Source organism: Lycorma delicatula, chromosome 1, assembly GCF_047948215.1.
Source record: "Lycorma delicatula isolate Av1 chromosome 1, ASM4794821v1, whole genome shotgun sequence".
NCBI classification, from domain to species: Eukaryota; Metazoa; Arthropoda; class Insecta; order Hemiptera; family Fulgoridae; genus Lycorma; species Lycorma delicatula.
Genome location: NC_134455.1, coordinates 240584584 through 241079263, shown reverse-complemented (window position 1 = coordinate 241079263; position 494680 = coordinate 240584584). Strand labels below are relative to the sequence as shown.

General features: G+C 31.1%; 1 protein-coding gene across 8 annotated transcripts; it reads right to left on the bottom strand.

The window, feature by feature from the left end:
- Positions 1 to 11696: 11696 nt before the first annotated feature.
- On the bottom strand, positions 11697 to 307764 carry how (protein held out wings). Of its 8 annotated transcripts, none has more exons than XM_075374772.1 (8): positions 307468 to 307764; positions 88753 to 88886; positions 56526 to 56642; positions 51365 to 51505; positions 48896 to 48998; positions 41102 to 41422; positions 32640 to 32771; positions 11697 to 15861 (listed from the first exon to the last, which is right to left on the bottom strand). In XM_075374772.1, the coding sequence occupies exons 1-7, from the start codon at positions 307592 to 307594 to the stop codon at positions 32677 to 32679; spliced, it is 1038 nt and encodes a 345-aa protein (XP_075230887.1). In that variant the 5' UTR covers positions 307595 to 307764; the 3' UTR covers positions 11697 to 15861; positions 32640 to 32676. The 8 variants fall into 8 exon arrangements, with proteins under 8 accessions (XP_075230887.1, XP_075230879.1, XP_075230904.1 ...); XM_075374764.1 differs by lacking the exon at positions 11697 to 15861 and adding an exon at positions 27138 to 27876 and having other exon boundaries at positions 307468 to 307762; XM_075374789.1 differs by lacking the exon at positions 11697 to 15861 and adding an exon at positions 27138 to 27876 and having other exon boundaries at positions 32640 to 32768; positions 307468 to 307758.
- Positions 307765 to 494680: the final 186916 nt, after the last annotated feature.

Here is a 494680-nt window from a genome sequence, read left to right as displayed (position 1 = left end):
AAAATTGGACTAAGAGTCGCAAGAATAGTATATAATTATATAAAAGAAGGCATGGAGAGGGTAAGTATTTTTAAAGAACGTTGTGTTTAAATATATTAAGTGAAGCAGATGTTGGTAAACTTAATCATTCAAGAGAATGTTTTAGAGAATTCAGGCAAAATATATATTTAACTATGAATGAAAAAAGATCTGATTTTTTTTAGTGCTGAAAACCCCATCACTAACCAGTTACCCTTGATATGTCACAGCAGACAAAATTATTAAGCTTCATCGAACATACCAAAAAACATATCTTATTTCTTTGGTCATGGAGTGCAGACTTGCATTATTATCTCCCCTTGTAGCACTTCACATAAAGGGACTTCTCTTATAGAAAAGATTAAATTTGCTTTAGATAAGTCCAAAATAAACATTGACAAACAACTGAACGGCATGGCATTTGATGGCCAGTATTTTGACCTGGGAGTCCCTAAGAAAATTACTGAATTATGTCAAACCATTGACTTAGATTTTTTAATACCTATTTGGGACATACCTCACAAACTGAAATGTGTAATAAATGATATCAGGAGAGAAAAAGGATGTAATTGGCTAAGCAATCAGGTACAAATATTATTAAGTAACCTAATAAAATATTACAATTGGGGGATCGAGTTTGAAGAACTAATAAACATAGCTGAAGAATTAGGCATTGGATTCATGAATCCAAATTCATTTCAGCCAACTAGATTTGTTCAAAGCGAATTAAGAGTGTATAACACCTTTGAAAGGGATTTTGTCTTATTTTTTACAGACCTTCAAAAGAAGAAAACAGAGAGTATAAAATAAGGAATAATACTGAAGCAAAAGAGTATTCGAGGAATTTAAGACAATTTCCAAATCCTGATTTTATTTATCATCTTCTTGGAACAACTGATGTTCTTGAAGAACTGAACAAGTTCAATTGTACAGCTCAAAGTGTCAAGATCTATATTTGGACTGTTTTTGATTATTATGGTTTGCTAAAAACCAGACTTCAAAACATGAAAACTGAACTGAACTGAACAGTGGAAAGCTAACAGAGCAAAATTTTCCATTTCTATTCAAAGCACTGAACCATTTGCAAAACAATGTATTTAAAAACCGTCTACTAATGGAAGAAAGCTATCACACATCCAGTCAAACCCAAACAAAAAGAGACCAAGAGTTGCAGGTTGAAGAAGCAAATGAAGCGAATGATTGTCAACAAACAGAATTAACTGGAGATCAATTAAAAAGAACAGAAAAATATCTAGAAGACCTGTGTGCGCTGATTCTAGGGAATCTGGAAAATAAAATCAAAGATCAAAGTATCATGAATGAAAGAAATGTGACTGTGTTTTAGTAATACTCATTTAGAAGAAACTGGATATGAAATTGACCAGTGTAGTATTATCAAATTTGTGGAGTGGATCAATAAAAATAGAGGATGTACCTTCAATCATGAAGTCCTATTAAAACAGCTGAAAACATTAAAAAGAAAAATTTTACAACTTTAAAGATATAATTTTACTACTTTAAAGACATTTTCTCTCAAGACTCATCAAAATGTCAACTTAAGAAGCAATCTCTGCTTGACCAGGACAACAGATTTATTCTGGAAGCATTTACAAACTGTGAGGTCAAATACCTAAAATTATTTTCTTGTTAGAAAACTGTTTGAAAGTTTGTAGTAAAGCAGTGTGTGGGTCAGTTGGGTCTGTAATAGGAAACCACCTTCATAACAGGAATATTAAATTTGATAGTCTGTTTCATGAACCTTTTGTTTCTTGGAATGGGCCTCCTGTACAAAAGCCTAATTTGAATGAAGAAAGCTTTAGATAGACATTTTAAAGGAGGAAAATACCATTTTACCAGATATTCAACTGCCTCTCAGCTTAAGGTTTACAAAACCTCTATGGTTGCTGACAGGCTACATCAAGATAAGGGAAGACTTCCATTTCTGAATGATAATTTTCCAAAATAACCTGTAGACAAAGAATTGGACAGAAGAAATGTAAAAAGAATAATAGCTTATACATATGTAAATACCTATCAGTTCTTGATGTTTTGTTAAATATGTTAGATCTTCACTGATACTTTTAAGTTTTATTTTTGAGCTAAACAAATTTACCTAAGTACAAGATTGTTTCCAAAATCAAAATGCAATTATTTGCATAAAAATAAATTACACATTACAGTGTACAGTAATCAATAACTGGTGAAAACTGGAAGAAATCTAACAATCATTATTAGTCACACACAACATAAGCAAAGCTAACACAATTTGCACAAATATAAAGTTTTTTCTTTCAAATCAATTTCTAATGTAGAGGCTTCTTAAGTACATGCTGAACAGGAAGTTACAATATTAGCTGTATGAATGCAGATATCACACAAAATAATTGAGGAAATCTTTAGTGAAAAAAGGGTGTTCTAGGGAAATTTGGTGGGCTAAAAAATTTCTGCACACCTGCTTATGAGTATCTCTTTTGTTAAAAGCCTGAAATAAATTAATCAATGCTTGCACTTTCTCCACTGCGCTTTAAAAAATGTGTCGGGAATGAAATTTATCTAGTCGATTACTTGATCCTTTAAATTAATTACTTCCTAAAGTTTTGGCCAATTCTAAGGATTTATCATGATTTATTGAACCAGATAGTTGTAATCGCCTACTGAGTTGGTCTATGGTGAACTCGTCATCACAAATCAGCTATTTTGAAGTTAAGAGTTCTAAGATTCGAATGCTAGTATAGGCAATTACTTTTATACGAATTTGAATACTAAATTGTGGATATCAGTTTTCTTTGGTGGTTGGGTTTCAATTAACCACATACCTCAGGAATTGTCGACCTCTCTTTTCCTGTTTAGCCTCCATAAAGTATTACTTCAGAGGATATGTATGAATGTAAATGAACTTGTACAGTCTCAGGTCAACATCCTGAGATGTATGGTTAATTGAAATCCAAACACCAAAGCACACTGGTATCCATGATCTAGTATTCAAATCCGTATAAAAGTAACTGACATTCCCAGGGATTGTCAACCTGAGACTGCACAAGACTACACTTCATTTACATTCATACACATCATCCACTGAAATAATACCTTATGATGGTTCCGGAGGCTAAACAGAAAAAAGGAACAGCTATAATCAATTACCCTGGGCTCTTCAATATCTAGGCAGTCTATAATTCTTTTTGGAAGTACCTGTTTATCGTTCTGGTTTTAATTTTTGGACCATGTCTAAAATCTTTGTTTTACTTTGAATAATTTTGTAATTCGTGACTTTTAAACTTGAAATCTGTTTGGTAACAACCAAACTTATTTCAAATTTTTCTTTTAATGTTAAACAGTTTCATTTTTGTGTCATGATACAAAATGATAATAATTGTAGGAATTAGAAAATAAATTCACACACTTATTAAACATTTTTACAAAATTTAAATCATCAACAGAAGACTGTGCCTGACAAAATACTATTAAAATAAAACTCACAAATAGTCCTAAGAGAGAAATAGACTAAGATAATCATGAAATTGGAATTATGAGAAAGAAGAAAGCAACTGTAAACTGCAGGAAGTAAATGAATTAAATGAAGTTATTTAAAATGTATTTTACTTTAAATAAAATTATTTGAAACATCTATGTAAATATTAAAGATGTAACAAATAAACGTATACCTTTTTATCATTATTTAGACATACTAAACACTATACCATTAAAATATGTGTAGCAACATTAGTCTAATTCACAATAAGTTTAAGTTCCCTTGTTTTACCAATACACAATTAAATACAACTGTTACTAATTTCAGAAGATTTAGCCAATCAAGGTGATGAAGTATATATATAACATTATATTCATCAGTTTAATTCTGGCTCTTAGCAACTGTAATTTAGAAATCACGAAATAAAATGATCACTTCTGTGTGCTAGTCACAGCTTGCAATAATGCCACAAAATACATGAATCTGAAGAACTTTAATCTGGTAGATATCTAGCACACATATAAGCTACTAGACCAGTTTTTGAATTGCAAAAGCTGATGGATCTGCTTCTCATTATAACTTTGCAAATACAACATGAAATAAACACAATTATTAATCGTGTTTATTAATAAACAGAGTCTATTCAAAGATTTTCTCAGTTCTATGCTATTGTCCATATTCATCAGTAATCATTGCGTTGTCTCTATCCTTAATATCACAAAGTGCAAGGTTGACAGACTGTCTGCATTTGGTCATCTGGACTCCATAATTCCATTTTCAGAAAAACTCTGGATCTCAACCAATATCTTGTCTGGAAATCATCCACAATGAATTTTCATTTGATGAACACATTCTGCACCTTAAGTACAAGAGTAATCCTACAATCATTACATACTCTGATAGCCACTAAGTAAGACAAATCAATTAAAAGTAAATTTTTATAATTATCTTATCAAGAAGAAATGGTGTTTTTTTTTGTCAAATATGTATTTTCTAGATCTACTAAATCCTGTTTTAATCAGCATCACCTTAAGTAAGATATAATTACTCACAAGTTTATGATTACTTCCCTAGTAATTATTCACTTTAGAACACATTTGCATCACCTTTAATTTCTAAACTTGATTGTTATAAAACAAAGTAAAAGCAACTTTAGAGACAAGTTATAAAAAATAAATACAGTAATCGGTTGTTTTTCTCTTTTAATTTGAAACTGGTTGTAATTATATATAAAATATTTAACTCACTATCATCTGTAAAGAAAATACAACATTCTCAGTTTAGCTAATTGATGCCAGAGACTGTATTTGGTTCTATAATATAAAACGCATGTATACATTTTCTTTAATGGTGAAAATAATGCCTTTGCAGTTTCAAAATTTTTACATTACTTTTGATAACGCCCTTTCTTATATCATTTTTCAATAAATATCGAAATTATGATAGTTGTTTTTACAATTCAATTTTCAAGAATTGTCTGAGAAACATAACTTATCAAAATGTGAAAATTTGTTAATAACATTCTTTTTTGCAAACGCCACTGATAACAAGACTTGTTTGCCGTAGTTTTATATAGTCTAATCATATTATAAGTGTTATGAGTTTTTAACTCATTGAACTGTTGTTATTTATCATTAAAATGTTAGCAATCTAGGTTTTGTAAGTAAAAATCTACTTTTTTAGTGAATTCCTTGTTACCAGACTACATAGAAAACCTTAGATTTTCTAACAGACTTAATATTTTACTTATTTTTATTACGTTCTTTAATAATATTTCCAACTGTTCTTTTTCAACACTAGACAGTTTTGCCTTTTCTCTACACAGGAGCCATTTGGACAGTATATGTAATAATAAAGTTGTCAATTATTTAATGATTAATAAAATAGAAGTGTAAAAATTATATTATAAATATGAAAAAAAAAATACTCAAATTATTGTAGAACACTACAAGCAAACCTTTGACTTTACAACTGATGTAAGGATTCTCACATGTACTGTTGTAATGTAAGAATCCTGGCATTTTCTCCCTGCATAACGTTTGGAGAACAGGAAAGATGTGTTATGTATTTACCACATGACCTCTCATCACTTCTGAGAAATTCTACGTACCATAAACTACAGTCATCCTCATTACGGAATAACGGATATGATATGACTAAATCTTATTTGTTTGTCATCTTCTTGTTTGATCAGGTAATTTAAATTTATATTTATGATTCTTTTTGTGTCTCATACTGTTCTTCACATTTTGTGTTCGATGTTTCCTGAGTATCTCTGGTTTTTTCATAATTACTACTGTACATTATTCAGCTTTGTTTACTTGTTCCATTCAAGTTTCAGAAGAGTTCCATAACAGTGTTTCCCTGTTTTTTCCCAATGTCCGCAAAAAATTGTGCCTTTATTAAAAAATGGTATTATATCACACACTCCCAAATTCAGTTTCTAATAGTAACAAGTATATTTTTGGGGGAATTCCTGACTAAGCGATATCATTAACCAATCACTTGGGATTCTGATTACACTGATAGACAAAAAAAGTTTTTTTAATGTTTCTGAGTGTGATACCATTTCTTGAATTGCTTTTTTACATATATTATAGATCTGTAAATACAATTTTTCTATCACCCTTAGTTTTAAATAAATTACATTAAAAAAAAATTAAGGAAAAATATAGTTAAAATCTGTAAAATTTATAATTTTGCATGGCCATATCTGTGTTAGAATGATTTCACTGATAATTTTCTTTTATAAATAGCCTCAGGCACATCCCGAATTAATGAACAAAAGTAATCAGCTAGCATGTTAATATTTCATTTCCGTTACAGCAGCTTTCCATCACTGAAATATCTTGGTGGAAACAAACATTCACTGCATTCATCACTTATGTCTTCGAGGTTGTCCCAGAAAAAAATCCAGATATGAGTGGAGGAAATGCATTTTCAAAGACATATTTCATCCCATAGCTTTGTATGAAGTAAGAAGTTGGAATATCGTGGTAATTGTTGGATTTTTGTTTGCCGAGAGAAGTTTTGCAAATATCTTTAAATAAAGCCCACACTGCACTTTCTACACTATTTAACATTGAGTTAAGTATATCATCTTTGACCCAACTCTCTCATTTGAGGACCAACAAATGCTCCTGTAATGTTTCCTTCACTTACATTTGGAAATTTCTGCCTGATTTATAAAAATCCTTCTTCATTGCTTTTGCAAAATTTTTCAATAGTCCTAGCTTGATACGGAGAGCGGGTAAAAATATTTTTTTGAATTCAACTAAGGCTCATGAATATTTTTCCCATTTGGAGTTAAGTTGTCTTGTTTCTTCCGCTCTTTGGTAACATAATGTTTATCCTAGCTCAGCTGTTCCATCCGCAAAGAAAATATATGTGCTTAGTATAGCCTAACTGCATGCCTAACGAAATAGCTATAACTTTCAAATCACTACATGTGTTCCAGCTATGTTTTTTTATAATTTATTTTTTCAAGAACATCTTTCATCACATCATATGTCTTTTTCAAATTAATACCATAAGCGATTGGTAACGAAGGATATTTGTTACAGTTGTGTAATAGAAAGACTTAAACTATACTTGGACGAATCTATGAAAAGGCGTCAGTCCTCAGGATTATGAACTTGTCCTAAGTGTAACATAAGCTCATTAATATTTGTGCATTAAACCAAATTGTTTTCATCAATAATGTACCGAGAAAATTCTTTTTGTTGGCTTCGAAAGCCCAAAATTTTTGTATTTTTTTAAAGTAAATTCAAACCTTGTAGTCTTCATCCTAACTTCAGCTTGATTTTTAGATAAATTTAAATCCCTACCCAAGTCATTTAATTCACCACCTTGTAATATAAGATTTGGCTTACTGGAAGATAATTCAAAATCAAAATCATTGTTGTCTTCAGTACTGCCCGATTCTTCATCGCTGCTTTCGAATCATACATTCACAGGTGGCTCAGGAAATGGAATAATTTTACAGTGAGGTACAGGTCTGATTGCAGATTGCAATGAAGGATATTTTACAGTAAATTTAGATTTTTTAGAAATTCCAGACTCACTTGTTAAACAAAAGTCGGTTACACGATCCTTTGTTTCATGCCAAACCATAGGTATACCAAATGGCAAAGCCTTCCATGTACCTTACTGCCACCCTCTTAAATATACAAAACAATTAGTGCATACTATATGAGATACCCACATCTTATCCTGATCACCAATTTTACACTGAAAGTACAAATATGCTTTTTTAATTAAAGGTGTAATGTATTTTTTGTATTTGATTTTATGGAAAACTTACCACATACATAACAAAAGGCATACACATCATTTACACAATTTCGAGGCATTACGACACTACACTGTTAACAAACTTAAGACAGCAATAAGACTGAACAAAATTAATTCATTCTTATATCCAGTGCTTATATGTTTTGACCTGGATAGACAAGATTAATCTTGTCCATGAAGGTTCACTCTTCAGTATTAGATATGATGTCCTAATACATGACTATGATATGATTTAATTCTTTGTCTAGTATTGTTTATTTATAGCTTACAAATTATGTTAACAAAGTTAAACAATAAAAAATGAGCTAATAAAATACAATATACGAGCTTAAAATGTTAATTACACATTGAAAAATGAAAAAACCCTTTTAATTAAAATTTAAAAAGTTTTAAAAAATGGTGGGCGATAGAAAGATTCTGAGTTTATATTCGTTTTCAGCATCAAAAAACAGAATAGTCATGTATTGCATGTTAGGAAACAAAAATTATGTTTACCAGTGTTTATTTACATATTGGCACTCTTTCAGTAGCTTTAATCTTCTCAAAGTAATGAATACAGAGGTAAGTTCTTTCATAATGGCCTAACATAAAAATATTAATCATGAGTGGTACTTGACCATTTTCTATTACACAAATATTTTTAAATAAATAAAAATTGAATTTTACAACTAATGCATACTATAGAATTAAGTGTAAAGCAGCGGATGGGGGGGAGGGTATTTCCAGCTAATTTAAGAGTTCAATAATTCCACATACCTATTTATAATCAGAGCAGTAAATTCAAAATTATTATTAATTACAGACCCAAATTCACTAGAATTAAATCTTACTAAATTGCTTAAAAAACATGCCAAAAAATTCCTTAGTCATTCCTTGAAAAGAAGAAATACTGCCATTTTAACATTACGGCTTCAGGCATGACAAAATGCTGAGGATGCTAAAGATGACCTTAGTTCTAACATTTTTGCAGACTTGAATCAGAAAAGGAAAGCCTGGTTATATATCAACCTGCCAAATGCTTCTAACATGGTATCAAATGGTCTTATGATTGAAAAATTGTGTATCCAGGGCATAGAGTGCTTCAGAACATACATGGAGTCATAAACAAAATGTTGAAATTAACGATTACTTGATATTAAATAGCTTATTTAATAATAAAGTTGTCTTACAGTTTCACAGGTACTGAGCTGGGCCCTAAAATTGTTTATCTACATTAAAGGCCTATATAATCTTGATTTATGTGCTTGCACATATTTAACATCTTTGTAGATGATGCTATTCTTTGAATGAATGGATTATCTTGAAATGTTATCCATTACTTGGATGAGGAAGGCTTTTCCGAGGTGAAGCACTGGCTTTACAGTAATAAATGTATCAACAGTATTAATGTTAAAAAACTTATTACATTACCTTTTCATTTAATGTAGTTGGCCAACCAGTAGAATCAAATATAAATTTAAGAACAGAAAATTATAGAAAAGCTTCTTATAAAAAATTAATAAAGTTTAGAAAATTAATGAAGTTGCTGCATGGAAATGAATAAAGTTGGAGATTGTAAATATTTAGGAGACACAACAGATCAACACCTAAGATGAGATATTCACGTGGACAAATTAGTTAAAAGAATTAGATACTTAATTTACCAATTTGCAAGAATACAAGATTACACATAACAATAAGTGTTACATTTATGGTTTATTTAGGTTTAGCTCAGTCGATTCTGCATTATGGTACAGCTGGATTAGAAGCCATTCCAACCATTATTGAGCCATTAAATACTACACAATTAATTTTATTGAGTAATCTTTAAAAATTATGTTTGATATCCCGCATATAGCTTGTTTAACCAGATGGCGGACTCCTCAATATTAAACTATTGAACATACAATACTCAGAAATCTATATAATTTAAAAGCGAAATCATAAATATTCACCACAAGAACTGGTAATGGTTATTAGAAGGAATTTAACAACTGGGCATTCCAACTTTTTGCACCAAAATTTTATTATTACCAGAAACTTACATCATAAACTTACTAATTTTAATTTTAAGTCCACCTAAAAAATATTTATTGTATGCATTTACTTACCTGATATGCTGTTGGTATAACATAAAATTTAATGCTTTCTTTTTCCTGTTTAGCCTCCGGGTAACTACCGTTCAGATAATACTTCAGAGGATGAATGAGGTTGTTATGTATAAGTGTAAATGAAGTGTAGTCTTGTACATTTTCAGTTCGACCATTCCTGAGATGTGTGGTTAATTGAAACCCAACCACCAAAGAACACCGGTATCCATGATCTTGTATTCAAATTCATGTAAAAATAACTGCCTTTACTAGGACTTGAATGGTGGAACTCTTGACTTCCAAATCAGCTGATTTAGGAAGATGCGTTCACCACTAGACCAACCCGGTGGGTTAATAATTTAATGCTGTCAAGGTTTTCCTTTTTCTTAGGTTATTACTGGTTATTTCTCTTTATTATTTTATCTTTATTTTATGATTAATTCACCACACAAGCTCAAAGCTTATAGCATTTCATGAAATGGAAATTTTTTAGCATATGAGAAATAACATGCCTGACTGGGATTCAAAGCCGAGACCCTGCCACTCTGCCATAGAGATGAGCTATTACTAACAGTTAAATTATATATTTACTAACCTAATATGCTGAAGGTACAATAAAAATATTTTATGCTATCAGAATTTTTTCTCTTTGGTTATTGTTTAGTTTATTTTTCTAAATTATTTAATTGGTCACTATTTTATTCATTTTAGTTGTATTTTCTTCTTTTTTTATCAGGATTTAGCATTATATATATATATATATATATATATATATATATATATATATATATATATATATATATATATATATATATATATAATTTCATCAGTACAAATATGAATTATACTAAATGAGAATACTGTACTCCTCTAAACATAGGTCTGACATTTAAGAAGAGTAATTATCACAGCAAACCTTTATTATTTAATTTTAATCTTCATTTCTTTTATTTGCGTATAATCTTTTTGTTAATGTAAATAAATGGATAAATAAATAAATCGTCATTACATATAACATCTATGGATCATAGCTATTAACAAATTTTCACTAATTAGAACATGTCAACAAGTTCCTCTGTCAGGATTATCCATGACAAATAATTCAATTAAAGTTCCATCCTTCAGTATTTTTAGAAAGTTTTGATATAGTTTTGTATGAACAAAAATAAAATTTAATTTCTAAATTAAAATCTTAACTAAAATACTGTAAGAAATTCATTAAAAATATTTTAATATAATAGATGTTCAGGAGATTTTTGTGACTATTCTTGCAAATGAAATGAATTAGGGAGGCTACTATGTTACACTAACATATTTTTTTACCATCACAAAGAATGAAACCATCACCACAAATCTAACCCTCTTCTAAAGATTGATAAATTTCTTCCTAATTAATACAAAGTTTGAGGTAATACAATGTTAACTAGCTAAGACGAATGAATTTATGAAGGAAATACCTCTTCAAAAAGGAAATACTTCTATTAGGTAACAAAGATGCTAAAGAAAAATATGGATTTGTCAGTGCATAAATTCATGCATGTTTTGTGTAGTCTTCAACAGGGTGGGCATGTTCCTATGGAGCATCATTCAGAGTTCATAATTTTCAGGATTAAAAACTAGATTTTACAACTCTTATTAATTTTGAGACTACAGCTCAAAATATATAAGATACCTTTATGACATTAAAGTAGATCTCTCATATGCAGGCATTTCAATTTTCAATGTAAGCCAATGTATTACTGACCTTAAGGCATATTTTACATTAAAATATAATAGCACAGAAAAAATCTGTGATTAAGTCATTAAAATGTTCTTAATTTTAAAACTAAACCAATCGCCACTTAGTGTATTAACATTCATTTCATATTTTATTTATGTTCTGTACAAATACTCATAACAGTATTATTATGATGCTCTATAAAAGAATATATATTAAAAAAAAAAAATCAATTATAAATTACCTCTTTTCACAGAAATATATTTGATATCAAAACACTGATCAGAAGTTTATAACATTCATTTTGTGAACTACTATAAAATTTTCTTGTTTAAAGAGAACATAAAATATACTTAATATAGAAATAATGCCATTTATTTATTATATAGTAATAGAGTACAACGGTAAAGTGTACCACAGTCTTTCAAAAAAATATTACATGCATAAAAATATTAACAAATAATGAATCTGATTAAATAAACTTCTTTTTCTAATAATATAACAAGAAGAAATGAAACCTAAGCGTAATCTTATAATTAAAAATAATATTTGTGATTAATACATAAATATATATATTACATTGCTAATTTTTTTTTCCAGTTAACATAATATTATATAATAAAAATAATAAATTAATTTATTGGCACTCCATTTCAACTATTACTCAGTTACTTTAAATTTATGATAAAATAACTGACAGAAAATTCATAAATAAAGAATTTTGATAACTATATTTTCAACTAATTAAAAAAAACCTTTAACTTACAAATATAACACCGATAAAATAAGAAAGTCAACTCATAACCAGATATAATAAATCTAAATTCCTCAAATTAAAAATTCAGCAGCAACGAAAATAAATAAAATCTAAAATAAAACAATAATAATTATACAATGGCAAATGAATAATGACTTAACAGCATAAATAATTTAAAATATGATAACTAATTGCACATTATACATATTTTAAACTTACATAATTAAATAAACAACATCATAGCCTAAACATACATACTAAAGCTGCCTAATATATATATTTATATATACACAAACATGTATGTATTATGTGTTTGCAAACCATGGACTAAGGTTGCCAAAACGAATTCAATAATTCACTACGGTAGTGAAAAACATTTACATAGGTAGTAGGTTAATGGTATTTGATATTTTTAAATTTTGACTTCATACACTAAACAAACTCTCACACTTAGTACAAAAAAAAAAACTTGAGCAACTCTGGGTCTAGGTTTATCTTTCACAATATAATTTTAATATGTAACATATAAGGGAATTAGTTTAATCAAGTAAGCACTTAATAATACAGAAACAAATAAAGGTGCTAATTTTTATTTAACTTTATCTATCAACCATAGCAACGTAATATTGCTACAAAATTATAAATATAAAACTAATAGATCTGTAATCTTCACTGGATATTACTAATTTTAAGTTTCGTTGGCACAATATATTCAATATAATCCATTTTTTAATGCTTTAATGTTAGTTTTAAAATAACACTTACAAGTTAGGCCATGACATCCTTAAATATACAAGAAAGTTTCCAAACCAATGTTTCCAAATTACTAGTATATAAATACTACCTCAATGATGTGAGCAGATTATGATTTCAAATAGCTTCCACTTTTGGGTTTTTAACAAGCCAACTGACATTCAGTCAGTAAATTTTAGCCAAAGACAGAATTCCACTTTGGTCTCACAAACTGACGTCATCAACCAAGTGACATCGTTTTTTAGTGCTGAAAATTTTTTAGAACTATTTATTAACTTACTTATTATAATTGTCTATTTCCATATTTAGTCAATGTATATTTATTTATTAGCATTAACCAATCTATTTCCATCAAAATTCACACACATTTATGACTGAATAACTTGAAAATGGCAGAATATATTTCTAACAATTGCAAATAAAAAATTCTGAGGTCGGATGTTACGATGATATATTTCTATATTTTTCAAAACAGTTATAACATTTTACCCATTCTTATTCTTAAAGCTTTAACAGAGTCATATGTTAATAAAAGCCTATTTTAAGTGTTCAAAAGTTACCAGTTAATTTGTAACTTGTAAATAATGTCTGTAGTTAATACAGACATCACATCACAGTAACACATATTGTTTATGTATGTTAGTAAATTTTGTTTAATGTTTATAAACATTGATTTTAGATAATGTTTATATTAAATATATATAGATAATCTATAAATCATTATTACAGCTTTCTAATCTGTTGTATTCTTATAATTTTCTGCCAGTAACCAACTTTACATCATTAATTGTATGGTAATTTAAAATTTTAATACAGTTTCACTTCTAAAGTTTGGCACTTATTAATAGGAATGACCACAGCAATTAATGCTACTTAAAACAGTATTAAAAAATAAAGCACTGAAATTTCTGTTCTGTAATTATTTAAATGTTACAATCTGAATGAACATTATTCTATGTTATATAATTAGTCTATGCATGTTCTACTTGTCAGATAAAGTAATGTGATAAAAATGTAACTAAACTTATGTCATTCATGGAAGGTTAAGAAAGATATCATCATGTGAAACATATAATAACAGCAATAATAGTTACAGAAATGGAAAATTTTCACCAGCATTAATCACTTAATATAACTTCGGGTCATATCGTCTTTTTTTTTTGACTAATAATTATTTTAACTTTTAATTATATGCCAGTTCAAATTCAAAATAGATAAAATAAAAGATAGTCAAAACTAATCAAATAAATTTCTTTAGTAATATTGCTGCCTATTTTAATAAACATTAGTTAGTACTGAAAAATATCAAGTTAGATCTACTTCTGAGTTCAGATTGGATTGTAACAAAGATGAAATGTACAATAAACAGTAATATTCTCCCAACTATTTTTAAAATTTACAAAACTGAACGTGCACAAGAGTAGTGTAACTAACAAATACGGATACTGATAACTGAAATTTATCCAACAGAGTTTATTTTCAAAACTAACTTTAAATTAAAATCTCAATTTTTTTGTAAATGAGATTTACAAACACATGACAGTAATAAGTTTTAATTGAAAACATACGGTAAAATTTAAGAAGCATCAGGATAATATAGTCTGCAATTAAATAAAAAGAGAAACCTGGTTTAAAGACAAAATTCTTTTTGAAAAATCTAATTTAAGTAAGCTCCAATTATCTCACTGTGGATACAAATTTTTGTTAATTACACAAAGAATAACATAATATTTGGCACAATATATTCAATATAATCCATTTTTTAATGTTAGTTTTAAAATAACATGAAAGTTTATTATAACATTAAAAAATGTTATCATTAACCTGTAAGTAAAACAGATTAGGCCATGATATCCTAAAATACACATGAAGTTTCCAAACTAATGTTTTAAAATTATTTCATAATTCAAGTATAAAGGTTATACATAAAACACAATTTAACATCTTATTCAATTTTAATAATATTATTTCTACAAATACCACATATATATATACATAGATAGATAGATAGATAAGTAAAACAAAACAAGGGTAAATCAAAACTGAAATAGATCAACTTCTAAATACTAGTATGCCCTCTGACTACAGAAGAGTGGATTCAGCTATGGAACCAATTTATTGATTATCAATAATGTGCCTGAAAAATCGAACATGGAAACCAATGTAATGATAATCGTTTATGTACCTGAAAGTCGATCACTGAAACAAATGTATTGAGTAATGAAACTTTACCTGTAAAAATGGTAAGGAAAACACACAGTTATGCAAGGCTGCCCAAAAGTGAAACTATCCAAGTAAGGTATACACTATGGTAGTGAACGCAAATAATTTACATATAAGTAATTACATTGTAGCTGATGGAAAATTTGTTACAGCGAAAAATGTTGTATAGAAAATTTCTATGAACAGGGAGTATATTTATCTTTAACTCAGTGAACTTGTTAAGTCGCTTACTGGTAAAAATTCTAAGATTACTATAGGAAACCATCTTTTAAAAATATGTCCTCTACTTACTGAATAGAAAAGAACTGTCCTGCCAATGTATGCCCAATTATTCCTTTGAAGATGAATTGGGACAGTTAAATATTCATCATGGTTCAGAAATAATGTTCTCAAGTGTTGTCACAGAACCAGGTTATGAGTATGAACTTAACTTCCAATACTTAGTATTTTTACATCCTGATGATGTAGCAAATATACAGTGGGCAATGATTTCGCTTATGATGAGCCACCCTATTGGATTTATCTGTCTGCTGATGCTGTCCCTTGCTTTCTGTGCGAGCAACTAGGACACAGCAAAAAAAAACTGTGAGTTACAAGAAAAAAAATCAGAACAGATTAACTCTAAAATTATACTCTGATTTTCCTAACCTCAATCAACCTCCAAACAACTATTAAAGCACAAAAAAAAAATACTATATATTCAGAACAATCTAATTGTCTTGACAATCATCAAGAAAACGGTAAAAATATGACAGAAATACCAAATAGCTCTTTGTGTCAAAGATCTGTTACTAAAATACAATCCAAAAAAACATGCTGACAAATTGAATACAGCTTTAGAACCTCAAGCAAGTATCTTAAAGGCTAATGACAACCTTTACATTTTGAACTACACTGATTTCAGAAGTTTTTGGTAAAGCTGTAAAGGCAATCTCAAATTTCTGGAACTCTCATTCCAGTGTACCTCCAACACAATAGAAGTTGTACACATGCTAAAAGAAACATATTCAAAACTCTTGTAATGAAACAAAATTTAGGTTTACAAGTATAATTAACAAACCGGCATGGCATGTTTCAACAGATGCAACAATTGAATTAACAGAAGTCACAAGCTTATGCGAAGAAGAATGTGAAGATAATAACACTGAAACTTCTATTTTTCTTTTTTATAAAAAATATATCAAATGTTTTACATTTATAAACATCAAATCAGATAAAATTCAAACCTAAGTACAATCAGGTTAGCAATTTAATTTTCCAATAGTATCAACATATTTTACCCACAAAATGAAAAACTAAATAGTTTTTAATTAATAAACTGGATCCTACTCTAATACGTCTGCAGGAAATGAATTTAAGGGAAACCATAGCACTGTATTAGGAAATATTAACGTTTTTAAAAAACAGATTAAACGCTGTCCACGCCAGTGGCAGACTAGCCACTTATATTAATAATAAACTAAATTATACTGAAATATATCTGAATACTACTTTTGAGGCTGTGGCTTTAACACTTACATTAAATTTTTGAAAATTGACTGTAACATTTACCTTCCTAACAGTCAGGAAGTTACACGTAAGGAATTAATTATAATTAATATTGTAAGACAACTCCCAAAAGATTTTCTAATCGTGGGTGATTTTAATGCTCATAGCTTCCAGTTGGGGTTCCAATAAACTAGATGCTAGAGGAGAAATTGTAGAGACTACTTGAAGATTTAGAACTTGTTTTCTTAAACTGAAACAAATATACACACTTTAATAATTCTTACAAGGATTTTAGTGTCATTGATCTCGTAATATGGAGCACCTCAGCAGCTCACCTTTTTGACTGGAGTGTATTACAAGAACTCTATGGTAGTGATCATTTTTCCATTACAGTAACAATTAATTATCATAAAGGGACCAATAATGTGAAAAAATAAACCCCAGGTAGCCAATTGGGATAAGTGTAGAGAAATTATTTGTGATGAAATTTACAATTTATATTACAAAAGTAATGGAAAACCAATAAACAGAATTAAAAATTTACAGATATTATAACACATGCTGCTGAAAATAGTATAACTAAAATATACAGGTTTAGTTGTAAATAGCATGTTGGCAGAACAAGATATATTAGAAAAGTGATCCAGGCTTCAAAATGCACATTCAACAAGTATAAGCAACATCAAGCTGAAACCACATTTGTAAAGTAAAATGTCACTCATAGAAGAGTATTCAAAGGAAGTACAATCATGGTGAATTTTCAATTTGTCACTTAATAATCACAATTTTACAACTGAGGTCTGGAACAAAATTAAAGAATCAAAATTAAAAAGTAGCCTCAAAAGTTTAAAACAGATATTGTGCATATTTAATTGAATGATCATATAATACACGACACCCTTATGAAATAGCCAACATACTGGAAAATACATTTTCTAAAAACTCAAGTAACTAGAACAAGCTTTCTAAAAATTAAAAACAGCCCTGAATTAAATATGGACTCAATACTGATCTTTAACCAGCAGGTGAATGCTTCCCTATGAACTTCTAAAGATGTTCTGAACATTTAAATCATCAAGTACTATGGCAGATGGAATCTTCAATACATTCATACAGCAGTTACCAGAAGAGCCTCCAATCCTTAAAAACCTTCACAATACAATTTTAAATATTCCCAGAATACTGGAGAGAAGCTTCTGTTATCCATGCCAGGATTATAATACAGCAAAAAGTTACCTTCCAATAGCTTTATGTTAAATAACAGATTAAAATGGCATCTAGGAGAAAAAACATTCTTTCTTGTTATCTATATGAATTTTGGGAAAAATGGTCTATAATGGACCATTGTTGTCTATATACAGATGGATATTTGTGAAGCATTTGCTTGTAATGAACACCTTTGCCTTAGATATTATACAAGCTTATGAAATGGTATGAAAGGAAAGGAAAATAGTAATTTTACTGCATAATGGAGGTAACAGAAACATGTTAAACTTTATAATGAATTTTCTATGCAGAGCAACAACCCATATCAAGGTAAATGGAATGCTTTCAGTTACATTTGAAATAAAGAATGAAGTGTCTCAGGAGTTTGTTTTCAGTATTATGCTTTTTACAATCACCTGCTGAGGGAAAAATATTAGTATTAGTAGACACAATACATACTTTGTTAAACTCAATACCAAAGTGGGCATTGAATAACGACTTTACATTAGGTAGTTAAATCAAAATATATTATTTTTTCTGGGCAACAAAATGAAAATGAAATTAATATCAAATTATATTTATGTGAAGATGAAATAAAAAGAACAACCACAATTAAAATCCTGGGTATGATTTTTGATGATAAATTAAACTGGTCGAGTCATGTTAACTATATGAGAGCTGAATGTTCAAGGAGGGTTACCATCATTAGATTAATAGTGTCCTACAATTGGTGTGTAGGGAAATCTGTTATCCTTAACACCTACAAAAGTTTAATATTGTCCAAATTAGATTATGGATCTTTATTATATGATTCTGCAAGGGAAAAGTTTAAAAACTCATTAGATTGTATACACAATACTTGCATCCAACTTTCCCTAGGAGCATTTGTAGCAAGTCCAGTACCCAGCATGCTAGCAGAATCTCATGAATTTCCATTGTTGTATCTGAGGAAATATCAAACTATTAATTAGGCAATCAAAATGTCAAGTTTTTCTAAATATCCAGGACAAGCAGTTGGCACCTCTGTTTAATAAAATGTCTGAAAATAAGAAATCCGCGCCTTCACATTTTTATCGAAAACCGAAGTCTTACCACCTTCAACAATTAAATTTAACTATTCCGAAGTTTCTGTAAAACAAAAAAGAATTTATCACACCATGGTTATATACTTCTTGAAAAATTGAATATTCATTAATTACCGGGAATAAATAAAACTTAAGTATAAATGAAGTCAGGAGCCAATTTAATGAGGCAACTCAGAACTACAAAAATCATATACATATCTACACAAACGGTTCTGTCTCTATTAAAGAGTGAGACTGCTCTATTGTATTTCCTGATAACAAGTTATTATACAAATTCAGTGCTTACTCTTCTATACATTTCTGTGAGACTTACACGATATATTCTATATTAAAAACTATTTGTATTCATAGTAAATAAAAATTTCTAATTACAGCAGACTCAAAAAGTATCCTCCAAAGCTGACTCCAGGACTTGGAACCAATCATTCAGGACGTTTTAACATTCCTTCACACATAAATAAAAATGTGGTATTTGTTTGGGTTACAAGACATTTAGGCTTCTTGGTTATGAATAGGTTCATGAAGCAGCTTGGAGTACCTCAATAAATGGATATCAAGTGAATTTGGTAGGTCAAAATGATTTGGTAAGAGAAGCTTGCAATAAATTGAAAATCCAGTGGAACAGATTTTGGTTGAGTCCACCCACAGGTCTTCATGAAATCTGGGAAAATGTATTCAAAAATCATTTGTTCCTTACAAAAGACGACATCAAGTCATTCTAATACGTTAAGAATTGGGCACACTAGAATCACCCATGCCCATCTACTTGGCTCTCCTTGATCACATTGTCAAGATATGTAAATCAGAATGTTCAAAATTCATATCTGATTGTCAGCAACTAGAATTCAGTCCCAATAAGAAGAATTTACTTAGTCAAGAGTGTGTCATTTTTCATTCAGTTTCCTTTAATGTTTACATAACAGTCGCTGAGAAATAGTGTTTAAATCTAGTAATTTTACCAACACTTGATATGCTCCTGTTTGAATCTTCCTAATGTTTGATTATTTTTTTGCTCCCTCAACAAACACTATTTAATCTGGGCTGTTTATTGATGTTAAACACACATCATATCATGCATGTGTAGGTTGTTTAATTGTTGAATTTGAACTGTTCTTTGAATTATTGAGTTTAGATTCTGTTTTGTTTGCTTTTTTTTTAAGTAAACAATGGTTTAATATCTTGATGAGTCGCTAATGACTTAAATTATTGATGCAACTATAAAAAAAAACCCCCAGTACAAAAGTAGCATTTTATAAAGATAAAAAATAAAAACAAGAAATTGAAGGAAAAAACCAAACATGATTCTAAATGCAATCTTACAAAAGTAAAACTTGAAACAAAAATAAAAATCTTAGTAGTTTTATGAAAAGCATAGACTGAAACAGATTACAAGTCTAAACCAAATAATTTTAATAGATCTGTACAACTTATAATTTACATTTTAAACAAATAACCTTGCACAAACATAATTAAAACACTTCAAATCAAAATGAAACTTTACTGTAGCATAAAATAACATGGAGCTTAGTTGCATGCTTTTTTTAGAGTAAAGTAACCTGACCAGAAACAATTTTCATTAAAAATTGTTAGTTAAGCTTAACCACAAAGATAAAAATGATCCACACCTTAAAATATAAAAATGATTACTCTCTCAACATTATTAATTTGAAAGGAATAACTGTAATTAATATTTCAAACCCATAAACTTCAGAGCTGCTCAGTATTATTATTAAGCTAAATTATATATATATGAATAAAATATAAAACATGTTAGTACGCCAGATTTAATTATCATAGCACAATTTGAAAATGTAAATAATAATGATAATAGAAAATAAATGGAAGAACGCTTTAATTGCCAGTTATATTAATTAAAATAATTATTATTATTTATTCACTCCATTAATTACTACAAGTTGATCCACAGTAAAAATACTCTTCTATTTTTTCTTCCTTTCAAGAAAAATGAATTTTATAACATATAAAGGAAACAAAGACTAACCAAGATCTAAACCCAGAATCTTCCAAACAAATGGATACACATAATCACTCCATCACAGAGGTCAGCTGAGTTATACACATTAAACAAATTTCTTAGAACATAACTTTGAATGAATAATGTCAAACATTTACAGACATATTCATGCTGATATAAAAAAAAATTATAAATATTTAATAAAAATTATTTTAAAAAGCAACACACTAATTAATATAAGTACTAAAATTGCAAAAATAATTCTAAAATTACCTTACCAGAAAAGAAAAAAATCATAGATAAATAATTTATTATTTAAATATCCGACAATATTTTTTTTACACTAGCTACAGAGATGGTGGTTATTTATAATAATAAAAATCAAATGAGAGAATAATAAAGTAGTAGGTAGGATGCTTATATGGGAAATTCAGTGCACAAAAGAGTTTTAACACTAATTCATTCATTGAGATTAAATTAACCAGTAATGACTTAGGGATGGTTGACCTAAATTTGATCAACACTGGTACCGTAATTGAATTTAGAGACTGTTGTGAGCCAGTAAAATTTTAAGTAATCTCACAAAAATATACAATTACAATAAAAATGATAATTATCAAAGTAATCAGTTTTCTTTAACAGGTAGTCAAATAAAAAAATGAATTCTATATAAAAAAAGTCCCAAAAAAATAAAAATGTCAGATCACGATTAACAGAGGTAACACAACTAATAATATTATACTCAAAATTAATAAAAAAAATTAAATTATTTGGCCAATTGGTATAACAATAAGCAAGCTGGCTTCTTAATTAACTAGTTGTAGAGTCAATTCAATTCCTTGTACCTAATATTTTTTCTCATCATCCAATAAGGTTTATGTAATTGGATGCATTTCAGTCGATAGAAGTGAAAACTTAAATTTTGAATAAATTTAATAATTTCTTCAAATAAATCAATAAAACAGGATTATCTAAAGCAGATAACTGAAAATCAGACTGTAACAAACGTGTGAACATAAAGACATCCATACAGAAAAGAAAAGATGGAGAAAAAAGGTGAAGCAACATATGGAAAGTAAAGATTTATTCTCAGGAATTATATAAATAATCAAATATTGAGTACTATCATTTGATAATTCATCACTATCACTTGATGCTATCATTTTGGCTATAATTAAAGTGTAGCAAAACTAAGGTTATTTAATAGTCAGGAAATGTATATTTTAATAAACAGATTAAAGCCAGTACAACAAATAAGCACAAAATAATAATTAATAACTACTGAATGATATATCAAACAATGAATTACAGCAGAATTTATTTAAATAGCAACTCAGAAGGAAATATATTTCTACCATCAACATTAGTCCATGAGTAAAGCTAAGAAAATCATGTTAATATAAAATCTGAAATCATTTAATTAACAAAAAATGTGATAATTGATGAATTAACATTCAACTTAATATAAAACAATTTAATATAAACATATTTTTAATTAACAATAAAAGAAGATAGCTGCATAAAATGAAATATCAATTACAACACATGTATTCTCTAATACAATTTACTAACTAATGTTACATATTTTGTTCTACTTTGATCACTTGGTATAACATACAAAATTAATTTTAAAATGTTCAAATACATTTCAATAATAGTATTTTAAGAGCACTATTGCTTTCACAGGAGTAGATTTATAAATTGTTCAGAGTTCAATAGATAACAAAACAATCTGCAAATAATGAATAAATTCAATTCTAAGACTCCCATTAAAAACCACAAAATCCTTGATTCAAATACTTAAATTAAATTATATTATAAAATAACAATGACAATAATGCATCATTTTCCCCAACATGTAACAACTGTACTTATTAAGTTCAAAAGAACCCATTATAAAATAAAACATTATACATAAAATAAAGAAGGAAAATTAAACCCACTATTTACGATCAGGATCAGGGATATAGTGGAATTATAATAAAATAATTTTCAGTAAATAAGAAAACCAATACTACTCGGTGACGAAGTAAATTATCTATATCATAGATTACATAAAGGTTGTCTTCTATGGTATCAATCAACAAGCTTAATAATGAACTCTGTTACCACCACTGAAACCAAAGATTTACTATAAGAATAAAAAAAAATAATTGCATTACAGAAACTGACCAAACTGCTTTTCACATATAACATTGTTCCATATTCCACTTCATATTCTTTGTATTATTATGAATACTGTATACACAAAATTTTAACTTTAGTAAAGCACAAGAGGTTAACAAAATATGCACATAGGTAAAATTTGCTGACTGGTTAGAAAATATTTCTAGTATTTTTTTTTTTTTTTTTTTTTTTTTTTTGATGGCCCATCTTATAAAAATGACAGTTTTTCATTTATTTTTACTAGCTGCATTATATCACAGTAAATTAAATGAGTATATCTATCAAACAACAGATTGACAAATATTAACATATGATAATCACAACTGCATACAATCAGTCACAATCTTAAACTAAATACTAGATAACTGTTCAATGTAAAGTTCAATACCATTTAAACCAAAGCTGCTGAAAATAATAAATGATGAAATTTACATAAACAGCTATATTTACTATCTTCTTATGAGATATAATATATAATTCAATAATAATGACTGTCACAGGTCATGAGTAGAAACAAATTACATAAAATATTGTTTTTAATTTAAATACAAATGAACTCGCTAAAATGACAACAAAATTAATTAATGCAATGCTCAATATGTACACAATATGTTATAAATTCAAATCATTTACTTATGACAAATGAAGCTATTTGGTCTTTATCTTTGTAATACACAAATCTGATCTACATAATAAATTAACCGATTACAGAAACCTAGCAGAAACAAAAAAAAAAAAAAATGTTTGCGAAGTCTGGACAAAAAGAGACACACTCTGTTAAATCTTCAGTACCATCTTATCTGGTCCTCAACAATAATGGAACCCTAACTAGTCACTGCATTTGAAATACATTACCTTCTTTTCTTTCAGTCGAATAGTGCATTTATGTATGCTAATCTTCAATAACTGTCGCAGTAGTGTATAAGACAATAAATAAAAAGCAGATTACTAATTTTTTGTCTATGGCAAAAAATATTTTTTTTAAATTCAGTCACCACAATACTAAAGTAAACAGTTCAGAAATCACAATAAAATGTCAAAAGAATAAGGAAATCCATAACATCACTAAAGTGCTTTTTATAACTTTTAATAACATTTATGTAAATGTTATCTCTTTCAATTGCTTAAATGAAAACAGCCCAATTAACATTAACACCCCAATTTTACAAAATAAAAATACCAGTTTAACAATAAAATACTTAATAAAAATACTAACAATTTTTTTAAAGAATGGATTAGTTTATAACGCAGTAACTTACTTTACTTTTACTGAGTAAATAAAACTGAATAAGGACCGACATGAAAATTACATCACTAAAGCAGCGCCAAAAAAAATTCTGGTATAATTTGTTAATTGGACACAATTGAATGCATCATTTTCATATCATTAAAAAATAATACAGCTCAATCTATGTTATTCCCATTTCAATTAACAAAATTACCATAAAAATTAATTATTACAAATTAAAAAAAAAATACTACAAAAAATCTTTGCATTATGTGCCAAAAAGCCCCAGCACTATTAGGTTTTTGAGTGATCCATAAACGTTATGAATATCTCATGCAGTAAATTATACAATACTTGATATTTTCATCAATATGTAAAAATATTTGTAGAAAAATAATAAATATAGCTCAAAGACTACTACTGAAATCAAGACACCTATGTTTTTTTGTTTTTTTTTTACTTCTAGTAATAATGTAGCACACTGTTATCTACCACTTACTGCCTATACAATCTACTGCCTATACAAAAATCTGGAGTTTTTTATTCTCTGTACTTTATCATATACAGATGATTATTAACATTGTTTAATGATGTCTACTTATTCATTTTAAGAATTGTAAAATTAAATATTTATAGCTGAAAATGTGAATGTTATAAATTAATGATGAAAATGAATTTTTAGAATGTATTGAAAGGAGTGATACAAATGAATTGACATGTTTTATGAACTCAAAATAAAAAGAACTGAAATTAATAAACAGAAAAGACAGTGCTGGGGTCCACAAGTATAAAAATGGATAATCCTTTCTGCAAGTGGTGATTAACATAAATTAACTAAACATGGGCTTCATATTCACATACTTGTTTACTTTTCAGACCTTTGACATTGGAGCCAACTAGTCAACTTAAAGAAAATTTTGTTTAAATCCATAGCAATTAATCATGTTTATTTATGTTTCATCAATGTTTATTTCATGAATAATGATGATATTTCTATAACATTAACACAATGCTAAAGTATATGCCTAAATCTGGATTTACACAATTTTGTATAAAAGGAAAATTTGTTATCACCTAGTAACAGTGAGTAATATTTGCTCTTCAAATGAGAAGGCGATTTTTATGCATTTTGATATAACATCAAATACAAAAACATTCCTTAAATAAGGAGGATATTCCAGATACTTTATTCTACACTACTCACCACCTATTGATAGGGTCTAAAATCCCTTTTAATTACTATAATTTTGCCTTCGACAGATTTCATGGGAGATAAAAATCTATATATTTACAAAAAAATAAAGGTACACAAAATTTTTAGTTCAACTGGCCAACTGTCTTAAAATTCAACATTCAGTCCACTGTAAACAGTAGCATAACTTAGAGGAATTCAAGAGAAACTAATCTCTAGATAAGCCATTTAGGTTATTACAAAATATAAAGACTTGACAATTTTTAGAAATAGAATCTGGATTTCTCTGTTTTGCTCATATAACCAAAATGTGGACAAATAAATAAAAAGGGAGCCTGCTGCACTGAAAAATTACTACACCAGCATGTGCATGCACAAACATACACAGACTCATGACATTACTATTACAACTAAATTAACATTATTGCAGCTAATACATTTTAAGGCACAAATGGTTTACGCATATTACTTTTATAAATCTCATTAATAAATTATATTTACAATTCACAATAACAACAAAATGAGCTAACTTCTTTTTTAACAACAATTACCTATTTATTTTATAATAATTTTGATTTTAATAACATAATCATTATCAATAACTTTAATATTATTTATTGTAACATCTATCCTAAATTAAAGCTGTTGAATTTTTTACCTTGTACTTTATTATAAAAAAAAGAAATCTTAAAAATATATGTTTGCTACAAAGCATTATATGAAAAAATAATAATGCATTTATGATAAATTTCATCATGCATATGTTCTAAACAGTATATGATCTTTTAATATATTAAGGTAATAATTTCTAATAAACCCTGCAAAATATAACTACAAGTTACCATTTTTCTTTTTTTAATTTAAATAAACAATCCAAAATGAAATTAATCTACTATAAAATAAAATTTACTTACACATAAAAAAATCACTTTATAAAAATTATAAAGAAAAGATATTAAAATCATGCTTTATAAGAAATCTTTAAAAGGCTTCAAAATATCAAAATTTATCACATAACTAGAAATTTGCATAAATAAAAAATGTATAAGTTAAATGGTTAATTTTTAAACAACAAGAATTAATGATATATTACCTGTAGAATAATCTTTTTTTATAATAGACCATGAACATTTTTATGATTATAATAAGCTGCAACATATGACACTAGTTCAAATAAATTAACAAAAGAAGCAATATTAACTCACTAACAATTAATAAAAGAATAATTAACTATACATATATAAAAACTGTACATGAATAAAAAGTTCATATATTTATATTATTAAAATTAAAAAAAAATTAGAAAAAAAGAAAAAAAATGTTGTGACACTAATATATGAGTATTTTTCTAAAAGAAATACCTATTTGTTCAAAAACATTTTTACAAACTGTCATAGAAAATATATATATATATATATATAACTTTTTATAATAAATGCACAGACAGTATTGCAAATAATTACAATATGTGCATATACTAAAGCTATTAAGTATTCTATATTTGTGTCTTTGTACAATTCTGGCTAAACAATAATAAAGGTTTATCAGTATAGCACATTTCTTTTTTTTTAAGTAATTAAACTGGGAACTTCACATTTTATTTTTTTACTTAATATAAGAGTATGTAAAAAAATGATATTTGCAGAAGCTGTGTAAAATTTGTTACTTAAAATAAATACCCAACAATCCAAAATGTTTAGTTTGGTAAGTACATTATTTTGAAATATTAGTAAAATACACGGAAAAATACTCTTTCACCATCAAAAAAATATTTTTATCTACTTATTATACACGTGTATTAATTTACAAGATTAATTATTATATCTAGGTGCAATTTCATGATTGTTAGTGCAGTTGAGTTTCTTCAAGTACATTATGACTATAGAAAGCATACAAGTTAATATTATATATTACAAAGATTCACACTTATTAAGAATTTATTTCAATCGATCAATTTATGACTAATAAATTAGTAGTAATGTTTTTTTGTAATAAGAAAAAAAAGAAATGTTGCTATACAGAAGAGATCCAAAAAAAAAAACAAAAATCAAAAGAACACTATTATATTGAAGGTACCAAAATATAGCCGCTTATGATTCTCTCACTTATGATTGAAGAGAGACAGTTAAGATAGAGAGAATCAGGAGCAGTTCTGAAGAGATGGCGAGCCCGCACGAGCTAGTTGCAACTTGGTTAGAGTGAGCCAGCGTGCAGAGATGTTACGGTTAGCTCCAAGCCTAGGTACGTACCAGGACATGGTTAAACAAGAAAAAAAGAAAAAACAGAATGTTAGTAACCTTTCTCTCTTAATGATCAGTCTATTATTGTATATTAATATTATATTTTTAGGTAGCTTACATTCCCCACAACATAACCCACTACCTTGCTTTAGAAATCTGTGTCATGCAAGCAAAAAAATAAAAAGTAAACAAATACAAAAAAAAGGACAGTGAAGGGTAAAAAGTAAACATGAAATAAATACAGGGCATAGGCAACTAAGAAAATAAATTGACTTCTAAAATATTGTACACAGTATTAGGTTATTATATTTAATGTGAGTAAAATGTAAGTTAGAAAAAAAATTAATCTAGCTAAATGACCTTACTTTAAACTAAGTAATTTGTGTTAGTTTATTATTATTATTCACATATTAAAAAGAAAGCAAACTTGTTCTCTCAGAATAAGTAATATGATATTAATAATAAACAAATTTTTATATATGTGTATATATTTTTTTCCTTTCTTAATAGTAAATTATATCAGAAAGATATAATTTTACTATAAGCACCATAGTCAAATATTTATAACACAAAAGTGAATAGCAGAAAATAAACATGAAAACAGCATAACACAGATTTCCATATACCAAAACACCTTAAAAAAGCAAAGGGTAAAAAGTATGCATTATAAAATATGTAAACTATATTATTGTTAAAAGGAATGTTTTTAATTAATTTCTACTTGATTTTAATCTAAAAGAAAATTAAGTGAAAACAATGTAATATTAACATATTTAAATGTACAATGAAGCCATGCAAATGAGTCATCGATGCTTGTGTAGGTGGCAGAAGCATAGCAACTGAAAATGAAAAACGTAATTCAGAAAACAAACAATTTTAAATTAATTTTTCTTTATTAAGCTATTATTTTTTCATTAAGCAATTTAATAATATTAGTTCAAAAACAGAATTTAGACCTATTTTTTTATTTAGCACCATAAAAAAAATATATGATTAAAAACAAATTTGCATGGCTTAAAAAATCATTAAAAAATACAAACAAATTTAATTTATTATTAATAAATAAGTTATTTTTTGAGGCAATGGAATGTACAAAAAAACTGTACCAATCTTTAAAAAAAAAGAAAGAAAAAATTATCAAATGCAATTTCAGCTACAAACTATAGAATTAATCATTTTTTCCTAAGCAAGTTTAAAGTAAATGTTATTATTCTGATGAACAAAACCCATTTGAAAAAGTATCATTATTTTCAAATGCTGTGATTACTAATGTAAAAAAACATCAATAAAAAACAGGTTCTTTCCAAAAGAGATTAATTTAAAATGTAAATTTAAGATCAGCCAACAATATACGTATAAAAAAATTACAACAGAAGGTTAATAATGTCTTGTATAGTTGCACTAATGTATTTTGTGAGATGGTAATTCCAAAACAGCAGTACCAATTTTTACATAAGATAGTATCAAATTCTAGTCTCAATCCTATGATAGAATCTCAGTACTTGCCAGTCTGAGGAAATGGCAGCCTGTTGATGCCACTTGTCTTGAAAAATAAAAGTCTGAATAATCCTATCATCAGAAATCAAGAGGGATTGTTTTCTCTTTTTCTATTATATTTCAGGATAAATATTTTATGTATTCTAAAAAACATATTAAAAAATATAAAAGGAAATAATTTAGAAATCATAATTTCAATGGGCGTTAACCACAGTTAATTTCATTATTACCCTTCTTTAATGTTTAACAACTTACTTCTTGCATATTTAACAAGAATACCAAAAATCATAAAATATGTTGTTTTTTTTAGTGTAAGTGTTGTGTGTGTGTGTGTGTGTGTGTGTGTGTTTTCATGCACACATCCTCACATTTAAGAGCACAAATATTCGAAATTGATAATAATGAAGGTTTATAACTAACTGGTAAACCCCAAACTTTAAACCAGTCATAATTGCATAGCCATTGAAATGAGCAGCGAGTAATTTACTTTTTCTTCTAGAAATATCATACATGGAAAAGGTTTTTTAAAATGTTAGAAACAACTTTATGAAAGTTCTTTACCATTACATTACATTACAACTACAAAAAATAAACTGAACGCTTCTACTGTACATAGCAGTTACAATGATTTGATTGCTAAAACTCAAAAAGGAATGCTTCTTTTCCACAGCTTGTTTTTCTCAGAACACCATATTAATTTCAGATGTGAACAGTTGAGAAATAAAATATGAAAAGTTTTTACATTTATCATTACACACGTGCTTGCACGAATACTAAAAGCAGGACAATTTAAAAATGATGCAGAAAAAATTGCAAGTAGAATTGAAAAAATATCAATTCTTGTGAAAAACTAATGCATTTGATAGAATCAGTGAATGGAAAGCAACTTTTTGTACAATTAAGATAATAAAAATGTAGGTAATACTAATCTTGCAAATAATAAATTACCAAATTCTTTACAAAAATAAAAGCCTTTGAAAACTAAGACTGTCCAGAAAAAAGGTTCTGTTTTAGCATTCATCTCATTTCACAACTGTTAAGACAAATGTTTACACAATGTAATGTCTTCTTTCACTAGCAAGCCTTGAAATTATTACATTGAAGTTACTTATTTAGCATCTCGTATGTATTTTAAGACAATCAACTGGCCTGCTGTGAAAGCCTGGTGAAATCAGTTTGGTAGTAAAATCAACGATGTTATCAGTTTCTACATTTCCTTAAATCGTAGAAAGAAAGTTACAAAGTTGGTAATGATACGTGCAGCTAATTTTTATACTGATAAAGCTTATGTCACTCTTAAATAAATGCCTCAACAATGATGGAAGATATGAATGAGAATATTTAAAAATTGTTAATTACATAAACTTGTAATAAATTACAAATATGCAATTTATTGCTTTTTTCTAAAATCGATTGAAAAGTAGTTTTGAAAAGTATAATTATTTGAATATTAATTAGTTCCAGTATACAACTTTCTTTTTTTAAAAATACAACAGGAATGTATTGTACATATATCACTGAACTTTTATGCAGATAATTTTTACTGAATTTTGTTTATTTATATTTTTAATAAAAATCACTGTGAATGGATGTATATGAATAAAATAAAAAATACAATTTGAAGAAGATTAAGGATAAGTAATGAAAAATCCAAAAACATGTGCTTTATACAAACAAGATTAATCAGAAAGTGAAGATAAAAAATTATGAAGAAAATTTAAGTACAAAAAAAATGAGTATACAAATTAAAAATGTGATTTCTGTGGATATGATTAGTATAAATTAAATTGTTGAAGATGTATTTTCGTACAAAAATTAAAATAAAAACTTCATTTTAATAAAATTACAATAACAGCTGAATACGGTAACAAAGTGCTTTTTAGCTCAGCTATATGTATTACTGAAGTCAAAGTATGAGCCTTAAGAAAATAACCTTTTTTTTTTTTTTTGAAGGAAAATAATGACTTAACATATTATAATTAATCACATTTTGTTAAATTTAGTTGTTAAAATTTAGGAATTTTTATGATGAAAAATACTACTTATAATGACAATGATTGTAAATGTGAACAAAAGTTTGATAAGGACTAAATCAGGCAAGACTGGAAACACGAAGAAATAAAATAAAACAATAAATTGATATAAATTTCACTTTATTGTGCAACAATTTTTTTGTGTTTTATTTATGCACAAAACAATAAAATAATATATACATACAAATACATCTCATAACAGCACAAAATTTTTCACCGAATCTGATTTTATAATACAGTATAAAAAACAAATACAAAATAAACAACATATAGAACAGGTCAATTATGTTTAAAATATACTTTGCTGAATGAGTACCTTTCTTTCAGAGGAAAAAAGGACTTAACTATTGATAAATTTATATTTTAATCTAAGATCACAAAACATACAAAAACCTATAATATTACAACAAATCTAAATGCAAATGAGTATTAAGATATTTAAAAATAATCCAAAACTATACTTCCAAGGCGATTCAAAACATTTTGACTTTTTAAAAAAAATGAGAAATCAAGAGGCTGAAATTTAAAAAAAAAGACAAGAAACCATAATTATCTTAACGACTTATTAAAAATGTTATACATCAATATTTTTTAGCCTATCTATACAGCAGTAAATTAAAAGCTCTATAGGATTTCTCTTTATTCACACAAACTATCTCATATGTCACTAAATGTACATAAAACTGATGGAATAATCCAAAAGGCTTTGTTGACTAAAAAGTCCACAACACTGGAGGAGATAAAATAAATATTGATGTGCAACATTTATAAATGTTATTAAAACCAGCCTGTGCTAACCATACCAGTAGAAAGTTGACATGTTGAACAATATCATAAATTCCTTATAACTAAATACTAAAATAAATGGACGGATGAAATAAGGGTGATGAAAAAATATAAATAATACAAATAAACATAGACTAGCAACAATTTTTTTTAATGGAAGAAAAAGGAAAAATATTTAATAAAAATATGCAGCAAATCCTTCTTTCCTCACAAAAATATTAAATGCTTTAATAATCAACAAAAATAGACGACAGTACTAGTAAACCTTTCAATGTCCTGAATTAATCATTTCTGAATGTAAACTTAAACAACTAGACTTCAAATTGAAAATTTCTGAAGTTGAAACAAAAATTTAGAGTTTTAGAAAAATTATAAGAAGTCTGTTTAAGATTTAATTAATTCCCAAGAGTAATCAGTGGTAAAAATTAAACAACAAAAACTAACCTTTAAAAGGTCATTGAGACCCTGATTGAGTATTTATTCATGACAGTGCCCCTGCTCTTTGATATGGATGATCTCGAATTTGACTCAAATGTCTCCGTTGCTTAGCAACAGCAGCCGCAGCTGCAGCACCTGCTGTGCAGATAATTCAAACATGTCTTTTGATTAAACTTCCAGTTCTTGTAAGTAAACTAAACTGTAAAGCATTACACTGGTAACAGGTTCATAATAAATTATAATGACTAAAAAGCATAATAAATTGTAATTCGCTTCAGAACACTGAAGTGATGCTAACTCTGCAGACAAAAAATAAATAAATAAATAATTCAAATATAACTAATAAAAATAATTATTATTCTGTATAACAAAAATAGCTTAAAACTACAGTACTACTACTACTAATAATAATAATAACTGTAAATATACTACTAAATTAACAATCTGCACTACAATGCTATAGATTTATTGTAACACTTCAGAGTGTGGCTAAGTGTCTATGTTCCAAATAACACAACTTGTGGTATGCACAATAATGTTGCTCCATGAAGAGATATTCATTTACTACCTGTTGTAATAATTCTTCAACTTTAAGACACAAAATACATAATAATTTAAGCGATGCACAAGCATTACAGATATATTTTACACCACCAATTAGGTAAAACTGGCCTAAAAGTAGTCCTTGCTATATTCATTAATAAATGGGTGTGCCAGAATTAAATTCTCCAAAAAATTAATCATTTATTACTGAAAGTAAAAGTATATGCATCTTTATTTTAGAAAAAAATAAAAGAAATAAATGAAAAACCATGGTAAAATAATTATTAGTAAACATGTACCATGATCAAATTAAAGTCTGCATGATAATTTAATTCGTTAAAATACCCTGAATGTGAAAAAATCATTTCTTCATGAACCAACTAGCATTTCTCAAGTGTAATCATTTTATACAGTGTATGCTATTTTATACCAAATCAATTTTATAAAATCTTAACAAATTAATACTCATATGATAGTAGTACAGTTGAGATATGAAAGAATTGCACTGCACGTCACCATTTCAAAGAAAAGGTCATAACAAAAAAAAAATTCTAATTCTATTGAAACAAAAATATTTTCAATAACAGAAAGATAAATAGACTGAAGTACTTTTATAAAATTAAATAAATTTAATAATTACTTCACAACTGAAATCAGAGTTAAGAAACTTAAAAGTTAAAATATATAATAAAAAAGAAGGAAGAAAAGTATTTTAATCTGAATCTGTCATAATGAGTAAAAAAAAAAAAAAACAGAGTACCTATCTTACAGAGTAAAATGAGTTGCTTTTAGATTGTACATAATACAAATAGCCTTTAGGGAAAAACAGAGAAACAAAATTAATTTTGAAAGATACCACATTGCAGTAGAAGATCAACCGACTATCAATTAATAGAAATTATATTTGAGTGTCTAAGACATTCTGATAAACATGTGTGCAAATTCAACAAATAATCAACAACATAATTAAACTTGACTACTTCTTTAAAAGTTATAGAAACATACTACTTATGTTAACAAATGAATGTTAATATAAACATTTGCATTGCAAGAAATTTTACTAATTTAAATAATATAAATATCTATAAACAGTGTTGGATAAACAGCAAATAAAAATGTAACTTGAATAAAACACGAAAAAAATTGCTTATCAATAAAGAAAATTATGTTGAAATGATGAAAATGCGTAACTGCTTATAATCACAATTAATAAATTATATTATTATATTAAAATAAATTGATAAAAAATTTCTTAAAATCACACATCAACATTTTATTCATGGACAAGACTTTCTTTGGTGAATAAGACATTGAAAAAGAACCATATGAAAATAGTTTAAAATGCAGAAAAAATCAAAGAAATAGTTAATGACTATTCTATCCACAATTAATACCAAATTTTCAGAGTGGTGTAATAATAAAACGGAACATTTGTAAGGTAATCAAAATTAAGTAAGTTTATAACTATACTAAACAATAAAATGCACTAAAAAATTTACTGATTCGTTACACTTTTCATTAAGTATTAATACAGAATTTTTTTTAATTGATAAACATTACTTATTATTTATCAATTCATAACCATTTAATCTGTAATTAAACAGAAAAAGATTTAAATATTTTTTTTTTTAAAATCATACGTAACTAACTCTCTCTTACAGAACTATAAAATCAAATTTCATATTATAGTAAAGCTGTCTTAAAGCTGCATAACAATTATAAAGTAAAATAGTAAAACTGTTACTTTTCTGCCAATTATACACTTTTTAAGCAAATTATTAAATAACAAAATATACAGACAACTTCAAGAGAAGAACCTACTTTTGAATTGACATAAGAATGATATATTTTTACACATAATATGTAAAGGATTTCAAACATTTTTAAATTATTGAAAACTATTAACTTTCAAATTAATGAAACTTTTTCTCACAAAGGTCTTTATGAGCTAATTATCACTACCTTTCTTGGTGGAATTGCTGGTAGCATATTATTTACCTGTTAATGCAACAAACAACTTCAGTGAAGACAGTATTAATTCATTTTGAAGATTTTAGAAATAAAGGTTTCTTTACTCCAAATATGATTTGTTAAATTTTTAATCACTTTAAAGACCAAATTATTTGATGTTGCTTATTGTCCTCAAAAGGGTTTTTTTGATATTTTAATTATCATATACCCATATTTTTCAAACGTCAGAAGAATGAAATTCTCAAATAAGCAGCTTATGAACTTAGTGATAAGGGATATGTGTAAATTATAGCTAATAATATCACATGGCTAACAAGATTACAATTTGAATAAATAAATTTATTTATTCTTAATTATTATTATTAATCTTTATTAAAAATAATGGAAACTAAACACAATATTAAATGTCTCCAGTTTTATATTATTGCTCTTTATTAAACCTTTTGCAATCTATAATGTATACAAGCATATTTTTTCCACGGCCCAATGTTTTAAAAATTATTTTTTTTCCAAGTATTTATGTGCATGCACCAATATTATGAACTGTTAAAATTTTTACTACAATATATTTCTTATGCACAGTTTATAAAATATTATGTTTAAGAGTTAAATTTTAATACCACTGTAAGAATACTTTTCATCAATGTAGTTGTTTTTATTTTAATATGAAACGTGTTATTCACAATTTTTTGAATTCCTAATCACAATCAAGTTTCATAAAGAAATAAGAATTAAAGGTATTAATATCATAGTAATTTTATGATTAAATTATTTTTTTTCTTCATGGTTTTTTTGTATTTGTAATCAACATTAATGGTGTATTTATTTCGGTTAAAGTATAAGGTATCAATTTAAAAAAAAGTCTACAATTTTACAATGTTTAAAAGATATCAAATGATATATATAAAAAGTTTGGCTCCAAGTAAAATATGGCTTATGTTGTGGTTGGTGAAGGGTTAATGGTTAGAAACAAGATCTTAAACTGGAAATATTAGAATTTAAGCTTTTACTACTATGAATAAAACCTTGATTACTTTATAAGTGAACAGAAATGTAGTATGGTAAAAAGTGAAATCTTGCCTTTACCATAATATCTCAACTTAGCTGTAATAAAAGGAATGGCTGATGTCTTTAGATTTCTATCCTTCTATTGTTATAGATAATTCCAGAAGTACATCTGCAGTGAACCATTCACTTTCCTGTTATGTATTACCTTCCAAGTGTGAAATATTGTTTCATTTAAACTAGTACACTTATTATGGTGGAATTAATTCATGGAATGAGAAATTAGTTATAATAAATTAAGAAATCTTATGGCGTATGGCTTAAACAAACTGATATTCATTGTGTACTTACATTTTCTGTATATATATTTAATTTACTTAATTCAATATGTTTATTTTAAAAATCCCATACTTGCCTCAAATCAAAGTTAATTTTCAATTTAAGAGAATATCTACACTCAGTAATTGAATCAAGAGAGTGAATTTCCACACACTCTTCTTCCAGAAATGGATCAAAGGTTCATATAGACACTAACATTTACTACCTATCCAGCATTTTTGGCCAAATTAGGCAGTGATATGTACATCAAAAGCAACAATTATGAAGAAAGTGAACAATTTGATAAAGTAGAATTAAAAGATGTTTTTATTAACAATTTAATTTTATTTATATTATGAAGGATTATTTTCGAAAGTGAAGTCATGAGTAATTATCTCATTCAATACTTAATGTTACAAATAAAATAAGCAAACTTTTTAGTTGTTTTCCTTTTTCCTTTCTTTTATTAGAAATGTACAAAACCATAAAAAATTACGTTAAGAAACTATTCTACTCACAAAAATAAATATTTCATGAAATTTTTTTTTATAGGAATAAGAAATAAAATGTTCTAAAATGTAAAAAAAAATATAGTAACAGGAACTTTATTTAAAACACATAAATAATACAGTGAAGTTCAAATTTTTATTTGTTTTTAAACAGTATAAAACTTCTAAGTAGCCATTTAAGAAATCGTTACCTACATATTTCTACTCAATTGCTATCAAATCTCAACTTACTACATCCTAACACAAATGCACTTGAAATCATCATTCAAAAATATAAAGATGATTATGAATATACATGTAAGTGTTTAAACAAAGCTCTTTTTAAAACATTAAGTTAACAAATTAGATTATGTACTTAACATACAGAATCCTTATATAAGAGAATACTGGAATAAAACTTGAAAAATATGTGTAGAAGTATAAGTTTATCATATTAGCATTTAATATGTCATTCAGACATTATAACAGATAAATAAACAACCAGAATTTTCCAATAAATAAGTTTATGATTTAAAACCTCTTAATCAAAAAATTCAGGAACCAGTATATTGTAATATTCATTTAAAAAATAAATAAAAAAAGCAATTATTAAGTAAAAATTAATTTCTTCTTGTAAAAAAGGAAGATTGCAAATACATAAATGTTTCTTCATATGTACCTATCAAGCAAACCATGCATGATTTGTTTATTTATTTTTGTGTTATCAAATGAAAGCATTAAAAAATATATATCTTAACTGCTTTAAACAGAAAGTTTTTTAATTCATATAGAGAATTCAGATAAATAGAACAGCAGCACTACAATAAATAACTAATTAAAAAATTTTGTGATCTTAAAAGTTTCACATAACAGTATTCTCTTTAGATTAGTAACTAATTAAAGAATGCCTTTAAATGAAATAAAACTAAAAACAGATCACAAAAAAGCTAATTTATAACTGGATATTTATAAACCTAATATTTTCTTCAGCTGTTCGTGTATTAAAAACCTAATTAATAAAGAAATCTGAAGCAATTGTTATACAGCTGAATTTTTAGGTGACAGGTACTAAAAAGAAAAGAGCTTTGCACAAACAATACAATCCTAATATAAAAATCTGATTCTAAAAATACCCGCTTGAATTTATAGGCACACCATCTGTCCTAATAATAAATAATAATATTAACAATAAAAATTTGATACCTATATAATATCACTTTTGTACAATTATTTATACATTGAAATACTCCATTTAAAATGGATCCCAACACTTTTTAAAATAATAATTATAAATATGTATGGAAAAAGTTTATAATACTATTATATAATATAAAAATTCAAAATTCTCAATCACACAGTAGCTAAGTGTTTAAAAAAACTAATTCTGTTAAATCAGAGGTTAAATATATTTTAAACATTACTCTGAAAATATGGGAGCTAATACCATAGAATAAGGATTAATTTAATTTTGACAAATAAGTCATTGGTCCCCTCGACTGAGCATTTTAACTGTTAGTGTCAGATATTTAAAACTATGAAGCGAGGGATTTCTAAAAATTCAGTTAACTCCCGTTCAGTCTCATAAGCTTCAGATAATTATGAAGACAAAAGCATACTAAGAAAAATAACTACTGAAATTATGTTCAGAGATTTAAAAAAAAAAGGCTATAAAATTTAACAGAAAAACTGGTTAATAGGATATAATGAAGTAAGATTCAGACCTTTAAAAAATTAAAGAAAAAAGCTGAGCTCTATAAAGTAAGACTTCACAAGATAGTAAAACATGGCACGCCTGATATTTGAAATTAAAGCAACCTATCCAGTAACTGAAATAAAACATAAAGCATCTGATAAAATACATTCACACTACCCATGCAATTGGCATATAAGTATATGACAAATATTTTAAATACTAATAATTTGCTTTACACAGAATGCTAAAAATCATACACTAGCAGTCAACAATACACATCTTCTATATATAAATATCCAATCACCCACCATACACACTGTGTGTGTGTATATATATATATATATATATATATATATATATATATATATATATATACCCACACACACACACAACTAAATAAGCATAATAATGAATATAAATTAAAAATCTAAATACTGTACATTCATTGTACAAAATATAAAATACATATAAATTTATCATATTTATTATTATAAATATATATATATGCTAAACTAAAACGCTCATAGAAAAATTATCTTTAAATGTAATACTTTAAAACAACCTTACATCTCACACAGACACACATATACACACACATATATATATATATATATATATATATATGTTTGTGTGTAATATAAAAAAATCTAAATAACTATATATATATATATATATATATATATATATATGCTAATTACATATCCACCAGCGATAAACCAACTCTTTCAAAGTACTATGATAAAAACTAGGAAAATATATTTCAATTTCATATTAGTATTTAAAAAAGAATATATTAAAAAAAAATAAATATTCTCTTGACAACAAAAGAGATTGTTAAATAAACCAATGAATAACAACACTTCACTGATATACCGATATAGAAACATCTAATGCTTTATATTTAGTTATATATAAACTCCAAGAACTCTAAAAACTAGTTTTTGTTAGGTTCAGAACTTACTGTAAATATCTTTCATTTCCATAATTAAAATGGAATAATTTTTCATTTGTCATACAAAAGAATATATGCAAATTGTCAGTGAATTTACTTATTTACTACATGTCTACACTTCATAAATATGTGCACTTTTATTCTTAACTTAGGTTTGTTGAGTATCTTTTCACATTACTTTGTGGTAGAGTTGGTGCTGATGGATTTTTCGGATAGAAACATCAGAAGATAAAATGCTGAATGCCGGGAGGTCTCCTCTAGCGTTGATCTGGCCAATGGCGTGGATTATGGCTGTGGTTTTGTAACCAGTGGGTCACACCCCAACTGCGAGCCACCGCTGCTCTGGAATTAGCAACCCAACCGTACAGTACCAAAACCAAAACACCATCAGACCAAACACCTTAAGTTTTCACTAATTACACAAATATTCACACAAAATTTTAAAAAGTTAATATAGAAGAACTAAAGTAATCTTATGACCGTTTGTAAGAACAGTTACTATTTTGTATATTTAGTAACTGTAGCTAAAATTCTACATTTTTAATAAGGAAAAACTTTACATAGTTATTTGAATTTACATCATTCTAGACTATGTGTAAAGAACAATACAGGAAACTGAGTAATTCTTGAATGGAAGAATTACTTTACCAGTTTTCCCAGTTAAAATATAAAAAAGTATTTAAACAAATTAAGAATATTCAAAGAAGTCTGACTAATTCTAACCAATTTTATTTTCTAGAAATCTGTAACAGTTTACAAATACAGATAATACAATAATTCATGATAAATTACTGATGAATTTTATTCCTTCCTTGAGCATATTTTAAATAACTCATTTAAAAAAAAACAAAATATTTTTTTACTATGCATTTAATTCATTCAGTAACAAACAATAAATTTTGGAACTAATTCATGGATATTAATAACACAAATTTATGACAAACATTGTATAAATTAAAAAAAATTACAGAAGACTTAGTTCAATATTGACACTTGTGTACTAAAAAAAAAAAAATCATGAAAACTTAAAGGTGTTTTTAAAATTATATACATATATAGATAAGGCAATGAAAATAAAATGATAGCTTAAAAGTTATACAAGATGTTTACCAATAACTGTTTGATCTAATATTAAAATATATATATATATAAATAAAAAAAACCTAAGAAAATATAAAAATTATACTAATGTCATAGTATTATTATACGTATCATAATTTCTATGCTACAAAATATAATCACTGACTAGAGATAATTAAATGCAAAAAAAAAAAATAATTTATGTAACATTTAAAATAAGCATAGAATAAAATACTGAAAAAAGCTTCAACAGATTCTTATATACCTCTTAGAATTTAAATAGCAAATACTTCACAACAAAATACATAAATACGAATGTGAAGCATAAATATATTTAAATAGTATTTTTATACTTAATCATGCAAATCATATGCTAAGATAAAAAAAAAATTACAAGGTCACCGAACAAAAAACCCACCCGAATGGTCAGCTGCTGCATACTCTGTAAGAAGAGGAGAACCAGCTAGTGCAGCGTAGTCTGTGTAACCAGCATAAGGAGTGTAGATGAGGCCATGTGCATCAGCAGGAGAAAGAAGTGGGCCTGGTGGTGCAGATCCATTCAAAATGGACGCTGCTGTTGTTGGTACTGGGATCCTAGGTGAAAGTATCAGTGGTGCACCTAACGGAGTAGCTGCTGGAGTCCTCAATGGTGTAGCAAGTCCTGGAATACTTGGTGACATTAAACGCTGCGTCTCTGCTGCTGCAGTTAAAGCCATCCTTCGCCATTCTTCATCGCATGCTATAATTTAGAATAAGAGTTAACAGTAAGTATAATAATTTATGAGGTATATGTAACAGTTTATAAAATGAACAGTAAATGCAAACGAAATGCTAATCATTTCTTTATACTAGCTTTTATCAGCCACTTTATAAAGTAGACAGTACATATAAATTAGGTTCGATCAAAATGTTTGATAAGATAATTTCCTGCACTAGAAATGCCCAGATGGGAAACCTTCATTTTATGTTGGTATAGCTCCTTGTGATCAGGTAGTTTAGGTTGATGGCAAAAAATAACTTTTGCTCAGTAGTGTTTAGCTATTTTGTAATAATATAAAATGAATTAAATGTTGTATGAAAGATCAGAATAAATACTCTCTAACATAGTGAAAAAGCTGCAAAAGACAACATTTTCTAATTAAATCTAATAAAATCTAATAAAAATTAAATCTAATAGCATCAGCAGTAACTTCTATAATGTACCTGAGAAATTCTGCAATAAACCTAAATAGAAAATAATTCAAGATAGCATTATGAATTTAATGCAAAGAAAAATTAACTGATCAAGAGATTTTTTAAAATTAAGTTTATGCAAAGATGGCCATAAACTTCTTTACTCAATGATTCAATAAAATACCAATTAAAATATAGATACTGTTATTTTCATACCATTGAGCAAGATATCAACCAGTGCATTAAAATTAAAGATGTGCAATAATAATGAATTCTGTACTTGTACAGTTACACAAATGGTTAAGGTTAACTCTGCTATTGCCACTCAATAGTTAGCTTTCTTTGGACATTCGTTTATTCTGCCATATGTCTAACACTCAACTGCATTCCAAAAATTCTAAACTTAAAATGGGCTGTATAAAACAAGTAAAGATAATAGACAGCTAAATGATGTACTTTATGTTACAGAATAGAAGGTAACATGATGTTTGTAACATAATTTGTACAAAAAAAATAGTTTGAAGCTGTCTATGAAAAACAGCTCTCCTGATACTCATAATACATATCATCATATGACTTGGCTCAATTATTTGAGTAAAGGGTGGAATAAATGATAATTTGAATAATCCAAATGACAGATGATAAGAACCAAATTTTTTGTGATCATATTTGACTGCCGTTATCTACTACAAGTAATGGGCATTAGACCTGAGAAAGTACAGTACTTTATACTGTCTAAAATACAGAAAACTATTATTTTTTTTAGCCATTTTGCATTATACAAAGTTGCGCACAATAAGCTGACACAAATGAATTTTGGATTATATATTTATTTTAAAATTTAATATGATTACATTACATATTCAAATGCAGTGTTTATGGAAAGTTCTTTTACTGAGTGACATTTTCAATATAGCTGCTGTTACAACCTCTAGTGTGTATTACTGATACCTTACATTTCTCTTATTTCAAGTGTACATTTCTGATAACCACTATTTATGCAACAGATAACATTGTATCTGATAACACAAGTCCTCTTTACAGAACTGAACTACCCTTGCATGCATTTCCATAACATTTGCAGGTCTTAACAGGAAAAGTCTCTCTTTTAAATATCACCATAAAAAAAGTCATAAGCATTTAAATCCGGTCTAAAAGAAACCTCCATTGTGGCAACTGGATAGCAGTTTAAAATTACATGATTACAAAAACCTGAATTTAAAAAATCCAATACAACATTAGTGGTATGAGGGGTTATCACAATCTTGCATAAACCACTGAGTATCTATAGGCAATTCAGTTGCAAGCAGTTTGGGTAGGAAATCATTCCTTAACATAACCAAATAGCATTGAGAATTAACTATATCATCAAAATAACACTGACTCTATCAATCCGATTGGATAGAGCTGCCCAAATGGTTACTTTAGACCAATATTGTTTTTTCATACATGACTTGTGCTACTGTTGTCCAAAAGCAGACATTTTGTTTTTTAACAATCCAATCAATATGAAAATAGGCCTCGTCTGAAAATCAAGAATTAAACAGATCTTCCCCATCCAACCACTGTGCAAATACAAATCTTTTTTGCTTGTTAAATTGTGTTAATTTATGCAGGACATTCAATTTATATGGAAATTAGCTTGAGTTCATTGTAACATTTTTGTACTGTATGACAAAATATTTCCATTTCTGGTAAAGCTCACCATGTAGACTTTCCTGGACTACATTGCATGGCAACTTTAAGTGCTTATATATTTTCTGGAGAATGAACAGAGCTGATTTGGGTCATTTCTTTTCTTCTATGCTACCATCTTCCTCAAATTTATGGTATAAACAGTATTCTTGCTGGAGTCCATAGAATGTTAAAATTAGCTCAAAACTGTCGCTTAGTCCCTGACACATGTTTTGATTCAGCATAAAGAAGTACAACTTTAGCAAGCTGTGAATTAGACAAATTTCCGTGATCAGCCATAGCTCAACAATAACTGATGTGTTGCAGAACCAGAAGTGAATACAAAGACTAGGCGATGTTTACTGGTATTTCCAAGAAACAGGGATTACACATGCATAATATGAAATACTAGGTAAAAAACATTTATTTATGATCGACTTTATAAATGTGTCAATTTATTGTATGCCACCCTTATAAAATATATAATTTATGAAATCAAAGTTGTATACCTTATACTTTTCTATAGGTAGGAAAACCCCCTCAAATTTCATACAAAAGTTTCTATATTTTTTGGTTAATAATTATTTAATATTTTTTTGGTTTATTTTTTTAAATTAAATTTCCTGTATTTGGGTTTAATTTGTGATTAATTGCCAAGATAACAGCTGACATGAAAGGTTTAATTCCTGGTGTATCAAGGTATTACCCAAAGATCATAGACATTTAAAGAATGTCTATGATATTTCATAATATAATGTAATATAAATTACATTATATTTAAAATCTAATTTTATTATTATTAATCTCTGCCAGATTTTATTCCTGGCAAATAAAATGCCTAATGAGAAAAATAAACTCAAAAACTCAACTTCCTGAACCGATAAGATAAAAAATGTTTTGTTGAAAAAATAAAAGCTTAGATACCCAATAAATTAATATGATGATGTAGCTTAGCTAATGAAGACACCTTATGTTGCGCTAAAATGATTTTTTAACTGTTACAATGAAATCATGATTTAAACAATTCAAAGCCTTTTCTGATTTTACATTTCATTTTGAACTCATTTAAACAGCATGAAACGTGTCATTTACGTTTTCAGGAAAATAAGGTTTTACATCCTTCATTTATACATAATCATATAAAAAGTGTTACCTTTGTAACATTGACAAAATAATTCAATAAAATACATATTACATATAGGTTTTGAAAAACGCTAATCTCATAATACGGGTTTTATATTTGCCGTCATCCAATTTTAGGAATTATTTCAGCAAATGTGGATCTATTAAAAAAAGTTATACCTCTATGTCTAATTACAACACAAAAACAGGTTTTTTTTAGTAATTCTACCTATTATAAAGCTCAGAAATGAAATAAATAAAAAAAGGAATGTATATCATGTTACTCTGCATTCTCCTAATACTATAAATACACTTCAAATTGTTTAAACAACTTTAGAAATGGAACAGTGTACCATTTCTAAATTTATTATTATTATGATTACTAAGTACTATGATTTCATAAATAAATAAACGTTACAAAATGATAATAGCTTAAACGCAAGTGTTCTCTTTCACTAGCCCAATTATAACAAGACAAATATAAAAATAATAACACTGACATTTCTTCTGTTATGGTCTTGCAATAGTTTAAATAACTCATTATATATACGTAACTAAGTTTTATCTTAGTAATTAAAATTCTATTGGAGATTTTCTATAAATTTCATAGATAGATTACACATAGAAATAAGCACCAATGATTTGTTGTAAATGATAAATCTTTGAATGAGTTTGCTTAAACACATCCATTTTCGCATTCAGTAAAATTGAAATATGGTATTGTAATTATCCTCCAGCAGTAAACATAAAAAAGAATGGAAATGAAAAGTGGAAAGTACTCATAAACTAGAATCCAATTAAAGTACGAACAGAAGACTTTGCTTTGTTCACCAAATTTAATTTTGCCACTACCAAGATATATAAACACCTCATACAGCATCTACCATACAAAGATGATCCTGGCAACTGTAATCTACAATCCTGTTGCATGACCCATATTTCATACCTCAACCAAATAGACCCATCTGTGTCATATCATTTTTCAAAAGAAAGAATGAAGTAGAGGCAACACTTGAATTATAATTGCATTTGTTATGCAAGCTGTTACAGAATTTATTTCCCTTTACAATTTGTGTGATTAACTTCACATGTAAGAATAGTATCTCTTAAGAAAATCAAATGCAGAGTTAATCTTTATAATTACATGCATCACACACTTTTAAAAACTTGTCAAATGATTTTAATTCATGAAAGTTGCTAAAATTCACAATAATGAATAATAATAATTTAATCAGAAAAATTATTTGCCCTTTATGTAAATTTGTATACATAATGATTAATTAAATACCTGTTTTACTTTTAAAAGTATATCAAGATAAAAGGATCAGTCAAATAAAAACCAGACTTTGGCTACTTAGCTTTATTGATATTAAATAAAATTACAAATAAATTACCTTAGTTTTCTACACAGTTTCCTTAAACAGAAATACATTTTCTCCGTCAGATAGGTAGATAGCTTCCTGCTCCCTTATAAAAAAAACCATAATGGCTGCCCCCAACAACCAAAAGTGCACATACTACTATACTGCATTATTGTCCTTGAATCTTCCCCTCATAAACTTTTTTTCAGCAAACCAAGCATGTGGAAATCACATGGTGACAAGTCCTAGACCATATGGTAGAAGTTCAAAAAGTGTCCAATGAATTTCAGCAAGTTAATCGTGAGTTTGAACTCTTGTATGCTGCTATATTTTGTTGTGGAGGATGTTGTGAATTGGTTGTAGTCTCATTTGTTTGATTAATAAGCAGCTCTGACATCATCCAACAATTGGCAGTAGTATGCCAAATTTACATTCTTCATTTACACAGGAAAACAATCAACCTTTTGAATCCTAAAACACAGTTGCCAGAACCTTTCCAGCTGAAAAGCGTTTCTTGGCCTTGATCGTTGCCTCTTCTCCACTTTTCCTACACTCCTTACTTGTTCTTTTGCTTTCTAGGGTGTAGTGGTGGATAGATGTTTTGTTGCAGATCACAATACGGTCCTCTTCCTCAAAGCAATTCAGAAGTCAATGACAGATATCTTTCTGGACGATTCTTTATACCTCAGTGAGAAGACATGGAACAATCCACCTCATTCACACTTTACTGTATCCAAAGTGTCTGTGTCTGAAAACATTATATGCACACTTCCAATACTTATACCAACCTCTGCTGTAATTTCAGCAGCGGTTATGTGACAGTCACCTTCCATAAGGTCACGAACAGTTAGAATGTTGTTATCATAAATGGCTGGACATCAATGATGACCATGTTTGTGTCTTTCATTCACCAATGCACTATAGCCGCTTAAAAATTTTTTGGCCCAATCAAACACTTTAAATTGTGCCTAGAGTTGAGTCAAAATTTCAGAGGATTTGACACCTCTATTGGCAAGAATCGAATTATAATTGTTTGCACAACAAGAAGATGGTACCTCCTGTTCAGACATTCTGTTACTGATGTGGAAAAGTGACAACATCCACCCACTAAGGATATGGATGAGAGGAGCACCCGCTCCTCTCCACACACACACACACACACACACACACACACACACACACACACACACACACACACACACACACACACACACACACACACACTCACTCACTCACTCACACACACACACACACACACACACACACACACACACACACACACACACACACACAAATGACCACCCACAGTACCCCACAACATTCACTCTTCCTTAGTCCCACTCTTCGCTCTTTCTTAGTCCGCACAGCAAAATTCCAGTTTATATTTGAATGACCCTCATTCTACCATTCTGTACAATTACAGAGGTTGTAGAAAAACATTTTTTTAAAATATAATTTTTTTTTTAACTGCAAGTCTAATTTTTAATTTAAATGGTACATACAATTCAACATTATTTATAAATAGAACACATCAATATATTACACACATAGTTAACACAGTGTGATACAGCCTTAAATAACAAAATTTCAAAATATAGAACAAGTTTTACAATAAATGTACAAACATTTATTTCTTAAGTCATAATTCTTAAAACTGGGTAAGGAATAAGACTAGTAAAAATACATGTACTCAAAAGTGGTTAAAACTAGAGGGTATGGCTGATTTAAAAAAATGAGATTTAAGTATTTCAAAACAGTATTGCCTGAAAAAGAAACGTTTTATTTCTAGTTCAGCAAGCTCAGATATTTGTTGTACACAATGGGATAGTTAACTTAGGCAGGATTTAAAAGTTATTCATTAAAATACAAATTTGTTAGCATTTTGTGGACTTTCATGTTCATGTGAAAAGAAAACAGCCAATATTTAGCTGTCTTATTCCTTTGCAAATCAGTTTGAAGCTTATTTACTTACTTTGTAACAGTAACAATTCAAGGATGAGTTTGTTTTATAATGCAGTCACTTTTCTATTAGAGCAATTTCATTTCTAGAATTTTCAAACAACAAACTCAAAGAAAAGTGCCCTTTTTAACTATCATAGCTTGAATGAAAATAAAGATTATAAGAATGTACCCAATAAAAAAGTTAATAATTAAAGTTTTATTTTCACTTTCCTCACCAGACACGGACATTTTTAAATAAATAGTTCTCCAGTTATTGGTAATTTTTTCAAACTATAATTATTTTTGACAAGAATGGCTATAACAATCAGAAAAACTGCATGCTCATTACAATGAGTTAAATAAGAAAATGTAAATAATGTTGAAACTGGCAATTCATTCCACAAAGAGAATCACTCAAGAGTCTTGAGCTTTACTCCAGGGTAACATTTTCCTTCATATTCGTCAACTACGGAAATGCTACACAAGTTGCGAGATGTACACCATTCTCCAATTAGCCCAAATTTAACACCATGAGTACTAGAGTACTATCTATTCTGCCCTCTTAATAAATTTTGAAGGGAAGAAATTTTAATCAAATGAATCAAATCAATTATTCAAGCTGTACAAAGGTATTCAACTTGCAAACGAAGGATCTTTACTAGGTCAAGGACCTTTCTGAGAGCTTGAACAAATGCATTCCAGTGTCTGTTTAAATAACAATTCTTAAACACAAAATTAAAACATTCAAAAGATAAATAAAATATGTTTAATTTAAAATGCATTCTACCAATGAAGAATATCTTACTTCATAAAACTTGGTTAGAGTTACTCATAATTGTAGAATTATATTTTGGGGCAAGATTTTTTAGTTCTAAGATATTTTTTAAATTATTTCAGTGATGCTTCTAGAGAAAAAAGATAAAATATATTTATTAAAATACCTGCAGCTGCAAGAGCTTTAGCATTTGAATCACGATATGTTCCATTAATAATTGCAAGTTCCATCAACTGCCTCTTTTTCAACTCATCCTCTCCATCTGCCTGCTGCAAAACAAAACAAACATTTATATTTAAAACATGAGGCGCTGTTTCAGACATTTATGCTTCCAATTAATACAATTACTTATATAATAACAAAAAAAGATCAGGTATTATGAACTACTTTTATTATTTATACACAATATTTTAATTCCCAATAACAATTGCTAATTAATATTATAGAGTATGAGAAATTCCATGCTTAACTGGGTCTTAAATCCAGAATCTTCAGATGAAAGGCAAAAATGCTATCATTTTCCCAAAGAGATTGACAAAATATTTTGTTAGAAAAATTTTTAATTTACACTCAAAACCTATTTTTTGAACAACAGACGTACAGTAATTTTTGTAGCAAGTAATTTATTTTTTTTATAACAAACTTGAATTCTTTAACTTTTACATAAATTTACTTTTTTTTACATAAATCAATTAAAAAATTTAATTCATTAGGAAAATAACAAACTCAATAGAAAGTCAACGTGCATTTCTCCTCAATGAAAGATTTAAAACAAACAATTATATCAAGAAAGAGTTTATCAGAAATCAGTAAATATGTATTAATTTTTTCCCAGCTAATTTAACACACTTGAAATTTAATAACAGACTCAATAATTCATTACAATTATTCTTCCAAGCTATTGGATCATCACCAGATTTTCAACATCCGCCTATAACACTACATTTTAAAGGTTTCTTTTAAAGGCTGTATGCAGCTGTGCATTGTTGTGGAGAAAGAGGGCGTTGTAAATCAGTTGTTGGCATTATTTGTTGCAATAAGCAGTCCTGTGTCATCCAACAACTGGCAGTAATACGCCACATTTAGCGTCCTTTGTTCATGAGGAAGTCAGTCGACAGCCTTTGGACCTTTTGAGTCTCAAAACAGATCTACCAGAACTTTTCCAACTGATAGGCATTTCTTGCCCTTGATCAGTGCTCCCTCCCAACTTTTCCTCCACTCCATATCTGTTCTCTTGCTTTCCAGGGTGTAGCGATGGACCCACGTTTGGTTTCAGATTCCAATACAGTCCAAAAAGACTCTCCTTCCTGAAAGCAATTTAGAAACTGCCAACAGATGTTTTTCTGGACATTTTTTTGTGCCTCAGTAAAATGCGGAAATCACCTCGCCCGACACTTTGCTGCATCCAAGAGTGTCTGACAACACTGCATGCACACTTCCAGCACTTATGTCCACCTCTGATGCAATTTCAGTGACGGTTATATGTCAGTCACCACCCACAAGATCATGAACTGTCTGAATGTTGTTAACATTGATGCTGGTACGCAAACGACGTTCATGACTTTGTTCTCCAATGCACCATGACCACTTTGAAATTTTTTGGTACAATCAAACACTTCAAAATTGTGTCTGGAGTCGAATCAAAATTTCAGAGGATTTTACAACTTCATTGGCAATAATTCAAATTATAATTTGTTGTACAACAAACAATGTTACCTTCTGCTCAGACATTCTGCTACTGACGTGGAAACAAGAACTAGGAGTATGGTTGGCCAGTTGCACCCCTCCACAAAAATGTAACTAACTACCCACAGCACCCATCACATCCATTGCTCCTCTTCAATCTGTGCAGCAAAATTCCAGTTTATATTTGAAGGACCCTTGTATATATGATTCCTCTTATTCTCTTTTCCGTCACCTTTATTTTACTCTTACATGCTTTCAAAATTAATCTCTCTTGTAATAAAAAATGCATGCCATTCATAACATCTTCAAATTCATTTATGGTTTCTATCATAAGAATGTCATTGGTGAATATTATTTTTTCTCCTCAGATAGTTGCTTCATCCTAAAATTTGTTGACATGTATGAGAATGAATGTATACATAAAGTTTGTTTTTAATATAAATAAAGAGAAAAAATTCTATATAGAAATTTTTTTGATCTACTATTCAAAGATCAAAAACATTTTATGAACATGAGATAAATATTAAAAGACTGAACACATAGTATATTACCAAACACATGGTTATAGAATCATTTAGTACTTGGTTTGAGCTTGATTCAGACTGGTTTTTAATGATTATGGGACTACAGCTCAGCTGCAGGCTATATACTATTGGAAAAAGTTTTACAATCTTTTAATTTCATTAATTGTGTAATAAATAAATAAAATGTACAATAAAGTAACATACAGTAATTTCAATTTAAATAAATACATAGAAAATGCAAAGCAAATAAACAATTTAGTAAGCTGATCACCCGATCTCCTACCGGTTTCAAAACTTGTGACTTGTATATAAGTCTTAATTATACAAGTACAGAGGCACACAAAAGAGCACAGTATTAGCTTAAAATAATAATACAAACTGTTTAATATTAACTCAAAACAAAATCATCTTAAAATTAATCATACAGGCACAAGCAGCTTTTTGACTTCCTCAACAGCTCGCTGTAATTTCAATTTGGCTCTGTTTTCTGTGTCTTCAACAGATATCAATACATGTAATTCCTCACTCAAATGTTCCCAATTAGGTTTTCCTCTATTTAGCTCCTCCTAAAAAAAACCATGAAAAAAAATAATAAAAATGAAAGTAACAATAACAAATTAAGAACATTTTCAACATTTACATAGAATTTATTAAGAGTTAAATTTTAAAATAAACAGTTCCATCAAAGATCCAGAACTTACACCTTTTAATGGTTCTTGAAAATATTGCTCTCAATGTGCAAGGATGAATTAATAATTATGCTCAATGTATTTGCACGTCTTTCTGTTAGCAACACTACTATTTTCACACCCAGATGATGATGATGATGGTGTGTGTGTGTGTGTGTGTGTGTGTGTGTGTGTGTGTGTGTGTGTGTGTGTGTGTGTGTGTAAAAAACATTATTTTTAACTTAATACTTCTGCGTAAATTTCAAGTTTATAACTCACTTCTATTGTCATATTCATCATAATATTAACGATGGCTGCTCCACTTTCTGTTTACACCAAAGAAGAAAATCATTCAGTGATCCATTTTTTGTGATCTGAAGATGTATCAGAGAATAAAATCAACTGATAACTTCTAGCACAAAATGGGGGCTGTGTTTTATCACAACTGAGTGCCTATGAGTGGATTGATAAATTAAAAAATGGTTGGACAGGTGTTAATCAAGAAGAAAGAGCCGGACATCCATTTATAATTACAACTGAAAATAATGCTGGGCATTTATGTATCATGTTCTGAAAGACAGATGATTAAATATCAATGAAGTGGTAAATAGTTTACAAATTAGTCATGCCAACAAAATCATCCACAATAAATTTAACATTAATTGATTATGCATGATAGGTCCCAAAAAAACCCGCACTTCTGCAAAAACAAATGCGCTTAAACATCTGTCAAAAAATGTTTTCTCGCTATAATGAAAATGACCCTTCTGGGATTGAATCATCACTGGTAACAAAACAATGGTAAACCAATTCAACCCAGAGAATAAATGGCAATGTATACAATGGAAAATCCACAATCGTATAGTAGGTAGTAGTAGGTAGGTATAGTAGGTAATGTTCAAAAGTCAACAGAAGTTCAAATCAGGAAAATTGATTTTCACTGTTTTTTTGGAGTCAGATTATCAGATTCCAGTTACAATAGTTCTGAAACATGTTCAAGGCTCAACAATAAACAGTACTTGTTTCAATAAACAGTACTTAATGCTTAATGGAAAGCAGAATCCTACAGTTCAAAGTAAACACAGGAAAAAACTGTCAAAAAAAGATTTTGTTTTGCTACACGACAATGTCCATTCTTAGATTGCCAGACAGCTGAAATCTTCCAGAAAATGAAGTTGAGCTATTGGCTCAACCTACATATAGCTCTCATCTCACTTCTTCAGACTATCATCAGTTTGATCCACTAAAAGATACATTAAGAAGGTGTCAATTCATCACTTCTGATCATGAACTGAAGGAAACAGTGCATGCATGACTTCTTCCTCAACCAAAATATTTTTTTTCTGAGGGCATAAAGAAGCTTGTGCAACGATGGAAGTGTGTTAAAAATTTTAATACAAACTGAAATGTTACTTATATTATCAGTATTCTCTACCTTTCTTACTCAAGAAATGTCATACTTTATTTAATTTTGAACTCTCAGACTTACTTTATAAAATTTCTCAATAAGTATAATTAAACATAAACTAATTTTAAAAAATGTATTTATGTAACGACAAAACAAAACAGTACTGGAATAAAATCTATTATTACACATACTGAACATAACACATTTAAACCTAATTTCTGAGATCCTATAAAACAAATTTTATATTCAAGAGCAAATTAGGAGCCATCACATGAAAATGTAATAATGTTATGGATTAATTATATAAATTCAGGCTGAACACTACAAAACCAATTTTTTTTTAAATGAGTTTTCTTTAAAAATTGTAATTGGTAATTTTTTTATTACTTCATAGTGTAGATCATTATTCACTCTTAGCAGCCATGTTAATAAAATGAACACAAGGGACATACACTTAACTTGCACACTTAGTTAGTTTAAGCTAAAAGTTGAGACACTCCTATTCCAATACAGATAAATATTAAAAAGCACAACCATTAAATATTTAAAATAAATATTAAACAAAATTCAAAATCATTACTGATACAACTTTGCCTGTTTCTAATAATACTTTTAACCATTTTTTGCTGCCTTAAAAATATTACTTTGCATTTTTTACTCCCAATCATATACAGCAATATTTTCATCTTCAGATATTAAATTATGTTTCAATCCTTTAGTAATAGATGAAATAATTAACTAAACATTCTTCTAAATTAACAAAAGTAAATAATTAATAAGGAACTAATTGTTCTCTTTTTTCTTAATCTTTAATGAATCACGGTAAAATATGATCACTACACAATTAAAATTAAAGATTAAAACCAAGTCGCTAAATAAAATTTAATCATTTTAAAAAAGTACAAAATTTTAGTTAAAAACTGACAAGATAAAAATATGCATTATTGTAGTGATGAATACAGCTAATGCACACCATTCTTAATAAAGTTCTTGCTGAATGTTTAAATTTTCAGTAACAAAGGAAACTTTTTTTTAAGGTGTACTTGTTACTCTCAGAATGTACTTTCTTAATGTTGACATCTTTTGAACAACTGACATTATCGTTAGAAAAATCAGAATTTATGATAGTAAATTAGACAGCATATCTCTAAAATCTGGATATCTGGTTTATTGATGTTTTCAAATACAATAATTGCAAATCACATTTTTAAAAATATAATTGATGTAACTTCATGAAAAATTGAGACCGGGCTTCCAAGTCTGGCCTGGATGCAGTCCTCTATAAAATACTGGATCCGTTAATACCAATAACAATATAAGTACATAGAAAAATGCACAGACAGAAAAAACTAATATATTAATATAGAAAAATACTATGCATTTGTTAATATCTAAATAATTCAATATAATAACAGGACATTAAAGATTATGAAAATACTTACTGGATAAAACTCAGTCATTGTCCTTGAAGCAATAAAATGTGAGATAAAGTTATTAGAAATTTTTAACATTATTTTTGCTTAATAGCTAATAAACACAAAAAATACTCTATCAGAAAAACACCACAAATGTAAAATAATCTTGTTTAAGTCCAAACTGTTAATTAAATGTACAATTGGAACAGAAATCTAATTATTACTGTGAATTTACCATTTGACTGTTAAATATAACAATTCAACCTAGTAACATTAAAGTTGTACATTTTTTTTTTTTTAATGTACATACCTTTCTTACGCAGCATTACTTCTCCAAAATGAGAAAATTTAGTTTTTCAATAAATTTTTGAAGAGATCTTTCTTTCTACAGGAAAAATAAATAGATTTTTAAATGGTAATTTATTTTAATAGTTTATTTGTATGAATAAATTTGTATACTACAAAACGAATATTATGTAACATATGTATCGTCTTTCTAACAAACTCAACAATATACACAGTTTTTAATTTGCAGATTGATGTCTGATTTGTAAATGTTCTTTCAGTGTTACTAATGTGTATAAGGATACAAACCATAATAACACTTTTGTGAGTGGTATGTATTCACACATACATAAATGTATAAATTTATTAATTTAATTGTTGCAAAATGAGAAACAAAGGTATAGGTGAAAATCAGTAAAGAGAATTTAGAGTAAATATTGATCATATTCAATAAAAAATCAAGATCCACTAATGTAAATTTATGAGTTGCATACCACTTCAATTTCATGATTAGTTAAAAAGAAGTTTTTTAATTAAAATGTTTTGTTAATTTGTAAACAAAAAACCAAAACAAATGTACTATTAATTAAACTAACCAACAAAATATAAAACTTTTATATATTGCAAGTTTTGTAAAAAAAAAACCTATCTGGGATACTCAAATTATAAATATTTTACTGTAAAATAAGTCCCATGGAAGAGATTAATGACATTTTGGAAAGACATTTTGGGAAACAGTTAATAGATCCAAAATGACAACCAGTTACTAAAATACAATGTAGTTAATTACTCCATTAGAAACAAGACAATCATGTCCATTGTAGTTTCATTTATTTTGAGTTAGAATTAATTCCTTTATTGTCCATTCTATAACATCCAAATTACTGGTATTTATCATCCAGTGTAGGCCCCACCATGATTTTTGTATGAATCTCTAAAAAGGTGAATAAAAAACCATATATATATATATAGAAACAATTTTTGAAGCTGAAAAGTTTATTCTCTGTTTTCCACCAATCTTAAAAAGACCAGCAGTCTTTCCTTATTTCCCAGAGATTAAGATCTAATTTTTTAGCCTTAAAAAATGTATTACCCCAATCTTTTCAATATTGTTTTAAAATAATCATCATTACATGTAGAACTTTTGATATTAATCTGAACTCAAATTCTGAGCACATATAAATATGAGATAGAAAACAAAATAAAAATTAATTTCAAATAGTTTCAGTAATATAGATGACCCAAATAAACATATAAATAAATTAAACCATCATGATGGAGATTATCGTCAGTATTTACTGCCACTTAAGACTGTTCAAATCAACTGCTTACTGATTGGTTTCTTATCAACTAAGAATAGAAACTCTTCCCATACCAACACACTCCATTAGATTCAAAATTAGACCAAGATATCCTACCACCAGTGCACTTCTCTTGTCACCTTACCATGTAACTAATTTACCACCACTTAATGCACTTCATGCAAATAGTCACACAAGAGCACAACAAAATTATTAAATTTATAATAAAAACATTTGTTTATTTTTTACATTTCAAGGATTATATTTAAACATATAATAAACAACACATTTTAATATTGATACTTCAAATAAATAAAACATTATTTATTTTTTACAAGTTTTAGTTTCATAAATTTATTTTTTTTATGCAGATTACTTATTTATTTAAAGATTTTTAATAAAAAGAAAGTTATATAAACTTCAATTAAAATAAAAAATAAAAAAAAGCCAGCAGAACACAAATTACTACTGAATGCAATAAAAAATTTTACTTGCTGAAAATCAAATACCTTTTTCTTATCCCTCATAGAGCCTTTGCCACGCACCATTATTTTGCAGCCAGTTTCTTGTTCTAACTGTTTGGCTGTCATCCCACGAGGCCCTAATATTCGGCCCACAAAATTGAACTGCAACAAAAAATATAAGTAAAGTTGAGCACAATGTATTTTAAGACCAGAATAGATACGAATACAATCAGTAGTAATAATTGAAACTAACTAAAAACATATTTACAAGTTTTTCTTAATTGGAAATTATTGTGAATAATAATTTACAACGTATAACGATGCCAACTTTAAATTCCTTCTTAACAAGAGACTGGAAATAATCCTTCAGGATTAATCATAGAGAATCTACTTTTTAACTACCATAATTTTATTTTCATCATGGATCAAATTGATCTAATGAACATTTTTAGAAAATGGGGTTATCAACTCCACTTATACAGGAAAATGTTCTTGCATTTTCAATCTTGGATAGGCAAATATTGTGAAAGGTAAAACTAGATCAATGGCTCCCAAACATTTACTGATAATACCTCATCCAAATGAAAATATTTCAGTACTGTACTCCTTATGAAAAGTAATAAAAAAATTAGATGAAATATTGTAAATCAATAAGTATAATTATTGGGGTAACAAATCCTACAGACGCTAAGTGATTGAAAACATTTGTACAATTTTCTCAAGAGTTACAGACAATCATCTCTGGTGTGTCTGAAATGCAAAATAACTGAAGTTGATTTTATTGTAAAGCTGTTTTAAGGAACTATAAATTACCTAAGTTATTTATATATCTAAGTTATTAGCATATGGTTTTTAAATAAATCTACTGCAGATATATCTCTTCAATGCATCTTGTATCTATCAATCCCTTCTGGCAACCGCAAAAGGGTATAATAGAACCAATTAGGAATCACTGGTTTTAACAATCATTGCTCTACAAATGACACACATCTAACAGTCCATAAAACCCTTGGTCTATTCCCTTACATTTTCTGATACTAAATGAATTTTTACTGTATTACTGAAATTTTTCTTCAAAAAAATAAGGAAAGTAATTTTTCAGACTATTGTTTTTTCTTAACTCAACTTCAAAATCTTGTGAAACACAAAATAATTTTTAAAATATTCACTATTAATAAATAATAAAATCCTCATTGTACATGCCTTTACTTGGACATTTTTAGACAAACAATTTTCCAGCTATAGGCTATTTATCAAGAAAGTAGCATACTATTTCACCCATGAATGGATATTTTAAAAAACAAAAAACTGGTAAGATAGATATTATAAGCTAAATTAAAAAATGTCTGTAATGATGATGATAGTTAAAGTAATTAAAAAAAAAAACAATTGCAAAAAAATAAGAAAATATGGTACACGACAACCATACGCCACAGTTATGAAGCAAGTAATTAAGTGACAAACATTAAGGCAAATATACAATGTGATTAAACTTAATAGTATAGCATACAAACTTCAGTTTAACTTTCTGCTTTAAATATGTAGATGAAAAATCACATAAATGGAATATCTAGATATCACAAAAGTTAACTTTCTGGATATTGGATGATACTCATTATGAAAATTTTTACTTCAAAGAATATCAGTAATTTATTCACACCATAAGAAATTCAATGGTATACGATGAATGAATACATCACATTATTACAAATTTAAAATAAAATTGTACAGGAAATGTCACATTTATAATATTAAATTAATAAAATATCTTTTTTAAAGAAAAATGAGCTTTAATTTTTAAAATAAACCATATCTGAAAATTATAATTAAGACTAAAGTATTTCAAAACAAGCAGCAAGCCAACTTTGGAAAAATAATTACATGACAATTATTAATAATTAGTGCTCTAACCATCTTCACATAAATTAGAGAAGACATGAAGAAGAACCAGCCAACAAGGCTTGTTGTCTTGTTGCCCAGGCAACAAGCTTTTTCCAGTAACAGGCATTAGTTTCTAGTTATTAAACAAGTTATCGCTCTTTATATGGAGTACTGTCCACTAATTATAGAAGCAGAATATAGTGCTTGTAATAATAATTAATTAATATTAACATTTAACAACCAGATGAATAAATAAAAATAGCATTCTTCATTACACTTCAGACAGTTATGAATCAAATATTGACATCACATTCAAATAAAGGAAAAATTATAAAATTAAAGATAGATAACTTTTATTTTTATTTTCCATCTATGTAAAAAAACCTTATTAATTTCCACTTATTCCATTTTAGAAGTGATAAATGTTGAAAGGCAATATCACTACAAGATTTCTTAGAATTTAACACCAAAGTAGATTCAGATAAAATAATTACGTAATTATGAAACAAATGGTAAAAGCAGTTCAGTTAATTATTAAAATTAAATAGTAAAGCATGTTCATAAAAAACTGATTTTTTTTATTTTACTATGAGTTTGGACATTTATCTGGGGAAAACAGAAGGAAGGATATTTTAGAAGGGAGCTTGAACTGTTGGAGGTGGTAAGGCACACTCTGATGACATAGTGCGCAATTTGGTAACTCTAGTCATCTCATTAGTATCAGAACTATATTCAGTCGACAACAGCTTCACCAATGAAGCATTGTTCATAGCTGATATAACAATAGAAACATACACCAAAATCCTCTAGGCCTGCTAAGTTTTACCTCATCAAATAATATTTAGCCTATTTAAAAGTATACAGATGTAATTAAAGGATGTTATGTACACACTTGGCTTCTAAAATAACTAGTTCTGTGAAGAAACTACATTGATATAGTAATGCCACACTGAACATAAAATTTATATTTGAAGTATTGCATCAAACATTAATTTTGTATGATTAAAAAGAAAAATAGCATCAGGATAAACAATTATTTCTGAATAAATTAATAGAATTTTTTTCCAGATTGTTACTGTGTGTTATCAAATTTTTAGAAAGACAAATGTCATAGCTTAATGTTAGTAAGCTTAGTAAAAAAAATGTTAGTAAAATAAACGTAATGTTAGTAAAAAAAAAAAAAAAAGGAAATAGATACAAAACTTTTCTTAAATTTTAAGGTCATTAATCCAAATTTTGCTAAGCTTTCTGAAAAATTTTATTCAAATATTATAGTACTTGAGGCTTAAGAATTTTTTTTTTTGTAAACCACTTTAACGCTTTACTTTTATATTTCTGATTTCTATTTAAAACACTGATAGGCTGGAAAATATGTGGATATAGGCAAAAGACTTATGTCTTGATGAAAATAAAGAAAGGAAGGGAGAGAAACTAGGTAAACAGATAGCTATGGTCCATCAGCACAAGCTATCTATGGTGGTTCAGCGTGATAGCTATGTGCATTCTCTGTTCCCACACTCCATCGTTCTCTGGAATGTTAGAATTTATATTATTTTTATCCGTAAGTTTCCCAATAGATATCTTGTATTTTCATGTGAAAATATTTTAAATGGCATCAGGTTTTACACTTAACAATCCAGCAGTAAAAATTAAAGTGACTTAAATAAAAAATAAATGAATAAATAAAAGACTCATATTAGCTTTGACAATGAACTCATTAAACAATTTGTCCATCTGGTTAAAAAATAAAATGGAAACAATAGAACTATCCCTGCAAATTAATTAAAAACCTACCAGTCTTTTTGTGAAGGGTAAGGATTGAATGTACATGAAATAGAATGGATCGAATTCAGAACCTCAATGGGAAAAATTGTTTTTAATTAGGTTAAAAACTGAATTGCTTATATGGAATTCATTGGAAAATTACTTTTTTGTATCCATATTTTACATTTTATACTCAAATAACTAGATAAATATTTTCATTAAAATTTTTGTACCAATCTTGCAGCAATATAGAGACACTATTAAACTTTAATGAAAATTAATATTTTATATTTAACTAAAATGAAATTTCTTTTAAAAAACAAAACCCACTTTCACTGTAATTTTTTTTTTTAAATTGATCTACTTTTTATATGTAATGAGGATTTACAGAAAATTTTTTTATTATTTATCAGATAAACTTAAAAATTCGACGGCAAATTTCCTTTTAAAGAAACAGAAAATCCAAATTGAAATCTCTCAATAAGATTGATCTTAAATTTCTCAAAAAATTTCACAAAACTCTTATTACAATCCAGATGGCCCAGGGTAGCTTCTAATTCTACAGTGCATGAAGAAAGAACATAAAACATGAAAATCATACATGTCATGAAATTCATGATACTATAGGAAAATCTAACGTAATGAATACACATGTCAATTAGTATTACGTCACTCAGTTAATACAAATTTTGTAATACGAACATTTATAACCTTTTCATTTGTCTCTGGATTGCTGGTTAAAATAGTTCTTTTACAAAAATAATAAATTGTACATTTTTACTACTATCATACACATCATGCATACAAAAATTTATTGTAGACAAAATGTTTCCGCATTGCAACTTTTTCACATTACTCCTTTTCTTTATTTAACAAAGCAAAAATTAATTATTTTAATTATCAGAAAAATAATTTTAATAAATTAAAAGAAGGGATTAATCTATTTAAATGCGCATATGAAAATCCACACTAATTAATTTTACTAATCTTCTTACACAAAGATTAATAAAATTATTATTAATAATAATAGATTAGTAATACTGAAATATTATTATTACAATATAATATTTTCTGAAGACTGGTTTAATAGTAATCACATTTAAAACTAAACAAAAAACAAGTTAAATCTAAACAAACAAAAGACAGATAAATATTTTTATTCTGTGATTAAGAAAAAGGTGAGATAAATTAATCAACATTAAAAATCAATTAATAAAAATCCTCAAGAGATAAATGTCCATGTTTAATAGATTATGTCAACAGTTATATAGAAAAAGTAAATAAAATATTCATTATAAAAGAAGAAGAAAGTGGAATCTACAATTTCTATAATGGGATTCTTTATAATGAAGACAAGTTTCATAACTTTTTTTTCCTACAAACTACATGTGCCAAGTGTCTCTCCGAAATGCGATATGAAAAAAATACATCCTTTTTATTCATAAAAATTGATGTAATAGTTTTGGAGTAATAGTATCAAAATTTGTGGTGCTGCTATACAGCATCAACACAGATAAATAAATATGCATGCACATAAACAAATTAGCTTGTTTTAATGCACACCCTCTTCTAGCAATACTTATATATCGCGAAACAATGAAAATACAACAATAACAATCAATACTGAACTTTTTCAAAGAAAAGTTTCAAAGATCGCATTTTAATTTATGTCATCAATTAACAAAATATTTAAAGGCCGTGGAGGAGTATAGAGTCTTTATTTACATCTAAACTCCTAGAGTATGAATAGGATTTTTTTTTCTTTTTTTTACATAGCTTGAAGTTTGTGCATGAAATATGGAAATGGAATTTTGTAGCATATGAAAAATGCCATGCGTAACCGGAATTAGAATCCAAGACCTCGAGATGGAAAGTTGAGATGCTACCACTCCACCACACAGATTGGTATTTTTCACAACTACAACAATTCTGTACCATATTCCCATGCACAAGCTTCAATTTTACATGTTGAATTAAATTATCTACAGAAGAAAGATTGTAAAAGGAAAACCGTAGTAAGAACGTAAGTTGTATAGTAATAAGGCAAGGTGTAAACTCAGGACGTGCTGGTGAAACAGGATATGGTCATCATCATCATACAACACACACCAATGAATAACAAACACTAATAATGCAAGTAAAAAAAAGTGAAGTCAACAGATTTACTCCAACAATTAATGATTTATTTTAGAGCTGTAACAAAAAAGAAGTTAAAAATTTAATCTTTATACAATTACTTACGATTTGGGACGTCTTATAATAAAACCAGAACATTAATGCAACTCAACATCTGACAATATAATTCATGAACTTTGAAACAGTTTTTATATAGCCAAACACAATTATAATAAAATTTTTCCATGGCTCATAATCAAATCTGAAGCTTGAAAAAAATAAAAAACAATAATAAATAAATAAACTCACCGTTGCCTCACTAAAGTAGAACAAACTTATATGCTTGCAACCATATCCTGTCCCCGTCAAAATTTTCAGAACTTCACACAATTTGTTTACAGTACGTAAGTTATATCATATCATTAAGTTTCAACAACAGTACTTGTACGTATATGACATGCAATTGAAAAGTTTGCCATGATGGACATTTTAAGTTAATCCGAATATTAATCAGAATGTTGTGAAAGAAATGCATTGATTAGTTTCTTCGCACGAACCAGAAACCAAATTTATTAACCTACTGTCCTTTTTATTTATTTATACTTTTTTACTATCCTTCAGGGGTGCTCCCAAGAAATTTTACTACATTATTACATGATATCATGTTTAAAAAACAAAAAATCATTACTTTTTTATAAAATCTGATTCTTAATATTCTTAAAAAATTTTACTGGTCATAAAATATGCATCTTTCATCTTTACCCCTGTAGGGCAAGATACCTGCCTTATGATGATCCTGGTCCCACACCAACTCCTCCATTCCTAGCCAAGATGGGCTTTACCGAAATACATCTTTTAGAGATACTAAACTGGACATGGTAATCAGTTTGGCCTCTTTCAGGATACCACTGATGCAAATGCCTCAGCAGACATTTCCATCAGTGTATTATACAACCAACTATTACTTTCATATGGCCTCTTCCAACCACAACCAAATATCATAATTTACAACCCTCAACTATCAAATTAATCGATTCACAGAAGTGTGATTCCCACGCCTTCCTCTAACACCAAAGGTTTCACACAAAAATCCTCCTATATCTAACTTCAATTAGATTATGCACTCAGACTATTTACTTGATAGTCTTTCAAGAAATAAAAAATACTATCCTCATACCAAAACACCAAGTGTTGATCGCAACAACAATTTTGTCCTACAATTTAATTTATTCAAAGTCCTCTTGATTTACTTAAAAATTGAGAAACAGATTCACAAATATAATAAGCTTCTATTGAAAACATGCCCTATCTCTCTTTGATCTGGTCTGCTTTTGGGAGCAAGGTGAATGTATACACCCTCCCATCAACATCACCATCACAGAGTTCTCCACATCAATTCACATCCTTACAGTGAACACCTCAGTTAACCGGAACTCAATGCCAAAAGCAAAGGTAAAAAGTGCTATCTTGGCAAAGTAAGTACCCAGGCGGCTCCCAAGCCACTTGAGTTGCTATTCTATTTATACTGTTCAATTCCCTTTCGATTTTCCAATTAACTTACAGATCAAAACCACAGTTGATCCTCACAAGCTCTCTAGCTACTTTGATATGTTCAGCTTCATACCTGGGGGCATACATATAAGAAATGGTGAAAATCATTAATAGTCCTACACTCCGGACACAAGTCTGAATTAATCAGACCAAATCTAGCAAACCTATCTTAAAAAGCACCATGTCCAGAAAGAAATTGTGTAATTTGCCGATTGGAGGAAATCCACTAATACCTGCATTTTTCTCACATCAGGAAAAATTTCATGTGTATAATGACCATTGGGCAATTAAGTCTACCTGACTTGCCTTAAATGGAAACCTTGGTCGTCTATTTCTTTTATGTTCCCAGAGGTAAGCTGGCCTAACATCTTAGCATTATAATGTAATTGGCGTTCAGTCACAAGAATATCAGTGGGCTTAATACGAGAATAACAAGGACCACTTTCAAGCGACAGTCTTATAAGCACCAACTACACATAACAATCGGAGACACTGGGCTCTCAACAAAATATTCCTATAACATTTGTACCTCATTCGATGAGCCCAGACAGATGCAGCAAACACACTATAGCTTTGCATACACCCTTAGATATAACACACACGATTCTGAAATTAAGCCCCCAATTGGGGTGAATTGCTCCGAACACCAAAAAAAGCAAAACAAGCCTTTTTGGCAACATACTGCTCCTTGAATTAATAATTCCTATCAAGAATAACACCTAGATACTTCTGCAGCAGGACGTACCGAATTTGATGAACTGCCAAATTCACAAGATCGTCATGTGACAACTAGGCCCCCCTTGAGCAACATCATCGTTGTTTTCTCTTGACTAAAAACCATCTTATGTTACAAACTCCACTACTGGAGTATCTTGCAAGCCTGGGCTGGCCTGAACTTAATCTCATTCTTCGAATCTCCTTTAACTAGCAAAAGGCCATCATCCACATATGCGATAATGCAGCATCCACTAAGTAACCTCAACCACGTCAAAGAATCAAATTCAATAACCCAGAGCAGGGGTCCTAAAACATAAGCCTGTCGACAATCTTTAGATGTGTTTTTCCTAGTTCTGAGATGCTGTCTCGAAGAACGTCTCGGTTGCTGAAATAACTACCTAATACATTCACCTCATTCAGCATACAATTACACTTTGCAGCTGAGACAAGGCAGAGGGCCACCAAAACTAGTAAAAGTCTCTATATGTCAAGAAAAAAAGGCCTAAACCATAGTCTCACTAGAGGAAACAACATTCATAACCTTAAGAACAGCATCTTCCGTGCTCCGCGGTGATAAAAATACAGATCATCCATCAACAAAATTCAGTCTATAAGTAAAATGAAGATATAATACGTTCTGAAAAACCTTTCCAATAATAGGCAGGGGCGTTAGAGACCGATAAAAAAGCTCAGAGTAGGGTCCTTGTCACACCTTGACCCTGCTGGGTGAAGAAACCTGACAAAAGAATATTTTTCTTACCCTTATGTCCTAGGGCTCACACACAGGGATTCTTATTTCCTTGCTCTTTAACAAAAGAACACCAAGAATCCCTTTTTGAGGTCCTGACAAAATTAAAATATTCAAACTTCTGCCTTTGATAGTCAGCTACCCAAATTGCTTGCTGTTCAGTATCACTGTCCCACTGATCAGATCTCCTGAGACGGTTCATGGAACATTTCAACAAAGACAACTGTCTAGTCGACCAAAGGGCAATTCTCTCTCAACCTGAACAATGGGGAATTAAATTGTCAGCAGCGTCGATGAAAGCTAAAGAAAATCTTTCTGCCAGGTCTTCCAACTGAATATCATCCAAACTTCGGTCTAAGACACAGAGTCTAGCAGAGAGAATATTAATAAATTTAGACCAGTCAACCTTCCTGTACAGGAAGAAATCTTGACTCCTGTAGGGGAAGACACCCTCCGCCACCCCCTCTGTTCATAGCTATTATGGGCTTTACCAGAAGTCATTTTCAAAACTTGAGCTTTTGACTTATTCCAGTCTGCCTCAGACAGGATGCCACAGATGCAAATGCCATGAGTGACATTCCCATCAGTGTACTACTATTTAATCAACTCAACATAAAACACATCTTACTGAGTAAGACTGCAAGTGCCTAACTACACAAAAGAACTGAACTAACTACCTACCTGTAGAAGGTAAAAGTGAGTTCAACACATAATGCAAAACGTAAAAATATTACACAGAATAATAACAACATAGTAACACTGAAACAAAACAATGGACAAAAACATAATTAATAAAACAAAACATCAACAAAAGCAGAATACAAGAGAAATCCAAGCAGAGCTCTAGATCCTGTCAGCAATCCTTTCCTTTGCTAAGTACACTATAAAACTCTCCATTATTGCCCATTCGGCCTGGCTCCTCCAGTTTACACAAAGATCAAACGCAACCCGATAAGATCAAGCTGACAGATGGTCTCCGTGAGCATTAGCTCATACTTCGAGCACTCATACAGAACATGGTAGGTGTCATCCAATTGTCCACACTGAGGACACATTTCAGAATTTACCAGGCCAAATTTCTGCAGTCTGTCCCTAAAAGTACCACAGCCGGAAAGAAATTGCATCATATATTTATTAGGATGCAACCAAGAGGTGTCCCACGAATCAACAACATTTGGAAAGAGATCATGCATATAATGCCCACCATCTGTCTCATCCCATCTGGCCTGTCACAAGGCATCACCATGTTGTTCAACAGCGTTTCTACAGAATTAATGTATTTTAATCGACTTTAAGTCACCTGAAGGATTAAACTATAGTAGACAAATCTTAACACAGGACACCAGATGTATTCCTTTCCATTTTAACATAAATTTCTATACCTAATGAAGTATTTTATATCATAGAAAAAAATCACTCAAGTAAATACTATGGCTCAATTTTGTTATTAAAGGAATTATTGCCATCCGCTTCTATTTCAACAAGACTGATTACAGTGTAACAACTACGTAAAGTAAAACTGAAAAGAGAACAAGTAAAATGACTTCATTTGAAGAAATAGTTCAAATACAGCCCTTTTTTACATATAATTTAGCAAAGACAACATACATTTTTAGTCCATTAATCCATTAGTTAGTATAACATTACTGCAAAACACATCTGTCTTTAAAAAAAATTACAGTAAAACACTTTAAAAGAATAGTGGAAAAAATAATAAGAAGCGTGTTAAAAACAAACCAAATTTAGAAATATTTAATATTATTATTACGACAAATGAATGCCCAAACAAGGAAAATAATGCTGTTTGAGAGTGAAAAATGACAATACTGTCTGGCCTTCAACATCTATATAAGTGTAAAAAAGTTATTTATAACATTAACATCTGAGCTTATTTAGATAGTTCTTGGAAGTGTTACAGATTTAATTCCTTATCAAGAAATAATGTAAAATAATTCAACATTTTCATTATTCCTGCATTTGTGATTTACAAAATATCTGTACCGATAAAGCAAATAAAGGTTAAATCCACCTGAATGGTCAAAATAATTGGTAATTCCCAAAATGAGTTAAATGTAACATGAATTCACAAAATCCAAAAGGAAAAACTTAATAAGAAAGTTTTATAACAGGCACGACTATCCTATTATATACCATACGAAAGTATCAAAATTATATAAGCCAAAATACCCTTATTGCATATAAAAATTAATTTAAACATAACGAAGTCAAAAATTTGTTTTGTCAATTTATGTATTTATTTAAGTTCATGGAATGTTGCTAACTAAATAGTTCATTATATACTATTTTCATATATAAATAGTAAATATTATTTAGCATTTCCTTGCACGGTGAGTATTCTCTTGCAAAACAAGTATGTAAATAGGGCTGTAAACTATTGTTTAAGTTACAAATTATTCGCAAAATTAAATTGTTTAACATTAATGAACATATAAAGCATAAAAAATGCATTTACATAAGTTGTTTGCAACATACAGGGCATATCTATGTACGCTCTGCATGCACAGTGCATACATGGCCGCATGACAGTATAACCCCATTTTATTGCCTTGTGTACCAACCAAGCTGTCAGCCATTTTTACACATGCATTGTTAAATGTTAAGGAGCAAGTGGTTCAATTGGCTGACATATCTGCAATGAAATTTTTTGGCAGAAAGTTTGGCAAACCTTACCCCTATCCTCCAACCTACTGTTAGCCCTTTTGAACTTAGGTTTAGTACATTTCTAACTTTCATTGCACAAATTTTCAAACACCACATCGATGGGTAGGGTCTCCTGGAAAAATGGCACCTTTCACTAGTCTTACCTGGCCCTGTACCAACAAAATTGTCAGGCCGTTTGGATCCATAACATACAACACAATATTAATATATAGATTTCTAATACATTTCATCCACCACAAAGATCAAACCACTTTTTCGGCTCTAGTTCTTGGACTATAAACTGATGCTTTTAAATTCATATACATGAATTTAGTCACAGAAAAGATCATGAAGTATGACATTAGATATTGAGAAGCAGGCCACCAGGCTTTCCGTAATGTAATAAAGCTACTTGTACCACTCACTTAGGCTTTGTTTTGACAGCCGAACAGTCATTCGTCTTCACAATGAAGATAAAAATTATGGGATGTTTGGCTACAGATCAAACTTAGCTGATGTGTAATTTCAATTCACATAAACAATTTGTGTACAAAAGATGAAGGAAAATTTAATAAAAATCCCTTTTTAGATGTTTTTAATCTAAATCAATAATTGCTCATGTGAAACCAACAAAAATCTAAAAGTATTACACTTGTTATCAAATCAGCTTTTATGAAGAATGATCTACCAAAAAGACAGCAGAATGTAAATGTAAAAAATTGCTTTGTATGTTTTGATCATCTTTCAATGTAACCGCAACTGACTGCATGGGTTAAGTGCAATGCAGATACGATGAAAACTGATATTTCAAGGCAGCCTACAAATAAATTAATTTCAATTTTAAAATGCCTATATAGTTAAGCAGAGTTAACTATCATATCGCTGATTTTTGGAGCCCAGAAAGAAAACGTTACCAGATACACTCTCAGTTGTTAGCGGATTCAAAAGTTCTTAAACTTAAATTCTATCAGGAAACTAATGCGAAATTCATTACCCAATCAAGGTCTTTTAAACTAACTCGTTATTTTTAATTTCTCAAACTATTTTCTTTGACCGGAAATTTTTTTAAATTCACATCAATTATAAAAGAAATGTGAAATAAGTAAACGTTCTCCTTACCTCAGCTGTAAGTTTACAAAATATGTCATGATCGAAGCGCTCAATTATTGTGGCTGGAGCACAAAGCAGGGGCATTGTTTGAAAAGTGTTAATTTTCATTCATTGTTACACGGCACTCGTACAAATATATATATAAAACGTAATGACTTAGTACTAAAGTAGGAATAAAGTAAAAATTCTGTTACGGTAGTTGAAAGGTTTATAAAAATATTTTTAATAAATAAAAAGATGTGTAGGCAGGATTGTATTACTACAAGTTTAAATTCCAAATCACGTAATAGTCGTGACATGTCATTCATACAAAATGTGGTACTCCGGCTTAATTCAACTGTTGAAGTGAATTGTTGCCTACAAAAAAATGCAATTTCCAAAAAAGATACAGATTGTATACATGTCAAGTAATCTTCTGTGTTGTATTAAATCCTTAATAAAATTAAGGTAATAATTATGACCAATAAATTAAATAAATTGCCTGCTTCAACCACAAAGCTGAGTGTGCTTTAAGCAATTTTTGCGATTGTTTATTTATTATCCTACTTCCTTGGTGACACGGGCAAAAATTATTACTTGTATTAAGAAATTTTTTAAAATTATTCTATATAAACCAAGAAAAACTAAAATAGAATCTGAAATTAAGGCTGTTTTTATATAAGTGCCTTAAAAAATATGACACTTCTGATAAAATAATCGCTCAACATTCTCAATGATGACGTGCGACGGTAGAAGCTTAAGTCTGACAATAACACACAAAATAAAAAAAATTGCCAATAACTTGTTATCACTAAATGCCTCTTAAAAGAGAAATTAAAGGCACCACTAAGCATTTCAGCAACTATCGCTTGACCGAAGAAACAAGAATTCTAAATCGAATGTATTCAAATATGTAACACAGAGAAGATGTTTTTCTAAATATTATGTTTGCAGCATACAGAGAAAATAGCTATTTACATCAAATTTCCCTTCGATTTTAAATAGTAACAAACAATCTTCAATCTTGCTTTTTCTGATAACACTGTATAATATTAAATTTAATACATTCCGAGTACAGAATATATGTACCAAGTAAAAATATTACTCTATCTTAAACTTCCTCTCAGTGTTATCTTTGAATGCATGAAATAACGACAAGTAGTAATTTTCAACAAGTCTTTCAAAACATTATATTCTATTTAAAAGAAAAAAGATTAATAAATTTTCAATTATGATTAATGAGAATTACAAAAAAAATCATTACAAAAACTTAGTTTCATATTATTTATGTATAATGCTTATGTAAACTTTTTTCATATATTAGAAGTACTCTAAGAAGGTCCAGTAATATATAAAAATTTGTATACAAAGATTTAAAGAATAGATAGAAGAAAATAATACACAGAAAGTAGTAATCACTTTCAATGGAATCGCACTTCCAATTTCCTTATAAGAAGTCTTGGCAGAACACAAACAGCAGTCGGGTTTATCTTATTCGGTAAGGTCAACGTAATGTTACAGGGTGTGGGAAACGCCCTGTTCACCCAATCACACCACGAACATTCTATCTGCAAAAAATGCCCATGCGTTAACCTATACAACCAATTTCTGTATGCGGAGCTTATTCTCCAAGTCGCGAATGTTTTTATTATTGAGTGGAATAAAAGCTGAGTGGAAAAAATAGTTGCAACTTCCGCAACAGAATGATTTTTTTACACTCTAACAAAGAAAATACAAAATGTTCTGGGCGCTACTTTTTATTTTGTTGTTGCAATCACCATTAAGTGATTTGTGATTTCAAGCGGGTTTTCAAATTGGCATGAAAGCACCGAATTAACCTCATAATGTTTGGCTTGACTTATTTATTCAGAAATAACTACCATGTATATAAAGAACTACTCGTATATAAAGTCTAAGCACATGGCTCTGCTCCCTGGATCCCAGGATAACGAACTGCGTTCATTATTATCATGCTAGTGAGAAGTGAAAATAATACTGATAAATAACAATTAAAGCCAGTTAAATTTATAAAAACCCTAGATCAGTGTATTGAGATTTTTTCAGTGCAACAGTTTGATCAGCACAGGATTCAAAACTTTGAGTGATCTGAAGTACGCACGGGTTTCAAAATAGTCCGCCCCATCTTAAAAATAGTAGTCAAGCAACCGAAGGCAGGTGCAGCCAGTCGCGATGCGTCACAAATCTCGCGCGCGCGCACACAGAGATAGAGGGGAGGGAGAAAGAGACAGTAACAGTGGCAGTGTTGATTGAGCCGTCGCGCCGTACAGCGTTGCATCTTTAAAGCTACTTTTACCGATAACTAAAAGAGATATCGTAAAGGACAAAAAATACCTTTTTTGTAAGAAATCTAGTTTCAAATACTGCAATTGGTCTACCAATTAGATTTGAACACCGATTTCGCCGTAGTCAAGTTGAATATCGGCAAGGAATGTAATCCGGTAGGTACCCGCACGCCATTAAACGGCCAACACCTTGAAACGGTGAAACATTTTGTAACAGCAATAATAATAATATGTTCTTTCCAGGTATAAAAATTATGTTCAAGCAAACTTTCAGCTCAATCGGTCGAGTAGTTTTTGCGTGAAAGAGTAACAAACTCACAGAACCACTATATTTTTATATATAAAACATATATATATATATATATATATAAAATATTAATATTATATTGATTAAGTATAAATATTGAACCTGATTTTGATAAGTTTCTTTCGAAATGATACATATATTCTGCAAACGGTTCTATTCAATTAATTATGAAATTTTTGCTACTACAACTGAAAAGCACATACATTTCTCTCGACTAAATGATGTTCCACCGACGTTATTTTGGCAGTACACACATATGAAGCGGAGATATTACGTTATTATGCGTTTTTAATAATTAATACCAATTTTTAATAATAATACGTTTTCACATTAATATCTGCTGCAAGGATGTCACAGAAAGAGAAGCCATGATTGGTTAGGAGAGCAGCGATTTAGCGACAGAAGTAGGCGTATGTTATAAGCGCAACAAACAGTAAACTAACGATTACAATTAAACACAGTTAAACATCTCCATAAGCTGCATGCATAACACATAATAACAAGATAGCTGCACTACATTATTACTAATACGGGTTTCTTTTGTTTCAAACAACGGTCTGCAGCGGAAGAGAAGAAATTGTTCCACCCACAAAACTTCATCAAGGCTCCGGCACTTCGAAGAGATCCATTTTAAAGTGTAAAACTGTCGATGAAATTTCATGTCTTAAAGAAGACAATAACACGTCGCAAAATTATATAAACTACTAAATTGTAACTACAATTAAACGCACCGATAAAAAACAATGCTAAAAAACCGTCTGTCACATAAGCTGAAAAGATAATTACCGTTGCACAGTTAAATACGTTTGACTATACCGCTGGTTCAACATTATAATGTACAGCAAATATTCTTCTGGATCATACACAGTTCAAAAAAGGAAGACTTTCAAAGGAAGTATTTAAACAGTAAAGTTGTTTCATATATACATACTCCTATACATTTGTATTTGTAGTGAACAAATATTATATGGAACAGACCAACGGTATAGAACAAAAACAAACCAATTATAAATTAAAAAACTGGGATGATGATGATTATTTATTTATTTTACAATGGTAAGAATAGGCTGAAATCCAGTACCATTCACTATGATGGATGATTTCTTTAGGAACTGATAAATTACATTACTCGAACCCGAGAACCTTCTGATGAAAGGAAGAGATGTTACTACTCCGCCACAGAGATCGGCAATAATGCATTCGTCGATGGGACGAATTGTAATCGGTGAAAAAACTACAATATAATATTAATACGTATTATAATCGTTTACGAAAAAAAATGAAATTGAACATTTTGACTAAAAACATTCTATCCAGCGAATAGTGGTATATACAATTTTCGTATTAGAAGTAAATTTTATATTAAAAAAGTGGTAAAATAACAGTAAGTGTTAAGTAACAAAATTAACATAAATTTACATAAATAAATAAAAATACATAAAAGTTACATTAAAAATTAACAACGACCCATCGAGAGTTTTCAACCAAACCCATTTAAAGTAAAACTAAATATTTGCGCTAACCACCATACTATAACGCAACTACTTACTACTTACTATAAAAAAAATACTATAACGCAAATTAATTCAGTGGGTTATTTTTTTACCTATTAACAATTGAATAACCTACTATAACCATAACGAAATTCTGCACTTGGATATTTACATATACAGTGTATCTATATGAGAGAAAGTATGTACTATGTCTTAGTAACTTTTATTCATTTTATAAAATAGATTCATTATAAGAAATTGCATCAATCAATATTTCTTTTTTATAACATACGACTATTCGTTAAAATAATACCGGTGAAAGGACAACAGAGGAAACTAGCCTTTAGTAAAACCAACTTGATTTTTTCTCTATGATAATTTAAAACGTAACCTAGAACGATATTGCACATAAAATCGCCTACGCATGCAGTAACAACACTTAAACGGCTGTATATAGATGCTATCTACTACGCTCATACGTATAGCATAACTTTATTCCGGCGGTACCGTCTCTTCCGTGTTTTTAACAGTGGAGGCCACCGGCAACAATGCAATTCACTAAAGAGAAAAAGTTTGCATCATACAAACATACAGCCGGTTGTGTGAGTCCAGTTATTTAAAATAAAACAAAAATCTTAACTTTCTACACAATTTGCATTGAATAGTAAATATTTTTTTAATTAATTAATTTCATTATCTACTTTCTGGAAGAAATTCTATGCAACGTTCTAAAAACTGCATTACCCGTCATTCGAAATAGAAATCTGCATTCTGAATGAAGACTGAAATACATAGTAGAAGACCGAAACAAAAATATTTTTTTTAAGTGGAACAAGAAGCTCTACATAATAAATAATAGTTTTTTTTATTTCATAAAAATCTTATTATAAATTTATTTAAATAATATTGTAATTATACTGTTGACACAAATCAGCATATTTTTTCCTGCATTTTCTCTAGAAAGCCGTAAAGGATAATGCACGATACTGAAGGAACTTTTGTCTCAAACCGTTAGAATTCACAAAGTAAATTCACAAAGTATAGAAAGGGGCAATTCAATGTGAAATTTATGAGAAGCTCAGGACTATAATTCAGCAGCGGGTTCTAAATTTGGAAGTAATATTGTTCACATTTTTTGAAAGTCTTATAAGTTACCAACAGCCGGCCGAGTCGACCGGTAGATGAAGTGCTCACTGTCAGAATAGCACGTCCAAAATCCAACTGGCACGAGTTAAATACTCAACAAAGGTGCGGCATTTTTCAACCTCCATATACCACATTCGAATACTAAAGTGTCGAGTAAGCAAAAAAGAACTTCTGACGACCTGCAGTACACATACGAATAAGTAGGCCGAACATTTTACCGATTCTTGATTATAAATTGTGCCTTTGGATTGTATCACTTTATAAAACGATTTCTATTAATTGTCTGTACAAAGTGGAAAAATATACAAGACACCTCATCCTACCTGTTAAATTATACACTGCTCTAATCTCTGTATTATTTTATAATTTTAACAATATTATCTATTTCCTTGCTGAGTAAAGAACGTGTATAAAACCTACATTTATCGACAGAAAGGAGTAAATTAATTTGTTAACGTTAACTGTTTTCTACTCTTCCTTATAATTTGATGCGTGTAAAGCATCAGACATGAGGCACTAGTCAGAAATACTTTCTCCGAGATTAATTGAACATCCCGTCGCTGCAAATACTCAGTAGAACTGAATATTTCCTGCGACTCAGTCGGACTACCTTCTCGATGCACAAAAAATATTCGGCTCTGTTAGGATTCAACAGGAAACAAATTTTTTGCTCAGTTATCGGAATAGGCCTGATACGGGATATTTGCAACATTTGAGAAGCATTATGTTATTTTTGGGAGCAACAAGTGACTCTTGTCGGGTTGTCTACAGCCGTAAAATTACGGAGCCGAGATAGATTTTTAAAAAAAGTCTCTAATATTCCTTCTTCAAAGTAAGACTGAAAATCAACGCAAATATAGAAAATAATAAATTCAACAAACTAGTCTTAAGCGACTATCCAGACCTTTCCTTCCGATAATGTAAACAAACGACATTACATCAAGACCTGATCATTTACGATTTTTTTGTTTCCGTTCCCGTATTCTGATGGATCTAAATTTCTGAAGTTCATTTAAAGCTCATTATCAGTCTCTTTCTTTTTAGAAGCTCCAATATTATTATCGGATAATTCCAATCACATCTAAATTCCTAAATAACCTTACAACCACTTATCCGCTATAAATTTCCCTTTCCAGGAGGAATTTTTCATAAGAAAATATAGTTACTGAATGGCTATTTCCCAAATAAGTAAATAATGAAAATTCCCAAGTGTTAATATAAAGTATCCAATATCTTTACAGTACCCAAAATTCATACTTTAGTTCTGACTTAATTTCAATTTAGTTCGTATTCGTTGTTTTAATAGTCATTCGTCTACGACATCCACAGTAGCTGACTTCTACGTCAATCATCACATCACCAATAATGTTCACCGACCTGTTAATTAATGGAAAAAAATATCATTGACTATATTCTCTTCGAATTTTCTATCGTAATCATTGTTCAGATGATAAATCCTGTAACTGAGTCATCTTCTCTTTCCTCGCCAACATTGGTCGAACACAATCGTTCACTAAAATTTTTCAAACATGTGAAAGAACTTAAACGCATATACAGAGTGATTCAAAGAAACGGGAAATTTTGAAAGTTGTGTTGGTAGCAGTGGGCGATTGGTACCACTTGATAAGTGGCGCCAGCCTCTCTAACCTAACCTGCCATTTAGTTATCATGGATCCTTGGAGTGGTGCGCAACGTGCATTTGCTATCAACGCGTTTTACAAAAACAATGACAGTGTGGAGGGAGCACGTAGAGAATTTCGCCGTCATTTTAATCTGGGACGGCACGACCGTGTTCCATCAGCACATGCAATTAAAACATGGATATCTAATTTTGAGGTAACTGGTTCGGCAATGAAAAAGAAACTTCCAGGCCGTGAGCGAACCGTCCGTACACCACAGAATGTTCAAGCTTTAAAAGATGCTGTCACACGAAGTCCACATCGGCCAATCCGTCGTCTCTCAGCATCTTTACAATTGCATAGTTCAAGTGTTCGAAGAATGTTAGTGAAGGACTTGCAATACCATCCATACAAGGTGCAGATCGTCCAGGAACTGAAACCGAACGATGCAGTTGTGCGATCACAATTCTGTAATGTAATGCTTCAGAAGATAAATGATAACGAAGAGTTTGTTCACGAACTGTGAATGTCAGACGAAGCGCAGTGGATTTGTTAACAAGAAAAATTTCAGATACTGGGCACAAGAAAATCCTACGCAGCTACACCAGCGTCCGTTGCACAGCCAGAAAGTGACCGTGTGGTGTGCTATGTCATCTTACGGTGTTATAGGCCCTTATTTTGTTGAGGATGACAACGGTCTTGCGATTTCAGTGATGTCGGCTCGTTACGTAGCCATGCTTGAAACCTTTGTTGTGGAAAAACAAAAGAGATTTCCACCGATTCTTAACACAGCCTGGTTTCAACAAGACGGAGCAACGTCACATACTGCACGAATATCGATGGCAGCTGTACGCCGATTGTTTGGACAACGTGTCATTTCACGAATTGGTGACATTAGATGGCCTCCCAGATCGCCTGATCTCTCAGCTTGCGATTACTTTTTGTGGGGTCACCTTAAAAGCAAAGTGTTCCACAGTAGACCTGCTACAACGGAAGAACTGAAGGCAAATCCGAGAAGCAATTGCGGAAATTCCAGTTGAGATCTTACGTCAAACCATGAACAATTTAACGAAGAGACTTCGTGAGTGTTTACGTAGAAGAGGAGGTCACCTGCAAGATGTCATCTTTAAAAAATGAACTAAAATGTATGTATCCTAAAATGGCAACATTTGTACAATTACATGAAATAAAATTCATTTTCTAAAAAAAATTTTTCATTAACGTTATTTAATTTTTAAAATTTCCCGTTTCTTTGAATCACCTGTAGTATAATTGTATGCAAACCATATTTCGAATATTTATCTTTGTATTACACTGTTTCCTAGGCTTAATAAATCCTACTTCAACGTAACTAAAAAATCAATGTTCGGATCTGATCTGGTTAAGACTAAATTTGACAATATCTGACATGAAAACATCTGTCTACCCAATAAAGTCACTTTTATGTCAAAATATAAAAGTAATTCATATTTTATCAAGCGTAGCCAAAATCAGTCTGTAACAAAAATATTATTTTTGTTAAAAACTATCTCTTATTACGAGAATATACCTATCTAGGGAAACGAAAATTTCCTCATTGTGCTTTGCTATGGGTCGAGGTCTGCGACCCGCCAGTTCAACAGGACTGCTAAGTTTTATAAAAATTCTAAACGGTATACCCGAATTATGTATTCTATTTCTTTTTGACCGATACGGATATTTAACTATACTAAATTTTACACCTTATTCTATCTACAAGATCGTCTGGGTAATAAGATTTGCGACCAAAATAAATAAGTTTCTAGTTTTTTCAATTCGCCAAATGCGTTGACAAATATAAGTTTAACAAATTTACCTAAAGACTTATGTTCATAAACATTAAAGACATTAAAAATAATTGTATTCAAGATATTGAAAACACTGTTAAAGATCTATATTGCCGTTAGATTATATCTACGGTAACTCCTTCTCTGGTTTATTGCAGCCGAGTTTAGTGCATTTAAAAATACCTGGTAACAGAACACATGTCGGTTACGCTGAGAAGGACGGAAGAAGGAATGAATCAGGGAAGGGTTGAGCACGTGGGCGGGGGTGGTCGGGCTATTTTGGGGGGGATCAGAAATAGAAACATCGCTCGCAGTCGGGGTGCCCCCACTCGAATGGATCCACAGCGCGTCGACAGAACGTCACAAGGTAGCTTACCGTAACCGACTCGTCCAACATTATTAATGCGATAGAATAAAATTTAACAACTTTATTAAAAATAAATAGTTAGGTTTAATTGAAATTTAAAGTTACTGTTGATTATTTAACGTAATAAATTCTGAATACGAAATATCTATGAATACTTTCTAATACGGCCGTAAAATAATAATTCTTAAAGATTAATTCGAAAAATATTTAATTACTTTTCCTAGCATTTGAATATTACTAAAGTATTACAAAGTAGTAAAACGATCATCGTCAAATATTAGATCGTGGGATACAATTAAAATATTATATTTGGTTAATTTCGTTTTTGAACTTACTACCACAGTTTCAAAGAAATTGCACATCTTATTCGCACAAAAGAATTAAACGACTAATAAAATCCAATCATACGTTACATAAATAACAATAATCTAAATATATTTATTACTTACAACAGATGTAGGTAAGTTCATACAATTAAAAAAATAAAATACGTTATTTTGCCATGTTAGAAACCATAATTACATCTAGATAAGATTTTAATTATTTTCAAATTAAAAGTTGACATTAGTTTCATAATTTTAATGAACGTGAACACTTCTTTTTTATTTCCTTGTACGAGTACAAGGAAGTAATATAATGGCGAAAAATTCCAGTTTTCAGATTTCAACGGAAATATCCATTTTGACTAGGTTTGAGTGATGCCTGTACGTACGTATCTCGCATAACTAAAAAACGATTAACCGCACAATGTTGAAATTTTGATTTAGGACTGTTGTAACATCCAGTTGTGCACCTTCCCTTTTGATTGCAATCGACTTGACCAAACATGTCCAAAAAAAGCCCAAAATATAAAAACTATTTTGGACTTTTTCTTAACTGCAGTAATAAGCCCTCACTGAGAGCTTTTCAACGATATATCGTTAAGTGGTATTTAGTATCATTGTTACTTATTTCCACAGTTATAGCCAAATAACATTTTAATTAATGAAATATTTGAATCTTACAAGGGGAAGGCACATCGGTTCGAATCCAACTTCATTTCCTCTTTTTTAAACTTTTTTTAAAAATTTAATTATATTGACTTATTTATAATTATCAACCTCTGATTATAAAATAATTTTTACAATAAATAATATTCAATAACAATAAAAAAAATCAGAAGTTATTAGTGAAATATAACTTTGTGTACTTTTCATTTTATAATAATGTGTGTATGTAATTTAATAGGGGCATACGGAAGTCATGTGGTGTCCACATCAGATTTTTTTATTGTACTTTTTTTAATACTTCAATTAATTCTACATAATAAACAGCTAGCTTTTATTACTAGAATTTATTACTAGAACAAAAAGATTAAACAATAGTTACTGAACAGGCATTACGGGTTTCAACACTAGACTGGAAAAAAGTTTAACTAGACGGACAAATTTTGTATCATGTTAGATAAATAAAAATAACAATTTTCAGAAATAGCCGTTAAAATAGTCTTTGAACAAGCAAACATATAAGTTACACTTACAATACAATAATACTCGTGCAATCAATTCCTGACATAGGTAAAGTCCAATCGCCAATCTACCCGCAATAATCGGTTATAACGAGGCAATAAAGGAGTATGTCAGGATAAGACTCGGACAGTTTTAAAAATGTTTCAATTCTTGAATTCCAGTGAAATTAATTCACAACCTTATACATTACCGATGACCTCCTCCACCACCAGTGAAATTAATTCACAATTGAGAATTGATTTCACTGGTGGTGGAGCGGGTTGGTAATGTAAAAGTTTACAATCAGTTTGATCATCAGATGCACAACTCTTTTCATTTTTTAAAAATGTTATATGTCCTTATCGATTTAATATCAGTTTTCTATAAACACAGAATTAGCCGATTTAAGGGAAGTTTTCCCTTAACTTCTGTCACTTCTCTTTCGCAGATTTAATAAAAAATCACGAGTTATAGCTCAGTATCTAATTACACTTCCAAGCAGTCCTGACTACGTTCATAAATATATTCGTAAATAACTTCATTACGTTTCACACAATCACACGACAATAAAGTCGTTACTTTTCCACCACCATTAATAAAATTGTAACCGACAGCGGTTACTTTTTATAACTTTTACTTCACCTCAATCTCTTTTTAAAAACATTTAAATTTGATTCGTTACCGATGATTATTCATGTTATAATATTACACATTTCCTGCTGTGGATTTTTTAATAGCAATATTTGTTTCCGGTATTAAATTGACTTATGTTCTACATGTAAAAAGTCTTCTTCATTTTTAATGTTCTCTTATTTCCCCTGACAAATTGAAGATGTTGGGCGTTTCCCTCCTGCTACAACACTAAGAACACTACTAACATCAGGGGAGGAGTTCCTTACGACGGTTTTTTTGAACATAATGGTTTTAAAACATTCTTTCAGCATAACCTGATGTAAGGATCTTGCGCTACATTTTTACTTCATCTTACTGTAAACCACATTCTCTGTATTTAAGCCTTGAAAGATCCGATTACAACATGTTATGTACATCGTATATCTAAAAAAATATGTAATGTAATATGATAATGCAATGACATTATAAATACTTCAATTAATAAGTTTATCGAAGTGTACACGTATTATTTATGTGTATTCATGCTTACGATCTGTTTTGACTGTAAAAAAAAAGGCACGCAAAATTATTTGATATTTCTTGGCACAATCTTATTTTCAAAGAAAATTTATCAATAACAAAGTCCTATCGTCGAGAAAACTTCTACATAATAAAACAGCTAGCTAAAATAACGATCTCACCGACTAACTAGTTTTACAATGAAAATCTAATAATGCACAGCAACTACTTTGTGGGAAACAGTTGCATTAGTTTTATGGCAGTTGTCTATGATATAGATTAAGATTAAAATATACAAATGGGAATTTTGGTTCATTAAAATCAAAAGAAGTTGTAGATCACAGTAATAAAAAAAATCATATTTTATTTTTAACGAGCTTTTTTCCACTAATAACCTCTAACTAAATGTCCATGTCGAGTCCGCCAAACATTGTGTCACACCGGTTCCACATACTTGCATTCACAAACCCTAAAGTATAAAACATTCAGCACGAAATGATCTAATTTTATATCAAGGTATCCGTAAAAACATCGAAATACCAGAATCCAGTGATAACTCAATAAAGATACATACGGTTATACTTATTAAAACGCAATTAGTTGAGGATATATGCCGAGTTAAAAGAATTACAAATATAGGTTTTTGAGTTTTTTTAACAGAAATATTATGTTAAGTAACAGGGAATTCTCCACGGCTCCGAAATTAGTTACATAAAATTTCTAAACCAACTATAACTGTTCAAAACTCCTGAACACCTTAATTAAATTAAAATAAAAAATAAAAACTAGAGTTGAAAAATTAGCTTTAAGTACGTAAGTATGAAAATGAAGAGTTTTAAAAGTTAACAGGTAGGACAAAAACTAGTTTTTGAAGAAAAAATCGGTAAAACTGAAGACCATTACAGAAACAAACGTGAAAAATGTTAAAAATAAAATGCGTGGTCAATTCAGAAACCGATAACTTACTAAAAATGTTGCATAAATAGCACTATATGCTATTCGGTAAAGTCGGAGGCATTTTTTTTTAAACATGAGTAAGTACGACTTAAAATGATATGTTTCAACGTAGGATTACATTTAGTAAATAGAGGGACAACAATTTTATGGTAGTTAATATGTCAAAACAAGCAGTCGCAGGTTTCAATGGCGCGTTTGTTGACACGGGTGATTGACCAGTGGAATTCCTCCTCATTGTACATTTATCGCTATTCCGTACCTACACCCACAATGTATTTATAAAAAACACATACTTTTAAAAAAAGTCGGTTATAAATTTAATACCGACATTAATTTTTAAACAGCAGGAGAGAACAATTAGTCAATTGAAACAAACAATAAAAAATTGTTTTTTATACCGAACGGTCATCAGTCTCACTATAATTAACGATACACATAAAGCACGTTATCCAATTAACGTATTATTAACTCATCTAAGGAGCAACAATTGGATAAAAATACCGACTAATAAAGCCTTCGGTAAACACAGGTTGACCCATCAGATCAAGGTTTAATATATTCCACTTAATACCGAAAGCGGGTCGAGATAGAAACTTAATTGTAGAACTACAATATATAGTATAAACATTATAACAACCTACGATGCAATTTTAATTAACGGCGAGAAAATAAACAAACTAAAAGCATAAAAAGGAAAAAAAAATTCAATCAAGAATCGATCCTGGGATTTTGAAAACCGTAGCCGTTTTCAAAACATATAAATCGGATGAAGAAAAAGAAAAGATCAAATAGTAAACTACTCCACATAACTAAATTTCAAGTTTCATTCGAATTTTAAAACAAAGTTTCTTTAAACGCTTATGTAAGCTAAGCTATCTCTGCTTAAAACATTTTATAATGTGTTAAGCGATCATATGGTATTAATAGGACGCACTGATGCTAATAAAGTTTGGAATTGAAGGTTCCAAATCGGTAGAAAGATAGAAAACTCAGAGGTGATATCATAGGTCATTTGCCGGTAAAGTTCTAATAGTTTAAATTTTTAAAATCTTAGTCTTTATTCCGAGTCTAATAGTCTTATAGTATCATCTGATATTTATTCTTTAAAGAAGTTTTATGACCCGCTTAGAGTACCTTAGCCAAGAATGATATATGTTTTTATTTTTTGCAGCTTTAATACATTCATTTTTTATAAGAAATTAAGTACGGTCTTAAGGATAAAATAACAATTTTCAACTCTTATCATTAGCGAAAGAGTTTTTACCTCCATTCCAAATGCAATGTAAATGGTTCAGTAACATCGTCTGTAGTTCTTTTTTAACTCGCATAAACTAACTTGAACTACTCAGCATAAATCTTTTATCTCTTCCGCTTAAAACGGTGAATAAACATAAACAATTTTCACCTACTATTCATTTCTAAACTATACAAATCCAAGCCTATGCAAGTACGAAAAAATGTAAATCATTAATTACTTCAAAAAAAAAAAAAAAATGGCCGACTAAATTAATAAGCTTTGAAACAATTAAATTATTACGAAAAGCTTTTCCAATTATTGATAATAATAGTTTTTTTTTTACATAATTGTTTTATTTCAACTAAGCAGCTCAAACGCCAGATTAGATTCTCATTTTAAAGACAGAAAATAAATTTCAGAGTTCTGGATCAAAATTTAAATATTTTGTAGAAAGCAATAAGCTTCTTAAAAATTGACTTTTTCCTTATTTTTATTATTATAAGCTGAACATTATAAATTCGGCGTCATGTCGGAACTAACAGGGACATACATTACAATTATGAGTGTAATTTTTTTTGTCCTAGTTTATTAAATATTGTTTAAAATCTTGCCGTTGAAAAATATAAATTAGTAAATAACAACGGATATTGGAACCAAGCCAAATGCAGTAAATTTCCACTTACCAAACTAGAGACAACGTCCACAGGAGAGGTAGTGATCTTATTACTAACTGCACAGTATTGAGTTCCAAAGCCAGTTAATATACTTGCTTATTCACATAGCAAAAAACGAACTCCGAAATCAAAATAAATTCAGGGCAACCTAAATATTTATTACGAATACCTACCTAACCTTCGTCAACAAAATATTAAATGAGTAGTGCACTTGAACTAAAATGTGTAGAACCAAATCTAAATACCTTACGCAAGTTGTACTGGTCAAACTGAATGGTTTAATACATATAACAATTAAACTAAGATATTATATACAACAATTAAACTCTTGCTAGTATCATAAAATTGTTTTTTTTTTTTATTTTTGTGTTGCAACACCTAGTAAAATTAAACTATTTTCCATCGGACAACTAAAAGTAATTGAATATAACTTCTATTGTCAATAATTTACATCAATAAAATCATCAGCAGAAGATCAATAATAATAACCCGACAGCGTTTGCGAAGGAAGAAATCAACGAGGGGTTAAAAGGAAAATCTATCAAAAATAAATTTAAGCGATCTTTAACAATAAATTGTTCGACAACCCTTCAAAATAGACAAGCCCTTAGCAGATTGCAAGAAGTAAACATATACGCAACCAGACAGTCAACTAGCTAAGAACCGTAGACGGGTTATATATCTTTGGCAACACTATGCACATAATACAATCATGCGATCAAAATTGTGGTAAACAATAAATTTTATAATAAAATATTTATCTTTATAACTCCTCAATTAGCATTTACGAACTTTTGTTAAATAAATTATCTGAACCTTATCTAATCAAATAATTCATAACTAAATCTAAATGCACTTAACTAATACTTTTAATCCTAAATTTTGGGTTACATTTAAGTCAAATAAACTCGCAACAGGTTTTTACCTTAAGAAAAATACTTAACGTTTTATTTATTTACTACAAATAAAATTTGTAGCAACATCTGTGAACAAGAGAATTTAATAAACCTGACTACCGTTATTTTTGTAAACTACGAATGGTGTTTAAAATATTTCATTTTTATAATTACTTCGAGCAATAAAGAAAATAAATACGTCAGGAAGTATTTCTTAGCATCGTTTTTATGGGGACAGATATAAATTACAATCTAATTTTATTGTACACAGTGAAATTTAATATTCAAAATTACTTAGGTCAAGAAAAAGAAAAAGAAAAAATCCTATAATTTCGCATATGCCGATGAGTTTTAAGTTATCAATTTACTTCAACAGGAAAAAAGTGAATGTGGTTTTATTTTATTCTTCTACCTTTTTTTTGTTAACCATTCCGATTTCATCCGATTACAAGTTTTCTTTAAAAAATGAAGAAAAACTAACAAAAACAGTAGTTTTTAATATAATGCACAGCCATAATAGTATGTTTTCAACGTCTGTGTAAAACTCGCAAAAAGAATTATAAAAATATCACCGATTAAGTATATAATAATTAACTTCTCATTCTCTCTCCACTAAATTTGGGCGTTTTTCAACCAACTGCTTTCCAGTTATCAATGATTTTTTCAAGCGATAGATATTTCAATAAAAATGATCATTTTTAAAATTTAAAAAAGCGGTACTTTTATAAAGAACAGCTTCAGTTTTCTGGGGAAAAAATTTTCCATTATGAATTTAATAATAATAAGCTAACAAAACAAAAAAGATGATTCGGAAGTGAAATAACAGTAGCTAGATTTTTTCTTTAACCTGTTATGAAGCGAGATATTCAGTTTCAAATTCATCGGAAAAGATAGTGTATAAAAATTTACTGCACAAATAAGAAGATTGTTAACACGATAGCCAGAAATTAAATGCGAAGAAATAAAAAATATAATTTAGCAAAATCAGAATACAGGAGACAAACGTCAAAAAGCTTAACTTAACCTTACTGTTGTCCACTAAAGAGTGATTTGGATAAGAATGCCCATTATCATATTATGATCCGGAACATCTATTTCTGTGCACATTCAGTGGTATGAATTTGAGCCAACTTAAACCAAAGACATTTTTCTTTATTTTATTACTAGTCAGAATTATCTACCGTAACCCTAATTATATATACAAAGCTCCGTTGAGTATTGGTATTCATCCTTGTTTTTTGTATTAAAAAGAGTAACTACGTTTTAAAACCCTGTTTAATAAAATCAATTCAATGGCAGAACTAAGATTTAACGATAAAACACAGATAGTACAAACTCGTTTGTAGGAAGTTTTTAAATCTGTACATAAATTTACTGTAATTCAATATCTCGAATATCACTTACGTTTTGTTTGACTACTTGACATTTTTTTAATAATGAACCTCCTCTTGTCTTCTCATTAAATAATTATACACCAAAACACCGTAGCAGGAAAAAACGCCATTCAAATATCTTCTTACCGATGCACTGAAATTCAAGCACGCGGACAGTCATAACAGTTTCCAACAGATTGCGAGCTGTTACCCTTTGGTGACTTCATTCATCAACAAATGCTAACCGCGAAGTTAAAGCTCAAATAAAAAATCAACGAAACCACTGAAAAACAAAACTTTTAATTCTCACTCGACCGACTAAAATATTAATTACACGCTAATGACCTCGTAACAAACTATTTAAAGACATCTATTTCAAAGTTTCTCATTAAGTTAATATCGTCATCATCGTATGTATGTATACTCTTTGTTGTATGTGTATGCTAGAGTGAATGTGCCGCTAAAACAAAAAGAAGGAAAGAAGTAGAAGAAAGATTACAATTATAAATGATAACAAAAATTTAATAATAATAGGCAAGACAATTGAAACAAATTATCAGAAGTAATAATAACAAACAGTACTTAATTAACTTAAAAATATCAGCATACTTAAATTCGAAAAATGACAGAAAAATAATACATAAAAAGGTAGAAGAAAAAAGATAATGCAAAGGTAAGTAGGTAACATTCATGGCTTAAACACCATGCGTATAATCTATTAAAAATAAGTGCAAAAAAGGGAAAAGATTTTATATTGAAAATAAGGCAGTAAGAAAGTGAATCGTAAAAACATTAAAAAAAAAAAAAACTTTTGGAATCTGATCGCTGAAAGACACAAGACGTTAAAACATTCCAAGAGTACGAAAGCATGTAATCAACCCAACCCGCATGACTCACCGCTAATTCAGATTTAAATAAGCATTACCAACTGAACAGTACTCGATATTACTAAAATCATATCGCGACTATAAGCTAAATAAATTAACTTAGCCGATCTAATTCTGTAATAAATTAGGCAAACTTCAACTGTTTAAAAATAAATTAACTTAATCGCAATTAATAGTGTAAGTTTGTACACGAAAGTTTGTTTACGGATACAATTTATTACAAGTCATCACTAATAAAAGTTAGTATCCCACAAGGCAGTGATTCCAAATCGCTGTAAAAACAAAATTGACGGCAGTAGAAGACAACGAGAACACGGGTATACAAAAGAACTGTATATGCAATACAGCTATTTGAAATTCAAATATCTCTTACTTCAATAAAATGATATTTTATTAAATAAAGCGACCAATAATTTATGTTATCTAAAAAAAAGCTCAAGAATAACATCAGTTTTTCAGATATAACGTATTTCACAAATGCCAAATGTATATTAAAAAACAAATATATAAAAATTAAAATATTTAACAATTTATATCTAATTCTTGAAAAACGAACACAAAATTACTAAAAAAAAAATATATATATATATATATATATATATATATATCACATACTAATCAATTCTACGCTTATATTTTTATGAGAAGTATAAGATCGTAAATCTTTAACACATGAAAAGTTGCAGGCCTGGCCATAAATCGAACCTGTAATCTTTTAGATAATATCTGAATAATTCAGAAATATCCAATTCTTGCACCTACTTAGACGTTTTTAACACTGTCAAGTGAGTACTCCCCCTTTTTCCTAGAAGTAATATTTACCATAACATCGGCTGAATGTAAAATACTTCCTAGAATATATTAGGTCAAGCCCACAGGATTGGTCTAGAGGTTAACGCGTCTTCCCAAATCAGCTGATTTGGAAGTCGAGAGTTACAGCGTTCAAGTCTTAGTAAAGCCAGTTATTTTTACACGGATTTGAATACTAGATCGTGGATACCGGTGTTCTTTGGTGGTTGGGTTTTCAATTAACCACACATCTCAGGAATGGTCGAACTGAGAATGTACAAGACTACACTTCATTTACACTCATACATATCATCCTCATTCATCCTCTGAAGAATTATCTAAACGGTAGTTACCGGAGGCAAAACAGGAAAAAGAAAAAGAATATATTAGATCAAACTTTTTTTAAGGAATTGGGGGTATTTCCGCAAAACATCTGCGATATCTTAATTCAGTCTTGGCCAACGTCAAGGCCAGCGTAATGAATTTATGCGGCCCGTGAATAATGTTTCAATATTAGTTTTTTGTTGTTTTTTTTATAAGTAAAAGAATAATGGAAAATACGGAAATTTTAAAAAAAACTTGCCAAGAAATATTTTATAATCCTCAGCTCAACTTAAATTTGTGAATCTGCCCTAATTTAAAATAATCTGAGTGTAGTGTTATCCAATAATTAATAATACTGATAAAAGGAATAAACCTGATTTAGGCCAGGATAATAGCGGTAAAATGCTTAGCTATAAAACAGTGCGTACACACTTGAACCGTTATCTTACTCATAGTAGAAAACCCAAACACAGTTCTTTTCAAGCCGCATAAGCCATGATAAATATGGAAAACACGGATCGTATCGATACTGTAACATGAAGATAAGGTACGAGATACAATTATCGACGCAACTTAATAACAAAATTATTATTAGGGTATAATTATTTTTTTGTATAATACTACATTATTTAATAATTATTCAGTAAAATTATAATTTTTTATTATTATTATTATTATAAATAAGAATAAGTAATCGATAAAGTTTAATCATTAGCCTTTCATAAATTAAATCGATAACAAGATCTTTTTTTGTGCGTGTAACCAATGAATGAAACCACTGCTTTGTACGACAAACAACAAAATAATTATTATATACTTACATTCGTGAAGCGAATAATCTGTAACAACAATTATTAAATAAAACTTACAGGGCAGCTCATGTATAGGCAAGGCAGTAGTTATTTTTTAGGTGTCTGTGAACGCATTATTAATAAAACAGATGGTACTTACTTCGGGGTGTTCTTTAACAGGAACAAAAACTTTCTCTGTGAGTGTGGTAGGCGCACCCTGCGCCTCTGGCAGTTCTAGAGGTTCTTTTTTGACACCGTTAACTTGGAATAAGCTTGACCGCACTTTAGCTATTTCTGAAACACAAAAACATCAACCGTTTATAATTCTATTTCAAATTTCCACTGACGATTAACATGCTGGATTTAACATTTTTTTGTATATAAATGAAGATTTTACTAAATCGAATATGTAGTTGAATATATAAATGCTGAACATGTCCGTAAAAAGGTACAATATATAATTCGTTTTGGTTTTAAAGATAAATAAAAATACGATTTTTTAAAGGATTAGACTAAAGTAAAATGAATATTCATTCATCAAACAGATTCACGCGGGCTTTTACTAGTTAAACAGTTGCGCTGTTCCGAAACAGCCCCTAAAATGTAACAGAATATCAGGCATGCTTAGTCGGTTACAATTTATTTTCAGTTCTACCGTTGATCAAAAGTAAGGTCGGATAGATTTTTTCACATAAAAAAACCGTTTGGTTTTAACCGATTTTAACTGTAGATATATAAATAAAAAAACCTAAGATCTGATACATGAGTACGTAAATGAGTTGCCAAATGATCAGCAATTGGTCGCTAACCATATCGGGTAGCCCATAGAATATAATATGCATCATAGTGTAACTGAAAGTGAATACTTTGTTTCTTTCATTAATTTTTATGTAGTAATGAATAGAATATTAATCACGAAAGGTTTTTATGAAACCGGTTCAAAATGAAGAAAAATCAATCCTTGTATCATAATTATCAACTATCATAGTGTTCCAGGATTATTACCATAGTATTTCACACAGCAAAGAATAATGAGGCGAGAAACATGAGCTGGAAAAAATGAATTCTCCAAAGTTGTTATGAATAATGCTTCTTAAAAGTTTCTGTATTTTTTTCTCCATTAATTTAGTGTTAAATAATTATACAACACGTCACTAAGCTAATCACTAAAATGCGATATCAAGTTATCAGTAACACAATCGTTGTTTCATATACAGAAGTAAGATTTTAAAAAGTTTTCGCTAAATAATTTGGCCTCCCAATCAATCACACCGATAAATCGGGCCTCGTGGTACTGTACAACACTGGTTTTGCTACACATAAGTATATCACAAAACTTCCCGGAATTAAAAAATGTAACGTTACAGTCAAGGAAAGTTAACGACGCGGGAGAGAACTAACATGAAGACGTGAATTTCTACAGAAGGAAGTACACAGAATCAAAGAATATCAGAAAATATGATAATGTCAAAAAGAAGCTGTTATTTTAAAGAGAATGAGTGCATCATATGAGAGAAGAGAACAGCATCCGATAACCATTAATAGTGTACTCGATGAATATTGAAAAATGGAAATAGAAAGGAGAGGCACTCGCACTTCTGTATCCATTTTTTTCACCCAGCTGACAACATAGAGATCTACAAACCCGCAAATCAAAGAAAAACAAGGACAAAAACAAAAAGGATTTAGGAAACAATTTTATAACAAAATTTTAAACAAATTTCTATCGTAGAATTAACTGAAAACCCTACGGAAATTTTTTTCTAAACAATCGGCGAAACTGAATCAAAATCAGTGAAGTGTGTAAACGATGTCAAGTTTCACAGCCACATAACATTATATTGTTATAAGTTAAACCCTCTAATTTTTATTTAAAAAGCAAATGATTTTCAATGTTACGTGTAACAAAAAAAAAACCCAAAGATATTAAGGGATATTGAAAAGGATTTCTTGCAGAATGTTTTATTAAAACCTAACCGGTTTACATCTTGACCGTACCCAGTCTCACACCTGTTCCATCTAGCTGGAAGGCAAAATGTAAATCGGTTGGTAGTAGAATAAAGGCCAACCACGTACTCACCAAGAGTAGGCATTCAATAACAGTTTAACTGTAGCCATTACATCACTGAAAAACTGCTGTAATTCGTACACCGCATGAGTTAGAAATTATTGACACAACAGCATAAGTTTTTTTTAGAATTTTCGGAGAAACAAAATAAATGTAACCATAGATTTCTCAAATGAATAAAGGGAATACAAAATTCAATAAATACATATTATAATGACCTTCTAAAGTAAAAAAAAAGGGGTGAAATTGTTAAATTTCATAAATATCAGTAAAATGTAATGATTACCTACGTCTTAACTTATAAATACATCACAATATTCGAGTATATACGAGGAATGGAAGTGTTTATTGATTTTTCATTTTCACGACAAAAAAAGTTATTAGTTACACTAAATACAATCATACACTCTTAAAACGAAAGGGTAAACAAAGATTCGATTAAGCAACTCGTAATATTTCAGTAAAATATAATATATATTACGAGATAACTGCTAAGCTCGACTACCAGTTAATTTACTTGGAGATACTTATGAAAAAAATCATTCGTTATTAAAATTATGATAATTTAATTAAAGAAAATTTTACATCTATTTCTCGGTCGATTTATTTTACTGTTAAATATTTGCTTTATATTTGATTTATTTTCTTTCATTAAATATTTGCACAATTTTTGTCGTTTAACTTTGGCATCTACTGTTGCTTAATGAAGTCGCATCCACACTTAAAACAAAAATTCTCCCACCATCGACTTAAGCATGAGCTCGTATGCAATACTCGTAGTATGTGCGCCGCTAAAATAGTCAGGGTGTCAACATTCACCACCTGTCAAAAACGTTACGCGAGTTTCATATCCATAATTTATACACATAAGAGCGGGACCATATTTTTAGGTAGTTTTCGACTTCTTTCACATATCAGATTTCACATACATTTCTACAGAAATTTCTCTTACATATTATTTTTACACACAAATTTTTCTCATTAACGATCAAAACTTCACTAAACGTAAAACGTTACATCAATAAACAATACCGGTTTTTTTGGGGTTTTTTTTTGTTGAGAATAAACCGATTTTGTTTTACAGCATCGATTTTACTGAATCACCAGACGGTGAAATTTCTTATATGCATAATTGATATTGAACAATGGATTAAGAAATTAATAAATATATATTTTTATCTTTATATCTGACGTAAAAGAGGTGTTTTTTCCCAGTACTGTGATTAATAATCGGGTTAAGCATGTATAAGTCGTAAATGAGAGAATGTTTTCCGTTTTAGTGTTTGAAAAGAATAACTAGAATATGAAAATCCAAAGACAGATGATGCGATTCGAAACGTTAAGACTGAAAAATTCGTACTAGTTGAGTGATGCGACACCGATATCACCGTCACCCTATATCGGATTTTCCAATAACTTTTTTTGTATAAAAAAAATTACGCAGTGTTCTTTGTAATAATAAGCGCAATTTAAAGCAGTTTTAATACAAAAAATAAATCACGTTAATAGTTAAAATTAATTCCAGTATGTTAAAGAGTTAATTTGTCCCTCTTCCAACAACTTCATTCTTTCTTAGATAAAACCTAAGAATTCAATCTGTTTGCTGTGAATCGAACGGTGCAGGCAACCCGACACTAGACATAATTCATGCGTGAAAATGGTACCTTTCAGAAGTCGATGGAAAGTATCTCTGCAAGATTTATTAAAGTGAATAGCTAACCGGCTTCCTGTTGACTTCATTACTAAGCCGATCGTACAGTTGCATTTCAGTATACCACATCCACTGTAATTCAGGTAAGATTCGATCGTACAAGTGACATCTACATTCTGTTTACTCGAGGGAATATTACGTAATTAACAATATTACTCACAGGAAAAGCAACATTCCTTATTTCTGCTATCTTAGATGCTTTACATACTTTACAACCGTAACAAAGACGAGGACATGTAGTGTAAATCTATAAATTTACGTAATATTTCTTCCTATAGTAAACAATGTATTATTTATGCCATCTCCATTCGCTGTCAGCAGAGGAAGTAATATGTATATGAACCAATTACATAAATATTTATTTTACTAATCAATAAACATAAAATTCTAAACGTTTCTTTAAACTAACATTTCTCCTACCCTACATTAAAAGTAAAGTTATTTAGTCACAGATTTTTTCTTAATATCCTAATAATCTTAAAAGATTATAAGAGTATTTATTTATTCATCGTACTTGTTAACAAATAAAAACCACCAAAACGCAGAACTTTAGAAATTATAGTACTACAACAAAGGTTATCGGCTATATAATCCAGTTTTCATCTGTAATCCAATAATTATAAGTATAATTTATACGTGAAATTACCCCTTAAAATTAAAAAATTATTTTGTTATATTAACGGGAAAACCCAGTAATTAAGAATTTTTCCCTATACTTCGGTCACAGATATTCAATGCGTTATTCAGATGTTGAAAATAAAAGTTGTCGTTCTGCCAACAGTAAACCAAGTATACCAGAAGGAAGTATGGTTTTTCACTTTCTAGCATAATAAAACAACGTCGATATAGAAATGTCTATTTAAAAAACCATACACGTAAATTAACTTCGCAGGTAATTATATTTTTATAGATAATAATGGATCCCTACTAGATCCGTTTTTCTTATACGAAAGCTAGAAAAAAAACTCCCAAAAACACCGATAATTAGCCGACTGTTATGTCATTTAGGTAATAAAACTTTAACAATAGCAGCCACCAGATTACAAATGGAAGAGTGACATTCCACAGAAAGCCACTTAGCTACGACAGTCGACAACAATTTTTGTCGTATGTGTAGTCCGTCGGCTTTTGTGCGTAAACCACAAACAACTTTTTTTTTCTTCTCCATCTTTAGTTTCTTTAAATTACTTTAACCGGTCTACGTCTAACTAGTACTCGGCTTCAGATTTTTTCTGATATTATTGACTCTTTCAATCGACGTACTTGAAGCGTGCTGTCAGGAAAGTTTCATAAATCTATACACAAAGGACCACAACTCCGAGTAAAGATTTCATTCAAAACGAGGCTTTTAGAAGAACAAAGAAACCTGTATATATTTGATTAGAAGAATCATCTCAGTAGTTAAGATTTCCATATGAATACGTTCCGTGAAATATATATATATATATATATTCTACACGATAGTTTACAATTCACGTTAATAAAACTAGAATAAAATTCTTTCAGAATAATCGTTAAATTATATTCGATTATTACACAATAATCGTTGGCTTTCATTCGAAACATTCTGGGTCCAGTCAGACTCTGGATTTCGTACGCCACAAATTCATTTTTCATCATAACAAAAAGAAATATTAAATTACAAAAAAGGGAGCAGTAACTGGGTAAAGGTTTAAAACTTTTTTCTTTTTTTATGACTTATCATAACAACAGTAAAAAATTTGGTTTTTCTATTTCCGATTAAATATGTAAAATGAAGACAAATGTAAAAACATTCACACGGCGAGAAGATTTTTATTCGTTTGTAAGCTACCGAACTGATTGAAATGCCCGAGTGCATAAAAGCATATCGGTAATATTTCTTAATGGTACTCACTTACCGTAGATCGAATGAATACATAGAAATGTAACAGAATACCTATACAATATATACCAGTAAATCTTTCTAGTATTACGACTTTGTTGAAAAAAAAAATGTAATTAGCTATATCGGAAATTCCATAATTGTAAAGTTCATCAACACGAACGCCTTAATAAAACAGGTTCTCAACTAAAATGATAGATTTCCAACTCTGATGTCCAATAGCTCTTCTCCTACTTTATAACTGTAAACAAATATCATAAAAACATTATTCCATGTAAATATTAAAATAACTTCAAATGAAATGAAAACATTAAATATACTGTTGATCAATTTTTTTCTGACTTTAAGTTTTATATACTTTATGTTAATGATATGTAGTATTAACAGTGAAACCTGAGGGTATCGATTCTCAAGTGAAAATGTTTAAACCAGTCGTTAGGGAAGTGGTTTTGGTTAAATGAAATTAAGAGAAAATCGTTTCAAAATAACGATTTTACAACAATAGTAAAAAATATCTTCGTTTTAGCAATTATATAAATAATCACTAGGCAAACAAAATACTCATACAAGTTTTTATCAGACAATCAGCTACCTAAATTAAAAAAATATAGAAGTACTAAATTATGAAAATACAGTAAGTAAAATACTGTGTATACTTGAGTACAAAAGAAATAATATTTTTAAATATTAAAATGAACGTTTAAAAATATTATAACTGAATTTTAATATTTTTAATAGTTTTTTCGCACTAAAAAGTAATATATGCAATTCTTCCAACTCTTTAAAACACGATTTTAAAAAGGGGGACTCAAAATTAAAAACTACGAACCCTTAATTCAGCGCAGACTTTTTGAAAACCCTTTTTACTTCCTTGTACGAAGTAAAGGAAGTATTGTGATTGCGAAAAATTTCGGTTTTCAGATTTCAACGGAAATATCCATTTTGATCATCTCTGAATCCATTTTGACTAGTTTCGGAGTGAAGTCTGTACGTGCGTATGTGGGTATGTCGTATAACTCAAAAACGATTAGCCGTATAGTGCTTAAATTTTGGATTTAGGACTGTTGTAACATCTAACTGTGCACCTCCCTTTTTGATTGCAATCGTGTCTAAAAAATAGCCCAAAATCAAAAAAATGGATTTTTAACTTTTTTTTAACTACAGTAATAAGTCCTCAGTGAGAGCTTTTCAACTGTAAATAAGTATCTGTAACTTACTAAGTACTGTAAATAAGTAGTGGTACTTATTTACATCGGTTCCACGTTATAGCCAAATGAAATTTTAATTAATGAGATATTTGGATCTTCGAAGGGGAAGGCACATCGGTTCGAATCAGCCTTTATCTCCTTTTTTTTAATTTAAATATATTGATTTATTAATAATTATTTAACTCCGGTTGTAAATAAAAAAATTAACGATAAATAACAATTCAATAGAATAAAAAAAATTAAAAAATATCAGAAGTTATTAATGAAACAAAATTTTATGTGCTTTTCATTTAAAAAAAAAAATGTGAATATGTAATTTAATAGGCGTACAAGGAAGTCATGTGGTGCCCATATTAGTTCTTTTTTCTGAGTTTTTAAAATGTCGAAATTTAAAATATTTTCTTTTTTTATTGTAGGTACTTTTTACATTTATTTATTTCACTTTATCAGTATCATTTTTATTTAAAAAAAACCCTGCCTGTAAGAAACAAAGGTAGTATGCAAGAAATGCAATGACGAGAACCTTATATGATAAAAATAACATAAGGATACAACGAAACAAAGTTACGTAACTACTACAGAGTATGCGCAGTTAATACCTACTGGGAATATATATTATTTACTTTCTCCTATGTTTTCCGACTAATCTTCTTGGATATTCCCGTAAAGCACTCTATATTTATATATTAGAATTACATCGGTCTAAATCGGTATTCTGTATCTATAAAACTAAAAAGAAAAATGCAGAAACAAAAAAATTAAAAGATACCTTGAAATCTATAAAGACAATGTCGTCTACTGAAATTATCAGGAAAACTTACAACCGACTTTCAGAGAAAGCTTCCATTCAAAATAAAAAAATAAATCGTTGTAATCAATCAATTTATTAAGAAAGAGTAAGGTTTAAATATTACAATAATAATAAATGCATACGGTTAGAATCTTGGTGGTGAAATCTTTTATACTATTAATAACGAAAAGGAGAATTGCTATTCTATGACATAAACAAAATATTTTTTAATTAAATATAAACAAATCAATCAAGTAGATATATTCATTCAACGCGTTTAACATTCTTCTAAGAAACTTAACGTCACATTTGTATTGCTTCCTATCGAAATTTATTTTGTTATGGATCATCCAGAAATAACGTACTTGGTGAAGATGTCCCCTGTTCCTCATTATATGATACTTAAATAATACGTATCGGAAATGCGAGATGCTAGGATTGTTGAAAAAGTATCGTTGATAAGTAAATAAGGGAAAGGAAGGGATTAGAAATAGTTAGTCGGGATCGACCTTATACGTACTACAAATAATGCTGATGAAAGCGCAGAGAGCAAAACAGTAAACGAATTGCGCGAGCTACTGAAGACTAAAATTTAATTAATGCATTGCGGTTTAACATATTCCTGGATGAGTGCCATGAGCATCGTAACCGTTACGAAATGTTACTGCAACTAATTTCTCACGTACGCAGCCTGATTAATGGGTTGTCCGTAGAGTTTACGGAAAAGATTTAAATAAAATTCGAGAACTGAATACAAATCTCGTAATTCAAAAGATTTTGCAATTGATTTCATTTCAAATGGCTCTCCTGTTCAGTCGGTAGGTAATAACAAATAAATACTTAATCCCGTCGACCAACCCGTAAAATGTGATAATATAAGCACAACTTAAATTCAAATCGCAATAAACGGCAGTAAATATAATTATTTCCTCGAATAACTAATCTCCTTTCGATAAAAGTGTGTATGGAACTTTAAACCCCACAACATAACGAAATATTATCGATGAATTCAGTGTTAAGATTTTTGGCAAACAAAAGGCCTACAAGAGGCATAAGAACAAACTAACATCTGGCCGGTAGCCAATACATACGTACTCCTTTGTGTAAAGAAAACAAAGTAATAAAACTTTACTAATAAACCGGGTTCAGTCGGATCAGGCGAATAAATCCAGCCGAACTATAAAAAAAAAGGCGTATATGAATTGGAATTCAAATTTTCTAAGTACTTAATGCATTATTAGATCAATTAAAAATGTAATTATCGTCTAATTCATCGATCTCAAAAGAGCAAAGGTGGCTATAAAGACCGTAATGGGTAACGGCTGAATGCACTTGACAAAACTCTGGCAGTAGCAAGCCCGACAAGTTATTCTTGTCGGTACAGGTCAAGGTGGGTACATCTAGACTGGAAGGAGCCGGTAATTTTTACTCGTACGTTTTTCACAATTTATAAAAAAAGAAAACATTAGAATAACTCTTTTTTAACAATAAATTAACGAAAGAAATTGCAGATGTTTTGAAAGGTAATTTTAGCTGATTTGCAAGCCACCCGCTATCGATTCTTTCATCGATCGAAGTGAAATATATATCAATAGTCGCAGGATCGACCGAATCTGTTTTTCAACGAATAGAAGACGATGTCATGTACATTTCTGTACCTCTAATTTGTAAATAATACGTAGAGTCCTTATCGCGGTATCCTGCTGAAAAAGCTGAATAATACAATTACTTGCGATCAACCTCGAAACGCTTTGCTATCGATTCTGGATATCACGAATATTTTATATACAGAATTAAGTGTAGTAACGACTTACACAAAATAACTGTATTAGACACAAAATAGCAGTCCCATGCGTGGTGGCACTTATAATTACAATTGCAATCATTGTAATTCTGTAATGTTTTGCAATTTATGTTATAATCATCTGATTTCAATGTATGAATCACTGGTTGTTTTCTCAATATACAGTTATTACACAATTTTTAGAAAATGGAAGGCAATAATAGGAATTAATTTAAAATTATAATATTCTATCATACTTTATAGTTTTTTAATGGCAATCTCATATTGTTTATATTAATTTACACCTAAAAATTGTTTATCCCACCTTTCTCAAGGTTATAATACCTAGATAAAGGACTAGTGTAACGAATAATTTGAATTAAAAAATAGTACTAATCCAACGTACAAACCGATTCTAACTGTAACCGCCCGAAAATTAACGATCAGTAGAAAGGGTTTAATTTGAAAATTTCTGAAAAAGAAGAAATTTTGATCCTCTGATATATTTTTTAAGATGTTAGTAATAAGTAATACTATATCGCTCTTCAAAAATGTTGTTGCGAGGAGCTACTATACTACATTTTTAGTAAATAACTAAAGTTTCGTGTTCTAAAAATACATTCTGTTACTTTCAGTGATTTTACGAAATATCCTAAGCCTAATTCTGAAATTTCGTGACCGAAATCCAGTAAACAACCAGTTACAGTCTATGGAAACGACTGCTATAATTATTCCATAAAGATAGTGACCGTATTGATGTGGCCATACTTACGGATATTATTTACCTCACCGTCAAGATAGCGAGGTAACTTTTAACAAACTTCTTTTTTCCTGTTTAACCTCTGGTAATTACCTTTCAGATAATACTTCAGAGGATGATATGTATGAATGTAAATGAAGTGTAGTCTTGTACAGTCTCAGTTCGACAATTCCCGAGATGTGTGGTTAATTGAAACCCAACCACCAGAGAACACCAGTATCCACGATCTAGTATTCAAATCCGTGTAAAAATAAGTGACTTTACTACGACTTGAACGCTGGAACTGTCGACTTCCAAATCGGCTGATTTGGGAAGACGCGTTCACCACTAGACCAACTCGGTGGGTTAAATTTTAACAAACTGAAAGCAAATAAAATTACGACTAAAACAATATGAGTTTATACTAACTTATAACCGTATCGCAGATATTGAAGAACGTACATCAGAAAAGACGAGCAAATAATATAGTTTTCGAAAGTAAACTATTTTTATAATCTAATTCGAGGGGATATTTTAAACAAAAGACAGGGCTAAAATAAATAAAGTTTAATAGTACAATGTCAAAAAAACAGCCGTACTGTCGTGCAGCAATAAAATAATGAATCGAGCGTAAAAAAGAAGGCTGAAATATGAAATCTTTCCGATTCCGATCTATCTTTTTAAAACGATAATTATTTATATAATATCAATTATGTAATAATTCTTTATCGATTTTAATGATTTTAAAACAATCATTCATCATATAGGATTTTTACTTCCATTAGTAAACAAAATGCAAAATTCGCTAATACAAGCCTATTGTAGGCTATTAATAATACCAATACGTATAAAGCTAAATCATGTGGCGGGTTGTTAGAACAAATGTGTGTAAATATGTTTTCCACAATACAATTTCGAACCCACGCTTACGTTGAGAGTCCTTTCACCATTTAATAGCGCTCTTCTGCGTTAATCTATTGGGGTTCTTTACATGTAATGCGTTCTTTAGCTTTAACTTTGCCGGATGCTAGTACTTGAATGAGCAAATTGAACAAATCTTAATGAACAGTTTAACAAAACCTTGTCTTGAAACCAAACTTTTCAAGAAGCGGTTTTCATACCGTTAAAAAATAATATTTACATGTAATGAAACATTCACCCGCAGTTGATAAAACTCAAAATAATTCTCTAAGCAATGCAATAGCGGTACATAAAATAGTAATTTCAGAAATTACCCAGAACGGAATTAATTTTAAAGTAAGAAGAATTAGCATATTATAGTTTGAAGCAGTGGAACTAACCACATATCAGTATTTCAAAATTTTCATTCTTCAAAATAGTTATTTTCTGCAATTTAATAATCTCTTTCTATCCGTTAAATCATTGATTCCCAAACATTTTCGCCCTCCGCCCACATTGAGAATCAAAAATTTTCTACCCAAAATGTTTAAACTGTTAAAAATAATAATTGCAATTATTGTTTTTAAACCTGGCATATCCTATTTCTGACTTGAAACTTACATTTTAAATGAGAGCAACTAAAAGGCATATTTAATCATTTATGGAAATTTTTTTATTAAAATTGCTTTCAAAAAAATTAAAATGTTTAATGATTGAGACTATAACACGATCTTGGGTTAAGCTGAAAGCGGAAAGGGAGCTAAGGTAGGACTGCAACCTGCATACATGTCGCAGTCTCAATCTTTAAAGATTTCAATACCTCCGCACAAAACGAACAAAAGCCAAAAACTGCAACGCTACATCAAAGGCCTCCCAATTTGTCATTAAAACTAGATCGGCTAGATCAAAACCCTTTAATTCCCATATTTATTTGTATCAATACGTTGCTTAGATCGGGAGATATGCAGCATTAAAGACCAAAGTAGCATTTTTTCTTTAAAGTGGAATATAACGGTTCAGAAAAATCGTAGACATTCAAAAAAGAAATTTAAACTAAAATCTTAAGCTTTTTAACGATTTTAACGCAGTTTACTGAAAAGGTTTCGTTCCCCTATGCTATCGATCAAAAACGAAGAAAAACGTTCAAATTTTTAAAACTTTTCTTCTTATTGATTTTTTTTTAATCTAATGATCTTTGAAATCTGAAGTATATTGTCAAAAAGTAGAGTATACAAGCTTTAATTTTTTTTAATCCTCTCTAAGCCTCTTGGTTGCAAAGTTAAAGTACTTTGAATACAACCACTTTTTATCATAAAATATACGTGTTCCTTAAAATTTTTGTACAAGTGTAATAGGTATTTAATTTTAGTTTGAAATATCAGAAAAACTTAATTTTTGCCTTTTTTAATCAGTCATCGCCTTCCTAGACCGCCTGAAAGCCCCCAATTTTCTGTGGGCCTTCTACCGATCCCCGTTCACAAGGGGGCGTTATCGCCCGCTTTTAGAACGAATGCGTTAAATTAATGAAATTACTGAAATTAATGAAAGTACCGCCTAATAATAAGTAATTAAAATTAAAAATAAGTAAAATTACTACCGCCTAATAATAAGTAAAGCAAGTACTTATAACTAACTAACCTGTACTAGTTTCAAAAAATAAAAGATTAACAGATACGCACCAAACTGACTTAAAATCGGGTATCTAAGAAACAACTTTACTGTGAGAAAGTACTAAGTAATTGTAATAATAAATTATAAAATAGACAATCAGGACAGTGAACACGAATGAATAACTGTTATTCACAAATATAATCCATTTACTGTACAGTACAAAAGTAGTAATTAAATTTAACCATTTTCTTATTATTTAGCTATAGTTTGTACTGTTACATTCAATAGTCGTGCGCGTTCTTAAAACCTGTTATTACAGATAAATCTAACCGGTACAGCGCGGCAAGAGTCGCTTTAACATAATTCATCATCAAGAGGGATGGTGAAATGAATGAATGGCTAGATAAGGTTCTGACTGATCCAAGAAACATTTAGTCATATAATATCATTTGTACTCGTACAACAAACAGTCACAATACACAGACCTACAATTTGTATAAGGAGTCCAATATCCAAAGGTCATAAACTTTATAAAAATTCTAAACCACAGATTTTTTGCATAAAGGTTCTTTTCATCCACAAATGAAAATTTAAAAAAGCTGCATGTGTCTAGTGAGTTTGGAAAAATAACAAGTTTTTTTACATAGAAATATCACAAAAATGTAAAAATTGAGATCACAACGCAAAGAAAAGAAAATTCAACTCAAAGTAGGTACCTCTTTCTGCTTTTTAAAAAAAAAAAACAGATTTTGAATAAAATAATAATAGACAATGGTTAAGACTTTTTTATTATGAGTGAAGCTAGAAAAGAGAAATTTTCTATTTTTAACGGTATTATCATAAATTAAATAAAATGAAACTTCTTTAAACATTGTTATAAAAAAATTAAAAATATAACTTAGTCTCGGATACTGACGTATTTTTTAGCTAAAAAAAAATTTTTCTTGGCTTATGCAAAACCTTTATTAAAACGTTCTCCTCTTTTTTCAGTTTAGCCTCCGAAACCACCGTAAGGTATTACTTCAGAGGATGATACATATGAATGTAAATGTAAATGTCTTGTACAGTCTCAGGTCAACCATTCCTGAGATCCGTGGTTAATTGAAACCCAACCACCAAAGAACGCCGGTATCCACAATCTAATATTAAAATCCGTATAAAAGTAACTGCTTTAAAAATGTTCTGGTTTTTAATAAATAACCCTACAATAAAAGACTTAGATAAAATAACCTTTATCTTCTCCGAGTTTTGAAGGATCAAAAAACTAACTTTTAAAAACAAAACACTTACAGGTTAAAGGTTTTTAATTTTGAAGGTAACAAAAATGTCAATAATTATCGAGTGGAAATTAAAATAAAATTATACATAAAAAATAAAGCGTATTTTATAACAATGTTACAACGAGGAAAAACTTTCCTTTTTTAACTAAAAATAGAAAAGTCACCAAAATCTGTCTTCATGTATCAGAAATTCATCCAGAGTAAATATATTTTGTATACAAATGTTAGATTTTATATATACATAAAGCATACTTTGTAATGCTGAGTTTCAACCACACGTGTATGTCTCCTGACCCTATAATGAAAGACACCGTTCATGTGACTGTTTTGGTCGCCACGCCATCCCCATACGTATAGGTCTGTTCATTTATTTTTATTTTTTTTATTTATTAAAATTATCACATTCTGCCTTTAAAGATTTTAATTTCCGTTACCGATATCTTCACGCCAAATTCAATCGTCAGGACTCCAAAGGAGAAAACAGTCACTAGGAATTCTACTCTAGATAAAAATGTTTATTACTCGTAACGTATTATAACAATTAAACTTTTGTTATAATCGTGATACCGATTATTTACAATGAAGTTCATTTAAAACAGTATTTCCAAAACGGCAAACAATCGCGTGCCAGTTAACAAGTACCTTACAAGAATGTAACACAAATAAAGAAATCCGGTCAGCGGAAATATCTGCCAGCAGCCGGCTGATATCGGCAACAACCGACCGGAACAAGAGCCGTTTACATGCTTCTTGAAGCATGAGCACACAACGTTCTTCCGGTTCCTATCTCTATAGGAGGAGCTCATTATGCAACTTAAACGTAGAATTATACAAATCAGTACCCGTAAGGATAATGTACAACACAACTACATAACAGTAAACATTTAATTTACTAGTAAAACAACTATCCTGACCTAATTCTCTGACAGGAAACACTTTATAAAAACAAATCTTTTTAAATTTCATCGGTTTATTACAGTGTATGGTTTTTATTATTTATTAAAGCATTAGTTTATTTCTTTATTTTTTCCTTATTTTTATGCAAGTTGAAATTTTATCTATAAACTGGTTTTATTTATTTTATTTACATCTCTAGTACGTAACTGGATGAACGGTTTACGACTCAATTCAGTTGATACTTACACCTGTCACATAGTTCCGAGGGTAGGTGAGGTTGATCCTTTAGAAATCCCTGTTCTCGGCCGCCCCTTTAATTTCTAGAAGAAAATTTGTTCCTTTTGCAACGTGCATTTAAGCTGGCCGACGGAAAATCTCTAATCAATAAATAAAATGCTATTTTAGGGAGAAATGGCCCGATGTGCTTTTCGATCGTGAGGGGGCAATGGCCCCTCTGTATGAACTGGTATTTTAGCTTTGCAGCTGTTTCTAGTATGTTAAAGCGTCCGTTAATCATTTTTTTCCAAAGTTAAGTAGCCACCATTAACGTGAAATATCCACCCACATTTACGAGTACATTAGGAATATCATTTCATCAACAAAATAATAATGGATGATATTAATATTGTTGGTATTAATTTCGTTATCTAGCTCATCAAAATGTACCTACCGGTTTTTTCATATCTGAAAACAGCTATTCTCGTCTTAAGTAAGTATAAATTGAAAAATTTCCGATAACTGGAATACCGTGTTAGAAAAACGAACAACTTGTTTGTGGACAATTCTTTGGCAACTAACCGATCATATTTTTAGACGATTTCCAAGTGTATCACAGGGCGTAAAAACAGCTGATTTCGAAGTCGAGAGATCTAAGGTTCAAATCTTAGTAAAGGCATTTACTTTTATACGGATTTGAATACTGGTGAATACCGGTGTTATTTGGAGGTTGTTTCAATTAACCACACATCTCAAGGATGGTCGACCTAAGACTGTACAAGACTATACTTCAGTAAAATTCATATATATCATCTTCATTCATCCTCTGAAGTAATAACTTACGATGGTTCCGGAGGCTAAATAGATAAAAGTAGAATGTAGGTAAAACTATAAAAGATCCCTTCTTTGACTACTTTTTCTACAACTTAAAAAGAATATTTATTAGTATTTCTTCAGTTTTTAAACAAAAATTTCAATTAGAATAAAATTCTATAAGTTACACAAGTAATAGGGGAATAAACATAGACCACTCGAATTTTTACCCTTATTATGAAACGAATTACTACTCTTTCACCTCATTGGCTAAACTATAGTGTGGCTATAGTACCGTAATGAAAAAAGCTTATCTCTAAAGAAAGAAATTTCACGAATTACATTATGAAAAAAATTTATCCTTATATTGCATTAAAGGTTGTTTTCTTTTTCTGCATTACAACTGTGAGTTGTAGTGTTTTTTTTATAAATTAGGCAAATTTGCAAATAAAACACCGTTCTGGCAACGGTGAAATCTTTTTTCAATGATGTACTTGTTATGATATTAAAAAAATTATATAAAAATAAATTTCCAACGGTCGATTAATTCAGTAGCAATTCTTTATAGAAAATTTCTATTTGGAAAATCAGAAGGATATTTTTTAACAACACCACTAATCTACACTATAGATTTTCATAAAAATTAAATTAACAGCGGAATGTGAAGGAACAAGTAATTTTAATTAGAATGGATGGGATTCTCGACCAATTGGAAAAAAGAATACAAGTGCGCTTCCCGTAAGCATAGAATTATTGGGTACTTCATATTTGTTCTAGTACGGTCTTTTCTTACCATACAATGAAAATTTTTTATAAAGTAAGTGATTTATAAAATATAGATTTATTTGATTATAGATTCATAAAATTTCCTTCAAAAATAACCTTTACTTTCGTGGCATTTTTATTATTTAGTTACTACAGAGACAATAAAAATTTTGTGTAATATTACAGAAAGCGATCAAGGAAAAACATCGCATATACTAATACTACATAATATTCACCACACCCTCTTAACCACCATACCGATCTTAGCGTAATCTTCAAATCCTAAACCCTTTTTTTTTGTATGTAATGTAAGTCTCGAATAACACGATTCATTCAATGCCAAGCTTCTGTGGAATCGATTAACCGCGAGGGATTAAACTAAAATTGTTTAAAAAGTGAAGAATACAGAAAAAAAAATTAAGTGCAAATCTTGAATGCATAATACTTGTTAAACATTAAGTAATAATCTCTGGACTAAATTTACTCAATCTATTTAATTTAGTCGATCTGTTTTTAAGGCAGCATCAAAAAGGTTATGACTTCTTTTTTGGAAATGGTGTAACATTAAGGTTTAAATAACTGCAGAAAACGAACAGCCAGGGACAGTGATGTCGCATACACATAGAGCTGATGTTAGCTAATTCAAGCAAAATATAACGTATCAAAGTGAGGTCTAAGTACAAACATTTTGGACGTGTCATTAATAAAGACGCTTAACTTTGTGAACAGAACTCGTAGAAAAAAATTAATTTTTATTAAACACGAACCGGCCTTTACGAGTGGTATATCAAATTATAAAACAATGAAATTTATTAAACATAAGCTAAAAAAGAACGTTTTCGTACAGATACAATTAAAAAGTTCCATCAGTAAAGATGTGTTTTTATTAGAAAAAATCTGCGATTCTCACCTAATTTACATCTTTCTTTCACAAAAAAAAAAAAATCAAAAATTTTTTTTAATCAACCGAGAGATATTTTATAAAATGATTTTACTTACGGGATGTAATCGAACTCGATTACCAGTTACACTGCGAATGGCAATCGTATTATTTAAGTTAATTAGAAATCTTTGCTTGTAGCTTGTAAAATAAATATCAGACTGAATTATTCCGATAAGGCTAGAATACTGAAACAAGTTAACAAATAAACTCCTAAAACAATATTTCTCCACTTCACAAAAGATGTATGTGTACAGAAGGAAGGGTAAGAGTAGTTTCATTGTATACCCCCCATTGCGGTGGCACGCGTTCTCAATTACCTCACCCACATTACATCAACTGATATAATAATATAGCTGGCCCGCTGCATATACATATCCAACAACACTATAGACTTTCTGTCATCCGCCGCACCTCGCATCTCATGAAGCCGACCGCATTACTCATCTAGAATAGAATAGACAGGCATAACAATTCTTACAACATAACTGCAACATTCTTATAGTGGAGTATAATTTTAACTATCGTTTAGAAAATTATGTTAATATTCGTACAATCCAACCCCACTTCTCTGAACTCTAGACAACAGATTCAATATTACGATCTACCAGTATACCATAAATGACCGGTAGAAAAACAACTATTAGCCTGAAAATAAATGTTTTACAACTGTAAATTTACTGACTTTATTCTTTGTAACTTTCACAGTATATAAAACCGTAGTAGTTAAAGCAAGCAACTCTGGTCGTGTGCAATATATTTCATTTTTCATTTTCTAAAAAGAAAATAGGCTGAATTGCAATGCCAGTCTTTTATGAAATCGTTTCAACATTAAAATAACGTCAATATTTCATCAAAAAGTAGCTTTTTATGAATGCTTTTATTATGAATTTAAAAATTTTAGATTTCGGTGTGCTTAGTTGGAACTTCAGCGAGTTATAGAATAATTTATATATGCACTCAAGAACAAGGAAAATCGAATCGAGAACCGTATCTGATCGGCATAATCTATCGACATGTTTAAGACTTATCTCTCATCATCTAGGGCTGCTGATCTTTTACGAAAAAATTTGAGTTATAAAGTCGAGATAATAATTTTCAAGAATCCACGACTTAGTACGAGTTACTAATTAATAGAACTTAGAAAAAGTTTATTAAATAACAGCGGTAAAAGTCAGTACGCTAACTTTTTTATCAGGTGACTTCAGATTTGATTCTCAATAGACTCTGAGATTATTCCACTAATTATTTTCTCAATCCCGTTTTTCTCATTCACTTCTGTAAAAAAAAAAAAAAAATAAATAAATAAAAAAAACGCCGAAAAGATAGCTGGAGATCGTAATAATAAAAAGTTTAATAATGACAAAATAATTGATCAAACTAATTACGGAAACCACAGCGCACGAGCAAAAAACCAACATCCATGCAGTCTAATAACGTGCTGAAAATGCTGACGTGACGTCTCATACGTAATACATTACCCAAACTACATACAATATAGTTTACTCGTAATAGGAAGTCTCATAAAAAAAACGTGCAATTAATTTTACGGATAAATCATAAGGAAAACTTCGTTTCTATCGCTGAAAACATATCGTACGTAATTTTAATGCAACATTAATAGAAAATATATGTAAAATGAGGTCACTGGTTTAAGTACCGAGTTCATAACGACATGCAATCAGTTAAGTTATTAAAGAATAGTTATTACTGTCACCGCAAACTACAATAACTTGCAATCCACTTGTTTTAAATAACGATATAAATGCTTCAACATAGTATTTTTATGTTTTAAAAATAATTATTTACGATATAAATTTACTGAACTCGTTTCAGTATGATGTAAGCTGAATTATTTCAACGGCATCGCAACGACAAATTTTATGTTTTAAACAAATAACCGATGACCGATTTAAATTGGCCACAAAGTTAGAATAACACGAAACCCCTTAAATTTTAAATAAACTATTATAAATCGACAGATAAGAATAAAATTACATTAAGGAAAGCGGGACATGATTTCCTTATAATTTGTAAGTGCACGACGGATTCCAGCTGTCATCTTTTTGGTATCCTCAGATGCACAGTTGAAAAATGTGTGAGTTTTGATGCTAGTGAAAAAGAATTTTTAATGATAAAAATCTTCGAACACTGAACGAATATACAACAGACAATTTATGAATATTAAATAGAATTGCTGCTAATAAATTACATTACCGTAGCTACAGGCGAGTGAAATTAATTTTTAAAAGTAACTCTGCTTACTATAAAAGTTTTGTTGCTGCAGAAAATAATTAGTTACGAGTAAAAAAGAAGATTAATAATAGATTTGTTACACATATATTTACTTAAATCTACATACAATGCTGTAAAAAATATTACATATATTTTATTTTAGAATTAATACTCTAATATTAAATTAACTCTTGCATCAACTAGCCCAAAATCAGAATAGCTATTGTTCACCAAATAAGGTGAACGACTTAGTGTTTCTCCAGCTACCAGATCTTACATATTATTAACAAGGATATACTTAAGTCAAAATTTTACTTGTTAACTGTTTCGGACAAAAACTATTCTTTAGTTTGGTCGTTGCCGGTTGAAATACATGATTTACTCGACGAGTAAATCACAAAAAAAGTCCCGAAAGTGGGAGAAAGGAGCATGCGTTTGAAATTTCAAAAACGTTTCCATGAAGAAAAAAAAGAATGGACTGTTCAAAATGAAAAAGAAAAGATTCAAAGTAAAGTTCCTTCGTAATTATTTTTTTATACATCCTGAATATTAAAAAAATCAAAAATAAAGAAAGGACTTTTTTATTAATATAAATAAAAAGAAAAAAAAGAAAAGGCGAACTAACGGTAAATATTTCAGGTTTATTCAATAATTTTCTTCAGTCGATTTAGGAATACTTCAGTTCAAATTAAAATATAGACATACATACATAAATTGGAAAACGTGACATACTCTTTCCCGAATAATGACGTTATCTGGATAACATTACTCCTAGATACTTCTACAAAGCATAACTACAGTAGTACAAGAATCATTCACATCGGCCCACCTGTTACTAAATAATCAAGAGATCATCGATGTATACACACACAGACATCCTGATTTGACGATACAGAGATGACTTATATTAAAAAAATATTCATTTAAATAGGCAAAAGAAAGAAACCGATTTTGTTGTTGAAAACATTCATATTTTAAACGTAATTTTCCAACAATACCAAACGATTGAAATATCTAAACTTTTTTTTATTTTGCGAAATAATGTTAACAAATTAAATGAACAGTAAATATGATGTTTTATTCATAGAATGCTGAATCAGTGCATTTGAGAAACTAACATCATGAATCTGGATAAAAGCCAATAACAATGACATTATGTTTATAAAAATCGATATCTGAGTATAAATGGCAAGTTTGTAAGTGTATAGAGCCCAATCTGCAAAACTATTTTTCATTTGCTGCCAACCAGTAAATTTTAACACACAACAAATACCTTACGGGTCAACAATTTCGAAGGTAAACTTCTAATATATCAATAAAATTGTTCATTTATCTATAAAAAAAATCTGCCGAGAAAATCAAGTAGTTTTTGGTTACACACAAAGTATGTTTACTAAAATCAAATATGCAGCACAGACGTTGTTTATATTAAGAAAATTATATGAATATTTGTGATAAATACAGCGCTTTATTGAACAAAATACTGCAAAGGCCCATTCTTTTCCTAACAACAGACGTAATATCAAATTTTAAAGGAAATGAGAACGAAAAATTATTTTACAAGAATATATGGGATGATATTAAAGAGGAACTGAAAAAAATAAATTCTTGGAAAAATTTATTAAAAGGTGATCAGGTTTTTATAACATATCTGAGGTATCCAGAATAGATCATTTGATAACAGAACTGGTCAGAAAAAAATCTTAAGAGAAAGCAAAGAACCGTAACCGTGAAACAGATAATAAAAGAAATACAATGTAGCAAAAGCAACATATTTTGAAATTAATGTGTTACAAACACATTACAAACGGATAAGCTGGAGAGAGATAAACCAAATAAGTAAAATGACGGCGAAAAAGTAGTTTCATACAATCGAAAATTATAAGACACTGGATATTTAATGTTTTTACTAATTGTAAAACAACAAAATAATTGTTTGAAAACAAGAAATTGTCATAATATTGGCGCGATCAAGTACATTTTCTTACTTTTCACGTTCGCTAGTTCAAAGAGAACGATAAACTTTAGAATATCACGTACATAATGTAAATTAGACTTGCCGTACTTTAAAATACAGCGAAAAGTTCACTACACTAAACAATACTAGTAGTCGTAGCATATCGTCAGACAAACTTTAATTATTTTTTTTATTTTTTTACAATTTTATTAAAATATGTAACTTTTTTGGCTTTCACCGCACACCCATAAGTTAACAACAACAGCCTTTTTGATATACTTACAATACTTACTTAAAATTACTGGTAAAGGACACGCAAAAAACTAGAAAGAAAATAAACAATTATACGACTAATGATTGTTTTAAAATGTTAAAATACATGAATTACTAAGTAAAAATTTCAAATACTAATTTACAAGAATACCGAACGATGACTTCATATTTGAACAAAAAATCTTTATTAGTTTCATACAAAAACAAATCACCCTTCATGCTTTTCATAAATACATTTAGCGGCCCGAGGTGATTTAAACCTACAATTAAATGTAAAAATATTTATGAATCTAATATACTTGGTGCTGTGTGCGGATGAGTCTGATGCTTTATAACTCGCTTTATAATAACTTTTTTTTAAAGTGGTCTCTATTTTTCACTTTCTGTGTAATCAGTCATTCACTTTTTCGTTAGTTAACGCAACTTATTTTATTCAAAATTTTCTTTTCAGAAAGTACTACTTTTAACTTAACTCGATTTTGTATTTCCATAAAACAAGCAAAAATAATCAACAAATATCCACTGCTATCTATTGTAATTGTTTTCGCCCATTCTGCACTTTTTGAACCCACGGAAACTAGGTTGTCAGGTATCTGTAAAAAGGCCGATACAAAGTTACAAAAAATATCATTAGGGATGTTATTAAAAAGAAAGGTATGTTCGTTTTCACAAGCTGAATAGGAAATCCGTACAGTAATTAAAATTATTAAAGACACAAGGAACGAAATCATATTTCAAAGTTTTACAATACTTGCCGCAAAGAAGATTGTATAAACACCGTGTTAAGTAAACATGTCTTTTACAACTCTATCGTACGTTTTTGCTAATCATTTCATTTTGTGATCAGTAGTAATAGCCTCCTATGATGCGTAATATTTAATCGCTTATTATTTTCCAAACAATAATTCACCCACGATGAAAGGATTGTTTTGAGTCTTATTTACTGCATGACCACCACTTCTGCCGTGAATTCTACATTATTATACGTGAGTATACGTTATTAGCATATGAATTTTTAGAAATTAAATAAAACTTAGTACTTATACATTTATTAGAATATACTAAGAAAAATATAAATATATGAAAATTATACAGAAAACGAACAAAAACCAAATTAATTAGAAATTATACCGATTATTCTGGAGGCAATAAAATTATTATGGTCTGCAGAATTCACAGAAACAAAATCTTGCCCTTGTACGAGTACTTCTGTCATAACAAAATGTTCACAAGGTGGACAGAGTATCGCTTAAAACATACGATTTAATTACAGTAGCTTATTATTAACACATAAACAATATGAGACAAAGTGGAATGAAAACAGGTTCGTTGAAAATGTGCGCTCTAAAAGCGGTGGTCCGATCATCAGTAAGACCCGTTGTTTTTAATTATAATACACATTTTCTTATCCATTTTATAAATATAAAAATCACCTTTCTAACTCTTCCTAACTAAATGGTAATTTCGTGAAAAATGGCCGATTACTGATAAACCGTCCGTCCAAAACTGCCCAAATTGGTAAAAAGGAAAATATACGCATTTAATACGACATAATTTTAGAATATTTTTGTGTATTTCACGTGTAAGTAAAATCTAGTTAGGGTAAAGTCAAAAAAGGTACTGCTCTTTAATGTCAATCTATTTTTGAAAAAAGTCTAGAAACGAAGTTAATTAAAGAGAAGAGACTTTTTTCCTGTAATGAAGGTAGTTATTTAACTGTAAAATCTTCGGTAAAGATACAGTACGCAAATGAATGGCTTTATACGTTAATTTTAATAACCCGTTTAACGTAGATTGTTTTGTTAGTCTTCTAAAACGTTGCATTTTTAATAGTCTTTAAAAAGTCGAATATCTTTATGCAATTAGATAACTAATAAAATAATTTATAACATTAATTATTTATTAGAATAACTCTGAACTGTGAAATTCAATAGCAGCTCGAAGGAGAAATCCTATTAATTGATATTTCAAAATATAAAAATAAGAGTAGATAACATAAAATGTGAATTTTTTAAAACCCATCCGACAACCTTATTTCAGAGTAAGAGAATGTTTTATTTACTGTGAGTATACAGCGACGAGTTTATTTTGTGTGTGAAGGAAAAATAACGAACAGACCTACCACAGATTATATAACCGACTGTTGGTAAAGCACTAGCCGAGAGTTTCAAAGCCAATCAAAATACACCCGCTGTACTTATAATTAAATGATTCAATAACCCGACTCTGCTACGCTACCACATATCCTTCAAATCATCCATCAATCCCGCATTATTACATGTACGGCCCACATATAACGGACGACCCGTATTTTTATAATCCGTTCTGGCCATCTACCAAGTTCTATTTCACTACTAGCGAAAAGATTGAAAGATCGATACAATAATAAATTACAACACTAATAAAACGAATTACGTAATCAAGTTCATGGAATAAAGGGTACAGCATACAAAAAAAGGAAAAGAATCATCAGTGAATATGAAGCGGATAATATAGCAGTTTACGACTTTTGTAATCGATACTTAAACAAAATGATAAAGAAAAAATTAATTAACATACAAATTCTTGTAAAATTTACACGATTGAAATTCCATTCGAATCAACCCTAATCTCAAGAAGCTGATGTATAAAAAAAAGTGCAAATTATAAAATGATGTTAACCGAGTACAGAAATATAAGAATACATTACATTCATTTTTAACTGAAATTAAACTCTCACTTAATCGCGGTAATTCTACACGCACGATCGATAGGCTGAGGTCTAAATAGCCTAAACTGCCGAATTGTATCATGCTTAGAGCCTGCTGCCAGCAACATGCATGAAAATAAAAAAACTACCTACCACAATTGAAAAGTATTCTTAAAATTAATATTTCAAGTAAAGAAAGTTTTTTAATTATTGCATCGTTATTTATTTATTATTGTATCATAATTTAGTAAGTTTGAAAAGTGCCTGTGAAAATATGGCGTGAACAATTTTTGCGTATGAAAAATAAACCGAGCCTAACCAGGATTCGAAACTGAAACCTTCCGAACAAAAGGCTGAGACGCTATCATACCGTCGTTAAGGTCAGCAACATACTTAATAACTCCCTACACAATATTCTAGATAATTCAATAGTTCTGTAAAAATATAAATTAAAAATTTCCGAGAAAAGAAAATTACATTTCTCTCTGTTCATCAATCTGTATAGAATTGGTCGGCAAGCGTATAACAGAAAATTGAAGGTTTTTAAAATTAATATTTTACTTCACGTAAATGTTATTTATGTTAATTCCAATATAAAAATACTGAAGTATATCAAACGAAAACTACGACCTGACCGAACGAAACAATGAAATCCATACAATTAAGAAAAAATCTGTAGAAGGAAAAATAATATGTACATGCCCACACCAGACACAAAAGCACGCGTTCACGCTCTTTCCAAAGTAAAAGTAAGCGATGAGTTTTAAAATTAAACAATTTAAACATTAAACGACTGAGTTTTTATTTTAAGTGTAAACATATAATAACTTGCTACAACAGTTATAGACGCACATAGGAAAAAGGTTTACTTCAGAAATGGCATCATCTGTACAGCGCTTCAAAAACATTAAAAGATAGAAAGAAGTTTCAGTAAATAAAAAATTACCCATAAATGTTTACTCGGGTAGTTAAAAGTTATATCTTCATTAGCATTTATTTAGACCACAAGTATTAATATATTTTTTACGTTTAGTTCTCAAAATACAAGTAATTGTAAATGAACTGAACCGGGTAAAACGCAATAAAAAAAATCACATCGTCGTAAATAAAAAAACCAATTAATATCAGAATTATTCTACGTTTGAATTCGCAAAATGGTTACGATAATTAACGACTTCGATTCAACGTACAGCAATTGGAGCGCTTTTTTAAATATATTCACTTAAATTACAATTGAGTAAAATTTATTCAAATGACGATTAGTTACACGCGTTATACTAAATTAACATTATGATTTAAAAACGTTCCACGAGGTAAATTAGGATATCTTGTACAGTACATACAACTCTTAAAATACAAAAGCATTCATATAAATACTTTGTTTCATGTTTTAAGCTGAAGTCTCACCAATTTAATGTAATGAGCTACTTAAAAACATACGTATTAATAATAAAGTTTATGTGAAAGAATCCCCAACATTCTGCTATCTTCAGGTTAGAAAATCAAGTAATATGGTATTTATATAATCGACCAAATCCTTAAAGTAGGGTATTTAACAAGGACGACGGGATATTAAATTAGAAAGTAAACATACAGAAAATCTGTATAAGCATTTTTACGAAAGCTGTAACGAATAATCTTTATGGTGATAAGTTGTATTATAATTTTCAAGTTAAGCAGTACAGCTTCATGTTGTTTACAAAACTCCTGACAGTAGTGATAGTTTTTCACGGTCATGAGGTTTTATAAGAACAATTAAAAAGGAAGAACACATTTTTTGAAATGTTAATATTTACCTTTTAAATAATAAGTTAAAAGAAATTTGTTCGTATATATACAGCGATCCTGGTTTTGAAAACAACGTTAAAATATCGAAACTAGAGACAGTCGATAATCACTGGATCCTCGATCAAGTACTTGACGATCATTATAATGAAACATTTAGCATCTGAAATTAATTTTTAAGTTTTAAGGGCCAATAATTCGAATTAAATAGAAAACTTGAAAAAATAAATTTCTTAATATATTAAATTAATTTAATTCAGATGCATTTACTAGACTACAATCCACAAACACTTATTCGAATGATGTTGTTCATATGTTTAAAGGTTTTGCATAAATGTATACTTAAGTATAAAAAGAAAAAACCAACGGTTCCAGATTAAAAAATTTTAACATGGAATTATAATTTGGAACATTCTCCATTCGAAAACGGGAAATATTACGTAAATTGATAATAACAGTAATGTAACTTAACAGCAATTTAGCATAATGTTAAAGAATAGTCAGAAAAATAATAAATTCCTGTAAATAAAATTATTACGGAAATAATTAAGGAAGCCTAAACCCATTGCATTAAACTCAAATAAATTATGCGGCAGAGTTTAAATAATAAGACTTCTTTAAAATATAAAAAAAATTAAGGTTATAACCAAATTAAGAATTCGGAAAAAGTTTAAAAAGGAGCCAACGATTTTAATGGCTATTCTTTGCAAGTTGTTTTTAATTTGTAGAAAAGCTAATGCAGATGGAAAACATGAGGTAAAGTAAGAATTCCAAACATTTAAACACATTTACCATAGACATATCTGTACGCATTTCTTTCTTTCTCGAAGACTTACAAGTTATTCATGTTGAAAGTTCTTGGTGAAATGACGATTGAACTTCCTAGGCTGTGGAAGGTTTTCTCGATAAACATTACTTTCTGCATAACCCTATAAATAAAACTTCGTTGGGCTTAAGTCCCTGGAGAATGAGATGACCGCAAGCCCTTAGGAATTATTCGCTCTCCGAAAATATTTTGAAGTAACTTCATGGACTGCCTGGCCGTATGCGCGGTCGAGTCGTCTTGAATTTAAACTCGTCCTCGGTGAGCTCTCCAATCAGCTGTTCAGTGATTTCATAACAACCGTCTCCCTAAATTTCTGGACTAGCCCTCTTACATTATGAAAATCTAACGGAAAACTGGTCTTTTACTATCTGTGTGTCCTAACCATGCTCAAGGAAGATGTATTCATCGAGAAACATTCGCTACTCTAACACCAATCTAAAATAGCGTTCTAAGTGCACACGGAAAGATAGTCTCAATCGTTCAAGGGCGACGAACACATAATGAACAACAAAGAACCAGACACAACTTCTCGTCTTAAGGTAACTGGCCTGACTGGCTCGCGGAAGCAAATTCCGCCCAACGATGGATTTCCAACCGAGGCAGAAAGCATTACTCGAAGCGCACGAGATACAATCCCTCAACATATAATCGTGTTATTTTTCGAACGAACTGTATTTTCGAGTGCCAAAATTAAGCAAGCCAAAAACACTTCTGAAATGATGATTCAGTTGTATAAATCAACTTTTCTTAAAGAAATAATAATAATATCACTTTTTGGTTTCCTTCGATAATCTGGACTTCACAGTGATACACCCAGGCAACATTAATAGAAAGATACGTAGCGGCGCTCCCACGCAGATCTTATTTCCTCGGTCTCCTCATCCAATCCTGCTAATAACAATGGCCTTGCAAATAAAAAATATGTATTTTCTCTTAAATCTTCCGAAATTTAGGGGAAAATTTCATTAAATGTTACCAGGGAGCACTAAATGTTACGTAGAAGATTCAGAAAGTTGTGCTAAAATTAAAAAATGAAATCTTTTATTAATTCATTATCGTTAATATTTTAAAATTTGTAATTTCAGTAAAAGTGAAATAGGATAAAGCCCACAATGGCCAGGGTAATTTGGTGGTTTGACGCTTCCCAACGTGAAAAGCTGTTTACGTCTATGAAGAGAATTTCTACGGGTATAATTTGAACCATTACAACAATATTAATTTAATAAAGAAAACTTTAAAATAGAAATTAGTATCGAAATATTTTGCAGCTGAACTGCTGTATAAAATTGCTTCAAAAGAATGCATCATACAAATACACAGTAAATTGGATAAATTATTAGAATACATTGGTTTGATTTTGATTTTAAGTTGATGTTAATTTGGGAAGCAAAGTAACCTTGGCACTCTTCTGTTCCGATCCGTTATGAAAAATAAAAATACCCAATGAACCTGCACACACTATTTTATTAAATAGTGAGAATATAGATCAGTATATCAGTTTGGTTGATTTATGTCGTCCTAATATTAACAACGTCCTTTTTCAGATAATTCTACTACTTAAGAAAATTCTACTAGTAAAATTCCGGAGATTTGTTTTGAACTTTTCATTACTTCTAGAATTAGTTTTCTTTTTACTAATCGATTCAAAATAACACGTTTTTATTTCGTACCATTTTTTATCGAAAAACCGTTATACGTATGATTTTTTATTAGAAAATGACAGACGTTATTGTAAAGATATCTAAAATAAATAGTTTTAAGCAAAAATGAATTTAAAAAACTTTTGTTGAACAATTAAAATCTATTTCCTTGAAAACATTGAAAATAAAAACTTAATTGAAAACGATTTGCAGGCAGCTTTCAATTTATAGCATAGAAAATCGTTAAGCACAAGATAGGAATATCCCTGAAACTGCCGGTTGTAAAGCCGATTCAGATATCCGGTTACATATCACCTTGAAACAGGGTTACGCAACTCCATGTAAAAATAATGTATACATTAAGTTAAATTTCAAATTTTGTTAACATTAACTAATAAATAATAATATTTTGGATGTTTTTTACTCGACAGAACAAGTCATTATGCCAAAACCGATACGTACTTAACACATATCCTATAATGTCATAACTCATATTAATAGCCGCGTTAGGAAATTTTTATCATAATTTAAAAAGATAAAGTCAGACACAGAGTACATAAATTTTATACGAAAGCTGATACGGAATTCCGCTTCTTTCAAGATCTGGGTCAACGGAAAGAGTGTCAGGTATAAGACTTTAATTTAGCTTCAGTCGGCATAATAAAAAAATAAACTTTTTAACTGTCAAGTAATCTCGCTAAAAAATAAAAATATATAATTCATTGATCAGTGTATGACGAAATGTAATACATATGAAAATTGTAGTAGTAAAAACATTTACCATTAGAAATGAAAAGACAGCTACATAATGGTAGGTACCATACCATAAAAGGATTAAAATTAACTTAAGTGTTAAAAATAAAATTAACAAAAATGTCAACTGTCAATTATAAATTATGTCGGATGTAAAATTAAATGCCATTACGAATTTTAAGAACTTAATCAATCGCCAGTCAAATGAAAAAAAAATTATCAACACAATTCTTTATAATGAGAAATCAGTTGTTAAGGTATTATGAAATGAGTAATATCGTTGAATTAACCGGATTTTGGTCGTCAAAATGGAACGAGAATGTGTTAGAATCCTGATGCGGCTTTAAAAATTAGACATTTAGAATACTTAAACAAAAGATAATCTGATTATATCACCTTTTCTTTCTTTTTCTGTTTAGCCTTCGGAACCACCATAAGGTATTACTTCAGAGGAGGATATGTATGAATGTAAATAAAGTGTAGTCTTGTAGAGTCTCAGGTCGACCGTTCCTGAGATGGGCGGTTAACTGAAACCCAACCACCAAAGAATACCGGTATCCACGATCTAGTATTCAAATCTGTATAAAAGTACTTACTGATTATATCTCCTAAAATTAAATTGATTTAATATTGGGAGGTTCAGTTTTAACTCGTCACTTTTAACTCAACCGTTTGTAATTAATCGCATGTATATGACTGTTTGGAACTTTCACGATAACTTAAGCATCAAGGGATTATTTTAATCAAATGTTTTAAGACCACTCTCACGCAAACTAGAAAAATCTCTAAATGTAAGCGTTTTCCTAATCTGTCACCATCTTCCCGCCGTTAACATCAATAATTATTATTTATATAAAATTCACTTGAACAGAAACAATAAGTCCTTTCTAATAATACACATCACCCTTATTCTCTACAGTAAATACTTGAGCCGAAAGCAAGAATAATGATAAAGGTGCAGTAATCTAACTAAAATCTTATCAAAATTATAATTACGTCTAAAACAATATTTCTTAAAAATCATTCAAGTAGAAAGGAAATAATTTATAGGAAAACAAAATATACTGTAAATCGAAAACAAACACAATATAACCTAGATTTAATTTTCTTAACATCTGGGACCGTTGGTATTATGCAATTTATATAAAAATAAAGTATCCACTTACCAAGAATTGTGAGTGTTGACTATCCAAGCGCTTTCTGATTATTCCTCCATCATCAGGGATTACTGATTAATTATGAATTTTATAGTTGTGCATACAAATTTTTATAAATGGGAATTAAATTGACATTAAATCTAAAATTATTATGCTCAAACAGTTGATTGTCAACGTTAAAAAAACGTCAGTAAGATGTTTACAACTGTTATGCAGTATAAACTGAATCAGCCAACCTAATAATTATTATATAATTTCCTTGAATAAAATATCATTATCAAATCCGACTTGTTCATTTATAAGTTTAATGAAATTATTCATAAATTATTATTCATATATATATGAAACTTCTCCTATACAGGCCTACTAGTTTTATGAATGTTATTAGTGTATACCAATATTTCAAAAAATCGTTTGGATTGTAATTATGTCCATTCTCTATAATGTGTTTAGCAAAGTTAGATCGATCTTTAATATTTTTATTCATGCAATTGATGTGTTCTTTAAATCTAATTGAGAATGAACTATTTGTCAAACCAATATATTTCAAATCACAATTTTTACATTTAAGACAATATACTCCTTGTATTTCTAGATCATATTTGTTATATTTTATTGTTTTAGAAAGATCCTTATTATTTATGTAATTTATTATCTTGTTATTCGTTGTATACGCTGTTTTTAATTTAAATGTTTTAAATATGTTAAACTATTTAAGCGTATTCTTCTATAGTGCTATGATTTTTTACTTTTATTTTGTCCTTTATGTGTATTTTACTTTTTATTTTGGTATATAATTTATCTATTAAGTTTGCATCGTAACCGTTATTTAATGCGATATGTTTAATATTATTTCTTTCACTCTTTAGTTTTATATTATTGCATTTTCAATATTTTACTGCTCTGTAAATCGATGAATTAAAAGTTGCTATTTTCTTATTCCACGGATGAAAGAGGTAAAATGTATTACAGCGTCTTGTTTGCTTGTTTTTCTATATATATATCAACATCAATTTTATTATTATTAAAATTTTTATTAAATTTTACATCCAAGTAATCAATGCTATCGTTATTTTCCCTGCTTAAAGTAAATTTAATATCATTGTTTCATTTCAAGTTCAAGTTCATTTCTTCAATTATTATGTCCTCTTCATTATTACATTATTGATCACATATTATTAGAATATCATCTACATATCTACTGTATAAGATAATTTGATGTTAATAAATAAGCTGATTAATAAGCATCGTTGAAATCATATTAAATAAGTTGATTAATAAAACATTAAGTTTCTTAATTATATCGGGTAAAAGGTTGTTTTCCAATTCCTTCATAAATACGTTGGCCATAATAGCCGAAAGTGGAGATCTCATACTTAGACCTTTTTCCTGCTGATAACATTTATTATTGGCATTAATTAATATTAATTATTATTTACAGAGAAATCTTTCAAATATCTCTTTAAGGGGTAACAGAAACAAAATTACCTAAATCAATATCAAGGATTAATAACCGACTAGCTGTATTATATAAACCTCCCCTAAAGAAACCTATTAGCAAGAGATATGCAAATATTACTTATCAAATAAATTTCTAGTTATATAGGAATGATTATAACAGTATTTAAATAAATATTGATTTTTATAAACGAATAATAATACGTTTTTAACACATAAATTTTTAAGATTATCAATGTTAAACAGAGAATAAAGAAAATTACTAGGAAAAATATGCAGTTTAACCAGACAAATTTTTAATAAGAAGTCAATAGTAAATAATAACGGCTGGATAATAAAACAAATAATTCAATATTTATAATACTACTTCAAAGCAAAATTATTTAGAACGGAATGAAGATTATTCTAGAACATTTAAAAAAAATTAACATAGAAATATAAATTGAATACTCTTCACGATAAAAGGATTTAAAAACATAAATTAATTTTTTTTTACTGGCGGTTACAAACTTAAATTTCGTATATCAAAACAAAATGTAACAGATGTATTGAGGGATATACTTTAAGAGACTAGCCATTTTAGTACCGATAACGACGATTAAAAGAAAAACTAACCATTTCTAAAAAAAAAATATTGCTACACTACAGCATATCTTTAGAAATATACGAAAAAAAACCGTGTACACTATTACATATCTCCTATTATATTTTATATTTCATATAATATATGAATTAAAAGAAATAAAATAAACTGACAAAAAACCCAAACCTTCTACGTCGTCTCCAGTTTTATATCGCTAATATAAATAGATACTACAGCCTAAAGAGAGTTAAGAAAAGTGATTAGCAAACACATTGCACAAAAAACTGAAATACATCTATTAAAAATAAACAATTTTTAAAAAAGCTAGAACGCAACGAAATTTATTACCGTAGTTTAAATGAAAAATCATCCCATAAAAAGTAAACACAATTAAATACGAAAAAACAATCCCATTCAATACGTAACATTAACTTCATTAGTTTAAATTCTGGAATCGTTATGTTTAATTTTAAATAAAGAGTTTAATTTACTAGAAGAATTCTTTTATTTCCTAAACCGACGAGAGGGGATAAAAAAAGGGATTTCTAACATCCCTTTTTTAAGGCAATAATGATTGTTTTGTAACCAAGTAAACATCTTATTTTTTCACATACAAAACTTTTAATGAAATCGTTTCACCGACTTTTACATTTTAATCACAGATTTAGTTACATTTTTATATAGTTCACTTCGAGTTTGATTTCTGTGTATATTTATGCTTAAATAATTAACATAGATTTATTTTTCATAAGTGCATCATTTTTTTGAAATTTATACACACACAAGCTATTGTATGGTTTAGTTACCCAACTTAAAATTGCCATAAACGATCTCAGACGTAAAGGGTTGAATGAAATTTATTGAACGGATTCACGTAACAAGGATTTGTTCGAGATTAATAACAAAATAAGTGTTCGTAAACAGTAATAGTACTTAATTTCGGTTCAAATTTATTTGCTACCGCTGGAAACGAGGAACAGGCCACTAATTTCTCATACAGTGGTAAGCAAAAGTAAAATAAAATACAAAAACAGCTGGAAGAAAATTAATGAAGTAAAATCATGTATTACAATTAGAAAGAAACGATAACAGGAAAAAGAAAGAAAGAAAGAAAGAAAGAAAGCAGGTCGTACCCACCCACCGGGCTGGTCTAGTAGTCTTCGCAAATCAGCTGATTTCGAAGTCGAGAGTTCCAACGTTGAAATCCTAGTAAAGGTAGTTACTTTTATACGGATTTGAATACTAAATCGTGGAAACCGTTGTTCTTTGGTGGTTGGGTTTCAATTAACCATACATCTCAGCAACGGTCGACCTGAGACTGTTCAAGACTGCACTTCATTTACACTCATACATATCATCCTCTGAAATAATATCTAACGGTGATTCCCGGAAAAAAAGAAGGTCGTACGTATCAGGTAAGAGCAACCAATTAGGTGACTGAAGCTCTTGTACAAAAAAAAAGGAGTATAAGTAAATACTCTGTTGAAGAGCAAATTCTGTAACCGATTTGGACATCAGACAGAAGCTTATCAGATAGAAGTCTTAAAGTGACGTTTATCTGACTTCCGGACGGGATCATTGTGACGAGTTAAATTAAAGGTTTTTACAAAATTTTGCTCTAATACGGAAGTACATATTTTTTCGAATAAGAGGTGAAATTACTCTTCAACTGTGCAAAGGTTTGCAAGGTGCGGGGCAGAACGTCCACCATACATCGCACTCCCTGAAAAATACAATCGTATGTCTTAAACTATGATTTCTAAAAACATACGTTTTTGACGTCATGAAAACAAAAAAAATCTACCTCCGTCATTTAGATATCTCCGTAATAATTAGCTATTATAATTATCTTATTTATATTTCAATTGCTATTTATATGCAAGTTTAATTTACCAGACCATTTTAACTTTTTAAATAGAATGCACATCAAGTTTTTTTTTAAATAATACTTGACGTGACATTACTTTACACGAAATGAATTAATATCGATTTCGCAAAGACAATGCATTACTACATTCTAATAATATTTTTTTCTTATTTTTTTTATAATAACCTAATTTTGTAAACCTAAATCTTAAAAATAATTTTAGTTAATAGATATTTTATAATAAATAAGTCAACAAAAAATGAAATTTTTTCAAGATAGATTAATGGCTGTATTTTTCTAATAAGTAACATACATTTTTTAATGGTTGGCACAAGAATCTTAATTTTTTAAAGATTTGACTTACGACAGTAATTTACTGGAAAAGCGAATGAAGTATTTAACAAGAAACTTTGTTCGATGGATATGACGTAATAAGGCGACTGGGTAACTGTTAATAAAAGAGTAAAGGAAATAAAACAACTTCATAAATAAAATTGTCTCTTTAAATATCGGTGATGCAATTAACTCGTTCGCTATTTTCATTAAGCGCTGTAAACGGCTAGGGCAGCTCACCACCGTAAATCATCAAAAAGGTATTGCATTTTTAATTCGTTGTGCGTATGATATCGTAGAATTGTCAAAAATATCTCGGCAGGTTTACGAATATCTGAAATGGACTAAAGGCCCTGAAATACAATAAAGCATCAGTCGACTCTACAATAAATAAAGGTCAGAGTACATTTAATTACGTCTACAGCGATTGAGAGGCACGTCGCCGCATACAAATATACGAGATGAAAGTAGAGAAAACTGAAGTGTTTAAAAATCAATGTTCAGCAACGTAAGTATGCCAATCCTTCTTACTTAATTTACAAGTTTTTATTTATAAATATTACACGAGTCTTACTGTTGCTGCAGCTTATCGGCTTTAGAAGTCATTCTTGTTAATACGAGTCGGCGTAATAATATAAAATGAAGGAGACTAATTAAATTATATTGCCGAACAACGTAAATATGTAGACGTAAGATTATCATTTGCTAATATTGTCATTAACTGTAATCAATGAATTAGGGAAGTAATTAAACGAGTTTACACATAAACAAGCGAGGGTAAATGCTAACATTTAAATTTGATATCTCTTATGTAAGAGGGACATAATATTATTTTATTAAATCATTTTGGGTTATCTATATATATATATATATATATATATATATATATATATATATATAATTTCAAATAATAGAAATTTACTACTACTGTACGACTGTTTAAAATTATTTCAAGACGATTTTAATAAATCATAACAATAGTCATCAGAATAATTAGGAAAGTGAAAATTAAATTTTCAGTAATGCAAATCTTATCTTTCTTGGGTAAAATTCAGTTGCGTTTTACAAACCAAAAATAAAAAGATAGTTAAAACATACAATTTACAAGCATAAATATTAACTAAATTGAAAGCTTACAAAAGTCTTCCTAGCAAGATCAGTTATTAAAACGCGACAAAGCTAAAAGAAAGATTTATTAAAGAAAGAAGTTGATAAATTACAACATATTTATATTGAAGATGGTAAACGAGGCAAATTTAAGGTCACTAAAAAAAGGTTTATAAGCCATCAAACGTTTTGTAATGTTACACAAAAAAGTTTTTTCATAATGCAGATTGCGTAATGTAGCTATACAGCACCTCCCTTCGTGATTATAGTCAATTAATTATAATTAATTCGTGATTATAAGTCAATTATCTAAGAAAAAGACTGCAGCGTAGGTATCAAAGCTTAATGTAATTGGCTTGGCTTATATTGGTTTCATGCAATGTGGAGAGCTTGAGAAAAGACCGAATTGTACTAAGAGTGAAGAACCTGCCGTAAATAAACCCCGACGTAAGTAATAAACGCAAACTAAATGAAACATCTCAGTTTTCAGTCGCTGATCATTTACAATCGTTTCAATTAATTAACAGAACAGTTACAGTAGCGACTCAAAACATAACCGGAAACAAGATTTTATGCTTTTTAACAGAATACATCAAGTAAGGCGCAATAAATTCTGATATAGATTTCTACATATCAGCAGTAGTGTAGGATACGCTTTTAGTAATCCCAGAAATCGCAGACTGCAGAAGATCAAAAAATAATGTACAGCTGATGACGGTACAGTGACTTCAATTTCTTTTACTAGGACCAAAACTACTCACACACAAGTAAAACTAACACGGGCTAAATGAATTTCAAACAACTAAATTCCTTATGATTAAAATAACTTTCCGGTGTTAACAAGAGGTTATCGTTACAAAGAAACGTAAAGATACAATAGCATCCCGTAAAGTCAATCAAATAAAAAATGTTGGAAAAACCTTCCTTTTAATACATTTACTGCACAGTTTACACAAGTTTTTAGATAATAACTTCTGCATATTCGATTTAGTAGTTACGTCAATAAAAGAAACAAAAATTGAACTAAGCAATTTTTGGCACGGCACCTAAGTAAACATTTATGATTAAATAATTACACGAACAGGGTTAATATCAACAGTTATATAATACTAAATACATTTATCAATTTCAGCAGAATAATTAACCGTCACAAAATAAACAAACAATGCAGATTTCCGACTGTTATACTGAATCTATTATTCAATTACCATACAAAACAAGGAACGACTGACCGTACTGACAAATGGTTCTAAACGGTTCATTGTCCTATAACATATCAAATGATAAACGATACTTACAATAAAATGAATGTAAGACCTTAATCTGATAATTCTGACTACTTAAATCCATTAATCCATAAATCGTTCGACATACCTGCAATCAAAAAAAGGAGAACTTTAATCAATAACCAATACACCAATGATTTAACAAAGTTAAATTTTCATTTATGCAGAAGAAAACACTCAGTACGACTTGATTAAGGGTTTACAGTTCTGTCTTTAAAAAAATAATTAAACAATAATAATAATTTTTCATTAGAAATGCAAACACAAATGTTTATTGATATCAACAACGTTCAGCTTATATCGGTACGTAGCGATCACTAATAAGAAAAATTACAGAACTGCCTCGGGATTTCCTACAGCTTTCTTTCTGTTCTTTTCTTTTTTATAGCAATGGGTTATGAACGAACCAATCAAGGGTTGTACTAATCAAATTGTTCTCCAAAAAAATAAAAGAATCACAAAAAACTGAAATTATGAAAATAATATATTATTCAGTATGTATAAATAAAAGATGGTACATAATATATTCCCAAGATATGAACATTGTGGGACTGGGAGAGCGTACGCACCTGCATATATATGCAGGAAAATAAGTATCATTTTTTCGTATTTTTATTATGATTCCTATCGGAAATCAAGAAGCAAAATGTGATTTCTTTGGTAGTATAGTCAGTCTCCTAAAGGATTTTAACTCCCACAAATTTCAAACCGGTTGAAGTTTTGGAATACCGTTATTAATTTAATTATACATGAAAAAAGTGACTGAATAATTTTTTTTTTGCTTTTTACAAATATTTCGAAAAAAATTAGTAAAAATGAGATGAAAATATGGAAGACGATAAAGAAGAAATGGTAAGAGATAAAAAGGTCTTCTTAGTTGTTTTTAAGTATAACAATTTTTCGTTGAAAGTGAAACGTGTTCTTAAGGAATGAGTGAACCGGGAAACTAGAAAAATCCGAGTTACTTAAAACAGCCGTTTTATGTAACAATTTTTTTAACATTTTGCTACAGAATTTTTTTTTTTTTTTTTTTTTTCTTAGTGTATTATTCTAAAGACTGAAAGTTGTTGGATTTCACGATTTATCATGGTATTATTTTATACAAATTTTTATTATTTGGTAAACATTTTAACTCTCTCGGTGTTATCTTAATCGTGTGTTGATTAAGATTGTTAAAGTGCGGTTAACTGTTGAATAACCTGGTATGTATTGGAAACTTATTGGAGGCAAAACCCCATGTTGTGAGTCGGCGAAAGTTCAGGGAGAAATTTGAAAAGGAAGTACCAGTGAAAAGTGTTATTCAGAAGTTAATAAGTATTTTGTGAAACAGGCTCGGTATTAGAACAGAACGTTCTCGACGCAGGTCAGTTTTAACGAGACAGGTCGTACAGGAAATTAAAACGGCAATAATAATAATAAATGTTTGTGGAGACTAAGCTATGAATACAGCCGGCCTCCGTGGCGCGAGTGGTAGGATCTTATTATTTGCGCGAGTGGTCGGATGCTTTCATCCGGGGTCCTGGGTTCGAATCCCGGTCAGGAATGGCATTTTCACACTCTACACTTGCCATAAAGCTCGCTCTACTATGGAGATGCCACAGGATGTTTTCGGTGGAAGAATCATTTCTAACGGATTGTGGCCATGAAGATCACCTAATCTGACTAGTCCAGACTTCTTTCTATGGAGTTACATAAATGAAATTGTATATAGGAGCAATCCACACACCCTGCAGGAACTGAAGAGCTTAACAAGATAAAAAGCAGTTCCTGCAGTTCCCTGCAGGAACTTGGATGGCATTAACAATGCCATCCAAGAGACAAGGTACGGTTATCAAGAGTAGCCAGGAACACGGTAAACGTGTTGACAAACGCGTACAAATGGACGGACATAATTCTCAACTCCTTCTGTAAATTATTACTTAAACTATTTATTTGCCAATAAACTAATATTTATAGAGTAAACTAAGAGAAGGGCCGCTTTGAATTCCCCTGTTCACTTAAAAACTTTAACTAGACTATTATTTCTTTTTTGTTCATCAGATTTATATGGATCATACAATAAAAATTGAGTATGTAAAGTAAATAAAATAAATAACAATAGACACTCATTAGGGGATAACAAAATGATAGTATCTACACTTTGTATCACCTATCTACTGTAAGCGATGTAACGGGCCGAATCAGTATCATATATAATGAGAAAGCTACAGATACAAATGTAGATAGACGTACCATACAGTAAAGACCGATGAACAGAAAATGAAATGGCAACTAAGAGTTGCCAATACAACCAACGTTCGTTCATTTAGTATTCATCGTCTTAATGTTACTGATGAGGTAAGATTCATAAAAGGAGTAACGTAGACCTCTATGACTCATCTGTACTCTACGACCTAATTGGGATAAAACTTAATTTTAAATTGTATAAATCAACATCTAAGCAAAAAACAGAAGAAAATCTTATAATATTGCTCATCTTATTGATAAAAGTTTTAAAATATATACAAAATTGATAAAATTTCGAAATATCTTTGCTGATGAATTCGAAATTTAATAATTCGTTTCATAATAAAGGTAAAAAATCGAGTGTAATCTTATATTATTTTACTTTTTTTTGTTAACCTATGCAGTTTAATTTCATTACTTAAATTTATCTTCAAAAATGGACGAAAAACAAAGAAAGGTTTCCTCTTCTTACTTATTTTTAACTTATAATAGACTCCGATACGTCAAGGTTACTGTACTGCCATGGAGCTCTTCAATCCGGAATAACCGTCAAAAGGGGATTATTATTTGCCGTTTACGAATAGGGCATGCTAATCTTACTCATCGACACCTGAACTACGACATCATGACGATGTTAAATGTATATACATGTATCCGTATGTATTGTGTATTTCAATAACCACTATATTAACCGATGTGGAGAGAACAATTAAGATTACTTCAAAACAATGACTACAAGCTGCTGCTGGAAAATTATGAAAGAATTGCTGGCAGGAAATCATTTTCTTACGACAGTTACCGTACACATCGCCCACAATGACATGACATACTTAATTATATTTTTAATTACAAATAAGATCATTCCAGTTTTGTGATTGTAAAAATAATCATCCCTATCTGAAATACCTATTTAGGGGAAAATGCCGATCACTGGAAAAATACTGGTCCAAAAACTCGCAAATTGGACGAGAAATATCAAAAGATAAATTATTGTTAGTCGGATAAGATATTTTTTTTTTAATTGATGAATTAATTCATCACAGAAATTTACAAAGCAGCTTGTACGTGGGAATATGAAAATGGAAATTTGTAGAGTATATATAAAATCATGATTAACCGGGATTCGAATCTGGAACCTCCGGATGAAAGGCTGGAACGCTACCATTCTGCCACGGAAATCAATGAAGTGGTAGCATCTTTTATTTATTTGAATTTTTTTATTACTTTTATAAACTACTTTTACTTTTTAATAAAGTTCCAAATCAAAAGCGTACACTATTCTTTATTTCATTTCAATTTTTTGGAAGACAAATTCTAGGAATGAACTTAAATTGTTAATTAGTCATATTAGAACAAACGTTTTAAGTAAAATATGAACAAGCGCAACTTTTACCGTCATTGCGATTTCTTTTCAACCTTCACTGCTTTTTGATTTACCGCTTTGGGCACCAAACTATCTCACAGCTAACTTTTACGAAGTTGAATAATACAATACACTGTATTAAAACTGTATAGTGTGACAAACTGATACGTCCGATAACTACGGTATCATTTTTACATCCATTATGAATTCAAAATAAGTTCTCTCTTTATTTTTAATGTCCAGTCTTCCAACAGAAATCTTATCGTATCACTGAATAACAATTTATGCAGCCTACGTATTGTAGTAGTGACCATAACTTAGTTTTTATGCTACTGGCTAGATATCCGCCTACGTGTTATGACGCAATATGCTAATTCATAGCCGGCTGTAATACCAATGCTAATGCGACGCTAAACAGCATTAAGAAATATTATAGTTTCCCGGCATCGGAAGGTAACAATTTGAATACTTGCTGGTAAGATCATCTTAAAAATATACATCACAATAAAATAATTATCGTACAAGAGCATACGTGACGCAAAACTATAATTATTGTCTACTTATAAGGAATAGTTGATTCTTACATAAGTAGCATTTTGAAATAATTAGCATACACAAGCAAACAGTATGAGATCGGATATGAATGGGTACATATGACATCACGCCAAATAAACTGACTAATAAAATGCAAAGATACAACCCGAAATAGTTTAGAACGTAAAAATTAAAATCCGGAATGATATTATTTGTATAAATGACGCTAATACAGGAATATACATTTCCCTCGACCATCGATAATGAAATTTTACATGAAATCATTAAGGTTGCATTTACACGATGTCTTTTCTTGCATACCTAGTACAAATAAATAAAACGAAACCGAAGCTTTAGCAATAGGCGCCACGAGGTAAGACACGAGACTTCTGCGGTAAATCACGCGTAGGTTATCTTAAACAAACATACGATTATTCAGTTTATTACTATACACTACGTTACCCGCTAGGCTGACTTAGATAATGATAAGCACGGATCACATGATCAGAAGTAAGTTTGTCTACTGTTCTGTCAACTAAGCGAAAGTGTTAACTAAAACGGACAAGCTTCATTGTATAAAAGATATAGTTTGTATTATAACGTTTTTGAAATTACGTTACGTTTCGTTTTCGATTACGTTTGCAAAGAGCTCACCCCAATTAATTCTGAATTCTTAGCCATTCAGCCATGTCATTCAAAAACAATGTTGTAAACAAAGTTATTTAAAATAATAATAATAATTACCATATTAATTTAAATATAAATTAATTTGGTTTTAATGAAGAATTTAAACTGTATTTAGAATTTAGTATTTTTTTAAAATATAGATGTATTATAAAATAAGAAAATCTAAAAAAAAACATTTTATATTAAAAAAATATATATATGCCAAATGAAAAAATGAAACTATGCAATGACAACGCTGTAAAAATAACAAGAAATCACATAGCAATATTAAAGAAAGATGTTCATTGTGTATTTAATCAGAGAATATGCTACATTGTTATTTCAAGGCAGTTGACCCTTGAAGAGGAAAGGCGCGGTTTGACTACATACGACAGTACTTCTCGTAGCAATAATTAGTAAAGCTAGTAATAAGGCTTGCCAACATTCCCTTACCGGATAAAAAAACGTCTAGACTAATAAACAAAATTATTTTATTAATCTCTATAGTAAACGCATATATACAACTAACAATGATTTACTAACATGTGATGCATCTTTATAAATTCGAACGAATAAATTTTTATTAATATTAAGCGGTTTTGATGTAGAAATTCCTATTCATACTTTTTTAGCACATCTTGCATGTGACGATGAGTGCTTTATATCATTATAATTGCTTATATTTATTGCACAAAAGAAATTTGTTCTGATCACACACGCAACTGTACACTAAAAAAATACATTTTCACACAAAGAATCGTTTTTACACAAAATTGATCGGAATACGCTAATATGATGCAAATAAGTTACGCTTCAGATATTAAATTATCACTCAATATTTTAACTGAGAGCGAAGCTCGTGGCAAGAAAATAATATATTAATAAAAATCAATCGATTTACGCAAACAGTTTCGTTTACAACAGACAGATTAAATGTTCGTAATAAAAGTGAAGCAAAATTCTACTCTGCAGCTCCTTATCAAGACTATAATTACACACAGCTTTATTTAAATCAAGAGTTGCTGCAAGAGGTCAAAGACCAAGGGCAATGCCAGGCTTAAGATACTTTTTCTCTTAACTTCTTATTTAACGCATTAGACTACTCCATGAGCTAAACACGACCGGCTGGTCTAATTAACGATAACAAAACTAACAAATAAGTAAATACTGATTAAAATATTTCATTTGATAAAAATATATCTGATTTAAAGATTACACAAACGAAATCAACCGTCAAATGAAATAAATAATAGAGAATATAAATAAATAAAATTAGACTGAAAAAATAAAATAATCACCGGGAATGTAGATTTTATTAAATAGAATTGAACTTAACGATTCTGTTTAATAGAGTAATTTAATGATATCATAAGAAATGATAAATAAGTAAAGTTTTACAAAGCAAAAATTTATCAAATTCAAAACACATATGTTCATAAAAATTAAGAAACTCTCTGAAAACAAATGTGCACAAGCAATTTTAAACTGTTTTCTCAATTACGTGGTATAGATTTTACGCTATCACGTAATCAGAGAAAACCGATTTATTACGTAATGGTTGTGATGGGATATATGAAGGTTTAATTACTACAATCTTAAATACTAATGATATGAAACAATTTTGTGGGAAAATATTCATAATTCTTGTTCAATTTTGAAAAATCTATCAGATTAAATGTATGCAGATTCTTGAAGTCCTAAGGTTGTGTAATTCAATCATATTTCAAGTTAATACAGTTGCCACCTGCCGCACGACCTATATATGCTTCAAAATTGTACGATATTACTAACATTACTATTACTATTTTTATTACTGTTATTGTGAGGTCTATGTCCGGAATTGTCATATTTCGCAATCTTCCGCTGATACTCGTTGTTACTAACCAATAAATTATTATTAAAGATTTTTTTTTTTTTCCGATCGTGATTGAACATTGCATTCGTGAAATAGAACTCATAAATGTTTTTTTCAGAAATTGTGCCATTAATCCAAGGCTTGTACAACCTAAGAATAAAATATTTTTAAGACACTCCATGTGGTAAATCCGATTAGCTATTAGCAAACATTAATGCAAATTAATGTGGGTTAAGAGCTTAACGTAAAGATACCTTATCTAATAGAATTTTAAAATTGTTTAATTACAAACGAATGAAAAAATAATTCAAACTTTTCATGTCAGGTTTTTTACGGAAATAAAAATAGAAGACACCCAAAATAAAATAAACAGGTAAAACATAGATATTCATAATTAACGAGCTCAAAGTGACGTTGTAATGATGACTGATTACTTCACTGCAAATTCGTTTCACGGGTGGGTTTCTCTACTGTCTTTTGTTACCAGATAGCGTCGTGATGTGATCACAAAAGGGATACTTTTCTTATTGAATTAAAAACAATATTTCATAATTTTTTGACAATTTTATTTAGATTCATCTATTTCCTTGAGTTCAGTATACTTTATAACAAAAATGACAACTAACAATTGTATTCTAACCCGTGTCCGCGTTAAATCTTTTTACTTACAAGAAACCGGTCAAGGTGTCTATTAATACATGAAGAAACCTGTTGTGTCGACATATCATTTAAATAAACATCAGTGGCAACATGGAGGACAAAATAAAAAAACCTTTATATCAATTGTAAATATTCCTTGTAATTAGTAACGACTATGTATATCACTACAAAGTGATTTAAAAATAACTATCTATTTCCATAACATCACACACCATCAATGCAGAAAAAAGTACAAAGACATTTCTTTTCAAAGCTTCCAAGATGTATTGTAACAAAAAGAATTCACCTTCTCATTATTCGTTTTATCTGTTTACATTATAAATCAAGGTTCTCCATATAGGATGAATATTGATAAAGAAAACTTCAAAAAATGCAAATAACTATATAAACAAACTTGCGCGCAGAAAATTATAGTATGATTTTTACTCGCACGCGTAAATATTATCGATATATTATTTCTAACGTAAGTTTAATTTAAATTTAATAACTTTTACTACAAAACGTAACCTTCAAAAACGGTACGGGTTGGAATCCTATCAGCAGGATGTGAATCGTACTTTTCTATAATAAACACACTAACATTAATAATGTGTTGCCCTTTTTGGTTTATTGACTCACCGCGCCGGTACTGTGAGATCATTAAGGCTTGGGGTAAGAAATCACAACTAAAAGCTGATAAATCCATCACAAGTCAACAACACAGGATGGGAAAGGCAAACGGAAACCATCGATTCAGCACAGGTGGAACATGTAATGTTCGAATATTATGACAAAATTAGAATATCTTCAGATGGAAATGGAAACGAAAAGGCTTATATACTAGGCGTAGGTAAGATTATCGGCATGGCAATGGTGAATTTAGAAGTTGGTGTATTGGTGTACACAGTGATTTGTACTGCCACCATTAAGGGTAAGCCAGAAGACTTATCACGGGACGGTGAATCGATGAATACGAAAAAAAGGGAATAATTATTCTAGATATTATTTATACAAAAGCAAACAAGACTTGATTTGTTCAAGTATACACCTGACCTCAAAGAAAAAAAAAACAAATGATGAGATAGGGAATGTTTACGAAGAAATGGTCCCATTAAGTATAAACCTGAATACTACTGATGAATAAATCCAGTAAAAGGCGAGATTAGAGGGTGATAAGGATTAAAATTCTACTGACAGGAGAAGGAGGAGGTTGAGTTTTGCTCACAACTAGTGGCAAGTAAAACGTGGTTCAGCATCACCTGCTAACACAATACACCGGAAAAGCTCCTGCATACAGCGGAAGTATCTGATATACTAGTATACTATATTCTAGTCAACAGGAATCGCCTCCAAGTTGTAGAATTTATTCTGGACTTGATACTGCCAATGACCACAACTTTCTTATGAGAATAATATAATATAATCTCAAATTTAAGAAACTACAAAGAGGGCTGTGCCAAAATGGAATTTAGAAACATTGAAAGGTGACAAGTATCATGCCAGCATAAAAGGATAAAACAAACACGGCTGTGACAAGTGCTATAAGCAATAAAGTACAAGAGGAATAGTAGGATAAATGAAGAGAATTATAGCATGGACTGCCAACATATACAAGGGCAGTTTTCATCATTTCTAAACCAAATGCGAGCAGTACAGAACCCTTATGTTAAAGATACACGCTTTTAAAATTCTAATCTCGTTAAGTCTGCAGACGATTCAGAAAAAAATAAACGCATTTCTTAGAGAGAACCACTTCATCACATGAGCCAAAAAATTATTGAAATTAAAAAATTTTCGATTAAATTTTTTCGAAATTATGCGTATGTTATTGAAAAAAGATAAAAGGCAGACAATATATTTCCCTCATAAATCTATAGAAAGCGCCTGAAATGGTCGATTGGACATAAATAGAAGAAAGTAATGTTATGCTGCGCATCAACTGAAAACGACTACAAGATCACGCGTACTACAACTTACTTTGATTCGGACAACTATGAGACTAGGGTCATCCTTTATAAGCTAGATCTCGCGACTATCAGTTGGCGTTTGTATAAAGCGTATATAGTATTTATAGTGTTGGAGTTTGTACAAAGCCTAAAAGCCTATATAGTATTTATAGTACTGATGTCTGTAGTTCTTTAGAATGTTGTAGCTGATATAGTACTTACAGTATCGGTGTCTCCAGCTTTTACACTGTTGAAGTTTTTTTTAAGGCGTTGAAAAAGTTACTGACAAACGATTAATATTCATTTCTGAAATGGATGCTCCAGATATTTACTTTTCAGAGAGTCCCTACTTGACGAGACGTTGGAGGCAAACTCGTTATATGAGACTCCTTCTTAGTTAGATAAACTCAACCTTAGCTAAAGAACACATCGGGCGAATTCCGTCATCTGCACGATTTGGAGAAAGACCTCGAAATTCTCTGATTACTATCGGATGCAGTCAGAGACGTTTCACTAAATTTTGAATGCTATAGTCATCAATAGCAAAACATTTTATTTACAGGGAGTTTATAACACTTGTAGGACGCTTATCTGTAACTCTAAAGTAAGAAATATCTATCGTTTTAAATTATACGTTCAAATTATAACATCCAAAAATGCATCATAGGGTGTAGATCTGAGATAATTAATATCTTATTTATCTTTACAAATCACTAACAAAAGGTGAAAAAAACCTACGGGTGTTCTGTCCGAATTAAAATATTATAAATAAATCAAGTTGCTTTTTCTAAGTTGAAGCATTCTCTATATTAATTATATTCGACATGAACGAACAAAAAACGTTAAACTTAAAAAGGAGCTTAAGACAGAAGAAAAAGCTTGAGAAAAATACCAATCCGAAGAGATCTGTTGCTTGTTGCCTGCTGTAGACATTTTTCGAACGTGTTTGGCCGCTTAAGGCCGATTGCAATGGACGTGATTCCGTTTCTTTGCACTGGGAAGACACGCGCTACAATGAACATAATCGCGTGATCTGGTAGTTGCTCATAGTATCTTGCAGTGGACGAGCGGCCTTAAACGCAAAAATCGGAACGGGAGTACGAAGGGCTGTTTGGTCTCACCAAACTTTTCTATGTCTGCATGAAGATAAGGGAGGAGAAGGTAAGAGAGAATCTCGGTACTATAGAGGGAATATGCGTTCAAGATGAGAAAGAAAACTTGATAGGATTTTCTAATAATATATATCTTTCGTACAAGACTTTGTAACCATCATGGAAGAAATGGAGAAAACACTATTCAACATGTACTAATTAAAAGGAAGTCTCGTACATGCACGTTTGATGGCCAACAAATGACTGGAAAGCGTGAACTATTTCATTTATTACGTTAGGAAAAACTCTTGAAGCTTGGAAAGCGGCTGCTAACTAATACGAGAATTATTTAGAAAAAAAGAAATTATTTCTGTTAAAATACAATTTTTTTGTTAAAAATTTGATTTCTTTTAAATATATTCTTTAACCGTCTAACAAAAAAATGTAATTGTAAGAATATAAGTAACGGAATTAGTGAGGTAGCAGGTAAAAAGACAAATTAGCCACCAAGCGTTAATATACTCGTATATCACCTCCGTTACAATATCAATCCTCAACTACTTGTACAATTTACGTAGTGTTCCCGAAACAACGTAGGGTGTATTAGTTATATCATATGCCATTAAAAATTGCTATATAAATGTTGTATGATAAAGTAAAGGTGTGGTGGGAATATGAAATTTATTTATAGTTAAAACTGTTTCTTTTTTTCATTTTAATAATAAAAAAATAGCGTAGAAAAGACAGAAAAGTCGCGATTATTTTTTTTGTTGAGAATTCCAATTTTAAACACAGAGAAAAAGTTAGACTTAAAAGGTTTTAATATTATAGGTTATTAATGCAAACTTTTTCGTAGACTCAACTCGAACGTTAAGTATGATAATAGTACATAGCGTTTACCAACAGACTATCAAATTTCGTTAACAACCAGTATAGAAAATATACATCTGTACTATCTTCCTTAATTACGATTTTCTTTTGCAGTATTTCGATAAAAAAGGTTCGCTCAGACTGAGCGTCGAGGTAAAAACTACATAAAAACATTACATTTGTACGAGAGAATAAGCACGTACTCCTATCGGGGCAGTTATGATGTAATAAATATTGCACATAAACTTTAAACTTCTCTTAATTAGCTGGACTCTAAAACTTCTCCATCAGTAGGTGAATTTGGGTTCAGTTTAAACAGCGCCGTTCCTATTTCAATAGTCCTTAAAAATCAAACGCTATCTTTCAAGAACAATTCATGAAATTTTTTAATAACCTTTTAAGGACTTTTGATTACTTTATTATTAATTTACTTATTTCCCCTAAACTCATTACGTATTATTTCTATTATTCCGAACTTGCGTTTAAGGTAACGACGCTTTTTGTAATGAACTACGTACTGACGTTTCAGCTTTAAGGATCATCCTTACTTCCATGCACAAGCTAATACCCTTTTACGTAGTCTGTTTTTGTATATACAATGGCCTTAATATTTACAAAACACAAAAGGCAATCCGTAAGTTTTAATTTTTAATCATAAACTAGGATTACATTCTAAATTAATTCCGTACATATATAATCCAATCGTATTTTGTTAAGATGTTTAAAACATACAATGAATTTATAAATACTGTTCCAACATAATGTGAAATAATTTTACAAGATTATTTATTTATTTATTTTTTAATTTGAATGGCGTGTTACTGTTGACCCCCATTATCAGCGGTCAACTAACAATATATCTCCAGCATGATCAGGCTTTTAGAATGTAAATTATTTAAAACTGCGAATGCGACGCCTACTTCAGATAACTTTGCTAATTCAACCTGCTGATCTTCGAATCTAAGTCAAATATTGTTCAATACATAAGACTGTTTCTAACCTAAATACCTTACTTTCCCTTTCTCTCACTCTTTTTTTTTCATTCAAATCACAACGACAGAAAAATTAAAATCCATTAGAAACAAAATAAAATAAATTGATTATACCAAGGAATTGCTAACTGAATCGGCTAAGATAATTATGAATTAAGCAACAATACTTATGAATAACTAAATTAACGACTTAATATGTATAAAAAATAATTTAACTAACAAGCAAATAGTGAAACGAAGCTTGGTATTAACATCACATTACAATTTCAACCTATATTACAAAAGTTTAACTTTGAAAAATTAATTTAAAAACATTTTTTCCAATTATCGACTTAACCGGATATTTAACAATCAAAATATAACTTTAAAAGACTTTTTTTATGCATTTATTATGAAGGAAGAATTTAAGACAAACTATATGGACTCATTCAGTAATTTACTAAACGCGCAAAACTAAGGCAAAGTCCTCAATGAAAATAAAAAACTTACAAAGCAACAGTTCAGAATCCTGCACTCCGTTTATCTGACAACAATCTAAAATCGTTGCCAACGAGGTCTGTGGTGTACAGAATTCATCGGTTAATCTTAGCAAATGCCAAATAGTTTTTTGAAACAGAATTTGTTAACGAAACTGCAAAAGATTTGCACATTTAGCACATGAGTATTATAATACTGCTTTATTTATTTATTGCCGGTCACTGTGACAAAAGTGGTAGCGGCTAGCCTTTCATCTGATGGTCCTGGGTTCGAATCCCGGTCAGGCATGGTATTTTTCACATACTAAAAAACTGCCATTTCATCTCATCCTCTGAAGTAACACCTAACTGTAGTACCGGAGGCCTGGGGGAGGAATATTGCAGTAATTAATGATAAAGAATTTATACCATCAAATATAAACGGGGTAGCAATTAAAGCATAATGCAATACAATATACCATAAAGTAAATTAAAATAATAAATTTCAATAAAGCTTCGTAATATGCTTTAAATACAGGAATCGTTTTAACTAAAAGTAGGATTAGTTATCTTCCTTGTACGGAGTAAGGTATTGTGATCGCGAAAAATTTCAGTTTTCCGATTTCAACCGAAATATCAATTTTGACTAGTTTCCGCACGACTGTACGTACGTATGTATCTCGCATAACTCAAAAAAGTTTAGCCGTAGAATGTTGAAATTTTGGATTTAGGACTGTTGTAACATCTAGTTGTGCACCTCCTCTTTTGATTGCAATCGACTGGACCAAAAATGATTTTAAAAAAGGCCCAAAATCCCCAAAAAATGTGAATTTTGGGGTTCTTCTTAACTGCAGTAATAAGCCCTCACTGAGAGATTTTCAACGATATTATCATAAGTGGTACTTATTTTCATTGGTTCCAGTTATAGCCAAATGAAATTTTAATTAACGAAATATTTGAATTTTACAAGGGGAAAGCACATCGGTTTGAATCCGCCTTCATATACATATACTCTTTTTTAATTTTTTTTTAATATAAATAATTGATTTATTAATAATTATTTTCCTCCGATTGTAAAAAAAAATAATAAATTCAGAAGTTATTAGTGAAATAAAACTTTATGTACATTCAATTTTAATTTAAAAAAATTTTACATAGGTTAATAATTATTAATAAATCAATATTACTAAATTAAAAAATACATATATGTCTATGAAGCCGGATTTGAATCGATGTGTCCATGGTTACAGATCCGACACCACATAACTACATCAGCGATGTGAAACAAAAGTAATATATAAACTAATATAAAATGCTGATACGGACACTACAAAAAAATTTGATGATGCAATGTGGTCTCCACCACAATGCAATTGTGTAACTGTCCACTTTATTAAAGAATTGGAGGATCGTATCTTACTTTCAAATGAAATAAGTGCAACAAACTTGTGTGTATGTAATTTAATAGGCATACAAAGAAGTCATGCCTTCACATCAATTTTTTTGAGAAAAATATTTTTTTAAGTACTCGGGTTTTGATTTCAGAATGACTTCAGTTTAATTACGCTTGAAAAATCGCATTAGAAACAAAACTTCTGACATGACGTGGAATGATGAAAGAAACACATTTTCAAAATCGTCTGCGCAGGTCATGTAATTTTTCATATTAAAAATTTGCGATTTTAATTATCTGGAATCAGCTTAGTACAGGATCTCCAAAGAAAATATTTATAAGAAAAATGGTGGTTTTGACAGTGTAGTTCTAACGTTATATAAAGAAAATCAGATAAAAAATTCCCGAGTCGAAGTGGAATCCCTCCTTCTTATTAGTCACATAAAAAAAATAATTAGTTAAAAATAAAAAATTGCTCTTGAGAAGTAATAAGGAAATTCAAGGTACAATAATAATTTCATCCAAACTTACTTTTTTATCGATTTAATACAGTTACTAAGAGTTAAATACGTAGTATTTATAAAAGTTCCTTAGTTCCTTAGTTCCAAAAAAATCTAATGTAATAATGGAATCAGTTAAAAGCATCCCGTTTTCATATCTCTGTTCCTTATATTAAGTTTTTCATCCTAAACATTCGTCGCAGTTGGCATCACAGTGTTTTTTACTACGTTTCCGGTCGGCAGTCTCATTCTGTCAAGCTCATCCCAACCCCGAAGGGGAAGACACCAGTCTTGTGACGCTTCCGGTCGCCACCCCCCCCCCACATTACTAGCCCTGATGGGCTTTAACGGGAAGCAGAAAGCTCAATCGTGATTTTGTTTATCGAAACAAGATCGCTATCACAGTTCAGCGTAATTATAGACGTGCCGAAAACAGCGATAAAGGTGTCTCGCCTACGAATAAAACAATACTCCAATAGTTTAATTAGTTTAAGGAGACAGGGAGTCATAAAATGGCCGTCACTAGGCAGGCCGTCCGTATTTGAACATAATGTAAAACGTATCCGATCATCTTATACGCGTAGCTCGAAAAAGTCATTAGCAAGGTTAGAGTTAGGAATACCTAAATCTACTGTATACAAAACGGTGTGTAAGAAGCGTAACTATGTGAGCATTTTAAGATACAACTTTTACATGAAATCAAACCCAATGAAGAGTGAAAAGAGTTTGTTGCTTTAATACTAAACAACATTGATGAAAATAAGGACTACCTCAAAAATGTCAAGTTTTCAGACGAGACAATCATGAATCCACACAACTGCAGGATTTGGGGATCAGAGTTCGGCAATGTTGAAATACAATTTAATTAATATTTCCACAATAAGTTCCCCAGTTCAACAAACGATTGATTTAGGATACAGTACAAATCTCAGAATTTGGGGATCAGAGTTCGACAATGGAATTACATTTTAATTAATATTTCCTCGAAAAGTTCCCCAGTTCAACAAACGATAGATTTAGGATACCGTACTAGTCTGTACAGGGGAAAACACCCATTAAGTAATAAAGCAACTTGTCAACTCGTACCAACACCCGCGGAAACAATAATTACATGATTAATTTCTTTAAAGTTCTTGTTTACTGGACAATCAGCGACATGATAACGAAAAAAACTCATTACCAAACGGCAATTGTTCCCCTGAATTGAAGGTATTTATCTACTTCTACGTCATACTAAGATGTTTATGACATCGAAACTCTGATATAAATTTAATCATCAGTAAGGCTTCTAGTGTATTGGTTCTACGTAAAGAATTATTTGATAACTTCATTTAAAAAAAGGAGAGGTAAATATTGTTTAATACGGGACTATTTGTTTTAATCGTCAGTCAATTTTTTAAACGATGTGACGACAGATTTACTCGTAAATATCTGCTGAGTAGCAATAAAAATGAAGATAACAAAAGAAATAATTGGTGGCCACAACCCGAATGGTGTAAAGTTACAGCTATTGCTGTATCTTCTTGTGAATCTGGCCCCAAGCCTGAGAATGTGTACGTTGTGAGGTCAAAGCGAGTAGATGAACTCGGCTCATGTCTCTGATATTACGTCATATTAGCTGTAAACGATCGCTGCGCTGCTGTTAGGCCGCTGCCAGCGCCAAATATATGCCGACCGTCATATTCAAAAATTTAATACGACTCTGAATTAACACCCAAGTTCCCAGTCCGTTAAATATGAATACAGTATCAACTCATAACATTTATTTAGGAAAATACTGTTAAGTTAAATGTTTTTGTCAATTATAAGCAACCAATAATCGAAATGTCATCAATCGTGTAAATAATCAATAAAAGAACAATTAAATGAAATAAAATCTTAATTGTGAAAAAACAGCCTACTAAAAAAGTAATTAAAAATAAATAGAAATAATAATTTTCAAGACAACTTTTAAGTTAAGAAAAGTAATTTATATTGTAATTTTAGCTGTAACACACCTAATAACCGGTAATTTACTCATAAATTAGTTAAATAATTATTGTTTTAGTTATAATTTTTATGTACGTTAAATGACAGTTAACATTAATTACAGTTTTCTAATCAAAATATTCACTAAATTGGCCTTTACGCTTATCGGGCGTTACCTATCTGAAACAAATCTAAATAATAACATAATTCTAGATAATGATGATGCATAGTCATTAAACACATTTATCAATTAAATATACAATCAAGATTTATTAGATCTTTTAACGTTTGTCGCAGTGAGATCTGTTCAATAAATCGTTAATAGCAGTAACGCTTGGAGCAAATAAACAGTACAAAAAGGATTAGCAATAAATCTGGCATACTAGCGAGAATATTCAACTACAGAAAAACCGCTTCGCGCGTGACAGCGAAACAACTAAAGGTGCTACATACCATACAAAATATAGGTCTTTCTTCCTTATTACCCCGCCACCTGAGCGTGTCATAGAAACCATAAGCAGTCTACTAAATAAACTAAGTACACTCTTGCATTCACTATAATAATATTTAAATTTCATATTTTTATAGGCTGAATCGTTTTTACATGCATATTACTTTATATTTTTGCTCGTAGATGAATCCTGCACGCAAACCATATTTCCTAGATTTGGAGGATATTAATCAAAAAATGTTTAGCTGCATTTCTTTTGCACACGTACTACCAAGGAAAATATTGTACAAGCTCTGAGATGTCAATATTAAACTGTGATTAAAAGATACTAATTTTTAAAAACAATATAAATAAACCATGGCCTTTTAAACGAATAAAATGGTCAAGCTGGCAGACAAATAATGAATACTTCAAAATCACAAATAGTATAATTTAAGTAGAAAATAGGGTATATAGAATAATGTTGCAAAGGTTATTTCAATTACTGTTAAGAATGTTTGAATAATTTGAATAAGGAAACAAGGAATAGTAGGTAATACAAAACGTAAGACTTCCTATATGATATCATGAAACACGTGATCCATTCATTCAAAACACGATCCACGAAATCGGTCAAAAGTGAACATTCTAAAAACCTTTTTCGTTCAGTTTTAAAGCAAATTAATACGCAATATGAAAAAAAAAGATAAATTACCAGAAGGCAATTACCATTATTTCTGAAAATAAATATTAAAAATAGTTATTTTCTAACCAGAATACTTAGTTTCTATACCAATTTTAAAGCAATTACCGAGTAAATAAATACTAATTTGTCATTTAATTCCGTATATTTAAACCATTATATACCTTTATATTTACTCATTCGTTAGCGTAGGTTTAATTAGCACCCGAACATAACTAACACGTGCGTGCCGGAAATACTCAATCCCACTGCGGTCAAATTTTTAATAAAATTTTTCTTATTAAATGATGTGTGCGCGCCATTACAACGCAGTCAGGTAAAAACTACTTGTGTTTACTACGGAAACATCAATCATAATTACCGAGAGCGGGAGTTATAAAAAAATGTGTTAATTTTAAGAAAAAAAGATACACCAGTACATATATCACTTAGGAGACACTAAGGATTACTCCTAATGTTACCTGGAATTACGAGTAGGTTGAGATCTGTGGAGTACAGACTTGTTATTTTTGGCATCTTTGGATGCCCATTGTATCTTCGTTGTCACGTTTTCTGTTGTTCTTTTTGTTATTCGTTGTTTCGTTTAGTTACGTTCTTGTTTTTTGTTTTCGTTACCTTGTTTGTGTTAGTGCCGTAATGGTAACTTTTCGAGCTGATTAGTTATCTGTGTCGTTTGGTTGGTTTGTAATTTCATATTAACTATCGTTTTGAAGTTATTTGCCGTTTCGTGGTACAATTTAGTGTTTTTTTTTGTGATATTAAACTTTATTATAATACTTTGGCCTAGGGTAACTACGGCTTGTTGATTAGTTACCCAGCTGGTTTTATTATTTTTTCGGTTTGTTTATGTTGGAGTTATGGAGTTCTTTCTTCTTCTGTTTAGCCTCCGGGAATTACCGTTCAGGTAGAGCATGAATGAGAATGATATATATGAGTGTAAATGAAGTGTAGTCTTGTACAGTCTCAGTTCGACCATTCCTGAGATGTGATGTATGGTTAATTGAAACCCAACCACCAAAGAACACCGGTATCCACGATCTAGAATTCCAATCCGTATAAAAGAAACTTTACTAGGCCTTTACTAGGACTTCAACGCTGGATCGAGTTATGGAGTTACCTAGCTCGAACGTTACATGTTTATATAGACCTAGAAAACTTTTAATTTTTTTCTATCCGCTGTTTCAAGCAGGGAAATTTTGAGAAATGAATTCCCTCTCGCAATGTTGTTTTATTTATGTTTTGAACTTGAATTTTCTTTATACTTCTCTTTTTTGTGTTTTCCGGCTATTCTAGTTAATCGGGCACTTGGCTGATTGAATTAATTTGAATCATTGACAGATTTAAATTAATTAGCCGATTTCGTTTATTTGTATTATGATTTTTGTTGGTTGAACAAGGTCAGCCCGGAGAGTCCACAATTCTCCGGGTGAGGCTTCCACTCCGGTTGGTGGAAGGAGATCCGGTAGGCGGAAACCTTCCCGGGTTATCATCCGTGAGGTTGAGTCAGTGAACTGCGAAAGTGGCAGTCTTGTAAAAATGGTGGCCGAGGATATCAGAGTGCGGAGCGCCTGCTGAGTAAACCTTGAGAAAGAAACAAGGGAGAGACATCGATCCGGCAGCAGCAAACGGCTGCGGGTGTGCCGGTTTCAGTCTCTGGTGGCGATGTTGGTACCAAGCCGCTTGAGGGGGATGTTCAGCCTCCTGCAGTGGGTTCTCGTGCTGTTGTGGGTTTTGAACCGACATTTTTGAAGCCGACCGGGAAACAACGACATCGTCTTTCTACCCCAGGTATGGAGAAGAAAAAGAAATCAAAGGCGGGTAGTAGGAGTTCCTTCTCCTTATAGGAGGAGGCCTCAGATCTGGATCGGGAGTATGCTCCCTGATGGAAGAGGGAGAGCTCAACGAGGAGCGGGTGACGAGAAGTGCGACTTTTGATCCTCGCAAGCGGAGGTGGTGTCTAGCTTATAATACGGCTGTACTTCTCCGTTTTGCTAGGCAGCTTAGCTCTCTAGTCAGCCAACATGTAGATACGAATGCAGACATAAGGGAGTGCTCCCATAATATGGATGGTAATGCTCGGATGGTGCGATACTGTTGCGAGACGTGCTGGAGGATATATCTGAGGATCCAAAGAGGGCGCTTTTGACTCAGTTGGACCTATTAGATGAAGCTACGCAAACTTATTTCATTGTTTCTGATGTGGTCACTCAAACGACGAGGTACTCCTGGGATAGATGTGCGGAAGGCACTGGAAAGTGGGGTAGTTGACAGCAAATTGCCCCGGCTGATTCTCCAGAGATGGCCCAAGCAGATATTTACGTCCACTGTAGTACTGAAGAATGTCAGTGGAGCTGATGGCCTTGTTGCGTGGGTGGTCGAGACCTGGCACGAGGAGCAGATTATTGGGCCACCTCGGCGTTGTTGAAAAAATGCCCTGGACGGGACCGATGCTTCGGTTGGGCTCACTGCGGTCTGGTCAGGTTGTTGCTGGCAATCCATGCGATGGATTTAGCGGTGGGTCAGTGGAGTAGGCAGACTGACTACTAGGCGTTCGTGGACTCATCGAGGGTGAAGAAGGTTTAGTCAAGCTCTTGATAGAATCAGCTTGGTTGGTGTTAGGTGAGGTAGCCAGTGCTTGTTTTCGTGGGCCTCACAGGAGGGTAGGGGTTCTTTTGTATCGAGTGATTGAGTATTGGCTCGGAAGCGCTCTTGTAAGCTCCAGGCGCACACAGATACGTCATCACTACGTACCTGTGAGTAGGGTCTCGGTAAAGAAACCGACAGGGCTCCCAACCGCGAGTGGTGAAGACGGCAGGCCACATATATGCGGGTCTCTTTCGCAGTGCAAAGGACTCCATGTCGTTGGGCGAAGCAGGTGTATCCTCAGCGCGTCGAGGTCAAGGAGAGAACCTTAACATCAGAGTTAAGGACAGTGGAGGTGCTGCTGAACAGCTACGCTAGCAAATTTTGGACAAGGTGGAAGGCACGACGGTTACGGCCGGTAGGAGCGTTCGATGTGTTCAATCGTTCAAAAAGAGCGTAGGCGCCCTTACCTCTAAGGTGAATTTAAAGCGTGATATCCGCAAGATGGCTGGAGACTCAGGGGCGATAGATGTCTTCTCCCTGCGCCCCTCATTTGGGGATACAAAGTAGCAATGGTGATGGTTCCGCCACTGCTCGCGGATAAATTGCTGAACGGCCGCATCCGCATTGGGTGGGTGTCTTGCCAGGTTTCAAGGAGGTCACCTGAGGAGCGTTGCTATAGATGTTGGGGATTGGGCACTGGGTTGGGTCCTGCAGAAATCCCGATAGGCAAGGACATTGTTTGACTGTGGGATTGCGGGCTCACCAAGGCCGGCTGATTATTGTGGAATATTAATCAGTTCGAGGACAAGACATCCTCCGATTAAGCCAGTAATGGCTAGGAACGAAGAGGGTGGTGTGGCAACCTGCAACGTTACAAGGCGGGTTTTCTTCTTCCTCGGGAGGGAATGGAGATGTGGGATTGCAGAACGTCGATTTAAGGATTGCTCAACGGAGGCCAAATGTACCCTTTGTAATTCTCGGGGAAAGCGGCTGCAGGAACAAGACCAAATAATGGGGTGCATTTCTTGTGTTTTGGGAAAAACCTGGGTTGGGACAGTCCTGTCGAAGAAGGGTGAGCCGCTTAGGTGTCCCGCTGCCGGTGATTGGACAGGAACTTCCTAAGTGTTCCGACCGGAGTTCGATGAGGAGGGTAAACGAGGTAGTAGCAGTACTGTGCATTATGTTGTAGAGGTAAATAAGGGTTTCCGTCAAGCCTTTCTTAATGAGGGTGGTCGGTTGTTCGTAGATTTTCATTCTTTTATGGTTAAAGATTATTTAAGAGCATGGAGGCACTTGCATTGTAATGGTTTAGGGCATGTGGCGAAGGTATGTAAAGAAAAGGAACTTTGTTCTTATTGTGGTGGTGAGAGTCATCAAGTGAAGGATTGCCCGACCAAGCTGAAAGGGGGGCTCCAGTCTGTATTAACTGTTCTCGAGTCGGGAAGTCGGTGTTACACGACTGTAGATTGGGTGAATGCCCCGCGTACATACCTGCGTGGGATATGTTGCGTAGAGCAAAAGTGATTTTTAGATTTACAGCTACGTGGTCACAGGTTGGGGGTCTCTGGAATTGTTTTCTCATTTGAGTTGATTAGTTGTTTTATGATTATTTAGATTTCAATCGGGTTCTGTTGGTTATATAATAAGTTTTTTGTTTATTAGTGTTTAGTTTGTTGTTTTATTTTTGTTTGGGTTAATGTTTACTTGTTTTGTTTGGGTTTATTTTTGTTTTTGTTAATGTGTGGTGTTTTTGTGTTTGTTGCTTACTGTTGTAAGTTATTGTTTTATTACGTTTTTGTTTTATTGGTGTAATTGGTATTGACGTTGTTTAGTTGTCGCATGCTCGTTGGCATTGCATGTTGGACTCGCTCTACCTTAGGGTGGATTTCGCGAATCAGTTCATTCGGTAAAGTCATGTTTAAGACTTGTGTAAACAGTACGATCTGCATAGGCGTCTTATACAGATGAGAATGTCGCATACGGCATTTTCGCATCGGTGGCATCCTGAATGAGGCAAAATGGAATATGTCTTGGGGCCTTTGAAGATGACCTCTGGTAAAGCTCCACAGGGCTAGGTACGGAGGGGATGGTGTGGCGTTTAGATCCGTCGTCACATGGCGGGTATCTTCCCCCTTCGGGGCCAGAATGGGTTTATGCTTGTTTGCGGTCCCGGCTCCAGGGAACTAAAAAAAAGTACGATTAATCATACGGTAGAAGACTACATCCTATATGAAGACTAGCGATGCAGTTATAATAGGAAAGTAAATCTGTCGTATACTTAGAAATGAAGACGCCGCTGTAAAACTCAGATGAATTTTTTTAATACATAAAGTATTTTTAAAAGCAGTTAAATATTCATTTTATAAATGCCGATTTATATTTTATTAATATATTTTGTGTTTATACCTAGATATGGATTCCGATTTTATTCTGTCGCGTTGTTTTTAATTGTACGTTGGCTGAGACGTGACTGCCTGTTGGTGACTGCATTGGACGGACTTGCAACGGGGAGGAAAGCAAAAGGTCGGAAACGAATGAAACTGGCAGACAATATAAAAAGGGAAGAAAGTTACGATAAAATGAAACGGATGGCACAGAATCGAGCAGAATAGAGGGCGGCCATGTGAAAACCTGCCTTTGGTCAGAACACTTACTATTATTATTATTATTTGTACACCCGTTAAAGGTTTAGCGCAGCTAAAAATACTTGATCTTTTTTCATTAAGGGAGGACATGTGAAAGTACGGGTGGCAATCCGTACAGATAAACTTTAAAACACGTAATTGTTACTTTAGGTTGATTCCACATGACTTGAAATAATACATTAATCAGATAAAATATTTAAAAACAGATTAATAATTTATTCGATCCGAAAAATACCTTTACATCTGTAAGTACAAGAAACAGCAAAATCTATTATATAAGTAATTCTAATTCATAACAATCAAATTCGCTTATGTTTCTGTTGCCACTTAACGACCTTTACCATAAGAACGTGTATCGGAACAGGGTTCTTTATTTATAACATCAGCATATTAAAAATCAACTACCTTTTAAATTGACTGCAGTTCCAAACCCGGGAATTTTTCCGATAAAAACAAGAAATAAAAAAATGATTTTACAGAACTCACCAAATCAGCACAAACAAAGAAAAGGAAAATGCACACTCACTATTTTTCTACAGGAATACAAACCTGGAACAGACAGATAAAAATAAATATAATTCGTATACTTCTTTATAAATTGATAGATAGCACAACAAAAAAACTGCCTGAATGAAAGGTACAAAATGTTTTAAACATAAATTACGCTATAAAATCTTTATAAGGATAACCGCCAAAATTTGGCAACATATTAACAAAAAATCATGCCTACATTATAGGAATAACGAGTACATTTCAACTTTACAAATTAGTAGATTAAGAAATGGAATACAATCCGTTAATAGCACAATAACATTATTTTTCCATTTTGAAGTCTGCTTTGATAAACGAATGACATTGATGAATACATCAACAGTCGAAGACGATACTCGTCAGACAATAAACTAAAACAGCATACTACATTTTGAATTGGTTCTTAAAATCACGACTGATTTGAAGTTCTCAAATTTTATTTACAAACCAGTCTTTAATACGTAAGCAGTACGATTTCAATAAAAATTCAAACAAAACCGTAACAGGCAAAGGAATTTCTAAGTATCTAAGGAAGAGTCTCGGCTACTCAGAGTCGGATAAACTGTAAAAAAAACTTTTTACACACGACACACCATATTACAGAAAACCATTCGACCACATTCTATTAGAGGACATTCTTATTTAAATAACTATCGCTATATCGAAAGTTAATAATTTCTTTTTCCTTTCTTATATTCTTATAATTTATTTATTAACTGATCGAATATAAACTAATTATATATCTATAAACAATAAATCAATAAATAATAATGGCTGGTGGCAGCGATTGAAATGCAATTTATACCAGTCTAAATCGAAAGAAATTTACAAACAAACCTTTTATCTCGATTTTCTTCACTGCAAAACATTATGTGTCCAGATATGTTTAGCGAATACAGGCTTTCATGGAACAAAAATCATCACAAAAATGGATTTAAATCTTAATAATGTCTTTATTTTTTCCTATTTGAAAACTCATTAATCTAGTGATTTTAACATAAATTAAATTTAATAATTTTTTAATTAATATTAAAAAAACCAGTTACTGTATTGGTTTTAATTTCCTATTACGACAATATCTCTAAACTTTTGAATAGCTCTACCGTAAATTAAATTTATGAAAAAAGAACTAAACCAATATTCACAAATTTTATGGAATAATATTGCAAAGGAATGTTGTTTACAAGGTAATTACCAACGCTCAAGGACACTTTAAAATGTAAAATCGAAAAGTTTACATTATTTGCCTGACAACTGAAGAAATGATGTACGTTTGTTTTACATACGCTATATCCGTGAAATTCATTTGATAAATAAATTTACTTATACTCACGTAAAAAAAACTTACTAATTAATTCCGTTGATAGGTATTTCAAAATATCTTCATAAAAGATTTTTCAACAAGAATTGTAATGATCAATGGACCTAAAAGGAAAATCTAATCGAGAAAATTATAAGAAACGTTTTACAACTGTTTTAAAGGAAGTTTTTTATATTATGTAACGTATCATAATTTACGGTAAAATATTATAAACAGAATATTAGACACGGGAAAAGTATTTACATGACTCTTTCCCGGCTATTGAAACACCCCCCCCCCCCAAAAAAAAAACCATTAATAGAGAATATTTTTTATAGGCGAAGAATAAATTAAAAAAAGATATAAAAATATTTATATATAGGTTAAGCTTAACAAATTTGCTTACGTAAAATTTTCTCTATATCTAATACACACTTCAATAATGGTTAAAGTAAGAAAAAAAGGATTTTCAAAAAACGTGTCCGCATTTTAGGCCCCGGGGTCAAAAATTGTATAAAATAAATTGTAGACAATTCTTAATAGTCCGATAGATGAAGGATAAACTTTAAAATACTTAAAACCAACAGAAATAGGGCAAAAGAATAAAAAATATATATTTTTTAAATATATTTCAATTTTAAAAAGTAGAAAATGATTTTTTGAAAAATTTTTGGCGATTTATATATATGCATTGCAAGTCATAAATTTGCTATAAAGTTGTCTATAAAATACATCTGAACAAAATGAAATTAGTTTTATACGATATCTTCCATCCCCTTCACGAATTCTGCAGAAATGAATATAATCAAATGAGCCATATATGAAGAAAATCAATTTTGTCGATTCTGAGTGGTGTGGAGTTACAGTGCCAAAAGCAATGCAAACACACCACACACGATTGTCTCCAAAACGGTACGTAAAAGTTTATTATACGCTTCAAATCCTCTATTCCAACGTTATGATGAGATCGGCTAGGATCATGAGGTGAAATTTCTCAAGGACTTTAAACCATTTTAAACATCTGACGGTGAATAAATGTATTTAGCAATGTTTTATGTCTGTAAATACAATAATTTTATACAGATATTCAGCGCACAGAAGATTAAGAAAAATTATAGGTGATTTTACAGGTAATAATATCTAAAAACTATAATACCAGTTTTTTAAAATTAAGCAGAAAGAGAAATATAACATACGAATAAGTCGACGGATGTACAGTATACTTATCCCTGCGAATCGTTGTTATACAATTAATTAACTCTTTCAAATTGATAATTAAAAGTCCCTGAGTGTAACTTAAAAAATGCAACGTGTTATAGGTTTTGATCCAGTGCAACTGGCAATTTTTAATAAAATTTGGTCGAAATGCAAATATTTCTTTCTTTCTATTTGTACAATCAACTTTTAGATCCGTAAAACACAACACGCAAAAAAGATTTTGAAAGCTGTCGTCTTTGTGTATGTGAAATTGGTAAACAATTGAAAATGTTTAAAAAGCTGTGGAAACACCACGATGCCGCTGATTCTTCTTCATTTCAATTTTCATGTTACTGCTACGTAAACTATAATATTACGTAAACTATTACGTGGGCGGGAAGTCCCTTTATCACGGTAATAAATACAACTTAATCGGGCTCTACTGCTGCCAATTCTTACCACTGATATCGCTCACAGCCGCTGGAAAATATGGGGGAGGATAAGCCGTGGTGGAGATCGTCCGGTGAGTTTATTCGTGGTGTGATGACCTTAGTCATAGTCGAGTGTGGAACGGTGGATAGAAGTGCGTTCACCGTCGAAAAGCATTTGTTAGCTTGTGTGTGAGCCCACGAACGTCCACTCGCTGGTAAAACACCGGGGAACACAATGAATGACTTCTATGTGCGTTTTGGGAATACTTCACCATCGCGGCAAACTTTACTGACACGGGAGAAGGCTTTTGCAACGGAAAGTGTTCTTGATGCATCACGCAGTGGGAGGCCGAGCACTCGAGCTATGACGTGTGCTGCTGTGAAGGCATCAATTCATTTGGTGAATCGATTATACGTGGTAATAGGCCGGGGCTGGAAGTCTCATTAGGCTAATTGTGAAATTATTAGAATAAAACATATCCTAATAATTTCGTAAGTAGCGTAAAGGGATTCTCCGCCCACCCATACTAAAATACAAATTTCACTATACCGTATATACAGAATGTTCAACTTAAAAGAGGCTCCACCACTTAGTTTAGTCTATAAATAATAGTTTATTGGCAAACACTTACCTAATTGGCAGAAGGTATTGAGAATTGTGATTATCCAGTTCTCTTCACTTGTAAACAAGTTTGACCGTGTTCCTGACTGCTCTCGTTAGCTGTACCCTGTGGATTTCCTGGATGGCATTGGTAATATTTGTCTTTAATTCCTGAAGGGGGTGTGGATTGCTTCCATAAACAACTTCTTTTAAGTAATCCCACAGAAATAAGTGTGGACTAGTCAGATTAGGGGTCTTGTTAGCCACTATCAGTTACAAATGATCCTTCCACTGAAAAAATCCTGAAGCATCTCCATAATAGAGCGATCTGTATGACAAGTGGAGTTATCCTGTTGCAAAGAGCAGTCACACTCATCCTCTAACAGTAACGCTATGAACTGTCGGATAATTTCTTGTGAGACGGCAGCATCCACAGTTTTTTCAAAAAATAAGGATTTTATTATTCGTCGCCTTCAAACCCCGCACACCAGAAGCCTATTTTTAGTAGGTGTAGAGGGGATTCAAAGAAAACATGCGGGTTTTCAGTACTCCAGATCCGGTAATTTTGACTATTAATATACCTACCAAGGTCAGAGAAACCACGCTTCATCTGTAAAAAAAAACAGTTGATCTAAAATGCCAATGTTTCTTCTAATGAAGTTCTTGAACCATGAACTAATGAAAGTTCATGAAACTGAACTAATGAAGTAAAGTTAGCTCATGGAAAACTTCATTCGATACGGATAACATTTTAAAATTCTCTTTACTGCAATGTGGAGTTAACCTAGTGAAATGTTCTTTTCCCGGCTTAGTTTCTACAAAGTTTTATGAGACTTTCTTGTAAATGCCGCTTTAATTTCCTGTACGACCTGCGTAAACTGACCTGCGTCCAGAACGTTTCGATCTAACACCGAACCTGTTTCATGAAATGTTTTAACTTTTAAATAATACTTTACATTGGTGCTTCCTTTTCAAATTTCTTCCTGAACTTTCGCCGACACACTACATGAGATTTCGTCTCTAAATAAGTTTCCATCACCAATGAAATTTCTTTAACAGTTAACGTGCGGGAAGTAATCTGTCTTCCCCATTTCAGCACCAATCGTGCCAACATCTTCCACACTGTCTCATCTATCTCACACCAATATACGCATTTTAACAAAAAATACGCTTGTATAAACAACACGATGGAGAAGGTCTCGTTTAAGTTTAACAGTCTGTAGAAGCGCTATGAATTAGCGTATATGACTTCACCATACCAACATTCATATTATCCAATATCTTGACTACTGACTTCATGCATGAATGACTTCGTATTCACAACTTCTGCCTTACCTTGAATAATTCGTAGCCGACCATCTCAGCAGATAACCTTATGCTTATGAAGCAGCATTATGCTTATTCTTGTGCAACATAAGTATAAGATCCTTATAAAGCATTGCATATGATTATATACTCGTACATTACAGTACGTAAAATTACTGGAATACCACCAAGCTGCAATTCTAGACACTCGTATTTATCCAACATAAGGTTTAACATAATTTTAAAATTTTTCTCTTCTAATCTAACAAGTAATCGTTCAAAATGTTCATAATTATCCTTTAAATTTGAATTTAGCCCTAATCCCTATGTAGTAAATCCCAAATACAAAATAGTTTGGCCAGCTTTCACAACTTTTTGGGTATCGTGACTTTTTAAAGAGTGTGATTCTATCATGTACTAAGAAAAATGCATTCATAAAAAACTGAAGAAATTAATTTCATTTACTCACTCAAACATATTTTCGTAATGAGCGAAACTTAACTATCGGTAGATATATAATATAATACTTACTTCTGATCTAAAAGCTCGAGGTTCGACTAATAGTTATGATTTGCATTATGAATAAAAGTATCTTTTAGGGTCTCCAAATCGGTAAAAATTTAAATGACAAGATATCCTAACTTCAATCTGTATTCCTAATCATGCATTAAGTCATTCAATAAATAATTGGTCCTATTTGTCGCTACTGAATTCTTCTCGTAAATGAGAATGATCAGTTTATCGTTAGCTGAACTCGGCCATAATGAAATACTGCGCTCATGTATATGAACCACATATCGTTTCATATTTCTTCAGGGTAGAAGCAAAACTCTTAGCCTACAGTTAATTACCACACAATTATAAATGAGCATTAATTCATAAATGATTACCATTAGTTCACAAATTAATTCGAGACAAATTAGAGAACATAATTTCGGAAATACATACATATTTCGTACTTCTAGGCTTCTCCAACAGTACGCAGTTAACATTAAACGTTTTTTTTAAAGAAATATCTTCTTCTTCTTGTCATTGTTTTCCTGTCAAATGACACCACCAGGTGCACATAACATTTTTTCACAAACTATTTCCTATAACCGATGCGTAACAATGTAGACCTATTAACCTTAAAACCGGTTTTTATTCTGCCGGCTTCAAATACCTAAGGATTTTTATCATAAAATTTAGGTTTTAAGGAAATTGCATTATTAATAAAAACGCAAAGTTCTGTTTCAGATGATTTGGTAAGCAGTCAGAACCAGAAAGAAGATTGCAAAACGTTACACGCCGTCAATCCAAATAGACACATGAAGATTTTTTTTTATTTATTTAAAAACAAAAGTAAATAACAACAAAATGATAAAATTAACGAAATAAAAGTTTTGTAAGAAATTATTAGAATCAGATTAAACGAAAGAATTTCAGATATTAATAAAACTTGAATGAGATCATCAGTATTTCCTAACCAACGAAGCAGTATAACTGACATCATCATGATGACATCTTCACAGAATCACGGTTTAATTGGATCTACGGGCACTGTAAGCTACCCAGAGACTGTAAAGTAACAGTACGATAAATACATACAAGCCAGATGGTTATTAAAAAAAAAAAAAATAGTGTAGAGGGGGGTTTAAACCTGCTGTTCACTGCTAGAGGGACGGCTGAGTAATGAAACTCCACCTCCGCATGAATCAGAATTCGTTTAATAGCTATTTCTTTTGGATGCATTCCAGAAATACACATCGAGAAAGAAATACCTCAACGATATAGAGAACAAACTCGTTCGTTCACTACAATTTGTGGTCAATTTCGTTCAACCAAAATATTTATATATAAAAACGGTAGAAACAAAATCCCAGCTTCCTGGTTTTGTAATTAATACTTATTAAAAAAGTAAAGAAAACTTAAAAATTGAAATACCAAAATTTTATGATAAAAAAAGAAGCTCAAAATAACAAATGTCTGCAGTTTAATAACTCTTTGTAAAAAGCATTTTTAATTTTTACTACAGGGCTTGATTAACAGATATGTAGTACAATTCGAAGGCGACCAGTAACTTCAAGACCTCCAACAGATTTTTAATCACAAAATATGAGTTAAATTATACAAACGAGAAACACAAAATATGGCATATAAAGCTTCGGATAACCCTGAATTTTCTATTTCTAGTACACCCAGGCTAAAAGCAGAAGTAAGTAATCCCTGGTTAGTAAATTCTTTCTTTAATTCCTAGTAGTTGTGTAGCAGATCAAATAGTACTGCCCTGATGTAATCAATATCATGAGATAGTTCGGATAATGCGGTGATTAAAATACTCGATGCAGTTCATTATATTCTATCCCAATCCAAAAACGGGATTTTTCAAGAAAGCTATCAGACTTAGTGAAATTTCTCAGTGAAATTACTGCAAAACACAAAATAAAAACAATTCCTAACACGGAAAGAATAATACTGAAAGTTAGTCAAAATTTAACAGGATCGTGGAATTATTTTAGGTATCGAAAATTTCTTTTTAGAAATTAAGTGCACAAGTAAATTAAAAAGTTAACTAAAAACAAATAAAAAATCTTTGGTATACTACAATGAACCAGACTTCCCTACGATAATTTTTTATATACTCGTGTGTGTGTGTGTGTGTGTGTGTGTGTGTGTGTGTGTGTGTGTGTGTGTGTGTGTGTGTATATATATATATATATATATATATACATATATTTATATTTGAACGCTTTTTTATTAACAAAACGCCCTCCCGATCTAATTTTTATGAAATTTAAATAACAATCTTCTTCCGCTGCACGTTAAATAATCTCGTCCCTAAAGAATAATAATAAAACTAATGCAGCCCAAGCGAAACAGTTTGTTTATGGTGGAACATTGTTTTTATCCAGAAAATCCACGCTAATAAAAGAATTTTTTAAATTACATTATTTTCTAAGCTTTATAATAAAAGCTATGCAAAATAATAGAAAAGTAAATATAATTTAATTACACTTTATGCATTGTACAATTTCATTTAATTACGTACGAGTATGTATACATGCAATCGCATCAAAATTACCAATGTAGCCTTATTGGCTATTTTGAAATTATCAATATAATAATATTAAAACTAATATTAGAATATTATTTTAGAATTTTCTAAACAGAAAATTCTAAAATAATAGTTTATAGAATGAAGTGAATTCCATGTAAAACATACAATAAATAATTATATTCTCTCATGATCATACGTTCAGTTAATTTCCTTTCTTTAAGTTAGAAAAAAATTGAAGATAGAATCCCATTTTTCCCCTTAAATAAGAATTTTCTCTTTGCAATATTTTTTAATTTTTTTTCAAAACGTACAAATATTATAAATTAAAAGACATAGATCTGGAAAAACCCCATACGTAAGCGTTTTAAAACATCTTCCTACTTGTTATCCAATCAAATCGGGTAAACATACTTCACCGAAAAGGGTATTAAAGATTTGAAACAAAATTTACTCTCTTAAAAGGAAAATCTACTGCTATCCAAGACCACGTACTATATTTGATTCTTCCTTCTTTTTAGTATAAATATTTTTTTTTCAGACCAGATGATATTTACTACTTCTAAGCTGAAAGAAACGTAACCTGAACCCCTAACATCCGGAATTCAGGTCGTATCTTTTCTACGTGTAGAAGCCCGCCACTAGATTTTTTAAACTCTTTTTAAAAGTGATTTTATAATTTGTTTTGTTATTTATTTTTTACTAGTAATTTATTATTTATTTTATTATTTATTATATTTATAGTTTCCGTTTATAATTATTGTGCCTTTAAATTTTATAAGTGACTGTACATTTATTCATTTAATTTGTCGCTTGAGACTGATAATGCAAGTTTTATCTATCTATAAATATTTTCAAGAACGAAATGTTTCTTTTGTTTGCAAGAAAATAATTTCTTAGATAAACGTACTGAAGGTTTTATCTTATCTGTGTCGGGTTAATTGGCTAACGACTGCTTATACTGTGAACAACCTGCAGAAGTCCACTTCGTTTCAGTTTAGTCGGCTTGAGACGTAAGAGATAAATAAGTACAGTGTAGTTTCTAAAAAGATTAAGGGATTCTATTTGAAACGTTTATGCCAGGCCATGACGTGGTTCTATCTGTAGTGGAGTCAAGTAAGTGCACGCGGTCGGAGAAATCCAAAATAGCATTAGATATACTCTAAATTATTTCGAATACGCTTGAGTTTTCATCCCGACGAAATGTTATTTTAAAGAATTACGTATGGTCGGTATTAAGAGAAGTTTATGCTAATTCGTTTATTTAGAACCCGACTAATATCGGAGGTACGGGTACAACCGTTGAAACAGGGGAGTCAGCCGTGTGTACAGGCAACAACGGTATATGCGTGCAGCAACGGGTACTTACAAGAACAACAATACTAAAGACAATTAAAAAATTCGAAATTTTTTTTTTTTGCGTTTTAAAGTCACAATAACAGTAGCTACTACACGTAACTGAATTATATCGATTCGTTTTCATTATTAACACCCACAAAAAAAAAATCAACCCTATAAAATCATCTACTATAAATATAAATAGTATATCGCAACCATAAAAAGCGCAATTTTTTTAATAACTACATCCAATCAAAACCAAATAAAAATATCAAAATCAGCAGAAAATCAAAATTATGTTTATACAGATACAAGAAATGTAAAGACTACCATCAAACTTAACATCAAAGTTGAGTAAAAAAGAATTTGACTATAATCATTTACTATAAAGCAGTTATATACAGATGTAGGCTACCTGTCTTTGTGTGCGAGTATATACGTTAATTTAATATACTATTTAACAATGCAAATGAAACATTCATCGGCATTACAAAGTCAAACACTGTTCATTACATTTTCATTAAACACGTAATTTTGATTGTTCTATAAAAACAACAGAATAGATATAAATATGCTCCCTGAATTTGAGAATCCATTTTAATTTATTAAGAGAAATAAATTGAAACAAGTTTCTTAAAGTAGTCACGATATCTTGCACCGATCACGATTTATCACCACAATAAAGAAATAAAAATCGCGACCGAAACATCAATTACGAATAAATAAAATCATTTCAAATTCACTTCGTTCGAGTTATCTTCGCTAAATATATAACATTTTTACGTTGAAATGCAAGCTATTACATTAAATAGTTTTTATTTATTAAAAACTAGTTTTTGATGAGTGAGGAGCGATTGTAGGGGGAAGGAGAATGATGTCTTAGATTTGTTGATAGGGTTCTTCTTGGCTCAAAATAATGACAAACCCTACAAAGAATTTGGAATGAGAATATATAAGAGTAAGGCCAAAAGTATAATAAAAGACGGAAACGATATTACATCTGTTACTTTATATATATATAAATAAAACTTTCTAGAAATTAAAAGCATATTGACCGCTGTGCCAATTAATTTCAAACAATAATAAATAACTACCAAACAGAGTAACAGGAAAACTTTACCAAAAGTCAACTTTCGCGCTATACCCTAACATCAGTCGATATAGAATCCTAATTACATCAAAAAACAACACAGAAATAACATTAAGTTTTTATTTCTATTTTGTTTTTTGATGTAATATTGAATTATATACCGACTGATGATGCGGGATACCGCGAAAGTTGACTTTTGGTATTAACTGAAATTTTTCCTGTTACTGTGTTTAGTAGTAATTTTATTATAGTTGTTTCATATATATAAAAGATAAAACCCGATTTATTTTATTAGTAACCTTTAATTTAATGTAAAAAAATTTGCCCAATTTTGGATGTCTATACTGTTTATACACCTATTAACTTTACCTGTACATGTTAGAATATTTTACTACAAGATACTTAAATAATGGAAAACATGCTAATAAACCGACAATTTACCCGCCAATCATTATATTTATCTTGTAGAATTAAATACTTTAGTATCATTCTAAATATAATAATTTATTACTTTATATACTATATTTAAGAGAGATTATTACAATACATTAACAAATACATATCACCTATATATATATATTCCTACAGTACATTACATTAAGAAAATATGCATAAAAACAAAACAACGAACTATTGAGGAATATATTAAAACCAGTTTTCTTCTCATATAAAGAAAAAATCCAATAATTTTTCCAACCCCCATCCTGTTCTGCGACGGTAGAAATGTACACCATCACCAGGTAATTTCTACGGCTGTCGGCGACCTACTTGTATTGGGACTTCGTTGGAGACACAATTACAGCACGAACGTATACGAAAAGACGATGCTGTAAAGGTGAATAACACTTTTTTTTTAAAATGTAGTCCCTCTTTAAGAAAAACCACATTAGAGCATAGACGTAGTCACACAAAGACTAAAATCTGAGTAGTAATGTTACTTCTTTATTTGGGACTAAAAGATCAACGATGCAGTACGTAACCTTCTTCATATACTGTATAATAAAAAGAAATGCATGTAATAAAAATTTAACTGGATCTAAGAGAGAAATACATATGATTTATCACTCATGTCGGCATTATTACCACCAATTCATTACAATAATAAACAGATAATAATATAAAAAAATTAAGTGATCTTATTGAACAACGTGCAAACAAACAAAAGCAAGTTTGATTCAAGCTTATGAAAATAAATTAATGTTTTAGAAGATGTAGTCGCAATCTGCAGAAATCCTGAATTAGTTGCGTTATATATTTTCAGTTTAATACGCTTAATAATAATTAGATTAAAATAAAGGAAAATAATCGAAGATGTTTAATTTAATTCCCCAATATTCTTTCCATTAAATGCCATATCATTTTATCATTAAAATTTGTTTAAAATTCTGAAGAAGAACTAAATGAAAGTAGTCTTTTTACACTAATTTTTACCTAACTGGGATTTACGCTGCAAGAAACACGCAAAATGTGTAAAAATATGCCCTCCTTGTGGGCCAGCCGGCTATCAGTCATGGCTAGTTTTCAGGTAACAGTAATTTTAATCTGGAATGGTTTTTTTTTTTAAATAAAAATAACCGTGATATGTTGGTTTTGTAAGCAGAAATACACAGTTATATTTTCTTCAGCTACGAAAAAAACTATTATAACACGCTTAGAACAGAACTACTATCCAAATTTAAGCTCTGTGCAGTAACGCACAAGTAAAAACTCTTAAAAAATAATAATTTTTCTGTCTGTACAGTTCTATAAGTACGAGTATTAAACATTACATCTTACGGTAATCAATAAGGTAAGCGTTTTGCCTATGGAATGATTCTAACTCTCGATAAAAAATCAAAACTGCTTTTAGCCTCGCAAAATATATTGTTGAGATCACTTAAAAGTATGCAGGCGTATACTTTCCTGGTTCATATGTAGTTTTTAAATCGTTATAGTTTACTTAAAATAAGATAATATATACGAAATTAAAATTAATACATTTTTTAATGCTTAAATTTACTTACTAATTAGTTTAATCTAACGATTTATTAATAATTTAGATTTAATTTTAAAAACACAAACTTGGTTTTACACAATAACGTGAAACAGTGACAGATTCATACATTTCTATGAACAGCAAAAAAAATTCTAATACTATATTTCCTAGATATTCCTTCAGTAGTGCCCAAAAATACTTAATCCTATACCGTGAAAAAACAAGCAAAAATAAAATATTAAAAATAAAATCTACTATTTTACAAATATTACAGGTTCACAATCTTTACCGAAAAAATGAATTTTCACAACTAAATTTTAATAATATTTCCCAAATTTTGCGCACGATGCTACTTACAGATTCATGCCGTATTTGAAGAAAACAATTGAGGGATTTCGATTACGTTTATGAAAAAAATTAAAATTAGATCGCTTGACTTAAAGATTCGACCGCTGAAAATTTTGCGAACGATCCATTTTCAGATGAAATCTTATTTGGTGTAAAAACATTTATGTAAAGATGAAGAATTTTACCTCAGATACAATTACGCAAAACAGCTCTGCTAAAAATTTGTTATGCAGATGCACTGGGCCTATTGTAAAAGATCACTTCGTTTCTTACAACTTCTTGGAGCACTGAAACTTCTTCTGGCACATATTTAAAATTAAATTGCTGTTCTGGAGCGAAGGCGCCATCGAGTTATTTTAATTATTCGTGCTAACCTTAAACGTTGATATTTGTATTTCCAAATATTAGTTACAATCTTCATCCGCGACATAATAACTGGTGTTTATATTATACTTTATTACATCTTATCAAAACGAATATATCTGTTTTCACGTTAATTATAAAACTAATCGTTCTAAGTTCCTTATTACTTGCGAAACAAACGATAACAGGATAGCACCTGAAACAAAAATACTTAAACAGGACGAGGCCAGTCAGAATATATTAAGTAAAAAGTAATATTAAAGTTAAGTAATAATATTAAAAGAACTTTCTTTTCGCTATTATTCCAATAAGGTTAAAATTTAGCAAAGAGCAAAGGTTTCTTTATTTTTTTCTAATCTTAAAGGAAACAAATTAGAAATCAATTGACAAGGATATATTAAAGCAAAAGTTGTAGGGAAATAAAAAGAGGCCATCCTTGGTAGTTTAGAATTTAAAGAAGCTAGTTATAATACTACAAATAAACTGCAATGATATAACGTTACATAAATAGGATGAGATAATTATTCTTGGCTATTTTCCATTACGGTACAACTATAGTGAATTTATGTTTCAGGTATAAATTTTCAACGGCAATACATATATCTGACAAAATGCAATTAAAAAAAAAAATCATACAAAATAAAATAATCTGAACAATAGCATATCAAAAGTCACATAAACTTTTTTTTTAATTACAGCGCAATAATTCACACATCAAAACTTCATTACAAAACATTTATAATATTTTTAATTTGAAAAGGAGTGCTTGTTATAAATCAAAAAAATTATTTCAATTTATACGTAAGTAGAACAAGATGCAATCTGGTAGACAGGCATATTAACGAAAAGAAAATTGCATACGGCGAAGAAGATCGCGTGACTGAAGTAAATAAAATAACCGATGCCTATTAAAGGTCTGTGTATAACATAGAATAATGGTTACCTTTATCTATACATAATTCAAAACATTTTCATTAGTCAGAATTAATATACTAAATTACAGAACAACTTTTAAATCAAATCATAAGCACAAATTATTTTAAGGTAAAGGTTATAAAAACGTTATTTTTCAAAGACTCATGTTTGAGTCTGAGCTAACTTTCGTCTTATTAAACCTTCTTCAGAGAACACTTTGTTTGAATCTCTGAAGAAGCTAATCTTAGGGTGACGGCAGCTGAGACAAGATAATGTTTTGTCACTTTTACCTAAAAATTATAAACGTTTTTTTCATGTTTAGAAAACATTATGAAAACGAATCATGTTTCCTAAACATGATTCGTGATGGATGCCGAAAATCAAATTTTAATATGTTAAATTAAAATTACAGAAAAACAATGAAAATAGTCAATTTAAAAGTTACGAGGAAATTCGACTGAAAATATAAAATTAAAAAATAAATAAAGACTGCTGAAAACAGTGGCGCATGATTTATTTTCAATGCAAATTGAAGAGTTATGTTGTCGAAGCGCACGTATGCCAAGGGTAAGGTGGTTCTGGCAGGCACAAGTTAGAGCGCATAATTTATACCCTTGTTATAACGAAATAAAATGTAATATAGAATTTATCTGCCACCCTAATAAATAACCAAGAAAATCAAGTGAATATATATTGTGTATACTTCCGTTTTGGGGGACATAAACTGGGAAATGACGTGCTCGTATTGGCAGTTAAAGCTAATGAATCTAACTTAAAATAATATAATTGGTCGAGCGTCCTTTGCCTATAACCGGTATGGAAATGCAATAAGCATTTTTTAAATTATTAAAAAGACGTTAAACCATTATCTAACACATTAAATCTCTAATAAAAATGTTTTGTATCCTGTTATAAATACATTGAATAGTAAGAATGTAATTTAAATAAAAATCTGTCGCGACTCAATTTCTATATTTTACGAGATTAAGGAATACAAGCCACCGGTAATCATATATATATATATATAAAATACGACGATCAGGACGACTGCGGCTGAAATGCTTATTTCAGCCGCAGGTTGAGATTTCAGTACAGGAATCGGATAGGAAAAAGAATACGGTAAAAGTTAATAAGGAAAGCCGTCTCCATCGAACCAGACAAAATCTAACATGTAACTCTACAAGAACCCATATTTTTAATGGATTCAATGGGCGTCCGGTCAAAACCCATAAAACAACCAGATACGAAAGGATCAAGGATAAGGAAAATGCTGAATAGCGAGAAAAAAAACTATCTGTTACAGTAAGGCCTCGAAATAAGACAAACAACCAACTCGAAAAACATTTCTACTTCTAACTTTCAAAAACCACTACTGGCAAAAAATTTCTTGAATATTGTATTACCCAAGATGGAAATCGTAAATCACTGACGCATTACTGTTTTAATTCATCAACTCAAATATATGTTGCAAAAAGCAGCTTTTCCTCTAAATACTAAAGCACAACCTGATAGAGATTTATGTTTCTCAAAAAAACCTCCGTTTTTCACATTCCCAGAATTTAGCGTGCAGAATTGTCCAATTAAAATATATAAATTCCACGCGATTTCCAAGGATACTATCAGACTTTAGCAATTAAACAATATCTTATTCAAGACACAAAAAACAACTCGGCCAGAAGTGATACTTCTATTTAAATTATTTTTTATTTATAATAAGTTGATTTTTCGCCACAAAAAAAAATATTATTCATATAAAGCTAAAGAAGTAAACAGTACTCCTTCAAAATCACAACTGAAGAAAGACCAGATTAAGAATGAAAAATAATAAATTAAAAAGAAAAGAAACTGTTTTTCATTAACATTACTCACTACTAAATCCTGTAAATAGATCTGTATACGTATGTATTTAATTAACTTTACCCAACTGCACACAAATGAGGCCCACTTTTATACTGGCTGTAATGACCTCCGACATCCGCAAGTACGTAGTTCATTCTAGTCACCTCGGAAACCAATTTGGAATGAATTTAAAGACATTATCAATATTTTGTGATATATCTTCTTTCGTAGGGTGATGTGTGAAGGAATTTGCAAAATATACAAGTGGAATTTTGTATAGATGCTCATAACTTCTACCCATTACATTTGTATTAGAGCAGGTTAAAACAGGACGTGTACAAAACACGTCAGCTGCGTTATAGCTTATCAGTATTATTCGTTTTAATCATCTACTCTATTTTTCTTCCCAGTAGTTATCTACATTATTAAATTTACTTTTATATTTTAGATACATAACGTACTAAAAAAAAAATCAGGAAATCTTAAACGTAACAGAAATGAAATAGTACTTAAACAGACAGATAATAACGGTAAATCAGTCACATTAACTTACTATACTAATAATGAAACTTTAAAGAGAGAAGTAATAATTTTAGTAAACCGAATAACAAACTTACACATTTTAAATATACGATGAAAGAACTAAATTTATTTATTCAAACAGAAAAGTAAATCCTAATATGAAGGTCTAACTGTAAAACTTGCTAAAAAATAACAGATGAAATTTAATTTTTATAGCAACCTTCAGAAAATTGATGGAGAAAGATAAACAAAAAATATACGGATTTCTTAAAAATAGGAAAACTGACCAAGATGAAGGTTAGGAAGGATAAACTAGAATACTTCACAAATTTTTTATATGGTAAAAGTTTTGCAAAATGGTATATATTTATTATAGAATGAAATACTGCCTTAATACAAACCCAAAAAAACTGACTTTGGAAAAAATTACAGTTTTACTTATTTAAGTATTCATTATTTATTTATTTTTGTCAATTAATTAAAAATAATAAGTAAAAACAATCCAGTTTTTTAACAGTTTAAACGAAAGAAAACTTTTATTGAAATTAAACGAAAGAAAACTTTTATCGAAATTTTATTTTTAATGGAATTTTTACATTCTCTTCTAATTTTCAAAAGGATATACATTTTAATGGAAACGATAACCACTACAGTAAATTAAAGAATCCACCAACAACATCGTCGGTAAGTTCTAATATTTATTGTAGTGTTATCTTTACATTACTTTAATATAAAGATAACCGCTGCATTTACTTATCTTAACATTTTTACAGTACAAAAAATACTACCGAGAACTAAGACAGAATTCTCTGTTCAGAATTTTAATCAAGATATGACTGCCAAGAATTATATCTGCTCGTTTACCTGGTCCAAGCACTCACAAAGAGGTACCTTGGTTGGTTAAATAATGCCCACTAATTTCGAGAAAATAACTAACTTCTTAACACGAAATCGCATTTTTAGTAAGTAAAAGAATTAAGACAACAAAACCAGCATTTACTAAAAATATAACTAAAAATCATAACACTTGTGAGTAAATGGAAGTCGATTAAGAACAGAAACGTAAATTATTTAATCGACTTTTAATACACTATATTTCAACAGACAACAAAAAAGTAATTTATATAATAAAAGATTTGTTAATAGAAGAAATAACTCTTTTAAACTTTCACTTTGAATAATTTTAATTTAATACAGTAACATGGACTGAAGCGCATTAAATAATTTCAAAATTCTATTTAAACAATACTTAAAAATTTATATTTATCAATCGCAATAAAACATTTTTACACTAATTTTAATAGATGTTTATGAAGATTTGATCCCCTTTCAAGTAAAATCCATTACGAACCTCCTTGAATTAATTAATGGTTCCATAAGTAATGAATCCGTTCATTTTTCATTTATGTAATGTTAATCTTATCATTTACTTAGCGATAATCTTCACTAACGTTTCATAAAAATAAGATTTACAAGAAAAACTGTAATAACATAATTAAACAACTGTACCTATTGACGACTACACAGATTTTTATACAATAAAAAAACTGACTTCTAGCGTAGACATTTAAGATCAGATATTCAAATTTAAATCCTAACAAAGCCCCCGACTACGGTTCAAGTTGGGAATCAATAATTTTCTTATTCTGTAAAAATAAAGACAAGATTCACCGCATTCTGATGGATGATTCAGTAGTAATCATGATTAAAACAATAATTTTGCGACTTTTTTTTTATCAAAATCGGAATTCGATATTACAATAATTTTTCAAGAATTAAAATTTTACTATTTTTTTCCAACAATCAATCAAATAATAAAAAAAAATCTACCACTAGTAAATTTAGTAACTACCAGTTTAAATTCTTCGTGTCAAGCAAGACAAAATAAACAGTATGGAATTGTTGGAGTAGATATAGAAAATATGAAATAAAGCTTTGAATAAATACGTTCTTAATATCGACATACAGGATAGACACAAATCAAGTACCGATGTTTTATTGATGTAACGCTGTATCGTGTAATTTTTTAATTAGTTTATAGTAACGATTTCATATACAAAAAAAAAAAAAAAAAAAACACCGTTGAATCTTTATCACCGAGTTCATATACCCGATAAAAAATTATTTCAAAGCAGCCCAGCTAATATTTTATAAAACACTACCCATCACACAGAAAAGAATTCAAAAGTAATGCATGCCTGGCTACCTCAACAAAACCTATTCGTTACCGATGCTTCACGTTAGACAGAAAAATAAATGGAAACATATGATACATTTCTAAAAATTAAGGCTAATATTGAAGTAAATTAGAAATAATTTTTATAGAGGTTCTGGTTACATTATGAACCAGGATGTTAGCGCGTATGTTTTTAAACTTTTAAAAAAATAATTGTTTGTCCAACAATTACAACAAACCAGCGGTAACAAATCCGAGTAAGAATATCTTTTGCTAGCTGGTGAAATAAAAAATACATATTTAATTACGATAAAAACAGGCCCGATATCAAAAACTTAAATATAGTAAATTACTATTCGTTTAATTCTCTCGAAAACATGGCAACTCTGTAAAAGCAGCGTGCACGTTTATTGTCACTACTACTCTTGTTAGTCACGCCCATTTCCCACAATCGTCGTCAAAATTAGGATTCTAGTTCTGTATCATACCACTTGTAGTTTAGTATTTTTAAATAAAAGCCAGGTTAAAGTGTACAAATTCAGAAAACTTATTAACGGAAGCTTGAATTTAATTAGGCCACATTTTTAAAATGTGGCCTAATTAAATTCAAGCCTAATTAAAATTCAAGCCTAATTAAAATTTGATTTTTTTTTTAAATCAGGAGGCCAGAAACATTCCATGAACTTTTAAGTTACGTCCCATACTGGTTACAAAAAGTTAAAAATACTGAAATCAAAAAGGCAAATATTTTTTTTACTACTTAATCATTAATGTCTACTCCTTTTTTAATACGTTGTTAATACGCAGCTGCGTTGTTAAAGTACACAAAAATCTACAAAGCGAAGCGGTCATTTAACTCGGATGAGTAAAGCAGAATAACTTTTAACAATAATAAACAACGGAATTACGTACGTATGTATATATAAGCATACGGGAGCGCATACACACAGTTTTCAGTTTTTACATCTAAATTATTACTTGCCAGAATTAATTAGCAGACACTTTTTAAGTAAAAAACATACCCAAAAAAAAAAGTGAACTTGCACTAGTATGTTTTCAGCAACCAGTATTTTTATGGAGAGGATCTTCAAAGCTCTGAAACTTGGTACGTTCATACTAATAAAGGCGAGAAAGAAAATGAATAAATTACATTATTAATTTCTAATAAATAAATGGGGATAAAATAAACAACTAAATTATTAAAAATTATTTTATTTTTAGATCAAACTGTAATCAAAATATCGAACACCGTAAATAAAAATGAGTAAACTAATCTTAGTTAGTCGCAATAAATTACACCAAAATGTGATAAATCAATTCTAAGTCACTGATGTGATTTAAACTCATCTGCTTTAAAGATCCATAACGAAATTTCAAGTAAGGAAGATATCTCTTCATACGAAATGTAATAATGGAGTTCCGAGGAACAGAATTATATTGCTGACCTATTTAAGCGGGAAGGGTGACGAAAAACCTTCTCTCATATTCGATGACAATAGGCAACACAGCAGGAGTAGCACGTCAAGGTCGTTGAAAGGGCTTTAAATAATAGCAAGGTAGAAATATCGCCTCGAGCGTAGACTTCCTACTAACTTCTGAAGCATTAAAAACAGCATCCGGATCCGCGATGTAATGAGTTTGCAAGTGGAATACAATCGAAGTTCAAACTATCATAATAACAGTTAAAAAATAGTTCATGCGATGGAAACAAAAAAACTTTCATTGTGATAAGATAATTATTTACAAATTTCACCGTAAAATGTAACACAATGAAACGAGATGAAACAATAATTTACACTTTGGTGAGTGTAAACAACTTAAAAAAACAATCGCACAATTGTATTTCAACAAAATTTAAAAATGGAAGATGTGCCTTAAAATGCAGGAGAAACTGAAAACATAAAATTGAATACAAGTTGATTTCTGAACTCCAAATCTCCGCAATTCGTCCAACCAGTATTTGATAAAATAATTAACAATTTTAACAGGAAACGTATAAGATAAATACAAATTAATGATTAAAAAATCACAAATCTTCATGCAAATAAATATATATGACATGCGCATAACTTGATCACAAATATATTCCTTCATTCAGAAAAAATAGACGCTGTGGGTTCTGATTTTTAAATTACAGAATTGATGCGATTCAGAAATAAAATATGAAACTAGATCTCAACTTTTTAATTTATTACTAATCGATCGTAGCGAGTGCACTAACTAAACTTGGAATTCAATGTCAGGAAGTAGAAATAAACGAAACTGTACGCAAGTCTGTAGTTTAAGTAGAAAATAATGAATGTAAACAAAAATGAATGTTATGAATCAATTACGGTAAAGAATGTACAATCCCGCACGGTTCGCCGTTTACTTTAATAGGATCAAGGACAAATTCAATTTCAAATTACTACATAGAACCTACAACAGTCCCTTTACTAGACATACCGGTCGCGTTAGATTTCCGTTAACATGAAACATAAACAAAACTCTCTTCATAATTACTTTAAAAATAGCTACATTAAAATATCGAGATTTCTTATTTTATTTCACTTTTTTTCAGTCAATAAACGCAACTTAATATCAATACTTAGTTCTGATTAAAAAAAAAACGAAGAACTATTTAAAGCAACTACCGTTTTTGCAACTTTTCAACCTGAATAATTCCCGCAACAGGCACGAAAAAGATTTTAAAATTACGCCTTATTAATTACTTAAAAATTAATCTTTTATCATTATCCTCGCCAATTTGGTATTTTTTGGACTTGCGGGCTTAAAACAAGGAATCGATCGATCGTTTTCTTGTGAAATTTACTGTCCATCGTCCCTACTACGCAAAATATTTAATCGCATTTTTATTTACCAATATAACTTACCTTCGACGGGTTACTGAAAAAGTGATCGGCCATTTTTTCAGTAGCTTCTATCACGAGGATATATATATATATATATAATCTTTTTTTTTAACGGAACAAGAAAATGCTTGTAGAAAATGAAGGAAGTATCTGTTATTTCTATTATTAAGACAGGTTTGAAATGGCATTGAAAAAAAAAACATGTTTTTAAAAGTGTTAATATGTTTAGGCTGGAGATGAGAGTACTGTAACGATTACATAATAGACTACGTAGGCGGACAGTAGACTGCTGTTGATAAGACAAGGAATAGACCGATCTTCTGAAATTTACCGTAGATCGCCCGTACCGATGCGAAATACTTAAACACATTTTTATTTACTATCATCACTCATCTGCTACGTAATAATGCAGCCGCTTTTTATTAACACATCAACTAAAAAAAAAAGATATACTACAAACGACATAAAATAAAATAAGATATACCCTGATTATTTCTTTTAATTACAGATATGGTAAACAATCTGCTGTAGCTAACTTCGTTCAAATAAATAAATAAAAAGAGTAATTTAAAAAAATACTCCGAAAGAATAGTGTAGTGGTACTTATTAAGGTACCCGTAGACGAGGGAGGTCTATAGGCCATCTCCACACCACTCCCCTGAGGAGAAACGTAATGCAGTGATAGGAAGGTTGAAGTTCTAGTCCGCATCCCAGACCAAGCGGTCAAGGTTCCTGAAGGACAACGACCCACGTATCAACTCAGTACTGTACAACAATCGAATTCAAGCTCTTAAACTAATAATATTAAATACATCAACCTTTTGAATAATAATACAAAATAACACATTTTTTTGTAAAGATTACTTTTTATCTTATTGGAGAAATAAACGGAACAAACAAATAAACCAAACCTCATTATCGCACTGAAATAACTGAATTTTTAAATCCTTAGTTAAAACAACAAATGATAAGCGAATTAACATTAAAAGTACAGAATAATCAGAAAATAAATTTGAAAGTAGTTAATAAAAATTTTCGTTCGCTCTTAAACGATTCTGTACTCGCCGAATGTAACCATGTAGAAAAAACTGTCAGTTTAAGTGAAAGAAAACTAAGGTTACATTACAGCTACTTTCCGTAAAATATGCTGCAATAAAAGAATAAATTTATCTTAAGAAAATCATACGTGATGCAAAGCACAAGAACCTAATTAAATACATATTTCAGTTTTTCTATGCGTTTCACACGAGTGTAAATTCGATTTAAGTTTTAAAAAAAGTCGAAAAAGGATTCGGGTCGGGGAAAAAAATTATACCAGCCTCGATACTTTTTCCTTCAGCAAGAAGGGAGTATTTAAAATTCTTCTTGTTCAGCGACAATATAGATTCAAAATGCACCAATGCTACTACAGGTATCTCTAATTGATTGTATAAATCACGAAGCTACAGAAACCTTAATTACCGAAATATCAATTTCGTTTATATTGTTAGTAAACTGATTGTAAGTAAAAAATAATAAGTTATAATTTATTTAACTCATAATAAATAATAATTTTCCATTGTCGGAGTGATACACTTTGCGTAAAAGCTTATGTTTTTTTCGTATCAGCGACACCGTTGGGTTGAACTCAGTGTTTCATAATGTTAAAAGTTCAGTCTTTTAACAGCGAAATATAAAAAGATTTCTATGTAAATCTTCAATCGCTAGCAACAGTGCTTCAGACTGGAGTGATAGGAACGAGACTAAAGAAAAAAACGTTAATCGTGTCACAAATACAGGATGGAGAACACAAAAGAACGATCGTGTTTTACTTCTGTAGCTCATTCGCCAAATTTTTTATTTTGTAGCGTTTGTAAATACGAGTTTTATAAAAGCATGGCTTTTGTAAAACATGGCGTTTGTAAGAGATATTTGTTTCCAAATGGTTCGTAGAAAATTATAGAACGCAATTCAGCTCTAAATAAATTAAATCTTTTTTTACAATGAAAACCTTGATAAATAAACTACTGTAAATTACTACTGGATATTTTTTTGCTGAATTACTTATACATATTGGAGCTTTACTTTTTTATATAAGAATAATTAAGAAAAATTTAGAATTTGGAGCTAATTTCACTTTTTTTAGTTAAGTACAACATGTGAAATCTCTTTTAAATGAGTAACCTTATATTATAAAACAACAGGTAAAAATTAGCGTCATTATGCGGACAAGTTTATAAATGTTGTAGTTGAACAAATTTGTTCATTTCGTTCACACACCGCGCAGGTCCCTGTTTCTCATTATTCTCTTGCATGCATTACATATTTATGAGCAATGCATTACTGATAAATGTCCTCTCAAAAGCCGACGTCCTGAATATACAATGTACGATATACGTTACACATCAAATTAACTCATCGAATAGCAATTTTTTTTTTAAAGGTTATCACTTACAGTGACACAAAACCGCAGAAAAACAAATATTTTTGTATATGCAAATTGTGATCTCTATTTCCACAAATTAATCTTTTCAAGTATGTATGTAGCTTTTATCTTTACCTTCATTAAAGAACAGCAAATTTCGGTTATTACTTCAGCGAGAGTAAGTGTCAATAAAGTAAACAAATATTAATCTCAATCTGCGGTAATCGTAAGTAAATGCTTTTTGATAATAATATAATTTTATTGCAGGAATTAAAAGATGTCATCCATTTCGTTCTTGAAAAAAAAGTAAAATTAATGAAACAATAGATTTCTATAAAACCTTTAGTTTACGCTGTGCCGGTATAGCACATTCTCAAGAAAATACAACTTACAAAGTATAAAAATATTAAAATAAGATTTTATCTCCACTAAACAATCTTTATTGATTGCAAAAATAATTTTATTCTTTGCAATTAACCATCATATCTATTTAATTCATTCTCAGTGACTATCTTAGTAGTGTTTAATCACATGTATTACGTGTAGTATGCCGCAGTCGCCGAGCTTTTAACCTACAACTCTTAGAGGGCATTTTATTTTTCTCACTGTTTTTCATATCATGTTAAAAGACATTCACAACGCGTTGCTGTCATTCCAATTATACTCACATCCGTTTTGGGTATTACGCTTTTACACAAAGCGAAATAAAAAGACCACATACATCGCACGGAAGAGTTGCAAAGGAAGATTATAAGAAATCAGAAGATTTAATTCAGAATCCTTGGAAAAGTTTAATGTAGGTTTTGTTGGAGTTTATGTTTCAGTAATATTCCACATGTGGAACGCGGACGAGGTTTCCATTGTGATGAATATATTCGAACCAATTTATTTTCAGTTGAGATAGAGCATGATGGATTAGAAAAATCACATTCTAGAGATAAAATCCGCTTATCTGTAAGTTCCCCTAACTAACGATCCTGTCGGGGAGGTGACTCTGTGTGACTGGCTGCTGTAATTTCACCTGGGTCAAACAAGGTTTTATGAACTGTGTTTGCAACACAGTTCATAAAGCATGATTTAATAATTCTTGCTCTTGTGCCAAAAATAAATTGAATTTAATTTCAAATGTCCTAACAGTAATGCAAACAGGATTAAATAAATAAAAATACACATTTATTTATTTATAAGATAAGAAGAGATGTTTTATATATTTCATCAGAAATGAAACTTCATTTATGGAACAGATTTCTAAAATTCCATAAGCTTATTGGTCATTATCACACTAAAAAATGTACCCGTCAGTTTTTATACAAGAAATAATTTTGTATAACCAATCAGGCCATTGTAATAAAAATTTAACACCGAGACAAAAATAAATAACTGTAAATTTGCTAAGAATACCTCAACACATTTTGAGTACATCAGAAATACCCAAAACGCCTTCCTGGTAACTCGGTAAAAACCACAATGCGTGTGGATATTTTGTAACCGAGTAATTTCGACTATTCGACAATTTAAAAACCCTCAATCTCTATCAACGTACTGCGAGTACTTTATAAGCCCACGGACCAAAATAAATATTCACACTGACTTATACGTACGTAAGGACACCCACAAGCGTTATGGTTAAAAGATTCGGGCAGAGGCTGAAATATATCTCTTATCTACTTTCTGTCATGGAATCTTAAGTAAGATTTATTTTAAGTTTGCATAATATTTAATTGCTATTTGCAAATCAACTTGTTACATTTATACTTTTAGCAATGCCAAGTATGTTGGTTTGTTTTTCTTTAATTTTCCTTCTACTATTAATCTGAGTGCTAAAATTGCTTCCCATGTCCCTATACTTTTTCTGAAACCAAACTGGTCTTCTAACACTTCTGTAATTCTGTAGAATACACTATTTTTAATTTAAATAAAGGATAATATTATACGCAGATTATTATAAAAAGTCAAAAGGTAAAAAAAAAAAAAACACAAATATTCTACTTACGTACTGATATCTTTTGGAATCAAAACCAAAATAATATTAAAGAATAAAATTATATGTATAACAAATATTTGACATATTTAAAAGCGGCGTACAGTTTAGCAACAAAAAAATTCGGCAATCAGTGAAAGCTTTGCCAAACAATTCAGCAGTCTATACGTAACGTGCAAAATTCAGGCGAACACAGTTCTGTAACACCATATTGAAAAACACCACATTGGTTCGCGGATTTTAAACTACATAGACTTGCAATACGGCGCTTCGTCGAACAATTTATTGAGCAGTTCGACAGCGTATCTTGGAAGCTACGTCATCCTGCAACGCCCACACGAACTAACTACGCAAACGCAATACAATGTTACAGAATTATATTTGCAAGTTCTCCATTACCAGCGAATTCATAGTTCAGCGAACGATCAAAGGGATTATTACAAATTATATAGCGTAATCAGGTTGTTGTTTAAAACATCTATCCATTAACTGTTTTTTAATTTATTAGATTTATTTATTTAATATTTATCTTCAAATACAGATAATTTTTTCAGTAATAGAAATAACTATTTTATATTAGTGGAAATAGTTACTAAAAAAAAAATTCACATCTAACCAATGACATTGTTTAAGAAAAGTGCTTCCAAATATTTCTTTCCCATCGTGGGGTTTAAAAAGGAGGATATGGATTTAGATATTTATCTGCTATGAAATTTTGTGATTAAAGAGTTGGACCGTACTTGCTCTAAGACATCGTTATTTCACAATTTTTAAAATGCTTTCCCAATTCCAAAAAGTTGTAAATCTCTCTTACGTCGTAAAACTTCTCATGGAATTTAAAGTACGTTTTAAAACCAGGGCATAGAATTTGTAGATGGCATACATTAAAATAAATTAATGCTCCGTTAAATCTCTGCTAAACGTACGGACAAAAGTTTGCTTTTTTCTTTCCTGGAGTAATCTCATCAAGAACTAATGAAACAGGTAAGAAAAATTCTTACCGTTTTAAAGATTATATTTCTTCAAGAGCTTTTCTGAAAATTACGAAATCCCTTACATATCCTTAATTTCGCGCACTCAGATCCCCTTCAAGGAAATATAATTAATATGTACACAAAAAATAAGTCCAATTGAGACGAAATCGTTCCACACGACTAAAGTATGAAAAACGACAAAAGGCATCAAAAACATAAAATCATTAGGGTTAAATAAGGGCTGAAAAAAATTCCATAACCCCCTCGGAATCCAACCAATCCCTCCACTACGAATTACTCCAGCAAGAACGTGACATGGTCCGATAACCAATTTTTCGTTTTCCAAAATTCGTTTTTCCTTTTAAAAAAAATTAAAAAAAAGACCTGTCTCCCCACTGGGTCTTTATCCCCACCAGTCTGCTAAATTAACAATAATTAAAAGTACTGAACTATCTCAGTCTTTCTTTTTCATATGTCCTACATTAAAAAAAATAATTAAATAGAAGAAGAGTTCGCGCCTTTTATCCCCGTTTCATTGCTATCTATCTGCTTCCGTTACTAAAATATAGCTTAATAACTAAAGAAAAGTATGCCTTTTTAATAATGTTTAACCAAGACAAATTTACTCTTGAAACGAGTAAAAAAATGTTGTAAATATATGACTAAATAATTTCCTAATAATTAACCTTTGTCCCATTATCTTGAAAAATTTTGGAGTTTTTAAGCAAAGGTTTTCTAGTAGTTGCTTTTATTCAAATTTGAATACTAGATCGTGAATACCGGTGTTCTATGGTGGTTGGGTTGCACACGTCTCAGGTATGGTCGGCACGAGAAAAAGCTTACACCTCAATCACACATCACGAATAAGAGACACGACTGCCTACGGGCCCCGATTCCAGAAAGCTGAATGGGATATCTGGAGACTACCGGAATATTCATTCGAAAACAAACTTCTAAAAAATGTAAAACATGATTTGTTCGTTCTGAGAAGCTAAATTAGAGAATGCATAAACATTAAAGCAACCGTTACTACGAGGAAAAATATTTTAATTTCACATAACTACAACGCGGAGAGCAGCTTATAAGAGTACGTTGGCTAATAATTTTCAACTTTTAAAAGAAAGATCCATTCCACTTTTGAAGACATTTCATACGACCTTTAGATCAGTCTAACAAAAAAATACGTCATGATTATTTTAAATCAATTTCATCAGATAAAATTGCAATTGTAATTTACAGCTAAAATAAGATCCTTATTAAGATTTTAGTTCTTTATTATAGTCGATCTTCTTAGACAAATGATTTGAAGCTAAGGGAGTCTGTTAGGATTTCGGGGAAACCTACTCAAGATAATCATAAGAATATATACTGTACCATAAAATATCATAAGACGAATTACAATTTTCGAGACGAAGGATGGAATATTAAAAAAGCATAATCACCCTGGACTAAAATAGGTTACATAAATTAACCAAAAATGGATAGGTTAAATGGATATGGTAATGGTTGAGGTTTAATACGAATTGGTGAATAAGGAAAGATAAGCAGAGACATGAGTGGAAAAAAAAAGAAAAAAAAGATTAACACTAGATCAAATGTGAATGCAAAAGTAAAAATAGTCTGAATATAACTGAATAGGAGTTTTCTATATATCGCTTAAAATCGGATTGTTACCATAATGAATTTCAAGAGAAACTTCAGTAAATTTGCTCATTATCTCCATTGCAATCGGTTAGATCGTCGGTCTATTCGGACTAATTTTAAAGAAACTTGAAGAACGTAATTTATCATTATTAATTAAAAGTTACTTTTGGTATTAAAAATATTCGTTTTTTGTCTTCGATGCAATCTCCAAGATTCTCTATCTGGTGCTAGTCGTTTCATTTCGATATAGCTACTGCATCCTACATCCCCACAAATTGTTTTACATATTCCAAACGTTGCCTGCCTGCAAAAGTTTTTCCTTCTACGTATCCCTCCGATATCAAAGCGACTATTCGTAGATGCCTTAATAAGTGGCCTGTAAGTCTGTCTCTTTTTTAACTATACGAGGTGTAAGAGAAAAGTAATAAGACTGACTTTTTACTTACCAAAGTTTTTATTTTTTTCAAACAACAATATTATCCCCTTCAGAGTAGTTCCATTGGACAGCTATACACAGGGGGAGTCGTTGTTCCCACTCCTGGTAGCAGCGCTGGAAGGCTTCAACTTGTAGGGCTTTTAAATGGTCGGTCACAGTCTTTTGAATGTTCTCCAGAGTTCCAAAATGATGTCCTTTTAAGACATGTTTCAATTTCGGGAAAAGGAAAAAGTCACAAGGACACAAATCAGGTGAATAGGGGGTAGAGGAACCGTACGAATGCGTACTGAGGTCAAAAATTACCTGATGGAAATGGCGGTATGACACGGGGAATTGTTATGATGAAGAATCGACTTGTCTGCAATGTCTGGTCTCACGCGAATCACTCTTTTCCTGAGCCTTTCAAGGACACGTTTGTAAAACACTTGGTTGATAGTTTGTCCTGAAGTAACTAATTTTTATGCACGATACCCCTAATGTCACAAAAGCAAATCAGCATAGTTTTGATCTTTGATCTGCTCATTCGACATTTTTTCGGTCAAGGAGATGAATGAGTGTGCCATTCTTGGCTTTGCCGCTTTGTTTAAGGATCGTACTCAAATATCCAGGATTCATCACCTGTGATCACACGATTAAAGAATTCTTGGTCACTGTCAATCCTCTCAAGAAGATCAACGCACACGTTTCTTCGATTGTCCTTCTGTACGTTGTGAGGTTTTTCGGCACCAACTTCGCACAAACCTTTCGTACGTACATATCGTCTATCAAAATTTGATGTAAGGTGAAAGTATTAAAATTTCACTCATCACCTTATTGCTAAACGACGGTCTGATCTCACAAGAATCCTCACACGCTCAACGATTTCGTCAGACTTTGAAGTTGAAGGTCTCCCTGAGCGAGGTTGGTCTTCAACGTGTTCTCGGCCTTCCAAAAATGATTTGTTATTTGTTACCCGCAACACTTCATTTATTACTTTATCCACCCATCTGATTTTTAACATTCTGCTATAGACCACATTTCAAAAGCTTTCAATCTTTTCTTCTCAAATACTCCGATCATCCAAGTTTCACTTCCATAAAACGCTGAAAGATATACTTTAAAAAATGTTTTCCTGACGTATAAATTAATTTTTGATGTAAGCAAATTATATTTCTGAAGGCTCGTTTCACCTGTTATTCGGCATTTTATACCGCTCCTGCTTCGTCCATCTTTACCAATTTTACTTCCCAAATAACAAAATTCTTCTACCTCCGTAATCTTTTCTCTTCCTATTTTTACATTAAGATGTCCATCTTCTTTATTTCTACTGCATTTCATTACTTTCGTTTTGCTCTTGTTTATTTTCATGCGGTAGTTCTTGCGTAGGACTTCATCAATCCCGTTCATTGTTTCTTCTAAATCTTTTTTTACTCTCAGAATTACTATATCATCAGCAAATCGTAGCATCTTTATCTTTTCACCTTGCACTGTTACTCCGGATCTAAATTGTTCTTTAGCATCATTAACGTAAAAATTAAAAAGTAAGGAGAATAGGGAACATCCTTCTCGGACTCCCTTTTTTATTACGCTTCTTTCCTATGTTCTTCAATTATTACTATTGCAGTTTGGTTCCTGTAAATGTTAGCAATTGTTCTTCTTTCTCTGTATTTGAAGCCAAATTTTTTTTAAAATGCTGAACATTTTATTCCAGTCTACGTTATCGAATGCCTTTTTTACGTCTATAAATGCCAAGTATGTTGGTTTGTTTTTCTTTAATCTTCCTTCTACTATTAGTCTGAGTGCTAAAATTGCTTCCCTTGTTTCAAATTGATCTGCTCCTAATAGTTCTTCAACTCTCCTCTCAATTCTTCTGTACAGAATTCTAGTTAAGATTTTTGATTCATGACTAGTTAAGCTAATTGTTATATATTCACATTTATCTGCTACTGCTTTCTTTGGTATCATGACTATAACACTGTTTATGAAGTCTGACGGAACTTCCACTTTTTCGTAAACATTGCAAACTAATTTGTATAATCTATCTATCGCTTCCTCACCTGCATTGCGCAGTAATTCTGCAGGTATTCCGTCTATTCCAGGAGCCTTTCTGCCATTCGAACCTTTTAATGCTCTCTTAAATTCAGATCTCAGTATTGTTTCTCCCCTTTCATTCTCTTTGACTTCCTCTTGTTCCTCAACACCATTTTCTAATTCATTTCCTTCGTATAACTCTTCAATATATTCCACCAACCTAACGACTTTAAATTTCGTATTAAAAATCGGCGTTCCATCTTTGTTTAAGACATCATTAGATTTTAATTTATGTACCACAAAACTTTCCTTAACTTTTCTGTACGCTCGGTCTATTTTACCAATGTTCATTTCTCTTTCGACTTCAGAACACTTTTCTTTAATCCACTCTTCTTTCGCTAGTTTGCACTTCCTGTTTATACTATTTCTTAACTGTCGATAGTTCCTTTTACTTTCTTCATCACTAGAATTCTTATATTTTCTACGTTCGTCCATCAGCTGCAATATATCCTCTGACATTCCAGGTTTTCCACCAGTTCTTTTTTTTCCGCCTAAGTTCGCTTCTGCTGATTTAAGAATTTCCTTTTTAACATACTCCCATTCTTCTTCTACATTTTCTACCTTATCTTTTTTACTCAGACCTCTTACGATGTCCTCCTCAAAGATCTTCTTTACCTCTTCTTCCTCAAGCTTCTCTAAATTGTACCGATTCATCAGATACCTTTTCTTCAGGATTTTAAACCCCAATCTACATTTCATTATCACTAAATTATGGCCACTACCAAGCTTTGCAGTCGACGAGTTGGTTTCTAAATCTTTGCTTAACCATAATATAATCTATCTGATAATTTTCAGTATCACCTGGATTTTTCAATGTGTATATTCTTCTATTATGATTTTTAAACTGGGTGTGGCAATTACTAAATTAAACTTCGTGCAAAACTCAAAACAGTCGTAGGGAGTAATATTCTTTTTCACGAAAGTAATATTTGCCGTATACACAGTAAAGTTGTATTTTAGCAAAAGAAAAAATTTCATGAAGTACTGCATGACTTTCACGGCGTGAAAAATTATTTATTTACTTATAAAATGATCTCTTTAAAAAAAATTAAAACAATCGTTGAAAAATATGGAAAAAATAAAGTATAACTTTATGAAAGTAATGGAAAAAAATTGTTTTCATTTTGGGTTCGGAATACAAAATAGGTTCCAGAGCTACTTTAATTTTAATAGCCCTTTAAATTATAATAATAGAAACAAAAACAAAAATATTTAATACTAAAATTTAAAGAGCGAAAAAATCAACATATAAATATTTTTAGAGATGGAAAAAACTTTTAAAAAATCTCTAAACCCATTTATACATAGGTTAAGCTTAACAAATTTGCTTAAGTAAAGCTTTCTCTAAATTTAACACCCCTTTCAATATAAGCTACGAAATATAAGTACCAATAAGAAAAAGTACGAAAAAGAAAATTTTCAAAAACACTTTTGCGCATTTAGTTTCAAGTTCTATATTTTAAAATAATTGTAGACATCATTTCTTGAAAGTTCTATACATGAAATATAAACTTTCGAAAATGTTTGAAAAATATTGACTAAAGGAAGATAAGAACAAAAAATATATATTTCAATCTTATGAGATGAAGGTTGATTTGTTTGTTAAAAAATGTTTTGGACTTATATAGGAATTGTATTTTAGCTAACAATTCTTCTTTAATAAAGTTTTTGTAAAATGCCTGTGAAAAAATGGAAATTGGTTTTTTCGAGACATTCTCCCACTTCTGTAACGAATTTTGAAAAAAGAAATCAATAAGATTGCAAAGATTTGCAATAAAAAACCCCATACTCTATTTTTGACATGATCACCATACTTTCCCTTTTAATTTAGCTATATTCTCCGAGAAAGTAATAACATAACAATTGTTCCATTAAATTTGTGCCTTGGTATCATAGGTTAGAATCCTATTTGGACAAGGCATTTTTTCACACCACAAAAAATTCATAACCATCCATCTCACCGACAGCTTTCATAGGATGTCAACCAGAATGAATAGAACTCATAGGGAGGTAAATTGCTAACTGGCTTTTCTTCTTCAAGACATTATGCATGTACCATACATTAGAAGATAAATATATCAGAGATTTCACTTAGGCGCTCATACGGATAAAAAATTAAAAATTATAAGCGATAGAAAGCCGTAAAATTCTACAAGTAGTGACTGAGAAGGTAACAACAACCTTCTCAATCACTACTTTTTAAATGAGTAAGTTGTTATTCTAAATACTACATCTGATATAATCAAAGGCAATACTGGTGAATAAAAAAATTCCCGCTATGCGTTAGTCTATCAGGGTCTATAATTAAAATTCTGAGGTATCAGTCCAAACAGACAGAGATATTAAAACGAATAGAATATACAGATGCAGATATATAATTCTTTTTAGAAAATCTAAAAAAATTGAGATATTGGCGATTCATGAACAAATTTTCTTAAAGGAGCTGTTCTTGTTTCGATTTAGGCAGCGTAACAACACTATTTTTCAACAATAAAAATTAAAAATAGCCTTCCAATTTACTTTTATGTTAGTTTTGATTATTTAGATAACAGCCATTAAGCAGCATGTGAAATCATTAGTAACTAATGTTAATTAAATGTTTTTAAATTATGAATGTACAATATCGACGTTTCCTAATCGTTTAAGAACTAAAATAAAATAACGGGATATGTATTCGGGGCAACGATTAGGCAAAGAGTAAATAAGAAAGGATATTTGTAATAAAATTGACTACATCAATCACTTCTAAATTTGGCCTCATCAAACACGAACTACGCAAGATAAAATTAGAATTGGAGAAAGTATTGCTTGGAAATTCAGCTGTAGGCAGCAACAGTTGTAATACTGTAAATGTATATACTTGATAGTGAAGTAGCGACACAGAAAACACGTTATCCAGTGGCTAAAATGAAATCATCTTTCACCAACTTAAACATCAGATGTCGAAGTCTAATAATACAGTATAAATCCAACATAAAGAAACCTACAATGACAAAATGTAAACTCTCCTTCAGTGAAATTAAATGCTTACAATAAAACAATAACAATTACTAAAAAGTTACACTAAAGAAATCAAACTCTCTATAAGGAAAAAGTTCACTATTCACGCATTATTAGACTGCACATGACCCACATCAAAATAAACACTTTATAACACAAAAATAATATTAAAAATATAAATTGTTTTACTAATTTCATACTCTTATATAAAGTAGTCGGCAAATAATTCACAAGACACAAAAAAGATAAATAATTATATACAAGTCATCTGGTTCCCAGCGACCAATAAATATATGTAATTTCAACATTTATTTTGTTACAGCTCTATTCCTACTAGTTGTAGCGTCATGTTAAGACAACGAATGTAACCTAGGAATAATGCATCTAATCAAAATTTGAAAAGGACGATCGTGTTAATTTTGGCGTGAATCTGCTGCAACTTCCCCGTCTCACTCTCTCTGAATATCAAGTAACTTTCTTCTTATAGCAAGGAAAAACGACAGATATTTTATTACACAAAACATAGAGAACACTAATGATCAATAACTTTGCTCTAAAACTAGAAACAAAATAACGAACTTATAAATAACTAAGGTAAAAATCAATCGATTAATTATATGATAATTAAATGCAGGATGTAATTAATTATGTAAACTTAAATATATTAATTAAAAAAACAAGTACATTTATTACTTTATCACTATGTTATTATATTACTAAATAATAATAGCCTATACTTCGAACATATTATCACAATTTGCAATCAATCCAATAATTTCTCGTTTTTATGATTTTTATTTTTATATTTTTAACAGGTTTGACATGATCTGGCATATCAACAATAGTGATACTCAGGATGCATTTCCATCCTGAACAGATGAATGATCCCGTCAGTTTTAATTATTTATTTTATCGCAGATAAGTGGGGTTTATGAGCATTTTTTCATTGCTTATGACATTTCATGTACTCTAAAATAATGACTTGCCAGTAATTAATATTAAGCGCAAATGCTTTTTCAGATACCAAGATAACATCTTAATCTGAAAATAATCAAATGCGGTTCATAACACTGTTTAGGCTGGGCCTAACAGTTAACACGACAAATTATTTTAATATTCTCATACAAAATTTATTTCAGTGTTTAATTAGCTTATACGTGGACTCAGTTCTAAAAGCTTAATTGTTTAAGAAAGATATATTTTTGGTAAATTTAATTTTTTGAGAAAATATACCTGGGTGACTTAAACAGGACTTAACAACTATAAAAGCGCAAAAAAATTTATTAATAACTTAGAGATTCGGTTGAGGTCTAATTTCATAGCAAAAACGTTTTGACTCGCGTAGTTAATTAGTACCGAATTTGGCCACCACCGTTGTTAAAAAAAAAAGTACATTTACTGGTGCGGAACGAGCTCGCTGTGTGTTTTGGTTTCAGATTTGCAGACAGCAACTGCAGTTGAATGTAATATTCATAGAAAGTACGTTAAAGAGCCTCCTAATAGACATACAATTTACTCTTGGCACCACACCTTCGTCGAATCAAGTTATTATGTTAAACATACAAAATAACAGGACGCCCTGTTAATTGCTGCCCTGAAATTGCTGTGGAACAACCCAGAGCAAGATTTCACGTAGTCCGAAGAAATCAACTCGATACGCATCACGTGAGGCTGGCATTCCACAAACGACTATTTGGCGCGTATTACGTAAACGATTGCACTTGAAGCCATAAAAACGAACCGTGGTTCAACACATTACAGATGACGACAAAGTTCAGTTCCAGTTTTTTGTGGAAAGGATGGATAGAATTGCAGACAATATCATTTTTAGGGATGAATCAACGTTCAATCAAGGTGAACACCCATAACTACCGAATATGAGGTAGCGAAAACTCATGAAACTTTGCAGCACATTCAAGATAACCCTAAGGTCAAACAAAAACAGTACGACCCGTACTTCTTCCAGGAGGCAACTGTACATGGTACGTTTATGTGGACATGCTTCAAATAATTTCACAGGCGATGAAGACCAAGATGGACACCATTACTTCGAGCAAGACGGGACAACACCTCACTACCGCCTAGAAGTCCGAGATTTTCTTAATACTCGATTCCCAGGTTGGTGTACTAGTCATGAAGGTCCAACTGGATGGCCACCTAGCTGCCCAGATTTGATCCCGCTAGATTTTTTTCGTGGGGGTTTCATTAAAGATAGTGTTTATATACCATCTTTGCCTGCTGATCTGGTTGAGCTAAGACTTCAAATATACGCCGCAGCTGCAGAGGTAACGCCCGACTTGATGGCTACTGTCTGGAATGAAATCGACTTCAGGCGGGATGTATCACAAATGGAAGCAATATCGAACCAAATGTTAGGTGACAAACTCGATGTGTTTTCTATGAAATGAGACCTCAACCGAATCTGTAAGTTACCTGACTAAATTTTTATTTACTTTTAGAATTGTGAGTCCTTTCTGAATCGGCCGGTATTTTTGGTATTATTAAAACTTATTTTTCAAGGGTTGTTTTCTGAATTTTTTTATTCGCCTAACCAATAAATTATTTAATTAAAATGATTATGGAAACCATTATTTAAGTAAAAAGCTTGAATTATAATTTTGAGACTAGTCAATTTGTCTCTATCACACACACACACACACATAGAGACAGAGGTGGGGGAGTATGACGAGAGGAGAAGGTAACAAAATGTGGCAACCCTTAAATATCTTAAAAAAGTTATTTAAACCCATAAACGTAGAAAAATGAAATTTAGCGAATGCTCCTACCTCGAAACATATATTTTTTCGATATCAACCATCAATCCAAGTATCAGAGAGGGGCAACTCAAAAATAATAGATGAAAGGACAAGTTGTGACATATAACTTTAAACAGCATTAACAACAAAAGTTTTAACAATAAGACTTCGGGCTACAGCACCCTAACCTGGCCTTCCTTTAATATTTTTCATTGCTAGTTTCAACAACTGGTCTACAGCACAACTTAAAAACTGCTCGACAGTATATCACTAAAAAATGTAATTTATCAAATGCTCCTTAAATTTATTAAATGCCTCAAAGTGATCTTTTTTCGGTATAAGACCACTATTTGGGTTATTTTGTACGTCACTATGATCCACTCAGAAACATTTACTCCGATGACTTCAGAGAACTGCTAAACTCAATTTAACTTTCCCTAACTATACTGTATTAATATTCTTTAAAATGCAAATATTGCAAAAAACAAATGAATTTATTTGGTTTCTTGCAACGAAAAATCAGTCGTAGTGTCGAAACCCGATATAAGTTAGTAGGTTTGTTTCTGACCTTAAAAGCACAAAGCTAAATAGGAAACCCACGTCGATTAAGGACATGCAGATCACTAACGCTCTCACTCGAGAAGTATGAATTTTTCCATGCCAAAATTTACAAATTCGACAGAAGTCCTGATCATCGGATCTCATCTCCTCTTTTGAATTTTTGAAAAAAATTCGATTTGTTTATAACTTCTCATCCATAACAAATACAAAGAATTAAATATAGCTAAAATGTTTTCCGCGCAATTTGTTTTACATAATACACGAACGGTGAACAGGATATGAGAAAAGAAATCCCTTTGTTACTGGTACTTCAAACATACAAAAATCTGAATCTTTAATTTTTTTACGTAATAACAGGAATATATGCAGGAAACTTTCTTTAACAGCATTGTCACTCAACCATTCGTCGTTTTTGACGGGTTTTGGAGTACCCAATTCCCAAACCAATTTTAGCATTCGGCGGTCGCAAAGTGCAAAGTAGTTTTGACAATGGAGGTACTCCGAAAAGCGTCAACTACGAATGTTAGAGTGACAATGCTAGGAAGGACAGAAAATAAGGCTCAAATCCATTATGATAATCCTAGCAGAAATATAGTAAACTCCCGCAGCATTTCTTAAGTGGCTGCAAATACTTAAATGAAAATGAATTATAAATTCTATTCAATATAATTGCAATATTACCTCGTTTAGATAATTTTACTGACATAACAAGCATCAATGACGTATGAGCGAAGAAAATGGCAAAAGATATAGCGTATGTTTTAGCAACCAGTCTTACCTGAAACAAAAATAAAAAAGGCACTTCGTGAGTAAAAAAAAAAAAAATATAAAAAAAATGTATGTATATTGCCACTCAGTAATTTTTTATGTGACGGAACATCATTGATTTGAGAGAAAGCGAGCGTGATAGTGAGGGGGGTTTATTATGATTATTTTGTCTGATCATAGAGAATATAATAGAATATGATTGTATGGTGCAACACCCGGCTGTGGTATTAATAAAAACCTTTTTTAGCAGAAATAAAAAAAGTTGTCTTTAAAGAGTTTTTCCAACAAATCAGCTGATGAAAACAATTGTTATTTCTTTGTTAACGTGAAGATTTGACTTATTGTAGGAATTACCGAAAATTATGCAAATAAATAACTTATTGTTCTATGTTCCACGCTACTGCAATTTGAAGTTCTACAATTTCGTTAAGAGGCTAATAAAATATTAATGTTCTGATGAATTTACATTTAAGAAGGGATTGTGAAGGAAAAAAAAATTCCAATTAAAACTGCTGCAGTTATTTCTACAACTTACAATTACAAACCATAATGTTACTTGTCTGTTTAAGCTAACGTAAAGCGTACTTCTCTAACAATCGGTCACGATTGTCATGAGTTTTGTAGGAAGTAGTATTCTTAACAGCCCTTCCATTCATGCGTTGACTGAAATGTAAAAATATGTACGAAATTTAATATTAATGTTAGAACACAAAATTGATCTACCAAAAAGTACCAACCATAAATGGAATCCAATTAACCATTTTTTTTCTCTCTTTTCAAAGCTGTTTTATTGAAACCTCCTCCTTTATTGGAAACTTTCTGATAAGTAAAGTGTTTTAACGAATATTTAAATGACAGATAACTGTTCATTTAGATTAATAAATGCTCAATTTTTATTTTATTCGTATCTCTTAATGAAGTTATAGAACTTTAAAATTGTCGTAGCAGGAAAACAGGTGAAAGCCGAGATGATACTTCATAATCGTTATTTCGGACTTTCTTCAAGTAAACGGAAAGTCCCAGCGATAACTCATAAAACTACATTATATAAAACGTTTTTTATTTATTAACTTTAACAAAGACTCCACAAAGGTAAGTTTTTCTCTTCTAACGCATACTACAAGAAACGATAACAACTAGGAGAAGACTACAACTACGCAAAATGTAAGAAACCATACAAAGATAAATCACATTAATCACAAGCATACATATACGCAGGACAACGATTACATCTATTTTCAACAACTTGAAGTTAAAACAAACTACACGTACTTAAAGTAATAATATTACGCTTACTTCAATTAAAGTGAAAACTTCAAAATATTGATATTCCAACCAATTGTTCCCATTAATACTTCGATAAAATACGTTTGATGTACAACGATTCTTTTAATAAAGTTTAATTAATGCGTTTGAGGTAATTTTTTTTTTTTTTGAAGTGAAATCTTCTTTAGGCGCGTTGTGTCAGAATTTTTTGTACATACGAATTACATGGGAACATGGGAAAAAAATCGCTGACTCGTAATCAAAATCTATAACATAACGCAAGACGCTAAGCATTTATATATATATATATATATATATGTATGGCATATAAAAGCATATATGAGTGTATAGTATATGTAGTAGCAGTAGATGGAAGGTGGAAGAAAAAACTGCCGGTGATTCACAATAATTCTCCCTCTCTATCGCTCATAATAAAACAAACAATTATTTAAATTCAGTGTAAGTGTAACATATAATATTTATTGAATTTAGATAACAGATGTGAAGATTTTCAACATCTAATTTACATGCTTTAAAAATTCATTAACTTGAAAATATTGTCGTTAAAGATTGCTGTTTATTGTTAAAAAATTGCTTTATATGAAATATTTTGGTCCTGCAATTCTGTGGGAGCGAATTTCGCTCGCGCTAGTAACCCGAGAACGTTGGCCGCTAGACGCATGGGACTAGGACCTATCGTTCTGGGTGATCGCAAAGTATTAGCATGCGGGTGTTATCCCGTTAAAAATGCCCTAGGACGCACCGTTTTCGAGATACGCCCTTTTTTTATTTAACAAAAGATATGTCAGAGAAATCCCGTTTCTTATGTAAAACATAAATAAAATAACATCAGCTGTCAATAATTAGCTATCACAACTATAAAAACTTTTAATTTCACAACACCCGCTTTCGCTGAATGTAATGATGACTGATTGTACTTGTAATATATATTAATTCGAAACGATTGCGATACCATACAAGTTTTCACTTCGCCCGTGCGGTCTTAAGCACATATATATATATATATTTTTTTTATTATATTCGATGTTTAAAGAGTCGGGGAAAATTATTACTTATTTCATTACTACTCATATTCTAAGTCTGTAACTGTAATCAAACTACCATCAAAACATATTGCTATAGATCATTTAAAAAAAAAAAGGATTACATATTAACTTAAAAAAGTACGAATAACAATGATAATATTTCTAATACAAAGCAACAAATAAAAATTTAAAAAAATGATTGCTTAAGGCAAAACTATAATTAAAAAATTGGATGTAAATGATTATTATGTTGATCAGTCTAACTAACAAATTCTGAAACAGAAATAAAAAATAAAACTGATGTATTCAAAATAGTTGTACATAATAGTACTGCACATACTAAAAGAAGGCTTACGTTTACATCCATGAACAAAACCTTCACTACAGAATATGCGTCTTTATTAAAAAGTCATTCTTTTCTTAACTTAACATTGTACACGTAACTAAGACAGCGTAATTAAACGAACGATTTTATTTAAACAAAGGAAAAGTATGTTATACAAGTATTTTAATCAGTAGGATAAAAATTCCGAAGTTAGACTGCTCTAGATCCAGTAAGCACGAGTTAAACTTATAGGACACAAAGAACGACAGTACGTCTTCGTACACACAGGAAGGGTCGAGAGGATACACAAGTCAAGGAGGCAGGTTTAACTGTTAGCCTCTAGGAATAGAACGCGTTAGCGATAAAAGGCGGAACGACATGTCCCCATTAAAATAGTCTTAAAACGAAACACTCGCGGTGGTATGCTTCAATAAATTTTTCGTTAAAATACTTTTCGGCTTTACTTATCTGAAAAATTACAGAGAAATACAAAATATACCTCCAAATTACTTTCATTAATCCGTATAAAATAAAAAGTTATGAAAATCAAAATATCCAATTAACTGGGGATTACTTAACACGATGGTGAAAAGATGCTTTATTAACGGATAAAATTTTCTTTTAGAAAAAAATAACAATAAATACTTGTAAGTTACGATCTAAAAAATGGACATCACTATTACATAAATAAATTCCTTTTTGCAGGTGTGTAATTATACAGATCTGCAAAAACGTTTATACAATTCGTAAATAATTTCTGTAAATAACTATACGAGATAGATGTACATTTTGGCTTTGTATTTACAGCGATTCGTAGTAATAAGTTTTGATAAAAATACAACTATTCATTAACTATAGGATCAAAATCATGTTATTAAAAGAGTAAAAAAAAACTCCTAATGAGCAGGGATATACCAAACGAAAACACATAATACTTAGGCTTATTAAAAAAATTTACGAACGAACAAAAACACCAGATTAGGAAAAATGTTCACAAAATTGTTAGTAATTTATTGATCGTTGTTTATTTAATGAAATATTATATTATCACAACTAACCGTAAATAAATAGCAAATCCGTGTAAAAAAAAAAATCTAGCTCAATATTTAAATAATTTTCAGTAAAAAATACAGAATCAACTGGTGAAAATAGCAAACATTTATTAGGAATATATGTTACCCAGTTTAAATAATAATAAAACATATCTAGTCGCTAAAGAGATGGTAACTTGTTTTCTAACGTGACCTTTGACATAATTTACATATCCTTCACTTTCACTCGATGCTTTCCCATCTAAAAAAACTTGTCACACTACAATAAAAAAATCGAACTATGAGAACGTTTACAACAGATGGTTTTTAACATTTTTGGGTCGCACAATGTAAAAGTGAATGAAACTTTAACGTATAAGTTTCGTCATATGTAAGAGATTTAATGTAACTAGAGCAATCGCGCCCATATGTACAATATTCTACTATTCTAATCGGCAAAATTTACAACATGTTATCGGACCGAATAACAGCCACTTTAATTAACATATTTTAAATAAGTGCTGCAAACGCTCAGAAACAGAATATAAAAATAAGACGATAATCAGAAAATCAAAGATCCTTCAACACAAACTGCGGACTAAAGGAACGGAAGTTACGTTAATGACAACCGAAAATCTACCAAAAGTTTGAATCCGGTCTGGCTGGGCATTTATCGTCCGCTTAACTTTTACATCTTACTCCCACGTACAAACTTCGATGATATTTGGGAAAATAATCATTAAAAAAAAAACAAAAAAAACGAGTAATAATTACGAAACAAAATTATCAGAAATTTCATGCAGGATTAATAAGGGGAGTGAAAAGTCAAGAAATTTTCTGCGTCTTATTCATACGACGGAATATACGATGCACAACATTCCAAGCCCACCGAATTCACATGAAATTCAGAAAAGCAAATGACCTTCACGCTATTCACCATAAGGGTCGGCTGAATAATGAACATCATTACTATCAGAGAACGCAATTCTGACTGATGTTGGATGTACCTCAAACGATGAATGCTAAGAAACTATACAGGAAGTTGTGCAAGAATTACCACGAACATGATTTAGAAACCAACGAAGATTCACGGTCCGTTAATGCTGATTCGCAGGAATATTTGTTCAGTTGTGTATAGAACGATCATGAACCCGGTGCTAAACGCCTTAATGGTAATGCACCTTATCTATAGAAAAACATACAATATACACAATTTCCATTCAAACGGAAAATAAATACTTTACTAAATGCCGAAATTAAATAACCAATAAATTACATTTACTCCAAATTTTTCAAACGAAAAGTCATTATAAAGTTCAGTATAAATATAGATAAGAGTGAAAAGATTATTCGATTTACGTGATAAAACATATGAATTATAAAGCATATTATCAGTTACATTGTTAATGAACACATAAATATGATAAAATAAATAACTTAGTTACAATAAAGCTAAATAAGATAAGAGAGTAAGTATCGATTTCAATGAAATAATGAACGGACTCCTTTATTTCGCGATATGTATAAGTCCCAAAGAGCATATATAATTTAGCAACAAAATGGCGAAATTAAAAGAGAGTTTAAATATATATATATATATATATATATATATATATATATGGCGTTTATTTATATGGAGCATCATTCTACTTTGCTTTATATGTAAGTAAATTACTATACTTTTACAAAAATGGCAATGCATTACTCTTTTCCAGACACACAACAATTACACCCTGATTTTTTTTTATTCTTTTATTTTTCACATCCTTGGATTAAATTTAGATTAATTGTTTATTAATCTAATTGATAGCTAAAAAATTTTATCACGATGTCCGGTCTCAAAATTCGTTAGTTTATATTTAACTTAAAATTAATTTTATTTTTTGCCTGAAATTTTTATATTTTGTTTATACTTCTCCATCTAATTTGTATTACAGAAGCATACTTTGGGAGAAATCCTGTCCGCTTCAATTTGTAAAAATATATTTCGATTACACCTATATATATATACATACAAAAAACATACTCAACAATGAAGTTATTTCTTCAAGAAAAAATTAATAGTTATAAAATTTACAACTGAATGAATTTTAAAAAGAATACTTAGAAAATATCATATCCGTAAATTATCTTTTAAAATTCTTTATTGATTTTTAAACGCTAACACTTGTAATAAAACAATTTCAAACATCAAAAGCATGTGAAAACTCATCAATCGTTTTATTAAAGCAAAAACAAATGCAACTAAAGGTACACTAACCGGCAAACTTGATAAATAAACAATCTTGAGCATGAAACAAATTTACAGCAAATTTTATTTTATTATATATATATATAAAATAAAATACTGATAAAAAAGAAAAATTCTATCAATTGCTTAAAAAACTTCTAAAAATATTTCCCCTCTATCATTCATTTTTAATATTTAGCGTTTAAAAACAAGCTTTCTGATTATCGACCACTTTCCAAGTACAATAGGCTGCTTGCTCTAATCCATGTGATATATGTCTGGAACTGATGATCTCAATCTCAACAAATCGTTCCAGCGCAAAGTTAGAAAGAAACCCATTCCTATCGCGGCTGATAAGACTTCAGTATACATTGTCCCTCTCGCCCAAAACAACACTACTTCAGCACAGACACAAAAAGAAAGAAAGAAAAACCATGTAACAAAAAATAAACTAACATTATTCATTTAATAGCATAGAAAATAAACATGGGGTATATATCACGTAAAGATTATTTTATTACGGAAGCATGCAAGTTAAAACTTTTTATGTTTACCTACTAAACAAGATACCTTAGCAGCTCTCTGTTAAATCATCATCACAATTTTTTCAGTTTAAGATGTATCGTCTTAGTGTTAAAAACACCCTAAGGTGTTTTTAATTTTAATTTAAAAATTAGCCAAAACAGTTGTCATTTCATTTTTATGAAATAACAAAATAATATCGTTTAATTTAAACATTAAAGAAACACTGATCTACGTCAGTCAACAAATATAGACTACTTAAAAAAGACTACATTTAAAATCCGTTTTTACACGGATTTGAATACTAGATCGTGGATACCGGTATCCTTTGGTGGTTGGGTTATTAATCACACATCTCAGGAATGATCGAACTGAGACTGTACAAGATTACACTTCATTTACACTCATACACATCATCCTCTGAAGTATTATCTGACAGGTAATTACCGGAGGCTTAACAGAAAAAAGGCAAGTAAAAACAGAACTCAGTACTAGGCACGGTGTATCGCCAATTTTGGTGTGTTAACTAATTACTTTTCAGCAATGCTGTCAAGAGGTTTAGTCACTCTAATAGCTTTTCTGTACGTACGCCATCGATCTAAATTTATTCAACGTACAGAATTGGTTAAAAGGCGAAAATACAGGGAGAACGGTAGCTTGGTTTACCAGTTGACCTTTTTTTAAGATCAATTCATCAAATAAACTCGAAGCTTGTTCATGGGTATATGAAATAGAAATTTTGTAGCGTATGAAAAATGCCGCGCCTAACCGGCATTCGAACCCGGGACACCTGGATGAAATGCCAGGCCGAAACGCTAACAATCCGCAAGGAGACTGGCCACAAGAAATGGAAATAAAAAGAAAAAGAGTAATAAGAACTTGTAATATACTGAAACGTTTTACTGCATGAACTATGAATCCCCAAATTAAAAGTAAGGTCATGAAATACTTTTAGGGTAGTATACATATTCTATTCATTTTCAACCGGCGTAAAAGTATATGAGCTAAACTTATAAAAAGTTCAGTCGTTAATAATTAAAAGACATTTACTTGCTACATTTCTTTGTAATAAAAAAAAAATAATGTCATTAATATTTTCTTTTACATGGTCACCAACAAGGACAAACAGAAGAAAACGAAGAAAAGACAATAAAAACACAGTCTTCTGAAATAAACAAAAGCTTACGACAAAGTCAGCGAGAGCGCACAACAATCCCTCCATCTAATCAAACGTAGAAATTTGATCGAAAGTTTTAATCGATTCTACTCGGAAGGGTACGAAAGACAATGAATATAAAATATTTCGAAACTTCGCTTCACCAACTAAAGTGATGCAAAAGTTAGGCAAATACGCGTAGATGTTTACAACATTTATTGGAACAATCCCATTAGATTAAGTGTACGTTTTTTACAGACGAGAAAGTCCTTTCCCCTTCGCTCCTCACACGTTTATAGGTAACTTTAATATAACTCCTCGCTCTGCATTGTAAGTATTTGTTAAATTAACACATTCTTCAGTTGTGGGTGCGAACATTCTAAAGAATACAAATAAATTCCACTATGAATTCAAACTGATCTGCGAAATGAACTGTGAACCAAATGAGCAGTTTTGTTGTTGTTTTTTCCTTAATCGCCATATTATCTATTCTTCTGATGAATCGGTCAGTTTTCCTCCAATAATATTAATCGAATGATTGTTAAATTCTGTAACACTATACCATTATTATTGGATCTAACTGAATAAGTTTATTACTAATTATCTATTACCTACTTTAATGTGATATTAACAATTTTTAATACCAATAACATGATAAATAAGACAAAATATTGTTACTTTAAAATTGCTCTAGTTACACTGTTTAATGTGATCCGTTTTAGAAAAGTTCGAATCAAAAACGAAAATTATCAAGTGATAAGCGGGCTCAAAAAACAAACTAGGCGACCTCGTTTTAGCAGGTTATGCACAGTTTAAATTAAATAAAGGTTTCATTTTAATCAAACAAATCTGTTGTGTCCTTGGAGTGTGTGTGCGTGCATATGTGTACGTTATGATCATTATTGTTGGTATCAAAATGTTGTATTTTGTAAGTCAAATGTAAACATTGTCGCACTGTGTTTTCTTTCAGTACCAGCGGCTATATTTATTTCTTGTGCAACCCCAACAATACTTTTTCTAGTTATGAATTCAGTAAATTCATATTTATCACATCAACAAAATTCCCCTAACAACTTTTTCGGTCTCAAACGGCGATTTTTCTAAATATGACAAAATTTTTCATAATTATAAGTATTTCTACAATACGTATCACCATTGTAATACTCTTTGTCTGCCACTGTACTTCTATATCGGACATTTTCCTCAAACATAAAATAAAAATGCTTTTTGAACTTCATTGCATCATGTACAGTACCGAATTTTCAAAAAAAAAACCATTGATACTACTATAAAATTGTTAATTAAATTTTGGGTTTTTTTTGTTGAAAAATTTAGACTACAAAAATGATTAACTACGTTGTTTTCTACGATCCCGCTTTTTTGCGCAAAATTTGTAAAATTGCACAAGGCAACAGCGCGCCAAAAGAAAAAGAAAATAACTTTAACTTAATATAATAATTTAACTTAATAAAATAATTTAACTTCACGCTGTAAAAACAGGTAGCTATGAATATTTATTGTTATTATTTATTATTTTGTTACGAAGTGAAAACTAAACCTTCTTATACATAAAATAATTTCAATCCTATGCTGCAAAGCAGTTTTTGGTATACCGCAACAGTAATCCCCTTTATTACATAATAAAAATTACTCATCAGCATCCCTTAAAATCTTTTGCTTTTAAAAAATTAACCAATAACTCTTTCTACAATTAAAACTATACAGGTGACTTAAGACTGAGTGTTTCAAACTAAATAAATCAAACGAGTGTACAGTCATTTTTTACTCTACCTTATTTCTAATGTCGTTTATTATGATTTGTTTTTTTATTCCTTATAATCTGCGTATTGTAATATGTACAACATACTACGTAACAACTGATATAAGTCCTATATGCCCACATTACAGCAACAAAAAAAAGTAAAATCTGAAAACAGGTACAATAAATAAAATATGAAATCTTCATTCACTTGCGTCATTCTAATACCAAATAAGGGATAAAAATCTCAACAGCTAAAATTGGCAGCGAAAGTTGGTACAAATTTCTTTTTAAGTTATTCCAAAACGCTAATTACCAAATAGAAGAGTAAAATTGGAACAGCGATTTTATGAAAATAACAGATTAACGAATAAATACAACTTATAAGCATAAATAACAGTTGTTTATAATTAGGAATCTGTTTTTTTAATGTCTAAAAGAACTGAAACCCGACAGTTTATCAGGTTTGTTTAACCGGCACCTTATTTGTTGCGTTTCTAGTTCAAAAAAATTCAACAGGTTGCGAGTTAGTCAGCCGGACACAAAAAGTTAATACAAAGCTAAATACTATGTAAAATGCCAAAAAAAAAAAATACCTGTGTCCTGCAGAAAAAATAAAAATGATGGCGTTAAGAAATTATCAAATCACAAAAATTCTTTTTGAACAATGATTTTTCTATTGTGTATTTATTATTCATTTATTTTACGATTAATAATGATCAAACGACTATCAACGTCACCGTAGTTCTCACGCGTTGTCGGAACACATTTCACTACTTCTTAAGCGCATACCTAACAACTCATAAGTTAATGCAACTAAATGTAACTTAAATATAACCGAAAAACCCTAATACTTTCAGATGGGCTTTTAAGTTTATTTTAAATGAACAAGAATAGAGATAAGCAATCTTTTAAACAAGAGTTTTGAAACAGACGAACAAAATTTATTCTTTAGTTCCTATTATTCATCGCCACACTGAAAAATGCTTATTTCTCGATAATTTAAAACAGTTGGTAAGATTGCAATTTAGTGTAGCAGAATGATAATCTTCAATTAAGTAAATACTTCCAGAAAAGGTAACTACCAAACGTGTTATTGAATCTCAAATTAACTTTCTGAATGGATGGTGAACTACAGCAAATTTCAATTTTAATTGCGTCGCGTTGCAGTAGTAGTCTTTAAAATTTAGCGTTAAAAGAAGTAGTACAAAAATTGCGACTTCTTCGGTTATACAGTATTTAAACACTGGTATGTACTTCACAAAACATCGAGCAGTCCAAAAACTTACAAGGGTATAAAACAAATATATACTTACATTTAAATCACTTTTCCAGATTAAGTAGCTTACCGTAAAATATTTTTTTCCCATTTTTTCCCCCCAATAAGGAAAACTTATCACAAAATAAAATAATGACGACTGAATAATTTAAACTCACCGAATAACATTTAAACGGATAACAAAAATAACACAAACTTTCTATTATTACAATACAGTGTTTCCAGTAAACAAAGAATGTAGATTAATTTGTAACGTGACACTGGCCTATGATAAAACATGGAAACTGAACATTCCACCGTTTCATGCCTGTAAAATTTACGTCAATACATGTGGTTACTTTTACTGAGCGAACAAAACCTGTGGAAACATAAACAGTTAAACAATTGATTAAAAATAACAAAAGATGAAGTCATCGATTAACTTTTTATAATATAAATAGACACGAACATAAATAGTAAATTCTGAGCACATTACAATTACACCAGTAAGCAATTTACAGTATTGCAATAAGACTAATAGTGGAAATATATTACGCCCAAAAATGAAAATCCAAAAAAATGCAAAACCTTTGTTTAGCACAAAACCAATAGATTGTAATAGAAACTTTGAAGATACACACATATTCACTGCATAACATAAAAACATTTATTCGTCACGTTAGTAAAATAAAAAACCAACCGATTCCAGTTTTTGCACAAAACTCCACGGGGAAAGTAACATTTAACAGTTCATAAACCATTACTGTATCTTGATTACTGTGAAGATTTCAGCGTAAATAGGTTATAAACAAAAGCTCTCTAAAAGGTAATGCCGATTTACGTACCTTCTTATTCTCGAAAGAGGGGCTACACACTTTAATATGTTTATTTTAATTATTTGGAAATCATTCCCGACAATAGAAGTCTAGACTTTATTAAATTATTATTTATACAAAACAAAGATCGGAATGCTGTTTTTGTTTTATTTCTCAGAGTACCTAAATAAAGTAAGTTCTACAATTGTGGATATTTCATAGCGGTTATTATTACATTGATAACCTAGAATTCGATAACTCAGATCATTATTCGAGCACTAAATGCATTTATAAATTTTCAGATAAGATTATACTTAACATTTTAGTTGAAGAAGAGAATGTGTATATATATATATATATATATATATATATATATATATATATATATATAGTAATACGTTAGAAAAATTAAGTAATTAAAAAGAAATAGAATGTTTATATCTCTTGAAATAATAAGATAACTAATTTACAAGTTAGTATAACATTCGTATTGCAGGCTTTATCGTTCGTGATTTTAACAATCATATTTGTATAATAATCCTGTATAACATTCTTTGTTCTCTTATTTCCGTTTATGAAAATATTTTGTTCACCGAATAATTCTATGGCGAAGTTTGTCCCTGTATTTCGGTGATAGGAACAATACCAAACGGGTTGCTGATTTTTTATATAACTGATATACTGACACTTATCATAAGTAAGCTAGGCAGTCAGGAATGGGCGTTTCGTCACGAACGGAAAACCTCTCGCTATCAACATGGAAGAAAGATCTCCTGACATAACTAAAGCTGAAAATGACGTCGCATCGACAAAAGAGTCGATTGTCACTCCCTCACGATCATTAAGATAAAAGATCGTTCTCAATAGATACTGTTTAAATAAATTTGTAATATAAATTCGAAATTTATTAAAGAAAACACTACAAACTAACAAACAATAAATCTCACACTTAAAAGCAGACTGCATAAAGAAACGCTTCCAATTTTCACGTCTGTGATTTCTAAAGAAAACTTTCAAATTAAAGAAATAACATCCTTGATCTTCCAGAAACTAAAAATGCTACAGATATGATGACAAATTTAGAAATAGATTTTTCTCTTAAAAAATGTGTTTTATGGTAAAGAAATATTTTCGAGGGGGGTGGAAATGCTATACGATAGATGAGTAATCAAATAACATAAACGGGCTATCTCGAGCTAGAATACTATTTCTCTACTTCTCGGTAAGAGTTATAGAACAAAGGGTCGGAAAAGTTATTTGAAATGAATGTCAACCATAATTAATTAACTTTCATTTCCCAAAATTTCGAATTAAACAGCGGAAACAACGTATGGAGGATAGCTCCCAATCAAGTTTAAAAAAGATTAAGAGAAGAGATGCTTAGAACAGAAATAGCTTGTGTTTAAACTTTTTTTTTTTAACCTCCGGGACCACCCATTAGATATTGCTTCATAGGACGAGATGAATGATTTGAAGCGTGTTATGTTAACATAATGTTATGTTTATCAGGCATAAATGTTATGCCTGACCGGGATTCAAACCCGGGACCTCCGGATGAATGGCCGAGACGCTACCACTCTCGCTACGGAGGCCGCCAACATTTATCTATCATTCCAAATTAGTGATTGCAGAATTTTTTTGAAAACGTAACGTTAAGATTATTAAACATTAAAATCAATAAAAACAGATGTACGAAATAGAATAAATGGCTTACAGACAGTAGAAGATATCGAAAATAAATATAAGGCAGGTAAGAATTGTTTTTTTTTTTTTAATTATATAAAGTGTAATTTTATAAAATCCCAATTATGATTATTAAATTATCAATGAAATTTTGGTATAGCAGGAGATGTAAAACCGATAGCAGTAAAATTTGCAGGACGAATTTCTCGAAGAATACAGGAAATATTCAATCGCGTTACTTTTTTTGATACAAAAGGCCCAGTAAAATAAAATAGTCGTAAAATCGTTTCAATTAGTTCAATAACACCGAGTAGATTTATACGCACCTATTATCGATTTTATTTACATACTTTTTTTAATAATTCAAAAAAAAAATTCAATAACTGAGACAAACGCAAACCAAAAAAAAATACAGTATCTGCTGGCAACATCACAAACAAACGATCGGAGAGGAAATTCAAAAGGGAAGCAATATAATATGTAATATAATAATAATAATATGCTCTTTTATAAATTTAAATCTCCTAATGTTTTATCTCAAAACTGAACAAAATTAATTTTATTCAACTTTTAAAACAAGTATTATTCGTACTAAAAAATGAAAAGTTGAAAATAACCAAAAGTCACTTCTCATGTAATCTCTGTCAATTAACTATATATTAATTTCTATAAAATATAAAATTAAAAATCATAAATGAAATTCTAACATTTATATAGTTTAGCTCAAATTAAACATTTTGTTATAGCAAAAATAATAAATAAATTTAACATTAAAAATATTCTAAATTTGTTGAAAATAAATTAATATCTACGTAATGACGACTGGGAATTATATAAAAATTATTATACGACTAAATAATTTAATTGCAATAAAAAATAAATTTCACAATAAATGAACGGTAACTGATAAAGAAAGTGGTAAGATGACCTACATTTTTAAATGCAGTGTGGTCTTGAAGAGTAGTTACGTTAATATTATTGTACATCGAGCATAAAATTGTAACGAAAAATTAAAAATTAATATTAAAAAAAAAATATAAATAATACTAAGACCGCTGAGTGCAGCAGTCTATTAATTTACGGTTTAATTTGAAGCAAATTAAAAGTTGCGGATAAATAAGAGTGAAAAAATATAAACATAACGGTCTGACGACGTCGTTTCCGAACGCTTACGAAGACAGGATGAGAACGATTGATCGTGAGCGAGAAGGACGACAAAGCCGGTCCGGAACTTTCCCGAGCTTGTGGCCCGAAGGGAGATTGACCGACATCGGAAGGTCGACACCAGGAAGCGGTCAGTATGCGCACAAAGTAGCAGAAAACACAAGGACGAAAAATCGGATATGGATAAGGATTTGTAATTAAGATGTTTACATCGATACGGAAATATCTGTGAAGAACCGACGACGGGACACGCACCGAAAAGATGTAACGACTCGTAGAAATCACAGGTGCAACGCGTTTCCCTGCATTCCGGACGGTCAAAGCCCCGCACGCCATATGCTCTATTGTAGCTACCTTCTTTACCACGTAACGTCCACGTTGCACACAAACACACGTGCATGTACGCATTCACATCTATACATTTCATTCTTCTATTTCTCTTTTACTTCAGCCAAGTACTCGAGCGATAATGAATACCCATTTACCTTCGAATCGATCGAAGTTAAATGAAACCTCACAGGAAAATTTCGCAGCACGGCTTACCATTATAATTATCTCAATAAAAATCAAACTGTTAAAAATTATTATTGAAATTCGATTACAATTTTTCAAACCGGTCTTAACCGAATCCAAAACCTCCACTTATTCATTATACGCAAGGGCATTATTTTAAAAATTTATACGATGCTTTGTCGAAAAACGATCGTAAAGCTCGATAAAAATTTTAATGTTCTTTTTCGTAATAAATCTTAGTATCCGCAAGCAATCTTCACAAAATGTAATTCATTTTAATTTAAATACTTGAAAAAAAAATTAAGTACATTATAAGAACGTATTATATAAATTGTAATTCACACTAGTGTGATTATTAATTTAAGTTCACTTTTATTTTTATAACTACAAACAATTTTCAAAAAAGCTATGAAAACGCTCTCGTTTCCAATATAATTTACCAGAAAGGTAGTATTGCAGTATTCAAAATAAAGATTTTTTTACGGTACATATTTTTTTACGAATCCAAGAATCTATGATCTTTCATTACAATAATTAGTGCCTGAAAATCAGTCTGGCATATGCGACTGTAAATATCATCTGCCGTACAAGATATTTTAAAACAACTAATTCTAAAATTAAAGTTAAGAAATTTAAAAATGTACTTAAATAGTTGCTATAAAAAAAAACCTACAAAAGCTGTAAACATATATGCAGACTTACAAGCATACATAAAAAGCTAACCGTTTTCATAATATGATTATAAATAAATTTTTATTTTGTTTGTTGTTTTTTACATTATTGGTTGGACAGACAAAAATATTAACATCTGCATATATTCTAATTTGCAAGTTATTAATTACGGGAGAAAATAGTGATTTTCTGAATTCAGTAAAAATAATTTAGAAAGAAAAAAATTAAAAAATAAATTTTATTTTAAATAAATTGCTGACAAAGTAGAACTGCACGGGAGTGTAGGAGTCAAACGAGATTGGATTTGCTATTGTTTACATTTGGTTATACCAGTACCGCTGCTCTACTGTTTCACAGTAGAATAAGCAAATGACGTAATTAGTCGGACGGGAAATAGAACAAAAGCAGTGACGTCATAAATGAGAGTTCTTCAACTATCAACGGTACTATAAAATATACCCCATATATCCGACCGCCTTCTCCCACCACCTTCTTTACAGCTTGCTGTTTTAATCCTGTTGCGTAAGCCACAATAAACTACATCCACGAACGACTCAATTTCTGTTTTTATCAGGAAAAAACAATAAAATACGTACATAATAAACACACTTTATCGTTCACATAATAAAAAGGCTTTTAATTACGTTGCACGATTTATAACAGCAATAAAAAGTAAATATTTATTTAAATATCTTCTTGTTAATCATCTGCAATAGAGCCCTTGCGGCTCTTCCCTGCGAATTCAATACGCCTCCATTCTTCTCTATCACTGGTGATATCTTCTCGATTTATTATATCTATCGCCTCTACACGCTCTTCTTCACTTCTACCCAGCGTTCTTGTTATCTCCAGCGAATCCTAGGGTCTTTCTCATCGACGTATCTTCTGAAAACGCTTCTACACTGTCTTATTTAAAACATATCACCTGAGAAAAAGTAAAATAGACAGAAATTTTTTTTTTTTTTACTGTTAAACACAAGTTGTTACGAAAAATCAGAAATAAATTTTACTTTTATTGAAAGTAGTATCGATGTATGTAACTTTCAAATTATTACTAATATGAATTTATTTAAGTAAATTAAGCAAAATAGATTTACGGTCATTAGAAGAAAAAAAATTACAGTACCTCAACAGTGCATTATCGTAAATTCATTTTATTAAATAAAGTGGTTCACGAATGCCGTAAGAAAACAGATCGTTCTAGTTTTAACTTAACACTATGACCGTCATATGCGGATAGAAAAAATACTGCACTAAATTTCGTACAAATAATTACACGACATTAAGTGTCCAGACTGTTAGTCCACAATCTTCAGTTCACTCAACGCTTACAAATGAGACAAAAATAGACTGAAAATTAAATGCGATAGGCTAAGCAAACGTCTAAAAAAAGGTCGAAAAGAATCTCTCCCGAAGCATCATAAAAAGGATAGAACGGTAGAACATGTGTATAACATGTTTCAGAATAAAATCTGTATACAAGTATTTCAAATGTGCTGACTTTTCTAATCATATTACTTTAAAAAACAGACAAGTTTGTAAAACATCCAAAGGAGAAATTTAATTTACATTGTAATGATAAAAATAAGGAAAACGATCGACAAAAAAAAAATTTTTTCTTCCTGTAAGATACTAAAGGAAAAACAGAAAAATGTATTTCATGACAGATTTAACTTCTGTAGTCACCACTATTGTTTTCAAAAAAGCGTTCTAATCCTCGCACGAATATTATTTCTTTCTTTAAAAAAAAAACCTTTTGAGTAAACTGAAAGATAAATGAATTACACATTACATTTAATCTTCATTGTTGGAGATTGAATGTAGTTACAACATTAAAAAAAACCTAAGTAAAATAATGTTAAGTACGTTGGGAGAAAATGCAAAAATTTTAACAAAAAATAACTGTTTTTCCTCTAATTATTTTAATACTACAATTTAATTCTCAAAAAATATCGATAAGTTCCGTTCGAAACATTTGGTACAAGCAATAACGTTTATACAATTTTGTTATGTCATGCATTTCCATTCATTTTAAGTTTTTATAATTTTCCTAAATTAAACGTACTATAAAATACGTTCAAATAATTTCAACACCCACGAAGAAAAAAATCCCTTCTTTTTTTTTCTCTTACATATTTAAATTAAACGTCAGGAAAAGATTTTTGAAAGTATATGTTTGGAGTGTCGCTTTATATGGAAGTGAAACTTGGACAATCGGAGTATCTGAGAAGAAAAGATTAGAAGCTTTTGAAATGTGGTGCTATAGGAGAATGTTAAAAATCAGATGGGTGGATAAAGTGACAAATGAAGAGGTATTGCGACAAATAGTTGAAGAAAGAAGCATTTGGGAAAATATAGTTAAAAGAAGACACAGACTTATAGGCCACATACTAAGGCATCCTGGAATAGTCGCTTTAATATTGGAAGGACAGGTAGAAGGGAAAAATTGTGTAGGCAGGCCACATTTGGAGTATGTAAAACAAATTGTTGGTGATGTAGGACGTAGAGGGTATACTGAAATGAAACGACTGGCACTAGATAGGGAATCTTGGAGAGCTGCATCAAACCAGGCAAATGACTGAAGACAAAAAAAAAAATTAAATTATTTAAAAGTCCAAGGTACTCGCGTGTGCGGAACTTATTCAATGCATCAAATGTTATAAACTGATAGCGTAATTGCGATCTGTTCAGATTTTTACTATTTTAAATAGAGAAAAACAGTTGCATGATGTGAAATGACATTAATTTATAAGGAAAAGTATAACATAAATATGACACCCGAAAGAATATCTTGCCCTTTGTAAAGCACCTATTCTATTTCTAAAGCCTAACAGAGAAGCACCTAATATCAATTCAGAAGATTGTAGAAAGGGTCTTTCTTTATGAATCGCAAAACGCGGAAGCCAAAAAAACCCTCATATTTCTTTCTTTTTTTTTGTATTCCTATGCAAAAAAAAGAATGCTTATCATAAAAAGATTATGCAATACGCCAATACAAAATTTATATACATACATACATATATATACATTTTTTTTTAAATGAAAAGTACATAAAAGTTTATTTCATTAATAACTTCTGATATTTTTTCGTTTTTATTTTTTTTTATTTTTATTATTGAATTATTATTTATTGTAAAAAATATTTTACAATCTTAGGTTAATAATTATTAATAGATCAATATATTTAAATTTAAAAAAAAAGATGAAGTCGCAAGATACAATTATTTCATTAATTAAAATTTTATTAGGCTATAACTCTGGAAGGAATGAAAATAAGTACCACTTGTGATATATCTTTGAAAAGCTCTCAATGAGGGCTCATTACTGCAGTTAAGAAAAAGTCCAAAATCCAAACCTTTTGAATTTTGGGTCATTTTGGACACTTTTGGTCCAGTCGATTGCAATGAAAAGGGGAGGTGTAAATTATATGTTACAACAGTTCTAAATGCAAAATTTCAACAAACTACGACTAATCGTTTTTGAGTTATGGGAGATATATATCTTCATTGATTTATATCTACTTGTACATACGTTACGCCGAAACTAGTCAAAATGGATTCAGGGATGGTCGAAACTGATAACTCCGTTGAAATCTGAAAACCGAAATTTTTGGCGATAATAATATTTCCTTTATTTGTACAAGGAAGTAAAAAAAGAGTATAGTATAACAACGATGTGAAGCAACGTAATGTTAACGCATTCGTGAGATACGTAAAGAATTTTTAAAAGACTAAAAAATTGATTTTAGTCCATGAATTAAATTTAATGAAAAAGAATAGAATTAATAATCCACAAAAAATGTTATGTCCGCAAGAATTTCAAATATAGTCTATCATTATTAAAAACACATATTTATTCTGTTTAAAACATTCAAATTCTGTATTAGGTAGCAGTAAATCTATAACCTAACAATCAATTAAAATGTTTATAGAAAAAAATACCTTGAAACTAATACAAGTTGAACGCAAGTCAAACGTTATATGCGATACTCGTTTCAACTGACAACGAATAATTGTGTTTTAAACAATATTATCATTTAAAATATGGAAACATAACAGATACGTAAATATACATTGTCATTCAATTATCCGATTATTCGTAATCAAAAATACTTTCTGTTTTTAAATGAAAATATTCGTAAGAGCATGTAGCATACAAATAAATAACAACTTCTAACGATTCTCATCACGACCTAGTTTTATAATTAGTTAATTTAAATCTAGATGGTGAAAAAAATTATAATCACTCTTTAACAACATACATAATTTAACAGCCAATTATTTTAATAAGAGTAGCAACAGAAATACTGTAGAAGACAGTAGAAATTAAGGAAGTAAAGAAAAAGTTGTTTTCCCAAATTAAGATCTCAATTAGCGACATACTTGGTAAAAATCGCATCTAAAAATTTAGAGATTACTGTACTAAATTCTTCAACAAAATAAATAGCACAACATTTGCTCATAATGCAAGCAACGAATCAAATAAAAAACAACCGTATTCAAATTACACAAAAAGATTTGACCATGTTGTACTTTTAAACGAAGTCTAGAGCTAAAACTCTGTGATTCCGATGATAAAATAATGTATATCAGTTAATGGATTATGAATACCTGAAACAGAAATACAATACTTTAATAATTACGTAATAAAGAACAAAACAAAGATTACAAACTTAAAATCCGCACATAATGGAAAATAAATATTAAATAACACTTTTTTTTTAATTCATTGCTTTTTTCAATGCAGGTTTATTGAGCAAAAATATGTTCAGCAGCGTCATATAATAGCTTGAACAGAAATATATCCGAAGATGTATTTTTAGCACGACTGGAAACAAAAGAAAATTTATCGCTATCATGTTTTCTACTATAAGAAAATTAAAGACAATTTTATTAAACAGAAAATCATAAAATAACTTCACCTGTAAAATAAATGAAAAGAATAACACTTATCAAAACGGGAAATTTATACCAGAGCATTAAGGTACGCGGTATGAAAACTTCGCTACAACATTTAATCATTTTTATTAAACGATCTAACAGTGTCCCACCAATTGAGATATATGGACAACAATTAAATTGCATGCAGTAAATTTTTCGATTTAATTATTCTTTTCAAAAGTAATGAATTCAATTAACAATGAAAATTCTTCAAATCTGAAATGTACTACACGTCTAAAAAAAAGAATATCTTTGCAAACAGTAAAATCAATATGAAAATGCGAAAAAAACAGTGTCGGGATAGTAATGTATACTTTGAATGAGGCAATACGAAAACCTCATCTTATACAGGTTTTTCCACAGTAATTCAAGCTCTACATGACTTTGGTAGATTTGAAGATGGTGTTATTGTTTTTTAGTATTGCAGAAAAGTTTCCGGGAACAATCTGCACCGTAATAAGGATTTTAAATAGGGAGCTGTCAGGAGCAGAAAAAAAATTTTGTATTCAGTAAATTCTGGCTGTTTACTCCTTAACGTAAATTTATCTGTTTATAAAGTAATTGTCAAAAGGTATAAAATGGAATCAGTAATAATATTATTCCAGTTTCTCGCCCTTTTACAAATTAAAAGAACAAGGAAACAAACAAAGACCCAAAAGAAAAGGGAAACAACATATTTTTTAGACAAACTTATTTTCTGAATTTTATTGGATTAAACAAAACTAGGTATCTAAATTTTATTAACTATTTTGTCCATTAGGCTTTGAAAGGTATCTGTCTTTAAGGTGAAATTTTGAAACAAAACAAGAAACAGAAAAAGACGCATAATATCTGATATTATGACAATCACGATATCATGTTAAAATTATAAATGTGTTTTCGCAAATATATATATATATATATATATATATATATATACATACATACATACGACGCAAAATGAGCACAATATAAATATATATATAATAGCATTGTGGTAAAATTTATACAGATTAATTTCAAATATTACATTTTATCATATGTTTTTAATTATTACTTCAGAATAATACTTGTTCTAATTTTATGTATTTTTGCCGGATATTTTGAAGTTCATAATCTGGGAAAATATCAAAGTTGGTCTTATTTTATTTCCCAATCTCTTTTCCGTTTGCCATCAACTATTTTTTTCATTAGTGAAATTTTTCTAAAAAAAAATAAACAAAGAAACTACAGGAAATAACTTTGTTGACCAATTTCTTGAATTTAATCAACTTCAAGCCACGTGAAAAAGAAAAATTCACATCAAAATAAGATTTTTTTAAAACTTAAAAAACCGGTAAGTTCTTTTAGATAAGTTAAATAAGATATATAATAAAGAAAGAATTACCATTATTAGGTTGAAGATGAAAAGATTTATAAATAAAAATTCAATTAAATATTTCGTGATGAAGCGAACAATTACAGTAATTCTCGTAAAAAAAATGAATAATTTCCATATCTTTTTGGCAACATTCCACAAGAACAACTAGTCATGTTACTAACTGATCGTTACAGAACTTTCTCCTCTGCATAGAGAAAAATGAATTTTTTTAATACTATTTTTCGTCGTAATAGAAGCTTCTTTTAAATACTATAAATATATTCTTCGGTATTAAACGGTATTAAACGAATACCTAAGGTATCACATTTTTTTAATTTCCAAAAATACCTATTACTTAGAAATGGCCGGAAACTGAAAAACCGTCGGTAAAAAAGGCCGAAATGGACCAAACATGAATGAAAAATATTAATTATTTACGAAGTTATTCACCTTTTTTTTTGAGGGGGGATTTTTGCACGTTTTTCACAGGAGTGGAATTCGGGATAAGTTGAAAGCAATTGATTTATTTTTTCTACAGTATCGAATAAAATTTCACAATTTTACAGAAAAGTATACAGGATAAAATAAGACCACCGAGGTTTTTATAAACCCTTCAGCATAGATATGTCAGTAATTGCATTTATCAAATATCGTCGAGTTTATACTAGTTACAAATTTTGTTATATCAGTTATTTATCTATTTTTGTAGACTAGTTAATTATATAGGTATAGTATTTTTGAGTTCATTTTAAACATTTGTTCAGAAAATAATATTTTAAATAACTTCATCACTTAAAATAATTAATCAATTATTAATTTAAATAAGTTATTGAACACGAACAATTCAATTCTTTTATTATAATAATAATAATAATAATAATTTACTTCAGATGATTAAATGAAATTCTGATATGCGACAGTATAGTAAGATAAAGTTAAAGTACATTTTAAAATTTTCAAAAAATTGAGATTTACGCTAAAATCTCCAATAAAATTATTATTTACATGATAAACCCAATGAAATCTATCAACAGACAACCCGAACTATAGTTATGAACATACTAACCACGTTTAATCTTATATAATTTTTTATTTCTAGGTCCCGAAATTTCTCAATAATAATTATTAAATTTATATGTGATAAATGTAATTATTATTGATCCCTATACGGATAACTAACCGATAACGAACTTAAATTTCTGATACAAAAAACAAATTTTACCGTAATATAATACATTTTTCATAAACATATCGTAAATAAGTAAAGTTCGATAAAATGCTATCAAAGAAATAAACGAAAAGTTCCACATTTGGCATTTCTTAAAAGTGTAGTGCTCTCGCGTAAAACTGACTACGACATGAATCTACAAGTTTAAAAAATCATGGAACAAAGGTAAATTACAGATCACTAACGTCTGTAAAAAAAACAAAACAAAATGAAGGATTTGGATGAAATAATAAATTGACGGTAAATCGCTTGGTTTAATGTACTTCTTTAATTTAGTTCCCCTCCATTATCGACATATTTTAACCTACATTCTGTATAAACGTATGTCACTGAATTATTTTTACAGAGTTGCTTCATTCACTGTAGATTGTACAATATTTTTCAACGTTTATTGTATTACTTATAAACAATTTACTTGATGAAATTAGCAAGGGATCGGCTTAAATCTAACTGCAAGTGCTGAAAAAAATCCTTGAAGAGACTTAAGTAGATAGCTCCTCCTCGCGCACTTCTTTCCTTTTTCTTTGTTTGCGAACATAAACAAGACAACAACGAAAGAGAAATAAATGTAAATTCACAGTTGAATAATTAGTATAGTTTTTTATACTACACCAACAGATTAATAAATATTGCAAAATACCATCATTACAAATGTGAAAATAAAATAATTAATTAACAACAAGCTCCCAGAAGAGATTATATAGGTTAATTTTATATTTTATTTTAAGATTAATAAAAGAGAATTTTCCATAACCTGTGCATGTAAAGGTAACAAAGTGTAAGATACGTACTATAAGAATTAAGTAGAGTAAAAGTACGGTACGAGAATTTCATATTTCCAATGTCCTTTACATTTCACATTTTCTGTTTTTTGGCCTCGGTTGCAAAGATAGCATATTTCTTCTAAACAATATATTAACAAAATAATGTTTCGTTTCTACAATATATTGAATATTTATAGAGAAAAAAATCAAAATTAGCCTTTAATACTGTGATACATTATGCATTTCCTATATTTCTGCCAATCTAAAATAACCACTTTTTATTAGTCCTAACCGGTAGTCTTACTGAATTTAAAGCCTAGTTACTATACAGATTGGTACAAAATACTAAACTAGATCGGAAACAATTTCAAAGAAAACTCAGTAACATCGATGAAAGAAATTAAAAAATATATTATTTTCAACAGGCAGTAATGATTTTTGCAAATCAAAAGAAATAAAATGCACATAATTAATAACACACCGCTAATTGTATTATTCATATTACGATTAAAGATGCCCTTCCAGCGTGTTTTTGGACAGGTTTGGCAGTCAAAGAGCCTTTTCTTTCCGCCATCATCTGATCATTACTGAAAAAAAACTACTAAAGCACTTTCATATATCTTTCACCGACTACACTAGAAAAGGGAACGAACAAGAAACGTTCCATACACACGCGGAGTAAAAAAATAACTACCTTCCACCAGCAAGCCAGGGTCGGCACTGCGGAAACGGTAGTGCTCTCTCTCCCTCGCAGTCTCGCGTGCAGCTTCACAAACAACAACAGTTGGAACTGTAAAGTGCACAGTGTCATACAAAGATTTTTGTATTTTTCATAAACCGGGGACGGCTAATGACAATAAGCTTAAGGATTATATTGTACAAGTATAAAGAAAGAATTAAAAGAAAAAGGACTCGTTATATTAAATGTTATCTATAATATCAAGTGGAAATAGGTGGTGCTAAAGTTCCACAATGCCCACACGCGATCCGCCACCGAATACGTTCATCGTTAGATAAAATTAACTTATAGATAGTAACTTTTAATTTTTTAAGATAAAATCCAACTTTCGTTAAGAGTATATAGCATGTTCCAGGAGTAAAATTATCAGCAAATAAATAATCCAGATTTTGATTTAAAAAATGGGGCAAAAAAAAATGTTTTTAAAAATGTGAAATTTAGGGGAAAATAAAATTGAAAGGTTTTTCATTGACAAAATATCTTTTTATGTTTATAAACTCTTAAAAATAACAAAGATGACTGAATGTGAAAATAGGAAGAGAAAAGTTTATGGAGGTAGAAGAATTTTGTTATTTGGAAAGTAGAATTACTAAAGATGGACGAAGCAGGAGCGATATAAAATGCCGAATAGCACAAGCGAAACTTATAAGTCAGAAATATAATTTGTTTACATCAAAAATTAATTTAAATGTCAGGAAAAAATTTTTGAAAGTATATGTTTGGAGTGTCGCTTTATATGGAAGTGAAGCTTGGACAATCGGAGTATCTGAGAAGAAAAGATTAGAAGCTTTTGAAATGTGGTGCTATAGGAGAATGTTAAAAATCAGATGGGTGGATAAAGTGACAAATGAAGAGGTATTGCGGCAAACAGATGAAGAAAGAAGCATTTGGAAAAATATAGTTAAAAGAAGAAACTGACTTATAGGCCACATACTAAGGCATCCTGGAATAGTCGCTTTAATACTGGAAGGAAAGGTAGAAGGAAAAAATTGTGTAGGCCGGCCACGTTTGGAATATGTAAAACAAATTGTTAGGGATGTAGGATGTAGGGGGTATACTGAAATGAAACGACTAGCACTAGATAGGGAATCTTGCAGATCTGCATCAAACCAGTCATATGACTGAAGACAAAAAAAAACACTTAATGTAAACTTGAGGAAATAACTAGAAATATTAAATTACCCATTCGAGACGGAATAGTGCATGTAGACCGAAGCAACAGAATTTTTTTTTAATAGACATTTTACGATAAATACAAGAACTAACTGTATGCACAAGAAGGCAAACGCATAATTAAAAGCGCATATCAGTGTTTATTCTTTCTCAGATTCTGGAAGACATTATTAGATAAAAATCTACACTACGCTGTAAATAACAAATCTGATTCCGTACAAAATTACAAGAACATAATATCTGAATTACAAATAGAAGCAAATTTACCTGTCAACTTTTATCATACGCTTCAAATCTATTATATTTTAATTAAACAATATTTTATCGCGTGATACATCAACCTGCATCGTTATGATGTATTAACCTTAGTAGTCTTTTTATTTTTAACACATATACAGTATTGTAAAATATAATCGTGAAAAAGTTCAAATTGCTATATATTTAAAATTTCAAAATTCGTTCTTAAATAAATGCAATTGATAAGTAAAATGTTGACGTGAATTTGAGGGCAAATTACACTACACTGGTAAGATGTATGTGTACCGCGCTAAACAATTAAAAAAAAAAAAAAACAAAGTGAAAAAGAGATATGATTTATTTATATTTATAGAATGTAATTCTTTATGACGTTCTTGCAATCCCTTGCAATTCAACAAAATCGCAAAACAAGATGTCTGTAATGGAAATATTCTTCTTGCTGCATTATATTTTCAACTAATGCAAGTTTGTTGTAGACCAGTATTCTTAAAATTAATAAAAATGGTTGTGATCCTTAAAACGTATTTTCATACAAATTCAATAACCGATTGTTTCTTAAATATATGAGCATCACCTACGATTATATTTGAATACCTTTTGTTTTCTGCACTTCTTTAATGAAAATGTTTAGATTTACATCAAAAAAGTAGCAGTTATTTTTTTTTTTAAGAACCGACTGAAATTTATTCTGAGCCGAACTTTTTCTATAATAGTAACACAATTTCATAAAAGACATATTCCGCATATCTATTTATGTATTTATGTGTTGTTATGCATAAATGTGTGTATGTATGTATATATATACACACAATACATTTTAAATTTTATCCGTATTACACACCAATTTGTACAGTTTCTTTCAAACAAAAAATTTATATCCTGCAAATGAAATTGAATGTAAAAGTTGGTTTTTATAAAATCAGAATAATACGAATTATTTATTGTTATTACTAAATGATAAACTACGTACACATTATGGTAAAGAATTTCTTATTAATGCGTCTCTTGGGGATATATTTATGAAAACGAAAAATAGTGCACAGCCAAGCAAAACTTTGTTTTAAATAAGAAAAGTATGTAAAATAAATATTGTGTGTGTGTGTACGCGCGCGCGCCACTGATAGCCTAACACTTTCTCATTAAAACGATATTTCTTTTATACATGTTTATTTTATACATATGTTTATTTATATTTAATTTTTTTCCTTGTTACTGCACCCATTCTTAAAGAAAACTTCTTATCTTTAGTTCCATTCTATTTAAAAGCTATCGTATTTACAAAAACAAGAAATGTTTCATCCGTGTAAAATTTTCTCTTTCGAGTTATGAAATAAATCGCTGACGTACTTTATGGAAGATCAAGGCGTTTCTTTAAAGAAAAAATAAAAACCGTTAGTTGAAGAGTCTATGGATGTCACCCTGGGAAATACATTCTAATCAGTATTCCAATTCTCATTTTAAGTCTTGAAATGAAATTCAGAACGACTCATCATAATTCCTGAACTTCTTAATGTTACTAGACGTTCTGCAATTAATTCCACGTAAAGAACACCTTTCACAAAAATAAAAATAACAGGATAATAGATTACTAGAAACCATATGCGATTAATCAACACGCCAAAGTTTAAGAGAGCCAAACATTTAAAATACAAAGATTTGGTAAAACAAAAAAAGTCAATAAACAAGCAATCTAAACGTACGTTATCAACAAAACATCGTCCAAGAATAACCCGCTCAGTCAGCCTGTTTACGATCTGCGCGAAGCAACGCTGTAAAAACAACCGAGAGTTAGCAGCAAAACGACTCTCAACATACGGGGAGTGTAGAGCCCCTCTAGAAACAGCTCCTCTTTCTTCCATTAGCCTATTTTTAAACACACCAACGAGTTTAGTACAGTAGTCGTGCTACACAAATGGGGCTTATATTCCACCCACACACCCTGCCCTCCGTCTTCACTGGAGCGTATCTTTAAAACACTCACAGCTAGTAATATCTAGTTAAAAAAAAATCAAATAGGATTTGTCGACTAAAGGATCCGTATGCTCCTGAAATATACCAGAAGCTGTAGCTTATTTACAAAATCGTAATTAATTCACACATTCAATGTAAAAGTAGATAAAGCCGGTTTAAGTTACACATAGTAAAATAAATAAAAACATATTCATGATTTTAACATTTTTTACTCTTCCGAAGAACAAAATTCATCAATTTAGATACAAACTGATATTATAAAAGCATTAATTTTTTGTATATAAATGTTTGTGAAATCCACCAGTTTAGCACTCATAAAATTTAACTACATAAAGATAAAAAAGCTGTTAATTAAAATTAATAATAAAAATCACCAAGCTCGGAAAAACTGACTCTATCCTAGTAAAGGATGTATAACAGTGGAATAGCCCAATACATTCGTAATTATTAATTTATGGAAAATCAGCGTACAATCTAAACACACAATTAAGCCAAATAAAAGTGTGGACCAAACATAATAGAAAAAGTACATGAAAGTATAAGGCATCAATGTATTCAACTGCACAAGTATTGAATAACACTTTTTAACTAAAGCAGTTAAGCGGTTAAAATTTATCAAATCGCTGAAAATTCCTTAACGGCTTAAATATCCTGAAAAGAATACATTTTAATTTTACGCTTTATCTTTCAAGAGTTACAATTTCTCAAATAAAAAACAAAAACAAAAGAAATACCATTATCTAACAATCCGATAATTTAAATAAAAAAATAAATTTACTGAGAATAGGATGTACCGTTTAAACTAGCAATACCCCTTTCATTAGCTTATTTCTACAACGTTGAGGTTAACAATAATAATATAGTATGTACAACACAATAAATTATCTTTTAAAAAATAATCATTGCATTTGGAATGATGCCAACACGAGATGTACAGAAAAATACGAAATCACGAGGCGCTTATGTTTCGCCTTTTTAACATAGCAATAAACCTTGGAGTGAAAAAAGTTATAAATATTGAAATTTAACGAATACTTTTCAAATTACAAAATACAATTTGTAAAACATACAATTACAAATAAATGAATACGAACACATAAAGTTATCACTCTAGGCTAACAATTGATCTCGATCAACATCGAATCCGTTCGTGACTTTAGGATTCTAAAAGAATAGTTAAAGGGGACAATAGTTTAATTATGATGAGTAAATAATACAAAAATAAAATGAACGAGAAGTCACGAATTAAATATTACTATGATTATTAGTGATTTCCATTAATATACGTTTCCAAAAAATATTTGGAACCGACGGTCAAATTTTAACACACGTCCCGTACCATATAAAAACAGAAATATTCGTACTTCACGAGTAAGGAGTTATATAAATTTAGAAAATGCATTCAAATGTATTCCAAACGCAACTGGTTTTGAGAGTTTAACTGCAAAATATTACCATTATGAATTACAACAGTCACGTCCGAGAAAAATATATACATACAAGCATAAATAATTTAAAACTCTAAGCACACATCCATATCCTTTGCTTCTCGGCCTTGGACACCTTTCTCTGCAGTTTATTACATCGCTTCCAGCATCTTATTCACTTGTTTCTTTGTCCTCTTTTTCTACAATTTTAATGCATTCAAGCCCACACCTCATTCACCTTTCACCCTTTACTATTAATAATCGCCGACCGACAATTAAGATTCGCGATAATTTTAAAGTTTCACGATAAAATAAATGATCTGTTTCGGCGATGGAATTATTTTTCACTTAACAGTTAACGCCAAAATTATGGCACACCCAGTTTAAACTAGTTTAAACACGTACAACTAACCTAAACTATTAGTTTTACGTGAACTAACCTATAATTAGTTTTACTACATGAGAATTTTTTTAGAACGAATCGGACAATTCGAAGCGTAGTTGCCAGTTCGCGAACCTTGAGATAAAAGGCAAGCGCCGATACACCGCTTCATAAAAAACACGTCGTTATCTTTGTGTACGGTAATAAAATTCGAGTCATGTACACATTACTAAACCATAATCATATTTTCCATTACTAATTATGATTGTTTAAGTCTATTTATTCACCCGAGGAAAACAAATCTAATTTATTGAATTAAAAAATTCAATAATAATTTATAAAACGTATTTATACGACTGGAAAACATCCTGTATGATATTTATTTTCGAATGAAAATCAATGTTTATTAATTACATATGATAACTGAAAAGGCACACAAAACTAAGCCACAGTAATCATCAAACTGAATACGCTGATTTATTAACGATTGACATATACTTTACCTATAAGCTAACCGCGATGCTATGGGAATGTTTACAAAGTAGATCAGCATTAATTGGCTGGCAGTCAACCTTCACAATTGCTATTAAAAAACAATAATATGTTACAAACTATAGGTTTCATTTTAATAGATTCTCTAGTACAACCAAAGATTACCAGCGAGTATTTTTAGAATTTAATAAGTATTTCTATTATTAAAAAAAATTGTAATATATCAAAATAAAACAATAATAATAATGTCTTTTTGAACATTTTTGCGCCATCTTAAAACTTTGCGGTAAGAACTTATTTATTAAGAATGACAGATTTGTAATATACAAATGATAAGTAACAATTCACCAAACTCAGGTTAACACATTTATATACAGTTTAATTCAGCAAACGTTTTACAGATTTCTATTTTTGAGTAAGGAATATGGCACCCCCGAAGAACCGTTTAACTAAATAAAAAATACAGACCACCTTAACGTATGGTTATAGCGCAGACCACTTTAATAGTTATTTAAATTCAAAGAAGAATATCTACAACCCTGAAACCAAACCTCCATTTACTTAATATTAATAGCTTTTTACGCATACTAAACATTTAAATTCAAAGAATATCTACAACCCCAAAACCAAATTTCCACTCACTTAATGTTTGAGTTAAATGAATTAAACAAGGTAACATAATAATTTTTTCACTAGCAGATAACTACGACAAGCTAGATAAAACAGTTGATATAATAATACAGAGTAAAAAAGCTGGAAATGAAGTAGTACAAAAGTTTTTGAAAATACATCACATTTACGACTACAAATTGTTAACGCTTAAGAAACTGTTTTTATTGTCTGTAAAAAAATTATGTGTGTGTAACCTACAATTAACGATAAAACTCTGTGTATATATATATATATATATAATAGTATGGTTTTGTAGCATTTTATTTATATAAACTTTTAATAATATAATCCACATAATAATTTGCAGTTTCTAAATTGTTTTGCCATCATACGGCAAAAATATTACATTTTTATAACAAACCCTTTAACAAGTATTTAATATGTTAGTTAAAAATTTTAAAAACACAACTGCCAAAAAAATAGGATGTCTTCTGAGCATGGTTTTTGAAATTCCCATTTGATTTACACATGAGAGCATTCTTGATTTTCAAATTAACGCGTTAAGCTTGCGGGTGACAATTTTTCATACAGTATAATTTTTTTCAAATTTTGCATATATATACATACTTGCGTAGCCTACGACACTCCTAGTAACGTAAGGATTTCAGCGCGGGGTCATACATCCAAATCGGTTCAGTCGTTGGGCTGCTACGGTTGAACAAACATACATATACCCTAAATATATTACACTCCTTTTTGGGCAGTCGTGTAAATGGTGATTTCCTATTGATTTTCAAAAAACTGGAATCATAAAAAAAAAGTCTTGGAAAACTGAAAGAGAAACAATTTATTAATTTAAAAAATACGTGTAAAATAGGAAGGAAATATTCCCACAAGCTCAAATTAGAATGATTTTAAATTATTCACCAGTTATTATTGATTTTACGTAACAATTCACCCCAATTAATTCCAGGATCTGCGTGAAAATAAGGCAGGAATTTGAACAGTTATAAAACCCAATCTACTGAAATTCAAACCCGGGATCTTCCTGATGAAAGGGTGAGTCGCTGTACTCCGCCACGACGGAAGAATTACATCCGTGATGTAATTATGGACATAATTATTGGTTATGTAACGTACATAACCAACCTTACCTAGTAATAATATAAAAACGTAATACAAAGTTTTAAATTTAAAGTTCTTAACGGTTCAAAACTACAAAGAAATTGAAAGTGTTAAAAAAAAATTAAAAAGGAAGTCAAAAAATATAAATTAAACGTAACCTAGAAAGAAAATCATCAATTGAGTTTTATTGTGTAATAAACCTTGCGCAATAAGAATTAACTAACCAAATTGATTAAATTTTGTTACACAGGTTACTTACGTAAATTTAATTATTAATAACTGGCTGAACATGAGAGTGCAGATTAATTTGGGATTATTTTATACTCCTTTACTACCCAAATGTCACAAAGTTACAATACTCATCACTACAAACTACGTGGTCCGTATTTAAAGCACAAAAAGGTAAAAATATTACATAATGAAGGAACTAAACACCGCCACACTGAGTGAAAAGTTTACTGATCAATTGACACGCTTATATATCAATGTTGATCAATCGATGAGAGCGACCTGCATGATTACATCAACGATGTCTTTTTTCTTTTCGTAATATATCTCATCACCATGACCTCGAATATCCGGTATACTAATATCAGCCGTTGCGCTGTGCAGGTCTAAATCGTGTCTGAGAAACATCACGCCTACCCTCAGGGCTTTAGCGAAGTAACTAAATGATATATTGCAGATGCATATTCGAAATTAACTCAAACAATGTCATGTTAAAAGATGATTCGCATTACACATTCTCTTACAGTATAACGTACGATAAAATAAATCATTATTAAGTTCTAAGAAAATAATAGCATAACATTCCCTCAACATAACTTCATATTTAAAAGCGGTTTCAACAAAGATGATATACAGATCACAATACCACATTCCCTCTATATTACTGCGATAACCGGCAATATTTTAAAATCAACTGTTTAAATTTAACAAATAAATAATTGTTTCATCATTTTATTAACGTTACAGAAAGCATGTTTTGAAGTTTCATTAAAATACTAAAAATAATATCTGAAAGCCTAGCGAGTATACAATTTCCGACGTTCTAAGGAAATTTATCTCTATCAAAAACATTTATAAAAAATTTTAGCTAAATAATAATACCTGGTTTTATTTTAACAATTTTAGTTTGTTTCAAATTAAACTAAATCTAGATGTTTATTAATATACGAATGAAGTAATTGTATGCGACTATAATGTTGACCATTTATTTTGTATCATGGGATTTATCCCGTTTGTTTTAATAAATAAAAATGTTATAGTGAGATATGTCACAAATGATTTCAGCAGATGTCGAAATTGCACTGCCATAAGTTTTTTTATAAAAATAACATAAATTAATGCACTAATATAATAAAACGAAATTCTTAATATTCTCATAATTAAAAGAACTTTTTCCCCCAAATTATTAACAAAAGTCATTTCATTCTTAACTATCGAGCAAAATAACTTAGTCTGTTTAGTGCAATTACTGCATCTGTTTAAAATATCCATCAGCAATGCTCAGTCAAACTACTAAATAATACTATCAGAAATAGTGTTTACTCCTTGAACTTTTACCTTAAAGGAATTAATAGTAAGTCAGAAACTGAATACACTACGTAGCCTAACTTTATAGTAAACAAATAAAGCACGCGCACACACCACCTGGGATGAGGAATCTTACTCTAAAGTTTTAGGGGTTGGGGTTTCCACGATCTTAGCCAGTGCAACTTTTCTCCCTACTACATCCTGAGCTGCTGAACTCTTTACACTATACACATACCCAAGGTGGAAACTATCTTGCCGAAGGGTGGATGGCTCTACGTACTGAGTTTCAAACGATGTCATCTGGGCCCCTGAGTTAACCCAGTTGTATGCAGCTCTAGCTCCAGTAAGCGCGCGCTCTGCTGGAATGGGTCCGTTAAATCGCCGGTTCTCTTGAGAACCATATGTATGTTCCAATAAATATTCCACCGCTGGTTGTTGGTCCAACTAAAAACAACAACAAACCCGGGAGTTAGAAGAAACTTCGAACGGCTTTGTCAGCCGAATATTTTTTAGTGGTGAAGAACAAGAAACGTTAAGGAGGGGGATGAAATTTTCCTGTATATGGTTTCTTGTGATGAGATACTGCGATGAAAGTAAATCCTTTGCTAAGGTTTGTCCCTGATAAATAAGAGCATCGTAACTGCTTCTGGTTTTCCGAAATTTATTAAAAAGCTAAGGAGTGACGCCCTACTTTTTGAAGTCAAAAATGAAGAAAAGTGCCCGAAACTGCTAACCTTTAAGTATCTAGGGAAAAATGGAGAGTTAGTGAAGCCTCATAACACGCTGCATTTCAGGAAGGGAGTATCATTTGCCGTGACTTGACTGATGTGAAATTACAGAGGAGTTGTCTTCGCAGTCAGTCACGTCAGTACAGAGAATTATGAGAAAGGAAAACGGTGTTTATATACCAACACCTTCGCTACTTTTAAATTTTTCAAGTCCGACCATTCTTGACAGAATAAAAAAGTTGGTTACCTGTCTATGCACGTTTGACCACATACACCTAACCCCAGACGCTGCATCCAGTGTCAGGGTTTTGGTTACAATAAAGATGGTGGGACAAAGGAACAAGTTTGTTCACCTTGCGGCCGTACGGGACATGATGACATCATTTCCCGTACGCACCGAGGTAGAAAAAATTTATAAATTGTAAAGGTCCACACTCGGCGAGATCTGGAGAATATCCCATTTATAAAGCAGAAAAAATATTTAGAAGTTCTCTACTGAACAGAAAGTGTCATTTCCTGTAGCCCGTCGAGAATGCGCAAAATAACTCAGCATGAGGAGTCCTGTACAACTAGTTATTAAGTTTTGTTCAGGCTCTCTCAAACAACGTACAAAATGAGCGCATCCTCATTCTTACTCTGAACTGACCAAATTGGTAGAAACCTTGTCAGAACAAGGAATATAAAAAAATAATGTTCAAATGATGAAGTTTTTCAAACGAAATTCCTTTCATACAATCGGATAAAATCTGATTACTTCATAAACCTCTTAAAATCAAATAACCACACAATCCATAAATATGGGAAACTGGAAATCCAGACTCGCGATCTTCTATTATTGACTATACCCATAGCCTCTAAAACGCAAGGATCTTTGATGATATATTTAAATTTAGGCCTAAAATCACTAGATAAAATGATTAGAACAATTCTTACAGACAAGTTACATGGTGATTGGTTAAATATTAAGTACCGCTAAAATATATCAACTGAAAACTGTAAACAGAAATTTAACTTCACTATAAAAACTGTTCGAAATAATGTATTAGCGGGCCAGTAAATAAATTAATCGATATTCTATTTGAATTTTATTTTAATAACTCCAAATCTCTTTTTTATAATTTTATTATATTTCTACATAATAAATCAGCAACTTCGGAAATGAGTAACTGTTATGATAACTCATACATATACTTGATATAAAAAAACTTCATGTTATTAAAATACCACTTCTTTAATTTTTATTATTAATAATTAATTTCGTAACATATTTTAAAACTAATTTACGAAATTAATTGTATTTAATTTCATTTATTTATTATTATTATTATTATCATTATTATTTTAATAATTTCGTAATTAATATTTCACCTATCATTAAACGAACCAATCAATATCCTTACAGTATACTGTTCCGATTTGCTGGGTCGTATTCCGATAATCACATAAATGCTTCCTCCTACTAAAGAAAAAAAATTACTAACAAATCGAACCGAAAGCAGTTTAGTACAAGCCATTCTTTTTAAAAACTGGATGTCGGCCAATTCCTAGGCCACTGACAAGATTCACAAAACCGAAAGAAAAAAGATTTTAAAATTTTTATGCTAATTAATTTTCATCAACTAAATTTAACGTAGAACTGTGCGCCAATAACAAGCACTTCTGATTTGTTAGAAATTTGTAAAACTAAAAGCGAGTTTACAAAACTAATATAAACTTTCCTAGAAGGCCCTAAATAAAAATGTTAAACTTAAGAGCTCCAACTATAAACATGCAATTTAATTAAAGAATAATACAAAGCATAAAATCTTATATTAAAAATCTAACCCAAGTAAATTTTTAATCATTTTTTTGTAAAAATAGAAACTAGATATGAAACGCACGAACTACTTAAAACGAAAACCAAGCAGTGTCAGCATAACAGTAACAGGAGTAAAGTTCAATAGTGAACCAAACTACACACACACTCATATACATATATACACACAATTAATAATTGTTATTGAATTTAATGTTTTACACTTGAAATGATCCTAAAATGAATGTAAATCGAACAAGTTTTAATGAAATGATGCTAAAAATTGACGTTTTTGGAAATGATAAGCATCCTTTAATAAGTATTACCAATGATCAATAATCTAAGAAACGCCGGTTATGATGAAAGAAAAACGTTTTGAGGACATAGCCAAGCAACCTACAATAGATGTTGCATTCGTTCATACTACAAAAAAGTGTAGGATATAAATTCAAATACCGACATTCAGTTACACATGCGAATACAATAATCTCTCTCTCTCTCTCTCTCTCTCTCTCTCTCTCTCTCTCTCTCTCTCTCTCTGTGTGTGTGTGTGTGTGTCACACACACACACACACACAGAGAGAGAGATTTTCAGAGAGAGAGAGAGAGAGAAACTCTGGGTGATACTTAATGAACAAGAGGGAGCACGTTTGTGCTTTCTACGCTTATCAATATCTTTAAAAAATGTAATTTTGCTGATGAAGTGATACAAAACTACTAAAACGCCTACGCTAACCAACTAATTAAAAAAGTACAGCACAGATTAAATATTTTTAATGTATACACCAACATATTTATATTCTTAAAGATTACCAATTAAAAGCAACTACTCTAAAAATTCAATTATGCCACTGTAATATTGCATTTCCTTCTAAGTCTCCTCTTGGTAGTAATAAAATCCATAACCGAGCAAGTCCCTCGGGTAGGTAGTGCCTCCCTGTCCTCCATGTCTATCCTCTGGTGTCGACCGCCAAGCTGCCTGCTGAAAGATTGCGATCAAGTAATGTGTGGCAAAATCTATATCAACACTAATTTTTAAACGAACAGAGACATTTACCTTGTCCTCAATCCAGCTCGGTCCTGTTATTGCGTAGGACAAGACTGTTTTTTCTTCTTTTTTACAATTACAGTGCTAATGGTAAGAAGTACGGCTGATGATCAGATGTCGAATCAAAGCTATTTCTAACTTCAGTATAGATCGGCGAAATACCTGAGGTGACAAAAACGTCTAATAAATAAGACCTTCTTCAGATCCGATGGGCAATATGTGGGTTGCGTCCCGGAGATGAGATTCAGGCGCATGTTGATAATACAATTCCCATCAATGAGACGATGTTATTGAATGTCTTACGATTTCATATGGTGTTCCGTTTATATTCAAATATATGATTATGTCTATAGCATGCTTCAACTATTTATGCCATTTGGCAATCTTATTGTTTTAATTTAGATTTTAATAGTCTACTTCATTGTGGTTTTATTTCGTCTTCAGCATACACCATAGGCAGTTTACAACTATGCTGTACTGTAAAAGGAATCTTTTTCACTATGATATTGTGCGTTTTAATCGTTCACTGCATTTGTTTTTTTAATAATGTTATTTTACTTCTATGCCTGGTTTCAATTGTTGATTTTAATTATTTTATATTGCTGTAATCAAAATTTTTAATTTTGCAGTAATTTTGTTTCCGGACACTGATAATGACACTTTGTAGTGCACCCAGAAAAAAAAAGAGGTAATGCAATTCCTTAAAGCTCCCCGCCCAGTAGTGATGAACCTAGAACCCAAAAAAAAAATGCTCTGCATTCCAATAACCTCCTGCTACAAAACGGGTACCCAACGTCAAAAGGAATTCAGAGAACAAGGCATCCCTGATCACATGGACAGTAGACTGCAGATAATCTTCAAGGGAGAACAGACTGGCGAACTGGCTGCGGCTATTCATCTGGGTAACAGCGAGGACGCAAGACGCCTCAAGCGACTGTATATATTACATCTTTCAATTCTCCGAGAATTGAGGTGAATCAGTTACCTAGGATTTGTGCATCGTCAAAATTATTCATTTCGTTTCGCCACTTACTTCTATTGATTTATTGATTTGTTTCACTACTTCACTGTTTCTATGCTTGATTATTTTAAGCATTTTTAGCATGTTTAGCCTCCGGGAATTACCGTTCAGGATGATATTTATGAGTGTAAATGAAGTGCAGTCTTGTACAGTCTCAGTTCGACCATTCCTGAGATGTGTGGTTAATTGAAACCCAACCACGATCTAGTATTCAAATCCATGTAAAAATAACTGGCTTAACTAGGACTTGAACGCTGAGACTCTCGACATCCAAATCAGCTGATTTGGAACACGCGTTCACCACTTTCAGTAATGTTAACTCGAATTACGGCAACGCAGAAACAAAACTCGTATTAAGATTGACAATTCCAAACAAAAACCGTATAACATTAGAGGAAACTTTCTGGATGAAAACACTAAAATTTTATGTATCTTCATTCTTTTTGGGGTTTTTGAACAAGACATAAAAATATCAGAAGATGCCTGTGTTTTCTATCATTTAATTTTAATAACCTTTCGGAAAATATTATAAAGTTTGAAATACCAGACCAGTCATTGTCGATAACTTTAACAGTTTAATTTAAAGTTAAGTCTAATCGTAAAAGTATATAAACATTTATTTTCAAATTCTAAGTTACAATTTTAATCAAGCGAGCTCTTAAGTACTGAATAACCTACTTACGAAAACAGAATTTCTTTGTTAAGAATAGTAACTTCTTAACGCTAAACATGTACATACCTGAAAAAGAACAATTAAATCCGAATTAAAAACACATAAATAACAACTAAACACACAAACAATTACAAATAAAAAACATGTAAATTAAACTACGAATAAAAATTGAAAATGCCCGTTAGAAAAAGAGACAATCTATGTGTGGTTAACTACACATAAATGAAACATGCCTTTTATTACACACGATAGGATAACAATATTTTAGAACAATTCCCAAAATACACGCTTTCACCTCCTTGGCGCGTTAGACTTTCAAGGGAGCACAGACGACGAAGAGCTGCTGGTTATACTAAAAACAGAGCTATTTGAAACTGAAGTATCTTTAACATTAATACGATGATAATTTGAATAAATGAATTATAATTAATTCAACAATTAACAAATAAAAATAAGATTATTAATGTATGAATATTATTACTGATGACCCACTTGATTAAAAGCTTCTTAGCATATTTTTATAACTGTATCGTATATTTAAAAATTAACGCCTAATTAATCATTCTTATTATCATTTCTGACTATTTTTGCGGAAAGGAAAGTTAATATTATTTATCTAAAACGGAAATTATTTGAAAAAGTTAGGGACGAACACTTCAACACTGGCATCATTAAAATTAGAATATTACTGTCCAAGGTAAGGTCGGGAATTACAGAACGTCATGTTTTTAAAAAGTAGTTTTAATAAATTCAGTAACTGGAAAAAATATTTCCGTATTATAAATTTAAAAAAATAATTTTAATTCGACAAAAAATTAGTCGTATTTACAATTTATGAGAAACCTTGAAATGGTAAATATGCAAATAGAAATAATCTGGATTTTACAATCCGTGAATCGGCTACACCAAGACTAGGAGTGAATTTAAAAATACCGATAACGTATAAGAATATGATTAAAAAAAAGAATATTCCCAAAACCCGGAAAGGTTAAATAATATTAACTTCCTCAATCAGGGTTAAAAAGTTACCAAATTGTGCTACAATAAAATTTACACATTTAAATTCAAAACAAAAGAATAAAAAATTCAGCATATTTAAATGTTTTTTAATCAAACTTACGTATTTAAGTTTTATATGAATAGTAAAGAGAATACACAAATTTATCATTCACTAAATCAAGATAACAGTTACGTTCAGAAAATCTACCTACTCTATCCCATTATTCCAATTTACACTCGATTTAAAGTTAATACATGATTTTCTATCGATAAGCAGAAGAAATAAAATTAAATTCAACTAACTATTACACTAATCACTATTACACATAATTTTTGTATCCTAACACGCGATGCGTGATTTTAATCTGGTTTTTGATACTGAAAACGAATATGAACTCACAATCATTCTACCACCCACCAGTTTTGAAATTTTTTTAAATTTTAATTAAAGGATTTTTTTCATTTTTCAACGTATAGTTAGCATTTTAAGTTTCTACATTGTATTTGGTTAGCTCATTTATTATTAACTGTTAACATAAATTTTAAGCTATAAATAAACAACACTAGCCAAAGAATTAAATCATATCATAGTAACATATTATGACATCATATTAACACTGAAGAGTGAGCCTTCATAGACAAGATTAATCATGTCAGTGCAGGTCAAAACACGTAGCTGAAAACACAGGTGTGTTGTTTGTATTAAGCGCACTGGATTTAGGAATGAATTAATTTTGTTCAGTCTTATTGCTGTGTTAAGTTTGTTAACAGTGCAGTGTCATAATGCCTCGAAATTGTGTAAATGATGTGGATATCTTTTGTTATATCACAAGGTGAATTAAATGACTTGGTTGGGATTTAAATTTATCATCAAAAAATCTAGCTCAACTGTTAGGATGAAGACAGCAAGTTTGAAATTTACTTTAAAAAAACACAAAAATTTCGTGATTTCGAAGCCGACTAAAAGAACTTTCTTAGTATTTTATTGATGAAAACAATGTGGTTCAGTGCACAAATATTGATGAGCTTATCTTGCACTTAGAACAAGTTCATAAACCTGAGGACTGACGCCTTTTCATAGATTCGACCAAGTAGAGTATAAAAGTGGTTCTACTACACAACCGTAACAAATGTCCTTCGATGCCAATCGCTTACAGTATTAATTCGAAAGAGACATACGATCTGATGAAATATGTTCATAAGAAAATAAATAATAAAAAACATAGCTGGAACATGTGTGGTGATTTGAAAGTTATAGCTATTTTGGTAGGCATGCAGTTAGGCTATACTAAGTACATGTGTTTTCTTTGCGAATGGAACAGCCGAGCTGAAATAAACATTACGTTACCAAAGAGTGGAAGAAAGGAGACAACTTAACCCCAAACGGGAAAAATATTATTCATGAGCCCCTAGTTGAACCGAAAAAATATATTTTTACCCCTTTCCATATCAAGCTAGGACTAATGAAAATTTTTTTAAAAGCAATGAAGAAGGATAGTCCCGGATTTTTGTACATCACGCAGAAATTTCCGAATGTAAATGAAGGAAAAATTAAAGAAGGAATATTTGTTGGCCCTTAAATAAGAGATTTGGTCAAAGATGATGCATTTAACTCGATGTTAAATAATGTAGTAAGTGCGTCTTGGGCTTCATTTAAAGACGTTTGCAAAACTTTCTCGGTAAACAAAAATTCGTCAATTACCGTGATATTTTTAATTAACTTCTTACTTCATACAGAGCTATTGGATGTAATATGTCTTTAAAAATACATTTCCTCCATTCACATCTGAATTTTTTCCCGGACAACCTCGGAGACGTAAGTGAGGAATACGGTGAACATTTCGGTGATGGAAATCCGTTATAAAGGGAAATGGAATACTAATATGCTAGCCCATTACTATTGGAGATTAATTGGGGATGTATCTGAAACTATTTAATATACTATAATTTCAGCGAAATCATTCTAACACAAGTATGGCCATGCAAAATTATAAATTTATCGATATATTCCCTTAATTTTTTTTTTACGCGTAATTTATTTAAAACTAACCGTGATAGAAAAATTGTGATGTACGCAAAAAAACAATTCAAGAAATGGTATCACATTTAGACAAACATTAAAAAAATCTTTTTGTTTATCAGTGTTATCAGTAGTATAGTTAATTTCTCTCTCGAGCCACTTGCAATTAAAAATGATCTATTCATAAATATAAACAATTTAATAACACGTTTCATATAACAAAGGATTTAAATATTTAGAACGTATAGAATCCCATTTTCATAGTTTTGTGTCTTTTCAGCGATTACTATGACTATCTAAATCGAAGGTTACATAATAAATAAAATAAATTACAATTCATTTTCGTTGAACTAAACCTTGTGCTGTAATAAGTAAAGATCAATTGAAAAGTAAAAAATAATCTCCTAAATAATTTTTTTAGGAAGGAAGAATAGCTCAAACGTTGCACCTCAGTGCAAGACGTATCTCTTTGCTTCGAAGATTCTTATAAAATTAAAAGGATATAAAAATAGATTTCAATGGTGAGTTTTGAATGCCACACAGATCTGCGTCAAGCGTAAAGAATCCTGCCCCAAATAACCCATGAAAGAATTATCAACAGATTGTTCGACAAATTGTAAGCTTATGATAAATAGAATTATGGACATATCACAATAAGATTTTGTAAACCTTTAGTGAATACTTATTTTATATTAAATAGATTATGTAAATTAAATTTGCAGATATCATTTCTTCTTCTCAAAAAACAAAAATTTATGTAATATAAATAAAACTGTTTTTAACAAAACGATACTGATATCAAAAAAGGTAAGAAACTGCACTTCTATTATCAAAATCTGTCATTAATTTAGAATTTTGTTTAAAAAAAAATACATTTTAAATATATAGATATACAATAATAGATAATAAATAATGTTTAATCGTTCCACATAATAAGCAAAAAAAAAAAATTGTTACAAAACTCTTAACCGGCCCGATTTCATTTATTAAACAACGAATAATCATAAGAATTGTATTATTTCTGCAAATGTGATATGTATTACATATTAATCAAATCGGGTTGGTGAGAGTATTGTAACAATTTTTTTTTTTGCTTATTATGTGGAACGATTAAACATTGTTAATTATCAATTATTGTATATCTATATATTTAAGATGTATTTTTTTTTAAACAAAATTCTAAATGACAGATTTTGATAATAGAAATGTAGTTTCTTACCTTTTTTGATATCAGTATCATTTTGTTAAATCAGTTTTATTTATATTACAGATATTTTTGTTTTTTGAGCGGAAGAAATTATATCTGCGAGACTCCTGCCGTACGGTTTACAATTTCATTATAATTTTTTTGTACATCACCGCGTTTTCTTATATTTTTTTATGAATTACTGATTGTTATCTTATGGATTTATTATTAAAATTGATTGCCTTAGAAAAAACACATTGAATTTCACGGCCAATTTATTTGTTGAGTCATATCATTCACTTCTTCATACCATATTTTTCCTCTTTTAATAAAACCAGTATAATGAACTTCATGAAACGAAAATTCGTGATGTAATATTGCACTTATTAGTTTGTAAGTAAAACCCAAGATTTTTGTCGTTAAATCGATTTTACTTACAGAATTTATTTCTGTTTTATTCCTTTGTTAATAAAACCAGTATAATCTCTTGTAAACTAATACTTTTACTTTTTTTTTTAAAGAAATGATGGGAATTAAAAAGATTTTTTCATCTTCAGTACTTTAATTTACATACAGCATCTACTATTAATACAAGCTGTAGCATATGTTCTTTTAAATTGTATTATTTCAAGTACATTACAAGTTTTTGTACGCTACTTAGTACTATCAAGTACTGCTATCTAGCGGCGCGATTCGTAAAGGTACATAAAACAAATTAATAAAATGACATATTTAAGTTCCGCGGTTCATCAAATGGAAAAACAGTTGTCTAAAAACTTTGAGGTATCTTTTGGAAGTATTATTTATTACTAGCCTAACTGTAACTGAATTGAAATTTAATGTTTTCAGGTTTATTTTTTCCTATTTTCATTTCACTTTTGGGTTAGTTCATGTTTAGGAGTGTAAACGTAGTTCGTTGGCGGTAACAATGATGATAGCAATGAAATAAAATGCGCACTAGGTTGTTTAAATGGGAGTATACAAAATACAAGTTCAGCACTTGTACTTTTCCAGTTATTTTAAACTTATCTGCTGAATCTCCAATATAGAAAACACTTTAATTTCAGATATTCACCATTAGAATAGTAATGAATTGGTATTAGAATATTAAATGAATGGGGTCTGTAGTGTAGATTCTGCATTAAAAGCACGTCATAAGGCAAATATCTTTTTTCTGTTCTTTCAGAACACTTCCTAAACTACTGCTACCTCCTCAAGTACAGACCATACATCAAAAATGTTTGGAAAAAATGGTAACCAAATTATTAAAGACAAGTTGTTTTGATGACGAAATTACTACAAGTTTAAACCGATAAATTTTTAACAAGCTATATTAAATAACGCAACAACAAACTGTTGTAGTTATCTGATGCGTGCGTGCGTGCGTGCGTGCGTGCGTGCGTGCGTGCGTGCGTGCGTGCGTGCGTGCGTGCGTGCGTGCGTGCGTGCGTGCGTGCGTGCGTGCGTGCGTGTGTGTGTGTGTGTGTGTGTGTGTGTGTGTGTGTGTGTGTGTGTGTGTGTGTGTGTGTGTAAAGTTTTTAAAGCGGTCACGCAGTAAAGCAGAAAACTGTGAAAGCGGAATAAAGTCTAGGTCCCGGTCGTTTCAGAATGCATAAGGTTCTTAACAAGGCAAAAACCTTTCTAAGGTGGAAGCCGAAAGCCTTTTTCAATACTCTTTACACTGTTTGTCTTTGTAAACGGAAAATGAAAGAAAATATTTTACTATGAATACATAGGTATGAATGAAGGAAATGTACGTTAATGGTAACTCGACAAAAGATAATAATACCCCAACCTTTGGGCTGACATAACAGGCCTCAGTTTGATAACACAGTGGATTATGATTTTTCTAGTAATACAGAAATTTATTTTTAAAAAAATAAAAATATATATATATATGTATATAAAAAAAATACTTCAGCCTTTAATCTGAGATATTTTACGATGTAAACCGCAGTGTAATATTACTATATTTGATGTTACATATTCTGTTGTTTTTGGATTATTTTAAGTCACATTGTAAAAATAGATACTGTATGTAAGTTACTAAACTGTACTTTTATCTTTAGTAGTTTATAGAAAATTCTATTTTAACGATTCGTGTAAATTGATAAATTTTATACTGATTCACCTAGGTCTAATTTTGCTAGCAGTTCTACGAACAGACCACGTCATACTCAGCTGAAAAAAAGTGAATTAATAAAGTGAAAACTGAATTATCGGTTATAACAGAAAAATAATCTTAATATATTTAACAATATTAAATACATGTAGTGTTACCAGGAACACCGGACATCACTTACTGATAAGGAAGTTTTTCCACTTTACCATGAAGGATTGTTTTCCCCTATTCATAACTTTGTCAAAAAATAACGTTAAGTTTAAGTATTGAGTAGGCGTGTGAAGGGTTTTCTGTTGTTCAATACGGAGTGGGCGGGAAGTCCCTTTACGGTGGTTAAGAAATATTTAGGATAGTACCTATCCTAATAGCTGCACCAGCTTACTTACTATGGATCTAAACGTTTGTGTGGGCTCCACTATGTTCAAAGCGCAGCTGTATTGCGTATCCATGTCCGATTGCTCATTCGCAACAGCGTATCAGGGGTGAACAATTCAAATACTGCCCGAACAGCGTCTTGGAGCTGCTCTTTGTTCGTATTTCTTCTTCAAAAACCCAGAGTGCATTGTCAAGTGTAATGAGGTCAGGGCTTCTTGCCGGCCAACGCAGTGGAACCGGTAACTCTTCTGATCCACGTCCGATCCAGCGATTCGGAAAAATTTCATCGAGGCAATTAAAAACGGCAAAAGGCAAAACAAAATGCGTGGGCAGCCATGTTGCTGAAACTTAATGATGTCAGCGATCCCGTTTGCCGTTAATTATGCAAGCTCCACTCGTCGGTCATTCTCAGAAAAAGTGCTGATTAACTGCGCCATCGAAAAAATAAGGACCAAGCAGTCATCCCAGATCAAATCATAACATGAGAAGGATAATGTTCGATTTCCTAAAAGAAAATTGAGGATTGTCTTTCCCTCAGTAAAAAACATTTCGATTACGTGAACTTCGATAAATCACACACTCGTCTGAAAACATATGTTCTTTTTATAGTTTGCAATTGTAAAGCGTTCAGGCAATAATTGACTTGCATGAACACGTAGATAAAGGTCACTCAACTCATTAACTCTAGCTGAAAGTTAAATGACTTTCAAGTCCTTCCGCATATGGTCTAGCACTGTCGATCTTAGAATGCTTAACTCTGCAGAACGTTTGCGCTTTGATTTCAACAGTGTTCGTGAACATGGTCGAACCCACACAGACGTTTTATATCCATAGAAAGTAAGCTACAGCTATCCTAACAATTTCATAACTAGCGTAAGGGACTTCCCGCCCAGGCCAAATAACCATTTATAATCGATTCACCAAATGAATCCATGCCTCCTCAGCAACACACTTCTCAGTTCGAGTGCTCGGTCTCTAACTGCCTGGCGCATCATGAACACTTCCGTTGCAAACGCCTTCTTCTCCCGTGTAGTAAAATTTGTTGTGGTTGTGAAGATTTCTCAAAACGCACAGAGAAGTCATTCATAATGCTCTCCGGTGTTTTACCAGTGTGTGGTCTCTCACACACACGGTAAAAAACGCTTTTCGACAGTGAACGCGCTTTTATCTGCCATCGTTTCATGTTCGACTACGACTAAGATCATCCCACCACAAATGAACACTTCGGACGATCCCCACCACGGCTTATCTTTCCACTTTTCCAACAGCAGTGAGCGATATCAGCGATGAGAATTGGCAGAAGTAGAGCCCCATTAAGCCGAATAATTTCAGTGTGAAGGAACATCCCCCTACATAGTAGTAGGAGAACGGTCTTAAACACAAACGTCAATCTTATAAATGGAATAAAAGGTAAGAGTGAAATATCTAACCCTTGAGGCTGTGATCGGCAGAAAATAGAGGTAACCTCAGAAACAGGTCGCGTTAAGAGTGGAGTGAAGATCACGTGATCGGCAGCGGTAGCTTGCTACGGAAACTCCCTTCCGCTGAATCTTCTCTTTAATTCAATCTAAGAGACATTTTTAAAACAGAAAATTTTATGAAATTTCGTTAAACATAGGTAGTTTCACTTTATGGCAAACGTTTTACTGCGAAATCTCTTACAGAATCGGAAAATGTGTTTGGTCGAAATGGCGCTCCAATTGCACAAACAAACAGAAGTGCTAACGATTCGAAATAAAACAGGACCTTGCCTTGCTCGATTAACCTTTATTTGTTTTCCGCTTTCGATAAAAAGCCTGGAAATAAATACAAAGTTACTGTTTAGAGCAGAGACCTGAAATAGCGAAAAGTCTTTTGAAGTTCATTTTTAATTAAAACTTTTGTTTTATCTACGAGTATCCATTACATTTAATATAATCTAAGATTTAGTATAGTACCATTATATTTTACATGTTCTTAACACCACTTCCATATTGTTTCCAGACTTGTATTTCTAAGACTGCTGTTTCCAGGAAAAAAATATGTATGAATGTATACATGAACACATATATGTGAATTTTTTTTAGAATATTTAAAAAAACCCCTTACAAAAAAAAATCTATGAATGAAGAGAATTATCGTTCCCAGATTTTGTCCAAAAGACATTAACTGTTGTAAGATATAAGAAAGATGAAAGGAACGGGAACACTAAGAAAAAACTTCAGAGAAAAGATATTCAGGAATCTAGACGTAAAACGGTGTTATCTGGAATTTCATACTTCAATTTTTTATTCGGAATAAATGCTAATTACTGGCATACAAAAAAAAACTATAATAAAGAAACACATATATGGTTCACTAAAGTTCTGAAGGAAATTTCATTCTTTCCAGCTCTGTTACAAAAGTCCATACGTTAAATTTTTCCTTACATGAATTGCAATAAAAATTAAATTACAATTTTTTTTTAATTTTTCTTACTTAAGCTTGGCTAAGCAACGAAACAAAATACCATTCGAATATAAGCAAGCGCCCAGATTCACAAACATTATTACAACTGATTTCAGATAAATAAAAAAAAATACAGTTTTCTAACTAGGTACTAACTAAATAATAAACCATGGGAACTTGTACCATGTCTGCAAAAATATTTATAATAGTTAAAATAAATATTTGCTAGAAACGTTTGGTAACATAAAAATCAATCTGTTTTTAGAAACAAAAAAAAAACCATTTTGTAAAAAAGTTAATCTTTACCTCATCCACTTTAAGTAAGACCGCGACACTTTTAAGTAAGAAAACAACTAAAACGATTTGATGTACAGACGAAACTTACGCGACAACGTTCCTTGTATAAAGAGAACTAATTATAGGATTTTTAATATTAAACAATTTTCAACAAATGGTTAAATTTTAAACAAGATCATTCTTTGACTAAATATTCCTATTTTTATTCCGTAAAATAACAGACCAAACTAATATTCTTCTATAGAATTGCATTTAAAAGACATACAAAGCGGAATCGATCAATCCAACCCCCCCGTATAAGATACCCCACCTTGTGGCGATTCCGGTCGCCACACTATCCCTCCGTTCATAGCCGTGATGGGCTTTGACGACATTTACATCAGTGATTTTTAGCTCGGTCTTTGCCTTTGCTTTTTTCGTACATCTTTTCACTTGTTGTCCTACATCGTCGCCTTCTGAACCAGCTAACCGAGTCCGCGGAAGAACAAACCCCGTAGCGGAATCGATCAGTCAAAATGAAGCAAATGTAATATGAACTAACTGTACCTTGTTTTTTTCTGTGACGATTAAAAGTACTCGTAAAAAAGAACCGCTAACATTCATTTAGAAATTATCAAATAAAGAGATGAAATCCAGAACACGATTGCTGAGCATCAATATTGTGGGAATCAAACATTTTTCCGTTCACAAAATCGGTAGCTACTTTTATATCTACAAAAAAAATTAGACCTCTGCTGCGGTATCGTGTTGGTCAAAGCCATCGTTATCGTAATATTACAGTAAATTCACATGAAGGACTGTATAACGCACCACTAACATTGATATAAAAAGTACTAGTTTATGGAAAATTTAACTGAAAAAGAATTAATACACATATACAGTTATTCGTTGTAAAAATTGTGCATTAATCCGGCATTTTTTTACACAATAGCAGAGACTTTATCAAAATGTCAAACAAACCACACTAGTATAAAAAAAAACTCACGTTGGCACAATCAGTTCAACATTTTCATCATTATACTAGATAATGGAACGGGACTTTTGTAGTACCTGAAGCAATACGATAATACCTCATCGAGCAGTAATATAAAAGAACCTCGTTAACGGAAATACTTTTAACCGAAACGACCGACAAGAAAATTATACATTTCTCATTTTGACAATGAATATTTGTTTTCCGGATGAAGAACAAAAATGGATGTAATAAAAAAACCTCGTTTGTAGTGTGATTTGTCATGATAGCTCTAATACAAATAGGTTACCTTAGTTTTAAGTAGACAGCAAGCATAGATGTTTCACCCATCGGGTCAACTACCTCTGGAGCCCGTTTTAGGCAAAGGCGAAGGATAACGTGCTTGCTGCCGACGTCACGTTGTTTTGTCATATTCAATAGTTCATATTCTGCGCTCAGTACTTGCTAGCTGATCGTGTTTGTGGTTTTTGTGATACCTTGTATTATGATTTTAATAATTTGTGCATCATGTCGACAAAGCGGTCGTGATAACGAATGAAGAAAAATTAAGAGACAATTAAAAGAATTAAAAATGGTGAGATTTTGTAAACTGTGGCAGTCAATTTTGGTGTTTGTGTTTCTACTGATTCCGACCGAGCCAAGATGAAAGATAAGTTTAAAGAGTATGCTTGTACGATGCCAAACATGAGAACAATAAAAACGTGCCAAAATAGAAAGTGAAATGAAGCTGTGTTTCTATGGAACACGTAACAAAGGGAAGAGGAAATGGCATTATCAGGTCCAAATATTCAGGAAAAGACCGAGAATTTATCCGAAATAATGGGCGAGGCAGGTGCAAATTTTAAAGCTAGTGCTACATGGCACAAAAAATGTAAAAATAGGTACGGAATACGTCAACTGAACGTCTGTGGGGAATGGTTATCTGCTGAGGTCGATTTTAAAACAGAAATGGAAGACTTTTACCATGAATACACAAAAGATCAAGAATACTTGCATCAAGGAATGAAAAGAATATTCCTGGACACATAATGAACAAAGAGTGACTGTTTTGTTTTGTAATAATGCTGCGGAGATTTATAGACTACGGCTTATGTGCATAGGCAGATTCAAAAACCCAGAGCTCTGAAAGGTAATTCAGAAAATGCTCTCCCACCTACTACCGAAACCAAAAATTTCGTGGTTGACCACTAACTTGTTCACAGAGTGGTTGAACTATAATGAACTTCTCTCCGACGTTAGGTCTTTTTTTGAAGGCTTTCTAGAAAGGCTGTTTTACTTATTTATAACGCACCAAAGCACCCTCAGAATCTGTGTAACGAAGGCAATCGTCCAGTTTTAACAACAAATGCAAAACGTTTTATCCAGCCTTTAGACCAAGGAGTGATGATAAAAGTGCTTCAACAGGCATTACCGAGTATTGTTTCTGAAATCTCTATTTCAAGAGACAAACGGCTCAAAGAGTGCATCCGAAGTTATGAAAATGAATAACATGAAAGACGTTGTTGTTGTTCAGTCTTATAAGAAAATAAATTCATCCACTTTACAATAATGTTGGAAGAAACTTTTTGATTGGATATAATTGAAGATGGAGTTTAAAAAAGACGAAAATCTTTACTAGTTAACTAAAAAAAAATACCCGGATGTGTAAAGTCAACCAAGCTAAAGTAAGTGAATGGCTCAACAAGGATGAATCAGAATTAGATTTCAACGATGAAGACACTATGACATGGTACTGCCCCATACACAGGACAACAAAAATGCCGCAGACGACGAAGATATAGCAGAGACCAGCAACCATGACACCGCTGAAGAGATTTTCAATGTCTTACAAATTAAAGTTATTATTAAATAGGCTGTATGAAATATGCGTTTTTCAGTGTTTTATTTATATTATTAGGTGGCGTTACGTTTTGTCGAATGATCTGAAGAATCAAGTCCTTTTGACATTATACTAATGATATGATGACAAGATATTATTACAAAAAACAATATAATAAAAAGAAAAAAAATGATATTTTTCTCGAGAAAAAATCATAAAACTATAACACTAATAAATGTTAGGAAAAACTGAATTCTTATTAAAATATTTTGACAATACTGTGCATTGCCCTCAAATTTAAAAAACGGAATCTTAGTTTTTATCCAAAATTTTGTTTATCCGGAACCGCTTCCCCATTTATTCCGGTTAACAGAGGTTCTACTGTAGGCAAAAAACCACTAACGCACTGAATAACGTGGATAACTGCACATATAACATCGACATGAAGTCCAGAACTTGAAAATATCTAATATCAATTATGTAAAAAAATATTCTCCTTTTAAAAGACAGTATCCTATTAACAAAAAGCGATACAAATTCAAAAAACATTCCCGATTCAGTCATCGGTAAATATCAGTTTCAAGGTATCGTTAACAATATATTGAACCATTATGGTCTTAACGAGACGATTTATTTTCGCGCTACACGAAGAAAAGTTCGTAACAGACCTACAAATAAACTGTGTATTAAAAATAATATTAGTTTGCAGCTTTACTCGCTTTTTATTTAATTCCAGTCACTTTAAAAAAGCACACCTAAAAATTCAAAGAAACTAATTGTAACAAATGGGCAATAAAGATGAAACGAGGACATCAGTAATCTTACATTAAAATAAATCAAATCAAATTACGGATGCGAATGATGCAAATCTACATAGTTTCTAGCGATTGTGTACAGTTTTAAGGATATCTAACGTTTAACAGTAACAGTAATGTAACGGCGGAAATATAATCTCTATCCACAAAAAGTCAACATATGCGTGAATATTGTTCGGATCTCACGACCCTTTCTAAAAATATTTCAATTCGTTTGATACAATAACGTTTTTAGAAGCACATAATTTTCAAACGGCAAAATGCCAACAGATAAATAGCCGAAATGCACAACGTAATAAAAGTGACTAATGCTGTTAAAATTTACAGCAACTTCGATTTTACTTTAAAAATTACTTTTTTCAATTCCGTTCAACTTTGTAAAGTCCTACAATTCTCCCCAGATGTGGTTTACAAGCAGTAAATAAAAATGTAAAATTTACTTGTATTTCTGAAACGAAAAATAAAAGATATTTTTTTTTATTGAAAAATTTCATAATTGCACACCGTTACATTAAAACTTCGTCTATTAACCGTTTAGTCATCTCAGCCGAGAAGTAATTACTTCTAATCGATAAAATATTTAGACAGTATACAGTGAAAATTCAACGAAATATCCCCTGAAATTATCGGATTAAATTTTATATGAGAGTATTACTAAAATTTGATGTTTAATAAAGTTAATTTAAAAATAATTATAAAAATATGCAACAGAGTATGTTCGCCTACTTTCAAATCGCTCTTTTAATAAACGGAATGCTTTAGTCAATAAGTGTTATATAACGAAGAAACCAACAGCTTTCAACCGATTCTTACCACAAAATAACACATCGCTCTTAACAAGGACTTACCGATGCCGCATGGCCACAAAACCATACGATAAAAGGGTTTTCATTATATTGTCATAACTTGTTAAAAGAGTGCGATCACTGTAAATGCGGTTAGTCGTACGTAACCTTAATATAGTTACATAATATTTATTTCAACATAAAAGAATTAATATTATATAAGTGAAAAACACAGCATTCACTCCCCCGAATAAACATGGCCGGAGAAGTCTGGCGCCTCATCTCTCAAGTTTAAACCGCTTTGCTTTATTAAATTTACCAACGGCGAGCCGTTTTTATTCCACAGCTGTACATTAATATAGTATATAATGTTTGCGTGTGTGTACGTGTCAATCGACTACTGTCATCAGACCGGTTTATACCACCAGACGAACCACTATGGACAGATTTAGTAAAATCTCCAACGCGTTAAATACCTAATTAACATAATACTGAAAAGATTTACAATTATAATTGCCACTACGGTCACGAATAGCTAATATTTGACGAACGCTATTTATACGGGAGTTTACGCCATCCGTGAAAATACGGGTAAACTAACGCTAATAATGACGTGTAATTAAAACATAAAATAAGTTTATGTAAATTCTGGTGTTATTAGCTGGCGAAAAATGCTTTTTCGCAAATGCTGGAGAGGAGAGAAAACGTAAAAAAATATCTTGCAATACACACCCGTAATAAAATATACAGCTATTCGAATCCCGGAAAGCCTAAAAATTCTTATTATCAATTAATTTTACATTACCATCGTTTTCTAATACATATAAAAGACAATTTATATTTCTGATATAACGAACGAGCAGGCCTACGTATCATGTAAACCTAACGCACATGATACGTTAGTTTAGATAACGCATAAAAATTAAACCCGATTTAATTGGTAAATTAATATTCACTGAAATACGGGGAAAGTCTAATGAAAGAATAATTTAAAAATATAAAACAAGGAATGCGTAAACTATGGCTGTATAACATTTTCCTAAAGACCTAATAGATTTTTAACTATAAGAACAAGAGGACGAAGTACAAACACATCTAGGGGGTTATAAAAATTTTTTTTTATAGTTTTAGGCTAAATGGTGAGGAAAAGACAGTAAAAGAAATGATGATGTGGCAGCTCTAAAATATAGCATTTGAGGGGAGAAATGGATATAGCATGAAATAAGGAGGGGGCGCTTGTACACAAACCTACTTTAAATAGAACTCCAGTACACTGTGCACTGAACTGTACGACTGTTTAATGAAACCAACAATCGTACAACTTCAAAGAACATCAACTATGAAATGCACAAAAGTACGGCGTCATTATAAAAAAAAAATATTATAAATAAATAACTGACTTACAATAGTAAAAAAAAATTATTTTAACTAGATTTCACTTCGATTAACATTTTTAATATCATACAATAAAAATTTTTCAGTTAACCAAATTACGGTTATATTATCCGATGAATATTTAACCTTAAAAAAATATTAAGGGATAACACTTAAGCAAACCAAGAAAACTACCAGTAAGCATCTCGATAAAATTCTAACTAATTTCAAATCCATCGCTAACATTTTATATAAATTATTGCAACTAATCGATAGTCGCTAAAGGTAACTACTTCAATCTGATACAGTAAGGTTATGATATATTTTACAATTTAGTCGTCGTAATTTCTGATTTTGGTGTAAAGTGCAAATAAAAGATACAAAATGAGCACCGCACTTTTAATCTGTACTGTAACATAGTTTGCTCAATAGAACATAAAATACTAACAAACTAGAAAAAATACAGATAACCAATGTATATAGTAGTATAATAACGCTAGCCGTGTTTTTAAAAACTCATTGTTTTAACGTTCCCGATTTCCAAAATAGAACTCGGTTTTTAGTATTTTATTTTGTACTAGTCATTCACATGCGGTTGCATTTATTTTGCTTTACGTCTCAGGAACGATATGAGCTAAAATCATGAAACAGTATGGTGGGTTCTGTATAAAATAGTGATAGATCCTACGTATTATATACTTACGTGTGTTGTATTTTCTTTTAGATATTAAATAATAATACTACTGAAACTTTCTGGGAAAACCAAACTCAAAATTTGTTTACATTTTCAGACTATACACTGTTTTTTTAACCTTAAATTAAATATTTAAATGAAGTTATACATATTTTTAAACAAACATTTCAAATTATTTTTAATCTTGTTTTACCACCCTTAGAGTTTATTCAAACATAATAGTTTTATCACAAAAGGGCAGAGAGCAATACTTTATTTTTAAATAAATTGTTTGTTCACGTTACATATTAATGGATGAAATTAATAGCTTTTTAACTTGCTTGTTCACCTTTCAAAGTCGAAATTATGAATTCTACAATACCCAGAAATTAAAATTAAAAATAAACACTTTTTTTATTTATTGACTCTTTTACTTACTTGAAGGTGAATACTGACCGACACAAAAAAAGTCAAGGGAGCCTCAAGCAAATATCTCAAGAAAGGCTAATCAGAAGCACACACAGCAAACACAATTCGATTCCAATTAAATGTAGAACTTAATAATTTGTACGGTTAAAAAAAAAAGGTGACGGTGTTTTTAAGTCCGCAAGTTATGGCAAAATTGCTGTGCATTTGCCGAGTGTCAAATAAAATTCTCGATAGATTTAGTACGAAAATTCAATAATTTCCATACATTACCCGACAGAAGACCTTAGATATATCTACAATTTAATACTGAAAATGATAAAAAAAGATAAAATTACAAAGAAAACACACCAATGTTTTATTCATAAATTCTATTATAATCGTGTATCTTTTATCAGAAGACCCAGCCGGCAGCAAGAACTACTAAGGTTTAGCCGTTCACTTAACACATTCGTAAAAACACGAAATAACGTTCAATTTATTTCTTCTCGATTAAGTATTACCAGCGTATCAGTTAGATAAATGCTGACCGAGTTATACGACGAAGAAGATAATGATTAAAATTAGAGTAGTAAGCGGTAACCACAGTATTATGATAGTAATACCGATACCACAATGCATATTAATACTAGTACACAACCTTGTCGAATTACATTTTATTGTCATGTTGCCTCCATTCATCCTTGTGGCACGATTGGATGCGCGCGGTTGGCAACGCTGCAAGATTCCGATTCCAGAGTCTGACGTTACATAGTCTGACTCATTCCTATTAGGCTAGGAGCGGTGGCACTCCTTCAGACACCAAGAAGTTTCGTGAGAGAAGCTAATATTGTGTGCGTGAGAATCGTAAAAATGTTGAGACTATTGTTTAAGGATAGTCTGTCAGGATTATATTTTTAAGGCTGCTTCGTAAACTTTATAATACAAAAATAATTACTAGAGTTTTTACATTGTCATTAGTTAAAAAAAGGAACTTTTTTTGTTCTCAATATTGCCGCGTAACGATGCTTGAATTAAAAAAATATCTTTCCGACATCGTTAAATACTTCCCCTTAATTCATTATTACGACAGACCATATTTTAATTAAAAAATACTAAAAAATATTAATTTTTGTAGGTTCTACCACCAATTCATGGTTGCGTGTCCAAGAAACCAAGGAAAACGCATTGTACGTGAAGATTGATGACAAAACGTTGCATTTCTGTTACTGAACAAGAATTGTAGCTTCATTGAAACATAAACAAAACTAAGTTTTAAAATGAAATCTTACTGTCCGTAATTAAGAAACTGATCCCACAATTCTCCTTTCACTTGATTATTGGAAAAGATTTATCCAGTAAATATTGTATTTATACAATATTTTATTTATATAATCAGAATTGCTGTTAAGAATAAATGAGTAATCTGTACTGAACTTACAATTTTTGAAAATTTGAAATATTAGAAATAGAAATTTTAGAATAAATATAAGATTTGTATACAAAATGGATAAATAAGCCGACATGAACTCCTCGTAACTTTGTCGCAAAAAAAAACTATAAGGAAAATATTTTCCGATGAGCAATCGAATTCCGTTAATTCGCAATTCACCGTAGTAATTCGTCAATTGACCGTATATGAGAATATATATTAGGCGGAATCCACGTGTAGCAGATGGCTTAACGACTTTAGTTAAGTTTTCTAAAGGAATTTAAAAAACATTTTCCAAAAGTAATTGAGTTTTCTATATTTCTAGGCAAGCAGAAAGCAAATGGAAAGTAATTCTGAATTATATAAATAGATTTGCTTTTATTACACCTAAACTTACTAAACGTTTATTCGGCGTAAAACACTGTCGGACCAATAAAGCCTCTTTTTAAATTCGTGTACTAAACTCGACTAGATGATAAACTAAACAAAACCAAAAAAAAAGTAGTAAAAATGGATTTCAATAAAATCATTCTCGTAACTACTGCATCCATTAAACGAAAAGGATTAAAGCAAGTAGAACAATGGCTTAACAACTATTAACTGTTTTTCTATCTTAGTGTTTTTCCAGAAATGAGAGAAAAGTTCGAATGTTAAAATAAAAAAAATAAATAAAAAAAAACTTCAGTCAGTATATGTTACCTCGCACAAAACTACATGCACACCACACGTATACGATGATGTTTTTAGAAGGTCATAAACTTAATTCCCTTTAAACAATCGAGTAAAAAATAACCGTTCCGCCAACCGTTTCAAAATTAATCTTTACAACCAATTGGCGTAAGAAAAGTTAAAATTATCAAATAAAAACTTATCACAATAGATCAAAATGTTATAAGTTATATGCGATACCAATCTGCCGACCTCTATAGCGGAATGATGAATGTCAGCTTTTCATAAGGAAGGTCCCTGGTTGGAACCCAGGTCAGGCATGGCATTTTTCATACGCTACGAAATTTCCATGCCATGTTCCCAAGCAGAATCTTCGAGTAGAAGCGGAGAATTAAATCACAAAAAACCCCAAATTTTACTAATAACTAGCGATTAATTACTTTATAAACAGATAGGGCCTTCATGTAACTAAATAAAACACGAAAGCAGAATCATAGTTTTCCGTATATAAACCACGATTGAACAAAACCTTCCTGAAAAAAAGCTTTACGCGAAATAAAAACATAAAACATTACATAATAATCTGAAAAGCATTATTTGTGTACAGAAATTGTAAACGTAATTCAAATATTCTTTCCAATTCTATAGAACAAAAATTAATCATCCTTTACGTATAAAGTACTTTTTTTTAATGGATATCCATCTTGACGATAGATCATAAATAAAATAGAAGGTATGCTCAATTCTGGCACGACTTCTAGGCGTGGCTAACAAAGCAAACGGCATTCTCTTTATTTATTTCCTTCTATGAGCAAATCATCAACCAAAATAGACAAGACAGCCATGCAGTACTAGTAATAATAACGTAACGATAATGATAAACTTTAATACATTCTTATATGTATTAAGAACAAATAAGGCTATGTTGTAATTACTTCTAGCATTAATTACTATGCACATCTAAATACATATATATAATTAAAACAATTTGTCTACTTTTAATGATAAATGTTATCACATATCTATGCACGTATAATATCTATTCTATGAGCAGATACGATTTGAGCGTAAACATATGTCTCAATAAAATTACTGTTCATTGATGCTGCACTGCTTCATGAAGCGAATCAATCAATCTAAACAGTAATACAACAGTACTTAAATATTATAAGGTTCTCTTCTTAAGGATGATGATCTTAAATTATTCTACGTTGAATTCCGTAACAACTTCAATCGATTCCAAAAATCGATACTGATCTATCAAAATCCGTAGACCACCAGTACGTTGCACTAGCCGAGTCATTAGGAGTTTCTTTTTTAACGACACTGATCATTCCATAATAAAATTATGGATATTTTCTGTTATATTATTTATAGATATTATAAACATATAATAAACTAAATGTAATTGTCGGCTCAAAACAATCATACGAAAAATTATTTCTGATTTATTAAGATAGGCCTACACAAAATCACATCCTAAAATGTATCTGTAAAATTGATGTTCATTATTAAAACTGAAAATGAATAAACAAATTCCAACAAAAGAATGTTAATCATCAGTAATACAAACAAAATAAACGCGCGAACTTATCATAAAAAGTGGAGGGACATAATGACGGGTAATAAAAAGCAATGATAATAAATGACTTATCATCAGTTACGTGTGAAACATAGTTTATGCAACAATTACAAGAAAAAAAAATTCAACTCCATCATTTAATGTACAGCGTAACATGTAATGACAAAAATAGACTTGACCTGTAACATATATTTTTGCTATTATAGAATCAGATGAATCACAGCATACGACGCAGGCCTACACTGTTCGCGATTATAAAGGATATTTGTGGGCGATTATACCAGTCTAGTAAGAGAATATAAGTGCAGTACACAATATATACGACTATCTGACACAGAATTCCATATAAGGAAAAACTTCACAAGAGATCTACTAGAATACTACTAACAGTATGTATGTGTAATACATATTCAAGCACATGTTACGATACCGTCTTTGAAAAATTAATTATCTGATAATTCTTTATTTATGAATCGATTTATTATAAATTTAATTTTTCTAATTGTTTAAGTTAAATTTATTCAAAATGTGCAAGATGGCGGATTGTGTTTTTTGAACAAATGTATGTTTTGTTTAATAAAAGATGAGTACGAACTTAATATTAAAATATGTTAGTTAAAAATCCAATAACAACTTTTTTAAAGAGAAAAGACTTTAATAATGGAAGACTTTGACAGTAAGAAAACTATTTTATGTTTTTCGTATAGTTGTCAGAGACTGTTTAATAAAAATAAAAAAGCGGTAGGAATAATATTTCTTTAATAATACAACACTTCAAGGTATTTATTATAAATCTACCTAGCCGAATTCAGATTAGTATGAGCTAAGAATAAATAAGAATATAAAGATGGGGAGGGAACAATCATCGCGAATTAAACTTATCTTAAAATAGTTGCAGTGTCTTCTGGTTCAAAGTTTGAAATGTTAATACTCGCATTACTCTAATCTGTTGTATTCGCAAAAACATAAAGTAGCAAAATTTACGTGAAATAGGATGCTGGTCTAGGTAAAGAAAGCTTTTTTAAATATCTTTGATAAGCCTGAACAGTAAACGTGTTCTAAATCGCTTTATATTTTTATTATAAAACGATTTTGCTTTTCCAATTATTTTACTTTAGTATTTTTTCTCTCATGTGTCAGTGTAAATAAACTTCTTACGGTTAAGGATATAGTTCTTCATATTGTTTACAATTTCTTCCACTGCAATATATTGTATCTATTTGAAGTAAAACAACCGCATATATATTAAATCATTCTGGGCCTGGCTGATTCCAATACCGGCTAACTACGACGAGATTATAAACCATAAGAACTTCGTAACACTAACTACAACCCGAATGCGGTATGTCCATCCTATGAGACAGCTCCGGCGTACCCGTAAAACCTCCAAATCTAATCTACTACATAAATAATCGGATCGGAATACATAGCTTACAAAACTTATATTCCTTAAAACAACCCATTAATTTGATCGATTACATACGGTATTTCAAATTTCCAAGTAACAATGAAACTAGTTTACTTTAAACTCTGCTTTCAACACAGTTCTGAGTTTGCCGAAGTGTCGTAGCTTATCTTACTTAACTACACGAAAAAAAATAACGATATAAACAAATAAATGCAAAGGTGTAGGAAGGCAAGTACCTCAGTGCTCACAGTTATTTCTAGTAAGATGATACAAATAGCTGCAACTAATCTTATATAAATTTAGAAATATGATTCTTTATATTAAAATGTTCAAACTTCTATGAGCAAACACGTAATTAGGTTTCATTATTATTATTATTTATAGAAATAATAAGTTTTTTGTTTTACGATACATCAGGTACGGTCACGTACTCTGGATATTACCAGACACAAAACTTCGGCTTCATGCGGGACATTCCAGGTTTGAATCCCATACAAGGTTCGCATCTTCACACGTTACAATAATTTCCTTTCATAATTTTACGCACCAGCGTGAAGCTCACGTAATGGTAAATTAAATTATCAAAAAACGAGCTCTTATATTGATTACATGCTCATAATAGTTTGGAACTCATAAATCTGTAGAATAACAAGTAAAAACCCACCTGGATGGTCTAGTGGTGAACTCGTCATTGCAAATCAACTGATATCAAAGTCGAGAGTTCTATGGCTCAAATCCTAGTGAAGGCAGCACACTTTTACATGGATTTGAATACTAGATCATGATACCGGTGTTCTTTGGTGGTTACGTTTCGATTAACCATACATCTCAGGAATACACTGTACAAGAATACAATTCATTTTCATTGATAAATGAAGTGGAGAGGATGGTATATCATCCTCATTCATCCTCTGAAGTAATACCTTACGGTGGTTCCGGAGGTTAAACGGAAAAAGAGAGAATACTGGGTAACAAGTTTTACAATAAAATATTTACTGCATTAATCTTGATTTAAAGTTAATGTTAAAATGGTAACTTTACAAGTAAAACAGACGAAATTTATTACTTTTCATGAAGGTGTCGTCGTTTAATAGTAATTTTCAACAGAATGAAATCGCTGCGACAGAAGATATGCCGTAAAGTATCATGCGCGGATGAACAACTTTCCGATACACTGCTATATATTATTTTTAATAATTTCTTCTGGGATTGGAAATATCAAACTTAAGTACACGATCTATCCGACTGCGGGACGACAGGAAGGTCGTCCGGTCTTAAACCGGCTTCCTTCCATCCCTAGATACCCATACTATTAACTTTCATGAAAATAATGAACAATTTCACACATTAAGTGGATGTGGAGTAAATTTAAAACAGAAGCCACACTTCACTTGACACAGACGTATAATTTAATCACTTAATAATATATGAACGATCGTTTCTAGACTCTTAAAAACCCCTAAAAATAAAATAGAATTTATATACACATGTATACTCTGTACACAACATATTTAAGAATTCCTAATATACATCAAATACATAGTTATCAGTTTCAAAGTTTACTCTGACAATTAATAACTTTTGATAAGTTCATATGAGAGATAATCGAGAGCGTGACTCACTTTGTCACAAGCGCATGCGTTTTAAAAACAAATTTATGCCGTAAATATTATCGGTTTAAAGTTACATTGTATTTGTGGCGTCGTGTAAAAGTGGTGCTGCTACGCTATAACATCGGATATTAGCATAAATGTACACTCATATACTGGATACATACTTAAGTTATACTCCACAACTCGTTGAACTTTCTAATCAGAGGTGTGGTAACAAATAGTTAAAAATATATATATATATACTAATCTCCGGCGAAGTATCTTCTAATCTTGTATACCGAACAAAACACAATTCTCAAACAGACTAAATTTTTCAAAAAGTGAATTCAATATAATTGTCACGTAGGATACTCGTGTAATAAATAAATGTTTCATTCCTATTAACAAATTCCAACTCGAGTGGGTAATAAAAAATTACGCTCAGTTAAGTTATACTTAAGCTGCAACTAAACATATCAATAAAACATTACGCGAGCACTGTGAAGTAAGAGATATTATACGAAAATTACAGTAAAGTATAATAGTGGAGTATATTACTTCACAAACTGATTGCTACATTTTAATTTTTAAGTCGATAAATTCAAAAAAAAAGTTCTTTTAAGTGCCTGTAGGTAGATGTCTTATTTTATACTTAATATAATTCTCATCGATAACAATCTCAACAAAAAATATATTTATAATTAGAGTAAACCCAGATTGCACATTTTACCACGACGTGACATCGGTTTCAAAGGTTTATAGTTTGCAATAGAATTTTAAACACTATTTTTATAAAGTCTTAAAAGTAATAATCATATAGATAATTGCTTTACAAAAGAGTTAAAAAAATATGAGTACACCTCGTACAACCAACTCCATACAACATGATTTATTTCTTCATAGAAACACAATAATTCTCTACTATTTACAACCGGTACAATTAGACATACGATTCCTGAAAAATAACATACTGTATTTTGTTTACGAATTCGTAGAACGGCACAACTTAGTTAGCAATTATGCTGATCGGAATGAACTTCAATGCTTCCAAATACCTTACATCATTGTAGCATATTAACCAAAAATATTATTTTAATTTAGTATTCACAACTGAACACTACGATTCAGTAACTGCCGTTTTGTATTGCCAATATTAAGGCAAAAATACCCAAATATGAGAGATAAATGAAAACTTAAGAGCAGGGAAAATCGTACAGGCTAATTTTGATCGGGTGAACAACTCAAGATAAAATTATTTATTTTTATTTGAGGTAATTTTTTGCTGAAAAAAGTTAGTTAAAAGAGAAAACTAACAATATAACAGCATAACAAAAACTTAACGGTTAAATAAGATATGATGTTTTTTTAAGTCCGAAAATGTTCCACTCCGGAACGAAAAACTACAGCTAAAGCGACAAATAAAGATGAATAATAATAACAACTTAACTTTTACATTAATAGATGTAAACAAAGAAATCACGAATACATTGCTAACAATACGTGTGTTCGAGTGAGAATATTTTTATTCTTCATTAATGACAACAACTGCAATTCATCTTCATGACTAATTTTTCCACGATGAAAATTGAAAATAAATATACATAAATAAATGTAACAGGCCGGTTCTATAATATTGTTTAATGTGATTTAAATAAAAAGAAATTAATACGTTTTAATTTCTGACATAAAATTTCGTACAGCAAAACTGCGTCATTTGTTCCGTGATTACAATTTTGGAAAATGATAGAACCATTTACGATATAAGTAGTGTGCATTTTGCTTTACTGTGGCTGCTAGCAACCCAATCCATGAAGTTTCCTTTTTTTAATTATTGCTCAATATACGACGAAAAAATAGCCATTTCTCAAGATTATACACAAAAATCTTTATAGGTCGAAAATAAACAAAACGGTTCTTTAATTTCCAAAAATAGCGGCTGACTGCATAAGGAGTAAGTTTAAATTGCTAACAAGTCACTAATAAGTCAAAAAATTGCAAACATCATGAGAACCCTAAATCAATAACGTTCAATTTCGTAACGAATTTTAATAACGTGAATCGACGATAACCTAAAAAAAAAGTGAAAATATTTTCCACTTAAAATCTATTTATTTTGTATGGGAAACAAGGAATAGAAAAACGGATCTATTACAATATAAGGCCTAAATACTACATATTCTCATAAAACAAAAATCATAAAAATAATTTTTACTTTTTTAAAACAAATTCTCCACTACAAATACGAGTGTGTTGAATGTTAACAATGTATTGAAAACCGAAATATTATTTGCGGCCATCTTAAATGTAAACAAATAGTTTCAAAAACAACAACGAATAGGATATCTTAGATACAGTTTTTTATGACAAAAGACCGCTTACAAAAACGATTTTACGTATTTTTTAAATCAACATACGCAAATACACTTTACGTATTATCTTACACATCCGATTTGAATAGATAAATGACATATTTCTTTATCTGAATGTAACCTATTACCTGAACGACCTTTTCCTTAGTTTATTATCTAACAATTAAATCACGTATACATAAGTTTACGTGTAAGATAATTTTCTAACCTAGATAGTTCGAAAACGAAGAAAATTTATTTAAAACGATTTGCACCACAGCATATCCGGAAGGTAGGTTCATCGTCTCGTAAGTAATTTTTATAACTCTACACGATCCGTTAAGTAATATCTTCGGCAAAGAGAGACAGGAATCTGTAATCTTTTACCTACTACCTGCAGATAAATTTATTACATATAATTATAACTGGAAATTAATAAGAAAAACAGATACTAGCCATCAGTGTTGAACCCAGACATAAAAGCACGATGAGATGATCTTGTCTGAATTATTACTTGAAATAAAAATTTAACATCTAAATTAAGCATTACAACTTCATAACTGAAATTGTATGTAAAAGAAATATGGTAAAGACATGTAACAAATTTTATGACATATAACAATTACAAAAAACTAAGTTCAGTTTATCATACAATAAAGCAAACTACTAAAATCAGGTACGAAACAGTTAGCCAAATATTTTAGAAATGTTAACTGAATTAATAATAAATCAGTAGCTGCAGCAACTTTGCCAAGGTTAGTCCGTTTCGTAACGCCGTAAAAACGTAACCATTAAAGAATGGTAACCGAGTTTTGTAATACTCGTAAAGACTCGCCCTTAAGTACAGAAAAGTATTAAACAGAAAACAGCACTTAAACAAAAATCTAATTATGTTAAAGGTACAAACACGCATAACTTTGAACAAGAAGAATAGTTAAAGATTACTTTACACCGATTACGTCGGTGAGTTACATCTACGTAAGGAAGTGTACGTGCTAATAGTAGTTTTAAGGCGTATTGACAGGCAAATGGGCAAATAAGGCGTATTGACAGGCAAATGGGCTCGTCAGATGTGATGTACAACGTACTCGCAACGTAAACTGCAACATCGCATTTAGTATCGGTTCAGTTTTTGGTTTTCTTTTATTGTCGGACTGAATAAGCGTATAAGATGCAAAGATGCAAGATGCATATTTACTGTAGACAGAAGAATCATACACAGTATGTGAACCCGTAAATAGCAAAAGAAGGTGATAGTTTCATAAATCGTGTGAAATTAAATGTTTTCCTGCACGCTATTACAAACGTTTTCACTAAACACAAGCCGAGTTTGAAATCCTTTAATAGTCAGTACAGAACAAAATAGAAAAGAAAAATATGATTACAGAGGAATCATTTCGGCGAGAAAACAGAAGTAATAGTCGTTTTTTACATATGTTTTTATTCAGCAATTACCCAAAATATTTTTCGTAAAACCAAAATTTTTGACCCCAAAGAAATTCATAAAATGTTAACTAAATCGCTAAAGCTGTAATGCAAAATAAGTACGGATTCACTGATCTTAACTTCACGACCTAGTGCAATTGTCGATTATAGTAATTCGTAATCCGTCAGTCAATGAATGAATACTGAATGCGTGAGGCAACGCTACGCTAAGTGGAAGCATCTCGGATCTGTGCTAGCACGAATGGGCGGAAGTGATAAGGCACTGGGAATCCAGTGCCTTATCCTCGCTGACGGGGAGACGGGTGTTGGCGCCCATCGAGATTAACGTCAAGGGAGAGGTGCTCCAGTCGCGGGAAACCATCAAGTACCTGGGAATGTGGCTGGACCACAAGCGATCGTTCACCCACCATGTGAAAGAGGTTAGCGAGAAGGCAGGACGAACGGTGCAGCGTCTGGATAGGTTGCTCTCGAACATCAGCGGATCACGAACATCGAAAAGAAGGCTGTATACACACGTGGTCAATGCGACACTTCTCTATGTCGTTCCGGCATGGAAGGGGGCCATGGCCGTGAGGCGCAACAGGAGAGGATCCTAGAGGGGGTAAAGTGTCTCATTGGGCAGCCACCTCTTCAGCAGCTGGCAGAGACTTGAGTGTGGGGCTACCGGGGAATGCCCAAGGAGGGACATACTTGCGGCCCTGTTCCGAGATTGACAAGCTAGAGGGACGTACCTTCTTATCGCGGATATAGCGCCGTGGGCTGGTCGAAGGTTTGGGGACCTGAACTACCGGCTCACGCAATTCCTGACCGGCCATGGGGTCTTCCACGCCTACCTGTGTGATAGCAGGATGACGGATGACTGCCTTTACTGTGGTGACCCGACTACCCCGGAACACTTGGTGTTCCGGTGCCGCCGCAGTGGGATGGGTACCGCCTAGCTTGCTCGGCGATTACCGGACCGCTCAGCGTGGAAACCATCATCGCCACCATGTTGCGGAGCTCCAAAAATTTTAATACCATCGCAGGACGAGGGTTCTTCAGGAGAAGGATCGGGAGACTGGGGGATGAGGGACAGCTCTCTGCAGAGCTGCCGTTCACTCGTGCTTACACGAGTGGGCGGTAGCGATGAGGCACGGAAACTTTCGACTCCCGAGCCAAAAAGACAGAGTCCCGGCGGGGATGCCCCAATCGGGGTGTCCCGTTAGAGGCGTTAGCTTAAAGACAAAGTCCCGTCTCCCGGAGAGACCGCATAGCCGGGCCTGGTGGATTCTACTCTGCGGGTTTGAGGCGAGCCGAAACGGAGAGTCCCGTTAGAGTATAGAACACTCCCCTGGGCTGTGTGATACTTAACTGCAGGATCCGGCGCACGGAAGGTGAAAAAAAAAGAAAAAAAAAGGAAGCGTCTCACAAAACAACACGTTTATCTGTAAATAAACAGACATAATTAAAACATGAAGCATAACGACGTACTTGCTGTTCAATCCCCTCACAACTAATTCTACATAGAAAATGCAAGTTACCAACTTAACTTCGAATTACTTGACTGTGTTTAAAAAACCCTTCATTGATTTTTAGAAAACTAATTTCGGTATACTGTTTATAATCCAAGAATACGGAACCTGACCATAAGAAAACACATAAATATAAATAAATCTAATATTTACTCAAAGGCATAGCCGATTTTAAATTAATTATCTACGTTAAAAAAGTAATATTTTAAAAACAAAAATCTGTAAAATTTACTTGTAAGTCAGGTTGCTCAGACAAAACTAATCTAATCCTCATTAACTTTAGTCTTGACACCAACGTATCTAAGGAAATATACTTCAATCAATAAAAATGAGAGGGAGTAACGAATTAAGTATCGAAAGTTTAAAGTGCTATAACGAATATTACTCAAACAGGAAATAGCTGATACTCGCAATAAAAGAAAAAGTTAGGTTATATAATAAACTAAATACGAATAAATAAAATCGTGACCAACAATTAGCCAATGGAATTGAAATCTAATTTGATACTTCATCTATTTCCTTCCCAGGAAGATAGATGACGCTACCCCAAACTCCAACTTTATTAATACTTAAAAAAAAAAAGGATTTCGGAACGCGCTCGATCACAATAAAAAAGAAAACAGTTGCACATTTGTTTCTGTTAGTTTTTTCCTTAAATGCTTTTACAGATAAATTTAACAACATAAGAATAATAAACTAATAACGAGGCTAAAATCTTTCAATAAAATCCAATCTAAATTACTAGAATCTTAAAATAGGAAAATTGAGGAAAATTATGAAAATTATTTTCTTTTTTTGGCCAAACAGAAAAAGAAGATAAAATAAAATAAAATAAACTTCATCATTCAAACGATGCACTTGGAAAAAGAAAGAAAAAAATTAATAAAACACATTCAGCAGAAAATATTTTTATTAATGTTTGAGATGTTTTGATAACATGGAAAATCAACTTAACGGAAAAGTACATCAAAAAACAAGGAGGCACAAATTTTAATATTTTCATATGGTGTTTAATTGCACCTCAATTTAACATAATATTTGTATCAAATATTTTCCTCTCAACATAAAGCTAAAGCTTTTTCTTACTTTTACTTTCTTTTTCCTGTTTAGCCTCCGGTAACTACCGTTTTTAGATAATACTTCAGAGGATGAATGAGGATGATATGTATGAGTGTAAATGAAGTGTGGTCTTGTACATTCTCAGTTCGACCAATCCTGAGATGTGTGGTTAATTGAAACCCAACCACCACCAAAGAACACCGGTATCCACGATCTAGCATTCAAATCCATGTAAAAATAACTGGCTTTACTAGGACTTGAACGCTGGAACTCTCGGCTTCCAAATCAGCTGATTTGGGAAGACGCGTTCACCACTAGACCAACCCGGTGGGTTAAAGCTTTTCTTACTAACACAATCAATAAATTAACCGTTTCTTATTAGAATACTTTCATCTATTTAAAAACTTTTCGGTTGTTTTTAATATAGATTTATGTTACATCTTTTTACAGTGAGTCACAAATAGATTTACTTGGCGGTTTATTGTTTGAAATTTTAACATACTCCACTTATGTTTTGAATCTACAGTATATTTTGTATGTGGTAGCCCACGTTTTAGAAATTTAATGAAACATACATAATCAGTATGTTCAGTTTCCGGATTTCTAATAGCATTTAGTATTTGGGATTTAAAAGAAATCGGTTTAATTTTCCAGAATTCGAGTGATTTACGAACAATACAGGTATTGTTCGTAAACCTACCGGCTTGGACTTGTGGTGAACCCGTCTTCCCAAATCAACTGATTTGGAAGCCGAGTTTCCAGCGTTCAAGTCCTAGAAAAGTCAGTTATTTTTACACGGATTTGAATACTAGATCGTGGATAACGATGTTCTTTGGTAGTTGGGTTTAGCTTAACTACACATCTCAGGAATGGTCGAACTGAGACTGTACAAGACTATACTTCATTTACATTCATACATATCATTCTCTGAAGTATTATCTGAAAGGTAATTACCGGAGGCTAATCAGGAAATAGAAAAGTATTGTTCGTAAAGCAATACCGGTATTTTAAAATAGTCTCCGATAACTTAAAAGAAAAACAGATTTTCTTTTAAAAAAAAGTATGAAATCTTTTTCTAACTAAGAGTACGATGAATAAATAGTAAGACTATTTAGAATATAATACCAATTAAAACGTTTCCTCCCAGTAGAGGCTGCCGGGAGGAGCTTTATTACATATAGGTCAGTAAGAACAATAGTTATTTTTCATCCAAGGTTTAATTACAACCGGAAGACATTACTCATGTTAACAAAGCTATGATAATCAATTAGCAGGAATTTTTCCCAACTTATTTAAATGCAAATTGATGGTGCAAAATCTAGTACACATATTTTACTAATTAGATGACCGCACAATTTCATATTGGCCTCTTTAAAAAAATCTACATAAAAAAAGGTATTACTCAAAGACCAGCTTTATTTTTATTAAAATAACAGCCGATAAAATTAAAACCCTTAAACCGAATAAATAAATAAACTAGAATTATTAAACAAAAAATTCATATACGTTGTTTTTAAAACAATAATACTTAATCGAAATCTATCAGAATGCGTTTCAATAAATGCAGTATTTCAACACTTACACGTGCTTTTCTCACAAAAATTGCATTTATGTCGATTCCATTGAGGTTATTACGTTTTAACTTTTTTAATTTATTTATTAATTGAAAACATGATTGTAATTTATATCTTGCTTAATACCATATCAGAACAATTAGCTCTTGACTGAGCTGTATTATTTTAGTGATACAAACACTTAAAACTTAATGTGATGTTTATTAATATTATTACACAATATATATAAATCATCAACTAAAAAGTAAAATATTAAATATATAATCGACTACCTTTCTTCGAGACTTAAAAATAGCAGCGGCACGTGACAATAATGTATAGGCACTCAACGACTTGCTTACATGTTCAAATACTATTAATTGTTTGGACTAATTGTATTTTTTCCTGTGTTCTTTAGGCATTACATATCCCCTATAAAACTGAAATAGGATGCTATAACTGTAATTTTTAGGATAGGATGGTACACCTTTGTTCCGGGTGCTTAGAATTACTCAATAATGTTGTTCAAATAAAATTTAAGCCCTTTAGCTATCTTCTTTATCATTCAGGATCCCGAACGAATTGTAAAATGTGTAAAATCAAACATAATCGGTGTGCAAATATGTTATTACAAATTAAAAATGAATCTACAAACACTTCAGATGTACGTAATAAGAACATTATCAGCATTTTAATTGCAGAGTAAAATTAACTGATTTATCAGGTATAAAACCGTCGATATCAAAAGTTATTTTTAAAAAATATTTCAGTACTTTTAACAGTATAAATACTGTACAACAGTATTAATCGTTCCAAATAACATTTAACGAATGAAGGCGGCTAATGTTACACAGCTAACGTAACGACGTAAGCGAAATGGAAACCTTTCTTTGTCGTTTAAAAATATGAAAGGAAGAAACAGCTATCTGAATAATCAACGAGTTTTCAACATGAATCAAAGCGAAACGAAGAGGCTTATAAGCAGAATACACATTCACTGAGGACGCCGACTAGGCGAACAAGGCGAGGCAAAGCGCGGAACCTGTCCGCAAGATGGCGCTGTGGAATGCGGCCAGGGAGGGAGTGGCACATATGTAGCTCGGTAGCGTCCTGACAGGCATACCTCCTGAACGGTGGGGTCGAGCCTTAAAACCTAGGTCGGGGGTCTCGGAAATCACTGTCTGAAGAGTTGACAAACTCTAACAACCCTAAAGCTAGCCCCTAAATATAAAAGAACAGTACAGCAGACGCGCCGCCCCCGCGCCGCCTACTGGAACCGCTCTTAAATTTAAGGAGCACTCGACCGACAAGTATTGAAAACAAAGATAATCTAATCATACACAGAACCTTTACTGTAATCGACCATCATCAAATCGAACGGATTGTAAAATAAATGAGAATAGTGTCAGTATCATACTTTATTACGTTAAAGCAAACTGTAAATGAACTGAACAAAAACCGGACTTATAATTCTCTCTCATCTCTTTCCTTCTCGCTCTCGCTCTTTCTATATATTTATATATATATATATATATATATAAATATATAATTTTTTTTTAATTAAAAGTCCAATGTAAAAGGCTAAAAGTACGAGAAATATGCATCTAACAACGTAATGATGACAAAATAATCAGTACAAATAAGGAACTGAATAAACAGTGTTTCTAAGAAGTAAGACATCTTCGTAAGTTTATAACGAACAGAATGTAGGCCGATGTGACGCACTTGCACCGGAGGTCATGTGGTGGTTACTAACTGCTTACAGGTCATGTGTGTAACTCCTTACAATATTCTGTAGCTAACATAACGCAGCTACATAAGCTCAAAACAGAATCCTAACACTGATAGATTTAACAAATCTTTATTTATAATTAATTTATATTAAAGATAACGAAATAACTCACCGTAAAATGGTCGCTTTTAACAAAAAAAACCCATACTTTCCCACCAGATAACGTATTTTTTCGTTGGGGGGGGGGGGGAAGGGCGTGTCATTTCATTTATAAAATACCGTACGAAAAGGCAACAGAAAAAAGCTATTCATTTATTCTACGTGACTAAGATAAAATAAATATGACATCATTACAAGACGAACTGTATGATACATTATCTCTTGTTTCTGGTAAACGTTGTAGAATATAATAACGTAGTTTTTACATATAAATTCAATTGTAACAATCCGCAAAACATTTCACAATAACTGTTTCACAAAGAAAATCGAAAATATTAATTATTCCAATATTTCCATACCCAATAAAATTGTAAATTTAATTCTACATGAACGAAATAAAAAGAAAATTTAATAGTATTTTTCATTTTTATCTATTAAAAAAAAATATATATATATATATAAAATCCCAGAAAAAATATATTTAAGAAGCTTTATATTACTTAAACAAATTTAAGGAATAAGAACGCTTTTGTTATTAAAAAAAAAAAAAAAAAAAAACTTGTACAGACAACCTTACGTTGATTTGGAACATTATGTTTTTAAAAGTATTTTACATCAGTTTTTATCGATGTATGTCTCTGAATAAAAAGTAAAAACTGTAATTTTTTTTTAGTATTTTTAAATCATACGAGACGATAAAATTCAATGTTTTCTTCCGGTATTTTATCGACTGACTAATTTCAAGAATACGTTAGTTCCTAAGAGGTGTAACAATGGATTCGTATATCACAAGCATTTTGTAGGTATGATACATCCGTTATCAAGTGCTTACTTATTACTGCGTTATTCAACACAAAATTACTATCTCAGTGCACGTGAATTTTTAAACAATTTTAATTATTTGGGTTTTATAATTACTGATCACAACTCATAAACGGAAGTAGCATTTATTAAAAAAAAATAATACATAAAGACAATTGTGTTTTGTTTTTATAAAATAAAGTCCCGTTAATATATTAATTATCGGATTATTATCGTTAATCTAGTTAACCGGAGTTAAACAGAGTTCATGTTACACATTATTTTTATTACAAATTATATTTATTTTTATGAATAAAACCAATATATACACGATAAAAGACAGAAGATACCACCATTAGTAACAAAAAATTCTCTTTCAAATCGAATCACATCACGGCCTTGACTGGAAGGAGACCCGGCCCATTATATCCCAATAGTCGTCCCGCAAGTCCAACCTGTTGTCTGACAGGTCAATGAAACTACAGTGTAACGCACATGTTACTAATATAAAATGATAACGTGCACGCACAAGCGTACGTAAAAAACATAAGGTATATATATATATTTACGAAGTAAAAAACTAATTAGGTAACATAAGTGATTTTGTACTTACAAGTAACGATCATATTCAACATCAACAGTACGTAAAAACATTTAATACGCTTCTTCCTTACCTGAAAAAATTACATGTAATAGTTAAAAATCTATTACAAAAAATGTACATCATATAAAAACAAAGAAGAAAATAATCACGTAAATTAGTGAAACAATTGCTTTATTTAACTTTAAGATAAAACCACATTAACTGTACTACTTAAAATATACATCAAGAATACGCACCTATTATATATAACATAATATACAGCATATACATCAATACTATTCTAAATGCCTATACAGTTAGTTTATTTCAATAAAATAATATTCTTTATTAGAAACTATTTTTAACAATATACAATTGTTAGTAATAAAATGTAGCGTAATTTTAAGAAAAAATAATTAGTTTTTTATGTATTTTATCAATCAGAAAACACAAGCGACAAAAGAATTCTGAGAAACTAATATTGGAAAGTGTAAAAAAAAATCTAAAACAGTCTTAAATTTTAATTCAGTAACCAGAAATTACATTATTTTAGGGAACAACTTCCAGACACAAGTGCTTCATTTACTTTATTTTAGTATCGATAAAGAAATGGAAGTATATAACTAATTTTCGGCTCTATTTAAAGAGGTTCTGGTTAGATAATATTAATAGCTTTTCTAAATAACTAAAAGAACATCTGAATAGCTAGCGACATAAGGGTCAATCACCGAGATGAATTTTTAAAGTTAAATAAAGTAATAAATAAAGTTAAATAAGTATAAATTTAAAGTTTTCGACGATAAGCCACAATAATGTCGGGTGTCGTCACAATAGCGTTGAAAACTAATTTTTTTCCTGAAATTACGAAATTATTCATTTTTAGAAAATAGAATGTAATTCACTTTAAAGCTTGAAAATATTTTTTTTGACGTTTCTCTCCAGCAAGACATTAAAGAACATCTACTCATTTATTAAAAATTAAAGAAATTAGTGTATTAAACAGGAAATATATCTTTTTGTTCAGTAACTATTAGAATTCCATTAAATTACGATAATTTGTTTTAAAACCAAACAATGATTCTCCGAAGATTTATAAGCATTTAAATGTTAATTTACCGAGATCGGAAAGTTATGAAATGCTATTTGCACGAAGATTTTGAATACCTGTTATCACCAGCAGCAACATTTACAAAATTCACTTTCAGCAAATCCGATTTACTCAAACGTTAACAAAATATAAAAATTATTTTTTTTGATCAACGTACTCCTCAAAACAATTTATTGTAAAAAAATAATGATGATAAACATAATTCTATGATGATCGGTATCGTTCTCATTCCCTAAAAAAAAAAAATTGATTAAAATACCCTAGAAGAGAACAATAATGTATAACTAATATTTATTATAAGAATTTATTATTCGATCGATGGGATAAGCACTAATTAAATTCGGGTGACCGGTATGCCACGTTGATATGATTTTAGAATTGCAGCTGACGGCAAATCCATTATTGTCGACCACGAAGCGATAGAATCGTGACAATTTGAACAGCTGGTTCGACTTGAAATTTCTTTAAGCCCTGTTTCTTCTTATTGATCGTCAGTCCATGTCGAGCCTAAGGGTAGCCTTTCACTCAACGATTCGACCGGCTCTTCTGCTACAAGATCGGCCCGCCCGGTATAAATTTCACACCATACACGGTAAAGGAAATCTCGTACTCCATATTTACAACCGAATCGAAACACCATTTATGGAATCACACATGTGTACTGTAACGTGTTTACGAGTGCGATCTGCAGACATTATCAGAACCAACAACAAACAAAACGAGTAGCACGGCAAGTAGAGAATTCGCACACTTTTGCACAGTTAACAGATTGATTAAAAATGTTATTCAAACTTTAGGCTATATTAAAAATGCTTCTTCGAGTAAATTATATAGAAATGTTTCCGTTTGTAAGGAACTAATTGAAAAATGTTTAATGATCGAAACCTTTGAAAATAATTAATACATTAGACAAATAATTCAGTGGTGTAAATCTTACAGAAAACAAAAAAAAAACAGTATCTTAAAAATTTGAACACTAAAATCTAAACAAGTAATTTCTAATTAAGTTTTCTCGGAAATTAAATACAGTTAAAATACCACGCTTCTAATAATTAAAACCGAGCAGAAATCAGTAAATTCGGGATTATATTTTGAATTTGTTATAAAATGTTCAGGGAGCAAATAGACCCTAATGGGATGGAATAATGCTTCTATTACCGATGAACGTTTCTTTATAACCGATAAAGAATTAAATAACGATTCAGCGAATTATTCTGTAGTTAGAATCAGAAAGGTGAATACTTAAAAGAATTACAGATTTACTTGCTACTGAAACTGAACGCTAAACAGTCCCCTACCTTAAAACAGACAAAAATATAAAAATTATATTTGTTGGTTATATTTATGTTTATTCGTTGCCTTCTACGAATTCATTCTTTTAAATTATGATTTGATATCTACCTTAGAAAATAACGAGTGATTTACTGATAAAACTCCAGCTGTGAAAACTAAAAAAAATCATGCAGCATTTGGCAATGAGTACAGGACGGTGCAATAAAACAAAATAATAAATGTACAACTACAGTGTAACTATTGATATGGCTTTTTAAACCGATTCTACTTACTAGTCAAGCAAATACTACAGCAACAGTTTACTAGTGACAATTCTGAAACAACAATTTCAACAATTTAACAAAAATATTAATTCACTGACGAAGATAGGGGATGAACAAGAGATCTTCAAGGCCATAAATTGAACTATTTGGTTATTTCTTAAAAAGGATACATGTACAAAAATATTAAATAATAACCGTCTTCGACGATGAGTTTTACAAATACAGTACATATAAAATACTGGACAATCTGATGTAATTTAAATCGCGACAGAATATAAATTAGCGACAAGAAGTGCCACGATAAAAAAATATCGTTTATTCTTGGCAATAAGCAATCAGAGGATCCTAAACAACACGGTATAGAATAACATGAGAAGCCCGCCTGCTGGCACTTCAGTTGTTTAGGCCAAAAGTGATGTGAATGTGTGTGTAGTGTAGCAGTGTTGCCGTACTGACCGCATGACAAAAACAATGCTGTCGTATTTCACTACAACCTGTTAACTGGATATGAAAAACACACCGAAAAAATATTTACATTTAACGCAAATGTATTCATACCGTGAATGCAAATTATATTTGCAGTCGTTAATATTTTATTGTAATCCACTTGACGTAATGAAAAAAGTTTATGATACAGAAGATATCAGAACCACACAAAAACAGAAAACGCTATAAGTGAAGTAAAAATTCATCGTTGAGAAAATTGTATATCACAGCGTTAACGATATGAAGTATAATTATTATAAAATAAAAAAAATTCCCTAACTTTATTATAATCAAACGAAAAAGGAGTACGTGATAATACTAGATTCTATCTGAAATGCTAGATTTTAAAATACATATGAATTTGATGTATCTGCTGCAGACTAACAAATAGCATATTTAAAAAAATATATAACAGACGGTAATAATACTGAAGAAAAAAAATGGTATAGGAAAATAGACAAAATAAAAAAAATATTACTAAATGTAATAAATTAATTATTAATAACATATAATTTAAATTCAATTATCTGGATCAGTGTTAAGTCACAGAAATTAAGTAATTATACTTTACATGCATCCGGCAATATCAAGATATCAAAATAAATAAGATGTAAAAAATTCAAGAATTAGGAATACAGCTCTAGCTACACAGTTACAAATTCTTTCCGCTTATACAAAGGCCGACAAACGCGCGCGCGCGCGCACATACAAAATTATGTACAAAGATTAAACAAATATGAGTCAGAAATATAAATTTAGTATTATTCTATTTTGTAATATGATACTAAACTACTAACTATTCCGAACATTACAAGACAAATTAATAAATATAACTCAATATGTAACAAAATTATCATTTTACCTTCACAGATTTAAATAATCCATTCACATGCCAAACGATCAATTGACTTTCATTTAAGAATAAAAACAAGTTTGATTAATGTAACACGGTTATAAATTGAAATATTTTGTTAAATAACACTAACAAATAAAAATTGGCTGTTCTTACGTAGTTTTACAACGTTGAAAAATCCAATATGATAGTTTAACTCCCTTCCCAGCCGTACCTCATGCGCTTAAGGTAAATACGTATATCATCGATACTGAGCATATTTTGTTAACAGACTTCCAAACAAAACAAATTAAACAAGATGAAGAAAAGAAAATTCCATCTTCAATTAACAATTTTACTAATAACAAACTTCTCCACTCAGATGAATTGCTTCCAATATCTTAATATTTTAATTCCTTTTTTCTGTTAAATTTAATTTTTTATTTTACTAACTCATTTATTTCCTCTCTCTGAATTCCTCTACCATTAAATCCAAATCACGCACTATTTTTCTTCTTACTATTGATTTCTATCAAAAGAATAAGGACAACAGCCAATCTAAAATCTTAATGTTTTTATTTTTGTCTTTTCAGGTAGTTATTCTCAAGTACCTCCTTCGACTGCAATATTGCTTCTAAATAAAAGGTGAAAGGCAACTACGACAGATTAAACCCTTGTCTCGCACTCCTTTTTAAATCACACCCTGCCTTTCTCATCTTCTACTCTTTGAACTGTTAGCCGCCTCTTGTACTGAAAACTAACTGCTGTGATTAAAAATATTTCACCTCTCCCTACACCCAAGCTCAAACATTTAAAAATATTTTCTTTAAATTTTAAATTGACAAATGATTACTGCCGTACTACAAATGTCGTGTAGGAGGATGTTTCTTTTTCAGCCCGCTCTCTAAAATTAAATTAAACTATTCGAGGCCCTGAATACCTATTCTTTTATCTACGCTCTTTATACAACTTCTATCACAATATATATTCGCTTGTAAACCACTCTCATAAGCATTTTCAATGCTGAAACGTTCTGACTAATAGTCCGATAACTCTCCCGTTCATCTGTTCTTGCTTACTTCGGAATAGTAATAACTACACTCTTTTAAGTTTCTTGGCATTTCTACATTCTCCAATCTCATAAATCTTGCAAACTTATGCGTAAAGTTTATTCAACCCTACTCTTCTACGCGAAACAATAATTCAGACGGTGGTATTTCATAGATTCGTAAAGATTTATTCGTTTATATCTATCAGAGCTTTATCAAATTCAAATTCTAGTATAATCTGCTCTGAAATCATCTTACATTTGTTTCTTCTCCTCCTCTAGTACTTATAAACCAAATTTTCTTTTCTGAAGAGTCCTTCAATATATTCCTACTACCGGTTAGCTCTTTACTGCATCGGAAGTTTTCCATTCATAATCGGTGATATTAATTCATCCTATTTTCTTTTGTTACTTTACACTTCCTATTAATTTCATTTCTTATCGACAGATAAATTTTTGCCTTTACCATCATCTGCGCTTTTATACTTTCCTTGTTCATCCATCGTATTTAGCATATTTCTTATTTCTACTATATGGTTATTGTTCTGCCTAAAGTCCTCATTAAATATTTTTACGCCTTCGTTTTCAACTGAATCTTCTGACGTACTCATTTCAGGGCCTAATCTTGTGGATAAGTCAAATTTATTTACACCATTCATTCTTTTAGCATATTTGTACCTCCATCTCTTTCGTCTTACTTTTTCTTTAATTTCTTAAACTTCAACCTACATACACTTCATCATTACAAAATTAGGGTCAGAATCAATGTCTTTTTTTGGACACTTCTTAAAAAACACCATACATAATTTGGATCTAAAATCTCTGCCTAATAGTTATATAATGTATCCGATATCTTTCTGGTCTCACTCGCGATTATTTTGTTATTTATGATTTTTAAATAAGGTATTCGTAATCACTAGTTTATTAGTTTATACTCTGCACAAAATTCTAAAAGTTCAGTTTATTTTTCATTTCTCTGACCTAGTCCAAGTACTTTTCTTCGTCATTCCTCCCAACAGTAACATTTCAATGTCCCATTAATAAATTATCTACTGCTATACATTTGAATAAATAATATATTTTTAACTCTTTTTTCTTCTATATTTTCAAACGACGAGTTAGGAATATAAACCTACACTTTTACAGTAAGTTTGGGCTTTGAATCAATCCTAACTAAAATAAATTTTTCACTTGTGTTACATCTAATGCAACACACTCTTTGCCGTACTATACCCCTTAATTGTCCCAAACTTCCTGAGAAAAAACTTCAATAATTCCTAATATGTTTAGGTTTAATATCCATTTCTTCTTTTAAATTATCTTAAATACCGCCCACTTAATTTCAACTTAAACATTCCACGCTCCGGCTCGAAAATGTCACGATTCTTTTATTTTCTTATAAGCATTCTCCGAACTGAAGATCCGACCTAGCCCTATTCAATCATACGAAGAAATTTTATCAAAGATACGCCATCACATCTATTTTTTAAAAAAATAAATAATCATAAAAGGAATGAGAAGAAACATTTCCTCGGAAAATATACCTACAGCTTTCGTAACCATCAACCGGACAATACGTAAAGCTTAAAAAACCAATACACATAACCTTTCAGTTTGTAGTTCAGGCTGTATCAATCATCAATCAACCGTCAATAATCAACTAAAAATCTGCTCCCCATTTCAGCAATTATTTCTCTGCCTGGCCTCTTCGCAGTAACCACCCGTTATAGTATAACTCACTGTACTAATCACTTCTTTTAGACATGATGACTTATTTACAGGCGGGAGTGTTCGCATATGGAACATTATCAATGTCGGGTTTGTGGCAATTTTTGAATGTAATGTCCTCCACTTAAAATCTCATTGCTCATGCCGCTGACTACTCACAACCACGTATTCGGTTTGTTCCTTATCAGTAATGTATACTAATCGTTACACTAATGGTTTTTCCCATTGAGGTTTGATCTGAGCATTTCACCTTTTGATAATTTGTTCTACCTACCGCCTGAAAATTATCCTCATTACGCACTCCCCACGAAAGTTTTTTAATCAATAAAAAATCTCAAATATTTGGATACATATTGTGCTATGAATGATTTTTTTTATTTTATATACAACTGTACACGAGGAGCAGTTGCAGTTAAATACAAAGGGTGTAACCGTTGTTTATACGCATAATTTAGAATAAACTAAGAATAATTTCAAATTAGCCTTTTACAAAGGGTACATCCATGAAATTACAATTTCGTTCATTTGGTGCGGAAACAAATTGGAGATTAATCAAATCTAATGAAAGTTAAATTTTACCCCAAAGGTTTCTTAATGAGTTCGTAAGATACTTTCTTTTCATAATAAATAATTGCATACATTCACGGAAAAAAGATAAAACTTTATTTTAAAATATCGTAAGTTATTTTTGGAACACCCATCGTAATAAAATAATTTTCATTGAAAACAAACGCCCTCGCGTTAGTTTTAGAAATAACTTCTGTAAACAAATAATTATATAAAAATGTAGGTGACACTTAATATTCTGTATTTAAAAATTCCGAGAACTAAAAACTACTAAACCTTTCTGTAAATACAATGTACGTTCAGGATTACGGACACAATTAAAAAACTATTTGGCTATCGTCTCGCTTAACTTAAAATACTTTTAAGTTAACAAAAAAATACTTTTTTTGTTAACAAAAAATGCCACATCTAGAATAAAAAATATCCTCAAGTCTAAATAACACAGCTCCACTGAATTTACACATACTCTGACTATCATTTTATGGAATATTACATTGTCATTTTCTGGAGATTTCCAAGATTTCGAGAACTAAATTCATAAAGAGAAAAAACCGTTTACATTCGGATGTGGCAATCATGCATTAATAATCGATCGGTTACATATGTATGAATGAATGAATACATAATGCAAAGAAAACTTTATTGTGGAACTATGTATAGAAAAGACATCATTTTACACGGGTTATAAACATTAACACAACTCAACACTCCCAGTTCGTAATCAGGAAATAACAGGAAAAGTGTAATTTTGAATCCAAGAATGGGCTTGGTCGACACGACGTAATAATAATATTGCAGTTTCTAGGCCTACGAAAGAAGCTACTTTGTTCTAAAAAGCGTAAAATAATAATAATTCACACTAATCTGTAGTTTATAGTGAACAAAATGCAATTTTATAATATTTAAACGTTAATCTAAAATAACCAAAAGCAATTCAAAAGCCAAATTGCTGGAGAAAATAATAATAATAATAGTGAACAATAACAATAAGTACCTGACTGCAACAAATGGAATTACAATAAACATTATCGTCTGAACAACTTACAAGGACTTTAATAAATATAAAATTAAGAGCGTAAACAAATTATTTTAAAAAAAGAATTGTTTTAGATAAGTGCTGCAATAAAATGAATTACTGCGGAAATACATTATCTTACACAAATGAAGGGGAGAAAACAAGGTGTACCTAGTCACGACTTTTGTGTTACTCGTATTAAAGTGATAAGAAAAATAATGAAATAAATCTGCAACAATTAAAATTTCATTCGATTTCGGCTAATATGTACAAATAAAACCCACTGTTACGATACCACGAAAACAGCATATTCTGGACACAAGCTGTAGTTAAAATAAATTTCAATACAAGCGGATTTCGCACCTGTACACAATACCGCTTGCTTCCTCACTGGCAAGCGTCCACATGAACGCCTTACATTGAAGTATGAAAGTTCAACAGGACTATAGCCTCCTAAAAAAAAAAGTATAAAAAAATAAAACTTAAATAATTTTTAAAACTACCATCAACAACCTCCGCGGCTAACGTTAGTTAAAAAGTGTGGTTGATGTTTGATTGAGATTATTTTTCTAAATATTTCTAAATATCGTTCAGTGCCATAACGGACTGGATCAGTAATCAGACATTGAAATCGATTCCAACGCATTAATACTTGTAACTTGACTGAACAAATGAATCACCGATTCCAAAGAACTAATGAATAAATGATGAAAATAATTCAAACAGTTCTTTGTGAAAGACGAAAAAGAACAGTTTGTAAGTACCGTTTGTATTTTCCCTACGCGCTGACCATTTGGATCATCGAGAATTATTACTGGTTTGTCTTACGCACAATATTTTATTACCAATTATTTACCGTACAAAATCATAAACAGCCTTTCAATTATTTGTTATTAGAGGGCTTTAATCAACCAATATTTTTTTTTAACCTCCGGATTCACCGTTAGGCATTCTTCAGAGGATAAGATGAATTATTTGTAACGTGTGTGAAAATGCCATGCCTGACCGGGATTCGAACCCGGGACCTCCGGATGAAAGGCCGAGACGCTACCACTCGCGCCACGGAGCCCGGCAATCAACCGATATTAAGTATCATTAATTAACTGTTAAATCTTATTACGTCAGTCGCATTAAATCAGCAGTTTATTGGAGCAATGCACGTTACAAAATAATGACTAAGAATGTAAGGAAACTTCTGTGAATTAAGACGGAAATAATAATAGAAATTAACTGTACTAAATATTAAATATTCAGTTCAGACTATCTTTCAAACTGGCTTTTTAATATTATATAATGCAGAAATTATTCAAAGATATATTAAAAAATAATCCATTTACTGGACTCACGAGTTGTTAATTTATTATTTACGGGTTCACCTAGAGTCAGTAAGTAACGCAAAACCTAAGAAAACTAACGAAATGGGTAAATAACTTCAAGTCAAATTATTAAATCCACAACTTTGAACACTAAAACAACAACTATTAAAAAAAACCTCGATGTACATAAAATTTATTAATCTTACTAAAATAAATATTTTGCACAGCTCTACGCAAGAAGACCGACTTTTCCTTACTTCATTTTGAATAATTACTTCGGAAAAATTTTTAACGAGTTCTAATGGTCGAGCCCTTGTCTTTACAAGGGCAGTCGTTTTTATATTGATTTAAGTATTTAACTGTGGATACCGGTGATTTCCGGCGATCACATTTCACACAATTAACCACACGTCTCAGGAGCGGTCGATCTGAGTCTGTTCCAGACTACACGTTTACCGGTACACTTACACTTTCATTGCAGTTCCATCAGGCATGGGAAGCCGGTAGCGGCAATTGCATCAGCCTATACGCACACATATCCAGATCCAACAGTAGCTGGAAACCTAGTCGGTGAAAAAAAAAAATCTTTCTTATATTTTGTCTTTTCTTTTCCTTTATGTCTTCCAGTCTATTTTTGTTGTTTAAGGGTATACATTCTACGGCGTAAAGTGCTTCGGGCTTGATTAATGTGTTGTAATACCCGAATTTTTACATTTATTGAAAAAGAAGAGGTTTTGCTGTAAATATTTCTGCAGACTTGATACGCTAGTTCCATTTTCCTGTTTCTGTTTTTTAATGATTCTTTCGGAAGACCTGTTGGGGTTATTATTTCTCCAAAACATTTAAACTTTTCGGTCCTGTTTATTTCACCATATTATATTAAAATGTTTTGCTGTATCGTTTTTCTTTTGTATCATCATTTCTGTCTTCTCGTATGAAATTTGTAATCTGTTATTTCTGCTATCTAGTGTAGCGTTTCTATTTGTATTTCTGCTGTTATTGTGTTTTCTGCTTATATTGCTATGTCATCGCAAAAGTTAAACAATCGATTCTGTCTTTTAATCTGCCTAATTTGATTCCATTCTGCATTTCTTTCTTTTCTAACGTTTCCCTCCATCTCTCATCACCTTTTCCAGTGCTGTGTTAAAGGGAAGTGAAAATACTCGTAAGCAAATCGCCTTGCCTGACTCCTGTCTATTGTGAATGGTTTTAATAGCAAACCCATGAACTTTACTAATGAAATTATATTGGTGAAAGTGTCTTGAATTGTTTTTTGTTTGTCGTCTACAAATAATTATTCAAGCGTTTTAATTAGCCTATGCATCTATTGAATCATTTGCTTTTTTGAAATCTATGAAGGCTATTATTAGGTTTTTTGAAGTAAAACTCCAAAAAACCGTATGCTGTATTACTAAGTTTAAGATTTGTTCGCAACATGGGCTGCCTTTTCTGAAATCTGCTTGATATTCTCAGAGTTCTTAATCTAGCTTTCCTTAAATTCTAATCTAGCTTTCTTAAGCGTTGTTAAACGCTTTGGAAAGTATACGTGCTACAGTTATTTTTTTCTATTTAATTTTTCATTTTTATTTGATATTAAAATACATTTTTTTTTATAAGAGAATTAAATTACTATAATCGTAATTTGATGACATAATTAAAAATAACGTGTAGAGCCTACACACAAGTATCAAGCTTAAACTCGCTGAGTTCATCCTCAATTTGAGGTTATGTTGTCTGTTGTTGACAAACTGAGTGTAACTGAAGAGCAACTAAACCAATCTTCATCAATTTTTCACATACACAACTTCAGATATACTACTACAGCGTAACTGAATTTCAATGAAATTTATCTTGTACTTTTAGAGATTTTCGAGCCACAAATTTTATATACACCTCTCTCTCTCTCTCTCTCTCTATATATATATATATATATATATATATATAAGGAAATTACATTTTAAGTGAACGGTACTCCTCATACCTCTAAACGTAAAGAAAATCCAATTTCACCCCCAATACCAACGTGCAACCGAAAGTAATATTATATTTTTCTTCAAAAAGTGGCTAAAAAAACCTTCTCTCTGCATTCATTTATTAATCATTTTTAGTTTAAGCTTCGCTTAGGAATACTTCAGGGAAATGACATTAATAATTACCGGAATTCACAGATCTCGTTAAAAAACAAACAAGATTAGCCCACGGAACACAATGGGAAGATATTGTTATTGTTAACTCTACCACCTAATTTAAATCTAGGCTACCAACTAATTTCTCTGTGTGTAAGTGTATAAGATGATTAGGTATTTTTCCATAGATTATAAAGTTTACTCGATCTCAGATGGATTCAACCCGTAATTCTTGATTTAAAAAACAGGTTTTTTATCTTTTACCTCTCACCAGTAATAAATTAGCAATAAATTAATGAAAAAAATGTAGAATCTTTTCAGCATTTTGTACTTATCGGAACACTGTACATCCGTATAGAAAGACATCAATAATGAAATGAAATCATATATATATATATATATAATAAAAATAAAAATCATTTAGTATGAGCCGAAATATTGAATTTCATAAGATCGTGAATTCAAATCATCAAAATTCGATCTGTTTGTCTGAATAGGTTTTTGTTGTTATTTTAATTAATTAAAAGAAATTCAATTAATTGAACGGATCAAACCTACTATATAAGTGAAAACCTATCGTTAAACTCGCAGTCATCCGTCTTTTGGTGGATGAACAAAGCGTATGCATTTTACAGAATGTAAAGGTTCACCATACGCTACTTGTTTGTTTTGAAGCAAACGAACGCAACGCTGTAGTTTAACTCGACACACAACAAATAGATGGAAAATTTGATAAATTAGATTTTGAACACATATAAACAGTTAAACAGCTGGTGTTACAATTACAAAGTTTCAACTGTATTCTTCGGCTACGTAAACCAATGAGAACCAATAATAAAACGGTCGAGATTCCCAGAAGATTCAACTGAAATATCGACTAAGTTTGTACTGTTGTAGAGTTGTTAGAAAAAAAGGTTCGACATAAAGAAATCCTCTATTTAATGTGAACCAGAATTAACAATCTTCAAAAATAGTTGCCATACTGAAACCGGCGATCGGAAAAATTAAAAATAAATAAAATATAAATGACAGAAAAATTCTGTCCTTAATCTAGTCAAACATTACCTTCATATATATGAAGAAGTTATGGAAAACCGCGCTAGCGGAAAAACAGGCAATAAATAGAGCTATATATGCGTAATTTTCCGATAGATTATTTTCACAAAACCCAACCATAAGAATAACATAAAAAACCTTTTCCAACATTGTATAAAACTCAATCAACTTTACCATCGACTTGTACGATATAACACTTAAAATCAAAGTTTTTCTTGCATGGCAAATATTATAATGTGCAAGTATTCGACCGTACATAGAATCGTCCACAAAATAATCTTCAACAAAACGGTTTCATTAACTCACAATTGTATTACATAACAGCCTTTATATTTAATCGCGTCAACAAGATATATGTAAAAACAAATCAATTTTACTAACGGTAAATTTATATTTTCAAAACTAACAAAAAATCCATTTTAGAAGTTTATCCTTACAGGACATTAGTACAAAGAAACCAATTACCCCTCTCCCCTTAGTTTGTTTGAAACGCGGATAATGCTTAACGTTAAGTTAAAGTTCAACAGCAAAAATAAAATATTCATTCTCATCCTAGTTAATGAATAACACAAAAATTATTGTAAACGATTAAATGCCAGCTGAATCTGTTAATATAAACCAAGATTTTTACACGAGACTTAAGAATTTCAATACTAAATAACTTGAATATGTAGCAGAGGCAATAAAATTGATCGCTTTGGAAAAATTTAGGTTCATAAAAATACCTATCTGTATTACGACAAATACAAAAATATATTTACAATAAAACGTGATTAAGTTAAATTAAAATGATTTCTCAATGGAACAGTTATATGTAATTAGATTTAATGTAAAAGATTTAAATAACGTAAACTACATAAACCGTTATAAAATAACTCTGAAGTTAGATAAAATTTATCAGTCGGAGCTAAAAACGAGTTAAGATGAAAAGAGACAAAGACAACTAATATCTTTCAAATACAGAGCTACACAACATAATAATTGCCAGATCTAGTGAATATAAAACATTACTCAAGAAATTAAGTTTTCAACTTCTTAGTACTGTATGACATAATTAATTAGAAAAAGCAACGACCTCTCATACAGTTTAGTACTGACCCCATTACTATGTGAACGTTAATCGTTACAGAGCACGGTTCGACATCTGTAACCAATAAAAATTAACAACCCCTCTCGGATATAGAAGGCTATTTCCTTACTTTTTTCATTCCCTCTTCAATCAGTAACGCTCGAGTAGTAATTCAAACAAAAGCTGTAAGAAGATAACGCTTATACCTAGCAATTCCACGGATATTTAAATGTATATTTCACATAAAATCATACATTCGGTAAATTAAAAGCCAGTACATAAAAAAAAAATCTAATGTATATAAACAAAATAAAAATACAACACGCCTGAAAATATAGTACATTTCAAAAATGTATGGTTTCAGGGATTAAGGATATTTGAGGCTCTATTGATTTGATGGCGAATCATATACAATTCAAATCGTTTTAAAGTTTTGTCACGTTCAACTTAGTAGATGAAAAGTAAACGAAAATTAGACATCTTTTTGATTGCCCAACACCAAAAGATCGCATATACGCAATTACATTAATTAAACACGGGAACAGGCAATAGGAAATGTTAAACGTTCTGTCACACACTTGTATGTTATAAAAACTAATAGATAAACCCGATAAAAACGAAATATTAAAAATGGAAAAAACATCATGAAGATTTTTTCAATGAAACAACGAAAATTTCTCCTGAACTCTTTTGAGATGGCATCAACAGCAACACATTCAAGAATCAGGCTAGCAGCCACTACCACGATCAAAAAAGGAACCGTACATTAAATCTGTATAAAAAATATAGTGGCGAGTGACTAGAAACAATATAATTAAAGGCGGTAATGAAAAAATAAATATTCCAATAAAAGAAAACTAGGCTTTAATATTCTTATATTAATATAGGTAATTATCTATTATCACAAAATAAGATAAACAAGTATAGAAAAAATCAGATATTAGAGATAATGTAAAACGTTAAAACAAATGTAGGATGTAAATAATATTAGAATGTTGACAACAAATAAACATATTTAAACTAATAGCACTTAAATTAAAAAAACTTTTCAAAAAACACGAAAAAGTAAATGAATTATAATTAAATGACAAACAAACAATTAAGGAAAATTAAAAAGCCGGCACAGGAATGTAATAAGGCCTTTTATACCGTTCAAACTAAAATATGTAGATGTTTTGTTTAGAATTTCTTCTTTTTTTGAGGAGGGAGATATACCATACACCTATTTTTTTCACAAAATTATTCCTGTTATTAACTGGATATTACTAAAACAATTAATTAGTAACAAAAGTATACATAAAAAAAATCATGTATATTTTTTAGACACTTAAATAATGTCTTTTTCCGACAAACGCTTCAGAAGGCCCGCCACATCAGACTTTTTAAACAAATTAATACGCGAATTTTGAGAATATTTCGAGTAGATAATTCGGTTTCCAAAGTTCATTCAGTCAAAATAATTTTTATAGTACACAGCATGGGCAATGATCGTATTAAAAATAAAATTATCTACATTAAAGAATCCAAATTTTCCTCATTAAATTTACTATATAAAGTATAAATAAAAAACATATTACCTATGTGCCGTGGTTATCCCACATTCATGCCTACAAGATAACTAACAGTGCTTTAAAATAAAATCACGTAGTTCGTTAGAACTTCGCCGTTAAGAGTCCGCAGAACTGGACGGCACGGCGAAGTCAACGAAATATTTTTCAGTTCTTAACATGACCTAACCTAAAAGTAAAATGAAAATGGGGAAAAATTTAAAAATAAGCTAGAAAACATTACATTTCAGTTCAATTAGATTGCAATAAAGATTAATTTCAAAAAATACCTCGAATTTTGCCAACGATTTTTTCTTAAAAGACTCGAATACGTTACTTTTCCTCCAAAAGGTGGGTTTACGAATTGCGTCGCTAGCTAGCAGTATTTGATAGTACTAGAAAGCGTACAAAAACTTAATAATGTACTTGAAATAAAATTTAAAAGAAAATATACTACTGCTTGTTTTAGTAGTAAATGCTCTATGTAAATGAGGGTACTGAAAATGAAACAATTTTTTTAATTCCCATCATTTCATTAAAAAAAATAAAAGTATTAGTTTATAAGAAATTATAGCTGCTACAAAAACAAAAAAGTAGGAAAGCGTCGCTATTGTGGCAACAAAGATTTGTTACATAAAACAAAGTAGATTCGATTGGTAAAATTTTTATTCTGCAATTAAAAACTATTTGAACTAAATTGATGGAGAAATAAAAGAAGTTTATTTAATAATAGTATAAAAAGTGTGTCCACAGATACGATAAAAATTGGGGTTAGACTTACAATGTATTAGTGCAAAATTACATCTCAGATCTTCGATTTGTGAAGGTCATTAGGTCACTAGTTTTATTAAAAAAGTAAAAATATGGTATGAAGTGAATGATATGACTATTAACAACAAAAAAAATTGGCCGAGAAATTCAAAAAAATGTATAACTGTTTGTTCTAGAAAGGCAATAAATTTTAATAAGTTCATAAGATAACAATCAGTAATTCATAAAAAAAAAAAAAGAAAGAAGAATAATCTTACAAAACGCAGTGATATTCAAATGAAATTTTAAACCGTACGGTAAGTCTCAGAGATATCACTTCTTCCGCTCAAAAAACAAATTTTTCTGCAATATAAATAAAACTGTTTTTAACAAAACGATACTGATATCAAAAAAGGTAAGGCACAACATTTCTATTATCAAAATCTGTTATTAATTTAGAATTTTCTATAAAAAAAATTATTTGTTAAATACATGTAATAGACAATAGACAATAATTTAAGCGTATTAATAGATAATTTATAATTAAGCGTTCCATATAATAAAAAAAGAAAAAAATTGTTACAAAACTCTTACCGGCCCGATTTAATTTCTTAAACAACGAATAATACATATTAAATTTACAGAAATAATACAATTATTATGATTATTCGTTGTTTAATAAATGAAATCAGACCGGTAAGAATTTTGTAACAAATTTTTATATTTTTTTTCTTATTATATGGAACGCTTAATCATTGTTTACTATTTACTATTGTTTTTTTTAAACAAAATTCTAGATTAATAACAGATTTTGATAACAGAAATGTAGTGTCTTACCTTTTTTGATATCAATATAATTTTGTTAAAACTTATATTTACCACACAGAAAGTTTTATTTTTTGAGCGGAAGAAATGATATCTGCGAGAATCTTACCGTACGGTTTACAATTTCATTGTAAATTTTTTTTTGGATTAAACGTACTTTTCACTGGATTACAAAAAGTGAATATTGCAAGGTTTCATATATTTTATTCCAGAACAATTAATTGATGAAAACAAAAAATTTGGTGATTCAATCATTTAAAACGATTCACACCCACCGTAAATATATTATAAAATATAAATCTTTGGAAAACGGGCACCGCTACAGAATTTTCACGATGAAAAAATTAAAAATGTTAGAAAATATATAATTTATTGAAAGCGGGTGCCAACAGTATCTTTAAAATAATATTACCAATTTCACCGTAAATTAAGTCATATGCACTAATAATTTGCACAACAAATTCCAGTACATTATGTGTTCTTGGCAAGCGTTACGAAAAACATATAACAAAAAAGCGTTAACAAAAAACATATATAAAAATAAAATACAAAAAGCAAATGGTTTATTATAAAAATAGCAACACAAACAAAATTATAAGCATAATAACAAAACAAAAACAGCATAATAACATATAAAAGCATAATAACATGAGAAAATTATAAGCATAATAATTTTCCACAAAAAAAATTTCAGACAATCATTTTCTACCCGGGCACTGAGATCAGTTTGACAAGATTTTAAGGGTAATACAAATTTCATCTCGGAAAGCCGAATATGATGTACTCAAATTCTTTCTTAGACTACGAAAACTAAATATCTAAGCAGAAGTATATTTACAACAGCTCAAGTTTCTTTAAGGAAATTTCACAGAATCTAGTAATGATAAAATCTAAAGGAATCATTACGTCAGTGTTAAGAATAATTAGTAAAAATGTAATGGCGAAATCCACATTTTATTAATCGTTAAATTAATTATTATCTTTCCATTAAAATAAATTACTAAAAAAAAAGGTAGGTTGTATAACAAAAATACAATATTTAAATCTAATTCGAATACGACAATATCATATTATCATTTATACAATTACAACGATTATCAAAAATTATGGAAACCGGCTACAGAACACAAATTAAAAGTTCTATCAAACACTTCAACGATATAAACACGTAATGTTACCCGTAAAAGAATACGTAATAAAACAAATGTTGATAACACAAATTATAAAGCACAGTAATATAAAATTAATTCGCCTTTTATTTTAGAGCAATAAAAAAATTAAGCATATCTGTAAACAGTAAATAAGTTTAGACTTAGCAAGCCATTTAATAACATCTAAGTTTTAAAATACACTTATAGACTTATTAAGCTACAATCACTTCATACGCCACACTTATTTTTTAATAGCAATCACCTAATTCAGTTATTTTAATCTAATACCGACGTCGTACGAAAAAGTACTAACTATACGGAATTGCTGTAATCTCTTGCTACACAATAATCAAACATATACGAAAGATCTTTCTCTAACATTAATCATAAAAGAAATAAATACATCAAAAATTAAAAAAAAATATATTAAGGACCAATACTTACATTAACAAACAGTATTAAAAACTATTTAAATATTTAAGATAAACTCTCACATTTACCAGAAAAATAAGTATGTTACTTATTAGTTAGTAAATGCTGTCTGTAGTAGCAGAGATGTGTAAATATAATAATAAGAAGCAGAAAAACATAAATTATATTTGACATTTGGCATCTCCAATAAAATTTGAAACAATAAGACGAATAATCATCAAACTTGCAACTTTCTTACTTCGTAAATACCAATTCTAAAAGAAAGTCCTTTTTTGGATTTACCGGAATTAACCTCCGCAATAGTAGCGGAAAGATTTTTAATAGCAGTCAAACCGCAAAACTGAGAATATACTAAATTTAATTATATACTTCATGAAAAGTCTATTTCTTTTATATTCATTCAAATTCGACCACGCTTGAAATTTTTCGAAATTCAATATAATTTCATAATTCATGAACATACGTTGTTAAAATGTTACATCGGAAAAAGACAATTTGAATTCCTGCATGCAAGTCACAAGTATTAAGAAGTCGATGAATTAGAACAAAATCACTGTCGGTACCACAAATCGGTGGAAAATCAATTTTAAAAAATTGATGAAACACATGAGACGATTAGGGATAAGTAGCGGAAGATACATATTTAAACGAACAGTCTTAAGATGGTTGGTACGTTACGGATGTAGTAAATATAGATGATATGACCTCAAAAAATGTATCGTGCCCATAAAAAATCACTCCCTCATTCACATATTGATTTCTTTCCGCTAAATATCTTAGCAATTAATGAAAAAAATTTAAATACATTATTGACGTTATCATTTCCAAAATAATCGTAACCATTTTTACGATTATAATTTCTTATTAAAATATATTTTAATAGTTACAAAAAAGAATTTACGTCACATTACTGTTGTAAATAGAGATGTATCTTAATGTTCATAAAAGGAAAATATCATTTAATAAAATTTCATTAGAATATCAGCAAATGAAACCCGAAATAGGATAAAATTTTCATTAAATGTTTAACTTTGCAAATTGTTATCGGATCAATTTTTTTACACCACGGACGACTGAAATATTTTATTTACAGATTTCCACTCCGTGGGGGAAAGATAGCGACTTTGCCACTCATCCGGAAGGTGGTAGATTAGAACCCCTTACTGGCCTGTAATTTATTTCTCGAGATCCAAAATTGATTTATCTTAAAACAAATAAAAAAATCATATTTACAGATATATATAAGATAACTGGGTGTAGGCCTACGGTTGGAGGAAGGATAAATAAATAATGACCTTAAGCAATTAAACCAACGTTTCGTCGTTACCATCGATATTACACACGGTTTGCAAGAAATAAACCGGTAAAAAATGCATCTACATATACAGCTCCAAGAGATATATATCACACGAAGGACGATTAATACAAAGGCTTGCTGTTCGCAGACCGGTCGTACACTATTATATTATTTCACCACAGGCTTGAACTGTTGTACTGTTAACATTAATTGCAAAATAGTTTTCCGATAAGCAATGCGTTTAAAAATAACTTAACATTTATGGAGTGAAATTTAAGCGGGATAACATTCCTTTTAGCTATATCACGTATAGGTACTTTCACCCTGCCTGATGTGAAAGGGTGGACACATGCAGAAGAATGTATGTATGTATATGTATATATGTGTATATATATATATATATGTGTGTGTGTGTGTGTGTGTGTGTGTGTGTGTGTGTGTGTGTGTGTGTGTGTGTGTGTGTGTATTCAGGATGTACTACATGCAAAATGAGCATACGCAATAAAATACATACAAACATAACGTAACAGGATTATTTAAATTAAAAACCAAATATTTCCTAAAAAGTCAGAATGAACAAAGCTGGTATTTTATATTAAAACCTACGACTATTACAACTTATAAATGACCATTCCTTAACCAAAATCCCGTAATTTATGTTTATGATCACATCCGTCCTAAACGGACTATCTAATTATGTTTTATAATATACATTCAGAAATAATAAACCAGAAAAGGACTTCTTCTAAGTTGTGTACCGTTAATTGTAAATGAGAAAATTAAAAGGAAAGAAATGGATGAATAAGTATCAGAAAAGAATATAAAATATATAAATGTGTTGTTACCGAGTAAATAAATAGTAAGGAAATAGCCGGTAAAATTGTCTATAGGAAGTGTTGTTTGTGCTTCTAAAACTTGGGATTAAATGATTAATGAGTACAACCAACTTCAGTAATGAAACTGCAGAAACAATGAAAAAATTAGTTGAAATTAAATATCAACTAATCAATCTGAACTCGAAGGAATGAACGAGAATCCTATTATAAAATTGAAGACGATACGAAAAATAAAATGAACCGACGCCCAATTATTTTTGTTTTTTCTTTATCGGAAGAGGTTAAAGTATGAAAATAAAAAATAAAAAACACGTAATAGTTGAGCCATAGCTTTTCAGTAATTTAAAATCGATAATCGACACGATGAGCAGAGGGCATGAAGGGCGGAATATTCCCCCTACACTGATAAAATCAAGCAAACATTCAATTTTTCACTTTTTAAAAAATTAATCTGTACAATATTTCACGAAAGATTTAACATTTGATATAAAGAAGGCCGTTATTTACTTTTTTAATATCTATTAGAAGTTAATGAATTAAGGAATAATTCTTTAAATGTGTTTTAAGTAAGTACAGTTTTGGCACCGATACGCTGCCGCGCTGCTGTCGCCGTTTCGCGCATGAGCACTGAGTAATTACATCATTGGCTTGCTACAGACGCCATTTTACGTGACTGTTAATCTTTATTTACAGTTACTTGTGCGTGTTAAGAATGTCTACGACTAAAGACTACCGCAGATTGTGGAAGACGTGCTATAATTCGTCTCTTACATTCAAGCCGAAATTCATCGACAGATTAGTGAAGTGTACGACGAAATGGTAAGAACAGGGTTTAAGATTCTACAAGACAGCCGTACAAACGTACGTGATATAGAACGGAGTGGACATCCGTCTATCATTACTGATGATATGGTGGAGAAAGTTATTGGAAAAGCCCGTTAAGACGGTTTGCGATGTCATCAGTATGTAATGAATTTCTTTTAATATTACGAAGTGTACTTTAAGAAATATTGTAGGTACGCTTCAATTATTGAAAATTGTGCTCTCACTGGGTACCAAAAATGTTGAATGGATTGCCAAAAACAAACGTTTAGCCATTGCTTTGAATTTTCTCACGAGATACAGCAATAAAGGAGATCCGTTTTTAAGTAGAATTGTTGCTAGTGACTATGGATGCTTCACATTAAATCGGAATTAAAACATGGAAAGGAAACACTCAACATCTCCCAAAAAAGTGAAGTTCAAGCTAACAATGTCAGACCGGAAAATCATGTGCACTGTGTTTTGGGACAGGTAGGGGCCGATGCTAGTTGATGTTTGGCTTGGCGTGAAAATATAAATGCCGAGACATATTGTGAGATCTTAACTAAACTGCGACGCGCAATCCAAAGCAGAAGGCGTGGCATGTTCAGTACCGGAATCGTGCCACTTCACGACAGCGCTCGGCCACACGCGGTTCATCGCACCCAAGATCTTATCGTGTCATTTGGCAGGGAAGAAATTGATCACCCCCCCCCCCCCTTATAGTCATGACCTGGCATACAGTGGTTACCACTTGTTCCTGGATTTAAAGCAGCACCTCGATGGTCAGCGCTACGATGACGATGTCATTACATCATTGTCGGATCACACGATCCGACAATTGCCTTAAGGTAGGCGGTAATTTTGAAAATTGTAAATTAAGATCCAAGTTTTCAGATGAATATAATTTTTTTCAAAAAACCATTTGGTAGTTAATTTTTACATCAAACGGTACTCGCTTAAAAAAATATGCATCGTGTAATCCCCTTTTCAATAACAATCCGTAACAATGCTGGGTACAAATATTATATAGTCATTAGCTCGTAAATGGATGTGACTATTCCAATGATTTTTCTTAACTGATACGTCTAGCATTCCGAAAGTTTTCAGACATCTAGTGTAGTTTTCTTGATTCGGGATTCGTACCAGCTAAAATACTTACCTTTATTTTTTTAATGATTATACCTGTAACTTATTAGATCCATGGACCGCTACGTAAAAACGGATCGTTCATTAGAAACCAACAAAAAAAAAATTGGTGCCTGGGGCCAGTATCGAGGAGCCGTTAGCGTAGAAATAGATTAGATCGGAAACAATGAACCTCCCGCATGAAAGGCTAATGCTAACAGTCTGCGTCTTCGACATTTCCTAGAACTGTAATATCCATCGCTTTATTATACCTATGCAGCGATGCAGACAAACAAGGCGAGGGACAAAGAGAAATTAGGCTTGAATCCCGAATCAAGAAATCTACAACACATGTCCGGAGACTTCCGGAATGTCAGATGAGCAAAAATCATTGGAGTAGTGGCACCCACTTACGGGTTAATGACTGTTTGTGACACCTGTACCCAGCATTGTTAATGAAAACGGGATTATGAGGCTTTTTTTTTAACTAAGTACCGTTTCGATGTAAACAAAATAAGCAAATTTTTTTTGACAAAATTTATACTCCTCTGAAAACTTGAATCTTAATCAAGAATTCTACAAAATTACCGCCTACATTAAGGCAACTGCCGGATCGCGTGATCAGCTTTTGCATTTCAGCGTCATAGAAATCTCCCACTATCATTCATCGTAGAAGCACAACTTAGCTCTCTTGACTGTGGCTTCTTTTTTAGCCTCCGGGAATTACCGTTCAGGTATTGCCTTAGAGGGTGAATGAGGATGATATGTGTGAATGTAAATGAAGTGTAGTCTTGTACAGTCTCAGTTCGACCGTTCCTGAGATGAGTAGTTAACTGAAACCCAACCACCAAAGAACACCGGTATTCACGATTTAGCACTCAAATCCGTATAAAACTAACTGCCTTTACTAGGACTTGAACGCTGGAACTCTCGACTTCCAAATCAGCTGATTTGAGAAAACACGTTCACCACTAGACCAACCCGATGGCTTAAACCAGAAATAAGTATACGCTACAGAATTAATACATCTCCACCAAAAATCATTGATCAGTTACGTTTAATCACAAGAAAGAACATCCCTAGAAAAGAGGTTTTGCGTATGGAGTAAACAAAGATTTAAGCGGAATAAAGTATAAAGACAAAAGCCTACACAATGGAAATTTTCAAGCTAAAACCAGGTTTGCACTTTTAATGAAATTGAAAAATGCTATAAATTTTGCAATACGTTTAATTAAAAATACCCATTCCGACCTTATGTAACATAATTATAAAAAAAACTACTTTTTCACAGGCAGGATTGTTCACTAAGCTATTAAAAATGAAATGGACCACAGAAAAAGATAAATAATGGAACAAAAGTCGAAAGATATAAAATACTGATAACAATTACGTAATTCTGAAGACAACAGTCTCCTCTAACTTAAATTATAATTGTTTACTGATAACAAATGAATTATATTTCAAAGCTATGCGCTTGTCCAAAGTATTGTAAGCATATATCAAATGATAATTTGAATGCACACATAACGACGAAAATATAACGCAATAACTATACCTTTAATATCACATTCTTTATTCTTACTATCAAGAATATCTGATTCAAAAATAATAAATTACACTGATAAATATAATTTTTGTTTACTAACATGCGACGAAACATGATTTTAATCTGTTTTTTGATGCTGAAAAGGAATTTGAACTCAGAATCTTTTTAACACCCACCATTTGTTCAAAGTTTTAAATTTTAATTAAAGGATTTTTTCATTTTTCAACGTATAGTTAGCATTTTAAGCTCCTATACTGTAATTTTATTCTCATTTTTTTATTGTTTAACACAGTTACCATAATTTGTAAGCTATAAATAAGCAACACTAGACAAAGAATTAAACGATATAATAGTCATATATTGTGACATCATATCTAATACTGAAGAGTGAGCCTTCGTGGACAAGATTAATTTTGTCTGTGCAGGTCAAAACATGTAGCTGAAAACAGCTGTGTTGTTTGTATTAAGCACTGGATCAGGAAAAGACGTGGGCTCCTCATATAGTATGCACTAATTGTTCTGCAATTTAAATATTTAAGAGGATGGCTGATAGGTACACGGAAGGCTTTGCCATAGGTGTACTTATTCTATTTATAACTTTACCTATTCCTTTAATTATAACTGCCTAACAATTGACAAAAAGTACTTATTAGGCAGTTATACGGGCATATTTAATTTTTTTTTACGTTTCATTAGCACCTTAAGCCTAGTTAGGTAAGAAAAAATAGTAATAGTTCTTTGGTTTTACGTCAATTTCAAATGAAAATTGCAAAGATTAATAGAAAACAAGTGAGGTTGGACATAAAACAAGATCACTATTTTCTCGGTTTTTTGTTTTTATTAATATGAAGACAGTTATTAAATGTTTAATTTCTCGATGAAATTGAGTTTTAAATATATGTACTATAAGTAGCATAAAGGATGAAATTATGGTGGTATATGAAAGCATAGAATAACTCAACGTGTTTATAATGCTTTGAATTACAGTAGTAAGCAACTTATTTATTATAATTGCCTATATAATTACAACCGTATTTATTATATAAGGGGAAAAATGAGGCTGATAGGCAACGTTTAAAAGAGAAGAATCAAAAAAATGAAGTTCATAAATCTGTTAAACGCTGAAGAATAAACGAAGAGAAGTACAAAAATACCAAATTAAATTCGTACATATTAATTTAGTTTCTAATGTATATTAGTTTGTAGAATAGTATAAGTAGTGTGTACGAAAACATAACCAACCAAACTGAATTCTAGAGCTTTAATTTACATAAAATAAATATTTGTTCAACTTCATTTTTATCGTTCACCTGCTGTTATTTTTTTACGTTTCTCAGTTATCATAACGTTTTTAAAAGATATATCATCTGAAACAGTCAAATTAACGGTTGGTTCATCATCAACACACACGCTTCCTTAAATAAATGACCGCTCTTATTTGAAACATGAGAATGAAAGACAACTATAGCATAACTTAAAGATAAAACAAATTTGATCAAATATTCACATATACATCCACACTCTTCATTACCAATTTTCTTTTTTGAAAGAAATTTAACGTTACGCTAGGAATTGTGTTGAAGATTATTCATCCCAACGGCTGGATTTTATTTTAATTAAGGCAAAGGTTACGACATATAAGATTTAATATTTTACTTAAATAAAATTAAAATGTAGGAAAGCGAGTTTACCAGAAGATAAAAAATATGCAACATAACAAAACTTCTAGGTGTGGACCGAGGACACAAACACTGACGTCATGCAAATCTAAAGAAAAACAACGCTTCCTTAAACTATCTTCCGTATTATAATGAAAGGAATAATAACCATGAGAGAAGAGCAAACTGGCATCCCTTGTTAAGAATCGTAACAGCGCTGTAACAACAGTATCTCATCGACGGGTCCCCCTTTCCAACGCTTCCTTTCTATTTTTACCACCCTCATATGGCAAACGTCAATGTCAGCAGTAAAGCTAAGTAAGCTGGTATCTATGAAAGACGCTAAAGAAATACATTTATTCTACTTAAGTCTATGACGTAAAGCATAACTTTATCGTGTACCTCGATCTTCCGTTACATGGATTTTATTACCGAGAAAGACCCGAAAACATAATTTCATTCAGGAGGGCTGCACTTAACACCCCATTTCAAATCACGACCGATAATGTTAACATCTTAAGAGAAGACCGAAGGCAACAAGCAAAATAAAAAAAATAACATGCCCGTTTTAGCAAAAAAAAATAAAAATAAATAAATGTACAAAACTCCAGAGAATTTTTCAGCAATAAATGAAATCACAATATTATACTTTAAACCGAAAAATACCTTTATTATAATACATTATAATAAATTTATCTTGTTATTTATAGTACAGGATATTGTACACTACAATTAACATCATTTTTTAAAGCAGACTGAGATAAAAAGCAATAAATATGATTACTTACAACAGTTCACGGCCCTACTTTTTATCAGTAAGATAAATTAGTTTAATAAGTATAAATGCTATAATCTCCAGAATTTTTTATAACTTCAAGAACACAGTAATACAGTAATTTAAAACTGCAATCAAAAAATATTCACTGACATTTTATTACTGCACTAACATTTTATTACTGTACTGAAAAAGAAACAATCAAAAACAGTCCGTGTACAACAATAATAATATGCTGTCTAAAAATTGAACAATTTCTATATATTTTTTAATTATAAGATGTCATTACAACCTTGTTTCACAATTCCCGTTACTCGGAAAACTTCAGGTCGGCCGAATTATGTATATAAATAAGTGAACATACTCGTACATTAAATACTAACAAATCCGAAAGTAGTGGAGCTTAATAAAAATGAATAAACTATCCTTAAAACGTTAATACCATTGCCCTCATGTATATATAATAGGCAATAAGAATATAACCTCAAGATATTCAGTATAGTAGCTACAGTACTGTTTGACGATAAAAAAAAATCTTGGTTACCTTATATATATATAGTAATTAATAATTTTTGTCATAACCTCAGGTTTAGTAAATGAAAAGAAAAGCAAGAAGAGAAGCAAAACTGGATCGAGGAAAAATAGAATGTAATAAACAACAACCGGTAGCGAAAACTACTTTAAATTAAATTACTGACGTACAGCGAAGGTAAATAAACTTTAGCGTGTAATACTCGTACATATACTACCTACTAAAACTTATATTTGACAGAGAATCCTGAAGAAAAACGTTTAAAGACATTTTCACATTAGATACAAAAGAAAATTAATGAAATCTAATTTTATCAACTTTTTTTTTGTATCTGTTAGTTTTTAAATTTTAAACAAATACAAAAAGCAATCCCCAAGTTTTATGAAACGATAAGAATGCAAATACGCACATTAACTTAGTTTTTGTTTCCCCGAAATATTAAGCAAAAAAAGAAAAACATTACTAATTTCAATGCACTAATAATTAATTGTAGGTCTTCTGCTTTGAGTGAACCGATATAGAAACATAAAATTAATCCCCATTACTTAAAACCCTACCCGTAAATATTTGAAAGAGTGCATATATCATGTATTTCAAAATTTCATCTTTAATCGAAAGTCAAGAAAAAATTAAACTGCATAAAAGTTACTAATAAAATGAAGCATAAATGTGGTACTTTCCGTAAATAAAATTAACTTTATATTAACAAAACTTTCAAACATAAACATTTTAATATTAATTTATCGAAGTTCAGTTTATGTACGAATGCGCACACGTAGTCTACATCTCAGTACATAGTGTACTGAGATGTACATAGAGTACATAGATGTTGTACATAGTGTACATCTCAGTGAAACTGAATGATCGAGAGAGAAAAAAAATTGGGGAAGTTAATCGACAGTAATAATTAAAATTTTCACACTTAGAGAATTTCTTAGTAATAAATATAACTAACAAATAGAGTAACAATAACTAAATATATTATGAAACTAACTTCTACTCATGATGTATAAATCGATTTCAATACTTTTCAGAGATTTTTAAATCATTCTTAAAAAACATTTTTGACCAATAAGTTAATCTCGCTAAAATATGATTTTTTGTAAAAGCAACCCTTAACTACACCTCGCACTTGTTTTTTCCATGATGTATATTATAAATTACCCACCGCTTTATGAAAATTTCAATCGCAAATAGACGAAGAACAAAAGATTTGCGAAAAACTTTAAGGAATACACCTCCTAACAGTGTATAAGATCTCTAAATAAAACGCATTAGACTAGATAAGAGGCGCCACAAGAAATGAGCTTATCTGGAAGAGTAATATGGAAAATGACTGTACGATTAGACTCTCATAAGATGTGAAGAAAAATTTTAAACTATGGAGTTGCAAAAAATATAAGATAACTTACCAGAAAAAGGAAAACATATTTTAACGTTTGGAAGAAAGCGCAGACACTAAAAACGGCAAACATGATGCGTAAAGATTTTGCTAACAACCAGAAAATTACTTTGCACTCTAACCTCAGAAACTTGAACACCGAAAAGGAGTCACAAACATGACGTATCGTTCATCTTGTTATGCTATTTTCAAATCTGGCCTGTATAAGCAATGCCAACCAAAAAAAAAGTAACCCGAATTGTTAAGAACTATTCGTTTATACCATGTAACTAACCACCGTATATCTTCTCAGATGAATATAGCTACATTCTCATAATAGGAAGACTTAATTCATTTCCCGATCATTTTACCGTTAATTTACGTAGTTCCATCTTATTATTAAACATTCCTTCAAAATTTGAAGGAACTTCAAAGAAAGATCATATTTTAAAGTTTTTAATCTAATCCAACTTCAAGCCAAGTAAAACGATATGAAATAAGCAGAAACATCCCCTATTAATCGCCTAAAAATAATCTCTGCACTTTGTTTACAGAAACTAACCGACCGCGCCGAATTTGACGTGGAGTTCAATTATCAATTTTTTTAAAATAGATTAAAGTTTTTTCGGTTTTGATATGCTAAATGAGAAAATGTACACTTTATTAAAAAATATATTATTATTGAAAACGAAAACGTGACAAAAAATATTCGGTCATTGTAAATGAGATGTATAACATTAATTTTCGGTATAACACAATGCAGCATTACAATTACATAAATGAAATAATATTTAAAACGAAGCAGATCGAATAAACACAAATAATACCAATATCTTATACATTAAAATCTTTTGGAATTCAATTTAAATAAGAAATTTTTTTAATTGTAGAGAATATTTTTTGGTAAATTTGCAATTCATTCTTGAAAATAATAAAAATTAAAGAAAAGGTTAAAAAACTTACATCCGGTATCTATGGGTTTTACATTTATACTATTATACCTATTCTTTTTTAAGGGAATAGTAATAAATGTTGGGGCCTGAGGCGACAGGAAATATGAAAAGAAGATTAAAGAAACTAAAGCAACCCTTGCTGTAGAGATATGAATTTAAAGTTTAGTTAAGTGTAAAGAAGAGCTCCGTATTTTACATTCAATATGTTTTAAAAAGATTGTGATAAGCAATGGATTCTCTTTTTTCTACAACAGTAAAGTAAGTATAAATAAGAATTGAGCACCTAAACAATTAACTATTTCTTATCATTCTTTGGGTGATTGTTTCTTGTAGTAAAGATAACAAGTGTATTAGGTACAACAAGCAAATAGTTATCAATAGCAAGATGATAGATTGGCCAAATTTACAAGGGAAAGTTAGGAATAAGGAAGCCTTCCACCCGCTGCTTTCTTTACAGAGGCAAATGTAATAGTCATATCAGCAGCATATATCGAGACCACCAAAATGCACCGATATTCAACCGTTCACGTGAAACCTTCATTCTCATAACCAAAGGACAAGGCTGTAAAAGAAAAATTATTCTAAAAAAAAAAAAAAGAAAAAAAAGGCTACTTCGACTAGTACCATCAGCCCAGTTGTTTTTACAACCAAACAATTGGAGCAGGTAATGTAAAGCAAGAAATCAATGTATCCTTACCCAACGAAGTCAACGTAAATAATCACACCTGGCTCCATTCAAGAGGAAAATATGAACAATGTGTCGTAATACAACGGATAACTAGTTTCAGTTACACTATTCATCCTCTCCGAGAAGCAACTTTAATGAATTCTTATTTTCAAAATCATTTCATCCCCTTTGTAATAACAGGTAATTTTGATATTCCAATCAAACGGAATCGCATAATTAAACATTGTACATAATAACGACAAAAATTAACTAAAACAAAAACTGTTTAATTAAACTGCTTTCAAAAAATTGGGCTACTTGTGATTTAGCAAATATATTCAGAATTTTTTTTATAACGTCATCGGAATTGTTCTCAAAGAATATGATGATGAAAACGGAAAAATAACTTAATACAAAGTACTGTTAAGAGTCTAAAAATACAAGTTCAATGAATCCACATAACAGAATTATCAGAACGTATAACGTCATTAGATAAACAATATATTTTCTAGAACAAAATATTTTCACACATTCATTTTAAAAATCTAAAAATTACATGTATTTTATTTTATTCAAGCAAGGTACATGTTTAAATCAAAACTGTGAACATTTTATTCTACCTTTATCATAAATAACTAAAATGAACTGAATTGACCTTTAAGAGTCACGTACAAGGCGTTGTTTATCAAGACGGTACACAACATCAATGTGTTGATAATTAATTTATCAATGCTAGTAAAACAAATAAGATTTATTCGTACGTGCAAAGTAGTTTTCTCCTCCATAAATCAACCTAAAATAAAAAAACCTGGGTCTTGGTGTCATTTTTTTGTTACAATACATTAATAACTATTTTAACATTTATTCGTGTTTAAAATTTTCAAACAATTTTTTTGTAGTCTGATTTCTAAAAAAAACCCAAAACTGCTCAAATCGGCTAAGTACGCGACTTACAAAGCTAATAAGGGCGTACTTAACGAAATGTGTCATACACCGACGGATGGGTCATCCACTTGATTATAAAAAAAAACCCCATATGGGGTAAAAAATTGATATTGTAGAACTAATTTTTTTTAGATAATTCACCCTTAAACTCCAATACAAATCTCAAGATTATTTCAATTGAAACAAATAAATACAGATTTAAAATCACCATCATGGAAAATTATAAAAAACTCAAGTTATATAAATGAAGAAGATATAACATTAAATCATGCTTTTTGTTTTACTCAGTTCCCAATAGCATGCGAATTAATGAATATTATTTTTCCATATATCGCCATTTACATTCATTGGTAATTTCAAAAATCGCATGAAATCACAATTTACAGAACTTTTTTAAAGGGCAAAGTTATCTATATCCTGTTACCTACAAATTAAACAGCAAAAGAATTCATTTTATCAGACTTTTTTAACAACCACAAATTACACTTCAAAAAATAATAATTTTCATTACTCCAAAAGAAGCACGTATTTAGATAAAAATTTTTATTTTTTTTAGAAAAATGAAGAAAATTAACTTTGTATTTTTTATTATAAATTTCAGGAAAATTTATGATTTGAAAAGTGGATTCAGAAACAGAATCATGTAGAACTACTGTTTGGACATGGAACCTCTCCGATGAATCAAGCATGTTATTAAGTAAAAAAGAGCTGACAAAAACCAAACAATATCTCTAAAAATATAACAAAAGCATGAAAATTTCAAATCAATTGCTTTAATGCTATTTAGCGCTCTGACAGATTTGCAAAAAGATCAAGTTAAAATAGTAAGCTACTAAGATACCATTAAGAAATAGGTTTTCTTAAACTCCGCTACGGAGTAGGTCTCCGTAGCGGAGTTGTGGCTCTCGACCATACATCCGACGTCCCGGTTCTAAACGCGGTCAGGCATGGGATTTTTCACTCGCAACAAAACTTTATTAACATATTCCCGCGTACAAGTTTCAAAATTTCTGCGATGAATTAATTTATCAAGAAAAAAAATCATGGCGTAGGTTTGGAAAACTTTTTCCAATTAATATAATGATTGTTGATGGGACGGAGAGATACCAGATTTTTGGTGGCGTCCCGCAGGGATCCGTATTAGGACTCCTGCTTTGGAACGTCTTTTATGATTTCGTGTTTCCGCTTAATTACCCAGACGGCATTACTATCGTAGCATATGCCGACGTTGCTGTACTGGTTGAAGATCGGGTGCTAGACGCTGTGGAGGCAAAGGCTAACCTCTCCCTTAGATTGATAGACGAGTGGCTAGCGAGAAAGAGTATGGAGATGTCTCCTACCAAAAGTAGGTGTATCCTCTTCACGGGTAGACTGAGACTTCGCGGTGTGAATATTGCGATCCGTGAATAGGATATTACTTTAGTTACTAGCACAAAATATCTGGGGGTTGTGCTAGATAAGAATATAAAGTTTGGCAGGCATATAGAAATGGTATGCAAGAGGGTTTCGTTGACAGTAAAAGCGATCAGGGGGCTGTTTGCTGGACACACAGTACCTAGAACGACAAGAAGGAGGCTCATCACGTTTCCGATGGTGTCATCTATACTATACGCGGCATCAATATGGGCTGATGCCGTAAATATACAAAGAAACAGACAAAAACTGACAAGTATGCATCGGGCGGCGCTATTAGGTGTAGTGGCAGGTTACCGTACAATGTCGTACAACGCGTTATGTGTTTTGGCATCAGTTCCGCCAATTGACCTACAAGTCAAAGGTAGGAGGCTAAGGACGGCTGGTCATAATAAAATTGAAGCAGAAGAGGTGGTCAGGAATGAGTGGAAGTCTGTCTGGACCGAGTCATCAATAGCAGAGTGGACCAGGCGACTAATACATGAATTTAGATAACTGGCTGGACCGGCGTCACGGTGATATGGATTACCACATTACCCAATTAATGTCTGGCCATGGCTGTTTCAGCACCTACCTGAATAGAATTGGTAAGAAGGAGTCGCCTGTTTATGAATATTGTCAGGGCGTAGATGACGCCGAACATACGCTGTTCGAGTGCCATAGATGGGCGCAACACCGCCAACGATTAGTAGATGAACGAATTGTGACGGGAAGTCTTGTGGAGTGGATGTTGGCCTCTGAAAATAACTGGAAATGGTTCGCAAACTTCGCGAGAACAGTTCTCCGTACGAAGGTGAAGGAATATCGACGCCGGGGTTACTAGAGTGCTAAGTGTAGGGAAGGATGGACAGCCCCGTCTCGGAGGACGGGTATGCTTAGGTGTACGGGGAATCCATGGGAAAGCCTTCGCGAGGGGTTAAGTTAAGATCGAGACCCGGCCGAGGGTGTAGGTTTTCTGGGGGTGCTTGCGCCCTTGGTGGTGGCACCTTTGGTTTGAGGCAAGGCAGAATGACCGAGACCCGGTTCCTGGTGGGGGGGGGACGGCATAGCCGGGCCCTGTTTCCCCCGCCGGGGATTAAGGCAGGCACAAAAGATCCAGAACCGGGGGGGGGGGGGTTGACCTGTCGTGCCGGATGTTAAGCCGATGGATGGGGAGACCTCCTTAGAGTCGGAAGGACACGTCCCTGGGCCGAGTATACTTAATTGGATGTTCGGCCCAGGGATGCAGAGGGGAAAAAAATTAATATAATGATTGGAACAAATTTTAATTTTTAGAAATTTAACGGTAAATGAAATTAAACCTAAATTCTAACATTTAAAATAATTATTCTTATATAAAAAAGGTAAAGGACCATTCAAAAGAGTATTTAGAATGAAGCACCTTAAATTTAGCTTTAAGTTTTTATAATTCATGTAAATATTTGTTAGAATTTTTATTTTTAATGATTGTAAATTAAGTATTTTCACTTCTTAATTTTTTTTAGATTAATAATGTTCTGAGAAACCTACAAACACGAAACGAAACCTCTTTCAGGTCTGTAAACTGCATTGTAAATGGTAATGAGCTACGAACATAAATTACTAACAATTTAAATCCTTTTCGGCCGTTTAAAAAAGTAAAAGGTAAAAATTAATTTTTCAATTAATAATGGTAAAAATTCACAATATTTAAAATCAAATGGTTGATTTTCACGGATTGAACGAATCAGAAATCATTAGAAAAACCTGACGAGATTTCTTAATCACTTCTTAGTGAATATAGAATATGAATATATATTGAATATTTCTTATTAAATTTTTACATTTCTTCATAAAGCTTTAGTACGCTGAAAACTTGTTATTTCAAATGAAAAAATTAACAAGTCCAAGTAAATAAGTACCAAAAAACACATGATACATAACTTAAATGGGGGACTGCGATAAAAAGAAAAACCTACATAAAAAAATCTCAAAAATGTTTACTGCATTTTTTTAATAAAATAATTTCCTATTAACTGATAATCTCAGTCAAATATTTATATTCAAATTCTATAACAAAGCCTAGGGGGCTTCAACTAAAACAGGCAGGCCAGCCGACCTGAAACTTGACGAACAAGTTTTGATCAACGGCATCATGCAAAACTCTGTAAGAAAAACGATCGTATTCAGAATACAAAAGACTTGTTCATCGCTATCACAAACTTAAAATACTCCATTCTAAGACTCGAGAGATAAGCGATATCGCGACCACCATAAAATTACAACACAAATTTGAGCTTATAAAAAAAACAGAAAAATTTCTGAGAGAATGCTAATCATTTTAACGATAATGTAACAACATGAAACTTTAGTATCAATAGGCTGCATTCCTCAACTGGATTTTATTCCGCGTTCATTTCAAATTCACATAACATTTACTGCCTAGCACAGACGAAGAGCTCCAAATAACAAACATACCATATATAGTCCTAGAGCAGCAGTGCTCAATTAAAACTTTTTTGGCGACATTAATAAAACAAGAAACACTTAAATGTAACACATATAAAAATCGCAGTTTTAGAAACACAATGACAAGCCATGAAGTACGTAATGTACGCCAAAAAGAAACGTGAATTTGAAATAGCTGTTAAATATTCCTTGCTTCTCCGTTTACTTGAAGAAAAAAAAAAGTAAAAGTAGTAAAGGTTTAGCCGTGTGATTAATGGGGTGGGGGTATATATATATATATATATATATATATATATATATATATATATATATATATATATATATATATATATATATATAATATGTTAGTGGACTACTATATGTTGGACTTCACTAAACTATTTTTTCTAATTTTTGTATTTTTTATTATTATAAGCATCTAATTTCGTAAAGCTGAGATATCGAATAATGTACCCTTAAATGTAATTTCAATTTAAATAGATTTTAAGTAGTCAAATATATGTGAATGTTACTATACGGGCTAGTATTATACAAAAACATTTATTGAAAGATGTTAGTTCTTTTTTTGTACAAATAACTATACTAGAGCGGCAAGAAAATGAAAACGCTACTGATTATGAATAATCAATAGATAAATAACGGAATAGATGTTCAATTATGCTATAAAATCTAATTTAGGAAATTACTAGAGAAATTAATCTCGAGCAGATCAAAGTTCAATAAAGTGATTTAGCTCTGAATAATTTTTCCATTACCACATTAAGCTACAATAGCGCTAATGACAGTGATATTAAAACAATCCGTTTAAATTAATTTGAAAACTTTAAAAAATATTATGTTGGCCGCGTTAGAATGTTATTTTACATTTCAAACTCTGCCAGTGATAGACGAACTACACGGGATCTGTTTAATTGTTGCGTTAAAGTGTGGAGAAACGCACTTACAAAAAATTAACCCGATTAACATGAGCGCAAAATTAACTATCGTAGAGTAATCTTAATGTCCTTCACGTTATTTTTTTTTCTTCTCCCCCGGGCCGGATCCTGCAGTTATTACACAGCCCCGGAGAGTGTCCTTTCCTCTAACGGGCCTCCACGTCTCGGTCCGCCGGTCGGATCTTACTTTGCGCCCGCCTCAAACCCCCAGAGTAGGATCCACCAGGCCCGGTTATGCCATCCCTGGGTCCCCACTCCGTGAGCCGGGACTCGGTCTTTATGCCACGTTATTAGCAATTATTAAATAGCAGACTATTAACGCCAATTACAAAGTTGTTTCGATCGAACGATCGTATTGTGTAAAAAAATAAATAAGACCACCTATTAGAGATTTATTTTACAGTATATCTATCTGTCTGATATCCACCCGTGTGATTATATCAAGCTACAATCCAAATTGAGAGTACAATAAATAGAGAATCTACAGTAAAGCATTACTGTATTCATCTGCGGGTGAAATATTAACACTGATTTTTTCTCGTTTGATAATAATCGTTATTTTACAGTCTTTGCAATCAATAAATCGAAATAAAAGATCCGAACAATAAATAAGTAAATTATTTCATTAAGTAAACAAAAAAAATTACACAAGATTTTGGTGGTAACTATACACTTTTTTCTGGGATTCCTTCAGAAGTAGATCGCCTTTATTCACATTTTTTTTCCATGAAACATCGTTGGTGGGAAACGCTGCTTGTGGGAAGGGTGGCTGAGAGCAGACCTGTCCAGGGACTGCGCCTGCCTGAAGGTGTAATAAGTCTTTATCCGGAATGTTTTTCCGGTAAAATGGACTTCCTAGTTTTATTAAAATACACACAAACCTGTAGCACTTAGTATACACTGATGCTAACGTGGGTGGGATGGATGCTCAGAGCTCGGTAGGAGGCTTGAATCACTCCTTTTTATAGCGTTGTCTTTCTTTTGTTGTGTTCGCAAGCTTAATAGATCCTCTCTCCCACTAACCACCACTTTCCCACTTTAGATTCCTTTTCCGTGGGTTATGACTGAAAGCCCACTGGATTCGTGTTAAGATGCGGGGAATTTTTTGATTATTTGCATTTTCGGAAACCCATCAGTCACGCAAAGGTTCCGTGATTTGGAGGACGCGATTTTATCAAGGGACCTTTACTAGGAACCGTTTCCAATTTTGTGTCTGTAGAAAGCCTGGCCTAGAAATGAAGTGCTTGTAGGTTAAAATAGGACCTCCTAGTATATTTACTTGTACACATAACGATTGATTGAACATATACACAAAAATAAACATTGATTTAATAAAAGAAAGAAAAGATTACAATATTAACATTTTTGCCGATACATCTTATGTTTTTAGTCAATAAATTGAAACTACGGTTTTGATAATCGGTTGAAAAATGTTAAGATGAATTAGATTATTAGATGACCAACTTCTACCACCACATTTTCTGTTAAAATATTTAACGTTTGTCACGGAACAAAAATAACCCTATTTCAGTAAAGTAAATTTTTCAAATTACTCGTACATCCAGATGAATGCTGGCATTTTAAGCACTCAACAAGAGAGAACGATGTCAAAAAAGGATGAGTTAAGCGTATTTGAGTGCTTAGATTCGAGGCAACCCAATTGCCACATCTATTTGTAATTTAATAATGTTCTGAATATCGGAAAGCGTTACGAAGGCAAACGCGCATATCTAGTTTAAATTTCGGCCTAAACGACATACGTTTTCAGAATACTTAACGAAGTAACTTCAAGACATGACAGCAATGGAATTCATTCAATAAGAATTTTGTCATAATGTTTTACATTCATATCTGACCTTCACTACTGATTTTCACACGCGTGGGCGCGAGCTGACGCAAATAAAAATGTAGAGTGTCTTCAGAGTAGGCGAAAAAAACATTTTATTTGAAAAATATTTAACCTCTTGAATTTCGTAAATATACCCATATATCTTTACCGGTAAGATATAAGGCATAAACCACAAAGCAACTAATTAGTATTGACATTCTTTTTATTGCTGGCATGTCTGAAATACTTTACTGAATGTATAAAAACTATGTGTATTTATACGTCTATTTTTGACGTACATTTATTACAACCAATGTCAGAGGATTACAGAGAAAATTAATTATGTTACATAAAATATTTAAAACAATCTAGTAATACAAGTTAATACAATAGCACAAAACAAAACTAGTAGCAAAACATTGCACAAAAAATTTTCATTAAGTTGTTCTAGAAATACCAACTATATCAAGCAAACAGAAAAAAAAACTTTTTATGCATCCTTAAGTAATGAAGAGTTTATTGGTCGGATTTGAGAAAATCTTAAAAAATAATATTAAAGACATGAAAATATTAAAACACATGACCTAATCTACTGTCTGGCATAATCAAATAATGTACAGCAGCTTGTTACTGAAGATGAAAAGCACACATACAATTATATATCAAAAATAGTACAGTATCGTTTATTCATTAGTGAAAATAATGGAGGCAACTTATCATCAATATCGTTGAATTTTCACCAATGTAATGAGATTGGATGCATTATCAGCATATTACAGTTAACTATGTCATAAAATCGATTACATGATTACCCAGCAAGGTAAATAAATTTTGCTACGTCAACAACTTATAGTTAACCGAAACAAAAATATTGTTAAAATAGATCCTATTTAACAGGTTCGATTTGAAATAAAAATTGGTTATTACAAATTAATTATGACCACTAAAAGACAAAAATCAGGTAACTCGACAAAGAAAATATGGTTAATTTCCATTGAGTTCAGAATTTAGACGAAGCCGTTTATACAACCTATTAGAGCCGATGAACGTTATTTCAGAACTATGAAGAAGCACTGACTTTCGTTCCTCCCTCAGATACTGTCCAGTTTTTTGAAACGTTATATCTGTATAATAAAACAAGGGATTCACGATGTCTTATTAGAAAAACGCGTAAATAAATGTATAAGCAAACCAACAACCTACCGCCTAAAACGAATGCAGACTTATTTTGATGGAACGGCGAGTAAACGAAAAGCAATGTTTCCTGACTTCACTAATACACAATCATCCTTACATATATTACCAAGTGAAACCATCGAACAAATATTTAACAGTTACAAATGAGGTTTATAAATAGAATGTGTAATACATTTAAGTTGATGCGAGAATAAAGAATTTAAAACAACTGCACGTTTCCTTCTAGCACAAAATATAAATGCGAGCCAGTAAAATGAAACATACACACAAACGAGAAGCTGGATAAAGAGGAAATATTTGTTTAAGAAAATAAAGACTGAAATACATATATATATACTTCTCTTTAAGTTTTTCCAATCGCATCAAGTGTGCGATACCATTTATTAAAAAAAAAACATTTCATTTTTTTTTCTTTCCTATTAAAAATTACTTTAAAAGAAAAATCCAGCACACAGCTCATAAGATACTATTAAAGCTACCTATCCTGTTTCAAAGGTCAGCAGTTCGTACCTATTTTAACCAATCTAGCTTTGCGACCCAAGACTCCTCCGATCCACCCGACCTACATACATCTTTTCATCAGAGAGATGCACTCATTATCAGAGAGAGGCTAAATAAAAATTAAGATACCGATCGCCAAGATAATTCAACTCATCCGACTTACATACCGAAGGGTTTGAGCACCCGATTTGAGCTTCGCAATTCTCAATACCCATCGTCCTTAATTTATACACTAATGAAATTTTAATACCACCACAAAAAAAAATTATAAGAGGAAAATCTTAATTTACAGTAAAAAAAACCCGCATTAGAACAAAATGGGTTTAACATAATAAATTGCAACAGTAGATAAAATGTAAAAATGTGTACCTTATGATCTTTTCTACGAATCAGATTTTGAATAAGAATTTTCCGAAATATTTCCATTTAATAGACCGCCTAATCTGTGTATCACTATTTATGCAAATGTGCATTCTAATTTCTCATTCATATAAATTTAAACGTATACTAAACTACTGGTTTAAACTTAAATAAATTGCATTTTTATCGAAACAGTCAGGTTCAAATACTTGTCAAATCATAAAAATATTTAGATCAAGTGTCCCTTGCAAAGCCACTCCACTGATACGAAGGCCAATAATATAAATTTAAAAGCGAGTTTAAAGGAATGTTTAAACGTAAAAACAAGGACATTAAATCTACTGCAGCGTTATAAGAAAAGGGCACCGTACATAATTTACAGCAATAACTGTTATAAGAAAGATATTATAGTTAAATCAACAGATAAACAAACACCACTTCTAATTGAAATTAAAATGACCAATAACACAAAACTAAGAACTATCGACATACAAAATAGCAGCTCTTCTTTCAACGAATTCACTACCTTGCACGTAAATCTGATGAAGATATTTTATTATCTTAAAACTTCCTAAAGTGAATATCGGATTATTCTTTCCAAACAAACGTACCTTCAAAGTGTTTGACATTAAATTACCACCGCTACTACTATTACTACTACCACTACTAATAACTAATAATATTCTACCGTACTTTTTTCAAGAGTAGGATCTATGATATGAATGGGTATTTTAAACGATATCGAAAAGATGTATTTACGATGATCAAGGCAGAAAACGGAAACATCCAGTCGCAAAAAGACAATTAAGATGGATTTAAACCCGAATCCTCAAGTATCATACAAATTCCTGTTGTAACGGTCGAATAGGGACGATAATATCGAATTTTATTATCGCATCACAAAACCATTACGGTGAAATTTATAAAACAATGTTATAAAATGATGCACAAGTCTTTCAAGCAGAACAGCCTTCAATATAAAACAGTACTGCATACATGGTTACGAAAAATATTCAGAATAAACAGCGTAACAATATTTTTTTTTAAACAGCTATGAAAATATTTTTTTAAAGTTCTAGATCAGTATGTTTACCGCTTACACACATTTGTGACTGAACGAAACCTGAGCAGAACGCTGTTCATGAGATGGAGTTGCACGATTCCGATCACCTACTCTGTTTGAAACCGGCAAGGTCAGTTTTCACCGGATTTAGGTCATTTTCTAGAATCGCATTCGTTTATCTATCGCTAACCGGCCGCATATAACGAGATGCACAAGTATTCGATACTGACCGCGTCCTAAACTCTTAAAATTACAATAATATATCTTACAGATTGTAACTTATTTCCGTAATTTAATAACTTTTAAATAATTAAGATATAATTACGATAGTTAAAAAAATAAATTTACCTATATGCAAAATAAATAAACACGTTAACCTACCTATATGCGAAAAGGTCACTTTTTGGATACTTTCATTCGTCCCAAATGAAACGCTGCAAAGAATTGTAAAAATTATACCCTGTGTTCTATGTTATTTATATTTTCTTAGTGAAAAAATGATAACATTTTCTCTAGTCGATGGAAATAAATTGAAAACAAAATGCAGATCTCCAGGCTTTCATAATAATTCACCCGAGACCGCAATACGAGTGACAAAATAGAAATATTAATAAGCGTAGTAGCGTTTAAATAATCTTAAACTTCGTCTGCCGTAATATTTGATATCTTATAGCGACAGATTAAAACTAGTAACTATAATTTATAGTTTCAGTTGCACACCGGTAATGACATGTTAATAAGCAGAACGAACTTAAAACACGCACAGCCAGTATATACTTACGTTTAAATTAAATAAGTTTAAGTTGTATAAGTTTTAATTACATATGTTTTACGCATACCGGTATTTACTGGCATCCTGCTGTATGAAAAATCTAAATACTTTCAACAAAAACCTAAAACAGTATTCAACGAAATCAGAAATTACGGTAACTAACGATCGTCGTAAGTTATACGTTATTACAAAAAGGATGTAGGAATAAAAAATAAAATAGGGTAAAGATGGGTAATTGAAAGGATGTTCAATAATTATAAAGGACAATTATTTTTATTGTGAGTAATACATCATGTTACAGCTCTGGAACCGTTTATCGAGATGTCGGTGATGATGGTTGAATACTTCATACTGTTTAAGTTAAGTTTTTTTTAAATACAATATTTTTATCTACATGTTCGTTTTACGTCGGGTTACTGGTATGAGATGATCACAGCGTTATCGTACGAATCGGTGCATTTATTTTGCAAGTCGTCAGTGCGTCAACAGAGAACGTGAAACTAATCTGATGCAAGAAAATCGGATACAATTGTAGTACGTGTTTAGGAGGACATGATTCAGCTCTCCTCCAATGACTTCTTTTTTTTTTCAAAACTGCGCTGGGTATTAACATTACCTCATAATTTTTGTAGAATTTTTCAACAATAGTATAAGTAAATCGATTTTGAAAAAGATTGCTGCGATAGCCTACTTATAAATCGTATAACTACTGGCTTAATATAACTTATTTTATATTTAAGTCAGATGTTTAAGAAATATCCTCAAATGATAAAGGATAATTTGACTATCATGCCACCGGTGATGCGATTAACAGAACTCTGTTGCTTTGTTGGGAAAAAAATTCTTATAATTCAAACACTTCGATTACGCTATAAAAAATAAAATTAATGCATGTTAAATCACTAATAATAATGTCTACGTATCTAAATATCTCCTTCCCGCGCACGCGCGCGCACACACACACACACACACACACACACACACACACACACACACACACACACCTCACTCTCTCTCTCTCTCATTGTATTATTAAAACAATTATCAACAAAAATTAATTGCTACAAAAATAATAGTAATAAGAATCAACTTATTATCTGTACTAGACTGATAATTAATTACTTCAGAAATGAATAAAAACTAAATTTATGGAGTATATGATCATTTCATAAGTGACCATTAATTTATTTAAAAGAAATAATCGTAGCAGATATACTGATATGAAAACAAAAACGAACAAATTTTATATATATATATATATATATATATTATTTATAAACATTTAAGAAAGAAACACTATGCATTTCTTTTCGTAAAATAACAACAGTAACCTAACACTAAATATTTTATATTAGTATTTTGAAATATTTTTTAGTATACTTTTACTTAAAGAAAAAAGATCTTTTCTAATATACGTATCAAATTACATTCTTTGCGGACATTTAATAATAAATAAATTACAAATGCACTAGTATAATTCAGCAATGCTAATTATCTCAATTTTTGATCTTGTTAATTATCTCATTTATAAGAAAAGTAAACATTCGTATTGCGTATTACTAATTTTTATTAGTTTTAACTGAATTATTTATTGAACAAAATCAGTAAAGAGAAAAACCGATAAGAAAAGATTAATAATTTTAACATGATCATTTCAAGCTGAATAAATTCAACTTCCTTAATTACATGGTACAAATAACGCAAAGTGAGGAAATACATTCTTAAAAAAGGCGACCAAACCCTGCTAATTTGTTTATATATATACACACACACACGCAGACACATATTCTAAAAGAATGAAATTTTCTAAGTAACTTTCAAAGTTATAAATTATTTTTGCCAGCTATCGTACTGGTGTCATAAATGTTATAATAGTCATAAAATCTGTTAAGATTGTAGCCTCACTGGAATTAAGCAATCTAAAGATCGACAGAAACTTAATACGATATTTAAAGGATCTTTTCTGTTTCTCCCCCACAATGGTTTTTTTTTTTTTTTTAAGAATAAATATTTTAACTCATTATGAAAATAATAACTGTTATTTTTTAGTAACTTACCTACGTAATATAAGCATTATTGCTTATAAATATTTAAATAAAAAGTTGTAAACATTCTTTGTAATCGGTAAATAAATCACTGAACTTATTATAAAAGCAAAAAAAAACAGTAAGGTACTTACGTAATAACGCCACCGCAGCTACAGCTTTATTTAAAAACAAAGTAGTCAATCGGATTTCCGTGGAAAATGGGCCGATATATAGTTTAACATAGATTCAAAACAGTCTCTTTATTAATTTTAATAAATGGTTATATTTATTTATTTTATAAATATAATTTAACCAAACTTAACCTACGCTCGCTTCGCTCGCTAACCTTGACTAATTAACAGGAGTGTTTTGATTATTTAAATAATAAATAATTGCAATAATTACTGAATTTATTAAATATACTCAAAAAATTACGGTGTTACTTAGTCAAGGTTAGCGAGCGTAGGTTAAGTTTGGTTAAATTATATTTATAAAATAAATAAATATAAATAACCATTTATTAAAATTAATAGACTGTTCATTTTCCACCGAAATCCGATTGACTACTTTGTTTTTAAATAAAGCTGTAGCTGTTGTGGCGTTAATACGTAAGTACCAACAGTAATTACAATCTGCTTATTAGAGTTAAGTTAATAAAGAAAGAAAATCAAATGGCGATCATGATGTTACATGCGGGGAGTAGTAAGAAGCAATAACTCCTATCGCGCTCTACAAGCTGTATCGTATCAGATTCAATTATAACAGGACTAAGAAAATATAATAATCCGTCGTCACCAAAATACTTAAGGATACTTAATTTTTTTTCTTAAAGTTCTTTAACCGATTCCTTAATCTATCCATTAATTTTAAGTGAATTCAAATAATAAGCAAACATTATTGGTGTTATTTTTTCAGCCGCTTGATAGTTTTTACTTGAGTCCTGCACACGCTCGGTGGGGAATGTAAATAAGAGTAATGATGTTTGTGAAGATTCCAACAGTACCAAAGCTAATTAAAATTAAGGTAATTAATGCGACTCTTTAGTTTTAAAATTAACAAAATTTGAACCTATTTTTAAAAGACTCTGAAAAGTAAACTTTTAAACAAAATGCCTCCATAAAATTAATGCGTTAAAGGAAACCATCTAAAAAAAATGTTTACTGATCGACAATTAAAAGAAAGTGCCTACAAAGCATCTGGTACCACTATACGATTTATAACCAAACGGACGACTTCATAAAATAATTAGATATTAATTTATTAAAGACACTTCGATGGAAAGCATATGCGTGTTTTACTTGGAAAAACAGAAACGCTGGATTTGATAATATACGCATTATACGTCAAATGTTACACGGGAAATAAGTGGTAATGTGAACAATTTAAACATTTGAACAAGTGAAGAGTTTACTTACTAAAACTTTATGCAAGTTAATTAACGTACTCACAATAGAAGATAAAAATTTGTTGACAACTTGTTGTTAATCAATGCATGTTACACGTAAACAAATAGTACGGTTTTTGTAATATGAAATATTCACAGATAAAAAAAAAAGCTAGGACAAAGGTTATCACTAAGCATACGAGTACAATTTACACTAAATGGATGACACTGAATATACTGCCTGATTCTGTAAAATACCTCCTCCATACCAGTTTTGAAAAGAAAATAACAATGAATGCTGTTACCATCCGGCTCACAAAGGATTGTGTAAACTTGCCTCATCAAAACGAAACATTCAGTGATTATAACAGACAAAAAAATCACAAAATATTGTATAATTAAATATTTTCTATAAATCAATCAGACAGATGTCTATTGAAAAACCCCGAAAATGAAAAATCGTGAAATAACATGAAGTATATACGTAATATAAGTATTAACCATGAAAAAAAAAGTTAAAAAATGAGCGCAAAATAATAGACCACCAACTTAGGTGCGGCAAGAAACGCATCTGTTGGGACGATCACGACTACCAACCAAGCGTGACCAAAGAAGAAAAAAACAGAGTTTCATCAGCCCCATCTATCTGTCTATCTCTAGGGTTATCTCCCCAAAGAACGCCCTGTCAATTTACCGATTCAATATAACTAACAAAAAACAATCCCTTGAGCGCTTCTCAATCTGTGTTGAGTACTTTTATATATATGTATATTTCACATAACAGTGAGTATGTTTTTTATACATAAAATATAGATTGCTTAACACGATCGACTTAAGTTGAAATTAGATCACGATTAATAAATTAAAAAAAACACTATTTACGATATTTTTAATAAATGCTGGCGACAATTAATAAATTTATTGTCTCTGCAACATATACGTAGATAAATCCCATTTATTTTGGCGTGCACAGAAAAATAGCAAACGTTTTCTGCGTCAGTTCTATGTGAAACTCCATTAGAATATAAGATAAAATAATATTTCATAATAAAAGTTTTAAGAATACAAAAGTCTGAAATACTTTAGATGAGGAATTAATAATAATTTGCTTTATGATCATTGAAACGTTAATAAAATTGAACGTTAGATAAATTTTATCATCACAACGGATTGATAATAGTCTTATTTAATAAAATTATTAAAAATAACTTATCTTAATAAATTCAAGAAATTAACTTTTTTGTGACAACAAATAACGAGAATAAATCATTCTATATTTATAAGATGCAATAAATATTTACAGGAAACCCGTTTTCAGGCAAAAAATTTAAATAAATTAATAAATTGACCTTTGTACATTGGAACAAATGATTTATATAAAATAAATTTAACTGAACTTATGAAAACAATTGAAGTAAATAGGCTACAAGAGCTGACTGATAAGAAAGTTAGATAACAGAGTAAATGTAACCGTACAACACGACTAAGAAATATAATAGGTATAATGCCTTGTTATAACTTAAATAATTTGCACACGAGTACAAAGCTTTCGAAACTATGAACACTCGCAAGGCGGTGATGTGACGAGAATATAAATAAATATATCCACATCTACTTCGTACCGGTATGTTTGAAACTTGGTGCGCCACAGCCTTGGAATTCACAAGCGGCGGCCCGAATATAAATTAGTAAAGAAACTAAACCGTAAATGCCTTTCTCAAAACCTGTTTTCACGTCGACTCAAAAGGCAGATTCTAGCAACTCGGTATCTAACAAATTTCAAGAAATTATCTCAAGAATTTTTTTTTTAACTTGCATTACAATACGATTTGAAGTGTGCAGTAAAAATTGAAACGTTCCTTGTCAGCAAAATTAGCAGAATAATACAAATCTGCTTTCCGAACATCGATAACGATTACAAACAATAGGTGTAGTCTAATATATTAAATATCAGACCCAAGAGAAAAAAAAATGATATGCAAACATTACATTATATTGAAAAAAAACATATAATGTGCTAATGATCACTTTTTGTACACTACTTTGAGTACCGTTTAAATAGTAAATGCGCTAAAAAATTATTTAATTACGAGTAAAAAAACAAAAATTCTTAAAAGACTATAATCACAGTAGTTCAAATTTATTTAAATCAGAATAAAAGCTAATTCAACTTAAGATGGAATTATTGTCCTACCTTCATCAATGAGTCGTTCCACGTGCATAAATACATTTGGAAACGCTGTCACTTGTTTACGATCTTTAAGCAGCTGGGCTAAATAGTCCGCTATGCTCTGCGTGCTAACGTTAGAATTTTCACTCATTTTAAATGTTTTTTTCAAACAATAAAAACTATGTCGATGTAGCACGATTGTTCGTTGTGTAACTTAACCCGAGTAGATAGAAAACTGTTTGCGCGAACCCCAGTTAAACATTCACGGGGAACTTGCGGACACAACTGAACAGAGAAAATGGCCGGTTGATTGGCGACAGGCTGAAACACGCATGCGCAGTCGATCTCTGGGCGAGTCCATCTGAAGGAGTGTGGGTAGTTGGCAGCACAGGCCTTCACACCATATAGGGCAGCCTTAGTCGCGCACTCGACGGCGTAGTATCGTCGCTTGGTCTCTGTGTTGTGGTATTTTTCCGAAGCGCTGCTGGACAACTCTTTTTCCTCTTATTATCATAAATTGTCTACAACATAAGCAAAACACTTCCCACAACATTCCACTTTAGTACATCAATCCTTGTATGACTTGAGCCATCTACATAAACATTAAACGATAAGAATTTACGATTACAATTATTTGAATTAAACAGTTCATTTCAAACACTACATTCTGATTGCTTTTATTTAAAGCAATTTTATGATAACATTTAATTCAGAAAATTATTACAAAATACCTTAAAATTAAAAAAGTAGCATTTGTCCTTGAGAATGAATATTCTGGGTTTTATTTCTTTTACAGTACTGTTTATTGTTTTTGCGTAATATTTTTAAGCTTAATATATGAGTAAAAACTAAGTCTCAAAAAAAATATATATATTTATATATGTGTGTGGGTGTATGTAAATGTATGTATACATACATACGGCTATAGTTATATCACACACATGTCAATTACCTTTACACATTTATCAAAATATTCAATCAAAAAATGTTTATTATTATGTTTTTAAATGCACATTAAAAAACGCGTTTTGACCCCGACATTATCGTCCGTATAAATTATAAATTATCTGTTAAGGTATTATTTTAGATAAAGGTAATATAATACATTTCAAATAAAGTGAATGTTTAATTATTTTGGTGGGATATTTTTATCAATTACACCCTACAGTTTTATGACGTAATGATTAAATGACAGTAAGTAGAATGATTAAATAATCCAGTACTCTCTTCACTTTTTGATAATCACTTAAAATTTGAATTGTTTAAGCAAAAAGCCGTATCGTACGAAATTTAAAATTATTTTTAAATTACTGATCATGATTAGACAGGTAACAAACCAAAGGCCACCGAGTTGCTACATGTAGGGTAAGCAATGTACTCTACCCATCTACATATTATCGTTAAACGAACATCACTAGTTTGTTGAGAATTTAAATCCATTGTTATTATTCGAACTACGCTACACTGTACAGTTTGTACCGAGCCAAGAAGTCAGCGAAATTTCGTAAAGATTATTATTAAACATGTAAATTCGTAAAAATACTGCATATTAAATTAACTCCGTTCAATCGCTACTTGTTATTTTAAATTCTCGAAATAAATTTTTCATCGGCTTATAAGTTAGGTTTTCCCGTATTTGTATGAATGTGTCAGTTGTTATCATAATAACTTTAGAAAATTATCCTGACTAAAGACAGAAACGTTTCAATACCTGATCGATTTGTTAATGGCATTAATAAACCGGTTTAGTATCTAATATATTTTGAATACTTGAGAAATTCCCAAAATCTGTCGAGCTATATAACATGTAATTATATATTTATTAGTAAGCAACAATAATAATAAAAATAACAATATTTAAATTGCATAACAATTAATTCATCTCATTAATGGGAAAAATTTGCTAACTCTACATAATATACAAAAAATTAATTTTCTCCAAAAAACTTTCAGTGAAATATCTATGCAGTTCCATTAGCATTTTTCATTTGTCAGTTTGATTACAAAGAGGTATATTTTTAAATACGTATCTGTGAAAGATGTTTTGTTTCCTTACCCCTTTGCATTTCTGCTAAAATTTAATAATTTTTAGATTTAATTTTTGACCCAGAATTAACTCGGCCCGAAAAGGATCTGATCGGTTCAGGCACTAAACACACCGGATGTCTATACTATAAACATACACTAGAGTATTTATAAACTATACTATAATATATATATCTACATCTAATTTCGTAAAATGTGTGTACATCTATATTGTAGAATAGGTTTTTTCAATTTAAAAATTCGACTGTTCTTTTCTCTAAAATTTAATGTAAAAACAAGTGACGTTAAACGTTAAAGCTTATTTGTGTGAGATTCAGAACTTCTGAGGATCTCGGATAACGCTATTTATTTTATGACGAAACTACTGGGGGTACTTACACCAGTAGTTACGAAATGTTTGTTTTTAACATAAAAACTAGTTAAAAAAAAAAAAAAAAACACTTTGTCTTATTCCAGCTCCGATTAGTTTTGTGATTTTCTCCTATTTATGCACGTTATTTCTTTAATGAAGTCACGAAAAGATCATATACTGTCGTTAAAGATCAAGTACGTCTGTTTAAAAATATGTTTGTAAGAATTTATCAGTTGTTATCATTTGTCAGTTTTCTTTAGAAAATACTGGATTTTAGTACCATTCAGATGTTACATATGTAAATTTAGATTTAACTGTAAATGGAGGCCTATTTAAATTTAACAGAACATGGATTTTTGAAAACAAACCAACCTCAATTTTCACGCAAACACTTTAACTTTTTAAAATATGATATGTTTTCCTTTCGATAAGAGAGAAAGGAATTTTTTTAATGTTCAGAGATCTTGGAAAATTAGTTCGATCCCGCTAAAAAATATCTAGATTTTGGAAAAACCCAAACCGTATTAAAAACGGACCCACAGTTTTTATTTTAGAAACTAGACTACCATAAATAATAATATAATGGCTTAGTTTAATAAAGTTCTAACATAATTAGTGTAACTAATTTAAAAGTGCGCATAAAACTCTAACATTACTTTCCGAGAACCGACGTTTTTACGAGTTGAAAAAAAACTTTGTCGGGACATATTTCCCATTTGAGTAACGGGAAATATAATACAGTTGTTTTAAAAATTATTTTATAATTCATTGCATTAGAATCATTATTATAATGATTCATTTATAAATAAAATATATAAGTAATTATTTTATTCTGATCGTTAGATAAGAATATATTATTTAAATCACGTCAGAAACGAGTAGGTATGTTACTCCCGGTTAAACAGAAGGAACTGCACCCAGAATTTGCCAAGATCAAAGAAAAACACTGATCAGAACAATACATAAATAAGTATAATATAAAGCGAAGAAGCGGTTAAAGCTTATATTAAAAATTTAACATTTAAATACATGAAAAATTGTAAACTGAACACGTTAATAAAAAAGCAACATATTACAAAATAAATACCAGTTCAGAAGGCATAAGTGAACATTATTTGATTATATATTTATGTACAGTTTAAATGGAAATGCAAACACTTAGGTTTGCATTATTTATAAACGATCGACAAAGTAATACCGTTTCAGTAAAAAATAGTCTTACATATTTATTTTAAATAAATTGGTGGGAAGATCTTTTAAATGGGTCGGTAATTTATTAAAAAAAAAATTGCAGCGGAATCATAAAAAGCATCTTACTTGTAACCGAAACTTTTTGTTGTGTTACACGAAAACAGTTAGTTCTGTTATCTGTTTTGGTAGAGTACTGGTACTTTTTTTTGAACAAGTGTCTATTGGTTTTTTTAAAGGTTGCACATTTATCAGTGACAAAATACATGAACGCCTGTCACTTCACTATTGTTACTTGGAAAGAAGATAATCGGCAAACCGTGAAATCTTTCTTACGTACGAGCATAATCTCAGTAAGTTTTAAACAGAGACAATCCATTCAATAACCTGATCTTATTGTTCTATACAATAATACTATATTCTATGTTATTATAAGCTAATTTTTATTTTGCGAAATTCAACAGCGGTATTAAAAAGCGTATTTATAGTACGTATTTTTTAGTTTATAAAAGAATACAGATAAAATTAAATAAATGTCGCCGTTGATGCAAATCTATCCGGATAGATTTGCAACTACGACCAATGACACTGCACAACGAAAAAGGGTGTGGTTTGCGTGCAAGGGTAGTATAGTGGTAGGGTTGCTCCCCTTTAATACAATACTTAACTTTTTTCGGAGGAATAACGCCATTTCTTATTTTAATACGATCACATATTCTCTATCTTCAATCATTTCAACATTACGCTATTACATTCATAATAATACTAAATGAATTACTTAAGTATATTGTGGAAGAGCTAGCTTTTAAAATGTTTAAGTGAATTATATTTTTTTGTATTACATGAAATAATCTTTTACGACGGATTGTATTATTATTCATATATTATTGTAGTAAGACATTCAAACCCTTCTCCGCTAAACAAAACCTGAATTTGACTGGAAGAAGTGTAACAATAGTCTTGCTTAAATAATAACTTTTTCATTTAGTTTAACGAAAACTTCCTTAAATTCTAATCGTTTATTATTTCAGTCTATTTATCTTTTGTAAAAAGGGACACTAAATATTTTTAACACGATTTGTAATCGAAAGTTATCGGTGATCTGTGACTGTTATTTACTGAGATGCATCCTCAGCTGGTGTTACTGCTGGCGGATATTTTAAATTAACCGATCTTTGCTAAGAATGTGTTGAAAAGTGAGTGTGTGATTTGAATTGTGTCGTGCGTTTTTGTTTGTTTATACCTTTCATCATTTTCGCATATCCTGCTTTCCTGCACGTGTACTTGTAGAAAATGAAGATAAGGATTTGTGACTTGCGTATATGAACAAATGTTACTTCTACGTTGCTGTGGAAGGCACAACGTGTTCATTGTATCTTTGTATAAAACTCCGTCCCGTTTGGCTAATGTAGAACATTGTGTGATCGGAACAGTTCAGTTCATATATTTTGGGATCATTATGTTTGGTAATTGCGTACTGTTAAACAAATTATTATACACAGAACACAATCCCTTTGGAATATAAAAACTAAACTAGTTTCACAACAATAAACTATAAATTGAATTGTGTACAATGTTGTACATCAGTCAAGCGGGATAAAGTTTAGTCAAGCCCTCCACAGCAGCATAGTCACCGTTTTCTAACCACCTAATGTACACAAATCACAGGTACACAAACTTGATATTTTAACTTGACGATCTTGATATTTTATACTATAAAAAGGGACCTCATATTAAGATATTTTAAAATTAAAAAAGACACAATATAAACATATAAATACGACATTCTAAATTAACACACAAACACACTCTTTTCGGCTACATTCATAAATGTCTACATTAATTCAATAAAACGGCAGCAGTAACATCAGGTCATGCCTGTGTGAAAACAGCAGCACCAGTCAGTGAGGATGATCGGAAAGGTGACTGAAAACGTTTTGAAGTTTGTTTAACGTTTTATTTTATAATTTGTTCCACATGTCATTAAAAAAAGTTTAAATTTCAAACTATATCCTCGCCGACCATTATGGTCAAGAAAAAAAAATTAAAAAAAAAAGAACATGAAAAATTTTCATAGTTTTAAATATACGAGTAGATTATCATGATTACCCCAATAGACAATCAAAAGGCATTTACGGATTTTCAGTATTTATTGACTGAATTTTTGTATTGATTTATTAAAATTTCACTTTGATTTAAAATAAGATTTTGATGAGGTTTCTTTATTATAGTTTAGTTAAAATACAATGCAATTTTTTTTATATTTTTGAATACACTCTCATTTACAGATGTTTTCTTTAATTTCGTTTTTGATCGGTAGCATCTGATGAAGGATCGCACTTTTTCGTTAATCTGTAAACTCTCAAAAATCTGGACGCATTTATCAGACAGACTCTTTAAAATAGTGGCCATAAAAATTTAATTAGACACCAAAAACGTGTCAGGTTTTTAAAAATATGTGGAAAGTTTTTTGAGAAAAAAGGTATTTTTGTGTTCTTGAGAGAGTTGTTTTCTACATTTAAATAAGCTAGGTATTAACTAAATAATAAAAGTTTTTATCAAAAAACAATATCTCGTATTATGTTATGTAGAAAATACAATGAAATAAAACCCAATACAATAAATTCTCAAGTTTTATATTTCCATTGAAACGATTCAGCGACGGAATTTACCTCTGAATAAACTTGGTACATACAAGTACAAGATTGTAATACGAGTATGTTAAAATTCCATCTATCTTCATAAATAGATGAATTACAAAATCAGTTAAAATATAACGTTACCAAGTAGGTCTAATTAGTAAAATACTTATTTTAGTAACAAGTATAAGGAAGGTTAGAGTTGAAGTAAAATCTCCCCGTAGGCCTTACGTAATACGAATTCCTACCGTGGCCCGGCACAAACATAAAGAAATTAGTAGTAATTGTATTTATCCATTTACCTAAGATTGATTTTGCGATCTTTGGTTTCTAAACTTAGCCACTTAGTAAAGGGAGACGGAAATGTCTCCGATCTGTCAAAGAAATTTTGAGATATGAAAACATAAATAACTTAAATCACAATTATGTTATACTGGTTTTCCACGATATTCCTCAGTATGCTTCTATAATTTTCCTAGTGTAATAATTACTTTGAGAATTTTGATACGTTGTAAGTGACTGTTCTGACCGATGGTTAGCTCTCGCTGCAATCTGCAAGTGATACTGGAATGTATAAGAAAGTAATTTTAGGCTATACGCATAATCGACTGGGAGTCGTGGCGGTTCTTGTAATCCAGCTGCTTGGAGATCGGATATTGTGGACGAGTTTGAGTAAATCCCTCATCGTGTTACGTTTCATGTTGTTGAATATTATCCGCATTAAGCTCTCCTAATCAGCAATCGGCTCGGTTTACTGTAGGGGTGTACAGTGCTGTATTAATATTCCTGTGAAGTAACACCTAAAGGTGGTTTCCAGAGTTCTAATTGAAAATAACAGTGCTGCACATTTTCAGATTCTGTTTGAGATTATTTGAACTGTAGGCTATACGATTAAATATTTTGTTTCAAACAACTAATTTTGTTTATTTAACTTTCTTAATGTTCTGAGTATTTGAGATTCTATGAAAATACTAACAAAGTTTTTAATCAGCAATGCAAAGTCAACAAATTAAAATGGGTAGGAATAATATTGAATAAGATATACAACAGAGTGTGTTACTACAATCAGTAAAGCGAGAAGAATATATTAATAAGTCCGAGCCCACAAACAACTGAAGGAGGTTTTTTTGTTAATCTCTTTTGCAAAAGCCGATAAGGTGAAAGGATTATGGAGAAATAGATAATCTCATAAATTATGAAAAAATATGGCAGGTTGATATAAATGGGGGACAGGAATGGCATTAGGAAAATGATAAAAAAAATAAATAGTTGCAAATGGAAAATAAGAAAAACTACCCTTTTTTGAAAAATATAAAACAGACGATATAGGGTGATTACTGAAAAGGTGACTGTAGTGTGTAAAATAAGGGAAAACTTTGGGGAAATGAACCTAGCACGTGTTAATATTAGAGGTGTAGAAGAAATACCTTTGGTAAGAAGAAAGAGCTAACAGATGGCAGGAATATACAAAGAGACCGCGCGGAAGCGAAAAATTAGCAGACGAAGTTGTACAGGAAGAAAAAGGAATAGATAAGTTATATAGGAAACCCTGTTTCCAGTTTGATAGAGCTACTAAAGGCTTAAAAAACACAATAGGATTAAATAGTAAACTTCCAAGTTGTGTAGCTTGGAAGAAAAGTACTTAAACATTTTAAAAAATTTAATTTTTTACAATAAGAAATCAACGGCAGGTAATTGTGAGTACTGAACGCATCGAAAGTTTACAGTTTTAGTTTACAACTTAAACATTTAGAATATCAAAGAAGAATTGTTCTACAACATGGCAGGAAATACACTTGCTATTAAAATCGGGTAGCATGATAAGAAGAGGTGAAGAAAGGCAGTCTCTGATTCAAAATGAAGTACTACAAGGACGTAGAAAACAAGAGATTAGTTTTTACCTTATATGCAGTAGAAAAAGAACAGGGATTAAAATAAAAAAAAACAGGAATTTTAATGAAAAATTCGAGAATAAGGTAACTATCTAAAGAGAGGAAACGTTTTAAGATGAGCTGATGATACTGTTCATTTGTCAGGAACCAAAAATGAGTTGAAATTGAAGAAATTTTGAATGGAATAAATTATTGCTAGGAGTGACTTTAAGTTTTAAAGTAAGTAAAACTAAAACAGAGGTAATGAAATATTACAGAAAGGAGGATGCTGAGAAATAAAGATTGAGGTAAATGAATCTAATCATACATACTAACCTTTTCAGTCGAATAAAATCAATAAGCCGAAAACAAGAGCATAGACGTTAGGAGTCTGCTTTATACAAAATGTAAAGAATTTTTTTTGTTTTAGTAATAAAATTACTAAGCATGGATTTAGGTAGAGATCAAAAGCAGATTGTCACAACTAAGGACATCTTTAAGAAAGAAGTGTGCTGTTATAAAGTATAGCTCTAAAATTTAGATATATACTTTTAAAAATGTCCGCTTGGAGTGTATCGCTTTATGATAGTGAAAAGCACAATAGGAAAAGTTAAAGAATAATAAGCGAAATAAGTGCTGAAAATTATGAGAGCTGATAAAGTATGAAATCATCTGAAGACGAAAAGAGAGATGAAAAATTTGTGACAGAATCTTGTAAAGAAACGAAATAGGTTGGTGGGCAATCCATTAACATCCAGGTTTAGTTAATTTGGTATTTAAAGGATTAATATAAGAAATAAACTATAGAGGAAGAAGAAAATTAGAATACAAAAATTAAATTTCTGTGGATGTTAGATAAAGTAATTATATAGAGGACATTTACCCCTTACAAAATAGTCAAGTGAATAATACCATATAAATAATAGGCTAATATGTAGCCTATGCATAAATTATTTCCTAAGAACCTTTTTATTTCTTTAGCTAAGTAATTAGTTCTTTAGTATTAAAAAATTGAAGAAATATTATATTGTAAATTCTTTTTCCCCCCAAAACAGTGAAACAAGTCTCAAATTTACATTGAGTATTAAATTCATACTACGTAGGTTTATACAAAAAATAATTTATATTCTCTATTTATGAACTAAGTACATTTTTATATTTTACGTTTTAGATTTTTTTACATGTAAAATTGTATATAGGCGTGTTTAATAAAATAACTGTAAGAAGGAGTTTAAAAATATTTCGTATTCCTTCTGCCAATGAAACATGTCAATCCCGAACAAATAGATTAAATTTCCTATTCAACTAAAACTGTGGTGTTCCTTTAGCAAAAACTGAAAAAATCAATACGTGTTAAATGGTAGATCTAATAAAGAAACTAATATAAACTATCACAAAGAAGTTGAGAATAATCATATCGTTAAAGGAATGTGTACCATAGATGCGAGATTCCATTAGATCTACAAAATTCTGGTATAAATTAAATGCATCAATGGAATGATTACTGATATATACATATATATATTTTTTTTTTTAACTGTAAAGGATTACGAAGACTAAAATAATTGGTAATTCCGCTACAATTCCTTTGGATTACTTAATGGCGCTGATCTAGAACATGCTCTTAGCATTATGTATTAATATAATATTATGTAACATCTAATTATTAAAAATACTTTTAAAAAAATCTTAGTGTAAAGTAGATTAGAGAAGATAGACTATTAAAACCTAGTCAGATGTGCGTCCGCTATTCCCAAGTCAATTTCACAACTAAAATTGGCCTTATGATTATAAAGTGAAATAAATTAATATAATTGTAAATAAATTAATATAACTCGCGGATAAACTTATCTTGCTAAGTGACTAGACTGGTTTGCAAACTCACCTTCACAGGCTCACGCAATTCCTGATCGGCCATGGGGGTCTTCCGCGGCTACCTTTGTGGTAGGAGGAAGGCGGATGACCCCTACTGCCCTTACTGCGGCGACCCGGATACCCCAAATCACGTGGTGTTCTGGTGCCCGCCGTGGGATGAATACGCTAGCTTGCTCGGCGATTACCGGACCGCTCAGCGTGGAGAACATCATCGCCACCATGTTGTGGGGCTCCAAGAGTTTTGATACCATTGCAGAGATCGTGGCGAGTATTCTTCAAGAGAAGGATCAAGGGGCTCGGGGATGAGGGACAGTCCTCTGCGGAACTACCGTTCGCACGTGCTTGCACGAATGGGCGTTAGCGATGAGGCAGGGGGACTCTCGCACCCCCGAGCGAAAAAGACCGAGCCCCGGAGGGGATGCCCCACTCGGGGTGTTCCCGTTAGAGGCATTGACATAAAGACCGAGTCCCGGCTCCCGGAGTGAGGACGCAGGAACGCCATAGCCGGACCTGGTGAATCCTACTTTGGGGGTTTGAGGCGGACGCAAAGTGAGATCCGACTGGCGATCCGAGACGTGGAGTCCCGTAAGAGTAAAGGTCCCCTGAGCTGTGTAATACTTAACTGCTGGATCCGGCCCGGTGGAGAAGAAGAAAAAGAGAGAAAAAACTCACTTTCACAGAAGACCGAGACTTCCGAACATTATGATAGCTGAATCAAGCGACCTCATCGAGGAATTGAGGAACTCCTAACAGTCCGGCAGTATTGCTTAAGTCTCAAAGCTTTCCGTTAATAAGTGGACAGTTTAGCCCCCCATCATGGCATTTCCTAATATGGTCTCTTCTCTCCGTAGGTCAAATATCAGATTTTATTTGATTGGACAATCTCCCCTATAAGTATAAAAATCATCAGCCAGAATGCCAAAACTCTTTAAATACTGCTCAAAATTTCCATGGTTGGTCAGAGTCAGGATTTATACTCTATCGTGATATTACCAAAATGTTTCGGAGATGTAATAACCTCAGATACTATAATTTCACGAACAAGGAACGCAGCTGATTACGGATCTCAAATCCACAAAGCTGGGCATAATCTCCTGTACTATTTCTTATAAATGTAAAATATTACATTCATAAAGCAGATTAAAATAAAATAATAATATATAACAAAATGTAGATATAAAAATTCTACGTATTTTAATGTTTTAAGTGAAGTAACATTTTTACATTCTTGATGTAAATGTCAAGTACCCGCAACTTATTTTTGTAAGCCCAAGATACATGAACTAACTTGTTTCGTCAATCAACCCGTATATTCTTGTATATTAAATTCAGTTCATATAAAAAATTCAGCCGAGATCATCAAACCGTATCATCGCTTGCAACAGAAGGATACGATACGAAGGATATTGATACGTGATAATTTATGAGTGTGAACCCACTTAGTGGGATTTTTTTTTTTTTTTTTAATAAGATAAATGCAGAAGTCATAAAATGTAAAAAAAAACTTTCTTGTTCTGCGCGTATTTGACGTGCACTAAGATTATTTACAACTTGGATTTTTTGTATTGTTGAATCATATATATAATAATGGAGTGTAATAGTAGAACAATCGATTCATTAATTTGTGTTCTATTTACCGCAGACAAAACCAAACCATAATCTGGCGTACACAGTAGCGCTAACCGTTGCTCAAGTCGATACACCGCTCTAATCACCCAATATTAACATCCACTCAAAGCTAGTTATATATATCTTTATTAAATAGAATTATTCGACATCCAACTTTATACATCTATACTATTTAACATCAACAACAGACGAAATAAATTCTTGCTGTTTAAAAAAAAATCCAAAACTATATTTTCTTGAATATAACGATTTTATTCTTAATATATTGATAGTAAAATGAATCTGTATTGAAATTACTATAACAAGAACATGTTTTCACTTTAAAATGTTAAAAACAATGAAGCTATTCAACATTGACTGAAATAAATACAGATAACATTGATAGACAAAAAAAAAAACATTTTTTAATTTTTCTCTAAGTGTGATACCATTTCTCCAATTGCTTGATTGCGTACATTACAAATCTATAATTACAATTTTTCTATTACTCTTAGTTTTTAATAAATTATCTTCAAAAAAAAGGGGAAAATATATTTAAAATCTGTAAAATTTATAATTTTGCGTGGCTGCACCTGTGTTAGAATGATTTCGCTGATGCTTTTCTTTTATAAATAGCCTAAGACACATCCTGAATTAACGTCCAACAGTAATCGGCTAGCATGTTAGTGTACCATTTCCCTTTATAGCGGCTATCCATCACCGAATTGTCTTTACCGTGTTCGTCACTTACGTCTCCTAGGTTGTCCGGGAAAAATTCAGATGTGAATGGAGAAAATGTATTTTCAAAGACATATTACATTCCATAGCTCTGTATGAAAGTAAGAAGTTAATTAAAAATATCGTGGTAATTGTCGAATCTTTGTTTGGCGAGAAATGTTTTGCAAACGTCTTTAAATGAAGCCCAATATGCACTTTCTATATTATTTAACATTGAGTTAAATGCATCATCTTTGACCAACTGTCTTATCTGAGGACCAACAAACAATCCTTCTTTAATTTTTCCCTCACTTACATTCGGAAATAATGCGTGATGTACAAAAATCTGGGACTATCCTTCTTCATTGTTTTTACAACATTTTTCATTAGTCCAAACTTGATATGGTGAGGAGGTAAAAATATTTTTTTGGGGTTCAACTAAGGGATCATGAATAATATTTTTCCAATTTGGGGTTAAGTTGTCTCGTTTCTTGTACTATTTGGTAACATAATGTTTATCCGTAGCTCGGCTGTCCCATTCGCAAAGAAAACACATGTACTTAGTATAGCCTAAATGCATGCCTAACAAAATAGCTATAACTTTCAAATCACCGCATATATTTAGGTATGTTTTTTATAATTTATTTTTTCAAGAACATCTTTCATCACATCGTATGTCTCTTTCAAATTAATACCGTAAGTGATTGGTATCGAGTATATTTTTTACGGTAGTGTAGTAGAAGCACATGAACTTGTCCTAAGTTAACATAAGCTCATCAATATTTCTGCAATAAACCAAATTGTTTTCATCAATAGTGTACTGAGAAAGTTTTTTTTGTCGGCTTCGAAAGCCTGAAATTTTTTTATTTTTTTTAAGTAAATTCCAACCTTGCAGTCTTCATCCTAACTTCAGCTTGATTTTTAGATAAATTAAAATCCCTAACCAAGTCATTTAATTCACTTGTAATATAAGATGTGGCTTACTGGAAGATAATTAAAAATCAAAATCATTGTTGTCTTCTTTTGTAATGACTGATTCTTTTCGTAATGATGTTTTGATTTTTTAGAAATTCCAGACACACTAGTTAAACAAAAGTAACAATCGATTACATGATTCTATGGTTCAGGCCAAACCATCGGTACACCTATGGCAAAACCTTACGTGTACCTTTCAGCCATCCTCTTAAATATTTAAATATACAGAAAAATTAGTGCATATTATATGAGGAGCCCATGTCTTATCCTGATCACCAATTTTACACTGAAAGTACAAGACATATGCTTTTTTAATTAAAGGTGTAATGTTTTTCCTATTTCATTTTACGGTAAACTCACCACATACGTACATAACAAAAGGCATACACATCATTTGAACAATTTCAAGGCATTATGACACTGCACTGTTAACAAACTTAACACAGCAATAAGACTGAACAAAATTAATTCATTCCTAAATCCAGTGCGCTTAATACAAACAACACACCTGTGTTTTCAGCTACGTGTTTTGACCTGCACTGACATGATTAATCTTGTCTATGAAGGCTCACTCTTCAGTGTTAATATGATGTCATAATATGTTACTATGATATGATTTAATTCTTTGTCTAGAATTCTTTATTTATAGCTTACAAATTATGTTAACAAAGTTTAACAATATAAAATGAGCTAACAAAATTACAATGTAGGAGCTTAAATGAAAACTATACGTTGAAAAATGAAAAAAAATCCTTTTATTAAAATTTTAAACTTTTTCAAAAATGTTGGTTAAAGAATGATTCTGAGTTCATATCCGTTTTCAGTATCAAAAACCAGATTAAAATCATGTATCGCATGTTAGGAAACAAAAATTATGTTTTATCAGTGTAATAAATTATAATAAGTGAACTTTACAATTCCTAAGTTTACTCTATGATTTTAACTTTTTTGGTGTGAAATTTTTACAACCATCTAGAAAGAAAGTGGTACTATATCAGATAATTTACACTTTTAAAATCATTTATAACTGATATAATATACAGAGCGTTCTGTACCGTTTTAGTACTATTTTAGTTAAAACCGCGTCAGAACATTCACAAGATATTTTAATTGAAATGTGTACAACCGGTTCCATCTTCCTGTATTTTAATGTGCAGTTGGTACCTTAAATATATATTCAGTATCTTTAACTCGAAATATATTTATTTCCTTAAAAGTATACAATTTTGTAATTAATTTTGTTGTATTTGAAATTGTTTTATTAAAATTTCACTTAATTTTTCATATAATTTTATAAACAGTTTTGTATTATGTTTCAATTATTATTTTTATTAATAAAATTATTTATTTCTCAAATACGAACAAAGGTACAGGAAGAAGTCAAACTATCATAAAGATAAAATAACACTCTACAACTTGTGAGATTTTTTAGCAAAATAAATGAAAAAGAAAAGTTAATTAAAACACTAAATTTTCAGTGAATAAATTCCGATAAATAGTACAGACAAAAGAATACGATGTAATTACTGGGGTAGTGATACATTTTTATACGTTTCATACAGACAAAGGGGGTCTGCAAGCATAAAACAGTCTAAGTATTTCTATAGTCATCAGTCGATTGATGCACTTTTCTATTCCTTTGTAGCCGCCTTCACTGTAAAGCCGATTTACGTTTTATGGAGTATTTGAATACAGTGCAAAACAGATGTAAGCGTTTTCATTAGAGATGCCACTTGATCAATGAGGCATCAAGCAATATTGTTCAATTCCTTGCTATTTAGTCCTATACAAGAGCCTTACATACAGCTTCCATGTAAATGGGTAGAACTTGTCGAGAAATTTTGAAATCGATGCAAAAATTGAACCTTTTTCACGCCTTGATAAATAGCCTTGATAAATTTTTTGATGTACTGCAAATTCAGTTCATTATGCACATCTTCACTAGAGCTTTAGGGGGGGTCATTGCAGAAAAATATCCTTAGACTGGGATTTATTGTATTATCTGCCTGGTATTACAAAAATTGGATACAGACCCAATGTTGCATTACAAAAACTGCCTACGTTGCTTCTCATTTTCAACGAATAATTCCATGGCTCAGCTTTTCCACTGATTTAGACGATCAGTAGTATCCTATAATGAATGTGTTTATAATAAACGCTAACAATTTCTTCATTGCCCATTTTCTAACTGTCTTATCACTAGAAATCATAGGGTTGGTCGATCGTTCTTTCAGCTGTCGAATTACAGAAGAAACAGTACAACGAACCAGGATAACGGATTTCTTCCAATTAAAAAGAAAAAGAGAAAATAATATGAAAAAAAGAATCCAGAAGAAATTAAAAATGATCCTTTTCTTAGAGTAACGGGTCCGTTTAACAATCTGTTCTTCGTAATACAAATAATGGCACCTCCAAAAGCTGTTGTTTCACCAGAAGGGTTACCGAACCCCGGGAAAAGAATTTATAGAAAAATATAAAGGCGCAGACGATGAAAATTATTACGCTTCAACAACTAAAGGGATGCAGGTCAATTAAAGGAATGCATACTGGTTCTGAGGTCAGGGAATATAATACTGCCAGGGACCAGCGGAGAGGTCAGTAGTTCTGCGAAACCGAATGCGGCGCAGTCGTAAAAACAAGCGACAACAGTGAGTAGTCTCACAAGCCCGAGATGGATGCGGTTGCAGTGACGGCGATATCCATAAGCGTGTGGTACAACGAGTGAAGAGTATTCCAGCGTGGACTGAGAGTGAAAGCAGAAAGTTTTGGTGAGTTAAGTGTAAACAGTAGTGAAAGTAACAGTATTATATTCATTCATAAAGTTTAGGGTAGTTGTTTTGTAAATAGTAAAAGTAACATTATTTTCAGAAAGTGAATTGTATTAACTTTAGACTTTTCTAGTGTTATCATGTTGATATTGCAATATTAGTTTCTAGCGGTCATTATAAGGTTGTTAATAAATTGGACTGAATTCTGGTTTTTATAATTTAACTGTCATTAAACAAATCTTGTACTTTTTATTTGAATTACTATTTTTTATGCTATATATACGTATTATTATTATTATAATTATTTTTATTGTTTTACTATTTTTTTTCTTCATAGTGAGGAGACGAATGCCATTTACGCGCCGAGTATCGGACTCGCTAACAGGTTCCGCTAATTAGTGAAAGTGTGTATGTATACCTGCGTCCTACCGATTAAACCTCCACTTCACCAACTCCCCTCCCGGACCCGCAGTTAAGTATTATGCAGCCCCGGGAGGTGCCTTCCAGTCCGGGGATCCAGGGTCCCCGTGCTTCATCATTGTCGCCCAACCGCGCAACGCGGACGATCGACGGCTCCGCAGAAGGCTGCCCGTCGCCTCCTCACTTACCGGTCCGTTTTTTGTTCATCTTAGACATTGGATGTCTTCTCTTTCAATCTAACTTCATATGAGTCTTCCTTGTCCATCTGTCATTCTCTGTATTCCTCCTCCTTAACTTTCAGAATGTTAGATGCCAATTTGGATAATGCCTCCCATTCTTTCAGGCCCCTAAGCATATAATCTACTGTGTTCTCGGGAGTGAGCCAATCTAAGTCCCTACGTCTCCTTGTTACATCCCATCTATGGCAGACATAAAATGTGTGTTCAGGCGTATCAACCAACCCACAGAACCTGCACTGACGTGATTCTCTTCGTTTGAATCGGTATAAATACCGATTGAAGAACTGTCCGTGACCGGATGGGAACTAGGTGAGATGGAAATTCACCTCACTGTGCCCGCTCCGAATCCATGAGTCTAAATTAGGGATCAGCCTCCTTGTCCATGCTCCTTTTGTCTAGTCAACCCATGCCACCTGCCATTCTTGGAGCAGCTGTTTGTTGGCTGCATCTTTTGGCATTCCATCATAAACTCTTGACAGCTGTTTCGCCCTGAGGTGTATCGGGGGGATAACCTGAACTGAATCACAGTACACTGTGCGGAAGACGGACGACACTTTCAGTGCCGCCCGCCGTTGAAGAGAGGAAAACATTCTGACATTTCTCCTCCTGTCAAGGGCGTCACCCCAGGCCGGAATGTCATAAAGCATTATAGAGATGACAACCGATATTATCAGCCTCCTTTTATTTGCACGCGGTCCTCTCCTGTTACACAACAATTTGCTGAGGTGATTCATCGCGTTGTCAGCCCGGTCTGTAACATCAGTATGTGTTGATCATAAAGGCCCGATCTCTGCAATCTGACCCTCAGGTATTTTACACTCCTTGACGTGACTAATCTGATACCGTCTATACTGATCTCTATCTCTCGGATGTGCCTCCTACCGACCATGGCAAGCATTGAAGTCTTCTTAGTGGCCAAACACATGCCTCTAACTTTAAGCCAGCTGCTCACAAACGCGACGGCCTCTACCAGTGCTTGTGCATGTCGGCTCACCGGTGTGTTTAGAACTGCTATCCCTGAATCACCCAGCCATGGCAGCTAGGGCGTAACCTCTACAAGAGAATCTCAATTCTCCCAGCTCCCAGCATTCCGCATTTAAATCACTTGAAAGAATCACCGGTCTTTTAGTTCTCTTTAAATGCTGTTGCAGTTCCGCTATGACGCGTCGAACTCGTGCAACACAACATTGGGGGAGGCGTTGCAGCATATGAGAACGAGTTCCGAGAGCTCCACGACCATGATGCCCTCACTTCTTCTAACTTCAATGACCACATGCTTCTCTGAGATATTCCTAATCGCAGCATCGCTATCTGTATCTGTGTACCAGGCTTCATTGACCACAATCCCGTTGTTGTCCCTATTTTTTTTTTGTTATGGATGAGTCTGACAAATGCCATTTACGCACCCCCTATAAATAGAGGAGTGTCGGACTCGCACGGGTTCGGCTAGATGTTATTAAGAGCCTATGTGTACTTGCACACTTCCATCTAAAATTCCTTCACCGTTTCTCCCCTTCCGGCATCGGTCCTGCAGTATAAGCATTGTGCGGGCCCAGCAGATGCCTTTAGGGTCTAGGGGTTCAGAATCCCCGTGCTTCATCACCGTCGCCCATACTTACAAGTGCAGACGCACGATGTCTCCACACAGAGGGCTGTCCTACGCCCCTTCACCTTCAGGTCACTTTCTTCGCCTGAGTCTCAGGTCTTTTATATGCAACTCTGATTTCAAATTATTTATATTATAATTTTTACCCGTATTCATCCAGGCGCTGTAGTGTAACAAATTTAGAGCTGTTACTGATGGTAGGACAAACCAGATATACTTAGAAATGAAAAAATCAAATAACGATCGAAAGAAATTAGTTTACAGCATTAAAAAACTATCTTAAAAATTTCAGGATTGTAAGAATTTTAGCTTTATCAAACGATTTTTTTCATCTTTTACTTAACAGTAAGAATGTTGAAAGGGGTCTTTAATCACCAGCTTTGAAGAAAATTAATTGGTTATCAAACTACACGCTTTTTGAAGCGTCATCAAACTACATCGATCCGAATTACAGTACAGAGTCGCAGCGCTTCAGACTTCACAATGATTAATAAAATATGGATAACGAAATCGTCTATTTGTATTTAAAAAATTTAACATTCAGGTCTGCCACAATTTTCTGTTTTCAAAAATTCTGTCTAATGTTCCTGTTATTACAAAATACGTTGGGTGAAACGATTAGGTATCAAAGTTAACACTACAAGCTGTTAATTTAAATTAACAAGGTGTTTTATTTAAAAGTGACTAATCTTGAAATCATTGTTCTGTGGTTTAAATATCATACAGTCTAATAGATAAAGGTGGGCCAGTTACAATGCAAGTAGTCATTCAATACTTGACGCACGTCCACGCACATAAAGGACATTATCAAAGAGAACACACTGGCAGCTGCTAAGAACTAACATGCGATCTGGTGCATGTTCTCTGTTTTTATTTTATAGTGGTGTTTTTACATACAGTGGCGACTTTAACTCGGCTGGATGACAGAATGCAAAGGAGTGGTCGAATGATAACCTATAACCAAACCTAATACGCTTACCTTAATCGTATTTTTTTTTCTTTTTTTCTGTTTAGCCTCCAGGGATCACCGTCAGGTAGTACTTCAGAGGATGATATGTTCAGTGTAAGTAAAGTGTAGTCTTGTACAGTCTCAGGTCGACCATTTCTGAGGTGTGTGGTTAATTGAAACCCAACCACCAAAGAACACCGGTATCCAGAATCTAGTATTCAAATCCGTATAAAAGTAACTGCCTTTACTAGGATTTGAACGTTGACTTCGAAATCGACTGATTTGCGAAGACGCGTTCACCACTAGACCAACCCGGTGGGTTTATCTTAATCGTATTGAATGAAACATTATCAACGATCAACAAATCATGCTAAATACCGACATAATATTTAAATAAAGGAAGATACGTGAGTACGATAAATAATAGTACGTATTGTTCTAGTAGAAGGCGTTTTTAAACTTATTAATGTTAGATGCAATTATGTACTTAAAATAAAAAGGGACGATTGAATTCGGCTGTCGGGCACCAACATTTTAAGCTGATGTTACTATTAGGCTTTGCGATCGCCTATCCTTCAGCAGAAGCATTTTACGTATTACTAATACCGTCTAATTAATACCGATTTTAAACTTATTTTCCTCATCGAATATAGTAACATCAAATTTTAAAGTTGTCATTGGATTAACTTAAAATAATAAAAAGTAACTAAAATAAATTTAAAGAGGAAAATTATATTGCTTTCTGATTATTTTCATAAGAATTGCACCTGACAAAAGTGATTAATTATATTCGTGATTTCAGATTTTAATATAAAATAGTTCTCCTAAATAAGTAATGAGATACGTAAAGTCAATCATCTAATTTTTTGTCAACTTAATATATATATTTTATGGCACCATAAAGTTTACAAAAAAGAAAATATGACAAACTAAAGAATATTTTTAAAAATGTATAAAAAATACTTTTAATGTTTATTTATTTAGAAATAACAGGCTGTCGGTATTTACATTTCCATAATTATGTGACCTTTAGAGTATGAAAAAATGCTAACCTTGAATGGATTAAAACCTAGAACATTCTGGAAATAATGGTTATATTTTGGTATCTAATATGAATAAAAATATTTCGGGCCAATAAATCAGATAAAATGTAATTCACAACAATAAATTAAGAAGGATATATGCAATTTTTTAAGGTACAATTTAACCGAAGTAAAATTATGAAATAAATAAATTATTAAATCTATCTTTAATTAGTTGGTCATAATTCATTGTTATGACCGATCTGTTTATATTTCCTTATTGATTTTCAAAAACAGATTATAAATGTGTAGGAGTAAAAGACAAAAGGAAAAAAATTAAAAATTTTATTATTTTTATACGTTTTATTAATTTTATAATTCCTCATAATTGTTTTTGATAAACTGAAATTTATTTAAAATATTATGGAATTTTTTATCTGCATTAAAATGTTTTCAACGCTTTGCTCGTTTTGCTTTTATAATTGGTGAGCTATGGTTCTTGTTCAACGTAAAGTTATTAGTGGCAGTTATTACCAACATTGTGTGGCAAGAACCATACTGCAATAACGGCAACTACATTAGATCTGATATAGATCGAAGTAATAATTTTGAGAAGTTTGCATTTTACCTGGTGGGAAAACTGTAAGTGGTTTTTATTTTTTTCTGGCCTCCGTGGCGCGAGTGGTAGCGTCTCGGCCTTTCATCCCGATCAAGCATCAGTTATTAAAGTCATTAACGACTCATCAATACCTGTGTGAATACGTGTAATCATGAACACACTCAGGCCGACCATTCCTGAGACGTGTGGTTAATTGAAACCAACCAGCAAAGAACCACCGAGTCCCGGTGGGGGATCCTTTGGGGTCCCTCATTAGAGACACGGCGCCTAAAAGACCGATTACCGGCTATCTGCCGGGGACTTTGTTCTCGACGAGGTACTTGGAGGCTATGGCACCCGTCGTAGCCAAGTTTATGTTTAGTTGCGGATCCAGCCCGGAGGGGGGTAGCGGGGAAAAAATAACCAGCAAAGAATAACGGTATCTATGACCTAGTACTCAAATCCGAATAAAAGCAACTACCTTCATTAGGTTTAGTACCTTAAAACTCTCAACTCCGAAACAAATTTAAAGGTATTTTGTTTCTTCTGGAATCGTATTAACTTTATCTGAGTTTATTTGCTATTTTTAATTTTTTATATTCTTCAGTTAAATTCGTTATTAGTTTAAATCCTGTTATTATTAAATCGTCTACAGCATTATTATAATCTTCTCTTAGTTTATTCATTTTCTAATGGTTTATAATTAGCTTTACAAGCTGGACGAACAATTCTGAGTAAGTATTGCAGAGAAATTACGCATATGATCTTTATAAGAAATCTATTAGTGGCAAAAAATTATAGAATTTTGGATGTTGAATTGGTACGGTTCTCTGAAAACTACAAGTAACGACCCGGAAATGTGTTTCTTCGCGTAACGGTAATCAACATAAAGATCTTATTTCATAAATTGTATTATTGTGTTGAAACGATATTTTCGTGTGAGTGTAATGTGTGTGTTTTTCCAAAAAAAGTTTTTTTTTTGCCATATGTATACAATGAACAGTATCATTTTATTAGACGACACGCGGTAAGACAACAGTACTCTTTCTTCTTTGCTTTCACTTCTACTGAGAATCACGTTTCATTTACACTCAGTACATTCATAACAAATTTTATCTCTATTTATACAGTCCCAGACAATATTTTTTGTTTGTTTAAGATATATTTTAATGTATTGTATCGGATTGATTGCCTTATTAAATTCTGGAAACGACAGATGGTGTTGAAAGACAATATGTAAATCAAAGGTTATAAGCATGACTCAGCCTACGAGTGGGTTTTTCATTTAGTAAATAAATCTGGTTTTATTGCAGAGGGAGGCAGGAAATCTGATGATGAACATAGGACAAACGTAAGACATAGGATAAACATATAAATCATCTCAATCTTCATTTACGACGAATTACATCATTATGAAAATCCTAGTTTTTCTTCCTTGTAAAAAGATTGAATAAATGAACGAGAACAAGTAATATAACTACGTGTCTTTTTTAACAGGCTACTATTTTACAGCAGTGTAAAATAAAGGAGCTGTTCATTTTTTTTGGGTCCACTCTGACGGGACAAATCACTGGCCAACTGTAAAGTGGCCGAACAGCGATGTGACAATTGTTCTACTAGACCAATATTCATTTGCTCTAACTGCCAAATTGGATTATATTCAAAATGTTTCGGGGAATATTGTTCAAAGAGACTACAACTTGTTTATTTTTGTCACTATATCTCTCCATTGAAGTTTTTCAATAATTATTAATCAATAATGTTTATGTACATTTTATAAAACTAGGATTGTATATTTACTACTTTAACAAATACTGCATTACCTATAAACATACTGATAGATTAACTTTTTTTATAAATACATCATCATATATTATTAGTTCTATTATTTTAACACTACCAAAAGGAAAAAGAAAATGTAAATCTTAACGAAAGATCAGTTGCATTATTTAAAGGAAAATCGGTGCGTGATTTAAAGGTTAAAGTTCGATTTATCGGATAACATATACCTCGAAAAGTATACTTACTTATTCATATACTCCTATTTTTAAGATTTATACTTTAAAAAAAATGGATTTATTGTTTTCTAAAATAACAGCACTTTAAATATTTACGTCAAAGAGGTGTTAAAAGTTTAAAATTGTGCTACCTAATTCTTATTAATTGGAATTAACAGAAAAATAGGCCTTGCAAGGAAGAATAGAAGGACTGACAGTTTTAATATTTTTAATTGTTGCATCGGTGAGTACAACGTAAATTTATTGATAATTGCTTCTAGTTGCTAAAATATGCAAGAAGTTTTGACCTAAAGCCGGATGAAAAAACAGCGTTCAGGGTAAGGTTTTGGAATGCTAGTTCGGAAATACATAACCCACCGGGTTGGAGTAGTGGTGAACGCGTCTTCTCAAATTAACTGATTTGGAAGTCGACAGTTCCAGCGTTCAAGTCCTAGTTATTTTTACATGGATTTGAATACTAGATCTTGGACACCGGTGTTCTTTGGTGGTTGGGTTTCAATTAACCACACATTTCAGGAATGGTCGAACTGAGGCTGTACAAGACTACACGCATACATATCATTCTCATTGATCCTGTAAAGTATTATCTGAAAGGTAATTACCGGAGGCTAAACAGGAAAAGGAAAAAAGTTCGGGGAGAAAACATTCACGAGGCACAGAATAGTCCGAATGGCTTATTTGCGGTGAACAATGAGCTACTAAAATGTTATGGGGCAAATTAGTCCTGTTTATTTTTTCTTACTGATTTTTAAATGATTTTTAATTAAAATAATAATTGATAAGATAATGATAAGTTGATAATTAATTAATGATTTTTTAAATATTGAAACAAGAGTGTTAACATTTTTTTGGGGAATAATAAATACCACGTGTAAATACCAATAATTAAACAGTAATCAAAACTTAAATGATGAATTTTAACAAATCTATTACCAGAATATTAGAATCAGAAACAGTTTTCTCGATGAGTTTTCGAAGCGATACGATGACCGTCCAATTACTCGACCTCAACACTAGTTATATCAGTAGCTATTGACACTATTTATATACCAAAAAACAACTATTATAATAAACTGTGCTTTTAGTAAACAAAAAAAAAACATATTTTAGTTTTATTAGCGTAGCATTTTAAATTAATTTATCAAAAAAACCTAAATCTTTTTCTTAAATTTACATGCTACGTAATTTACTGCAAGTGTACGAAAATACCTTTTAGTCCACCATTATGTTACATTTATAATTATAATAAAACAGCTATTATATTATCCTATATTGTTAATCAAATAATCATTTGCGATTCACTTTCTAATGAACTGAATTTAAAAAATAACTGCATTTACGGTAATAATGTAGGTACAATTAAATTGTTTTCAAATATTTTGTTACATGTTCGGTTTTTCATTTAAACATATCCTATAATGTTATTAGAAAAAGCACGTTTTTAATTAATAATTTATTTATTCTCAAAGTAACAAAGGGTTACGGCCAATTAAAAAACATTCTATTATAGTTTCTGTAGCGTATAGTAATGTCAATCCTGAATTGGATTTTTATTTAGAACCATCCGGGTGAAGAGATACTACCATTCCGCCACGCAAGTCGGCGGATAATAATAATAATTTTCTTTGTAATAATGTAGAGTAATATTGTTAAGTAGTGTTATTAATAATGTGTTCAGAATGGCTGTCATTTAAAGAGTTAAACTGTTACCAAAATAACGTAGGTTTTATCATTTGAATTTCTACTTCAACTCTTGACTAATGATAGTCCTCTAAAATTATTATTTTTTGAGCAATTTAGCTGTATAAAAGTTTTGAAATTGGTTTATTCTTTTCCTTTTTTTATAGAAATAATAACTCTTTGTTTTACATCAGATAGAATTTAGAATTTTTATAATCATTTAAAAGGAACACGATGTTTAGGGGCCGGTTATTCTAACGATATAACAAATAATATGTCACATTGGCAAATCCATAAATCTTATTTCTTTCCTTACTCTACTATTGCAGAATATATTTCCAAGGTTTTACATAAAGTACCTCTTCCAGAAAACATTTTTCACACCCATAACGGAAATGTAACTCTTTTTTTCTACATTAGACAAAAAAATACGAGTCTAATGAAACAAAGCCAGAAACATATATGGACAAAATAAGATTTCAAGCATAAACTTGGTTGCTGAAGTCAAAGAAACTGGATCGCTTTACGTTAGCTCTTATCGCAATGACGTATATTTATGAAGGAAACATTTCAAACATTCTTTCATATTTGCTTCCGTTCTTTTCACATTTCATGTATTAAAAAATTACATTTCATCGAGGTTGGTTTTTAAACTTTATTAACGACTTTTGAATATGAATCACATCTCTTAATATATCATCCTGTATTATATGATGGATTGCCGTTTTTGAAGTGTTGATAGCCGTGGTAGAAAATTATGTCAAGAATTAAGTAAATAACCGTACTATCGTATATCAAATACGTAATCACTTAACTCCATAATTCTTCGCTACTGCAACATATTTTTTTCTTAAAAGGTTTCAGATCTAAAATCTAATTTGTTAGGAGTAAGTATTTTGTTAACTGGAATTTTGTCACGTTTTCCTTTGCTCATTTCTTAACCGTAGTTTTTGAAGCTGGATATACTGATAACAAATTTAATGCAATTGAGTTAAATAGCAACTTTCTTTTTTCAAAGGGTTTTTTTAATTTTTCGGGTAAATAATTTACCCGGCTTTTTTATATTTTCACATAATTATTTTTCAACGGAAATGTGGTTAGGAATATTATATTTGTCCTAATAATCTGTACATTTTTGCATGTCCTTTTGTCCTATTCGCTTTTCGAATATTAGGAAACTGACCTTATAGAGAAAGTTGATTTTGATTTTTTAAGATAATTTACTGTCGGCGTGGCATTTTATTTTTTTTGGGAGAAAATTCGAATCGATTTAAATTCGTAATCCGTTGAGTAAAATTTTCGAAACATGTAGAACTCCATTTATCAGCCTACGGTTTATTGTGTAAATAGGAATTTATTATACATGTTTCGAATTTTAAAATGTTGAGGTATACTAGATTGAGTCATATTTTAAGACTGTTAGTGTAAACTGAAAACATGCATATTATCCGAGTATTCGCCATTTTTTTTAACCTCCGGGACCACCGTTAGATATTGATTCAGAGATGAGATGAATGATTTGTAGGGTGTGTGAAACTGCCATGCCTGACCGGAATTCGAACACGGGACCTCCGGATGAAAGGTCGAGACGCTACCACTCCGTGCCATGGAGTCCGGTTAAAAAAGTATTCGCCATTAAAAAGGTTGATATTAACGTATATAGTGTGTACCACGCGCACCATTTTGTCTGAAGTGACGGTTGCTAAAATAGTCTGCGCATCAACATCGATTGTAAGTTTTTAGATTAATGATGATTTAATAATTAAATTTTGTAATATGTATTAGCCACATAGAATTGTGATACAAACTGTTTTGACTATGAACCTATACCCAGTGAAATGAAACGGTTTAGATAAATCCTACCTATGAGTAATTATCGGCATTAGAAAATTAACTCTTATCTATGGCGCCAGACTTATCGGAAGATGTCTTTTGCATTTTCCTATGGCATAGCCTATATTTATTTCATAATAGAATAATTTTATCAATCATTTTGTAGTCATTCTATGATCAGTTTTCATTGCGACAACCACCGTTCAGTACTTAAATGTTTCGTGTTCGGTAGAACTGTGAAAATATTGAAGAAAAGAGACTGCGTTCATTCATTATTGCAGACAAGTTACGTGTTATTGTTTATCCAAAGGAGCATGGAAATCATGCTGCAGGCAGGAAATCTGATATAGCAGAGTTTACATTCGTGAGTGGAGAAAAAAACAGAAAACGAATATCTCGTCATCAATAAAAACAAGAAAGAATTTCAGAGGAAAAACGCAAAATATCTGGAAATAGAAAAAAATATTGCAGCGCACATATGAAGTGTATGACAGTTTATATACACAATTACTACAGATGTCTGTCAGATGAAAGCCCTGGTACCCAATTTTTTCCCGACATAGTTTTTTTGTTCCAAGAAGGATAACAATAGCATTGCGTCTACCAGAAGCAAACAAACTGACAAAGTTTCAAAGATATGTCATAAATTTACGAAAAAGGAAGAATTATTCCCTAGATCAAACTGGAATACTGACCGAAAACCGGTAAGTTTTGAATTGCCATCGACAATATCAATTGAAAGTGTAGGTTCAAAGAAAGGTCAGACACGAAATGCTGGTTACGAAAATCAACGTTGTTCTTTGATGCTGACAATGCTTTCGGACGGGAAAATTAGTCCCTTATTAATTTAATTTTTAAAAGAAATTTTATCGAAAGGTGAAAAATTTCCATCCAATATTGTCGTACGAGCACAAGAAAAGGGGTAGATGAATTAGTACTGAACCAAATGAAACGCGTCTGGAGTGTCGAGCAGGCACTCTATTACGAAAGCCTTCGGTACATAAAACGGGTTCAAACGAGCGATGAAGTACAGCGAAAACCGATCGCTGGAAAGTGTGGTTAGGTAATTACTGCTGGTGGAATGATATCTGTTTTCCAATTCCTAGGTATCTGCCTAAACCGACCGTTTAAAACCGAACTCCGCAAACACTACATAAACCGGAAGGCCAATACGAGACTACACCATCTGGTAAAATTATGAAACCGTCTTTGATAAAGATTTGTGAGTGAATTATTACAGCTTGTTTGAAAATACCGAATGGTATGATTAAAAAATCGTTTAAAAAAGGTATTTGAAAGCTCTCGATGGAAGTGAGGAAGGTGATTGTGGTTAAGTGATTAATAAAATAATTGCAATTCTATGGATCACGGAAGTTCAAGAACTGATGACATTTAATCAGGTAAATACCAGTTCAATCTTATATGGTGATTTTGTTAATAAAATTCAAAAGATAATATTTTTTTTTACTTTTGGATTATATATATGGGTTATATATGGGTATATACGGTATTTGTATTTCAGAAGTAAATAATTAAAAAGAATTACATTTATAACACTACTATATATAACAATGCTAAATTAATCACAAGTTTCTAGCTGTAAATAATAATAACCTAGGACGTGTTATCTAAAATCTAAGTTGAATCAGAGAAATCAGGAAAGAAAAAATCTTTAGTTAATAAATTGTTTCATGAATTTTAACTTAAATGGAAGATAAATTTGTGGTTTTATTGTGTCGTATACGTAGCTATAAGTTCGGAAATTCTCTTATTGCAGTATATTATACCTATATATTGTGTAGTCATTGGTAAATATACTGAATTAATTCTATTTACAGATAATTTCGTAATTAAATGTACAGTGCAGTTTCGATAGGAAAGTTCAAAAAGTAGCAGATTTACATTGTAGTGATCAGTAACTCCGGCTTATGTTATAACAAAAAAGTAAATTCTTAAAAGAATGTCACGTAAAACAAAACGAAACAATGGACAACATCATTTTGTAGTCACGAAATAACTGCTACGCCTCATGTGAGTAAATAGGTACGAATTTTATCGTATGATATAAACCTGTCGTGTTTCATGATTCACGTGATAGTTTCAGGACTATTGTGCTACATCTACATTTACACTTTCTACATTAAGAGCATCTACGGTTACCTCCATAAACAACAAACCAACCACCCAAACGATGAAGGAAATATCTCTAATAATACGACATTTATACAGTGTGTACTTTAAAAATATTATACGCAATATAAAACTGAAAATCTGAAATTCCTCGGTGTTATCAGATTTTATTCATTAATCAGAAGACAACTCTCAATTCAAAATTCGATTAAAATCGTTAATTTTAATCGTTAATAGTTAAAAACACTATTTTATTTAGTTCTTGCATTTCTGAGATCTTTATTAAAGCCATATACACAGTGTAAATAAAAAAAATGTCCTCCAAAGATGGCAAAAGGAAAAACCGATTGCCATTTCCAAAAGGTTACCTTGAAAGTTATGTGTACAATTCTACCTGCTTTGTTTTAAATCGTTTGAGATTTTTTGCTACAATGCACCTGAGCTTGAAAATAGAATATAACTTTACTTTAAAAGAAGAGGGTTTTAATTTTTTGTCCATTTTTACTTCCTTGTACGAAGTAATGGAAGTATTGTGATCGTGAAACATTTCGATTTTCACATTTCATCCGAAATATCCATTTTGATCATCCTTTAATCCATTTTGACTACTTTCGGCGTGACGTCTGTATGATTATGCGTATGTATTTCGCATAACTCAAAAACGATTAGTCGTAGGATGTTGAAATTTTGGATTTAGGATTGTTGTAACATATAGTTATGCACCTCCTCTTTTGATATCAATCGAATAACCAAAAATGTCCAAAAAAATCTAAAAATCCCCAAAAAATGAATTTTGAACATTTTTTTAACTGCAATAATAAGCCCTCATTGAGAGCTTTTCGACAATATATATCTATCATAAGTCGCACTTATTTTCTTTGGTCAGAGTAATAGCCAAATAAAATCTTATTTAATTAAATATTTGGATCTTACAAGGGAAGGCACATCGGCTCGAATCAGACTTCACTCCTTTTCTTTTTTTTTTAATTAAATTTTTTTAAATTTTAATATATTGATTTATTAATAATTATTAACCCGTGATTGTAGAAACGTGTTTAAAATAAATAATTATTCAATAATAACAATAAAAAAAAAAGAATATAATCAAGTTATTAGTGAAATAAAATTTTATGTACTTTATTACATTACTACATATGTGTATATGTAATAGAGTTGGTGAAACATCACATTATTTAATATTAATTGAAAATTATAATTTAGAATCGTATTATTTTTCGATTTTCTGATTTAATTCTGTTAAATTTTGTTTAATTATTCTGTAATTTCTGTTAATCTTATCTACATTAAAATTAACTACAGAGTGACTGAAAAATAGACCTTCGGAAGAACAACATATACACTGAGGCATACATGCCCGATCTTTAATAGAATGCAAAAAATTTTTATCTTTTAGTTCTACTCTGATATCGTCGGACAATATTCTCCCTAATTCGAAGTCGATCATCATTTCTTTTATTCGTTTTTTTAACCAATCATTTAATCGCTCTTTGGTTTGATATAATTCTTCTGATCTTAATTTGGTTACACGTTTTCTAGTTTCCAAATTTTCTCTCTCTTTATATTCATCATGATTCTTAATTTTTTTATTCCTTCCTTAGCCTCAACATTTTCTTTCCCTTCATATTCTTCTTCTTGTTGTTTTTTGAGATATATTTCTTCATGTTGTCTTTCTTTTTCCTGTATGACTGTTTCTTTTTTATTTTTGATTATTCACCAAATAATCCAATAATAAAAACTGAATATTTTACACCGTTTGGTTGAAATTAACATTTGTAACCAGTGTACATAGTTCAAATAAACGGAATGAATAATTTAATTATTAACTTTTGTTTATACGACATACCAGAAATCTAAAATCTCTGTTAATCAGCAACTCACGAAGATACAAATAATTCTTATCTAGTAGTACGAGTAGTAAAGGGACTTTCACTCTATCCTAATATTTCATGTAAGATTATTGAATTTATAATTGTATAAATATTTGATGTTAATAAAACTAATATTTCAGCAATTGTGTAACTGTCCACTTTATTAAAGAATTGGAGGATCGTATCTCACTTTCAAATGAAATAAGTTTAAATGTAGTGCAGCAAAAAATGTGTATATGTAATTTAATAGGTGTACAAGGAATTTAATAGTGTACATAGATATTGCCAAATATCTGTTTTTTTATCAAACGAAGGCGGCCAACTGGTAAATATTTCAATTAAAAAAACGGCAGACACTGTTAAGATTTCATTCTCGTAAATCGTCAGTTGTGTATATTATCAGTCTAAATAACATAATATTATTATTATACATATATAATAATTATATATATATATATATTATTTTTTTAAATAACTGAGCTTCTGCTTTTTGTCATTTTACATTTTACATTTTTGTCATTCGTTCGCTCTTTCGTAGCGATTGGTTCTTTAAGAGGCGAGTTTTATATTCATTGAAACTAATTTACAAAAAAGATATTAGTAAAAAGTATATGCATTCTTCCACTTATTTTATAAAACCGATTTTCTAGTGCCAAATCTGAAAAATATATTAAACTGTCAGTAGTTTGATTAAATTTGTTTACATTTGAATGAGTGCTCGGGCGGTTGCACGAGGGTAGTGTACATGTCCCACGGATTAGGTCGAGCCGTTGTGCGACTTGGGGAGGTTTTTTAGCGGGTGTGAGCCTCGCAGTAGAAATCAGAGCGGGCCTGGCGGAGGCTGGCTGAGACTTTTCTTCCCCCCACAAAAAAAATTAAAATTGAATGAATAATTAAATATATGACGTCTCTGATGGACTTGATTAACAATTTCACTTCATTATTATAGTTTCATTGCTGTTCTTTATTGTGAATAATTTGTTAAGGAGAAGCAGTTAATCTGTTGTTATCAAGTAATATTGATATATCTTAAATTAAAAAAAAAAAGGTGATATTTTTTCCCCTTATCAAACATTGCTAAAATTGTAAATTATAAACTAATTTTTTTCAGTTTAGAGTTCTACATTTTATTTTATAATCTAATTTGCTTTTAAACTTTTTAACTTTTAATATTTAAATCAATTTGTTATGAAAAATATGAAAACATATCCCACCATGCAAATTTTTAACGGAATTTGAACCCGGGTCTTGTGTTTATTCCACTTCTCTACCAACTGAGAGTGGTAAATTAAATTGTCTTTATCACCAGTAGAGATACATTACGTGAATTGAAGTGCTACTCATTACACAAGTAATGCTCTTAAAATAACTTGATTGCAATATTTTGTTTCATAAGTTTCAAAAGAATGTTACATTTTTATATTTAAATAAAATTTCTTGTGTAACATTTTAAGAATCACTTCCTTATCCTGTTCGTTTATATAATTTTACTCTTATTGTTACGTTATTTTGTTTAAATTTACCATTACAATCAATCATTTAAGATAGTTATTACACAATCACCTTCATGGACACTATGTCGCCAAGGAGTCTTCTCTAGCCTTATAACTAGTGCCAGTATAATTGTCTTGGCTTCTGATCAGTTTTTCTTCCGGAGCAGTTAGTTTTTTTTTTTTTTTAAATAAAGAACTATTGTTTATACCGCTCAACCTTATTACAATACTAAGGTATATCTATACTAATTACAGATATCAAAATATCATCTTTTACGTGAAAAAAAAAAAAATTATAAAAATAAAAATAATTTGAAAATCTTTTTTAATCTTCGTTTGAGTTTATCTGATACATTATTAATTTTATTGCAATACAGTGTTAATTAATTAACATTACAAAGAATCACAAGTCAATTCGGGAAACAAATGAATTTATTCTTAAGTAATTATATTTCTCTCTGGGTGAGTGAGTGGTTTGAAATATTTAAGAACAAAATCGTAATGAATTTCTGCATTCTTTAATGCAGTTTATCGTTCTGTCACATGAAACTTAGAGTAGGAATTAAATAAATTTTACTTGGTGAAAAATATTCTTTTCAGTTTACGATCGATTTAATTATGAATGTCAGATTTGTTCATCGTTAGCTAATATAATTTAAAATATAAGTATTAAACCTTCGAGATAATTTATTTGAAGCATAATTCACTGTAAGCATTGATACGTTCAAAATATACTGAAAATGTGACCTGTTAATAACAAATTTGAATTATAAACAGAATTGAATCCGCGTATAAATTTTTCTCTTATCACATATTAGTTATATGTTGAGTAATGAACCTTACACTGCTTTAACATGCAAATGTTAGAAGGTTTAATACAATTTAATAGAAATTTAAGACCGCCTATCCAGACTAGACATATTTCTAAATAAAGTACTGAACTACAAATAATAACATGTCCAAGGGTAACGGGTATAAACACAAGGGATAAGAGCTCTTTCTGTTTATGTTGATGTTTTTATAGCGTAAAAGTGATAAGTATCCAGTAAGGAACAAACAAAGTTTGTTCAGTAAGGAACAAAGTCACGAAACAAACAAAGCAGGGCATCCAAGGGGGTGCTGGAACGCCCCAATAGGTAATAGACTACCTTACTGCCCAAAATTCCTGGAGAGGTAGGGGTATCTTTACACTGACTGAGAGTAGTGCTTAAATAGTCACTGATTTCACTGATAGACAGAAAAAAGGATTTTTTAATGTTTCTCTAAGTGTGATACCATTTCTTGAATTGCTTGTTTGCGTACATTACAGATCTGTAAATACAACTTTTATATCACACCCTTAGTTTTTAATAAATTACGCTTCAAAAAAAAAAAAAAATGAAATCTGTAAAATTTATAATTTATCATGGCTACACCTGTGTTAGAATGATTTCGCTGAAGCTTTTCTTTTATAAATAGCCTAAGACACATCCCGAATTAATGTCCAACAGTAATCGGCTAGCATGTTATTATTCCATTTCCCTTTATAGCGACTATCCATCATCGAATTGTCTTGGTGGAAACGTTTACCGTGTTCGTCACTTACGTCTCCTAGGTTGTCCGGGAAAAAATTCAGATGTGAATGGAGGAAATGTATTTTTAAAGACATATTACATTCCATAGCTCTGTATGAAGTAAGAAGTTAATTAAAAATATCAAGGTAATTGACGAATTTTTGTTTACCGAGAAAGTTTTGCAAACGTCTTTAAATGAAGCCCAAGATGCACTTTTTACATTGAGTTAAATCATCTTTGACCAAATCTCTTATTTAAGGACCAACAAATATTCCTTCCTTAATTTTTCCTTCACTTACATTCGGAAATTTCTGCGTGATGTACAAAAATCCGGGACTATCCTTCTTCATTGCTTTTACAAAATTTTTCATTAGTCCTAGCTTGATATGGAAAGGGGGTAAAAATATTTTTTTTGGTTCAACTAAGGGCTCATGAATAATATTTTTCCAATTTGGAACTAAGTTGTCTCGTTTCTTCCACTCTTTGGTAACATGTTTATCCCTAGCTCGGCTGTACCATTCGCAAAGAAAACACATGTACTTAGTATAGCCTAACTGCATGCCTAACAAAATAGCTATAACTTTAAATCACCACATATGTTCAGGTATGTTTTTTATAATTTATTTTTTCAAGAACATCTTTCATCACATCGTACGTCTCTTTCAAATTAATTCCATGAGCGATTGGTATTGAAGGATATTTGTTACCGTTGTGTAGTAGAACCACTTTTAAACTATATTTGGACGAATCCATGAAAAGGCGCTAGTCCTCAGGTTTATGAACTTGTCTTAAGTGCAACATAAGCTCATCAATATTTGTGCAATAAACTAAATTATTTTCATCAATAAATTACTGTGATTGTTCTTTTTGTGAGCTTCGAAAGTCTGAAATTTTTGTATTTTTTTGAAGTAAATTCCAACCTTAACATGTAAAGATGTGAACAATTTAAACATAGTCTTCATCCTAACTTCAGCTTGATTTTTAGATAAATTTATATCTCTAAAAAAGTCATTTAATTCACTTTGTAATGTAAGGTGTGGCTTACTGGAACATAATTCAAAATCAAAATCATTGTTATCTTCTTCAGTACTGCCTGATTCTTCATCACTGCTTTCGAAACATACATTCTCATGTAGCTCAGGAACTTGAATAATTTCACTGTGAGGTACAGGCCTGATTGAAGATTGCAATGAAGGATATTTTACAGTATGTTTAGATTTTTTAGAAATTCCAGACACTTGTTAAATAAAAATATCAATCGGTTACACGATCCTTTGGTTCATGCCAAACCATAGGTGCATATGTTATAATATGTGACTATGATATGATTTAATTCTTTGTCTAGTATTGTTTAATCATAGCTTAAAAAAGTTAAACAATAAAAAAATGAGCTAACAAAATACAATGTAGGAGTTTAAAATGCTAACTATACGTTGAAAAATGAAAAAAAATCCTTTAATTAAAATTAAAAAATTTTTCAAAAATGGTGGGCGATGGAAAGATTCTGAGTTCATATTCGTTTTCAGATCAAAAAAAACAGATTAAAATCATGTATCGCATGTAAACAAAAATTATGTTTATCAGTGATTTTATTTTTTCTTGCTCAATTATATGCGGTGAAAAGCAGTTCGTCATCTCTGTATCCAGGTTCACTATGGAAAACATATCTACAGGACTGGATAGCGTGTGGAAGTACCCGTCGGAATTATTAATCGATTTGCTCGACCCACTGAAGCGCATTGGATAGTGATATTTGAACAGGCGATTTATATGTACTGTTCACTGCTGGAACGACCTGGTGTAAGCAAACACAAAAGTAATGTCCTTAGCCGAGAGTTATAGATTTGGGTGTGGTCAGTGCTTTTCATCAAAGGAATAGTTCACCGTCATTAATTCTTGCATTAGACAAAAAAAAAAAAAACAATCCCTTACAAAAATAATGTTCCTCCACCGTTTACAACTACTTTAAAACTGCATCATAAAAAATTATTAAAGTGTATCATAAAAAAAGTAAAAACTAACTAGTTAAAATGTTTATTTATAAAACACCTTAGAAAATAAAATAAATTAATCCTTTAGTGTTCAGAAAAATGCATTTTATCTATCAGAAAAACCTTAACAAAAGAGGAATATTATCGAAGTTTGTAAAAACATTTTTATGTTTCGTTAAGAATGTATTAGCCAATAATGAAATATCTAACAATTATTTTAGCACCTTCACTGAATGCTTTTTCCTATTTGATACGTATTAATTTTTTCCAATAGGACTACTGTGATTTTTACTTCCTTGTACGAAGTAAAGGTATTGTGATCGCGAAACATTTCAGTTTTCAGATTTCAACGGAAATATCCATTTTGACTAGTTTCGGCGTGACGTTGTACATACGTATGTATCTCGCATAACTCAAAAACGAATAGCCGTAGAATGTTGAAATTCTGGATTTAGGACTGTGTAACATTTAGTTGTACACCTCCCCTTTTAATTGCAATGGAATGAACCAAAGTGTCCAAAAAAAGCCCAAAATCCACCAAAATTTTGTTTTGAACTTTTTCTTAACTGCCCTCATTAATAATAATAATTTTTTTTTTTTTTTTTTTTTTTTTTTTTTTGAGGAGGGAGGTGGAAATGCATTTACGCACGGAGTGTCGGGCTCCCGCTGATGGTATTATCCAATCACTATCAGCGCACTACCGACTAAAACCACTCCCCTTTCTACCAGGGCTCGACCCGGAACCGTTTAACACATTACTTCCGGTCGAGTCCTCCTATACTAGCCTGTTAGGTGCTACCTAATTTTCAGGACTGTCCAGGTCAACCTTTTTGGCCCTGAGTATGTTGCCGACGAATCGGGCTACGCTTTCCCAGCTGCCCAGGTCACGGAGCATCATCGCAACCACGTTGTGGGGACTCAGTGCTCCGTGATCCGCCTCTAGTGTCCCTCGATCTGCCGCCCACCGAGCACATTTGAAAAAGGTGTGCTCAGCGTCGTCCCGTACACCGGGACAATACAGGCAGTAGGGGGACGGCGCTTTCCCTATGACATGGAGGTAAGTGCGGAAGTACCCGTGACCCGTTAAAAATTGGGTCATGTAGTACTCCACTTCTCCATGCCGTCGCTCCGTCCACGGTCTGACCAGAGGAATAAGCCTTGCGGTCCATCGTCCTCTGGTCTCGTGGTCCCAGGTCTCTTGCCATGCGAGGAATGTGCGAGTGTGTTCCTCGTTGGCAATGGTCACCCGGTCTTCGCCTGCCCGTCGCCTCCTGTAGATCGCCTGGTGCTCCCTTGCTAAAGTAGCAATGGGTGTGACGCCGGCGACCACAAGTACTGCAGGCTCGGAGACCGTCCGATACGCGGAAGCGACTCGCAAGGCTGCGGTGCGTTGCACCTGCGCGAGCCGCTTCCGGTTTCTCGCAACTCTTAATGCCTGGGCCCACACTTCCGACCCGTATAGCAGGATGGAATGTACCGTGGACATCAGCAATCGCCGTCTGCTGGCCTTCGGTCCGCCGACATTCGCCATAAGCCGGCTGAGAGCAGTTACGGCTCTCGCAGCTTTGTCGGCGGCTGTACGAAGCTGCTCAGCACAGCTGAGTTTCCGGTCAATCATCATACCAAGGTACTTTGCGGCCGGCTTGGTCTCAACAACCTCTACCCCGACCCGCAGGGAAAGAAGGGTGTCGATACGTTTCTTCGTGAGAACTACGATCTCCGTTTTGCTGAGAGCTAGAGACAATCCATGATCGTCCAGCCAGGCACCGACTCTGTGGATGGCCCGACTGAGCCTCAGTTGGGCGCGCTCCACGTCGCGGTCTGCGACAAGTAGCGCAACGTCGTCAGCGTACCCAACCAAGGCAGATTCTTCAGGCATCTCCAGCCTCAGCAAGCCATCGTAGACGGCGTTCCAAAGGTCGGGGCCGAGAATCGACCCCTGCGCCGCCCCTGACGTGATCGTAGTCCTACGCCAGCCTGCTGCGGTCTCGTAAATGAGACCGCGGTTCCTCAGGTATGCGTCTACCATTCTCAGAAGGTATTGAGGCACATGGAACGAATGCTCCAGGGCCCGAATCATATCGCTCCATCGTGCGGAGTTGAACGCGTTTTTTACGTCCAACGTAACGAGAAGGACCACACGTCGCGAAAAATGATTGTGGTCCTCTGCTCGCCGCACTGCCTCAACAACCTCCTGAATTGCGTCTAGGGTCGACCGACCCTGCCGGAAACCGTACTGGTTAGGTGACAGGCCACCTGCCTGATTCATCGCCGTAACCAGTCTTTTCTTTAACAGCTTCTCCAATACCTTCCCAGCTGTGTCAAGCATACACAATGGGCGGTAGGAGGACGGCGACTCTGGGTTTTCTTTTCCTTTGGGAATTAGCACAAGACGCGCGGTGTTCCACCTGGCGCTAAAAGCCCCAGCCTTCAAACATACATTATACATGTCTAGTAGAAGACGGGGCCTGCAGTGCCCCACTAGTTTGAGTACCTCGGCCGGTATACCGTCGGGACCAGGGGCTTTTTTACATTTCAGCGACCGTAGGACTCCTTCCAATTCCTCCATCGAGAAGAGCGGGAAGTCGCCCACGTCGCTGAAGTCCCGCTCGGCACGGACCGAGTGCGCCGGGAACAACGTCTTAACGACGTGTTCCGCTTTAGCCTCGTCTAGTGGAGCTGGTGACCCCCAATCGCCGAGTTTACTATCTTGTAACCTAGCCCCCAAGGGTCTGCATCCGCGGTCTCCGTCAGTTCTCTCCAGCAGCGTGCCCTGCTCACGTTGATGGCTCGGCGGAGCCGCTTCTTTGCCGTCTTATACTCGGCTGACCTGGCGTTCGCGTCTATGCGATTCCTCGCACGTTGCGCCACTCGTCAGTCGAAGACATTCTCGGCGCAACCCCGCAATCTCCGGTGTCCACCAGTACACGGGTCGCTTCTGGTGCCTCGGCCCCCCGTGGGGCATGGTGGCGTCGCATGCAGAAGCGATCAGCCGCATAGTCGCAGCAACTACGGCTTCAGCGCCAGCGTCCCCCCCGTTGGCGAAGTTTTCAGGGGCTACCACCCCTGAGGAGATCTTTGTGTTCAATTTATTCTCTTCGATTTTGTTGATGTTATATCTTTTCGCCAGCCGTGGGGGCCCCGGGCGCTCTCGTGTACCATCTAGTACTCTAAATGAGATGTATTGGTGGTCGCTACCGGTATAATCCTCGAGGACTCTCCAGTCCTGGACGAGCGTGACCAACTCTTCGGAGGCGAGGGAAATATCAGGAATGGTTTCCAAATATCCTGGGCGGCGGAACGTCGTCGTGTTCCCTGTATTGAGAATCTAAAAAAAAAAAATAATAATAATAATAATAAACCCTCATTGAGAGCTTTTCAATGACATATCAAAATAGTAGAAAAAAATATATGACATAAAAACATATAAGAAGTTATTAATTAAATAAAATTTTATGTAGTTTTCATTTTAAAAAATGTGTATATTATGTAATTTATGATAGGCGTACATGGAAGTCTTGAGGTATTTACATCAGATTTTTTTATTTCATCCCTTTTAAGTTAAACATCTTTATTACCTATTATTACACATAAATTTTTATTTTAATAACGAATGTTCTAAATATACATTATTATTGTAAATTTTGCTTAATGGGTGCATTGAAATAAAATGATTTTTATTACTTCAATATTATCGATATAGTGAAACTCGAAAACATGAAATTTTGAGAAAGAACCTGGTAATGATTTTTATCAATAGAGGTTTTCTTACACGAATTATGCTCCGCGAAAATACTGCATTAAACGCAATTTAATAAAAGAGAACCATATAAAAAAAAATCACATGAAAACTCATTGTTTACTACTATACATACAATATTAATTTTTGCTTTTTTCTGAAAACTAACTGATAGAATTGTTTTATTTTTTAAGGTGTTTTATTAATAAACTTTTTTTATTTTTTTATGATACAGTTTTATAGCAGTTATAGATGGTTGAGGGACATTATTTTTGAGAGAGTTTTTTTTTTTAATACAAGTATACGATTAAAAAATTTTGAAAAAAGTACGCGTAGAAAGTTATTTATGTTCAGTACCGGTAGTTCTACTAAAAAATAAAATTTCTTTGTTAGGGAAAGTTTTGAACCCAGGAAATAATATTGAAATTAATTAGGAAATTATTTACGACCTCCATTAACATTTAAAAGCAATAGATTTGTAGAGACACATTATTCTCTTCTACTCAGCTGAATACCAGTAAATTATGAAATACAATAAAAAGTGTAAATAATTTACTCCGGTGTATATTCAAAATATTTCAGTTTAGTTATTATTTCCATTTCGTACTTTCAAAATAATAATTTGGACTTCATTAATTTTATAAAAACTAATTTTCTTTTGTTCTCAACATATATGACAAACTAGTAAACAAATCTTGGAAGTAAATTTAAGTTTTCAGTTAAAAACAGAAATTCTTTGAAAATCGTCTTTTTAAAACGATTAATTTGTTTTCTTTTATAAAAACTTTTGAATGTCTATCGTACTATTTAAGCATGTCATGTCGTATATTTAATATAAATTAATACTTAGGACGTGATATCATGGCGCTGATATCCACGATTCTATTAGTTGTTTTCACAGTTATGACAATTGAAGGACGTATTAGTGAAAATAAAATATGATTAAAATCTCATTAAATGCCATCAATAACTAGTGTCTTACACATATGTATATACCTATTGTTAATATTAATTATTAGCTAACTTCACCTACAATTCAGTCAAATCTATAATTAGAATCTAAGGGATTATTGAAATGTAACAATTTGTTATTGTTTTAAATTTAATTTCGAATTGTTTCCTTGATAGGTGAAATTTAAAATATTTTTTTTTACGTTCTTTAGTTAAAAGGTCACGGATAAAGCCATTTAAACAGATTGGAATGAATGTTACTTACTAACTATCTTGATAATCGCCTAAAATAGATTATGATTTGCTACTAAGTACGTGGGTGAACCATTGTTAAATGCTTCTTGTAAGTCATTAGTGAGATCTTACATATTTATTATATAGTGAATTGCTGAAATAAACATAAATATATAATAAGGTGTGTTCATAAGGGTATGTTAATAAGGTAATTATTGTGAAAGAAAAAAAAATAGAACAGATTAAACAAATATTTCACAGCAACTGCACAGATATTTTCATAATTTTAAACATTGTTTATTAAAACATTTGAACTTTATTATTAAGAACCAATTATTCAGAATTTATTAATTATAATAATCACTGAATTTACGACTTTAAAAAAAGGTTGTTGGTATATAAATATATATAACACTTCATGTAATAAATAGGCTTTTTAATTCGTAATGGCTATATGTCTTAAATATTAAAAAATTCGAATTAACTTATTGTCTACATATTCCTACATTTCAGTATATTTTAGATTCAGCTGTCCTCTAACTTTTTCTCTTGTCATTATTTTACACGTCTTTCTAGCAGTTTCTAATTAATTACCGGGATAATAAGACGTTAGTATCGTGATGTTTTTTCAAGTCATCATCTATAAAAACTTCAAGGATAAAATTGGTCAATAGGCAAAAATATAAAAAAATAGTTTCTTTGGTAAATCATGGTATTTTATCGCTTAAGAAATTTGTAAGGTTACTTTTTTCTTTCGAATATTATCAACAGTGTTGTAATTATTTAAAAAAAAATATTTTCAAATTTGTGTTATATGTTTATTGATAACTTCTTAAAACAACAATTCGATTTAGCCATCTGAAAGGGAGCATAAAACACAAAATAAAATAAATAAAAAAATGAGTTTTTCAAGATGGCATTTAAAAATTATCTCAGTAATCTTTCACCTTCAAAAAGGGACGACTACTTTTCATGGAGAGCCATGAGTAAATTTCAATAACCGTTGCTTCAATTCCCTTTATTAAAGAAATCAGATGAATCATGGGCTAGAAGTGACAGTCTGAAGGCCAACCTGTTTGCTCGGCACGTGTGGTCGGTCTTTCAACCACTTAACATCCACGTCACCGGTGAAGAGGATATAACGATTTACTTAGAGAGCCCAGTCCCGATTAGTATTCCGAATAAGTCCTTCTCATCGAAGGAGCTGTTAAAACTGATTGAGAAGGAGTGAAATTCAAATAAAGCACCTGGATTTGACTTGATTACCAAAAACGTTCTTGCTAATCTCCCATCTAAGGCCGTAATTTATATGACTCAGGTTTGTATCCTTCAAACGACCTACTACCCGTCGGAATGGAAGGTATCCCAAATACTGATAGTCCCTTAGTTCCTAAGCCGAGCAAGTCAGCGCATGAGGTGTTCTTGTACAAGTCAATAAGCCTGATACCTATTATGTCTCCAAGGTATTAGAAAGGCTATTCCTTCGGAGAAAGTGGCCAGTTTTAGAGCAGGAACAAGTTATTCCTTACCACCAGTTCGGTTCCACTACGGTCACTCCACCATTAAACAGATATAACAGGTAGACAGGATCATTCGAGTTGTCACCAAATGCCTGGAGGAGAAAGATTTTTGTTCTGCTGCTTTTCTGGATGTTCAGCAAGCTTTCGATAAACTCTGGCTACCTGGTCTGTTATACAAACTAAAAAGGAGTGAGTAAAGTATTCGTCAATCATTCTATCTGATATTACGTAGTTACACAGACAATCGCTTTTTCCAGATTAAGTATAAAGAGATGTTATCTGAATTCATTGACACTACCTCGGGTGTTCCTCAGGGCTCAGTGTTGTGGCCTATCCTCTACTCCGTCTTCACTGCGGACAATTCTGTTACGGACGGTACCACTTTTGCATCGTTTGCAGATAATACGACAATTCTGGCCGTCAATGATGAAACAACTCAAGCCTCAGCTAGGTTGCAGTCAGGATTAAACCTTGTAACCAAGTGTCTGAGAAATAACTTTCTATGAGAGTTGTTTGATTCTCGATGAGAAGGATGAATTCCCAGGAATTATAGATGACGGTTACATCCCGCGAGCTCAGAGTGTACTGTTTTTAGATATTCTTCTAGATCGTCGTCCAACATGGAAGATTTATATTAAAGAAAAGGGGAAGCAGGTTGATATCAAATTTAAGGAACTTTACTGGTTAATAAACAGGAAATCGGAATTGTCCGTATTTAATAAGCTAGTATTGAATAAAATTATCATAAAACCGATTTGAACATAAGGAATCCTACTTTGGTATACAAGTATCAGCAATTTAGAGACTATTCAGCGCTTCCACAATAAATTTACGAGATGCATAACGCAGGCGCCATGGTTCGTTCGGAACGCCGATATGTATCAGTACCTAAGTACTCATAAATATCGGCGGTTACCGTATGTGTTCGGGATGAAGTCAATCGATTGGCAACTAATAATATAAGTATGAAATAAGACTTAATAACCACGTGAACCATGTAGCTGTTATACAATTAGTTTTTATCTCTTGAAAAATGGGGAAGATGTTAGACGGTTAAAGTTGCTATGTGTCTTAGATCTCGAAACCTAATAGCGATGATCAGATAGAGTTTTCTATTCTTGAAGTGTGCATTATCTAATTACTTATGTTAATCTTTATGATTTTTATGTTTCTGGTATCGTTTGTTCTTATGTTAATTAGTTCTTTGTACGAAGTAAAGGTATTATGTTCGAGAAAATTTTTTTTTTCAAATTTCAACGGAAATACCCATTTTGCCCATCCCTGAATCTATTTTGTCTAGTTTCGGCGGAACGTCTGTATGTACATATGTATGTATCTCGCATAACTCAAAAACGATTAGCCGTAGGATGTTGAAGTTTTGGATTTAGGACTGTGGTAACAATTAGTTGTGCACCTCCCTTTTTGATGGCAGTTGACTGAACCAAAAGTCTCCAAAAAAGCCCAAATTCCCCAACATTTTTATTTTGGACTTTTTCTTAGCTGCAGTAGTAAGCCCTCATTGAGAGCTTTTCAAATATATACCATAAGTGGTACTTATTTTCATTGGTTCCAGAGTTATAGCCAATTAAAATTTTAATTAATGATATATTTGGATCTTACAAGGGAAGGCACATCAGTTCGAATCAGGACTTAATCTCCTTTTTTTAACTTTTTTTAAAATTTAAATTTAAATAAATTTTTTTTTTATTATTAAATTATTAACCCGTGATTCATAAAAAAACTTTTTACAACAAATTATTATTCAATAAAAAAAAAAATTGAAAAAATTAGAAGTTATTAATGAAATAAAATTTTATGTAATTTTAAAAATGTGTATTTGTAATTTAATAGTCATTATTACATACATGAATATGTAATAGATTTGGTGAAATATCTGATTATTTTATATTATTTGAAAATTATGATTTAGAATCGTATTATTTTTTAATGTTTTAGTTTAATTTCTGTTTAATTTTATTTAATTATTCTGGAATTTCTGTTTAATATTATCTTTATTAAAGTTAACTACAGAGTGACTGAAAAATAGACCCTCACAAGAACAACATATACACTGAGGCATACATGCCCAATCTTTAATAAATTGCAAAAAATTCTTATCTTTTAGTTCATTACTCCTCTGATATTGTCGGAGAATATTTTCCCTAAGTCGGAGTTGATCATCATTTCGTTTATTTTTATTTTGTTGCCAATCATATAATCACTCTTTGCTTTGATATAATTCTTCTGATATTAATTTGTGAACACGTTCTCTAGTATTCAAATTTTCTCTCTCTTTATATCATCATCCTCTCTTAATGTTTTTATTCCTTCGTTTTAACGTCTTAACATTTTCTTCCTCTTGGTATTTATCACCTTCTTTTAATGTTTTTATTCTTTCTTTGTTTGCAACATTTTCCTCCCTATTTCCTTTTCCTTTTTTTTACTCTTTTTTTTAAATTTAAATGTATTGATTTATTAATAATTATTAGCCTTTTATTGTAAAAAATTTTTGCAATAAATAATTTAATAACAATAAAAATAAAAAAAAAATCCGAAGGTATTAGTGAAAATATTTTTCACATTTTTAAAATGTGAATATGTAATTTAATAGGCGTACAAGGAAGTCATATGGTGTCCACATCAGATTTGTTTTCTTTTACCTTATGGTTTTATTTGTATTATTGGACTTTTTGTCGATTTTAGTACCTAGTTGTGTTGACTATAATTAATTACATGTGCTATTTTTTATTTATTATTAATGTTTTTGGAATATATTTAATTAAGATATTTCAACGAAACTCCTTTACACTTGCTTATTCTGATGAAATTTACTTATGGTTCCTACCTACAAAACTGATTGTAGATATGATTTGAGGTACAAGTCGTATTAATAAAGAAATTATTAATTATTTTAGTGATACTTCATTTTACATAGAAGATTGAATTTTAAACAAGACATCTTACTAGATCTCTTGTATAAAATTACATTAACTATTTTAAAATATTTTTCATCTCAGTAGGAAATTTATTTCTTTATTTGCAATTTCTGTCATAGGGATAGACAACCAATGTTTCTTTATCAGAATAACTAAAATAATGCATGTGTAATGTATATAGTATACATTGTATTGTATATATAATTATTCTATATGTAACTATATATATATATATTCCTCTCTCTTATAGTACATGTAATAAATTAGTAATGTAATGTAAAGTTTTTAAACCTGTTAAAAAAACAACGAAACTGTCCTTTAAAAGTGTTTTCCAGTAATTCTAAAAATGTTATTAAAGGAAGTGATTAATTAGTTTAAATTTCAATAAATATACAATAAGAAAACGGATTTATTTTTAATAATCTACAAATTAATGAATCCATCTTAAGTCGTAAAATTAGAAAGAAATTATTCTTACGTTCATTACCTGGGAGTAATAAATTTAAATGTCTTTGATGCAATATTTATTTATAAACAATACAATATGGTTTAAAGCAAAGGCTATGTAGCATATAATCGATATATATATAAATATGTTAAGTTCGTTTGCGTACGCTTCAAAAACTCAAAATGTTCTGCACCGATTGAGCTCAAATATTTGGACGTTATATAACCCGTCAAAAATTGTTTCCATCTATTTTTAATAAATCTATCTATTTTTAATTTGTACAGTTTATTAATAAATAAGAGGCTAATAAATCAGATGGTAATGTAAACAAAGGAAAACCAATCAGATCAACGCAAGATGGCCGCTGTCAAACACAACGACCAATCACAAAGAGCCCGTATGGCCGTTGCCAATGTAAACAAAATCACAACTGATTAAGTAACAAATTTCTTTGAATTATATTTAACAGCTAAAACATCTGTATTTTATTTAAAAAAAAAAAACAAAAAGAAAAGCCACCAAGAAGAATGACTTACAGCAAATAAAATAAAACACCCAACTTTCTTATAGCCCAGATAGACTTAATATTATGCAAACAAAATAAGTCGAAATAACCAAACACACAGAAAATAATATCCCTACATAATGACCAAAACTCCTTTGTTAGGTTAAATATTCACTTTTGTCTGAATTTACAGAAGGCATTTACAACGAAGCATTGATAAATATTGAAGACAAGTGCTTAGCTAATGTAAATAAAGTTCTTAGTCAATTGGGAATGCCAGCACCCACCAGAGCTGCGATTGTTTCATTTGATGTGGATTTACGCCGTGAACAGAGTTACAACATTGTTGATGTTCAGTCATATGTCCAATCAAACATTCCCATATTAACGCGTGAACAAAAAGGCATTTTTTATGATCGCATAATGCAAATGATAAATGACGGAGTTGGGGGGACCTTCTTCTTGGATGCGCCAGGAGAAACTGGGAAAACATTCCTCATTAGATTGATTTTAGCAACGGTTCGATCAAAAAATGACATAGCCTTAGCTTTTGCATCGTCTGGAATAGCTGCAACATTGTTACCAGGTGGAAGGACTGCGCATTCAGCTCTGAAGTTGCCATTAAACATGCAAATCATTGAGACTCCCACGTGCAATATTTCCAAAGCATCCTGTATGGGAAAAGTATTACAAAAATGTAAACTCATTGTCTGGGATGAATGCACGATGGCACATAAAAAATCGCTTAAAGCTCTTGATCTATCGTTACGAGATTTGCGTGGAAACGTTCAACCATTCGGGAATGCTTTGATATTGCTCGCAGGAAATTTTAGGCAAACATTGCCTGTAATTTCTCGATCGACACCAGCAGACGAAATAAATGCTTGTTTGAAATATTCAACACTGTGGCGACACGTACGTACATTGCAGTTGACTACGAATATGCGTATTCAATTGCAGAATGATCCATCAGCTGAGGTATTCTCACGACAGTTACTGGACATTGGAAACTGACAGCTGTCAGTCGATGAGACGTCTAGACGAATATCATTTCCTGATAATTTTTGTAATTTAGTAACATCGAAAGAAGAACTGATCGAAAAAGTATTTCTTGATATTCAAATTAATCATAGAAATCACGATCGGCTCAGTGAACAAGCTATCCTTAGAATAAAGATGTCTATCAACTTAATAATGTTATTCAATCCAGCATTCAAAGTGAGGAAATTACATGTAAGTCGATAGACACCTTTGTGGAAGCAGATGAAGTAGTTAATTAACCAACGGAATTTTTAAACTCACTTGATCTGCCAGGGATGCCACCACACATATTAAAATTGAAAATAGGTGTGCCAATTATCTTGTTGCGGAATATTAATCAGCCAAAACTCTGCAACGGCACGCGAATTGCAGTTAAGAAATTGATGAATAACGTAGTGGAAGCAACGGTTTTAACAGGGCCTTTCAAAGGTGAAGATGTCCTCATTCCTCGAATACCCATTATTCCGACCGATACACCATTTCAATTTAAAAGATTGCAATTCCCAATTCGATTGGCATTTGCAATCACAATCAATAAAGCTCAAGGTCAATCTTTAGAATTGTGTGGTTTAGATTTAGATGCGGATTGCTTCTCACATGGACAACTGTATGTGCGTGTTCCCGAGTCGGCAAACCAGATAGCCTTTATATCTACGCAGACAGTGGAAAAACAAAAAATATTGTATATCCACAAGTATTGCAAAATTAAACTTCTATGAAACGTATGCTTTGTTTTGTTTCTCATTTCTCATCCATGCAACCACAATGTGCCACAGCGAAGTGTGGCGGGTACAGCTAGTTTTTAATATAAATTCATGTCTATACAGGTAGGAGAGGTATACAAAATTATTCAATATTAAATAATTCTGAGGTATGAGAAAATTAGTATTTTAATAATTTGAACTTCTATCGGTTCATACTAAAAAGTTTTATAAATGATAAAAGCAGTTATTAAATTAAATTTTTATTAATATTTTGTATCAGTTGTCAACTTTGAGTTATAGATCGGTACTTTGTGTAACCTTTTTTACTGTATATGATAGTTATTCTAACCCCCCCCCCCCCCGGTTTTTATTTTACAGTAACGAAAGCTCGTAGTTGAATTTGTCAAAAACGATTCCTAAAAGTTTGATGAAATTAAAATATATTTTTATAGTTAATATACAAAAAAAAAAAAAAAAAAACGCTTACCAACAATTGATCACTATCAATTATTTGTAAGCGGTTTTTTTTTTTATTAACTATAAATATATACTTATACCAACGGGCCATGATTAACAAAATTATTGTAAAATATATTTATTGCTGTGTGGAATACAAAATTTATGTAATTACTTTTAGTGCCTCCAGGGACTTACTTTAGAAAATTATTGATATAAGGAATTAAAAGAAAACCTTTATCCATTAGCGTTTCAATCCTAGGTCGAGCGTTTTGTATGGCAACCGAGAAAACATTTCCATGGTTAGAAGAACCACCTTTGCCAAATCAACATACACTAAGGCTGTGTCACAGGTATCTCAGTATCCTCACAACGAACGCCCAAGAATATAATCAAGGAAGAAGGAATCAACGTTAAGAGAAATTATGATAAATTATTTCATCCAAACGAACGGTTCGAGTTTCCTCTTAGAATAACTTTAGAAATTAAGATTTTCTAAACTCATCATGTTACCGTTACCAGGATTAGATAACCGGCTTATTAAATATTTCAAACTGAAGGAATACTAATCCGGATTCCTTAGGGTTAATCTTTTGTAGATTATATTTTCAACATATATAATAATTTATAGTAAAATGAGAAGTAAAAAAGATATCTCGTATTTTATACTTTTTGTTGATTTGAAGTAATTAATTTTGTCGTAGCATTGGTAGAAGATTATTTACTTTCTTATTTATTTATATAGCACTGGTTCATTAAATAATATTTTGTATTATTTCGTATAGTATTATTTAAAATTCTTATGAAGGTTTTGGGTAATGTTGAACTGTAGGAGCAGTTGCCAGATTGACCTCTTTACTTCATAATTTTTGGTCTATTCTTTACGATTTGCTTGACTGTTTAAAACGAGTTGAACAATAAATGAAATATTATTGTCATTAGGTTTCTATTGTATGTAGATGATATTGAACTGGTAGCTGCAGAACTTAAGGTATTTCGAAATGTTGTGGTTAATTTAAGAACTTATTAAAATAAATAGTGATCGTATTTCATAAATATTATGTTTTAGACGGAGGGGCAGTCTAGATAAGACAGAAAACAAAGGAAGAGAGACTCCTCTGAAATCGTAAATAAGTACTTACTGCCAACTATATTTCAAGAACGTTGAAAATTATAATTGAGGTGGTATCAATGTACAATAACCACTTATTTAAATTACACTAGTCAACATAAAATTTGTATATAATATGTTACATAACTTTTCACACTGTAATTTGGGTGCTGATTTCAAATATGCTATTGAAATTTACCTCGTTAACGTTTTACGTAAATCGTAAATTTGCGACGGTTTTTATAATAAACTCATTTAGATTATCTACTAGTTACAATTAAGAGTAGTTTCAGTATTTTTACTTTTAAACAATATGCATACAAGCTTAATAAAGAAAAAATAAATATGCACACTGTGTCATGAGAAGTAGACACGTACAAACATGTCTGTATGATGACATCATACAGCTGTTGTTTGCTACAACAGAGCTTAAAACCTTATTCAGCCTACTTCACTTGTCTATACTGTGTGTTGTGTTTGGCTGTGTTATTAGTATTTTGCTATATTTTCATCAATTATTTATAATACAAAAGTGATTTTTCTCGTTTTTAATTGCTACAACATAGCTTCTGCAAAAGTTCGTGGATATTCAAATCATCCAGACAATTTTTGTTATGTCTGTGGTAAATTTACCCCTAAACTCAAAGAAATACTATTTCTGAATTGATAAAAAACGGCTTGTAAGTTTTATTTTGGTTGTGCACTCGGGATCAATATAAAATCTGGGCGCCTCATGTTATTATAATATCTTGCTCATTAACTCTAACTGAATGGTTGAAGGGGGAACGACAAGCCATGCTACGAGTATTTGCTGTACAGATGTTTTGCCGTGAATCTAAAGACCACCTCACCGACTATTACTTTTGTATGATAAATATATTTGGATTTTCATTCAAAAGTAGAAAGTTCATAAAATATGCAGATGTATCCTCAGTTCTAAAGCCGGTACCACATGGAGAGGAGTTACATGTAGCGGTACCAACATCTAATCCGACATTGCTAGAAGAAAATGAAGCGGATGATGTTAAAGAATTTCTTTCTGTATCTTATGAGAAATTTCCTCATTTAATTCAACAACATGAAGAAATTAATTATTTAATTCGCGATTTAAAGTTATCAAAGCAGCAAGCTGAACTTCTGGGATCTAGACTGCAATAATGGAATTTTTTAGAGGAAAAAAAAATTACTTTGTTTAGATCACGAAATAAAACTCTTTTAACTTATTTTGCTATGAAAAATTCATTATGCGTTTGTACTGGTGTCGATGACTGATGAAAGAGCTTGGAATTCAGCATATTCCTGAAGAATGGCGTCTTTTTATTGACTCTAGAAGAGTCAATGCATGAAAGGAGCATGAAAGGAGTTATGCATTCCAGTAGCTTATGCAGTCGACATGAAAGAAACGTATTAAACTATCACAAGAAGCAATAAAATACAAAGAGCATATCTGACAAGTTCGCAGTAATCTGAAAAGTTGTTGCGTTATTTTTGTGGTTTACGAGGTGCGTTTACGAAATATTTTTATTTTGTGCGTTTCCATCAGGATATCCTTTCTTATTCCTGTTTAGCCTCCGGTAATTAACTTTCAGATAATACTTTACAGGATCAATGAGAATGATATGTATGAGTGTAGTCTTGTACAGTCTCAGTTCGACCATTCTTGAGATGTGTGGTTAATTGAAACCCAACCACCAAAGAACACCGGTATCCACGATCTAGTTTTCAAATACGTGTAAAAATAACTGACTTTACTAGGACTTGAACGCTGGAACTCTCGACTTCCAAATCAGCTGATTTGGAAAGACGCGTTCACCACTAAACCAGCTCGGTGGGTATCAGGATATCCTGACCTTGATCATCAGTTTCAAACAAGATGGGTTTCTGGAATGTTGGGTGGCTATTGTTGGTTTTTGTTTAGAGCAACTGAACTCTTGGGCTACAAACCTCAAAAAAATATTTTTCGACACCGAATTATGTGTTTTACGACGGATATATAAAAACCTACTTGAGTTACAATTGTGGGAGTTACCATTTGTCATCTTATTTTAAAAATTAAAATAATTTTTAATTTTTAAATTAAAAATTAAAAATTAAAAATTAAGTAAGACAATTTCAATGATTTAAACTTTAAAAAAAACTGTTATTTTAAAGACATTGCAATGTAGGCTTTGAGAAACTGTTATTTTAAAATTATATTAATGGATTTCAATTTATCTGCGTTTGAATAAATAAAGATTTAGTTGATTTAAATAAATTTTAAGTGAATACACGTAAATAATTTTTTTTTTTTTTAAATATTGATTTCACAATGATTATGCATTTATTGGTAAATAAATCGTATGTATGACGAAAATCGTATGTATGACATATTACACAAATGCTGATAACAATTTTGAATTCAGCACCCCAAAATTAGTTAAAAATCACCATGGACAATTCCAGATACACGAAAAAAGTTTTTTTGTTGATTAGTGTTAGTTATTTAAATAAGTATATTTTTTTTTATAAAAGCGTTTTTAAGTAATTATTTAATTTAACTGAAGGACATACAAAATTATAATTAGACATTACGGCATCTTAAAAAAGAAAGAAATATCTCAAAAGTTCTATCTCAACAGACCTTTTGCTGTATTTAAAAATAAATCCACATGTAACAATTTATTTCACCTGGAAAATAATGGTAACTGTTTTATTGTAACCTCTACAGAAAATGAGATTACATGCATTACGCAATTATTAAAGTTACTGGAAAATAAAATTATGTCCAAAACAGTTTACAAACAATTACCTTAAAATTTAAACACGGACTTTGACCTTTTCGATTGACAGACACTTATCATCAGTAGACAGTACAAAAAATCTGATAAAGTTGTAATACTTTCGAAAAATTAGTATTTATTCTTATATAGTGGAAAAATAATAATACATGAAAAAAGTTATCTAATATTTCTTTTTTGGGTTGCGGGTAATCTACGATAAAGTTTTATTGGTAGATTATCATTACATATTTAAATAAACCAAAAAAGAGTTTTTAAAATGCAAAAAACGGTATTTTTTATTTTGCTTCCCACCTCCAGCATTACCTTCCAAGAACTTATTGATTTTTCTATGTTTGCTGTGTTAAATGAAAGAAACTAAAAAAAAAAATTATTTTTTTTTATGGAGTGAATTTTTATTGTAATATTATGACTAAAGATTTTATTTAAACTTTCAAACTAAAGGTAAATAATCCCAAAAAGGTTTGAAAAATTAAGAAAAATAATGTTTGATCGATTTATAACTTATAAATCATTGATCAGTTGGTAATATTGATTCCCCCGCCTCCAATATTGCCCCCAAAGTATTTTTTTTGCATCGCTTGCACTACTAGTACGCCCAGAAAGACATTAAAAAAATCTTTAAAAAAATATGCAATTAAAAAGGTAGTTTTTACGATTTTTGAGAAGGGGGAATTTTGAGGAAATTATTTATAAAAAATGGAAAGACAAGCATACACGCATGAACTGGGCTTAATATAAACTGGGGTTATCAAAGTTTTGAGAAAATTGACAAAAATTAACAAAACAGAAAATTCAATTCGGAGGAAATTAAAGTAAATACAGCCAATAGATGTGAATAAAAACTTGGTTTTTTACTAAAGCATAACAGACGAGAAATAGACAGAAAATCGTATTATTCTGTCCCTAATAAAAATTATTCTTAATATAGCAAAACAAAAAAATAAAATACATGAAGTGATAAATGGTAATAGAATAACAAATCTAAGTTACAGTAATTCTTCGAAATTCCCTCCTTTACAATTAGCGTTTCTGTTTTTAAATTAGATACAGAAAGAATATACGAGTTTCTGCCTATTTTTCGTCTGTTTCGCTTCAATAAAAAACCAATTTTTAAAAGTTTTTATTTATTTTTTTTTTTTGGCTGTATTTGCATAATTCTATCAGAATTAAATTCTATCTACAAGTTTTTTTTACGAAATCTTTCGCATTTATTAGTCATTTAACAAAGCTCTTGGGCTACAAACCTAAAAAAAAAAATTTTCTACACCGAATTATGTGTTTTAAGATATATTAAAACCGACTTGAGTTACAGTTGTGGGACCTATTTTATCCTATTTCCCAGCATAAATTACGCAAGAAACCACAACTCTCCTCCTTAATTTGGGTCGCAAAATTACAGTAGGAATTCTTTTTATTAGAAGATCTGAAATCCGAGCGAAATCTTTCGCTAGCCATAACTCGAAAACAAAGCGTTTCCATATGTATGTTTAACTGACCTTTTTTCATTATTTTCACCAGTAGAACATGTAATGAAAGTTAGTTTCTCCTTTTCTTCGGGGGACAGTCTGTATATAGATATACAGAGTGTATCGCTAAGTTCTCCCGAGACTTTCATAACCTGTTCTACTCGTGAAAATAATGAAAAATGTTAATAAAACTTAAATCATAAAATGCTTCGTTTGGTTGTGACTTCTGCAATTGCAACTAACTTGGCTGATCGTTTTCGTTTGGTGTTCCTAACTTCATCATAAATGTTACAGATATAAGATACGAATGGAAATATCCGTTAAAAATTAGTTATTCGGATGGCAAATTAAATACTCTCTTTACATTCAATGAGTAAAATGCATGCATTAAAAAACTCACGTGATACCTCGCCTGGGCCTCATAACATTCATCTTAGTATGCTTTCAAACATCCCCAATTCGGCCCTTCGTCGCCTACTGCGTATGTATAATGAATGGTTTTGTTCTCCGCGCAAGTCTTTCCACCTATCTGGTCGGAAGTAATTGTCGTACCAGTACTTAAACCTGTTAAAGACAAAGCCCGCTCCTCAGACTACCGATCTATCTCCTTGACTAGCGTTTGTTGCAAAGTGGTGGAGAGAATGGTGAACCGAAGGCTGATTTGGTATTTAGAGAAGCACACTCTGATACCTCCAGAACAATGCGGTTTCCCTCAAGGACGATCTTCCATTGATCATCTGGTATCACTGGAATCAGCTATCCAAAATGTTTTTCTGTTCTACCAGCAACTCGTCGCTGTTTTCTTTGACATCAGAGGATGTACGACACAACTTGGCGACAAGGTATTCTAAATACACTTAAAGAATGGGGAATCGTGGGCTGTTAAGATTCATTTTCTTTGTTTTTCTTCTTAATTAATGTAAACAAATAACTGTCACGTTCTTTTTATTTACTGAACCAGGTGATGTTAAACATTATTCTATTTCATTAAAATGTATTGTTCATTATGATATAAGTTACTACTAATTAACACACATAAAAACAGTTCTAGCTAAACTAACTTGTGACATATGCACATAAAGATGTACACTTAGCTCGCTTCAGTTTAATAAAAAATAATATAAAGCAAAGTGTAATAAATTGATTGAAGATGATGCAACATAAAGTGAATAAAATAAGTGTTTTAATGAACATTTGAGTGTCCAGCAATTATTATTAATGCAGATAGTTTACATAACCTAGGTATTACACTGAACCCATCGGGTTGGTCTAATGATGAACGCGTCTTCCCAAATCAGCTGATCTGGAAGTCGAGAGTTCCATCGTTCAAGTCCTACTAAAGGCAATTACTTTTACACGGATTTGAATACAAGATCGTGGATACTGGTGTTCTTTGGTGGTTGGTTTTCAATTAACCACACATGTCAGGAATGGTCGAACTGAGACTGTACAAGACTACACTTATACATAACATCCTCATTCATCCTCTAACAAATACCTGAACGGTTATTCCTGGAGGCTAAAGAAGAAAAAGAAAGAAAGTTATTGCATCGAGGCAGTGATTACCGTACAGGGCAATATGCTTGCCTTTATTAGGGGTTTCCTAAATGACCGTTCGTTCCGTGTTCGCGTTGGAGATTCTATGTCGAGTAGCGTCACCTTTGATAATGGAGTGCCTCAATGGAGAATTAAGTGCCACCTTGTTTACTGTAGCTATCAACAGTATTACTAAATGTGTGCTAAATGTACTAAATGTGTCCATGTTCTCTATTTGTTGATGATTCTGATATATATATATATCACGACTCGTTCAACAGTCATAGCTGAGGAACTACAACAGAATACTATATCTCGCCTTGAAATTTGGTCACCGGCTTCACATTCTTACCGGAGAAATCAGAATGTGTTATCTTATCGCGTCTACGAGACCATTTCATTCCACAATTCCTGCTCAATGGAGAGCCAATTTCTAGCCCTCCTGACGTGAAATTTCTGGGTTTACTTTTCGCAGTCGTCTTACGCTGGCCAAACACATTAAACAGTTAAAGAAGATGTTTAAAAATGCTAGATATTCTACGAGTCCTTAGCAACACCAAGTGGGGAGCTGACCCCTCTTGTATTTTAAGTTTTTATTATTCTATAGTCCGATCCCGTCTAGATTATGGTAGTATCGTCTACTGTTCAGCGCGCCATGTCGTGCTTAAGATGCTGGATGCTGTACACCACTCATTTCTTCGTCTTGCCATTGATACGTTTAGATCAAGCCCTGTTACAAGCATTCCTGTTGGTTGCGGTAAGCCATCAGTTTGTGATAGGCGGGACCAGCTGCTAGCATCTCCGCTGTAGAGATGTTAAATGTTATTCTCAAGAAGGCTGTATCTCCTTTTGAGAAGTAATTTGTGTCTCAGCCATCACCTACAACCGATATGGAATTTGATATTATTCTACATCTATGTTTCAAGTCATTTTTATCTGAACTTAATGTCACATCTTAATATTGTTCAGTTAGTTTTCTAATTTACCTGAAAAAAAAAATTAATAAATTTATTAAATCTATGTGAAGTCTAGTTATTTGACTGCTAAATTATATAATTTTACTGAGTTGATAAAATATTGAAAATTAGGAAGTCAATTTTGGAAATTTACCAAAAAAAAATTATTTTAAGTTATAAAAAGGTTTTACTTAGTTAAAGATAAAATATCGTGTTTCACCGCATAATGGTTGCACTCTAATCCTTACGGTCGAAAAATGGTATTACAAATTTTAGTTGCAAACTGATGTACTTTAATTTAGGTAATTACTATATGGGATTTTTCAGAATTATAAAACGAAAACTGGCAACGTTGTTAGTCTGAAGGTTGTACTGGGCAGTTGCCATAACTCTCTCTCTGTCAATTAACAGAAAGCGTAGGGAAGTGGTCATTGAGCCCACAACCTTTTTTATTATTGCAAGCTTGTCAGTTTCTCAGGATGTGTTATGCCGTAAACCACCCGTCTCTGCCTTTTTCGCAGTAGTGTGTTTAGTGTTTTGTTCTGTGATCCTATAACTACAACTGTAACTTACAAAATGGGGAAATACAATAGTTATACTATTGGTTTTAAACTAACGGTTAAGTTATTGATTATGCTGAACAACATGGTAACAGAGAGGCTGAACGACAGTTTTCTCTGTTAGTGTAAAGTGGATGAGAGGATGATGAAAAATTAGACAGATTAAAAACCACAAATGTTTCTCGCCGTTCTTTCAGAGAGGCTAAATTTGGTAAGTATTCTGAGATAGATGCGGAAGGTTTTAATTATGTTGAAGAATCAAGAAACAATGGTTCATGGGTTACGTATGATATATTTCAATGTAAGGCTTGCGAAGTGGCAAGAAGTAAAAATATTTCTGAAAAATTATTCCAAGGAAGTAGTGGTTGGGCGCCCAGATTTATGCGGCGTGAAAAGACGAAAGTCTATTTGTCAAAAATTGCCAGAGAATTATATGGAAAAAGTTGTATAATTTAATCATTTTGTTTTACGCAAATGGCAAGCTACTTTGCATGAGATATATCGCAGACAGGTAATGCAGATCAGACCTCTGTGTGCTTTGATATGTCACGTAACACATCCATGGCAAAAAGGGGGTCATCAACGATAACTATCCGAACAAATGGTAACTAAATTTTACGCTGTACCGTAATGCTAACTGTAATGGGTGATGAAATAAACCACCCTAAGTAATTTTCAAACGAAAGGCATTGCCTAAGGGTCTTAAATTGCCACGGGAAATCCTTGTTGAAACACAATCAAAGAGATGGATGGATTCCAAACATATGATTAAGTGTGTCAAATTAGTCTGGAGTAAGAGATCAGGTACGTTGTTAAATCGTCTATCGCTTCTAGTTATGGATAGTTTCCGAGGTCACACCACTGATGATTTAAAACAACTTTTACGAGAAAATAACACAGGAAAAATAATCATCCCCGGTGGTCTTACATCTATTCTTCAACCCGTCTTTATGGGAACTGGTCGGAAACGGGAATCACCAATTCACTCCAGCTGGTAAAACTAAGCCTCCTTCAATAGAAATCTTGTATAGTTGGATAATGAAGTTCTGGGAGTCCGTAAAAATGGAACGTGTAAGTAAGAGCTTTAAAAAAACTGGAATTTTAAATGCTGCGAGAATGATGCTTTGTGGAACAGCAACTCTACTTTTAGTGAAGCTGAAGTAGTCTCATCACAATCGTCCGGTAGCACCAGTACAGATAAGAGAGAATGTTCCTATACGGATAACTAACTGTAAGTCTGTTTCTATATGCTTGAATAATAACACTAATTTCAACATTTGCAGCCAAAACAATAAAATGTCGTATTATAGGGATTTCTGTTGTTTCTTTCCAGGTTAGAAAAAAATGATATCCTGTCTGCCTAAAAATCACATACAGAACAACAAAAAATACTTGATAAAAAAATATTAGTAGAATAAACCATATAAAAACCAACATCTTTTTCTGTAATTACAAATGCGTGAAAATAAATTATTTTTTCGTTTTCCAAAAGAAAGAAATGTTTTTTTTCCAAAAGCCTCAATTTTCATGTAGGCCACGAAAATATTTCGCATAGAGAACGCATCCTAGTTTGACAGGAAATTTTTGGATTCAAAATGTGCGACTATTATCCGGTGTATTTTATCCTCTTTTATATATCCTCTTATATAATTTTTTACGTAAAATTTCAATTTTATAAATTTCCATAAAAAACGCCAGTAAATTATCAGGGTGAGTTCCCTGCTTCCTTCCACGCTTATTCACAGCCCCTTAGGATTAACTTTAACACCTCTCTCAGTTCACTTTCTCGCTCTATCAGGATTATGTTACAAGTTTTCAGATATTAGGCAGTGAATTAGGATACCTATCAGGTTTTGAATTATTAAATAGTTTTACCGTCTCTTTAGCTTCATGAGTTATAAAACACGGCAAATGATCCCGTAAAATGCCTACTCTAATGGTAGTATTTACCTATCTACGCTGTCCATCTTCCATAATCTATGATAAAACATTTATTAAATTTGTACTATAATATTTGAACTATGTAGAATGAGTGGTGGACTGGCTATGGTATTTTCAGAAGACCTACGTTATCGCTACTATTGATTCCGATGAGGCAGATGAGCCAACATCTTATCTCTCACAAATTATCGAACTGTGTAAAATGCTTTTCTTTTTCTCCAAAGCCTTCATCTTCATGCACCTACAGAGGAAATATGACAAGGCATGACAAAGGGCTGTACTAAATTCCTTGTGAGGAAGAGGAATGAATGTTGGTGGCCATATATTGGATTCACAGAGTAATTGCTAGGTAATAAGAAATCGCGTTTGTGTTGGGACCACGGTTTTCAATGATTTTTGATTGATTTTTATGATTAATGGAGTTCACACTCCTTTAAAACTACCTAGCGTTTACTTCAATAAATAATTCTCTCATTAAAAGATTAGACGAAAACAACTGGGTTAGGCGAAAGAACTAAATTTTTAGTTATTAAAACAAAAACTATTTTTGGATCAACACAAGTCCCTATATTACATAATGTACGATTTTGGGACCTTCTTTTTAATGAATGTTGATTAAACATTTGAGAGAATTCAAAATTAGATGTTTAATCGTTTTCTTATGATGTTTGTGGAAATTTGTGTGGAAACGATTTAGTGTTTTGGAGGTTTACAGATCCTTTTAGTTAAAGTGGTGTGGAGGAACATCAGTTGGAGAAAATATATGGAATATGCATTTTTAATAGTGTTGAGTTTTGGTTAGATTTCAACTGCATTACGGTTGGTTTATTTAATTTTCCTCGAGACAAACAGTAATTGAGCGTTAGTACTAATACATAGCACTTCTTTTTATTTGTTACAGGTATTTTTCTATGTAACCCTGCGGTAAGCATATTTGTTGATAGTACATTCTCTTTGAAAAGACCGGCTTATATGGGTTATAATTAATTAGGCTTCCTCAACATCTTATTATGATTTTTTTTAATTGGAAGAGAGCTCTAGATTTTTTTTTTTATTAAGTATCCCCTCTCAATTAACCTCTAGGCGTGTTTAAGGTCACTGAGTAAATTCTACGCTTGGACTCGAATTAGCCGATCTTCCTTCTGTTTATCAGTTAGTGTTTCTTTGTGGCAACTCCCAAGTGAAGATTTATATCTACAATTGACTTCCTTAAAGCAACAATAAAAATACAATCATTATTCATCGGTAAAAACAAGATCAAACAAGCATCGATTATTAAAAGAATGAATCCGGATGTTTTTTATGCTGATGAATTTAAATGGGACGATACAATTAGGCCTTCCTCTATCTATATGGGTTAGGGATCAGAGACGTTCGGTATGTTTTCGAACTACCGCCCAAATGTTTTTCATATACATTACCTTACACTCTTCACGGAGAAACAGGCAGATTCCTATGTGCTGTGATTTGAAAATCAATTCAAGCATTATCAGACATAAATGATTCACATCCTATATTTTCAGAGTTAAAGGCAACTATCCCTGATCTCAACAACCATCATATGAGTATCAATTTCTGTAAACTTGTAAAGTTCTGAATATCGTAGAAATCCCAGGATGTTCGCAAACCGAACTAACCACCAAGAAAGCTTGCACTCAGCCCACTTATCGTGATCGCATGATTCAGCTTTGTAAAGAGTCGGTTGAAAGCAGTTCGGCAGAATAAGTAGTTGGTTGTTGTCTATAATAAGCTGTGACATATTTAAGATACAGCTGTGTAAATCGTCAGCGGGAGGCAATGGTGAAGAAGTTGCCCTTGACATTTGGAATTAGGACAAATGAAGTTAACTACAGATTTCTCATCCGATGCTCCAGTTTGCTCCTAGATAACTGCTATGTAAGTTTCTCATATTCTCCTTGACTACAATATTATGTGTTTTACGGAAATAAATCTATATTTAAATTTTTATTACCAGTCAGAACTGGAAATATTCTTGGCGATTTGGTTTACTACTTACATTTTTGAAAGTTGACAGACTAATGTTAGAATATCTCTTTTGTTTTATTTTTAAGATTTAATTCGTATGTGAGGCTGTTACAGCCCCGCATGGGTATAAGTATATCTATGCTGGTATCTTTCTTATTGAGTTTTTTTTTAAACACATTTTTGAAGCTTAGCGGATCACTTCTGCGGCTTTTTTTCCTTTTTTCGGATATGATAAAATTTCTGATAAATTAAATGATTTAATTTCTGATATAACACAGAAATGAAAAAAAAATCTAGTATTGATTTTCCTTCTACTTAGTCTTTTTTTAAATACTTTAACAAGTAAATTAAAGAAAAAGGCAAGTTAGGAATTCTAAACGAACTAAAGTGAAGAAAAAGGTCTAAATGGAACAGTTAAGAAATTCGTATTTTAATTTAATAAAACCGAAAGAGGTATTTAATAAAAAAATATTAAATATTTAAGCAAAATACTGTTATTCATTTTACTAAAATCCTGTACAAACACATAAATCTAAAGAAATTGCAAAAATGTGGGATTGTATTATTTATTAATTTGATTAGCGTTATTACTCACTTTTTACTTCCTTGTACGAAGTAAAGGAAGTATTCTGATCGCGAAAAATCTCGGTTTTCAGATTTCAACGGAAATATCTATTCTCACCGTTCCTAAGTATATTTTGACTAGTTTCGGCGTGTCGTCTGTACGTACGTATCTATCTTGCATAACTCAAAAACGATTAGCCGTAGGAAGTTGAAATTTTGGGTTTAGGACTGTTGTAACATCTAGTTATGCAGCTTCCCTTTTGATTGCAGTCGACTGAACCAAACTGTCCAAAAAAGCCACAAATCCAAAATAATTTGGATTTTGGACTTTTTCGTATCTGCAGTAATAAGCCCTTATTGAGAGCTTTTCAACAATTTATCATAAATTCACATTTACTAATAATTATTAACATTTATGAACTGAAATAAAATTTTATGAACTTTTAAAAATGTGTCTATATAATTTAATAGGCGTACAAGGAAGTCTGTGGTGTCCACATCAAATTTTTTGTGATTAAAATTTTACCTAATTTAGACTCATTATCATAATTAAGTGTATTTACTACACATAGGATTCATTTTAAAGGGGAAAAAAGAGCTACCTTTTACAGAAATTGTAAAAACAAAATTTAGTTTTTCCTTAAATCTTTTTTTCTGACATCATATTGATATACTTATCAGCTAGTTCGCATCCTCAAGTTTCCGAGTCGTATTTGCCAATTGATTCTATAACCTCTAGCAATAATCCTGAGTATTTGGAGAACAATATTGATAATTCAGTTGAGAGCGTAGTAAACACAATTTGGTGGCCGACAAACAGCATTGCATTAAGTATCAACCGATGATTTACTCACAGCCCAGCCAAGAACTCCGGTTTTCTTCCCTCATAGAGAACACACTGATCAAAAGAAGAAGAAACATCATTTGTTTTTAGTTTAGAGACATTTAATGCTTTTTTAACATTTTTGCTCATTAAAGAAGTCAGATTAAATTAATTGAGTGATTAAAAAATATGTTTGATTCCCCAAATTGAAGATGTACTCTATAATGCTATACTTTAACGTCACTAAGGAAAATGTTTGTATTTCAATGAACAATAATTTAGTAAATATTTATTTCAAATACAATACCAATATTCTTGCAATAATATCTAACAATATGTATTAGTAGTAAATTTTATTTTAAAATCATACTTTGTACTTGAAATTACAGTTTAAATATGTTCATTAACAAATAAACAAGTAGAGGTAAATTTGTTGCTTTACTATATGCAGCAGTCTTTCTTACGATTGAGATATATGTAATATATGTGACGTACAAGAGGCAACAGTCAGTGTGTTTTCACAGATTGTAACAATATTCATTAATTATATAGCTAATCTCTGCGGTTAACGGAGGGAAGGTGATGCTGGTGGGACTGAATATCACATGCATTCACGGTTTCGTTCAAAATATTATTTTGTATCACTAAAAGTTGAAGTAAAAATCAGTAATAAAGTACTACTGTATGATCGGGCGTAATGTTTATTACTAATTTCAAGATTGAAGTCGCAAGAATTTTTAATAGTTCAATGACTGAGCTCGAGGAACCGTCCTACCTGTAAAGTAATGAACGCACAACTTTTGGATCACAGTGCGTTGCATATGCAATTAAAATTATTTTTAAAAAAACACGTAAAAAACCAGCAAGATTAAGTTAAATTCAAGAGATAAATTACCGCCACTTAATGAAGGAAAAAAATATCAAATGTAGATACATTAGGAAAGCAGATAAAAAATATAAGCACCTTGGAGAGTAGTACAGTCCGAGATAAAGAAAATAAGTACAAAATAAATATTTCAGAATCTATCTTACTTGTTGGAGTAGTATTTTAGTTGATTTTCAGATTAAATTCTTTGTTAAAACGTAAAATGAAATTATGAGACGGTTAGTGAATTGCAAAACACGAAAAGCTACAAAAAACATTAAAAATATTTTTAGCGTATGTTATTAACCGTTTAAACAGATCATTCATTCATCCAATTACATGTCTTAAATAAATGTATAAATTCGGTGTTGACCATTATTTTTTCGGCATGAGACAATCAGGTTTTTGTAAATGTGATGAAATTTCTTGTAAATTTGCGCGTAGCAACTATCATGATTTCCATACTGAATGTTGCGTAATATGGTGTTTAATTTGTTTTTCATAGCGAATCAATTTAGAAATTATCAAGCGTTTTCTTACCGTACTTCATAATTTACTAACCGTTAAAAAATTGTGTTACATAAAACAGTCCATGAAAAAGGTATATTTGATGTTGGATACCTGAAGAATTTATTATTGTAATGAGTCTTCACCAAATATGGTGGAATTAACTTGTAAGCAAGCGATAATTTTGTTAACCTCTTAAGGAGTTTTGAAGGAAATCTTTGTACTACTACTAAAATTAAAATTAATTCAAAGAATGATTAAAATCTAATAGTACGCTGTTAAATGAGCATGAAAAAGTACCATTAAAATATAAGACAGTTATTTCCGTTTCCCTTGACTATTTCATGCTTTATATATCTTTTTTCTACAAAAATTCTTTTGTTTACAGCAACATTTAAGTTAATCCTTTCAGTTCTCAAATTCTTTTCCGAGATATCCGTATATTTCACACATTTTTAGAATTACATTTCTTATGGTTTCTTTTTGTAGGGACATACTTTACCGTTTACTAAAAAAAAAAAAACACAGTATGATTAATTTATTGTGCAGGCTACTATAAGTCATGTAGGCTATTGTTCCAAGATCTCAGAAAGATTTCAAGGTAGTGTCCTTGACCTCAATCTTAACTTAATTTATACCGAAAATTAACAAAATAATTTCTTACTCTTCCGAATTAACAGATGCACATAATACAAGAAAGAAAATGTTACAGTATAAATGCAATATAAATGTATATAGTTACAATGATACAATATAAACATTACCCACTGTCGGGTGAAAAATAAACTGTATTAGCTGTAAGACATTGGGAATTAACAAATTATTCATCTCGGCCATAATCAATGAACTCTGTCAAAATTAAGCTTTACAAACGACTAAAACAAAAACCTTTTATTCTATTTTAAATTTCTTGGCAAGAGCTGTAATTTAATACTATAATCTTTTTAATAATTTTGTCTGTATGCATGTATTTTTTCGTGATAAACATTATGTTCTTATGTTTTAAATCCTGATGTTTAGGATGTAAACTTTTATATTCGGAGAGGTCAAGTTCCACTTTTATTTGTATAGGTAGGATGATGTATGAGAATACAATACTCATGTTAGGTATCCTAAAAATATATGTTTACACCGTTAATCATACAAAATCTATTTGATCGTTTTATTGTTAAATGATATATTGCTCTATTGGCGTATTGCTGTGCACATAGGCTGACGGCTGGCTTACCGCTCTGTTAAGTATCCTGAACAACTCTGACAATGTGCTATATACTATGTAAGAATATGGGGAGCTGTACGAGATGTTTTCGTAATGGGATGAATATCTAAATGTTCAGCCCGTCCTATCGGTCTATCTCTCTCGCACGCAATGTGCACAGCTATACGTCGCGCCTGCTATAGCAATAGAATATTATTACAAAAACGACAAAATGGTCAATAAAAACAATTAGTTTTGTTAGGTTACTATTTACTTGAGTATCCTTGAATATAACTGATGAATTTGTGTGTGTGTGTGTGTGTGTCGGCGCGCGCATGCATAATATCTTCTCTTGTAAAGAATATTTTGGATCTCTTCAGACCTTTATTCTTAAGTAAAATCAATGACGTCCTCCAACCGAAAATACGAGTAGCCGACAATCTGAGGTGCTTCATTCAATCGTTTTATTAGTTTTTGTTTTCCCGCATGTGCTAAACGTTTTCTGTATACCTTTAGCAAGCACAAAAATTGAATATTTTACGTAAGAAATATTTAATTTAATCAAAATTGCACTAACCAATTTTGACAAATTTAGCTGTGAAATTTAAAAAAAAGGAGTTCCTATCATACAAATGTTGCTTCTACATTCGGTTTAGAGTTGATATTTATCTTCAGTTTGCTATCGTTTGCATTTAAAATTTTTACATTACGAAATTCATGTAATTATCATTCCTTAATAAAGAGTAAGAATTATTTATGTCTTTGTGTTCTGAATTTAATGTAATCGACAATGGAATCAATCTTCTATTACTATTATTATCATCATTACTTTTATCAACATCGGAATGTAATTAACATAAGAGGAATTGATTTCTTAATAAATTTCTCCTCACTAAAATGCTGTTTCATCTTTTTTCAATACTATAACCGGACACCAGACTAACAACATTTTCACCTTAGTAGTACGTGTAGCTAGCTAGGCTTACACTTACACGTTTACATAAATAATACGGGATATATAGACTTGTGTGTTGAATCAGCTGACTACAGTGACCTGACGACTTATACCGGTCGTTAGAGCCGACTTTTGTCTTCTTATCTTCTTTTTAATTACGAATTAAAAATCTTAATGTAACTTAACTTTAATGCATGACCTCACTTAATTTCTAAAATACTTTAATAGAAAAAATTTATATATTTAAACAGAAGTAAATAAATGAGTGTTAATGTTAATTCTTCTTTATTTATTTCATTCGAAAGATGACCGTGGTTAAAACAATACTGTCATCAGTAAAATAAAATTGTTTGGACTACGCAATACGTACGTGGTTAGTACATCTTGCATTAAGAAGCTAATAAAATTATAAATAAACCTTATCCTCTTTAATAATGTGTATAAATATCTTTCCTATCTCGTCTATGTCTAAACAAATCCATACTTGATAATCACCATATGTTTTTTATTACCATAAACTGCTAATTAATGAGAACGTGACCTCAAAAAAAACATCTTTCTTGTAATCTGAAACGATTATTATTGTCGCCTAGAGGGTAAGACGTGGTAGGCTACAGGAACCGTTAGTTTTGCGTTAGAACAATGCTATCACAGCAGTGATTGTTCTACATTTACTCTTTACGTATGTTTGTAGAAAAAACTGGAACGTTTATATTAAGAAACTAAAAGACGATAGAAACAGCTGCAAAAATATTATTTTACAAAAAGTTTAAAATTTCTATCCGCTATTTTGGATTCACCTTAAATTTTTTAAACACCATGGAGTTCACGTGTTGCTTGATTGTAATGTAACATTTTAAAAGAGAAATATATTTAGCAACTTTATGCGACGCGACAGTAATAATATTAATAAATTTAAAAAACTATTTTGAACACCTATCACTATAGAAAACAATTATCGGTATACTCTTGTAACTTCTCACCGTTCATGATTCTTTAAAATATAGCGTGTTGTTATGCTCATGTTATGTTATATCATGTTATGATCAGGAATGTTACGGTGATCACATCCTATAGGGCAGCCTGTAGGATGGTGGAGCAGCGTTTACGTATCGGCTGGGTGAACTGCCGAGCATTCATACGAGAAGATGGTGAAAAATGTTACAGATGCTGGGGTACGGGTCACAGTCCTCAGGATTGTAAAGGTCCTGACAGATCTGAATTGTGTTTTATTTGCGGGGGCAGAGGCCACGTTATTGCGAATTGTCAGGAGCCCAAGAAATGTCTGACGTGTAACAGCCATGAGCATAGGACTGGTGCATGGCAATGCGATATTAATAAAAATGATTAGATTATTACAAGCAAATGTAAACAGGAGCACGCTATCACACAGCATGGTATCTAGATTGGTTGTACAGAAGAAAGTTGACATGTTGGTTATTACCGAGCCAAATATTTATGAGGCAGCTAGGTCTGAGTGGTATGCAGACACTGAGGGTGACGTAGTGATTAAAGATGTCAGTAATAGAGTGGCAAGTAGATTAAATTTTAGAAGCAATGGCACAGTGGCGCTAGAAACGTCCAAAACATTGATAATTGGCGTATATATATCTCCCAATGTGGCACTTAGTGAATTCACTAGCACCCTTGATATGATACAAGAGCTAATTAGTAACACGGATAAGAAGATCATCATGTTAGGAGATTTCTACAGTAGGCTGGTGGCGGCTGGCGGTCGATGTACGAATAAGAGAGGTAAATTATTAACAGACTTGATGGAGACCGTTGGCTGCCATTGCATTAATGATGAGACGCCTACATTCGAGGCCAGGGGACATACCTCTATCCTGGACCTCACCATACTTGACAATAGATGGAGGAGTCAGCAGTGGTATTGGGAGGTGATACCACATGATATAGCTAGCGACCATTATGCTACGATGATATCATTGAACGATGTCAGTTTTAAGACGAATGAACAACCCTCGTTGTTTAGATTTTCAGCGCACCAAATAGAAGTAATTACCAATAGAGTGGCTACAAGTCTAGAGGCGGCTGAACATCTTACGCCAGATACTTTGACCAATATTGTTATGCAAGAGATGGATAGAGAATCGTGCAATGGCCTCAGGAAACACACGGTCTATTGGTGGACAGGTAAAATAGCGTTCCTTAGACAGACGCTACAAACCAGGAGACGTGTAATGCAAAGGCTCAGACCCGCGGGTGACTCGAGATATCAGGAGGCAGTTAGCAACTATAAAGAGGCTAGAAGAGCTCTCAATAAAGCTATAAAGAAAGAGAAGAGAATACACTGGTCGAGGTTGTGTGCTGAACTAGACAGTGACCCATGGGGCATGGCTTTTAAAATAGTAACAAAGAGGTTTGGCAGAAGGCTTCCGATACTCTCCAAGGATTGGGCTGAAACACAAGTATCTAGTCTTTTCCCGCATATAACTGTTGAGGAGCGCAACCCCACTGAATGCGATAGCAGAAGATTTGCCTTATGCGAGTTGCAATGTGCTGGCAGCATGCTTGCGACTAAGAATAGCCCCGGACCGGACCAAATACCAGCTGCATTAATTAAGAATCTCATCAAGAAAGCACCTTGGGAGATACTCGAGGTGGCCAGCTACGGCCTGATTCACAAGACTTTCACGGAGTGTTGGAAGGAGGCAAAAGTTGTGTTTTTGCCTAAAGGCACAAATGATACAGGACAATTGACATATAGACCGTTGAGCCTCCTCAACACGATGGGAAAAGTGGTTGAAAAAATGTTGGCTGGCCGCATAATGCAGGAGGTGGAAGATGGTGCGAAAATAAGTGCTAATCAGATTGGTTTTTGGAAAGGCAGGTCAACAGTTCAGGCAATTAGTAAGGTGATTAGTTGGGCTAACGAAGCTAGAAGAGGTACTTGGCGGACAAGAAACATTCCTTTGCTTGTCTCTTTAGACGTGAAGAATGCTTTCGGGTTGATTCCATGGAAACATATTAATGCGGCCATGGTTGAAAAGGGAATTAGCCTGTATTTGAGAAGGCAAGTAGAGGAATACCTCAAAAGTTGCAGCTGTAAAGTCAAGGCGCAAGAGCAAGAGATATCCTTTAGTATGAGCGCCGGAGTACCGCAGGGCTCAGTCCTTGGACCACTTCTATGGGTCATTGGCTTTGATGGTGTGCTTCTCTAACATTTCCTGAGGGTGTACAAATTATAGCATACGCAGATGATCTGGCAATCCTTGTGCAGGCCAGAACGATCGATGAAGTTAAAAACAAGGCAAACGCTGCATTAGAGACAGTTGGTAGGTGGCTCATTGATAGGGGATTGCAGCTTTCGATTGAAAAATGTAAATACATTAAATTCACTGGAAAACGTGTATTGCAGCCAGTAGATATATGAATTGGAGACTATAATATTGAGGAAGTAACAGTATTAAAATATCTTGGAGTCATCTTACAGAAAAACTGCAGATTTACTGAGCAGGTACTAAGTAAGTGTCTGTCAGAGTGCGGAGAAACTGACTAAATGCCTAAATATAATTTTGTCAAAGCAGAGCGCTCCTCGGGCATCAAAAAGAAGAGTTTTAGCGACAACCGTAGTGTCAACAATGATGTATGCCGTGCCGGCATGGAGTTGTGCTCTCACTATTAGCAGAAATAGAGACAGGTTGAAGAGAGCACACAGGGGCATATTACTGGGAGTAGTATCTGCCTATAGAACTGTTTCTTACGAGGCCCTCTGTGTGCTCTCGGGAATGTTACCGATTGACCTTATCGTCAGATATAGAACTGACAGGTATTTAGGGAGAGCTGAAAATGAAGTCAGGGAAAACATACATAGAATCTGGCAGGAGAGATAGGCGGAGGGTGGAGTGGCTGGATGGACAAGCACCTTAATTCCAGAATTAACAGGATGGATAAACAGGCGGCATGGAGAAACTGACTATTGGATCACCCAGTTCCTGACGGGACATGGGTGTTTCAATGGTTATCTCCATAAGGTGGGAAGCAGGAATGAACCCACGTGATAAGACTAAGACACGACGCGGGTATTCATGGAAAAACGCCGAAGGAAACCATGGATTTCATGCTCAGCAGTAAGGAGAACTGGAGGAAGGTCGCTGATTATATAAAGACAGTACTAAAACAGAAGAATGAAGATGAAAGAAGTATGGGTTTCTAGTATGTTAGGTTGGGTGGACAGCCTCAGCGGTGAGAGCCAGCATGCTTAGGTGTGCTGGTTTCAATGATCCGCTGAGGACTCCTTGGGGTGTGCTGTAGGGACAAGAGAGTATTATGAAAGATCTGGGGGTCTCATCATGACTTGTAGGTATGATGTGGTTCCATAGAGGACATAATAGAGAATAAAAAATCTCAAAAGAGCCACCGGTAGGCCTGACCTGCCATGCCGGTATATAGCCGGTACTCCCCTGGGTGGCGTAATACCATCAAGTCGGTCCGGCCCAGGGGAGTAGAGAAAAAAAAAAAAAAGGTAAAACATTATGAGCCCACCGGGTTGGTCTAGTGGTTAACGCGTCTTCCCAAATCAGCTGATTTGGAAGTCGAGAGTTACAGCGTTCAAGTCCTAGTAAAGCCAGTTATTTTTACACGGATTTGAATACTAGATCGTGGATACCGGTGTTCTTTGGTGGTTGGGTTTCAATTAACCACACATCTCAGGAATGGTCGAACTGAGAATGTACAAAAGACTACACTTCATTTACACTCATACATATCATCCTCATTCATCCTCTGAAGAATTATCTAAACGGTAGTTACCGGAGGCTAAACAGGAAAAAGTAAGAAAGAAAGGTAAAACATTATCAACATTATTACTTTCAATCCATTTTTGGGCTAAGCTTATTTTGACAACACTGAGATATTTTCTCAGTGATATTCATCTCCTTCTGTTTGCAAAAACTTAAACTAAATTCAACATTTACACAAAAATCTCGCTTTCACTGCTTTTATCATTATAATGGGCTTCATCATCTGTTTTCTCTGAGATTTCATGTCATGACTATGTTATTTTTTGTCTTCCTTTTTGCAAGAAGCTCTGTGTGCGTCCATTACAGCAATTTTTTTGTTGTAATGAGCGAAAAGATTTTCACTGATTTGTCTTTGTATCGGCCAAAAATTTTTTTTTATCACACTTTGATTCCATTCGAAATTAATACTTCCATATTCTGCTGCTTTACTTTAAGGTAACTTCTTTAGATTTATTTTCAGGTTGTCCTTCTACTTTTCAGATCTATAAGTTAAGGGAGTTAGGACTTCTGACTCATCTTCTAACGAACTTGTAATGATGTTTTACTACCATAGCGAATCATATATCTCTGTTTTCTTTTATTTCACATGCTGTTTTAGTGAAAATCTACTATCGAAGATGTAATAAATCTGCAAACTCTGTAGGAATAAATTAAGAGTAAACTATTAAAATAATGATTAAAAATTCATTCTTCTAATTTTACTTGCAATTATTTATACCTAACATCAAAATTTTAATAGTTAATAGTAATTTACTTTACTGAAGTATTACAAAGAATCTGCTAAAGTATTCTCTGTCAACGCTGCAACATCATACTTCTTTTTTCTTTGAAGTAGTTAAATTAAATGCTGTCTTTAGTACGAGTACGATCATTGTTAATTCATCTACATTTCTCTACCAGAGTATAATCTAAGAAACATATTATACTTTACAAGGGTATTTCAATCCTAAAATTGAAGTACTACAGAGCTGTAGTAAGAATAGGGAAGTAATTGGAGTGTGCAGCCCGTACTCCCCAAATTCTCCATAAAATATCTATAAGAATAGAAATTTCTGAAATATGGAAGTTGAAAAATTTGCAAGTTGATAAAATTCACATAGTCACTCATTGACAATCAACTGTTTTAAAATCCATTTATATTTATTTTAAAATTTGAATGAGATTTTTTAAAAATTAAATATATACTCTTTAAAAAAATCACCTCGCATGTAACATATAAAATTTTTATAATTTCATAAAAATACTTTACTTAAAATAATGATTAATTCAAATTGAATGCATCATGTTATTGTAATTGTCGAGTTCATGTCATTATAAGACGTAATATTTTCAATATTAGACGTAAGCAGCACAATTTATTGGTTTCATGATTCTCAAAACATCTATTTTATCTGAAACTCCAAGTTTATAAATCTTTCTTGGGTTTATGACATACGATACCACGTTTTTTGTTCAAAACCATCTGTTATATTGAAAATACAAGCTTTAAAAGATGAATAATTGAAAGAATTTAAGGTGTATTAAAGAAAATAATACACCCTCTGCTTAAGAAACGTAACATTACAATTAAATTTTACATCCCATACATTAAAGACAAACTTTACCTACATGCCAACGTTTTAAAGCTAAATTAAATTATCAAATTAAGTAATTATCGATCTGGATTCACTGATCTAGCAACCAACTCTGTACAAAGACTGAAACGATGCCGGAGTAGAAATTTCATTAGGTATTTCAAGTAAAATTATACGATCATTTATCTAAATTAATTAATTTACCTTTAATCACCTTGCAGTGTAGTTGAAAACATATATTGTTTGTGATTAAAACCAAAAACTGAAGCAATTTTTGTATTCCAAAGAGTGAAAAATGAAGTTTTAAATTCGTAATATGACTCTTTATTTTGACTAATAAATTGCGTTTTTTAACTATGTTTAAAATTTTGATAAAATTGTAGCACATTTTTCTTTTAAATATTTTGTGCGTTAAATAAATATATTCATACTAATTTCGTAGTTGTTTTTCATGTTTTGATTAAACCCGACACACTAATCAAATAATCACAATACTGATTATGAGTAATTCAGACATTTAATTGAACACAATAAACTATTATTATCTACATTTATTCCGTTATAACCTTACAGTTGCTGATAGTAAAGTATTTAAATGTTTGCAGAATGAAAACGCTGTATGTAAAGATTAATTCAAAACCCAATTACTCTGTGAGACTAATTTTCTTTAAATCAATACTTATGTAACAAATGTTTTACAGAGTAATGTAAGAACCGATAATACTGATTTTATAATCGTAATGTTGGTTTTAACGGTTAGTTTCCGCTGTTTTTTTAATTTATTTACATAAAGGAAGAGGGTTTTTTGTCGAAAGAGTGCGTGTTTCTTTAAAACTTAAAAACATTTGTATACCCATCTGATTTCTGTAAGTACACCATTAGCGATTACGTTTACGTAAAATAGGTAACAAATTTTTAATCTTTCAGATATTTAAGGTTGGAATTTTCAATAAATATAGATAAAGAATTTTAAATAGTATTCAGTAACAATCCAAGATTGTCTCAGCTCTTTTAAAACATGAATTAAGGAGGGATAAAACAATAACATTTGGTGAGACGATAAACCATACTGCTTGTAACGAAATTAACGTACGACAGTATTTGAGAAAATTCTGTAAGACATGAGAGGCTTTTAACTCCTAAATAATGAAAGTAATTATTAAAGTTATTGTTTAATAATTTTGAGTAGAGTAACAAAGAAACTGGCTATAAAAATTTTTATGAATCACTTTTACTTTTGATTTGAAAAAGACCCTATTATATATTTCTAACTAGATAAACTATTTCTAAGAGTTTAAATTACATATTTACGATGGATGTATAATTTTGTCTCTTTTTTTGTAAGTATTTCTGAATTTGAAAGTTGTAGCTATTTTGGTTTGAATCGCTTTCAAACATCACTGATCGACTATTTAAATATTGATTAATTCAAACCGGCTACTCAATACGTAGCCGGTTTGAATTAATCAATATTTAAAATACATTTTCACTGAAATTATAAATTGAAAACTTTTGATATATAATTTATTGTTTTAATGAAAATTAGTCTCACTGAGCAATTGGGTTTTGAACTAATTTCTTTGTATAACGATTTCATTCTACAAAGATTTAAATACTTTACGATCAGTAACTGTAAGGTTATATCTGAATAAATGTAGATTATAACAAATTTATTGTGTTCGATGAAACGTATAAATTACTCAACTCAATATTTGAATTTTCAACTGAATCATATAAACCGGTTTCATATAAACCGTACAATAATCACAGCAATTATAAGACTACTTAGCGGGTGGCTGCTGAAATATTTGGGTTTTAAGTGGGTTTAGGTAGACAACAAAATACCAAACAAAACCCTGACCTTGCTGCTGTTAAATATTATATTAGTAACTCGTTAACTCATTGCCAGTATAATATAGATTCGGTAAAGCCATCGTTTAACTTTATTTTAAATAGACTGGTGGAGAAATCTTTTAGATGAGCAGATAATTTATTAAAAATGGAATAATAAGACAGTTTATCGTACTCCATAATATTGTGTTTACTTATACGAAAGTAGTTCTGTTGTCTAGTTTTTTAAATTTTTTACTTCAATTTTTTAAGCATGTTAAAAAGGAGACTCTAGTAAACTAATATTGTAAGTTACTAAATAATATTGATCTATTAAATCCCTATAGGGTGTTGGTATTTTCCAGACGAAAGAGATCAGCTACTTAAATCTAATTGTTTTTAAAATTCTGTCAGGTTGTCTTAGCCTCTCTAAAATAATCTTTCCATTCTACAAAGTTTCTTAAGAGTTGGAAACACCGTCTGTTTATTAAAAGTTGAGGACTATCTGTTTAATATAGGTTTATCCGAAGCAACCGGTTAATTTTTTTGTTAAATATTTAGGTAGATAAAAAAAGGGGAATATTTTCTCTCCGCTTTTTTTTAATGTGCAAGTGGATATGATTGATATTTATTAGGCTTGTATCGATTTTTCTTTATTTTCAATGAATTGCAAACACTCGTTTTTCATGCTTTCTTAGTCGTAAAATCGATATATATTTGTTGTATATTCTTACTTTACTATCGGAACGCATCATTTTCTCCAGTCTTGAAATTTTTAAGCTATTATATGACAATATTTTAAATGCAAGAGGTTATATAACTTATTTATAAAAGAATAAGTTTTCAAGACAGAATATAATAAAGATAGCAAATTAATATGATTAACCTAATTAATATGATTAACCCATGCTTACAATCTAAATATTTTAGTGATGCGCTAAATTATAGATGTTTAATATTTAAGTAAACTAGAATTATAAATTTTCAAATTTTGTTTTATTGTTTAAAAAAATACATACTTCCTACCGACCTTGCTACGAAAATCACTTCTTTTATTTGAATAAGGCAACGCAGGATGCAAAATCAATCGAAGAGAAAAATCACAAAATTTGTTTTTAGCTTGTTAACATTTTTATTGTAAAGTTGATATGATTATAAAATTGTTGATGTGCTATTAGTTTTTATTATTACTTACTACGTTTGTAAGACGATAAAGTTCCTCAGTTATTAAGCAGTAAGCTCTCGACTGAGTGAGCGAAGAAATTTACCTAAATGTAAAAATAAATCTTCAATAATTCAATTATCATTATGCGTTTAGACGATTATTCATTCTGAAAACCGCTTAAAAACGTAAAGCAAAACGGATTGTGGTATAAAAATAAATCATATGCTGTAGCATCATTTCTCCATTGTTCTTATCCCATATCTCATTGAACCGTCAGCGCCTGTTTTATTGTATATATACAATTCGTCCTACAGGAGTGTTTTACTGCGCCTTGAACATGACCACCATTACGGAGTTGCCCGTTTGAATGACAAGGTTGTTATATCTGCAAGTTACAAACCGTGGGTATAAAAACCTACTGAGTCAAATGAAACAAAGTTCTAGTCCAGAAATGCTTAATTATTTCAGTTACGTAATATATGTCCGGATAATTTTTTTTTGTAATTATGCATTAGCAAAACATAATGAAAGTAGGTATATGGTTGCATTTATCTGTATTTCGAAAAAATAATTTAAAATTAGTGTTATTTTAAAAAGTAATACTAACTATTATTATTATTTTTATATATGTAATTATATTATTATTATTTAAGAGTAAGCCAAATAAGTCTGGAAATAAGTTTTCTAAAGTTTTTCGTTTCCAAACATACTAAAATAGAGGAATAAAAACGTATGAAAAAGAAGATTGGTAGTTTGGTATTAACAAAAGTTGTTAATGATGAATAGCCAGTTCAACTGGATTTTTTTCCAATCATCACTCAATTTTGGAGATGACCAAGGTGGTTTCTTTAGAACCGTTCTTTTATCTATTCTCGAATAGCTCTATCAATTCTGGAGAAAAAACAACTTTTTCAAAAGTATTTAAGCTATTTTAGGCAAAAGTATTTATCAGATTTGCACTCCTCATACCTGGGTTAAAATTTTCTCCGAAGAATTGTGATTAAGATGGACTCCCAATGCTAAAATTAAATTGATAGAGTAAACCTAAAAGATTAAGAAATTATTTTTAAAAAAAAGAATTGAAAAAAATAAAGTTTTTCACAATATGGAGAAAATACGTTTGGAAAATAATAAAAATTGGATAGTTGCTTATTTTATATAAGTTGTGTAATAATATATAGATAACTGAAACATTTTATTTTCTAAAATGTTGCAAAACTCGTTTAAAATAACTATATTTTTTTCAGTGGGCAATACAGTCAAATTTATAATAAAATTGCTGGTTTGTTAACCATGGAATCTGAGTAAATCAAACTCAATTAGTATACGAGATTATAAAAGTAGGAAAAAAAATTAAGATAATTATACTAAAATTTGATCTAATAACTAAATTTGGTGAATAAATTTTTTAATTAATTAAAAATAGATGATACGTTTAAAAAATGTCATTATTGTTGCTACTGATTGATTTGATATCGGTTTTAATTACAATGATCCGATTATATTTAATTCTCTACTTCTGACCTGAAACCAAAGATATAAGCTGAATTTTGTTTTATTAACATTTATGATTAAGTGAAATGAGAACGTTCAAAGAAAATTAGATTAGAATACAAGAAGGTTATGTTTTAAATGCCAGATGTCAGAGTTACGATTAGTTCTGTATTCGATGCGTATGGATAAAACATTAAGCAGAGTCCGACTGTTTTGGTCATTACTTTTACAGCTGAAATACAAAGCGACCTTTATAATAACGCTTTTATATTACATAGTCTCGTCGGCTCCGTGCTTCAGGCAGCTGGCTCCAGGGTTGTAGTTACATTTAATAATTTCCACGCATGTGTTTTGCAGAATATTATTAATGAAGTCGCATTCATTTAATTATTCAAATCACTACTGTAATTTATATAGGAATTTTATCTGATATTTTGTAAATTTAAAAGATAGCCTCTGATTCTAAAAAAAATAATAATTATTATTCATCGGGTAAGATAGAAGCAGCCGTAGAATAACAACGATACGTTAAATTCAGAAAGGCATAAACTGTACTGACGTTAATTTTTCAAGGGCGAATAAAATGAAACTACAACGAAACGGAATATATACCACAAGTCACGAGGAAAACTGAGCGAAACGTTTTTATCCGTTCAAATGACACGACTTTTTAGAAGTGATTTCGTTGTTATCGGGTAGCATTTATGTAAACAATTTAAAAGAATATATTTTCTTTGAAAAAGTGTAGGTAGGCTTAGTTGTAATTAACGGAAGAAAAATGAAAACAAATTTTACTGCATAATACAGTAATGCAATTCTTTCTATTGAAGACAAACGATCAGTGACGCACGACATAATAGAATTAAATGGCGATTCACGCAATTATTGCAATATCTACAATGAGGATTCGAAGTAACGGCTAATTTGTCTCTAATTTTATATACATCTTTACTATTTTTAAATAACGTTTCTATTAAATAATATTTTCTACTACGACTGCACAAGTTCAGAAAATGAGGCAGTCAATTGGTGTTAACTTATGTCGAATACAATAAGACTAATTACTTATCCTTTCATACTAGATAAAACAAATTACGTTTTTTTTCGTAAAAATGTACATCTATTGCATAGTCTTTCTAATCTAAAAAAAAATTAAGTAAAAAAAAAATTAAGTAAATTAGTTAAATTAGGCGTTCTATATTTTTTATTTTTTTAATATCTCTCTCTTATCTTTGTTTTAATTAAGAAAGTCTTGTTCCAAACGTTTACCGGTATACCGTTGAGGTTAAAAATTTCCTTTGCTGTTTTTTATCAGAAACTCGATTAATCTGCAGACATCCCAAAACAATGCGATACCTTTTCAAGTCGATTGACTCATTATTTTACCTGAGAATGTTAGCTTTATAGCCAGAGATTTAAAATAACATTTTAACCATTTTGTTAGGGCGTGGTTCTTCTACCTAAGACGGCAAGACGTCTAAGATGCAATCCTTGATATTTATCAATATTTACTGGATATTTAACTGGGGACCAAAGTTTAAAGCTCAGTGGTAATAAGAAGATTTCGGAGTCGGTCCGCAAACTGACTTTCATTTACCTATATTTAGTCTGGAAAAAACGTTATAAATAACATAAGCCTGCAAAAATTTGGATTTTGGATTATTTTTAACTTTTGATAATTGATTCCTATATATTTTTTAGAAAAAAAAATCTGAAAATAACCTTCATTTTTTCCATCATGTCAGGATTTTTCGGAAATTGCAAATAATTACGAAAATGTCATACTATAAAATAGACATAAAAAGTTTTTTTTTTATAATAAATTTTTATAATAAATTAATGTAATATATTCCCCTTTTTGGCTTATACAGCTACCTTTTGGCATTCTTATAGCTAAACAGTTAAATGGTCTGAAGAGAGGCAGGCAAGGGGGGCTGGATTGAAGATGACAAGGTGGGAGAGCTTGGCCGATAGGTTGTGACAAATCTTTACAAGATGTAACATGTTTATTGGCAGCTGTTATTCGCACACTAATGCACCGTGCAACTACTATCAGTGTCGTTTTAACCATCAGAATGCGTAAATCTAGTTTTTTCAGTCCTCCGTGATAAAATGTGTTTTTGTCTGTGGAAAATATATTTTCAGGCCACAAAGCAAACTTTCCATTTTGAAAATGGCTTCAAGAGGCTGCAAAAGCCCTGCAGATTCTTTTTGTTCCATTTGTAGTGAGTTAATGGTGGAAAGGCAAAAAATATAAATAACAAGTTTCGTTTGAGTAGTGTACCTCGTGTATTTCGGAGTGAAATACACGAGGTACACTGCTACGAGGAGATCAAGACAGAACTGGACACCAACAACAATTCCACCAGAAAATTTACCTAAAATAGATGGTTCCACAAGTGATTTAAATGATGATAACTTCGAGGAGTATGAACCCGGAGATACGAGTTAGCTGTACACCAGAGCTATATTCACAGTCTGAACTAAACGATTTGGTTCGAGACTTACATCTGACCAAAGAAAATTCAGAATTGCTTGGTTAGAGGGTTAAACAGAAGAACCTGCTAGCAGTTGGTACCAATTTTCCTGGTTCAGGTGCAAAGGAAAGGATTTTCTTCTACATATTTCGGAAGAAGGAGAATCAGTCTTCTGTACTGATGTACGTGGACTTTACAATCCGTACAATCCGTGTAATGGATTTTACAATCCGTACGAAAGTACCGATTGGAGACTGTTCACAGATACGTCCAAAAGAAGGATCAAAGTTGTCCTTCTTCACAATTCACAATTGGGAATACGTATCCGTCAATACCCGTCTGACATTCTGTCCATTTAAAAGAGGGTTACGATAATTTGGAATTCGTCTCGATAAAATTAAATACGACAATCATTAGTGGATTACATGCGGCGATCTCAAAATAATATCGATGCTCCTAGGACAGCAAAGAATATACATAAAGTTTCCTTGTTTTTTTTTGTGCGAATGGGATAGCAGAGACAGAGAAAATCATTGGATAAGGAAAGATTGGCTAAAAAGAGCTTCGTTAGAATCTGGAACCAAAAATGTGCACCGAAAAGTAATCATAGACCCAAATAAAGTTCTCCTTCCACCTCTGCATATCAAGTTAAGCTTGATGTAGCAATTTGACAAAGCCTACTAAAAGAAGGTAAATGTTTTAAATACATCTGTGACAAATTTCTAATCTTATCAACCGCCAAACTAAAAGAGAATGTCTTTACTGTCCTGACATTAGAAAACTTATCAAAGATGGAAGGAAATTTTGAGAAACAAATAGAAGTTGCAGAAAAAGAAGCTTGAGGAGCCTTTAAAGACGTAGTAACCAAGTTTCTGAGCAATAAGAAGGATCGAAATTCAAATCAATTGTTGAAAAGATGCAGCAGAAGTACACAAATTTAGGCTGTTCCATGAGCTTAAAGATTCACTTCTTAAATTCACACGTGGACTATTCTCCTGAAAATCTGGGTGACGTTAGCGAAGAGATGGGTGAGGATTTCATCAGGACATGAAAGAAATGGAAAGGAAAGTGAACTGCTACGAAGGTGGCGGAATATTACTGGATATTACACCGAAATGAATCCTACACAGAACATAGAAGGAAAAGCGCGAAGTAGAGTATAAGCCATCCAAAGAAACTTCGACACATGGAATAAAATTGTAAGTATTTTACATACTTCGTCAGTATGGGTGTATGTAGAGGGGCAGTGGTTTCCAAAGGCATGACGAGTACCTCATAAAAATTAATTAAATAAATTAATTTAAAAATGCATTATAATGAAATTAGGCTTATTTTATGGCAATTTTTATTAGAAATTAAGGGGTCAATGACCCTACCGTCTTCCTCTTCAGACCACTCAACTGTTTAGCTGTAAGAATGCATAGTATAAGCCGAAAAAGTAAATATATTTTATTAATTTATTATAAAAAAAGCCTTTTTATGTCTATTTCATAGCATCACATTTCTGCAATTTGCGAAAAATTTTGTATTATAATTATTATAATTATTATAATTTGTAACGTGATGGAAAAAAATGAAGGTTATTTTCGGATTCAGCGCTAAAAATATACATAAGAATCAATGATCAAAAACTAAAAAATCACAACCATCGCAGGCTTATGTAATGCCTGTCATGATTGTACGTAATGATAAAGAGTATTTTTTTGTATTATTATTATTTATTTTTGAAAACATTCTGATAGCATTCTTGGAAATAGTGTCACAAGATATGTAATTCAAGTACTAACAACTTCTAAAGATACCGGCACAAGAAAGAAGTTAAAATATCTATGAATTAATAGAGTTCTGATATTGTTATGATAAAACTAGTTGAAAACATTATGTTTTCATTATATATCCCAGAAAGAAACAAGTATTGAGATTCACAGTAAAAGAAATACTGTAAGGAACAACAATGTACTAGAATCGATAATCGAACTGGAGATGTGAGAACAGGGAATGACTTGGATGCTACTATCACTGAAATAATAGTTAAAAAAGTAATTAAACGGAGTTACTTTACTTTAAAATATTAACGTGTTACTTAATTTGAATTCTGAAAACTCGCCTAAAACAGTACTTACATACAAAACCTGGCTATATTAGAATTTTAAATGCATGTAGCCGTTTTGAGTTGCCTTTGCACGTCGTTAGTACATGCGAGTCCGTGTACTGACTACGTGCAGAGGAAATAGCGCAAAACGACCACGTGTTATAATATCTAAGAATACAACGTCATTTATGTTAAGACGTTGAATTTTGTGTAGACAAATTTTTATAGAATAAATTATTAATCAGAAGAAGATGATCAACACTCCTAACAGATGGAAAAACCGATCGGAAGAGATGAAATGAATCACATTTAAAAACTGAAATTAAAAAAAAAAAATTTAAAGAGTAAATGTGGAATTTTTGTTGTAAGCGCACGAAAAATGAGTGTACCAAAGGAAAATTAATCTATAATTTGTTAATTGTTTTTTTCATTTAAGAATATCATGTATTTTTTATATTATAAGAGTTAAAATGTAAGACTTATGATGATGAATATGTAACGTATGATGTTTTTGTACGTTTATAAATATATGTTAAAGTGAAACCTCTACAAAATGGGAACCCCTAAAAAACGGAAACCACCTCAAAACGTACAATTTCCCAAGTCCCGATATATTTTTATAGAAATTAATCTCTTGAAGACGGAAAACTCCACAATACGGAAACGGAAAGGAAATATCGATTTTACTTTTAATTTTACGTTTTAATCTTGTCCCATAAGACAGAAAGAAAGTTAAAAAATAAGATTGTACATCCCCACGATTTGCTAATATAAATCCAGTAGAAATGATTATTGCTATAATAATATATTACTGTAACTGTTGTTTATCTAACAATCAACTTTTAGGTGAGATTAAAGATGTAGACACAAAAAATAATTATCGACTGGGAAAAAAAATTAAAGAAATAACCGCAGGTTACGAACCAAAAAATATCGGTAGTTGCGATGGAACCGACTTATTTTTTCGAGCTTTACCGAACAAAACACCGTGTTTCAAAAATTAAAAGTATATTGGAGGCAAACAATCCAAAGATAACTGTTGTGGTGCGCGGTTTTGCGGATGGTACGTTGCTTAAACCATTGGTTAATACGTAAATCTTGGAAGCCTCGCCGTTTCAAAAATGTCGTTAAGTTACCACGGGAATGGTACGCTAATAAAAAGTTTTAGATGACGTCCAACATAATGGAAAAATGGCTATATAATTTAAATTAAAAAATAGTGAAAATAGAAATATTCTACTGCTTTTAGACAATGCGTCTTGTCACCCTCATGGAAATTATTCTAACATGAAACTTGTGTTCTTTCTCCAAACACAACTAGTGTAACTCAACCAGTGTATCAGGGGGTTCATTATCCTCCTGTTCGATAATGAAAAATTCATTATCGGAAACACATTCTGCAGTCACTAGACGCCAATATGGATTCATGTTCATCTGTCCAAGAACTGTCGCATAACTGTTCTGGATGGACTAAGGTAGCTCTCTTCATCGACAAACAAATTACAAATAAATGTGTTAAAAATGCGTTTAAAGAGGTTGGTTTCCGTACTGAAACCGATAATAATTATTTTCCCGATATATGTACTTTGCTCAGTACAATAATATTGCGTGAAATGGAATTTCTGTCGCATAGAAAGTGGTCAAACATCGGTTCGTGCTGAAGACTACATGGGTATTGATAGAGATTTGGTAATCGAAGAAGGATTTCAGAATGTAGGTAAAATTATTTTTTCTAAAACTAGCAAGATTAAGGAAAGTTCAGAAGAAGAAGAAGCAGGATACGGAGAGTACACAGAAAACAAAATTAACAGTTTCAGAGAAGCATTGGGTATGGTCGCCCAGCTGGGAGGAATTTGCATTCGTATAAACAGTGATGATTTGCGACAGAATATGTTAACCGCTAGAATAAATTATTGAAACAGAAAAACCGTAAAATGACTTTATTATAGAATTAGCGTTAAATCATGTTGTGTTTTAGGCTAAATGAATTTTTTCTATTTATATTACTGAAGTGTGTACCTGAAGTGAAGTGTATAAATTATTGAAAACGAAAGTTCCAAGGGTAAATTATTGAAACAAAACTATACTTTATTATTTTAGAAAATGATTTTATTTTATTTTTAGGCTAAGTATATGTCTTCTAATTAAACGTAACTTAAATGAAAAATTACTAACTTAAAAAATATACACCCTCTTTTAGTGTAACTGAACAATTTTTGAAAATTAGTGGTTAATGTTCTTTATATGCAGTATAATTTCCGGATCATGCTAAACGTTTATTCTTGACTAACTTCATTTTACATTTGTATAATTCATAGCACAGGACCTCACGATAAATTAGCTCGGTTTTTAAAAACTCTGCAAGACGTAAACCTCTTCAACACGGAATTCTTACTCGGTCCCGTCAGATTCGGTTTTGGGGAGGTTTTACTGTACTACACTTGTGATCGAAAAATGAAGTGTAAACTATTCTCTTCTAATGGTTTAAACTGTTTTGAGTCTGCGGTTTGTTTCAGTGAGCATGCACTGAACTACTGAATTACTGCTAAAAATTACTGTTTATGTATATATTTCTAAAAAAAAAAATAAAACAAAAAAATATAAATGTACAAGGAAGTGGTTGAAGGAAAATAATGCTCGAAAAGAAATAATTATTCTCACGTGCTTTAATAACATGAATTGTAACTTTATCCCTAAGAATAATTACATACGAATGAAAAAGGAGAAAGATTTATTATATGTCATAATAGAAAACAACACAAGCGTTTTTATGAATTAAATTAAAAATTAAGTCATTTTTACAGTTTTTGCCAACTGTGAAAGACGGCAGGATATGTAAATTTTAACATTAAAAAAAATAAATATTACAATTATAATACTTACTTATCAACTTGTAAAAGAAAAATAATTGTGCTTGAAAAATTATTATGATTCTATCTACGAGTGCCAACAACAGTTGTTACCACAGATAATGCTTTATTAGTAATGCTTAATATAATGTATTCGTAGAAATACGTTAGGTGTAGCGTTAGGCAAATCGGCTATACATATTTTTCGACTGAAACTTCAGAATTGTCAAATGAAATTGCATCTGATTAAAATAATTTCTATTGAACCTGGGAATCTGAAGCGAGGTTGTCCAGAGTTAGGATGCATTGCTTAGTATCGACGCTTCAGATCGATGGTATATGATAGGTTGCGTATCATGTGATAGGCTTATTGTATTTAGTACTAGAACCGTGAACTGTCCCAGGGAACATTTCCGAACTAACTGAACCTTTACGTGAAAAAAACTTTTTCTTCTCTGCATTAATTTTTCTCTGTCACTGTAAAAGCACATTTTGCATTTTCTATTTTGTTGTCTACGTTATTATATATATATATATCACAATCATTTAATCGTAAATTTGGCAAGCTAAACTAGCATTTGCTTTTTGATTCAAGAGATAAAAACCAGTAAGTACTGATTGTTTACTGGTCTTATGTCTTTAATGACTAATCTTAAGCCTAATGTTCTCTTCATAATAACAAAGATCATAGGTTAAAAGATCAAGGGTAGTATAACTAGCGCAGAACAGATTGTAACAATGCGACTTTGTATAGTATCCGATAATAAATCAATAATCAGGTAATAAATAATCTGATACTAGTAAAGTAAAGGTAAATATCTCTAATTTGCAAAATACATTGCATTTCAAAGACATTACGAATGGAATTAAAAATAGAAATAAAATGTAAATAAAAATTAAAAAAAAAGATATTAACAGGAAATTAAAAATTAATAAATTAAATTGATAAAAAGGAAGTGAAAGGATATATAATTAAAGAAATAATGAAGAAGTGCTTAAATTACTGCACTTATTATTTGCGGATGGATTCTAAAAAAAACATAATTAAATGAAACCTAATATTAAATATTTTCAGGAAACGACATTTTAAACAAATCTTTAATACAATCTTAATTTATTCTTAATGAATAATAATACTAGGACAGGTTTTTGTAAAGTATGCGATCTTGTTATCCAATTGTTGCAAACGCTTACATTTTTTAATTCCTCAAATTTGAATCTTTGTATTCCTTAGAACAACGGTTCAAAAACTGTGAAACTGTGGTGTGCGTAACACTGGTAGTAGGCAGATACACAAGGTGGTAGACAGACACAAGAATACAGAAAAAAAAAAATATAATACAAAAAATATAAAAATTTTGTATTATAGTTCCAAGTTACAACAAATATTTATTATTTTAAGTATTTATTTCTTATTATTAATACAGTGGATCAGCGATTTTCAAATTCTTTTGATGTATAATAATACAAAACAATTTTCATGCATTTCCTTTCCTGTTAAATTTTTTTTTTTTGCTCAATAACAATTATAATTACAATCGGCTCTCCTGCGGAGCCATAAATAAGTTTCCTGACAAAAACACGTGATAAGAAAGTCCTTAAGGAACCCCCAAAATAAATAATACACAATAAATAGTTGGGAGCAAAGTCAAATATGAAATTTCAAGCTCAGTCATAAATCACAAACCATTAATTTCAGAACCATATAGTCCACAAAACAAACATTAATAACAAATAAAAAAGAAAAAGAAAGAGAAGTAACAAGAAATTAGATACGATACCACTAAACTTGACGGTGTTAGATTCCAAACCGTTACGCACATCCTAAGTCGAGTACATGGGTTCGTTTCAACCGTCGGACGTCTCTGTTGTTATCGAGTAGATTAACTGCAAAGTGGTTTACATGATTCTCAAGCTTCTGCAGGTATTTGACATTGTGCTGTTGTGCAATCTCAAGAACCGATGTGAGCTCCAGATAATCGTGAATCTCATCATTCCGCGTGAACCACGGAGCTTCGGCAATTACCCTCGCTACTTTGTTCTGAAATCGTTGTATAATTTCCACATTATTAGTACTAGCCGTTCCCCACAATTCTACACCGTACGTCCAGTTTGGGCGCAGGATAGCCTTATAAATTAAGATCTTGTTGGATAACGTGAGGCCTGAGTTCCTCCATAGCAGCCAATGAAGTTCCCTGTACCTTGCGTTTAGCTGTTTCCTCTTTATCATCACGTGACACTTCCAGGTCAAACGCCGATCCAGGTGAAGTCCCAGATACCGCACAGTCTCCGTTTGCGGGATCAAAACACAATCGAAGTACACACAGGTTTCCCCTTAATTTGAGGAAATTATTTATGTATAACAGCAATAATAATATCAGTTATTTCGCTAGCAAGAATGAACACGCAACATCGCCGTGTTCTTAGATGCCACAGCGCACATGTAGCGACTTGTCTGTCCCTGTGTTGTCTAGTTAACTGCTAGTGACACATACGTTTCTCGAAAGGGACTTTTTCTTATACACATACTTATTTACGTTCTTTACTTGGATTAATTTGATATAGTTTAGTTAATTTAGTTGACATTAAATATAAATCAACATGAAATAGTTGCTTAATACAATGCAGACAAAACATCGTCTGTTAAAAGTCTTCTACCATCGAGCTCTACATCAGAATTTGCGTAAGTGAGTCTTTTTCCTCATAAAATTGGAAAAGTTGAAACAAAATATGATTCTGAGTACATTAATATTGGATTTATTGTCACGGATGTAAACAATGAGCCAACTTGTAATCTGTTTTGAAATTCTTTCAAACCAAAGCATGAAACACTCATTATTCAAACTTCTCCGAATTTACTATACAATTAACGTTAGAAAACAAACCTGAAGATTATTTTGTTCGAAAATTGCCGCCAATAAAACACGCAAAGAAAATTATGTCATCTTTTACGGACATAACTCAAAAAACAGTTAAGGCATCTTTCGTATTAAGCTTAAGAATTAAAGTGTGGAAAAGATCAAACAATCGGTGAAGAGCTATTGCTACCTGCTGCAAAAGATGGTGACTTGTATTTGGATGAATTGTCAGCTAAACAACTTGACATGATACCGCTGTAAAATGATATTATGTACCGCAGAATTGAAGCTTGGCGGTAATCATTAAAGAAAACTTAATAGCTAAAGTCAAAAATAAAATAAAAATAGTGATTTTTTTACCATGCAACTGGAAAAGAGCACAAATGTAAGAAACTATCCTCAATTTATGGTTTGCGTGCGGTATATATTTCAAAGAAAAATTAAAGAGGATTATTTATTTATTCATGAACTCTCAACACAAACTACCACCGATGAAATATCGAAAAAGCTGGATGACTTATTTGCAGTATATGGACTGAACTGGAAGCAGTGCGTGCGTTGGCTTCTGTTCAGATCGTGCTCGAGCTATTTCAGGAAATATGGAGGTATTGACACCTAAGTAAAATCAGTTACAGAAAATTTTATCCTCATTCATTGCAGCATCCACAGAGAAGCTTTAGTAGTAAAACGGATACTGAACAATTTATTTAAACATGTTCTCCAACAGTCCGTCAAAGTGGACAATTTTATTAAATCTCAGGATATGAACTCTCGTTTATTTTCGAAACCGTCTTCTGAAACGGGCAGTGACATATTCAGTTACAGCTACACACAGACGTTAGATGGGTATGTATTCTCTAATACATTTCACATGCATTTTCTAATACGAAACCCTTTCGTACTAGATATCATTCCTGGAACTCTAACAACGAAACAGAATCTTTGATAGAACTTTTTTGTAATGAAAGTTTAAAAATTAAATTTACTAAGTTAGAATATGGCTAAATTTTAAAATTTAGCTAAAGGTTAAAAATGAATATCCATTGCTGTCGAGAATTTAAAACATGTTTGAATTTTCTTCTACATATCTTTGTGAATCGGGATTTTCCGCCATGGTGACTGTAAAAAAATAAATTTCGTAATAAACTGAAACTTGACTTAAATTTGCGCTCAACACTAAGTTCAACTGAATCAGATGTACTTGTTTCAAGCATGCAGCAACATTCTTCACACTGAATTTTTAATCTTCAATAATATTGTAATCAGTAATGTGAATAAATATAAAATGTAAAATTTTTATGTAAAGTAAATCATTTTTTTCAAAAAAATTGTTAAAAAATTTGTAATAAATAAAAACATTTGGTAATGCATGTTTTTTTTATAATCTATACGTTTTTATTTAACTTGTTTTAGTTATAACCAAATCTTGCAACTGCTATATTTTTTTATCTATCGTATAAAAATCAATGAAATTTGGTACACGTGTGTAACCTCGATGATAATACAGCACTACGGTGTCGGAATTTGATATGACCCACACCCGCGCCCCCACGCACTACCCCTACGCTAAATTCATGCATTTAGTTGAAAATTTTCATTTCTCATGAACTATCGTATGAAAATGATTGAAATTTGGCACACGTATGTAACTTCGATGTGTAAAAATAAATATTTTTACTTTTTAGTTTTAATAAATAAACAAACTTGAACAAACAGTAATATTCAGATATAAAAATTATTAAGAATATTTTTTTGGATGTCAAAAGGTAATTGATCATTAAGACTAAAAAGTAAAAAAATACAAAAAAACAAAAAAAAATTACAAATAATATTTGATTACATATAAAAAAATCTTCTTTTTTAAAAAAGCTTTTATTTAATTAATATTAACATTAATAAAAAAAAAAAAAAAACAAATGAGAAAATCCCTAAAACAATCAATCATTTTGAATAAGTATTTATAGACATTTGGTTTATTTTAAAATATTTTTTTGTTTAATGAGGTTGTTTAGTATATGTGTATACTTTATTTATCTGCAATAAAATAGCTAAAGTTTTAATTCTTTGATGGTTCAAATTTGCACCGAGATGACCCTTAAGGGTTAATAAGATTAAAAATAAAAATTAAATGTAGAAATCTTGCACAAAGTTGTTACATTTTGAAGGTAATCTGAGAAATTATTAATTATTATCATTATTATAATTGTAATCGTAATTATGAATTCATTAAATAAAAATTCATAAATAATTAAAATGAAACTTTTAGCGGAAAGAGTGCGTTCAATTTGGCTTAGATTACAAGCAGAATTCGAAGATAAACTTCAACTATCTGAGAACACGTACAAAGAAAGCGAGTGGGTGGATTTTCCCAGATTGTTATTTGTAGCTAGTCAGTCTCAACTGGAGCGGTTTCCTCGCGTCGTTAATGAAAATGAAAATGAAGATTGTTGTAAAAATAAATGTTGTGTTGTTTTAAATAACTTATAAAAACTGCGCCACGCTTTTATTTAACTAAATATTTTCATTACTTTTAATTTTAAAATTTAATAATTATTACATTTATTTATTTTTTATTTATTGGTTATTTATTAGATATTTATATAATTTATTTTTTACTTTTCAGTGCATTTTTATATTTGTTAATATATTTTTTTATTTAAAATTCTCAACTTGATTTAATTCTTATTTTTTACTTTTTAGAGAGGATTTCTAATTTGTTTCCTTTTTTTATTAGTGTTAATATTAATATTAGTTAAATAAAAGCTTTTTTAAAAAATAATTTTTTATACGTAATCAAATATAGTTTTGTAATTTTTTTTGTTTTTTGTATTTTTTTTATTTATAAAATAAATACTTTCAAAAAAGTTTGCAATTTTTTGTTACTTTCCTAATCTGAGATATAATTCTATCGCTATCCTAATGACATTACGTATTTAATAGTTTAGTGGTAAGTTACTGATCTGCAATTCGCATGTGTGCTTGCTAAAATAAAAAAAAAATAAAAAGTTTGAACCGCTTCCTTAGAAAACGTTTTAAATTAGGCAGTCAGAAGTTGAAATTTATTAATTATTAGTACATATAACTGCAATATTACGTGATGATTGTCCACACCAACTTGTCATGTGTGTACGATTAGACATATTCAACAATCTCGCACACTACAACAGCCTACACTTATTAGATAGCAACATCTACCTACAACATAGCCCTCAATCGCAAGGACAAACCGGTTACGTAAATCCTTGCAGTCACAATTTCAGTCGCTTATGTGAAGTAGCAAACTCTTTTTATACTTATTACTTTTAACATCAACAGGCTGGCATAACAGAGTACGAATGAGTATAGCAGGAATCTTAAAAAATATTTTTACAAAATCGCATATGTTTTCTTTTTATATGATAAATAAACATTTTCAGTTTTCGGTAAAACTTTTGAATGCAACATTTTTGTATCAAGTTCTTTGTCTTTGTTTGGAAAAAACTGGTTTATAGAAAAGGTAAAGTAACACCACAAATAAAACGGTAATGGAAAGGTATTAACATTAACGGGATTACAGTCGTAAAATATAAAATGCGATAAAATAATCTGTTTATATCCGATTAATGTACTGTAAACAGAAACTATAATTCACGTTTATAAATATTTGCATGTTGTATGCACGGGAGCAGAGGTTAGCTTACAAATAAAATTGTGAAACGTATCTTTAAAGAGTTAAGTAATATAACTTTCAATATTATGGTTAAAAACTTCGGTATCAGATAATGCAACAAAATGCTGTAAAAGAAAAATGAATAAAATGTAAAATAAAATATATTTAATATTTTTGTAAAAAAGTTAACTCATATTTATGTAAAATATGAATTATTATTCAATTTATTACGTATGCATTTATATAAATATTTGGTCGCTTATTTACTGATAAAAAAACTTTATAAGAACGATCTTTATAATAAAATTGTTCTTGTAAAGTTTTTTAACCAAGTATGATTACTTGTAACCAAGTACGGTTAAAAATAACGACACAAACCTCTTAGAAACAGAATCTGACATCCAAGTTAATTGTAACTACGTTCACATTGGTGACTTGCGTTAGAGCGAAAAAAATTGTACGATCATTAACTCTGTAGTACAGTAAATTAATGTACTTTCTTCTGCAGGCCACATTAATCAACTTGATCAATTATAAAATTCTATTAATACGAATTATTGAGTTTCAGTATACTTAAATTCTTCGTCGCCTACATAAAAAATTTCACATTTTAAAAACAAGATTTTAATCAAAACGAACGCTGGAATAGAAGTACATAATTACATACTCAAACGACTTATTTGGGTAGTGTACTATTAAAAAAAATTTGCATACATTAAATAGGAGTGAAAAACTAAGAAACTCCTCTGTTCGAAGGTATGTAGGATATTGATATCTTTTGCTATTTTGTACATATTATATTTAAAAAAAAACTATATTGTCTATGGAACTGATGAATACAATAATTATAAGAAAAATGCTAATCTGTTTTTCGAATGTTTGATTATTTTTAAGTTATTACCAAATAATTCATCGTAAAATCTATTTTCACTAAAAATCGAAATCAACACTACTGTTAAAAAAAACCTGTTAAGTTGATGCTCGCTGTTTTATAAAAAATAAATAAATAAATAAATAAATAAAAAAATATATAATAAGAGTGAAAGTTAATAAATTCATCACATTATTAACTCTGATGCAAAATAAAAAAATAACACTTTGTATAAATTGGTTTTAACTGTTTAGTTATTTATTTTTTAATCATCACGAATGGCTGAAAGCAGTTTGGACTAAGCTCTACGCTAGTTCATGTCACCTGCGGGGGTGTCATTGAGAACTGGCGCCGTGCGCCACGACGCACTCAAGCCAAAATAAGCCTCAACTAAACTGACGCATCACAACTTTCTTTGTTTATATTCTCACCAAAATAGTTTCCTATTAATCCGATATCTTACTACTTTTGTTGTATGTTGCATAAGAAGAATGTGTACATCTGTAAGTAAATATGAATGGATGAATACATAAATATTTATACTGTACGTAATTATAGCGTATAAGTTATATGAAATGTGTGTGTGTGTGTGTGTGTGTGTGTTTAGGTTTAGTGTATGCTACACCCTAACGCACAAGCTTGTGCATCTACGCAAACGTAGCCCATTTTTTTTTACACTCATTCGTATTATCGTTTACAATTAAGTAGTTTTATACTTTTGTTAAATAATTATTTTGTTCTGTTTATACAACCAGTGTGTTGGTTCATGGTAGGTTCTGTACGTATATATTGGCTTTATATTCTATATGAATGCACGCATAGTTACTAGCATGTGCGTGCCTATACACAGCAGAGTAGCCCTGCTTTCACGTAAGGTTGACTGAACTGTCAAGTAAGTTATAGAATATGGAAAGACAATGAAATAAAATTATCAAATTTTCGCACTCAGTTTCGTACAATATCCGAATGTAATTTTATTCAATTTTGAAAAACGGATATTATATAAATATTTTGCGTTCATTATATTTCTAGAAAGAGACAAAATTGATAATTAAGATAGCTATTGAATTTACATTTTAAATGATAATTTAAAAAAACTTTTTAACATTTTAGAGGAATTTAATATTTTTAATTAATTATTAATATCGACTAAATATAAAATTAATTTTACGTACAACCTATAAATAAAATAATAATAATAATAATAACGTTTTATCAGCATACGAATAAGTAGAATGGAAAAAATAATTTAAAGTTAAAAATTACTTGAATTATTTCCGAGTACAGAGTACATTACTAATTAAACTCATCAACTACGAAAGAAAAGAAAGATTAGTTAATTTCATTCCTACTAATAACGAAAAAATATCATTGCACTTAAAAAAAGTTTATTTTATTTTTTGTTTTACATATTAAATTAATTCTAAACAAAACCAATTTTTTTTTGCGACAGCCTAAATGTAAATTGAATTTCTATCACTGTTATTTTGATGCTATTTTAAATACACGAAGACTTAATAAGCTTTTAATTTACTTGCTAAAATTTTTGTTTAATTACTGGAGAAATAATGTGTTCATCACTTCGTATAATAATAGACGAGTAGACAGAAAATTTTACATTCGATCTCGTAGAAGGACTATCAAAAAAAGGATGAACTATCCTTTAAGACCAGCTTTTAAACGTGGAGTATGAGAAGGAATTCCCTTAACCTTTCAGTAAATCCGAGGGTTGAAAATCCTGCGGTATTTCGAGAAAAATAAGTCGGTTATAAGTTTTAGCTGTATATATCCAGGATTTTTTGTGATATCGAGAGGACAAACAAAACGTCTTGGTGAACAATCAAGATAAAATAAAGTAAAGTCTTTTAAAATGATATACAGCCGGTTACCAGTAGCCATGTAGTAGGCAATTCTGAAACACGATAGTTCTAAAATGAAGTAGCATTTCTGGTTGGCATACACATGTATTTTTCAATTTTCTAAACTGGAATTACAGCGTTTAAGATTGTGAATAGTATACAATTATTTAGTGACCTAGAAGCGCTGCAGAAATCATAATTAAAAAAAAAATTATTCTCAATATTTATGTGCACGCTGTGGAGTGCGTTTTATTCATTTATTAGACATAATTATTTATTAATTGCCATGAATATTTAAAATTATTTTCGTTTACCTCTGACGAAGTATAGGAATTTATTACTTTTCTTGCTCCATCTGTCACCATTTTTGAATTAAAAATTAATAATGTGAACTGCATTTTGTGAGTTTGTTTTGATGGTTTGAAATAGTTGTCCTGTATAATTTTACCCTTGCAGTGAATTGCTAAATAATCTTGAAAATTTAGAATGGTGCTTTTTATATCCAACAGCAACTAATTTATGTAGTGGAGTTTAATTACATGTCTGAACTTCATAAAATTTGAGATATTTTTCTTGGTGCCCATTTAAATTGATAGACATGGATAATACGTATGGCGACAGTTAAACAGTTGGAGAATCTTACCTTTCCACCTATGTGGAATCCAAAGAGCGTTGTATATGATTTCGTGTTTTTTTATGGAAATAGCAATTATTTATTTTGTAAACAAAAACTTTTCTGGGAAGGCTTTTGAGAACACAAAAACTCTTACGGGCTAGTAACACTGTTGTTATAAACTAATAATAACCAATACAAAAAAAATCAGTCAGGTATACTGTGAAAAAAATTTGAAATTTTTTTTTAATGTTAACCTTATGCGTAAATTATCTTAGAGACACTATTATAATAAATTTTAGCAGGGAAAATAAATTTTCTCTTTGAATTATTTTTTGTCCTACGGTGATGTTTAAGTGATATACTCTGAACGATTACATCACATAAAATCTCAGTTTTTACCCGTGATTCGCACACCATAAAATTTGAGAACACTTAAAAGAGCACAACCATCAACTAACTATTATTTTATATTACTTTTGATAGGCTGATATCTAATTACACTCGCTTTGCATTTTCTTTTGCGTGATAGATGATTTGAATGTTATAGTATACAAAATGCCGTGCCTTAGAAGCATTCCAACTTCAAACGTTCGAAATGAAAAGTAGAACCTTACCACTCTACTAGGTCGGAAATTGTGTATTATATAGCTTAAATTAGCTCATGTAACAACAAAATTATTGATACCTTTAAACAAAGAGAAGGAGAAATTTTATTTTTCAGAATGAAGGGAGGTTGTAAAATATGTTACAGAAAAGCAATACAAACAAAAAAAATCATAGAACAGATTCAGATTCAGATTTTCTCGGTAAATCAATCACCGAGAAACGCAATTTCTCAGGCTATACAAATAAAAACGCTGTAACTGAAAAAAAAAATTGTCCCGGTCAAACAGGAGGTTACTTCAAAAGCATATATAATAAATAGGCAGTTAATGGCAACATATTGTCGTTTGAGGAAGTTTATTCCTAGATAATCACACAGTTGAAAATATCGTCAGAAATTACTTCAGTTAGAACGTATGATTCAGCTGCAACAGTGGGAGTAACTCATTAAGGCACACTTACGGGCTTATATCTGATTTTCCGAACAACACGTTCGAGTGAGCATGGTGTGAACTACGTTAAGTAAAATCGAAATTGGCCAAAAATACTTTCGAAGTCTTTCAAAATTAAAATCATATTACGTTCATTTGGTAAATTTTAAACCAGATTAATTACGAGTAGTCTGTTGGTAATAATTGAATTACAAATAAGTATTTATTGTTCTAGGTGAGCCGCAGTTTATAATGATAACATTATTTTAACATAAATTAAAATAGTATTATTTTAAGTTCGTTTTTAATTATTAATAATTAAAACATAACAGCTTCTGTTATGTTTAAATGTGGGCCCGTCCGTCGTAAAACAATATCTTTTATTATTATTTTTTAATATTGTAAAAATAAAACTACGATTTTAAATAAAAAAAGAAAAAAGTACTTATATATATATATATATATATATATATTCAATCAAAAGAGAAAGTAAAAATGAAATTGACAAAAATTATGCAGATTATAAGTATAATATTACGTCATATTATATAAACGTGATTCAATTACAAGTTAAGTCGTGTTCATTTGTGGCTAGGTCAGGATATAATAACCTATATAACAAACAACACTGATATTACATACGAATGGAATTACTTTAACTTATACGGGATATTACTTGAACAACAACTGGAGGAAAACAGCGCTATTTTTAATGTTTTTATATTCAATTCGATTTATTTTATGTTCACAATGAGTAATTAAGTGTTTTCCAAATTGTTGTAAAAACTAAATAACATGCCGATTGAGAAGACCTTTTACAGATTTTTGGGAACGTGTCGAGAATTAAAGTTATAATTGAATGAAAAAATTGAATCGGGAAAGAGATGATAATTCGAATTAAAAATAATAAATATGGGTCGGTTGACCACTTAAAATGAAATTTTTAAACCATTTTTGATGCTGTTTTAAAGGTTTGTAGGATAGCAAAATTGATAAAGATTTTAATAAATAAAATAATAATCCAATACAGTTATAAAAAAAAATTGTTTTTCTGTATCACCGTTTAATGAATGGTCGTTCTCATCACAGTAATTCTAGTTGTTATATAAAACAAACAGAAATGAAAATTAAAACATCCAAGGAATCGCTTAAATTGGAATGTTATTTTTAGTTGTTTATTGTTTATTGAAGTACGAAGTCGTTTGCTAATAAGATCTTAGAATTTACTAAATTCATATAAAAATGAATTAGACATTCGTATTTATCCTTTTTACATTTTTTAAACGGAATATTCTTAAAATTAAGTAAAAAATTGAATTTATTTTTAAGAAACTTTTACCATCGAGCTTATTTTGGTGAATGCATCAGTACTTTGTTTAGCTACAAGCAAACAGAAATGTAGCCGAACTGCATTGTATTATTAAAATAACTTCTGAAATTCAAAAAAAGTAGAACGCATTCCTACCAACATAACAAAAAATTTAAATCAAATTTTGTTACTTTGCCAAATCTACTTTGTCAAATGACGAAAGAAAATTAACTTAAGTTCAGCGAAGTAGAAATTAAGTTAACTATACGGTCTATAAAAATTAGAAGTTGAATTAAAAAAACTATAATTTGTATTATAAATTAGTAGTATTTTTAATTATACTTACTGCAGTAATATATTGTATCTGGGTAGCGATTATTGTCATTCTTCCAGAAATCTTATTAAATCAGCGATCTTATAGTATATCTTCTTTTTTTATTTTTTTTGGATATCCTCCAGTCACCACTCACCCCCATCAATAGCTTTGATGAAGAATAAGAAACCTAATCTAAACAGAGAAGCGAGGAAACACCTAACTAAAAATTGGAGTAAGTGCGATAAAATAATAGATAGTAAAACACTGAAGTGTTTTCTTGATTTTCTGGGAACACATAATTGACGGGTTATGGAACAAAAACAATAATAATAGCGATCCATCTCCGTTCTTACATGTTACCCGGAGGTAATTCGGAGTTCTATATGTCCGCCATACTCTGACACGCATTTTCTGGCTTCAGAAATGTTTATTTTCTTTATGATTTTTGTAAAGCTTTTATCAATTTAATACGTAAAGGATAATTTTAAACTAATTTTTTTATCTAATCCATTATCCTCAACTATTGTCTTTCTCAACTTTCTCTTCGTATCACAGTTACTGTTATATGAGTAGCCGAAGATTATAGTCTTTCATTGACATAAATACTTTTAGGTATTATTTTATCAGTTACTTGCATATATAATAAATATGTATATATATATACATACATAATATGCAGACGGTTATTATAAAACGTACCTATTTTCATGGAGCTTTAAAGAAATCAGTATATGCATTAAAATTATCCTGAATTCTCTAATAATTACTATGGATATCTGACATTATTTTAAAAATTCTACCAAAAAATAACGGATGAAACCATATGAAGAATTAATTGTTGATATTGAAGATTTGGATCCGATTTTTTTAATGATTCTATTTTCGTTTTTCCATTACTTTTCTTGTTCGTTTCAGGGAATTTGTCCATTCCCCAAAATCAGCCGATAAGATTTCTTTATCCACTTCTAAGCTTTTCTGTTACATTTTTTAATTAAATATTCCATGATTTGTAGTGTTGTGAAAAGTAATCGTTTGGTTTTTTAATTAAATACGAGACGTTCTAATCCACAGTAAATTGTTCTACTGGAGAATATACCAGTTTTTTCTTAAGACATTTCGTTTCAGGAATAGTATCGTTTTCATCTTCGGTAGAATGAAATTACTCATCTCTAAATAAATAGGCTACTGTTCGTGCTATTTTAGTTCTTGGGCAAATCTAATTTATTCCACCATAATACAAAATATTATTCATACTTGCTTTCAAGTTAGGTTACGGTTACACAGTATTTTTCTTTAGAAACTTGTTATATACGATTTTATTAATTATATGAGAGACTGCTTAGATGATATCGTCAGCAAAAATATACGCTTACCTCGATAATGATAATGGAGGTAATAGTCTGAAACTCCTACAGTAATATTAAGTATTAAATAAATAATTTTATTTCTCTTCGGTTACAAAATATTTTCTAAGCTGTTTAATAAAAGTGCTACTTAAATATCCATTTTTCGAATAACTTGCCCTGTAATCTGCATCTTTTGTGTTGAATGATTGGTGTTGAATTATAATAAGAATTAATTGTAGGATGTATATATTATTTTTGTGTTACTAACTGGGCTAGGTAACCACGATAACGTGATGTTATTATTAAGTAGATGCAATAATAACATAAAGTAAAAAAAGGAACGTCTGGTGATGAGTGGGTCTTCTGTCAGCAGTTAGTGGGAGTGGTCAAGAGATGTAAGATTCTTTACTTTTGGCTACTTTAGATTGAATTACTAGTTTTATAATAATTTTTTTTTTAATCCAATCGATACAAAAATGCAAAAAGAAAAAATTGAGATAGAAAAGGCTGTTTTTCTGAAAAAATTGTTAACACTTTTTAAAAAAATAGTCATAACCGCCTTAGAAATTAATATCAGCAACTTAACATAAATGATTGAACTATTGACCAATTCCGATTTTTATGCCACGTTGTACAGAAATGAGTCAAAAATATTTTAAAAATTACACTTGGGCTCGTACAAAACTGTAGATATATTACCTGCAAATGTATTCTATATTAACTTCAAAAATGTCTATATTAAAATTTGTTAATTTGATTTATACTGTTTGATAATAAATTAGTCGAACGCTAATTTATACTAACGGATTTATTTATGTCTGGCTGATTTATAAATTAATCAGTCAAAAAGTAGATATATAAATCATCTAGTTAGGAAGAAATGTACTATAGGAGTGGCTTGTACGTATTTTTTGAATGGGTAATGGAATAATACGGTACCGGTGAAGTAGCAAGAATACACGGGTTTCAAGAAGGATAACACTATCGTTACTTAAAGAATTTTTACAAAAGAAGATATTATAGGCTTAAGTATGTTTTATTTTAACAATTCAGTTGAATAAATTTTTATATTTATTTTTATTTTTAATTTTTAATTATAAAATTAACCATTCATTCTCTAAATTAAAAATTTCAATAGAAAGGTTTTTTTATAACGAGTATACTATTATGTTAGTTTGAGCAAAGTGTTTTTCTTCAGTTTGCGTTTTTTTAAAATATTGGTTATTGTTTGTGTCTTATCAGACACATACTAAGTAATTAAAATCACGTTAATTACAGTTAACGTTTAATCCACACAAGTATAGTAACCACCGATTTTTCATATAAATATGCTTTTCTCAGGTGAAAACTATTAAAAAAAATTAAAATAATTTATCGAAATGGATTTTTTTTAGATTATACATGTAGTATTGCATTGAATTATCAGTAAATTTTGGAGAATTGGCTCGGTAATAAACATGCTAATAGATTTTTGACAAACTGAGTATTTTGTCTGCGTATAATTCTTTGATTGTCTTTGACAAGCGACAAAAATAATTAGTTCAAATTACTGTTGAGGAAAATGGTTGCGGAATGTAATAATAGCAATGATCTACAAAAAGCTATTAAAATAATCTTAATAATAATTTGTTTATACATAATGATACCTGATAAAGTTATTATTTTTTTTATTAATTTTACTTCTATAAAATGTTTTAGGATGTCTGCTCATTTCGAGTTGTTTTTCAGCTCTAATTCTTCTGTGCATTTACTATTTGATTTTTACTTCTGAAAATTACCAAAGCGGTTTTGAAAAGACTTTTAGCAGACACTGGAGAGATACAATTAATAAAATCTGCCTTCGTTTCTATTACACGATAGCTACCTTTGAAAATAGGAAAACAAACTGTAACAGCTTTGTCTGCAATAAAAGAGTGCAATCGCAGATGTTTATTTTAAAATAGTAAGTTACTGTAATACGTAACAATTCATTGTTAAAACATACCTTTTAAATAATCATCTTTTTTATCACTGCTTGAAATCCATTATCTATCTTCGGAGAAATTATTTAATCAAAGAGAAGAATTAAAAATACAATTTAAGAATAGATTATACGAGTATTTTCATGATTTCTTATCCGTATCGTGGACAAACGACTGATTAATCGAAAGGAAGTTATAAAATAATATGATACGTTTTGTACCCCACACCTCTGCTAATATTCAGTACCCTCCGGGTGGTAAGAATTTAATTCTATTTTTTAAAATTTGGAGGTTGTTATTATTCTCGTTGGGCATTAAAACACACATTTGTGAGCAAAAGTATCACATGGTAAGAATTAACTAAGCACGGTGGTTATATTTTAAGTTCTTTTGTCATCGCATGACAAGGAGGGTGGTTTTAAATGTGTATAAATTATATAATAGAACATTTAATTATAAATCCAAACTATTATTAACTGATACGGTAATTAGGGATAAACTACTTTACTACTTAAACATAAAATATAATATTTAACGATAAATAATAGTAACAGTTTACAAATAAAAAAATGTTAAGAAGATTTATTCAGTTTGATGTTAAATTCAGTATAAATGCCTAATAAAAATAATAAATGCAAAATATTATTTTAAAATATTGAAATTTAAAATTTGAGGCAACAAATACTCATTAATAATTCTCGTATTTATAAGGAATGCTTTTAATAATACATTTAAATTTATTGCGTATTATAAACTACCCTTTTCATTTAGCCCGTATAAAACCGCTCTCAAATGTACACAAATATTTGAAAAAGAAAGGTTAATAATTTGAAAATAGTTTTTCATAAATTAAATAAAACATAAGCATATAATACGGTCTATCTCAAAGGACAAAACAACACACACTTGTCATCATTACTTTTGTAAAGCCTTAATATATTTTTCATTTTAAAGAATATTGTTAAAAACAGTCCTGGTTTCCGTTAGACGACATCCGGAGTGTTACGGATTGTTTGGTACAGGAAGCAGGGACCTCTATGACACATAATATCCTAAAATAAATAACTAAAATACAGTCAGAAAAGATCTAAAGGGATTAGACCTTAGCTGTTATTTTTAGATTAATAAAATAAAACACATTTAGTACTCATATCGTATTTATAAAATAAAACTTCTTTACTATAACAATTCATTGCTGTATTTTTCATCTTTACTAATAATAGTAACGAATTACTGATAATAGTAAAATGTTTATAGCTTTATAACGATAATTAATAAGAACAAACGTAGAGTTTAACTGTCCGAATACATCGGTTCATATATAAATTTTGAAATAAATATATTGGATTGGATCACTAAATCGAAATAACTATTACCACATGTTCAAGTTAACGCTATATGACGGACATGTTCGTTTACAAGAGTGCTGCTGGTATCCGTGTAGGTTGGGTTCACCCAGAAAAAATAAAAATCTATATGATCAGAAAATAATAATAAAGCGGGAGTAAAAAAAATATATTCTAGTGTATGGATAAAATTGCACTTGAAAAATTATAGTATCATAGTTTTCAAAATAACTGGTTATTTTACGCAGAATAAATGCGAAAATTTACCTACAGCTTATTCTAACTTAATTATTGATAATCAGTGTGTTATTCTAGCTTTTTTCCCGTAGCCAGTTAAGTATAGTTATTTGGTAATGCGAACTTCAAATACCAGTAACTAAGAACATGGTGAGATTTACGAGAATGCGGCTTGAGGTCGATACAACGCGATGTCACTGAATTAGAAATTTACTTACTCATTACATCTGTTGTGTAATATTATTCCTGAAAAAACTTATAAACTCGTAAAATGATTTTTAATTTGTAACTAAATAAATTATGAATCACTATATGATCATCTGCAAATAATTTTTTGTTGATATATTTTGTGGTATTACATAGAATAGAATACTTTATCACGGCCTCGAGATATCTATTTTATCGTGAATAAATGAAGAAAAAGTCGATTTGTCACCGCTTCTTTCATCAAATCAAAATAATTAAACGTTCAAGTGTTTATTTTAAAAGATAATAAATAAAAATAACTATGATTTGAGTTAAATATACTATAAGAAAAATTTAGATTTCCTCTTCTAATTTAATTGTTTATTTGAAGGTGAAAACGTAATTCAGGGAAGTGGGAAACGTGATTACGGCTTTCTTCCTTTACCGGATGGTCAAATAAAGGAAAGAGAATATGGAGGCGAGGCTGGGCGCGGCAGGTAGACAACAGCAGATCTGTTTATGGGCAGGTTGATAATGACGTCACGGAGGTAAATACCCACGCTGAACAATTTTATCCTCTCACGCACAACAGACTGTGTCTTGAGCGATATTTTGTTTCGGAATAGTTTATAAAAAAATTGCTTTCTTATCTCTCTTCTTACAATATTAATAGAAACTGCGTTTTAATTTATATTATCGGACTAACTCTGAGAATGGAACAAGTTAACATAAAATGAACATCTCTGGTTTTATTCTGGTTTTCAACTTAAGATTAGTTTTATAATTAAAGAAAGAATCTTACTTATCAATTTATAGAGATTTAGCATAATCGGGGCCAGAACGAGTCTGTTTGGTAAATGCTATCTTACATTCATTTTTGGTTCAGAGAGTGTAATATTAATAATATCTGTGACATGTTGAGGTTATGCCAATAGAAAAAGATGAAATTGATCACTGTAGTAAAATAGACGATTATAAAACTTTAAAACCTAAATAAGTTAATTTAACGCCCTGTAATTAAAAATAATTATAATTTAAAACGTGGTTTAAACCTTTTTTAATTCTTCTGTCGCTCAGTTACCCGTATGATTTTAGGTGACCTAACTTGGTATAAAAGTCGGTTCTAAAGATCGGTTATGATTATCCTATGCCTGGCATACTAGAAAAACTGAGAAGTGAATCGGTTTCCTTTTCAACTCTTCACTAAAGTAATCATGTTGCTGTCAATCCGCACGTCAAGCCCACCGAAATGCAGGGGGCAATCAACCCAGTAAATGGCATCTCCACTAGTCTGTTGAGAATTTATTACAAATTCGGGCTCCGTTGGCGAGTACGTTCCTTGCTCAAGTAATAAGCGCATAATAAATAAACATACGTTTTCAAGGATTAATACGCCAGGATTTTCTAGTTAATCACTATAATAGCCATAACAGCCGCCTGAGATAACATCGAGGAGTCATTAGCGTTAAAGTATAACAGGTTCAACCGAACATCTTATCGTGTGTACTTTGACACAAAATTTTGTTAGCAAGGACCAGAAAAATAATAATTACTTGAATAAAAGTATCCGTGTACTGTCAAGGAGACTACACGAAGTACACTTCCTTTTTTGAAGCGTACACTTAGAAGTACACGAAGTGTACAGGAAGTACACTTTTAAAGAAATACTCTTTTACTTTTGAATTCCTTCGTAGCAGTTATTAATTTTTTATTCGAAAAATATTTACTAATAACTGAAGTGTTTTAGACTGCTTTCATAAAATTCTCACATTAATGCACAACCAAATTATCTAACCTTTAATGCGATATTATCCATCCAGCATGTTAATCGATATGAGGTACGGCCATCATCAACTTCTTCGCTAAGCATCAGAGCTCGTACCTTTTCTTATCTTTTAATGTACTATTACCTCCAGTTCTTACTGTTGCTCTATGTTATTATCTTCCTTTGCGGCTTTCTCTAGTAAATTACTGCTTTATTCTTTGTCGTTAACATAGAGTTCACATTGTGTTCATGAAGAACACAAATCCGGTTAAACTGCGAGAAAAAATATGTGATATAAATAGCGTAAATCCTGATGCTATAGTTTATATGGATGGCTCTAAAAACGTTAATTCTATTGGTTGTGCTTTTTGGTTGGCAACAGAACATACATGATTTTCCTACCTAGCATCATCAGTATCTTCGTTGCGGAGGTGTATGCTATTAATAAGGCCGTAAATATAATTAGCCCAACATTTCGACCCGTATGTGTCTGCTCAGATTCTTGAGAGACTTACAAGCGATTAGTGATATGTACTCCAGACAGCTTATTGTCTGTAAAATTCAGTGTGTCATTTTTCAAATTACTCAACGTAATACAACTGTGTGCTTTTGCTGGATCTCCAGCCATATTAGAATTTCAGACGATGAGAGTGTGAAAAAATACTGACAAAAAAGGTTTGTTTCCAGTCTCCTTTCGTTAATCGCATTGTTTCGAACGATCTTGTCTGTTTTCTCAAGAAGGTGACAAATGTTTTCTTATGAAAAACATTGCCAGCATTAGTTTCTATGAACGGCAAAGGGAGTGGAAAGCTACCATCAACAATAAACTTCGTCCAGTTAAGAACACTGTACCACCGTCGAGCTCTTCATGTAGGAATAACCATCGAGAGGAAGTTATTATTTGCCGTTTGCGAATAGGGTACACAAGGCTCACTCATGAATATCTGATAACTCAAAACAGATTTGTGCTCGCTGCGAGTGCCAACTAACTCGACACTCCGCATCCTTGTGGATTGTGTCTGTTATGCGGCATTGCGTCGCAAGTTTAAACTAGGGGCTAACTTCCGAAATATTCTAGGGAATAATGAACGTTTGCATTCAATTATTTGAAATTTGTGTACTATGTTTCAGCTCTTTATACCAAAGTTAATTTCTAATATTTATTTATTTGAAATATAAATATCGTGTCTGGGCGCTGATAACGACAATTCGTTGAGTACCCAGGAAAAAAAATTCAAAAACTTTCTGGTTCCCGATACTGGATGACCAAATACTAGTTAATCCATACACTTAATAGACATTTAGTTACGAAGGTGTGTCAGTAATTCTTTCTTTCGCCAAGCTATTTATCTATTTGGTAATGAAATCAAAACTAGGAAAACATATCTGAACACGGCAAGATTTATCATTCGGCTACAAAATGTAACATGTTTTTTCTTAGTACGAATTCAGTCGATAAGGAATTGTATAATATAATTGTACTTTACAATCGGGATAAATTTAGTGATTTTATATGAAATCTGACCTGAAAATATTAAAAAAAAATTGTTCCCGAAATACCGAAGCAAAGGTTCTATGGCCTGGAATTCTCTTATTCGGAAATATTTGACGATATTCTCGCTGTGCAGCTCGTGCGTTTGCATTGCAGAACCCATAAACAAAAATGATGACTTCGTATTCACAGTGGAAAATTTATAAGGGACTGTTAGATAATAACATACATGCAATAATCCATTCACTTATCTAGTTGTTTATTACTTCTGAAATACAATACAAAGGTATTTAATTGTCGAAATCAGCTGTTAATATTGCTAACTCATGAAATAAATTATTTCAAAAAATTTAGATAAAATTAATTTTTAAATAGTTTTAAAGACATCTCATAAATTGTTTTATTGATGTGTTGTTTTGTTCTATTTTTCATTTTCTTTTAAATCTTGATTGTTAATTTTTCTAAAATATTTGTATCTTTTATATGGAACGTTTTGTTTAATACCTAGTTAAAATATGCCACATTTGATGTATTTTGTTTTTAATAAACCTCAAAATTCTTACTTTTTTGTTTAGTTTATGGAAATTATTAAAAAATTGTACTCAGAATAAAATTCTCTATAAGTTTTGTTTAAAACCTTTTTCTATTTATTACCCATTTAACAAAATTACTTTACGCCAAACATAAAATATGTGTTTTTCTAGTCCAATCTTGGTTTTTTATCCCAGATTTTAAAACAACTGTTAAAAATACAGTTCTGGCAGCTATTTTTTTCAATATTTTAAATCAAATTCCTTATAAGATAACCAAATTTACCCCTTAATTTGGATAGCAAGAATTACAATCTAACTTAATTTTAATAAAGGCACTTTCGCCAGCCGGCACTCGCTAACGAAGCGGTTCCGTACCGATGTTTATACGAACTTTGTTATTTATTCACCAGTAGAACATCTCTTGAAAGTTTATTGAGATTCTTCGTGAATCACCCTACATATGAACACATTTCACTGACTTAAAATAATCAGTAAGTATTAGTACTCATTTATAACGCAAATATTTAGTTTCAAATCATTTATGTTAAGTTTAATCTTCATTTACAGTATTTATAAAATAAAATCAAACAACCATAATTTCACGTTCTAAAAGAGAAAGAGAAGATAGTCATTTCTGTCTATTAATAATTTTATAATAATCGTTGGAAACATGAAAATAATTTTTCACTTAAACCGAATTCAGAGGTACAGTAAAATACAATGTACAAGTTCAAACAAGATTGCCTAAGCTAGCTTTAAATGTTTTTATACACAAACTCTGGGTCTTTCTTCAATGTATTTCGTCTTGTATCGGTTTCAGGTGATAGAAACATTACAGTTCTGCGATTAAAATTATAACCCATATATTTTTCACGTTTAATATATTTATTTTCACTTAGTTAAATACTGCTCACAATGTCAATTTTAAATAATTGTCACAGACTATTATAAACTTATAATACTCGTATTTTTCTAGTGTTGCATAGAGAATTTCATTAACAAGTTTTGAAGGGATCTTACCTTGACTTCGCAATGTGGCTGATTTAAGATTGAGTTCTTCGTTGGTTACGAGAAATAAAGCCCAAACTTTTCGAAAATTTCATTGCCTCTGATTCTTAGATTTTTACAGTACTGTTTACACGTCTTTTACAAATACGTAATTAATGTTTCTGGAATAAATAATCTATGATAAAACATCATTCTAAAAACGTTTTCCCAGTTTTAATTGTGTTTCAAAATTATTAAGTAACGAATTTACAATTTCCAGTTGATATCACGATTAACCAATGGTATCATACTTAAATGTTTACTCTCCGGGTTGAACTAGTGGTAAAACTCATTATTGTAAATCAGCTGATTTTGAAGTCAAGAGTCTTCTTTTACATTCTATCTTATAATGGTCTATATAAGTCCCTTATTTTTTTTTTTATTCTTCAAACCCAAAAACTGTAAAATAAAACTACAAAATTGAAACAATTTTATCACATGATTTGTGTCCCGATCAAGTATCAAGTATGGTTTCATTTTAAGAATTTAGCAGAAATCAGGTCGAGATATTTCTGTAGGAGTAACTAAAAAACGTAGTATTTTCGAATCTATGTTTATATGAACTGTTTTTTAACATTTTTACCAGTATAACAATCCTTCTTTTCTTTTTTTCATGAGACCCTCTGTACGTAAAATATCCATAGATAGAATTAATCCCCTGAATAAAAAAAGAAAAAAAACCAGATATTTCGTTTTGGAAATAAATATAGATATGAACAATAAATGAGGTAAGAAGCAGAACGTTACATATAACGGAATTTTAATATTAGGACGAATTATAAGAAAAATATCAACTTCTTTAAAAAACTATTACTGTTTGAATGCCGTTTGATTGAAGGCAAGTTTTTTTTAATGAATCGAGTTTCGCTGCATATAAATCTAATCTAAGTTTGTAAAATAAATTTTAAAGATAGTATATTTCAAATAAAAAAAACTGCAGAAACAAATTACCTGAAGGTAATCCGGTTTATAAATTTTTATGATGTTATGCTCAACGTTACACTATTACAACTCCCTTCCTCAATAAATTTAAACAAATTTGATATGAACTTCCTGATAGAATTTACTAAATATCTTAGGTGAAAACTTATATAAAAATAAAACTTTATTTCAATAATCTTCTGAAAAATATCTTTTTTCATGAAGATAATTTTTTTAAACTGTATATAATCTCATGAGTTATATTCAAATAAAACGCATCAGTAGTAGTAACAGAAATTCATTTTGCTATGGGAAATACCAAGATCAGAAGTAAGTAATGCACATATTAATAATTCAACAATCAAGAATTATTGTCTTAAAGATTATACTTATTTTGTAGACTATTTCATTAAGAATGATTTTAACAAACAAAAAAAAGTGTCGTCTATATTTTTATAAAAAGGTTACAGAAAAACAAATTATTTTACTCTATTTTGCTGTATTGTTTTCAAGTTTTGTAACCAAGAAAATAATCCTAAAAAACATGTTGTTACTGTATGTGAAAATGTAAACTTTTAATATGCTTTCTTTCATCAACCAAACTATGACTATATGACTATATTCCTTAACAATCTAAATTGTACTATCTGTTACGTACAAAAATCAACATCACAAAAGCTCTTAACTATTTTATATTTCTTATAACTTCCGAGGTAAATATTATTTTATTACTTTAGTTAAATTAAAGCAATCATTGAGCTAAAGAAAAGTTCAAGAATCTTGTTTGAATTATTAACATCAAAGAAAATCTTCGTTTACTCTCAGGTGAAAATTCTTATAGGAATCAAAACACAATAAGTTATCTAGCTAGAATTCAGATTAACTATTTAAATTCTAATTTTATTTGGTTTTCTCACTTTACACAGTGACTGAAAACACGACTATCTGATGAAGTTATTAATTAAACAATATGAATCAAATAAGACTATTTCAATAAAATGTTTAATACTAGTTTAAGGGGACAAAAAATGTCATAGTTATTATACCTTACTATGAGAAACGTTTCTTTTAATGAAGATTTATAAAACATTGTACAGGACAACGGAGCTGGAGGACATATGTTTAATTATCTGGTTAATCTATTAAATTAAAATAACAGAAACAGTACTACACTGTTAAGTACATGCTGTCATTACAAGTAAACTGTTTAGAGTGATAAAAAATATTTTTCTTTTGAACATTATTATTTATATTAATTCTTAATATACTGTAAAAATCTCCTTATTAGCAGGGATTAGAGATCATAAAAATGCCGCGAATACAGAAAACAGCGAATATAGAACAGAACTAATACTCATTTAAGAAAGAATGATTAGTTTCTATGTAAAATGAAAAAAAAAATCATGCTTACTTACTCAGGGCGATTAATAAAATACAGATGGCATCATACCAGGGCTTATAATTATAAGCCCTGGTTTAGTACAGTACGTAGGTATACTATATAAAATATATTTAACAAAATACAGTATATTTCCTAATTTACTCATAAGCAGTAACCGAATTGATTTAATAATTCACTACAGTACGTACAGTATGTTCTGTATTAGAAAAAACGGTATTGCATGTTCAAATTGTGCTCGGTAATCACCTTAAAAAGCCAAGAAAACAGCACTAGAGTACTAAGTACACTAAAACTAAAATTCCTGTTAAGGAAATTTACAAAACTAACCTACAGTATTTTTGGATTGCATTTACAAAAATTTGTAATTTTTCCTTGTCTCGCTCTTTTTCAATCCGAGTGAAGTCCTGTGTATTCTTGCATGGCATCTTCAATTTTGCGCTTAAGTATTAAGCTTCTATTCACAGCTGGATCAGAATCTATTAAAAACTGGATAAGATCAGGGGATAGTTTAATGTTTTCGGTAAACGTTTTGACATTTAACTGTTTTCCAGGGATCGTACCTTCCACCTCTTCACGTTCATACTCTACCTGCGCCATTAAATTTTTTAATATTTTTATTTTTTAATGCCACTACATAATGTAATGTACGCGAAAACGGGAAGTTTTACCCGCGAATATAGAAAAGACATCGCAAAATACTGCACCGCGAATAACGAAATCGCGAATACGGAAAGCTGGAATAAGGAGATTTCACTATATATAATTTTTTAATTAATTTATTGTTTAATTGATTTATTATTTTAATTCCTTAAAATAGATTAAGTTATTTTAAAGGTATTAAACTACCTACTAGAAGGTATTTTTATACCTTCTAGTACAGGATGTAAAATAAAACACACTTTGCACATGTTAATTATTAATAGGCATTTAATAAATTGCAGATTTAACCAAGTTTTGTTAACTATGGAACACTATATGTGTGTTCTGCATGAAAAAAACATAATTTTCAAGTTATTAATATTTATCTCATTCTAAATCAGTTAATTACTTTAGGTTTGTGAAGTGTGAATTAACGAGGCTAAAAAGATATAAAAATGAAATGGTTTATAACGTCGTATTTCTCTTAAGTTAAATTAAAGAAAACTTTTGCGGGTGACAGAATTATGTTCAAGTTCAAAATTAAAAAAGACCTTCAAAATGTATTATCATTTGTAGCTGTATTAAGATGACTTGATGGTGCAATACGTATTAAAAATCACACTCATAGTCGTCGGCTAAAAGCTTTTTTAAGTTTCTCTTTAATTGGATGCACTAAAACGAATAACTGAAGTAGTATGGTAAAGAGGGGGGGGGGGTAAAAACATAAAAAAAAATCTCTTAAAATAAAAAACTAAACAGTTGATAAATGCCAGGATAAGTAGAAATTTTTATAACGTACTGTTTATAACGTATAATATTTTTTGGAAAAAAGTTGGCTCGATTTTTAATCACTCTCTCTTTCACTCTTTAATTTCAATACAATACAAATGATTACCAAGTAATTAATTTTTTGTGTTTATCATTTACTTACTTAATTGAATTTCCAATTCCAATTTGAATTTCCAATTTTTCAATTACTTACCTGAATAATTTCTCAGAAATTATTCACAGAAATTGGATGTGACGACAATATTCTGTGGTTATCGTCAACCACAGACAACAAACACAAAAAAAGTGGTTGTAATATTGTATGTTTCGTAGTGAATATTAATCGAATGTTTGCAATTAAACGGCTGCTATTCTTTGGTTTTTCAAAAAAAAAAGAAGAAAACATAAAAAGCAAGTGATTAAAAATAGTTGATTTTTAGAATTTTTATTAAAATTTTATAATATTATCTGTATCAGTAGACCTCACATATTATTTTCAGATTTACTTAAAAAAAGATTGCAGTAGTAATTTTTAAGGATGTTATTTTTACTTATTTTTCTTTACTTAATAGTTTAGTAACATCAAAGTTTACATTATTACTCCACTGTTCTGCAAAAGTCGTAGCAGCAGTCATTGTTTCTTTTCTTTTAGCAGAAACTTTCATTCAACCTTTAATTCCGTACTATGCAATTTCGCGTTTCCTCACTGGAAACTATTTCCCAAATTATTTTGATCGCTATATTATTGTGGGTGGTCCAAAGCGATGTTTGCCCGCTCTTCTCTTTCGTATCTTTTGATGTGAATACGGTTGTATGAGTCTGCTTGCACGTTTCCTCTAACATATTCAACTGTTAGCTTAGTGACATCTTAACTAAAAATTGGAAGAAAGTGATAAATGACTGAAGGAAAGGATTGAGACTATTTTAGAGAAAAAGGTAGAATATGTAGCTAAGTGATATCAAAGCATATTTAATTTCAAAACAATTTAACGTATTCTAAGGAATACGTTATCAACTCAGAGAAAAATCTAGCTAAACAGCCACCGTACGATTTCCGTACGATGTTCTTGAATTCCATAATAAATTTGGTTAGTTGATAAATAATTATTGATGGGTTAGGAGGAAAATAGTGTTTTAACAGTAAGATTTCTGAAAACAGGTCTCAGACGAAAAGAAATTTATAAAAGACTGAATTAATTTAATTTTTAAAAACCTCTGTACAATGCAACTGCGTGTGTGTGTGTGCGCGCGCGCGCGGATGCAAAACTACATAGTATAAGTATTTATTATATTATTTTTTAAATATGGAATAATCTTCATAATTAAATATTTATTCTGATAAAGAGAAACAAATCTTTGTACAGACCTGGAGCTGCGTGATGCTTAGCTGTAGACCAGCAAAGATATATTCAACAGTCCTATTCCTAAATATAAAATAACTTTTTAATTTTTTAAGACATTTTTTCATTAATCATATATTTTCTGATTTACATATTATTATTAAAGTATTTCTAAAATAATATATTTCTTGATTGTAAACTTACATATGTTAGATATGAACTTTCCTGGTATAACTGTAATCACTTCGTAAGTTAATGAAAATATTTTTTCCTATTTATTTAAACGGTAATTTACTTAGTATTAAATAAACAAAGTAAAAGTCAACAGTTCTCGAAGTACATATTTTTCGGGTGTTGTTAAAAAGACCTGTAGAATTGTTTTTTCTACTAAGGTAAAAAAAAGAAAATAAACATAAAAATGAACCGTTTAACTGTGTTTCATAAACATTTACTCTATATTCATTAACATATCTTAAAACAAATATTGCGTATATTAGTTGAAGTTACTGTATAACAAATTAGGTATTAAATTACAAACTTCACAGCGATTTATTTTTACGGAAGGAAAATTTACGCAAGAGTTCCAGATGTTCACCTTCGACCATATGTAGTCCATAAAAGCTGCTTTTTCATCGGTGTTAAGAAGGTATTAATAAAAACTTATTATGAGATACCCTAATTTCTAAAATACCGTTTAACATTATACCTTTCATTAAAGTGATTTAGTTTTATAACAAATATTAACGTAACGCACTGGTATAAAGTGACAGAAATTGCACATGTGGCGCAAGTACGTGCACAAGGTTCCCTTCCGCCTACTCAGAATCATAAAGTGGGACATGGGCCAGTCGTGGGGCAATTCCTTCATTCATTCTTTATTTCATTCATTCATTAATTCACTCGTTCATTCATTCATTTATACACAAAATACTACCTACGTTAACCTGGAAGAGATATGACAAACAAACCTGTTTGTTCAACAGACGAATGTGTGCCATCTTATGGTTTGTGGCTTTCATCACTTAAGTGCCTTTTATTACTTTCAGAATTAGTTGGGAGTCTACAACTCTTTTGTATTAAATGGCCGTAAAAATAATTATGCTACTTCTCGCATATTTATTGCTTCAGTGAAAAGGTTACTGACAAAACTACTTTCTTATATCAAACTTAAGTAAATTAGATCATGATGATCACATCCTTCTTATTATTATCTGGTTAAGTACAACAAGTGTGATGCCAGTGTGGCATTGGAAAAGTGAGGTACTCAGGATTCGTTTAGGATAAGTCCAAAACATTTCTGATAATAGTAAAATGGTTCATAATTTTAAAATACTAGCTTTTTTTTTTAAAGCTGACTTACTTACAGCTGCTTTCCTTTCATTAATTAATTTATTAATATTATTTTTCAGTAATAAAAAGGTTCATTTACACTTCAGTTTGGACACTAAATTAGTTTTTAGACTTAAGATCTTTGTTTTGAATGTGGTCTAAAAAATGAAAGATCCTTACATTAGCACTGGGGCTAAGTGTTATTGTAATTTAACCTTAATTTTAATTTTGGATAATCCTTATTCTTATTTACCTGTAAAAAACAATGAAAAGTAAAATTAGTTGCACATTAAACAAATAAATCGAATGAAAAAATAAAATAAGCTACGAGTATAATAATACGGACAATAATTACCATAAAAAATATCACATTTTATGATATTGTCCTAATATGTCCACTAATGTCCTTTGGCTTATCTTGAAGGAATATTCTCTACATTAAAATGTAGCATCATAGATATGACGGGTTTAAAGTACCTGAGGTGAAAGAGACGCCAGTCACATTCATTTATAATAGACTGCTGTATTTCAGTACTTTCAATAGCGTCAATAGACTATTATAATGAATAATAAATAATATAATATATAAATCCAGATGAAAATTATACTCGTATTACGATTATCATTTATTAATTAATACTATTATTTCATACATTTTAAATTCATAGTGTAATTAAATTAATTTAAAAAAAATATTTCCAGCAAACGGGTTTTTTACCTGTTTTGGTGTTTCCGGACCTGATAACGTATTCTCGCATACGGATTTCACTGAAAATTTTCATTCGCTGTAGAACTCATCTTGTATCTTATAGTAAACAAATTTTAAAGAATAAATAAATAGCGATTATGAATATTTTCCGGTTGAGTTTTTCAGTTTCTAAACAATATTGTAAAGGCTTTTTTGTTTTTTACGAGCCAAATAGTCATAAGTAGTAGATATAGCAGATAGGCTACGTCTTTTATATTTAAGTGTTTTATTATACTTACAAAAGTGGAAGAACAAGTGTAATTGTGAGAGACAACAAAGAGGTCACGTCGTCCTTGAGGACCCACCTACATTATATTAGCCCATACATTTCGTTCTGTTCTAAGTAAACTTAGAGATCGTTCTTAAAATAAATTTATTTAAGTACTCAGATGCGGTGGTCGAGGTGTTTCCCGCTTCTTTCTAGTCATAAAGACTTTTACGAGTAGTTTTTAGCGATTTAGTGATGTAGAATGGCCTTGAATTTTTTTTTGTACAGAAATTGGCATCAAAGTTATTTGTTATGGACAAATGGTCGGTAAACTTAGCTTCAGTAATGGTTTTGTTAATAATATCTTTATTTATTTACTAGTATTTTAAGTAAGGTGGGTAAATATAGTTAGCTTGACTATGCATTTATATAAAATTTTTCATTTTAGAGAACTAAATTTTATTTAACGCAAAAATATTTATGTGACGTAATCGAATTCTACAACCTGTAGTAAAATCTAGATTTCATTTTCTATTTAGTAGTATGGATTAGATGATGAGCCAATGCGCTAAGGCTAAGTTTTATCATGTATTAATGTAAAAATAATCTGTAAACCATAAATCCTACGTATATTAGAGTGGAAAAATTATCTAATTTATATGGAACTTGAGTAAAATATGTGTAACGAACTAAGAAAAAATTTGACTTACTAAAAAAAAAAAAAAAACTATAAATATCCATTTTTCACCGTAGGTGGTAGTTCCTTTTGTATATATGTAACCCTGAAACCTCGAGAAGGAAACCCCAAGATATTATAATGAATTTATTAAATCTTGCAGTAAAAGTAAATAAAGAGTGAATTTGGTGTGTGCGTTTTTTTCACAAACTCAGAAAATTGAGAATGTGTTGTGTGATTGTATGTATTATTAATAATCTAACCGGACCGACTTATTGACATTTTCACAAACCTAGTCCCCAATATCCGTTTCTATATCAGATCCTGTTTTAGTCGCTATTTCTTGACAGTTGTTAGTTATGGAGCAATGGCTTTCGTGTAGGCACTGTGAAACTGTAGCACCCCTATTTTCACTTGATATCGATAACATTTAATATAATGAGGCCTTTTTTCTTTACACTTTTACAATATATAATCCTTAAGATCAATGTCAGTAGCCATCACCCGGTTTATGAAAAACATAGAAAAATCTTTGTCTGCATCTTTGGAACTATGCACTTAACAGATCCAGCGGCGTGTGTTTGGCTGTTGTGCGCATGCCGCACATAGGAAGTTGCACGCGTGGCTACGAGGGAGAGAGAGCACTGTCCCTCCCGCAGTGCTGACCTTGGCATCCTGGTGGAAGGTAGTTTTTTTTTACTCCGCGTGATGGAAGTTCCTTATTCGTTCTCTTTTCTAGTTTAGTCGGTGGAAGGGATATGAAAGCGGTTTAGTTGTTTTATCAGTAGTGAATTATGTATTTGTTTCTGTGTACATAGAAATTTAAATTAAGCACCATTGGACTGCGGTGTTTTTAAGCGGACATTTTATTAAGTTGTTATCTAATACTAAAATATATTATCTGTACTGACATTTTATTATTTAGTCGGTTAAACCGAATACGGTCTTAAGCGCAATGTGCATAAAAGGGTAGAATTAGATTATTATCCAGCGTCCAGCTATTCTATTTGATTCATTTTTTCGGTTCTTTTATCTTACAGAAAACTTTAACCACGGCCTTGAAAAGGCCCAGAAAAAAATTTCTGGAGCAGCACTCCTACTAATTTTAGCTACAAGCCGCCAATGATAAGAAGAATATTCAAAACAACCTTCCGTAAAAAAGACCGTGTAAAACCATTAAACTGTGCATGCGATTCTAATCGCGTACAAAAAGATACAATCTTATTCATTGGAGTTAATATCATAGAAAAAACCGATTTATGAAGGGAATTTGTGACCGCCAGCGTATCATGTGTTTGTGGCTAATGGAAGGCGGCTAAAAAAACAAAACTGCGAAAGGTTATTACGGCGGGGGGGGGGGGAAATCGTTGATTTCAAAAAAACTTAACTTGTAGAAATGTACAAGAAATTTATTTTTAAAATGAACTGCAATCATTGATAAATACGAAGTAAATTTGCACTATGGTCTCCAGATTTCGGTGAATAAAATTTTATTAATTGTTAAAACGGATGAATTTGAAACACATAAAGTGGAGAAAAGGAAGCGCAAAAACTGGTTAAAAATATTAATTTAAATGATTTCTTTAAAATTTGTTATATTTGGGATGATTACGGACAAAATTAGTAACAGAGTAAGATTACCGAAACGTTAATGTGAATTTGTGTCGCTCTGTGCGTCCGCAGTCGTACTGTAGTTTATTTACGTGGAGTGAATAATTTGGATGAATACAGTAAGATTACAGTAGATTGATGAAAATTACTGAAGATGATGTGAAATAAAGTAGGCACATTTCCTTGAAACGAAATTAAGTTTCAATATTTTTACGTTACTGAGTAAACGGAACTCATCTAAAAGATTTGTAGACAAAATGTCTCGATAAGGCTAATTTCTGATCACGAATATAAGATGACGTCATAGTGTGACTGCACGCTCAATTGTACCAGTTACTAAACTAATATTAGTACAGCTTGCGCCATGAAAGATGACGCTTTTAAACCATAAAAAAAACAATGGGATTTCCTATTATTTCTGCCTATTAGTGTTAAGTAATTTTATTTATTGTTCTTGTTTTATGCTGTACGGAAAAGAAAAACGTCATAAATCTTTTTATCAATAGTTTTTTTTTTGGTTATGAAAGAGTGGGCATCAACAGATATGGTCAGTGCGTTGCATATCGGTAGGGTATGAAAAGATGTCATGCCCTGATCTGCCACCTACTCAGCCACGGAGATCTGCTTTTTTTTTTGGAAATGTTAACTTTAATAAATTAGCGAACAGAGATTAGTCGACACAAAAATGTTTATAAGAAATTCATTAATCTACAATTTTTCTAGTTTGTGAGGTTCATTAATCCGAAATTTACAAATTTTACTGTTTTTAAAGATAAAAGATTTTATATGAAGTCATCTATTTTTGCTTTACGATTATAGTTATTGATGTTTATTGTACCTAATGATTAAACAAATGATCATTGTTTTGAAAAACATAATCAATTTTTTTAAATTTTTATTACTTTTAAGACCATAATGGATTACTTTAGTTCATTTTTTTTTTTTGGCAAGTTCTTTATTTTCTTGCTGATTTGTTGTTTTTCAGCTTTTCTTTTTTGCCAGTAATTTCTAAGGGTTTCAGATCTTCTTGTCCTTTCATGTTCAGAGTACACCCGGCTTATTGTTTTCTTGGATTTTGATAGGAATCTTGTTTCTTTATTTTTTAATTTCTCATAGTTTCCGGTTTTCGTTTTTAAGTTTTCACGGGTTATGTCTAATTCCTCCATGTCTTTCTGTACTTCGTATAACCAGTTCGGTCTGATTTTCTTGTTCCAGAAAAGTTCGATTATCCGTCTGATAAGTCTGGTCTCTTCCATTCTGAAAATATGTCCTAGAAAGGAAATTCTCTTCTTTCTAAATTTATTAGTTATCGTGATGATAGTTTTGTAAATCTCTTCGTTTGGAATAATTCTCCAAATCCCGTCTTTTTTAATGTTTTTCCCGATGCATCCTCTTAGAATCTGTCTTTCAATCTTTTCCAGTTTGTCGGTAAACCTTGTCTGGTACGGTCCAAATATGGTTTCACATCCGTAAAGTATTTCTGGTTGGATAACTGAGTTATAATGTCTTATTTTTGTGTTTATGGACATGCATTTTTTGTTATAGATGTTTTGTTTTTTTATTGTGGCTTTGATAAGTTTATTTATTCTTTCATTCCAGTTTGGATTTTCTTGGAGGTTGTGCGTGATGTTTTCCCCCAAATATTTAAAGTTTTCTACTAGTTCGATGTCATTATTGTTTATTTTTACTTTGCTTATGCATAGTGGGTCTCTCACCATAATTTTGGTTTTTTCGTATGAAATTTTTAGACCGATTTTTCCTGCAATCTCTTCCAGTGTTGACAGTTGGTATCTGGCCTCTTCTATATTTTGGGATAGTAGGGCTAAATCGTCCGCAAAGCCTAGGCAATTTACTGAGATACCTTTTCCAATTTTAACGTTGTCTTTATTTAATTTTTTCCAATCCCGTATTATAAATTCAAGGGCACAGTTGAATAAAAGCGGTGACAGTCCATCTCCTTGTCTCAGTCCTGTTTTGATGTCGAATGGATCAGATATTTCTCCCCTGAATTTAACCTTGGATTTGGTATCCATTAGTGTTAGTCAGTTGATTTTGACTAGTTTTGGGTGAAGCCCTAAATTTCTCAGGATTTTTAGCAGGGATTCTCGATGTACACAATTATATGCTTTCTTGAAATCAATAAAAGTTACTACCAGTTGTTTATTCCTTAGTTTATGATACCCTATAATTAATTTTAAATTTAGAATTTGTTCTGGGCAGGTCTAAATCCCCCTTGGTATTCCCCTAGTTCTTGTTCCAGTTGGTCTTTGATTCTGTTGTAAATTATTCTTGATAGAATTTTGTAAGTGCAATCTAGTAAGGAAATTCCCCTATAGTTGTCAGGGTTGGTTTTGTCACCTTTTTTTATGTAAAGGATGGATTATTGCGGTTTTCCATTCTTCCGGAAATTCCTCTTTGTGCCATATTTTTACCATTTCTTTGTGGAGATTTCTGTGTACTTTTTCTGACGCGTTCTTCCATAATTCTGCAGTCAGGAAATTTTCTCCACTTGCTTTGTTGTTTTTCATTTGCTTCAGAGCTATCTTTACTTCTGCTAATGTTGGTGGAAGGATGTTTTCTCTTGGTGTTTTAATCTGGGTATTTGTGTTTATTTCCAGAAGTTCTTTTGGTTCTTCACAATTCAGAAGTTTTCTAAAGCTTTCTCTCATGATGTTGGCATTTTCTTTATCGGTGTGTGCCAGATTTCCTTCTGAATTTCTTAACATTAGTGTTGGGGCATTAAATGTAGTGTTCTTCAGTTTAAAGTTTTTGTAATATTGTCTTGTATTATTTTTATGGAAGTCTTCCTCAATCTGTTCTAGTAATTTCTTGTGATACTCCCTCTTTTGATTTCGGATTATTTTTTGTGCGAGTTTTCTTTGCATTCTTAGTTTTTGTTGGTTCTCTTCTGTCTTTCTTGATTGGAAGATCAACCAAGGCTTGTGTCTGTTTGCCAGTGCTTGATCACAGATAATGTTCCACAACTGGTGTTTCCTTTTTTTATCTGGCGGTGCAATTTCTGATGCTATTTCTTTTAGTTTATCCACCAGGGCTTCTAGTTTTTCAGTCCCTAGTTGGTCTGTTTTTTCGGTGTATGTGACATTTCCTGTAATTTTATTCTGGTCATATTGCTTTTTAGATCTTTTGTCCCTTGCAGATTTTCTCCGTGGTGTCATTTTGATTTTAATTTTGATTAAGTAATGACCTGAGTCTACTTCCAAACCTCTCATCACTTTTACATTGTAGATCTCTTTGTGTGAATTTTTTTCCATACATACATGGTCGAGTTGAAACTCCTAGTTTCCAGATGGGACTTTTCCAGGTTTTCATTCTTTTGGCTTTTCTGGGTAGTCTGGTGAATTTAGATAAAAGGTCGTGATTTCTACAGTAATCCACCAGTCTTTGGCCATTTGAGTTTGTTCTTTTCTGTACAGGCCATTTACCAATGTTATCTTGGTATCTTTTTTCCTTTCCCAACTGTGCATTGAAATCCCCAAATAGAATTTTGGTATGCCTTTTGTTTATTTTGGTAGTTATCTGGTCCAATAGGTTCCAGAAGTTTTCCACTTCCTTAGGGTTAGTCCTGTTTTTAATGTTTGTTGGTGCATGTGCGTTGATTAGTGTGTAGAATTTGTTTGTTGATTTTATCGTTAATGTTGCGATTCGGTCTGAGTACGCTTGAAAATCTATGACTGAATCGAGTATTGTATTTTTGACGATGAAACCTGTTCCAAACTGCGGGACATTTTTCATGACTTTTTTGCCAGGAATTCCTTGATAGATTCTGAACCCTTGTGATTTGTAGTGTTCTTGTGTGGTATTTCTCATTTCTTGTAATGCTAATATTACTATTTTCTGGTGTTCTAGTATGTTTGTGAGGTTTTTGAGTTTCCCTGTTTTCCCTGTTTTCATTAGTGAATTAATGTTTAATGTCGCAAAGTAGTGGAACTGTTTTGTTATAACTGTTTGTTTTTTGGCTGTATTCCGACGCTCCGATTCGTCTTTAAAAGTTTCTCTTATTTTTCCACCTCCCCAGTCCGATGGTGAACTTCTCTGGTTATTACCAGAAGGGATATAGTTAGTAATAAAAGAACTTTCCATACTTGAACTTTCTAGGATGTTTCTTTCCTGTGTTGTGGGCAAGCCCACGAGTTTACAACTTTGGAGTTTAGCCAAACAGGGTTTGATTTCGATTTAGTTCACTTATGGATATCTCCAGTTCTCCATAAGCTATCCAGACGAACCACGTGGAGGCCCGAACGATTTTAAGAAAATAAGATTTTGTATTTGGAGAAGGTTTTAAAATCGTTCCGAAATCACTTCGTCCACACAATCAATTATATTAAAGAAAAATTTTTTTTTTTTTTAATTTCCTAACATAATGTAGATTCCATTTTGTCAAATATTAGTTTTAAATTTTGTAATTTACATCGCAACTTATTAAAAGAATACTAAAATATTCATGATTATGGGTGTACATTTGAAATACATTGTAGTGAAATAGATTGCATATATTCGCTTCATTGATCAAAGTATTTGAAACCTTGTCAGTAATGCATTGAATAAAAATGACAGTGTCGGTTATAAAGTAGATATTATAACTATTACAGTTTAATTTTCTTAAATAACTTGGTTAAATCTCTGTTTTCAATTATGCAAAACGTAATATTGTTGCCAGAAAAAAATTTTTTTTACTCCTTTTTGTATTGACCTATGCTTTCCTAATTACAAATTAATTATAAATTTACTTAAAGTATTAATCTGTATATCCTAAAATTTTTATATAATTTAGGTTTGCAATAAATAAATATTTAACTGCTTATTATTTCCATATATTTAATTTCAAGATGATTAATCACAAGTTATAATAGCTATGATGTTTATGTAAATGTAAAACTTAATCGCTTATGTTCTTTGGCTACAGAACTAAATAGGATGTTGTTAATTATATGAAAGTTCTTTGATGAATCATCCAGTTGTGCTGTGTCACCTGAAAGTGACTTTACGCTCTCAAAGAGTCTCTTCGTTCTTGTTTTCTTTTAACAACCTACTGAATCAAATAAAATGAAATAAATTTATTTTTCGGTTTGTTTTCTCTAGATTTTAGATACCTACTCATATAATAATAATTTTAAACGAATGTTGATATAATTAATATAATCAATAATATATAAATAATAATATTAATTATTATCTAACATAATACAACATTGTATAGCGAGTTCACAAAACTCCAAAAATTATTTTAGTAATTTTTTGGAATTTAAATATCTCATTTACAGTACTTCAAAATCCCTTGTGGATGAATTTCACTATCACTAACTCTAAAACTTCAGTTTACAGTAAATTACTAAAGTAAGCAAAGTAAATTTAATACTTATTCTTTACAACAACAAGTTTTTACTAATAAATTATTATCTCATTTTAATACTAATTTCATTACTACATAGAAATATAACAAGTTTTTAGATTGTTACAAATAAAATGAAATTTAAAAATTTACTTAAAGGATACTTATTCCAAATAATTTGATTTATTTAATTGTTTGCTGGTGTACATTTAAAGTTAAAAAATTTCTCCAGAGAACAAGAGTCTTTTGAAGGTCATAGTGTACTTTAGGCGTATCATTTAATGAGTTTTTAAACCTGCTAATTTATATAGCTCTATGGTGCATACCATTCGTTTAAAACTAGTTTAATAATTTGATCTCAAGCAATTTTTAATATGAAATTTTATGCATTTACCTCATAAAAAAAAAGGAAAAACGTTTCATCGATAAAAATATATTACGTCGATAATTCGTACAATAGGGTGTAATCATAAAATTCTTTTAATTCAAAAAATCTGAAGTAAAGTTAACAAATAATAATAATAAAAACTACTTCGTCAAATCCAGTTTTTATTTTTACAAAGTGTGTTAATAACAGCTCTTAATTTATCTTTTAATACCTTTTAAATAGAAAAGATGAAACGTTAACTGTTCTTTTTTATCGAATTAAAAATATTCTGGATTCTGGATTCGAATCCCAGTCAGGTTTGGTATTACTTACCGACTATAAAATTCATTTACCGTAGAGTGACAATTAGGTGTAATTGGTGCTTCAGAATAAATAAATAAAATCATCGATATGTAAGCAATTATAATCAGTGTAAGTAAAACCCGTACACTCCATCAAACTCACCATCATAGTGTCCTGTGTTTGTTACGGTTAATTAGAGTGTAATTGTTGGTTAAGAAACAAGCAAAATAAATATTGCAATGCGATTCGCCGAATCGCAACAGTCCCGGTAGTTCAAACTAATATTGATGGCGAAATTTTCAGCTGCTCGCAGACTTTGAAGAAAGTACGTGAAACATTAGTTATTTCAGTACTCAGTGTTTTTAAGTTAATTTTAAGAAAGCAAACCACTTTTTTATACTGTAATTATTTAATTTCAATATCAATTAATTCGTTAAAAACGACTTTATCCAACAACCTTTATTTACAATATTTTGAGACTGCAATACAATAACTAAAATTTGAGTCGTATTTCATTAAATTTCAGTAACTGGAAATTTCGTTATTTCAAATTTGTTTATCGTATTTTTTCGCTACCCTTTTCATTAAAATCGCGGTAATAATGAATGAGGCAAAAAAAAATTTATTAAAGGGAAAAGAGGGAGATGTATGAAATTACTTTTTGAATTAAAAAAAACCTTTTTTCAGAATGGAGTATGAATTTCATACTTCATTATTTTCCTATAACAATTGCATAAGACTTGTACTTTAATACCTTTAATTCTTCCAGATATTACGGTAACAGTAACTGAATTGGAACCGTAATTGTTTCATTGTACTGGAACAGCAATTAATTATAATTCGAATTCCCAAAATAGTACAATACTATTGTGTTTTTTTATAGTTTGAATCACGGTTAAAATTGAATAAATTATTACCAAGGATTTATTTCGTTAATAAAAAGTTACTGTGTTAGCTGTAAAGATTAGAAATCCAGCCTGAAGTAAAGTGTTCTTTTCGATAGAAGTTTTCTAAGAACACACTCACACGTAACTGGTGGTAAGCCAAGAACCTTTACGTCCTACTCCACTGCATCAACAGGTTTTCATTTATCATTTTGTCTGCAAGACAAAATCTTATTTTTTTTTTTTTTAATATTTATTAGGATTCTCTTGTATTGTAATGCGGATATATATTTTTACTCTTGTATATTTAATAGTTAGAAGGCGCTTAATGAAGCACAATAGATCTACGTGGAACAATAGCCTCGGTGGGTTATTGTAATCAAAAAAAGTTATTTTTTTAGCTTTATATATTTAGGTTGATTTAATTATTAAAGTTATTAAATTCAGTAAGACCTGATTAATTAAAAAGAATAACTAGTTAGCTAAAAATCAAGTTTGCCGAGAAGGATTTTTAATTAAAATAATGTATTTAAGATTTAATCATCATACAACTTAAAAGTGAAGACATAGCTCTATTTTGTCTAATTAAATACTATTGTTGATCAGGTTAAAGACCTGATCAAATAATCCTGATTATTTTGTTTTCTTTAGTGTTTAATATTAGCAATGTAATAATAGAAATTTTTGGAAGCAATGAAAGTGTGATTGGTTCGTTTTTTCATTGAAAGTCTTCGTCTTATTGTCTGATAGACTACGGCAGTAGAAGGCTAAGTTGTGAGAAAAAGGAAAGAACACAAAAAGTACATTAAAAAAGTGTAGCACATTACAAGGAAATTTATTAAAATCTTTGTTTCTTTCATATTTTGTTTTATTTTATGTTCGAATATTTATTTATTTTAATGCTATTGTTATATTTTCATTCATCGATTATTGAGGAAAAGTCCTCAAATCCCTTATCTGTAATTTTTTCTCATTGTGCTCTTTCTTATAATTATGGCGACAATTATGGTTTTAGAACGATACTTTAGGATTAACTTAATTGAGAGTAGGGGGAATGCACATTTTTGTATCAAAAATGAATACAACGGTTCTATTAGTAATAGAGAGTACAATTTCAGCATACATCTACAAAAAAAAAGAAATAAATTGGTTAAAAACAGAAGAAAAAATTAAATCTAAGTACAAACAAGATAGTTCGGGTAAAGTGTGTAAAATACGTATACTGTACAAAAAAATAACTTAGACATCCCCCTACAGAGGTCAGGCATGTAAATAATTCAGAATTTTATAACTGAAATTTTTACATTAAGTTTTTGATTTTACGCTGTCTGTTCCATTTGTTTTTATTTCTGTCATACATATAAAGCACTTGAGGTACAAGAGGTATCAGTCAGAATTGCTGATTCTGAAAGTAATATTGTTCACTATACAACTTGTGGTAAACAACGTAAAAGTGGTAATATTTCGGACTAAATGTTACCTACATTCCGGTGGGCTTTGTAAGCTGATACGCAACAATATATTACATACACAAAGTGTGCAATCATATTATTCCTCATTCTTTGCAATAAACCTGGTTCAAGACGGTAATTAGTTATTCTTTAGATTGGATATCCATTCTCTGGAGTTATTTATGACTAATGTTAATCATTTGCAAAGGAAAGGTTACAATAACTATCATAACCGGGTTCGAATCCCGGTCAGGCATGGCATTTTCACACACGCTACAAATCATTCATCTCATCCTCTGAAGTAATGCTTAACTGTAGACTCGGAGGTTAAAAAAAAAAAAAAAACTCATAACACAACTTTTACTTTAGCTAGAAAGTTGACCTCTACCTTCAAAAATATAAAATATAAAACTCTATCTTAAAATAACGAGCAGATCAATTTCAGTTACAAATAAATTTGTAAAAAAAATAATTGTAATTTAAAATACGAAAAGGGTAAAAAAGAGAAAAACATAGAAACTAGAATAAAGGGAAGCCTGGCTCATTTATTTTTTAATGTTTGAGTATACTTTTAATACATCGAATGCTAATTAACTTCTTATTTTAAATTATTTAAAGTAATAACTTTAAAATATTTAATTTAAAATATTAAATTAATTGCTTACTATTGATATTTATTTGATAATAGAAATTTGTATCTGTTTGAATATACTTGTTATTGTAAACAGATCTTGAGAATTTCCATTTGTTATATTATTAAAATAAACGTTCAACACAGCCAATTTTTTGTAAGTTAAGTAATTCTATGCGTACGTATTGATTATGATTGCTCCAACTGATTAGATCGCTAAAGACAGCCAAAATAGTGACAACTATAATTGAAAAAAGGTATTGCAATTATAGAAATTGTATTATTGGTAAGCATTAGAAATATCTTTATTTGAAGTAAATGTAATGTTACTACTTTAATAGTTTTTCTGTTCTTTGATACCGTTATGAAAAATTGCTAGCAATTTGATGGTTCAATAAAAAGATTATCTAGTTTTAACAGTAGGATTATCAAGTAGGATTATCAGTAGTGGTATATCAAGAGTCTGAAGCAGTTTTATTCGAAGATTTAATCATGAGAAAAATTTGATTGGATAAGGAGTGGTTACTTCTCAGGCAATGAACTTACTGAAAGAAATCTTATATTATCTATTATTTATAAAGAAAATGAATTATATACTTTTTATTTTGATTGAAAACTCAATTTAACAAATAAAAAAAATATTGTAAAAGCAATTTTTACCTGATGCATTATAACCAGTTTTTTAATACCTGATACGTTATACCGACAGGTAAAGGATGAAAAAATTCGGTTAATGCTATTAACAGTGACTTATATGGAATTTTACGCATGTCTTCTTTATATATTAAATAGAATTAGCGAATGTTTAAATACATAATTTCAATTCTAAATAGATCAGAAAAAATACCCCACCAATAACCTTACCGTGTTCTAGATACTGGCGGCTATACAAATACGCAGTTAGTGAGAATTCCTTTTTTTTAAAGTTATAATACCTATATTAGTTTTTTATCTAAGCGTCATTCGCAACAACTAAATTTACAAAGAAATAAAAAACTTTTCGACTTATTTACTTCAATTTTATTATCAATAAATTATGAAAGAATAATTGTTTGTTATTTCTATATACAGAAGTATTTACTTATTTTATTAGAAATTCTAGTGATTGTTTTTAAAATGCGCTTTTTCCTATTAATCCAAGTAAGCTACTACTTTAGGCAACATTATTACTAATTATAGAACATACTTACTAATCTTTGTTTTCTTTTGTTGAAGTTACAGTCGAAAAAATCATTTTGTAAAAATATAAAAACGTTTAATATTTGATTTCTTATTACGATGTACGATAGTACTACAGCGTAACATAACAGATGAGCAAAGAACGCAGACTCAAATATGTTGTTATAAATCTGGTATTTACTGAAAATCAGTAACACATCAGATCGAAAACTTGTACGTGTAAAAAGATTCACGGATTCGATTATTCATCTTTTAGATCCGAGTAGAATTATTGAGACTTACAAACTGTGTAAAAAAAAACAACAAATGATTCAGTTGGAGAATTTATAAGGAAAGACAATCGCGTAAACTTAAAAAAAAATAAAAATCAAAATCTAATATTTATTCAAATATATTCACTTAGCGGTTTATTCATATCACTTAGCGTTAATATTTTACAGATATTTTTTGATGTCCTTAAGATATATTTTAAGACACTGTTATTCTTTAATGGAAAGTGGTGACAGTTAGATATTCATACACATTTTAAGTACTTGTAAAGTATTACGCAGGTTTCCTCTATCAAATCATATTCAAAGCGAATTATTTTACTTAAGGTAGGCCCGTTCATGGCTTGCAGCTAAACCTGTAATCCTCTTCAGTAACATTACAAAGAAGTTAGAATCCGTTCAGCAGTTCTCAACGTTTGAATAGATAAACTAATAAAAAGGTCGAATTGAGAATTGACTGAATAATTCAGACGGATCCGAGCTCCGCTATGCTCTTAAAATCAACCTGGTAAACTCAATGTTTCGTTTCGATCGGCCTGACCGTTTTGAGATCTTACCGGCAACAAGAAATAGAAGTAGCTGAGACCTTTAGAAATTTCTTATGGTATTCAGCTAGGCGAGGTAACAGAATAAAACTATTGTAAGAATTCTAACTATTGCTCAGATGAATTCGGATGGATAAGCAAGAAGTTCGTGCAGATAATTACGCCTTATTGGAGATATTCAAAGATAGAACAAAGTTTTGCAGGTGAAACTAGAGTTTGAGCCGACCGACTTGGTTCGAATTCGGGTCGTAGTTTTATCCTCGAGTCGAGTTGACAATTTCAGCCCGATAGGCCGGCCCGAATAGCTCGAATTTCTGAAGGGAGCGGAATTTTATGTACAATTACAATAACGGTATATGTTGTGAAACTAACTAATTTTCTTTGAATCTAGAGTCGTCTTCCATTTTTTCCACTCTACTGTTGGGGGTGTAAAGAAGGAAAGTTTGAAAGAGATTATCCTTTTTAGTTTTTCCCGCGTCTTCACCACAACCGTTCTCTGTTTCGTGATATCAGTGTACCGCGTTTTCTTTCCTGTCTTAAGTTCATAACCTACTCAATAATCTTCGGTTCTCAAAGATGGATTTCGATAGCGACGAAAAGAGTAAAGATTTTGATTTTAAGCCTAGTTCTAGTGATAGTGAAATTACTGTTACACAACCCTCGGAAGAATCTTCAGTGAAATTCTTAGAAAAGAAACAGAAGAAGAAATGCTCTTCGAAGAAGAAAAGAAGTAAATTGTGGAATATTTTATTATAACGGGAGTCTTCTTCTGACACAAAAAGTGCTAAGTGTATTTTTATTTGCCATGAAAAATAAAGAGACTATCTATCTATAAAGTAAGATATTCGTCAACAATCAATCTCAAAAGACGTTTACAAGCAAAGCATGCTAAAGAAGCTCGAAAAATATACCCATAGATATCAGAAACCATAGGATGAACTGGATCGCTGTACAATTTTTTTTTAACTTTAAAAGTAAGTAGACTTAACATTTGTATCACCCTTATTCGTTCTTATTCAGGAGGGCAATAATAAAATGAAATGAAACATAATTTTAAAAAATATTAATGGATAAGGCGTAGTGACCGAGTGGTGACATTGAACTTGGGAACCAAAAGTCTGTGGTTCTATTCCCGATGCCAACGGATTTTTCTGGTTCCATCTATGGCTTAACTACGGGTGGGTTCACGTAGAATGCAGAGCCACAATATTAACTAATAATTGGAATATAATCGTTGTAAATTTTAACATGAAAGGCATGTGAAGCTCGATAATAAATTATGTTTATTCATTTCTTTGCAGCCGTCCAGAAGCAAGGAAGAGATATCATCAGATTTCATTGTCGACTGGATCACAGCAAACTACTTTCCATTTTAATGTTTTCTGGATGACTCTACAAAAAAAAATTTTTCACCGATTCAATTCGAAATGAAATACCAAATAGGAAGACTTTCAGGAAAATGGTTTTAAATAGATTTGAAGACATTGAACAGAATGTCATAAATATTTTGCAAAATAACAAAGTTTAATACTCAAGTTTCATTTATAGTTGATGGATAGACAGCAATAAATGGCAAATCTTATTACTGCATAACAGGGCCGTTCATTAGTGATAACTGGGAGGTCCAAACTATAGTCTTAGATGTCATCCCCTCTAAAGGTTTGCATACAGGAAAGGACATAGCAAAATTGTTTTCTGATTTTTTAAAGGAATATGAAATGGAAACAAAGATTTAAGGACTAACAGTAGATAATGCGTCTGCCAACACAACATTTACGAAAAAGTTAAGTCTTTGCTTCCATCTTATGATGCAATAAATAACATTTTAGATGCATCCCCTATATTAAACAATTTTATACCCTCAGAGTATAAGATTGTTGAAAACTTTACAGCTGCAGTGTAGCAAGTGTAAGGAAAACTAAGAAGAAAACATGAAGGAAATGAAAAGAATTGCGGTGACTACGAAGATGATTGAAACTATCCGACCAGTTTGATAGAAAAAATAAGAACTCTTCAAGAAAATAAAAAAATCTGAACAGATGCAGACATATTCATCCATTCAAAAGTTCGTCACTTCTCTCGCACCAAAACTGGACATCCCCACAACGTGGAATTCTACGTTCGATATGTTAAACGTAGCAATCAAACAAAAAAAGGAATGGTTTGTTTGTGTACAAATGATGCGATTTTAACAAACCATAAGCGGGTCGAAGGAGAGTGGATAATCCTTTTCTAAGAAATTAATTTTAAGAATCTCAGCGAGCAATTGGAGGAGAAAAGTATACTACTCTCCCTTCAACAATTTTTGGTGTAAATCTTTTGCGGGATAAAATAGAAAAAACAATTCAAAAGTTTGACCAAAAGGAAGATCGTTCTACTACAAATGAAAGTTTGCTTCTCGCATTTCAGCAGGCTAAGAATAAATTTTTAAAACAAAAAAATCAGTCGGGTGTATGAGATCGACCCCAGACGAAAGTTGGAAGCTTTTTAGTTTATATCATGGGAACGAGTTAGAAAAACGAGCTCTTCAGAAGTTTAAAGAAATTCTAAAAATGTATAAAACTGTTGCAGACGAAAGGATCCAATCTTCGGATTCGGTATCGGATACGGAAGATGATCCAGTTCGTCTTTTTTTCGTTCAATTGTCAAAAGGACAAAATTAGAAACTAACTACGATAGTAAATTACTCGAGTATTCAAGAACGACACGAAGCGGCGAGAAAACGGATGTTTACTTAATTTTTGGAAAAAAAATATCAGGCTATATTTCCCACACTAAATGCTGCAGCCAGATGTTTGATTAATATTCCTGTTACATCAGTGTCTTCGGTGAGGCTATTTTCAAGAGCTGGAACACATGAATCAGCCCGTACTTTGTTGTGAATCAATGGGTTTAAAGTTTTTCTAAAAAAATTAAGGCAGTTTAGAGACAAAACCTTTTACATATTCTTTTTTTTTGTATACAATTAAGAGTAAAGTTTTGATTTTGATTGTCTGAAGCCTTTCTTTTCTTCCATTTTAAATCAGGAATTCTCATCAATGGTACCGTAAAACGGCATGAATTGTTATAGCTGAGGTGAATCTGGACTTAGCTATACAGAATATTCAAGTTGATATTTGCTTTCCTAGCTGTCTCCAGACTCACCGCAGCTGTTCTAATTCACCCCAATTAACGATTCATTGGAACAAGTTTTTCTTTCATTTTTTTAAGTTGATGGGTTTGATTCAGTAAATGATGTGCTTTTCGAAACAAATCCATTGTTCTTTCAAAGAGTTGATTATTTCAGTTGCATATTTTTATTTTCAAATTCCATAATTTTTAAGAATTGTTTCTGAATAATATACTCGAGAAAAATTGAGCGAAGCAATTTAACGTTGACTCCCCGTTATACCTGACCAGATGCGTATATTATTTTTATTTTTGAATTTCAAAAATTTTAGATTTTTTATAAAATTTATGGAAATAATGAAGTGTGAAAAAAAAAGTATGCATTTTTTAAAACAACCATTTAAGATATAAAACAAGATCATGTCTACCTTATGACCATTTTACAGTTGATTTTGGAAAAATCTTTTTAAAGAAGGGAGTGCGTTAAATTCCGGCTTGAACTCGGCCCGAATTCCAGCCGGGATGAACAAGGTTTTTCGAGCCGAGTTTCGAGTCGGTGCAAAGGTTTCAGGACTCGAGTCGAGTCGAGCTGGCCACAAAATTCGACCGATTCGGTCCATCTGTAGGTGATGAAACGGTAACATTATTTTTGAATTATGTTGTAAGCATCAGATGGAATGAAATCCCATGCATTGATAAAGCCGACATCTTCTGTAATACTAAAACCTCCTGACCGATCGGTCGCTTAAAGATTATTATTATACATGATTATTCTTTAAAAAAAAAAAAACACAAATGATATTCAAATGTATAAGTTTAACCTGGTATTATTCAGTCATGCGAACAAGTTTTGTATCTTGTAGGCCTACTTCTTTTTGGAGGACAACTTTTTCAATATTGTACTAATATGGTAACATATAGGTCGACTCTTGTTTCTGATTAAAGTTTACTCATTTGTTAAATGACTGATACGTTCGGTATGCGTGAACAAAACGAGAATTCACTCGTCCATTACATCCATATATGAAACATAAAATATCAGATTCATAAGATTTTACCTCTTGCATTTTGTTCACGGATGATTTATTACTTATGTTATCAGTTTACTCCCGAATTTAGTATTATGATTTATACGACCTCCTTCGAATTATGTTTTATTAAACATATAGTTATTTAATGATAATTCATCATGGTATGTTATTATGTTTTCTTCATTTTTAATGTCATTAGATTTCCTCTTCCAAGTTTTCTCGGGCGAGTCATCGACTACTATCCTTCCCTCTTCACCAGAATGTAGAACCTTGTTGGTAGAATGTGTTCATTCTACCAACAAATGAATGGCTTTCTCAATTAAATGCAAAATTTTACTCGCTATCTTTTTCTCTTCCATTATAAACAGAAGTTATGAATCATTGCAGTATTTGGTCTTAGATCTACTCTAAAAAACTGTTCGATCCCAGCTATTCTCTCACTATGTCATTCCTTACTGTACCTTTTCTTATTGTTACTGTATCTTTTCTTGTTTTCCTCAAAATACTTAAATTTTAAGTCGCTTTCTTTTTATCAATATACAGTAAATGACAAATTCTCTTCTAATAACTAAGATAAATATTGTTAGGACCTATGAAAATCCGAAAAATTTAAGTTTGTCCAATAAACTAAAATAAACAAATACGGTGCTCTTGGCTTTAATAATTAATATTTATATTTACTTAAAATTAATTGCCTTAATTTTTTTTAATGAAAAATTTACAATAGGAATAATTAAATCAAAACTATATATCTTAAATTTATTTAAAGTAGCTAATAATAATATTATTATATTATTTTTTATTACTATTATTATTAAATAATTGTTAATTTTGAATCTATACAAGAAAATCCAGGGATAATATGGCTATTATATTATTATTATTATTATTATTATTGTTTAATATTATTTAAAGAAGCATTACTGTTTACTATTTAAACTCAAAAACATTAAGAAAAATTCTGAGAATTCATTTAGCTCTAAGGGTGGAAACTGTGGTCAACGTAATAACTGATGTAAGAACTGTAATAGGATAAAGTAAGAATTTTACTCAAGAAATGAATTTTGTATAACACTGGCCGAACGGAACTAGCTCAACTAAAAAATTTCGAAGCGCTTTTCGAATGATTAACTTTCAATAATTATTCAATGATTTTTTTCATTTTTAAATGTACGAGCAATTTTCTGTAATGCATTGGTATTATGTTCATAGATATTTTTGAACTGAAGCTCTTAGCGATGTTTAATTCTTAAAAAATTATACATAATTTTAAAATTGTAATAACACATAATATCGAATTTCAGTTCTATTTCAATCCTACATTTTTCTAAAAGGTATTTGAAAGAAGAATAGAAGTATAATGAATTATGAGCAGCTATTGGAATTTATTTTGAGTTGTAATACCGCTTTATGTGGAGTGGAACAATTCAGTCGCGTTAGAAAACGGTTTGCTAGATCTGAATTTATTAGGGAATCCCGATTAAATTTAATTTCATTTAAAATTATCTGATTTATCTCTGTATCATCTAGTCCCACAAACACTGTCTAGTGTCTTAAGAATATTTTTTATAATATGAAAGTTAAAATGATAAAAGCGATAATGAAAGGAGAATTAACAAAGGACAAGTAAAGTAGGTGTAAAAATACTTCACAGGTCAAGGGTCAGAGAACTTTGAATGAGACAGAATAAAGGCATTGAAGGTGGGTTATATTTGAAGTACTAGAATGCCGCGAGTAGATTTGGGTTTACAAATTCTAACAGAAGGTACAAGTGGGCGAATAATATATTTACATGTCACGCACCTTATTACAGGTTACTCCGTTATTGTATTGAGATGATCCATTTCAATAACATTTTACTGGTCAACATTTACAACTAAAATTTTTTCAGTATACATTATATATTTTCATAATTTAACTAGGTTTAAATTAATAATCCATTTATAAACAATTTTTAAAAAAATACATTCTGAAATATTACTTACATTACGTTTTATGTACATATAATGCATTATTTTATTTTTCTGTGTATTTTTTTTTATGCGTATTGTTTTTTTTCTATTTAATACAATTACCATTAAGCTACGAGATAGAAGATACTTGTATTTTACAGAAAATACTTTTCTGTAAAGTGAAGTTTCGTACTGGCTCGAAAGGTAGAGTAAGTAAGAATGGGGAAAAACACTTGGAAATCTTTGAGTATGATTTAGAAGAAGATTGGAAAAATGGGATAGAAGACAAGAATGAAAGAATGAAGAAAAGGAGAGCTCTATGAAATAGAGCGATAAAAAAACGGAAAAGAGTGACGAAGAAGAATAGTTGGTTAGACCACACATCTACGAAGCGAATGTTTATGGTCGAAGACAGCGTTGAAAAAGTGGAAGAGGCAGAAGTTATGGAAAGTCAGTTAAACGGTTGAAAATAATCTATGAGTGAGAAAACACATACAGTTAACATTACCAAAGTAATCGTATCGGATACTCGTCTTCACTGAAGAAGAAATGAACGGGGATCGGGCGGTTAAGACAATAACCTTTACTCTACCTTCGGTGTGAATTGAGGTGTCACCATCAACCTCCCCCAAAATTATGGGGTAGAGCATTTTATTTAACAAGGTTATTTATGGAGATAAATTTGATATTTTTTGTTAGCTTTATATGTTTCTTTAAATCTGAAAAATGGTAAATAGAAATCACCGAGTTTAAATAATGCACAAGATAAGATTAATTTAAAAAAGAATTCAAAATATAAACAACTATTGAATCTTTACAACCCTCATTCATTTTCAATTGAATTTAACCAACTGAGCTGCATAGCGAAAGTGATTCAATATAGTGAAAATTACAATAAAGTAAAAAAATGGAATTGTAGATCGTAATTGATTGCAAATCGTTAGCCAGTCTCAAAAATATCTTGTTATATAGGAAGTATTATAACCATTCTTTTCAAGGAGTCCGGATGTCATTGATTGAGTATCGAATTCATTCAATACCCATATTTCTAAGATTTTTTTGATAAAAGAAATTATTTACTGTATTCTTATCCTACACTGCTACACACACACACACATACACACCCGCGGGCAAGAAAATTACAAAGGAATTTAACATTTTATACTTAACCAATTAATAAAATGCAGTAACTTTTTCGTGACTATAATTAATAAAAATATGTGTGTTCAAGTATTGGTTTTGTCATATAAAATACAAAATTCAATAACATTAAAAGATCTGACCTCTTATTTATTTGGCGGATCTCATTTGTACAGATTCGTTGAAAAATAACCAGATATAATACTGCAACAATAAGTAGCACTGCCAGGTGTGCCGATGCTGGTGCACTGCCAACAAGAAAACCATTTTATTAAAGGGATCCAGCTGTTTGTGTGTGTCTTCCTTTTCATTTAAGCGATCGAACTCGTATTTAGATTGTTAAAAAATAGAATTGATTGAATTATGTTAAGTGACTAATTAGTCACTTTAATACTGTGTGTAGGTAAAGAAATGGAGCCTGCAAAATAAAGATATAAGCGCTAATGTGAAATAATGTTAGGTATATTTTCTTTTTGAAATATATATCGGTTATAAATTAATTTTCAGTAGATGGTGAATGACTATTTCTAAAGATTTTTCTGCTATTTCTTTGCCAGTGAGTTAAAGGTTTATAATTGCATTAAACCCGTTCATTTATGCGATTACATTTCTGATGAACTTTGCCTTTAAAAAGGCAAGTTAGTTGGGGTAAACTAAAGAAAAGTAAGCTTTCTTAAAATCTTTCCATTTATCTCGACTTAACGCCAGTATGAAACGTGCAAAAAAATTCTAAAAATATTCCTTTCTAAAAAAAAATATGCCGATTTCTAAGTGCCATATAATCGATCTTGACTAAATATTCTCACCTAATTTGTAATTTTTTACTCAATAGTTTTCTAATTATGAATCGTTTTACAAGTAATAAGTATTTCAATCAAGAATAACTATTCATTTTTTACGTAGGAAAAAAACAGCTGTGTTTGTTTTTTATAGTAAAATGTGTACAGTAATCAAGGCTGCTACATACTGACGTAGGTGACCGTTTATAAAAGAGAAAAATGTTAGATAAAATCGAATACAATTATATCAGAATTAGAGATAATCCATTAATTATTAAGGAATAAACTCAAGAGTAAATGTTATTATTTACTGCCGTTTTTATTGAATATAATCAATCGTATTGATAACAAATATTCATACGAATGGATAAATAAAACTTTCGACAATAAGCAGAGAAAAAATTTAGAAAATTTCTGAACGTGTAATAAAAAAATGTTAGCCCTCTCTCTCTTTTTCTGTTTAGCCTGCGGACCACCATAAGGTATTAATTCAGAGGAAGAATGAGGATGAACGTAAATGAATTGTGTGTAATCTTGTACAGTTTCAGGTCGAACATTCTTGAGATGTGTGGTTAATCGAAACCCAACCGCTAAAGAACACCGGTATTCACGATCTAGTATTCAAATCTGTATAAAAGTAACTGCCTTTATTAGGAACCTTCAAGCCTTGAGGTGGATTGAAGGTCTCACGTCCGGAACATACCGTCTACGTTCCTTGTTCAGGGCGGTAACGATTGTACAATACATATTGCTGGCTAACGGGGTTCCGAGTATTTTTCGGACTCGTGATCATTATTCTTAACAATGATCCCGACCTATTCTGAGCGGAAGATGGCTTCAAGTGCAGTCGTAGGTTTGTTATTGTGTCATTAAGTATTAAGTTTCGTGTGTTTCCCTTTGTTTGTTTTGTTTATGTTTTATTAATGTTAATTGTTTGTGTTGTTATGTTTTCAATATAAATTTCCTAAGTTTTTAATATATTTTATTTTCATAAATGTTTTAAGTAGTTGTTAGTTTTTATTATCAGCTTTAGCTTTCTTTTTTTTTTTGTTTCGGTGAAGGGCTAATGACGAAATTATTCGATGCCTGTAACTCCAAAAAAAAAAATAAGATGTAATAATAAAAGTAAATACTCCGTTGATAATTGAAAACATGATCATTATTATTTACTGAGTATGCAGTATCAGTAATATGAGATTAAATAATAGTAATGAAGATGACATGATGACAAATTAACAAGCATTCTGAAAAATTTCCAATTAACTTTTATTTAGTTATTATAGTCAATTTGACTATAATAACTATGAAAACAAATTGTTATATTATAATTATAAAACTTTACAAAAAAAATATATATATATAAAACCTTAATTAATTAATGCACGAGTTAATTATTTTCAGTACGTAATAAAAATTGGTAGATGGCAGAACAGATTTTCGAGGTTCCTGACTGGTAGTCCTATTTACAGAAATGAATTATGTTTAATCGAAATGTAACTGTTTAGGGAATGTATTCTGAATGCAAACATTTACCCTGAAACTAGAAAAATTGTACGTTTTACGGTTCCTCTGTTCGGATCAAAAGGCTATGTTCTATAAAGCTCAAAACTGACAGAAATATTTATACGAGTGTGATATATTATCTGCATTATAGTAAAAGTTCTCAGTTTGTCGTTAGAGTTAAGATCTCTGAAATCTGAGAGTTTTTGGGCTTTTTTTTTGTAGTAGTTAAGAATGAGTGTATCATTAAAGGCAAAGTTGTTTTCGGCCATGAGGATGTAGTAGTTATTAAGTTTGGCTTTATTTAAATCAAAATTAAATGAAGGAGACACAAACATGTATGGTGTAGAGGTTTGATTAGCTGCCGTAGATTTTTGTTTGGGAGTGTTTTATGAGCAAATGCTTAAATGATTCGGGCCAATTTTAAATGCTTGCTATTATCATTATTATTAAATCTAGAATATTAATTTGCATTTTTAATCTTAAATAAAAGTACAAGGTGGTGAATATTTTTGTTAGTTACTGTTTACGAACTCAATTTTTAAAGAATAAAAGATAAATGAAGGAATAAATTGTTTTGTAAATGACAGAATGAAAGGTTTTATGTGTATAATTTATATGTTTAGTATATAATGGTATTAGTTATCTAGAATCATCTGCCTAAGAAAAAAATTACTAGTACACGCGCGCACACACGCGCGGACACACACACACACGAAACTTTTTTTTTTTACTTTTAAAGTGGAAATTTGTGTTCTGTGATAGCTGGAATGTGACAGGCTATGCGATCTGCACAGTTAGTGATAAGTACAGCGATCATTGCAATGGGTCAGTTGCAAAAACAATAGCTGCACCATGTGTTCAAATAAGGGTTATCCTAAATAACGTTTGTCTGCAGCAAAGATTACTGCACCACTTCCTACGTCATCAAGAGTGCTTATGATATGCTAGTAAGCTAGTTGATTCCAACGCGTTTTAAAAGGAGTTTCTACGGTTCTAACATTATTTTAAGTTTCTGGGGGTCTTTGAGTTTAATAGGATGATACTAAGATGCGGCTGCACGTAGACTCCACTAAGATGGTGTCTCAACTTTTTTTTTTTAAAAAGATGAAAGATAATGGAAAGATAAGGTAAAAGATAATGGTATTTCATTAAACATCTTTCAATTATACGTGGATTGGATTGAAAACAGAAAAAAATATAAAGTCAATTTGAAAAATAAATAATATAATAAAGCAAAAAAATCTTCATAAAAATAAATAAAACTATTTTTATTATGTTATAGAAAAGAATTGTCTAAAAAAGAATTGTCTATTCCAGTTCATAAAAATATAATTCGTCACAATAATAATTGAGTGCCAAATATTACGACCGTTTTTGACTAAGCCTAAGGTAGGTCCAAAACACAAAACTCAGAATAATCGAATAACCGTATTCAACTTTGATATTAGTGATATAATCTATGAAGGAACAACAAAATTATCGAAAAAATACTTAACTAAAAACTACGTAAGTGATAATTTGTTACAAAAGAATAAATTATATTCCATTAAAAAAACAAAATCCCTAAATTTATCAATTCATACAACATATAAACCAAATGCATATTTTGAAAATAATCGAACTGAATTGCAAAAACAGGTAGCAAATTGTAAAATTTCATTCATTTTTTTTACAATAGAAGAAAAAAATCTTTTAGTATAAACTAATCTTATTTTAATTTGGGGCGAGTATTATTTATAAATAGATACGAATGTATGCGTCTATGCTGCGTGTAGGCTGCGTGGCTCTTCCATTAAAAAACCACTTACGATCGAGTAAATTCCTTATAAGGTAAAAAGCTATATGCAAGTTTTACGTTTTAAATTTTCTTTACGTTTCACTCCAGATACCTTGTTACCTGGCGCCGAATAGTACAATATTGTCTATCTTTCGTGTCTTTTCTTTTAATTAAACTCCCTCCATCAGATCTTATCGACAATTTGTAGAAAATATTCATTTCCTTATTGAGATGAAACTTCACGTGAAGACAATAAAAATTTAATTGCCTGCCACACAAAGTGATTCTAAGAAAACAGCTTTTACATCAATACACAAGAGGAAGGTATTCTAATAAAATAAAATAACACCCACAAATTATTACACTGAAATGAATGCGCATTATTTTATTATAATACTTCCACTCGTGTGTTGTTTAGTAAATTTTCTGTTAAAACCCAGAAAGTGTAAATTAAATAAATTTATTACATAAAATAAAAGACAGAAAACAATACTTCCATAATAAAAACATCACGATTTGAGGCACACTTCAAAAAAACCAAAAATACATTTTAAAGAAATATTGAACTGCATTCATTTTTATCTTTTTCTTCATTCTTTAAAGTAAGCATACTTATTTTTTTAATTTCTGTCATCTTAAATTTTATTTTTATTTAAAATGTGGTATTATCTATGAAAAAACGTTCATGGGAAAAAAGCTGTATAATAAAAAAATAAAAAATCGAGAAACCGTCGTCTTCGAAAAAATTATATGGGGAATCCAGAGAAATTACGTTAAGTACTAATAAATGTGATATTAGGGAATGCTGGAATATAATTTTTTTTTAGTTTTTTCGAATGTTAGTGAAGTTTTACTCGAACGTACATTTTAAATCTATCATCAGGCTACAGAACTATGTAATTATGCTAGAATTCAGTTATAAGTAACGATGACAAAAAAAGTAAAAAAATAACTTCAAACTTTAATGTAAATTTTATAAAGTTTACATTTTTGCTTGTCTGCTTTTTTATTCAGAGATTATCGGATATCAGTAGAAACAAATTTTTGTTATAGAATGAAAATAAATAATTTATAAAAATTATTATTTTTATAAATTTTATTCCTGTTCAATTAATCTTAAATTAATATTCCTCTTCATATTGTTTTGTTGTATCCTTAATAGAGAATGTTCCGGTAAAGCAAGTCATAAATTATCACAAAAGAGTCAAAAGAAATTGCTAAATTTCTAGCTAAATATGCTTACCAATAAATTTCTTGATCTGTTTTAATTTAAAGTAAACTAAAATTTCTACTATTATTAGGTGTAACGAATAAAAGTTGAGTTATGATGAAAAATTAAAGACTTCATGTTGTTCAACTTAAAAGAGGCTCCATCACAGTTTAGTCTAAATAATAGTTTATTGGCGAACACTTACATAATAATTTACAGAAGGTGTTGAAAACTATATCTATCCAGTTGTCAACACGTTGACTAAGTTATGTTCCTTGCTAATCTTGTTAGCTGTGCCCTACCTATTTCCTGGGTAGCATTGGTAATGTTTTTCTTCAATTCCTGCAAGGTGTAATTTTGGTTCGGTTTGTCTGGCATTTCTCGCGTCTCCACCCCACTCGGTCGCCCTACAGCATAAGACCAAATGTCTATGCCACAAACGGCTACTGAGCCTCGAAACAGTTTAGCTACCAGTATCCTAACTAGCTCGTAGAGCTAACCTAACAGTCTGAGCGGAATAAGCGGGGTGCAATACACCACTCGCTTGCGTGTCCCACCGCTCACTTTTCATATATAACTAAAATGGGTAGACGCACCCCATCAACCACTAAAAAGTATATACGACTTCAATAAATAAATTTATATCGTTAAGACAGCAATTCGCTGCCAAGCCTAAGTCGCTTAATGCCAGCAAGTACCTGTCCACCATTTTAAAGCGCTTGGAGCATTAGTTGGCTGTTGGCCAGCCATAATTCTCGGGTAGCTTCCCGCAGCAGCGAAGTAGGATTTTTTCCTTGAATAAACTACTGATACCGGTTGAACAAAGCAACGCCATCAAGGAACGCCCACACGGTCCGACAGTGCGGATCTTGCCACATTGACTGGCCGTTTATGAGTGGCCAATTTTTCCCCTGACCACTAATTTCTAGGGTGGCCTGAGTTCTGCCCCCCCCCCCTCGAGAGCTGGGCAGTCAAACATCATGTGTTCGTTCGACTGGACCTCCCCGCAGACGCACAGCTCATCAGCTGCCAGGCGGAACCGAAACAAATATTGGTTTAAATTCACCTGGTTGGAGCACTTGGGCTCCCGTTGCCCTTAAAAACGAACTAGAAGGGTACCATCCTATCCTGTATAAATCTATACAAGGACCTATCATTTCTGGCGTGCTATTCCTGCTGCCGAGCATCCATCGCGAGGCTGTAAAGCCTCCTCCGCAGGCGGGAGATGGACAACTGTTCGAAAATTAGATCCGGTGCATTGCGATCACCGTTCCGCTTCGGCACTTACCTGGCTCGAAACCGCATCGCAAATACCTCGGCCCCCCAGCTTTTCGCAATCTCCACATGGTTGCCCGAACTTTCACCACTAAATTGTTTGGATTGATTGAACCTTTCGCAATACGGTGGTAGATAGCCTCATAGGAGGTTGTTTTAAACACACCAGTGCATACAATTAAGCCTCTGCGCTGAGCACTCTTTAAATCTTGAATAAGTGCTCGATTTCTGACCAACCTATGCGCCCAAACGGACGCAGAATAAGAGGTCATCCTTTCAAAGACACCTCGATACACCACGTACAAATGACGGCCCGACAGCCCATAATCCTTCCAAGCAATCCTCCTAAGTTTGAACACCACAGAAACGGCGTCCGCCGCTACTTTCCTAATGTGGTTCCTAAACACCAACAAAACACCTAGGTACTTATGAACTCTAAGTCGGCTGATTACGCAGCTCCTATATTTAGTATGGGGGTTACGACTGTACGATAATTTGTCTTCACCCTTGAGAAGCATATACTTCGTCTTGGGCAGAGAAATCTTTAAATTTTGCCTGTCCATCCAGCCCTCTGCGGTTTACAAGGCCATGCAGGGTATATGGATTGCTCTTTTAAAAGATTTCTTTTAAGTAACCACACAGAAGGAAGCCTATACTAGTCAGACCAGGGGATCTTGGTGGCTGCAATTCTTCAGAAATGATTCTTCCACTGAAAAAATCCTGTAGCATCTCCATAGTAGAACGAATTGTATGGCAACTGGCGCTGTCCTGTTGCTACCAACAGCCATTCTCATTCTCTTGCAGTAAGGGAATGAACTGTTAAATAATTTGTTAGTAAACGGCAGCATCCACAGTTTTTAAAAAACCAAGGGTTCTATTATTATTATTTGTTTTATTTGTCGCCTTTAAACCGCACATCATAAGCCTATTTGTTGTGGGTGTAGGGAAAATTCAAAGAAAATAAACAGTACCCCAGGTTCACCAGCTCTGACTGTTAACATACCCACCAAGGTGAAACCATGCTTCATCTGTGAAAAACACTTCATCTGAAACGACTGTGTTGCCTGTAATGAAGTTCTTGAACTATTGACAGCAGTGAAACCTTAGAGCATAATCAGCATTAGTTAGCTCAGCGTTAGTTAACTCATTAGTTTGTACCGAAAACCTGAATTCGGTACGGATAATATTTCAGCATTCTCCTCACTGCAATGCTGAAACTAGTGAAATGTTCCTTTTCCGGTTTAGTCTCAAAAAAGATTTATGAGGAAATCTTGTAACTGTTGCTTAAATGTCCTGTACGACCTGCGCAATTAAAACTGACCTATGTCGGGCAAGTTTGTTGCCTAACACCGAACCTGTTTCACAAAATTTTTTAACTAACTTCTGAATAATCCTTTGCAAATTTCTTCCTGAACTTTCGCCGATACGCAACTGAGATTTCGTCACTAATTAAGTTTATATCACTAATACACGTTTTTCCACTGTTAACCGCATTTTAACAAATAACAATACACGATTATGCAACCTTGTTCAAAAGCCAATCCTCGACACAGACTGGCAATACTCAAATGTGGCATAAAACTATCCTCCTAACTCCAGACACTTCCAGAATATTTTACCCATCTCACATCAATATATGCATTTTAACAAAAGTATTCATTTATCATTAACTATTGAGAGATGGGCCTCTTTTAAGATGAATATTCTGTACAAAATTAAAATAATCTGACAAATTATTTCCAGTTTTGGCAACTTTAAAAAAAAAGTCTGATGTGGACAACATATGACTTCCTTATACGCCTATTAAATTACATATACACATTTTTTTAAAATGAAAAGTATATACAATTCTATTTCATTAATAACTTCTGATAATTTTCGTATATTTTAAAAAAAATTTTATTATTGAATTATTATTTATTGTAAAACGTTTTACAAGAAGAGGTTAATAATTATTATTAAATCAATATATTTAAATTAAATGAAAAAAGTTAAAAAAAAGGAGGTGAAGTCGGATTCGAACCGATGTGCCTTCTCCTTGTAAGATCCAATATTTCATTAATTAAAATTTTATTTGGCTATGACTCTGAAACCAATGAAGAAAATAAGTACCACTTATGATATATTGTTGAAAAGCTCTCAATGAGGGCTTATTACTGCAGTTAAGAAAAACTCCAATATCAAAATGTTTTTGGATTTTGGGCTCTTTTTGGACACTTTTGGTTCAGTCGATTGAAATCATAAGGGGAGGTGCACAACTAGATGTTACAAGTCCCTTAAATCCAACATTTTAATATTCTACGGCTAATCGTTTTTGAGTTATTCGAGATACGTACTACAGACGTCACACCGAAATAGTCAAAATGGATTCAGGGATGATCAAAATAGAGATTTCCGTTGAAATCTGAAAACCGAAAATTTCGCGATCACAATACTTCCTTTAATTCGTTCAAGGAAATAAAAAGTTTCGTGTTTTCATTCCCCTAATGATAAACGAGAAAGATAATTTTAAACGTTAAACAAATATGCGAAATATTCTTATTTAGTTTACAGGTAGGTAATTGGAACATATATGGGGCAATCTGTTGTTTTACCTAGAACAGTTTAATTAAAACAAACAAATTTTTGACTTGAAAAAAATGTTAGATCAACTGAAATGCAGATCTGTCTAGAAAAATGCAGAAAAGGACTAAACATGATATTAAAGAATTTGCTATAATAGAAAAGAAATATAGTTAAAAAGATTACAAAAAGTTTCCCAAATATTAAAATAATATAATATAATTTAGACCACTCAGTATTTCTTAAAAATGTTATTATAATCTTTATTATAATAGAATATGAAAATAATCTATTCCAAAATATCTAACTGATAAAATTATGGTCATTCAACGAAAATAAAAATATGTATTTCGGTCTTTAAACAACTTACGTTGTCTGAAAGGTAGTCCAGTAAACATTGTATACATCCTCTTGAAAATTTATTTATTTTATATTTTTTTTTTTAGAAAAATGTAAGGAATAATTCGAGTATTATTAACGTAATTCTTGTTACTAAATTTCTGAATCGGCGAGTATTTAACATATTTTAATGTTATAGCTATCACTCCACTTCTACAGTACACAATTGAGCACTATAGTTACAGAATTGAAACATTCTTCTATATTATAATACTCCAATAATAGACCGAAATATCTTATCACTTCTGCAGTGTACGTCCAGTTTGATAATGCTTTGTATCATAATTCTTTCATAACCCAGCTCCAAATTCAATTCATCGTAAACGGAAATTCAGAATTGGTTAAAAACTGACATTGCATTTACTACAAACATGTTGATACCGGAGTTGTACGGCATAATAAAAAATTCACAGTTTTGTTAATTACTCGTCATAGTTTACAGAATGTAAACAGATAAATACGTACTAGTTCTACCTGGGTTGTTTGAGTTAGTGTTAGCACTGATATTATATAGAGGTTAGTGTACACTATAATGTACCGCAACAGGATGTCATAAATAACAAGAAACCAGTCGCTTTGTTGCATTCTTCTTAACTTTGAGCTTTTCTTCCCAGTGTTTTGAACACAGTATTTTTTCAGTACTTATCACCATTTTTTTTTTTTTTATATTATCTACTCATTTACCTTTGAAATACCTCAGCCATGATATAAGCCAATATCTATAGCAGATCTAGGAGTGGCTTTCAAAAATTCAGAAGTCAAAGCAGATGTATAATAATGAACGTTTCCTACAAAATAAATGAATAAAATTCAGTATTGTTTTAGAAATTCAAGTTTGGAAAGCTGACTTTTTCGGTATGCCCCGCCCATTAGGTGCATTATAAGAAATTAAATAAACTGGAAAAAAATGAAAATTTTTTGTAGGGCCGAAAAGTATTCTAAAATAATAAAAAAATATTTTAACATTGATGACATCAAAACATTGCGTTAAGAAATATTGTACAATTGAACTAACTTACTATGAGATAGACAGAATTGTATACATGCAATCTGAAAGAGTTACATAGGTAACAAAGACAGCCAAAGCACTGACAATAGCGCAGATGAATATCAATCGACATAAACAACACGGGTACAGATGACATGGAGTCATATGGGTCACGGGTCGGATGATATGGAAGTGGTTAATTAAAAAAAAAACTTAAAAACCTTATCCTATCTTCCTACAATTTCTTTTTGATAAACTAAAGAAATAAAAGTATTACATCTAAAAAATAATAAATAAAATGCAACAAAAATTATATGAATAAAAATATTTAAAAAAATTGGATATAAAATTAAGAATATAAATAAAAATGTTATTAGGTTGGATAATACAGGGGAAAGAAACGTTCGTCGTAAACAGTATTCACGTGTGCGCGTGTTTCATTCATGTAACTCCTGTCTCCTCGTTGGTTCAGCAATCCATCCCCACTCTGTGAGTCAATTGAACTTTCTAAACAAGTGCTGCAATGATTTTATTGCAAACCTACTGTTAAATCAAAGAAGTTACATTTTAAATAATACTACACTTAAACAGATTACTTAAACGGATAGTAGAATACAGTACTAAATGTTGCGTCGTCAGTGTCGAATGAATATCCCATGCTGAGCAACAAGCGTTTGTGCCACTACTATGCTATATGAATAGTTTTGTACGCTACTATCCATTGATCTGAAAAATAAATCTTCCAACAAGAAATCAGTTTCAGCGTTGTTCCTTCAAATTGAATTTACAAATTTTTTTTGATCATGTGCAACAAGCTGCTTTATGTTACATGAATGTTGCATGAACTCAGCCGCGATTGAAATACGATTTGGACAGTGAAGACCTCATGAGCGTTTTAACTGATTCATTAATTTCAGCTCTTAACACTATCTACAAATATGTTTTATTTTTTATTTTATATTTTATATTTTTTTTCACTGCATCATTTTATAAATATTTAGAGGATAATGTAATCACTAATTTGTAGAAATAATGAACTTAAAAATTCCGTTCCTAGGCCCGAGTCAATTTGGATTTGATTTAATCTGTAAAATCTCTTCACACACACGTATGCATATATATATATATATATATATATATATATATATATAGAGAGAGAGAGAGAGAGAGAGAGTGAGAGAGAGAGAGTTCTGGTAAACGTAGATTTGAGAGAGTAAATGAAACAACCTAGCAAATTACATTTTTTGTTTTTAATCGCACATTTGATCATTTGTTTTTTTTTTAAATCTAAGTGTTTATTGTTTTTATGGATATATTAATTTTTTCAATAATTGATAAGAATGAACAACGTTAAAAGTTCACGATTTAGTATTTTATTGAGAAAAGTATTTGGTATTTTGTGGAAGCAGTGACCTGTTGTATCTTGCCTTATTACAAATTTATTATAAACGTATCTCTAAGTTATTATTTTTTAATTAATTTTTTGTGTTTTAGTTTATTGCTATTCACAGTTACGTTTATGTTTGCTTGTGAAAGCCATATATTATTTAGATTTATTTATCCCATTAGTTTGTCTACACCAGGCCATTGAGTAATAGGATATAACGTGTTTGACGCAATTTTATGAAAATTAATTAAGGAAAGATTGCATTAATAACAGCAACTGGTGATGGTATTGGTCATGATGAAGGAGGTGGATGCTGTGGTGTTGGTGGAGTTAGTGGGCGGTGAAAGGTTGGAAGTGAGGTGTACGGGGTAATGGCGCCACCACGCCTACGCTCTACGCACCTTATGCAACCAATTATTTACTTTGGTACCTGGTAGGCGGTTTGTTGTAACAGACAGGTGAGCCAGAAGCTTGATTATATTATTGATTTGTTTACTGACTACTTGCAATTAACTTATATGCTCATTTATGTTTTTTACGATGAAGACTTGTATGTTATTGAACGGCATAATCAATTTCTACAAAAATCTGAATTGTCAGGCCCATTGTCATTGAAGTTAGCATATTGATAGGTGTGGTGTTCATTTCATCTTCTTAACAACGAGAAAAACGTGATAGGAATACACGCGAAGTCTAGCACGCGCATTAACACTCACACACGCGCGCGCAGAGACAGAGAGAGAGAGAGAGAGAGAGAGAGAGAGAGTAAAAGCTATATGGTGCTTTTAGGTTGAAATATCGACAATGGTATCTCCTCATAAACGTATTTTGTTGAGGGAAGAAACCAGTATCTTCTGTTATCAGAATAATCGAAGCAAAACGAGATAGTGATCGTTGCTTTAAATAATCTTATGTTAATAGTATACTTAAGTATGCTTTACGCGAAGTAAAGCACAGTATGCTTAAGTGAAGTAAAGTGCTTAAGTATGCTTAAAAATATTGCTTTAAGTGGCATACTTTCTGCGAGTTTTGTTTCTTCTATTTGAAAATAATGTTTACGACTTTTAAAATAATTTTCAAATGTAAGAAAGACATTCTAATAAAATAATTAGTGGAAAGAATATTGTTGATGTTTTTTTTTTATGTGATTGCTCCCAAAAGCTGATAATTATAGTTAAAATCCCACCTTTGACACAAGCAGCTCTGTTTTTATATGTGATTTATGTATTCGTAGATTCCATTATAAGCGGTTACAGAAGAACTAAAGGAGTGGAAATGTATTGAGTTTGGTTACATGGGGTAAAGTAATTGCAATGCGAATTTTCAACGTTAATTAAATTACTTAGTTTATTGTGTTTTAGATAAGTCTGAAAAAAGTAACAAAGCCATTAACATCTAATTTTTCAAGTAATATTCAGAAATCGTAATTACTATTTTTAGAATATATGGCCTCTTAATAAAAGTAAATAGCGCTACCGTTGTCTCTTAACATTGTTTAAAAAATTGAGCAATAAAAAAATGACGTATCTAAAAAATATTAAAACTATTATTTCTATTAGTATAAAAAAGAATAAACAATGTCAAAAGCATCAGTTTTAATTACCTTATAATATTTTTAAGGCGATTCAGGTTATATGAATATATAAATATGTCAGTATCTGTGCAATATTAGCATATTCCTTAAATACTGTTTACAATAAGTCAACACATACTTTAATTAAAACGTGTTGAGAATATTGTTTTATTATGTTATTTGGGCATATTGTAACAAACTTGTGCAGATTTGTGTTTCTTTTATTTCTTTTTCTGTTTGTTCAAGCATCATTCAAGAATGGTTGAATCGACTTTAACCAAACTTGCAGGATGAATTTATCTAATACTATCCTGATTCTACATTACTTCGAGATTGGATAAGTTTATTTAACTTTAAATACAGATAACGAGATTTGCTTTTTCTTGACTACAAATATTTTTTTCGAAATTTGGTTCTCGAAACGTGTTTAAACATTAGAAAAGAAATTAAAAGTCATAAGGTTTACAAACATCATTTATAGAATACTGATAAAAACTGTCATGGAGCTGCGAATCCATCTAGTCAGACGACAAGAAGTTTGATTCGCCAGAAAAAATATTTCGGAATATTTGCCTGAAATGTTGGGATTCACCTTATGTTGGTGGAAAAGAACTGATTGCTGGAGAAATTCGGTTTAAATATATAACTAATTTTAAGAGAGAGACGAAGAATATTTGATAAATGATATATTTTTTGATAAATTTGTTACTGAAATTTTTATTATTTAACACTTAATAAATTTAAGGTACAGTTACCTAAGTGCTAAAAAAGGAGTATAGAACAAATAAAACGTTTTTCTGTGTTGTACAATTTTCACAAAAATAACTCCTAAATTCATAATAAAAATTAACATTTTATTAAAAGAAATAAATAATAGAATTCATATTTAAAAAGAGTTTTTAAATGAAATTTTTCATTGGTCTAACTAAGCGGATGTTTTTTTTCTGAAACTTATCCCTCGCATAATTATATGATGCTTTACGCACACAACAGAGATAGTTGCTATTACGTACAAATAAGAAGCTCCTGGTCCTACGATCCTACGTATTATATTTGCTTTTTTAGATGAGGCGTAAAATAATAACTGTGTTCTTATATTAAATATAATATTTTTATTTATTTGATGAATTCAATTTGCCACTGAATTCAGTCGTGTATATAAAGAGTATACCTTCTTAATATATAATCTGAATGAATATAATTGAGTGGAATTTGACCACTCGTTACTGTCTACCTACTAACTTTTCAAAGATAAGTACTTGAAATGCAGTTGTTACTCCAACAGTTTTGATAGATTCCGGTTGTGGCATCCTTGGCTTGACTATTATTATCAGTGTTTATGTAACGAATAAAAAAATACCATGTTGAGTAAACGACTAAAATATTTTTAACCTATATTTTCGAACAATAAATATTATAGATTTTTCGTATACTTAGGACGAATTTGAACATATTGTATAAAAATGTATTTTTGTTTTATTAGTGTAATAATCGGTTAATAAAAGTTAATAAAATAAAGTCTGGGTTTTGAAGGAAGATTTGAGCTAAAAGTGTTTCTAAATGATTTACATCGACTCTAAATTCATATAAACAATTATAATATTTATTTATGTAATCTTCACTTTTTAAATCTAAATAAAATACACAAACAAAAACAAAACCAGCACACACAAATCGTATATTAAATATATTTGTCGGTAAAGTCTTTAATCAAGTCAAATATTAAAAATCTATTTTGTTTTGATTTTTTTAAAACCAATTTTCTTGTAATAAGATTCATCACTACCTTCGTAGACTGAATTCGAACTTTTTCAGTTTCAGTATTCGTTGTCTAGTCGTCTCTTCGGTACCATTCAAATTGTACGATATACTACTCTAAGAACTCTTAAAGTTTAATACTTCAAATGTTTTATTACATGATTACAATCGGGGGAAAAATTTAATTAAATTTGTGTTTAATTATTTACTTTTTAGGATTAAATAACGGTTATTTTCATCCAGCAACTAGCTGAAAGAGGTATATATCTTTTAAATTGCCGATCTCTGTGGAGGGATGGTAGCGTCTCAGCCTTTCATCCGGAGGTCCCGGGTTTGATATCAGGCATGGAATTTTTCATACGCTACAAAATTTCATAAAAGGTCTTCTTGTTTCTTTCAATATCTTTTTCGGTTATCGAGAAACGTAGGTTTAAAGGTATGACGGTGTACGGCGCGGTGGCTCAACCAACACGAGCCACTACCACTGTTACTGTGTGTGCGACGCGACTGGCTACACCTTCCTCCGGTTACATCATCAAAAAAACTTGCAGCAAAGTTGTTATAGTTTACTGGCATTGGAAATTTATTCTTTTAGCTGAAAAATAATGATACATGAATAAAGTTTAAAAAATTCAAAAAATCTATACTTTAAAAATCGATAATTTTACAAATTTGGTAAAAAAGATATGCAATAAATAAAAATAAATAAATTTTTCGATTTTTGGGGAAGGGGAAAATATGGAGACAAAAGTTCTTTTAAAATGGTAAGATAAAAACGACGCATCTACTGAGGTTTTGGATTATGAAACATTTTGAAAAATTGACCCCAAAGTAACTATTTACTCCACCCCATGGGTATAATGAACCCAAACTTTTACCAACAAACTGCCCTTTTACAAGAGTTTCTGTGCCAAATCTCATCAAAATCGTTTTCTATTTAGCCTCCGGAACCACCGTAAGGTATTACTTTAGAGCAGTGATTCTTAACCGGAGGTGCCCGCACCCCTGGGGGTGCGGGAGAAGCCCCTAACAATATACATATATTATTTTTGCGATATTTGAAAAGTTTGTATTTGAATTTTCGATGACATCAACCAATTGTGTTTGTTTAAAAACGGTTAGGTAAATTTGGCTGCGTCCGCTCCCACTCCCTTACTCTCTACCTGAGTCTATTATTGTTTTTGCGTCATCGCCAGTTTGTTGAAAAACCTCTTGAGACGGACACGTGTACGCATTTAAACATTCAATTATTTACATTACTTACCTATTTAATACATTCGTATTGATCAGTGATTCAAGCCCGCAAAAAAACGTGTTTTTCTAAACCTAAAAATCGAAATGCCTTTTTCAATGGGGTGCGGAGACCTTTTTTCAGATTCAAAGGGGTGCGGCTTACTTAAAAGGTTAAGAAACACTGCTTTAGAGGATGAATGAGGATGATATGTATGAACTTAAATAAGGTAGTTTTTACAGTCTCAGGTCTACCATTCCTGAGATGTGGTTAATTGAAACCCAACCACCAAAGAACACCGATATCCACGATCTAGTATTCAAAGCGTACATACCTTCTTTCCCCCCCCCCCCCACTCGCTCGGGCCGGTTATCCAATTAAGTATACGCAGCCCGAGGAAGTGTCCTTTTACTCAAAGGAGGCCTCCCCACCCACCGGCCGTATGTCCGGCACGGTAGGTCAACCCCCCGGTCGGATCTTTTCTTTTTGTTTTCTTTACATTGCCTGCCTCAAATTCCCAGGGCAGGAACCGAGTCCGGCTATGCCGTCCCCAGCCCCAGCCCCGGGAACCGGGTCTCGGTCTTTTGATGTTGCCTGCCTCTAAGCCCGCAGAAGGTAGGCCAGGCCCGACTATGTCTTCCCAACCACCAACTACGAAGCCGGGTCTCGGTCTTTACATTCCCAGTCCGATCTCGTAACGCCTACTCGCGGTCGTAGATTTCATAAAGAGACAATACTCATGAATATCCTAGTTCTACAATTACTTCAGTCTTTATTAGTACCCCATACGTCTTTCAGTATCATTTTTCTCTTTTAAAACTAAAAAGGAGAATTTTTCAAAATTATTCAAATTTTGTCTAGAACTCAATATGAAGCTGATTAGTTCCTCGGGTGTGAGATTCTGCATTCCCGTGCGAAACCTAAGTGTTGTCCATTTATCGCATTCAAATATTGTATGCTCAGCTGTGTCATCGCGTTCACAGTACCAACAACGTGGAGAACTTTATTTGCCAAAGCGGAATAAGTATTGCTCGAAATTTCCATGTCCAGAGAACATCTGAGAGACATAGTAGCTGACCTCGCCATGTTTTCGTTTGACCCATTGGCTAATGTCTGAAATCAACCTTTTTGTCCACATAGCTCCCTCATGTTGACTCCATCTACGCTGCCATGCCTGCATAACCACTTCAGAAGCATTACCCCGTTGCATGCCCTGAAAGCGAAGCCAGCGTTCCAAAACCTGGAGTTCTATGGGTTTTGTGGACGCCAGAACGCACGCCGTCTCATAAGATATTGTGCGGTGTCCGAACATCACTCCAACTAGAGCCTGTCTATGTAAACTCCTCAATCGTTTAGCATTCCTTTGCGTGAATATGGCTCTATACCAAACAGGTGCAGCATACAATAAAGCCGAGGTGCATGCGGAGACTAAAACCCTACGTTTAGATGATCGTGGTGCTTCACGTCCAGTCATTAATATCAATATGGCTTTGAGAGTTTTTTCAGCAGATATACATCTCTCAGCTACGTGTAAACCAAAATTTAAGGACTTATCTATTATTACGCCAAGATATTTAGTATGTGCCACCCTTCTTAATCTACGTTCTCCAATCAACAAGTCGAGGTCTCGAATATTTCTTCTGCCCGCAATCATTATGTACTCGCATTTGACCAGAGATAATGCCAGTCCATGTTCAGTGAGCCAATCGCATACAGTTTCAAGTGCTCTATTACCAGAGGTCTCAAGTTCTAGCTCAGTCTTGGCGTTGACCATGATAGTTAAGTTATCAGCGTATGCGACAACCTTAGTCCCGGCTGGCATCTGCAATCGTAGTACGTCGTCGAAAGCAATTAGCCACAAAAGTGGTCCCAGGACTGATCCTTGAGGGACACCACCGTGGATTTGATAATTCAGTGTACCCTCCCACTTGTTTACCCTTGTCCATCTGTCTGAGAGATACTCAGCAATCTGTCTCCGAAGACCAGCGCTTACATTTCTTTTGTTGAGTGCTGTAATAATCGTAGCCCATCTGACAGAACCGAAAGCGTTCTTAATGTCTAGAGTTATTAATAACGGTATCTTTCTGGTCCGCCATGTTCCACTTTTTACTTTAATAGCCCATTTAATTATTTTGTTCATGGCACCCAGAGCGGATTTTCCTTTAATAAAACCATACTGATTCTTATGCAGCCCGTCGCTGTCATTCAGTTCTTGTATTAACCTGTTTGCAATAAGTCGTTCCGCCACTTTGCCCATTCCGTTAGTGAGGCAGAGCGGACGGTATCCAATCTCAGAAGTACCAGCAGTATTCTTTGGTAGAAACACCGTCCTCGAGGATTTCCAGCACTTAGGAAACATCTTATTTTGGGCACCAAAATTGGCGCATCTGTTATCTCCCAAGGGACCCTTTTAAAATGTCCCTTGAGAATCGTGGCAGGAATGCCATCAGGTCCTGGGCTTTTTTTCCTTAAGTCTTGACACAGCCAAGGCAACACGCCTTGCTGCGTGAAACGACCGGCATCGCAGTTCACCAATTCCAGAGGGTCCGATTCAGGTACCGGAAAAAGCCTGTTTAGCTGTTCCGCAGCGGTCTCCGCCGTAAGGAGGGGCAATCGTCTTCCCAGTTTACCAGTAACTATCTGATATGCTCTCCCCCACGGGTCCGAGTCGAGCTCCCCGCATATCTCTTTCCGCACCGTTTCTTGCTGGTCTTGATTAGCTGATTTAATGTCCGCCTAGCTTCTGTGAACATACTCGTGGCGTGGTTAAAAGCATCACCTCCAACTCTGCGTAGTCTGTATTTTTTCCTACGCCAATACTGTAAGGTCCGTCTCTGGTCAGCGATGTCAGTAGTCCACCAGTATGCCGGCTGAGGCCCCCTGTTGTTGTGGGGCATCCTCGCCATCTCCGCATCTATAAGGTCCTGTAGTACGAACGGCGTAACTTCCCTTCCATCCGACAACTTGCGGGCTACCTTGTCCACCACTATTTCAACCTGCCTAGTGGCGTACATACCTAGTAAGTATTACCTCCACATTTTGAGTCCCTGGATCATGAAATGCAAACTCATGAAATGGGTAAACCCATTTATGATTGTTTGCCATACTTTCCTTCTTACAGCGTAAGTGTAGAGCTATGATGCCAGGATTGTAAAACATAAAAAAAGAGATTCAAAGTGAGATCACCTTCTCGTGGTGTTTGTCGAGTTACGTTAAGAACTGTTCAAATTAATTTTAATTTTTACCCGTACTGGTAACCAGCTAGAAGAACGGGTAACCAGCTACAAACACTATTTTTTAAGATGAGGGCCGACTATACTAGAACCTAAGATTCCTTTGAGTCCTGCTTTGATCAAACTGTTGCTCTGAAAAAAATCAACACACTGATAGTGTTTAAAAACTGAACACGCCTTAGTTGTTATTTATTAGTATTATTACTATTACTTTTAAAAACATGAGAACAATAAGCACAGTGTGGTACAGACGAAAAGGGCAACCGAAGCCAGCTCTAACCGTCTAGTAAAATCCATTTTTTATTTATTTTATCTTCGTTGTCACATACATTATACTTAATCGCATTAAGTGAAGCCTGTCCAGTTTTTTCTTACCCTTTAACAATTACATCTTTTATTTGACTTCACGAAGAGCTTCCCACTTGATAAGTAAGGAGTCAGTTTCTGTCCATTCGCAGTCGCACAAAGTAAAATGCTCTTCTTTCCTTCTGTATCAATTACAATTGATTTCTCCTCTTTTATTAATGGGTTTAGTATGAGACATTTCGAAGGAAACAGGATTTTAATAGGCATTAGCTCCTTGCGTTAGTTTGCTTTCGTCTTTTTTCTTTCATAAATGATATATTGATGGTATGTACCAATATTCCATTACATGGAATACTCTTCTTGTCACAAGTACTTCTTGAAGACTAATTCCATTACTCTTCTTGTCACAAGAGATTTAGTTTTTCACTTGCAGATAAAAAAAAATATTTTGGTGAATACAATTCAATTTATGATTTTTGTTGTTTACGAGCATCAATCATCAGTCATATTTATCACGAGTTTCAACAACGCTATTCTTACTGCCTTCTGACCCGTGAAATCTCTAGAACAAATTATAATTATCGGTGTGGAATGAGTAACTGTGAACTTTGTTATCGTTATCGTCGAAATTTTGTTTATTTAACAACTTTGTCATAAAACTACAAACGTAATTTTATATATTCTAACCGTAAGCTTTCTTAACGTTCAACTTGCTTGTATACCACATCACACCAAGCGATACTAATAGTAAGAGTTAATACGTGTATCGAAACGATCAACATGCTATCAAACCAACTCCTGAAATTTCGTGCAACACAAAAACTTAAATTCTTCCCAAAATTCAGTCAGCCTTCGTTACCGATGTTTTTTGTTTTAATCTGAAGGATTAAATACAACTTGAAATCAACATCCGTATCAATTCATACATTAATTTAAATGAGTGCATCTAAGTTAAACTTATCAAGAAAAACTAGCTGCTGAAGGTATCTTATCAAGATCTGCAAATCTGAATTATTTCTAACAGAAAAAGATTATTATTTTAATTTGTAATTCATTTGCTGTAATTTACGAAGAAAATATTCATTTTATAATAATTATTGCTAGCCTGTATTTGTTATTTATTTTTATGTAATATATAAAACAAAATCTATTTACAAATATAGATTCTCTTTTATAAAAAATTTGTTTTATTTTTTTAACTTGTAATTTTATAATAACCAAAGTATAGAGAAAATATTTTTTAATTTAATTAAATTTTACAATTTTGATTGAAGTTTGAAACAAACCATCTTTATTAATATTAATGAAATTTCATTATAAATGTTAATATTTTATAGAATGAATATATGTACACTAATTGTTATATTTACCATTAAGAAGTTTGTGATCATTTATATATACATACACTAACATCCCCTTTGCGGCTTCACCAGCGCTATATGGTTACTCATGTTTCCCGTCGCTGTCAATTTTTTATTTTTAGGCAAGGAACCGGTGACAGGGGTAGCCAGTAACATTGGCTACCCCGCGTTGCACATACAGTAACAGTGGGACTATGCTGGTTGAGCCGCCGCGCCGTACACCGTCGCACTCCTTAAAAAATCGAAATTCAAAAAACCCGAAAATGGTTTTTAAATATTTATCTGAAGAGTATTTGCAAACCCAGATCTAGTGGATATCTTGTTTCGTGTAGTCGGAAATGGGGAAAATTTGCAATCATTGTTCAAAATTGATTACATTTTTTTTCACTCGTTTCAAGGTCGAATTTCGAGAAATCTAAAAGTTGGTTTTTAGATATTCACATGAAGATTACAAAAATCAACTTGATATCTTCGTTTGTTACCGAGAGATTAACAAAAATAATAAATTTCATTGTTACTCTATTTTAACACCCTTTAAACTCGGCATTTCAAAAAAATCTTTCTTAGCGTGCACGTACAGCGTAAGAAGAACGTGATTTGAAAATGTTCAAGTTAATTTCAGTAGTTTTTGTTGAGCGTTGATTATGAATCATTCACGACATGTTGTTTTATATATATATATATATATATATTATATATGAAACAAAATAAATTGTTACATAATTCTATCCATTGAGATTGGCCTTTATTCATGAACTCACTTCATACTTAGTTTGTAGTATAACTAAATAATAATAGTCATTTTATAGGTCAGTAAAAAAACATCGATAAAAATGACTAATAAATCAAATATTTATATTTGGCTAAATATAAATATTAATAATTAATAAAGAAATAAAAAACTGTTTATTTCATTTCCTCTTCGCTCCGATTCAAGGACGATCGGGCTCTGATCTCAAACTTTGATTTTGAACGATTAAATGCTCTTTTAGTCTTTTTTATAATTTTAATGATCAGCTAAAAAATCGACCATACGATTATCTTTTATTTCTCACGTGTACTAAGTTGAGAAAATCTCCACTAACGACTTATTTGCTAAAAGGAAGAAAGGAGTCGTGGAATTGTGTTGGGTGATACGGTATTGATGAAAAATTGATAGTTAAGAGGTGTTTAAGAGCGTTTAATACCCACCGGGTTGGTCTAGTGGTGAATGCATCTTCGCAAATGTGCTGATTTCGAAGTCGAGAGTTCCAACGTTCAAATCGTAGTAAACTTTTATGCGGATTTGAATCTAGATCGCGGATACCGGTGTTTTTTGCTTGTTGGGTTTCAATTAACCACACATCTCAGAAATAGTCGACCAGAGACTGTACAAAAAAAAAAGAAAAAAAAAGCGTTTAATAATGTCATGTTTCGTATTCCTAATTAACATTAATTTCTTTTAGAAATGTGTGCATGCGATGACCACTTTCCAGCGTTCTGTTGGCGTACACATCTGTGAACCACATAGAATTAATTAATATTTTCTAATTGATACGACTTATTGAAAAAAATCCCTTTAGATATTTCAGTTATCAAAAAATTAATGGAAGGCTTTAACTGTTATTACCTAATGTGATAAAATAATAAAAGTGAAAAATATATTGCATTTTTTTAAAATTTTAGTAAACAAATCTGTAGTTCTTATAGAATTATTATAAGTAATGATAAACTTGAAATAATTATAATAATAAACGTTGTAATAAAATTTAATAACAGCATACTTTGAATCAATCTGACAGATTTTGTTTAAACGGAGAGGATTACGTACACTCGTAGTAGTAAAACGTTGGTATAACTCTCCAGCAATATTAAAAGAAATATTCTTTTTTAATGAAAAAAGGCAACGCAAACAATTTTTGTGAAATACCTGAGAGTGATTTTAGGATGCGGTAAGAAATATAGAAATTTTATAAACTAATTTAAATCGTCAAAAATAACACTTTACATAGACAAAATATGCAGCTTAACTCTGTTAATTTTATATTTATTTGTATTAAAGATATACATTTTCTTTTATACTGTTCTAATTTGTATGTATTCTAAACGATTTTTGCCTCCTTGCATTATATATCTTATAATAATTATTATATATCTTATATCTTATATCTTGCATTAGATATATATTATATATCTTCTAAAGTGTCAAAATCTTCTATTCAGATCCATAAAATGGATTTTCTATTCCATGTATTTTATTCCATGTTCGATCTTTTCTTGTCTTTCCTTTCCACGGTTCAAATGAATATAATTTCTCTTGCTTTTTTTTATATACCCTTCTCGTACTACCTTTTCTTGTCGCAGTCATCCGATTTTCTGAGAATTATAGGTCTATTAGATTAAAGGCAACAGAAAAATATAATCTATTTACTTATCAGAGGCTTTTATCCAATTTTAACATCAAACGCCGGGTATAATTCTCATGCCATCTGTATTTACTGTTAACTGAAGAAACTTTCATATCTTAAATGTTCAACATTTTAAAGAGTTCAATGGTTTTTCTTTGTATTCTTCGAATAAATTGTTCTTTTATTGACTTAAATGTATTTTCTGCTTGAAAATATATAACTGTTACGACATATAATTCTTGGAAACAGAGTCTCAGGGAAGTAGGCAATTAACTGCAGTAAAATTTATTATACACTTGTAATGTGATTGTAATTTTCTTTTTTTAGTTTCAAGGAGCACCGTTAAGCGTTGCTTCAGAAGATTAGAAAAAATAACAATTTTTTCTTGCGTGTGACAGTGCCGTACCTCATCGGGATTCGAACCCGGGACTTCCGGATGAAAAGCAGGCACAATACCACTCACGCCACGGAGGCCGGCATGGTAGACGATAAGCATTTAATTCGGCAAAATGAATAGATTCTATTAAACTGCCGCATTAAGCCTACAGAATTATTATATTACTTATTACGCTTATAGAATGTAAAGAGCAATATAAGCAACTAAACTTTCAATAATTACAGATGCATACAGAGATATAACATATAACTCATATTAATAAATAAAATAAGATATTACTTTTATATTTCCAGATTATGATAATTGTTGTTTTTTGCGAAACCAGTTCGGCAACCTACGATATGAGAATCAATCAAACGTTGTGAAAAACCCCAATGGATTGCTTGGGGAATATTGGCAATAATCCCAAACTATCAGCGAGTAGGCATAGTTATCAGAAGTAGGCAGGAAGTTGAAATCTAAAAGGTGGTGCAAGGGCAAACAGGTTAAGTGCTTTACGTTGCACCGTTTCACTACTACGTAATATTGTAGGCTTCTCCATGACAGTAAATTTAGTTCTAAGTATGGAATATTATTGCATTCTTCTTAATTAATCAGCAACAAACCTTAAAATTCTTAGCAAACTGTTCCACTTAACAGAAGTATGATTTTCCAGTTGGAGAAGATATGCAGAGGTATTCCTTTAAAATAACATAAGCCTGTATAAATTAAATTATTTGTAATAGCGATTATTAGAAATATAAAAAAAGATTCTAAAGATTCTTATTAAAAGTAAATGTTTAATTTTTTCTATAACATTTTAACAGATATACCTTCTGTTTAAAAAGTGTGTACTCAGCTGGAACATTTAAAAAGACAATTTAAAACTTGTTTCGGCAAATGAATAATTAATTAAAGTAAATATATAAAAGGATAAATGTTTAACTATGTTAAGTAACTTTCACATTACACTTTTGTTATAAAATAAATTTAAAAAAGAAAAACCGTTTCTTTTTTTTTAATTAAAAAATTAAAAAAAATTGTTATTTTTATATTATAGTTAAAACAGTTATATGAAGAAAATATCATTTTATTAGTCGATCAATGATAACCTTCAGGATTAACAAAAATGTTTTATAGCAAAAAGTAATATTTGATTTAACTGACGATGAAGCATGCGGCGAAATGAATTTTTAATTATTCGAATATTTATAAAAATATTTAAAAGTACATTTTAACTGAAAGTATCTGCACATTATCTGATAGTATATTAACGCGTTACAAGCAATCGGTTAAATTGACATTGTGGTGCGTGTATGTGTAGTAAAATAACAGTCAGATTACATGTCGTTTTCGTAGATTACAGAACACATTTACTCAATAAAAATAGTTTTTTAATTCAAATAAATCAATACTATAAATTCAAAAAATATGTCTAGAATCTGGTATTACAGAGCAGATCTTCTTTTCACAAACGTTGATGTTTAATTCGATCTTCATTTTAAGAGCAGATCTTTTCAATTCAGCTCGCGAGATAGAATCTAAAAACAAATTAAAAACCTATTATTATTAATCTTTCAGTTTTTTCCATGAACTTTTTTTTGTCGCCATACCTTATCGTATTTTACCATCATTATTTTCTCGATTACTATATCACAAGTATCTTATTTCAATCTTTAGATCTGTAAAACACAGGGGAAAATATGGATAAAAATAGATTTACTACTTATAAGATGTCACCTTATCTAGCTCGGCATCGGGTTTAGTTAGATCAATCAGAACGGAATCTTGTTACTGTTACGAAAGGCTTGTTACATACCCGCCATAGATAACACATAACTTGGTAACGAAGACAAAAATCGTTACGGATCAACATTAATCGTTCCACAAGTACTTTGTTCTGAAAAGATTGGAGCATTTTTTTTATTTTTTATAAAACAGCGAGATACTTGAAGGAATAACACTACAGTGGAGCTAGATTATAAGTTATTTTTTTCTAAAATTTCTGATTACAACCGTATTAGAGTTGTATTAAAACAAATAAATCCTCCTGAAAACTTTGATTAGCTAAATTTGTTTTCGGCTCAGACCTATTATACCCATCTGCAACTGTCCATTTATAAAAATTAATAGATTCAATTCTAACTCCCATGTGTACATAAATTTCGTATATGGTAATTCAAATTTAAAAACGCAAATCTTTTATTCGTTATCATTTCTCTTATAGACAATGGTCTAATTCTTTTCGCTAATGACACTATAGGTGTCATCATAAACAATTTTCTTACACGGCAGTAAAATCTATAATCGAGGAACTGAACTCATTGATTGAAAAAATATGAATTATTTATTCTAAAACCTAACTTATCTATTTTAGAGCACATTGTCGTCAGTTGCAGACAATAAATATCTAGGAGCCAATTTCAAAAAGAATGTATATTATAGCATCAGAAATCTTAATTCTTTGATGCTAAAAATAATATGATTTTTGTGTAATAAATATGTATAATATAATACTATAAAATATCAAAAAATGGATAATAGTAATAGAAGACTGCTTTAACCGGCCAATAGGGTTCCTCAGTGGCTTATGAAATCGAAAATAATACTGGCAAATCACTGGCTTATTCTGTACCCAACCCTCGTTTTGATTAAATGACAGTGGTACAATAAGCTCATTGTATCTTAATCACATTGAATTTGAGAATTTGCTTCTTGATTTTTTGAGTGTATGTTATTAATAAATAATGTTTTTGTATGCTAATAATATCTATGATGTAATTTATAATATATATATATATTCTAACTGTATATACATATACAGTTGTGCTTACTGATGCTTACTGATTACATAGCTTGAAAACAAACTGATAGTTGTAATAAACGAAAAATTAGAAGCATTAGGAGGACATCATTCACAATTTACGAAGGTAAAATTTATTGAACTTTTCATTTATCATACAGAAAAAATTAAAATTTTTACTCAGTTTAAATGCTTATAGAATTTATTATTATTTATGATTAACAAAAAATGATTGTCGCCTAATATTAGGCGACAAACATTTCATAAACAGATTAGCAGGCTAATCTGCTAATTTAATTGATAAAAAAAAGATGTAAATGTTTTTATCCAATTACGTGCGTAATTCATAAATGATAAGAGATGTTTTTTAAACATACTGAGGATGGTGTATTAAAGAATGAAGAAAAAACCAACAAAATCATTGTCCATTTCTATTGGATCAGACCGAGGTTTTCGTCAGGTTTTGGTAAACGATGATTATTTCACTCGCTTACAAGTTATCTTAGTGTTAATTAATTTCTTCTTTCGTTTCTGTAAAATAAATAAAGCACGGTCAATATAAAATAATTTCTTTATATTTTTGCTTTCATTCTTATTGTGCTCAGAACTGATATGATTATTATTAGCCTACAAACATTTAACAAAGTTCATTTCGAATACTTTCATCAAGACAGACGGCCCACATAATCTTGTAATTTTCCAGATTCTCATAACTTGTGTTATGCCACCGGTCTGAAATACTACGTAGGATTTTCAAAATATTATTTTCTCATTTCCTATCTCTGTTACAATAATTTTCTGCGACTCTTTATGGAAATCTATGTAGGATGATACTACAAATGTAGCAATTTCTGTACACGAGGTGCATAACCTTGGCTCTGGTTAATAAGCCGACCCACGCACCCTATCATAGCTCGGTTTGATCTGTCGAGCGAGTAACCGAATGGTGATGGTTGGCTGTGTTTCTCTGTGGGAGGACCTGAAAGTGTAGAAACCGAGCAGGTGAGTCGTTCAACCTCTACTGGTAATACGTATTTTGTTTTCCTTATCATCATAACCTCTCCTCGAAAAACTAGTGAAATTGCATAAAATTGCTCGCTCTGATGATAATCCAGTTCTTAATTTATTCGGTTTTTAAAAAAAATTTAAATAGTACAATAAAAAGTAGTTAACACCAAGTAAAATTTTTCTTTTTCTTTTCAATGAGTTATCCATCAAGTGTGTTTGAATTATCGACTTAATATAGCTGAAATATAATTTCTTTTGAGTACAGTATTTTATAAGATAAAAAACCTGACATTTTAATTTGAGTATTTCATCTATTTTCTTCAAGTAATTATATCTCCACAAATGTAAAAAAATATTAAATAAAATTACATAATTACATTGTAGAATAATGTAGAGTTGAAGAATAATGTATTTTATGTTTAATTATGTAGAATAGAAATAAGAAAAATATTTGAACTGGATGTTACGCAAAAAAATAAAAATAGTACCTGTAATTGAATTACACAGCGAGTCGAATATGACTGATGTGGTACAGTTCTTCTGGTACTGTTACAACCAACTTTACAAAAAAGACGTATGCAAAAATTGAACATGAAAGTTAAAATTCCCTGCAAATGCTCATTTGGATTGTTTTTATAATTCAAAAAACCTTTTATTTATCTATTCATTATCAACTATTTATTATTATTTATCATTTATTTTTTTTTAAATATTCGTTTAGTTCGTTTTTGGAGTTGTGACTTTGAATAATCTGACGAGCATCGAGATGCTCGTCAGATTATGTATTACCAGTATGTATTATATATATTACCATTATGTATTATCAGTATTACATTAATACTATGTTTGAAAGAATTATTTTTCTTTCTATCCTTCGAACACAACACTATGTAAAAAACGTCATTTTCCGCGTCATTGTCAGCTTTCGAGTCACTGTTAGCGACTTACTTAGTCTTTTAAAAATGCATTAAAAATTTTGCTTTAAAAAAATATATGATAAAGATAATCTATATAAAGAAATTTAAATAAAAATAATAAGGAATTATTATACAATATTTTATTCTAATATAATAATATAATTTTTATTTTATTAATAAAAAAATAATTGTAAATAGTAAAATTTAATAATTTCCACAATAACTTGGTATAAAATTATTCATGAGAGGGATTAAAATTTTTTAATGAGACCAGCTTTTTCCCACTTGGCTTGATATTATTCAGTAATAACTTTAAAATTTTACATCACCACGTTCAACTATTTACTAAATTCTTGACTAAGTGTGACGTTAAAAACGAAATCATAAACATTTTCACAACGATCCATAATTCAAGATTATGAGTTTACCACTTTCTTATATATAGGTTTTTAGTTTTTTAATGGGGTAAAAGCCTACTTCTGTTTTCTCCAAGTTTGAAAATGGCACTGGAATCCAGCTCTGACAATTTTAAGAAAAGGAATCTTCAAATCGCTGGGCCAGCTCCTTATATATTATAATATCGGACCTCACGGACCGGAGGGTGTCTTGGGCATCATAGCTAATGGCTTCAAGGAGATCCAACCGAGGTATCAAGAAGGCTACCATAAACGAGCCTATTGGTGGACTGATAGGGTAAAATAAACATGCATGAACGCCTGGCAGTGACTATAGAGAGCCAGTAGGAGGAATGGGGTCGAACTCCGTGCCTATTGATGAGCTCAAGGCTTGACAAGGCAGTATCTGAAAATAAAATGCGAGATCTCTAGGTCCAAATGACAGAAGTGAAGGAAATGCCCTCAGCGAGGATATCTGGAGAAATGACTACAAAATTGGAACCAAAACATTTGATAGGCGTCTTCCCGTCCTCGTCGGGGTTATTGTTTCGAGTTTTACAAAGGCTCTCTTTCTCTGTGCGACGGTACAAATTGCGAGGAAATAGCTGCCTTGATATCCCACATCTGTGGTCACCACGATGAACTCGTGGTGGCCAACGACAAAGTCAATGCGGTAAGAGCCCCGGTTTGGACGCATGCGCTGGAGGGTGGTCAAACTTGTTGTAAAATTCACTACGTGATGCTGATGCTGTTAACTATGTCTTCATGCGGTAATGGATTCAAGAATCCTGTAAACCCGCCCGGCTTGTGCTCTTTCGGAAGTTGGTAAAGCAATGCAGTGAACCTACATCCTTGCAGTAACGGTTATTTTAAAGCATAACTGTACGCGCGATTGCTGAGACCCTCTGTGGAATGTGACTACTGCAGAGAGAAGGGTACCGCAGAACAGACGGTATTCGAGTGCGATCGGTTCGTGCAGCACTGGGAAGCGTGCTTGAAACAATTCGGCGTGCGTACCCCAGATAACATCGGTATGCTGAAGACCGAACTGGCGTGGGACGCAGTACCTACGATATTAGTCAAGATCATCTGTAAAAAGATGGCGGAGGAAGTGTAGGGGTGAATAATTCCCCCTTCGTATCTCTTGGGCCTGTGTTCATAATAAAGCAAATCTTACTCCAGTGGGGAATAACTGAGAAAAAAAAGATCCTTATATATAGCTTCCAAATGATCACAGTAAACTTGAAAGTCATTTTCATTCATTTCTGATTTTTCCTTCGTTGCTGTAAGCCTGATAAAAATCTCTTCGACCTAAGCACCGTGAGAAAAGAAAAGGTTTCGATACTAATGCAGATAAACAGCCCCGTTTTAATCAAATTGAGTTCATTTGGTAACTGGAAATAAATTTCATTAAACATTGTGTGTAAACTAAACACAGATTACGTCAATTTTAAATTTTCTTCAAGATGTTTACCGGAGCAGTTGGTTACCAAAACAGACTATTAAAAATATAAAAACTATTGAAATATCCTTCAAAAACCAAAAAACTGTAGTATAAAGAAACCAATCTTTAAATTCTCCATTATCTTCTTCACTTAATTGTTCAAATAATGTCATTGCGGGAATTTTTTCTGATTTTGTTAATTGCTGTCATGACATATTGCAAAAGCAATGTAAGTTGTCGCTAAGTTTCTTTACTACTAAATGTTGTCTATGTATCATGCATCAAAATGTATCACTAATTCTTTCTATAACAATATTTTTTTGAATAACCAGTAAATCCAAGGATGCTGACTCACTATTAACAGAGTTCCAATAGTTTCTACTGACATTATATCTGATGTTTTCAATTTGTTTTTAAAAACTCTTCCAAGGAATATTTATTCCCTTCAATATCTGTCACCAAAAGTCCGGTAAATAAAAACTCTTCACTGAGTTTTCTACAGTTTATTTCATGTAATTTTTCTTTTTCTATAAACCGTATGAAAGCCACCAGCAAGTCTTATTTCGTAGTAGAGTTGATTCATCCAGTGGTTATGAAAAAATTAGTTTTCCTTAAAAAATTGCATCGTCTTCAACATGCCGTTTCATCAGTTCGTCGTTGTCTATTATTGTCTAAAGGAATTTCCTTGATTATGCTCGTTGCCGACTAATGCAACACATTATCTAGAACTAATTAACCTGCTGATAAGATTACCTCTTCGCCAATAGTATGAGATCTTACCGATTTGGTAAAAGATAGCGAAAATTTGTAAAATGAGCGTAAACAATTTTTTCTTACTTTGGCTAAAAAACTACTGTCAGCATAGCGGGCTGTTTAAGAAATCGGTCTGAGAACTTGAAAATAAGATAACTATTTATTTTTCTTATCACAGTGTAGTTTTTCAAATGTTCTTTTGATGTTGATGATTTCATAGATTGGAAAATACCTTTGGCGTGGAAATACATCGGTAGTACGAGTTTAAACTCATAGTTTATTTGTTGGTTTGGGAACTAAGACATATTTTAAATATTTAATATTATATTGCTTACATTTTCTCTTTGATTCTGTTATAGTTGTAAAAAAAAATACTCCCGATACTCAGACTTCAGCTGATCCAGACAGATAATAGAGAATACTGATAAAATGAATAAACAAATAATGGGAATACTGTTGTTGTAATAATAGCGAAATCATAATAAATACATAAAATGAAAGAATGCTATCTGAAAAAGATTGATTGCTAAAAGTGACTTCATAATACTGCAATAAACGTTAATAAAGGTTATTTAACGACAATATAATGAAAGCTTCTTAGGCATTAGATGTAACGAGCACAAGCCGTGAACAACAGTCTCTTCGTCACAGTTTAGACTTTTTTAATTTACAAAATTAATAGTATTTAATAATTATGTATCTTTATATATCGCCTTATATATCTCAAATGACTCGAGTCAATTTTATTTTAATAAATAAATCACTAAAATATAATATTAAATCAGGTTTAAACAAGGTTTATTATATATGTTTTATTACTACGTAAAAAATCTCACTTTTTTGAACAAATTAAAAAAGGAAGTTATGTTTTTTTTACAGTCGCGCATCAACTATTATAGTCATCATCGACTTTAGTCGATGATACTATCGTGTAGTATTACATAAAACAAAAATCATAAACAACAAAAATAAACAATAAAGAAACACGAACAATAAAGAATAAACATAGACAAGTAACAACAATAAATACAAAATAAAATACATAAATCAGACAAATCACTAAATCGTATTCTTCATTCCACTGTAGGAGGGAAACCGCAACAGACGTTTTACACCTTCGTTCTGGTTTAATAGAAATTTCATATCCGAACCCACGTCTAAGTTTTGTCGGATTGTTTCAAAGATTGGGCAATCAAAGAGCAGATGGTGCACGGACCATTTGACCTTGCAAGCCTCACAGATCTTCTGAGGAGAGCCAAGTAGATGAGCGTCGGTAAGCCTGGTGTGTCCAGTCTTTGCCGAGTTAAGATGACTTGGTCTCTTCTGTTGCTTGGGAAAAGAGGTTTCTCAAGCACATTCTCCCGGATGTTATGTAATGTCGTGGGAGGACTCAGCAGCCAGAACCTAGTCCGCAATTAGTCCACTTAGTCCGCAATTAGTCCACTTAGTCCGCAATTTTACACGGACTGATCTCATGAAAGTCTCTCTCACATGTCGATTGTACTCGGATGCCATTTATTGCAGCTTTCTTGGAGCCTCATCGGCCCTTTAGTTCCCGAGGATGCCACAATGACCAGGAACCCGTACCAGTACCACAGTCTTATTTATTCTTGAAAGGATATTATGAATAATCTGGACGATGGATTAAGAACGTTTGCAGCTCAATTTCTCAAGTACACTCATAGAGTCGGTAATTACTCGGAATCTGTCATCGCTACGGATTTCGATAACATTCAAGGAGGAGTAAATTGCAAAGACCTCGCAAAAGAACACAGAAGAACAGGTATTAAGCTTATATAATATCTCGGTGTCAGGGAGTACAAAATAACAGCCACATCCTTCGGCCGAGACAGACCCGTCTGTGTAGATGAGTGTGTACCCAGTGTACTTCTTAGCCATGTTGTTAAATTGGTCACTAGCAGACTGGAAACCTGTGTCCCATTTACGACTTCCAGATTGTAAGTATACGATCTCTGGAGACGCGCGTAACCAAGGGGCGCCGCATCTTATTCCCTTTTCAAGGATCCTCGGGGCAGGCAGATCTAGTTCTTGGAAATAGCGAAGCAGTCTGAGGCTGAAAGACTGCGGTAAGGACATCCTTCTTTCAAGTAGCGAAGTGCGAGCGTGTCTGGTCATTTTCCGTGAGCAGTTGATCGCGTGTTTGATAGTCTTGTATTTCCTCCTGTTACGCAATGGGAGCATCGGATTCCACCAGTATGTTTGGTATAGGGGAAGTGGCGAATGGCCCTATTGACATGCGAATGCAGGTGTTGTGCATGGGTTCAAGTATCCCTTAATCATCTCTTTCACACAGTAAAGACCCACAGTAAAGACCACAGTAAAGACCACAGTAAAGTCACACAGTAAAGACCCGTATTCTAACTTCGAAAGAACAATGCTTCTGTATGTGTTGTGGATGATGAATTTTCTGCACCCCAATTGCAAGATGAAATGAGTTTAAGGACATTCATTTCCCTTAGACATTCAGCCTTGATGTACTTAATGCGGCTCAAAAAGGTCTGTTTCTCATCAAAACTTACACCAAGAAGCCTGATCTCGTTTGTTCCCTTTATTTTTTCTTCACCTAAATGCAGGTTCACCAAGTCTTTGCATTCGACTGGTTGCCTAGAGAAAACAATAAATTTAGACTTGGTTACCGACAATTTGAAACCACTACATTGTGCCCATTTGTGCACCGAGTTCAACGAATTCTGCATTATTGTCCTCGTAGTTACAATTTCCTTACCTCTGCAGGTGATAGTGGATATCATCAGCCAAGATACATTTTTTAATTGGCAGGGTGATAACATCAGCTACCCCATTGACAGCAACCAAGAAGAGCAGTCCATTTAAGAAAGATCCCTGTCGGATTCCGTTTTGAATTTTGAAGATCTTTGAAAGGATTTCATTAGCTCTAACACGGATAGTCCGTTTATTCAGAAAATTAGTTATAAAAAGCGCAACGTGTCCCGTTAACATCGTTCTGTAACAAGGTAGCAATTATCCTCTCTCTCCAAGCCATTTCATAGGCCTTTTCAATGTCTAAAGTCATAGCAAGGAGATAATCCTTGAAGGCAAATACCTCAGACAAATCTGTCTGTATAGATATTAGGTGGTCGTGGTAGATATCTTTTCTCTGAATCCGTATTGGTATTGGGAGAAGAATTTAATTCTCTCCAGATGCCATTTCAGTCGGTTATTTATCATATTCTCCATCACCTTGCAAAGGGTGCATGTTAGAGCAATTGGACTGTAGTTCTCTGCTGAAGTGATGTCACGATTGGGCTTAGCCACAGGGATCACTACAATCTCTCTTCAGGCATCTGGAAACACTCCTTCCTTCAAGGTAATGTTGAACAGGTGTAAAATGTGCTGAAGACCCTCATTAGAGAGTTCCTGTATGAAGACATACAGTATTCCATCAGGTCCAGGGTCAGAAGACTTTAGATGTGCAAGTACATCTTGTAATTCACTCAAGGTGAGAGGAGCATTCAAATCCTAGTTGATCTTATTATTCTGTCGAAGTTTTTTTTTTGTCTTCAGTCATTTGACTGGTTTGATACAGCTCTCCAAGATTCCCTATCTAGCAGTAGTTGTTTCATTTCAGTATACCTCCTACATCCTACTTCCCTAACAATTTGTTTTACATATTCCAAACATTGCCAGCCTGCACAATTTTTCCCTTCTACCTGTCCTTCCAATATTAAAGCGATTATTCCTGGATGCCTTAATATGAGGCCTGTCTCTTCTTTTAACTATATTTTTCCAAATGCTTCTTTCTTCATCGATTTGCCGCAACACCTCTTCATTTGTCACTTTATCTACTCATCTGATTTTTAACATTCTCCTATAGCACCACATTTCAAAAGCTTATTTCAAAACAAGTAATATTTCTGACTGATGGCTCGTTTTGCTTGTGCTATTCGGCATTTTATATCGTTCCTGCTTCATCCATCTTTAGTTCTATTTACGAAATAACAAAATTCTTCTAACTCAATAATCTTTTCTCTTCCTATTTTCACATTCAGTGGTCCATCTTCATTATTTCTACTACATTTCATTACTTTTGTTTTGTTCTTGTTTATTTTCATGCGGTAGTATTTGCATATGACTTCATTGTTGTTTCTAAATCTTTTTTACTCTAAGCTAGAATTACTATATCATCAGCAAATCATAGCATCTTTAACTTTTCACCTTGTACTGTTACTCCGGATCTAATTTGTTCTTTAACATCATTAACTGTTAGTTCTATGTAAAGATTAAAAAGTAACGAGGATAGGGAACATCCTTGTCGGACTCCCTTTTTTATTACGACTTATTTCTTATGTTCTTCAATTAATACTGTTGCTGTTTGGTTCCTGTAAATGTTAGCAATCGTTCTTCTATCTCTGTATTTGAACCCTAATTTTTTTTAAATGCTGAACATTTTACCCCAGTCTACGTTATCGAATGCCTTTTCTAGGTCTACAAATGCCAAGTATGTTGGTTTGTTTTTCTTTAAGTTTCCTTCTATATTAATCTGAACCCTAAAATTGCTTCCATTGTCCTTATACTTTTCCTGAAACCAAACTGGTCTTCTTCTAACACTTCTTCTACTCTCCTCTCAATTCTTCTGTACAGAATTCTAGTTAAGATTTTTGATGCATTCCTAGTTAAGCTCTGTATTCTTCACATTTATCTGCTCCAGCTTTCTTTGCTATCATGAGTATAACACTCTTTTTGATGTCTGACAGAATTTCCCCTTTTTCATAAATATTACACACCAGTTTGTATAATCTATCAATCGTTTCCTCATCTGCACTGCGCAGTAATTCTACAGGTTTCCGTCTACTGTAGGAGCCTTTCTGCCATTCAAATCTTTTAATGCTCTCTTAAATTCAGATCTCAGTATTGTTTCTCCCGTTTCATTCTGTTCGACATCCTCTTCTTCCTGAACACCATTTTCTAATTCATTTCCTCCGTATAACTCTTTAATATATTCCACCGAACTATCGACTTTGCTATTCGTATTATAAATCAGTGTATCATCTTTGTGTCCCATTACTAGATTTTAATTTATGTACCCCAAAATTTTCCTTAACTTTCATATATGCTCTGTCTATTTTACCCATGTCCATTTCTCTTTCCACTTCTGAACACTTTTCTTTAATCCACTCTTCTTTCGCTAGTTTGCATTTCCTGTTTATAGTATTTCTTAATTGTCGATAGTTCCTTTTACTTTCTTCATCACTAGCATTCTTATATTTTCTACGTTCATCCATCAACTGCAATATATTTTCTGAAATCCAAGGTTTTCTACTAAATCTATTTGTTCCACCTAAGTTTGATATTGCTGATTTAACAATTTCCTTTATAATATTCTCCCATTCTTCTTCTACATTTTCTATCTTATCTTTTTTATTCAGACCTCTTGTGATGTGCTCCTCAAATATCTACTTTACCTCCTTTTCCTCAGGCTTCTCTAGATTTTACAGATTCATCTGACACCTTTTCTTTAGGTTTTTAAACCCCAGTCTACTTTTCACAATCAATAAATTATGGTCGCTGTCAATGTCTGCTCCAGGGTAAGCTTTCCAGTTGAAGAGTTGATTTCTAAATCTTTGCTTAACCATGATATAATCGATCTGATACCTTGCGGTATCACCTGGCTTTTTCCATGTGTATATTCTTCTATTATGATTTTTAAAGTGGGTGATGGCAATTACTAAATTATACTTCGTGCAAAACTCTATAAGTTGGTCCTCTCTTTTATTCCTTTTGACCAGCCCATATTCACCTACTATATTTCCTTCCTTGCCTTTTACATTGCTTGCATTCCAATCTCTAACTATTTTTAAATTTCCATCCCCTTTTATGTGTTTAATTGCTTCATCAATTTCTTCATATACACACACTACCTCATCATCATCATGGGTGCTTTTAGGCACACAGATGTTAACAATAGTTGTCGGTTTAGTTTTGATTTTAGCCATATTACAATGATTCTATTGCTATGCATTTTGATATACTCTATTCTCTTCTCTATTTTCTTGTTCATTATGAAACCTACTTCTGCCTGCTCATTATTTGAAACTGAGTTAATTATTCTAAAATCACCTGACCAAAAGTCGTTTTCCTCTTCCCACCGAACCTCGATAATTCCTACTACATCTTCATTTATCCTATCCATTTCCCTCTTTAAATTTTTTAACCTACCAACCTTTCTTAAACTTCTAGCATTCCACGCTTTGACTCGTAGAATGTTATTTTTTAATTTTCTGGTGACCCCTTCCCACGGTAGTAGTACCCACCCGGAGATCCAAACAGGGGACTAGTTTACTTCCAGAATATTTTATGAAGGAAGGCACCTTTATCTTTGTTGTATGAAAATGCAGAGAGCTATATTTTCTTGGAAAAAAAGCAGCTGTAGTTTTCCATAGCTTTCAGCTGCGCAGTATTCAGAAGATTGAGTGATGATATGGCCATTTAAGTCGTCCTGATCTACCCACCGAGTTGGTCTAGTGGTTAATGCGTCTTCCCAAATCAGCTGATTTGGAAGTCGAGAGTTACAGCGTTCAAGTCCTAGTAAAGCCAGTTATTTTTACATGGATTTGAATACTAGATCGTGGATACCGGTGATCTTTGGGGTGGTTCAATTAACCACACATCTCAGGAATGGTTGAATTGAGAATGTACAAGACTACACTTCATTTACACTCATACATATCATCCTCATTCATCCTCTGAAGAATTATCTAAACAGTAGTTACCGGAGGCTAAACAGGGGAAAAAAAAGAAAAAAAAGTGGTCCTCACCTATGCCCTTAACTACTGAAAGAGCTGCTAGCTGCTGCCCTCTTTCAGGAATCACTCCTTAGTCTGGCTTTCAACAGATACCTCTCTGATACGGTTGCACCTTTGGTCCAACCAAAGGTGCAACCATATGTATCGCTGAGCATGCAAGCCCCCTCACCATTGACAAGGTCTCATGATTCATAGAGGGAGTTCGTCGAAGTATGTCCTCTAAACTGCATTCAGGGCTATTTTTTATCTAAGAAAATTTTTATCAAGGTTTGAGTTGTTTGATTTTCATGAAAACCTGTCACTCAAAATATTCGCAATGTTGTAAGTGTTGTGAATTACACGACTATTCTCAACTAGATCATGTACATGATTGGTCTTTTACGTTCCCTTGATTTTGTTGATCTTGTTCCATACCTCACTCATAGGAGTGTGTCTATTAAGCGAGGTTAGGAAATGCACCACGCTAGACGTTTACTATCTTTATATGTCCTTCTAGCCTTCGAGCATCGTTTTTTTATATTTGACAAAGGTTGCCTAATTCTGATGCCATTTGTATCTGTTAAAAGGATTCTTTGACGATTGCATTGCTAATTTATATTCATTGTTCCACCAGGGAATATGTTTCTTACCAATGAATCCAGACGTTTTGAGTATGCTGAGTTCAGCAGTATGAATCACAAGATCCGCAAAGTCCTTAACGTACTCATTTATTTGAGTTCCATCACCTGTCAAATGTAAATCTTCTATGTCTTCAGTAACCAGTTCCTTAAATCTATCCCAGTTAGCGTGCTGCAGTAGCCATATAGGGTTCACTCTTCTTGGAATACTGGTTACACTGCAGTGTTTGGTCGCTATTTCAATGGGGAAGTGGTCACTGCCATATAGTTCCTGTAGAACTTCTCATTCGTAGAGAAGGGCTGAGGTGGCGTCACAGATTGTTAGATCAATTGCACTAAAAGTCCCATATGAGCTGTTGAGGTGTGTAATGAGCCCAGGTTAAGCCCATACTAATTTATCGGTCTTGGATGAGAAGGAATGTGTCCTAAACATATTTCCCCAAGGCTTTGGCTAGCATAGATGTTAATAAATTATTCGTAAAACTATACGGATTCTTCATAGGGGACATGTTATATCGGTAAGTCGTCCGCTACTGGACGAACTCAAAGTGTTGAACTTGATTCAAATGAGGATATTTTTAAACCAAACAGGTAAACAATTATTGGTGCTTCAGAATGTTTCGTTCTCACCCCTTTATTATTCCTCCATTTACTGTAATGATATAAACGTATTTATAGAAAAGAAAAAAAAAAGCATAAAGAAATTCAGTACGCAGTGGTACGACAGTTATAATTTTAGAAGAATAATCGAATATTATAGTGCCTAAGACAAATTATACATCGATAAACAAATCAATGATTAAGAAATAATAATTAAAGACAATCTATTTTTTAATTTTAAATTTATTACTTTATAATATTTACCAGAAGGAAACCAATTAACGATTTTAATATAAAAATTGATGGGAAAATTTTGAAGAAAGGTTGAGTAGCCTCTTGTACTGATTAATCGGAATTTAACAGAAAGATAAAACTAATCATTGTTGTAAAAGATTAAAATCGTGTACCTGTTTGATTAGATTCATGTTTGCTTTTTGCGATACAAAAACGTTTCTTAAATATTTATCTGAGCGTACTAGTCTATTATAAGATTATGTAATAACAGAGTCTAGGGTGTTTCGTCTTACAAAAAAGGCAATCGATAATGAAAATAAAGACGATACAGTTACGTGATTTTTAAAAATTTGTTTTAAAAATTAAAAAAAAATTGAAAACGTTTTTTAAAACTGCATATAACTAAAGTTGCATTACTAAATCCTAAAAACGTTTAAAAAGGAATAAATAAATTCATGTTTTTAAGAATTATATAAAACAATTTTGTCTTCGTTTACTACACAGTTGAGTAGTTTATCAATGAGAATAACTTTATGCCATAAATTTTTATTTATACTCGTATCTTATATTTTTATTTTATATCAGTGTCATAAATTTATCTCTTAAAGAGTTTATATTCTGGCCGTACTGTTATTACATATCTGGCTCAAGGAACAGTAATTGTGTAGTTGTGCGGTGGACTAGCAGTAAAATGTTTTGCCCTAGTGCTATTTGTTAGTAGTTATCTGCAATCGGGTAATAACTAATAAGATTTAGTGTTACAGCGAGGACCGCCTCACTATAAAATTAGGTTTTATTAATAAAATTAATAAATTATGTTTAATAAATTTTATTATTAATAAATTTTCTTAATATCTTTTGTTACCTACCATAGAAATTAGATTTTAAAACTGAATTTCTTAAGTACGTTTTCATATTCTTTGTAATGTATAAATTCGCTACTTCGCTACTTTAAAAAGAAAACAAAATTATATTTGTTCTACAGATATTTCTGTCAAATTTCATGCACAGTTCTAACTTCTAATTCAAATCAACGATTGATTTGTTTAGAGTGCTACAAAACGGACTACGATTTATTATTTTATGGTCGCTACATTAATTGCGATTTTTTTAAATAAAATCTAATTTTCTTAAGTTTTTTCTCCTCAGTATAAGCCAAAGGTCTTTCTACTTCATTCCATAGTTACTGAGAAAAATTAGTGTAAATATAGAGGAAACCAGTGCTAACTATACTGAAATTTTCTTCTAGTTTTAATTTTTTGACTGCAATTTATAAAATTTTTCCACCAAATGTTATCTCCTTTAGTCTTACGCCTTAATTTACTGAATTTTAGGAATAATACCAGTTTTTTATGTATTACGATTTTGATTCTTTGCCAGTATATTGGAATAAATTCTCATTTAAAAAAAATTGTAGTTCATGAGATCGTTGCTGTGGGTTTTAGATCATTGTTAGATGTAACATTCTTTCACAGCTTGCGTTACTTGTGTTTTTACTGTCTATGAGCATATTACATAAATAACAGCAGCAAATGTTTCTTGTAATAAAATAACAGAAATCGGGAGGTTAGATTGTCACTGAGACTTTTTACGAGCGAGTAGGTTATTATTATAAATTTTAAAACTATAGATTTGATTTAAAGGAATCAAAACGTTATCTTTAATCAGGAGTACCGATACGAAAGACGAAGAGAAGATCGGGTGAGCCGCGACTTCGGAAAAAAGGAATATTTGAAAAAATATTAACACATTCATAATTAACCAAATTATTAATTCAGTAAAGTGTAAACACTATGCAGTACAATAAAAAAAAAAAATTAATAAAAATATGCATAGTTTTTTTTTAAATTAATGAATTTATTTAATCTAGTTTTCGTTTTTCTTGGAAAGAAGATCGTTTTGTTATACCACCTTTTTATAGTTTCATATGTCAACTTCCGATTCAAACGTAATGATAATTTCTTACTTCGCTCTCTTTTCCTTCACTTGAGGCATAAAAAAGTTGCAGAAATGACGCCATTTTTCGTAGGCGAACCGCTCTGAGTTGAAGACTTTACCAGTTGCTCTCCATGTTCCCTTGCTTCTCTTCACTTTCATTCCTAGTTTCTTGTAGGTTATCCTTATTCTTTTTATATTTTATCATACAGAATTTTACAGAATATTTTTAATGCGTTTCTGGTCTTTTTACACACTTTTTTTGCCTTTACAATGTTCATCCCTCGGATTCCATTTACATATATTGATATAAATTTACATAATATATTATTTATAATATAATATATTATTAATAATAATATTACTATTATTATAGAATTTATATATTACATTGATAAATATTTATATAATATATATAAAACAGATTATCTTTCGTATTAATCTAGAATATTTATCCTTGTGTCATTACTCCACTTCATTATCTCGCAAATTATATTTAAAGATTATAAATAATTTTATTATTATTTAGTACCAGATTTATAACTTTGTTACTGTATTTCAAATTAAATTTGAAATTAATCAGCAGAGACAATTTAGGAAATTCAATAAACAGTGAATTATAGAAACGAACAATAAAAAATTAAACATCGGGCAGATAGACAAACGCCAAGCCTGGATTTCCACTCATCGGAATCCAATCCACGGGGCGTCAGTAAGAATTATCCTAAAATTTGCCTATCTATTAAGCACAGAGTATTAGTATTTATTATTACTTCAGATCATTTTGATTTACTATATAACAGTAAAATAAAAAAGATGATCACTATAAGTAACATTAGTCCTATAACCAGTTAACATATCAACTGACCGTTAAATTTTGTAGCGGCCCGTTCTTCTACAAAATATTTAATGTTCTATTCTACAATCATTTATTGAAAAATTAGCTAAAATTTCGTCCACTTTTAAAAGAACGAATTTTTTTAATCTCTCGGATAGTTAAACAAAAACTACTTTTTTTAAATTTCGTAAACTTCTGAATTCCTGCACAACAGGAGTGAAACTTTACTAACAGGAGTGAAACTTTGTTAGCAAAGTTTCACTCCTGTTGTGCAGGAATTCAGAAGTTTATTATTAATAAAAAAAAAACGGCAGTATATGTTCCGAAGAAAAATCTTTTTCATCGTCCATCTAATGCTTCCTTATAAAAGCTTCCTTATAAAAAGTCGGTTTGCTGATGTGAAAAATGTAGAAAATGTTAATTATGTGTTATTTTTCTTTATTAACGTCTGAAAAGTGGTCTGATCGCTTTTATTATGGATATTAGACAGTGATTAATTAAGGAAAGAAAAATTCATGGCTTTAAAACGAGCCATGAATTCAATTTTTTACTTCTCACTGAAGAGAAATTAGCTTCAAAACAGGTTTCATTTTTCATTTTACGTACTGTAGTATAAGTGTTACTGTCAAACAGAAAAAATGTGTTAATGTAGTGTCATACGTTTGTAAAATTTGAGAAATACTACGGCTACAAAGATTCATAACAACTCTCATTCTTTATATGTAAATAATCAGCGTCGATAAAATATTGAGGAAATAAGAGCTATTATTTAGGAAACACAAACAAGCCATAAACATTGGCTCCACCTGGCGAAACTCAGTTCAGTATTGCCGACTATCTTATTGAAACCTGTTCTATTCTTCAAAACTCTAGACATAAATAAGAATCTAATCCTACAGAAAAAGAAGTAGAATGAAAACTGTGCGAACAAAGCATACGCAGATAATCGCTGCATACATTAAATTAGACGTGTTTGGTACAGTACGTTTAAAGCGGTCAATTGGTTAGGATTGTATTATTTTGATGTGTTACGTGTTAGAAACTCTTAAATTTATACAGCTATATATATTTTTTTCACAATAGGATATCAAATCATCTTGTTCCAACATTTAGAATAATTACCGGGTATCTTAAATTAGGTACAAAGATCCGTTTTTGTCATAAGAAATGAATTTGCATAAAAGACATATCTCCTTCCTTAAATTGACATAGACTTTAATGGGTAACTTTATATCTGCAATTAAGGAAAATGAGAGAGGTTAAATATCATTCTTGTTCGCTAAATACATATTCTTTTTATGTAAGAAACTCTACTTTCTGCATACAGAAAGCAGGAAGTAGAGCTTATTGCTGGAAGTCTTTTTTAATATGATTAGCAATATTAAATAAACTCGAGTGTGCATATATATATATATATATATATATATAATAGATAAAGAGTAATTCTCTTTGGTTTTATTGTTTTGAAAAATTTACTGATCATCGGCTGTCTCCGCCTTTGTATCAATATTACATTTTTGAGGCAAGAGGGTTGACAAACAAATGAAGAGGGGTTGTTGTTTGTGACCTGATCTCATAAATAGATCTTCGCTGTTACAGTATCAAGTACAAATTTTTGATTGTTGGGAAAAACTTATAAAAACAGAAAATAAAAAATCTAACAACATATAAAACTGCAATCTTCTCATACGGTTACATCCCAAGAGGCAGATCACTTACACTCTGTCTTTCACCATTATCTTCTACTTTTAGTAAAAGTTTTGAATTCCTGTCAACTCCCATTTCGTTTTGGATCACCTAATTTTTGTTTTCCTAATCGTTTCTTCTCTACGACTTCTGATTTTTTAGCACTGCTTTAATCAGCCACTTGTTCTTATGGTATGTGGTTGAAAGTGATAATTAGGATTTTTCTATTTAAACTATTATTTTCATTTGCATTCAGCCTTTCTTCTTCTCTTTTCTTTAACATCCATATTTCTTATCCATTAAGAAATATAATATAAACATAACCCTACACAAGGTGCTTTAACCATACCTCTAGTTTGTTGTAAAACTATTTATGATGTTCTGTTACCATGCTTCCTAATTAACTTTGTTGTTTTGCTTGTTCAAGTGATTCCTCTTTTCTATTGATTTTCAATAGCCCAATGTCTCCTTTCTTCTTAACTTTTGTTTTTTAACATTTATTTTCACACTGTATGCTGTTACACAGTTTTTTTAATGCTGAAATCATCAGTTGAATATTCTTTGCTTTATCTTCTAAAATACCATGTCATATGCAACCTTAAATAATTTATTTTTTTGTATTTCATTGGTGAGTATGCATTTACAAAAATGGGGATAGGCAGAGTAGCATGCCTTATTCCTCTTCCAGTCAATTTCATAGCCTTATCTTCATGAATGTTTTCTGATCCATGTACAGTTCGTTAATTTAATTAACCTTCTATCTTTCCATACTACTCTTTGGCTTTTTAATATTTCCATTAATACATCCAAATTAACATGGTCAAATGGTTTTTTCCAAATGAAAATCGCTTCCTTTACCTTTTTTATTTAATTCAGAAGCTCTTGATAGCCAAATTGCATCGCTTGTATCCCTATATTTCTGAATCCATATTTTTCTTCTGTAACCATCTCCTTCATTTCTTTAGTTAATTTTCACTCAAAATTAACAAATTGTTTCCGATTTTAAAATTAAACTAACTGTCCTGTGATGTTTATACTTCAGGCACTATATTTTTAGAGATTGAAATCATAGTAATTTAAAAAAATATCTTCTGACCGCTTCCCACTGTTGCGGTTAAGTTTAAAAAACTTTCACCACCTCTGGTAAATCTTCATTATAAATTTAATGATTTTTAATGGAAGCTCAGCTATCAAGAAAACTAATGGAAGCTTAGTAACATCCATATATCCTGCATTACTATTTATACTACTTCAAATTCATTTCTTCTAAATTTTTTCAAGTTTCAGTATTTATCTGTCAGCCATTTTTCTATGCTTTTCCATATCTCCTGTTAACATTATCCATTGTTCTGTAAGGCATTTTTCATCATTCCAATCCTTTTTCATTCTTTTATCTTCCATATTTTAAATCATCTCCCAGGTAGTGGTAGTTTTATTCTCTCCCATGATTTCTTTTTCCTTTGAAAATTTTCTTTTTCCAAAACTTCTTTTTCCTTTAATGGGGCAGTTTGTTTGTTCTGCTGCTGTTCTTCATTTTTAGCTTTCATTTTCACCCAATATTTACTTCCAGTGTTGACTTTTTATGTTTTTTTTTCAAATCCATTTAATTTTCTTCAATAATCTTTTACTCACTACAAGAAATATGCAATCACTTCATATATCTTGGCCCTCCTTTAGCAATCTATGAAGCTTTACTACTCTATTTCTAAATTTTTTTCACAATTACATGATCAGTTCAATATCCATATTCTTCTTCTGGTGGTTTACATGTGAAGGCCATTTTAAAACAAAGTATTTGCTATGAACATTTTTTCCTTACAAAATTCAATAAATCTTTCCTGTTTTAAGTTATAGTGCTACATGTACTTAAGATGATTTTTCTTCTCTCTCTTTAAGTGTGTGTGTGTGTGGGTGGCACACACTAGCGGCGAATCTGATATGAACTTATCAAAATAAATGCATAAGATTTTATGATTCATGATGCTTTTACACTGAAAGTTCTGGGATATAACATTTTTATAAAACAGGTGATGAGTAACAATATTACAGTCAGAATAAAAACAGGACCCTATAAATAGGAAATTACTTATTGTAAATTACAATTCTTTTCCTGCACACTATAAAATTTATAATATCCCCCCCCCCCCATTTGTGGAAAATTTGAACAGAATTTTAACAAAATGTTAAAAACAGCAGATTTGCAGTACTTGAATTCACAAAATTATAACTGCAAGGAAGGTTTCCGTATGTAAACATTTGTTGTATTTAAGAGAATGAGCGCACTGATCAGTCGGATGAAAATGTGAAACCAGTAGTTCTAGACCAAGCCTCAAGGCGAAATATAGTGTTCTGTAGCAGTCGCTCTGCAGTGGGCGTTGAACGGCTCGCAATGTAAATAACAAAAAATCGTCAACGAATAGAGAACATGAGACAGGAGCCTGTACACAATTGGTAATACTGTTTATGGCTACAGAACAAGGTGGCACTCAATACACTACCTTGAAGTACTCCATTTTCCGAGACGACACTGTCTGAAAGTGAATCGTCTACATGAACACGAAACGTTTGGTGATTTAAGAATCCCCGGATAAAAGCAGGCATATTGCCCTTGATTCCCCATATCTTGAGGGTATTAAGAATACCACGTCGCCAGGCTGTGTCGTACGCCTTTTTTATATCGAAGAAGATAGCAACGAGGTGTTGGCGGTTCAGGAAGGCGTTTTTTATGGCTGTTTCCATTGACACTAAATGGTCAATGGAAGATCGTCCTTGTCGGAAACCACACTGTTCCGAAGAAAGAAAGCTATGTTTCTCCAAGTACCATGCAAGCCTGTGGTTTACCATTCTCCATTATTTTACACATCACGCTTGTTAAAGAAATAGAGCGGTAGCTTGAGGGATCGGTTTTGTCTTTACCAGGCTTTAGTACTGCTATAATAAATTCTTCTGACCAGCCGGCTGGAAAGGCTTGTTCGGAGAATAAACCATTGTAAATATTCAAAAGATGTTGTAGTGCTGAGTTAGGAAGGTGTGAAAGCATACAAAGGCGAACGTTGTCTGGTCCAGGGGAAGTGTCACGTGAGTTCTTAAGTGCGTGCAACAATTCTTTTAATAAGAATGGAGTGTTCAATTCACCAACCGAATCACCAATGTTTAACGCCAATATTTCTATCCGTGCCTTGAACCTCTCAAAGTCGTTACTATATGATGAAGTGAGAGACACCGAGCAGAAAGATTTTGCTAAAGTATTTGCTACAGCCGAAGATGATGAAAGGAGTTCTCCTTCATCAATGAGACGGAGAATAGATTGCCTTGGCGATCTGAAAATTGCATGGATTTTTTTCCACACAGTAGTCGTGGGAGTAGTACGTGAGATGGTGTTCACATATTTCGTCCATGAATTCCTCTTAACTATCTTTCTATATTCCTTGCGTGCAGTCGGGAAAGATAGTTTCTGCTCAGTACAGATCTTGAGATTTGCCTTTTCTTCCTTAAAGGATGGGCAATCTCGGGAGCGGGCTGTATGTGAACCACTGCGGTTCGCACATTTTTCACTTTCCTCGCAGTTAGTGTCATTGTGACCTTCGGTAGCACATCGAGCACAGGTCTCCGTCCTCGAGCAAGATGTTGTAGTGTGACCGTACCTTTGGCATCTGAAACACCGCCGTGGGTTGGGTATGAATGGGCGAACCCGAACGGAGAGGTAACCCACTTTAATCTTCTCTGGGGGAACAGGAAGACTGAACGTCAGTATAAGGGACGGTATTGGTTCTTCTGTTCCGTTCTGCCGTTTCATCATACGTTTGACTTCTACAATACCTTGAGTACGAAGTTCATCAGCAATTTCCCGTAAATCCATTTCCAGAAGGTCACCACAAAAAATTACTCCTCGGCTGGTATTTAGGGTCTTGTGGCATGTCGTACTTACGATTATGCCGCCCATATTGGTCAGACGTAATAGGGAGCGACTCTGCTAATTTATATGTTTCCACGAGAATTGTCCCATCGCGTAATTTTCTAATGTTCTTCGGAGAACCAATACATCCTGTGACGCATTTGTTAATCAGGAAAGGTGATACCCTTTGAAGGGAGTCACTTTCCTGATTATGTCTAATAACAACAAAGCGAACATTTTTGCTCCTGACCCCGTCCTCATCCGCTGTAGCAAAATTATCCTCGTCAGACGAAGCTGACCGAGGCCTTTTCACTAGACTTAAATTGGTGGTTTTTTCAGATGGACCACCAACCATCATAGAATTTGCTGAAGGAACTGAAATTTTGGTCCCACGAGAACCGGCGATATAATAGACCACTCCAGCAGAGCGCACGAGTACTAGAGCTAGAGCTAGAGCTAAATACAACTGGGTTTGCTCTGGTGCCCAAAGAACATCGTTCGAGACTCACTTCGTAGAGCCATTCACCCATCGGCACGATAGTTCCCTCTTTAGGTTACGGTTGCGTTTCGTAAGATGTCGCAACACCACCGAGTGTAAATGAAAGAGAAAATAGTGTTGGATGTTGTTGTGTAATTGAGTAAATGTATATGTTGTAATTCGTGTAGTGTTCTTGGTGTAGTATACGTGTATAGTGTAAAGTATTCTGCAGCTAAGTGTGTAGTGGGAAGAAAAGCTGCAGAGGCTAGTCCCGTGGGGACGACAACCCCCCACGTCTTAAAGAATAAGACTCCCCGTCGGGGAGTCTTATTCAAACTCTGATGACTAGGAAGTAACAGTAACTGAATTTACTGATGATAATGTTGTTGAAGGCATCCTAACCCATTCTAAGACATCCGGATAGTAAAGATGAAAATCTGAGTCAGAAATTTTTCCGCCAGCATTCAAACAAATTTTTTATTATTTGGCTTGTTTCCAAGTATTTTAAAAGATATTGCGGCACATTTAATTGTTATAAAACCTCGTCATAATATCAATTTAAATGAACCAGTTTTATATATGCAATAAATTCTCTGTAACGAATTTGACGTGTCCGAAAAATGTCTATATTATAGAGAAATTCGTTAGATTCATAATATTTGCATTTTAAAATTAAAACATATTTTTAAGTGTCATACTATTGTTCAAATCGTTCGAATGTCTAAAAAATAAATAAAATTAGGCTAAATTAAAAATATATTTAAAAATTGTAGGAATGTAAATTTACTTACGAGTATTTTCAAAGAATTATTTTTCAAACAGATAATTAGCACTACACTTTACATATTTAAAATTACACACAGCGTGCTGAAAAACACAAAAAAATTAATTTTACATAAAATTTATTTATAAACATTTTAATTTAAGAACCCCAATTTGTTAAAAAAAAATTCCTATACTTTATATTGATTGTCTTCACTAACTTTGGTACTTTTCACAAAAGATTATTGTTACTGAGGTTACAAGAAACAAGTTATTACTGAAGTAACTTGTAATTTTTGATTGTTTATGTTTTGGTCGGTCATAATCTTCTTCAGTCACATTTTCTGTATTCAGTACTTACTGTCTGCAAAGAGAAGTCAATAATTTGGAATTTAAAATACTTGAAAACAAGTGTAAGAGCGTAAAAACTTTGTTTGAATGTTGGTGGCAGAATTTCTCACTCAGTTTCTTCGTTTTCTTCAATATCTTGGTTAAATAAGTGAGGATATTACCAATAAATCTGGATACTGTTACTACCTAAGCATCAGAATTTGGGTATTTGTCAGTATCACACAAATATATTTGAAGGTACAGTGGTACATTAAATTGTTTAAATCATTCGTTAAGAAGAAGACCGTAATTTTGGTTATCTTATCCAGAAACTTCTTTGCGTAGTAAGACCGGTGTGGTGAACTGAATGTTTTATTGTTTGAACTGTGACCAGGTCTCAAGTTTTTTGAAAATGCAGATTGCATAATGTTGGTTAAATACTATCTTATAATTTTCTCTTTCTCCAATGAGACGAAGAAGCATCTTCCTTCTGTAATAGCCGTTCTGTTCCGTCGATAGCGGTACACTTGTAGGGATAGCGAGTATAAAGACAATTTTAATTTGTGTGAGTTCTTAGATGTCTGAACGTGCTGCACATCCACCAGTAAAAGAAGTTGTTATTTTTAATTTTTTATTCACTATCCCATTGTCATATTACGTGTTCGAAGGTCGGAGATCCACACAGATTTGTATTTTAGTACTTTACAGGTAATAGTTACGTTTTTAAAAATTTAGGGCAAATTAAAATTGGGCAAAATCTAAAATCTATTATTAAAATATTAATGTATTGTATTCAAAAAATATTATATATTATTATATTGTATTAAATATTTATGTATCTATTGAATTAAAATTTAAATCTAGGTCAAACATCAACTTTTTTTATTTTCATCTTATTTTCTGAATGATTTTAATTTTTTCTTCGATAACAATTTTACGTTTACTAGACAAAATTAAAAAAAAAAACTAGCTTTAACATAATTGAAAAAAAAACTTATACGTACAGTAAGTACCGAACTTAATGAATTGTAGTATTACACAAAAATACAGTAATTACTGAATCCGAATCATGAGTTCAATAGTAACAGTAACTTAACCGTAAAAGTCAAATTGCACTCTTCTACTGCCCACTTATGTATACCACACGGTTCTGAGTTATCATAGATGCCCTTAGCACAAGACAATGATGAAAGATTAATTCAATGGTACCGTATTTTTAGCCATAGATTACCTATAAAGCTGGACAAGTTACAAAATTCTAAGAATTTCTTAATGAGAACTACACATATGTTCTGTACGCATCATCTAATGAGTTGTTATACTACCTAATGTAGGCAAATCTGATGGGCTAAGCGAAGCAGAGAGGTGTATTACGATGATGAATTGTAGGCCAGTTCTTAAAGTTCATTTGTTTATTTATAAAATTCAAGAAATTTGCTTACAAATTTTACGAAAGTAATTTTTATTCAATCGATACATTCAAGGACTTATTTATAAGAGAAAGGAGTACACAAGCAGTTCTGATCTAGTGTAACTCGTCTCTATTCAGAATTGAGATACTTTGATCATTAACTCTAAAAAAAATGACGCGCCCATTATTACTAACAACTATTTATAATCATACGCCGTATGTATTTGTAGACACATACTTTTTGGCTGTTATAAGAATTCTTTTTATAAAATGGAGAACGTGTACGTTATCTAAAATACCCTGAAATACAGTTCGTTTGGCAAGTGTAGGCGAATGAGCTTCGCAAACTCTTAGATGTCTCGATCCAGTAACAGAGTTTCGATTTGCAGTAAGGAATACCGAGAGCAAACCTTCATCTACAATTGTAGCTAAAAACACTGGGTTCCATAAATTTCGCCTTTGCCAAAGTTCCTTATGACCCTAATATATATTATTACACTTCAGAAGCTAATCATAAATCTACTTCAGTAAAACAAAGCTCTTTGATTTTTTCTTAACTATGCATAATTTTAGTTTCATATTTAGCTACATGATCGTGATTACATTTAGCTACATTAATTCGTGATTATTTTTTTCCTGAAAATGATTACCACATATTCAACGTATACAATTAACGACACTATACGCAAATCAAACATATTAAACAAACCATACGCTATAAATCATCTAATAAATAACTTAACTCATTAAGTTATCATATCTTAACTCATTTGATATCAATAGAATCTAATTTGTCAGCGAAATAATAACAACAAAAAAATCATTACAAAATCATGATACTTATAGTAATGTAAAAAATGAACTTATTAAAAAACCAACGACTTACCGTAATTCCAAAATTAATTACATTATAATATTACACCATTTCCAAATTGGTTCCATAAATATGTTTTACCAGATTCGCTAAATTAACACAGCATATTTAATTTTTTTCCAAGTTACACTGTTTCTTTAACTCCACTCAGTATGTCTTTCTCTTCGTCATCATTATCGTCATGGAACTGTCGGAACTGAAATCAGTTTCATGTAGTTTTACAATAAAACGCTCGGAAATTTCGTCTAACGTCGGTTCAAGTTTTAAATAATTTGTCTCACAATTTTCCACAGTTTTGCAAGCTGCCTTCCAGAAGTTTACAGTTATTTTTCTAAATTATTCTTCCGCCACCTCTGTTGTGCCTTCTAAATTGAATATTACATTCTTTTAACACATGTCCAGACATTCTCAATAGAATTTAAATCGGGATGGTAAGGTGGTAATCTGACCACAGTATATCCTTTTTCAGCAAACAAAGAATCTACTTTGTATGTTTTAAATCGCGGTTTATGTAGTTTTATCAGCGTAATAAAAATTGAGGTTTGAAAATTTCATGCGAAAATAATATCTTGATTTTAATGAACAAGTCGATCATGACTTGTTATTTGAATTTGAATCAGGGGCTGGATTTATTTGAACATTGTGGTACGGTACATTATCCATGACTATTACAGATCCCGGTGACAGATTCAGTAGCAATTGAGAGACAATTCATTTTTGAAAATCATTAAAATTCATATCATCATGGAAATCGCTCGTTTTTTGAGCTGACTTAAATATCAATACAGTATTTTCGATAAAACCGTCTTTTCCTCCCGCATTAACTGTTATTGCTAGACTCCCTTTAGAAACGGGAAGTTTCTGCTCATCTGAAGAACCATCGGTCCATGCTTGACCCTTCGTACGGGAAAAATGTATACAGGTTTCATCTACGTGTATATGGAGGCAGATAATGCAACCTTTTATCTCGTACATCATTATTCTCAATCAGAATTTTTTGTTATATTCAGCTTTTTTTCACCAGACTACACGACGAGCCCAAATGTCCCATTCAAACGTTATTTGCACTTTTACTACTGGCAAACTTTTCTCAGAGAGGGGCGTTCTCCATGCCATAAGTGAAAGTCATTCACCGTCCTCCGAATAACATCTTTGTTTAAATCGTTCAGGTCAGTTTTCAACTTCTTCCTTGGCCGTTTTTTTACGAGGAGTACTCATGTTGTTGTTCTTGTGAATTAAAACGCCCTGAAGGAAACTAATGGAAACACAGAAATACGAGTCTGAATTTGGTTTAAATTTTTTGCTTGTCCTTCGGCTTCTTTCTTCATAAAATTATAAATATTGAGAATAACTGCTCGAGTCTGACTTTTGATAATCATTTTTCCCCCAATTTTACCGGTCTTTGACGACATTATGGATTTATGTTTACATTACAATAAATTAAATTTACGAACAATTCAAATAAAGTTACTTAAAAAATAACTTCTTTAACAACACGAACAAGTTATACAATTATTAACAAATAACAGCTGCGAACAAAGGTAGACTATGTAAGTATTAAATCCAGTTATTGTTTATAAATAACCTATACAATGTTTTTAGAA

Excerpts from the sequence above, each read along its gene's own strand:
- how (XM_075374772.1), bottom strand. The coding sequence starts at position 307,594 with ATGAGTGAAAATTCTAACGTTAGCACGCAGAGCATAGCGGACTATTTA. Across the intron at positions 88,887-307,467 it reads GGAACGACTCATTGATGAAG|AAATAGCTAAAGTGCGGTCA; the intron begins GTAGGACAATAA and ends TTTGTGTTTCAG. Across the intron at positions 56,643-88,752 it reads CTGTTAAAGAACACCCCGAA|TTCAATTTTGTGGGCCGAAT; the intron begins GTAAGTACCATC and ends TTTTTGTTGCAG.